Source organism: Ascidia mentula, chromosome 6, assembly GCF_947561715.1.
Source record: "Ascidia mentula chromosome 6, kaAscMent1.1, whole genome shotgun sequence".
NCBI classification, from domain to species: domain Eukaryota; kingdom Metazoa; phylum Chordata; class Ascidiacea; order Phlebobranchia; family Ascidiidae; genus Ascidia; species Ascidia mentula.
Window position 1 is genome coordinate 12,031,731 of NC_138571.1, and position 484,026 is coordinate 12,515,756.

Consider the following 484,026-nt stretch of genomic DNA (forward strand, 5'->3'; position numbering starts at 1 on the left):
CCTGGTCATCACACTGCTGACGAGTTTGGTATTCAAATACGCCTTCCTCGTCAAGATACAAATGGTACAAGTGTGTACGAGATATGGCGATTTACAACCAATCCCAAGGAAGTTGGTTGTAAAGAAATTGAGACCGACGAAAATACTTCACTTGATTTTTCGTCGATCTTTGCAAGTGGCGATGAAGAAGCAACTCTTGGGATGCCGAAAGTTACGCAAACCCTAGACGAGTTACCGCTGTTACAAGTATGGCAAAAAATCCGAGATGACAATTTGCCGCCGTTCGCCAGCATTGAAAAATGCGTCCAACTTTGTAATACAGTTGATTTAGACGCAAACGAAAGCTGGCCATTAAGTTTTAATATTCCTCACCCTGAGCAAGAGTGGGTTAAAATTGTTGGTTTTCCTGACAACTTCAGTTCAAATTCTACATTCAAAGTAAACGAGGATGGCATCCGTATGGTTTTGTCCCATGTTGGGAAATGCAGCATCGCACCCAAAGACGTCCTTGCAATTCCACTAACAGTTGATGCGAATAACAATAGTGTTATGCCAATGGATACTGAAATAACAAAGAAACACAAAGTGGTCAGTGATTCAAATTTACTCAAAAATTTACCACAAATGCACAGACTCATGTTTGCTTGTTAATTCGAAGATTCCAAATGAAAACCGATGCCAATTGGGAGAACTAGAGAAATGCAAGAAGGTTGAAATAATTGAAAGTCTTCCATCTTCTTCCGCATACATTCCATATGGTGAAGTAGACAATTTAGTTGCTAAATTATCTGTAACCGCCCACTTTGCATTTTGTAGGTGTTGCACCGAAAAAACCTGGTAACGTTTCTTCTTCGGATTTGCCGCGAATTCTACATCGACTTAACGAAGAAACTTTTCAAATTCCCACTCTCAAGAAAAAAGGAGACTCCCTCATTCCGTATCACAGCAGCCGGAAAATTGTCGACGATTTTAGAAAGCGGCAGGAGAAGGAGAAAATAAGAAGAAAAACACTTCCAGCATGCGCCTTTTACAAAGTCCGAGGTAAATTAATATTTTTTATAACAATTTGCTCGAATGTTTGGTGTTAAATCACGTAAAAACTGCTACCCTTTCAGGACAAGACCCAAAGCCTTCAAAAACCATCAAACCAAAGAATCTGAATCTCGAAAAGATACTTTTGAGGCCTGAAAACGGCGCTACAAAAATACCGGCACCCGTTTGTATTAATGAGGCCTTTAAAAGATTTGAAAGTATTCGCCAAAGAGAGTATGTCCTCCCAGGTCGGTTTATGTCGTGTATTTTTTATTTAGGCATTAAATAAGATTTTCGTAAACCAATATTTTCTTCAGAACGCTTAAAACGAAAAAGAGTAAAACCGACGATCAACAAAAAAACAGGAGGTTTGTTGCAATGGTTTAAAGATAGAGTTTTCGGAAAGAAAAATAAATCTTCTGACAAGGCTGCTGTTGATCCAGAAGTTCCCGGTCTATCTGCTGGTAGCACGGATAATGGAAAAGTAAGTCTAATTCACCTTGTAAATACTGAGGCGTTGAAAGTGTGAAACAAACGACACTACTGTTTTACCAGCCAAAACCTGCGACCGACACAAAAGACAATGTGCTACAGTCGACGGACGGAAAAGATGAAGACAAAACAACATTCAAAGTAACTTGTTATATTGACTTAGTATTTCTTCGGTAATTAATAATTTGTTGAACTGTTTGCAGCAACTGAAAACCAGCGACATTCATAAGATAAAAGACATAAAGTCCCGGTCAGATTTCTCAACTATAAGAGGTAATATTCCAGGTTTAATATATATTTTTCCGACGTTTACATGTGTATTGTTAGGTATGTTGAAAGGAAAATCACCGATAAAGTGTAACAAAGTCAAGCACAGTGACCAGTTACACAACAGTGCTGAAATCGCATGTCCTGAAATTCCGGGTAAATAATTAATTACTTACTAAAGCCTATTTGACTTTCGTAAGGTTTTTGATGCTTACAAGATCATTTTGTAACATCTCCTCGCCGAGCCCAAACAAATAAAAAATATTTATTCAAATTGCATGAAATCATATATGGACAAATCTCGCATGCATGGTGATCAGGGCTGACATCTGTCTGGAAGCAAAAATAAGAAATGAAAATAAAATATAAACCTAATTTTCCAACACAAACATTTTTTCGAAAACAACATTTCTTCTTTTAAATACATTAATTAACAGATTTATGACACAATTGAGTTTCAAAACTACACTATTTATAGCATGCATAGTGTGTCAACAAATTCCTTGGTGAAATATTTTCCTTAAACATGATAAATATGCATGTACGGTGGTTTGGGAAAATCTGGCATTAACTCTTACTAGAATCAAGACAAACATGATGCACGTTACATACATATTCGTTTTTACAAATAAAGACAAAATCAGGAAAACGTATAGTAGAAAGTGCGATGTGGCGACTTCGATGCGAGATTGAATCGCACTGTTAACAAATAAATTACATTACTTCACCTTTCAAGAAAAATTTCATAATTTTTTTTGGCTGTTTTGTTTACAGGTGATAAAAAGCAAACTTTACCACTGGTCTCTGAACAATTCAAAAGATGTGGCCTATTGGGTGCAATGAGTAATGAGTCTTCGCATGCTGTGGGAGAATTGTGCGAACCAGGGAAACATGAGAGGGTTGAAAGAAATAGAAGTCCTCCATCTTGCTCCACTTTGACTCCAGCAGGTACAGTTGACAATATATTTGCTATATAAAGTACGGTATATTTATTTTGGACTTTTCTAGGTGCTACAGCCGAAAAGTTTGTCAAAGTTTCGAGTTCGGAATTATCGCGTGTTCTTCGACGACCTAACGATGAAACTTCTCAAATTCCGACTCTCAAGAAAACAGGAGACTCCCTCATTCCGTATCACAGCAGTCGGAAAATTGTCGACAATTTCAAAAAGCGACAGGAGAAGGAGAAAATAAGAAGAAAAACGCTTCCAGCATGCGCCTTTTACAAAGTTAGAGGTAAATTTTTATTCAAAACTTTTCTTCGGAAAAATTTGCTTTCAGTAAGAAACATAAAACAAATGCTACCTTTACAGGACAAGACCCAAAGCCGACAAGGAATATTAAACCTAAGAATCTAGATGTTGAAAAGATTCTTTTGAGGCCTAACAATGGTCCTACTAAAATACCAGCACCCGTTTGCATTAGTGAGGCGTTCCAAAGATTTGAAAGTATTCGCCAGAAGGAGTATATTCTACCAGGTCTGTTTATGTCGTATAATTTGACTCGAGCGAGGATTTATTTAAACACAGATTTTTTTGCAGAACGCCTGGTAAGAAAGAAGGTGAAACCCGCAATTGACAAAAAAACAGGACGGCTCTTAAATTGGTTTAAAAAGAAATTGTGTCGGAAAAAAAGAGAATCTTCTGACAAAACTATTGTTTCAAAAGTTAACGACGTATCTGCTTGTGCAGAGAATTATGAACAAGTATGTTAAAAACGAAAGTGCGTCACACTAATATTTTACAAGACCATCGCTATTTTACCAGCCTAAACCTGAAGCCCAATCAATTGAAAATTTCCTGCAGTCAGAGGAACGCAATAAAGACCAAACAATATTCAAAGTTAGTTTTTTTTTAATTTAGTGGGTCTAGTTGATCAGTCATTTATTAATGATTAAACTGTGTTTAGCAACCATATTCCAATGACATCCAGAAGACAGAAAGCATAACAAATCGACCGGATTTTACAAATATAAAAGGTAATATTTCTGCTTCATTGACAAAGGCTTTTCGACATTTTACATGTGTATAAAATTGTCAGGTGAGTCAAAAGGGAAAATATCTGCACCAAAACAAACCGGTGAGCAAAGCAACATTGAAATCCCCAGTCAAGAAATAATACCGGGTAACTAATTGATTTCTTCCATAGCCGATTTACCTTTCGTACAGTTTTTAAACTTTCATCATCATTCAATTAAGAAAACTCACCATTTGCATTGTTTCCCGTTATTGCTGAAAAAATGCATTTCGTTGTGAAAAAATGTCATCTTGACCGTCTCAAAATATGATAACTAACTAAAAAAATTAAACGACTTAATTTCCACGTAAACTTCAAACTGAACAAATGAGAAAACATAGACATTTTTCTCACTGTGTTTTGTTCAGGTGATGAAAATCAAATTCCACCTCTAGCCGTTGATGAAGAAGAAGTATTGAATTTTGTCATGGGGAAAGGTGATGACAGAAAAAAAAAACAATTCCCTGCTATATAAATGATTTTATTTCATTTCAGGATCAGCATTTCAGAACCACGAGACGAAAAACTCTGTTTCTTCTTTGCATTCTTCGACAAATTCAGAATCAACCAAATATTCTCCTTGTCCCCAGTTGCTTGAACCCGTGATTCAAGCGACAAACTTGACCGACTTGAGCACTATTGAAGGGCAAACAAGATGTGATGGCGCAGAATTTCATTTTCGCCCTAAACCCAATACGGGGAGGATAAAATTAGACGTGGAAAATTGGAAATCTACATCAACTCTTGGCAAACTTCCATTAGCAACCGACCAAGAGTCAACTGAAAATCATCTTTGCGTCAAAAAAGAAAACTTACCTACAGTAAAGAGTATTGACACTGCGCATTCTTCAAAAACCAATTTAAAGAAAAATGAACTTGATATTTACGTACAAGGCGTAAAAATAAGTATCCTTAATACAATGCTGGAGGAAGCAAAAAAAGAACTACGTGATAGAGGAGGGAAGAAAAAACAAAAGGAAGTAAAGACGAAGCAAACGAACTCGATAGGAGTACAGACAAGCAACATAACAACAAGTAATAACAAGGGTAGCCAAACATCGGCCATTATAGAAATTCCCCAGCATTTGTCCCAGGATAAATTACCACTGTCAGTGACAAGTCATAAAGAAAACCCGGAAAGTGTTGAAGACAATTTAGACCCATTTTGCACACCACCTCAAAGCACATCACCGACTCCAAGTGCATCAAGAAAAATGCTTGAATTTATTCAAGATATGAGAAGATTTCGAAAATATTTCGATCAAAAATACTCAGCGAGAAGGAGAAATACTGATTCTCAGTAAAACTGTTCAAATCCATTTGCATTCAATGCAATTATTTTATATGTTGTATTATAGCACAACAAATACAAAATCCACCGTCTGGTTGACGCTGGTAAAACATTTAACATGCGGAAACGTTTTTGCTCCACGATGCAACCAAAACCAATAAAGGAAACAGAAATTCATCACTGTACGGTTAGCAATTCATCATTTCATTCGTAAACATAGCGACCATGCATCACCACCGACGAAACTTACTTTAATAGAAATACAAATATTTGGCTTACATTAACTGAACCAACGTCGGTGATTGGAAAAGTCGGTGATTGGAAAAACGTTTATCTATATTTGAAATTAAACCCGTCGATTTGGAGAGAAATAAGTTTGGTTCCCACATCCTTTGCAGATGTTTGATTCAAAATAAAAATATTTCAATTATTATCAAACAATTAAATCGTAAACTGATCAGAAATTTCATTTCGATTATTCAAATGAAGGTTTATTCATTGGTTCCAACACAAAGTGATTCAGTAACTAGAAAGCCTAAAGCCAGAATCTGTTCACTGTTATTACAAATACAAACCTTGGTCGCACGTGAAAAAAAAAATTTCCTAATACTGTTTCAAATGAATAAATAAATATATGGCATCATAGTCTGGGCTGCCAGTTAAAAAAAGTATTATCAAAAACGAGAATGCTGAAGAGTGAATCAGAACTGACTGTATTACCTCACCAAAGTTCATATTTTTTGAAAAGACAAGTAAATTTTACTAAATTAGTACTATAATGACATTCGTTCAAAACCTTCAACTGATATATTATTGTAGCGCGTCCGGCCCAAAACGTGTCCTCCTTTTTAATGATGAAAACAAGGTAGCCTTTAAAACCATATAACACTAAACTCAAAACAGCTCCTATGTAAACAGGATTATTAAATCTGTAGCGTAGAAACTCTAGTTTGCCTCCATAAATACTATGTGTGGCATCATTTGTTTTGTTAATATTATCATATACTCTACAACATATTTTTCAATGAACTGTTAAAAAAACAGTTTGGGAACCATGGTGACACCGTTTCTTTGGTTAGATCTAGTCATGTGTTATTTGATAGTACAAAGTACATTTTGCTATGATTAAAGAAAAGGGACTATATTGCTCTTTAACCAAAACTGACAGATATAAACATGTTGTTTTTATTTTAATAAACCAGTTTGACAAAAATACACACCCACGTTTCAATATGTAATAATTTTAAAGCATATTCAATCAAATTATACCCAACCATTACAAAAAACTTAAAATAAATTCAAACAAGAACATTATGACGTCATAAACGTATCTTGGGAAGCCAAGTTGTTGGTTGCTGTGTAAGAAAATATATTACCCTCGTTTTGCATTCTAGTGTGCGGTTGTACATTACAAATTGTTGCAAAATCTCATCTGTTTTGAACAGAAAACAATGGATCAACGTTTCGAAAGTCAATTGTTGAAGAAGGAAAAAGCTGCGTGTCATAGTAAGGGCTATGACATGACAGAGAGCAAGTTTCTTGGTGGTGGGGCAGTTGGCCGGGTATTCTCGGCAAATGTGATGGCAGATACAATTGCCAACAAGGAAAAAATGAGAGCTATCAGTGAAACTGGGAAGCAACTAAAGGTTTAACAAATATATGTAGTAATATAGTAACTTATCAACATTGGTATTTAAAATATATTAAACGTACTTTCTTTAATGGTTTTAAATATTGTACTAGGTTGCAATTAAGATTATTTATGCTGATCTTGGTGCCTCAAGACTCAGCAAGTTGGCCGAGTGTGTACCCAACGAAATCAGCATTTTAAACAAAGTATTTGGACATCCTAACATTGTACGTATCTTTTATCGTTAGTGATTAACAGTTATGTTTTAACAAATTATTTTTAGATAATGTTACTGGACGTTTTTATCTCCGACAAGCGGATTTATCTGGTCACGGAGTATGCCGCAAAAGGCAATTTGAAGCAGGTTTTGCATTCTTTTGATCATAGGAACAGATTTGTGCCGTATTTGTCAGAAACAACTGCCAAATATTACTTTAAAAAAATGTTATGTGGAGTGCAGAAATTGCACGAAAACAACATCGCTCATCGGTAGGATTTAAATTTGCAAATAAATAATCAAACATTTTTTAATGCAAAATAACAATCGATCCAAAGGGATTTGAAGCTAGAAAACATTTTTGTATCGGAGGACGGAGAGGTAAAATTGGGAGACTTTGGCTATGCCACTGAGATTCCAGTGTTGGATCCAAACAAAAATATTCAAGAAAAGCTCCAGGCCATGCTAAATAGGCCTACTAACCAATGTGGGACAGCACCATACATGGCTCCGGAGGTATTAATGAAATTTTGCGGATACAACGCTATCTTTGCAGATCTTTGGTCAATGTAAGTCGTCTCATAACATCAACTTTTTTCAGTCCACTAACAATAGCTTATCGTTTAGTGGAATTCTACTTTTTGTTCTGGTTAATGGATATTTTCCGTTTCCCGGGAAAACCGTGGAAGAGGTTTTGGACCAATATCAGAGTTCAAAGAATAAAGAGCTTCCATTTCGTGAAAGCGTTTCTCTTGGTTGGTTGTTGTAGTTAATTCTCAATATTCAGCATTTCAAACAATATTTTGTATTTTCTGTATACAGAGTGCAAGGATTTGGTAATTCAATTACTGAATATTAAATCCTTTCAAAGGCCTAACGTTAGCACAATATTACGTCATCCCTGGATGATGGGTTTGGATTTAACTTCTTTCTGTGTTCCGAGATATGTAAGTATCTTCAGCAACAGCTTATCACAATCAACGCATTTAGTATATTTAAAACCCAGTATCATTTTCAGCCACTGTTACGCAGTGAACTGAAGACAATTGAAGAAAATCCATGTAAGTTTTACAAAGTTGTTAAAGTAGGGGGACATTGCAATGTTTTTTTTGGATTACAGTGTACAAATATCAATCGGATTACGTCTCAAACTATCTCGTCCAGAGAAGGGATCTAATTAAAGAGCGTCGTGTGTTCTTTAAAAGCAAAACAATCCCTGGTCATCACACTGCTGACGAGTTTGGTATTCAAATACGCCTTCCTCGTCAAGATACAAATGGTACAAGTGTGTACGAGATATGGCGATTTACAACCAATCCCAAGGAAGTTGGTTGTAAAGAAATTGAGATCGACGAAAATACTTCACTTGGTTTTTCGTCGATCTTTGCAAGTGGAGATGAAGAAGCAACTCTTGGGATGCCGAAAGTGACGCAAACCCTAAACGAGTTACCGGTTTTACAAGTATGGCAAAAAATCCGAGATGACAATTTGCCGCCGTTCGCCAGCATTGAAAAATGCGTCCAACTTTGTAATACAGTTGATTTAGACGCAAACCAAAGCTGGCCATTAAGTTTTAATATTCCTCACCCTGAGCAAGAGTGGGTTAAAGTTGTTGGTTTTCCTGACAACTTCAGTTTAAATTCCACATCCAAAGTAAACGAGGATGGCATCCGTATGGTTTTGACCCATGTTGTAAAATGCAGCATCGCACCCAAAGACGTCCTTGCAATTCCACTTACAGTGGATGCGAATAACAATAGTGTTATCCCAATGGATACTGAAATAACAAAGAAACACAAAGTGGTCAGTGATTTAAATTTACTCAAAAATTTACCACAAAATCATAGACTTATGTTTGTTTAATATTTCGAAGATTCCAAATCAAAACCGATGCCAATTGGGAGAACCGGAGAAATGCAAGAAGGTTGAAATAATTGGAAGTCTTCCATCTTCTTCCGCATATATTCCATATGGTGAAGTAGACAATTTAGTTGCTAAATTATCTTTAACCGCCCACTTTGCATTTTGTAGGTGTTGCACCGAAAATAACTGGTAACGTTTCTTCTTCGGATTTGCCGCGAATTCTACATCGACCTTACCATGAAAGTTCTCAAATTTCTACTCTCAAGAAAACAGGAGACTCCCTCATTCCGTATCACAGCAGTCGGAAAATTGTTGAAAATTTCAAAAAGCGGCAGGAGAAGGAGAAAATAAGAAGAAAAACACTTCCAGCATGCGCCTTTTACAAAGTCCGCGGTAAATTAATATTTTTTATAACAATTTGCTCGAATGTTTGGTATTAAATCACGTAAAAACCGCCACCCTTTCAGGACAAGACCCAAAGCCTTCCAAAACCACCAAACCAAAGAATCTGAATCTTGAAAAGATTCTTATGAGGCCTGAAAACGGCGCAACAAAAATACCGGCACCTGTTTGTATTAATGAGGCCTTTAAAAGATTTGAAAGTATTCGCCAAAGAGAGTATGTCCTCCCAGGTCAGTTTATGTCGTATATTTTTTATTTAGGCGTTAAATAAGATTTTTGTAAACCAATATTTTCTTCAGAACGCTTAAAACGAAAAAGAGTAAAACCGACGATCAACAAAAAAACAGGAGGTTTGTTGCAATGGTTTAAAGATAGAGTTTTCAGAAAGAAAAAGAAATCTTCTGACAAGGTTGCTGCTGACCCAGAAGTTCCCAGTATATCTGCTGGTAGGACGGGTAAAGGAAAAGTAAGTCTAATTCACCTTGTAAACACTGAGGCGTTGAAAGTGTTAAACAAACGACACTACTGTTTTTCCAGCCAAAACCTGCGACCGACACAAAAGACAATGTGCTACAGTCGACGGACGGAAAAAAAGACGAAACAACATTCAAAGTAACTTGTTATATTGACTTAGTATTTCTTCGGTAATTAATAATTTGTTGAACTGTTTGCAGCAACTGAAAACCAGCGACATTCATAAGATAAAAGACATAAAGTCCCGGTCAGATTTCTCAACTATAAGAGGTAATATTCCAGGTTTAACATATATTTTTCCGACGTTTACATGTGTATTGTTAGGTGTGTTGAAAGGAAAATCACCGATAAAGTGTAACAAAGTCAAGCACAGTGACCAGTTACACAACAGTGCTGAAATCGCATGTCCTGAAATTCCGGGTAAATAATTAATCACTTACTAAAGCCTATTTGACTTTCGTAAGGTTTTTGATGCTTACAAGATCATTTTGTAACATCTCCTCGCCGAGCCCAAAGAAATAAAAAATATTTATTCAAATTGCATGAAATCATATATGGACAAATCTCGCATGCATGGTGATCAGGGCTGACATCTGTCTGTAAGCAAAAATAAGAAATGAAAATAGAATATAACCCTAATTTTCCAACACAAACATTTTTTCGAAAACAACATTTCTTCTTTTAAATACATTAATTAACAGATTTATGACAAAATTGAGTTTCAAAACTACACTATTTATAGCATGCATAGTGTGTCAACAAATTCCTTGGTGAAATATTTTCCATAAACATGATAAATATGCATGTACGGTGGTTTGGGAAAATCTGGCATTAACTCTTACTAGAATCAAGACAAACATGATGCACGTTACATACATATTCGATTTTACAAATAAAGACAAAATCAGGAAAACTTATAGTAGAAAGTGCGATGTGGCGACTTCGATGCGAGATTGAATCGCACTGTTAACAAATAAATTACATTACTTCACCTTTCAAGAAAAATTACATAATTTTTTTGGCTGTTTTGTTTACAGGTGATAAAAAGCAAACTTTACCACTGGTCTCTGAACAATTCAAAACATGTGGCCTATTAGGTGCAATGAGTAATGAGTCTTCGCATGCTGTGGGAGAATTGTGCGAACCAGGGAAACATGAGAGGGTTGAAAGAAATAGAAGTCCTCCATCTTGCTCCACTTTGACTCCAGCAGGTACAGTTGACAATATATTTGCTATATAAACTACGGTATATTTATTTTGCACTTTTCTAGGTGCTACATCCGAAAAGTTTGTCAAAGTTTCGAGTTCGGAATTATCGCGTGTTCTTCGACGACCTAACGATGAAACTTCTCAAATTCCGACTCTCAAGAAAACAGGAGACTCCCTCATTCCGTATCACAGCAGTCGGAAAATTGTCGACAATTTCAGAAAGCGACAGGAGAAGGAGAAAATAAGAAGAAAAACGCTTCCAGCATGCGCCTTTTACAAAGTCAGAGGTAAATTTTTATTCAAAACTTTCTTCGGAAAAATTTGCTTTCAGTAAGAAACATAAAACGAATGCTACCTTTACAGGACAAGACCCAAAGCCGACAAGGAATATTAAACCTAAGAATCTAGATGTTGAAAAGATTCTTTTGAGGCCTAACAATGGTCCTACTAAAATACCAGCACCCGTTTGCATTGGTGAGGCGTTTGAAAGATTTGAAAGTATTCGCCAGAAGGAGTATATTCTACCAGGTCTGTTTATGTCGTATAATTTGACTCGAGCGAGGATTTATTTAAACACAGATTTTTTTGCAGAACGCCTGGTAAGAAAGAAGGTGAAACCCGCAATTGACAAAAAAACAGGACGGCTCTTAAATTGGTTTAAAAAGAAATTGTGTCGGAAAAAAAGAGAATCTTCTGACAAAACTATTGTTTCAAAAGTTAACGACGTATCTGCTTGTGCAGAGAATTATGAACAAGTACGTTAAAAACGAAAGTGCGTCACACTAATATTTTACAAGACCATCGCTATTTTATCAGCCTAAACCTGAAGCCCAATCAATTGAAAATTTCCTGCAGTCAGAGGAACGCAATAAAGACCAAACAATATTCAAAGTTAGTTTTTATATTAATTTAGTGGGCCTAGTTGATCGGTCATTTTGAATGTTTAAACTGTGTTTAGCAACCATATTCCAATGACATCCAGAAGATAGAAAGCATAACAAATCGACCGGATTTCACAAATATAAAAGGTAATATTTCTGCTTCATTGACAAAGGCGTTTCGACATTTTACATGTGTATTAAATTGTCAGGTGAGTCAAAAGGGAAAATATCTGCACCAACACAAACCGGTGAGCAAAGCAACATTGAAATCCCCAGTCAAGAAATAATACCGGGTAACTAATTGATTTCTTCCATTGCCGATTTACCTTTCGTACAGTTTTTAAACTTTCATCATCATTCAATTAAGAAAACTCACCATTTGCATTGTTTCCCGTTATTGCTGAAAAAATGCATTTCGTTTTGAAAAAATGTCATCTTGGCCGTCTCAAAATATGATAACTAACTAAAAAAATTAAACGACTTAATTTCTACGTAAACTTTAAACTAAACAAATGAAAAAACATTGACATTTTTCTTACTGTGTTTTGTTTAGGTGATGAAAATCAAATTCCACCTCTAGCCATTGATGAAGAAGAAGCATTGAATTTTGTCATGAGAAAAGGTGATGACAGAAAAAAAACAAAACAATTTCCTGCTATATAAATGATTTTATTTAATTTCAGGATCAGCATTTCAGAACCACGAGACGATAAACTCTGTTTCTTCTTTGCATTCTTCGACAAATTCAGGATCAACCAAATATTCTCCTTGTCCCCAGTTGCTTGAACCCATGATTCAAGCGCCAATCTTGACCGACTTGAGCACTACTGAAGGACAAACAAGATGTGATGGCGCAGAATGTCATTTTCGCCCTAAACCCAATACGGGGCCGATAAAATTAGACGTGGAAAATTGGAAATCTACATCAGGCCTTGTCAAACTTCCATTAGCAACCGACCAAGAGTCAATTGAAAATCATCTTTGCGTCAAAAAAGAAAACTTACCTGCAGTAAAGAGTATTGACACTGCGCATTCTTCAAAAACCAATTTAAAGAAAGATGAACTTGATATTTACGTACAAGGCGTAAAAATAAAGATCCTTAATACAATGCTGGAGGAAGCAAAAAAAGAACTACGTGATAGAGGAGGGAAGAAAAAACAAAAGGAAGTAAAGACGAAGCAAACGAACTCGATAGGAGTACAGACAAGCAACATAACAAGAAGCAAAGACAAGGGATGCCAAACATCGGCCATTATAGAAATTCCCCAGCATTTGTTCCTGGATAAATTACCACCGTCAGTGACAAGTCAAAAAGAAAACCCGGAAAGTGTTGAGGACAATTTAGACCCATTCTGCACACCACCTCAAAGCACATTACCGACTCCAAGTACACCAAGAAAAATGCTTGAATTTATTCAAGAAAATTTAGACCCATTCTGCACACCACCTCAAAGCACATCACCGACTCCAAGTTCGTCAAGAAAAATGCTTGAATTTATTCAAGATGTGAGAAGATTTCGAAAATATTTCGATCAAAAATACTCAGCGAGAAGGAGGAATACTGATTCTCAGTAAAACTGTTTAAATCCATTTGCATTCAATGCAATTTTTTTATATGTTGTATTATAGCACAATAAATACAAAATCCACCGTCTGGTTGACGCTGGTAAAACATTCAACATGCCGAAAATTTTTGCGCCAGGATGCAATCAAAACCAATGAACGAAAGATTTCATGCAGAAAATTCAAAATTAAGAAGTAAAAAACATAAACTTCCCCGGTTGCCGCTTGGGCATTATTCAGCATATAAGTTTGACGCCGTTATGTAGAGGAGAGATGGGCTTCACATAAAACGACAATTCATCACTGTACGATTGGCAATTCATCCTTTCATTCATAAGTTTAACCACCATGCATCAGCGCTGGCGAAAGTTACTTCAATAGAAATACAAATATGCGGCTTACGTTAACTAAACCAACGTCAATATCTTTATTTTGTGGAGAGTTGCGTCAACGCTTCGTGAAAGTTGAAAAACACTGGTTTGCATTGGGCCAAGAATATACATCACCGCATATATGTAGGACCGCAAACTTTCTGTACATACTGGGCTAAATATAAGAGTTAGAATGAGAACACAGCAAGAAAAATCTGGGGTTGGAAAAACGTTTATCTATATTTGAAATTTAACCCGTCGATTTAGAGAGAAATAAGTTTGGTTCCCACATCCTTTGCAGATGTTTGATTCAAAATAAAAATATTTCAATTATTATCAAACAGACGTAAACTGATCAGAATTTTCATTTCTATTATTCAAATGAATGTTTATTCGTTGGTTCCATCCTAAAGTGTTTCAGTAACTGGATAGCCTAAAGCCAGAATCTGTTCACTGTTACTACACATACAAAACTGGGTCGCACGTGGAAAAAAGCTTTTCCTAATACAGTTTCAAATGAATAAAAAATTATATGACATCATAGTCTGGGCTGCCAGTTAAAAAAGTATTATCAAAAACGAGAAGGCTGAAGAGTGAATCAGAACTGACTGTAATACCTCACCAAACTTCAAATTTTTTGAAAAGACAAGTGTAGATTCCCAAACCAAAATTTCTTTTTTTTTTGTTACTGTTTTCGTTGTGTTTTCTATGTTTGGCACAACTCTCGTTATTATGTGACAAAGGCTGCGCAGTAGACGTGCGCGTGCAGACCGCATGGTTATGTTTTTCATTGCTAGTTGTGTTGCCAGTTATTGTAGTACATATAATAATACTCATTCTATTTGAATAAGGATGTTAGTTGCAAAACGCGAAATAGTTTGTTGACTGCTTTGCAACGATTGAAAAGTTTACTGGATGTTGTCACTACTGATAATTTACGGAATAAGATCGGTCGCAAAACAGTTCAGTAAGTGCGATTGAATTTGCCATAGTGTGAATTTGTTTATGTATTGAATGTACAATTGTGTTTCTTTAACTAGAAACCGTTCCATCCCTGGCGCGTTGTTGTGCCGGTCGTTCCCGTATCGAATACAAGTGTCTGTTGTGTTTCGCGGGCTCGGCTACCTGGAAGATTGGATGGGACGCGTTTGGGCTAAAGGCCAAAAAACTGCTGTGTAGCGTGTAGCGCCGCCGATCCGCAGAAAAAGCACGTTACAACAAGTAAATTTTACTAAATTAGAACTATAATGACATTCGTTCAAAACCTTCAACTGATATATTATTGTAGCGCGTCCGACCCAAAACGTGTCCTCCTTTTTAATGATGAAAACAAGGTAGCCTTTAAAACCATATAACATTATACTCAAAACAGCTCATATATAAACAGGATTATTAAATCTGTAGCGTAGAAACTCTAGTTTGCCTCCATAAATACTGTGTGTGGCATCATTTGTTTTGCTAATATTATCATATACTCTACAACATATTTTTCAATGAACTGTTATTTTGGGAACAATGGTGACACCGTTTCTATGGTGTTGATTTTATCGCCGTTTTGCGCCGACTTTATAGCAGCAACGATATCCTGCGTGTATGGAAAGCCATGTGTGGCGAGTTTTGAAAACACAGATTTGTTGTTAGTGGACACTTCAAGTGAACTTTGGCGACCAACAAATCCAGTGACATTGATGTTGTCAGTCTGAGATTCGAGTTCTTCTTTCAATCAATAGAAGCGTCCACTGTAGCCTCAGCTACCACAATATTAAACAGAAACTTCCACAGGTGCTTTACTCATGATTGTTACAAAACAAACTCAAATTTGAATAACAAAAAAACCTTATTCAAATAGATGTATCAGATGGTAAAGAGAAACAACATGGCACACTTTATTTTTGTAATGTTAGCCGTTTGGATTGTATTCTGTAGTTCAGTTAAGATGGCCCATTTGCTTGGAAGTTTGACTTTATGTAAATAGGTACTGTTTAGTGGAGGCTAACGACTAACTTTGACTTAATTTATTGTTAGTCTGTAGTGTGAGTGTAATATTTCTACAATATTTTTTGAAAAAAGTCTTTAAAAAACAACCTTTTGAAGAAGTGAAATATCACAAATGTTAATTTTATTTATTTCCCGACAGCACACGAGCATCCTTTCTTCTCGAAGGAAACTCGGAAGGTTCACTATGTTCGAAAAACGCTTTGTACCGCAGCTACTGTGTGCGCCTTTCGGGTATTTATTCGTGCGTGTCGTGTATGTTGTCCGATCAAGATTGGTGTGTGGGCAGTCAATAAAGTGGTGAACTGGTGGAAGCCGTATTTAGACAGCGGCAAATTTCAGCAAATATGAGCTACGTGTAATTTATTCCAATGTATATAACTGATTCAAATTGTGGAATAAGTACAGGCGTTGTTGAATTTAAAAGCGCATTTAAAATTACATAAAGCCAATTTGCTGGAACTCTTCGTAACAAAGCATGACTCAATTTTCTTCTTTTCTTGGTATTGTCGTTTCGTAGTTCCCTTAGTGACAACCGAAGTAAACAAAAAGCGATTTCACAGAGAAAAATATTTACCTTTGCCAGTGTTTAAAGTGTGGTCACCAACCTCCATATACGTGTGACTTAAAACGTTATTTTCTTTACCAGTTTGAAGAATATCTGTGTCTGAACAATAGGCTTACTTTAGCAATTTATTGTGAATTTTTAACTACGTACCGTAGACATGTTGTTCTTCTTTGGTTTGTTGTGGCTGAACTGGGAGGTTGACGTATTCTTGTTGTACTTCTTGTGGCTGAGCTAAAAAATAGCGTAAAACACGTGTAAAATCATTTCCCCAAAAAGCTGTCTATCTGAGTACATAATAGAATTAAACATAAACATATGAAATCATAATTGATACTGCTGTTTACCATAGAGAAGATTTTCGTGACTGGTATACGCAATGAAATCTATGGCCGTATATTCCGAACAACTTTTTAGTTCTTTAAACAACGACTTCGTATAGTTGGTGCACCTAGTCCGTTAAGTTTGATCTCAGCACATTTTAAAACAGGACTTCCCAAACTTTTTTGATCCACTCTTGCATACAACTGACAGCGAGAAGACATACAGAATCACCTCAACGGTAGCCAATGTGTTTGGCGTCCTAAATGTTCGCGGCCCATAATTTTAAAAGTCCTTGGTTGAAACATAATGCCGGAAAACATAATTTAAAGAACCTAATTTAATTTAAAGATGTGTGTTTAAATACGAACTCTATTAAAATACCATTTTTGCCATTTAATATCCCTTTTCGATGCAGCCACATACCGAGAGCAGCCATCAAAGTTACCAGCACCAATCCACCAACAACGCTTGCAGCAATCACAGCATTGTTGTTAGATGTGGAAACTAGGTCGCTTGATATTTGAAACATAGCACTAAGTGAACTTATCGATGAACGAATAAAAACCTGGTAAATCTCAGTACCACCAGTTACCTGTAAATATAGATAAGCAATAAAACAAATATTTTCATTATATAAAGTTTTTACCTCTGTAAAAAACACGAAGTTTTGAGAAATCAACCCATTGGCTTCAAACCGACAATCGGAACAAACAAATGGATTTTTATTTAAAGTAATTGTGAAGTTTGTTGCTGGTGGATTTGATGTGAAAGTGACAAGACATGTGCTGTTTTCCACTTCACTCCAAGTACAGTCTGTATTTCCACTTAACATTTCCAGGGAAACTTAAGAACAGAATATTTGGGAATGTTTACTTGACAAATTTGTATGCCATATTTAAATAAGTTTTACATGAAACATCCAGAAAAAAATGATTCCATGATTTTCCAAAGCTATCGCTGGTGTTACAAGAATAATTTCCCCAATCATGTCTTGTCAAGTTAGTAAGTTGTAGCAATGCAGTATTTGTATCAGTGATTCGACTCGGTGACGGAATTTCCCATTGAAACTTGGTATTTAGTTCTGTTTGGTAAGGAATACTGCAGGATAGCTCAAAGTCTTCTCCAGCGTAAATCCCATTGTTAGTAGAAGGTGTAATTCGTGCTTCTGTTAACCCTGCAATACCAAGTAGGCTAAATTTATGCAGATAACTTGAAAGTAAATTGTATCAAACTTACTAGTTTCATTTAATACAACAACTTGGATTTGAGGAGATTCGTCAACACCACCTACACTGTTGTCAGCAACACAGGATATATTGTTTGATTCATTGAACATGTACGAGAAAATGCATTCGTTTTTTTCATAAGTGAAAGTTCCAATAACAAATGTACAAGTGGGTTTGGGATTCGCGTCACTTTCACAGGACATTGTCACATTTTGTGCGGAGTTAAGAAGTATTTCATTATTTGAAACTGCGATATCCGGAGATATTTTAGCTTTTAATTGCGTGGATTGTGGTTGGTCTAAAATGAGCGTGACGTATAAGTTACCAAGTATTGAACGTGTTTAAATTCACATACAAAGTACATCTATGTAGGTCTGAGTTGCTGATCTTCCAAATGCATCGATTACTTCACATGTATAATTGCCTCTGTTGTACCGAGTAATGTTGTTAATAAATAAAGTTTGGTTGGTAGACGAAACTTGTGGAGTTATCCATTTAAATGTAGCGTTGAGTTCATTTTCATAAATTATGCTGCAAGTTAGAGTTAATGCACTTCCTTCAAGCAAGGGTTGGTCCTCTCCATTTATGCTTGGAATCCCTGTGAAACGTAATCAGTATGACGTATTTGATACAACTCTTATTGTTTATGGTACTTACTGTCTTCAACAACCACGAAAGCAATTGCGTCACTGGAGTTGTCTCCAGCACAATTGCTTACAACGCATGAAAGGTTTTTGGACTGTTCCAGATTTACTTGTGTTTCACAAAATGAAAGAATTGGGCTCAAATCGAAATTCCATGTACAGTTGTAAGGTTCACTTGATTTTCCCTGACACGAAATGCTTACAATTTGAATGCCATTTAGGAGTACAATGGAGTCGCTTTTCACGATATTGTTATCGGTTAACACTGAAATAGTGACGTCACTTGGGGCATCTGCGTAAATCGTCAACCAATTGTTGAACATTTCACAGTTAATAAAATGCAAAGTTGATTGCTACCGATTAATTTAATTGTTTGGATTTTTGATCTTCCAGAATTGTTATAAGTTAACATCTCGGTGAATGGAGTCACAGCTTGGCACGAAACATTTATTCCGCCATGTTGTGGCCACAGATTGATAAAAGAAGTTGTGTCCTGCAGTGAAAAAAGCAATGAAAGCCCGAACGCATCTTGCAAACATTTCACCTTTTCGACAGAAACAAACATATTTCCAATGTAGTAATTACTTTTGTTTCCTATGGGAATTGTATCTTCGTATACACAATTTAAACTCCATATTCCACCAACATGTGGACAAGATCCGGTGACCAAAATACCCTTTGGAGCTACGAACAAGACAAACAATTATCACTACGGACATTGAAGTGTAATTACCAGCATTTCATCTAAATATATTTTATTTCTTGATTAAATTTAACGATATGGTATCTCTGGTGTTAGTTTGGTCAAGTTTATTTCTGGATCCAGTTTTATTCAAGTACAATTTTGAATTTTTACCCATTTCATTCATATTGTACAAGTTTATTGTGTAAAATATCCAAAATATATATATGTCAAACTTCGGGTATGGTTGCTATCTTTGTTACACAAAAAACTTGTACTGTTAGATTTAAAAATGTAACCTAATCCAATGATAAACTAATACATAGGTTACAGGCAAATATTGCCATCTTAATGCCTAATATAAGGAATTAATTTACGAAAGAACACAAATCAACTTTGTAACACTTTTACATTTCCATACCTGCCCAGCATTCCAAACCATCACTTTCCAGCCACTTAGCTGTTTCAGTGCATCTAGTTTTATTGTTTGTTTGAAGTGTTGAGTTGGAGTAAAATAAATAGCCTCCATTATTACAGTAAAATTCTCCAATAGATTGATAAATGTTGTTGTTTGAAAGGACGATTAAATTATGAAGCAATTCCGCAGGACATCCTGGCAATAAAAAAGGGAAAGAAATGATAACTCCGACTCTAAAATATTTTATTCTTTAATACCAATCTATTGACCTATTATGCTTATTTCGTAAGTGCACACAAAACCTCCATTATTAAATGTCACTGTTGATTGATTCTGGCTTTCTGTCAGTGGGATATCTGCGTATAGTGAAATTGTTTGTGATGAATTAAATGGGATGCACTTTGTATCAAAATAATCTCCGTCAACAGGTTTAACAGCTGTCGAACAATCACAGTAATATGCTCGGTGCTCGGTTAATATGCTGTTGGTTGTGACCGATATCGTCGATAGTTGGATGGAATCACACGGGTTGTAAATATTGTAAAGCAAGCCATGGTATCCCAATGACCACTGTATATGTGTTGGTTGGATAACAACATTGGTTGCTTTATTGCATTCTGAAAAAAAATGAAAAGTAACAATTCTAATAAAATATATAATGCTATAAGTTTAAAGAAAAGTGTCACGGAAATTAAATTACAAGCAAAATGACAGCCTAATTGTTTAAACTTGTTGCGAATAAACATAATTTTGAAATTGTTTTCCGTACCTTGTATTTCGCTGGTGGTTTTGTTTGCAATGATTTGTAACATCAATAAACGAACGTACTCCAGCCTAATTCGCATTGCTGCTCTACTATATATAATCAAATTATAAAATTCAACAGCTGCTCTACTATATACAAATTCAACAGCAGTTAAAACGAACTTATTAATAGGTATTTTATTGTTGCCCATTTTTTGTACGTAATAACGACGCAGTTTCACGTACAAAAACAAAACATTTCCTGAAGTCCGAGTACTATGCTATTCAAACATATGCCAACATGAACAACGTTATCATTAATTTATTTAAATACTTGGATAAAACGTTGTTATTAAATCATCTTGTCCTTATACTGAATTAAATATAATTGACATATTCAGTCATTTTAGACTGTCGGTTTTTGTGTATTGCGCAGAATTTGGAAAATTAACCTGGGGAAAATCATGATTAACATTACAAAGTTAATTTTAATAATGATAAAAACGTTGGAATAATAAAGTCATCAGGTGACAAAATGACATTGGTGAGGCCCCAAGACGTAACAGGAAGGTGTCACAAGCGCACCTGACGTCAACTATTTAAAAACACATAAACTAATTTTACTGAGGGATACAAAACCGCGATCCGCAGTGTGCACCAGGCCCAAAGGATTTGAGCAGCCGAACTGGTACAAATGCATAAAGTTTCCACACAGGCCAAATAAGTTGAAAACTAACAGTATCTGTTCAAAATTTTAAAATCAATAAGTTAATGCGGCTTAATAAGCTAAGACGCCATGGTTACGAATAAATGAATGCATGACACAGCGGAAATGTATTTTGGTTAAATACAGCTTATCTAAAACATCATATGGCCCTAAGATTAGAAACGATCAAAAATATCAAATTCCAAAGCAATTATCTTTATTTCCACCTGTCTTTTATAAAACAAAGCAGCTAGTTTGACATTTTGGTTTAACACCAACTCCTCAACTTCAACATGGAGAATTGTTTACTTGCTCCAATGAACTGACACAAATAATTGTAATGCATAATTGACATCATGTTGATTAAGATTGTTTTTGTTATCCTCATTCAAATTAATATATCTCAAAACAATAGCAAGAACTTATTAACAGCCCAGAACCTCAGATCTACAATGCGAATGTCTATACTACGCATTTTATACGCAGACTGCTGAGCAAACATGGTTGAGAAGTCAAGCGATCAGCCCCGATTCCATGGGCTGCAACATTTTTTCACAAATGGTAGTAGGTTCGGATATTTTTTTAAACATACCAAATTACTTTTTTCTTTGTGTGTGTATTCTCTTTATCACGTCACTGAAACATTGTGACGTCATACTTTTTAATGATTCAAAATCGGTTACGTAACTCAGCCCTCATAAAACAGTAGAAGTTATAGAAGCATGAATATAAAATTACTGTAAAATGATATTGAAAATGGGTTCAGGCCTGAGATATGACTAAGCGTTAAACCAACACAGCAGTTGACAGAAAGTTAAATCATTATTTTAATTAACCTCATTTTATTTCGTATTTCAGAAATTTACGTTTCCCATTCAGCTAAACTGAACTAATGAAACGTTATTGCTTGTAGGAGTCGTTACTTTCGGGTAGATCTTTTGCGCAACAAGTGAACAGTCGATGCTTTACTTGAACAGTCGATGCTTTACTTGAACAGTCGATGCTTTACTTCTTCGCTCACATGCGTCATGTATAGATGAGTTTACGGGTACTCTTTCCATATACTTTTGCGTCAAGAAACATAGTTTTGTAGTCTATATTCCATTATAATTTCTGTATTGTGACATGTTTAATTGCACTTTTCTTCTGCAGATTACGGATTGTACTATTAAACAATACTTAAATGAATAAAATTATATTGATAGTACTCTGGTCAAGTAGAGATATTTTACGAATGTGTGCATTTTCATGACAAATCAAACTATCGTTACAGTGTCTCGGTTTTGAAGCATCAAAAACAGAAAACACGTTTTCCAGGTTTGTAGCTCGATTGATTGGAAGTTGTAGATTTCAGGAGGATTTTGGCATATTCTGGTGGGAAAAGGTTTTATCACAATCATGTACTGGGTAAGAAGTGGCATTCTAAGTGAATGTTCCATGTTCTGTTGGTCTTACAGCCTTGTCCTACCAGCAAATATTGTTTGCTTAAGGCTGTGACGTCACTGTGTATACGAAAACACTTTCACTTTGATTGTTTGCACAGTCGTGTTAAAACCGTTAACGACAAACTAATTGCGTAAACATTAGGTGCGCATAAAATATAAGTTTAATTACACATGCAGTGGTAAAATCTCATTTTGCATTTGTCCAGAATTAAAAAGTTAAATGTTGTGTTTTGAAATTTAAGACTTCTTCGTCAAATATCGCTATAATTGGTACACGTTTATGAAGTAGTTCATGATAGCTGACATATAAAAGATATTCTTTTGATGACATTTGTGTAAGAATTTAGCGATGCATACATCCTATATTATATCGCACAATTTGTGAAAACTACTATGTCTAATATTTCCTAGATCATGTTTTTTTAACAATTATTTCAGAAGGTGTGGTTATATATGAGAACCCGCGATAAAATTTTGGTCCGTACAGCGTAAAGAATTTCCTGAGCGTGATGCGGTGAAAAAAATATAACTTATTTCAACGAACTCTGGAACTAAAACGTAAATTTTGATTGTAACGCGTTTCATCTGCCATTCGACAAGACTTCTTCAGGGTAACAATAAAATTCACGTAACCTTATTGCAGAAGGACAGTTCTTTCAAATTAAAATGCCTGGCAACTACAGTAGCACTTAATAATACTTAATTCAACAATTATAAATTTAAAGAGTGTTACCACCTTATGTTGAAACAATACGGGTACTGACTGTTTATATTATTGGCTCAAAAAACCACAAAGTCTTGCTTGCTTGAGATTGACGTCACTCTGACAACAAAATTACTTTCACTTTATCTGTTTGCTGAAAGCGCTCATCACTATTTTCATTGGTTTTTTACAACCAGATGTTTGAAAATAAGAATTTAAATGTAATATTCGCAAATATTTTGTATCAACCACTCCTATTTTAGCACGTTTTGGAATTTTGAAACGCATGTTACAGTTCGAATAAATATGCCTGAAAATTGCAAATTCAGCTCAGCAGCGACTTCAAGTGGCAAATTAAATATCACCGTCATACCGCTTAAGGAAATTTATTGAAAGATAGTTTTACAACTTGTCCCATCGGTAGCAATCAAAATCGCAAAGTATAAGTTTAATTGCGCACAAGCGATAAAGAAGGTAAATAATAGCATCTATGATGTAGCGGCCCTTTGTATTGGTATTTTACAAGCTTTTATGTCCGTCAAACCGTGCAGGGTTAAGTTTACAAACAAACCCTAAAGGTCTAATAATTCGATTATATTTTAACGAATTTGTCGTCTTTCATGTGATATTTTGTTGCTTTAAATTAGTCAACCCACTTTTCAATTAGTTACATAATAGGATCAAAGACGTATTTTCTTGATTCAAAAGTGAATCGACCGGTTACTTCTTTCATTGTCGGTAACTAAAATATAGTACAAAGAAAGACATGGCAAGATTACGACCAGGAATTTATGTTATTTACGTAGCAATATTTCATGCAATTTTCTTTGCAGGATCGCCTCACTACGCATGTCCTTAATTGACGAACACAGCTATCGTATCGGCAATGCCTGAGCTGCTAAGCCTGTAAACCATAACGTCTTTTGCTACATTTTTTATGATCAGGAAAACATTTACTTTTCGGTTTATATACATTAGAATACAATGTTTTGTGCAATTGGAAATACACATGATGTGAATAACTGGAAAGAAGAACATTCTGATCTTAAATCGGAAACAACATTTCAAATACATCAAATTGAGGTTAAATGCTAAATTTTTGTATAAAATGTAAGTACAATGACGTAGGAAACTAACAAAGGACTCTTTGTCGTAATACATTACAAGAATTATTTTATTTTATTTCTGAAAATGTTGAAAATGTAAAAATTTTGCCGCAATAAAATGTGTGCCTTCTGTTTTTTACTACACCTTTACTTTGTCTACTCCATGAAACTGCACCAGTAGTGTGTTTTGTGCGAATATTCGCATGTGGCCGAATTAATGGATTTTTTTCAATACCCGCCGAATCCGAATATCGTCACCGAATCCGAATATTGACACCGAATCCGAACATCGACGCCGAATCCGAATGTTGGCCCTATCCGTGTGTTTTACTCAAATTTAAGCCACAATACTGAGTATTGCGCATTGTCGTTGTTTTTGTACAAGAAAAGGGAAATTTGTACACACGAAAAAAGGATTATAACACTGGCAAATTTAATGCCTAAATTATGACATGTGAATAACATTTATGTTGCTATATCGACAATATGAAAGATTCGTGTGAGTTTTATGATCAATTTGTAAATTTAGGACGTGATTTATTATCCGGATTCGGTCCGAATTGATTGGATATTGGGTGCCAAATACTAAGTATTGTGATTTTATATGTCGTTTTGGTAAAAATCATTCCTAAAAATACCAATAAAAACCCTGCAATATTTAGCCCAAAGTCGTGCGAAAACACACCACGTGACACAAAATTAATACGTTTCAATCACAAGCCAGCCCCCTGTTTTACCAAAATTACAGTGGTTCTCAATATTTGATAAATGTTTTTTTTATTTGCAGTTACATTCTAGAAAATCCTTTTTAATATGCAAGCTGAGAGAAATTAAACTATTGGGTAGCGTACACAACCAAGAAGGCGTAAGGATTATTGAAGGACCCAAATTTCAAATGCAGAATGATTTTAATGACAAACTAAATTAAATCTTTGTGAAGTCCTGACGCAGTAAGATTAATATACAAGAAAAATATCTTTTTTTTACTTCAGGGAACTATTGTCGATTTCAGTTTTGGAAACTATTGCCAATTTCAATTTTGGGAACTATTGTCGTTTACCATGGATTCAATCTAAAATCAAACAAAAAATGGTCACGAAACATGTAATATACACTGACCAGATGTGCATTTCTGAAACATACCAAAGGCAGCATAATTAACGACCATGAACTCTTGTTCCTACAGCGTAGCAATACATGACAAATGCTGTTGTAAAAAAGACGGAAAAAACAACGCAGGTCAACATTGTTGCCCATTTCCAATCATCCCAATCTATTCAAACACACTTTGTTTAAAAATAGTTTAAATTTAAGGATCCAAAATGCAGAAACTTTTTCTGTCATTTGCAAACCTACAAACGTTTGAGTGCGAATAACGACAAGCACTTTTCGTTTAAAATTTGTACAAAATATAATATGTGCAAAATCCAAAGTCTTTTAAATGGTTTCTTACTTTGTCCGCATTCTTGAGTAACTGAAACACTTCCGTCTCCTTGGCAAATTCCATTTAATTTATACTTGAAAGGCGTAACGCAATCAAATGAACATTTACTTCCGTAGCCACATCCCCTTTGAAACCGGATATACTTGGTTGGTGATATCCAGCAGTCTGAAATGTTGAAATGCAATCGTTGGTCAATATGGAAGAGGTGATACTCTAGTATTTGGTTTCAAGTTGTTGCGCAAATTCGTAGATTATGATCGTTGGATTAACACTGAATTTTAAAAGGTTTTGTTTGATATTTACCGTTTTAGGCGAAATATATTTTTCTCTTAATAAATCCATCTGAGCTGTCTAAAGATCGCTGTATTGGGATTTTAATACATTATTATTGATACGGTGTGCGATCGACAGCCTGCCAGGGGCCTTTGGTTTTTTGATCCAGTTTTTATTTACTTATCACATTGTTTGATATTTTTGATGATTATTTTAAAAAATTAAATAATTATGTGAACCTGCAAAGATTTCGAGAGATTTTGCTGCAACAACTGTTCCTTCTTGAAATGCGTGCAGGGTAATGGTCGTATCATTCTCATTCATTGTAACTTGTGATAAACTAAGACTAGCATTGTAGACATTTGATGTGGATGTGGAGTCCAATCTGTAAGAAGTATCAAGGTAAAGTTTCAAATACAGTAAAAGTAAAGGCTCCGTCAAAAGGAAAACACAATTTGTTTGAAGATGTACATACCTCGTTACAACCCTTTCAGTCGACTGTGTTACACTGCAAACCTTCACCATTTTCATTTGTACAAATTGAAACAGGCTGTAAAGTACTTGACAAAGTAATAATCGTGTTTCTAAAGTATAAAAACAGTTTGTTACCTGGTTGTTGAGGTTCCAATGAACTGTGAAGTTGATGCCACTCACTTTTACACTGATTAGCGCTGTTGAACCAGCTACAAGTTGAATTGTTGCCATTTCATATTCAGCTTTATAAAAAAAAATTTTGCACCAAAAATCATAAATATAAAAATTCATGATATTAGCCTTGGAAATATTTGAGCATCTCCTGTGTTTACTTTCAAATGTTTAACTCACCTAATAATGACGACACCAATTCAAGGTGGCCGTAAATATTGCATAAGTACTCTTCATACCCGTTCACACAATTAACAACTGTTGTTTGATTGTAATAAATGTCATCAGATACAATGACACATCCAGTCTTTAGTGGGAGATTTTCGGTGCTGCAGGTTACTGCAAGACATCGTCAGAATATTTTGTTTCAAAGTGGTTGATATTTGCAGCGAATGCTAAAATGGGATTTAGCGGAAAGTTTACTCAGGCAACTTACTTTTTTCACATGAGTTATCTGCAGGATCAACATACACCTCACCACCGCCTCCACAAACTCCCCTTGCAGAGCCATTATAACTTTCCAGGCAATTCATAAAACATGTGCTTTCGTAAGTACAACCTTTTGGAATTTCGGGGTCTATGTTTCCTGCATTTATCCAAATACATTCTGAAAGAAACATTAAGTTGTTGCAGTAGAAACAATGCGATAACATACAAGCTCGCTTTGAAAATCCATAACCGTTTTAAAATTGACGGTAGCCAGCAAAACAATCTACCACTGTACAATAATAAGGCTAATAGCGAAAAAACAAGACCTACCTACCGCTACCTGAAACGTCACAGAACCTAAGTTTGTTGGGGGGGAACCAGAGTACATGTTAATTGTTGTACCGTTGTCCCCAAGTTCAATGTTTTTCAGTCCAAGATAAAGCTCAATGGAAGATGAGGTTAGATTATAGCTGTTGGGTAACAAATATGGCAATGATGCTACTACTAATGCTTAATTTCAATTCAATACTTAACCTCGCGCTGATCCTTGGTTCAAAAATGCTGGGCATTAAATTTATCGCAACATTGGTTGCGTTTCTCTGATGGATGCAAGATACAACATCCTAAATTGTTAAGATGAATTACCTGTTTGGTCATTATAAAATAAGACCAGCACCAAACAGCATGTATGTCCGGTGGCACACACGTAAATTTAATTTAAAGTCAGTGTTATTATTTAGATTAACTGTAGTCCATTTCCCTCTTCCCTGACCGTTGATGTTCCAGGTTACAAAGAATGCTGTGTTTTAAAGAACAATTGACAAGTCGGCTGTTGAAGTTACCGTCTGAACTGAAGTGTTGTAGAATAGAGCCAGTTCCCTTTGAACTATCAAACAACCAAAGGTATAATTATAGATTAACTAATTAAAAATAGAACAGTTTTGAACTAACAAAACTTTCAAATTCTATTCTACCAAGTACCTAGTTGTGCATTTGAAGTAAAGCACAGAACTGTCGCAACTATCATACACACATAATTCAACGAATTGGAATTTTGCGATTTCAACTTCAAGCTTTGATGTGTTTAAAGTGTTGGACCCCTGGAAATGTATAAACTAACTTCTGGTACAGAACGTATATTTCTTTCCGTTTCAACGTTGCACGGCTCTCGACAAGCAAATCTCTTTTCTACTACGTCTGTGGACCTTTTAATACGAACATGGAGATCAACAGCTTCCGTAAGGCATTGCGTCCAACGGTGGGATTTGTAAATAAATAGTAAATCACATTAGTTGTTCAAGGACGTAGAATGGTTAGTGTATTTTTGGATATAAAACTTTCTTTTGTGCCTGTAACTTGAGTAGTGTGTGCCGGCATGTGCTTTTACTATGAGAAGTGCAATCATGAAAAATGGATGGAATAGCTATTACTGCGATTTTAAGTTTGTTGTTGGTGTTAGAGTCAAATGGGAAACAGCAATTTTGTATACAGCATTAACACCATTTTGCAAACTCAATTAAGATGTAAGGTTGTTGTGCAACAATCCAAATTTCTGAGAAAGTACACATTATTGCCTGAAGACCTCTAAATGATTACATGTTACAATTTCATTTATACCCATCTGCTTCATTTAGCTATTCTTATTATTGTAAACCAAATACTGTAAATCCCTAGATGTCGCCATTGTGTCAATGTTTTCTTAGGTGAGGTTAGATCTAGTCATGTGTCATTTGATAGTACAAAGTACATTTTGCTATGATTAAAGAAAAGGGATTATATTGCTTTTCAAACCAAAACTGACAGATATAAACATGTTGTTTTTATTTTAATAAACCAGTTTTGCATAAATACACACCCACGTTTCAATATGTAATAGTTTTTAAAGCATATTCAATCAAATTATACCCAACCATTACAAAAACTTGAAATAAATTCAAACAATAGCATTATGACGTCATAAACGTATCTTGGGAAGCCAAGTTGTTGGTTGCTGTGTGAGAAAATATATTACCCTCGTTTTGCATTCTAGTGTGCAGTTGTACATTACAAATTGTTGCAAAATCTCATCTGTGTTGAACAGAAAACAATGGATCACCGTTTCGAAAGTCAATTGTTGAAGAAGGAAAAAGCTGCGTGTCATAGTAAGGGCTATGACATGGCAGAGAGCAAGTTTCTTGGTGGTGGGGCAGTTGGCCGGGTATTCTCGGCAAATGTGATGGCAGATACAATTGCCAACAAGGAAAAAATGAGAGCTATCAGTGAAACTGGGAAGCAACAAAGGTTAAACAAATATATGTAGTAATATAGTAACTTATCAATATTGGTATTTAAAATATATTAAACGTACTTTCTTTAATGGTTTTAAATATTGTACTAGGTAGCAATTAAGATTATTTATGCTGATCTTGGTGCCTCAAGACTCAGCAAGTTGGCCGAGTGTGTACCCAACGAAATCAGCATTTTAAACAAAGTATTTGGACATCCTAACATTGTACGTATCTTTTATCATTAGTGATAAACAGTTGTATGTTAATAAATTTATTTTAGATAATGTTACTGGATGTTTTCGTCTCCGACAAGCGGATTTATCTGGTCACGGAGTATGCCGCAAAGGGCAATTTGAAGCAGGTTTTGCATTCTTTTGTCCATAAGAACAGATTTGTGCCGTATTTGTCAGAAACAACTGCCAAATATTACTTTAAAAAAATGTTATGTGGAGTGCAGAAGTTGCACGAAAACAACATCGCTCATCGGTAGGATTTAAATTTGCAAATAAATAATCAAACATTTTTTAATACAAACTAACGATCGCTCCAAAGGGATTTGAAGCTGGAAAACATTTTTGTATCGGAGGACGGAGAGGTAAAATTGGGAGACTTTGGCTATGCCACTGAGATTCCAGTGTTGGATCCAAACAAAAATATCCAAGAAAAGCTCCAGGCAATGCTAAATAGGCCTACTAACCAATGTGGGACAGCACCATACATGGCTCCGGAGGTATTAATGAAATTTTGCGGATACAACGCTATCTTTGCAGATCTTTGGTCAATGTAAGTCGTCTCATATCATCAACTTTTTTCAGTCCACTAACAATAGCTTATCGTTTAGTGGAATTCTACTTTTTGTTCTGGTTAATGGATATTTTCCGTTTCCCGGGAAAACCGTGGAAGAGGTTTTGGACCAATATCAGAGTTCAAAGAATAAAGAGCTTCCATTTCGTGAAAGCGTTTCTCTTGGTTGGTTATTGTCGTTAATTCTCAATATTCAGCATTTCAAACAATATTCTGTATTTTCTGTGTACAGAGTGCAAGGATTTGGTCAATCAATTACTGAATATTAAATCCTTTCAAAGGCCTAATGTTAGCACAATATTACGTCATCCCTGGATGATGGGTTTGGATTTAACTTCTTTCTGTGTTCCGAGATATGTAAGTATCTTCAGCAACAGCTTCTCACAATCAACGCATTTAATATATTTAAAACCCAGTATCATTTTCAGCCACTGTTACGAAGTGAATTGAAGACAATTGAAGAAAATCCATGTAAGTTTTACAAAGTTATTAAAATAGGGAGACATTGCAATGTTTTTTTTTGGTTCACAGTGTACAAATATCAATCGAATTACGTCTCAAACTATCTCGTCCAGAGAAGGGATCTAATTAAAGATCGTCGTATGTTCTTTAAAAGAAAAACAATCCCTGGTCATCACACTGCTGACGAGTTTGGTATTCAAATACGCCTTCCTCGTCAAGATACAAATGGTACAAGTGTGTACGAGATATGGCGCTTTACAACCAATCCCAAGGAAGTTGGTTGTAAAGAAATTGGAACCGACGAAAACACTTCACTTGATTTTTCGCGGATCTTTGCAAGTGGCGATGAAGAAAAAACTCTCGGGATGCCGATAGTTACGCAAACCCTCGACGAGTTACCGCTTTTGCAAGTATGGCAAAAAATCCGAGATGACAATTTGCCGCCGTTCGCCAGCATTGAAAAATGCGTCCAACTTTGTAATACAGTTGATTTAGACACAAACGAAAGCTGGCCATTAAGTTTTAATATTCCTCACCCTGAGCAAGAGTGGGTTAAAGCCGTTGGTTTTCCTGACAACTTCTGTTCAAATTCTACATTCAAAGTAAACGAGGATGGCATCCGTATGGTTTTGTCCCATGTTGGAAAATGCAGCATCGCACCCAAAGACGTCCTTGCAATTCCACTTACAGTGGATGCGAATAACAATAGTGTTATCGCAATGGATACTGAAATAACAAAGAAACAGAAAGTGGTCAGTGATTTAAATTTACTCAAAAATTTACTACAAATGCACAGACTTATGTTTGTTTAATATTTCGAAGATTCCAAATCAAAACCGATGCCAATTGGGAGAACCGGAGAAATGCAAGAAGGTTGAAATAATTGAAAGTCTTCCATCTCCTTCCACATGCATTCCATATGGTGAAGTAGACAATTTAATTGCCAAATTATCTTTAACCGTCTTTGCATTTTGTAGGTGTCACTTTGCATTTTGTAGGTGTTGCACCGAAAATAACTGGTAACGTTTCTTCTTCGGATTTGCCGCGAATTCTACATCGACCTAACGAAGAAACTTCTCAAATTCCTACTCTCAAGAAAACAGGAGACTCCCTCATTCCGTATCACAGCAGCCGGAAAATTGTCGACGATTTCAAAAAGCGACAGGAGAAGGAGAAAATAAGAAGAAAAACACTTCCAGCATGCGCCTTTTACAAAGTCCGAGGTAAATTAATATTTTTTATAACAATTTGCTCGACTGTTTGGTATTAAATCACGTAAAAACCGCCACCCTTTCAGGACAAGACCCAAAGCCTTCAAAAACCATCAAACCAATGAATCTGAATCTCGAAAAGATACTTTTGAGGCCTGAAAACGGCGCAACAAAAATACCGGCACCTGTTTGTATTAATGAAGCCTTTAAAAGATTTGAAAGTATTCGCCAAAGAGAGTATGTCCTCCCAGGTCAGTTTTGTCGTACATTTTTTATTTAGGCATCAAATAAGATTTTCGTAAACCAATATTTTCTTCAGAACGCTTAAAACGAAAAAGAGTAAAACAGACCATCAACAAAAAAACAGGAGGTTTGTTGCAATGGTTTAAAGATAGAGTTTTCAGAAAGAAAAAGAAATCTTCTGACAAGGTTGCTGCTGACCCAGAAGTTCCCGGTACATCTGCTGGTAGCACGGATAATGGAAAAGTAAGTCTAATTCACCTTGTAAACACTGAGGCGTTGAAAGTGTTAAACAAACAATACTACTACTTTACCAGCCAAAACCTGCGACCGACACAAAAGTCGATGTGCTACAGTCGACGGACGGAAAAGATGAAGACAAAGCAACATTCAAAGTAACTTGTTATATGGACTTATATATTTCTTCGGTAAATAATAATTTGTTGAACTGTTTGCAGCAACTGAAAACCAGCGACATTCATAAGATAAAAGACATAAAGTCCCGGTCAGATTTCTCAACTATAAGAGGTAATATTCCAGGTTTAACATATATTTTTTCGACGTTTACATGTGTATTGTTAGGTGTGTTCAAAGGAAAATCACCGATAAAGTGTAACAAAGTCAAGCACAATGACCAGTTACACAACAGTGCTGAAATCGCATGTCCTGAAATTCCGGGTAAATAATTAATCACTTACTAAAGCCTATTTGACTTTCGTAAGGTTTTTGATGCTTACAAGATCATTTTGTAACATCTCCTCGCCGAGCCCAAACAAATAATTAAATTGCATGAAACTTCGATGCGAGATTGAATCGCACTGTTAACAAATAAATTACATTACTTCACCTTTCAAGAAAAATTACATAATTTTTTTTGGCTGTTTTGTTTACAGGTGATAAAAAGCAAACTTTACCACTGGTCTCTGAACAATTCAAAAGATGTGGCCTATTGGGTGCAATGAGTAATGAGTCTTCGCATGCTGTGGGAGAATTGTGCGAACCAGGGAAACATGAGAGGGTTGAAAGAAATAGAAGTCCTCCATCTTGCTCCACTTTGACTCCAGCAGGTACAGTTGACAATATATTTGCTATATAAACTACGGTATATTTATTTTGCACTTTTCTAGGTGCTACATCCAAAAAGTTTGTCAAAGTTTCGAGTTCGGAATTATCGCGTGTTCTTCGACGACCTAACGATGAAACTTCTCAAATTCCGACTCTCAAGAAAACAGGAGACTCCCTCATTCCGTATCACAGCAGTCGGAAAATTGTCGACAATTTCAAAAAGCGACAGGAGAAGGAGAAAATAAGAAGAAAAACGCTTCCAGCATGCGCCTTTTACAAAGTCCGAGGTAAATTTTTATTCAAATCTTTCTTCGGAAAAATTTGCTTTCAGTAAGAAACATAAAACGAATGCTACCTTTACAGGACAAGACCCAAAGCCGACAAGGAATATTAAACCTAAGAATCTAGATGTTGAAAAGATTCTTTTGAGGCCTAACAATGGTCCTACAAAAATACCAGCACCCGTTTGTATTGGTGAGGCGTTTGAAAGATTTGAAAGTATTCGCCAGAAGGAGTATATTCTACCAGGTCTGTTTATGTCGTATAATTTGACTCGAGCGAGGATTTATTTAAACACAGATTTTTTTGCAGAACGCCTGATAAGAAAGAAGGTGAAACCCGCAATTGACAAAAAAACAGGACGGCTCTTAAATTGGTTTAAAAAGAAATTGTGTCGGAAAAAAAGAGAATCTTCTGACAAAACTATTGTTTCAAAAGTTAACGACGTATCTGCTTGTGCAGAGAATTATGAACAAGTATGTTAAAAACGAAAGTGCGTCACACTAATATTTTACAAGACCATCGCTATTTTACCAGCCTAAACCTGAAGCCCAATCAAATGACAATTTCCTGCAGTCAGAGGAACGCAATAAAGACCAAACAATATTCAAAGTTAGTTTTTTTTTAATTTAGTGGGTCTAGTTGATCAGTCATTTATTAATGATTAAACTGTGTTTAGCAACCATATTCCAATGACATACAGAAGACAGAAAGCATAACAAATCGACCGGATTTCACAAATATAAAAGGTAATATTTCTACTGCTATTTTTGTTGCCAGTCATACTAGTTAATCAGAATTGCTCTTCTGGTAATATTTCTGCTTCATTGACAAAGGCTTTTCGACATTTTACATGTGTATAAAATTGTCAGGTGAGTCAAAAAGGAAAATATCTGCACCAAAACAAACCGGTGAGCAAAGCAACATAGAAATCCCCAGTCAAGAAATAATACCGGGTAACTAATTGATTTCTTCCATAGCCGATTTACCTTTCGTACAGTTTTTAAACTTTCATCATCATTCAATTAAGAAAACTCACCATTTGCATTGTTTCCCGTTATTGCTGAAAAAATGCATTTCGTTGTGAAAAAATGTCATCTTCACCGTCTCAAAATATGACAACTAACTAAAAAAATGAAACGACTTAATTTCTACGTAAACTTCAAACTAAACAAATGAGAAAACATTAACATTTTTCTTATTGTGTTATGTTTAGGTGATGAAAATCAAATTCCATCTCTAGCCGTTGATGAGGATGAAGCATCGAATTTTATCATGGGAGAAGGTGATGACAGTTTAAAAATAATTTCCTGCTATATAAATGATTTCATTCAATTTCAGGATCAGCATTTCAGAACCACGAGACGATAAACTCTGTTTCTTCTTTGCATTCTTCGACAAATTCAGAATCAACCAAATATTCTCCTTGTCCCCAGTTGCTTGAACCCATGATTCAAGCGACAAACTTGACCGACTTGAGCACAATTGAAGGACAAACAAGATGTGATGGCGCAGAATTTCATTTTCGCCCTAAACCCAATACGGGGTCAATAAAATTAGATGTGGAAAATTGGAAATCTACATCAGGTCTTGGCAAACTTCCATTAGCAACCGACCAAGAGTCAATTGAAAATCATCTTTGCGTCAAAAAAGAAAACTTACCTGCAGTAAAGAGTATTGACACTGCGCATTCTTCAAAAACCAATTTAAAGAAAGATGAACTTGATATTTACGTACAAGGCGTAAAAATAAGTATCCTTAATACAATGCTGGAGGAAGCAAAAAAAGAACTACGTGATAGAGGAGGGAAGAAAAAACAAAAGGAAGTAAAGACGAAGCAAACGAACTCGATAGGAGTACAGACAAGCAACATAACAAGAAGCAAAGACAAGGGATGCCAAACACCGGCCATTATAGAAATTCCCCAGCATTTGTCCCAGGATAAAGTACCACTGTCAGTGACAAGTCATAAAGAAAACCTTGAAAGTGTTGAAGACAATTTAGACCCATTCTGCACACCACCTCAAAGCACATTACCGACTCCAAGTTCGCCAAGAAAAATGCTTGAATATATTCAAGACAATTTAGACCCGTTCTGCACACCACCCCAAAGCACATCACCGACTCCAAGTGCATCAAGAAAAATGCTTGAATTTATTCAAGATGTGAGAAGATTTCGAAAATATTTCGATCAAAAATATTCAGCGATAAGGAGGAATACTAATTCTTATTAAAACTTTTCAATTCCATTTGCATTCAATGCAAATTTTGTTGTATATGTTGTTTTATAGCGCAATACATACAAAATCCACCGTCTGGTTGACGCTGGTAAAACATTTAACATGCGGAAAGTATTTGCGCCAGGATGCAACCGAAACAAATGAACGAAAGATTTCATGCAAAATATTTACAAATAAGAAGTAAAAAACATAAACATCCCCGGGTGCCGCTTGGACATTATTCAGCATATAAGTTTGACGCCGTTATGTACAGGAGAGATGGGCCTCACATAAAACGAAAATTCATCACTGTACGATTAGCAATTCATCATTTCATTCGTAAACTTAACCACCATGCACCACCGCTGGCGAAAGTTACTTCTATAGAAATACAAGTATTCGGCTTACATTAACTGATTGAACGTCAATATCTTTGTTTTGTGGAGAGTTGCGTCAACGCTTCGTGAAAGTTGAAAACCACTGAGTTGCATTGGACCAAGAATATACCTCACCGCATATATGAAGGACCGCAAACTTTATGTACATACTGGGCTAAACATAAACTTAAGAGTTGAGAAACACAGCAAGAAAAGTCGGTGGTTGGAAAAACGTTTATCTATATTTAAAATTAAACCCGTCGATTTGGAGAGAAATAAGTTTGGTTACCACATCCTTTGCAGATGTTTGATTCAAAATAAAAATATTTGAATTACTATCAAACAACCGTAAACTGATCAGAATTTTCATTTCGATTATTTAAGTGAATGTTTCAGTAACTAGAAAGCCTAAAGCCAGAATCTGTTCACTGTTATTACAAATACAAAACTGGGTCGCACGTGCAAAAAAGCTTTTCCTAATACTGTTTCAAATGAATAAATAATTATATGACATCATAGTCTGGGCTGCCAGTTAAAAAAAGTATTATCAAAAACGAGAATGCCAAAGAATAAATCACAACTGACTGTATTACCGCACCAAAGTTCAGATTTTTAGACAAAACAAGTAAATTTTAATTGATTACAATTATTATAAAATTCGTTGAATATCATATTCAACGAATATCATATTATAGTAGCGCATCCGGCCCAAAACGTGTCCCCAGTGATGAAAATATGGTAGCCTTTAAAACCATTCAACACTATTGTCAAAACAGCCCCCATGTAAACAGCTCCAAGATTATTAAATCTGTAGCATGGAAACTCTAGTTTGCCTCCATAATTTCTGTGTGTGGCATAATATGTATTGCTAACATTAGCATATATTCTACAACATATTTTTCAATGAACTGTTGTAATACCCGTTTGCGAACCATGGTGACACCGTTTGTATGGTTAGATCTAGTCATGTGTTATTTGATAATACAAAGTACATTTTGCTATGATTAAAGGAAAGGAATTATATTGCTCTTTAAACCAAAACTGACAGATATAAACATGTTGTTTTTATTTTAATAAACCAGTTTGACATAAATACACACCCACGTTTCAATATGTAATAGTTTTTAAAGCATATTCAATCAAATTATACCCAACCATAAATAAAAACTTGAAATAAATTCAAACAATAGCATTATGACGTCATAAACGTATCTTGGGAAGCCAAGTTGTTGGTTGCTGTGTGGGAAAATATATTACCCTCGTTTTGCATTCTAGTGTGCGGTTGTACATTACAAATTGTTGCAAAATCTCATCTGTGTTGAACAGAAAACAATGGATCACCGTTTCGAAAGTCAATTGTTGAAGAAGGAAAAAGCTGCGTGTCATAGTAAGGGCTATGACATGACAGAGAGCAAGTTTCTTGGTGGTGGAGCAGTTGGCCGGGTATTCTCGGCAAATGTGATGGCAGATACAATTGCCAACAAGGAAAAAATGAGAGCTATCAGTGAAACTGGGAAGCAACTAAAGGTTAAACAAATATATGTTGTAATATATTAACTTATTAACATTGGCATTTAAAATATATCAAACGTACTTTCTTTAATGGATTTAAATATTGTACTAGGTTGCCATTAAGATTATTTATGCTGATCTTGGTGCCTCAAGACTCAGCAAGTTGGCCGAATGTGTACCCAACGAAATCAGCATTTTGAACAAAGTATTTGGACATCCTAACATTGTACGTATCTTTTATCGTTAGTATTAATATGTGGTATTTTAATAAAATATTTTTAGATAATGTTACTGGACGTTTTTATCTCCGACAAGCGGATTTATCTGGTCACGGAGTATGCCGCAAAAGGCAATTTGAAGCAGGTTTTGCATTCTTTTGCTCATAAGAACAGATTTGTGCCGTATTTGTCAGAAACAACTGCCAAATATTACTTAAAAAAATTTTTATGTGGAGTGCAGAAGTTGCACGAAAACAACATCGCTCATCGGTAGGATTTAAATTTGCAAATAAATAATCAAACAATTTTTAATACAAACTAACGATCGATCCAAAGGGATTTGAAGCTAGAAAACATTTTTGTATCGGAGGACGAAGAGGTAAAATTGGGAGACTTTGGCTATGCCACTGAGATTCCAGTGTTGGATCCAAACAAAAATATTCAAGAAAAGCTCCAGGCCATGCTAAATAGGCCTACTAACCAATGTGGGACAGCACCATACATGGCTCCGGAGGTATTAATGAAATTTTGCGGATACAACGCTATCTTTGCAGATCTTTGGTCAATGTAAGTCGTCTCATATCATCAACTTTTTTCAGTCCACTAACAATAGCTTATCGTTTAGTGGAATTCTACTTTTTGTTCTGGTTAATGGATATTTTCCGTTTCCCGGGAAAACCGTGGAAGAGGTTTTGGACCAATATCAGAGTTCAAAGAATAAAGAGCTTCCATTTCGTGAAAGCATTTCTCTTGGTTGGTTATTGTCGTTAATTCTCAATATTCAGCATTTCAAACAATATTCTGTATTTTCTGTATACAGAGTGCAAGGATTTGGTAAATCAATTACTGAATATTAAATCCTTTCAAAGGCCTAATGTTAGCACAATATTACGTCATCCCTGGATGATGGGTTTGGATTTAACTTCTTTCTGTGTTCCGAGATATGTAAGTATCTTTGGCAACAGCTTATCACAATCAACGCATTTAATATATTTAAAACCCATTATCATTTTCAGCCACTGTTACGCAGTGAATTGAAAAGAATTGAAGAAAATCCATGTAAGTTTTGCAAAGTTATTAATATAGGGAGACATTGCATCGATTTTTTTTGGTTCGCAGTGTACAAATATCAATCGAATTACGTCTCAAACTATCTCGTCCAGAGAAGGGATCTAATCAAAGAGCGTCGTGTGTTCTTTAAAAGCAAAACAATCCCTGGTCATCACACTGCTGACGAGTTTGGTATTCAAATACGCCTTCCTCGTCAAGATACAAATGGTACAAGTGTGTACGAGATATGGCGATTTACAACCAATCCCAAGGAAGTTGGTTGTAAAGAAATTGAGACCGACGAAAATACATCACTTGGTTTTTCGTCGATCTTTGCAAGTGACGATGAAGAAGCAACTCTTGGGATGCCGATAGTTACTCAAACCCTCGACGAGTTACCGCTGTTACAAGTATGGCAAAAAATCCGAGATGACAATTTGCCGCCGTTCGCCAGCATTGAAAAATGCGTCCAACTTTGTAATACAGTTGATTTAGACACAAACGAAAGCTGGCCATTAAGTTTTAATATTCCTCGCCCTGAGCAAGAGTGGGTTAAAGTTGTTGGTTTTCCTGACAACTTCAATTCAAATTCTACATTCAAAGTAAACGAGGATGGCATCGGTATGGTTTTGTCCCATGTTGGAAAATGCAGCATCGCACCCAAAGACGTCCTTGCAATTCCACTAACAGTGGATGCGAATAACAATAGTGTTATTCCAATGGATACTGAAATAACAAAGAAACACAAAGTGGTTAGTGATTTAAATTTACTCAAAAATTTACTACAAAACTCATGTTTGTTCATTAATTCGAAGATTCCAAATCAAAACCGATGCCAATTGGGAGAACCGGAGAAATGCAAGAAGGCTGAAATAATTGAAAGTCTTCCATCTTCTTCCGCATGCATTCCATATGGTGAAGTAGACAATTTAGTTGCTAATTTATCTTTAACCGCCCACTTTGCATTTTATAGGTGTTGCACCGAAAAAACCTGGTAACGTTTCTTCTTCGGATTTGCCGCGAATTCTACATCGACCTAATGATGAAACTTCTCAAATTCCCACTCTCAAGAAAACAGGAGACTCCCTCATTCCGTATCACAGCAGTCGGAAAATTGTCGACGATTTTAGAAAGCGGCAGGAGAAGGAGAAAATAAGAAGAAAAACACTTCCAGCATGCGCCTTTTACAAAGTCCGAGGTAAATTTATATTTTTTGAAACAATTTGCTCGAATGTTTGGTATTAAATCACGTAAAAACCGTTACCCTTTCAGGACTAGACCCAAAGCCTTCAAAAACCATCAAACCAAAGAATCTGAATCTCGAAAAGATACTTTTGAGGCCTGAAAACGGCGCAACAAAAATACCAGCACCTGTTTGTATTAATGAGGCCTTTAAAAGATTTGAAAGTATTCGCCAAAGAGAGTATGTTCTCCCAGGTCAGCTTATTTCGTATGTTTTATTTAGGCATTATGTAAGATTTTTGTAAACCAATCTTTTCTTCAGAACGCTTAAAACGAAAAAGAGTAAAACCGACGATCAACAAAAAAACAGGAGGTTTGTTGCAATGGTTTAAAGATAGAGTTTTCGGAAAGAAAAAGAAATCTTCTGCCCGGGCTGCTGCTGACCCAGAAGTTCCCGGTATATCTGCTGGTAGAACGGGTAATGGAAAAGTAAGTCTAATTTACCTTGTAAATAGTGAGGCGTTGAAGTATGAAACAAACGATATTACTATTTTACCAGCCAAAACCTTCGGACGACACAGGAGACAAAATGCTACAGTCAACGGACGGATAAGATGAAGACAAAGCAACATTCAAAGTAACTTGTTATATTGACTTAGTATTTCTTCGGTAAATAATAGTTTGTTGAACTGTTTGCAGCAACTGAAAACCAGCGACATTCATAAGATAAAAGACATAAAGTCCCGGTCAGATTTCTCAACTATAAGAGGTAATATTCCAGGTTTAACATATATTTTTCCGACGTTTACATGTGTATTGTTAGGTGTGTTCAAAGGAAAATCACCGATAAAGTGTAACAAAGTCAAGCACAGTGACCAGTTACACAACAGTGCTGAAATCGCATGTCCTGAAATTCCGGGTAAATAATTAATCACTTACTAAAGCCTATTTGACTTTCGTAAGGTTTTTGATGCTTACAAGATCATTTTGTAACATCTCCTCGCCGAGCCCAAACAAATAAAAAATATTTATTCAAATTGCATGAAATCATATATGGACAAATCTCGCATGCATGGTGATCAGGGCTGACATCTATCTGGAAGCAAAAATAAGAAATGAAAACAGAATATAAACCTAATTTTCCAACACAAACATTTTTTCGAAAACAACATTTCTTCTTTTAAATACATTAATTAACAGATTTATGACAAAATTGAGTTTCAAAACTACACTATTTATAGCATGCATAGTGTGTCAACAAATTCCTTGGTGAAATATTTTCCTTAAACATGATAAATATGCATGTACGGTGGTTTGGGAAAATCTGGCATTAACACTTACTAGAATCAAGACAAACATGATGCACGTTACATACATATTCGTTTTTACAAATAAAGACAAAATCAGGAAAACGTATAGTAGAAAGTGCGATGTGGCGACTTCGATGCGAGATTGAATCGCACTGTTAACAAATAAATTACATTACTTCACCTTTCAAGAAAAATTTCATAATTTTTTTTGGCTGTTTTGTTTACAGGTGATAAAAAGCAAACTTTACCACTGGTCTCTGAACAATTCAAAAGATGTGGCCTATTGGGTGCAATGAGTAATGAGTCTTCGCATGCTGTGGGAGAATTGTGCGAACCAGGGAAACATGAGAGGGTTGAAAGAAATAGAAGTCCTCCATCTTGCTCCACTTTGACTCCAGCAGGTACAGTTGACAATATATTTGCTATATAAACTACGGTATATTTATTTTGCACTTTTCTAGGTGCTACATCCGAAAAGTTTGTCAAAGTTTCGAGTTCGGAATTATCGCGTGTTCTTCGACGACCTAACGATGAAACTTCTCAAATTCCGACTCTCAAGAAAACAGGAGACTCCCTCATTCCGTATCACAGCAGTCGGAAAATTGTCGACAATTTCAAAAAGCGACAGGAGAAGGAGAAAATAAGGAGAAAAACACTTCCAGCATGCGCCTTTTACAAAGTCCGAGGTAAATTTTTATTCAAAACTTTCTTCGGACAAAATTTGCTTTCAATAAAAAACATAAAACGAATGCTACCTTTACAGGACAAGACCCGAAGCCGTCAAGGAATATTAAACCTAAGAATCTAGATGTTGAAAAGATTCTTTTGAGGCCTAACAATGGTCCTACAAAAATACCAGCACCCGTTTGTATTGGTGAGGCGTTTGAAAGATTTGAAAGTATTCGCCAGAAGGAGTATATTCTACCAGGTCTGTTTATGTCGCATAATTTGACTCGAGCGAGGATTTATTTAAACACAGATTTTTTTGCAGAACGCCTGGTAAGAAAGAAGGTGAAACCCGCAATTGACAAAAAAACAGGACGGCTCTTAAATTGGTTTAAAAAGAAATTGTGTCGGAAAAAAAGAGAATCTTCTGACAAAACTATTGTTTCAAAAGTTAACGACGTATCTGCTTGTGCAGAGAATTATGAACAAGTATGTTAAAAACGAAAGTGCGTCACACTAATATTTTACAAGACCATCGCTATTTTATCAGCCTAAACCTGAAGCCCAATCAAATGACAATTTCCTGCAGTCAGAGGAACGCAATAAAGACCAAACAATATTCAAAGTTAGTTTTTTTTTAATTTAGTGAGCCTAGTTGATCCGTCATTTATTAATGATTAAACTGTGTTTAGCAACCATATTCCAATGACATCCAGAAGACAGAAAGCATAACAAATCGACTGGATTTCACAAATATAAAAGGTAATATTTCTGTTTCATTGACAAAGGCTTTTCGACATTTTACATGTGTATAAAATTGTCAGGTGAGTCAAAAGGGAAAATATCTGCACCAAAACAAACCGGTGAGCAAAGCAACATAAAAATCCCCAGTCAAGAAATAATACCGGGTAACTAATTGATTTCTTCTATAGCCGATTTACCTTTCGTACAGTTTTTAAACTTTCATCGTCATTCAATTAAGAAAACTCACCATTTGCATTGTTTCCCGTTATTGCTGAAAAAATGCATTTCGTTGCGAAAAAATGTCATCTTGACCGTCTCAAAATATGATAACTAACTAAAAAAATTAAACGACTTAATTTCCATGTAAACTTCAAACTAAACAAATGAGAAAACATTAACATTTTTCTTACTGTGTTATGTTTAGGTGATGAAAATCAAATTCCATCTCTAGCCGTTGATGAGGATGAAGCATCGAATTTTATCATGGAAGAAGGTGATGACAGTTTAAAAATAATTTCCTGCTATATAAATGATTTTATTCAATTTCAGGATCAGCATTTCAGAACCACGAGACGATAAACTCTGTTTCTTCTTTGCATTCTTCGACAAATTCAGGATCAACCAAATATTCTCCTTGTCCCCAGTGGCTTGAACCCGTGATTCAAGCGACAATCTTGACCGACTTGAGCACTACTGAAGGGCAAGCAAAATGTGATGGCGCAGAATTTCATTTTCGCCCTAAAACCAATACGGGGTCAATAAAATTAGAAGTGGAAAATTGGAAATCTACATCAACTTGTGGCAAACTTCCATTAGCAACCGACCAAGAGTCAATTGAAAATCATTTTAGCGTCAAAAAAGAAAACTTACCTACAGTAAAGAGTATTGACACTGCGCATTCTTCAAAAACCAATTTAAAGAAAGATGAACTTGATATTTACGTACAAGGCGTAAAAATAAGTATCCTTAATACAATGCTGGAGGAAGCAAAAAAAGAACTACGTGATAGAGGAGGGAAGAAAAAACAAAAGGAAGTAAAGACGAAGCAAACGAACTCGATAGGAGTACAGACAAGCAACATAACAAGAAGCAAAGACAAGGGATGCCAAACATCGGCCATTATAGAAATTCCCCAGCATTTGTCCCAGGATGAATTACCACTGTCAGTGACAAGTCATAAAAAAAACCCGGAAAGTGTTGAAGACAATTTAGACCCATTCTGCACACCACCTCAAAGCACATTACCGACTCCAAGTACACCAAGAAAAATGCTTCAATATATTCAAGACAATTTAGACCCATTCTGCACACCACCTCAAAGCACATCACCGACTCCAAGTTCGTCAAGAAAAATAATTGAATTTATTCAAGATGTAAAAAGATTTCGAAAATATTTCGATCAAAAATACTCAGCGAGGAGGAGGAATACTGATTCTCAGTAAAACTGTTCAATTCCATTTGCATTGCATGCAATTTTTTTATATGTTGTATTACAGCGCAATAAATACAAAATCCACCGTCTGGTTGACGCTGGTAAAACATTTAACATGCGGAAACTTTTTGCGCCAGGATGCAACCAAAACCAATGAACGAAAGTTTTATTGCCGAAAATTTACAAATAAGAAGTAGAAAATATAAACATCCCCGGGTGCCGCTTGGACATTATTCAGTATATAAGTTTGAAGCCGTTATGTAGAGGAGAGATGGGTTTCACATAAAACGAAAATTCATCGCAGTACGATTAGCAATTGATCATTTCATTCGTAAACTTAACCACCATGCACCACCGCTGGCGAAAGTTACTTCTATAGAAATACAAATATTCGGCTTACATTAACTGAATGAACGTCAATCTCTTTGTTTTGTGGAGAGTTGCGTCAACGCTTCGTGAAAGTTGGAAACCACTGAGTTACATTGGACCAAGAATATCACCGCATATCCTATATGTAGGTCCGCAAACTTTATGTACTTTGTAAATTAAACCCGTTGATTTAGAGAGAAATAAGCTTGGTTACCACATCCTTTGCAGATGTTTGATTCAAAATAAAAATATTTGAATTACTATCAAACAACCGTAAACTAATCAGAATTTTCATTTCGATTATTCAAATGAATGTTTATTCGTTGGTTCCAAAACAAAGTGTTTCAGTAACTAGAAAACCTATAGCCAGAATCTGTTCCCAGTTATTACAAATACAAAACTGGGTCGCACCTGAAAAAAGCTTTCCTAATACTGTTGCAAATGAATAAATAATTATATGACATCATAGTCTGGGCTGCCAGTTAAAAAAGTATTATCAAAAAAGAGAATGCCAAAGAATAAATCACAACTGACTGTATTACCTCACCAAAGTTCATAATTTTAGACAAGACAAGAAAATTTTAATTAATTAGAATTATTATCAAATTCGTTCAAAACCTTCAACTAATATCATATTATAGTAGCGCATCCGGCCCAAAATGTGTCCCCAGTGATGAAAATATGGTAGCCTTTAAAACCATTTAACACTATTGTCAAAACGGCCCCCATGTAAACAGCTCCAAGTTTTTAAATCTGTAGCGTAGAAACTCTAGTTTGCCTCCATAATTTCTGTGTGTGGCATCATTTGTTTTGCTAATATTATCATATACTCTACAACATATTTTTCAATAAACTGTTGAAAAATCCGTTTGGGAACCATGGTGACACCGTTTCTATGGTTAGATCTAGTCATGTGTTATTTGATAATACAAAGTACATTTTGTTATGATTAAAGAAAAGGAATTATATTGCTCTTTAAACCAAAACTGACAGATATAAACATGTTGTTTTCATTTTAGTAAACCAGTTTTACTTAAATACACACCCACGTTTCAATATGTAATAGTTTTTAAAGCATATTCAATCAAATTATACCCAACCATAAATAAAAACTTGAAATAAATTCAAACAATAGCATTATGACGTCATAAACGTATCTTGGGAAGCCAAGTTGTTGGTTGCTGTGTGAGAAAATATATTACCCTCGTTTTGCATTCTAGTGTGCGGTTGTACATTACAAATTGTTGCAAAATCTCATCTGTGTTGAACAGAAAACAATGGATCACCGTTTCGAAAGTCAATTGTTGAAGAAGGAAAAAGCTGCGTGTCATAGTAAGGGCTATGACATGGCAGAGAGCAAGTTTCTTGGTGGTGGGGCAGTTGGCCGGGTATTCTCGGCAAATGTGATGGCAGATACAATTGCCAACAAGGAAAAAATGAGAGCTATCAGTGAAACTGGGAAGCAACTAAAGGTTAAACAAATATATGTTGTAATATATTAACTTATCAACATTGGTATTTAAAATATATTAAACGTACTTTCTTCAATGGTTTTAAATATTGTACTAGGTTGCAATTAAGATTATTTATGCTGATCTTGGTGCCTCAAGACTCAGCAAGTTGGCCGAGTGTGTACCCAACGAAATCAGCATTTTAAACAAAGTATTTGGACATCCTAACATTGTACGTATCTTTTATCGTTAGTGATAAACTGTTGTGTTTTAATAAATTATTTTTAGATAATGTTACTGGACGTTTTTATCTCCGACAAGCGGATTTATCTGGTCACGGAGTATGCCGCAAAAGGCAATTTGAAGCAGGTTTTGCATTCTTTTGCTCATACGAACAGATTTGTGCCGTATTTGTCAGAAACAACTGCCAAATATTACTTTAAAAAAATGTTATGTGGAGTGCAGAAATTGCACGAAAACAACATCGCTCATCGGTAGGATTTAAATTTGCAAATAAATAATCAAACATTTTTTAATACAAAATAACAATCGATACAAAGGGATTTGAAGCTGGAAAACATTTTTGTATCGGAGGACGGAGAGGTAAAATTGGGAGACTTTGGCTATGCCACTGAGATTCCAGTGTTGGATCCAAACAAAAATATTCAAGAAAAGCTTCAGGCCATGCTAAATAGGCCTACTAACCAATGTGGGACAGCACCATACATGGCTCCGGAGGTATTAATGAAATTTTGCGGGTACAACGCTATCTTTGCAGATCTTTGGTCAATGTAAGTCATCTCAGAACATCAACTTTTTTCAGTCCACTAACTATAGCTTATCGTTTAGTGGAATTCTACTTTTTGTTCTGGTTAATGGATATTTTCCGTTTCCCGGGAAAACCGTGGAAGAGGTTTTGGACCAATATAAGAGTTCAAAGAATAAAGAGCTTCCATTTCGTGAAAGCGTTTCTCTTGGTTGGTTATTGTCGTTAATTCTTAATATTCAGCATTTCAAACAATATTCTGTATTTTCTGTATACAGAGTGCAAGGATTTGGTAAATCAATTACTGAATATTAAATCCTTTCAAAGGCCTAATGTTAGCACAATATTTCGTCATCCCTGGATGATTGATTTGGATTTAACTTCTTTCTGTGTTCCGAGATATGTAAGTATCTTCAGCAACAGCATATCACAATCAACGCATTTAATATATTTAAAACTCAGTATCATTTTCAGCCACTGTTACGCAGTGAATTGAAGAGAATTGAAGAAAATCCATGCAAGTTTTACAAAGTTATTAAAATAGGGAGACATTGCAATGTTTTTTTTTGGTTCACAGTGTACAAATATCAATCGAATTACGTCTCAAACTATCTCGTCCAGAGAAGGGATCTAATTAAAGATCGTCGTGTGTTCTTTAAAAGCAAAACAATCCCTGGTCATCACACTGCTGACGAGTTTGGTATTCAAATACGCCTTCCTCGTCAAGATACAAATGGTACAAGTGTGTACGAGATATGGCGATTTACAACCAATCCCAAGGAAGTTGGTTGTAAAGAAATTGGGATCGACGAAAATACTTCACTTGGTTTTTCGTCGATCTTTGCAAGTGGCGATGAAGAAGCAACTCTTGGGATGCCGAAAGTGACGCAAACCCTAGAAGAGTTACCGCTTTTACAAGTATGGCAAGAAATCCGAGATGACAATTTGCCGCCGTTCGCCAGCATTGAAAAATGCGTCCAACTTTGTAATACAGTTGATTTAGACACAAACGAAAGCTGGCCATTAAGTTTTAATATTCCTCACCCTGAGCAAGAGTGGGTTAAAGTTGTTGGTTTTCCTGACAACTTCAGTTCAAATTCCACATTCAAAGTAAACGAGGATGGCATCCGTATGGTTTTGTCCCATGTTGGAAAATGCAGCATCGCACCCAAAGACGTCCTTGCAATTCCACCAACAGTGGATGCAAATAACAATAGTGTTATCCCAATGGATACTGAAATAACAAAGAAACACAAAGTGGTCAGTGATTTAAATTTACTCAAAAATTTACCACAAAATCATAGACTTATGTTTGTTTAATATTTCGAAGATTCCAAATCAAAACCGATGCCAATTGGGAGAACCGGAGAAATGCAAGAAGGTTGAAATAATTGGAAGTCTTCCATCTTCTTCCGCATGCATTCCATATGGTGAAGTAGACAATTTAATTGCCAAATTATCTTTAACCGTCCACTTTGCATTTTGTAGGTGTTGCACCGAAAAAAACTGGTAACGTTTCTTCTTCGGATTTGCCGCGAATTCTACATCGACCTAACGAAGAAACTTCTCAAATTCCTACTCTCAAGAAAACAGGAGACTCCCTCATTCCGTATCACAGCAGTCGGAAAATTGTCGACGATTTTAGAAAGCGACAGGAGAAGGAGAACATAAGAAGAAAAACACTTCCAGCATGCGCCTTTTACAAAGTCCGCGGTAAATTAATATTTTTTATAACAATTTGCTCGAATGTTTGGTATTAAATCACGTAAAAACCGCCACCCTTTCAGGACAAGACCCAAAGCCTTCAAAAACCATCAAACCAATGAATCTGAATCTCGAAAAGATACTTTTGAGGCCTGAAAACGGCGCAACAAAAATACCGGCACCTGTTTGTATTAATGAGGCCTTTAAAAGATTTGAAAGTATTCGCCAAAGAGAGTATGTCCTCCCTGGTCAGTTTGGTCGTATATTTTTTATTTAGGCATTAAATCAGATTTTCGTAAACCAATATTTTCTTCAGAACGCTTAAAACGAAAAAGAGTAAAACCGACCATCAACAAAAAAACAGGAGGTTTGTTGCAATGGTTTAAAGATAGAGTTTTCGGAAAGAAAAAGAAATCTTCTGACAAGGTTGCTGCTGACCCAGAAGTTCCCGGTACATCTGCTGGTAGCACGGATAATGGAAAAGTAAGTCTAATTCACCTTGTAAACACTGAGGCGTTGAAAGTGTTAAACAAACGACACTACTGTTTTACCAGCCAAAACCTGCGACCGACACAAAAGACAAAATGCTACAGTCGACGGACGGAAAAAAAGACAAAACAACATTCAAAGTAACTTGTTATATTGACTTAGTATTTCTTCGGTAATTAATAATTTGTTGAACTGTTTGCAGCAACTGAAAACCAGCGACATTCATAAGATAAAAGACATAAAGTCCCGGTCAGATTTCTCAACTATAAGAGGTAATATTCCAGGTTTAACATATATTTTTCCGACGTTTACATGTGTATTGTTAGGTGTGTTCAAAGGAAAATCACCGATAAAGTGTAACAAAGTCAAGCACAGTGACCAGTTACACAACAGTGCTGAAATCGCATGTCCTGAAATTCCGGGTAAATAATTAATTACTTACTAAAGCCTATTTGACTTTCGTAAAGTTTTTAAAGCTAACACGATCATTTTGTAACATCTCCTCGCCAAGCCCAAAGAAAAAAAATATATTTATTTAAATTGCATGAAATCATATATGGACAAATCTCGCATATATGGTGATCAGGGCTGACATCTATCTGGAAGCAAAAAATAAGGACTGAAAATAGAATATAAACTAAATTTACCAACACAAACACAAAGGTTTTATTCGGGAAAAAACATTTCTTCTTTTACATGCGTCAAATAACAGATTAATGACAAAATTGCATTTCAAAACTACACTATTTATAGCATGCACAACTTGCCAACAAAATTCCTTGGTGAAACATTTTCCTAAAACATAATGAATATACATGTACGATGGTTTGGGAAAAGCTGGCATTAACTCTTACTAGAATCAAGGCCAACATGATGCACGTTACATACATATTCGTTTTTTACAAATAAAGACAAGGAAAACTTGTTGTAGAAAGTGCGATGTGGCGACTTCGATGCGAGATTGAATCGCATTGTTAGCAAATAAATTACATTACTTAACCTTTCAAAAAAAATCAAATATTTTTTTTTGGCTGTTTTGTTTAGGTGATGAAAGGCAAACTTTGCCACTGGTCTCTGAACAATTCGAAAATTGTGGCCTATTTGGTGCAAAGAGTAAGGAGTCATCGCATTCTCTGCATGCCAGTTTGAAGAAACAAGATCTTCAAACAAATCTGGAGGCAACTCTCTCGTACGATTTTACAATTTATAGATCGTTGGATACAAACCAGACTGTGGGAGAAGCACAAATATTAAAAAAACGAAAACTGGTGAGTGAATAATTTTACCCATTAAATATGCCCCCAAATTCACGCACCAAGTTTAATTTATAATTTTAAAGATTTCAAATCGAAACCAACAAGTAATATGCGAACTGGAAAAACACAAGGGAATTGAAAGAACTGGAAGTCTTCCACCTTGCTCCACTTACTCTCCAGCAGGTGCAGATGAAAATGTATTTTCAATATTACGTACGGTATATTTACTTTTGACTTTTCTAGGTGCTAAGTCCGAAAAGTTTGTCAAAGTTATAAGTTCGGAATTGTCGCGTGTTCTTCGACGACCTAACGATGAAACCTCTCAAACTCCGACTCTCAAGAAAACAGGAGACTCCCTCATTCCGTATCACAGCAGTCGGAAAATTGTCGACGATTTCAGAAAGCGGCAGGAGAAGGAGAAAATAAGAAGAAAAACACTTCCAGCATGCGCCTTTTACAAAGTCCGCGGTAAATTTATATTTTTCTTCGGACAAAAATGTTCTTTTGACAAAATTTACTTTCAATAAAAAACATAAAACGAATGCTACCTTTACAGGACAAGACCCGAAGCCGTCAAGGAAGATTAAACCTAAGAATCTAGATGTTGAAAAGATCCTTTTGAGGCCTGACAATGGTCCTACTAAAATACCAGCACCAGTTTGCATTGGTGAGGCGTTTGAAAGATTTGAAAGTATTCGCGAGAAGGAGTATGTTTTGCCAGGTTTGTTTATGTCGTATATTTTGATTCGAGCGAGATTAAGATTTATTTAAACACAGATTTTTTTGCAGAACGCCTGGTAAGAAAGAAGGTGAAACCCGCAATTGACAAAAAAACAGGACGGCTCTTAAATTGGTTTAAAAAGAAATTGTGTCGGAAAAAAAGAGAATCTTCTGACAAAACTATTGTTTCAAAAGTTAACGACGTCTCTGCTTGTACAGAGAATCATGAACAAGTATGTTAAAAACAAAAGTGCGTAACAGTAATATTTAATAAGACCATTGCTGTTTTACCAGCCTAAACCTGAAGCCCAATCAATTGACAATTTCCTGCAGTCAGAGGAACGCAATAAAGACCAAATAATATTCAAAGTTAGTTTTTATATTAATTTAGTGGGCCTAGTTGATCGGTCATTTTTGAATGTTGAAACTGTGTTTAGCAACCATATTCCAATGACATCCAGAAGACAGAAAGCATAACAAATCGACCGGATTTCACAAATATAAAAGGTAATATTTCTACTGCTATTTTTGTTGCCAGGCATACTAGTTAATCAGAATTGCTCTTCTGGTAATATTTCTGCTTCATTGACAAAGGCTTTTCGACATTTTACATGTGTATAAAATTGTCAGATGAGTCAAAAGGGAAAATATCTGCACCAAAACAAACCGGTGAGCAAAGCAACATTGAAATCCCCAGTCAAGAAATAATACCGGGTAACTAATTGATTTCTTCCATAGCCGATTTACCTTTCGTACAGTTTTTAAACTTTCATCATCATTCAATTAAGAAAACTTACCATTTGCATTGTTTCCCGTTATTGCTGAAAAAATGCATTTCGTTGTGAAAAAATGTCATTTTGAGCGTCTCAAAATATGATAACTAACTAAAAAAATGAAACGACTTAATTTCTACGTAAACTTCAAACTAAACAAATGAGAAAACATTAACATTTTTCTTGTCAACTGTGTTTTGTTCAGGTGATGAAAATCAAATTCCACCTCTCGCCGTTGATGAAGAAGAAGCATTGAAACTTGTCATGGGGAAAGGTGATGACAGTTTAAAAAAAATTTCCTGCTATATAAATGATTTCATTCAATTTCAGGGTCAGCATTTCAGAACTACGAGACGAAAAACTCTGTTTCTTCTTTGCATTCTTCGACAAATTCAGGATCAACCAAATATTCTCCTTGTCCCCAGTTGCTTGAACCCATGATTCAAGCGCCAATCTTGACCGACTTGAGCACTACCGAAGGACAAACAAGATGTGATGGCGCAGAATTTCATTTTCGCCCTAAACCCAATACGGGGCCGATAAAATTAGACGTGGAAAATTGGAAATCTACATCAACTCTCGGCAAACTTCCATTAGCAACCGACCAAGAGTCAATTGAAAATCATCCTTGCGTCAAAAAAGAAAACTTACCTGCAGTAAAGAGTATTGACACTGCGCATTCTTCAAAAGCCAATTTAAAGAAAGATGAACTTGATATTTACGTACAAGGCGTAAAAATAGGTATCCTTAATACAATGCTGGAGGAAGCAAAAAAAGAACTACGTGATAGAGGAGGGAAGAAAAAACAAAAGGAAGTAAAGACGAAGCAAACGAACTCGATAGGAGTACAGACAAGCAACATAACAAGAAGCAAAGACAAGGGATGCCAAACATCGGCCATTATAGAAATTCCCCAGCATTTGTCCCAGGATGAATTACCACTGTCAGTGACAAGTCATAAAGAAAACCCGGAAAGTGGTGAGGACAATTTGGACCCATTCTGCACACCACCTCAAAGCACATTACCGACTCCAAGTACACCAAGAAAAATGCTTGAATATATTCAAGACAATTTAGACCCATTCTGCACACCACCCCAAAGCACATCACCGACTCCAAGTTCGTCAAGAAAAATGATTGAATTTATTCAAGATGTAAAAAGATTTCGAATATATTTCGATCAAAAATACTCAGCGAGAAGGAGGAATACTGAATTTCAGTAAAACTGTTCAATTCCATTTGCATTGAATGGAAATTTTTTTTATGTGTTGTATTGTAGCGCAATAAATACAAAATCCATCGTCTGGTTGACGCTGGTAAAACATTTAACATGCGAAAAGTTTTTGCGCCATGATGCAACCGAAACAAATGAACGAAAGATCCCTGGGTGCCGCTTGGTTCATCATTTCATTCGTTAACTTAACCACAATACATCACCGCTGGCGAAAGTTACTTCAATAGAAACACAATTATGCGGCTTACATTAACTAAACCAACGTCAATCTTTTTTTTTGTGGAGAGTAGGAAACCATTTTATTCTAGTAGCTGCAGCTGGTTACTGTAGCACTATAACATCTTGTATTGTTTTGAAGCACGAGTGTACAAGTTTACTTGCACATTTGGTCAAAAAATAAAGCCTTAAGGAACATGATTTATGTCTATAAATTCTAGCAATCATATCACATGTTTTGTACTGATGTATGCTGACGCAGAAATTAATTAAAAACAGAGATCATCAAAACAACCAAAACAGCTAGACAAAAAACATACACAATACAAAGACGCGATGCGACAAAACGCAAATACCACGACAACAATGTATTCGCATGCGTAACGAACATCGCAAACAGACTACGCAACAGCGCTTTATGTTTTAATATGATCACAGGCGAAAAATGCAGCAAATCCCTGACGTATGTAACTGACGCAACATCGCCTCATATTTGTCGGTTTAATGTCGATTTGCGAGGGTGGTGTTTCGTGATTCGCATCGCTTTCAGCAAGGTTATATAAGAGGGTTGAAGCAAAGCAGAGGACATGAATCGTTGCAAGCATTTCTACGATACAGAAACTACTGCTGGAGCATTTGATCGATATGAATTCTAGTCCCGACAAAGGGAATGTGGAAATCTCTACCGAAGGAGTCTTTGTGCGTCTGACTGGCACTTGCCGGAGGATCATCTTCAACTTTAACAAGAATGAGAATCCTCTTGACAACGAACCAGCCCAAGATTCAACAAAAGACGCCGCTAAGGATGACGATATTCTTGTAACAGAGAATACTGTAGACAAACAGGAACCGGAAATTGAAGAAACCCAGGAAGAAGAGGTGGACGAATGTTGTGATGAACCTGGGGATGAGGTACAAGAGGCTGAAGAAGAGCCAGAGCAAGCTGTAAAAGATATGGAACCCGAAGAAGCAGAGGTGGACGAGTGTTGTGATGAACCCGAAGACGAGGTAAAAGAGGACGAGAAAGTGCCAGAATCGACGGCAAAAGATATTGAACCCGAAGAACAAGAAGAGGTGGACGAGTGTTGTGATGAGCCTGCGGATGAGGTACAAGAGGCCGATGAAGAGCCAGAGCAAGCAGTAAAAGACATGGAACCCGAAGAAGAAGAGGTGGACGAGTGTTGTGATGAGCCTGAGGATGAGGGACAAGAAGACGAGCAAGAGCCGGAGCAAACAGCAACACAAAATGAAGATTGTATGCAAGAAGAACCAAAAATGTTTGTCCCCGCTCCCGCCATCTTTGTCCTGGCGGAACAAACTGCAACAGAGGAAGAGCCCGACAAAGATGAGGGACAAGAAGACGAGCAAGAGCCGGAGCAAACAGCAACTCAAAATGAAGATTGTATGCAAGAAGAACCGAAAATGTTTGTCCCCGCTCCCGCCATCTTTGTCCAGTCGGAACAAACTGCAACAGAAGATGACATAGTAGAAGAAAAAGATGATGATGACGCAGAAGTAGATGAATGCTGTGATGAACCAGCACAAGAAGATCAGGTGGCTGAAGAATCAATTGTGAAAGATGACATTCAAGAGGAAGATGAGCCTCTTGTGATTGAGCAGGCAGAAAATGACCTTGAAGAAAATGCGAAGGAAATAGATAAATGCGACGAAGTCGAGGATAAAATTGATGAAACAGAAACTGCAATTGACGCAAGTGACTTGCAGGGCGGCAGCGATGCGGCAGGAGCCACAATTTTTCCAACAAATGGCGTTAAACTTCTTATGAGCGAAAACTGTGGTTTGGGATCTCAGAAAATTGGCGTCATCGTTCGTGTCATCGACAAACCAGAAGACTGGAAGATCTGGAATGCTCTTGGCTCCAACCGCTATCTTTTCAGTATCAAAAGCCCATTCGGCATTGGAAACATGTTCCTGAAGGCAAGCTACGAAATACCCAAGTACTCTAACACCACCAGCAAATGCTACTTGCTTCAATTGAAGCACGCAAGCGATCCTATCGATGGCGTAACTGACGAGCACGAGGGAATGTTGTTTGACCTTGAAATGATTGACGAAGGTTATTTGATGTTCAACTTGGCCATTGAGAAATATCTCTCCCACGTAGACGGCTGCTTGAAGTTTACCGACAAAGGACAGGCCGTTGTATGGAAAATGGTTAATAGCAACTAGTATGGTTAGGAAATTTGCTTGTACGTAGACAATTGCAATGTATTCGTCATGTTTTGTTTGTTACTCGGAAACTTATTTAATCGGAATAAATGCAGCAAGTCATTTTGCGTATTATTTGATGCAAAGGGTTTAAGTAACACCATTTGACATACGCACAACAGCAGGTGTAGCTATAGGAAAACAGTCAAACTACAAAACATCTATAAGGCAAAAAATAGTAACAAATGCAAAAGAGTCTTTGCGATAAATTATTAAATGATAAAGACAAACATAAATATTAGGTGCTGGTTTGTCGTGCATTCAATAAATTTGAAAAAATGTAATTCCATGTTTTACCTCATGGTGCAACGAAAAATAGTGACTAATAAAAATTAATTAACGTTATTGGAATTGAAACATCAAAACATTTATTGGCACTCGCACTCACAGGAAATTATGCGTTTTCGACGTTTGGTCATATCCTGTCAAAAAACTGCTCAGATGCTCCACTCTTGTACCAAACATGTAAACAGCGCCAAAGTAGCCTAGCTGTGTTAAACTGAGTTAAGCAAGCGATGACTTGCATTGAGCTTGTTTGAAATGTTGCAGTGATAATAGTGTGCGCAGTACCACAAAGGCAAATACAAAGCAACAAAAGGCTGTTAAAGTATCAGGAATTTGCTGTTGGTCGGTGCCAGAAAATGATATTAGATTTAAATGTGTATACTAACGCTCGTAAAAAGGTATTTAAAGCTTTTAGCAATTTATGTTTGAGAAAAAATGGACAAGCAAGTATCAATACATATGCCACAATAAAAACCACCACCAAAACAACAAACTGTACGTTAAAAAAGGAATCTTAAATATTAATCCCCATCGTCGTGCACATATTTTAATCACTAGTCGTAATCATATTTGTTTTCCACCCTACATGCAAAGATTTTTTAATCACTAACTTTGTTTTGTACAACTACGCTAATCACCAATTTTCAGACTTGGAATATATATATTCATAGTATTTTGCACCAAACATGGAAATGTTGTATTTTTAGGAAAGTAATTGGGCGCATAAATACCGCAATTGGTCTGTGATATTGCGGACTGTGGTCTAGTTGCAAATGGAGAAAGAAGACAATAAAACGGGTCTGTTCATTCAATTGCGTGGAAGATGCAGTAAAATCGTACTAAAGTACGCAAATGGCCAAACAAAAGTCATCACGTCAAAAGACCAAAATGAAGAAACCAACGTTGAAGGTACAATCAGCACATCGTAAAATATAAAACCTCAGATATTGGCATTTGTCTGTTCAAGGTTTGCTTATAAACAATATTAACGATTCTTTGAACTTTTATGGTGTGTAAATTCCTTGTGTTGTTCGAGATCCTTCCTAGTTTAGCCTTCTGTCAGGTCAACTACTCACAATCCAATTTTGGTTCTTAGCTAGACCTTTTTCGTCTCTTCTACATGAGTGTTATATAATGTGTGCAATCATGACGAAAAAATAAACGAATCTTAAATCTGGAAATTTTAAGTATAAACTAATGACAAAATACTGCCTAGTGTATACTTGCACAACCCCAAGTCAATCTAAAGCCAAACGATTCGATATAAGTAAGTTTATATAATACAACTTATTTAACAGCGGAAGATAAACAGAAATGAAATCAAACAGAGAGTTAAAATCAAACTTTATGCTTTTACAGAACATGTGGAAGCGGATAAAGATCAGCAAGCAGACGATCAAACTCCTGTGAGCGAACAGGGCCAGCAAGCAGGAGACAAAACACCTGGCAGCAAACAGGACCAGAAAGCAGAAGACCAAACTCCTGGCATCGAAGATGACCAGCAAGCAGAAGACCAAACTCCTGGCATCGAACAGGACCAGCAAGCAGAAGACCAAACTCCTGGCATCGAACAGGACCAACAAGCAGAAGACCAAACTCCTGGCATCGAACAGGACCAGCAAGCAGAAGACCAAACACCTGGCAGCGAAGATGACCAGCAAGCAGAAGACCAAACTTCTGGCATCGAACAGGACCAGCAAGCAGAAGACCAAACTCCTGGCATCGAACAGGACCAGCAAGCAGAAGACCAAACTCCTCGTAGCGAACAGGACCAGCAAGCAGAAGACCAAACACCTGGCAGCGAACAGGACCAGCAAGCAGAAGATCAAACACCTGGCAGCGAACAGGGCCAGCAAGCAGAAGACCAAACTCCTGGCAGCGAACAGGACCAGCAAGCAGAAGACCAAATTCCTGGCAGCAAACAGGACCAGCAAGCAGAAGACCAAACTCCTCTTAGCGAACAGGACCAGCAAGCAGAAGACCAAACACCTGGCAGCGAACAGGACCAGCAAGCACAAGACCAAACTCCTGGCAGCGAACAAGACCGGCAAGCAGAAGACCAAACCCCTGATAGCGAAGATGACCAGCAAGCAGAAGACCAAACCCCTGATAGCGTAGATGACCAGAAGGCAGAAGACCAAACTCCTGATAGCGAAGATGACCAGCAAGCAGAAGACCAAACTCCTGATAGCGAAGATGACCAGCAAGCAGAAGACCAAACCCTTGATAGCGAAGATGACCAGAAGGCAGAAGACCAAACTCCTGATAGCGAAGATGACCAGCAAGCAGAAGACCAAACCCTTGATAGCGAAGATGACCAAAAGGCAGAAGACCAAACTCCTGAAAGCGAAGATGACCAGCAAGCTGAAGACCAAACCCCTGATAGCGAAGATGACCAGCAAGCAGAAGACCAAACCCCTGATAGCGAAGATGACCAGAAGGCAGAAGACCAAACTCCTGATAGCGAAGATGACCAGCAAGCAGAAGACCAAACCCCTGATAGAGAAGATGACCAGAAGGCAGAAGACCAAACCCCTGATAGCGAAGATGACCAGAAGGCAGAAGACCAAACTCCTGATAGCGAAGATGACCAGAAGGCAGAAGACCAAACCCCTGATAGCGAAGATGACCAGCAAGCAGAAGACCAAACCCCTGATAGCGAAGATGACCAGCAAGCAGAAGACCAAACTCCTGATAGCGAAGATGACCAGCAAGCAGAAGACCAAACCCCTGATAGCGAAGATGACCAGCAAGCAGAAGACCAAACCCCTGATAGCGAAGATGACCAGCAAGCTGAAGACCAAACTCCTGATAGCGAAGATGACCAGCAAGCAGAAGACCAAACCCCTGATAGCGAAGATGACCAGAAGGCAGAAGACAAAACCCCTGATAGCGAAGATGACCAGAAGGCAGAAGACCAAACCCCTGATAGCGAAGATGACCAGAAGGCAGAAGACCAAACTCCTGATAGCGAAGATGACCAGCAAGCAGAAGACCAAACCCCTGATAGCGAAGATGACCAGCAAGCAGAAGACCAAACCCCTGATAGCGAAGATGACCAGCAAGCAGAAGACCAAACCCCTGATAGCGAAGATGACCAGCACGCAGAAGACCAAACCCCTGATAGCGAAGATGACCAGCAAGCAGAAGACCAAACCCCTGATAGCGAAGATGACCAGCAAGCAGAAGACCAAACCCCTGATAGCGAAGATGACCAGAAGGCAGAAGACCAAACTCCTGATAGCGAACAGGACCAGCAAGCACAAGACCAAACTCCTGGCGGCGAACAAGACCGGCAAGCAGAAGACCAAACCCCTGATAGCGAAGAAGACCAGAAGGCAGAAGACCAAACTCCTGATAGCCAACAGGACCAGCAAGCAGAAGACCAAACTCCTGATAGCGAACAGGACCAGCAAGCACAAGACCAAACTCCTGGCGGCGAACAAGACCGGCAAGCAGAAGACCAAACCCCTGATAGCGAAGATGGCCAGAAGGCAGAAGACCAAACTCCTGATAGCCAACAGGGCCAGCAAGCAGAAGACCAAACCCTTGATAGCGAAGATGACCAGAAGGCAGAAGACCAAACTCCTGATAGCCAACAGGACCAGCAAGCAGAAGACCAAACTCCTGATAGCCAACAGGACCAGCAAGCAGAAGACCAAACTCCTGGCAGCGAACAGGGCCAGCAAGCAGAAGACCAAACTCCTGGCAGCAAACAGGACCAGCAAGCTGAAGACCAAACTCCTGATAGCGAACAGGACCAGCAAGCACAAGACCAAACTCCTGGCAGCGAACAAGACCGACAAGCAGAAGACCAAACCCCTGATAGCGAAGATGACCAGAAGGCAGAAGACCAAACTCCTGATAGCCAACAGGACCATCAAGCAGAAGACCAAACTCCTGGCAGCAAACAGGACCAGCAAGCTGAAGACCAAACTCCTGATAACGAAGATGACCAGAAGGCAGAAGACCAAACCCCTGATAGCGAAGATGACCAGAAGGCAGAAGACCAAACTCCTGATAGCCAACAGGACCAGCAAGCAGAAGACCAAACTCCTGATAGCCAACAGGACCAGCAAGCAGAAGACCAAACTCCTGGCAGCGAACAGGGCCAGCAAGCAGAAGACCAAACTCCTGGCAGCAAACAGGACCAGCAAGCTGAAGACCAAACTCCTGATAGCGAACAGGACCAGCAAGCACAAGACCAAACTCCTGGCAGCGAACAAGACCGACAAGCAGAAGACCAAACCCCTGATAGCGAAGATGACCAGAAGGCAGAAGACCAAACTCCTGATAGCCAACAGGACCATCAAGCAGAAGACCAAACTCCTGATAGCCAACAGGACCAGCAAGCAGAAGACCAAACTCCTGGCAGCGAACAGGGCCAGCAAGCAGAAGACCAAACTCCTGGCAGCAAACAGGACCAGCAAGCTGAAGACCAAACTCCTGATAGCGAACAGGACCAGCAAGCACAAGACCAAACTCCTGGCAGCGAACAAGACCGACAAGCAGAAGACCAAACCCCTGATAGCGAAGATGACCAGAAGGCAGAAGACCAAACTCCTGATAGCCAACAGGACCATCAAGCAGAAGACCAAACTCCTGGCAGCAAACAGGACCAGCAAGCTGAAGACCAAACTCCTGATAACGAAGATGACCAGAAGGCAGAAGACCAAACTCCTGGCAGCGAACAGGGCCAGCAAGCAGAAGACCAAACTCCTGGCAGCAAACAGGACCAGCAAGCTGAAGACCAAACTCCTGATAACGAAGATGACCAGAAGGCAGAAGACCAAACTCCTGGCAGCGAACAGGGCCAGCAAGCAGAAGACGAAACTCCTGGCAGCAAACAGAACCAGCAAGCTGAAGACCAAACTCCTGATAGCGAAGATGACCAGAAGGCAGAAGACCAAACTTTTGGCAGGGAACAAGACCAGCAAGGAGAAGATCAAACTCCTGGCAGCGAACAGGACCAGCAAGCTAAAGACCAAACTCCAGATGGCGAAAATGACCACCAAGCTGAAGACCAAACTCCTGACCACGAAGAAGATCAGGATGCAGAAGACCAAACTCCTTATAGCGAAGATGATCAGCAAGCTGAAGACCACATTCCTGACAGTGAACAGGACCAACAAGTGGAAGACCAAACTCCTGATGGCGAAGAAGATCAGGATGCGGAAGACCAAACTGCTGTCAACGATCATTGACGAAAAGTTGGCGTTATTTTCCTATCGTTTTTTGAACTCGCAACTGTTTGAATGCTTCACGTGTAATTATTATCTTATGTGTTTATTTAATTTGTGTATTAGCCTTTTTTACAGACATTAACCTGTGCACTTTTGACAGAACATTGCATATGTTTATGCGTTGTATTTTGATGGTGATTGCTAGGATAATCTCTAACCTTTTTGATTTGTTTAGTTTTTTCTGAAAACTCACTATTATTTTTTTTCCAAATCAGACCATATTCAGGAATCAAAATTACTTTGCTATATACACCGGTGTATAACCTCGCTGTAAAAACTATCACGTGTCATTATTTATTGCATGCGAATTCACCTGTACAAAAATTACACTATAATAGCTTTTCTGAAATGTATAATTAGAGAACGCAATAAGGTGTTTATGTAAAAAGTTATTTTCCGTCATTCCGTATTACCACTGTTTAAAAATTGCTTTTGATATTACATTTATACATTAAAAAGGAAGCAAAGCACAATTTTTATTGAACATGCAACACTCATCAGAAAAAATAGGCATCTATAAGGCATTTTGTCATGATACTATAATCCTCCGTAATTATTTCTTCATTGATTAACTGGAAATGTTTACAAGAAAAGCTGTGAAACGTAACAGTAGCCAGAATCGATGTCCACATTTTTCAGAGCGCTACTGTTGTGCCCTGCATGCAAAAAAACCTGGCAGTAACTTCGGTGTCACCGCGTTTTTCACTTCCTGTGGGCGAAGAACCAGCCATTAGAATTTACGGTAAATCATGTCAACACTAATATCGTCGTTCTTCTCAAAATCAACCTATATCGTAGGCTTGTCAGTTTCGGATATCGTGTGGTGAACAAACAAATTTGAAATCTCCACATCTGTTACCTCTTGTACATTCAAAATACCATGATCTTCGAACTGCTGCCAATACAACGCTCCCACAAAATCACAGACATAAGCAGAAGGGTGAAATTGAATGTCACGGTTATTTTCAATTACTGACAGATCCACCACCGGTAGTTTCAAAGGTGTTTCACAAGTTGTTGGCGTAAATTCCAGGTCTCTTTTCGATTTCGTATCATTTGCTGCTACTTTGTTACAACGTATAAGACACTGATCCGTGTTGTTTTCATGAACTAAGTCGCTATTTGGTTCGTGTAAGTCTGGAGCAATAACGTCGACGTAAACATTACAAACATCTGAGAACTCAAAGACCTGCAGATCCTCACTAGCGGCGTTGGTGGTTGCGATACTTCCAGTGAACTGAAATGCAGTTAGACTGTTCAGATTCTCTGTACTTATACTTGCTTTTTCCCCATTATTCAAGACAATGGTCAAGCTATTTACATTTAATATAGTAGTTTGTACCATCATCAAGGCTTGTGTATAATCCTTAAAAGCTGTGGTCAAATCTTGTCCCCGTTCAAAGATTTCCGTGTTCATTGGGATGTCATTCTGGTGGGAGGAAGAAGCAGCTTGAACATAGCTTTTTGCTTCAGGAATGTCGGTTAAACTGTGGTGGAGACCGTTTGACTGTCCAGTAACCGAGACGTCGTTTAGCTTGTACTGCGAGTATTGCGTAGAATCCGATAACACTTTCAAAAACTGGTCAGTAGTCTCATTTAAGCCATCAGCTAGAAGACGTTTGTTATGCAGCAAACTCACTGATTTACTGTTGTACTCAACGTCAGTCGGAGTATTTTCAATTTCATTGCTATTGTCTGTATCAAAGACTTCGTCCAGAAAAGAATTTAACTGCCACTCATGTACTGGTTTGTCCTCAAATTTTGGAATGATATCCTCAGAGCAAATGCTGACACTTGTGGGGGATTGTGTAACTTCTAGTTCGTCCCAATCCAACTGCAATTTTGATTTCACAAAACTTTCATGTTCCATAGAAACTGACGTAAATCGATCACACCACGAATCGTGTGACGTAATGGAAGGCACGTGACTTTCAAATGGTCTATCTTCTAAAACTAGTTCTTCACGCTCACCGTCGTATTTCACTAACCCACCAAAATTAAGCACTGAAATTTTGGACAAGCCCTTCGTGTCGAGTGTTGTCTTAATTCCGTTCTGGTCGACTGTGATATCTAAGCTTTGGTCTGTAAGCTCAATGTCAATATGATGTGAGGAGTCCCACGGCAACACGTCGTCTTGATCCAATGCAGTTTCGCAAGGAGGTGACATCACAACAGGTTGAAAATCATAGGGTTTTGAGATATCCGTTTGCTTTGCCATGAATGGTTTCGATTGGGGCCCTGCAGGAAGAAAATGCGCAGTGTTATCTATTTGTTCGCCGGACTGTAATAAAGGAATTTTACACCAACCTTCAATTTCGTCGTTAACTTCAGCGACGTGATTTATGCACGCCATCGAATCGATGTTTGGTTTGCTTGTGGTTATTTCTTTCCGACCTTCCATTTCATCAGTGGAATACGTGTCTTGGTGGTGATCTAATATTTCGCAGCTAGCATCGTGAATGTCTACACTTTTTAAAGCTTGACCCATTGCAAGGTCTGCGACAGGCAAAACCGTGTCAGTTTCTTCTTCGAAATCAAATAAGGTAACAAGAAGCAGTTGCTCAGTCACATCTTTTTGCACATCCCCTGAATTTTGGTAGCTTTTCGAGCGCAGGTTGTTTGTAGCGCCGTGCTCGGATGTGTGTTCACGCGACCCAGTTAAAGGAACGATTGAAAAATTGTCGGGGGTTATTTTTGCTAAACATTCGTTCGTTTCCGTGATTTGTGGATCGTCTCGATAAAATGAACTTTGACAACCACTGGTAGAGCAAAAGTCGTCGCAAACAAGATCTTTTCGTAATATTGCTATAACAGAATCTGTAGACACGTTTGACGTGTTGTTTACCACCAGCCTAATGTTGTTGGTTTGATACACGTCTCCGCTTGGCACACGATGCACTGCTGTCATTTCCTCGTTTTCGACAATCGGAAGTAGTCGAATTTCGTAGTTTTCCGCTGAGTTAATCACGTGATCAGCATGTTTTGACAAGGGAGGTGTTGTTGTTTCGTCGCATGGCAAAAGTAATAGGGTAACTATTTCCGAACCTATTTCTTTTAAAGGCACAAACTCAGTCTGATATTCAGCAACTTGATTAGACACATTATCCCTAACTCGACAGTGTTCGAGCTCAACGTTTACGTTTTCAAATTCATCGTATTCCATGCTATTGTTTCCATTTTGAAAGTTAAGATTAAAATTGCATAGATTGACCTCAAACGTTTCATCAGCGACGTCAATGTATTCTGTACATAAAACTTTACTGACGTTTTTATCAGTACAACTGTAACTCCCGTTTAAAGAGCCTTCCACATGTATGACATCTTGATTTTGTGCCTTATCTGTGAGTATAAGAATATTATCCGAGATACTGATGTTTTCCATGTGTTCGATAACTGAAACTCGTTCATAATCAATGGGTTCGTCGCCAGATTCTTGTTGAGTTATATTATCAGGTATTTGGGCGTTTTCATGCTGGACATCTTCCACATCTGATATTATTACATCGTCAATGGGTTCGTCCGCAAATTCTTGTTGTGTTATATTATCAGGTATTGGGTCGCTTTCTCGCTGGTTTTCTTCGACATTTGAAATTCCTTCATCGCCAATTGGTTCGTCGCCAGATTCTTGCTGTGTTATATTATTAGGTATTGGGTCGTATTCTTGCTGGATTACTTCGACATTTGAAATTCCTTCATCGTCAATTGGTTCGTCGGAAGATTCTTGTTGTGTTATATTATCAGGTATTTCGTGGTTTTCATGCTGGACGTCTTCCACATCTGATATTATTTCATCGTCAATTGGTTCGTCGGCAGATTCTTGTTGTGTTATATGATTAGGTATTGGGTCGCTTTCTCGCTGAATTTCTTCGACATGTGAAATTCCTTCATCGTCAATTGGTTCGTCGGAAGATTCTTGTTGTGTTATATTATCAGGTATTTGGTCGCTTTCTCGCTGAATTTCTTCGACATGTGAAATTCCTTCATCGTCAATTGGTTCGTCGGCAGATTCTTGTTGTGTTATATTATCAGGTATTTCGTGGTTTTCATGCTGGACGTCTTCCACATCTGATATTATTTCATCGTCAATTGGTTCGTCGGCAGATTCTTGCTGTGTTAGATTATCAGGTATTGGGTCGTATTCTTGCTGGATTACTTCGACATTTGAAATTCCTTCATCGCCAATTGGTTCGTCGCCAGATTCTTGCTGTGTTGTATTATCAGGTATTGGGTCGTATTCTTGCTGGATTACTTCGACATTTGAAATTCCTTCATCGTCAATTGGTTCGTCGCCAGATTCTTGCTGTGTTATATTATCAGGTATTGGGTCGTATTCTTGCTGGATTACTTCGACATTTGAAATTCCTTCATCGCCAATTGGTTCGTCGCCAGATTCTTGCTGTGTTGTATTATCAGGTATTGGGTCGTATTCTTGCTGGATTACTTCGACATTTGAAATTCCTTCATCGTCAATTGGTTCGTCGGAAGATTCTTGTTGTGTTATATCATTAGGTATTGGGTCGCTTTCTTGCTGGATTACTTCGACATCTGATATTATTTCATCGTCAATTGGTTCGTCGGAAGATTCTTGTTGTGTTATATTATCAGGTATTTCGTGGTTTTCATGCTGGACGTCTTCCACATCTGATATTATTTCATCGTCAATTGGCTCGTCGGCAGATTCTTGTTGTGTTATATTATTAGGTATAGGGTCGCTTTCTTGCTGCATTTCTAAGACATCTGAAATTAGTTCATCGTCAATGGACGTTGTATTGTTGTTACCTTCATTTGCTTCATTTTCGTCAACTTGCCTTATGTCGTATTCGACTTTACCAGATTGTAAAAACGTCCCCTTATGCTCTTGAATTCGCGAATCTTCACTGCATAAACTTCCACTCCTGTCGAGGTCAAAATCATTTTCCACATGCCGTGCTCGGTTCACCGAAAATCTCCCATTTTCTGAATAGTTATTGTTCGGTGCTTGGGTTTCAAATACCCCAAATCCGCTTTTCTGAGTTTCGCCTGCTGGGAAAGGAGATTCGGCGATGGTTTCGTCTGAATCTGAAATATCTTCGTCAAAATCAAAGGCAATTTCCTCCTCCCTACTACTCGAAAGGGAATCGTACGAAGTTGGCGAACTATCTGTAGAGTTGTCAGTCGTTCCGGAACTCGGAATGCATGATTCGTTTTGGCGTGGTGCTTCGACAAATTGATTTGCATTACTTTGTTCTGTATTGCAACCGTCCACTGAGCACGGCAATGTACAAATATCATGGCTGTTTGATTCGTCGGTAAGTAACGAACTTTCGTTTAAAAAAATAGCATCTTCATCTACAGGACCCGCTGCATCTTTAATACCAAAAGAAAAAACTTCTGGTTCACCGCTGTTGCTGATGGAATTATCGTCACTCGCTGTAAAAGAGTCGGTGGAAGCAAATGTAAAAACTTCTAACTCGTCTTCGTACCTGACGCTGTAATCTCTACTCGTTTCATTTGTAGAAAACTCGAACAATGACAAGTCGCAACTTAATCGTTTCAAGCTTCTTCTGGGCGTCATTCGTTGCCCATCATGTGCAACATCATTATCGATATTTTCATGCTTTTCTGCACTAGTAGTATTTAAATTTAGTTCATTTGTAGGTAGTTCGGGTAAAGCACAAGTAGCAACATCGCAAACATTATTTGAATTTGTGGACGTTGTTCTTGCATCACCGTTATTTCCATGGACACCGTGGTCAGTTGGAGAAACTGGAAAGGACTCGTCTTGCAGAATTTCATCATCCGTCGTATCAACTTCACATTCGTTTTCAGAAGCAACTTTAACTTTGCCATCACAATTTTCTTTTTGGAGCCCCAAATTATTTGTTGACAGTTTCGAACACGTTTTATCGTGTCCTTGCTTTGCCTCAACTTCGTCCGCAATACGAACAGTAGCAAAAGCATTTATTTTGTCTTCAGATAAAGACTCTCCACCATCTTGAACAGAAATACAAGTGGGAAAAGATGTCGGAACAGTGTCATTTAACTTTGGACTCACTACCCCCATGACGTCATCAACGTTTCTGCTTCTGTTCCTTTGTTTCTTCGGTATCCATCCAAAATAATCATAGCACACAGAGGTCCAGAAGAGACACATAATGCGTTTTACTATGTTCAATAATCACCTGCTATTGAATAACACTGCAGTCTGTGGAATAAATGTTTTTGTACTTTATCTAAAATTAAAAAATGACTATCCATCGCTTTTGTAACAGGCCACAGGCAGAATAGGAAAAAACATAAACGGTGTTTATATGGAACAGTAAAATTAAGATGATAAGTAAAAGCTAAGAAACCTTCTAAGACATTTACTTGCTGAGTTTACCTAGAAATTTAAACAAAGAAAGTGAATTTTATGTCTTATGCAAACAATGACAGGGGATTGTAACCCTCTGCTTATTGGACGCATTTACAAACATTCACAAGATTGGCTGTATTTCTTATTCATGAACAGCTACAAAAAGAATTTTTAGTCCATACATATCTGCCTCAGCTGTGTGCTCAAGCCGAAATTACTCTACTAAGCGTACAAGCTGCATCCTAGAATGCCACAATTTCGTTAAGCCTCATCAACAACAAAACGTTCGAAAACATTGTTTCCTCATAAAGGGTACACTCAAGTGCGTCACAACCAACAACAAAGACTGTTCCTTTACGTACAAACAAACTGTAATATTTTGAGTATAAAAGGTTTATTGGAATTTTTAAGGCATTTATTTATTTGGTTCTTTTTGGGGGATAATAACTTCGATAATCTACATCTTACACACCGCATCAGGGCCGATCCAGAAATGGGGGAAACGATTCAAAATTCATTGTGACGCATTAATAGCGATTTTAGGCGCTAGACAAAAGCGCCCCAGTGTTATGAACGAAAATAACTTTTAGGACAACCCTACGGTCTGTCAATAAAGCGTTTTTTGTGCTATGACATGATCTTGGCCCTTGATCGCCTCCTCTGCAACAAATTGTGTTCCCTACTAATTAGAAAACAGTGATAAACAAAGCATAGCAAATCAGGAGCAAAGTATTTTTTGTGCCTATATGTTTCTTTACTCGTCTCTCTCAGACACACGTTACCACATTGCCTAGTTCCCACTATTTACTGGTGAACTCGTAGAATGCCAGTCACCCATTAACAGAAATACGACCACCTGAACACATTGCATATGTTCCTAGAAATCTCGCACATCAATGTTCTCTTGCCTTAAGTAGGCAGTGTTCTGACAAAAACACCCGTAAGGAAGTCTTTTATTGTCCATACAAACAATGAAACCGCTGTCAAATTCCACTTGCACTGACTTTAATCACCATTGGAGAGAAATCTTTAGAACAGTGTTGTCTTATTGTCATCTCTTTTTTCCTTTACCCTTTCCAAAACTTTTGCGGCTTTTTTGGCCTTTTCCTTTTTTGTTTGTCTTCGGTTTACTGTAAACACAGGATAGTTTTAATTGTAAGTTTATGTGGTTTCTGGGTAAGGGTTAACACTTACAGAGTTGTGGTCTGCTTTATTTCATGGTTGACAGCCTGAAAAGATTTTGTACAGTCAAAATTATATTTTGGTTTTACAATAATTTTCAATTTTAAACCTATATTAAAAATACAGTATATTGCAAATATATTTATATGTCAATTTCAATACAGCGATCTTGTAGACATTGCAATAGAAATACATGTCGTGATAGGGAGCACGATTGACAGCCTGCCAGGGGATCTTGGTTCAAACTGATCTAAATTACTTTATTATTTTGTAAACACAACAGTAAATTGCATTTGGTGAAAACTTGAAAAAAAAAACGCATTAAAACACATTTAAAAATTACTTTTTGATGGTTTTATAACCTACCTCTGGGCACAGCAAACACAAAAAGTTCACTTACTTTATTAACATCTATTTTGGGACTCTTTTTAAACATATCATTGACGATTTTCAACTGTCGATCCTTTTCAGACGGCATGATTACCGGATCAAACTGTAACAAATCACAAGTTCTGTATTACATTTTCCACATCAAAAATTTAATTTAATGTTGCAACCATGTTGATACTGTTTGGTGCTACGTTGATATTGCAACGTCCTTATGATGGACCAAGTCAGGCCAACCGTGCACTTGTCAAGTGATAGTAGTGGACTAGAATGACCAACTGCAACGCTGGCAGTCAAGAGAAGAGGAAACAATTTATGCTGTCACATGAACTAGCATTTAACCGTTAACATGGGAAACAGGATTTACTTTATAATTTAGCTTGGTAAGCATAAGATCTTTGCAATATCAATTTTTCACTAACAGAATATCAGCATTAGCAATACAAAAATGCTTGACAAAAGCTTACTTTTCTCTTTTTCCCTTGGTTTCTGGCAGGTTTTTCATTTCTCTGAAAAATAAAAAAAGGCACTTTATGTGAATACGGCTCAAATTAACATGCAGAATTTTCTCCTTAAAACTAACCAAATTGCCTTCAAATCTCCCCAAAGAAGCAGTAGATCGTTTTGCTTGATGGAATGTGACTTCAAGCTAAAAATGTTAAAATGGAAAGGTATTTACAAATATAACTCACAAAATAATGATTCTACAAACAAATAAGTTTATTTACCTCATTCACAGATTGTTTTTGGTCAGGCAAACTAGACTTTCCAATTCCAGGAACTTTTTTGCCACTTCGTCTGGCAATATTTCTCAAGCGCTGCAGTTCATTCTTAGCTACTCTTTCACGCTTTTCTTTTGATTTCTTTTCAAACTGGTCTTCATTAGGATCTAAAAGGCAAGATAAACATGCAGTCTTTCAACCAGTGAAATAGTTTTCATGCTTGATTGGGCGTGGATTCCAAAAACTTTTTTACAATGCAAATTTTTTACTTTTCAACACACCTGCGTTTTTAGGAACTTCCAGGACCCACTCTTTTGTGTCATCATTTGTTCGGTTATAACCCCACCTTGGTTTCCATGACTACAAAATCAAAATACCCTTGTCAGACAACGGTAAAATCTTTCATAAATCAGTTATATTATTTATTAAAGCATACTTCTCAAACATTATGGTATAAACTTACTGCTTATTTAAAAATAAATATACCTTGGAGGTTTCGTCCCATAACATTCGACCTTTCTTGCGGTTTTTGATGACCTGTAAGTATTTACAAAGATAATTATTCAGACTTAGTCCAAACTTACATGACTTGGATGTAACCAACAAAATGTTTTTACTTGCCTTCAGCTTTGCATATTCCTCCCATTTTGTTGCTGGCTTTAGTTTAGGAACCTATGATCCAATGTCAAATTTGCATGAACTTCAAATGAAGCAAACATGTTGGATATAAACAAACAGCAATTGCTACTTACAGGTTTTTCTCTTGGCAAGGTAGTTGTGGGATCTGGCAACTGGAGTTAAAAAATTTACATTAGAAAAAATATATTTTAGGTATTCAATTGAAAAGTTTTTTTTTATTTAAAAGTTTTATATTATTTTAATCAAGCAAACTGCATATCTACGACATTTTTGTTCTTGTATCATCAAAATTAAAAAAAAGGCACACAAAATTGTACAAAACCACTTTGGATTAGGCCATGATTTAAAAATTAAAAACAGAAAAATACCTTAGCAACGACAGCATCCTCTACTCTTTCTGTTTCAAGCTAAGGAAACAGTAATAATATTTGCTTCGTGCACCAACAGAAGAATGCAAGATTCAGACTGCCAATACACCCAAAAATCAACCCAATTGTATGATAACAGCATGTATATTTTGAGTCTTGTTTATTGATGTGGAGAGGTCTTTTTAAAACCCAAATTTCCTTCTAGATGCGTCAATGAAACATATTTTGTTACCTGCCATATTTGATTCAACAGAAGCTGTGTGTTTCCTCTTGCAAGTTGCTTAATGTAACTTTCTTTTTCTTTTCTAAACCCACATGTGTTGGTTAAAAAGATCATTGGTTACAAAACCACTAATATAAGAGACAAATTAATGCTTTACCTTAACTTAATAGCATCAAGTGGGTTGGAATCGGTTGCCAGCAGATTTCCCAAATCGAAGTTTAAATCTATATCTTTGTCAACTGATGTGCTTTTTAACTTTTCCTGCTCATCTTTCCTGATTGTTTCCAACAGTTCTTCAGTTTTAATTCCCATTTCACACAAAGCATTCGAGACTGCGTCAATACAACAGTTAAGATTAAAAATACACAAGCACACTCATTTACGAAGTTGTTATCGTTGTAAGATGGGTTGCCTTTTGTTTTTATATAGGTTGTTTTTACGCGCAGTGGTGGAATTATTCGTTAACTGAGTAGTGAGTACCACTGATCTCTGGAGATCATCCATGTGACTAACGTTAATTGCGTTATGTACGATCAGGCAATAATTATACAAGAAACAGCATACAAAATAAAAAAAGGAAATCTTAAATTTTTGCAAACAAACAAAAACACGTGAGATTTTCCGAAATTGCAGATGAGGGTAAAAAATCGGATGAGCTCAATTTTTTTTATACGTATCCATATTCTATATGCATCGGAAAGGAAAATACCCTTTGTATTCTAGAAGTAATTTTGAAAACTAAACAAAAATAATAGAAAGTTTGTACTTTCTGCATATTCTCGGTTTTTGAGTATAGCAAAGCTGGTTATAAGATTGTGTGATTTATTCACATAGACCCGTCAAAAAGTTTCAAGCGATTTACTTGGTCAAAAGTATGTATTATTCACCCCATTAGTCGACGATTAGTCGTTAGATAGCCGCTTTAAATCGCTAATTGTGTCAGCTAACGTGCGCTATCTAACGACTAACTGTCGACTAATGGGGTGTATTATTAGGTAATGTCTGCTTTACTAAGTTTATTGAGTTGCCCTGGAAAGCAAGCGTTTTCCAGTGCTGAAAATGGAATAAAAACAGCCCATCAAAACTTTTCGAAGGCAACGTTGCTGTAGTGCAGTGTTTCTTAACCTTTTTTGGATCACGAACCCCTAAAACATTCTTTGAAAAGCTATGGGCCCCTTTGCAAAGAACGCATTGCAAATGTCGAAAAATCAAAATTCGTGTACAGAGAAACCTTATGGACAGAGGAAAATACGTGGATTTTCGGAATAATTGTATTTCGTTTCATGGACCCCTTAATGCATCTTCTCGGATCCCTTGGGGGTTCATGGACCCCAGGTTAAGAACCCCTGCTGTAGTGGTTGAAAAACAAGGAGTTTTGGATATTATCATAATGATGTGCAAAGATATCCGTCTCATACGACCTAGTTGATTCAAATATTTGTAACATCGAAACGACTGGCAATCTAGTAAAATTAAACAACGCACTCATATGACACAGAAATATGACTCAAAATGCCAGGAGGTTCAAAAGATTTCGGTTTCGGCCTCCAACAATCGTTATCGACCTAATTGTGCAGCATTGCCGTCATGTCTTGTTGTGCGCAACAGGGAATTTCCGAAACATCGAAAATACCCGAAGCGAAACGTGACGCTGTTGTTGTCACAAAAGCCTGAGGTTCTACGGGGCGCCTGACATTACATACCTCAACTTGCCTTTGTTAAAGAAGCCAATACTTAACAAAAGGTGAAATGCGAGACATGGTAAGCAGTGGCAGAAGTTTATGTGTGGCAATGACAGCAACAAAAGCTAACGCTAAAGAATCGAAGCCAGAAAGTGTTTTTTTTGCTAAAAAATGTACAGTCTATTTTCAAAGGACACATGTCTGTGAATAATTCGTTCTCATCAAAACACCCAGTTTTCTACAAAAACAACGTTGATTTCATTGCTTAGATGTGTTGGAAAATAATTTCAAATACACATTTGTCGAACAGTCAAATATTAGTCAACTAATATTCATGCCATCATGTAATTCTCGATACAGTCAAAAGTAAACTGTAATAAATTAATTTGCAAAAGTGCAAACCACAAACATAAATAAAGCCACTAACATGAGGTATAAGAGCAAGCAATAACACAAAACAAAACTTTGTTACCTCTGTGTAAACAGCAGCACAACAAAAACAAGGGTGGAAATTTTACGAACAAGCTTGCTGGGATTTATACCAACTATTTTTAATAGCTTTTAATCAATGAAATAAAGTTCACTTTAAATTAAGTTTAAATGTTTCATCACTATATATGAAAAACCAAAATGTGATTTCTATGAAGTTATATTCCTTTTGTTTCATCTAAAATGCCTCCTCTTCGTTTCTGAGTCCAAGCAACCGATGTTTGGTCTTCAATTTGACGATTTAAAGGATAAGTAGAACAGTTGCTACCAGTTTGCACTGCAGGTGGAGAGATGCCTCCATCGTGTGACATTTCTTGGTTGTACATTTCAAACAAGCTTTGAACTAATTCTTGGTCATCGAAAGGGTTTTTTCCAAACTTTGAGAAAAACCATTCACGTTCCTGTAAACAGTAGTTGGTTACATAGTGATATGGATTTAGTTTAGCTTTAATACCAATGAATCTAACTCAATTCATTGTAGTTTTAACCTTTGTTAAAAAAAATGTACCTTTTCAAGGTCTTTATCTTGAAACTTTTGCAGTTGCTTTTGGAAACCAAAATTTGGATTGGCAACTGTTCTTGCATGTCTAACAGCATTAAGAGTGTCTGGGTAGGTGTGGTTTGTGGAAGACATTATGTAGGCAACTGTCACTGTTACACTTCGAGATACACCAGCCAAACTGTAAAAAAAAAAATTTTTGTTTAAAAAATTACAATTTTTACTGTTTGAAGTTATTTGGTGAAAAACTTACCAGTGGACAAGAACAGATCCCCCATCCAACCTAAAAATAACAATAGTTACTTACTGTATAAAAAAAATCTGAAACACTTTTTACATGATTTATTTGAGTTGTATATAACATTTACAGTAAAATCATGTCACCTACCTTGCACTATGTATAAATTTTGTGCATTGTCGGAAAAAGGGAGACCTAAACACAAAATATACAGCTTTTACTAACAGGTATAATATGGTTTAAACCAAACGCTTTACTTACAGGTCTTGTTCAGGTGTATCTGAGGCGGATATGCACAAGTACTTCATTCCCTAAACACAAGGTTTCAGTTTATCTGTACCTGTATCATTTGACATTATTAACTACATGTACAAGTGATCAGTCTATATTTATCATACCTCAAAGACAGGTTTAGCATTGTCATGAATTGACAAAACGTGGGTAATTTTGTTTTCTTCCAGCTGCTTTGGGTCTTTAGCATCTAAAAACAACAATATGTTTTTATTGGTTACCAATGCTTAGTAAACATTTACAGTTACTAATTTACTAATGGAAAGAAAGCATACCTCTTATGTTTCCAACATACAAACCAGGAAGAATCTAAAGAAAAAAGTAATCATTCATATTACACCAATGTTACTGCTATATAAAAATATGCATACTACCTTATTCATGCCGTTTCCCATGTTGCTTGAAGATTGAATCAATAACAAACTAAAATTCAGTGTATAAACTAACTTGTACCAGCAAAGAACTGTAATGAACAAACACCAGTCAGTAAGGTTCTTATATGCCACCCAGGCGAAAGTAAATGCTGGTTGGCACGTTACCGATGATTCATACAATTACCAATGTAACAGGCAAATGTTGCCCAGCCTTGCGCAACAAGCCGCTTAACGCTGAATGCCAGTCTTTCTCCTTTCCACTCCACTAATATCTTTTTCAAACAGTGAACCAACTTCGCTCCTCGGGTATTCCCCGACTGTAAAATTCGCGTAGCTCCGCCGAAGGCGATTAAAAAAAGGAATACCGCGCCTTGTGTAACCTTTATCACGCGCTGCGATTGGCTCGTTTGCAGCCGCTGCAATTGAAGGGTTGCGCTGTGTATCTTCATGAAGTATGACCACGTAACGACAAATCTAACTGTGCAATTGAGCAAAAAACTTATTAGCGACGTATTCCACAGCATATGCATGGTTTCGCCCATGATCTTTTACCATTATTCCCAAATTTGTTGCTGTTTTTAAACCAAGCTTGAATTTGATTAAAACATGAGCTGTGCACATGCTATAGCAGGATAGCTATCAACAACATACAGCGAAATACCTAATACTCTTCGCATGATGATTCAATGAAGTAAGCATAACTAGTATTCTTTTTTAATAAACACATCTAGAATTTTCTACGACTACCCATAAACTAACGAATGAAACATCATTGAACTAAATGCGAAGTTTCATTGCGCTGAGGGCCAACAAAACACGAATTTATTGCCTACATTCAAAAGGTTAACATTGTTTGATTGTGTCCATTACCTTGGTACAGGCGTGCTGAGAACCAAATCGTTCATACGCCTATTCTATGTGTTTACCATGTGACGTCAAAGGCTACACGAAGAAAATTTTAGATAGCTGCAACATCACCAAAACATAGCCTTGCCAACTCTGAATAACTGTGCGCTGACGAATGTCCAAAATTGTACACCTACGCCTTTCGTTTTCATGCACAGAGCAGTAGAATTTTAAAGGTTCAAATATTTACAGTCAACATGCAATTACAATATTTGTAATAGGCCTGTCGCACATCCTTGTTCTTGATCGGTCAAACTAATAGTGGTTAGTAACGTTTTCGCCAATTCACTATCGACTATAACTAAGAACACAAGAATATTAATCACTTATGACACGCCTTATGCGTATTTTTTGTATTCTTGCATGGAAATGAGCTGAAACTAAGACAACAAAAATTGTGGAATTTGCTGATTTAGCAAACACAGTCTCTTGACTCGACAAACAGTCGTTTCTAATAAGTTTACGCAACGCTAAACCTAAGTTACATGCAAATGATCCTAAAACTACATTCCTGCTTTCCACGCAAAGCCAAAAACGGTAATAGTTGCGATGATGCAAAGGAAATGGTATTCCAAATGCGTTCAAGAAAGCAACGCCACGTCGGATTGAAATGAGACTGCAGTCGTTCGGCCCCGAAACCGAAATTTCGCTCAGTGCTCCTGACGTCACGCACGCGCGGCGCCATCTTTTATTGTACCACAAAGAGTAAATAGTGCGGGCGGTGGAGAGGAGCGGAGACGAGGTCCAAATTTGCATTTTATTTTATTATGCAACGACTGTAGGTTTTCACAGCGTAACAAAAGGCCGGGTAAATTCGGGGTGTCTGGTTACATGGTTGGTTGACCGTCAAACAGAACCTGCGCAGTTGGTCCGGTATTTGCTATGAAAACTTGTTCATGATCCAGCAACTCGTTCCACATTTGATTCAAAAAACACTTGTGAAGCAAATTTGAAAGCGTCTTGTGGTAGCAATTTCGAATAAAGTCGGAAATTTTGCAGTAGTCTATATATGGACAGCGAATGTTACTCAATTTTAAGCCAACTTCGTGCTGTACATCGATGCTTCTTGGTAACACGCATTAATGCCATAAAAACCCAAATGACATGACTGTTTCGGTGGCGCAAAAATAACAAGCAGGCTCTACGCTCATGAAGTTTAGAAAAAGTATAGTATACACGAAGATTGATCACGTACTTTGCGCAAGAAGACGAAACCGGCCGGAGGCATGAAATAACTATAGCTTCCACACCGTATCATGTTTCGCTGTAAGGCGAAAAAACACCGGTATCCACCGAAACCTGCCGGCAGGATAGAAAAAGGGCCTTCATTGGCAATCCTGTTTCGATCATCGGTGTCGTGTGTTGATTATTGTTCAATGCTGTTGAAACTTTCGGAGGAAGTGAGTCATGTCACGGTTTGGTGCGCACTGCGTCATTGACAAGTGCTGAAAACTTAAGCTTTTATCTTCAAACATATTTATGTGGAAGGCGTATAAAAACCGTGGTATCAGCAATTACACGTGTTTACACTAAAATCATGTTTGCAACTATGTTCCAGTAGGCTGTTCATTCAGTTGGCGCCTCGTGTTGCCGTGTTGTATATGTGTGTTTGCCCTGTGTTGAGACACATAATGATACTTTCCAAGTATGTTCGTCCAGTTTTGGTCACAATTTCAAAACTGGATAACTTTTCAATGACTTTCTGTTTTAAATCATCGTTACGTTATTGCCGATCCAGCAGTCGATTACCCAAGCATCGACGGGTATTTACCATGACGACTCGAGACGTTTCTTGCCTCAACATTGTCGCGCGGAAAAAGGGTCAGACTGGTTTGATGATACACGTTTATTCGTCAAATTAGCACTAACTATACACGCCACTAGGCGCCCGTACGTAGTGTAAAGCAGAATATACAGGAATAATGGAAAAAATGTGCTATTTGTTCCCGAAGCTTTTAAATTGTTATGAAAGGTGCAAAATAAACTGAACGATTTTGTTTGGCTCAAATTCGTCCTCATCAACATCAAACGATCTTCGCACAGCTGTCGTTTTCATCCACCATCCACATGTTTTTCCTTGCCTCCCACTGTTGCCATCACCTAATTCCATTTCCAGTGAGCCTTTAGCAGAAGTAACTGTACCCGAACTTTCAGGGTTCGATGCTCTAATCTCTTCGGCACCTTCTGCAGCAAAGGTTCCGCTTTTTAGGGGAAGAATATTCTGCAGATAAATTTGCGTCTCGCGATTTGTCACCTCGCCAAACCGTTGTTGGACGTTTTTCGACATTCCCGCCATTTTTTCGCTGAGTCCTGCAGGCTATCGAAAATGCGCTGCTTGAGATTTTGTAGTCGCTGTATTTATATGTAATAGTACGAAGGGTCAAACGAGACAAAGGTATAGTTTTGGATGATTTGACGTCATGTAGAATTGTAGGTGTAACTACACCTCCCTGCAGCGACCTTGTCCGAACCCTATGGCAACGAGCCGTTATTGCACGTCAATAAAATTTTTAATTTTTTAAAACTTCTGAAGACGGATAAGGTCGCTTTTGTTCATGGGTTCAGATAAGCACTTTTCGTGTCGCACAAATTGTCTTTTCTGTGTTTTCCGCTGCTGTGCTGGTGTTTATAAATATAAATGTGTTTAAATGTAAACAGTGTTTGTGGTAAGGTTAAAACAAACCCTGACTGATTTGTGTCACTTTGACTGATTTTTGAAGTCCTAAATGTTAAGGCCATTAGTCATGACTGAAGTCATGAATCATATCATATATAATAATCTTTTCAAAAGTCACTGGCGTCGAAACTGCGGAATGTTAAGTGTCTGGCGTAGTCATGCGACTGATGTTTAATGTTTAAAATCCATGATATTTGGGCATTTTTTGCCCTGAAGCAGTTTTACATTATAATCCGGAACAGAATCGGGAAAATACTGGCGTAGAACCATCCTATAGTTCAAGGTAACCATAACGCATTTAACTGACAATATTTCCAGGACTTTTTAAGCCGAAGTATTCACTGAAATATGTTGTTCTTTTTCCACAACATAGTTAAAAGCAAATTTTGGGTCTTCGCAGTGCACTCATATGCGCAGCAGCTATGATGACAAAATTTATACGTTATAGCCGTGAATGTATTGTCATTCGAGTTCTTTGAACTGTGCCCTAGTTATGCGGCTGCGTCAGCAGCGTAATAGAGTATTAAAAGGTCGCACGGCTGATTTAACTGTGATGTAATTACGGCAAAATTTCGTCAAAAACCGACTTATATCTGGGTTTATTTAGGTCAAACATGACGTGGGTATATGCAAAAATTAGCGTTAAAACAACAAGTTATGCTGTGTATAAATATGGGTGGATTGTTACAGTATTGGCACACTTTTTCAATAGCCTAACGTACAGTAAATAATCGGAATGTTGAAAAAAATTGTACAAAAAGCGAAAGGGGGGAACGACAGCGATGAAACCACTGAAAATGAGACCACGAACCGCACGAAAGCGGTCATAAAAAAGGGCGGTGTACTGGTTAAAAATGTTAGTAAAAATCCGGCGGTTAAAACTGCTGGGAAAATGGCTCTGACTGCTGCAAAAACGTCAGTCGGTTTGGAAGTCGATGATATCAATTTAGAAGATGAAGGAACGATTACAACTGCCTTGTTTGGAGTAAGCGCCCTTGTGGGCCGTGCTGCGGGTGCCATTGCCTTGGGCCCGGCAGCGCCCATGGTGGGTCAAGCAGCAAAAGCCGGTATCCAGGGGGCAAAGCCGTTGGTAAAGAAATTGAGTAGCGAGAAATGCGAAGAATCTACCTAAAAATCGTATTTGTGATGAAATCACAATTGCTGCTTTTATACTGGGATTGCTTTTGCTTTCTTTCTTTTTTTTGTTCTTTGTGACAGATAAAAATGAGCTTTGCATACTCGCTATTCATACTTATATTACATGCAATCATAAAAGATCGATGGGCTTGGTGTTTATTATGTAAGGTGCTGGGGTTTGTACATAAACAGGCGTAGAGTTAGCGACTACAAAACGACAGAGAAACCAAGCACACTGGTCTTTGCCGAAATAGGATGGAACCACAGAGTCACAGATCGGGCTTTTTCAAAAAACAGGTTGTAACACGTTGTCAACTAACGCGATATAAGCTTTAATTGTGCAGCAGATATATTCAACAATTGACACTAAGCTTTCGCTAGAATTCACCATATACAAAGAGAAAACAAAATATTTGTTTCCTACAATACATGTTAACTAAACTATTGCAAACTGAGTCAAGTCTCAGGCAACAACAAATGCACAGCAGCACTGTCAGGATTCTAAAAGAACAACGTGTTGTGTGACGTACCAACGATACATTGTGTTGTAATTTACGTCAACAAAAAGCCATAACACTACACAGAAAACATATTTACAACAGAGGCGATGTAGCAGAGACCTCACAGTATGTTTTGCATTTGGTTGGTGTTCGACGGATTTATTCCTTTTTTGCAACGAAAGAGCTGTGAAATATACGTGATAAATGAAAGCAATCTGAGCGACCTGCATTTCTCAAATGCGTTGTATGATATCACAAACGAGCGGCCGCATAACCTATTGACATAATTTCTAATGACGTTTTTCCGGTACCTTTGGACTAGATAGTGCATTACTTTCCATGCTCTTCTGAAGAAATCCGTTACAAGTAAATTTGTCAGCAGCGCTTCAGTATAACAAAACATTTGTTTCACATAATTCGTATTTTTCAATAAATATGCCGAAGAAAATGTCTTCCAAAAGCAGCAGTATGTCTTCTTTGATGAACAAAATGCGTTCAGTGAGCGAAGCAAAGGACAAATTGAAGGGATTTTTGCCTCCTGAGGTTGCGGGTGTTTTGAACTCGGTACAAAACGCCCTTCCCGCCGATGTGAGCAAAGGTTTAAACAAGGCCCAGAATCTTTTGGGTGCTGAAGGGAATCAGCCCCAAATGGCAAACAGTCGTAAAGGACATTCCATAAAGTCAAAAAGAGCCCCAATGCCCCCAAATGCTTTGGATTTGTCAGACGAATTTAATGAAAGCCTTCCTGGCACATACAGAAGGCAAACAGAAAGCAGCAAAGGCGCAACCAGATTTTCAAAGGATAAGGGGAGAAAACTACAACAAAAATTAGGACAAAAAGGTTTTTCCGACGCTGACCTAATGAGCTTTGATCCAGAGGACTCTGAGAACGATGTATTTAATCCCGGAGAGACTGTTAAAACCAGGCAGCCTTCTCATCGTAAAATAAGGCAATCCAAACAGTCTTTGAAAGCTGCTAGCGCCGTGGAAAAAACTGCTCTTCTACGCGCCGCATTAGAAGTGGATGAGGATGGGAGCGATTCAGAAGGGGATGCTGACCAAGTAACAAATGCTATTGAAACTTTAATTGGAATCACAGCCAAAAAGGTTTTGTCTGGTGACAGTAAAATGCACATCACGGCCGTAACAGCCATCGCGGCAATAGCCACTATTACAACCGTAGCACTGCTGTCCGAAAAGCCTTCAAAGTAAACAAATTCGTTCATGACGTGTACAATGATTTTAGTAAAAAACGTAGATTTTCCTTAGAATCATCATCAAGTTAAACCATTTTCGTTTTTTAGCATTTCATATTCTATTGGCCTTGGTTCTTGTGAGTAACGCTCAATCGTACGTTTTATTGTTGACAAATCTCACAAGACGAACACTTGTTTAACGGCAACCCGAGGCTTTTGTTGCAAAAAATGTGTTTTATTTGATCGTTGCGGTTTCGTACATTATCCCATACAAGTTTAAGGGGCAAAACATTTTTTTTTAATACTGCTTTTGCATTTTTATCTGAAAATTGTTCATATGCAGCATTAGATACCTCATTTTTCCAGACAGAGAGTGTTCATGACATCATAATGCGTCTACATCCGACGTGATGCATCCTCGACATATGTGGGTCGCGAAATGATTGACTTATGTCTACGCTTTTCCGGTCGATTAAGAAAAAAAATTTCTTTGCTTGTTTGTGATAATCGTCTCAGAGACAGCTTTTCAAAAACAGAGCATTTTACTGCGATCGTTAAACAACAAAACGCAAATTAAAAATGAGCGAAGTTGTCAAATCGCCCCAGAAACTTTCAACCAAAAAGAAAGTATCTTCGTTGATCAAGAAGATACGGAGAGCCAGTGAGTCGAAAGATAAAGTGAAAGATGCTTTGTCTGTTGATGTACAAGACACCGAAAATTTAGAACAGAAAGTTTTCTCAGAAGAAACTCCTGCCGAGGTCACCGAACAACTTGGAAAGACATTGAAAAACGTTGCAGATTTAGCACTTGATAACGATAAGCAAGATGCCACAAAAGAAGACAAAAAATCTCCAAAATCCCCCACAAAAAACGGCAGTATGCTGTTAAAGTCGGCCGGCAAAATGGTGGTCAAAACTGCCCTAAAAAGTGCAACTGGCTCCGATGAGGCCGGAGAGTTAATTTGCGGTGCCTTGGAATCAGTTTCGGAAAACGGTATCAAGCCAGAATCAATCAAAAGCCCGACCAAAAAGCAAGCGAAGAAGCAGGCATTGGCCGCTGCTGGCATTGTGGGAAAAATTGCGATAAAATCAGCTAAAGTTGCATTAGATATGGACGACCCGAAGACGGGATCCGGGGAAGGCGACGAGACGGCCGATAAAGTTGCAAATATGATTGGAACTGTGGTTGGAAAATCGGCTAAGGCGGGTTTGGGCCCTTTGTTGGCGCCTGTAGCGGCCGTGGTAGAAGTGGGATCGACTGTGGCTTCAGCTTCAAAAAAATAACTCTCTACATCTACACAAATGAACGACATGTACACGGATATCATCTTACCTTATCAGTAGTTATTCATTAACACCTATGTGGACTCTTGACATTCCATTCCACTGATAATCACTGCCATATACGTCGCTTTATTAAACGCTTTGTGCTGTTGTCAAGATGTAATGACAAAACCTCATTATTAATAAACGGTTGCACCAATACGTTGTCTGCGTGGAAATATTACAGATAGATTAAAAGCGAAAGAAGTGAATTGGTTTCGATTCATGCAAGTGACATGATACTAAACTTAACCTAACATATAATAGGTATTCATTGTAGAAAAGTCACGAAAAGACGATTATTTTCACACAATTCTTCCTTGGTTGTTATTTTTAATTTGCTCCGCAAGTCGACGGTAAAATTGCAAAAGGGCCGAAATTTCAAAAGGTTCAACAACTCTTTGAAAATATCTATTGTCATGTTAATATCCATTATTTGTCGAAAATCGGTTGCGTGGTTGCGTCATTATCAAGCGGCTTTGGCATCGCTAAATTAGTATTAAGATCAAGAAATATTTTCCATTTGGATAAAGTCAGTGCACAGACAACTTTAAAAACCTTATTTAAGTTACTTTAGGTTTTGCTTAAATCCCGGCTTAACACGACAGAAGTTGGGCATAGTTTCCATGGTACGAAATATTGTCCATTTGTGAAGTAAATGCCACATTTTAAAACAGTGTTTGGAATATAAAACCACATATTTGCAATGAACAGAACTTTGAAATGTAACAAATTGCTCAACGAAGCATGAATGTACATTAAATTAAAAAAGCTTAACCGCTTGAAAGAACCTAAACTTTGACACCGTGTCGCGCGGTTTCTTTAATTCGTTGTTCAAGAAAAAATTACTGTGAAAACAGTGAGTGAGTTTGTTTCTAAACAAGTCAGTGAACAGAAAGGATCTTTTTATCAAAAACTGTGTGCTCTTGGTACGCTAAACATTCTAGCAATCTTATGTGTATTTTGTTTAGTGCTAAAACCTAAAGCAATAACGGCAAAGACTTAAAAACATTTCTTCGTGTAAGCTGTCGTGTAACAGGTGGTGTGCATAGTTTCAATCAACGTCAAATTAGTTATCAAATAGGTTATAAAACGTGTGAATATAAACTAGTTCGATTATCATAATGGTCGCAAGTGCTTTTTGCTTTCTTTGACAAAATATTTCTGCTACATTTTGATTGTATTGTAATTGTCAACAACAAATTGCCAATATAATTAAGTGCTTTACATCGCACAAATAATTTTCATAAAAAAATATTTTATGTGTGTAATGATTTGGAAATAGTTTTGGTGCTTAAAATTCCAATTTTTAGCTTATGGGATCCATTACAATATTCTACACAATGCTACTCTCACTACAAACAAAACTACTGGGAATATATACTGTTATATGTTAAATGAGCATGTTTAATCAACTTAGTTAGTGTAAATTGTTATTTAGTTTCCTGTGTGTTATATTTTGTACTATATTTTGAAAGTTTTATTAGATGGAAAACTATTTTATATTTTAAAAACATAAGTAAAAATTTAAAAATGGACTGCTCTTCTGGCATAAAATATACATGCTGTATTTCGTAGATGTTGCGTCTGCCATGCGGCGAGACTTCACCAGGTATAATGCAAAAAGTGAACTACACTATTATACCTGATGAAGTCTCGCCGCATGGCAGACGAAACGTCGAATAAATACAGCACGTATATTTTATGCCAGAAGAGCAGTACAATTTTAAATTGCAATATGCCTGGCAGTAACAAGAATTTCAAAATAAAAATGCCCTACATGTGTCAAGAATATGATATTTTATTACACAAATAGGTTTAATTGTAACTGTACAAATTAAGTGTTTCACTTTAAATGACAAGTCACAATTACACTAATTTTTGTACCATTTCACTTACATTTTATCCAGAGTAAACATGAAAGCTTGCTTTGTGACAAATGTAAAAGTGTTTAAAGTACCTGTGAAAAGTGCAACACCTAAGTGATGTCTGTTATCCATCCTGGTTCAAGTTTAAATTTTGATGGTGCCCAACTCCAACAAAGTGAAGATGAAGAAATACAGCAAGAGGACATAAAACAGCAGAAGGCGGTAGGAACTGTTGTTTAAAGTGTGCCTTGTTTTTTTTGGATATTGCAGTTAGTCATAGACTTGATGTGCCAAAAGAAAATCGTTTCTTGGTGGTGACAACCTTTGTAATCCCTGTGACTCCCATGCTATTTTACTTATCTCACTTGTAACAAGGGACACAAAAGTTATTTTGATGTTGCTAAATACTTTATCGCAAACGGGTATATACTTTTGTGTTGAAAGCTTTAAAGTTGATGGTTTTTATATTCTATCAATGCTGATGTTTTTAGTATTAAAGTACCTGAATTTCTGACTATGGGGTGACTTTACATTTTTCAAACTGAAATCATTAAAATTTTAAAATTATTTCTGATAACAAAAAGGCTTTCTAATAATGCAGAAAACATTGATATATATAGCAATCACAAAGCACATATCTTTAAAATACAAATTTTTCAATTTTGTTAGGTAAAAACAAACCTAATTAAATTGGAACTGTTGTAATTACGTTACACAAGTAGTCGGTATTAAGTTATTTTATCAATGAATAAAACCGAGCACACAACAAAAGACCAGTCAAACAATGTGTTGTATGTATTCTCTGTAAACTCGCCTGTGTGAATGGTACTTATGTGTACTAATAGCACTTGCCAGACAGAAGCTGATTCATTCAATGGCATAAGGTCTTTGTAGTTGAAGCACAAACATTTGCAAGGCCTAAATAAATATGGGAAGGAAGGCTAACACTTTCATTTCTTGGGTTACTTTCAATGCCAGTAGCTTTCTGTAAGGTTTGAAGTCAGGTTCATGGCAGAATTGTGTGGGGAATTTAATGACATAAAATGTAATTTGCTTAAAGTAAGTTGGTTTCGATATTTTTCTGCATTGTTGCATAGAGTGATAAGACAATATTGTCAGGTCTGCATTTTTTTGTTAGTTTAGTATGAGGTTGGTAATTATATTTTTTATAATGTCTGATCCATATTTAATGCATTCTGCTGTATTTTATATTTCAGTTACATGTCGTTTGTAATTCTATGGTATCGCACAATTTGTGTTTTCACCACAAAGATCATTTTATTACAAAAGCCGGAGAATGTCAAAAAACAACTTTTCTTATTTTTTCAGCTTCAAGAACTGCTGTCGGCTGAACTTCCTGATGATTTGTTGGAGGAATCATGTGAAGGAAGTCCTGTCGTATCACATGATCATGATCGTGGATCATATGGTGGCTCAAACGAATCAGGTATGCATCTAACCAACTTGTAAACAAATAACGAAAAAAGCACCCCTGACAACTCTTTACAGCCCCCCAGGGGTTAAGACCCCAGGTCCCGGTTAAGAACCACTGGTCTAATAGTTGTACATTTTAATAATTTGCAGATAGTGGATGGCGCCACCAAGTGAGCAGCAATGGCCATGTGAGTTCTGACCGCAGTGAGGTCAACAATGGGATGCGGAATGAACAATTCTACAGACAAATGCCTCCCATCCCATACTCAGCACCGGTATTTATTATGTTTTGATTAACTCACATGCAAAAAAGTGTAATGTGCAGTAATTATATTCAACATAGCTGGATTTTGTTAAAAACAAAATGTAAGATTAAATTTAGTTAGTATATTACAAACAACTAAAACAATAATTACAGTGCTACTGTTGTTGCCAGACATTGTAAATTTAAAATCAATTAGGACAATGCCTATACGAGTGCTAGACTCACAATTAAGGAACCAGTCTTACCTGGATTTCGATGACACTTTCGTCACAAGTTTTCAATTACAGTATTTGTATGAATCTTTCCATTTCCAGAATGACTACAATTCATACCTACCCAGTCAGACGCTCGATCAGTCCTTTACTGATGCTGAGAAGTGGCAAATGCAACAACAGCGAGGTTTCCAATACCCAACACGTAACTTTCAAATGCCAACAGTAAGTGAAAAGGTAAATGCATCAATCAACATCAGGAAAGAGCCATATTGCATGAAATGTAGGGATGTAGCGGACGCTTGTGAACAACACACATTTTACATTTACATGTTGAACCGAATCCGAATGTTGACAGTCAATCTCACATTCAATGCGCTTTAACACAAAATTTAACATCGGCGTTTGAAATCGCGTATTGTTGCGAGGATCAATGCTCGAAGTCGAAATAGTATTGTACGAAACAAACACTAGAGTTTAGTGGGTTAATAACGACAATTATGTCGCCACAGTGAACACAAAACGTAACGTGTAATTAAATTATTAAGTCACTAAATATTTAAGTATTTTTCGTAACAGTACATTCTTCATAAAATGTAATTAGTTATTTTTTGTGTTTGAGTTGATGCCATTTTACTCAAATTTGTATAGTCTAAAAAGATATTGGAATCGCCAGCCAACTTTGTGTTCAAGGAGTCAGATGGTTCACAATTATTTGAATTTGAAAGTTCTTTTACCAGTCATATTTCATATACTAGAAGGCATCATCACTATCACTTATTAAAAAAAAATATTTTTACTTCTGATGATGATATCAGTACATTTTCTGTGTGTAGCAACGCGAGCATGGAGTCGGTGGCTACGGTTACCACGGCAACAACACGGGCATCAACCCCGTGTCCTCTGAAAACGACATGTACGGATTCGCGGAAAGAAGAGAAGCAGAAGGCAGCGAAGACTTTGACGCTGTTTCTGACCGCAGCTACAATCACTACGACAACAAACTATCCACAACCCTGCCGTCACAGGCCGGCCGGAATTCGACAACACCGGGAAAAAGTGTCAGATTTGACGCCTTTTCGGCTCCGACCTCTCCCTACAACTATGGAGGGGCGATCAAGTACAAAGGGGCCCAACTGCACCACTATCACAGCACCGAAGCTGTAAGTTGTTGGGATATGTGAAGGCTGAGGGGTTCTCTAGCGATGGGGGAATTCCCAACTAGGGGGTGATTTTATCGAAAATCTAATGGCACGTTTTTGAGGCCTAAAACAATATGTGCGTTTGGGGGATTTTAATTTTTAGAATCGGATCGAGCAAAAAAATAAATATATGAATAAAAAAATAAATGAAATTCAGGTTTGTTTGTGTCATCTCGGCTCCTGTTTTAAAATGCCTATTTTTTCTTTACGTTCAGTTAAACCGACAAGATAACAAGGCCGACGACAGCGTCGGGTCAGATTACGTCGATGCAGTGGATCGTAACACTCCAGGTAATTCACATTGTTTAACATTGTCCAGATTTTTAACGCAAGTAAATAACTTGAACTCGCAGTAATGTTTCTTGTAATGGCATGGCTTGTCAGGAAAAAGTGGCTGATCCAGCTAGGCTGCAATGCCTGGGCTTCGAAGCCCGTAAACCTAATAACTTGAACACGAATATCATTTCTGCAACCCCTCAGAATCGACCGATTTGTCTCGGGAGTTAACGCAGCTTCGAATTTTGTACGAGGCTCGCGGTAAAAAGATTGACAAACTTACGAGGGAGGTGGAAGATATGCAACAAGAATCGAACAGGGAAAAACGTATTCTTAGTCACCAGCTTAACATGGCCAAAGGTACTTTATGGTTTTATCGGTGCCTACGTCATTTTATTACTTTATGTATCTGCGTAGTTGTTTTGTTTTGCGCAAAATACACATGATGTGATAATGAAAGTGTTTCAAGAGAAAGTAAATTATGGTTCGTAAAACTGTTTTGTTGGCTTGAAAGTGAGGTCATATGTTGATTTTGTATTCCGGGTTCACAACAATGTTTTATGTTTTTTCTAAGCGTGAAATTTTTTTTTAAATCCGTTTTGCCTCAAGATGAGAAAAACGGCATGAGTGGGAGCTTGGAGGAATGTCAACGACTTTTGATGGAAAAAGATCGTGTTATAAACGACCAAGAAGGAAAAATTAACTCTCTGAAAGTGGATGTGGAGGCACTGAAGAGCGCAAAATTGGAGGTAAACATACCCGAAAAAGTTTTTTTTTGCAAAAATAGCTTAGGAATAACAAAAATTATTTATTATGTATTTTTTCTTGTAATTGTACAACAGTGGTTAAGTGCTACTTTTTCTGTCCGTATCCTTACAAATTAGTGTTCCTCTTGCATAAACCGCACTGGTTGAAGAAAACCGCTGCAATATACTTCCCTATCCTGCAAAAACAACATCACAGACAAAGCTGAATCGCAGTCGCTTGTGCATAACAAAAAGTCCACATACAACGATTGCCCTGAGTGTGTGAGGTCGTGAGTTCGATCCTTACCGGGGGCGCGAATTTTCAATTTCACTCCGTGTTAAAATATCTTTTCAAGGAAAGCCTAATCCAGCATTACATTGTATGTTAAAGCTTGTACGCAAGACTGAGGTCAGCGATCGGACGATTGAAAACCTCCAACAGGAAGTCGCCATGCTCCAGCGATCCGACACGCTTGACCGAGCAAGACAACAGCACGAAGCCGTTCTAGCGACCTCTAACGAACGCCATGAGCAGCAACTCCTTGAAGTAACGACAATGCTCGACGAAGTGAGGAGAGTCGCAGATGCAAAGGTTTGTGTGAATTTGAAAGGTCTGCGATATTCATATCCGCTACAATACAAAAGAAAATATTGTTTTAAAGTAATATTTCTGAAATTTAGGATTGTTTTGAAACACTTTTTTTGCTGATCTGACAAAATAAAAATGCTGCCTCGCAGTGCAGTTACTTTGCTACCTATTTAGTTAGACCAGTCTCACATTTTACTGATATTGGCGTGAGTCCTGTCGAAACGTCATTACTAAACATGTTAACGTTTACAACATTGTGGGCAAGACTTCTTATTCTTAGAATTGTCTATTTATTTACTAAAATTGGTATAAAATCCAAAATTTTAAAGTACTGGTATCTGCAACCATATAGGTCTTGGTCTATCGATATTCCACAGCAAAATTTAAAAAAAATTACTAACCCTACATACAAATTTAATAACCCAACATTAAAATGTTGGTGTTTTGATTAGACTGAGGAATGCGACCAGCTCCGAATTCGGTTGCAAACCGCTTTAAAAGATTCCGAAAATTTGCTTCTTGAGAAAACCGACACGATCAACAGATTGTCTCGAAACCTTGAAGATGCACAGAATCAGTGTCAGGTAATTTATGGGTGTTCTTAATATCTATGACAACTGTTCTTGTCAACTTCCAAGTGGCAAAAATCGGCCAAATTCTATCAAGGGGTTAAAAGATTCAGATTTTTTTACTTGGCGCTATCCATTTGCTCAATTTTTAATTTTTTGCAGACGTTGTTGGCTGGAAGTGGTGAATCAACTTACCTCCACCAACAGTTGTCAAATGTCACCAAAGAGAAAATTGCCTGCGAAGAAAAAACGAGAACGCTACAGGTTTGTGTTTGGTTTCAATTTGAGAAATTTGTGTGTAAGCACGAAGGGTTAAATTCAAATGTTAGTCACCAGTCATTATATTGCCCAATTACGAGATACCTCATCACTCGTTTTGTCTAATGTTCATTGAACCGTTATTCACATATTATTCACCAACCTGTGTTACCGAGGAACCAAAGTTTGAGAGTAATGCCAGTATGTCACCGTCTTTCTGTTGTACCTGGCCAAAAATAATAGTAACCCGTCGGTTCCAAACCTTTAAAAGGCATTACTTTGAAACTTTATTGGCGAACAAACTAATAAAGCCGACTGACTTTTGTCCAGACGAACTTAAATGAAACCAAAGAACAGTTAAAAATGTTGGAAAACGCTTTTCATTTGGGAGTTACGCAACGTCCACAGACCACAGATGGGATGGCCGACTCGTATAGCGAGCTTATGGGCGGAGTGCGAAGGCACATTGACTGGAAATCTCCAAAGGTACGAACACTTGTATAAGCAATGTAGTAAATAATGTTTCAGTGAGCTGCAGACACTACACACTGTTTCGAACTACTAGGTCTCATCAGTGTAGCTTTTGTGACTTACGACGATCTTATGGGCAAAATGTTAACACAAACATTCAAAACATTAATCCAATTATACTGTCTCCTCTATAGCACTGGCTTGGATAAGGCTGCGAATTCAATTGCAAAATCGAAATGCCTAATCCACTTTTTTTTTAAATATGTCATTTTTTAAAAGACTGAATAGTATCCCACTTCGCAGTTTTTTTGTTTTTTTGTGACGGATATATTGCGTTGTTGATGGCGTAGTGGTTCCTAACCTGTAAAAATACATTACGTCAAAGCAGGGGTGACGTTTAAACTGAAAATCTTATCCATCCTAAAATATAGTTCAAAGTAGATCTAGTAGCATTATTAAACTTGTTTCAGGAGGTCGAATGTGGGAACGCATATAAGAGTAACCGTCTCTGCTCTGTGGCGTGTTGGTTCGTAAATTTTCTACTCAAGCGTTATGCTTACAGCGTTTTGTATCTAGATACCGGGTAATAAACCTACCAATGATCTCGTTGGAAGTTTGAGACACGAACTGGAGAGGGCGCTAATGAGCAACAAGGGAAAGAGAGAACAAGTAAGTTAAAAATAAGTTTCTTTTACCTAATGTTTTTGCATTTTTATGATTTTTTGTGCAGATTTCCGAACTTCAAGCTCAAATGAAAGAATTGGGCGACGAATCTCGCCACTGGAGGGGGCGATGTGATGAAGCGGAAAATAAAATAAAGGTTTTTGTGATTTTAATTGTTATATTTCTATAAGTCTGCTGCCCTCACAAAGTGGCCTGAATTCATTTGAAAACTTGTTCGTCTAATTTGACTTATTGAATGCAAATTTTTGGTGTTATTTTTGCATGTGAAAGGACTTTTTACAGGTAAAACCTTCTTGATATTAAATAATAAGTGTAAATGACCATTTTTCAGATGAAACAGAATAAACAATTATTCTCAAAACAATGTAAAGTGTAACGTAACGTCGAACGTTAGCAATCGCTTGTACTTATCTGCCAAGTATTTAATGGTTTTACTAATATCATGCGCTACATTGTGAACAGGTAATGTTTGGTAATCATACCGCGTAAAAACAGTCCAATGCATTCATCTCGATCAATTCGTTTTCTTTTTTTAGATGGCCATATATCCGTCCAGCAACGGTCGTAGCCATAACAACAGTGGACGCAACGATAGCATGGAGCTGGCGGACGCATTGGAGCGTGCCGAAATTTCCGAAAAACGGTCGTTACAACTTGAGGAAACTTGCCGTGACGTGAAACAGCAAATGTGCGAGTTGATCGAACAACACGATGCCAACAAACAAGATGCCGTGGATAGGTTTGAAATACGCTACATTTAAAACCAGTGTCTTGCTAAGGTTTTTTTAGGTTATATGGTAAATCAGGGCTCAGTAAACGTCAGCACGTAAAGGCTTTTTAATGAAGGTTTAAACCTCATAACAGAATAATGCAACTAATGGTCTGTTTTTCTGTGACGCTTGGCGATAACAATAAAAACATACAAATACAGGCAAAAACTGTTGCCTTAAACTATGTTACCAACAATGCTTGGATTTTGATTTCAATAATCTAGCCAAACAACTAAAAAAACTAAGTTGGAACTTGTTTGCTTCGACTCTGTCTTTGGCTTCTCCTGGTCTTTGTGAGTTTATAATCCTTGGTGCAATGTATTGTTGCAGATGTGAGAGGGCGTGTATGCAGTTACACGAAGACGCAAAACACGCGATTCGGGAAGAACTCCACGCAGAATACGAACAGAAATCATACGAGGCGTCCGTTGAACACGACGGGCAACTCCAAGCATTGAAGTAAGCTTGTTTACTCTGCTTTATGAATTGTTAAGTGAATTATGAAAATTTGTAAACCCTTTTAACATACAGTTGTTAGACGGACAGAATTTGGTTTGACTTTTAAGTATTTGGTCTTTTCTATTTTATGGCAAATGCAACCTGTTTCAGACGTCGCCATTTTTGCATTACAGATCTGATATGGAGGAGCTTGGTCGGGAGCTGTCCGAAGTGAAACAGAGTTATGTTAATGTATGCGCGGATAAAGACAGTTTGGAGGCAAAAATCAAACAGGAGATGGCGAAAGATTTCGAAAATGTGAGTATTTTAAGATTATGTCTGTTCCTATGTAAACACAATCAATTTGTGATTTAGTTCGAATTGTACCAAGCTTTTTTTTATTTTCACTTGATTGTTTTTTTTACCCACATTTTATAAGTTTTTTCAGAATGCGATTGTATTTAAGTAATGCAACTCACAATTCTCGTTACTTTACCAAGGAGAAAAACGCGCTTGTATCGAAGCATGAAACGGAGTTGGACGCCATCCGCCAAGAGTGGGACAAAGTGAAGAATGATGACGAACAAAGAAGGGACAAGGACTTAGAGGAGGAGCTCAAAACCAAGGTAATTTTAACCGAATTAAAACATTTTTTTGGATGCTATAGTTAAATTGTTTGATTGCCTTTGTCACAACTTTCACAGTATGACTTAGTGCACTGAATAGTCATGGAATCGTCATTATTTTTGTTTCTGTCATTTCATTACCTGTTGTTTTAGTTGGAAGAGGCGAAAGAGGATTGGTTCCGTGAACAGAACGAAGTTGAATCGGAGAAATTGGAGAAGATTCTTTCAGATAAAGAAGCAGAATTCCAGCAAAGGTAAAAATTATTCCAAACTCTGATTATTATATGATACGAAGCACCAGTAGTTTGAGTGATATAATTCACAGTATTCTTGGAAAGTTAGTAATGGTACTGATCACAGTGTAATTTTTATTTTCTATGTACAGACTGGATAATTTGGAAGATGAACTCCTCAAGAAATGTGAACAAGAACATATTGACGACATGGAGAAGGAACGAGTGGCATGGGAACAAAATAAGGTCTGAAAATAGGGATGTTTAACTTTCTTTCATAATAATAATATTCTAAAATATGTTTACCTTGAAAGCAACTTTTGTTTGACGTGACCAAGATATTAGTGCAACTTTTGACTCTGAAACAAACCAATTTCTTCTGCAAATCATTCCTCACCTTTTGTTTCGTCACAGTGTTCGTATTATTCTCTGGAGATCGTCAGAAACGTCAGAAAAATACATACTTTTTATGCTAAACCATTAAAACCCATGTTGAATTTAAATTCCGATTTGTCACACTGATTTTAACTTCTACACCACATTTTGCAAGGCTTCACAAGTTTGTTTTGAAAAGCAAACAAAAATTAAAACATGCCTCAAACACATCCACGGGCTTGGCCCGACATCCCGTTCGATTATAAATTACATAAATCTTCATTTGCTTTATATGATTTTGTACTTAAGATTAGCTCCGATATTTCCTTTCAAAGCCGAAAACCAGTATTTAATCGGTTAAACGGTAAAATAACTATTTTAATCGTCTGACGTCATCCTACAGGAGAAAGAAATAAAGGTGAGAATGGATGAGCTGTACCAGGAGCTCAAGGAACAGGAAAACACAGCAATCACCACAGCAACCTCCATGGCTCAACTTAACTGGATAACAGAACAGGTTAGATAACAGGTTTTATGATTATAACTGTGGATAGAGATAGCGCAAAATCATATTTATTTATTGTTTAACTCTACCCCATTTCTAACTGTTGCAAACCGTTCTATTTTTTCGGAAATAAACTACTGTTTACTCAATTCAAGTTGGACGCTGGTGGTATATAATTACTAGGGATGCACCGAAAGTTCGGTTTGCCGAATTTATTCGGCCGAAACTAAGGTTTTCGCAATTATTCGGTTTCGGCCGAATATTTCTGCAAAATTCGGCCGAAACCGAAACTTTTTTACTGCATATAACGCTGATATGCAAAGTTTAGAAAAGGTTAAAATCATTGTTTAAACTGTACGAGTGTGTTCGTTTCATTTGTTTACTTTCACAGATATGACAAAAATCAACTTTAAGCAGTTGGTAGAGAAGACCATGTTATTCTTCAAGCGCCAAAAAAGGCTGTGTGATAGGATAAGATCTAATCCAGCACATGTTTTGTTTAAATTTATTGCGTTTAAAGAGATGGATACCAAAAATTAGTTTCGGTTTATTCGGCCGAATTAATTCGGCAACTTTTGCCGAATATTCGGTTTCGGCCGAATATAAAAAAAGCTGTTTCGGTGCATCACTAATAATTACTGTAGTGCTTTGTTCATTTTTGCGGCATCTGCAACTAGTTTGACTTCTATAGTTTCTATTGCACTTGCGACAGACTGATTTTTTAAAAACAGCTTCAACAACACGAGCTTTCGCGAGCTATACACACTTCATGGGTGCGAAAATATAGCAGTCAAGAAACCAGAGGCTGGTGCGGCGTAATGCAGATTTGTTCAACCTTGTGTCTCATTTCAGCAAAACAAGTCAGAAGAGGATGAGAGGAAGCGTGTTCAGTGTGCACTGGATGAGGCGAGACGATCGTGGAAGGCAGAACACGATGAGTTGCTGAAAGAAGCAATCGAAAATGCTGTGCGTGATATGCGGGAGGAGATAAACGTAAGACGCCATATTTTTAATTTGTGGATTCAAAAATATTCTACATGCTCTTGGTTTTCCGTTTCTCTGCGTGTCAATCTTGAGTAACATAAGCCTCGCTTTTTTAAATATAATCTGTTGAGGTTGTGTGCCTCCGCATAAGTGTATCTTGACAACAATATATCCAACCGGTGAGCTGTTGACCTGGCGACCTTGTGTGCCTAGGGTCACAAGTTCGAACCTCACCGGGAGCTTGACTTTTCATATCTCGCCCCTCCTTGTCAGAAATAAGGCTTTGTTCCAACTTGGCTGCGATGCCAGTGAACCTATTATCGGAAATATTAGGTTTTAATTTTCTCAATGTATGGTTTTGATTGCTCTGTAAAGGTATCGAAGCGGGATCACGAAGTGATATTAAAAGATGCCGTCGACAAAGCTGGGAGAGAATGGCGAAAGAAAAAGGAGGAAGATTTGAGGAAAAAGGAGTTCGAGATGGAAGAAGAATTAAGAAGGTGAGGATTGTTTTTTTGCCTGTGAACGTTCAGGTTGGTTGCACATTCTTATATCATTCCCATCGGAAAGTCGTTTACTTGCATTAATGTTATCAACATTAAAACACATACACATATACACAGAACCTTTATAGGGTTGTATATAAAAAAATTTAACCAATATCCATAATATAATGATTGCGCTTCAAAATATATTGCAGACATATACTTGAACCTTACAGGTGAAAATAGTGTGTACACCCTGTCTGCAGCACTCAATGAATATTACGGCTCTTTTTGCACGTACTTTCCTATGCCCGGCTTATAGTTGATTTAGTCACATGAGGACCCCATCTATGACCACAGGTGATTGCCAGATATAAATTCTCATCGTGTTTCACGTTTTCAGGTTAGAGACGAGACATCAAACTGAGTTTGCGAACTTTACAGCTCAACACAAAATGTCATTGGAGAGATTCATGGAATCGGAAAGGAATAAGAACGGCCAACAACAAGTTAATGTGGTGGGTCGAATTCGTGACTTGAGATTATCAACATTATATTATTAGCTGAAGATTTAGTGCAGGAGTCGGCAACTCAAAGCCAAACTGTGCAACGTCTTAGCGAGCTAACAATTACGTTTCCTTCGCTGTTTATAATGTTGTTAAACCCGGTGAATTTGGAGCGGTTTATTCCGATTATCTTAATATTATACTACATCACAACTTTTGAAAAAAGGATGTGACACGTGGCCGTAGGTTGCAGACCTGATTTCGTGTAAGTTTGGGATGAGGAGTCAATCCACAGACAAATGATAAAAAAATTGACTGACTGCATTTCGAACGTTTTTAGACGCACAAAGATTTCATGGACGATCTCAGACAGCAGTGGGGCGAAGAACGCGATCACATCATGCAAAATCATCGCGGGGAGATGGAAAGAGTCAAGAGTTTGTACGAAACCAGGTAACGCGGAAGAGTATTTTTCTCCAATTCGTTGAGTTGTTTTTCTTGGTTGTAGCAATAAGAACGGAAAATAATATAAATTTGAATTTTCCACAAGTTTTAAAATTTTACAGCAACTAACACTAAAATAATAAAATATTTGATTCAAAGGTAAATTATAATTTTCTACACTAGTTCAAAGACTTTACAACAACTAACACAAATAAGTGTTTTGTTAAAATGTTGCAGGTGTCAGGACTACAAAGCCGAAATCCATCGCCTCTCGTCCGCCTATGACGTCATAATACAACAGGCGCCGCCTACCTCCGACCAAATCAAACTGGTTGAAAATAAACACAAGGCAGAGATGGAAAGGCTGAAAAGTCGGATGAGGGGTAAGTTGGTTTGCTACATTTTTAACCTGAACTCGTAAGCTTGAAATTCGTATTGGAAAGAATTTGTCAAAGCATTGTAAATAGAATGGAACATGATTCCCAGAATCGATTAATCAAGTGGAAAAAAATTCCTTTTTTTGCTTAGCAAATTCGCGCTTGTTTTAAGGAATGCCGGAACGAGTAGATTCGAAACTTTTTATTTATAGACGAGTATCGTCGTTGGAAGAAAGAACGGGCGTTGCTCCAGAGCAAAATCAGCGAAACCTCGAAAACTTCTTCAAATGAAATGAAACCAGAAGATCTCAAACAACTTCGCGAAATTTATGTCAATACTCTGGGATGCATCAAAGGTAATTTAAAGCATTTTTTGACCATAAAGTCGAATTCCGCTGAGATCCACATATCTTATTGCTGCAATATTAGCTTTAAAACAGTTGGCAAAGGATCATCAGTTATCCTGCTTTTTTATCAAACATTTTGTTGCAATATGTTTCTTAACGATGCAGTAACTGTAACGCGCTACCATTTTTAGAAACACTATATTAACTGACTATCTCAGAATTCTGAAAATAAACAGGCTGATTCAGCATAAAACGTGTAATTTTTTTATTTATTCAAGACATTACGGCAATAACTTGTCATGAACTGATCTCTGTATTTTCGGGAATATGAACCGGCCTTTTTGTTCCAAAAAATATAAAAATATTCCCATCTGTCAACCCGCTGTACGGCGTTATCTTTGCAGACGAGATGTTGAGTTACGCGAGAAGCGGTCGCGCGCAAACTCTCACCGCCTTGAAACGGGAAAGCGAGAAGGAACGACGACGGATCTTCTCCAAATTGCGCCAGAATCGCCATGAGAGTGACGTGTCAGTTTTGCCTTCTTTCCTTGTCGACCGCAAAACCAGTTCGTCGGAAAGGTAAGACTTGGTTGCACTTGATAAACTTATTGATAACGAATCAGAGGGAACAGCTTAACAAGTTTAGCGTTTAATAAGAATATGTTTTTTGACATTTGAGATAAGATTTGTGTTTTGGTTTAATTCCATTGTTTTTGCTAACTCTGGCCATAAAAAATCCGTTTTAAGTCTTAATACGCCAAGGCGAAAATTCTTTTGAGCACTTTGCTATATTGTCACACAATGCGCATTTAGCAATGCTAAGGCCTTTTGTGAATGCTGTTTAGCGAGATGTTAAAAGGGGAATCGTACCTGCGCAGTTTATCGTAAAATCGCTGCAGAAAGCGAAACATTTATGCACTATCGCAAATTACCTCTAGGCAATTTACCGAGTTTTATTTAGGAAATCGTGGGCTGTTTGGTTATTTTGGCGTTTTGACTATTAAAAAGGGATTTCGTCTAATACTTTTGTCGGGATTTTAAAGGATTCCCGTCAAACTTCCCACCTCCGATCCTCCGCAACACACAAGAGGGCGCTCGAGAACCATCAAAAGTCGATTGAACACGTGACCTCAATACCATATATTTACATGATAAAGCGATTGACCATGACACATGTCCAATCATCGGTGAAGTTTTCACCAAAGAAGCAACTTGCCTTTAATCGTGAATAGCTTCTTCCGAACTGCAAATCTCAATTTCTATTGCTATTCACATTTCAATCCATACTGTTACTGGTTGTTTTGAAAAGCCATCTGTGTTTGACGTTAAAAAAACAATATCTGCATACGTTACAGTCCTACAGTTCTTTTTTTTAGTCATTATTGATTTTTTCGCTTGTTTCTGGTGAAAAATCAAATTAATTTCATTTTTGAGTATTTTCGAACGTAACAACCCTTTATGCGTCACCATGTGACACCACAACCTGGATTCCATTCATCCGCTTCATTCTGTATTGCACAAATCGTAAAACACACACGCTGCTGTTGATAAGGGAACAATGCTGACATGGCATATAAAAAAGGCAACTTACATCACACGTAAAAACACCATAAGCCTCTTAAAAGCGGCATTGAAACAGTGGAAAACACGATTTTTCTTCAATCACAAGTGCATGCGTCTGTATTCAACCAAATGGTCGTAATTCCATTCATCGTACCAACGACAACTTCCAGAGTCGTAGCGATCGCAAGCGACACGCGGTGTGAGTTCGTGCGACCTTTGCGGCAATTTTGGCGCGGGCGTCCGCAAACCGAGCGACGGGAAATTCTCGTAGTAATACCTACGGAAAAAATGTTTTGGAATTAACGGCGGCCATGGGGCAGTTACAAATGTTTATCTTGAAGACCTAAAACGATGCCCAATGATTGCATATACCTCCTTTTATCAACATTCAAATTTGTGTATTTATACCTTTTATCAAATCGTACGTGTGTTCTGATATGTATACGTTAGGGACTTTTCCGTTTTTTTCGCCTTACCATCGTTGGAGGATGTATTTTTTCCCTTGTATGACGCTCGCCGCCTGGTGGTGAGACGTGACGTCACAATTGCCTTTTCCGTCCATATTGTTCCATAACAATGCCTTTCCCTTCTTTGGCTTGATTTTTATGCCGAGCTCTGCAAATAAAATGTTGGTATTTTTGACTTGTTTTGGTGCGTGTTAGGACAATAGCACACGAGATAGATTTGAAAGAACAACCATTTTACATTCTACGTATATACTGGATCTCAAAACCAATTCAAATACCCGTGAATTCGGTTTCTCCCCCTTCTGTGACGTCATTGAGGTAGACAAGGATGGTTGCGTAACGATCTCTGGTGTCAGAATTACCGACCGTACAATCGGTGTGAAGCTTGTACCCAACATTTTGGGGATAAGACGTAACCTGTATTGCAATGCCAAATTTATCAATAAATATCTCTATACAAGACAAGGTTTAACGCAGCTATGGATAGCATGGAAGCAATACAACCAGAAGTAGGAAGGTACCTGAAATTTTCCGCCGTTTCTTTGGTCGAGCCCAGTGTATTTCTCTACTTGCTCGGCGTAAACCTTCGAGAAGGGACTTTCCCCGGAATAAAATGACGTGCTCATGCTCCAGGGCAACTTGCCGTTCAACTTGGATGAGAGCGATTCGTTGAAGCACAATGTCCCTGTAAATTAGGTCAGAAAAGATCTTCGTGTTTTGTTCAAACTTAGAAACATAATACTTTTTTAACTCTTGAAAGTACAGCAGAGTTGCATTTACCAGAATAGGAGCAATTACCACCCCTAAATGTTTCAATTTTGTCCTACGCTAATGCAATTTTATCCTAAATGCTTGCAGTCTGATTTAGGTATTTCATCAACCAATACATTCAAGATTTTAAGTAAAATATTTTTTGTTTTTTATTTTTGTAACCTATGCTTTAGACACGTTTTTAGATAAATTAAATGCATTTTAAATTATGCATGTCCCCTGATTATATCAAACAAAACATGGAAGTGCGGGCACCTGACTTAACCCCTGTGGCTTTGTCAGTGCCTATGCCATGTTTTGCCTGTCCATTGTTTACGTACAATGGAAGTTTAATATGCAAAAAAAACATGGTTTGATTATTCCACAAATAAATAAAACAGTAGTCTACCTTCTGTAAAATCTTTTGCAGACACACGGCCAGCCCAGGGTATTTGAAAATTTTTGAGGTAGGCCTTCATTGTTTTTTCTTCACTAAAGCAAATGATTGGTTGATGTTCCGAATGTTGCTTCACATGAGACATGTGAGCTTTTATGAGTCCGTCACATTCACGAATTGAAAGAAAGTCATCCATTGTGAAAACTCTGACAATAATAGAAAATATATTGTTGATGGCACACAGGGTAGTTACAAGGTACCTTGAACAATATTATATATTTGCAACAGTTTTCTTCATGAAATCAACCATATTCCTGCGCTACTTGTTTTGATTGACACAGGTGGAAATTTTGTGTTGTGCTGTTTTATTTGTTAACAACTATTTTTGCACTAAGACGTTGTACCTTACATGGGAGTTGTTCTGTTTTTTCATGGATTTTATTTCCTTCCATTGCTTCGAGCTTGACATTGATTTTGGCTTTATCGAGTTCTGAATGTGTACCTTAAATCCTTGATCAATATTCTCTGTTTTATCAGCATTCTCTGCAAAACACATAATAAAACAATTATATTTTCAATGCAAAACCAATTAAAAGTACAAACACAGTTTTGTACACAAAAAAATTCAATTTACTTTGGTTAGTAGTGTTACTGGGTGCTTCTTTCCGTGGACTGGCTTCTGCATTTTTCTGGAAAACAAATTGGCAGCAATAACAAGATGGGTTCCACATGTCATTACCAAAATGTCAAACATGAAATTTGGAATTAATTATATGTCAAATGCACCAATCAGCTGTTGCAATGCTAACGCAAGAAGCACATTTACTTTATTCTGCTTTGAATGACATCATAAAGCATGCGCTTTGCAATCACATATGGAATGACAAAAACTTTAAATAATTAGAGAAGTTTCAGTGCCTAATAACAATCCAATCAGTTACCTCTGTATTTTTATTGATTTTCATATGGTAAATTTTCATACCTTTGAATCAATGGCTGCATTTGGTGTCTGCCTTCTTAGATTTTTCGGCAGTTCCACATGTTTAACATCTTGTGGGTAGGATTCAAGGATTTCACTTTCTATTTCTGGTGGCAACTAGAAAACAATTACGGATTAAATTTGCACGAAGATTTGTTCTAGCAAAACACAAATTACACAAATAAGACAGGGTAAATTATTGTCACGTCTGGCAGCATACGGCATGGCAGTAAATCTTCATGTCTGTAAGCATTCTTAATACAGGAAGTAAATGTCAATAAAGAGGATGTAGTAACCTCATTAGGAGTTGACACACCATGCCAATAGAGGAATCCTGCCCCGGCCAAGATGTATATTATGACTGCAAGAAACAGTTTGTTCCTGATTTTGTTGTGTGTCTAAAAAAAACAAGTGGCATAATACAAAAATATTAATATATTTCCTTCTAAATATAGAATACTTTTGAAATCTAGCATATAACTGGTTTCACTATATGTAAACTTGTAAATAAAGGTGCAATTTTGACTGGAAGACATTATGATTGTATGACAGAACATGTTGGCATCTACATTTTATCATAAACTCACTGTTTCCTGCACCGCAAGTCCATGAAGTTTTTTCTGCTTTTGCTGTTTTTTTCTCGAAGTGCTTTGTGCCACCGATGCATCACTTTGCCCATTTGTCTTATGGGGGCTTGCATTCTTCCTTTTGGATAGTGAAGCCATAGTTTTATTAAATTTACCTAGAAACTGTTTGGAACTGGAAATAGAAAATCATTGTTGATGGAAACTTATTGATGGCAGCAAATGCCACTGCTAAAAGACAAAAAGTAGACGGAGAAAAATAATTAATGAAACACTAAATGTAGATACACTAAAATTGCAAATGATTTTGGTTTTTGAATGTGGAATTAACAAATGTAAAAAGAAATAACAAAACTGGAAACTTTCATACGATTGTCATACTAGCAGTAAAGACACTCGGGCAATGCAAACTGTTATTTAAAACCCAGCAACTGACATCAACACTTAAATCCTGAAAACAGCATTTCATAGTTCTGTAACATTGTTATGCTTTAAAATTACAAGACCTTTCTCAACGAGTTCTTGGTCCTGAATACTACTAGAGTTATCAGCCATTAGAGTTTCATTGCATGTTAAATTGAGTGTGTCAGCACTTGGTGAAACGCTGTTTCCAGAAGGTTCTGTTTTTTCCTTGCAAGGACTTACAATGGGTCCATCAAGCTTGTAACAAAATGAACAGGGGCCCCCAGTGGATTGACCCTGGCAATATGGCGATCGATACACGGTGTGATACCGAGGTTTTTCTGGAGGTGTTTCAAACACATCATATGAATACCGTCTGTGTATGACATAAAACTTGGAACCGTCTTCAACCGTACTTAGTCCACAACACATGTTACTCAATGATCTCTCAGCAAAAGTGAGAATAGATTTGATTTCGTTTTTAGTAAGTGACGGCATTCTTGTGTCAAGAAGCCAACCGGAAACGATTACTTTGTAATCAAGATTGGTTTTTACAATCACCTTGATGTCTGGATCCTCAAATTCTGTGCTATGTATTGCAAAACATATCCAATCCTCATATTTGTGCAAAACCCAACCCGAAGTATTGTGATATACTGAGAAGGCATCAATAACATCTTCAAGGTTAGTGTACATTCCTCGGCGATGTTTTGCAGTCTTTTTGACAGCAGTGTAACGACGCTTCATCGTTGTGGCTTTTCACAATGTTACAGATATGTGTTTGCATACATATATCACCTAATGTTGCAACAATTACAAATCAAATGTTTACAAATCTGACAACAACATATAAAAATTAGGTTTTTAAAGTAAAAAAATTAAAAAGCTTCTATCCTTCGTAATCTGGTCCCACTGAATAAACCCTACTTCAAGTTGCTAACAACAAATAAGGCCCGCACCATTTTCAATCAGCTCATTCCTTCATCCACTGCGTTCACGTGCCTTTTTCGACTCACACTAACCGTACAGGACTTACAGTTCTAGTTACTGTAGTTACTGCTGGTTGATTCCATATTTTGTACTAAACCTTAGCGCTTAAACAAAACTGACGCTCTCTAAAACTGAACTGACAAAATTCCAAACCAACCTGCAGCCACATTTTTTTCCTAACACGACAATTGGAGGAAGGGAAACTCTTCCATCACGTCTCTTCGCCCGCACCAAATAAATTACTGCGGGGCACCCAGGAATTCCAGATTTGACACATGTCCCGAGCGATTTGACCAAAAGCTGGCAAAAACGAGTTTGTTTGATTTTTTTAGAGTAAAGTCAAAAAGAGTTGATGTTCTGATACACCCTAAAAGCGGTTATAAGCAACGATCTCACCAGGTAAGGGTTCGCTTGCTATCCCCTATAGCAGGGCCAGGGGTTCCCACACTGGGGGTCCGTAAAGGTATTTTTAAAAAACAACTAATTCGTTTACAGTGCGTAAGCAGCTTTCACTGCAGTAATTTATAACCTGAGTGGTTTCATAAGGTGTACAATACTCCAGGTTTAAATGGTTCCTGTACTATTTCTGTATCTTACGATTTCAACGTAGTTCACAATTGTTTATTTTTCTACGCGTCTATGACGTAGGAATTCACACTTATTGTCGGTGACATACTCTAATAAGGTTAATGTCGTATTTGCTGTTTTGTGGAGTGAGTTACAGATGATTATGTGATAACACCAAACTAAATTGATTGTCGAGTCCAAACTATGCGTAGGTCTCGGACGGAAGAGTTTGTCTGGCACAATACAGCTCCGTAAATAATCATGATTCGTTACTGTTGATATTGTTTTGTAGTAATTTTCACTGATTACATGGAAAACATGATATGAAGTAAGATCAGGGGTCCGAGAAAAAACATGTTTATGAAATAGGGTCCGCAGCCAAAAAAGTCTACGAAACCCGTCGTTGTGTGCTGACTACCGAAACTTGAGGCACAGATTTTAACGACTGTACTTGAACACCCGAAACAGTCGCAAACGCATTGCAACAGAAAAGCTTTTATGATCAAAATACTGTGGGAATATGTATTTTAAAACCGTATCGGAAGAAAGAAACACATTACAGTCAAAAGGAGCGCTAAATACGTCACCCACAACACACGGGATAAAGACAACAAAATACAACACTTTTCTAAACAACGACTTCTCGGGATATCAGCACTTTAGCTCAAATCATTATTGGCGATCAGGTAAAAATTGGATATTGGCTTTTTGCCTTGTGTGTTGCATTAATTGACTGCACCGCCCACAGTACACAAGTCAGTATATTCCTCTCAAATCTCCTTCCAGTGTGTATATCTTGCTCTTCAGGTTTTTCAACTCGTTTTGAATTACCCTTGAGCGCCCCGCTGTGGCGCGAACAGTTTGCAAAACTTCAACATCAGAAACTGTGCCACCTACAGTCACCTAAAATGAAAATTATTGAAAAAATTATACATTTGTGTGCTTGACTGCAAGTTAACTGTTTGAACGCGAGTTGCCTTTATTATCAACTTTTATAGCGCTGCACAGTGCATGAAAGGTTATGAAAAACGCAAGTTTGCTGACCAACAGCTTGACTTGTTGCACCACAAAAAAAGGTTGTGATGTCATTTAAAACTTTTAATTTTACAAAAATTAAGACAAATTTAAACTCGGTTTAATTATATGCTTAGAAGAAGCTTCATTAACTTCAAATTATAAAATTAAATAACGCGCGCAACAGATTTATTGGACCACTCCAGTAGATCTGGACGCACTACCTTATACAGTTGTTTTTCCAAGTCCTTGAGTCTCTTTCTGAGGTTCTTTACGTCGGTTTGAAAACCTTCCACCTCGGATCCTCTGCGTTTTTCAAGAGCCGCGTATCGCACAGTCATTAGTTCAAGTCGCTTTGCCATTTTTTCTGTACGTTCTTTGAATATGTCCCTGTTGGCGTGAAGTGGTGGAAAGGGTTGATAATGTTTATAGCAAACAACTAATTACGTCACGCAGAGACGTATTTATTTTTAAATATTATACGTCAACAAAAAAATGTAAGAATTTGAAGGATGCAAACTACATTAAAAACTATTAAAATGAGGTTTTCTTGTTTATCAAGTGAACCTATATAAACATGGCCAAATTATTAAATGTGTCGTATCAGTCTTATGTCTACGAACTGAATTCTCATCGTTTGGCACTCTTTAAGAGATTTACACCTGATCTAAAGTATTCGCGAAAGCTGGTGTACTTCAAAATAAAAAAAGGTCAGTCTTCGTGCCAAACCAAGGGAATTCAATTCATAGACATATTTTGAATCAACACCCACTCAATATAAAATACCAACAGGACGACATAAACCTATATGGGACGTAATTGACAGCCACAGAACCTACCGGTGCACTTCAGTTTCTTCGCGCATTCTCGCCAACTCGTCCTCCGATTGAATGCATTGCTCCCTGTACATGTCTGCTAGCTTTGCTGCTTGCTCAAGTTGATGCTCCAAGTTACTGATTTCCGCTTCCAATTGTTGTCTTGCCTCGTAGTCGGTGACACAAGCTGATGCAAGTTGGGCTGCGGTTACAGTCGGTCGCTTGCCGTCGGATTGACGGTGAATGGAGTCAACCTGATCACGGAGGACGTCCATTTCTGCAAAATGAATGATTTCCAGTTATGGCGTTTTATTGGTCTTTGTCCAACTATGGCTGTAATAATTGCCGGTAAACTTTGGCAAATGAAAAAAGTTTTTGTTACTTCACCCAACGGTTTAATTGAAATAACAAAAATATATTTGAGTGGGGTTCACAGGCTTCGCAGCTAAGGCATTGCAGCCAAGCTGGATCAGCCACTTTTCCCGACAAGTCGGAGCGAGATCTGAAAAATCAAGCTCCTGGTGAGGTTTGAACTCACGACCCTGGGCTAAAAGTGGCTGATCCAGCTTGGCTGCGAAGCCTGCGAACCTCATGATCAGAATATTAGAGCTGTGATCGCCAAATATAAAGGGCCTGCGCAGTGGGGCGATCCCGCCTTGCTATGCGTAAGCATGGCATTACTTCTATATTTGAGTGGGTTTTGTTTTGGACATTTTACATAAAATTAATTTGATGCCAAAAAAGGCAAATGACCAAACTATTCGGTAACGTTTTTAGAATATACATTGCATTTGCAAGATTAAGTTTGTTTCATGATAACTCAGAAAACCTTGTAATAAACCGTCCTTCTCTGCCATCCAGCCTTTTTCTTGTCTGCGGTGTTCTTGTTTTAGTTGCAAAATATCCTGTGTACTTTCATGAAGGAGGTTCTGTAACATCACATAAACCATGCAATATTTTAGAGAGATCCCCACTTACCCACAGATAAAACAACAGCAAAAATATACCCAGCTTTTTTGATTGGTTCTAAACACATCACATGTATTTAAAAAAAAAATTTCAATTTGTAAAACTTTAATAAAGGGCACTATGAAAACAATTTTGTACTCAAAGATACCAACCTGTGTGTCTTTTAACCTTGCAGCATATCTTTCATATCGGTCACGGTCTCTTTCCCTGGCAAGATCACTTTCCTCCTGCAGAATTCTTCTTTCATCCAACAAGGCATTTACCTAAAAACATCACCTTGAAGCCTTAAGTAATAGATAAGTAATACATCCTAACAAATTTCCACTGTACAAGAGCAGTCATTGCAAGTGTAATTAGTCGCATTGTACCCCTCAACGCAGATAGAAAAATGACATGCAGAATCCAGACACACCCCATCCTAGTGGCACCCACACCTAACTTTATCCTTTTTGTAATTAATTTTATTTGTAATTACATTGTACCTGATCTCTTGCCAGTTTAGTTTGTTCTTCAAGTTGTGCTTGCAATGCTTCCACTTGAAGTGCAAGAGTCTTGTTATCCTCGGCATGCTTTTGTTGTCGTGGTGATGATGATGACGTGCCATCCTTGGATGGAGATCTCCTAGTTGCTCGCTGCAATAAAAATGACATTTTTGTGTTTGAGAACCGACTCTGTGCGTAAGCATTGACAAACCGCTGTTTGATATTTGTCCGATTCCTCATGTGGATGTTGTGATTTTGGTAGTTTTTGGGGAATAACTATCTTGGATGGAGGCTCCTTGTGAAAATATGAGACCTAAGAAAGAAATCAATATGTTTGTTTATTGAGCTTGTGAACATCTTGCTGCATGATAGTTGAATTCTTCACACAAATCATTTACTTTTTCAGTACTACAGATAAAGAACATCGGTGTCACAAAACAGTGAAAGGGTTTGATTCAACTTAATTTAAAAAACAAGCAAAATAAACATTTGTTTAAGGATCAGAAAATCATTTTGTAAACAAAACACATTCTCATGATAAGAGGGAAGTTTAAATTTTTTTTATAAAAACATTCAGTTAGCTTGTGTGAAAAAAACAGAATACAAACATTTCAGGTAACACACTATTATGAATAACTATATATAGAATATTTCCAGTCAGCTAACCTCAGCAGCAGCTGGGCCAGCCAGTGCTAAAAGGTGTTGAATTCTTTTGCGATCACCAATCTCTCGGATTTTAAGCCTGTCATTTTCAGCATACAAGCGCAGAACTTGTTCTCTCTCTTGCAATACACAGACCTATTACAAACCAAAAATTTGAAAACATAATTACAGTTTACTGCAAAAACAACTACAATGACTGAGGAACAAAATGGACACTGATAAACACATAAAGATTATGGGACCAGACGCCCGGTACTAAATTTACCTGCAAGTCACTGATAGCTTTTTGCAAATCTGCAATTTCCTGTTCCCGTTGTGTAAGTTCATGCTCCATTTTGTGTTGCTCTTCATAGCTTGACTATATAAATGTTTTTGTAAGGTACTTGTTAGACTGTTTAGTATTGACATTACCGGTACCTTGTAATTACTTAGCTTTTTCAACATGTCATCGTGTTCGTTGTCAAATTCGGCAACTTTCTTTCGATAATATTCGAGCAGTTCTCTAGAAGGACGCAGTTGTCCCAACCTTTCGTTGACCGAAGGGATAGGAGAGTCTTCGTCTGATACAGACATTTTCAAATTCCAGCCCCAAATTTTGACTTGAATGGAAATCTAAAACCCGACACCCTCTGCAATAAACTTGAAAGTTGAAATGTTGTTCCGTTCAAAATTCGTTGACTTTTAATCAGTCCATCATGTGCATCATCCGTGACGAAACTTCTAAACTTGGGGTGCGTAGTACAATTTTTTGCTGTGCAAAGGGATCAGTGGAATTTGCATTAATAAACTTTTGGAGATATTTGACTTTCTTGTTTAATGTTTAGTTATATCGGTGTCCATGCCATTTTATTTTCACGTTTATTGTTCATGCGCGTAGAAAAAATATGTTTAATTTGGTTGCCTTAGTAGATAATTTCCCCGTCCGCCAAGTAAATATACGCAGTCACCATTAGCATATAGACCAGAGATTAAAACCATTACGAACAAGAAGCCATGCCATCTATATACCTTTTTTGCCCCGTCATGGCACGAGAAACAATCAGAGTTACATATGTTTCTTGCGACATGTTGAAACACTGGTAAAACATAGGAGCAGACTACATACAAGTGCACCGATACTGTTACATGTCGGCATTAAATGCACTTGTCACCTTATGCAGCTAGAACAGAGGGATGAGTCTCATACGGGTTTCGACCCCAGGCTTTTCATTTGGGCCAACAACATGCCCTCTTAATCGCTTTGGGTTGAACGAGTAATTAGACTGCTAGTCCCTTTTCTTAGTAACGATTAATTTGTAAAATAGTTGTTCTTACATGTCACGGTGATAAATCATTTTAGGTGGGACCAATATGCGAATTTTGTCTGGAATAAAACAAAAGTGGTCTGTATATTACTTGATATGCCAATTAAACTCCTCGCAGCATTTTCATTCAAAATTTAGGTTACTATTGCTGGGCCTTACTAAATATGTCGGTGGCCTATTCGTCACTAGTGACTAAAATATCGGATTTTATTTTGCTGTAACTTTTTAAACAACAAGTTAGTCCCTGCCATACCGCTGATGCGTCACTTTGTGGCCCGTGGCCAGTGGTACGTCATCCTTGTTGTACCCTATTTTCCTGAGGCAGAAAAACGTCAGACAATGAACCACAACGAGTTTCAATGACAGGAGTTGATACGATCTGTTTACATTAGCAAGAGAAAGCAAATACCTGTCAGAAAACAAATAAGGTGGGCTATGAAGTATTGCGACAGTAACCAACGCATCGGGGGGTAAAGGTAATTTTGAAAACGAGAAAACCAGCGCAAGTAAACACAAACACGACAAAAACGGGTTTGAGCAATTCCATTCAAACAACATGGCGTAAAGGCGTGTGGAAAGCAAGCTTTTCTTTTACTATACAATAAAGAAAGTTTGTTTTCGTAAAAAGGTTGAGGTTAATGAAACGAAAAGTGGTAATTCGGAATTACTACATGCGACAGCATTTTTAAATTGTGTTTGCAAAAAACGTCATGCTGTAATGGCGAGTTACCTTTTGCCCAGCAGCAAGATTACATCCTTTTTAGCGCATACTTATAAATGGAGTTAATGCCGATGTTGCTGATAGTGATTTATAGCATGTGATTCCCAGAAACTTTACATGTGTTAATTGCATGAATGGCAACATATGCAATATTCATGAACATTGATGAATACTATTCAACACAGCTTACATTTTTGCTTCGATGCAGTGTACAGGTAGGTCACCCTTTGTCAAATTGTAAAACAATCGGCTTTCATCACTGTTTTGAACTTTTCGTGTAACATTCGCGCAGACAGTTGTAACAAGTAGTTTGCTATTGTGATGATTGGAACAAGCGCCACATTCCAAATGCATTTATGGAGCTTTGTGACGTCATAAAGATATTACTGTGACCTCACTAAAAACTTTTAAGATTACTTAGCAGCGGCGAACAGGCAACTATTGCAAAACCCGGAGGTGAGCAGGCACGTTGCTCTCGTGACGCAACAAAGGGGGTGATTGTGGCGTAACAAATTTGCCCTTACGTTTTGCTCTTATGAGTAAATAGTGACTGCAAGCGTGACTTAGAAAGAACAAACTAAGTTTATAAGCAACGGTTACAGGTCTTATCAGCGGCGATGAAATAGTAAAAGTAATGAAAAAGGAGAAAGTAACGTCGGAAAAACACGGGAACGACGGTTATAGAGCCACGAGTTGCTCGCCGATGAATTCGTAGAATCTCTTGCTGTATTGAGCTGGTTGGATGGTCGAGATTTCAGCACCAGCCTGAAAGAAACAAAAAATTTTAAACAATAAAATCATGAAATGTTTTAATCACCAAAAAACATAGAGGTCTGTTGACCTCACAAGCTAAACTAATTGACTTCCCCTTGCATATACTGATGTTGGAGACAAAACCAACAAGTACATATGCATAACTCTCTCTACACTGCATTGCAACTCCTGCCTCTTACCAATCAAAGCACCCTGTGAACAATTCTTTTTTAGCCTTCTGTTATTTTCCACAACCATTCCACTTCTTAAATCCTCATTGCTGTAACAAAATCTCATAGAGTAGTTGATTGTTTTGTGGCAACCAGTTCTCAAGTGGTGAGCTGAGGGGTAAATGACTGACTGCACTGAAGGAAATTCGGTCCTGCTAACTAGAAACTGCAGAAGACGGTGGGCATAAACTCTTGGTGATTTCACTGAAAAATCTGCGCCAATCTACAATAAGATAAAAGATTAGAGTTGAAAACTGCAGCTGAGGTTACTGTTGTCAAGTTTACAGACAAATTTGTCCAAATCTACAAAAATGAAGAAATAAAAACACTTTATCATAGCTTTGGCATCCAAACTACCCACATATCATTGTTTATTGTTTACTTGGGGCAATGTTCATTGTAGAGATACCTTTCAGTGGAATTGGCAGCTGCATTATATTTAAAACGGGTTTATTAATACCAAGGTTCATATGCATACACCCATTAACAAGTTGTTTCGAATTAAGTCCAAAAATAGTTGTTGCTGTATTTAGCCATGATGTTTTTTAACCTACAAATATAAGTGCTTATACAGATGGTATAATCATTGTTAAAAACCATTCAGCCCATACTACAGGCTAAATATATCCCCTGCAGATCACTCACACACTCACACAGGTTGATTAGACTGGCTAATGGACCAGAATGGACCACACAAGATAGATAAGACGGTTTAAGAGGATGGATTTGCAACGAGGTTTGGATCAATAGAAGTTACTCTGCCTGGCAATCTTAATATCCCGCCCTTTGATTACTTAATCCATTTGGACTGACAGCCATTAATTAGGTTTCTTAGTAGAAGTTTTAGTTTTGCTGAAGGTACATTTTACTTTTATTTACCAGAAAGTTGTATGTTTAAGTATATTTAAAGAAATTAGTTATTGTGTGGTTTCCAACACTTGCTCTCATGCAAATGGCAGACACCAATTAATAGTTTTTATGTGTGTCTGTTTCAAGCTCACAAATGATACATTTCCCTCTTAATTCGGTGCATATTAACGGAACAACAACAACAACAACCAGTTTGTGATAATAGGAATATAGCTTTTTGTAAACATACACTACACCCTAACACTCTATGTCAAAACATAAATACATTTTAACAGCGGTTAGGAATATTTGTTTTAAGAGCATTACCAATCTCATTTTCAAATTAAACTCTACAAGACGACCAGAAATAAATTATTTACCCCGTGTTTGGCAGTTTTCATGGCATGAGCAGCTTTCTTTCTGGTGTCGTAATGAGTAAGTATGTCAATCAATCCCATGTAATAAACTTCATTCTTTGTGGCTTCTATGAAGTGAAAGCAGAAATGAAAGTAAACACTTTTACACTTAAATGCAGGCAGACAAATTGGCATAAGTGTCTCAAAGGTGCCCTAAATCAGTGGTTCGCACCGCAAGAAATTCATTCAATGTGAAAACATTCTGTATTAGGGGGCCTGTTAAAGAATTAATGCGAACTGAAACCAGTCCGCAGACTGGCAGTTAAGAAAAACTGCTGTAAATCACTTTGGATTGGAACACTGTAAAGTGTTAATTACAATTGAGCAAATTTAAGACTGTCTGTATTTCTTTAAGGGATTGTTTGCAATGTTGTACACGAAGACGTGCATCGCAGGTAAGTACAAACATGAAAAAATAAATAAGAGAAAAAATATAAACAAGCACAACAAAAGACCACTCACTTCCCGAAGATCGGACAGCGTAGAAACTGTCAGTAATTCCCTCTTCTCCACTGATGGAATCCTGTCTTAGAGGATCAGCTCCAGTTCTCGGGGAATCAGGTGGCGTGGTGGAACTTACTGGAAAAAAAATAAAGCTCTAAACACTGTTTTGTTCAATGTGAGTTTAGGCGCATGTGAAAAATACTGCTTTTCCTTCCTGAATGATGATGACCTAAATACTTACTCGTAAATTATACTAATTCCCATTAACATAAAAGAAAAATGTCATTCAGATGAAAGGAATCAGCCTACTCTTGCTTGGTGGTACAGAGGGCTCTGTCCAATCGCACTGATGCCGAATGCCAATTACTCATTGTTTCTTATTTTGGTTTCCATGAACACATTATAAAAATCTTTAACAAACCTTCCGCAGCATAAAAACAAGTTTTTTAACAAGATGAAAAATGCTATTAACACACCTTCTGTAGTGTAGTGCTTAGGATGTTATACATAAAGCAAAAACACACACCATTTTCCGGTTGTGTATGTTATACTTACATCTGTTTACTTCCTCTTCAGCTGGGCTTCCATCGAGAACACCATTTCCATCACCGTCATTCCAATCATCTGCATACTTGTCGGGACGATCACAGTCATGGATTCCAACAAGTAAACTGTAATCCATCAACTTGAGCGAGGCAAGAAACTAAAAGAAAAAATCCTATTTAAACATGTGCAGGGTGATAAGAGACAAATGTTACGCATCTGCTAGAGCAGGATTGCACAACTCAAACAGTGATGCATGCCATTTCTGTGAGACACTATCGATCGCATATCAAACATTTGTGATCATTTTGGGGGGGTTGTCTTAAAACCTGTTTTCTAAAATGTTGGTTTGAAAGTTGTTGAATCCACAACAACATAAAATAAAGGACCACAATTGGAAAAAAGTAAGTAAAATTCAGCCTGAGTGGGGACAATAAGCAAACAAATCTATTGTGGACTGCATTGACAAAAAGCAAGTAAACCTGTCTTTCACAAGCTTGTAAACTAGTTGAACACATACAATCAGTCAATTAGCTGATCAATAGTTGTTTGATCAAGCATAAATTTAATGACACACATGTTTGAGGGCAAAAAACAATTAATTGAGGATATGTCAGTTGAGCGCAAGAAGTCATACATAAATTAACGCTTTAGGTGATAAGCTACAACCCTATGACGTTTAATGCAACTCAAAATAGTTTAGGCGTGCTTTATCATGCATGGTTCTTTGCCCTGACATGAAGTATCCCCATGCTGAATTGGCAATAATAAAACCAAGGTATAAATATAAGAATCCTTTGAACATGGGCTTGGTGATTACAAGTAGAGTCTGGTCATGCCCCTTCATAAAAGCGGTGGCATTCTTAAGTAGTTCTACCCAATGTAAAGTAACAACCATCGTTTCCAATGATTAAACTTTGCGACAGGGAAACAAATTAAACATCGTCACCGATTGGTGATGAGGAAGCAATCAAAACGACAACTTTGAATTGACGCAGGTGAAAAGTTAGGCATGATGTTGGTGTGTATCCACACAGTTATATTTTAAATAGAATTGTTTGTTTAAAGGTAATTGGGCACTCACGAATGGCAGCTCTTCCTGTCTATTAACAAGAAAGTTTGCTCTTTTTTATAGTGGGATGATTTGTTGAATCCAATACCTATTGTCTAGCTAATAGTTTTAAATAAGCAATTTAGGCTTCCCAGGCTGCCGTTTGCAAACATTTACCAGGTGTATGTGTGTGTGTGTTTATACAGCACATATGGGAAAACCACAACAATTGCGTTGGATTATAAGAAAATGCCTCCTGTACAATAAATGTGTGAAGTCAAACAGGTTTGGCAAACAATGCACCACATGGCTTCCCAATTTTTTTTATTCACAACCCCTTCCAAAACAAAATTCTGTGACACTTTGTGTTTGACTGTCATCTGATTTTTTAGATATTTTTTGAACACCAATATTCAACAAAATGACTAAAAAACTTTACACAACTACATAGTGTATTGAGTGAATTGAAACCGTAAAATGTTGAGTTTTGTATGACAATGATGTACAAAGTTTGTCATGCCCCCCCTCCCAATTTGGTAACCCCCCCGGTAGAGTCAGTTGTGGTAATTATTGAAGTAAAAATAAAGGGCTAATTAGTGGACACCACAAAGGCAAACTGTGTTGCAACTTTTTCTTGTGCATGTTGAAAACAGGAGGACCCCCATTGTTAAAATGTCATGTGTTGTTTATCTTTCCATGAAATATCAATTTCAAAAAGTAATTTTGTGAGAGTGGTTAATTTTGCATTTTTTTTAAATTACACGTAGTATACACATAGTAAATCTGTCAAAATTAAATAGCCTCACGAAATTTAAATTTTCATTTTCGAAGCACTTGGCAAAATAACTTAAAACTTTCTGGTATGTACCTCTACATCATTCTTCAGCTTGGCAAGAAAGGACTCTCGATATTCAGCGTCAAGGTAAATTTTCATGTTGTCTTTTACGAAGTCGTTGTCTTTGAACGTCGGGAAGACTTTCTTCTTTTCCTTGTCACTCGCCTCGCGTTGCACAGTTGAACCCTGAGTAACATGCATGTTGAAAGCGTATTTGCATGAACATGAACAATTGCTGCAGCGGCACAAAACGCAACAACAACATGATGGATGGGTGTCATGTGTGGATTAAATAATTAACTTACACTGGAAGCTGTGCAGCACACACATACGAGTCAGCAGATTACACCCATGTCAGCACTTTGCAAACACTCCATTAGCTTTTATGCAAACAAACTGCCAAGGGGAAGTGCTACTATCAACTTGAGCAAACGCATGTAAAATAAATAACTGATTCGATCATACCATGGTTTTACAACAAATCATTTGCAATAAAAAAATTGGTTTACAAGAAAATTGTGAGAGCAGGTATTAATACATAGCTATATATTTGTGTCAGTGGAACTTGGTGCAAAATATATTGCACATGTTTTCTGGCAATTACACAACTCATTTTATTTTGAAACACCTTCACAGTTTTACCTTGAGGTCGTACTTCTTGTGGGCTTTGTACGTGGCGCTGAATACATTTCTCATCACAATTAGGTAGTGTTCTGCACTATTCAGGGTCAGCCTGTACATACCCAAGTATTGCGGCAACAGGGTTTTGCACTTGTTCTCAACAAGGTACTGAAAACAAAAACAATGTGATGTTACAACAGTAGAAAAGGTCTTGTGCAGTTATTAAAAATCTAAACAGCAAAGCAAGAATAATTTGGATACTGTCTCAGTGTATATACATGTTGCATGAACTAATGCAAAGTATTTGTCTGGAAAAGGCAGTATTTGAACGTAAATTTTTGGTCGATTTTGTTTTCATTTTCTAGTTCCACGGCGATTTCCTCTTGCCGTTTAAAGATGAGGGGAATAACATACATTAATTTTTTATAATACATGCATGGCAACCACCATTTTTAATCTAATTCGTACACAGTGTTTTTACAGCAAACAAGAAAATTATTCTGACATCACACCCATCTACTCACCCTTTGATGACACAAGGGATTTTCCATGATTAATAAAATTCACCAAAAATGGTTACACAATGTTTAATTTTCAGAAAATATGATTTGCAAAAAAACGCAAAAAAGTCAACTTCCCCTGCATGTTTTTAAAGTTTGATTCAGACATTTACAATGCAGCAGCGTGATGGGAGTTTGCAGTGAGTGCCAACAGACTAGTAAAATGACCGGAAATGCTTGGTCATTGATTGATTGTTTGATTCCTAAACAGGGCAGCAAACATTCGTGGGCAAAAAAAACATGATTGGTGATTTTTGTGAACACAACACGACTGTCGGTTCTGGGGATTTACAAGTGTGTAATTTTGTTTTTAGTACATTTGTACAGTATTTTAATGACAAGTTGACAAACAGATTTAAACTCCAAGAGGCTTTGAAGACTTAACAACAAGTAAATGTCGTGCATGTTTTAATGTCAAATGCATGCTCCACTACAGAAACAAAACCACAACGTTGCTCACTGTCGAATCTTGTAATTTGTGTTGTTTAATTTTATTAATGGCGTACACCGTGGTAAACTTTAATACACCAAAGTGACAAAATTGAATTAAAGTCCATGAAAATTTAATGAGATGTAAATTATTCACAAGATAAGAGCTTCAAGATAATGGGAAAGCTAGTAGTATGCTAGCTGTAAAGGTGAGCCTCTACAAAGTAACATAATGTACCATAAAGGTCCTGAACAGCACACTTACAACATCATAGTGCAAATGTGGTTAAAGGAAATGCTTTTAGGTCAATGCTTAGCCCGATTTGATTTTGCCTGGGGGCTATGCACAAACATAGCATAGACAATAGATCACAGGCACACTGGTATCACAGGAGTGTAGGATACCTCCATATCCAAAATAACACCATTTAACATTAAAAACTTTTTGTCTTGTTGCCCTCGTTTCTTTATATGCGGAACAGTTATGCACAGGATATAACATAAGTTCTGTTTGTCTATTGATGAAGTTTTATAGTATGTTTAATTCATAATACTTTCAACACATATTTAATGCATACTTGTTTTATGCATATGTTTTCAGCTTCAAGCAGAATTACCAACTGTGTAGCATCTGCATAGGCCATTACAACTGCATGAATACTAGCACATAATTTTTTCAAGAAAACTATTGTTTCTATTATTTTAAAGATTGGAACATGCACACAATACCTGGTGATACTTTGGCAGGAAACCATGCATTTCAGCTATGTCCTCACTGGTGAGAGTTTTTATGACAAATTTGTGGTCAAACGAGTGTAAAAAACGTGCCACGGATCGACCACGATCCTCCACTCTGATAGGTTGAGTCACACAAATAGAATTCTGAAAAACAACCATCATTTGCTTCAGAAGATATTTGTAACCACATTATACATGCAACTGTGGGTTACATTATAGTTTAAGTATAATGTGATGATGGCACTCAATGCACCACATTACACGTATATCTTTAGGGTTTATCTCACTCGCTTTTTTCATCCAGCAGAACCATTTTATATTTCAATCAAGTATAACCAATGTCATCACAAATATTTTTCAGATTTTAAGATTATGTTCAGTGAATTGCAATAAACGCGCTGTGCCTAAATGGTTAAATATGTAATCACAATTGTTAAGGGAGTTTGCGTCAAGGGATATGTCACCAAGCAGACATAGCCTGGTCAATGTTTTTCATTGTCCACAAACACACAACCAATAACTAAAATCAATAGCTGAAGTGGAGGCGGTCAAAACAGAACATCAAGCTGCCCGAAGCTTGAAAACGCTCTCTTAAAGTTTGAAAAGCTTCTGTTAATGTAAATCCTATTGATAATGAGAAGCACTTAATTGCTGACTCCGCAACAAACACTTGACCTTAGGAGAAAATCTTGCCCAACAGGGAAAAGTGTTCTCCACAAGAATAAGCTGTTTCTTACCACATATTCCTTGTCATCAATTTTGAAGATCTCTCTCAATCGTTTGAAGACCACAGGACAATATTCCTTTACTTTAAAATGGCTCGGCAAATTTTCTCTGTTAAAAATATGCATACAAGACATTTTACATTGGTAAACTAATGTACCAGGTTGGCATAGGAATTACAACAGGTGAAAAAAATACCAAAAATTTCTTACATGTTTCAGCAAATTTATTCTTGCTATAAATTATGTGGCAATAAATCAACACTTATGTACTTGTTAAAAATGTGGTTGTCAATTTTGACTTTGGAGTAAGATTTGAAATCATCCGGCATCAGCATTAATGGCATTTTCATGTGTGACAGTTCCTTGACCTATAAAAGCATGTTTTAATAGATCAGAATTCAGGCCGTAAAAACATAAAACAAAAATACTAAAGATGTAAAATATAATGCATGAGTTGGTAGACATAATTAAACACCCAAAAATGCATTTGTACCATTGCACAATTTACATGCTAGATTTCACATTTAGACAACACGTATAAACATTTATACAAAATTAAAAATATAAATTAAGAATTTATGAAAAGTAGTAGTTACAGTGTGATTCACGCCCCACATGAAGACACTGATGAAAGGCTCATTGGCACGGAACAATTTCTGTTTCTGCTTTTTAAAGTGCTTCTTTCTTTGTTTCATCTTGGTTTGATTCATTTCTTTCGTCATGGCAACCTGCACACTTGCCATTCCACCAGCAAATCAACCCCAGACTTAGTTAAACAGCTTTTAATATTATATCTAATCTGTATAGTCCTTTTTGAACAACAATGTACATTTTAGGTACCTAGTATAGTAATCATTTCGTTACATAGTCGCAATTAAAAAGTACCGCTGCAAAGAACACTGAGCACTTCTGTTATTTAACAAACTCAATATATAAATCATAAATGCAAAATTTAAATGATTTATTCCAGTCTATAACCAAAACTTATTTTAAACATTTTAATATTCTTGTTGGAATATTTTTTTATAAAACAACAAATAAAATAGGGTTCAAGGTGGTAGTATTTTATAAAATAAATTTTAGCACAAGCCACTCAACTACAATAAGCCACAGCGAAATGTTTAATACATGAACTACGGTACATTATATTAATATTGTAAAGTCGCAACTGCTAATGGGTTACAATCTTCTGACAAAACCTTGTTTATATATCTGCTACCATTGTTAACGAAAAAGGCGCATGGCGAATAGTCAACAAAACCGAAACTTCCTGGTCGCAAGGACCAAAAAATAACAAACGAAATGGAACAACGTTGAGCTTTATCCTACAGCCCAGCACGTACGAAACATTGAGCGGTCCTCTCATGCCACCTAACGGTAAAACATATTTGGTCACTTTTCTGTTCTTGATTCGTTTGGTGTCTAGGTCCCTTGTGATTTGAGGGCAGCTGTACGATTTGTCTGCTATTAACTCATTAACACTCAGAAGCATTGGTACGACGTGATCGGCTGAAATCTGTTCCGAGCGGTGACATACAAAAAATGTGCAATTCTAAAATTTTTTGTCTCCAAGCAATTATGTTTGTTATTTTTGCAGCTCACATAAACAGCTGTGTCAGTAGGGGATAATGGAGGATGTTCTTAAAGAACGGCTGCATTGTGTTGATGTAGAAGCATGCGATATGGAAATTAAGGGCGACATTAGCATGGCAGCAGTATATATGGTCAATGGAAATAAGGTGTTTGTTAAGCAGAACTCAAAAATTGGATCAAGGTAAAATGTTATTATGTGAGTAAAAGGTATTTAATCCAGTGATTCAAACATCAATTAAAAAATTAGAAAGATGTTTAACGGAGAACTTAAAAGCCTTGAAGAAATTTCTGCAGTGAATGCTATTCGTGTACCAAAGCCTATTCAAGTTTTTGAACATGATGGAACGGCATATTTGGTTACGGAATTCCTTGAGATGACAAATCTGAATAGGTTTGCATCAGGTGACATACCTAAGCTAAGGTGACCTGGCGGTTAACTGGCCTTGTTTTATTTTCTACTAAATTACAGAACTTGGTGAAAAGATGGCAATCTTACATTTGCACAACAAAAACAAACAAATAGTATCGCAAAAATCCCAAGGCGTCATTGGAAAAAGAATAGACTACGTTAATAAGTTTGGATTCGACGTATCTACTAGTTGTTGCGTGAATGTAATGACAAACGAATGGTGCAAGAGTTGGTTGGAGTTCTTTGCAAGAAATCGACTGAAGATTCAGCTGGATCTAATTGAAAGAGATTTCCGCGACACTGATGTCCGTGATCTATGGCCAAGAGTGGAGCGAAATCTTGCTAAATGCTTTCCAAATTCAATGGAAATAGTGCCATCACTTTTGCACGGCGATTTCTGGAATGGAAATGCGGCGGAGTTGCGCAACGAACCATGTATATTTGACCCTGCGGCGTTTTATGGACATTCTGAATACGATATAGCCTTTTCGCACATGTTCGATGGATTTCCCAGCGCTTTCTATGAAGCTTACCATAAAGTCATTCCAAAACAACCGGGTTTTAGTGGTCGACAAAAATTATACCAACTTTTTAACTACTTAAATCATTGGAATCTTTTTGGAAAACATTACAAAGACCCATCAGTTAACTTAATGCGCGAAATCGCGGGCTGGCAATAATCGTTAACTTTAGTGCACAGTACTACGCGTTATATTATTTGTTTTGTTTCAAAAACGTTGTAGCACATACCCGAAACTGCTTTAATATTTTTGTTGGATGTCAGAAACGCACTACTGGGAGTTTCCCCTGTGACGTCGTTTATTTACATTAAATTTGTTTTGTATCTGCTTTAGATGGTCTGTTTTGTTCACTTTTCGAAAATTTAAACCACACTAATGCAATATTCACTGCGTCTATATGTTGACCCGAACAAGGTGAAAGAAACTGTTTTTCTGCTTTTAGTGTTACCCGAAAACGTAATTAAAACATAGGCATCAATATTTTGTATTGGCAGCAGTAGCACCACGTCAAACGTCAGCATATTGATGTATGTTAGGACTTACATGTCATATACTACAACGTAATGTAATTTGACAATGTTTTAACAACCAGGTAACTACTAATGGGTGACTTGACGTCTGTCAGAAGGCGTTTGACAAAACTTTTAAATGTTGATTCCAAGTTGGATGATCAAGTACAAGCATTACAACAAGTGTTTGTGTACACAAAAGGGGCACATTTGACACACGAAGATGAAGTCATCTATGAGGTTATACAATACAGTCAAAGTCATGATGTGCGAATAAAAAAATTGGTGTACCTTTATCTGTCCATGGTTGGCCACATTAACCAGGATGTAATACTCCATGCAACAAACTCCATGCAAAGTGATCTTAGTCACCCAAATCCACTTGTTAGAGGAAGTACCCTAAGGTTGCTTTCTGACATAACACTGACAACAGACACTGTAAAAGATTTTGTGACGTCATCTACTGCTGAGGGACTAAAGGATGATAACTCCTATGTAAGGAGTGTTGCAGTTGATGCTGTAATTAAGAAGAAACTGGATCTAATGAAGGAAATAAATGTTGTCCTGCAAACTGACAGTGATCCAGGTGTGGTGGTTCGGTGCCTTGATTGCAAATCATTTCATGGTGGAAATGTGCAAGATCTATTGCTATCTCTGCTTGATCGTATAACATTAGTTGACAATTTCCTTAAATTACCAATTATTACACGAGCAATTCAATGCCTCCAAGTGAAAAATGAGGACGTAGTGTTTCGAGTTTTAAATGCCATAGAACCTGTTAGAAAACAAACAAGTGACCTTTCTTTATCAATGGAAGCAAGTGCTCTTATGCTAAAAGTGTCATCAACAAACGTTGAGGTTGCAAGAGATGTCATGAATCAAACCATAACAGCCCTTCTTAATATGTTTTCTTGTGTAGGGGACAACTGGCAATATGTTATTTTAAGCAGTTTGCATTTTTTTGTGACCCGGCAACCAGAAGCAGCAAAGGATTTGTTAACTCCAAGCACAAAGATGTTTTTAGTGCAGTTTGGTGATTCTGAGTCAATCAAGATAAAAAAGATAGAAATATTAACTGCAATTGCTACAGAGGATTGTGCGAACATTATTTTAACCAATCTTTTGCGCTACATAAATAGAAACAGTTTGGTTGCTGCTAAAACATTTGCACTGCTGACTAGTCTGCACAAGTTTTTGCCAAACAAGTGTGAAACCATCCTAAGAAACTGCCTTGAATCCCACAATGAACAAATTGTAGCGGAAGCTGTTGAAGCCAGTTCCAGGATAGTAATAAAACAATCCAAAGATGAAAGAACCATATTTCTTAAATCTATATTTAAACTGATAATGAATAGCTATAAACACTGTCATACAGTATCATCAAAGTCTGCATTACTTTGGCTGCTAAGTCAAAACACTGATATTGACAACTGTGCGCAATTGCATGGCATAATTATATCAGAGGTTAAAAATTTTATATCAGAATTTGCATCACCTGTGGTCCAGCAGGCAGTTTTAGCATCTTGCATGAGACTTTTTCTGCAATGGCCACATGTTTTCGAGAAACAGCTGAAAGAACTGTTTGGAAAAATTGCTGGGTGTCAAAATTGCTTAGAAATCCAAGAGCAGGCAAAGATGTATTATCTTATCCTAAAAAATGACATTGACTTGGCACATCAATTGTTGGAACCTTTTAGCAATGCAATGCCTCATGATAAAACCAACAAACGACTTTCTGCTGTTGAATTTGGTTGTATCAGTTCAACAACATAATATAAACTTGGGTATCTATTTTGTGTTTATTATTAAAATAGTACTTATTATCTTGCACCCACAGAGAAAAATTAAAGAATCAAAAAAGTTGTGCAATAAGTGGTGTTATTTATTTGTTTGCTTCTTTAGTTGTATCATGACCAAGTTCCATATCTGCATGGGAAAATTGGAAATAGGTGACTGACACTGGGGTAACATTTTATATTGTTCGATGGAAAGTGTGCTGAAGGAAAAGCTTGGTTGCAGTGCTGTAACTCGATGTGGAGGGGCATATATTGTGGATGGCAAAAAAATGTTTGTAAAACATTCTTCTACGCCTGACTCCAGGTATGGCCAAAACATGGTTTGCACAATTTCAAACCAAATGACCTGTTAGAATGAGTCAAAGTTGAGTAAATGCGAATGAAAAAGTTGCTGCATGACATGTATGTGTTCTTGAAATACACAAAATGTTATTTCAGGCAGTTGGTGGAAGGAGAATTTAAAAGTCTTGAGGAAATATCAGCAACCAACACAGTGCGCACACCGGAGCCAATAAAATATTTTGAAATGGAAGGAACATCCTATTTGGTCACTGAATACCTGGATATGTCTTCACTAAACAAATTTGCAGCCGGTTGGTATCGTTAACAAATAATTTTATTTGTTGGTGTTCACTTAATAACATTTGTGGTTTTATGGGTGCCCACATATTTTTTGTTCACTTTCATCTGTGATTTCCAGAATGCAGTATGCAAGCAATTTACTTATGATAAGAGATAAGACAAAATTATAGACTTAGCGAAGCTTTGAGATTGCACAAATACAATGTGCTTTTTGGGTTATTATTTGATTAATTTTCTAGCAATTTCTTCAATGTTTTTTAAGATATTCCGCATGTGTATGATATGAGAACACCATGATCAGCCTTTAAAAGTGGAAAAAGTTTGGAAATCACTAATTTGCATCATAGTTCATGATGAAAATTTTATTTGATTAATTTAGTAGTAAAACTACACACCGATCATGGTGTTATACAAAAATAACATTAACTTTTTGAAAGCTATGGCTTTTGCTTTTTCAGAATTGGGTCAGAACATGGCCAATTTGCATCTGTACAACCACAACCTTCACATTGAATCTAAGAAAAATGATGGATTTGTTGGAAAAAATACTGAATATGTCAAAAACTTTGGGTTTCCAGTGGCAACGTGTTGTGGTGTAATTCCGATGAAAAACGAGTGGAACGACAACTGGTTGCAATTCTTCGCACGAAATCGGCTAAAGCACCAGCTAGATTTGGTGGAATCAAACTACAGGGACTTGGAAGCCAGAAATTTGTGGCCAACCGTTGAAAGAAACCTGAGCAAATTCTTTTCAGCAGAGATGGAGATCAAACCATCACTTTTGCATGGTGACTTATGGGGTGGCAATGCTGGTGAACTTGAAAACAAGCCATGCATTTATGACCCTTCAGCATTTTATGGACATTCAGAGTATGATTTAGCAATTTCGCATATGTTTGGGGGATTTCCCAGTGCCTTTTTTGTCGCTTACCATAAAATCATTCCCAAAAAGCCAGGTTTTCAAGAAAGACAAAAATTATATCAACTTTTCCATTATTTAAACCACTGGAATCATTTTGGAGGTGGTTATAGAAGTTCATCAATTTCATTAATGCGTGAAATTGCAAATTTTTAATAAATTATTGATTAGTAATCCATTCTGGAATTGAGTAACTGAAAGCAGGTGATATTTACAGCTTCAATACAAGGTTTGATAATATGTTTGGTAATTTGCATTTTATTACAAATAAATTTATTGATTAGTTTACAAAACTTTTATACAGTTGTTTAAAACTATTTCAATCATCTTCAATAAATCGAAAAAGTTAAGTCATTGTTTTACAGGCCATTAAATATAATTTAAATTGGCCTTGTAGTGTTTACTTAAAAATACTCATAGACACAACACCTTGGTCTTAAAAAATTGCATCTCTTCGATGGCACTCATGAATAATGCAACGGTGCTTTCATGCATAAATGTGGTGTATTGTACAGTCCCATGCATCGAAGCACCAATGACATCTGGTTACAGAAGCCGCCAACACGAACATCAATAAATGTAAAGAGCATTAAATCTTTAGTGAGCCTTTTGGCTAATGCATACAATGCTGGACATGCATGATTTGAAGTTACAACGGGTAGAAGATAGATAAATAACACTGAAGCTACACAGAATGTATACACTATATATCATCAGTAAAAAAGGTAAAATTGAACAACCAACGCGCCGAATGTCACAAAAAAACATGTTTAAAAACAATAATTGAATTTTGGCAGCTTTCTTAACAGGGATTGCTGCAAAAAATGATTCAATAAAAATTAAAGAGCAGCAACTTTTAGATATAAATTGGTTGTTCTTGGCCTGTAAGCAATCTATACATTGTGGCAGGCATGGTCTTCATTTGAATTTCACCCAACGAAGATACCAATTGCTGCACAATCTTATCATGAGGCGTGGCCACCACACTTTGTCCATTGATTTCAATGATTCTATGTCCTACTCTTACTCCACCGCGCTCAGCAATGCCACCCCTCATCAAACTACAAATAATTCCATCCTGAACAGAAAACCCAAGCTGGTATTTCAAGTCCGGGCGTTTAATTAGTACAGTGACCACCGGTGGGCAGGATACAATGTGTAAATGTGCAAGACTTTGTGAACGTAGACCCTTGATTATGCTTTGACAGGTAGTAATGGGCAACCCAACCAGACTGGTACCGTTCACTGTCATTATTTGGTCCCCAATGCTGAGTTTTCCACAGCGTTCGACTGGTGAGCCATGTTGGAGGTTAGCAAGTATAACCGTTGGAACAATTGATCCCCAGCCTGATTCCACTACTACAATACCCATGGATTCACCCTTTTTCTTCTCAACCCAAACATCTTTCACGTTTTCCTGTTTGGAGTAATGCACAAGATCATCATGATACATCTCCTGCATATCCAGTAGCTCGTTGTAATCATCCCTTGTAAGAGTCTGGGGTTCTATTCCATTGGTCGTTAAAAATTGCTGATAAGCGACATTAAATGCCTGACCTATTGCTTGTGCCATTAAATGCGCATCTTGCGAAGAAAACACATGACAAATAATACGATGCGATTTTGGTTGCTTTGGCTCACGCAGTAACTCATTTTCATCCGAGTTGTTGGGTTTTGCTACTTTTCGCCTCGCCATTATTACCAAAAGTTTACCAATATCTGCTATGTAGGATATTGATCGCAGAGTATGGTCCATCATTGTCTCCTGTGTTTCAGCATTAAGAATTTTCACCTTGTCAGTTGAAATAAAGAGATCAACTTCAACACTTGGTTGGGATTCACCCTCTGGTGCTTTAATGCGACTTACTGCCTCTTGTGCCTGCAGCATTCTCGCATTTTTGCCTGGGTTGCGTTCTGACTGAAGTTGCGTTGAACCAAGATAATTGGCAGTAAATATTATTCCCTCAATCAGATCTTCGGGCTCACATGGTCCACCTACATCATATACAGGGCGGACAAATGATTGCTGTGGCGTTACTGGACTAGGTGCTTCAGTGGCAGGTTGAATTTTTGACACATTTTCTACAGGTCTTTGTTTAACACGAGGTGGATCAGATGGTATAGCAGTGGTGGGCATGCTTTGCTTAGTGATTGTGGTCGAAGTGCTTGGAGTGGGTTCAATTTTAATCCATGGATCGTCGATTGGAACATTAACAGGGGAATGCTTGACTTTGATTTCTCTGATTGCTTGCTCAACATCTTCTACGCTAGAGCTAAAATCGTTTAAAGGTTTTTGATGTTTCCTCTCATGGGGAATTAGGTCAAAATGTGGATGATGATCAGAAGACACTGAAGTTTGTTGGAGCCAAATATTGTCATCACTGGTGCCTGGCATATGATTAGGAGATTGAACTTGTTTTTCAGGGGAACTTGGCAAACTGTTTTGGGGGCTAAAAGACTCTGAGAAACGTTCAATTTCCTCAAGACTCTTATTTTGATATTGCCACAAGTCACTGTCATCATTTTCAGTCACTTTGTCAAAAGGATTTTCACGTTTTTCAACCTGATGAAATTTTGTTGAAGGCTGAGCAGTTTCGGAAAGTTTTAAGTCAAGCTCAACAATTTCACTGTGTCCATTTACCACTGGCACATCCAGATCAACTCTATGTTCCTCGAATTTGTTCTCGTCCAGTGTTATGTCAACTTGTTGCTCAATGGGAATATCATCCAACTGTGGGGTATTTACCTCTGGCTGTATCCCATGTAAATGGTCTTCTTCGGTTAACTCAATACTGGAGTGGGTGGAATCTTCCAGAAATGCTTCATCACTGGGGTTTATTGGAGAACAGGAGGATACATCGTCCGTGCTGGACTCTCTCGTGTCTTGTTGAACAGGGATTTCTACATTATTGTTATTAAATTCTTCGTTACCATCATTTGCATTGTCTAAGGTTGCGGTAGTTTCATCGGTCACCACATTTACTGTAGTGCCATTGTCATCCATTGTGTCCACATCAAAACTTAATTGTTTATACAGCTCAGTTTCTGAAAAACAGTCATTTTGTTCATCATGTTAATGACATATTTTAGTGAGTTAAAATATAAGAATTAAGTCCAACACTCTAACTACTATACAAACCTCACTACTCTACGTCAACGTGTAGTTAAGGTGTGTTGACTAGACACGTAGGCCTAACCTAACGTAAGTTATGTTGAATACATGCCTTTTACAATAGAATTGTTTAAATTTGCTTCCGAAAAGCAATGCAACGTAGTTTTTTATGACAACTATAAATCCAAATCAAAGTTCCCCCTGACAAGCACAAAACTTCCAAAGTGGCAAAGTCCGATCCGACTGTCTGTCTGGTCTTGTTGGTGACGTAATGTCGCTCAACTAGAATCGATTTATTTGAGAACAATGCTCTTTAATAATGCATTTTGAAAGAAGTGTTTATGATTGTTTTGAGATTAGTAATATACAATAATTTTTGGTTATGGAAACGCCAAAGTTTTTTTTTGTTACATTACTGTAGTTGTTGTTAAAACCAAAATAAGAAAAGCATGCGTCGTTGTCGCTTGTCGCGTATTGTTTGGCGCAATGATGTGCAACGAAGAGTTTTTTTTTTGCACGAAATCTGTTTAACTTAACATGGACAACAAAGACGTAAAAACGGAACAATCTTTCGTCTTTATAGCCCCGGAGTGTGCTAAAGATGGGCAGGTACAAATAATATCGCTGCCACACCCCAAAACCAAAAAGCTTACGAAGTATCTGACAACAAGATGTGAAAAAGAAACCAAACTTTTTGAGATTAAAAGGCATCAGGAAAGTCAGTCTTCGTGGTTTATTGACACAACTGTCCAGAAAGACGGTTCGACTTTTGTTTCAACGCCATTTGATCCTCTTTTTATGTTGCTACCTTTCTTAAAAACTGCAAACCCCGGGAAGTTTGTTTTGTTAAATCAACTCTTAACGGATGTTGATCCCATTTTGAAAGAATGCTTTGGTGACCAAAAACAGTTAGAGCTTGTTGCAGATTCAGCTGGGTCTGGTGATATGATGGCGTTCAGGTAAATAACTGTAGAGTAATTGGTTTTGTTGTTTTAGCCTTTTTCTGCGTTGTCTTCAATTAACATTTTTTTTGTTAAATTGTTTTCAAAATAGACACTAAAACAATTATAAACAAAATCTAAAGATAATTTTATAAATGTATATTTTCAGATACAATGAAGAGAAAACAATTAACTGGCTTGAAAAGAAAGCAAATCGTTTGACAAAAGTCATTAAAGATGTTGGAATATTTGTTTTCGAGAAAAACGAAACCGGCAACTGTGAGGAAACTGAGCATTTGAGATATGCATGCGGAATGTTGGGGGACTACATTGATAGCAGTTTGTCCAAAAAACTTTTGCAGCATTTAAAACTTCCTGAAAAAACTGAAAAGCGCAAAAGCCATGGACCAAATTCCTCAGCAAAGAAAATAAAAACAGAGGCACTAGAAGATTATTCAAAAACTGTTACAAGTATTGCTGAAAACAAAACCAAACTGTCTCGTTCACAAAAGATATTAAACAAAGTTGATAAGAAGGGAATGAAAAGCATAAATTCTTTCTTTAAACCCAAGGCTAAAAAAGAACAATAGTTTATGTGTTTTTCTGCAAGCAAACTTTTCACTGCTCATATTGTGGTAACAGGCCATGTTGATTAGAAGTACGTTTTAAATTTACATTCTTCATTTTTCATGTTTTTGGTAGAAGTGTATGTGTGTAAATTACTGAAATGATTTCACAAAGAAGAAGTATTTCCAAGTAAGTAGCTCTTCATGGCATTCATGCAAAATCCTTCACAACATTTAAAAAAGTTGTATTTGGCCACAGCCCTTTGCTCACTGTTGCTGCCGATTCAATTGTCTGCAATGAAGCTACTATCGAAGGTCAAGTGACAGTTGGTCCACGTTGTGTCATTCATCCAAAAGCTACAATTATTGCAAAGGATGGGCCCATTGTACTTGGTGAAGGAAATCTCATCGAAGAACAGACGTTTATAATAAACCAGTATGGTGTTTATTGTTTGCTACTATTGAATTTTTAATCAAACACATTCTAAATGTTTTTTATCTGAACAGCAAATATTAGTGCACTTCAATTTTAGACAACTACTTTGATTTTAAAATTATATTTCTAGTAATTGTGGAGTATTTATCCAGGAACAGATCAGGCGCAACTTCTGAAAATTCCCCACTGATTATTGGAGATTATAATTTCTTTGAAGTTGGTGCAGGTAAGACTATTTTCAAAGGCTGCTTTGCTGGAAGTAATTGTTTTACAATTTGTTGCTTAGAATTTCATGGAAAGTCGATGGGAAACCACAATATCCTGGAAAGTAAAGGTGCCCTGTGAATGTTTATGTATAGGCCCAACCCAGTTTTTTAAAAAAAGATCTGCACATTTGTAAAACGATGCACATTTTTTGTGAATTTGAAATTACTCTCCAAATTATTCACAAACGTGCATCCTGAAATATCTAAATTTCACTCATCAAAAATAATTTTTAGCTCGAGTCGGAACATGCACAACCTTGACCAATGGTTGCGTCATTGGTGCGTTGTGTGACGTCAACGTGGACGAGGTACTGCCGGAAAACACTGTGATTTGCGGGGAAAAACATTTCAGACGCATAAATGCCGACAAACCCCAGGTAATATTGTTAAAAAGTTCGTCAAAAATCAGAAATGCGTAATGACGCATAGAAGTAACAAAACAACCATTCTAATTAGCGTTTTATTGTTAAATTTGTTTTTCCAGTTTATGCTACTATGTTTTTTGCATTTGCTGATGTTTTACTATCTAAAAAAATGACTTTAGATAGTAAAAAATCACGGAGCATTTTTTTCAATTTTTCTTTATTAATTTAGCCCCAAACACAGCAGATCGATTTTTTGAAAAAGATCCTCCCCAACTACCACCATTTGACAAGCAACAAAAACAAGAAATCAGCTTCGTAAATTAACTTTTTGCACCCAATCGTTCCTAAATGTTTGCTCGTCGTGCGTTAGCTTGTTTTGTTGATGTAGCGAGGGATACCGCAAGGTTGTGCCAAGAATGGGGCAACACAGCTAGTCGTTTAATGTACAAGACAACCCTTAGAATATTGGTTCACAAACTTTTGGATCCGTGGCCCAAGTATTGTTTTAATAATGGCTCAAATGTGTGTTTCGTGCCGAAATATTTATCGTATATTGCCGAAATAGTTATCGTACTTTAAATTCGAATACGATTATGACTCTAATAAATTTCAGTTTTACGCTCAATATAATTCGTGATTTTTTCCGTTAATTAAACTGTGGGAGGTGTGAAAAGGAAAAAAAAACTGTTGTTTACCCACTGTGTGTTCCTCTGCGTATAAAGGCAAAAGAAAAAAAGATTTGTACCTGGACAGAACAAAACGCGTGAAATTACACAATAAATGTTTTGGCCGCGAAAACTTTGTGCATCAAAATCGCGGCGCGGTTTGTACCTGTGTAAAAATAGGAGACGAGTAACCTATACATCAAGATGAAGTTTAATTTTTGTGACGTCAAGCGACCAAACAGCATTAGGTCTTGCGACTACCACCATATATTTTTTTCAAGTCGACGTGCGAAATCTAAAACGCGGTTTTCTGCATTGAAAGCATGGCACAACATCATGTAAACAAACCAAACTTACCATATTGGCTTTTGGCAAGCCCAAAATGTGCTTGCACACAAACACGCGGTAGTTCTTCAAACTATTAATCCAAATTTCATACAATACAGTGCCCCCGAAATACAGCTAATTAACCACACAGCACAGCGAGAAATCGTTCAGACTGAACTCGACCAAGAAAACCCGCTTCAGTCCAAAACAATAGCGCATTATTGGGAAACAAAGACATATATACATAGAGAAGTACAAGGCATTGTTGACCTAACGAGACAAAGAAGGTGCAACTGTGGAGATGCAATAGAAGTCCATCAATTTGAATGAAGACAAAATTAAAATTCCAACTTGTGAATTGATCTGGCTACACAGCTGACATTCTTTGGCCTGATGACACGCCAGGTTTACTAAATCTGTACTAATATTTTGAACATTTTAGACGCGAATGAATTTAACGACAGTAATCCAAAACACCAGCATTTTTAGGACGAAGAATATTCTTTGTAGCAAAGGGATCAAATTCGTTTGCGAAGCACTTGGTTGAAAGAATGTATAAAAGAGTAGCAGTTGTTATATTGCTGTGCTGCACATTAAAAAATAAATGTCTACCAGTTCTTCTCCTTGGCATGTCTTGCAAACGCTTTGATTATTGTGGCGTGGCCATGAACCAAAACTATAGATTCTCCTATTTTGCTCTATAGCGTCTTTATGTGGACAAATGGAAACACTTGTTTGACTGCTGTTCGGCGCATGGGCAAATTTTTAGCTTGTTAATTACACATGTAGCCTTATGGTCATGAAGAAAAATTTATGTAAATCCCAATTTTAAGGGTTTAAATCTCAGTGTTTGATAAACATGAGTACATAAAGACGGCGAACACTTTCTGCAAATGTATAAAGCCAATTTTAACACTTCTACAATACAATTATCAAAACGTTCAAATGTGCTATGTACCTTTACATAGAAAAATTAAAGCCAGCTTTTATGCGTTTTTTGTGGCCGTTATCAAGTAAAACTACCCCAATTTGAAATTTGTTTCTACTACTTTTGTGACCACGGCACCCGAAGCGGTTCTTGATTCTATGCTTTGTTGTTTATTAAAATATTTTTCATTTTCGTGCATTTCCGCGTGTGGTGTCTGTAACCGCTCACACATGTCCTGCTGTCGATAATACGAATGCATTGTCTGGTCATTGTTTGCCAGTTTCTTGTTCAGTTTCGTTTTTATCTACTGCTCCATGTACTTTTGACCGGATTGCTGAGTGTATAAATAAGTCACAACAATTTATGAAGAGTTAAATATACGATTGACACAACATTATAAAAACAGCATTTTCTTAAGTGGGTAATGGAAAGATGCTGGGTCGTCAATTACAATGTGAGCTATTCCAGTGTGAACGAAGAATTCCTCAAAAACGTGACACAGAAAAGGCAAAAATAAAAGGAAACAGTAAACACTTCATTGCCACATAATGTCCACTGTGGCGACACAAGGCAAATACGTACCTCGCAATTTTCCAAGTCGGCATCAGTCGTAAGACCAGTGATCAATCTATGTGATCAGCCATGCATGACGTGAGGCGCTTTCCAGATTCGACGGGAGGCGTTTCTTGAGCTGCTGTTATCGGTCGGGGAAAAAGGCAAGGCATGTTTGGCGAAGGCTGGTGCGTTTTATTACCCCTGCCGAAGCGCTTGAGAAGAGGTCTGCTTGGTCGTTTCGCGCTTGTCCTGGCGCCGTGTACACCCAATTTATATGAAGAACGCCGACGTCATACTGCCTCCGCCGAACGAATCGCGTAAACGAAAAGCGGAAGATCCGTGCACATCGTCCGCCTTGCCTCCGCCACCCCAGCAGCCCGCCTACTTTTGTTGGAACTCAAGAAAAAACGACAACCGTGAAAGTACAAAGATGATGAACGCGGATGCCAACAATAATCAGGCTGACAAGGAGGAGGAGGTACGTTAAAAGTTGTTTTTAATGTGTGTCAGTAAGTTGTGGTTTGGTTTCTAGTCATAGTTTGATAGGGCGATACAGAATAGGTGATAAAGTAGTATTATTTCGTTGGAAGCGAAATTATAATAACTTACCTGTGTGTTGCTAGTATCGAATGACTTATTATATTACTGCTTACTGGTTGAATAAATTTGCTAGCACTGGGAATATATTGCGTATTACCGCTAACCACATGCGGTTTAACTGCGAGAATGAAAGGGGTTTACACAGACAATTAGGCCTAAACGTGTGGTCCTTGTAAAACACTGATCTTTCATCAATGTACTGGGTATATTTATCTAAAGCTTCAGATGCTTTTATACAATAACCAAACAGGTTGTTTTGCGTAAATAGGTTAGCCCAAATTGTGTAAGCTGCAGACAGATGGCCACGGGTTAACCCAAAGTTGGTAGTTATTGAATTAAAGTTTCAAATAGGTGCTTTTACCTCGAAATTAAAAAATCGATGACTAAATGAAGTTTCATGCATAGTAAAGTGATTTGACCTAGCTCTGTGGCCAACGTCGATTAATGTCGAGTAAATTTCTCCCCTGAGAGGTCTTAGACACGCACGCACCTGTGATCAACCTCCGTTGCACAGATCGAACGTCCATGCCTTTGACGTAGTTCCGATTGTTACGTGAAAATGTGGCAGGCGGGCGCTGGTGTCATCCATTAATTTTAATTGGCCTTTTTCAGTGTGAGATTTGGCGCTATTGATCAGAATGATCGATTTTCAGTTATGCCATTGCTTTGAACGGGGCTCACAGCGGCAAGCTTGCTTGCCAGGCGAAGAGGATGTCCTTTTGATGCCAACGTCTGGCCGGTATTTCTGCACTGAACTCCACGTAAACAAAAATCAATCTCAGTTTGAAAAGATTGTCCAATTTAAACTCAATTACGTTAGTTTTGAAGTAAATCAATTGAACGTCTCGAACCGTCAAGCGCAACCAGTGCACAATTCTTGCAAATTAAATCTCCAGCTTGGTTTTAATTCAACTTGAATCGACTTCTTTTTTTCTGGTCATGGACTTTTCCAAAAAACCTGAATCGGCGAGGTGTACGGTCGGTTTACGCGCCGTTTGTAAATTGCTGTTTACATGGGTGTTCGTAAGAACGTATTTGTGTCAGGCGTTATGTCTATGGTGTAACCGATAGGCCTGCGTAAGAACCCATTTCGTAGCTATATTTACTTCCTAATTCCAGAGGCAGATTGTGCAAGCACCATTCTTATCAAACCCGCCCGCGCTAAAACTGTTCAGACGAGCCATCTTTGCTTATTTGGCTACGCGGGGGTCTGCCTTCTGTCAAGCGTACACTTGCAACTGTCGAAAACATTGCTATCCTCCTATAGCTGCAGTATCTAATCGTGCGCGTAGACTGCAGATAATACACCACTTTCACTATCTCTCTGCAAGAATTTGCAGCGTCAAACAACGGCCTATATTGTTGCCGTTTGTGACGTCACATGTAATATGGAACAATGTCTTTGTAGGAAACCGACTTAGGCTTGATGAGCGCAATTTAAACGGGGAAAGCATCTTCGTTGCCCTGTTTGTTCAGATATGTGACTGTACGATCGTTTGATGACGAACAAAGCTTCTTGTTTGCGCCCAATCTACAGTGCGGGGTCTGTGTGGCGAAATAAGGCCTGGGCTCGATTTGTAAATATTAATTTTTATTGCCCAGCTTTTATCTTCACAACGGTCTGACCGGAACCTCATTGTTCCGACACAAGCGTTAGGCAGACATCGTGAATCCCCCGTCACTGCTGTAATATATTGCCGCTCAATCCAAACCGAACAACTACCACAAAAACGTATCAACTATTTTTTATTTTTTGGAAAATTCTGCCCATATTGACCAGATTACTTTTTACTACAAGTAAACATTCATTGTCCAAAATAATAAGTAAACCAATGAATTCCAAGGCTGTGCCCAAAACACGTGTGTAAATTAATGGTAAAGTAGGTTGACAACAACTATGTTTTTGCGCCAAAAAACATACCCACTAACGCATTTGGACAGTTCAAGAAATTAAATTTGAAATCCTCTGTTACAAAAGGACGAAAAATTCCGGCCAAGGTTTCAAATGAAATTTGCTTACGTTTTTCGTGTGCCTTTAGCCTGTAATCGACATGCTCATGCTCTGGAATGGCCAAGGTCGTCGTTTGACGAACAGAAAGCGGTCAGACGGACATAAATTCCCATAGGCGCGAGAAATTCATCAACAAACAATCACCGCTGGGGAATAGAACGATTATTGCGTAGTTATGAGCGGACAAACGCCTGTCACGCATATTATTACGTCTCCGGCTTGCTTCCGCGGGACGAAACCCCGCAGTTTTCCCACAGCATGTGCTCGCATCATTATGTTCTATTGTCGGGTGGCTGTGGGCACGGCCGCCCGCCTCAAATGCCAGGATTATGAGGTAATAATCATTGAGCATTATCACGGTTCCGCTTCGCCGGCCGCCACGCTGAATTATTCAAACGGCCTTTGTTGACGATTTTCGATTTATTTGTGTCATTTTATCAACAGGTTCGAACGCTATTCGTCAGTGGCTTGCCATCGGACGCTAAGAAGCGAGAGCTGTATCTTCTCTTCAGAGGATTTTCGGTGGGCGCACAATGTCTTTGTGTCGTAAATTTAATGGGACTGCGGTAATTAGGGGATATGCAGCTGGGTTTTATGACAACCAATCAATAGGCCTCTATAATCCCTCATATGTTCGCTTCATTCATGAAAGACCTCTCGTAAAGCCCGGCATGGCAACACAGCAACGAGCGTCGTTTTAAAAAGTGTTGTATGAAAAACTAAGTATTGTAAGCGTGTTCCATTTCAGCATAAATTTTAAATGAAGTGCTTTTTAAACCACATCCTTTTGTAACAATTTCCTGTTTTGTTGGTAGGGTTACGAGGGTTCAATCATACGTACTACCACAAAACCAGGAAAAGCACCTGTCGTAAGTACTCTTATTTTACTGCCATAACTTTTGAATTCTCAAGGCAGGTTTTCTCCATTTACAGCCTGTTGGATTTGTCACCTTTGACTCGAGAAATGAAGCCGACGAGGCAAAAAATGCTCTTCAGGTTTGTTGCGCAACAATGCTGCCGTTGTGACGTAACAACAACGTTGAAATAATGTAATTTATTGCAGGGTATAAAATTCGACCCAGAGCTGCCACATACATTGAGGCTTGAATTCGCTAAAGCGAATACAAAAGTGAAACTGCGTCCTTCATCACCCCCTCAAGATTTATCCAACCAGATTATCGGATATTTTCCCTCTCGTACGTCATTAATACGTTACTATCATCTCATTTCTTATAATGGCGGAATGGTGTAACTATCCCTTCCAAATTTTCCAAGCAATAGAAATTCATTGCCGCCTTGTGATTCGTCGCTGTTGTTAATGTTGGGTTGAATTGTTGCGACTGTTTTTGATCTGGTGACAATTTAGATTTTTTTATTTTGCAGAATATAGTACCGCAAGCATTCTCCCCACCGAAATTTGGCCGCAACAGTAAGTTAACATTTTGTATTTACAAACTAAATTAAGTGCAAAAAATGTAGAAAGGTGTTGTATTATTCATTGTGCCACTCACAAGTAGGTAAAATTAGTTCTCTTTCGCGTTTTTGATTGAGCCCTACTATCAGGCATTGTACAAAAAAATTTCCCGTTTGTGATGGAATCAAAAGGCACCATGTGATCCGTTTTTTGATGCACAAATCGTTACTATTCCATTTATCCAACGTTTTACGAAGGTTTAAAGGTCCTCCAAATACTCACTGTGACAAAGAAACACGCAAGCAAATATTGTAAAACTGCCGCCGCGCTGTAAAATGGCTTTTTAAAGCAGCAAGTTTAAACCTGCCTTTCTGTTACGTCACATTTGCGTTCAAGCAAGGCGAGAGACGTCATACAAGCGTTTGTGTGTAAAAAACTGAAGGTGACAAATGTTCAATGTGACAAATCAAACAGATATTTTTCCAAATGGAATTTTAATTACTTTTTTGTTTCCGTACTCGGGCCCACGAGAGGTGGCTGCCGATGCGGCGCCCGGGGCTTATGTTAGACAAACGGGCCCATGAATAACAAAAGGGGGACACGAACAGCTTTAAAACTAGGAAATTTTTATCGTATTGGTTAGGTTTCAAACAGAAACAACTCCTTGTGTGACGTTTATGCTGGATGCATATATTTCGCCCGTGCTTGCAGGCGTCATCAGTAGCCTATATCGCATTCCAATAGAATGACTGGGTTTCACCTATAATTTTTTATGCGATCGTAAAAAAAGCACGGGCACATTTTTTCTCTCCGTTGCCCCTTCCCGTACTTTTTCAGTTACGCTTTTACGAATGTTTCTTGCCGACAAGCTTTATATTTTTTTCAGACTTGCTTCTTATCCAGATCTGATCCAAGCTCACCCCACTCACACCCACATCCCCGCCCCATTGTCGGTATGTGGCGTCATAATTTAAGCTGGTTATGCACAGAACATTGATTGTCTCCTCGTGGCCCATCACCCTATCAAACGTGTCCCCTTTCTTTTTCTTCGCAAAGTCTCGTATCAATGAGTTTTTTGTTGATAAGTTTAAACAAATTCACCCACTTTTCGCGTGTAATTTTTAACCTGGCAGCCTTTTCAAGAGCACTCCTGTACTTTTCCCGCCATTGTTTTTCGCCTCTTTCTAATTACGTCACCTGATCTTTTTGTGTGCATCACGTGACAGGTCACACCCACGTTCCACCACATTGCACCTTCACCACACCATGGCGCTATTCTTACCCACTTAGCAGGTATTTATGACGTCAATTATGTGTGACTCGCAACAATGCTTTCGTGTTTACTGCAATGGTCTTTCTTTGAGTTGTTATAAGCGTGTATGTGATGATTTGTTTCTGGAAAAATGATTTAACTGATTATAGGGTTGGTTTATGTTACTTTCAACCTTGACCACTGCTCAAAACGAAAGCATTATTGCCTTTTCACTGGAATGCCGGGTAGCAAACAAAAAAATCATAGAAATTAAGAACTGTTAATTTTCACGATTTTGATTTGTTTTTCTGGCGTGAAAAATGACGATTGTTTCGTCGTTCTTTCAAGGCGCCCCACTGATTAACTTTGGTACGGCAGGAACCACAATGCCTTGCGCGTCCAATCCTACTTCCGCCTCCTCGTGCCTTCTTATAACGAATTTTGGTCCGACAACAACAGAAAAGGAAATGAAGGATATTTTCTCAAGGTGAGGCATCAACAGAAACGTGTAACTGTTTTTTCGACGTGAATTTGAACATAAACAGCATTATTAGCACACATACAGTAGTAGCTAAATTTGTTTAAAGAGGTTTCCATTGCCTTATAACGCTTTTATGTAAATAAATTTGAAAAGCAAAGCATGTCTTCCTGTTTTCACAACGCGATTGCACTCGAAAAAAATCTGTTACATTCGAAACGACGACCTTTAAAACGCTGAGGTTTTTTTGCCGGTCTTAAAAGATGTTTGTGCTTTCCCTCTGTAAATATTTGTTAACAGTTTAAACCGCACTGCGTTACCGATCGTGTACGTTTACATGTAATTAAAGCCGGCGTATTTGCAGGTTTCACGGTTTCGTGAGAGTGAAGCTGGTGAACAGAGGTGGAGCGCTTTGCGCTGTCGTCGAATTTACGGTGAGTTGTCGAGTTTCTGCTGTTGTTGCTGAAAACCGACTTACACATTTGGTAAGATGGGAGCCCATACCTTACACGTTTGTGCTGCGGATTTGGATTTTGCTTCGTTACGACTGTTTGTCGTTTTTACTTGGGCGGTATATTTTTACTGTGCACTCAGGCTTTCTAAAGTACTGTTTTTTTAATGCAAGCAAAAAACGGGACAGTTACCCTGGTCTGTCGTATTGTTTGTTAAACTATGCGGTAAAAGGCGTAGTTTGAATGATTGTTTGCAGCATGTATAAACTAATGGACAACAGTTGACTTAATTTTGTTGCACGCAATTCTGACAAATCCGTAATGCAAAAGGTACAAATAATCAACTGTGCCAATCGGCCGGGCTTTAACTGTCAGGCGTATAGCAATGAAAGAAGGGCAAACCGACACGAGTATTCACAAAAACCGTTGAAATCCCGTGTATGCACTTGGTTATTGTAAAGCTAAGGCATTCAAAGAACCCGAGACAATGCAAACACCAACTCAAATTTGGCTTGATGAGCGAACAAGCCGCACTGTCCATTGTTTGTCATAGGCGGGGCCATAGAAATCGGTGATATGGCTACACGTCATCAATCAGGTCGCCGTGACGTCTGCGTGTTCGGCACGCTGGCTTTTATCCCTTGTGCAAAATTGGCGTTTTGTGGAAACAAAGCGGTACTATGACGACACGAACCGTTTTCGAAGATTTACTGCGCACAGGTAAATGTTTAACTTCGGGATGCGCAGTTCTTTAGCAAACAATAGTTATGTCATAATGTCGCAGTGTTGCGTCGCAGAAGAACCGCAAACGTCTTTTTGCTGGAAGCAAACTTCCAATTGGAAACGTTAAGATTAATGTGTTGGCAAATTGTGGGTACGGTTTCTTGTAACTCGTCTACCGTTTGAAAATCCCGTGCGCTTGACTCTCCAAGAAATTCTACTGCAATATAGATGGTTCTTTCGCCATGTCATTCTGGGAGTACAGTGTAGTAATTTATAAATTTTACTGGAAACTTGTTGTTACCGCGTTTGGCTTTTGTCATTCTTAACATTGTGATTTATGGGCAAAGCCATTGTGTTTTACAAAATTAATACCCCTTGCAAGAAGCGTTTATTGTTGTGAATCCTGCCAACAAAGTTTTCATTTCATCTCGCAAGATATTCCACCTGTACACAACCACACCCTTACAATGTTTGCTGTGAATAATCATACGTGTGACTCATACCCTGTGAATGTGCCAACAGCATAAACATTGACAAACCCTAAACTATTACAGCCTATTTTTTGTACAGTTTTGTTGCTTTCATAATAGTTCTTAAATGTATAATATCTACTGTGCATTGTAGTCATTGTGTTGTGTGGTATATCGTAACAATAAAATTTGTAAATGCCTCAATTAAAGTTCTTTGTTCAATGATAAAAAGTTCTTGCAATTATATGAACTTTTTTGTGATTCTAGGATGTGGCCACAGCGTCGTTCGCCCTTCACAGTCTGCAGGGAACCAGATTGTCTGACCGCAGTGCCATGAGGATTGAGTTCGCCAGAGCAATACCAGAAGTCAATGGTTACTGAGGTAAATATCAGAGAACCTCGCATTTCGTTTCGTGGCTATTTTAAAAACATTTATCCCCAGAAGGAAAGTTGACACTTAGCGTATGTTGTGAAATAACAACTATTTTCCGTATTTGAAAACATAAACTGACTTCTAAAATTGAAAAATTTGGATCTAACCAAAACTGCAGATGTAGGCTCAGTGATCACTGTATACTTGCGTAATCACACAAAAAAAAGTAGTAGATTTTCACTACAGGATCAGCCTGGCTTTACAAGGGATATATATTTCGTCCCATGTTTTTTTGTTGAAAACATAAATATGCATTTTTAGTTTTCAGATACAAGGACCTCGCAAAGCCACAATTACACATGCTCCGTTACTGGCGGCGTCTTTTTGTTCAGAGCATTTATTCTGTTCTATTTTCAAACTGAACTTGCGGAATATTTGTTTCATTTTTCATTTTTTTTTTGTACGGTTGAGCGTAGACTTTTTTGGTGCTCGTCAGTTCTGTCAAGCATTTTGTATCTTCTATATCCCCCTCCCTGTTTTGTAGTTCCACAAAATGGAACAATCGTTTCATTTTTTTTCTTGAATAAATCTGTTTTGTGTAATGGTGGTGTATCAAAAATCTAAAGGATATGTTTTTGTATTGGGATACCAAAAAAATTTAAGAAGTTCACCCATAAAGCATTAGCTACTCATATATTGATGTGACTATATTACGAAAAATACTGAAGTAATAGTACTGGCGGAATGTTTATTTCAAAATAGCAAGTTTTAATATTATATCAATATACTTTTTCGGTCCCCTTAACATTGATGTACGGTGTACAAAAACACGCATTTTGGAAAATATCTCGGCAAGTAAAACCACGCGTTTGCGGTTAGCCAATACATGGCGTACTGCGAATTCCATTACCTCCTTCGCACTTGGGAGTCGTAAGTTCGCTTTCAGAAATAGGAGTATGTTGTATTAGAGAACTAACAACCTTCGCCAAAAACCACACAAACACACGTACGGTTTGCACGGAGCAACTCATTCGGTAACAGTGCTTTTAAATTCGTTTGGACGTACTGACGAATTAAAAATATTACAGTAGAATTCGGTTAATCCGGATACGTGTTGTCCGACAAATTTATCTGGATTAGGCAAATATCCGAAGACGTCAAGGAGATCGGCAAAAATCTCCCAATTGTGCACACTAAAGTCATCTTTGTAACCCGGAGATCTAAGAAACTCTGTAACATGTATTTACTTTACGCACAGATTACCCCAAAAGTATTGGGTAATTGACTGTTGGGTCATGCGCGAAACGATAATGGCGGTCTGTCATTCGATGTTGCAATGTGCAACTATAAGTTGTTCTAATGAATAAACATGTAACAAATACATGCATCATGGTTGAAGCAGGAGAATCCATCCAGATTTAACATCCGTTTTATCAGAATCTTTTTTGTTAGGAAAGATTGTAAACCATTTGTGCCCTTAGCTTGGTACGAGTTAGATAAATTAAATTTAGATTATCGAGTTTTACAACTTTAATATGTAAATGTCATGAAGTTTAGAGCTCTTTAGCGCCAAAGGTGGTTGTCCACCGAGAAAGAATAACCGTGAGATGGAGCCCACAGGTCTCTCTAACGTTCTTCGAAAGAGCCGGAACCATTGGGGGAAAAGACACATGCCGTCGCAACAGCCAAAAATAACTTTATGATTAAAGAGATCAAACAGTCAAACGTCGACTTTGTATCTAAAGTTAATTCCGTTGAAAGTTGAACATGGGGATTGACAAATTTGTGTTGATTTCTTTGTTTTTACTCCTAGTTGTTAGGAGCAAAGTAATTTTAAACCACTTATCACAATTTGCCTTATGGCTATCAGAGGCCCAATCTAGCACCACCTCTTTGACACTATGGAAATGTTTTGGACAAGCACAAATTATGTGCATACTCTGGAATAAAATACAGTCCAAACATACTAAATAGAATAAAACAAACAATCCAAATTTTTTTACATATATTTTCACCAAGATAAGCGTCCCTGGTCATTATAAATTTTCCACATGGAATCAGACAACGTCCTCGAGTCCATTTTATCAACAAACATCACTCCATCCAAATGGTCACACTCATGTTGAGCAATCCTTGCTTGCCAGCCTTGAGCAATCCACTGGAACAGTTCACCTTTCTCATCAAATGCCTCAATTTGGACAGCTTTATGACGCTTTACATTAGCACAGTAGTTGTGTACACTGTAGCACATCTCCACTTCCTCTATCACTGTTTTATCCAGCACTGTCAGTTTTGGATTTATTAAAATCTTTAGGTCAAAGGTTTGCATGTCCAAATCATCAACTTCATTTTGGTGCACGCCCTTTAGATGTTTAGCGGTTTGTTCAGCTGCAAACATTCGCCATGGAACTCCAATTTGTGGAGCTGAAAGGCTAGTGAGTGCTTTTCTTCTCATCATTGTTACCAAGTGTTTGACAACTTTCTGGACTTTCGGTGAGACAATTTCCTTTCTCGGAATTTCGGAACACACCTTTCTCAATACTGGGTCCCCAATTTGAACAACATGTTTGTAGGGAGGTTGCTTCACTGCTTTCCAATGTCTAAATTGCTGTAATAAAGACCTTGTCCTGAATGGTTTGGATATGTACATATGGAACTGTCTTGAAAACTGAGTGCTTGCGTTCATAATTCTTGTTTTTAAATAATTATTGCTGAAGAATACCAGTTAATGCAAAAACAACACCAGCTTCCAACTCTTAAAGACAGAATGTAGTTGTCGTTGTGTAAGATAATTAAAACATATTAGGACGAAGTTGCCATAATGCTAAACAATAAACATTACCAGTTAAACTTAAACAAGGTGACGGTTTTACTCACGTATCCTTACGTAGTGACCAAACTGAAGTAAGCCATAAGTAACAAACAAAAACTACAAAGCAATTCACTGATTTTAAACGCCGGCACCTAAAACACAATGTGGGGATTACCCGCGCTACGAAACTTTAATTGAAATCATATCGAAATTTTCGTTGCTGTATGGTTTTATTCAAAATGTTTTTAGATATTTATTTGTTTTAACACACTTTGAACAAAATTTAAAGTGTTTCACGTCGTCTGTGAAAAATAATTCAAAACAAAACGATTGTTTCCAGACAGTAGATTTATTGCACCCGAAAAAATTGCACCAACATTTTATAGTTCATCCCGAACAGTGAACTTTGTAACCTCATGACGCACAGATGTGTGAATTCTTGCCAGTTGATCAATCGTTTCTTCAATTTTTAACATGTTTTCGCGTAACTTTGACTGTCTCTTGGAAAGTTCAATCATCTTTTCGCTTACTTCGTGAGGTTGCATTGCTCGTTTAAGTGACGTCATTTTGCTCTGCCCGCTATTCAACAATTTAAAGAAGTTCCCTTTATGTTTCTTCCAGTTTTGGATTGTACTGAGGTGGTTGATTAGTCTGGAATAAGACTTAAAAATAATTGTAAATTGGAACAGCTTTCCACAATCACCTTTCCCAAAATCAAAAAATTACTGTCAACACTTTTGGACAATAATTATTCAGTTTGGAAGCAAATTTTTTTTAGTCTGTACAACTTGCAACATAACTAAATACCTTTACTGCAACAGCACACAATACAAAACAAATTTAAGCACCATGAAAAGCTTTGTTTGAATTATACATTGAATTCTTGTTATAACCCTCCCTTCACAAGTCCCCATTCCCTGAAGACAAAGTAGTTTAGACACCCAACATGAAATAAACTTATCGAAAACCTCTGCTCAGCAAGTGCCACAAAACAGGAACCAACTTTGGTTCGAAATAATTTCTATAATTGCTATTCCCACCAAAGCGAAAAAACACCATTGCACATAACATGCAAGTTTCTATCTTCAACATAATACCTTTAATGTTTCTCCCAAATCTTACTCCTGAATGATTTACCAAATGAAGTTATTATATGTCAGGCATTAACTATTCAGACCTACAAATAGCATCCCTGTAGGCCAATCACATTATAATGCTTGGATTTTGGTATTCCAAGGGTATATTTGATAAACAGACATTACTTTTTAGCATAACTTCACATCTTACACCATCCTTGTGAAATAAATAAAAACAATAAAAGGTTACATTGATGCTTTTATTTTTTGGCAAAATTTTTGAACTAAATTCCTTAATTAAAGAACACATCCTACCTCTCTTTCAGTTCATTCAGCTTGCATGGGGAAAAGTGTTTGGATTCAGCAAAATTGGTTTGATCACAATCCATTAAAACCAACTCTGCTTTAGTGTTTGGTGATGCATGTCGTAGTACAAAGTCAACCAGGTTGGGTAAAGTCATTTGTGTGGAAGTTGAGAAGAAGACTGAGTCATAGGTTCTAAGACAAGTAACTTAATGTATTTGTAGTGTACATCAGTGTTTCTCAGCCGCCAGTTAGCGTTAATTTTGAGATGCACGTGTTAAATGTATTTTTCTGTTGAATTGTTCTGTTTACCACAATTAGTTTAGATTTAGGATAATCACCAGGACCATAGGCGCCTAGTTTTCATTTTTCCAGGGGGGGCGGCTATATTATGACGTCATAATTTGTTACTATGACGTCATCAAGTATCGAAAAACTGTGTTTGAATTTCAATGCATGAGGCGTATTAACCAAAAGGGCGACGTTAACAGTGAACGCGACACAACCAATAAGTACCAGTTGGTATATCATACTGCGAGACTGACGTTGCAACAACCGATGTCAGTTACGTAAGCGAAACTAGGTCAACATATTTTCGTGCGTCGTGTAGGAAACACATTGTTTTTGGGTCTTTTTTCTTCGAACGTTACGAATGCGACGAGTTACATGGTGCGGACAGACGCGCGTAACAGTCATTCGTTTTTTTTTATGAAAAACCTGGGGGGGCGCCGCCCCCCCTGCCCCCCCGGACTAGGCGCCTATGACCAGGACGTTAAAGTGTTTTTGGAATGCTGCCTGAATGCAGTGGCGGATCTAGGGGGGGTGTTTAGGTGTCAGAACACCCCCCTCAGCTTTTTAGCACATTGTTTTGTGGGGTGTGAAAGTGCGATTAATTTCCCGCTACGCAGGAACGAACACTACGGTCAAGTGTTCGTCTCCGCTGTTTCTTTGTTTCTCGGTCGCGCGCGCTGCATTCACGCGGCGATGACCGCCTATGAAACAATCGTTCGTTGTGCCGTTGGTCAATAACCCGTCAAGCGTCAACAATACCGGTTTCGAAAGCGCGACCTTATAAGTTTAGTCATTTCTGCTACAATTTCTATACAGAAGCCGCACTCTGTAAGGGTTGTAATTGTTTGACAAAATTGCACCAAAATAAATGTAGCTAAACGAGTATTTTGTATTTCGTCTGTTTTTTTTTACATATATTTCGCAAATTATCTACTGCTAAAACATCGATGTGTATTTGGTGAAGCAAGACCACGTCCTAGACCATTACAGATTTGTTTTTAGAGCGGGGGGTCGAAATTTTTTTGGGAATTCCCTAATTTTCCGCTGTAAACTAAGGTTAATTGTGGTCGAGCATTGCAAAATACGAACGCCAGTGTTGGCGCGAATCGTCACATAAACGGTGGCTTCCTGGCTTACGCAATTGCGTAACACATTCAGGCTGAATGTAAGTAAATTTTTAAATTAATTTTTAGCCCTTAGAAGACAATGTAACTTAAATTTTAAATTCTTAAAAGCCAGCTTAGAGCATTTCACAAAATATCACGTATTTTAAGTGATTTCTTACCTGTTTCCTGGGTAAAGAAACAACGAAGGAAATAATATTGGACGGAATGAAACTGAAAGTTGGTTAACATTTTCTTCATTGATTTGAAGAATTTCAATATTTTTCAAATGGGCAAAATGCATTTTAAATGTTAGGAGGGTTTGAACATAACCTGAACAAAATCCACACCATGGGGTCTGATACAGAAGTAGTATGTCCTGTAATACATAGTGCAACATAGTGACTATACATTGAAAACAATTAAATTTAAAAACAATCTGAATAAGCCTAAAGTTTACTAAATTAGATATGCCTTAAATTAAAAAAAAAATGTTTAAATTTAAACGACTTTTTGCCGTAACCTTGGAATTATTTGCGGAGATAGTCTTACCTTGGAACTATTTAGAATTCTTCTGTTGAAATTGGCTGCTTCAACAGAAGGTATTTCAATTCTTTCTTCATCCTGAATAGATTTTTCTTTTGTTGTTGATAAAGGTTGGAATGTTGGCATAAGCTTATTGTTGGTAAAGTCCAAAATATATTTTTCTGAAATTAAGTTAATGTTGAATTTAACAATATAGCACAGAATAAAAGCGTATCTCTCACCAAGATTTGCGGAATTAAATTCAGAAACCATTTTAAGTGCTTCCTCTTTTTCCAAATCAACAATTGAAACACTTTCATTTGTCTTGAGTCCTACATTATCAGCAATTGCTGGGAATTCGTCCCGGTTCAAAACAACAAAGCCAATAGTTCTGTTTGTTTTGCATGCTAGACCTGATATTGAAGTAAAATTATCTGTGGGATTCAACATCGGAAAACAGCAACTTTCAATGTGAGTCCTTTGTGTGTCGTAAAGTGGTATTGTGACAAAACAATGGTTGTGTAAAAATGGCAGCAAATGAACTTGTTTGTGGAGAAACGAAGTTATAAGGTGTTCTGCAATGGACGGAGGAACTTCTTGGTGATCAGAAACTGCGCAAATGTTGCAAACGTCTGTGTTCACCTTGACAGCCCGGCATACTTTTCTATCATAGCAATGTTGGTAATATTTAACAGCAATCTCCTCCATCTGCAAAGGTATGGTGTTTTTATTACTGCTTCAAAAGCGTTTTTTTTACTGTTTTCAAAAGCTTTTTTGCCATGTTTATTAATGTGTACTTGCTTCAATAGTGCCTGATTTTTCTTGCTATTTTTGATGAAAACGTATTACATTTTTTTGTAAATCTCTTCTTACCGATTGGATTTGTTTCAGGTTGGTAACAAAAGCCAACAATGTCGGGCCATCTTTAAGGTTTATAAAAAGACTGTTTGATTTCTGTGTAGCAACAAGAATATTTGAAACTGCCTGCAAAAAAAGAATGCATGTTAGATTTTTACACAATCGACGAAAACCACAATATAATTATTACCACTGCATGGTCCTTTACCACACCAAGTGCACTATCCAGCGTAAAATTGTTAAAGTTTATTGTTCCGACAGACTTAAGCTCTCCATATAAGCGATCATATTTTCTTGCATATCCTTTTCCTATACTAAGTTCTCGAGACAATGCATAGCTTGTGATAATTCCAAAAGAAACGACTTGCCCAGGATCTGCAACATATATTGTTGACAAAAATGTATCAACATATCTGGTCAGAGAAGTTCTTACAATATTGAAGTGACGCCAATGAAAGCTCAAGAAATTTTGCAAGAACATGTGTTGAAGAAGGTAATGGAAAATATCCAATGACAGAAACCTAAACAAAGAAAAGTTAAGGATATAAGAAACAATATCACAGGTTTTTAATTTTTTTTTCTCAAAACACACATGTAGACAACAGAATATGCCTCAAACTTTTTAAAGGAAAACATCAAAATGAAAATAGAACAATGCCTCAAAATAGAACAATGCCTGGCAGCAAAAATAGAATTATTTCGAACAAACAAGTAACAAGTGTAAAATACTACCTTGCCACAAGTACCTGTGATCGCATAGTAAAATGGTTAACATCATCCACACTTCCCAAATAGTAAGCTGAACTTAACGCCTTCTGCAAAAAGTTTGACAAATACTGCACTGTGATGGGGCCATTGTAGTGTACTGCAAGTTTGGCCCTGCATAATGTAATTTGTAATAAAATGTTTAACATAGCTAAAAGACAGTTTCTTACAGCTTGTGATGCAGAAAAACTTGTGGGAAATAGTGGATTTCATTTGAACCTCGACATTCTCCTTTGTCCCACCAACAATCCACAGCAATGAATTTAACCTAAATATCACATCATGAAACTGTTGTTCTGTCATTTGTCATAATATTATATATTACACATTATCCTCATAAAAAATCTATGGTGTCATTGTATCGACTTATACATGGGAATAAACCAACAACATGGCAGAAGTAAGAACAAACATACCTGATCATGATACTGCTGTGCCACAGACAAAAATTGTGTCAAACCCTTTGCTGATTTACTGCACCATGGAGCATAATAAAAGACAAGAGACACTTCTCCTTGGTTAAGATATACATTTCTTTCAACCAGACTACCAGAGTAAACATCCTTTACATATAGGGAAGAGAATTGCGGTGTTGGTATAGGAGCTTGCCTGGTGGTTGTATTTCCATCAACACTGTAAGAGAAGTAGAATTAACCTAATACTATCACTCAAAATGTTCTACAGTTTTTTACACACTTTTTAGCACCAGCCCTGATTTAAGAAAACTCCAGTATAGCAATGGCAATGCAAATGGTACAGGCGGTGATAAAACCGTAAAGTTAACAAGTTATGCAAAAAAGATGAAATATTCATGCCTCGCGTCGTTTTGCTTACCTCAACCAGAGTCGCAGTAAAAAACAAAACAAACTTAAACATAATACAAATGATTGGGGATGACGTTTCATGATTACATAAAATTTTTGCAAGTGCGCCTTCATTTCTAAATTAAGTAATCCAAAAGTAGTTTGGAACGCCGAGAAAATCCATTATTCCAGTAGCTTCAAAGGAAATCCCAGCTTTTCGAGTTTGTGATGTAACAAACTTCAAATTTTCCTCGGTAATATTACGTGTAATAAAAGTCCCATCAACGAAAACGCGCATTATATCCAATGCCTCTGGGTAATTTTTCGAAAAATTTTGCAAATTTGTATGTACGTAATGTGTTAACAAATATATAACTGTTTGGGAATCTTTACTCCTTACTTGCAATATTTAATACAAGAGAAAAAGGGACGAAAATTTATTCACGCCGCTCTTGTATGAAAAAATTTGGGAAATTATTTTCCCGCCGCAAGGAAAAATAGGTCACGGTTGAATGGCTACAGGATAATACAAATTGTAAAATATAAATACAAATTTTAGCTTGTGGAAATTGAATTTTGTTTGCCGTTTTTTTCTTATGTGCGTTTTTTTGCCTTTAACAGTTGAGTACAGTATTCAAATAATATTTTTTGCGTTGCATTAACAGTATACTAGTGACCTAACGTAATGGCATCAGACAGCTTATGTAGAATGCTCAAACAAGTTCCAAAATTGGAGTTAATGCCTTTGATTTCAAAATGGGGCAAAGTTCCTGTGTGGAAAATAGATGCGAAAAGAGGAAAGTTTGATGTAATAAAGCAAGTTTCTACACTTGCACAGGTTTGTATGTTTGTGCAAGTTGGCAGTTTTTAATTACCTTTTATGAGAATTTAATTGATAGCAACACTATTTTTTCTACTTCAATGATAACATTTACTGTTATCTGTTGCAGACATGCAAACTAACAAGTGATGACATTCATCGCCTTGACCTATTAGGTAAACTTGTGAAAATTCAAAACAGTTATTACAAAAATAACTATTGACTAACTAGTAAAGTGTTTTGTATTTAAGTGGTCATGAACAAAAAAGGACGAAAGTTATGGAAAGTATATGAAATGTCAGGCTTAAACAAAGCCACCATTTTATCTGATGAGGAATATGAGGCTTTTTCATTTGAAAAGCGGCTACAGCAGTATCTTTTTGTTGCCTTTTCCTGTGTAAGTATATCATGAACAGATTTTGGAAAGTTTGTATTTTGTGCAAAATAAGGTTTTTTTTGCAAACGTCTATAGCGCTGACAATTTTTGTATGTTATTGCATAAGATAATTGCTTTTGCATGGATTGCTGATAAATAGGATTTACCTTTTGTTTTTTCTAATCAGGTATCATGTAGTTTTTATGTTGGTTTTCTTATATTCAAAGTATGAGTTTGATTGAGCGTTGTAATGTGGTTTCCAGACCGTTTGGCATTGAAAATAAGATATTATTGTATTTTTAGAGCGTAGTTGTATCCAAGCACCAGCATGCCCTATGGGGTAGAATCAGTTCGCCATCAGTATCCCGCCCCATGTATTTCATTCACTTTCCCTATTCTCCGTATGTCTTGATTGCCAACCCTTCATCTCGGCATTTCGCCCCTTTTGCTGTGGTTAGTAAAAAAAATTATGTAATGTTGCTATTAAAATGTAATTGGGCCCATGTTAGCCAATTATGTTTCTACATACATACATACAGTGGCGGATCCAGAAAAAATATGAGGGGGGTGTTCGGTTTTGGTACCTAATTAATGAAGCCATTAGATGCGGTTACAATTTTTTTTCGGACATTTATCATGCTGTAATTTTTTGTCAAAATCTCGGTGGAAACGAGTTTAGTTGTTGAACACGTTGCCAATATTACGCTTGTTAAAAACAGCTGTTAGCGCTCGCAAATGTGTAGTTTTTATTTGTATGTTTTCTTGATAACATAAGCCCACATTTAATTCCTTTGTAGATGACACGTATATTCATGCCTTTCTTTCAAAGTCGTGGTAATGAAACTACGGCGCAAGCCTACTACATAAACTCGCATCGAGTGTTCAACAGTGTTACGCAATTGCGAAAGCCAGGAAGCCACCGTTTATGTGACGATTCGCGCCAACACTGGCGTTCGTATTTTGGCAATGCTCGACCACAATTAACCTTAGTTTAGAGCGGAAAATTGGGAAATTCCCAAAAAATTTCGATCTCCCGCTCTAAAAACAAATCTGTAATGGTCTAGGACGTGGTCTTGCACCACCAAATACACATCGATGTTTTAGCAGTAGATAATTTGCGAAATATAAAAAAAAAAACAGACGAAATAGAAAATAATCGTTTAGCTACATTTATTTTGGTGCAATTTTGTCAAACAATTACAACTCTTATAGAGTGCGGCTTCTGTATAGAAATTGTAGCAGAAATGAATAAACTTATAAGGCCGTGCTTTCGAAAACAGTATTGTTGACGGGTTATTGACCAACGGCACAACAAACGATTGTTTCATAAGCGGTCATCGCCGCGTGAATGCAGCGCGCGCGACCGAGAAACAAAGAAACAGCGGAGACGAACACTTGACCGTAGTGTTCGTTCCTGCGGAGCGGGAAATTAATCGCACTTTCACACCCCACAAAACAATGTGCCATAATGCTGGGGGGGTGTTCTGACACCTAAACATCCCCCCTAGATCCGCCACTGCATACATATACTGTTTTTACAACTGATTAGTATATTATTTTCGAACCACCTTTAGGAGCTGAGAAAAATACTCGGTCACAACAAAATAAAGTCATTGGAATTGGAATCGCTCCACCCTGATTCTTTAGCTCAAATACTTTTGCACAACAAGCAAAAGGATGAGGACTACAAGCATGATGCCAAATTTTATGCTCCCAAAAAGAGACATGGTAGGCTAGGTAGTTGACTTTTACTTACATGCAGTGAACAGTGAAGTTTTTCAGCTTTTTATTTTTGATAAAATGGTTTTGTTTTAAACACACTGCAAAAATATGTTTTTGCTTTTAAGAAAAGATTTTACTTTTACCTTAAATTGCAGAAGAAGAATTTGATGAAGAGTTTGATGATCGTATAAATGTTTGTCATTCCAAGGCACATGAGAGTAATGTTTCTTCCATTAAGCGTCAGTTCGGAGATAAGGTTCCACCTGTTTTAACAACCTTGGAGGTTTCTGTAAGTGATGTTTATCTTTTTTATTACAGCATCATAATTTTGTAATGTGTGAAGCAATATGAAATTAATTTTGGAATAATTTTCCCTTATTTTTGACTAATGGCTTTGATAAAAAGGGTGTTTGTCAGTCGTATTGTACTTAAAATAGTCTAAATTAGCCCAGTTAGTTTCTGAAGTTAAAGACAGACTTGTTTTATTCAGACGGTCACAAAATTCCGCGGTAGACGTTTTATTGCCAACATACCCCATAATGCGAGACTGGAATTTCAGACAAAATTAAAAGGACCCAACATAATGGAAGGCTTGCGAACACTGGCGAAGCATAATCTTACCACCAGCCGTTTACCGCGTTTTCTTACCACTGTTCCAAACACAGGAAAACAATACTTACGAATTACTGAACAATGCAGCAGCGGCAACCGATCGTCTGCTTAATGTTAAAATGCTTTTTTGATTGGTGTTTTTTTACAACATTTTTGTATTTTTGCGCAATCGTTTTATCGAATATCCGTTTATTGGTGATTTATTTTAAAAATTATACCTGTTGAAAGTATACTAATGTATGTGCAATGCGCGTGGTGCTGAAGGTTACACCAAGTTAGATACAGATACATGTACCAGTTAGTTAGAGGAAACAGATCACAGAAGACTTACGTCGTGAGCAATATATTAGCCAATTGTACATAAAAGCGACAGAATCAGCACTGCTTTTTTTTGGAACGTTGCATGACGAACGCGCACGAGTGCTCACGTCGTTTGTTTTGTTTGCAAACCTCGGCTTCCGTTTGTGTACTAAGTCGGTTGTGGCGTGATTTTACAGCAATCTTGCCATCAACATGAATGTATTAGCACTTGTATTTTGCGTTGTTGGATTGGTTGCAGTTGGTGGTAAGTGGTCTTATCATATATTTTTATTACCGATGGCCACTTTCTGGTTATCAATGCTTGACTATGTTTGATATTAGATGTTAAATAAATATTAGAAAGACAAATTAAAAAACGAGCATCTTTATTAAAGTTGAACAGGTAGTGACAACAAGGACCTCTGTTTACATAATTTTTGCTGACTTTAGATTGTGATGTTGAATTTGCCTTTGCATCGTACTTCCAAAACCACATGGTCCTGCAACGTGAACCTCACCGAGCAGTTATTTGGGGCTATGGCACAGTTGGGGCCATTGTTAACATTTCCATCATACAAGATGTGTACTCTACCAAAGTGAAGCCAGGGCCAGATGGTAAGGGTGTCTGGTCAGTCCTGCTTGCTCCAAAGCCAGTAGGTGGTGCACAACAAATCCAGGGGGTACAGGACAACCATGGTCTTTTAAACTGGATACTGTTAAAGGATGTGTTGTTTGGTGATGTTTGGATATGTTCCGGTCAAAGTAACATGCAGTTTACTGTTTCAATGGTAAGTTATTTTACTCATTAACTGAATGCTGTAAAACCAAGCTTTTGTCTGTCATAGATGTTTAATTCAAGTGATGAACTTGAGCTATCTTCTCACTATCCCAACCTTCGTGTTATGACACCTGGACAGAATGTGTCTGACAAACCTTTACATGACCTTCTGTCAATCGAAGAACCATGGGTTGTTGCATCCAATGGTAAATATTTAAACAAAACATTTTTTAGCTAGTTAGAGTAACAAAAAAAAACAGCTGCAATAATCTTGACATAAGATTCACAGCATTGCTAAAATACTTCAGAATCTATTGGAGGCAGTCCCAATACTTACTTTTCTGCTGTATGCTGGTTGTTTGGTCGGCACATTTATGATGCTCTAAAAAATGTACCAGTTGGCATGATTGCATCTGACTGGGGTGGAACACCGATCGAAACTTGGTCCTCACCACAAGCCTTGAAGAAATGTGGACTTGACCAATTGTATGTTTGTTATGCACATATTTTAGAGAGTAAATATTTGGAATATTATTATTTTGCCAATCTGTTTAGGGTGTTTAATGCCTCTGAAAACCCACGATTAGAAGGTGTACCCCATGACAATAGCGTCTTGTGGAATGCAATGATCCACCCTCTGCTGAATATGACGATTAAAGGTGCAATATGGTATCAAGGTAAGCAGCATTAAACTTAAAACTTTCTTTGTCTGGTTTGGGTTGTACATAATGACATCAAAACAAGGTTGTATATATTGCTTATGCTGAATTTCAATAATTACTGTGTTTGAAGGTGAAGCGAATGCCAACTATCATGCTGATAAATACAGCTGCTCCTTTCCAGCAATGATTAATGATTGGCGACATGCTTGGCACGCCTCTCATCAACAAACTGATATTCATTTTCCATTTGGTTTTGTTCAGGTAATGGACAGAGTTCTTATTGACTGTTTGGCAAGTCTTGCGTAACTGCAGTTCAAAAAAATTAAAACTTAAAGCATGGTTGATCAAAATGTTTCTAATATCCTATCAACAAAATACATAACCTTTTATTTGTTTTTGGAACAGCAATGATACAATCGTTAATGTTTTTTTTGCATCTGTTAGTCACACAGTAAACATGATGTGACTTGTTAAGACTTTGAAAAACAATGTTTTGTGTATCAAATGACATTCCTAGGCCAAGTCACATGCCATTTTAGTCCCCTTTTTAAGAAAACTACTAATTCTCAATTATTTAAAGAAAATAGATTTTTGGTTTCTTTTAAGCTGGCAACGCAGAATTTAACAGATGATGGAAGCTTCTCAAAAATAAGATGGCACCAGACTGCTGATTATGGTTTTGTCCCCAATATGGTCATGCCTAGTACATTTATGGCGGTTGCTATGGATTTGCGAGATGATGCTTCTCCCTATGGGAGCATACATCCACGATACAAGCAAGATGTTGGTTATAGACTGGCCCTTGCAGGATTACATGTTGCTTATGGACAGCACCAAAACCCTAATGGGCCCATAATTATCTCTGCTGTAAGGACGGATGATGCACATGTTGTTGTAAACTATCCTGATGATCAGGACTTGGTTGTTACAGAGCAAAAGAACTTCGAGGTAAAAAAAAATCTTTACCATCACATTCGGTTTAAACCCACATTTTTGCAATTAAAGTTTTTTTTGTGGATTTATATCCATACCAGTGAATTTTAAAACATCTTTTTTCAGATTTGCTGTAGCTTTTCAAAGTGCAATATATATGATCCTAGTCCATCGGATGATTGGATATTGGCTTCCATTATTACATACAGTGCACGTACAATTACATTGGATTCAAAGTATTGCCATAGCAAAGGGGGACAAGCATACATTATACGTTATGCCTGGGCATTAGAACCTTGCGAATACAAAAAATGCTCAGTGTACAATGATCTTGGCTTGCCTGCCCCTCCATTTGCGACTTACATTATTGACTTTTAATCTACAAACTTCAATTTGATTTCATACAGTTCCAATCTTTCATCACATAAATTTGTTTTTCTATTGTTTCGCTGCATTTTGTAATTTTACGCAATCACTGTAACAGTTTTTTTGTTTGTTTTAGTCCCTTAAACCTTTTAAGGCACTTGTTCATTTTTTGTGTTGTGTAATTATTGTGCTGGTCACCATTCCTATGAACAACGTTGTATAATAACTGTAAAAAGTGGATTTTAGTGTTATGAATAATTTTGGAATGCAATATTGACATGACACTGAATCACAACCCACAGCATTTCAGAATGTATAATAGCGTGATGTGAAGCCAAAATTCTCTGCAGGTTTTACCAATTGACATAGTAGTGGATAAAAAGTACATATTGTTGCTTGCCTTTGTGTATGCTCTTTTTGGCATGTGCAACATAAAGTTTTCAAAAAAAATGTTAGGAATTTATATTTGCAGATTCATTTTTTAATTGAATAAATGATTTGTCATAGTGATTGCAATGAGCTTCGGTAAAGCGGCCGTTTCTGGTTTGTCAAATGTTACAAGGCAATGGACAGGACAAATAAAGACGTCAGCTGAAAACTGGCTTTTATTGCTCTTTGGCTCCGTTTAGCGGTGCCAAGTTTAGCATATTTCTACCGCAAGATGTCAGCGTTTAGTAATTTTCTTTGCAATCGTATTGCTGAAGATTTATTTGTATTGTTCGTATCATGTGATGTTGCGAGTTTTGAAGGTAGTTTGATTTAAGAAGGAATACAAACCGAAGCCATGCGGTTCCAAATAGGATTAGTTTTGTTCTTGCAAATAATAAACTTAACGTTTGGTAAGTTGCACTGTTTCTGATAACAATATTGTCTAATTTTTCTTTGAGTTTGCTTTTGAATCAGTAATGTCTGTCAGTAGTATTCAAAATTACAACCCAAAAGGTATTGCAACTGTAAGTAGAGTCATGTCAGTTTAATAAAGTTCAGGTGTTTATGAGAGTAAAACTCTGTGGGTAATAATGAACATTCTGCAGGTGATGACTTCACCTTTGCTACCTATTTCCAAGACAACATGGTTCTACAGCAGGAGCCCAGCATGGCGGTTGTGTGGGGATATGGAACAGTTGGTGCTGATGTTTCAGTGTCTTTAGACAAAGATACACTCGCCACTGAAGTTGTCAATGGTGCGGATGGAAAAGGAACTTGGGCCGTTGTTTTGAGCCCACAACCTGCTGATGGCACCGCTAGACTTTTAAATGCCACACAAAATAATAATGGTGTTGTAACCAATATTATGCTAAAGAATATACTGTTTGGTGAAGTCTGGGTTTGCTCTGGACAGAGTAACATGCAATTCACTACGTCTATGGTTAGTATGAAGACACTAGACACAGCTAAATAAAAACATCCACATTATGTAATATACTGCATAAATATTTAAATACCATAGGATATATGTAGCTTCTAGATATGCCAACCCAATATATGCTTGACTTTACATATGCCATGTTACAGGTGTTTAATGCCAGTGACGAGCTTGCTGCTACAACCAAGTACCCAAATATTAGAATTTTTACTGTTGCTGAACATACATCGACTGTACCCTTGTATGACTTGGCAAATATTGAACAAAACTGGTCGATACCATCAAAGGGTTAGTGTTTGGAAAATTGTTTGGATCAAATTTGCTTGTTTCTAACATGCCATTTAAAGTAGTTTATACTGTGTATTACCTAAACCATTGCAATTACAGGTGAATGAATTATGCCATCCTTTTTGCATATATGTTTGTATCTTTATTATTATATTGTGTATGTTGGAAATGCTGGGAAATCTGTAACTTCTATGCAAAAAGTGTCTAAAACAAATATTGTTTTTGCAGAAACTGTGGGAGGAGCAGCATGGTCATACTTTTCAGCAGTTTGCTGGTTATATGGGAGATACCTTTATGATCACTTAAAAATACCAGTTGGACTTATTGCCACCACATGGGGAGGTACCCCAGTTGAAAGCTGGTCATCGCCGACTGCTCTTGATAGCTGTGGATTAAACCAATAGTAAGCTAAAACTGAAGTTCAATATTCTGGCACTTTTTGTGATCCTTTGAAAAAATACTGTAAATAATTATTTGTTTTATCCTGGCATAGATTTGCTGTGAAATTATTCTCAAAAAAAATATGCAAAGAAACAAAGTTTGGCAATATAATTTAATTTCTGTCCTTGGAGTGGCATGTTTTAATATTTTACTGTCATGTAGCGATGAGGAATATTATGAGCGTATAAAGCATATCAAAACACCCAGTGACAACAGCGTCTTGTGGAATGCAATGATTCACCCCCTTCTTAACCTTACCATCAAAGGAGCAATTTGGTACCAAGGTAAATTTTGATATTGGACACAACAGATATTTTGCCCAAGTATCACCTAAAATAGGTTTAGTTAATTTAAGGGTGATCAAGGTCTTATGTTGATTCAAATATCCCCAACTGATAGCATTTTCATTGCAATATGCAACAGCTGTAGATATCTGAGTGTCAAAAATTTTACTGATTTTAAGAATCGACGGGCTGTTAATTGCCGATGTTAGATCCTTTTTTGAAAATCAGTTGTATGCAAAAGAATTTAAAAATTTGAAAATATAATTATCATAATAGTTGGCTCGGATCTTTTGAAATTATAATTGCCAAGTTCAAACTTTAACCATTCTAGTTATTGGCAGGAGAGGCAAATGCTATTTACCACTCTGACAAATATTCCTGCTCATTTCCTGCGATGATCAACAACTGGAGAAAAAACTGGTACATGTCCCACCAACAAACAGATCCACAATTTCCATTTGGCTTTGTGCAGGTTTATTTACTTTTGTGTTTGTTTGTTGTGGTTATCACATATTTTCTAAATGTCCTTTATTATTTTGGTTTGAAGGTTTTAAAAGTGTTTTTTTTTAATTGAACTTGCTTTCGCTACAACACCTACTGTCAATGCCGCATAGAAATATTTATTAACTTGTATTAAAGGATCTGATATTAATACTACCTGTAAATCAATTTGTTTTGACATGTTCTCAGTAGTTATAAGACAAGGGATATTTCCTGTCATGTGTAAGCTAGGATGTGACTCATGACTATGTGTGTTGGACAAAAATATCCATTGCAACATCTGTAAGGTGGTGGTGTTGAAAATTAGTAACATAGCATCTTCTTTTGTCAAAAAACTGGGTATTTTTATTATTGCCATGTTTGTAGCATCTTTTTTGTCTTTAAAAATCACACATGGGCTGCCTTTGCGCTAAACCAAAGCTCTATAAATTGATGATAGGCTTCCTACTTTTTAGAATAAAATATTGTTCCTTAATTTAGGAATCCTGTCTTAAATAGGAATAAAAACTAACATCATTTCAAATGCGAAACGATTGCAGACTGTTTTTTTAACTGTGGGTGTTCTCCACTGTTTGGTTTACACACTTCTAACATTTCTTCTTATTTTCCTTCCATTATAACCCATAAATGCATTTTTTCAGCTCTCGACTGTCATAGGAACCAACTATGGCCCCTTTGCCAATATCAGATGGCACCAAACTGCTGACTATGGATATGTACCAAACAAACTCATGCCTAACACCTTTATGTCTGTTGCTATGGACTTGCCTGATGACGAATCACCGTACAGCAGCGTTCATCCCCGCGACAAGCAAGATGTGGGGGCCAGACTGGTGCTTGGTTCTCTGAAACAGGCCTATGGCATGCACTACAATCCAGACGGTCCTATTATTTCATCTGCAGTAAGAACTGGAGATGGCCACATAGTGGTCACTTATCCAAACGACCAACAATTAGTGGTTAAAGAAGCTGGGAACTTCAAGGTAACTTTCTTGATGTTTACAAATGTGGTCGTCCCTTTTCCATTAAAACCTAACCACTGGCGTCATAATAAAAGGCGTACTGACAATCAGTAGTTTCTCCCCTGTTATGACGCTAAAATTTGCCCGGAATAACAGGTCTTTGCTTGTCACAGTTACCCTGTGGCACACATACATATTCTCATTGCACACCGGTTGTGCAGCACTGTAATATTTTCTAAAATATGGTACTTTTTGTGTCATTGTCGGCAAATGCTGTGTTTACTGTCCCTATAGGAACACGATGTTTCAGCAACTTTTGAACAAAATGTATGCATTTATAACGTTTACTCTTAACTCGTAAACAGCAACAGAGTTGTTGGTAAATAATTAATAGCAATACCACCCATTATGGGGTGTTCATCGCAACAATTATGTTAACTACCTTACGTAAGTGTACTTCAATATAATTTTCTTTACTTTACTTTGAAGATTTGCTGCGATTCGGTCAAATGCGACCCGTTGGCTCCGGAACCGTCCCCGGATTGGCTTTGGGCCCCAATTTTGTCCTACACCCACCGAACCATCACCCTGGACGCCAAATCCTGCTCCACACTAAAAGCCACACCCAAACTACTGCGCTACGCTTGGGGGCAGCGCCCGTGCAACTTCAAGTCTTGCTCCGTGTATAACGTTATGGGCCTACCTGCACCGCCCTACGTGATAGAGATCAATGATTTGTGACGTCATAATGTCAGATGAGAACTGTGATTTTGCGTCAAAATAATGCGTGCTTGAGATTTGTCACTTCTTATATAACTTTGAGGATGTGTGTTAATACGTTTGCTCGTAAAATGCTTCGAGCAGCTCACATTATGCATCGCTCCTATTCTTCATTTATCGTGCGTTGAATTAAAAGTTGTTGTTCCATTGATTGCCAACCTGTTTTTACATTTTTGCGACGTCGCAGAATGCAATTGTGTTTTGTGCAGTTTTTTGGTTTCATGTCAAGATATAAGAAAGATTCATCACAAAAAGTCCTATTTGTAAGCTTTTAGCATTGACAATCATTGCTTGGCTAAGAACAAAGCTCTCAAAACAATTAAATTTCAACCAACATACAGTTTATACACTTTCTCCATGAAATTTCTTCATGTTATTGATGATGTGCCTTTATTTAACTTTTCCATCGCCTTTGTTTTCGCCAAATAAACTGATTCATCGCTCATACAGTGTTTGCAAATCTGATAATATTTTACAATGATCTGAGTTTTTGGACGGCAGGCGTTAATTAAAGCTCGGTTCACTTTAAAGTTTTAAGAAAAGCTGCCTTTTGTGTGCGACTGGAAAGTTTGCGGCGTCTAAATGCAGACAGACTGCTTTCGGCAATGAACAAAGGTCATGGTGAAATTTGCATACAAAAACAGTATTAGTCAGGCATAATTATTCTGCCATGTAATGCTAAATTAAACTAAAGTTTACAGCCCATTGCAGCCCCGAGGCCAAGCATCTGTGATATAATAATCGTTCTTGTAACGCCTGAAATTGTGTTCGTATGTTCATTTTAACTTAGTTCTTGTTGTAGAGTGCCAATAGTTACCCATGCCAACACAGTGCATGACTTGCCCGTGTGTCTGTAGCCAATGTGATGCACAAATGCAGTGGTTCTAAAAATTGCCCAGTGCGACACACTCGGAAACTAAAAACGACGCTCAAATCAAATCATGTTTATTTTGCGAAATAAGCAACGAAGCGGATGAACAATATACAAAGAAATAAAATGGCATGGGCCCGATAAAACCATAAAGGTTATCGAGTCAGGCGCCCATGTAAAGGTTATTTTTTCACAGAGTGTCACCGTCTGCCGCACAGGTTGCATGTGACGGAAGGTGGCCACCCGGCCGTGCTATCCAAAGCAAAGCGCACAGTTTCAGAAGCTCTGCAATGTCTTCACTAACGCAAAGTAAATTCTTTCTTTGTGTGACACTTGGCGCTGTTTGGCAAACTATTTGATTTTTAAATTTGGATATATTTGAATTGGTATAGTGCGTTGGGCCTGGTTAACCCAGGGTCGTGAGTTAAAACCTCACCTGGGCTTGATTTTTCAAATATCGTTCCGACTGGTCGGTAAAAAGTTTCTTATCCAGCTATAGGCTGCTATGCCTGGGCTGCGAAGTTTGTAAACCTAATGATCTTGATACGAAAGCTGTGATCGCCAAGTAAGGACCTGCGCAGTTGGTTGATCCTGCCAATCATGCCATTGCTGCAACTTACTTACCTTACCGATGTGACTTTATAGAGCTTCGTGGAAGGGTGCGTGCTGCAACCTATATTTTCAATGATCTAGGTGAAAATCCGCAGACTTTCTTTTTTAAGGGAAGAAAAGTGTTTTATCTGAACGCCACACAGCAAATGGATGAGTTGCCTGTGCAGCTTGAGGAATTGTTTGTCAGTGGACCTGTTAAGGCCGACGTGACCTGCTCCGTCACTTTTAGTGGTGTGTCTTTTTTTCAAATATTCCATAACCCATTGTTTTCGCCAAATAAACTGATTCACCGCTTGTACAGTGTTTCTAATAATATTACATAATGACCGGAATTGTTGGACAGCAGGCGGTAATTAAAGCTCAGTTAACTTTTCAGTTTTGAGAAAAGCCGCCTTTCGTGTGCGACTGGAAAGTTTGCGACGTCTAAATGCAGACAGACTGCTTTCGGCAATGAACAAAGGTCACAGCAACAACAGCAGTACATACAAAAACAGTATGAGTCAGGCTTATTTAATCTGTCATGTGATACAAAAATTAACTGAAATTGACTGGTCATTGCAGCCCCGAGGCCATGCAGTTGTGATAAATAACTGGTCTTGTAACGTCACAAACCCATTCAACAACTAAACTAGAACGATGAAGTTTGTTATCGCATTAGGCCTAGTCTTATTATGTGTTGCCGCCGACGCCAAGTTGCTCGGTGCTTTATCTGTGTTGCCGGACTTGGCTTTCTTATTTGATACAACCGGTAATTCGCTGTGGGATGTGTATGGAAACAACTTCACCAAACTCTCTGACCAGAGGAAAAATCTTTTCTTTGAAACGAGTAAGTTTTTGTCATTTGTGTATCTCAGTAATCGTAGAAGTATTACCAGACTTTCGCAGAACAAGTTTCCTTGTATGTTTATCTAATAAGCTTAGTTCATGATGTACAGTGCCACAAGCTTCCCATGCCAACACAGCACATGACTTGCCGATGTGTGCTCAGCCAATGTGATGCACTGGTTCTCAAACTTTATTAAATCGATCAACTAAACTTTCTTTGTTTAAATCGTCACGCGACGCCATTAGAAACTCGAAACGGCGCTCAGTTTAAGAACCTCTGCATCAGTGTCTTGCACTAAAACAAAGAAAAATCTAACTCGGTGTAACAATTAATTTGTCGCTTTTTAGCAAACAAAGCTACTTAGATATCACCAGATCCGGATTTAAGCATGTTGACGTCCAGGATTTAATCGTGTTTGCATTTCCTTGGCATAGAACGCTAAAGGATTTTAGTTTTATACACTAATCTTGTCAATCCCAACGTTATTTGACTTTTAGAGCTTCGCGGAAGGGTGCGTGCTGCAGCCTACATTCTGAGTGAGGTCGGTGAAGACCCCCAGACTTTCTTTTTCAAGGGAAGAAGAGTATTTTTTCTGAACGCCACACAGCAAATGGTTGAGTTGCCTGTGCAACTCAAGGAATTGTTTGTCAATGGACCTGTTAAGGCCGACGCAGCGTTTCACGTGTAAGTTTAAACGGTATTACATTGCGAATATTATTACATTTCTTATGTTTTTAATTTCTTTTTTTTAATTATAAGAAATTTTACCATCCATTCGCGAAACTAGATCATAGGCATTGGTCTTGGTAGGAAAAAGTGGTAAAAAAATGGATTTAAAACTAATCTTTATTTTTTATGTTTTGTATACAGAGTAAATGGGTCTAGAGAAGTGATCGGCACCAACTTTATCCTTCGAAACTTCATTTATGAGTGCGGTCTTATAGGAAGTTATTGCACAAAATCCAATCTTAGCGATTACGCTCAATTTCCCAACTTCCTTGAAACTGAAGGGCGAGTAGCAGCTGCTCTTGGTCTGTCCAATGGAACTGCAGTTCTCTTCAAGCAAAACTCCTACGCTATGTAAGTCACCCTAATTTTTGATGGTTTAGATTTATGGTTGGCCCGATGCATGGGCTTTTAGAAATTAAAGGGTTTTTATTTAATTTCAGCATTGAAGAAAAAGGTGGAGTTGCAAAAGAATTCGATTCGTTTTGGTTGAGAACTGGAGCAAGCTAGACTGATGAAAGGAAGTTAATTATGTACAAAGACATTTCTTGTGTTTTGGTGATATTGTTTTATGCACAAATAAATGTACACACGCGAAAGAGAAGAGAATTGTGTAGTTTGCTTTTCTAAGCTTAGATTGTACGACACATGTTGCTTAGAATTGCCAACATTATACGAAATACTTCATTTTGCTATGTATGACATTACACTAATACTCTTTTTGCCCGTTGAAATTGTTTGGTTTATTGCTTTATTAAACGTGTTGGGCCCACAAAACAGAAAGTTTTTCTTGTACACGAGTGAAAATCGTTTTAGTTACTCTCATTGGACTTGGGAGTGCTTCACGAAATCAATTCATAGAAACAATGCAGATTGTGGATTGCGACTGTTGTTTGCTAATGAACGTTGGTAAAAAGAAACCCTCTACAAGAAGAATATCGAGTTATTATAGTTTAAAAATTTAATTTTATGTTTTTTAAATTATTGTTTGTACAATTTTTCTCTTTTCCATGACATGTTCTTGCAGGGTTGCATAGTTTAGTGGCCTATTGTTTTTGAAGTTGTTCGTTTTTTATTTAAAACCAAATTAGCCAGAATGGGTGACTATGAAAGAGTGCTTATGGTGAAAAACGAGTGCTTCGTCTATCGGTTGCCCCCCAGACCCTCGAACAGGGGATATAAAGCTGCTGATTGGGGTCTTGATAAACCACATTGGACTGGTAGAATGAGAATTGTGGAGGACGGAAAAAAACTTTGGATTAAGTTGGAGGAACGCAATGGGGCACTTTTTGCAAAAGCACCTGTAGAAAGCCATCCGGGTGTGGCTGTTGAATCTGTAAATGATTCATCAAGATACTTTGTTCTTAGAATCATGGATGATACAGGGAGGACTGCATTTATTGGGGCTGGTTTTGCTGACCGTGGTGATGCGTTTGATTTTAATGTTTCCTTGCAAGATTACTTTAAACAAATTAAAACCGAAGAAAAATTTGAAAGTTCCCCTCCAGAGCAACAAAACCTAAATCTCCAACTCAAAGAGGGCCAAACTTTTAGGATCAATATTGGCAACAGTGCATCGAAAAACAAAGCACAAAGCAAGCCCAGACCCCAACCTGGCACTCAAGCAGGCGGAATTTTGCTACCTCCTCCACCAGGTGGCATAGCAGCACCAGCACCCCCTAACGAAACAAAAACAGACAGTTCTGATTGGGGAGAGTTTTCCAGCTCAAATGTTTCAAACAATGGTGGCAATGTAGGTGGATGGGTTCAGTTTTAACTCTATACTGAAATTTTGTCATTTGTGCAATCGTAGCGCTTGTAGTTCTACCAATTTTCATTTCTTGTGTATGCCATAATAATGTACATATATTCAAACGCTTATATTGTCACAAGTTTTTTGTATGCTATACCCGCTTAGTAAGGGTTGGTAACCTATGGTCTTCCAAAGCTGTTTCTGACACACCAAGTTATTATATTTGGTAAAGAATTGTTTCCAAATGGTCCTCTCCTGTTTGGTTTGTGTTGACTGTCATTTTGTAAGAAATTCTAGTCATTTCATTTAGAAATTTTTAAATTGTGACCTGAAAAGTCTAACAATTTTTATGGTTAAAAAAGGTTGCCAGTCCTGGTTTAATGTGTCTATTTCATTGTAGTGGTAGTGGACAAGTAAATTTAAAATGGGAGAATTTAGGTGCCTGTTGGTTTTTGGAGACCAAGTGGAGACAGTCAGCATTCCAGAAGGTCGGTCAATTACATGACAAAATAGTAATTGTTGTGTGACTACTTGCATTGCATATGCTCAGTCACGGTAGTATCATTTTTAGAGGTTTTAATAGTACAGTCATATTTGCAAATCATTTTAAACTTGAAAACATATGATATTCTTAATAGGATTTGTTTAGTGTTTTTTGATGTAAAGTTTACTTTTTTAACAAGGTTGGGCTATTTAACAGGAACAACAATCTGTGAGTTGCTGAAAATATTCAGACGCACTTTTAAGTTCCGATCCATCTCTTCCATCCAGTTGTGGAACAATGACTTGAATTTTTGGTCCAATATTTCTACTGATCATTGTGTAGTAAAAGATTTAGCCAAATACCGTGGAGTTACTTGCAAAGTAAGTATACCTTGCATGTTTGTACACTTTTTCCTTGAAAAAGATATGGTTAATTTTAAAATACATTCCAAGAGTATATGTGGAAAGCACCAAGAAATTTTCTGGATGTAACACTATCCTGGTTTCTGCTTAACGCTATTTTGTTTTTCTGCAGTCATATGGAAATCTTTCTCCTTCGACTAGTGTTGTATTCTGTTGTGATGTACAGGAGCGATTTAGACCGGCAATTGCATACTTCAAAGAGATTTCTGAAGTTGGAAACAGAGTTTTAAAGGCGTCAAAGAAACTAGACATTCCGTTAATTGTAACTGAACAGGTGAAGTTATTACCTTGTCCATCTTAGTATTTACTCATTGTTTAGGCATTATCTGAACAAATCATTGCAAAAAAGTGTATGGTTAATTTGTGGTTGAACGTAAAGATCTGTAAATAATTGTGTTTCTTTTTTTCTGTAGTATCCGAAAGGTTTGGGCAAAACTGTTGAAGAACTAGATATAAGCCATGCCTCAGTCGTTGCAGAAAAAACAAAATTTTCCATGTTAACCGATCAAGTTAATGAGTTTCTTGCCAGCAATCAAGATGTATGCTCCGTCATATTGTTTGGGGTTGAGGTATGTAGTCATAAAATACAACTAGCATTTGAAAGTTTTATATATTTGAACTTGAAAGGCTTATTTGCTCTACATTTTCTTCCGTCATATACTGATCAGAGGGTTTCCTGGCATTGCAGCCGAACTGGATCAAAGCCACTTTTTGCTGAAAAGCCGTGCTCCCAGTAAAGTTAAAACTTCTAACTCTGGACTTAGCAGGTTAACTGCTCCACTGACTTATCTATGGGAGCTAAGTGCTTTTAATTGATATATAGTGGTCCAAAGCAAGTGTATAGCTTGTTAGCGAGCTTGAGGTCGTAATACCTTGGCTGCCATGCCGGTAAACCTTATGATTAATGAGAGACACATACTCTTCTAGCGCATTTTAATCTTGGGACTTTTTTTAGGCTCATGTGTGTGTGCAACAAACTGCTCACGACCTTATGTCACGTGGTTTTGATGTCCACGTAATCGCCGATGCGACGTCATCACGAAGCGTTGCTGATCGAAATTTTGCGTTTGAGGTACGTGGTCATAAACTTGTCCATCACTGTGAAGTCTCTTGGGGGTTTTATATTGATTTTAATTGTAGTATTTTCTAGTCAAGGCCATTTATTCCTGAGGGTATAATGCAAGGATATTGATTTTGTATAGTTTTGATCTGTGCTATTTCTTACCTGTTATACTTTGGGCTTTTTAGTTTATTTACGAAATCGTTCTAATTAAAATTGTTGTCATACAGAGGTTGCGCAACCTTGGAGCTTTCGTTACAACGTGTGAAGCGGTATTGTTGCAATGGGTAGCCGACAAAAATCATCCACAGTTCAAAGAGATCCAGCAGCTCATAAAAGCTTTGCCTCCAGACACTGGCTTGATGATGAAAAGCAGCATTTGAACGAGAACAAATAATTTTTGTCGTGCACTTTTTGACATTAATTCATTTTTTGATGAAAAATCACTTTTCATGTTCGATGCTGGAGTTCGACCCTAAGGGAAATTCCTAAAATTAGAGATTTTTTCGGGCTGACGACGCGCGTTTCGTGAATTGTGGCAAAATGTTGACCAAATTCCGAAGACTTGTGGAATACCAGTCGCAAGTGCAACCTATCGTTGTGCAATCACAGGACTTGATTTGTTGCGCGTTGCAAATAATAAATACTGCAAATCCGAAATTGTATGTTTTTGTGCTGTAAAAAGCAAAGTATATTTCTATGACTGGTGAAAAGTAAACACAAGTCACGTGGCGGGAAAGTACCGCTTAATGCAGTTCCGCATAAAAATTTGCGCAGCAGGTTTGTATTTGGAAATTGCATGTGGTAAAAACTATTAAACTCTTTCCGGAACTTGCTTGTCTAAAGAAAAATGTCATACCCACATGTGAGTTTCGTTTTTTCATGTAGAGTGAGTAACACAGTTAGTTAAACTTTCAAAACAAGCACATTTTTGTTCCTTTTTTTCTCGGTTATAGTAGTAGGCCTATTGCCCTATTGTAGATATTTGCTGTCGTTACGACCGCTTTGCAATAAAAACATTAGAATTTTTTTTGAAGAACATGGTTTGTGGCAAGATGTGTTGAGAATTTTGGTTTGTGTCTGTGTTGACTGCAACAAGACCTTTTTACTTTAGCAACAGCAGGGTCAATACGGACAACAAGCCCCATATGGTCAACAACAAGCCTACGGCCAGCAAACACAATACAGACAACAACAACCTCCACATGGACAACCAGGGGGGTATGGGCAGCCAGGTGGTTATCCCCAGGCTGGTGGCGCACCAATGGGACAATACAATCAACAACCACAATGCCCACCTGGAGTTGACCCTGTTGTGTTTGAGTGGTTTCAGGTAATTTGACTTTGTGCACTTGTACCTATGTATAGAATATACCTTTGCATTTTGTGAATAATTCCATTTAATTTTGTATTTTTTTTCGCATAATATTGAAGATATAATGGGTTTTGTGTAATTCTATGTAGACTGTGGATCAGGATCGGTCGGGAAAGATCACTGCCGCTGAGTTACGAAATGCTTTAATGAACAGCAAAATGAAACAGTTTAATCAAGAGACCTGCAGGCTTATGATAGGAATGTTTGACAGTAATAAGTATGTCTTGATAAATTGTTGTTTCCAATAATCCAGTGTTTTACTGTTTGCAATTATACAACCTTACAGAAACATGTATTTTTTTAAAAAATTCTAAATGTCTCTGTTTGCAGAGATGGGACTATTAACTTGAAGGAATTCCAGGCATTGTGGCAATATATTCAATCTTGGAGGCAGTGTTTTGATTCTTTTGACAGAGACAGGTCTGGAAACATTGACAGCAATGAGCTTCACCAAGCTTTTACTTCCTTTGGATACCGATTGTAAGTTGACAGCCAGAATGTTTACAGTTTTACATTTGTAATTTCTTATTTTCTGCATGCTTGTATTTGTATACAACCTGTTCATAATCCACATATAACTACTGCTAACTTTCTACAGGTCTGTTGACTTCTCAAAGCTCATTGTTCGCATCTTTGACAAAACTTCCAGAAACACTATTGATTTTGATGACTTTATTCAAGTTTGTGTCATGTTACAAATACTCACGGAGAAGTTTAAAGCCAAGGATACAAATCAAAGTGGAGTAATAAATGTCAACTATGAGCAGGTGAGTCACATAATTCATATAAAAAAAGTAAGAATTTTACCAAAATGATTTGTTTTTCAGTTTTTGGAGATGGTCTTGGATAACACCATGAACATTATATGAGAAGACCAACCACATGTCGCTTTTGTAGAATTTTCTGTTACATATCATATAAATGTATTGTGCATTACCCCTGTAACAATTTTTAATCATGTGTTTTATGCACTTTTGTGAGCGTGACATTATTTATATTTGATTATGTCATCACAATTAAAATTACTTTAAATTGGAAAAAAGGGTTTTGCCGTGCTGTATGCTGTCCAGTTATAAGTTATGTTTAAAAACTACTGTACTTTTTTTTAAAAATAAGTTTGTGGGCTTTTTTTCACCAACCCGATTTGTATTTTTTTTGACACAAGGACTTTGATCCTGTGATAAAAAAGTGATGGGCTTCGCAGTGTAATGATTTCTGTAAAGCAAATGGATGGATTGTTTCAAAACCTGTGCAATCATTTGACAAAAAGTCGTGGTCAAGGCGTGAAATCCAAATATTCCAAGAACATTTTTTTAACCCTAACCGCGACGGTTAAATATCGGGCGTTCTGTCAAAAAACAATGTATAGTGTTTGAAATGATACAGAGCAGTTCGTTTTAAGCAAACTTAAATCGAACGATATCTATCCCGAGGTAAAAGCTCGAAATTTGTCAGTCACGTGACGAAATAGGGGAAGTCCCTTATTTTGGGTTGGTTCGTATTTTTGCATGATGCAATCAAATTTTTTAAGTTGCTTTAGTTTGTACATCCGTTGAAGCATAGTTAAACTGTCGACAACTGAATTAAAGTGCGTAAAACAGACAATAAAAAAACAGTTTATGTTTTCCAGATAGTTAGCCGCAGCCCAATTAAGAAACGGCTGCATTTTTGCAGATAAATTTTTAGTCCAATCAAAATGTCATATCCACAAGTAAGGAATTTATTTATTTGGTTTGCTATACCACCATGGGATAACTTGTGTATAAACTAAATATATGTTTTGCTGCTGTCAATCATGTCCAACATTAGCAATTGAAACCACACAATTAACCGTTATTTTTTCAAAATAGTGAAAGATCAGTGTCATAATAATTAGATTATTGTTGATTTAATATTTGTTTGCAGTTATGACTTTAACACAATTTGTTTTTGTACAGCAGCAACAAGGCCCTTACAGACAACAAACTCCTTATGGCCACCAACAACCTTATGGACAGCAGCAGCAGCAGCCATATGGTCAACAGCAGCCTTATGGACAACAACAAGCATATGGGCAGCAGTCTTACAGTCAACAACAGCACTATGGACAGCCAGGTGGTGGTTATCCTCCCAGTGCACCAATGGGACAATATCATCAACAACCACAATGCCCTCCTGGTGTTGACCCTGTTGTTTTTGAATGGTTTCAGGTAGGCTTCACAAAATTATTCACAGCACAACCATATTGATTAAAAACAGATAATATAGGGAACACATACAGCTAATACTTACTTTTTAACAGTTATGGTCATGCTGGTTCTTTGTTTTCTATTGCACATGGCAACATCCAACATGTAACATAAAAGTAGTTGAATATTATCTAGCAAATACAATGACTAAAAGCAGTTTGTTACTAAACATTTATTGTGCACAAATATTGGTTTTTTGTTTATGTTTGTATTGTTTATAAACTCTAGGTGATAGTTTTATAACAAATAAGTGATTTTTGCTATCTATAAGATTCAATTGAAGACACATACTTATTTATGTGCAGACAGTGGACCAGGATCGATCGGGTAAAATCACAGCAACAGAGCTGCGAAAAGCTTTAATGAACAATAAAATGAAACAGTTTAACCGGGAGACATGCAGGCTCATGATTGGAATGTTTGACAAAGACAAGTAATACAGTTGTAACATAAGCTGGTAAATTTAAGATGCATATTGTGAGGTGTTTCCTTTTTGACTTCAGAGATGGGACTATCAACTTAACAGAGTTCCAGTCGTTGTGGCAATACATTCAATCTTGGAGGCAGTGTTTTGATTCTTTCGATAGAGACAGATCCGGAAACATTGACAGTAATGAGCTACACCAAGCTTTTACTTCCTTTGGATACAGATTGTAAGTGGAAAAATAATGCAAACAAGTTTGAATCTGGTATTCTCGAAAGCTTTTGACTCCTGTTTTTTTGTTCTCTAGTTGGTACATGAAAACATTTGTTATTGCTGGTAGTTGTACCCCAAGTTCATTATTATTTGCTACACTTATTGTGCCATTTAGGTGATAATGTTACCCGGTAAAATGTCCTTCAATATTTTACCATGCAGACAACATATTACATTGTGGTTTTAAGTGTACAATTTATGCATTGTTTTGTATTGGAAAACTAAAATATCAACAATATTTTCGTTAAATATTTGTTGTCAAGGAAGTAGCTGTATTTCAATATCATCATTCTAAGCAAAATAATAACAATATTTTTTTATACCCTTTTGCAGGTCTTTTGATTTTTCCAAGTTGATCGTGCGTGTCTTTGATAAGACTTCACATAACACAATTGATTTCGATGACTTTATCCAAGTGTGTGTTATGTTGCAAATACTGACAGAAAAGTTTCGGGAAAAAGATACAAACCAAAGTGGTGTAATTCAGGTTCATTATGAACAGGTGAGGTCCATGTTGAATTGTTTAAAAGCACACTGATAAATTAAGAAAAAAATGGAATAGAAACACAGCAAGACTGGTGATAATACTTTTATTGCAACAGTAGCACTGATTGTTAACCAAACCTAGGTAAATAATATTAACTTCTGTTACTTTTTACAGTTTTTGGAGATGGTTCTTGATAACACCCTGAATGTAGTGTGAGCCATCAAATTTGGCCATAAGGACCAAAAGTTTCTAATTTTACTGACACATTCATGCGATTTGATGCATTTTACTTATTTCTGCACTACTACCAATTTTTGATCATGTGTTTATGCATTTTTGTCGTCAGTTTCATATGTTTTTATGTGCATATCTTGTTACCAAATAAACAACTTTATAATTGTTTATTGTGCGTCCCACAGCGCCTTGGGGTGTCCAATAACCAGGTTGCTATTTCGAAGTTGTTTCTCTTTGGACTTCATCTGCTTGTAAACGTCAGACGGTATTCCCATGATCGTTTTCTTGGAACTGAAAAAATGATCATGAATTAATCACACCAAAAATTAAACCTATGTATATACATTGTATAATCATATTTAAACCGTACATATCAAAGTGTAGGGGCAAAATGGAACACTCGAGTTTCGTTTGTAAATCAATCGTGTGACTGCTTTCAAGACCATTTAGCTTGGTGACGGTATGTAGGCTCAGCGTGAATACAACCGGTGTATAACACCAGAGGGCCCCATGAATATAGCATAAATATTCATGCTGTTGCCTTGAAACTGAAATAGATTTTCAAGTTTCTGTGTGGTCGGTAGGCCCTGTTTAAAGAAGTCTCATACCGTTTTCACTCAAAAGGCCCTGACCGTATGCTCTGGTGGGCCAACTACAAATATTGAATAACACTTTGTTTGCCGAGCCAACAAATATGTGGCGCTTAAATCCAGAGTGACAAATACTGAATGATACACATCCCGGCAAGAATATTTTGCCCAGAACATTTTAGAATGATTTTCCTGTAAAGGAAAGAAGTGCAAATAAAACCTACCCTTTATTATCTTTTACAGCGTTTAAATGTTCTTGCAACTCTTTCATCTTCTCCTCGTGACGTTTTTGTTTCATCTCTGCATCTAACTTCGCTTTCTCGGCCGCATTTCTTTCTTCATCTTCCTGTCAACAAATACAAGTTGTCATTTCGAAACCTATTACAATGTTAGTTGATCGAATTGCAATATTTATCTGGGACATATGCGGTAACAGTAACTTTCTCTAGGACAATTCTAAACACACCGTGACGAAATAGTTACATTTTAACCTCTGAAACGAGGTCATGTCTTTGACATATATGTTCTGTTTAATCGCCCCCTCGTGGACCCACCCCATCTTGGATATTGAATACTACCTGAGTGAACTTAGGCTACGTACTGTTTCTTCTGTTTTGCACCCAAAACATTATTTTTAATGCCAATCCTTTAAACGTGACTGCTGCAGCAAAGCAATCCTTTAAATCCTTTAAAATTAGTTTTTTTAATCAAATCCAAAAAGATGCATTTTAATCATGGAGGTGCTTTTTGTGGCAATTACAGAAAAATGTTGTGAAAGCGCCCAAGGAAACGTGACTGCTGCAGCAAAGCACAAATAGCTCTTAAAAAGCTCCTTGTACGTCTCGCGGCGCGTTGTCAGTAGTCGCGTGCCCTGTACTATTTTGTGTTTCGTCTTCTCTTTCGCCTAAACAAAAGGTTTATTTTCGATCGAGCACCAATGGGAGGAGTAACAGGCTTTTTTGTCGAGAGTTCTATTGTGATGAAAGAATGCCAATTGTGTGGTTTCGGGTTGCTGGGATGGGCAGTTTAAAAGCTAATTTTGCTGTCTCCTCCGACATGTTGATGTTTATTCTAGAACCATGCCATTGTCTGTCGATTGTTGACGCTCAGGTCACACTGAAATAACCTTGTCCATAGAAATCCCTATTTTTGCTCATATACGGGTGTACATTGGCGTTTAAAAATATGCCACCTGTATATATGTAACCAATAGGTTTGTTTTATTACACGAACTTATTCGCAAATTTTTCACATTTTTGCGCAGTACATTTAAAAAAAAACGTCTAATTAGCTCCAGCTAGAAATGCGAGAGCTTGAACAGAGTGTGGCACGTGATCGCTAAAAATTCCAACGCTGCAATTAAAATAGAACTGATCTTCATGGCATAAATTAACGTCAAAACCTTGATGAAGTCTTGCTGCATGGCAGACGAAACGACGGAGGAATAAATTACGATAATTTATGCCAGAAAATCAGTTCTACTTAAATTGTAGCTTGTCTGAAAGCAACAGTAGTACAATGTTCCAATGCTGTTTTTACAAACCTTCTGGAACGACTGGAGCACTATGCGTGTTTATCATCGGTATGCAGTTGAACTTAACTTGATGTGCGCAGCACTTCTGGATACGCATCTTTTACTGCAAATCTGCCCCAAACTCGCGTTTATCGACAAAAACGTCAAATTTAAATTTAAATGAAATTTAATCGTTTTTTTTTTCACTCTGTGTCGTTTTAGTTTGTCTGTCACAAAGCTTGTTATGTTCTGCTTTTGACAAGAACCAGCTTATTTGTTAGCATCAAATTAATAAATCGGATTGGCCTACCCTTAAATTTGCAAGTCTTTCCAATGCAGCTCTCTTCTTATCAATAACTCTTTGTCTTCTTAATGCCTCCTGGTGAAACGGTCCGCAGCTAGAAGCCATTGCTGTATAGCGCTATTGTTGCGTCACAACGACCTAGCCTTGCTCACGATGGTTGTTGAATGCGCTGCGGTCTGGACCAACGCAGCGAATTAAAGGCAAACCTCCAGAAAGCCTTGTTTGTTTATTACTTGAGGTAACATTTACAACATATAATTTAAACAGCATTTTTTTAGTTTAGGTGATTGTTTGCTGGCTAATGCGAATTATTAACGCTAGATGCCGTTAATGCAACTGCATTTAGGGAAATACCCTTTGCTGACTATACTCATCACACATTTGCTGTAATAATTGTTACGCAACAGTATCATTTTCGACGGCACAATCGAACCCTTGGCCTCAATTGAAAGAGTTATAGCGTATTTGAATAAGCACTTTACTTTGTTAATATTTACCACAGCAACTTTCAAGTACAATGGCAAACGCCACTGAAGCTCTTCCATCGAATGATACCAGCAGCACCATAGCAACTCCAGTAAGTATAACATTCCAAGAAGAATCATTCCTCATTTGTTCAAGTTGTGTTCACAAATTATGTGCCAACTTGTTTTTTTATTATTTTTATCGGTAACTTTAACTTAACATATTTTTTCACAACAGGTGTCTGGACCTAGTTCTATGGAAATTCTTCGTTTGAGCATTGGTGGCAACCCAGAACACACTATTCAACTTTTAACTACCTTTCTTATCCTTTACACTATAATATACATCTGCTCGGTTGGCTTTATAGTGTCCAAAACCTCCTGGAAAACGCCTAAAACGTATGCAACTCACAACCGAATAGCAAAGGTTGGTACAGTTGTATGCAAACATGTAATATTTAATACTTGTTGGGAGAAAGTCAACGTAAATTGGTTGATTTTCTGCGCTAACCGTCAGGTCCTACAAGAGGTGATTCAGCCTATGCACCACGGTCCAAAAATATCATTGTTTACTTTGAAGCTAAAGGTTTTCTTTCAAAAAGACTTGGTCAAATTTCAATATTATGTGCATGCTTCGTAGAAAAAGGTCTAGCATCAGTACATTTTTCCTCTCAATGGCACTTATTGCAGCTATACCCGCGCTTTTAAAATATTCACAGCAACAACAACCAGTTAGGAAACTTGTATTAAATCATAGGTGAAAGATCGTTTGCGAACACTAAATACTTAAAAAACATCATGTTCGCAATTTTTTACTTACCAGATTGGAAAAAATGAATAAAATACGGAAAAACGTTGAGATCATCTGCGCAATTATCGATCGCTGAAAAAATATACTTTCCAATCTGGTATACTTACAAGAATGAACTAAAGTGCAACATTCTTCATGTAGAGTTTGAAAAAGGACATCGGATGAGCGAAAAGAAGATCAACGGCGTCGACATATTATAACAAGCAACAATGCCACTATCGGTTGAATAACAATGCAAATAAAGCAAGAAACGCTTCACTCAGTATATCATACTTCCATAGGCGTACGCCCCTCCAGTCTGGTCTTCCCAATACTGGCCCCCGTATTGGCCGTAGGGGTCATAATTTTGGGCATACCCGGCGCCCCAGTCCCGTTGGGAGTACTGGGGGTATGCTACTTGTGGCGATATGGAATATATTTGCTGCTGGGGGTCTTCATACCCTGGGGGATTTCCCGCGCGGGTTGGTGGGTAACCTTGATAATATCCCCGGACGCTTCCGTAGGCAGATGGTGGCCTAGTGGAAGGCCGATTAGCGTCCTGTAAAAGAGATGCGTTTGTTACGTTATAAGCGTGATGGTTGCTAATTGAAAGCTTTTCAATAAAGTTTTTACGTGTATGTTATAGGTCTTTGTTACAGATATTATTAAAAGTACAAAAATATCTGGGAATTCGACGAAATAATAAAAATATTGGGGTTTTGTCGGTATTGTTCGCAATCCATGGAACAAATTATGATGATAAACGTGATTTAGAATTTGCCAGGAAATATTTTTCCACCATATTTGGCCCCTTTGTATTCGTTAGTTCAACAAAAACTCTCTCGTTGCAAGTTTAATCCACTTACCCATCCACGTTTCACATAGGGTATTGAATAGGCATAGTCAATAAATAAAATCGCTGTGACCACAATACCTGATAATCACTCATTCCTTCCATATACATCCCCGAATCCGCTGACGTCGGGTTTGACGTCACCGCCAAGTCGTCTGCAAATGACGATCCATTTCGCTTCAAGATTCCTTGAGGATAAGTTCTGGTTTTTCGCTCTTGGTTGAGATTCGGCTGTGAGGCGGATCTTCTGAGGTTACTTCTTCTGCCACTAGCTGGCATTGATGCCACCGACATCGCTCGTTCGCTGGGGGCTTTACTTTTTTCATATGCGCCGATCTGGGGCGCGGTTCGGACCGACCATTCTGACATGGCAGGCGATGGCGATTTCGAGCCACCGGATTCGCCCCGACTGCTGCCTTGGTAACGACTGTTAAGTGAAAGAGATGATCGCGTTCTTCGTAGCGGTTGGTTTTGCAGGTCGTTGCGGACATCCAGCATTGACTTGGATCGACTGAGTTGACGGTTGTCCATAGACCTGGACCGACTAAATTTACAGCAAAATAATTTTTTTAAATATATATTATTTTCTCGTTCTATCGCAACAACGAGTGACTGTGAAATAAACTGACGCGGTTATTTGTATCAAATAGATCAATGCAATTTGCTGGATATCGAGCAAAAGTTCCGCACATTGGCATTGTTCTAAAAATTATCACAAATATAAGAAACAACCACGGAATATGGAAACGCTGACTACAGTCCAATAGATTTTCCGACCACATTAAAGTCAATTTTTTAACTGATTACTTGTATGGTGGTGGTTCCCCGTAGTTGGACTCGATATCGTAGGGACTTCCCCGGCTTGATACGGACGACCCCCCTCTCATTGAACCGGCGCGCGACGAAGTTCGGAAAGTACGGCCTAATCGTAAGCAGGAATAATGACAACATTTATGACACTTTTAAATCATATTCGTTTACCTGTCGTTGCATTGGGCAACAAGTAAGGTCGGTATTTTGAGCTGCTGGTCGTCATAACCGACTCCGTATCGCTTATTTCCCCTTCATCCGGAGTACCTGAATAGTGTTTTTATTTCACGATATTGTTGGTTATGAAACAGAACAAATTTTGCGAGATTAATAATTGAAAGGAACGTAGCAGGATTGGCATCAAAAATATTAAGATTATCTACATGTGAACAAAGGTTTCAGAAAAGATGATTTGTTGATAAAGCTTGTCAAAAACAACACTGCAATATCAATAGCACGTTTGAGACACCACGGTATTTCTTTTTAATAAAGTTTTAGCGAAATAACCGTTTGTGTTTGCCGGTAATCGAAAAACATTTTCAGTACACTATAAACAGGGAAAGAACCAATACCTCCATTTTTCTTTAACCTTTTCTTACGCCTCTTCTCCATGTAACAACATCCTCCAGCGCAGAGCAGGATTGCCACGGCAAGGATCGGTAGAAAAATCGTCAAAACATTGTGATCTGCGTTGTGACGTAACAATTAGTATGTTTGTCAACGCACAATTGCGGCGCAATTGTTTGTGACCAATCACGTTACGGAAGAAGAGCGGTAATTGTCATGTGTTGTTCGTTAATAATGTATTGGTGACCTCACAGACACGTATGTGTTGCAGCCTGGGGGCGTCACATACGCCGTGTTGTTACCGTTTCGCATAGTTACCGAAACACCAGACAAGTGCTGACGATAGATTACGTTGTGGGAAACCGTAACGCGTTTGTATAAACAACGTTGTCCCCTACACGCAAATCCAAAAAATATTAAATTTATTTAGGTTTGAAGTTGACACTAGGTTTTCTGATTATGCAGTACTTTTTTTCCTATTTTCAAAATTGTGGCGGATTCATCCTTTGTGCCTGGAATGCCAAAAATACATTCTCCCAAGATACTTGCAAGAGATGGAGAAAAAGATTAATTTGTTGGCTGGCATTTGGTACCTGCTGCAATCAGGTACTAAATGAAGGTACTCAAAAAATGCAAAACTTTGGCAATCAGGTACTTTTAACATTTGACCACAGATACAAATCTACCACTACTGTACAAATTGCTTCTTTTCTGATTATTGACTAAAGTTTAACATTTATATTCCTACGGCCTAATTCAACTCTCACAATACAACTTTTGCTTATGGTTGTCAAAATCTTTCCTCACACCAACTACACCAACTGTCAATGAATACAATGGCGCTGTTGAACTTGGAAATCGTTTCTGCTTATATAATTTGTAATACAAATTTGAATTTTGGTATCAATAGGCTTGACTGAATCCGAATATCACTTCGTATTTGGTGTGAATACCCCCACAATATGTTAGAAAAACGAAGTATTCAGGTCTTATGGTAATACCGAGCCCACGTATTTTGATGGACATTTTCTCTGTAAATTCGCGAGAACTAACCATTCACAGGCACAATTAGTTTAAACACAAGTTTGTTAAAATAACGACAGAAAACAATCTCAAGATGACTCCGGGAACATAAATTTATATGTTAACATCATATTCCACAAAAGACAGCGGTTTTACTTCAAAACTTATTGTCGTAGACCAACATTAGGGTTTGAGTTGAAAAAAAGGTCTCAATATCAAAACCAAAAATCGTCAAGATTACCACAACGTATCTGAGAGTTTACTGACTTACCGGCATTGGTTGTCTGTGGATTCGTTTGCTTAGTATGAGGCATTATAAGACTTTAAGAACTCAACTGAATAAATTAACCTTTTACAAACCGTTTTGAATCTTCCTACTTGCCAATATTCAAACTGAACTTCAACTGACTGTAAACTGCTGAACATCTTTACCCCAACCTTCTATGACGTAATTTACAGCTTGTTTACAGCCCAGGGGAGAAACTTGATTGTAAACAAACAACAACTGACCTCAGGTTAAAGCGTTCGAACCATAACAATTAGTTACTGTTTTGTAGTTGTCCATGCAATTATGACGCAATAATTACCTCTGTTCTCAGCGTTTCTCTTCCATCTTTCGGACATCATTAATCCACCCACCTTGGGAGTTAAATATCTCCACTAACAAAAACTACTGCGGCGCGGGCAAAACTTGCCAGGTAACATTCCCCAAAACGCCCTAGGGCCTTAAAGTGCGCGCGCTCATAACGTTTCGCTCATGTTACGATATATACAATCTGAGACTTTGACATCGAACGGTGTGATTATACACGTGGTCTTTCGTTGGTGTCACCGTATTTTTTGAAGAGCGACACCACGAGGTTTAGATCGGCGTTCTTTTTTATCCTCTCGATGGCGCTACTGATTGTCGTGAATATGGTCACTCTGTTTTCGATGTTTTGTATATGATATGAATGTATATGAAAGATAACACGGTAAAACATATGGACAAGGGTACAAAATTAGGACAGTGAACAAAGATGTTTGTGTTGCAAACTTAAGCGACCCCCCAGCACCCTTGTCCTCACGTTACATCACCCAACGTCGAATCGGTTCGTTTTTTAGGAATATTACTACGCAAATTTAGGAAAATGAATGCCTGATGCCTTCTAATGACTGGTAGATTTTGTGCCGAACAATTTAACCAATTTAATACCGTTAGTATTCCAAAAAGACTTTTTTTCACGGCCCTATTTTGCGACTGATCAGAATTACACAAACTATATTCGGAATAGCCGATCAGTGATGACACCAATGTCATCAGGTTAACAGGGGATTAATCCAAAAATCATTTGTTAAGGTTACTATTTTTTGCAACCAATCTTTTGCAATTAAAAATACTTTGGACGACCTTTCGTCAGCTCCCAGGTTCTCAAAAATTGATGTTTTTAGGAAAAATAGAAGCAAATAGCAAGTTAAGTCAACCTACTGCGGGCTAAAATTGCAAATTAAGAAGAAACGTCCTGACATATTGATGATTGGTGCGTCGCAAGCGAACAAGTTTGAGAACCGCTGAGCTAACTCATAAAATTGGAGAAACACAAGCAATTATGACGTAACATACCGTCCTCCTTTTGGTAAGAGTCGTTCCATGCTTGGGCGTAGGCCGCCAAATTATGGAGAGTTAACAATCCAATTGCATTCCTCATCGCCATCGCAGCAAACACAAGAATATGGGGCCAAACCGTACCATTAAGTTAGGCATAACAGTTCATAATGATGGTTTTAAAGTGTTCCTACAAAATAGTGGATAAAATGCCATACATTTTCACAAACAAGAAATTCTTAGATTTTCAATTGGATAATCTCAAAACCCTTTGGTCATCATCCGTTTAGTAATTTGAAACAAAGTCACATGAAATATAGGCCTATCAATACAACTTCTAAATGCATGTTTTATTGGTATAAATACTGGGCACCTTTGTACACTGTTTTATTAAAACTTCTCAAATCTGGTGCACATCATGAAAAACTAATTAAAATTGACCTAAAAAGACGATCGTCAAGCGCTTAAAGCAGATAATCAACAAAGCACTCAGCTGTAATTAATCCATCATTAAATTCAGGCGTTCTTAAAATGCCTGTTGTATGATAACGGCGCTGGTGCTCAACAGTATAATGCGGGCTGAGGGACTGAGACAGAAATATGCCGTCCGGCGAGTTTTCTGCGTGATTAACTTTGCTGTTGGTAAGAGAAATACACTCGTACAGTAATAATGAATTCATGTAACGGCCCATATCATGTTTTTGCGTAAAAGACAAAAAATCGTTATGTTGATAGTTTTTTGTGATGCTTTTTAAAATAAACATCAATTACAAAGAAAAAAGCGATTTTTTTGTCGTAGCTCTGCGGTAACTCTGTATAACAAAGAAAGAACAGTGCACTCTTTCCTAATTTTCCTTTATTGACAGGTATGCTATCCCGAACTCATAACTACGATTTTTTTTAAACGTCAACGTCTTAGAAAATACGAACTTCCTTATTACTTTATTTTTACGCACTTAAAAGCTGTTTAGCTGCTTCGCCCTTTTTTGTCATGATTTGTCCGACATTTTTTCATTCATCTAAGCAATGTTTTTGTGTATAAACACTAGATGATAAATATCGAAGCACAACATCAGCTATTACCGCTTTACAAAAGATAAATTTACGCGTTAGTTACCAATGTTGCAATTGTCTTAAACACGACCAAATTACAGAAAACGGTAGATATATATCTTCCAAAATATAAAATTTAATTTTCTGTCCTGAACTACATATGTTTCCTGTAATGTTTCCTTACAAAACCTTTCGGAAAATAAAAACAAAATTTTCTTCAAAAAATTTCTACCACGACTTCAAAACTTTGCGCATATTATTTGCAGATGATCCAATAAGAACCTTTTTTTATCTATTTCATTAAGCAAGTGTTGATTGCTCGGTCAGATGGCATTGCGATAACAGCACGTAGCGCCAATCTGCGCCAATCTTTGATAAGTTTGCCTTGAAACTTGATTCGCCTGAAGCCATGAACAATTTCCTAAATAAACAAACGCATTTTTGCCGCTAGTTTGCGCCCGTGAGCTTTGCCAAGCGAACTTTCGGCGAAATTGGCAGAATCGGTAGAAACGTACGACCCAGTGCTGGATTAAACCATAATGCAAACAAAGCACATGGCTTAGGGCCAGCCAAAAATTTAAGCCACATAAATAATTTGAAGACGTAAGTTCAGGATTAAATAAGTCACAAGGTCAACAACGTCTTTGGTAATCTTCTTGGCGTCGATACTTTAATTTATTCACAAACTTTGAAACATTCTCTTTTAGCGTATTTTTTTTTCACTCTTACTCCTGGTGGGCACAATATATGGATAATTTCAGGCCACTTGCCATTATTTACCTCAGGACCAACAGAGCCTTTGCAAGCACTGGTGCGACCCATACGTCAACGAACAACCCGATTCCGAATCTTCTGATAAAAACGCAAAGAAGTAAAAAAACGCAGTTGATTGAAACATCGATGCCCAGTGTTTCTGTCCAAGTGTTTCTGTCCTATTACTACCTGACGCAATAAAGTTACATGTAAATATACTGAACTACAGCTGTTGACGGAGTGGTCGGAAGCACCTAAAGTAAGCTTTAAGAAGTGGATATTACTTACCACAAACAACAACCCTGAGCTTTTTGTGAAAATTATCCACCTAAAGTTGCGCCAATTGCGCTAAGGCCGCGAACCCGGATACGGTAACGGTTACCCTTAGGTAGTAACACTACAGGTGTTCAACATTTTCATTCTTGTCTTATGCATTTACGAAGGCTGTGTTGTATAAGTTGCATAAAGCTAAGGTCTACAGTAGGGCCCTTTACCGGAACAATTGGTATTGACGATCATTAACAAAGTGCTATAGATCCGGTCGGAAAAATTTCCCAAGTCAAACCAACGAGTTCTGTGACAATTAACCTTCTGACATTTAGGCTGAAACCTACCAATTCATTCAATGCTATAAATCCTAGAAATTGAGTTTAAGCGGTCATTTGCCTTCAATGCAGCACCTGGTGACAGTTTCTCTTGTTTGCCACTATTGCTGGATCTTGTGACTCGTGAAAGGTGATTACTACTGCTCAACATAAAAAAAATATTTCAGCTGCATAAAGACAGCACAGGGTGAGGTTTTGCAAAGGTCAACCGGGAAACTGCATGTCCTGCGGGGGATACAAATAGCATTAAAAGGGCCTCCAAAACAGTTATAAGACATCTAATACTAAATGCATTGTGTAGAGGAGGGTTGGCGACTTCACTTAATTGCAAATCTGTGATTCATTGGGGGAGCGGTTGAGGTGGCTTTTTCGCAAATAATTTTGACCATGCAGAGTCTGTAGATGATGGGACTAACACAAAATCACAAATTGGGAATTCTTGTGATTCAATTTTCAACAAAATCCACCTTGGAGTTGGGTACTTTTTGACCAGATTATCAACAACACCCTCCTCCAATGGACTGACTGACTAAAAACCATACTAAAAAATGTCCGAAGTACGTTCAAAACTGTCCTATGCATCTGTGCTCATTCAAGGTGAACACTGGCGCCCACGCGTAACCCATAGCATTGTTACACACAATTTTACTCGGGTTTGAGAAGGGAATTTTCCGACCAAGAAACTCTCATCCATAGAAACACTAAGATGGGGCCGTAGCCCTTACTCTGGTGTTAAAATCCTCGTATTAGCTAAACTGTCCTGATAGCTCTCTGTGGACCTTACACATAAATTTGAATGAATAATTTTATTTTGGAACACTAAGCACGATACGGCCAATACGAGTTTGCTGCATGCACGAAAAAACGGAGCAAATACTGCTTGTTGCCAGGGCAACAGTGTGACAGCATATCATACCAGCCAATGAAATCACGCGTCACAGTGGCCATCAATTGACGGCGACGTCAAACACGCAAGATTGCAGTAAAACTCACGACTTTTGCGAGGAAAAAAAACAAACCTAGTGAGTCTACGTAAGAAAGGTCAAACGAGTTCGAAAAATTCGCGTTTCGGCGTTTTTCGGGACTTTTTCTCGCGGCGCCGAAGCAGAAACTTCCAGATTTCGGACGCGACGAAGACGGTGGAGGAAATGCACAGAAGATGGAACAAGTCTGTGAAAACAACCCACCGTAAGCTTCAGAGACTCGAGCCACAAAAATGAGGACCAAGGGTATGCTCGTTTTATACAACAAACACCTTTGTAACGCAAATTACGGATTTACTCATAATTCTGAGAATACAGAGACTGACCTATATACTGTTGAAAACCTGATAATGTTTTCAACAGTATGGGTCAGTCTGTTTATTCTCAGAAACACCTTTGTAATTATTCAAATTACGCAGTAAGCTGTTTCGGTATCTTCATATTTGTCTGTTCTTTTATGGTGTTATGGAATTTATTGAGATTACTTTTTGTCACAGCTGATGATCTCGTGTTATAAAAGTCTTTTTGACAAAGAAGTCGGTCAGTTCGAAGTACCAAGACATTAGAATAGAGCAGTTGCAAATATATGCTCCACAATTAACCCATTGCATAGATATTGAAAGTTTAGACCAACCAAGCTCATAGTATCACAATAAAAAAGAACTCCAATTGAACAATACAAACGTGTTAGTATTGTTTTAGTCGGAATTTTAAGGTACGTATGTAACATATCGTATTTAATACTGACCGAGTAGTGTAAGTGATTCGGTTTGAAACACTGCCTGCAGTGGAGGGAAATAAATAACGAGCAACTGACCGAGTAGCGAACCTCCCACCGCTATTAAAAACACTCGGTTCGCGAAAAATCCGATCTCAAAAATTGACTTCGTCTGCAAAAAAATGAGTTTTTCAATTAATTACAAAATTAATATTCAAAAAATTATGCAAACTAAACGTTTATGGTCATTAAACGAACAAATCATTTACTCAATTAAAGTTTTATAATATTCAAGTTGGTAAAAAAGCTTTGACGTCATAGATCTGACGAAACAGTGACGTCATAATATCCACATACCTGTGATCTGCTTCCAAGCGCGTTAAACATGTCGAACATAACAAAGCAGGTAAACGTCATCGTGGTATCGCGTGGTGTTATAATATTGTCGCGCATCTGTGACGTCACAATGCATGTCGCGGTTAGCGGGGGAAGTTATTATAAAAGATTTTAAAAACTCGCCTCGCGCCAGAAAATATAGAGCGTCCCCATAACGATGATAGAGGCGGACATAAGGACCCGCAGGATCAATTCTTTCGTCACAATGGGGTCTTTGACTCTACGCGGGGGACGTCTGATGACGTCTTTGTCGACCGGCTCCACACCAAGACTGCATGGCAACAAGTGTTCGGATGAATGGAAAAGAATATCATAGTTTGGAAAGCTCTGTCCAACTGACAGTTTTTGTATGTGGGTTTATTGTAGCTTTATTAAATGAGTTCACCATAATAAAATTATAGATTTTTCAAACGTATTGTAGACGTAACCTAAAAGAACCATTTGGAAAATCACAATATAAATAACTTCGTGCCAAACGCAGTTTTAAAAGAACCATGGCAGTTGTAAATGTACGCAGTTGTAAAACTTATAAATGTTATCAAGAAGTTTGTGGTTTTTCACAATATGATCCCGGGGATGATCGAGAAAAGCAAAAGATATGCAATAATGCGATACAGCCTTGTGGTAAAAAACGCAACTGCAAAGAAAATGGCTTAAACTGCCACAAGCCACAATTCTTTCTAAATCGGGTTCCTAAATCTGACCAATTGTAAAGACAACGCATCGACTAATGCACTGCCTTGGGACATGAAACTTCCAGAAACTGGAAAAACACGTAAATGCTCGTTAAAAACTAACCTTTGCGCTGGTGGCCCATCCATAATAATGTTGATCCATAAGATCTGCATCGCATTAAGAGGGTTTGGCAGCTTAAACAAGGTTGATAAAGCTATGAGGGAAAGTGCAGCTATGCTCCTGCAGAAAGTATAACGATTGTTACGTCACAAACGGCATCATTTAAACTTAGTGGTGCTGGGATTTGAAACGTACGTGCTCAGCTGGAAGCGAACGAAGTTGCGAATATTGTAGAAGATTCCCTTGCCTTCCTCTATAGCTGACCTATAATGACAGATCAAAATGAGTTGAAAAGTAAGATTTTGTGGGTAGACTTGATAAGTATAGAAGAAAGGACGCCATTCTTAACTATACGATCAATTTTGCGAAATAAACAGTGTAATTGGTGCATTTTCTTCTAGATGGCACAGCTATTGAAAAAAAAGATTTTTTGGGGGGCCACGGCCTTTTACAATTTAAAATTTTCTGGAAAGTTATAAAAACCCAATCACAAGATTTCTAACACTCTAAATAGCTTTCTGCTAAAAATCCGCAAGAATTTGGTGTAAACTCCAACTAAAATTCGCCAAATTCCTGGCTTATATTACAACTCACATGATTGTAGAAAGATCATCGTCCACCAGAATCATGTCGGCCGCCTCTTTACAAACATCAGTGCCCGCTTCTCCCATAGCAATCCCCACGTCGGCTTTTCTTAATGCCACCGCGTCGTTGACTCCGTCTCCGGTCATACCGACCACTAGGTCGAGCTCTTGCAACGCCTACATAGAAATCGTAAAATTTAATAAATCATAGATTGAAAAAGCCACATCTGTTATTACACATTTTACAAAAATAATGTATCTAAAAATTTGGTCACTTTTAATAAAGTTTAATTTAAATTATGGCCGTGTTTACCTAAAAATATCACAATATACAAGCAAATCATTTTAAACATTTTTGCATAAACCAGCTTGGTTTGTAAGATAAGTTCTCGAGGCCTTGACCGCACCTTTACAATCTTAAGTTTATGCTTGGGGTTGGCTCTGTAGAAAACCTCAACATTCTGGATGCAGTTTGAGAGCTGGTGGACGTCGTAAGATTCGATCTCGGCTCCAGACATCGCTTTCCCACCCTTCGAATAGATTCCCAGCCTAGCAGCTGTACAAGAATTGCAAAAAATCAGTGAGGACTCGAACAAATGCGAAGAATTTAATTCGAAGTTTACAGAAAGCAATTGCTGCTTTCATTATGTACAGATTTAAACACAATGGTACTAAAGGATTTTCATTTGGACCAAGAATAGCACTTAACACTTTAAATATACTTTAGCAACTGCAGATGGGCATATTTAGTGAACAGAGTTAGACTTTTACTTACTCGCGTTTATTTTTTCCAAGGGTTTTGGGGATTATAAAACATATTGGACAAATCCTAACATAACTTGAGACTTACCGATGGATAAAGCAGTTTCTTTCGCGTCACCAGTAATCATCTTAATATGGACGTTTGCTGCTGACAGAACTCTCACTGCCTCGTGGATTCCTGTCCGAGGCGGGTCGATAATTCCCATTATTCCAATAAAACTTAAACTTCCCAATTCTGAGCCTTTCGCCAGCGCCAATACTAAAACATAACATAGGGTTTTTGAAGAAGAGATTATCAGTGTGACGTTCAACGTGAGCTTGTTTAGTTTTATAGAATGTTAATTTTCGGACGCTTTCAACGCGATATATGTAACGCAAGATTCGCGAATCCCGAAACCATTGCATTTTTTTGTTAATCCAATTTTTTTAAACTTATTATTAGGGGTCAGACTCCACTCTTATAACAATAACGGTGTTTTGTTTGCAAATTTTATATCTGTATAGACATGGAAACATGGCTTTGTTTTGCAATGGAATTAACTCTATTGCCAACAAACCACAAGCAAAATACTTCAACTAAACAAGCTTGAAACAATTATTACCTTACGCAAACTTGCTCCAAAACTGCTTTTTTATGCAACCAATTAACAAAACTTTTGTCGACACACAAAAACACTTAAAGGTCGCCTTGGTAAGTCAAGTACAAACCTCTTAGTCCAGTCGAGCCCATGATTTTAGCTTGTTCTTGAAACTTGTCGATCATGGACTTAGTGAGAGGCATAGGATGGCCATTTTCTATGTAGGTGTCACATTGAATCAAAACTCTCTCTATTGCTCCTTTCATGAATATCACGTGGTCCTAATACAAATGTAAATGTTGTGTTGCTTGTTGAAAAAAAAATATTGTTGGCCATTTAAACCCGTAGCTTGCCATCAAAATCGACACGTTGATCAACTCAATGTTTCAACGCTGCTAAAATCTATATAATACTTTATAGTTAGACAAGGCAATATCCTCCGACCTTTCCCGAAGAACGAATGACAAAAATTCAAACAATAACAATATCACATATCTAAAAGCATTGTTTGAAAAATTTAAAGCTTTTCTCACCTCGCTGTCTCTATGGCAACAGGTTACGGTCATCCACTTGCGTTCGTGTGAGAATGGTTGTTCCGAGGTTCGAACGAAATCATCCGCACGATGTTCGATTCCAAACTACAAAAATTAGTCGGTTTGAGTTTTTAAACAATGCACATTACTTGCGTTGGGTCATTTACGGATGCGACCATTTGTTAACAGAGAAGGCAGCAATGATTTATGCACATGCATGGTTGGCAGGACCGCCCTAATTAAACCTAATTAACAACAGTTAACGCATCCCGTTTCTAGTTTGATCAACAGCACAGAAGCATTGTTAGTCAATAAATCGCAAAGTTGCTTGAAAGCGCCCCAATACCTCCCAAAAACCACACATTAAAAAGTATTTATAAAAAGTATTCTATGACTTTTAATGTAATTATAAAAGTTTATGAAGCAACCACAACATGACATATTTTTTTATGCCTTGTAGTAATTTATTTTATGTATTTATAAAAGTTTATAGAAGATGAATCAATCAGAGCGTGATATAGAGAAAATAGGCACATGTGTTATTTCCAAGTTTGAACTTACTTTCATCGCAACAGCTAGAAGTGCACCTTCCGTGGGTTGACCAAGGAGAGTATTTCCCTCTATACGAGCGTTGTTGCACACGACGCCAGCCTAGATCACAAATAAGCAACTTGTGTTGTTGTTACAAGGCATCACAGTATGTGCATGGAAGACTCAATAGCAAGGATTGAATACACACAAATACATATTATACAGTTGATTGTAGAAGTGTGTTTTGCTGTGGTACGGAGCTAAGTTATAGTCTCTGTCTGTTTAGTAGGCCGGCAAGACCATCGTAGTAAATTACGCAGAAGCGATAATAACAATTCTTTTGAAAGGTATAAATATGGAATAATACGAAAAAAATTGGTACCTCTATAACAGTGTCAATATCAGGGTGGGATTGGCTTGTGGCTGGCGAGTCAGACACTGTGACGTCACCGTCCCTGTTATATCCAACACCGGATACCTGGAAACAGTGAAAAAGTTAACACAGTTTCTATAAACTTTTTTTTGCTATCAGTACGTTGAGATTAACACTGAAAAAATTCCATGGTAAATAATGTATTTGACTTGGAAATTATAAAACGCCGCAGACACTTACCTCAGCAAGCACTTGACTGGCGGTGTATACTTGGGTGACTGTCATTTCGTTTTTTGTTAGAGTTCCCGTCTTGTCCGAGCAAATCACGTTAACACAACCTGAGAAAATTTTGCAAATTTATTTTTTTTACATACAAATTTTTTTTGTCTATTTCCGTCTGCATACGATTGCAGCTCAACATCCAACTTAGCTACACAATTTGGCAGTTGGTGGTAAATTATTTTCAAAAACTTTTGTCATGCATAAATGCCTCTTCTGCGTTTGGTTTGGTTGCCACGGGAAGCCGTTTATTTTTTTCCTTTTGTACATGTTTTCAATGACCACAAAAAAATGTTAAAATACAATAAATGAAAAGTAAAAATATTCGTAATATAAAAATATTTGCAATAAAAATAATATTCATTAATAATATAAAAAAATACTAAAAAGGTTTCCTACCGAGCGCTTCGACGATCGGCAGTTTTTTAACAATCGCTTTTTTCATCGCCATCCTCATTACCCCCAGCGCCAGTGTTACAGTCACAACGATTGGCAAACCTTCGGGAATGGCTGCCACCGCCAAGCTCACTCCGATCGTAAACATGTCCAGCAGGGGGCGCCCTTGTATCCATCCCAAAAGCATGATCACCCCTGCAGAAGAAATTACTTCAAGTGTCTTGGTTTGACATACAGTGCAGATATTTTTGAACTTTAAACTTTGTTTTTGTGATTTACGTCAAGAATTTATCATAAATGTTAAAAGGGGCTATGTAACTATATATAGTAAGCATATGGATCCAATATAACTATGACACCTATTGTAAATTTACCTTAAAACAAGCACTTACTGAAGATACCATAACTTACCTATAATGCAGAATGACAGAAAGGAGAGCAATTTTCCGAGATCCCCCATGGAATTTTGGAGCGGTGTTTTTGGTGGGTCTTCAGCTTGCATCATTCGGAAGACTTCACCGAATTCGGAATGCTCACCCGTGCTTATCACCACACCCTGTACAATAAATTCTATTGCGCTCTTGCGGAAAACCTCCAGAACTATATACTATATTATGGATATTGTGTTGGTTGTTCCTTGGACTTAGTGTGTGTTTTGCGCAAAAGGATAGAGCTCAAGTTCTTTTTGAATAAAGTACAAAGTTTGTCGTTCAACCCACTGTGCAGGTCCTTATTTGGCGATTACAGGCAGCCAAGAACAAAAGCACGTTGTTCAATCCCAATACGTACCTTGCCGTAGCCACAACGCACGAGAGTCCCCATGAAAGCCACGTTGGTTCGACTGCTGTGTGATTTGCGGCCTGGAGACAAGTTTAATACCTCAGTTGACTTCATAATTGGTTCGGTTTCGCCGGTGAAGCTGCTTTCGTCAACGTAAAGATCGACGGACTACAGCAAAATTAAAGCAATTTAGTTGAAATTAAGTGTAATTTAATTTGTTGTTTTTGAAAGCCAATTTACTATATAGTGCTTCGTTTATATTTTAGACTACAAACGTAACAAAGAACTAATGACCCGTTCGCTGCTTGCCTTAAAATCTACAAGGTTTTATTAATAGTTTAGGAACCACTTGCGTGACGTCAAAGTAAACCGAAAAAAATTATTTTTCCATGGTGTTTTTTTAGTTTTTTATGTACAGACTTGAAAATGTTATCAAGGTTTTCCACTAAAACTTTCTAAGCGTTAATAGCAACAATATAATACACTGTACGCCTTGTCCTTCACCTCGTAAAGTCTGATATCGGCAGGAATTCGATCACCAATTGATATGTGCACGTTGTCACCCGGCACCAAATCACGAGCAAGGAATTTCTGTAGTGTGCCACCACGCATACTGGAATAACATGATTGTCAAGTGACTAAGCACCAAATTAGGTTGTGCGTACAATGGCTATTTATAAATTCAATCTCACACGGTTTATTAAATAACTTAAGACGACTATACGAACGTTCTTTCGTTTGAAAGTTTGCAAAGATATTGTAATTTGAATTGTTTTCCACCGTGGTGTGTCGCGCACAACAAGTGACGTTGGGAAAAGGTCGATTTCAGGAGGAAAATCTTATTCAGTGTGTGGAGAGTTTTCACAAAATCTGGTTTATTTTGTTTTTAGGTTACGCCTAATTAAGTACGACGCACAATTACTCAAAAGTTACATTTCACTGCCTTGTCTATCAATACTGTTCCGTTGTTACATTCTATGTGATATTCGTCAATAAAACCTAATCCAGACTTTTTTATAATTCGATTAAAACCGAATTTTGTGGCACTGCAGCAAAAAAGATTGGGAAACAGTACTGCCCTACAAGTCGCCTACACGTTATGTAAATGTAAACCCCATCAATGTTAATTTCTATGGCACATCAAAACGTACACATACAGAGACCCAGTGCTAAAAAATACACAACCAAGGGTTTTTGCATAAACATGAAAAAGGCAATATTTGATAGTGAAGGCAAAAGCCTACGACACCCGGTATTCCCAGGCGGTCACCCATCCAAGTACTAACCGGGCCCGACGTTGCTTAACTTCCCAGATCGGACGAGATGGGGTGTTCTCAACGTGGTATGGTCGTAGGCGATAGCTAGCGCTTAAGCGGCGCTTTTATGTGTACGGTTTACCGCTTCCAGGTTTAACGTATATTTCCAGGTTTAATTTCTCAATTAAAATAGGATATATCGTGTTTTTAGAAAACCCATGGTATTTTTGGCTCTTTCTACAGAGGTTAACGAATGATCGAAGATTTAAAAAAGGCGCCTGTGATTCAAAAATGCGATTGGCAAGGGAAAATGCAGTCACACATTGATAATCGGAACTACTTTGTTTCGCCAATTAACGAAATCCAAAAAGAATAACGTCTGTGGAAAGAAAGAAATCCACTTCTGTAAATTTTCAGTCAGCTGGGATTTTCGTGGTTCAAATTAGCGAGGTCTGACTGTATTGCAAATGCGAGACTAATCATAAAGCAACCAACAATGATTTCGGTTGAGAATAACAAAACACAGATGCATAATAGTTACGCATAATAACTCACCACTGGCAGCTTGGTGGAACAAGACGGTTCAGTTCTTCGAGAGACTTCTCAGATCTAAATTCTTGGACGAATGCTACAGAAACCACAATAGTGATTGCAACTGCTATGCTGATGGCGTCGTCGTATTGCTTCATAAGGACGCTCACAAGAGCTGACGCGAGCAACAGAAGAATAAGCGGGTCCTTGAACTAAAACATGATCGGTGAATTTTTCTGGGATAATTCGTTTTTTTAGGTAAATTGATCAAAGTATATGTTTTTTACGTTTGGTTTGGTGAAACTCTGGCCTATAAAGAAAACCGGATCTGGACTACATAGAAAAACCGGTTAAGTAACCCATAACGTTACTGAGCATACGGTACTGGTGTGTTTCAACTGCTGGCTTGCGTAGTGGTGTGGTTACAGGGTTTGCCACGCGGAAATGAACAACACAGTACATGCGAAACGGCGACATAAGGTTTTGTTTTCCTTTCACCAAACTAAATGGATATCATGAACAGAAAGGAAATAGAGTCGGCTCGAGCAGCTGTTAATGTTGTTACGCCAATTGTTTACAAAGGGTACAATGCAAGGATATATAATAAATATAGGCGTTCCACTAATTGCTTTAAAAATCCCTGATTTGATTGAAATGGAACGTTAAGCTTGTGATTATTACTTGACATGCAACGACAAAAACAGACTCCCTGTAAACAATTACATTGTCAGCATTCTCAGAATCGCCGAGAAAAAAAATTAATCCGATAACCACATTCAACACTCAGATCCAGAGACCCTTTCGAAGTGGATGATTACCCTTTCGACCTGGTTGACTATCATCCAGTTAATGCTTTTCTGTTGCAGGACAAATTCACCTTTGATGTAATAAACCATGCACGTGGATTTCAACCCGTTACAGGAATTGACTAATGTACATTATCCGGATATAGTCAGATGTGGTCTAGTCCCAACAAGAGGGGATGGGTCGGTTTTCTATCAACAATTTTATATAATCCTAGCAAGGTTCCGGTTGCGCCAATTTTTCACTGGCGACACGTTGCTCAACACGCGACAATATCGATAACAATTGCTTTACGTTGTGGCAACGTAGTAGTTTTTTACAATAATTTATATTGCTGTTAAAAGATGCTACAAGACCAACCTGTTGGAGATATTTCTTCCAAAGTGGGTCGTCCTGCTTGATTTGAAATTCATTATACCCGTGTATTATTCGCCGCCGAGCCACTTCACCATCACTCAAGCCCCACTTTGTATCCGCTTGCAACTGGGCTACTACCTGAAATCAACAATTGTAATCACTTGTTTATACAACGTGCATTTATCTGTAAGCAATGCAATGGCAGATGTTTTCGCTCTGAAGTATTGAACGTGCGTTGTGCATCAGCAGTCCGTTGCAACTGAACTTAAAATCAAAATCATTTCAAAAAACGACCGATTTGCTTCTTAAACCGACACGTTTTAGGCGAAATCCCGTAGGTCTGGTAGCAAATAGCGTACAAGATTAAAAACAAGCTAGAACTTTTCAACTAATTTTCGAAGTTTTCCGGTGAGTTTTTTTTTTTTTAAACACATTCTTACTTCTTCTATTCGTGTTTCAGATGCTTGGTCCGCCTTTAAATCCCATGTCTGTTGTTTCATTTCGGATGAATCACGGTGAAAGGTTTTATTCTGCGGTATAGATTTAGAAAAATTGTTTTTATTTTCAATATTTATTGGACTGCAAAACAGTGCTTTCTGAACTTTTTTGTCGACAGAACCCACTTGAAGACCGTTAATATAAAGTAATGTTTAAAAAATGCAAAAGTCTATATATATATATATGTATATAGCCAAGCATACACTTGTAGTTAATAAAAAATACCGCCATTTGCAATAATTATCATGGATACTTACCTTGCGGTCACTGCCTAAACTGGTCGTCTTGTAACCTCCCTTCAGCACTGCTTTAGCTCTGCCCGACGAAAGAAGGGGCTGAAGGGCCTTCGAGGAATACATTGGAAAATTATGGTTTGAATATACTGAGATGAACCCTATAGGCTTTCTCTTGCTGCCAAAATATTCAGTGGCAGTACATTTGTGGTGTATTTTAACTTAAAGAAACCCACCACACCCTTCACACACTTAACAGATCTAACACAGATATTGATCATCAAATATTTAACCAGGAATTACCATGAAATTTAGGCTTGGGCTTCTTTGGTTTAACTAATTGTTTCAATAATTTAAGAATACAAATATGTGATAAAAAACTTCAAAACATCACAGTGTTGTTGTATATTAATTTGCAAATGCCTTGTAAATTAATACAACATAATTTTTTATTATCCTTGACATATGCAATCTCAATTTAGCTTTTTATCCATCCACCACGCAATTCTTGCAATATGCTCTGCTTCAAAAAAGCTGCAGTGCCACTCATGCCGTACTGTCTGACTGAAGAAGTCTTCATCACTTAGTCAGAGCCAGACAAGTTAACCATATGCTCCTTACCATGGTATCATTCATATCCCCTCTCTGCTACATTTGCCTACAATCACTCTCTATGTCTCAGAAAACATTAAACTTGCAGTGTAAGTTTGTAGACTTGTAAATCCAACAGCGACATTTACTTCACTGCACCTCAACAGGTAGCACTAAATTGTACAATTCTAATTGGCAACGGTAATTAACCCTGTATGCCTAATTTCCTCTTTGATCAACAGGATGATGTCACCAACTTCCTTATCAAAATCCATACAACTGGTGCAGTTAGCACATAGGTTTGTGAAGAAGTGGCAAACTACAAACAAACTTCTACAGATTTAGTCAATTTGCAAGAATTTAAAAGAACATGTACAAATATAAACAACTAACAGTATCTACACAATCTCTACAAACAAATCTTAAAAAGCAAGTCACTGTCAAGTGACAGCATTCTGTTTTCAGCACCTACTTGTTTGTGTAGAAATAGCAAAAAAATCTATTAAATAAACAGTTGATGAATATTTAATGGAAAAATTCATGATTCTTTCAGATAGATTAATATTTCCCATGAGAATTGCTGAATATACGTAAAACTTGTTTCCATATGTTCTCAAAAGTTGTATTTTTACCAAACAAGCTATACCAGCAAGATATAGATCATCAAATAATTTAACATACCTTTTCAGCTGGGTCAATGTGTACAACATAGTCTTGCCCGCCATTGTGATATCTGTACAGTCCATTATCTTGTTCATTCAACTTTCTTCTAAGGATTGTGTTCATTGCAGCTATTACCTGAGCTAATTTCTTTGTATCTTTCTCTTTATAACAACCACATGCACTTGATCTGTTTTCTTTATTCAAGGCAACCTTACATGAGTAGTATATCAATGGCTTTGCCAAAGGTTTTAAATTTGACAACACAACATATCACATAAGTTCTGATTTAAACTCCAGTTACTCTACCCTTTGTACCCAAAGCACTTCTGACCTGCTACACTGCAATCTCAACGACATAAGCAAATAAATACAAAGTCCAAAAATGCTTACAGCAGTGAGTCTCTTCCAAAAGCTTGTCTGTTCCTTTGTGGTGAGGAAAGACTCCTTTGAAAGTTGGGCAAGATCTTGGCCAGATAAATATGCAGCTTGATCAGAGTGATCTTCCATTCTTCATGGTTTCAGTTGAAAAAAAACACATGGAAGGTCTGCGAATGACAGGTTTATATATCATGTCAATATGGCTTATGCAATGAGTAAACAAGACTGTTAGTGAACACATGTATGTTTGCTTAGTCCATGGTTAGCAATTCTCCACTTTCCAACATAAGCTATTCAATCAGAAAGCAAGATCAACTAGAAAATATGTTTTTTAAAGGATCTCTATGTTATGATGCAAAATATTTTAATGTGTTTGTAATAACAATTAGTTGATTTCAAAAGATTGAAATTTGCAATATTTTCTGCATTTTATACAAAAACATTTTAGCAAACAACTGAAATTATTAGCTAATTAACACTTTTTTGACAAAAACGAAGAGAACGATTTAAGCTAAAGTGCCCAATTTCATGTTTTTATCTAGCTTTGAAATCACTAGTGTGGACCCAACGAAACTAACTGACAAATTTAGCCGACAATGTAAAATATCAGTGCCCAGTAACAAAAATGTTTGGTAAAAACATCATTTGAATGACAGATTGGAATGTTTGTTTTTTGTGCGGAGGATTTTTTTCGGCGATATAAATTGCTCGGACGATCGCAACGTTTTTCGTATGTTAATGCATTAGCTAATTGATATTTCGCAGATTATCGGTAAAGTTTTTTCCAATCTGGTTTGAATGAAGGTTTAATCTGAACTAACATAGTAGGCCTTTAAGGCCTAACTATTTCCTGTTCATTTTCATTATTTTTTTTTATCATAGCTTGAAGTATTTCTTACATGTAAGTCTATAAATTTGCAATTATCTATTTGAAGCCTAACATCATCAAGTTAGGGGACATAATTTTTCGAGTGGTTCTGTATAGGCCTATTTGTGGAAAGAACATAGCTGCACATAATATTGCACTATTTTTTAAATAAAACATAACAAGAAAGAAACAATACACAGCTTGCCAGGTTATTGTAGTTTAACGAACTAATCTAGTCATAACCGTGAAACCAGCTTTTAATGGTGGAAACTTTCTTATTATAAAGAGGTGGGCGAGTGGGTTGTTTATAATGTACACAAAAGAGTTGTACATACGAACATACCTGCTAAAATATATGGCGCGGGATATTGCTAATCCTTTTATCAAGTTCAGACTGAAAATGTCGAGGAAGCCTCAAAAATAAACCAGGATACACTTTACAGACTACCACAACACTTCCATTACATGAACTGCGTTTATGACAAATGACAACATGAACATTGGCCTCTGCAACCCCACCTACTGGTAGGTGTGACCCAATCTCTTTCGGCTTAGCAGCGCTATTGAGAAAACTAATTTTAGCAGCCATTGATAAGTTTTTTTTTTTTTGTTAAATCGTGTTATAATTTTTTATAGTTTGCAGAATTGTACGTAACTAAAATTAAATTTTCTTTTGTTTCACGTGTTGTATTTACGGTTATGGAATATCGTTTCTTAATAATTTTAGTGTAATTTAAAGCGATAAAACACAATATTTTTGTATCAAAACGCCCTTGATGGCTGAAAATCCTGATCGGGTAGGGGAAGGGCAAGAACCCCACACTCCCAGGATCGTCAGTTCAAGCAAATAATCCAAATATTTGCTGAACGTCAACTAGATGGTAGAACGGAACGCATCCATTTACCAGCTCACACAGTGCTTATAAAATTCGTGTATTACATCAAGACAGTGCCACGATGCGCGATAAAGGTGTACAAAAAGAGAAATGCAACAACAACGTTGAGCGACCACAACTAATAAAAACAACACGGCATTCTTGCACACGCTTCCTTCGTCTCATTCAAGCAAGCGTTCGCCACCTTGCGGAAAGTGTACGATTCTTTTTTTGGCTGCTGCTGGATTACAGTTTGGTGGGTAACCTTGGGTTTCGTGACGTTTAGTGCCTCCGCACCTTGCTGCAGCCCACCGCCGTGAGCAACCTCCCATTCGAGTTGTTTCTTTGCCAACTCCTCGCCCGCTTGCTCCACCAAACGGTGAAATGCTTTGCGTACGTGCGTGCAGTCTTTTGCCGAGGTCTCTATAAAAGTCGAGTTTTCTTCCTTTGCCAGAGCGATGCCTTCAGCGGACGGAATAGAACGCTGATGACGCAGGTCAAGCTTGTTGCCCACCAACATGGTCACGTCACAACCGCTGTGGTTGCGTAAATCTTTGATCCAACGCGAAGCGTTCTCGAACGAGCGAACCTTTGTGATGTCATAAACAACAAGAGCGGCTGCAGCTTCTCGGTAGTAGGAGGAAGTTAGATTTCTAAAGAAGCAAAAAAAGGGTGTCAGGTTAGCGCTAATTGGGGACGGGTCAAGACGGGGAGGATAGCGCACTAGATCGAACAGCAACAAGTCGATAAAATCGATTCGTGGATTCTTGAAGACGGGGTGGAAAATTGGATTGTGACGCCTTTGATGGAGGGAATTGGCTCGCTTCGTACTTCCCGTTCGGCTGTTTACTGTCACCTTGAAATCGATATTTCAAAGTGCAATGCCATGTTTATAAAATCAACGCCAGTTCAAAGGCACAGATGGCTTATCACGGGGCACGACTTGCGCCACGTTCATAGCATAGGGAAGCCTTATGTTCAAGGGCTAAATATTAGGACAAAAATATTTTAGGTCAAAAGCACTTTGTCTGTCACAGTCGGGTAAAGTCACACAAACGAACCTGAACATGTTTTTTCCGGCCAAGTCCCATATCTGCACGCGGACAACTCTGTCGCCGACCTGCACACTTTTTACGGCAAAATCAAGACCCACTGTGGGAACCGGATCCTCGCTGAAATCGTCGCGCACGAAACGAGACACAATCTGGGACTTCCCCACACCTGAATCGCCGATAACCACCAATTTTATGACATCTTTTGGGGGCCTGCAACGAGATTTCAAACGTAATAAGTTGGGCATTCGTAGAAACCAAAACAAAGCAAATGGAAACAGATTACACATTTCTAAGCGAATTCTTTGCGTTGGGTTATAAAAAATGTGTTTTTTTGGCCTCGATAAACGTTTGACTGAATTTTATCTTTGCCACACGAGTCATGGTCACATAAATACGGCAATGTTCGAAGTTATATTACTTCCATACGCCTGAACAAAAAAGGAACCAGGAAAATGGTCATCGATTTGACGCCTTTAACGCAAATAATCAAGAAAGCCTTATAAATAGCCGAAAAACCACGAACTGCTCGCATTTAATGAGTTGCCAATAATTAGCGTCATCGATGCTTTAACACGAAGTATGACGTAACAATGGCATTGTACGCAACACTTAATTCACACAAGAAATAGTGACACAATCGTGGTGAAATTTTCCATTTTCGGACATGGTAGTTTCGTCACGTACTTGAAGGCGCGTCACAAAATACGTTATAGGGTGGTTAATTTACTCCATGAATTCAACCCTACAAAAATATACATGTTTTATACTTACATTGGCGGTTCAAGGCAGCCTCTGCAAGACATTTTAATTAAATTTATCTAAAAGCAATGTAAAACCGTGGATATCTGAAACAATTGAAGCAACTTTAGACCAGCTTGTCAATTTAAACATGCATATAACACAGCATAACAGTACAAGTTTTTTGTGACGAAACAAAGCAAGAACAAATCCGTCCCGACAATGGTTGTATGTAACGAAAAACAATGTAACTGTATAGTCTATGCATTTGCAAATCCCCAAAAGCTATAAGCTGCATACCTATTTCTGTACAGAATTGCCGCACACCAAACAACAACAAACAGCCTGCACCCAGGTCAATTTGCAAAGGAACGCAGCCAGGAGATGCGGATACAATATACCATTCCTTTTTCGGTGTGCCGTCCTCTGCTATCCTCCGCAAATCAATACAAATCCAATTTCGTATGCAGATAGAAAACCCCAAGGAACGTTTTAACGATTTTTACCAGTGGGTTCGGGACCGCTGCCCATATTGCTTTTCGGTTTAGCCTTGTTCTATCTTGACAGGCTACCGTTGTAACTGAAAGGCCACAATAATTAACCCCATGATTGAGCTCAGAAACTGCCTTCGATCGAACTTAGTATTTTGAATCAAGAACCAGGTGGGTTTGCCAAATCTGGTGTTGATTTGTCAGCCTGTACATCATCCAATATTAAATTTATGCGAAATGCGTTTCTACGCAACTGTTTCAAAAAATAACTGCTCACATCTTGGCTAAATTCTTAGTTTTAATGCCATAACCATGGTTTTGTTAACTTACTTCAAAACACAGATAATAACTAACTAATACATTTGATCAGTTTAATACCAAAACGACCTTATTTCTTAAGCTAACTTATTGGGGCATATTCTACTCGTAACTGACTCCTCAGCACTTTCTACTGTAGTTTTTATATATCTAAACGCAGGGAAACCACAACCGTTTCCAACGCAACCGAACGTGAAGTTTCTGTCGGTATTTTTACCCTATGATGCTAAAATTACAAAAAAAGTACTGCACGAGGCTGGCCCAGGTTTAGTTTAGCCTGGCGCAAGAAAACTTTTAACCTTCCAGGCGCCAAACAATTGTTACCGCCTTCCTGGTGCGGACTGTTGCTTCCTGTTTGATAGGATAAAGAATGAACTCCGTGGTCTAAGTCTAAAGTTCGTTAGCATGACAATTAAATCCTGCACCACCTTTCATGATTGGCTGAGTTTCGTAAACAAGGATAACGCACCACAGTATTCCATCAGCAAGTACATGTTATGTGAGTTTTTACCAACAGTCCTTGCTGCATATACTGCGCAATCTAACTACACTACAACCAATTTAATTTTATTTATAAAATGCCCACCATGCGTTGCGATACGTGAGATGACGTGGGGTGTAGATAAACAGGCCTCAGCATCGCGTTAATCAATTCCACTTCCTCGCAAATTCACATTCTGAAGGCGTTGTTACACCCATAATGCGTCATATATCTGCCTGCTGCAATGGTTCCATATAGTATGATTATTTAGGATTTGACATTTGATTCGACATTTGCAACTGGCTTGGCTCTTTCTGTAGAAAGATAGGGGGAATCACATTTCGCGTGCAAACATAGAACATAGGTACACGAAATACCTGTACATGCAAAACAGCTTTATAGCACAATAGATTACACGCTTGTGTCCCCATAACCCATTTTCTAGTCGGCACCTAAACCTTACTACATATTTCTTGGTTGTAGTGCAATTTCCTTATCGGTAAGGCACGTACATATATATATGTCTAAAAATCTTGCTAACCTCAGAGAAAGGTTTTTTATTACGACTTGCAACAAAACAAAACGGATTCTGATTCAATCCCAGCTCCATGAAAAAACTGTATATGCTGTCAATAGTCTGATGTCAGAAACACGACGCTCGAAACACGTTGCAAGAAGAAACTGCCACAAACTCAAGCAAACACAAGCTGTTTCGGCCAGCGGGAAACTCCAGACGCTAATTGTTTCCTCACAAACGCGCAGTCCACTTTTGTGGCGCAACAATGCAGACCCGGGACCATGGAGTACATTGCGGCTCAAAGGCTAAAGTTATTTGCAGTAACGAAAAGGTAAATTGTCCCTGTTGAATGTTATGCAGCGTTTGTCTAATTGTAGCGTCATAAATCTTCGCAGACCCAAACAACAAAAGAACTATACGTTTAAGAACTTCGTAACAACGACTGATCCTTCATTAATTGCTTTACCAAACATTCTGCTGAAACGAAATTGGAACTCAAACAGAGGATGATGTATTACAGTCTTCCTGCACCATCATGGTACAGCTTGCGAGGTGACAGTACGGGCAACAGAGATTCGCACTTAATTAAGGCGCATCTACATTGCACGCAGCTCTGCACAGCGCGAGGTTGAAAAAATAAGCGAAACGATCGTGTCACACATCAATTTGTCTTTTGCCACTATAAGGTTAATGCTACAACATGAGGTGACGGGTATTACAATGGGGGTATTACAAACAAATGATAGGCCAAAACCAATGATGACAAACATTTGTAAGACGTTAAATTGCCTCAAAAAGACTTAATTACAAATTTATGAAAGGTGCCATGTTTTATTCTTTTGAAATTAAAACTGTTCACATAAATTAGAACACGTGGCGTTCTTGTTTGGTTATGTCAACCGACACATTTTGTATGGCGTCTAAAGCGAAAAAAAATGGGAAGCTTCGAGGCCTTTTCTCCTCTGGTGAAACTTTTTTAGCCGCAGGCTTTTTCTGACCGCGGGGCTTTTTCTAACTGTGGGGCCCATTTGATAAGCACCGCATGGCAACCAGCAGTTGTTGACGCATAAGTTGCAATTAAAAAAGTCAAGATATTAAACACATTTGATAATTTTTTACTCTATCATGTAGATTTAAACAGTAAAATCGGACATGTCCAGGAAAATCCTATCACATGGCAACTCCATTTTATACACAGAGTAACGAAAATACATCTTTGTTGGAGATTTTTTTAGTGTTAAGAGTTTTTTGAAGACGATTTGATACGATAATTTGTTTTTCTTCTCAGTGCAACAACTGAAAGGTTACGACGTTTATGATGGAAATACAATTCGACCACAGCTTCCAAGCTTGCGATGCCTTAAAACGGCGCACGCGTGCCTCTACAGGACATTTAGGAACCTTTGTAAAAAATATAGCATTGACATAATAAGGACCAATGACGTAACAAGAGGATTTGTACAAATACATTATGTTAGGTAAGTTACATTCCTAACACCTACAGTTTTGCTATCAGGTGACGTTAATCAACAATTTAAGTTTCAGTTCCTGTTCCTGTAGCCTACACCAGCATGCCTGGCTGTTACAATTTCGGTTCCTCTTTTTCTGTATAAATAATGCGTTCGAAACAGTGTTGAGAATGATTTAACACGCCCCGTAACAAGGTTGTAAAGTTGGTTGGGATTTAACTTACTTCGCGTCAGATAGCTTGGGTTTGGTTAGTGGAGCGTAGCTGAAGTAAGAAAACAGGAACTGCTTCATGTGTCCAATTTCTTTGTGCTGCCGATTGAAGCGCGCACAGCACCGCGATTAAACAAAGCTTTAGTACAGACTGTAAAGTAGCAATATGTGACCTGCAGTTTATTTTGTGGTCAAGATCAACGTTGCATTTGGGGCAAGTATAATGCTGTGGGCGATTTGTCAAGTGTTTCTCCAGAAAATAGCACATTCTGATACGATAGTTACATTAACTGTAAGGCATGCTGCTGTTCTAACCCAAATCCAAACACCAGAAGATAACGAATCGCGATACTGTTACACGGTATTATTCAACCATTCATGGACTGTTTGAACAAACAAAAGTGTATTAAAAATTTAGATTCTGTCCAAGCATCACGAAAACGGTAATGCATCAAGTGAAGTGAATGCATATAAAGTACATGTTAACAATCTATTCGCATGTTGACGCGAGTCGCTAAAATTAGCATCTGAGTCATGTGCAGGATACCAGCAGTCTCTTGTTTGTGCTTTCGAGAGAAACTATACAAGGCTCTTTAACTGTGACTACACAAAAATATATTGCGTTTTCATCTAATAACCATAAAGCGTTAAGATGTGGTTGGTAGCATATGGCCCGTGGTGTATACATAGCTCCTCTTATAACATTTCTTTGCTTGTTCATGTTGCAAGGCAAAAAGTTCCCCTTCGGGACCTCGAGGGATTGGTTCCGCTTGGATGACTCGACTGAGTGAAAATGGAGAAAGTAAATTCGCTTTGGGGGATTTTTTCATAGTGGGGAAATGTGGTTTCCAAGTTGCGCCACCAGAGGTATTCGATCTGTTCCCGTTATAGAAAGGGGTAGTTCATTGTTTCCACCGGGAAAAAAAGTTTAAACTTCAAAATAGTTTCTTGGAACAGCAGGCAGTTAGAAAAAGGATTTAAATTTTTGGTGTGTGGGGTTTGTTGTATAAGTTGACTAATGTTTTTCTGATGGGCCTTTTGCATTCATTAAGTTACATTTAATCGAACTACATGCAAAATTTTTTACACTTTATAGATCACAATCTATTCCAAATTGTTGTGACGCAGTTTTGACATCATAGTTGACTTATTAAAACCCTGAAAAATGTCGCAATATCAAGATATGAAAGCCTATTTAGTGGCCGACTGCGACAAAGAGGATGCGTTGGCGCAATATGAGAAGTCGGCAAAAACCCTTGGCGAAAGTATGTTTGGTCTCGACTTCCGTGACGACCAGATGAAAGTGATCGCCATTCGCCCAAACACAAGTCCCGCAAGTGCAGCAGAGCGTGTCAAGACCATTGCCATGGAGATGGCGACGCCGAATAGCGACGAAAAAATACGACAGGTTTTCTTTGGTTTCAGCGGAGGAGCGAAGTGTATTGTTCGGGCGTTTACGGAGCTCAGGCGGGAGATGGATGCGGACAAGTTTAAACACCTAAAAGCCAACACGGCTTTGGTCACTTTGGGTGCGACGGAATACGTTGATCCATCCATGGCGAAGGTTGGTGTTCGCTTTTGTGGATTTAGTTGCGATAATAAAGCGTTAGATTTGGTTCATACTTGCAAAAACTAGTTTTAATTTTACACTTTAATATTTATATGGAATATTTACACTTGCAAATGCAATAAACCTCTACGCCATGTATCAGTACCAGAAGTGCACACAAAAAATATTTTAAACCATTACCCAAACTCAAGTTGTTGAACAGGAATCAAAACTTGCATTGAGGCAAAGACAGGTTTCTAAACATTAAGACTTCAATTCCCTGTGTTTGTTTGTCTGAAGGTGGTGATGAACGTTGTGCCACCAAGTGCTCGTGTTACGGCCCGCGAAGATTTCTTTGTGCTGCCCGAAGCTGAGTCAAAGCCCCCAGCGCCAGCTCAAGCACAAAAATCAACTTCAAGCAAAGCGGCGGAGTTGTTTCAGTGGTCTTCACAGTCAGTGCAGTCGTCGGCGGAACTGCTACAGATGAGCGTTGGGATTGCTGATGCATTTGGCCTTCCTTTATCCAAGTATATGAACGTCACCAGATGGAAGGCCGTCCTGGATATGTTGATAAAGGGGATGCCCCGTGTTCAAGGGCCGCTAAACCGAATGATTGAGCAATAAACATCCCTTACCTTTTACGCTATTATAAGACATATTACTTTTCTGTACAATAGACGTTGAGGTTTACTGGTTATTCAAATACAAGTGTGATGCTGAATAAAAGATTGAATATTATTACTATCATGCTAACAAAGTAATGGAAACTACATTGGATCAGTGATCCAAGCTACACTGGCATCAGGCCGTGGACCAAAAACCGTATGGAAAGTTTCCCTGCAATGCTGAAAATATCAATCAAGTAGACAGCTGTATAGATGAAAAAATATGCAGAAAAATGTAATTCGCCTGAAGAGACATCATCATCTTCTGTGACTGATGCAGAGTATGAAAATAAGCAACATAAACAGATCTAGAGGGTATGCATGCGTTTTTTAGGAAAAAGGTCATTTAATATAAAATAGTACTTCCAATGAAATGCAGGAAAACAAGAAGATAAAAGGAAACGCAATAAAGAAGGAAAATACTATAGACTTCAGCTTTGGAGCTTTCAGGAACACACCCTTGTGGTTGATAGCACCACACAACCAAGACGAAATAAGCCACTCGAATGAAAAAAACCAAAACGATCAGGAAGCACTTTGCAGAACCATCAACAAAAAATTTCTTCAAAAGTTGAAATATTGGGATCTACCCTAAACTGCAGATGCAGGCCTTGCGATCGCAGTAACTTATTTAATTATGCTAGTAGTATCAACAAAAAACACACCAAATACGTCTGTATTGTATGCAGCCATATATGTCCTCATACATTTTGGGCAGAAAGTTTTGACAATGCTCTTTGTCAAAGTAGGCACTAATGCTGTGTCATCGCTTTCCAGTAACCACTGTAACTTGTTCCATGTGGCTCTGTGCATGTTCCAGCCTGTGGACATTCTGGGCAACGCATCCTTTGCATGACGTTACGTAAATGCTGTAGTGGCCACATGTTAGTCGCTGACGTATCGAGAGTGTTTCAGCGGGGGTGCACAGACCGGTAAATGTGTCAACCATTGACTCGTGGAAAGCTTACGCGTACAACTCTCATACGTTTCTTTGTATCAATTCTAATAAATAACATTTTGTTGCTTAGAGTTATAAGTTATCCGCATCCAAAGTATTTTAGTTTTTTTTTCAGTTGGTTTATTGGTTTATTATTTCTTTGAATTTTAATACTACCCTAAATTAAAGCGTTGAAGTTCACACAGATTTCTTTGCAACATAGACTCATATAGGCCTATGTGGATTAAATTTGGCGAAAACTTCGTTTCCCGGTGTAAAAGGAATTTTCTCCGAATTCTGAGTTGGCGTAGAATACTAAAACATAGAATACTGTTTTAGTATTCTATGGTGTAGGACTGTAGGTGAACAAGATTCAGACTTTGCCCTCGAAAGTCCTTACGTCATCATGATGCAGCAATAAGCAAATCGTATGAAAACTGCACCCAATCATGCGTAACGTCATGATAACTTGGAAGGAAGGAAATAACAGATGAATCAATGTTTTCATGCAAGAGCTAAGTTTTTCAATTTGCTTCCATTATTAACAAGGAAACTTAAATCTTCTGTCATTCGTAACATTGCTGGTGGAAAATCTACATTCCATAGTAACAGGTATAAGCATGTGTGTAGTGAATTGTAATGTCCTACTAGTATGTGACGTGTTAGTACAATACGTTTTTATTTTTTGTGCATATAACGTCTCAGACCTACACATTACTATGTACAAAATGTAGATACTTAGTTCGAATTAATTTTTGTGCCAAAATAGTTGACCAACTTGGGTTTAATTAGGTCTCTCTACTGATGACATTGGTAATAATGTGACATTAGGGTTTTTGGTTTAACTTTAAATTCTATTTTAGGTCATTTCACACTGGTACCATGGATGAAATATCTTTTGTTGGAACTTCAGCAAGAGGTAAATTGGGTTTAAAATTTTATGGAGAAGTAAAAAGTTTATTCTGACTGATCATTAACACTATTGTTCAGCATCTCATACCGACTTGTCTACCACAATGCTGAACACATTATTGATTGTAATAATGTATTGTAACTGCACCAAGCACAAACAATGGTTTCATAGGTTACTGTTTATCAAGTGTATCAAATTCATTGCATTGGCATTTTTATTATTTAGTAACGCTTCTTGACGACTACCTAACATTAGTAATTATGATAAGTCCATGTCTCTCTGTAAAAATACACAATGATAGTCATGTTGCATTATCAACATAATGGAAACACAAACCATTACAGGTTTAACCAAGGAAATAGAAATCCCTGTTCCTTGGGGGAAAATTGGTGGAAAAACCTTCGGCGATGAGAAAAATTTCCCGGTTTTGTGCACACATGGATGGCTTGACAACTGTAACACATTTGATACCTTGATTCCTTACTTGCCTAAAGGTTTGATGCATTATTATAGTTGGAAAAATAAAATTACAAGCAACATTGTTAGCGCTTTTGGTCAATTATTGTTTTGCTAACAAATCGATGATAGAAATTTATCATGATGTGATGTGCCAGGCATGCCTTGGTTACTTATAATGGTTATTTACTGATATTACAAATATTACCTTCCTAAAGCACCACTGTTTTTAAGAAAAGTTAAAAAAAAAACAATATGCACATAAACAATGGAGCCTCTAATATAGTTCTGAAAATAATAAGTACATCAAAGCTGGGCTAATGAGACCTAATGTGTCAAAACAGTGGCCCTGCATGCAGCTCACTGAAAATAATAAGTACATCTGTTTTTTTCTTGTAGACAAGTTTTTCGTCTTGATTGATTTTCCTGGCCATGGAGCATCGTCACCAATTCATAAAGGAATGTGTTATTCCATTCATCTGTACATCAGTGTTCTTCAGAGAGTTGTAAAATGTATGTGATTTGATCAATATTTTCGTCTGTACTGTGCATCATGTCAGTTATTGGAAAACAGGAAACTTATAAATTTTAATTGTTTATGATATTGTGTTTTTATGTAGTTTACAATTGGAAATATTTGAGCATCCTTGGACATAGTCTTGGTAAGTGCTATATTACTTGCAGCTTGCAAAAAAATGCCAAAAAAATATAATGTACAGTTTTGTGAGCTTTTAACACGAACAAAAAAAACGGCACAACTGAATGTGATTTCACTGTTTTTTCTGTTAAATTTCTTCTGTCCTTCTTCGTACATCATAAGTGTGTTTGCCTACAGGTGGAAATGTTGGTGCCTTGGTAAGTTGCTTGCATTATAAATTTTAATTACACCTTCATAACAATTAGAGCTATTTGAAACGATTGAATTTGGACACATACAGAACTTATTGCAGATTTGTGCACAGACTTAAATTCATGATACAAGCATGCAGCCAATAATGTGAATTCTGTGAGCTGTTCACAGAATTAAATATTTGAATTTGCATTTTAGTACGCAGGGACATACCCTGAAAAAGTTGACAAGCTGATTATAATTGATGTGGCTGGGGTTTTCCCTGTTCCCGCGGTAAGTTTTTCTGAAATATGTCTGAATTAAAAGAATAGTTTATTTACACAAAAAACTTCTTTGTTTTTAGGAAAACTCTTCAGGTCAACTAAGATCGTGCATAGATGGGCATTTGGACTTAGAAGACAACCCCGAGAAATTTTCAGCTTTTTATAATTATGACGATGCCAAAAAAAGGTTCATTACCAATTTTCCTTTAAAAAGGCATTACTGATACACGTTGGTCCTTTTAACAGGCTCCTTACCGCTAACAAATCCCTAACTGAAAGTGCAGCAGACATCTTGCTGGAAAGAGGAACCAAAAAACTTGAAAATGGTAATTGGTCGCCTGAAAAACAATGGCTTTGAAACCACAGGGGGTTCCGGATAGCGTAAACGACTGTGATTTTTCAGGTGGCTTTGCTTTCACGCGCGATCCCCGCCACAAATTGCGTCACCCCGTTTCCATGACACCCGAAGTTGGTCTCCACTTTATCAACAAGATCGAGGCGGAACTACTGCATATCATGTAAGTGGTGTTGAAAAATACTTCGGAAATTGCTTGGAAACGAACAAATTCGATTGACAATGTTCACAGTATTTTTAATGCGTATTTCGAAAGTTCTAACTTTAATGTAAAAAATAATCATTGCGGTTTTCAGCCAACTGTTAGCAAACACTGTTTTCGGTATCTTCGTGTATGGGAGTGTTTTCACTGAAGTTTTATTAACTAACTTACATACAATTTTTTTAAATTTAAACAGCAAAAAATGAACTAAAATTACATTATACTACGATATAAGCAGCGTTCGCAAGCAACACTAATATATACCAACGTTTGGCGGGCCAAATTCTGTACCCCGCGGGCCAGAGTTTGACCTTGTCTGAGCGAAGTATAGAAGCATGTGAAGTAGGTGGGTTTACCGCTAGACAACATTACTTGGTCTGTCGGCAGTTCGGCTAATCAAACAAGTAAAAAACAATACGTTATGTGTGGAAATGCACTCAAACCGTGGCAACGTAGGGCCTTGCCCGATGAACCTTTACCTCTCTTATGTGAGAAAAGTATGTTGCGTCATCCGAAATGTATATTTACGGCGAAGTTGAAGCGTAAGTTGACAAACTTGACGTTTCACGGGCCAGAAATTGTGAAACGTTGACACTGGGCCATTAGGTGGTGCGAGTATACTTTTTATAAAAGTGTAAAAAGTGCGTTTGTTTACAGTATAATTTATAAACTAACCTATTTACAATAAATACCCTTTAAAAACTGAATACTAAAATGCAGAAAAAAAACGTGGACTGAAAATAAAATGAAATTGACTGTGAACAGTTTTTTGATATTACCAATGTATGACGGACTATAGATCAAATGGCCCAAGGGGTCCAACTTGTGCCATGTATGGTTTAAAGCATTTGTTGAAAAATTGATGAAAAAAAATTGTGTTGATAATGTAAATTTACATGATGGCATTTATATCGTTGATAGTGCCAAAGAAGGGATACTTCGGAAAAATATATCTGAGATCCACAAACAAGCGTTGGAACTTTTATTCAACAACTTTAACAATGCCCAGGTATCACAAAGTTTTACTATAAGTACAAATTGCATGATCAGCAAAGTGATGGCAATAATATGAACTGTTTAAGCTGCAGACAGATGACCACTGATCTGATGGATGGGACTTTTTACGTCGAAACAGTGGCCATCTGTCTGCAGCTTACACAGTACAAATTACGTTTGTCAAAAAAAGGGTTTTGTGCCAAATATTAACGAAATATTGCACATATTGACTTTAAATTCCTGCAAAACGGGTAAACTTCCAAACGATTTGTTGTTGCAACTTTAGTTTTGTATACATATACAAAAAGGACTCAATTTTAATTTTTACGATGTTAACTGTGTTTAAAACTTTTATACGTACCACACAAGAAAATTTATTTAAGTTAAAGTTTTTTAAGACTGATGCACAATTCAGTGTATTTTTCTATGTTTGGTCAATGCTGGCAATCACCCGCCTATGTTTTCTTCAGTCGAAACAGATGGTCGAGGTCGTAGGGCGCCACCACGTGCATTTGTGCAACCCCGAAAACATAGCAGATCACGTGGTACAATTTTTATCAAAACCTCGTCGCTCCGGACTCGAAAAAACCAAACTGAGTTCGCCGAATATGTGAAAGTTTTTTCTGTGACTTGACTTGAATTGTCAGTAGATAGACGTCTCGTAGTAACTTAAATATTACTAAAAATACCAATGCGTTTTTTTTTTACATCGACGTGTTAATTTTTTTTCCTACGTAGGGGAAATTTGTGTAATTTTATTGATTATTGTCTTCTTTTTCACTGGTCTCCGGGAAACAGTATACAGAGACGTTTATGCGCTACCAGGGTGGCTTGGTTCACCGATCCGGTGTTGTTTATTGTATTTTCATCGGTGCGCTAAATGTTTTACACATTCCAAATGTTGTTTTCATTTTGTATTGCCTTCGAATATCTTTGTCTATGCAGTTGGTAGAAAATATGTTGAAATCTTTTAATTGCTCCCTGTTGCAAGTATAGCGTTTTCTGTCTATTTTACTTTGCATTATAGCGAGACGTAAAAATATAATTTTTGTTTGAATAAAAAGGAAGTTCATAATCGACAGTTATTGCTTGTTTATTATTATTATTTCGAAAAAAAAAACATTAATGAATAATTCGTGGGATTAACGACGCAAAGCAGGCACTGTACTTTCCCGTGGGGTGTTTCCCTCTGTTGGAGATATTTTGGCTGCAATTTCGGAAGATTTTGTAGAAGAGTATGTTCTCATTTGGGACAGTATAAATATGCACGATGGTACAATCTTCATGTCTCATCTGCATAATGGCATCAACATCAACAGTAATTGAGTGTAATCCACATCTAGGGACATGAGCCCTCAGTAGGCATTAACTTATTCAAAAACTCGTACGTAGTGTTTACGGTAGTTGCAATCCTGCTTGTTTTCCCGTGCGGGAATCAGTGCCAATGTTCCATCAATTTGTTATGTGCTAACCAATTAAACAGTGATTTCATATTGACTAGTGATGTGTTGCGCCGGATCCGGGTTCCCGGACCCGGCCGGATATTGACCAATTTTCAATACCCGGACCCGGCCGGATAATACACTTAATTTTACCGGATAGTTGGGAAAGCATTTTTGTCCTAAAAGCGGACAAACATTTCGCAAATTACTCGTTTTTAGGACCCAGTCTGTGATACTCGCCGACTTACGATTTTTCTGTTGTTTGTTATCAAGGTTTTTCGTGACGTGTTATACCATATTAATAAATACCCACGTTTATTTGTTCCACTCATGACAGGCTAACCTTAACATAGCATTCTGTTTGGCAATCAAACATTTTTGCCATAATACACGAATCGGATAATTTGGAACTGGGAACATCACTAATATTGACGTAAGTTTCTAAAAAAGCAATTTAGATTTAATTGCCACATGGGACATATGTGGAACTTGTAATAAACAGTGGATAGCTGAGTACAATGACACACACAACAGCGAGCGAACCACGGAACTTACATGTTTGACAAAAAGTCACAGTAGAGTTTTTCGGATGGGAGTTGGTTCAGTGTGGACGTTACATGTAATATACAGCATTTATCATCACATAGTACATGAATGATATGGCACAACATTAAAATGAAAGTATGTGGTTAGCTGTTGGGATGAAAGGGTTTCTCAATTTACAATTGAAGAGTCTGCAGATAAACTTACAAGAGATAAACAAAAAATTCAATCGAAAATTTTGGTCTGGCTCCCGAAGGTCATGTTTAAAGATTTTGTATCATGTTGAAATGCATGCAAAACATTTGTCCAAAGCTTGAATACAAAACTTACAGCGTGTACGTATCTAATTGGGATCACGTTGTGCAAAAATCACAAGGCGCAATACCATCAATAAAAATGCTTCTTTTCCCCAGTCATTCCAGGGCTGGGTTGCTATGCTTTTGTTTATGGTTGGCGCCGAATTATCACAAATACCGGCGTCAATTATTCATAGATACCACATTTTCAATCTCAATTAAGCCACATAAATAAAATAGATGCTGAACACATGTTGTTCTGTCAGGTGACATGGTAAATTGTTTCAACTCTAAGCATGTACAATTTGCTGAGTTCTAGTAAGCCATCTCGGCCTTCAGCGCAAAGAAACGTCACAGGAAAGAGCTCTAAGTCATCTTCAAGCTTTCTTGGAGCAAATCGTTTTTTCGAGAATGTCGTCTTCATAAACTTGATCAGTTGTAGACAAAACGTTTGCTCTGCAAATGTATGTGGACAAATTAGTTTGATCTTCTTGATGTCTCGACTCTATAAATTAAAAGAGTTTAATAATGTAAAAGACCTTTTTTACTATACACAGCTTCCTGGTACAGGTTTCGGTAAGAGAGACTACAAATATGACACAACTACTCCTTCACAATGAATGCGTTTTTAAATTTCGCAACGTCTTGTGTAAAGTTATATAAGAGAAAACCCAAGTCATTTGTCTTAATGTTGTTTCTGATATATATATATATATTTCATCTTCACATCGTTAAAATCACAGTAATTTTTCAATCGCACTTTGTACAAACTGGGTTATTACAAGAGGATTCGAAGACGTACCTGATCGTTATGCAGCCGAATCTCGGGGCTTCGAAACGCAGTTTAGTCTTTATAAACTTTTTCTTTCCACCCTTGCTCAAAAGAACCGTTCCCCCGCACCTCAAGGAATGTCTTTTGCGATTCTGACAAAAATGCACGGGGATACATAGTAAAAACATATTGAAGTTTCAACTTGTATATAAAATAGTGCCAACATGAAAATGCGCATAACCCACATAAGTGTTACCTGATGACGCAAGGGCGACCTCACGAAGTTTGTGTTTTACAAATTGCAATATCAGTCTTTTACAGTTAGCGGCAATGCACTAGAAAAGAGCATTTTTTGTGACAAGAGACGGTTTACAGTCTTGGTAGTAACACAATAATATCTCACTTAAGAATTAACCCAAAAACTTTTTTCAATTCTACCAAGACTGTATAAACTGTATCAGTCTCTTGTCACAAAAAAGGACTCAATTCTAAAGAAAAATGAGTGTAACAACCAAACCACACCTTGGCTCCAACCAGAGTCGGTGCACCGCATGAAGGTCTGTCTGACGTCATTTTGATGATGTACGATTTGACCTTTCGCCATTGCTTTTTCGCTCGCAATTCAACTGCAAGTTGGTCATAGGATTTAGCCGTAGCGACAAGGCAAAGATTCAACGTATAGTCAGAATGCATTCATAGTGCCCCATCGTGAATTGTTCTATGTTCACCCTTTTCTACGTACCTTGTTGTTACTTCATGGTACGCGTAAGTTGTAATTGCTTGTATTCCACCGAACTAGTTATTAGGTACTTATGGAAAATGTACATTAATAATATAGCCCACATGTGTGATGTAAAAAATTAATCGGTGGACGTTTAAATCTCCCCCTTCCTCTTTACTCCACCGTCTATCGTTTCGTATAAACGTCCACATTCATTATAGTGCCTTGAGAAGGAATGCAGAATCTATCGATACGTCTGCCGATGAATTTTAAATCAGCTATATAGGCTGAGTTTTTTTCAAAGTTTATAAAACCGTGGCTTATGTTTCTCATTGCATTAACATTGACTTTTTGAAAGTCTGAAGTAAGCTTACTTATTATCTTTCCCCCGCTTCGGTACTTCCCCTTTCTTGGTCGAATCATATTCAGAACGTAAAAAGGCTCGGGGGGAGTGACATCATGGTCCCAGTTGGAAACCGGTTTCTCGTCGAATCGAGTTGACTCGAGACATTCTGAAACACCGCGATAATAATTAAAAAAACACAAATTTTATTATGAATTTTCCTTGTGCGTATATTCTATGATTTATTCGGAAAAGGACTCGTTAAGTGCTTCGCGAACTGAAAAGTTTAAACCCAGACTTTTCGATCAATCAAACAAAAGTGTTTGTCCCAAGTTCACTTCCATAGAAAGGTTTGCATTGATTTTTGCGTCCATTAGAAGGTTAATAAAGGACAGATGAGTTCAGGTGAATGAAAATCGTCGAGGTTAAATGAAGTTAATCCGGAAGCTATTTCGAACTGCAAGAGTATTTTTTTTCAAATTTACTGCCGGACTACAGAAACCTGTGTCCTTGTTCCTACTTTTGGGGCCATGCAAGAGTTTCAAAGACGCAATTATTCTCAATGAGAAAAAGTGCGTTTATACAGCTTTGTGTGACATTATACGCATAAATAAAGTTAAAGCAATGCTGAAAGTATTGTTAACTAACAACATAAAGCACACTGTACACGTATAGTATCCAACATTGTGCTTTCACATACCATAGCTTTCTTGCTTAGTACATTCCATATGCAAATTTTCTTCGTCCACCCACACACCATTGCGCTTTGTGGCTTGCCAGGTATTGGTAACTTGCTCGGGGAGAGGTGCTGGATCAGGAACCCCCAGCCAACCCCTTCCACTGCTAATCTGTCGATAACGGCAAAGATATACACAGTTATGTGGATCTGCTCAATAAATTCAAAGCTCTTCTGGTAAACATAATTTACTTGACCGACGTTTCAGTCGCTATCCAACCGACCTTCATCAGGACAAGTACGACCTGACTGAGTAAATTATTTTTGCCAGAAGAGCTTTGAATATATTTAATATTATACCTGGAAGCTTCAGCAATAAAATGTGACACTGCTGTTTGCAGAAAAATAGAGTTATTTTTCACATATTAACAGAAAATTGTGATGGTTATTTTTGTGAAAGCACTTTAAACACAAAAGAATTTTTTTTTTTAGTTTCTCATGTAAAAATAGTTCCTTCAAGATTTTTTGAAGGTCAAAGGTTTGCTCAAGCTTTATTAGCTCCTATAATTTTATTCTCTCTGTAATATTTTGACCCCAAAATTCTATTCCGTCTCGTTCAAGCAATCTTATTGGTATATCTTATAGTTTTGTGTAGCCAGCACTGCCTAAAGTTACTGATCTAAAAGCTTACTTTCGAGCCAACGATCCAAAACCCGTCGGGACGTAGCTCGGTCACGTGACGCGAGAGGTACACTGCAGGGATTGGAATGTGGGAAAAGTCGTTCAGATCGTTGGTGGAACTGCGAAATTTTGAACTTTTGAAAGGTTGTTGACCCCGAAATATGATACAAGGTTGAATAATATACGTGGAAATATTTTAATAATTAGTTGGTTCCGGTCAGTGTGGTTAGAAAGGTAAATAATCTGGAAAAGTACCCCACATTTCGCCAGCTATAAAATACTAGTGTTTTCGGACTTTGAGAAACGCTGTTGCGAAGCTTTTATTTTATAAATTTAATAAATACAAGGGTCGGGGCGTTCTCGATCCCAAATTTAAGGACACGATTTTTGATCGACAAACACGCATAAAAGAACAATTTCATTAGCGCATAAATGTAAGGCTTGGTCACTTCGGCTTGCTGCGACTAACCAAGATATCGCCCGAACTAGGCCCGTAATACGACCGTGATGCGTTTTCCCTATTAGTGTAAATCAACCTAACGAGTCTATGGCCACAAGCGTTGAGTCAAGCAACCAAAATAAACCATAAGGCTTAGTTCGGAATACCTCAAGGTAATCAAGGCGCCTATAGCACTGCCGCGGTCGTCTATTGAGTTAAACGCTTATACCCTCACCCGATTCGAGCCAGCTTGTAAACAGGGCTGCCTAGATTCTCCACACCCTCCATGCGTTCGTACGTTCCCATGTAAGCCAACCGACGGTGTTTTCTTGAAACACAGTGTTTGAATGTCACTTTGGAGCAGTTTACCTCCTTGGCTTGTTCCACCACAGGGCGTTGAATGATGTTGACTTGGCGCGGTGCGACACGAGATCGTGCTATAAACTGGCCTATGATGAAGAAAAGGTCGGTTTATGGATATATACAGACACCACATTGGCATACTTTACTCTCACATGTCTATACTTTGTTTGATATGTGATGAAAAATGTTTGCAAAACATCTATGTACAGGCGGTGATTTTTTGCCCGAAAGAACAAAATGGATTCTTGAGTGTTTCCAATGGTCTTGTGGTGCATATTTATGTCAATAACAAGTACTTTGTTTGGTATAACTGTATATGTTTTAACTACCTAATAGAGAAACTTATTTTCCTTTCATCATAACGAATTAAATCCAACTATGTTGTCAATGTTCTGTGACGTAAATGAACAAAAAATGCAATAATTAATATGGTATATCATGGAGGTTATCGAGAAAAAACTATTATACGCGATAATTATTGGAGAAAAACAATTGTTTTGGACATTTTATTATAAACGATGTATTTGTTAAACAAGCCCGTTGTAAGTCGTTATTTCGTTTTAAGTATGGGAGTGTCGGTTTGAGACTTATCTTCAAAGCGATATCAAACGACCTTAACATTTGAAAGTTTGTAAACACCAACCAAACGCCTCCCGCGCTTTTTCTTTATCTCGAATGTCACGCACAGCGGCTTTTTTGTGGGGGAGTGAAACAGCAAGACAGAAATGGTTGTAACTGCCAAGGTCGCGTCTCCACAACAACAATGGATTCGAACTGAGGCTTTGTCATGTCGGCGGGCGACCTTGTGAACTTGAGACATGTTTCAGACATTCATGCTGTCTTTAATTGTCATCTCTTTGGTGTTCTCTGCGGTGTTACACACACTCAAAGCAGCGACCAACCTACTTAAGCGTTAGGTTGCTTCATAGGACTCTCAGACTTGAGTTGGGAAGTACGTTTCATACAGCATGATTAACACTAGCCGTCAAGATTCCATTGAACAGACAAGTTTTAAAAAACTCAATACATTTTATATTCCTCTTAATTATGACAGAACAAAACACGCCACAACAAGAAACATATATGCAATCTTGTCGTGCAAAGCATGACCACAAATTCCAACGAACAGTTTGAAACCACACGAAGAAACACACAGAGGCCACCAGCATAGTTTTGATTGACGGTCGGTTGACATTTTGCCTATTACAGACAACGCCTTTATCAGGATTATGACGTTGAACGAAAAATAATCATGAAGATGCCTGGACTTCGATGTTCAGCATTTATCGTCATGTGGTGTGCTGTGTACGTTGGGCATGCGTCCCAAGAACGGTCAGCTTTGTGAACAAACATTTATGGATTTAACATGATGGATTTAAAGGAAACTGACATTTTCTGCTTCCAAATATGACCCGCGTGCCTGGGGATTTATTGTCTATGTTGGTGGGCATTTTATGAAGCATGTTTAGAGTGAGACAGTGCATAAACTGTGTTTTTACCGTGTTTTTCCAACAATACAGATGTGCGTATCAGAACTATGGCAAATACGTTGCAATTACATCTATGTCTGGCCTATTTAATCAGAAGCAGTTCAGATATATTTGACAAAACAAAGGGGCAGGAATTTCAACGTACCCCACCTCGGTTTGTGATGACTTTTCTGCAAAACATGAAAATTCGCCAGAACCATGTAAAGGCCAAACCCCTCATACTCATAAACAACGTCAGATACTTGTAAAACCGCAAAATAACAGAGCAAAGGCAGCAATTTATGGCTGTATCGTTGATATGAGACAGACAAACCACAAGTTTTGCGCACGCATTTCAATTTCGTGGTGTAAATTTGGAAGCTGTGTTTCGGGCATTGGCCTGTTTACTCACATGACTTTGATATTCCGGTCACGACCGTTGTGTGACTCAGAGGAAGCAGAATCAACATGGTATTTATACGTAGAAAAGTCTGCGTCACTTTTGTGCCAAGATCTCGAGTTTTTGGATCGTTTTCTCCTGTAGACTTTTTGAAAAGTCATGTCACTTTCCAAGTTTTGTTAAAATTAAGCTCGAAAAAAATTAAGCTGGCATTATTTCCTTTACATAGGTTTTGGTCCTTGATTAAATAGCTGGACAACCAACGCCCAAAACAGGGTGCATGTCATTATACCGAATATAACAGAAAAATTGGCGAGGACAAAAGTTTTTTTGTCTTTTGACCACATATAATATTTTCAGTTTGTTTTACCGGCAAACTTAAGTTTTTAACACGAACACCTGGACAAATTTGGGTCTTCACCATAAAACGAATCTGAAGAGAAATACTCTACATTGTGTGAAAAGCAAAGGAATGGCACACAAACAAACTCTATTACTCACGTTCAAGTCGGCAAAGTCCCTTCCTCCGAACGTAGATAACCTCCTTATTTTCACATGCGTGATATCTCAAATGACACGCCGATTCGTACGTGACGTCATCGGTTCCGCACACCGCCGTCCTCTTCCAAACCCTACTCACCTCCGGATCATTCTTCCAATCTTCGCCGCGATAATAAACCCGACGATCGATGACGTCACGGCACTTCGTGCAGACGCATTTGCCGAGGATGCAGCGGCCTCCGTAGGTACAGTCTGTCTCCGTAACGCATCCGTCCGTCCCTGTGAAGGCGTGCAAAGGGCGGTTATGTTAAATATGCCGTGCTTGTTTGCTTACAACTGACAGGCAAACAAAAAAGGATAAACCCCACAGAGTGGATATCGTGCATATTTTGTTGTGTTAGAGATCACTACACCTTTTTCCCACTGTATATTGTCAGCCTGAAAAACGGTATTAACCATTGTTGTGTTTTTACTTTAGAAACTGAAATTGAGTTAAAGTCCACGCCTCTTGAGGTCAAAAAGGCACTTCTGTAGGTACTTTCTGTATACCATTGTCATTGAGAAACGCCCAATCAACCAAAGTTTATAGAGGTTTAACATAAGGCGATACACGGGCGGCGCCAACCGCAAACTTGTAATTCCCCATGAAGCTTTAACAAAACTAAACACCTTTTTACGTTCAATTATTTCTAACATTAGGCCACAAAGCAACACTTCAAAACTGAAACCAACCGCAGGGACCGACATGCTTGAGATCAATCCACGTCTGTTTTTCGCACATGGTCTGCCGTAACGCACACACTGTGGGGTAAGTTACCCCGTCGTCCCCACACGCCACCGTGTCCGAACCCATTTCGGGTGTACAGGGAAAGGTGGGGCATATGCACTTCGCCTCGACGCCGGGTTCACCCTGGCACGAGCCTCCGAATCTACAAGTGTTGTCATCGCACGCCGACCAAACCGAGTCTGTACAAAATTGAGTGTTGGTGTGAAGGACTGAAATGGTGTTCTGGTGTTATTTGACTTTGCCAAACTATCAACCATTTATATCCTGTGTCACGGTATTTAAATTAATACTAATTTTCAAGAAGGTTTGTATGAACAAATAATGTAGACCAATATATGTCAAAAAACTGGTATATGAGAAATAGCTTTGACGTAAAATCAAATTACAGAGGGGATGCATTTTGTCGTTAAATATTTTAGTCATCTAAATGCATAAAAAAATATTGTGGGCATCTATCTTCGGCGTACACCAGAGTCTGGACATAAATCTCTGTCTCGGAGATATAGCGACTCGCCATACGTATTAACCACATAGCAACGTTATTTTCTTACCTGCGTAAGCAGCCACAAGAAGAAAGCTGATCAAACAGCGTCGCATGGTTTGTCAGCAAACACTTATAAACTTGTAATTCCGTTTGCTTTGAAAATATTGGAGTCAACAGCAGCTATCACCCGAGTATGTTTTCAACGCACGTAAGCACATATAGATAAAAACTTCATCGAAATCACCAACTCCAAATGGAAGACAATTGTTTTGGTGATTTTTTGCTCCCTACAATTTAAATATACTTGGAAGCCCAGGGCTCTTAAACAAAATTATATCTCGTCAAAGAATTGGTATTTGCCATCTGTGGAGTAAATAGGGTTGTCTAACACACCATTGGCTGACCACTCGCAATATAATTTTTCACTACAGACAAAGTAACTTTTCGATGCGTTAGCCTGGTACAATCTTCTTATACACGTAATTGTTCGAAGTTGCACAAAAATACAACGCAAAAACCTAAATCCCGTCACCTCTAATTACAATTCCCACAGCAGAACCGCAAAGTATGATTCGGTTGACGCCACTTGAGCTCGCGGTCAGAATCAACCGTGGAGACACATTTGTGGCTGTTTTGGTCAACCTTTTGCTGATAACACAGGTTGGCGACATTTAACGCTATCGCCATGACGTAAATACTTTACTGTGTTTGGAATGTTGTTGGGGGATGAGTCAGCGGATGGCAGAGGTATTATATTAAAGCTGCGAAGATCTGTTTTCAGTTTTCCAGGATTTGCAGCCTTAAAATTAAACCTCGATACACAAAAATCTGCTTTATTACAACCGCGCAGCCCTTGCAGCTTTAATTTTAAGCGCCCTGAGCGGTTCTGAGGTAACAGCACCCTTATCTACCAACTCCCTTATCGATAACGACACGGTTGCTGTAATCCCGCGTACTCAGTTGCACAAAACCACGGCCATTGTCAGCAGTCAGAACAAAAACCCTGAAACAACTAGAAACTCTCAGCGCTGTGCCAGTCTATCACGCCTCCCGCTCAGAAAGGTTTTCCCGGTTTCCGATATCAATGGTGATCCCATCGGTTTACGATCTTTTACGATGGACAAACACGTTCAAATACCACTAAGTGTGTCCAACTGTCCAAAGCTCTGGAACGCAACGCGGGGAGAAGTTTGTTTTCTCCGAGGTCATACGGGGTCACCCTTAGACGAAACCTTGTGACGTAACAAAACAATAAACTTATATGTGCAAAAAAGCCATAATAATATTGGCAAGCTGCAAACAGGGTGTGTACACGCACTGTTTCGACCTGTGAGGTCTCATCAGTGCAGCTGTTGCAGTGGCACTGTGCTAGCTTTTACTCTAGCAGGCACACTAGATTCCACTTTGTGGTACCTGTCCGGTCAACGTCGATCTGTTGGGTACCCTATACTGAGTACCAAAGAACAGAGACGAACCATTGTGGAGCGCACTATGGCCAATAAACTCATATTTTAGTGATCTGTCCTTCTGGCACAATTAAACGTAACTTATTAAAATATAATATGCCTGGCAGCAACAGCACCATAGTAAACCTGTAACTTAACCTAGAAGCCCAAAACTGGGGATCACGTCATATCAAATATTACTCGACATACGTAGAACAGGCAAACCTACCCCGATTAAATAGAAATTCAAAAACCTGAACTACAGAATCAAAGACATTAGGTCGCAATTAATTGAAAATAAAAAAGCAACACATTTGATAATCACGATAGTTTACAGTATCAGACTTTCATGCAACAATCACAACATACATCGATAGCCATCTGCAACTCAGCGTTTTCGTAATAACAATTTTTCCACTCCTAGTGTGAAAAACTGCCAGACTTTTGCCTAACTATTCAATCGGAGGTGTTTAACTGATGAAAGATACGTATCGTATCGTATCGCAAGTCCACGTTGTGATGTGTTTTGGACTAGAACGTCTGCATTCCTGTGTTTGCTTTCCAATATACGCTTTTGTGCCTCAACGGAGTGCTATTTGCGCTGCAAATGATCACATCAGCTCTAGGCGCCGTATCGTCCATGCACTTTGCGCAAAACTATGGGCGATAGTCGCGTCTTTTGTTTGGGAATCTAATAATGAATTAAATGCGATCTGCTTTGCGACGTGCTGTTTTCATTGTCTAGTGGATGAGATTTGCGAAACTTCCTGTGTACTCACAGCGTACCGCAAGTGTGTACCTGAGCTCATTAAACAGCCAATGGTTCCTTATCGCCAAAAACAAATGCGATGGAAAACATACTTCCTTACAACCCCATTATAACACGCAGTATTACCAGCACACTGTCGATACTTATGTAAACTCCATCAATAATTCTTTCAATACAATGTCTCAACTTTTAACCTATATTTTTACAATTCAGAATTTCGCAGCGCGAAAACATGTAACACCACGCACGAGTTATCATTCCATCACTCCTTGAGGCGCCCAGTACGTGTAGAGCATTCCGTAGAACCCGGTCAAGCAAACATCACAACTCCCTTCTGGCAAATCATGTTCAACTCATTCACAGGAGACGCCAGAACTAATTCAATCACCGCCCAATCCACATCTTGTCCGCCTTGCCTTGCGGTGAGAGGCGTTTGCTTCGCAGTAGCTGCCGTCTGGGCGAGACTGGTCACATCTGCAACTCTGTGAGCGCGCTTATATATGCAGACGGTGGCAAACTCCGTCGCCCAATGCAAGACTGGATTGAAGATTTCCATCTTGCCGCAACTGTCTGGCTTCGGGGCCTCCACACCTGCTACAAATGTCAAGTTGCTACAGTACATATGCCACGCTACAAACCGACCACCCGCTGATATCTCATCACAGGGCTATACAAGAAGAACTGACGTCACAAATTCCAACCCCAGTTTTGATGCCAATGCAAGTAGTTGATGAATTTTGCATGCCATGAATCGACATTCCGACGACAATTGCATCTAAATCCTTTCAAAGTGTCCCCGTTGTGTGTAATCGGTGGAATCCATATCTAGGCTTGGTGGACTTTGAGGAACGTGTTTGAAGAAGGTCTGGAAATAATCCGAAGTCTGTTTTGACAACTCGCGAGGTTTGGATGCGACCTTGACTCGTGACATTCACCTGATTCGCGTTAGGTGATATCCCATGAGCAAAGAGTGGCTTGTGTGCTCCAAAGTTCTGCAGTTTCGTTTCTTCTGTATCTGTATTTGCAAAATATAACGGCAACGGTTGGATTTGGAGAAGGGAATAAAATTATTTCAAAATTGTTGCTGTTCCGTAACAAATGAGCATTCGTTGAGAATTTACTATGGGCTTGCTTGCCTTGTTTGAACATTGTCTTTGTGTTCTCAACTTTTTGTGCACTCAAAGAACGACAGAAAAAGGCAAATGGCCAGAGGTTCCAGAAAGTCGGACGACAAACAACTGTAGTGGCAATATTTTTCGGCTCAGGCGCTGTTGACACCAAACCACGACATTCTAACGACACTTGACGCTTGCTTCTTTTACTACGGGGTCAAATAATAAGAACGACGGGCAATTTAGTTGCTTTTTCCCGCCGAGGTAAACCGGTTGGTAGTAAAGTGCGCGTGACAAGAGATTTTGGCTTGGATTAAAGGCGGGTGTCCTAAAATAACCCAAATGGGAAGTTTGCGGCGGCGAAATGCGTTAAAACGCACTTGTAATGGCTTGTTGGGCAACCGCGGAGTCAAATTGCTCACAACAGGTGCATTAACAACCCAAGTTAAACAAGTTCAGTTTTGCAGAAAATACTCTTTCACAACAAATAAGATTTGGTGATTACTTAAGCAATCAATACAAAATTAGCACGCAGCGTAATATTTTTCCCAGCTGAAAGACTGTTTGTTAAAATCAAGAGTTGGCTTGTGTCCTATTATGGTGGGTATTTTCTCTGACGAATGTGGTGCAGGATTGATGGCGATTTCTATGGCGCAATACGAAACTGAACTATACTTGATGATAGTGGGTATGCGGTAGGTGATAAACTGATTAAAATTCTCAAAATATACGATTTGTTATAGGCAGTTTATCATGGTGGGAAAATATGACCTTATTTTTGTGCAAGAAAGCTTGCTACTGCTTCAGTTGCTTAAGCTGCTTGCTGACCTAATATTTCCAAAGGCTTTTTAAATGTAATTGTTATGTTGCGCTGCACAAATCACGACACATCGGAAACCAATCGTTACTTCATCATGAATGTCATATTTCCATATTTAGATTTGGAAAAAGGGCAACTACAATATTGAAGCTAACCTTGTATGTGCACTGATGCACCTTTTGGAGAAGTGACTGTGTGTTTACAGTTGATGACATTTTTTGATCAATGTTCTAAGTTCTCTGAATCACCTAAACTTTACTCAAGTTTTATACATGCTTGTTACCAGTTGACAGTTTGCGCCCGAAACCGTGCTTACATGTCGCCTACATCAAAGCACCAAACGCTCTTAAGTGTAAACTTTACCTAGGGCAAAGATCAAGACGTCTTTACGCTTCAAGTACACGTTTTAAGTTGCAAACAAACGTGTCATTTCAAATGCCATGTGCTTATGGAGCGTCAACGTACCGACAGACACATTTCTGTCATTGGCCAAATCGGCATATTTACGACATAGCCTACAATATATATTGTACTTTATATAGCCGGACGTTGTTTACGACAAATAATATCTCGGCATATTTAAAATAGTGAAAGACGCTTCGTTGTAACGCCATGCAACTGTGTGCTCATATTCATGACAAATAAACATGCTTAAAACACGTACACACGTTTGTAAGCCGTTAAAAAGACACAGCTAAAAGCAAAAAATAGACAATGTATTGTAACGGTATTGTTTGCTAAAAGAAACGCCCAAAGTTCCTAAATGCCAACGCCCTCTGTCGCCTCGACCAACACAGCTTGTGACATTTTCAATTACTACATAAGGTCTAGGCATTTCTCCTGCTTATTACGTCACAATGCTGAAATAAAACTGCTGTCAGTCGAAGACACATTTCGAGTGCAAGCTGGAAGCGAGGTCATCACTCGGTTATGAGTTGTCAGTTACAATTGCGGCTTTTATATGAATTCTGTTTTCTGTCGTTTGATTAAATGTCAAAAGTTTACAAACACCGAGCCTGTTAACCCCATCCATGACAACTGCAACGTATCTGGAACCTGACATTATCGATACATTTTGTTTTTATGATATACATAATGTACGTATCGTGTTTGCCAGCGCAACGCGTGTATTGCAGTAGTATATTGACAGGATTTCAACCTCACTTACTTAATTGCTACGTGGTGACAACCTCGCAATACACTAGGCACAAGCAAAGGTTCGTGAGTGATTTGCCCTTTGTGTGAGGTTGGAAATAATTTACGAGATTCTCTGGTAAGAAGTTGCGCGAAAACGTAAATCACGAAAGCGCGACAAACGGTTGTCATTATGTTAACTGTCGAGACTTTGACAATTGACGTGCATGGTATGGAATGCTAATCAAGGACTTTGTTGGGAGACTGCCAAAGACGATTTGAGCACTTTGTAAACGTTGAATTAATTACACTTCGCCGAAACTTTAAAATACTTTCTTGTGTCTAAACGAAATAATATTTTCGCACGTGAATATTCTCGTGACAGACGGCTGATGGCTATTGTGTCATGTTTCGTCATTATTTGAACATATTTCTGAGACTCCGCAAAAGAAGTCAAGGACGATCAGTGCCAGTGTATGGTCTTTATTTTTTAAACTCCTTTCAGAGTCCCGAAATATAATATATTGATTAGTAAAGACAGATCCGCCGGTAATGCACAGGCTGATTCCTGTAGTCATTTTTGACATTTTCACAACTTATTTTCACATATAATTCATTTTTACAATTCTTGCCCAATTATAGAATATGCAAACTCAAAGTGTCGAGATAAGAGACATAAAATTCTGACCTTCTGACAACTTTCCGGCAATGTTTGTGTCCAGAAAATCGAACTGAAACTGAATCCTAACCTTAATCCGAACCAGTTTCGAAGTAATGTATTTTTGCTTCTTTTCCACCTGAGCAGTCAAATATTTAAAACTGTAGGTCTGAACCTGAACCAGTTAGCTCCTCTGAGTGGTTAATTTGTTTCAACCGGAACCGAATCCAAATCCAGTGAGTATAATTTTGATTCGAATATGAATCTGAACCTAAACCAGGCAATAAAACCTTTCAAAACCCTAGCTGGAACCGAATCTATTTTACAACCATTTTGATTCCTTGCTCGAAACGCTGTCAGTTATACAAATATGTTGTCAGATGGTCAACGCTGGATAAACAAAGCGCACGCGTTACGGAAAATACAAAAGGTTTAAAAGTATCATTCCAGATGGACACCACAATAACTCTTACATATGCTGTTCAAGCGCCAAACAGTTATAGCAATGCAAACTCCCAGGCCACGATATGCCAAGTAAACCACAAACTGAACGTGGCTAACCTCTCTTTAAACATAAACAGTCGCGGTTGACGTAATCCACTTCAACCCAGCGTTCAAAACAGATATGAGCCCCCGAGTTCTTCAAAGACGCGACGTCTGAATGTCACTACAAGCGATGACACTGATGGAGACAGAGGCCTGTCAGGGCTGCCGACAACGTCGTTGGGTTTAAACATTTTTGTTTACTTGCATTGTCACATTATGACGCATACTTTTGACGAAGTGCATGCACTCGTTTATCTGAAAATAGAGAGTTTTACTTGATGAAACCGTAAGGTGGTTTTTAGGGCGGGAATTTAAGTCTGTCTGTTTGACTCAATAACCTTTATTGTATGATCGGCACGGTTGTGTCATTTTATATAGTTTAAATATTGTCATTTTGTTGTTCAATGTACGTCGTAGTTTCCAGTCAAATTATTTGACTAATTTTGGTTGGAATTGGCTGTTGGCTGAAAAAAACGAAACAAATAAATTTTATTTAATTTGCTTCACGTGTTTGGTGTTCTTCGCATTTTTAACAGCAATTCCAATTCTTTTGTTGGTAGGAGAAGCACACAAAAGCATTTTGGTAGAAATATATTAATTTCCTTTATTCTCCTAGAGTTCTTTCTTGCGGGAAATGGTAACAAATTTACCAACCGCAAGGTGGTGCTATAGATCTGTCCTACAGAAAAGCTTCTCGTGGCTTAGCAGCCACAGTCAAGGCGCCCGATCCAGTAAACAAGAAGGAAAACAAGATAATTTGGGTTCAAATCCCTGTGTAAATAAACATGCAAAACGTTCATTTTCGCCTCATGCAAAACAGTTCTTCGTTGAACTTAAAAAAAGAGCTTACCTAACTCTCCGTGACGTAGAGCAACCGTATACTGACCCTCTAATTTTCACGAAAATTGCTGCTCTGCAGTAGATATAATAGCACTTATTATATAATACGCTATTGTAATAGCTGCGTTTAAAGTTGAAGACATTACAATGAGAAAGTCCTATAGCACAAAAAAACGTCGGTAAAAACAAAGCTTCTAACGTACTATTGCCAGCAAAGCAGCAGTTTAGTATTAATAGATTCTTTGACGTTCATGTTTACCTGTAGTTTAACGACTGGAATGAACATGTCACCAGTTCATGCATCTTGGAAGTGGCTGCTACGAAGCTTGTACACTGCATGTAACTCATTTTACAAGATCGTTTACAACGCGCTTGCGTTAATTCCAATCTAGAATAATTACGAATACAATCTACAAATATTGTTGCAGAAGATGGAATATTTAAAAATGAACAGACTGTGGCAAAATGTAGGTGCGGTCTCTTTCCATTTTTGGTATCTTGCAGTTTGTAAGATTAAAGAAAAACATGTTTTTTTACTGCTCTTTTTGCTGCCAGGCTTACTAATTTTAAACACTAAAACGTTTATGAGCTTGTTGCACTATGTTGACATAACCCTAAGGAAGTCTCGCCGGATGGCAGACGAAACGTCGGTTTTGAATAAATAACTTCAGAAAATTAAGTGCCAGAAGAACGATTTTGATTAATTTTTTTTTTTGTTTCCTTTTCTGCTAATTCACAAGCCTGTTTGGCAAACGTGGTTTTGCTGTTTTGATAAATACTCCCCATGTTGATATAAACGCAGTATCTTGTATCAGTGGTTTGTAATTAAAAAAAAGAGAAATAATTGATTTGGTGGCGATGTGGAAAAGCTTTTTAGCATGTAGTGGACTCAGCCATTACGCCTTAGATATCAGCAGGTTGAATTGACGTTACAAATTTAGACCACCAAGTTCTTCATTGGGCGGTGCGGATAAAAAACTTCAGGTTGACTGGGAACGCCCATATGTTTCTAGTTGATTTTAGCAGGTCGTCCAGACCATTAAATTTTATTTAACCAAAAAGGTTATGCACATGTGTCATAGCCAGTGGCGTTTTGCCTTTTAATGGCTGTTTTATTGACATTGTAAAAACAAATACACCTTTTTTCTGATTGCAATTACTGAATAATAATGGTATTTTCTATGTGGTATTGGTACAACCGCATATCTCTTCAAATGATTCCAAGGAAATTTGTGGTGCCACACTGAAATTTTGACAAATCATTTCTTTGAAATGTTGATTTTATGTCTTGTGGTGTCGCTAGGTCATGCGGTCGTCATTTCCTGCAAAAAACAATACCGCGAAATGATATCTGGAACCTATCTGGAACTGTCGTTTTTGAGAAACCTCCAGGTTTTGTTTGTTTCGCAGTCTTAACGAACCACAGCCGTTAGGAATAATAGGAAGGCATTTCGAATGCGGTTCACACATTCTACGTGCTCAGGTCACCATTTGTCAACTCATGACACGTGGCAGTTTGGCCTATACTGGCCGAACGCCTTCACCGCTGTTGTTTTTGATACGTTTACGAATTACACAATCACTTGGAGGCTTTCTGTAAAATTTATGATTGATTGCTGTTTGAGTGCTAGGACCTGCAAAACTGCAAGTGATTTGAGATGGACGTGGAAAAACATAAATAATTAAATACCGTGATGTAGTTTGTGGCGTTTTTTTCTTATTTATTTGCGACAAATATGCAAATGTAGCTTGAAAGTATCTCTTAATTAACTATATCGCAATACATATGTTTTCTTGGTGAAAATTCTTGGTAAAAGGCATGAACACACCTACGGACATTACAAACCGCCGCGACCTTTCACGGTAAATTTAAAGCATTTACGTTTTATAAATTATTGCTGCAAATGTTTCCGGCAACAACATTGGACAGGCGACAGACGTCCTTTAAGTGTGCGCAGAAATCGGCTCCGAAATTTTCACATAAATTTTTAAACAGAGTTTATAAACAAAAGGCGTCAAACCAACACAACAGGTTTTTGCTGTTGTTATTCTTTGCTATCATTTGTCAAATTAACTCTCTGGCGAAGCCCAAACCTATATAAAAACTTGTTTGCATGCAAAGGCATCACTAACTTACAGCTTAATACAAAGCAACACAGCAGGGGTAGATACGGGAGGGGCGTCTCCAGAATATGTCATAAGCAAGCTTACCATCTACATGGACTAAAACATAAGCACGCTGTTTTTGATGCCGAAATAACGGATTTGTGACAGGACCCCGGTTTTAAGGATATTACTCGTTTTTTTGTCAGGGAGTTTAAGCTTTTTTGAAGGTTGCCATTCTCAAAATGACCAGCACCGCGCTCTATAACCAATGATCTGTGTTTTATAAACGAATAGGCACGCTTGGAGGCCAAAACTAAGAAAAACCTAGCACAATAGTCCAAAAAACACGTTTCAGAGAAATAAGCACATTTCCATTTCCTGAAACATTGATTGCAAAAACAAGCGCATGTCTTGGAATTTAAGCACGATATACCTTGGTTAAAACACTGAAACAGATAAAAGAGTTTTTCGTCCATCACTACCTTGTTTTATCGAATGCATGCGTGGCTATCTCGTCTTGTGAACTAAAATCGCCTTCAATGCAACACAACGTGTTTGGATGGTAACCGCTCTCCGTGGAGAAAACTGTTAGATCCGCCCTTGCAATACAATTGTCTTCATCTCTTTCCACGTGGTCGCGTTGTTACCGTGTTGTATTGTGACATCACAATGACGGATGTCAAGAGCACTTCAGAACGTCGCGTTTCTGTCCGAACGCGCCAGAACAATGCCAAAAGCTGTAGCGTATTTTATTTCTGGCAAGCTCGAAATTTGTGGATTAGGCTTGTTTGTGGAAGATAATGTGTCGAAAAGAAGCTTTTTGAAGTTCACAAGTACTGCATAGGCTTTGGAGCAGATATTAGTTGTCTTTCTTTAGAACAAGTCAATGCTCTAGCAGCAAAATCAGAAGCGACTTTAAATGATCAATATAATGATTTTGAGCGTAAATTGAACTGATGTTAATCAGACAGCACTGATATGTAGAACGGTTAATACAGTAAATAAATTCATTCTTTATAATCAAACATGTAGAGGCATGATACTAAAGCTCATTGCGTTTCGCGGTGCAAAACTATCCATCTAGTGTATTAAATTATGAATATGTGGTGTTTTGCTCGAATGAAATGCGCGGTCAGGCGTAATAATAACTGACAGAAAATGCCTACGTCAGAGCAGTGTTTTTCCTTTTTTCTTATCCCTATTTCATATGAATAAGATTTCGGTGGCCACAAACTTGACTACGCATGTTTTTGGTGTTAAAAACAATTTGTACCAAGTTCCATGTCCCAGTCAAAGCGGGGTTGTGGCTCAACGATTTATAAGCTCTGTTAAAGGGTGCTGACTATGGACAGGGCTTGCATCGATGTAAAACCGAATATACGGACGACTGTAAGGAATGCGGTTTACCTTTATTGATGCCACATTTCACAGAAATTAAGTGATATAAGAATGACAAACAAATTTTGTCGCCAATAAAACGGTTGTTAGAGCCAAACCACGTTGAAAATAAGGACACCTGTAAAAACCTTTAAAACTGTCTAAAATGAGGACGCCCAGACACAAATGAGGATCTAAGAAACGTATTTCCTGAGACGCCTACATTTAAAATAAAGACAAATATTATGTATGTCAGATAAAGCAGGCTTACAATACAGTAGCAATGAAAGCATTTATAAAAAACATCCAATATAACGCAAAAAGGACCGTAATTTTCAGTATATCACGTACAATGTATGTTTGCTTCGGTCGTGTATTCATGCATAACTGAAGGTTTATTTGCAAATGGCATTGTGATGTTCCGCGAGTCCTATTACTCTTATTGATTCCGCCCCGTCTGACGCTTTATCTTAATAATGCATGGAGTTATGAAGATTTGAGTATATTCACGTGTTCGGGATGTCTTGACCGCAGCTCAAAACGGTTGCACAAATTTTCTACGAATATGCACTCTATATTTATTTCATAACCAATGTGTTCAGGGCGACGGTTTGGTGTCCTATATTAGCAGGTGGACTAAAGAGGATGCAAATTGTTGTTGTATAAGAAGAGAAGGTTTTATACGCCGGGAAATTTTTCGCATATTAACTGAAGAAAATTAACAACAGACAGAAATTACAAAATAAAAATTGACACTAATTGTTGCAATTGCTCCATACGCAATGGCTCAGGTTGGGATTTCGGTTCTCCAGTTATCACGAGGATCCAAAAGCTATACAACCTGCGACAGCCTTTTGCAAAGCCGTTACAAGTCTTTTCGGTCTGTTTCGCAACGGAAGCAAGGTTTGTTGTTTGATCTTGAATTCTGCATTTTCCTTTTCCTACTTTATACACCTATTGGGAAAATGTTTAAGAAAACTGCCGACAGATTAACGAAAATTACTATTTTAGTAAATCTTTAACAACAGAAAAATCAGAAGTTATGGAATAAAATCATGATTTAAATACACGTCTTTAAGCAAACACTGCAAAAAATGAAACGTAAGAGTGCATGAAAAATAATTTTCCTCACTCGATTTGCCCGAAATACGTATCCGACGGGTGTGTGGATAAAGGTGTCCGTATTTACACTGGTAAATTATTGATGACGCTTTATTTGAAACTCAGAAGCTTGGTATATCCTTTTAATTCCAAATATACATCGCTCATTGCACTAGGCTGTCCGTTGATAACCGCCGTTAAAACTTTTTGTGCGTTCCGTGGTTATAGGTTCGCATTTTTAACGTGATTAGTGGCTTGACTTACAAGGTTTGCGTTTGGGTTTTACTTGGAACGACGTGTTCCAGTGCGCCGGTACGTGCACCACCACTATCTGCAAGACCTAAAATGTTCTCTGGTAATATGCAGGGCATTGAGATTGTATTCAAGAGAAGCAAGTATAGCAAGAGGTTTTCCATAATTTAAAGAAACAAGGTTTCCTAACTATAGGATTTCTTATGCCAACTCGAAGACGACGAATTGATGAAAATGTTAGCGATATTTGTGGCGATTCGTGGTTCAATAATGCATGGAGTAAATACAATTTCGCACGTCGCATTATCCACGTAATGCTGTTTGTGGTTGAAAAGTTTCGATCTGACGCCATGGAAGTGTTACCACGCACGTAACCAATGCCCGCCAGAGCTTCAATTAAGTTTTAAATTTAGTTTTTTATAGGATTATGTAGACCTCGATATAAACTCCGGTAAAAGTGCAAAGCTTTGATGGGTAAGAAGAAATAGATTAGGACATGTTTGTAAAGCAGCCAGCTGTCGTTTTTTTCCTGCAGACAGATGTCAATACCTATTAGCTTTGAATCGCATCAGTGACAACTACTCAAAAAGAGCAGAAAAACATGGTGATGTTCATGTTGTAGTATGTCCCCTAACTTTTTAGTTGCAGAAATTGGCACGATTTTCGAAGACGCGGAAGTGCGGTTATTATTTTGTATTCGGTGTGCTGACGGATAGCTCGTTCAATAAACAGGATGCTGTCAGTATAGGTGCTGTACAGCGCATCGTCAACGTGTTGTGCGCAAAGGCTTGTTTGTATTAATGTCTTAACTTTTCACACGATGTCGTTGCAACAAAAGCGCTTTTCTCCATCTATTTGGCTGCGGTTATTCCTTTGTGCGAAATTTCTAGAAATGAACAAATCTACCTGGGATGTTTTGTCAATATTTTAATGGCATTTAATGTGTTTGGTAAATGGTCTTATCAGCACTTGTTATTGGAGAAAATGCTTTTTTTATCGCAGCCCGAGACAACAATGGCGCTCTGACTGATGTCAGCTTGTGTTGAATACATTTTCTCTTTGCGGGACATTTTACTGGTGCCCTGTCTTGTTTTGTTTTTGAAATTTTAACCCTACCTAACCCTACGTTTGTTTTTTTGGTTTAAAAGGTCGGTGCATGCTGACAGGAATTTACCTGATGATGCATTATCTTAGCGTGTAAACAAATTGACCGTGGGTTATGCGTGTCTCAAGGTCTTTAACTGGAAATTCGAATGTTTCCTATAGGTAAAATATATTACGTAGAGTAACCAAGGGGTTCCTATTACGGGTATATATTTTTTGTGAGTGTGGTATAGTGTATCTACTTCCATGAAGAAGTTATAACGTATGACAGCCAAAGCGCGCAGTGCGGCTTTTGAACATCAAATGCGGTTCGTGATAAGTGAGTTTCAAAGTGAATGAATGACCCAACAGGAAGTAGTTGGTCTTACTCGGTGCTTGGAGCAAGTTAAATGACCTCCGACATCAAGTCATGGCTTTTGAATACACAAATGCACGTTTTGGCATCGGAAATTAGGAGTTCCGGTTGTCACTTCCTGCAGTAGTTAAGTGAAGAGGTCACTATTTGTTGAGGTATTGATGTATGGAAAAAATTTGCTTCGTTAGTATAGCAGACATGAGGTTTGCAGGCCAAGCTGTGATCGCCAAGCAAGGACCTGCGCAGTGGGGCGATCCTGCCAATCATGTCATGGTATGAAATATTACTGCGTTAGTATGGCAAAGTGCGTTTTTTACTGGATATCAGTGTAATTTTTCCAAGTTTCAGTTCTAGAAAATATGCAAGGTATAATTGGTTTATTGGCAAAAACAAAAAGAATTGCGTACTTAAAAGCGTATACTTATGCTGCGTTGGGTTACTGAGATTATACAGATCGAATTACGTCACAAATTGCAACCGGGAAGGAATTCCACTCCAGGAATTTTCACTCTCTGTTCTGCCAACATTCCTATCGGCATCTTATCTGTCAACTTACGCGAGCTCTGATGTACCTCGCTAAATCCAAGTCCATCCCTTTTTTTCATACTTTACCTGTTCTGAGTTATATCAGGAAACATATGTCTCAAAATAAACATCGGGAACTACTGGTTTAGATTTACATTTAACAAAGTTTTTTGGAAATTGCCTAAAGACATTTCGTTATTCGATAACACGCGGACGAACCCTGACAACAGTTTCTCCTATGCCACGAACTACCTTTATTTGCAACGCATATTTTTTAAAACAACCTAATTTTAAAAAATGGGTATACTAAGGAATCGGCACTTACAAGGCGGCAATAGATTGATTTGCCACAAGAAACGTCCTATTTTGAACGAAATATGTGACGTCACATCATTGCGCAACCACGAATGCATACAGGCGGGTTGCTGCACTTGTCAATTGCATCAGTGGCGAGAAGGCAAACAACACACGATGCGTGATGTTGGAGTTTGGGAAATCATTGACTTCCTACTGGTGGCTAGGTTAGGGTCGGTTATTTGCTCTGGGTGACTTTTAAAGCTGTATCGACTGAATTAACGATGTCCTCTTCAAACGGTCGTGGTTTTAACTGTTAGTCGGAAGGTTAAAAGTATAAGTAAGATTTCCATGTTTTTTTGTCGAGAGAAAAGAATAAGAAAATATGTACATTTTACTACAAACAAAGCTAATGGAAATCTATAAACCGCATGACGTGCCGACAGAGTGAACCAAATCCAACCTCTCACTTCTACGTATCGAGTAAGTTTGGGAAAAAGGAATGAATATAATTTTACTTTAAAACCACAGAAAATAGAGCTTTGAGTATAAGCAAATCTTGGTTGTAATCGTGCTGCATGACACACGGATTTTGGCACTTTCTACTAATCTTTACGTAAACTCCTGACGCTCAATTTATCGAACGATTTGTACAATTCGCCCGCGGCGGAACCAACTGCGCACGAAGTTCCCAACATTAGTACAAGACACAACCACTCTTATCTGGACCTCGCACCGACCTTGGGGGTCCGCAGGCCACTTTAACGACAACGCGACGCCCGGCAACCCGTCCATTTCGTATCTCAGGTGCCCGGCAGAAGTAGATTCGATTAACCTTTGGAGTTTGTACTGGGCGATTGCAAACTGATTAGTTATCGATTTGCAAGCGCTGACAGGTGTGTTTTTGGATGTACCTTTGGTCTGACTTTCTGTCGGTCGAGAATTGGAAGTGGACTCTTGTAAAGATACTATTTTGCGTTGTTCAGTAAATCGCAAGTGAAGAGGAACAGGCAAACAATCGTCCGCTTTTATTCAATGTTGCTTGTTTCGAGTTGTGGGTTGTGGAAAATACCATGCGTTTGCGAGTGGGGTAGAATGAAATATACGTTTCTCCAGTAAAGCAACTTTGTTCTCTCACCCATATCCCTTGCCAAATCGTTATATACTGTATATCGTTTGGAGCAGCAAAAACATTGCGAAGTTTCCGACCTTGTTTCTAACAGTGTCAGTGGCCACATGGCAAATAGACCTTGTTCCTCAACATGTTCGCTCAGTTTGAAAACATGTACATCTTGTTTTTATCCATTAACGTGTGTATGTTGGAATGTCTCCACATGCAAAGTAATTGTTTCGGGTTAAACGCTGTTTTAAAGTGACGACGAGTTTCTCCAAATAGTTTCAAGTAATTCTACACACGACAAACGACATAATGGACCAAACCTTATTGCCCAAAGCAAGTCTCGTTTTTTTCAAAACAGAATTTGTCTCGTATACGGATAGGTGCAAAAGAGTGCATGTGTCTATTATTATAGAGATTGATTAACGCCGCCTAATGTTTAAATATATCCGCTGTGCCTCAAAGCGTGCCATGTTATAGGGATATCTGCGTTTTGTCTTCAGAAATTAGCTTACCTGTCCGCTGACAGCTCGTCATGTATGTCAAAGAGATTTCCTGCAATTTCAGCTTTAATTGACAAGTTCTTCCCTTTGGTCCACATTCATTTTATGTTTTTTTATGTGTGTTTCCTTATAGATGTTTTAAACATCAAAAATGCATAAAAAATCTCTCGCAAATTTTGCAGACTTTTGACTAAAATCTAATCGAAAAACAAAATGTTTAGTAGGCCTTAATCAATTGGAACACTTTCTCGAAGATGTGAAGTTTTACAGAAGCGAGAGACCTGTTCACACGCCGTTGCCTACGAGTGCGAAAAACACGCCCGACTACGAACCTTTTTCCTCTCCCATATCTTTCGGACGCATCGCGTTGTTGTGCGACTCAGTCGCCTTCAGAGGTAGAGCAAGTCAGGAAGTTGGCGCATGTCGAGCAAAAGTGTGCAAGAATACCCCAGAATCGTATGCAGTCAGAGTGTAATTGTACAACAAGCGTCATAGTGTCAACAACAAGCGCAGTTTGTGAGCAGAATCAATCGCAATGCAGATTTTAATTAGCAATACATGTGGTTAATATTGCAAAGCCGCTGGCTTGTTATATTACCAGTGTGACTGAAGTACACTTCTAGTACGTATGAAGTGGTCCTTTTGAGTTCTGTCAGTAGCGGCACTCAAAGCTACGTGCTGTGTTCATGTTAACACGCCGGGCCTGTTGAAATACAACCATTCCTCTGCAATGAAGCGGGCCAAATGCCTGAACGGTGTCTGCCAACTTAATCAACATTGATGGCAAACTGAACCGACTTGATTTACCTGGTAATGTAGCGCTTTACTAGGCTGATAAGTATGAATAGGTTGCCGTTTGAGCAGATGTTCCCTTGCCTTTAAACATAGAGTGCTCTTTCGCCTGTTCAGCTAATGTTTTAATCCATCACGCCTGCATCGTTGACATGTTAATCGACATCTCGAAAGGTCCGTGTTTTCGTAGCAGGGCCATTTGCTTCTCTAGAGTTTCATACAATAGGCTCGCAGGATGTTAACGCCATATGTGTAATGGTTACGCTTGCACACAGCGCGATAAAGCCCTTCCCTCTGTTGCGGCAAGCACTTCTCTCTAGTGCGGTGCAGGCCCACGAAACCACAGGATCGACCTAGAACTGTTTACACTTCCAACGAGTTAGTGTCGATAACACAATCACGACTGCTTTTTTTGTTTATATCATTAATTAGAGTTTGAAAAGGGAGCTATTGAAATTTTGAGGATACCCTATAGTGCTACATACGTTACACTACCGTTTACATGTTGAGGTTCGGTTATGTCACAATGTTGCATGTTGTTGTAGGGTTGGCTGTTCATGTATTTGTGCTGGGTTTGGTGGCTATTTAACCAAACAATTAAGAGTTGTAGTTTTGTGCAAGGGTTACAAGTCGCACGTTGTCAGGAATACACAAGGTGGTAAGCTAGAATGGAGAAATGCCCAAAAAACGTTCAAGAACTTGGCTATAAATTAAAAACACCTGAAACAGCAATAATGCCATCTCACGTTTTCGTCACGGGTTCTTGTTTTAAAACACAGAAACTTGTGAACGTTTCCAGAAATTACGTTGCCTGAAGTTTTTGATCCGCGGCGAGCGTGAAATGAGGTCAGACATCGGAATTTGCGTCATACGTATAGCTTCCTCGAGGCCTTGAACACCAACCGCGGATTTGTGCCACCTGGACAGAACGTAAATACGGATGCTATATGGAATTGTGCTATATGAAAGATGTTCTTAGTGACACTAATTGATATTAACTTATGACTGGCTGGTTTGAAAGACCCAAAAGGCCAGATTTGGCCCGAGGGCCGCAGTATTCCCAACTGGCATAGTGGTTTGGGTTGTTACTGTTTAAATTCGAAACTATTTTGACACCTAAACCCGTTGTGTGAGACACAGACCAGTTGTACCTAGTATATTACATCTGTTGTTATTAAAAAATCGTGTACTTGTCCATTTCGGTGAAAAAATTTAATTTGAAAACACATTAGTGATCACATGTCGGTGGCTTTATGTGACGTCATAATCCTTTCGCTGACGCTTGCTGGGCTAAACGCAATCGGAATTCGCCCTTGTCGACAACTTGTAGTTTGTGGGATTTGCAATGCAATCAAATTCTGTTTGCTGGTGTAAACGTTTGGGATGCTTAGGCTGGGTGTTACATGATTTTTCAATCAAGCTTAACAATTGCTTGGTCCCTATTTATTGACTTTTCTATAGAACTAAATGCTCAGTGCTTACAGCAGTTTGTCGATCGTTCTGCAGGACTGCTGGTCGCAACGTTAATCAATGCTTCGTCAAGGTCAGTGTGAGCCACTCTATATAATTGTTGTATTGTTTTTCCATTACAGAAACGCACATGTAGATGCCAGTGTCGATAAAATGTTATAAAACTGTGCTTTTTACTGCACCTTTTGGATTATTGCTGCAAGAAAACAGAAGGAAACGTTGCCGATTAAACAAATAAACGAAAACATGACGACGCCAAACTACGTCACGATGACGTCGGCAATTAACGCAACAGCGAATTGGAGCGTGCCGAACGGAACCATGGCTCCATTTTTTCCGGATTGCGAATACTCACAGGTACGTTCTAAATTTTAAAGATTTTTAAACAGTTTATACCCCGAAAATTGCACCCTGAAATTTTAACATAACCTGCAGTATGCAGTGCGCGATTTTCCTGCGTTTCTGAGAATTTTTTTACGTAATCATGCATTAACCCCTATTAGATATTATTGGAGTAATTCGGATTAAATCCAGCATTTTGGGGACCTAACATCGACGGTTTATAAAATATTAATCAACGATAAACAGATGGAATCACCAAAATCGATGAAACATTAACGAACGGAATTTCAGGAAATTGCGGGTGGAAAAAAAATCTGAACAAACTTGAAACGAGAAAGCACAAATTTCTGCATTTACACAAGGCACTTGTTTCAAATCAGAATCAATCTCGTACATTATTCGGGAACGTAAAATACGTCTATACGACACAACGTTGGGAGAGATATAAAAAAGACTGTTAAATGTATGAACAAAATTTGCGTTCGGTATTAGGAAAGCTATTAATAACAGTTGAGCAAGTTGACAAGATACCCTTACAAAAGTCAGCACATAATTCTGCACTAATTTCGATCCGGGTAAAACGACAGCGTCACAAAACCTCATCCCGTCGCCCGTTGTAATGAATATAACGATTTGAACTACGAAAAAAAGCCAATGCTCGAAGAAAAGCGAAATAAAAACACTCGCTTGTCTTGTTTTACATCGGTAAACCAAATTAGTGCACGCCAAATTTTCTGACACCAAATCCCCGCGGACCGCCGTCGACGTCCTCGGGGACCACAAAAACATTAAGTTACAAGCTTCGGACCCCTTGTGATTATATGGAACAATAAGTCTTTCGTAAAAACGTGTATATAGTTATCCACCAGCAGTAAAACCTTTGTGTAGGAATATGCCGGGATTCTCGATTGCTAATATTCATATTGACCTTGCACGTTACACTAGAATACAAAAAGTCGCTGCGAGCGACCGACCTGCTAAAAACGGTTCGTTCAATTTAAGCGACTGATGCAAGCAATATTAAAGCTCTAAAATCCGCAAACAAGCTTTAAATACAAAATCTACCGTTTTCTATCGTCTTCTACAAATACGATTCAACACTGGATACACGTCTGCCAAAAAGGCGCTTCGATTGTGTTTGCGACGTAATATTACATGGATTGCATACAACCCTATATGAGAGCATCCTTATCAATAGCAAAGAAAGCAGTGAGTTAAGTTTTAACGAACACTGCTGTAACTTGAACATCTGCGCTCAAAGTTCCTAGAACGCCGACAACGCTGCTAGCGCTACGTTTACGATCTGCGAAATTTAAAACTCGCGAAGTGCGGTAATATCCTTTTAACTTGGCTAATATTCCGCCGGCAATCCTTGATTACTAAAGCAGTTATGATATCGGAGCTCTTTAGGGTTTCTAGATACGAGCTTTCGTTGTGACCAATCATATGCAACTGATGCCTACCTTACCTGTGTGCTGTCGGATCTATTTGTTCGTGGACTTAGGCGTAAATCTTGTGGATATTTTTATAGATTACCGGGCCCCGTATTGCAAAGGTTAACGCATCGACTTAAAGCGGCAGTTTCTGACAGGCAGACCCCGTTGAAATAGTATCTGTTTGCTTGGTGACTCGCACTCCTGTACTGCATCGATAACAATGCAATTTCTCATTCGCGTTTTAGGCTTTGCAGGGATTTGCAAAGTGGGTTTGTTAACCGGAGGGTGGGGGACTCACTGGGAGGTCAAAAATGTTGTTCCGATTTATCAATTGGTGGTAAGAATACAAGTATTTGACGAATCGGCCAACCTATATAGGGCTTGCTATAGGGGGCATTCCATTTTTAAAATCTTCATCCATATGGACAAGTTGTCAAACACCAACCGAAAGCATTTGTCGAAACCCGCTATGTTTATATGTATTATCCAAGACCGCATGCTGTAGGTTGGCATTGTGACGGCATAATCAAAATCCAGAATGCAGCTTCCCCCAAAGCAGTTGTTGTAACCAGCGCTCGCTTCCATTACTTATTCGAGCTGATTTCCTTCAAAGGAAGTAACCGTGTATTTCTGGCAACTAGTAACTCGATACACTCGTTAGCTTGGCAGCAGTGCACTGAGAATGGCTCGACCACGTGCGGATTTGTGGCTGAGATAAAGTTTGGGGGTAATGGGAGAGACATTTGCCTTGAGATCTACTTGTCGGTAAACAATTTCAGTTACTTGTGTTTTTGTGCCTTACCTTGTCTGGTTTTCTTTGCACAATTGGTATTCTTAGGCGTTAAATCACTTTCGCTGTTAGGCAGCCCAGCAATTAGCCTTTGTTTAATGTTGTTTATGGTGGTTAACTGGATTTGCAAACACGCCTGGAAAATTTTTTCGTTTGTAGCTGTACTAAAACACTGATCTTTGCCAGTTTTCACTGAAGGTATTGGCATTACCCATCTCACCCTTCTGGAATTCTACTATGTTACTCCCGCCATACAAAAACGTTGCTGCTGTTATTGCGTTAAGACGAAGCACTGTGGTTGTTACGTTACAGCTGATGTCAGAAAAGCGCGTTGACGAACCTGTGACGTACTGATTTCTAAAAAAAATTTCAAAACGACGCACCGAATAATTTTTTACTGTTGTTTAAAGCTATTTCTAACGTTTATAGATCAATTAGATAACATATAACGGTTGAAGTCGCGCAGTTTTTTGTTGAAATATAAAAGTGTTGCATGATGTAAGACCGTCTAAATAAAGGCGCATTAATTTAGACGTGAGAAAATAGATAAAAAAACGATTTTGAAACGTCAATCCATAAACCAAGATGAAGCCACAAGGCGAAACCCTGTCTGAGATAGCGGTTGCTAGAGCAAATTGATGAAGGAAGAATATACCCCGTTAAACCCTATCTGGGCCACAATCTCCTTTATCTTATACCACAGGGGAATGTCGAGGCTTCGTAAACCTGCTTTCCGGCTTAATGTATAGGAGGTAATTTGCGGCAACAGCAGGCTTTGTGTGAACTAGTCGCTCTGCTGGTTCTTTTGTTTAACCAGGGTGATAACATCGTTTCCATGCGGTGTAAAGTGTGTGTCGTTATGCTGTAATTGCGCCAGCATTACGACAGCAACGAAACGAGGTATGTTTTGGACATAGCTCAACCAAAAGATTCTTGAATGCACCCTTTCCTGTGAGCAAACGATATTTCTGTTCTTATTAATACGAAACCACAATAGTTTAACTGGAGGCTATACTTTAAAACCCACATAGCAAATAGTGGGCAAACAGTTTTTAAATGTGTATCAAATTAAATCTATTCTTAATAATATGATACCATAATAGTTTATCTGGAGGCTCTATCAAAAGTTGTCAATCCCTGTATATTACGGCTGGCAAATCGTTTTCAAATGTGTATCAAAAGGCCTCTGCGGCCTGGAAAAGTCACAGGTAAACAAATTACGCGCTTTTGTTACAATTTAACGGTTTCACGAGTGGTTGTGGAAACAGAAGTGGTTTCTGATTTCAGCATTAGATGTTGGCAGTTTGAAGCGTTATCTTGTTGTCGGGCAATAAATCGTTGTCAGAGGAATTTAAATATGTTGGTTTGTGGTTGAATAGGTCTTTTTTGAATAGATTATGACGTGAACTCGCACCGCTAAATGTTTTTGGTAAAATCGTTATCTTATCTTATGTTTATACGTTGTTGCAAGGGAGCCAAAAACTTGTCGGTCATACCCTGTACTGACTAAAGGAATTCCTTGAACACAAGGGAGATCCCATCCACGCGCCAACCGTAAAACCAGCCAACGTCGAACGTATCCCATTCACGCGCCTTTACACTAAAGCGTGTAGAGCGTTTGACCTAATTACGTGTTGTAGTGATCCCTTCACCAGCCCGCGCATTATCGGCCGACGTTTTACGGTGCTTTTGTCAACACGGGGTTTCTGCCTTTGGCGCAACTATCTTTCAGGCCTCGTCAGCCTGTTGGTGTTTTTTCAAGTCTTTATGAAAGATTTCGGCTTGACCGACTGTACGGCAATGTACAGTACAATGGTTTGTTCGTCGAGACTTCGGCCTACGTGGTTATCTCGCGTTTAAAACGAGCCCTCGGTTTTTTCAAAACTTCTGTCCCTTTTTGTCCCAGGAATAGAGGTCTACTGGATGAATGAAAAAAAGCCAATATTCAGCTTGTGTTGAGACGAGTAGAACGAACCAAACGCTAACATTTATTCACGTATTAGTACAGCTACCTTTGAGCAAATACATAAGCGCGTATTCCCAGGCAACGGCCTCTGTTCATAATTAACCGCAACCGTGTGGCAAATCTTGAAGGCTAAACGGAATTTTTCGTATTGATAACTGTAATAATGACTACCACTGTCAGAAACCATATTGTGTGCCTCGTTTACTATTAATAATAATGTCACCTATTCGTCATTTTGATTCACATGTAGCGGTTGATAAAGGCAATGATAACTTCTTGTTCGTTGCCCTCGCCACGTTGATTCCGTCACGTAGAGTTGTTTTCACACAATGTGTCCTCACCCCTGAGTTTGGCGAGTTGTACAAGCAGATTATAACCAGAAGTGACTTTGAAGTGTCTGCTTTGTCTGGACTCGCGGCGCGTCATGCGATCAAACGTTCGTTATTTGTATCACTCGTGAAGTTCAACGTTGGATTTTAGGCGACATTGTTGTGTTTAATGCTACCATTGTGCATATTTGTGTTTGACATCACAAAGGCTGACGACAAAGAAAAATTACATTTGCGCCCAAGTTTTTATCCCTGAGACTAAGTGATTTATGTATTTGTTGGATCAAATTCCATCAATTTCTTGTAAACATTCTTATATTATCCCCTGTAGCTTGTCACGTGACAATTTATCGTTAATTCATTGACTTTACTTGAAGGATGGTAAAACCATTTCGTAAACCCTCAAATAAGCAGTGGCATCTTTCTTCCAGTTAGGCTGCGAAAGTTTTTTGCAGTTGCATGTATTTTTGGGACCATGTCAATTTTGACTTGCCAATACCCTGGAGGTATTGTACCTTCTTCTGAAATTAGCAATGCCTGTTGCCCTTTTTACTGAAACTAGGGTGTTTTTGGCTGTTTCTGCTTATTTTGAGTTTGAAGATAGTTCTCACCATTTTCGTGCCCTTCTTGCTCTTGTGTGTTTACTCTAATTTGTAACGATACGTAAGTTTAACATGTACACCGATCAATTCTCACTCATCTAAACATGCAATAAGAGCAGGCAATCAAGTACGGATAAATACAACAAAACCTAATCTTGTTTACCTTAAAGCAATTTTGGTTGTATTTAACCAAACCCATACATATATTAAACTACATATGCTATATCAGGCCCAGCTATGGTGCAAGGCCTCAAATTCAACATGAATAAAAAAATTTTTGACGTGAAAACCAGGTTACGTATGCATTTAGGGTCGTATTCCGCAATCCTGAAAGGTGTTAATCGGATGCATGATTACGTTCCACATTTAGGAGCACGTAATTTAATAGCAAAATGGGTTTTAGTAACGCCGTGTCGCATTTGTTGTTCTCGCTTCTGTTCAAGTTTTCGAATCTGAGACAAACTGTTCGTAAACTATATTTTGCTTTCGTGAGCGCGCTTGTGTTGGCAGAAATAAATGCGAATGCTCATGGCAACATCTTTGGATAGTACACCGCTGACTTTTAAACACCAAGAATTTGATATTTCAAAAAATGAATTTATATAACATTGTAAAATCCACTCTCTGGTTTTGCACCTCATACAATGGACAACTGTGGTCGTGGGCGGGTCGGGAGATTGCCCTGCCTCTTTAATGATTACAAGCGAACGGTTATCAACAGGCGACAGTGTTCCGTTATAAAATAGACAGCGGGACATTCGGTCGCCGCATGTTTATTTCCAGGGTCATATGTCTGACGTCATCCTCGACTTATGAGAAACACCACATGTGGTTTTCAGCGGATTTTCGTTGGTCTCAGCGTTTTCTAATCGTGTGTATACAAATAGCGCTTATTCAAGCACCATCTATTACCGCGGGAAGTGTAGGCGTTGCCGGACACAATGCAGCACGCACTTGCACGTCAAAACCTTGCCTGGTCCTTGTGAGTTACATTCACCTGAGCCAGCCTTGTATATTTGCTCTTATCGTGTGAAGTCATTTTGAATAATTGTTTGTTTATGCAAACTTTCTTGAGTGGTGCTTTGATTAAAGGGAGTACTAATTGAAAATCTATACAAAAAGATTTGACTGTGGTGTCGTCACAAATTTGCTGTCATACCCAAGCTTGGGAAAAATCAGGTTTGTGCTTTCCTGGTATTGAGCAAATAATAAATTATTGCAAAACCATGGGGTTCCCAAATACGTTTTGTTGCACTAAACGTAAATGTGATAAAGCCTATTAGGTTAAAAAAACAGTTTTACAAATTTGACCTAAACTTAGCCTAAAACATGATCTGAGCCTCAAAAATGCTAAATCTTCGGGCTTTGATCGGTCTTTCGAAAGCGAATGGGCCGCACACTGGCTTTGAAAGTTGACATTTCGAATCAAAACAATGCGGGCCATTGTCATGATAGCGCTCACCGTTTCCGCCTCAATTACTCTGCTGGACCCTGACTTCAATTTTCTGACCACTTGAACAAGCACGACTGAAGGTAACTTGATCTAATCGCAGAGGTGACGTTGATGGCCGTTTAGGGCTGTGGCCAAAGTGTTGACCCGCATTGGTTGTTTTCGCATTAGGGGCTGGATTATTTTCTTACCGAATACAAATGCATTAAGAATGTTTGTGGCGGGTAGAACTGAAACTTGTGACTGCGTCTTTTAAAAGCCGTTCTTGTGTTTTATGTCGAATCGTTACATTCTTGTGTTTGTATTATTAATTCGAGTTTATTTCTGGGAAGAAAATCCATTCATTACGCTTTACAAACGCCACGTTTGGAAAATTTAGCATGACGTCAAAACGATAAATCCGTCACGTGATGGCTGTTGTTGAAGTACTTGACTAAAATAAACAAATAAAATTAGGTTGGGAGTTTTACGGACACGAAGAAAAGCAATTTTCTATTCTCAAACACGTTTTCGATAAGGTCCGTGTAACGTCTATCCGCAAGCATCCAAACAAACCCAGGTGATTCTATAGCAGTTCCATACCGTAAGTGGACGGAAAATTTCACAGCGTATATCCGAAATGCGCGTAATCAGGAGAACTAAAATAGTCTCCACGGTTTGAGAAAACAGGAATTTCGGAATGAAATAATGAAAATAGCTCGCGGCCATTATCACGTGGGCTAAGTTGTTGCCGTTATTGGTTTGTTGAATTCAGTATTTCTTGTATCTGGGGTAGGTTTCTTGTTAAATTTTCATTGTTGTATCTACGTCTATGTATGTAAATAGCGATCTCGCCGTTCAAACTAAAAGAACACGTTTTGACTAAAAGAGCATTGTTGCCGTATTTTTTCCTTGAAACGCTTTTGCGTAAGTCTGTGTTAGTCGTCAACAAGTTTACTTTACATTAAACTTTCATGAGGTTAATTACTACCTCACGTGCGCAAGCCACTTTGTTGAAATTATCCACCAACAAACTTGAATGACCGTTTCAGCGTCGAAACTTGAACGAACATCGCCAGTAGAAAACAAAATATGGCAGAAAACTGGCAATTTGTTTTCTATTTTTCATCAAAATAAGAAAAACTCGAAAATTCCTTTGGGACAAGGAGAAAAACCCGCCACGCTTCACTTCCCAACCTCGTGACCTCCCGTTATTCAACCGTGACCGAACAGTTTTCAAACCAAACACGGATAGGATTTTTCCAGCTCCACTTAAAAGCACTTGTTTTCAGATAATCCTGACCCCTGGCAATTTCAGCCAACAGAAAGAGGGTGGATTGGCAAACGGGTGACATAACACGGTCGCGGGCTTGTTTTTATTAATCCTATTACTTACCTTCCACAACAACCTGTTTACCGCAAGCTTTGCGGACTTCAGCAAAGAAAGGCTTTGTTGAATGGGCTACCTGCAATGCGCATAGATATTAAACCTTAAAGGAAATTTGAAATAAAACACTCAAACTTTGACATTGGCCGCAAACCGAGACAAGTTTCAGACAGTATATTTCGCAATGGAATATCACCTGTGGTCACAAACGTTCCACTATAGTCAATATAGTGATTTCGAGGTTAACTGGTTTTACTCATAACACAATATCCTCGTTTCTTTCTATTTACTCCGCTTTGAATAGTACGTAGCGATTGTGGCACACACTGTTAATGTTGTGATGCATTTAGTTTATTGTATTCTGGGAACGCGAGTCCAAAATGTGACTACTATATAACCTGCACTGATCGTGTTTAAACTGCGAATTGGTGGTGTGGTTTTAATCGTTTTTGATTAAATTGATGTAATTACGGTTTCGCTTGTCAGAGGCCAAACTAAAAAACTCTAATGCAATAGACGATTGATTCTGTTGAACCAAATAGTTTAAAATGGAGAGTTGCAAGAAAACGCGAGTGAGCGGTTTAGAAATATGTCAGTTTTCAAATACAACAAAGTTTGTCATGAAATGTTCACGAAAAACTTACGTTTGTGTAAAAGGATATGTTCTATGTGCTTAACATGGGCCAGCATTACCACATGAATATTAATGCTTTTGTAAATCCAGCACCCAATACTTGAAGGTGACCTTGACGTTGTTTTCCTCGACTTAGGGTTTGACTGACATGAGATTGTGTTTGGCTTGTCTCCGATTAAATTTGAAACTGTGTGAACGTCTGCAAGTAACTTGAATTAAGGGTACATGATCCTTTTTATATCGGTTATCGGCGGACAGGACTTCCAAAATAGTTGCAAATCGTTTGGAATGGAAGTGACATTTAGAGCTGTTTGCAATCAACAATTACTTAGTATGTGTGTGATATATCAGTCTTGAGCACTTTGAGTAGGCGGTCATAGATTCTTTTTACAGTGTCTGAGGTGCAGAACACGTTGACATGTCGTGGCATGTGCATCTGGTTAGCATCTGTTACTTAAGACTTATCGCAATCAGGCAAGTTTGCGGATTGCGTAGCATTCTTTATGACGTACTGTGTTTGTCCTTGAAACCCCAGATATGGGTGCTAATCCATGGGAATTTTGGTCCCGAAGTTACTTTTTATGTTGGTGGTAACTGTGTGTTGATGTTGCACAGACCCGCTGAAACAATAATTAATTAATAGCCAACAACAGCTTGCAAGGGTGTGTGGGCAATATGCACACGAACGCGGTCGCTCCATCAGCGTAGAACGGATATGCTGGACGTAGTTAAGTACTTCCTTGGTCGCAAACAACCAATGACCGATGTGGGGCGAGCAAGGTGCCACTTCCACAGTCAATTCGCTCAATGAATTGCTTAGGTTCTAATTTAGGGTGCCGCCATGGACGCAAATTTGTTGGTGGGGCCTGAACTAGGTGCACATGACTATTGCAAAAGCACATTCCATGCTTTTGGAGAAATCCTTGCGTAGGACAGCAAGTTTCAACGTTTCTCCACGAATGTTAAACATGTCCACATGGATAAATGTTATCCAAACGCTGCGTCTCAACCTTCATGGTTGTTAATATTTATTCCATCTTCCGGTGAAAAAACAACACATTTTGTTTGAAAAGATTGTATTGTAAGATAAGCAAAGTGGAGCCAATAATATGATGACGGTGATTGTATAGTCACCACAAAGTGGAAGTCTTTGCTTGGCCGTTTGGTCAGCAAATTCGTCTGAAAGTCACACAAGCTGCACTGATGGGACCTTTTAGGTCGAAACAGTGGCCATCTGTCTGCAGCTTACACAGATTGTATTGTAGTTTCGTCTGTACGAACGACGAGAGAATAAAACCAAAACAGTAGCGAATCCAAACGCAAGGAAATTGCGCGACGAAAAAGTGCAAAAGCGTGCAACAGATAAAAACACAGTGGGACATAAATCAATAAAAAACACCAATCACCGGTCAATCGGACAAACATAGGAAACAATAAAGTTATAAATAGTTGCGAGCAAAATCACGGAACCAAGGGGAAAGCACTTTTTAATTTTTAACTGAAAGAACGAGCAGTTTAGAAATCATCATGTCACCTGGTGATCAAAACCTATTTTTAGTTTTCGGATATATTCCATCCATACAGCATTTTTTTTATTTTTCAGAAATTTCTTGTGTTCAACACAACCCAGCTTGTGCGAGTCATATTCACCTGGACGATTTTCCTGTTCAGCGCCGCTGGCAACCTCTTCGTCCTGTACTGCCTCTGGGGCGCCAGGAGAAAAACCCACGTGTTGGTCATCACCATCCATTTGACCTTGGCTGACCTTGCCTTCACGTTCTTTTCAATGCCAATGGGTAAGTCCTGAGCAAAATCGGCGGACTCATTTCAAAAAAATTTTAAGGGAAAGTGGGTGTTTTTTCTTGGCGTATCACAAAATTAAAAAACTTTGCAGTTTCTTTTGAAGTGATAGATCAACATAGTTTGTAGCTTTTTTAGTTTGTATGAACAAATGTTTAACAAAACCAGTACCCTTACACTGGCATTGTAAATTTTTGAAACGGCGACAGTAAAATGTCTAATTTGTATATTTGTGGATCGACAGTATTGTGGTTCTCGAAGAGATTCCACAATAACCAAGCCTTTATTAACCGCCCGTTTAAAACCCACTAACGAGCCCGCTGTCAATAATTCATACCAGTGTTCCCATTTGTCTTTGTGGTATTAATTAACCTAAACCGTGGGCAAGGTTGGAGATGACGCTGTTTTATGGTCTGTGTTGACGTGCGGTCTGGCGTCGTACCCGTCTGAGGTTAAGTCTGAAGATTACGTCTGAAGTTTAGAAACGTAATCTTTAATGTAAGCTCTTTTGCGGGTCCCACCACCTAACCCCAGCGTAACTGTAACTTCAGTAGCAGCTGTGGTGCCTTTGTAATTCCATTTTTTCTAAGTAGCCATCCGTTTAAGAGTGGTTAGCGGACTATAAAATGCATCGTTTTTTTAATTAACCCAACGTAGGACAAGTTGGGTTGGATACGTATCTATGGAAAAATATCTGTTTCGTTCCCATTGTTAGTGGTAAGAAAAACACATGTTAACATGTCATCAAAACAGCATCTTCAATCGTACGAAATCATGTTTAAGTTTCATATCTTGAAATATTGTTTCCAGGTCTTCTCTAAAACGTGCGGAGAATTTGTTTGTGCTGATTTGCGCATAATTCTTCACATGTCGACCCGTAGTTTTTAGGTGCGGGGACTTTTGGAACACAATAATTGACCTTAACTTTCTATGGTGCAGAGAGATACCCCCGCCTGCCAATGTTTGACAGTAATATCCGTCGATAAGAGATCGGTAAACGGTCTTGCGACAAATATACACTTCAATGCCGCTTCAGCCAATATCACGGCCAACCGGCTGTCACTTAAATGATGCCGGGAAGCCGCGATATTGACCGTTCCAAAACAACTTGCAGGAATTGCTTGTCAAAGACGCCGTGGAGTACAGCGGGTCAAACCAAATCAAATCGATTGCGGGCGACTCCCATGGGAAAGATCGTTGGTTTTGACGCCTCGCAAGTCCAAAGCCGAACGATTTACGGATCTGTCTCGCTATTCAATTCAATTTGCGCGTATTGATACAAGTCGATATATCCGACGTTCAAGGCGACTCAATTTTGTTAAGTGTGGGACACGACCTGCGAACTAAGCGAGGCAATATTTGGAGAAATTTTAGGATCAATTTGCGTTATTGATTGGTTTGCGTTGCGTTGCGGGGTCTAACGTAGCGCGGTAATATACTTAAAGATTCAACATACCAAAGTAATATTGCACTGTGTTTTCTAGGGACATGACAGGAAGATACTATTACACCGGTTCACAAAGTTTTCGACAAAATTGATCCACATATAAGCCTATGTAACACAGAAAAGCTATGATTTCGTGTAGTATTTCAACTCAAGTATATAACCAAAAAAAACAGGCGGTTGTCCTGTTCACGCATAACCTTAAAAATTCGCACAGATTTCTATTTTACACAGACAAATATGTGGATCAAGTTTGTCGAAAACTTTGTGACCCGGTGTTGTAGCATTTTCCACATGATAGATTGGAAATAAGCAACAGTTCGCCGTATAGGAATATTTACAGACATCTGGCAGAAGCTGTGCGGAATTTAAGCAAACTCGTTGTATATTGAGCCTCCACCATGGTTTGCTGCACTGACGCATGATCACCCAACAGAAAATATTCACTCAACAAGAAACATTTAATTGGGGGTTAATATCCTGAAATGTTTTCAAGGCTTATTGGAACTGTTTTATTGTTTGTGATAGATTTGATTTTAAATTGAAGATACAACAAATACGTATGCAGCAATACGTCGTCACGCAAAAAATGATATTTTTGTTCCGTAAAAAAATGCCTGGTTAAATTTTCGGAAACAATTTTGTATGAAAAAGCGGAAATAAGGTCGACCAAACCAGGCCCTCTGGACTAAACTATCATTATACAAATGATTTCCGAATAGTGTAAGCCATAATATTTGAGTTAAAAGTAGTGTTTGACTGTTCTCCTCCGTACAGTAACACATTTGTTGACACAAGTGGATCTGTCATGTTTTGGAAAGGACGAAAGTAAGACACGACGGCGCGTTGGAACTGTTGTTGCCACGGCTTTAAACACTTAAAGGCACGAGAAAAAGCTCAAAACAACCGGATTTAAAGCCAACAAAACACTCCCACAAAAACATTCCCTTCAAAGAATTGGTCTGCATGGTTTAAAAGGTTGTGATGCGTTGAAGTTTTGCCCTATACGATTCTGTGATTAATACTTAAAACTTAGGTACGTGTTAATGCAGAAAATGCTACCAATATTCGCCGAATCCGAACCGAATCGTATATCAGTCGTAAAACACCCCACGCACCGTTTTATTTTCGCCGTAGCGACGCAGTATTATTTCTGTGTTGTTGTTCGTGTGATAAATTCAATAGTTTTGATACCATACTGCTATTTTTTGATAGCAGTTTCAGAACTACAATATTCCGTTCCAAGCTCAGTTGTTTAAATCCGAATATTCGGATCCAATCTCCCACATCCGTACTTACAACAAACCTATGTAATTTTGCTTTTGGTGCATGCTTTTATTTGGTGGGAACAAATATATATATTTGAAAGCAATTTTTCTCAAAATAAGGGTGTCTTTGAATCAAACTTTCGACAACAAATTAAACAATTTTTACAGACAAAACCCGACGCAACGAGCTTCACTATTCTGCAGTTAAGATTTTTGACAATCCTTTAAAATAATTGCAGTGGACATTTTGGGGAAAAAAAACTCGGAAAATTTTTGGCCGTTTCGGTTTCGAAACAATATCCACCACAGCATAGTCTGAATTCTTCTTTCTGTTCAGCCTTTATATGCGATTGGCTCGGCCGTTTTTGGCACACGCAAACGCATGAGCATTCCGGGGCCAATTTGTAAATGCAAGCCAACTCTGTTTTGCAGATGCGATGTGGAACACAACAATGCAGTGGCTCGGCGGCGAAGCACTCTGTCGTCTTTGCAACATGCTCAAGCAGTTTGGAATGTACATCAGTTCGCTCATGGTGGTGGTGAGTTCTTGGACGAAATAGAGTTTGTTATAACAACGACTGTCGTGGATTTTAAGTGAGTTTCTGTGTGGCACTGTTGATCTCTTTGGCGTATTTAAGTGCAGACCACCACGAACAGTATTGAGCAGAATCTTTTGCGTTGTAAAGGTTGTGATACTTTATATGGCCAAAATATAACCCACTCAATGCCGGTAAGATGAAATGCCTTTCCTTGTGAGATTGCTTGCATTGGGAAACTACACCAAAAATAACAACGCAAATCAAATGATGTGAATTGTGCGTAAGAAAAGTGAACGATCGACACAAAAAAATGGCACGACCACCACCAAATCCAGAAAGGTTATTAAGTCCGGCGCTCAATGCGATATCCAAGTTCTGCAATTCGTTGTATCGCAAACACGTCCCACTTTACTCGAAGCATGCCATAAACGAGACCGTAAAACGCGGAATGACGTGAGATATCGCAATAATACCGGGCGGTATGTTGGCTTCGGTTGCCCGGCGAACCTTTACTGCTTTGTTGTCTTCGCACCATTTACGACCATTCTCTGTTTTGCTTTCCGAAAGAAACCTTTAATGTTGGAAAAAGCAGGCCTGGTGTTTCGTGGTGTGTGCTTCAAGGTCGCAGATAGCGCAGGTCCAAGCTTATGGTTCGGGCATCTGTATATACTGTCTAGAATCTGCAACGATTTGCAAGATTTAGTCAACTTTTTTCATTTTGTGTGACCGGTTTTGCAGATTTATCGACAGTAGCGGATGCCTCATATCAATTTTAAACCTATTACGCAACCGGGATGCATGCGCTGACATGAATGGACTACTTTAATATCCTCATTGGTCCGTGGCCATCCTCAGGAAAGGTCTCTAATGCCTTTCTCGATTCCAGTAAGAGGATTTATTACCGCATAAGATTTCACTGCAAAAACCGCAAGCTTGTCCCATGAGGAAATTTGCTTCCCCGCCGGAATGATTAGCTACATCAACGCTTTATACTTCAATGGCATTGCAAAGAGAGCGACATGGCAAGCTTGCGGTTTTTGCAGTGAAATCTTATGCGGTATTAAATCCTCTCACTGGAATCGAGAAAGGCATTAGAGACCTTCCCTGAGGGTGGCCACGGACCAATGAGGATATTAAAGTAGTCCCCGCCGGAATGATTAGCTACATCAACGCTTTATACTTTCATTGAAGTTAAACACAAGTCAATTGGCCTTTATTAGGTTTTTGCAAATGTTTTTGGAATGATCAGGATGATTAGAAGGCAACAAAAATATTGGTGCAAAGTGCTGTGCAAATGAAATGCCAGCAATTTTTTTCGTGTATTGCCTGACACAAGCGTTTGACTCCTTGATAAACACATATATTCGGTCTATCACATTTTGCAGCAGCAATTCCCAACATAGAAGGACGGTGAAGTGTTTTGAATCATTCGCGGAAAATGGACCCCAGGCAACAAAAATATTGGTGCAAGTTCATATTTTGGCTTTTTCTTGCACCGATGGTCCTCAAAGCAACGACCTTTGCTGTGAGGAAACGCACCTGCACCATTTGTTTTGACAATCTTCAGTAGCCCTTAGTCGCAAGGGAGCAAAACTTGCGCAGGAGCCCTTGAACCGCGGCAGTGATCCTCGGAGGCCCAATGCAGCAGACTATCTCGTTACAAGTGCATTGACGCACGAATTCCTCCTGCTGGGTTCGTTTCTCACGCTTAAAACGCGCGAAAAATTCTGTCCTTTGCAAATACACAAATTTTCAGCGTCTTGCACCGGGCAAAATTTTGTCGAAAACTGTGTTGTGAAATGGTAAAGTGGAACTAAGGCATGTCAATATGAACCACCTTCTGCCGCAACGATTGTTGATACGAAGGCCGATCACAAAATATGCTACATAAGCGACTAAAATCAGCAACCACAGTTTCTTCTATTGCAAATAAAATTGTGAAACTAATTGCACCAAAATAACTCACAAAGAGTGATTGACGATCGGCGTCAGTGTGATCTTTTGTTTCAATCACTCTGTGAGTTATTTCGGATATATGACAAGAGAAGACAGATCCATCTTTACCACCAAGCAGATACGTTAATTCCTGTTTTCTGAATGATATTTTTTTCTTCTCTCTACTGATTGCAGCAACCCGGGAATCCGTTGAATGCAGTAGCGTGCTAAAATGACTTCCAGTCATGCGTGACCATGCCCGGACGCACGGGGTTGTATACACTGTCAACTAAAACCCCAAAAGGTTCTTCCTTCGCTGGGGAGACATCAAAGATCACATTCCAGCTAGTTTGGCGGGATGAATTTACTCCACAACCCTGCGTGACCTTCACATGTTTTTGTGTGTGTGTGTGCGAGGTATTGCTTCGATTCAAGACAGATGTGGTGGTGAGTTGGACGTAGAAAGTATGAGACGTCTTTATTCTCGCCGACGATAAAAATGCTTTACGAAAGTCAAAGTAATCAAAAATTCTCATAATGTTAAACTTAAAGATTAATCCCGCTTTCCCCTGAATTTTGTATCAGTTGGAAAACCGTAAAGTCACAGGACTGTCGCCCTTTCGGATTTGTTCTGTACTGTTCTTTTGTTTTACCCAAAATCTTAGCATTAGGGGTTGCAGCATTGCACACGCCTCTATATGCGAAGGTGCAGCCATTGCCGCACATCCCGCTAACAGGGAGCACGAAAAATGACTTCTTTTCGCCGCGTCGGTTGCTGAAGTGCCTCCAACTTGTTTGCGCTACCGCGGAGCTCTCGAAGTCATTTGTCTAAACGTGATTGGGTTACACTGCTACATGTTGCCTGTGTTTACGCTTCACCTGGCTGAGGCCAACTTCCCGTGTCGCTGAAAGCACCGTAAAAGCACCGCATTTTTTCACATCTGCACTTGCACACTAAAAGTCGTTTGTCAAATCACGATGTTCCGCATATATTAAAGGCGAGTTTCGGAACTATGGCACTTAAGTTACGAAAGAATATATTCTAACCAACGTTTCGTCCACCATCCGGCGAGACTTTCTCAGGGTTATGTCGCAAAGATAATTCATCAAGGAAATATAAAAGTATGCAAAAGTGCCAAAATACTGACCAGTTTGCCAACTTGTCACCAGCTGCACTGACGTGAACTTAGGATCCAACGAATGTCGTAACAGTGTCATCTCCACTTATTACAATGTGTTGTATAATTTGTCCCTCCCTGCAGGCGACCAGTTTCTTAAACTGCGGGCATTCGTTAGATTTTCAAAAACGGATTAATGTGTGCGAAACTGAGTTGCGTACAGGAGACAGCAAGTATCCACTCGATACTGGTTGCAATTTAAACAACCCTAGGTCGGTTTGTTGTGTATGTTCTAATAAAAACGGATTGGGCGTGGTCGAGATTGATGATGTTTTAAGCATATTCGCCTTCAGAGTGAGCTCGTGGTGTCAGAGCAACACATAGCAATATTCTATACACGTAATTGCGGTTAACCTTCCACAGTAAGAGACGGACCACAAGCCCCAGTTCTTGTGGTCATTTATCAAGTGATCAAATAGCAACAAAGGGGCTGAACCGGTGGGCGTGCTAAGTTACGGAAGCACCAATTTGTAATCAATATCTTCGATGTGAGCTCGTGCATGCTTTAAAGCGGAAGCAGGTTGCCTCGTTAATTTAACTCTAAAGGGATTGGCACTCCTGCACCGATGTATTTAATCTTAAGAAAATAAAATAGCAACGTGGTATAAGTGTATAGGTGTTAATGATCACAACCATTGCATGAGCATTTCTTACCTGATAAACAACGTCATGCAACTTTACCGCAAAATTCCGTGAGGGTATTGGTTGTATCTTCGTGAAATATAACGTAACGTAATTTTATCAAGGAATCATATAAGCCATGTACACTGAAACTTAACAAGCGAATTCACGGTTTCATTCCATGGTGTACATTGAAGTGCATTTAGCCAATTTGCTTACGAAATTTAATTGCGATATGGAGCACGATTGGCACTAGTACTTTTATTCTTTGTGAGAGGATACCTACGTGCTGAGTCATTTTTCTTCCCACAATGCCTGTCAGGTCACGCGTTCTTTTCTTAACCTCGCCCAAATGTATCTCAGTCGCGTACATCAACCTTACGAGTGGGTACAACTTCCAGCTGCTTGTGCAACAAAACCGGACAGTCCACGATCAATGTAATCACACTTTAGTACGATACCGCGGTACTTTAACTTGGTCTTTTGGCAAAAGTGATTGAAAACCTGAAGGCTTTCGCGTTTGCGTTCGGCCTACACTGCATGGTTTCTCATATCGACCTTGCGGCATTGATTTGCTATTTGCCCTAATGGAAATGGACAGGCTAATTGGATGATACACTTGCGCGCTATGTTAGTTTTTGACGCCCCTCTAGTTGACTTTGGCGCTGTGGTTTATATTGCGGTTCGGTGTGGGATTTTAACACGAGAAGTATCTCTGCTGCGTTTACCACAGTCAGGGACGGTCCACGGCACATTGGACTGGTTTCACAAAATCAGGCGACACGGTTAAGAAAGAGGCCCTTACCAGGAAGACCAAAAAAACGACAAATGTTTAAATTTTGCTTTCGCTAATTGTGAAACATAAAACCATGTTCTTTTCGGTTAAATACACGCTTCACATATTTTCTTTGACCTACCCTGTGGCCACTGCAACATATTTCGATGCTTGAAAATTTCAGAAAGTTATTGAGTTTCTTGCCGCGAAATGCTACAACAGATATCTAGATTAACTTACATGAATTACTTCCAGTCCTGCTACGGTTATCTGAGAAAATGCAAACAAGTGGGACAAAGCATTGGCGTTATATGCAGCGTTCCCATGTCGAAAAAATGTGATTGGTTTCCACTCAAAGGTGGCAATTCTGGCACCAGAAACTTTTCACACGAAAGGTGTGGCAATCAAACGCACTTCGTGCAGAATTTGCTCTTTTTATCAACGCCAAGAACAAGTTTCAACGATAGGCCCTTAGGAAGCAATCCATGCAGTTTCGCATATTGCCCGCAAAATGCACTTATCAAAAGGTCAGTTAACCATTCCCAGACCATCGCAGTCCCATTCGCGTGTCAGGACATGACCGAAAAGCTGGAAGGCGTCATTTTTGCGAAAAACTGTAGCGGAAAAATCAATCTTCAAATTAGCCACGCACGCACGCCATTGTCATGATTGCAACGATTTGGAGTTTCTGTGCATTTTTTCTCTGTACATGTATGCGGGCCCATGTATATAGTGTCCACGTATAACCTCCTCGCATAATACGTATGGGTGTTATATAAAAACAGAAGCGCTGAGGTTAAACCCGGGCTTGTGTTCTCCAAAAATTCTATTTATGACGTACTTGCGTCACAGAGATGACGCGGATTTCCATCCAAAGGCCGTTTTGTGAGTGTTCAACTGTCGGAAACGCAAATCATTCCTGGTCATGAACTTTAGCAATTCGCCTTCCATCATATTCGACTGTGTAAACATAGTTCTCAATGTACGCAGCAATGTCATCGCCTGTCAAAATTCCAGTCGCATATTATCAACCAAAAGCAGGCCTAATGTACAGTAGATCTAGAATTAACATGCAGGTTTTATCACATCGAAAAACGTGGGAAAGACGAAATCCGTTCGGCGAAGATTTTGTGCAGCACAAAGTCATACAAATATGTAAATGGAAAGTTTTGTAGCAAATATGTATAACAGGATATAACTCACGACACAAGCTTATGCTTTTGAACGGAAACGTTCATCAATCACTTAGCAGTAGCGAATCACAAATTTTTAATCAAACATCAACCAAGAAAAAAGTAAAAATAAAAGAATATTTTTTGCAGGTTACTGCCCTAGACCGTGTGTGCAGCATTCTTTCGCCGATGTCGAACATGAACCAACAACGATCAAGAACCAAACGTTTTCTCATCGGCGCGTGGCTAATCGCGTTTTTCAGTAGTCTTCCACCAGTAAGTTCGATTCAACATCTTTCAATCTTACAGTCGCTAATAATCTGAATTCTGAAAATTTTTCCAAAATTGGTAAACTTGATGATAAGATTATGTACATATATTTACATTACATTGCTTTACTGCGATCTATTCATTTCCATTCTCTAAACATGAGGTGTGGTGCATCTACACATTTTTTTGTGATAAGCTGCCTACAAACCTTACAGTTACGCAACAATATTAGCTGTCTTATGCTGAACACAATAAATTAAAAAAGTTTTAAATGACACTCAAACATTTTTGCGGCTTGCTCTTTATATTTTCAGACCATTTGCTGTGTTTTTGGGGTTTGTGGACTACCGAAATCCCAAGCACTACCGATATTATTCCAATCAAAATATCAAAAATACATTTGCTTCTCCTTTTCAGCTGTACTTTTTCTCGATCGATGAAAATCAGTTTTGTCCCGAAGAGGATGTTTTTTCTCAGTGCATCGACTTTCTAATCATCGGTTTCGAACAAAGGCGTATTTACCTTTTCTTCACCATGAGCATGAGCTTCATTATTCCGTTCGTCTTCACGCTGGTTTCGTACAGCCTCATCCTCTGCGAGATATCTAACATGCTGCGAAGGGACCGAAGTGAGTACGACATTCTATGACCGCAGTTCAATTAAGTTGGTTAGAGAGTCCCCTGGTTTTACCTAATTGTGGTGTTTCAGAATACTCGGAGTTGATAGTATAGCCTCATTTTTTTTTAAATATCAACGTATTATGTTTTAAAAGACTATTTGTTTTGAGTGATCACCCACAATTTTATTATACGTACAACTAAAAGCGCCTTTTATGTATTGCTTCTAAACGTAAAAAAACGAGCTATAGCGGATTCGTTTAACCGAAATCTAGTTTTTGTGTTTCGTTATAGGCTTGAAACATTCGCCTGCAGCTTAAGCAGTTTCTTGTCTTGTTTCGGTTAAGTTTTTTGGGGTAATTTTTGTTGTGTATCTTTCGCTAACTGTGCGAATGTAAACTAAAAAAAACACTCTCCACTTTGTAGTTATGATGGGGCGGAGAGACAACATTTCCAACATGGCGACCGCCAGAAAGAAAACGCTCATACTGACGTCAATAGTATCAGCTACCTTTCTCCTACTATGGGGTCCTTACTATGCTTACGGCGTGATCACGTGGTTCAACGAGTATCTCTCTCAGACCGTTTCCCAAGAGGTGGGTTCATTTTATTTTTTGCTGAGTCATGGACGTAATAATTTATCGGCAAATCTTTGAATCAAAGTTTATTCAATTTGTGAGTCATTTTAAAAAAGAATTTTGGCACTTAAATTTGCACAAGCTTTGGTCACCACCTAAACTTTGGCTTGGTTACGTCACTGTGCTGAATGTTGGGGTAATGTGTGTAAAAAATAATTATTTGGTTGTTGATGCACCACGTGGCGAAATGCATTCTTGTACCCCAGCATTGGGGTATCCAAAATACACCAGTACATTAAATTCCATGTTTATTCACAAACTGAAAACTGACTCTCAACAGGTAACCAATGCGCTTTACATGCTTATGTATATGCACCCGGCCGTCCATCCCATTCTATACGGCTTCTTTGTAAGAGATATTCGCAAGAGGTTCCTCGCTATCTTTCAGCACTGCATTAAACATCCCGACGGCAGACCAAGGTAGGTGTCCGCTTAATACTGTTTCAGCATTAGGTATCACTTGTAACACGCAGTAGTAGCCAAAAGGATAATGCCATTAACCAAATAGACTGTGTGTATAGCATTTGGTGTTCCTTTTGTGCCAAGTCTAGATTAGGCTTTAGCGCACATGACAAAGAGGACTGAATAGTTAGGTACCACATGCAAGGAGTATGCTTTGAAGGTCATTGGTGACAGCTTTATCATGCACAACAATTGAATTTCAGTCACTGGTGCAGCATGACAATAACGCAGTCCACGTACTATTAGTAACTTATATAAAAAGTCAAACTGTACTTTGGTGTGTTTTAGCGTGAAACGCTATATGCTTGTTGTACCTTACGCGTCGGGTAACCCTTTTCGTCTACCCAGGAATATCCACATATCGGGAACGAGTGACGAAAAACAGCGTATGAACTGTAAGTTTGCCTTGTCGCCCTTCAGCCACCAATCGACTCACTTTAATTAGCACTCTGTGTGCATTAGAGGCTGCTATTCTTTGTCATTAATTGAGTTTTCTACATTATTTCGCTTCACTCACAAGACTGACACAATTCTTTTTAATTTTTTTCTAACAACGGTTTTGAAGAGCTTACATTTCCAGCATGGTTTTCTGCATTCCTTCCACTTCTGTCTTGAGTGCCTAAAACTCTATTAGAATACTCGTTACTAATTCGAACTGTCTTTATTTTGTAAAATGAAGCCATGATCAAACGACGAACATCCGCGCAAATATTTAACCCCAAGAAAAACAGTTTAAGGCTTCAACCATTGGAATATTTATTTGCTACGAGAAGCCTTTTAGTGGATAGAGCAAGGGTGTTTGTTAATAAGTGTAATTATTTGAAAAAATCGACAAGCTGTTATGTGTCTCAAGGTACAATATCAAAACAGTAGCTATGCAAAAAATAAGTTTCTCCAATAAAATTCTCCACGGTAGCATCGTACTTTACATTTGGACTGTAACCCTCCGTTGCAAATCCTACCCATTGTCCTCTTGCAGCGCCAAGGCCACGTGTGCCCCCTCCACCCGGATGACGTCATCCGAGCGTGACGTAAGAGCATGCCAATATAAAAAAGTGTTGAAGTCGTATATGTAAGCCACTTTTGTGAACGTTTGTGTCACACTTGCATGCACACGTCACGGTTCATTGCACTGCCCGGTATCATCAGGCAAGTTGGATTCTTTGAAAAAAACGCGATTACCACATTTTTTTGAAACTAAACAATTTCAATTCGTGAGAAGTAGATGTTTTCATCACAATAAAATGCCAAAACATTGGGATCCAAAGCATCAAATGACTAAAATAATTCCACCACAGCATATCTTATATTCCCTCGTATCAGAAACAAATCCACGGGGATCAGTTTGAAGAACATCTTGTCATATACCATCATCTTCACGCATGATGTTACTTTCCGCATTTGTTCCGCTTGGACGTCTAAAAGTCGCTTTTTGGCTTCTCGTGTGTGCACGTGTGTGTGCTGCAGTGTTTCGACTTACATAAACTTGACTGGAACAACTTGACTTTTTAGGTCTAAACTGGATTTCTCTCATTAGAATTTGCATGGTTTTGAAATGCTTTTCAATATGTGTGTAGATGCACCCCCCAACTTCCAATAATGTAATTGATTTTGTAGTAAATGTAAAAGTAAGCAATAAATATGCATTACTAACGCATATATCGTTGTTCCAAATCATAGCTTTTTTGCAACCTGTAATTATAAGTGGTATTAACCAATCATTTTGGTGTAGCTTGTTTTGATAAACTTCTTTATATCTTTCATAAACCAACATAAACGCCGCTAACCCATTTTTATAATACACAGCAGCGCAATGAACAGCTCTTCAGCATCCAACAGCGAGCGAAAGAACAGCCACAGCAGTGTTAAGGGATCCGTCAGAGGGCGCCATTTGAGCGCGATGACAGAAATGTCAAACTTGCAACATTCGGCCGAAGATACATCTGGCCTCGTCAGCAGCGCCGGTAGCGACCCCGTTTAATGAAGCAACTAACCCGTTGAAAAGACCGTACCCTCAGCCGCTAGGCCTCACTAATGTTTAAATTGCGTTACTGAGGGCATGACAGACTTTGGATAATGTACAATATCAAATGTTTCCCATTAACGTTGCTATGCTTTGTTGCAAATGTCAAAGTGATTTCTAATTGCAATAGTTTGTGATGGTATGCCCAGAAACCAAAGAAAAAGCCAATGGCTATTGGAAGTAGTTCGCGCTTTTGTTGCCAAAATAACTTAAACGAATATAGTTAATTTCCTGTGAAGTTCATTTTCAAACTTGTGCAAAACAGCATGATGCGTGTAAGAACGCTAGTTACACGATAAAGGGTTCCCTTATTGTTGGAATAACAGTTCCATTGTTTTTGAAACACATTTCCATCGATTTCTTCTGTATTTGTTACTGTTTTAATTCTTGTTTATATTTTTACTCAAAAGCAACGGCTTTTTCTTATGTACGCAAGGCGTTCGGCCGTTATCCGAATTAAACGCCGTTTTGTATATATATACATATATATATGTACGTTGTTATTTGCGATGTATATCGTTTTTTATATATCCAATATTTTACAGCCGACAGTTGCAGTCGAATTTAACTGACATTGACTGGTGTGTAATTTATCCGACTTCTTATAGCAATAAATGGTTACGAAATAGAAAAAAGCATATTTAGCTGCCCTGATATTATCTGGTAACTGATGCCCCTTTGGGTACAGAGCGTACTGCTGTGCAGCATTAAAGCGAAATATTAAATTTTCATATCAACAACATATATTCCGTACAAACTGCGACAAAATAAGCGTCTAGTGTTTGGACAGCGTAGTCAGGTGGTCATGTGATTACATATAGCTTACAAGTTTTAAAACTTCAAATAACAAATAAATTCTGTAACATTTAAAGAAAAATTCGACGTGTTATTATTTTTTGTATGATTTCTATGAATAAAACATTTCCCGGGGAAATCACCTAAATTAAGATTTCAATTGTAGTGATTTGAGTTTTTCAAAGAAAGATAAATTGTCATATTGCAAGGAAAGAATTAATTGTAAAAACTCATATGGACAAAAAGGTAAGCAGGTAGCTTTAGTTGTCTAATCTTTTGCTTCTTCCTCATTATGAGTTATACAGGCAACAATATGAGCAGTTGTATAACAAAACTCATCCTACTCTACTTAACCAAAAAATTTAGTAATTCCTTCTTTTGCAAGAACTTGCTTAACTTAAAAGTGTATTGCCGTTTTTGTACTAAACAGAAAACAAAGGAATCTGCTGGATCCTCTATCCAACACCTAAGCAATAAATATGGTAAGACAACCTTTCTGTATTATATGTGCAAAAAAAGCCATAATAATATTGGTAAGCTGCAGACAGGGTGTGTACACGCACTGTTTCGACCTGTGAGGTCTCATCAGTGCAGCTGTTACATTAGTACTTTCTGTATTATTGTCCTACTATAAATATTCCTTGATATGTTTCTCATGCTTTAATGTGTATGAAAACAGTCATGTATTGACGTTATATGATTGCAGAATAGTTTGGCACTGAACTGCCCCTGACATTATCATGCAAATTGTTTGTCAGTCATTAGATTTTAGAATGTAATTTCTATTATTAGCTGACATTCACAGCATTCAAAATTCAGAGCTTACAGAACACATATCAGATTGCTTGACAAGTAACTTGTGTTTTGGTTGAAGGTGAATCAAGGAAAGAATCCCATCAAACCGAAGATCAAACAAAATCTAATGTGAGTAAGTTAATATAAGTAGGATCAAGTGTGGTTAGTATTAAACATATCTATCTATAAGCAGTATGTTTATTAATGTCAAAAGGTTTTAAGGCTGTGCCAAATGTGTTTTATACAGAGTTGTCGTAATATGCTGATTTTCAAAAAGTTGTGGTTATTTTCAAAAACTTGTGGTCCTAGAAAATACAAATAGGCTTATTTCTAGCTACTTATGTCCTTAATTTAAAACTACAAAGCATTAGTTGTATAATGCAGCATGGTAGATGGTTTAAGATTAAAAAAAATTCTGCATCAAAAAGCAGCATGCATATACTTCGGTCCAGACTGTCTGTAAATCTGGTAAACAGCCCTTTTTTCCTTTAAACTTAATATATATATGTGTTTGGTTAGTAGTTTTAAAACAGATCGAAGACACTAAACCGTTGTATTTGCCATCAGGGGGAAGTTGCTGCCACAGAACACATTCACGAATCCAAAGAACAAGCGTACATAGCCAGTGTTATATTGTCAGACATTAATCATAGATTGAACTCACAAATACCAAATATGAAACCATGAGATGTAGTAATGATATCACTAATGGAAAAATGTACGTTAAAAAGCAAAAACCAAGGAATTTGTGATCTAATATTATCCCAGGAAAAGATGGTTTGTTTTATTGTAAATTTCTTTGCTTTTTTATGTTCCTCCTTTCCTGTATTATGCTTCAAATTATCGACACATATTAAAAATATGTGTAGCAATTCAGGCATTTGAGGGTGATTGTCATGATTGGTTTAGACAACAATGGAATCGGTTTGTTGTATCGCTGTCAAAATATCTTTACAATGTCAAAATTTACATTATGATGCCAAACCAAATCCAGATATGTTCTGTAGGGGGTTTTTATAATAAAAAACGTGTATAAACAGTTGGTCTGTTTTTATAACAGTAAACAAGAACGGATGAAACACAACGAAATAGAAAGATTACTATCGTACCCTAAACTTGAATGCTGCACTCGTTAGACACTCTTCTTGCCGTCAATATACATGCAAAGCACCAAATACGACAAATTTTTTTTAAAAAAAAACAACCGATGACTTGCTATTAAACCTATCACAGTTTTGATTGCATAAGTTAAAGAGATAAGTTTATTGTAGAGTTTAGTCCAAATTCTCTAACTTAAAGCACTCGGGGTTGTCCTGACCCAAGTACCAATCTTTGAACGAATGATATACTTTCGACCCGTTGCCGTAAATTCGGTTTTCCCACAGTTTATGGCATAAAAGACTGTATCCATAATCACGTGGCTTCAAAACGTCTTCCGGAGGAGCTATTCGGCGCCATTTAAAGTACTCCGCGTATGCAGTAACGTTTGAATCAAGGTAGTTTAGAAATATAGCAAGCTCTTTTGGGCCGTCGAAGTCGTCTGCGTGAATATAAGACCCAGCTGGAATAAGTTTTACGACGTCTGATTTGGGAGCACCCAAAATGACCGGTACAGCACCAGAACGGAGCGAGTTAAACCACGTTTTTTCCGTGACGTAGTCCCGACAATGGTAGGCATTCTCAAAAGCCAAAAAGAACTTAAAAGTTCCGCAGTAGCTGCTGAAGTTCTCAGAGTACCATGGAGAGGGATACCGCTTTCCGAAGCAACCGCCTCTTTTTTCTATGCGTAGTCCGTTGTCTTCAAGCTCGCTGATGTACTTCATTCGGTGCCTTGTTCCGTCTCTTTCACCACAATTACTTACTGCAGTCAGTGCGGTGAAGTCAGACGTTTTGCCAGCTATTATCTTTTTAACCACTTTTTCGCCATAGTAGAGATCCACAACCTTGCGATCTTCTTGGCCAGACATGAGTCGGTCCTTAAAAAAAGGATCCAAATTTTGCAGGACACAATAATGTGCTGGTCTGGACCACGTGTTACAGTAAGCTGATCATAACGAATATTTGGTTTTGGATGAAGCTGATTATAATGAAAGTACGGTGTCAATAAAATACGTCTTTTAGGTCAGGGTTTCTCAAACCTTATAGTCTCACGGCACATTTGGATCCTTTCAATTAGTTTGAGGCACACCAAACTTTTAAGTCCGTATAAGTTACAAAAGGAAATATAAGGTGGTCCTGGTTTTGTAACGAATTGCTTTAATTCGGGGCTGCTTTTGGTTCTAAACGTTGTTTATTCTTAGTTAGTGTAATCAAGAAAAAGACAATTGCAGTGGTAGCTTATAACATTCCACATAAAATATATAGCGGCACACCTAAATCCACATCACAACACACAATTTGAGAAACCCTGTTTTAGATTACAAAATATTGTACAAAATAATCTGTAATTTTTAGAAACCCTAAAGGAACCAGCGGTTACTTAAATGTCATCAAATAGACCATAAAGATTTAGCATCACGGATTATTTTTATGTCACATTTCTTCGGCCTGATTATACCCGACTTAAATTTATACCATGGAGTAATATGGAAAGAACACATCGGAGTCCCTTCTGTACGTCATCGTCCAGTTAAAATAATCCTTATCGACGAAGTTGTAGTTTAGGTCGTGAAACGACCAAGGTGCTTCAAGACTTAGGTATACAAAAAATTGTTCGGGACGTCTGTGCAAAAAAAAACACAAACCGTTAAAATCGCTTTGAAACGCGGGTAAGAATGCTTGCCTTGTTGTTGGCTTCGTTATTGTATTGGCTTCAAATGCTTGGCTAAATCGGACCACCACAGCATCACTTGCATCCATTTGGAGCACATTAGTTGTTGTAACGCATTCGCGTCCAAGAACTGTCGTTATTTTCTTTGGATTGAAAGTAGGTTCGATGTACCCGTAGGAAAGAAGTATGAGAGGCGGTTCTGTGCTGATCTTCATGGTCTTATGCACAGACGGCAAAGTTGTGGTGCTTTTCACCTCAGGGTTGGTCTTATCTGTGCTGTGATGATTGCTGCTGTAAATGGCGAACGCGGTAACAGAGTGTTTTTCTGGTTTTTGGGTAGAAATTTATTTTACTAGTTTACTAGATGGACGACGGTTTCACGAGGACCTACAACATTAAATAAGTTTTTTGTCGCAAGAAGTATAATGGCAGCAAATAAACAGTTTAAATTTGTTGGTAAATATAAAATCAATATGGTTGTTGAGTAAGAGTTGTTGCGGTTCATGCCTTTTTACGTTTCTACTTATAACTTTAAGTAAATGCTGTGAGCCTAATTACAGTCAGTGACTTCGGTAACGCCAAATTGGTAGGAATGTTACAAAACAAAAATTACTGAGATTTGAATCTGTTTTTTTTTAAACCCCGCAAGACTGGATGTATATGCTTTCTCTTTAAAACACTTTTTGCCCAAAAGGCATCAATTATGCAGTTTAGCGTGTGTAGATTAAGCCAAACATTAACTAACTTGGTGAGTGGAAGAGAATGAAATAACCCGCATTAGGGACTTACCCCAGCGTTGCTGCTGTTGTCTTTGTGAGAATTTTGATCTTGTGATATTCTTCTTTTTCGATGGCATACCAGAACAAATCGGCAGTTATGATACACCCACATACGAGGATAATAACGATTGTGGATTTCCAAGCTTTACATGGTTGCAAATGCATACCTATAGTAGGCCTATCGATGTGTTTTCTTTCAAAAACCTTTTTTTTAAAAGAACCGAGACAAAAAATTTGAATACATTAAGTTGTATTTTTATATTTCTTATGTGCAACAATCTATCTAAGTAAAGAACGGTAAAACAACAGACCAGACATATCATATAAGAGTATACGAGTTGCAAAACAGTTTAATGGCAATGAACAGAACAGTGGTTTCACCACATGAAACAAAGCTTTAAATCAATTCAAAATCACCCCATATTCTTAAAACTGCAACAAAGTTTTGCCCTAACTGCCCTTGACGCAACAACGCAATGACCCAAGATTTGTGCCACTAAAAAACGGCCACCTCCAATTCTGTTATTAATTTCTTTTTATAATGGCTGTACACTTAATTCTGTTATTAACAAGCAACAAAATTCATCGTATGCGACTTAATATCACGCAAACTGTTCTGACTGACATTGACTAATGAAAAAAATTTCCGTCATTCCTGCTAGACTAAGAGCTGATGTTTTAATTCCAGTTTAACCTTGCAATTCTACCAACCCAAGCCCGTTTGCGTGATCAAATTGCTTAGCTCGATCGCTCCTTCCGTTTTTGCGCAAGAGCAGCGCGGAGCCGCTCATTCCATTCCAAAAAGGGAACTCGCTTCTCTTCCAATCTATTTCCCGTTTAGTTTTAAACCTGTGCAAGAAGTCTCGCTTCCTCAGCAAGCAAAGTACCATATATATGTCGCATCTAACCACACAATTTTTTCTAGGGTTACCCTGTCCATTGACGTTCTTTCCCGTTCAGGTCTTTCAAAGTGCCTTCACTAATGAACATTTTGATGCTTCTGACGTTTCAAAGTTGAAAGCTTTGCCTCTCGCTAATCAAGAGTCAACGTATTTCTATCAAAAGTTTTTCTTGTTTTTAGTGTACTTTTGCAGAATGCGGCGATTGTTGGCAAAATGTTATCGTAAACACCTATACCTTATAATGCGAAGTGTAGAATGTTAAAAACAAACTCTGTGATCATGGGCTATAAAAAAAGCGAAACATATACACTATAAGCTAGTAGCACAAACGTGATGTATAGAGTCAATTAATTTTATTAGTTCAGAATGTTTCCTTTACCTGATCTTGCCTCCTAGGCGGTATCGTGGTCTTGCCTCCTAGCCAACACCTCGAGGGGGGTTTCTCAGGTTGCACTCTTGTGCTGTACTGGTGGTTAAGCTGGTTTAAATCTTATAAATGTACTTTTACTTCACTTTAAACAAACTTTTGACTGTAATTTGCCTCAATGGAAGCTAAATTGCGTTCTGCATCATTTGGCTTGAGGCTAACGAAAAACAAAACAATCAAGCACTTCTTAAATGTTGAGCAACACAAAAAGCGAAAACATCGCGGTTCAATCTCACTGTGACCGTTAAGGTCCGATTAAACGATGAGGTAACTTTGTCTATATCACAAGACATGCTAACATCCGTTTATCAATATCAGTTGTTTTGATACGTCATTTTTTGTCTGCAGTAGTAAATACAAAAGGTTATTCATTACACAAATGGTTTGTGACGGTATAGGGTTAAAACAATCTTCTAGGTATACAATATGTAGGCAAACGCAATGTCAGGATGCCAACTAACTATCAGTGTCCAAGACAGTTATACCTGTTTCGTTTAAAGCGTTGGATCAATCAAGTAACGCTTGTCCCAATTTCAGCCATTCCGGCGCTGAATGAGGCACAAGTAGTTTTGAGTTCTTTTCGTCAATCACTGTATTGTCACACAGACACAATTACCGTAAAAACATTTGTATAGTCATGAGGTCAAAAAACCATGGCTCCGGAGCCAGTTGGGTTCAATCACCCTCTGTTTTGGCTCCATAGAAGTACCAGAATCATCGAAAAAAACTAATATTATGATTAAATAATTAACACTGTTAGTGTACTTCGACGTACTTGTACGTTTAGCAAAAGTTTCATTGTTTTGAAACTGAAAACAAATAGTGACGCTTTTCTTTTGGGACTAATGAAGATTCTGAACAACCCTTGACAAGTTTTGAGGCTCCTAGAATTTTTTAGGTTACGTCCAACAAAGTATACTGTATACTAAAAGTTCCTCTGGTTTGGGCGATAAATAATGTGAAAAGGTACACGGACTCTGCAAAACCCAATTTAACCTAAACGATTTTGCAACCCCCGACAGTCCCACGTAACTACTTGAATAAGGCTAGCTCAAACACTCAATTTAGTTCATTTCAAATTACCTAAATCCACCGTAAATGACTCAACATAGGCCTAAAGTTTAAAGAATGCCGATACTACCAACTGTACTGACTACATATGCCTAATGAGGATCGTTTCCGCCACTGCTTGGTACGTGCTGAAGTTTCAGTTGAAGGCACGAAAACCTGTTACGTCATACTCGCTCTACATCAGTATCCAGTATCCACCATTCGGTATTGGCAATTTTTGTTCTGCAGGTAAATATGCAATTGAATTTGACGAATTTTATTAGATGTGACACATCTTTCATCCAATATAATGCGCCAGTCTGACAACCCGGTCACATGTTCTTCTATGAAACAATAAGCTTGCTATTTGCGTGCATCACGACTTGTCTTGGTTGCTCAGCAAGCAAAGTAACCAATGTTTTGATTGTTACACTGTCCTATTTAATCTCATAATATCTTATAGGCTAGGTGACGCTGTCCAATAATTTGATGACGTCATCGTTCCAACGGGTCGTTCTTTATGGCGGATGAATTGAATCGTTTACCCTCCAATCTAGTTTCAATACATTAGTTTGCATACTGCACTGCAACTGTACCAAATATTTTTGATTAGGGGTTTATTTTGTTGACCTACAGTGCTCTTTGTACGTGCAAAAAGTTGCAGCTTTCAACTAAATTCGGCCGACTGCTATAACTGAAACTAGGTGTGCGCTATAGAAACTGGATTGGCTATACTATCGTAACATCGAATCGAAGTAAAAAGGAGCATTAGCTGCATTCAATCACCAAATCTTCAACAATATAATGTACTTGATATTTTATGATACAAACACATGAAGTTTGTGGATACAAACATACAAATATTATATTCGACTTTTAAACAATCTTGCAGGTATTCATAGGTATATAACATGTTGACTATTGATATTGGCCATTCACCACTAATATTGTAAAATTTCACACGTTTTACTATGGCGGGGTTAAATGACTTTGAAGACCCAGAAAACAACGCATTTACTTGTGTTTCTATTGCAGCTAAAGTTGACTTGTATGTACCATATTCCAGCCGGCTCTTTGACAGCCCTTGCTGTAAGTGGCAGTAGAATCAGTCGGTTAATTGGAAGAACTACGGGCAGCCGTTTAGGCCACCTGCAGTGGACGCAGAAATCAGAAATGGCTACACTATAGTATAAAATTACATTTTTAAAAAAACTTTGCTATAAAATAGTAGGAGAAGGTTTGTTTTAACGTTTCGGCAATATAAAATGTTTACGCTTTAGTTCATACATAATCAAAATCACCAGCATCGAACTGGAAACTTAAATAAAGTCGACTTTAATTATTTTGCAAAACTGAAGTGGTACCGGTTAAGCGAACAGTATTTTTATATCAATAGATTAAGCATTGCTGAATTCAAAACATGCACATTTCGAGACAGTTCATGAACGCCAGAACGACTCTCGTTTTGGTTTGTTTGAACATGTTACAGGAATGTCAATCTTTTTCAGGTGAGCAATTTTTCTATACAGCATTTGATACGGACTTTTCTAACTGTAAAAAATAAATTTTCTACACTTCCCTGTTGGAACAGGTATTTGAGATTACGTAAACACACTTATTAAACTCTCGCTGCAACTGTTCTCCATTTACCATGTAACTATTTTTTATAAACGAAAATTGAAAGTTAATTATAACGGTTTATCCAACGACTGTTTTTACCCACAGCGTCCTGTGATACTTCGCTGTCCGGTTTGAATCATTCAATCACGAAAGTGATCTGCCCAGACAACTGTTTGAGGCATGACTCAGGTTTATGTGGAAGTGATACTTATGCCAGGGGTCCACTGTGTCTCGCTGCAATGCACGCCGGTCTGATCGACAGTAAGAGTTAAATTATTCTAAAAATTTAGTCATTTATATAGAAACAGATCATACCCTTGTTACAAAAGCAATGTTTTCAAGAGCTGTACTTTAATGCGAATTTCAGTTACAGTTTCAATAATTACGCAAATAACTTTTTAACTCTTGCGGTTATTAGTTATCATAATTTTATCTTACAGACGACGGAGGATTTTTCACCATTTACAAAAGTAAACCACAGTCTGAATACAAAGGGACAAATAGACACGGAATCATGAGCAAATCTTGCTTTTCGGCAAAATTCACGTATTCTTTCGAAAGTGAGTTTAATCAACGTGTCACATATCAAATTTGGCATTAAATAAAATTACAACCTGTTGTATTAACTTGAAATTCCCGTTCGGTAATGTCAAAGTACGCTTATTTGTCTGAATTCAGTGAAATGCGACACCACTGGTCAGGCCGATTATGACGTAACAGAGGTGTCTTGTCCTCCTGGCTGCTCCGGAAACTACGTATGTGGAAATGACATCTACAGCGTAAATTCGTCCGTATGTGCTGCTGCCATTCACGCTGGGATCCTGCCAGGTAAATTATGATCAAGCAAATTTTTGTTTCCTATCCACTTGTTTTTTTGCAGACATAGGTGGTCACGTGACATTCTACGTCAGAAGTGGGCAGCACCAGTGCGCTGACTCGAAAAGTCGGGAGTCTATTTCCTTCGTCGGTAGATAATTTAATAGCACAAATACGTGGTTTGCATATAAGTGTATATGTTGGCGCATTTGATTTAGCGTTTGATTATATTGACTTTTTAATAACCAAGTTAATCCTATTTTATTTCTGTCAATAATTTGCATGATTACAGCCAGTTAGATTGTTTTTGAGCCCACACAAGAACTTAAGTGTCACTTTCCATGTCGTGAAAGGATTTTTAATTCGGCATGCTTTCATAATTTTTTAGTACAACAATCATGCTCAGGGCAATGTAACAACAACGGGCAATGTATATCTGGTGTAAACCAACAGTACTGCTCCTGTAATACAGGCTCTAAGGGCGAAGACTGCAACGTAGTTAAGTAGATGGGCAGATATCACAATTATAATCTGGTCCAGTGTTACCACTAGTGGTACGCGACGGCATTCCAGGTGATACGCGAGCACATTTCCGTAATTTGCGAATCTAGTTTGAATTTAAAAAATTGTAAGTGTTCTCAAAATGTTCGTTACTTCATCTCCTAAGTTTCTTTGTAACACTCAACTAGGTAGTACGCGTTGAAATTGTTTTACCTCCAAGTGGTACGCAACCACAAAAAGGTTGGGAATCACTGGTCTAGTCCCTAGCTTTTAAAGATCATGTGTTTAGACGCACGGATATGTTCCATAAACAGAACAATCTGCCAAAATGGAGGAACTTGCACTGACACGGGAATAAATTCCTTCAGTTGCTCGTGTTCGGTTTGGCATTCAGGGAAATATTGTGACACAGGTGAGAGAAAAAATTCCTATGAAAACACAGCATTTCTTTTCTCTGTTCTGTTTTGCAGTGATACCTCATCACATGATTACATCGATCGAACGAAATTGGAATGATTCAAGATCGTATTGTCGGTCAATTGGCGGTGACTTGGCTACTTGGGAAATGAGAAACGCTTCTGTTCGCAAGTAAGAATACTAAGCAGAAACCGATATGTTAAGCAAGCTATGCAACCAATGGTTTTATATGAAGAAGTTTTACAAAAAACACATAAACTTACAGTTGAAAGTCCTGTTAATTTGATCAACCAAACATTTGGCTTCCTGTATTAAGCTAATAGGCCCAGTAAGAATTGACAGTTGATCCATGTCACATACTGCATGCTTGCTACTTACGTCAAGCAAAATTGAAAAAGTTGTATAGACGATATTTATCACACGAAAAATGCGACAGAAACACGTAAACCTGATTGCGAGAAAATGGCCGTTAAAGCGAAATAAAATATTTTTAACAACCGGTTTTTCAGTGGGATTAAGGACCTGATTGGAAACCATGCAGTTTCATCCAAAAGAAATTGGATTGGTTTAACCGATTTTGCCCAAGAAGGGCAGTGGGTGTACTTGGACGGGGTGCCAGCGACTTCTGACAATACCGATTTTTATGGCAATGAACCAGATAATGCAGGTGCCAATTCTCAATGTGGCCTAATGTCGACGAAAGACCGTAATTACAAAATGCAAGACACAAACTGCAACTCGAAAGGTTTAGCGGTATGTGAACGAATTCTGTGACAAAACAAACTGTAAAAGGTTCGTAAATGAAAGAAAACTCAGTGGGAAATAGAAGCAGGAGTTATGAAAATTACACCTAATAATGTGTTTTTTTGGTCTATTGTAAACACATGTGGAGTGGAAATATCATTTTCCTGCCTAAAAGCAATCGGTGTTTCAAAGAAATTCAAGGTGATTACTACGGTTATATTTAACCCTCACTTTTTTTTCAATCACTTGTAATGTGGCGTAAAACGGTATTTTTTGTGTGGATTTTGTAACTTGAGTGTGTCCTTTTTACATGTGCACATTTTGTTATATGTTGCTGTTTAGTATCGCTAAGAAAACATAATTTTGTATAGATGTTTGTACGTTGATTTTCGTGATGTTGTTTCTTACTTGTTCTGTGAATAAACGTTTTTGGGTAAAAAAATTCGAGCCCAGTTTCGAGCAGCACTCCCAGGGGTTTCGTCAACTTTAAGCTCAACCACAAAAGTGATTGCAATGAACGGTTCTAAATCATCAGGATTTGGTTTTAAAGGCCCTCTGTTGTGTTTACAGTGACAAATTGACTCACAATCGCAATACTAGTTTATGGCCCAGTTTAATTAACGTTGTGGTCGTTTTCTTAATCAGGCGACGCTGCAGGCGACTGAAAGCATTGTCGTTCGACTCCGGGTCACAAGGCATAATACATGCAGGAGTATATAGAGCTGGTAGTGTAATGTTATTTGAACGAAGATCCGCTAACGTTACGGCAATCCAGTTTATTTTATATGAAAGGAATCTGTAACCGCATTCATTCAACCGCAGCTCAGAGGACATGAGTCAATGCATGCGCGGGTACCTTTGTATGGCAACCCAATAGCTTAATTGCAATCCTGCTAATTCCTCTGGAAGCACCTGCAAACACCCCCGTTTGACTGCAGGTCATAAGAAATGAGTCAATGCATGAGTGTTTAGTGCTTGCATGGTTCTAAAAGATCAGGAAATATACAGACGAGAGACAGTTTTCTGGTTATTTAGTTTTTTCGCACTGATTAATGTTAATTAATGCTTTAGCCGAAAGCAATCACCAGACGTTTGCATAGGAGTTGAAAGACAAAACACTCCTGTTGTGGTGATTTTGCAAAACACTCAATTAAAATCATTACACTGTATTGTTTGCAATGAGGTTTAATCTACTTCTGTTGCTGTTTGGTTTTGCACAAGCGTCGGAATTCTGTGACAGAGGTGTTATTCCTGATATGCGTAAGTTGTGTGGCACTGTGTTATTATTTGACTTTCATTGGGGCCAATAAATTTTTTTTAGCTATTGCAGAGATACTTAAAGTTTATTCCGCGGAACCGTATGGTCGAATTAAAAATATTGAGGGTTTCGCTAAGCGTTTGAACAACAGGCGCATAAAAATAAATCTAATTAAAAAAAAACCGTTCGTGTTTACCGCAAGCTTTTGACTTATTGACATTCTCAACCCACTTTAAAAATGGTTTAGCGGACAAAAAAGTTTTGGAAACACTGCTGCAACATAGGGTCGGAAATGTAGACATGCTCGTTGTTTTCAGTTGGAGCTTGGCTTTGCGATCCCAGCTGGATTGTGGATTCATCCAATTATGTACACGTCGGGAACCTAATGGATGGAGATAAGGAAACTTATTGGACGGACGAGCCATCTAGTTTCAGTCATGGGTATATACAAGCAGCCCAGTTTGTTGCAGTTCTCGGTTTTATGAATTCTTGTTTTTTTGGCGTAAAAAACTTTATCAAAATTTGGTTTCATTTTGCCATATCTAGAAACTCGGCCTCTGAAGTGTTTTTTAAACTTTATCATTGCGGGGTCTGGATTTCTTGTGATAAAAACTGTATGACCAACCATCTTGTTAGCAAGTACCCTTTCCATCGCTTTTATAGTTCAAAAATATATTCATCTAGTTCCGTTGCCAGCTATAAAACTGCTTTTTTGTCGTGGACTGGCCTAGAAACACTTTGATGTATCATGAGTCAAACCACGCTTTTAACCAAACTCGCTACTGCGGCGCGAACTAGTACACAGAAAGTTTTGGGTATTAGATCCTTATATAAGTCACCAATTTCAGGTTTGTCGTTTTTCAACTGCCAAATTTCTACGTGGTGCGAAAAATCAAACTACGCAGTCGGGCCGGTGCCGGTTCGGTAAAAGCAGTCAGACTTTCTTACTGGAATGACGACAACTTTGAAGAGTACGTTATAGGCGGTGACGTTGAGGGTTCCAACTGGATTAAGTTGGAGGTATTTTTGTAGCTTTTTTGTGACCTTTAGAGACAAATTCAGGTTTTAAAAACAGCAAATTACCTTTGGGTTAATTATAAATCACTTGTGGATCTCCTAAGTCATATTGCCACTTTAAACATAAATTTTAATCATTGGGAAACAATATTTACTATTTTTAAGAGCAATCATTTCCCATGTGGCTTTAGCAAATACAAAGTTATCTTTAAAATGCGGACAAGTTTAGGAAAACAAAAAACGGTCCTTGTTCTTTCTTATACAATTACCTATATTTTATAGTGGTATTTTTATTAAACGCATGAAATAAATCAATAAAACAAGCAATAACGTCTAAAGGATAATCAAAGATACAACATATAATTTTTCGCTTTTTGTAAAATTGCCAAAAAAAGAATGTTCTGTCAACTCAAAAGGACTTTCATGTGGATGACAAGAATTCGGTCTTGGGAAATTTTTCACGACTATCGCGTTATTGGAAATTGACCTTTCTCGCCACCAGAAGCGGGGAACCACCGTCAGTGAGAGATTTTTCATTCTTCGTCGTAGCGGGTATGAAACTGAAAAAAATAATTGGAGCCTTTTTGCACAATCTTGTTTCTATCAAACAGACTGATTCCTTTAATCTTGTTAAATAATCTTCTGATTACCTACATGACTCACTTTATAAGTCCTTCGAGAACATTTGCTTTGTTAATAGTTGTCATAGGGTTTGTTTCTTTTTTCAACAACTTGGAAAAAGCAGAGGATTTTACATTGTCAAGATTTGTTGCACAAAAGTAGCTTCTATATGTAGTAATTGTCGATAATTTGCTACACTTTAAGGATGCTTCTCTTTCGTATAGGAGTTGCGGCGATGAACAACGAGCTTGATATACAGATCCTTCCTTTCACGAACCCAAAAAATGAAGCTCCACCACTGGAGGCGCCAATGCATGACACATGCGCCAAGGTAAGTTGTCTACGATGTAAACCAAAACTTTATATGTATTACATCGAAGTATCAAGTTTGTTTTGAAAATGGGTTCGCCAATTCGACGACTGATATATTCTGTGATTAGTGATAGTTTTTATTAGGATTGCGTTATACAAATGACGCGGTAAATTAGGTTACGTTTAAAAATAATGTGGGGTAAGGGTGAATGTCTAATTTGTTTGTAAACATTATGACCGCGAAAGACTTAATACTGTAGTTCTGCCCGTAAGTTTTCCGGTGGTCTATTTGGATTTCAGGTTGACAATCCCGTGCCAGAGTCAGAGGTTACCAGGTATGCACTAGATACAAGTTTTTACAAAAAACATACAAGTGCTTATGGAATTCCAGTGATGGGAAGCAATGCTGTAGACGACAGGTGTGCGAGACAAACCTCTCAATTAGGGTTTTTTCACTATACTAACATTATGAGATATTGGTTACCACTAAATCAGTATTCTTTAAAAAAAAGTACCCATATTGGTCTTTTCATCTAGTTGTTTTAATGAATTTGGGTTTAGCAATACTATATGGCATTTATGTACTTAATATTGCCTGAATTTGTATGTACCAACTATTAACAGAAAACTACAAGTGCATTCCAAATGACGTTTATACTCAAGCTCTTGATATTCCGTTACTGTTAATACGAAGTAGCCACAAACTCTACAGTTTCGCCACACAAAATTCGTATCACACCATATATATAAGCCTAACATTTCAATGTGCAGGGCCTTACAACGAGCGTGTTACGTTGTACGTTTTATGTTGGCGGATCGCCAAGACCTCAGGGATCACATGTTCAGCAACAAGGGGAGAGTGGCGATTATAGGGAGGCAAGAAACTGTACCCATGGTTAGGCAAAATAACAACGCAACGTGGTCTTAACAACAGTGCATTTTCGCACGGTTGCTGCCATTCACGTATTCTTTCATTAGCATGTTTTTTTCGGTTTTCATTAAAAAACGTATGATCAACTGGGTTATCCTGTTGTTGTGCGCGTGGCAGGCATTCGATAACAGCGGTGGGTGACTTACAGGTACCTGAGATGAGACAATATTACTGGTGGACTCGCCGCGCAGCTGGTGGAACTTATCAGAATCCGGTGAACGTTGGAGCAGAAGAAAATATGCTGTGTGAACCCCAGGATGGGTAAGTTTTAAGGCGAACCGTTTTGTTTTTTGGATGATCTGTATCATGAAAACAACGAGAAGCTCACTACGTGTAAATATCATGGATATATTGTCGTTTCTTATAAGAATTAACTTTAACAGAGTCCATCTTAGCTGCTTTGTCTTCCTTTCAACAAGCTGTCAATATGCGAAAAACGTAGTTTCAGAAACCATTCTTTGAACTATCTTTTGTATCTATCTACAACTTAAAACTACTTATAACTGTATAGAACACTAGCATATCGATTGCGTTATTATTTGCAAAGTTTTGTGCTGTGTAGGTAGAATTAGTGTAAGTAATTATATGCCAGCCCACAGCACCAAAAGAATTTCCCACTTCTGGGGTGGAAAAATATCTTTAATAGAAACTGTAACTGTTACAAATTAACAGTGCAGAATATCAAATCTTGCACAGATACGCGCCCTCTCAGGATATCTTCATGCATGAATTGGCACACGGGATACACCTGATAGCGGCGTACACGGCAATCCCGAACTTCAACCGGAGACTTCAGTCGTCGTTTGTTGCCGCTAGAAGAAGTGGATTGTGGAGGAATACTTACGCAAATACAGATAACCGCGAATACTTTGCTGAAGGTGCGTGATTGTGCATAATGGCCTTTATCGATACAAGCGTACTGTTTTTTGAGTATTTTAAACGTGTTTATACATCAGATGTACGTTTTGAATGGGCACACTTGGGCCCTTTACGCGTATAATATGCCATTCTGCATGAAACCTGTACTGAAAGACAGTTCCACAAAAACCAAGGTTGGAATATTTTATCGGGGAATGATCATAACATGGAGAGATGCAGACATTAGTGCATACTATTTTTGGTTGTGGTAACCAGATCCACTAATTTCTGGTGACTGAACTTCGTGTCCTTACAGCCAACGTTTCCTTACAGTGCATGATTGTGCATGATGGCCTTTATCGATACAGGCATACTGTTTTTGAGTATTTTAAAGGTGTTTATATACATCAGATGTACGATAAGCAATGTGGAGCCAATAATATGAATTTGTGTATAAGCTGCAGACAGATGGCCACTGTTTCGACCTAAAAGGTCTCATCAGTGCAGCTGGTGTGACTATTAGACGAACTTTGCAGACATCAGATGTACGTTTTGAATGGGCACACTTGGGCCCTTTACGCGTATAATATGCCATTCTGCATGAAACCTGTACTGAAAGCCAGTTCCGCAAAAACCAAGGTTGGAATATTTTATTGGGGAATGATCATAACATGGAGAGATGCAGACATTAGTGCATACTATTTTTGGTTATGGTAACCAGATCCACTAACTACTGGTGATTGAACTTCGTTTCCTTAAAGCCAGCATCACCCGCTGAATGATAACAATACACTAGAAAATTATGTCGATTTAACGATTTCATTCAAGGAAATAAAACTGACTGACCGACTGATTGCTGGTGAACGGCTGCATTGATGAGACCTTATATGTTGAACAGTGTGCAATACACTCTGTAGCTTTTGCATATCGATCATAACAGTTTACACGGTTTTGGAAAACTTTCGTCATTTCCAGGCGTCCAAGCTTACTTCAACCAACAAAGAGAGGGCAGACCCGGTGGCGACGGAATTCAGAATCACGTCAACACGAGAGAGGAACTGCAAGCACACGATCCCCGCCTTTACAAACTGGTTGAAGAGATATTTCCATGCTCCAACCCTTACATTCCCAGGTAATTTAACAACAGTTCATGTTAACTTGACGAAGCCAGCAATTGAGCTTACAGTTATTTAGTAATTCAATCCACGGTTTGAATGACAAATCCATATGTTACTGTGACTGCAGGGGTGTTCAGGGGATTGTTTTGCGACAAAAAAACAAAATTATTCTTCAATTTTAAACAACAGAGGTGTATGCATTGTATTGCTTATCCTGCATTCTGTGTCTGAACCTGAGAACAAAAGTCTGTATTGCCTTATAAGGTTTTTTTTGACAAATAAGGCGTTTGTTGCTAGAGCGAAGTGTTTACCATTTCCAAACTTCTTTCGAGATTGCTGGGAAAAATTTTGCCAACAGGATTAAAAAATTTCGCCCAAATGCTGAAAACAACAATACGCATCGCAAAACGAGGATAACGTCTTATAACTTGTTTATATCTTTTCAATAAAGAACTGCACATGCACGGTGTGCAGTGTACAGATTAATCACGCCAAATTTGTCAATGGTAATTCGGCCCAAAATTGTACAAACAAAGCAGATGTACACGTAGCAGAATTCATTGAATTAAAAGTCGACATACACATATATTATAACTGGAGGTGTGTATCTGAATGTTTCACTAGTCTAAACTGGATCTAACCACTCACGTTTACAAAATACAAAACGTTTCACATTTGATTTTTTTTTCAAAATATTCGCCTGTAGATGCAATGACGTCAGCCAGAAAAAAGGTCTGGAGCAAAAGATGTCATTTAATTGTGCAGGAGGAGGTGGAGGTGGAGGTGGAGGAGGAGGTGGGGTCGTCACACCCACCCCAGGACGTAAGTGAGATTCATCTGTTTCTTGGATTGGGCACGACAAACTGCCTCGACACGAATAATATGGCGATTATACCCCTGTTCATTTTCTGCCAGCCACGAACTGCGAAGATGAGAACGTCTATTGTCCCGCCTGGGCGCGAATCGGCGAATGTAGAAACAACCCAGACTACATGTTGTTGTATTGCAAGAAGAGCTGCCGATCCTGCGCCATTCCCACCACAACATCCTTAGCAACCACTAGAAACCCAACAGCAACCACTGAAAACCCAACAGAAACCACTGAAAACCCAACACCAACCACTGGAAACCCAACACCAACCACTGAAAACCCAACAGAAACCACTGAAAACCCAACACCAACCACTGGAAACCCAACACCAACCACTGAAAACCCAACAGAAACCACTGAAAACCCAACAGCAACCACTGGAAACCCAACACCAACCACTGGAAACCCAACACCAACCACTGAAAACCCAACAGAAACCACTGAAAACCCAACAGCAACCACTGGAAACCCAACACCAACCACTGAAAACTCAACAGAAACCACATCCTTTACTACAGTCGGACCAGAAGAGACTTCTGCTACAACCAATGCATCAGTATTGTCAACTGGTACGTCAATAGTTAACTTGAAAGTTGCGAAAGTTTGTATTTCATCACAGCGAGCTATTTTTAGAAATGCAAATTTGATTTTGTCACATCGGCGTAAAAGCTGCACTGATGAGACCTTATATAGGGCGAAACAGTGGCCATCTGTATGCAGTTTACACAAGTAAAAAATATGTTTGATGTAATAAACTTGAAAAAAAATCGGTCTTTTATGCGACTATACACAAGCTTGGTATGACTTCTCATAACAACAAGCATTCGCGGGTGAAATATTCATTAGCTTTACAGCAAACAACCGTGTTTATGAGCCTCATCAATCATCTTGATAATCATTAATCTTGGACCCCTGTATTAGCTCTGGTGCGCTGCACTGGCTGTAACCTCCCTTCTCTTGGTTTTTTTGCATAAAATCACGTTTTTTATACAATTACACATATTTTTCGGAACGTTTGCATAAAAAAAACGCTGCATTTTACGTTCGTGGTATGCAACCGCTGCAATGCTGCTGGACAAAAAAGATTTTAATTTTGATCGAATTTTTTTTGCGCTTGGACCATCGCGGATGAGAAATTTTCTCTTTATTTCGGGTTAAAAACAGCAAAGAAAGCTGTTTTATTCCAGTTACACCCAAGCGAAGGAGAAATAAAAGCAACTCAAAACAGACGGACGATCACTTACATCTAACATGTTACGTTTTCAGCAATCACAGAAAATCCAACTAGTTTGCCTTCAACCACAGCAGGAGAGAAAACGACGGCACAGGAAGTAACCACAGGGCCTCTTACTACGGCGGGTTCGACGACCGCAACAAGCACAGACGCCATAACAACAGGTACACAACTTTAAACGCAACGAAATCGACATGAAAAACAGCAGAATCAGAAATTGCAGCTGGATAATGGTTTTGAACACTGGTGTGGAACCTTTTCATTTTTAGAACATTTCTAACATTTTATCACATTTAAACAAAGCTGCAAACCACAGGAATGCTAGATTTATAACTGATTGAATCTGCGTCCACTTTTTGCCAGAAGTCGGGTAGACTTACTTTGAAGTGCCAAAGCTACAATGCTTTTTTGGTTATCGGTTATGCTTGCTATGAGCTTCGGAATTACTCTTAGGATGAATTATTTTCATTTGACACAATTTTTACAGTGCCTTTGTGCGTTGACGCCAACTCTAGATGTCGGTACTGGCAGTCGATCGGAGAATGCGAAAAGAACCCCGATTACATGATGACGTCATGCCGGAGGAGTTGTGGTAATTGTGTCCCTCCGCCACCAGGTGTGAATTTCTACATAGGATTATCGGGTAGTTTGTGATTCGATTTACGAGATATTCGATATACGAAATATTCGATTTGCGATAAATTCCATCCACGAGATATTCGATTAACGAAATATACGATTCACGAGATATTCGATTCACAAACCAGCGTTCATTTGACACGAAAATAGTGACCCTCTGAAGGCATCGCGAAATTGTTTTCATGAAAATTGCGTATTCCTAAACGTCTTTTTCCTGAAGTATTTCCGGTGACATGATCAGACAGACTGAAAATACTATGGTATCCTGCATCTAATACATCTTACATGACTCTTGTTTCCAAAGTCTGTTCAAAATTCTGCTAATTGTCAACCTTTTCAAAAAAAAACTATTTCCATGTTTTTTTGCAGCCAAATGCGTTGACAGAGACGGAAACTGCAGTTACTGGGGAACATATTGCCATAGTAACCAATACGTCATTTACAACTGCAGGAAGACGTGCGGAAGTTGCTGAACCTGCAATACGTTGGTCAACTTTTTCGAATGTAAACATGTTTGAACTGTTTTATCAGTGTAGAAATTATCGTAAACGACTATCTGCGATCTAATGGTAGGCGTAAATATCAACAGGAAATGTCGAATAAAATATAAATGAAAAAAATAGTGTCCACTTGCTTATCAATAACATAAAATGTTGGTTGGTGCACTAATTACATGGTGGGTTTGTCAGTAGCCTAATTTGTACTCCGTTCTTCCCTGAATCAAGGCGTTCGCTTGTTAAAAAATGTGGAAAAGACAAGGTCCAATGTGGTAACCAAGCTGTTGCTACCTCAGTGAAACATATGGTTTGACTTGAAATATTTGGTTTTGCTATGTGAAAAAAACTGTTTTCCCGATATCTGTTTGGAACTGATTGTTACTGTATGTATTCAAATGCTTATTATATGTAACCGTTGTAAATGTATGTAGTGAAGGCGTTTGTTGTTGCCCGGTGTGAATACACTGACGCAAGAATGCAGAAGGACGTCTGTTGAACCGGAGATTGGAGCTTTTTGCTGTGATGTCTTTAGGCGTTTTGTATCTCTTACAAGTGTTACGTTTTGAAATGCCGTAAATGTTGTTTAATAATAGGAATTTGGATGGACTTTTTTGGTCCATAATGTGTCCCAAAGTAAAACAGCCCACCAACGAGACACACTTCCGACTTTTAGTTCGGCTGTGGAAAATGTGGGATCCAAGACGCACCACCGGCGTCCTTCTTGGCTCATAACCCTCTTGGAAAACCAAGACAACCGTGTTTCGTGTGATGTTCGTGTTAGTATGTAGTCGAGAAACGTAAAACGCGCGTAAAGCACCAATTGTTTATCGTGATTAGAAGGGGGAGCGTATAAAAAGTGTAACAACACAACGTACACTAGAGGGCGTCGCATAAAACGAATACTGCAGGTCGAGGGTTAAAATGCTGTACAACGAAATGCACCAAAGACTTTGCGACATAAACCAGTTGGTTGCGTCCAAATATGCAGGTTTTCTAGACGCGAAATTAACAATTTCATTAGCAGATTTCGTTGAAAAATGAATACAGCAATACTAATATGCAACCTAAGCGGTTTGACAAAATCTAAAATTGATTTTAAAAGACGCAGGAGGGACCCAACTACACGCTTGCTCACAAAATCAACGCGCACCGGTAAAGGGGAATTAGTAAGAATTAAACAAAAACAAATAGCGTGAAGCTAAATAAAACACCTTTAGCGCGCAAGAAGTCGTGTGTGTTTAGATTTAATGCAAAACAATACATATGTGATAACAAGATAAAGTGGTAATAATCAATTTACTCTTATATACACACGCGATGTACAAAACAAAGGGTGAACTGGGCGTTAAAACCGACATAAAATGGCTTTCTTTCGCGAAAAAAACACAACTCGAACGCATTGGTAAGAGGCTGGCAGTACCGCACGATTTTAAGAAGCAGCCACTCACTACTACAGCAGTAAAAGTGCACATAACTTGCCGCACGGTGGCGCCTTCGCAAAACCAACTAGCGTTCAGGAAGGCGTGCGTTGCGCGAGGAAATTCCCGCAACTGCTACTGCATAAGTGCAGGCGTGCCATATTGGCGAATTCATGATTACGGAAAGAATGCGAGTTTTTTTTACGCGTTCGGGTTTGCTATATGTATGGTAATAGAACATGTAATGACCAATGCATAAAACGCACGTCACAAATGCCGATTGTTTCACAATTGTACGCTGTTGTATAGATTGCATGGAATCGATTGAAACGACAGGTTTTTGAGTTGGTTACTGTGGGCAGTGGGAAACGATGGTGATTTTGTTGCGGAAAGTTTAAACCGATGTGAAAAGATTGCCGGTGGGTGGCGGTGGCGGGGACGTCTTGGTGTTGCTGTTCGGCATTCTGAAAAGAAGAAATAACACTTTAAAAATAAAACACTAAATTTAAGAATTAGTATCGGCACAGATTGAATTCAGATGAATGAAAAATATTCCGCGCAGATAAACGTTTGTAGACAACATAAAAAATACAAAAAGGTTACTATGATTCGTAATGATATCTCACACACTGGCTTACCGGAGGTGAATTGTCTTTCGCAGTTCGAAATTCGCCTCCTTCTCTTCCTGGAGGAGCTCTTGGATCTGTCTCTTCTCGTCATCCAATATCGCCATCTTCCTGTCGGACTCTGAAAGCTGTTGCTTGAGGGATTGGGTGCGGACGATCATCTAATAATTGCACCGCGTTAGTAAAATGTTAACAGGGTTGAGACTTGGGCTTAAAAAGATTGTCAGATCACTTGCGTTGCCAAGGTCACTGACCCGGTAAAACGTGAGAGTTATGTGAAGGGCGTCGGAATAAAGGTTACCTAAGGTTAAAGATTTATGTAAGAATCTACTTATTTGTATGAGGTTTATTGAAAATGGGTTACGGAAGCGATAAAGTAGTTTTTCGTTGCAGTGTGCGTAAGTTATTGGATATGATTTTTACAATCCACAGTAAAATGGTTTGCTGTAAACTTTCAAATCAGTGGGTCTTAACCAATGGTGGAAGATAGCAATTTCATAGATGGGGAATCTGTATGGTTGGTATATAATAACTTCATTACATCTATGCCAGAGGGGTGGTGGCATGTAGCTGGTGATTTTATAGGGGGTTAAGAACCACTGGTTCAGATTGACGTTATTGAGAATTGCAAATTGCGTATGTTCAATAAATGAAAATAAATACAACAAGTTATTGATAACCATCAGTGGGAGGAGCTCGGCACCAAACAATATGTTTTTTGTTGCGTTTAAATATGATTTCTCGACACCCGGATGGTCGAAATGGAAATATTTGGAACAGAAACTTAGGAATAGGAACCTAATTTCGCACCCTTCAACCACGTATAATTACCACACAAACTCTATTTTATCGCAAAAGATGATATTCAGTACATGAGATAATTAAGAACACGTTTTACCATTTCCTTTTCACTGTTTGCCTTGTTTGTCTCGATCTCGGCTTGTTCTAGAACTTCTCGCAATTTCATCTCAGTTTTTCGGTGATGGGTGTCGATCGCATTCAGTTCACTGAGAAAGAAGCACATTGTCACGTGATCCAGGCAACCATGTACACTAAACACTATATAACTATATATAAGCAAATGGAGCCAATAATATATGATTTTAGTGAGCTGCAGACAGATGGCCACTGTTTCGACCTATAAGGTCTATTTATAACTACAGTTAGAACAACTTAAATTGGAACATTTTGAAGTTGGGGTTCGTGACACTAAATTGACAGTACCACGTGAAACACAAGATAAACGCGTATGAAACAAGTTTCTTCCAGTAACGGACATAATTCCAGTGCACTTTGAAATCGAATATACCTCGACCAAATTTCGACACAATATGTTCTTTATACCGCTCATAACATTTTAAAAATTCTCACTTCGCCTCTTGTTGGAGTTTTTCCTCCAGGGCAGAGATCGTTTCCTTCAGGGTTTCGACCTCCGGGTCTTCCCTGCTGGCTAAATCGCTCTTCAGTGCCACGTTAAGGCGATCAATCTGCGTACAAGTCTTCCGTTAAGTGGCGCACTTGTGCCTCCAAGTTTTAAGGAACATTTAAAAAAACCAGTAAAAATAGCATATTTCTTGTTATGCACCAAACGATAAAACAGCAAAGAACGTGCGGAGAATTTCGCAACGACCGACAGTGATTCCAGCTCAAACCGGTTTAATCCGGTTTCTTAAACCTATTACAACACCGCATGTTCACGAGTTTGCAATTTGAAATAACGTCGAATAAGCTTCTTGCGCAAGACCAGGCCAGCCGGGGTCGGAAGCAAGCACGTATTCGTAGCTGCAAAAGTGCAATGTGCGACAGGAGATGTTTGCATTTCGTTTCACACACGTTCCGAATACACGGGGACAACATGGGCGAGAGTGCATCGCCTTCTGCAAACAGCGGTCGGTGGATATGGAATGTCTCGACTGTGTTTTCAGTGGCGGTTTGCACGATTTTGAAGTTCAAGTTCATTTGATTAATGAACGGTTGCGATTGAGCAAACTGAGGTTAAATCTGTGTACTTTTAGTATGGGAAAATGAATGATTCAAGAATGCAAGGAACACTTTGTTGACAAACTTTTCTTTGACTCCACGCCTATACATACTGTGGTGTTTTTGAAGTAGCACTTAAGTCGGTACATACTGGTTGTACATCGCTACGCCCTTGTTTAACAAGCTTTAACAGAACATACGGCAGTTTTTTTTTATAAGGAATCGAGTTCCAACGAAACGAAGTTATCTACAGTCAAATTTCAATATATGACAAACTTTTGATAGTTTCTTGATATTTTTAAATCATGTATTGGACTTTGACTTGGGTGAATCAGGTTTTCCCGGTAAAAAGGAAGCCATTCCTACACCGGCCCTGTCACGTTGTCAACAGGCCGCAATCGGATTGTTGCTCGACGCTGACAGTCGGATTCCGCGGGAAAGATGAAACACAAATGCCGCAGACGGTCATCCATCACTCCGGCCTTATCATCGCCGGTGGCAGGCCAAAGGGTCACTGACCTCCCAGAAAGGGAGCGGCTACTTTATATTTGTCAAGGAGAAACAGAAGCACCTTCCCCTGCCAGTCTGCCGGGTGACTGACAATCCGGTTTAATTCGACTGTGAATGTCAGACCACGTGCGTTGCCAAGGTCACTGACCCGGTAAAAAGTGAGAGTTATGGGAAGGGCGTCGGAATTAATGGTGACTCAAGGTTAATGAGGTTTATGTAAGAATTGGTTTATTTTTATTAGGTTTGTTCAAAATGTGTCACGGGTGCTATTAAGTAGTTTTTTTTTTGTTGGAGTGCGCACAAAATGCATATTAATTACCAGAATGTCTGGAATTTATATGGTGAAACGTCATTCCTATGAATAAGATTTTTTTGAGATTTCGAAACCAATAATTGTACAGCGACGAAGTTAATGACCTATTTAATTGTTCTTTGTTTGTTATCTTCTGTCTGCTTACGGGACACACACTAAGTCAGTATTCACAACAAAAACTGAAAATACGACTTTAAAGTGTGTGATAAATTCGATGGAGGGAAACGAAATTCCAACCAGAAAATCAACAAACAGAAAAACAACGCCGCAAATAAAGCAATTTCGCGGCTTCCTGACATACGATAAAGACAACAGGTGATTACTTGACACCAACCTCGTGCTTATGCTTGTTTGCGTCTCCCTGAAGTACATCGACTTGACTTTTCTTCACTTCCAGTTCGCTCTGGAGTTGACCTATCTGGTCCTGTAGGGAAATAATGGGGAGATTGCGAACAAATGAAGAAATAGATTGTCGTACATAAATTCAAATATTAAAATATTGAGATCTAAACCATGGACTGTAGATGATGCCCCAGCGACCACTGTATACCTTCCGTAATGGCAATATGCACACAAAGCACTAGCTTTTGATAACAAGATCAGAAGTATATATTCAAAACAACAGCTAGGCTGATCCGGTTGTCAAAAGCTAGTGCTTTGTGTGTAGATGACATACTGTATGTAATGTGGCTTGTTGAACCGCAATGTAAACTTAGTATTGCTTGGAAAAATTTATTGAATGTTTATTGCTTTGCTGGGGTCTCGTAGGCCAAAACGTTTGACGTTAAATCAATGCTGAGCATGAGACTGAATCTTTTTTTTCAACGAAAAGGTTAAAACCAATCACAGAACTTAGTTCAGCGGCTATTTATGAATAATTAAAACAACTCATGCAAATTTAACGCACTATGTTGCAGAAAATGTACATAAACACCCCATTCCCAAGTATTGTTCAAATAATTAGGGTTTTTTGTAAAATTTTAAAATCGAGTTGTTTTTTGTTGGAATTAGATTGGCCTTTGCAACACGTCAATTCTACTGTGAAACAGAGGTCAACCTTTTACCCAAAAGGTCACGTAAATGCGGGTATTGATGATCGGGTGTCGAAAAACCATTCAAGATAAATAATTTTTACCAAAATGGTACCGTTGTACGACGGTGCATTTAAAAAGGTAATAATTCCTAATTTCTGTGTTAAAAAAGCAGCTAAACAAAACTGTCAAAACGGAAGTAACGTAAAGAAAAAAAAATATCGGACAGTTAAAACAAATAATTCCTAATTTCTGTGTCCAAAAAGCAGGATCTGAACAAATATGTCGAAAATGTGGTGACGTAGAGAAAAAAGGGGATTTATCAGCCGTTGAGTTTAAAAAATTTTGTGGTTGTGGCTGAACTGGCGGTCGCAGCAGCAATTTCACATTATCAAAAGTCTCAAAAAAACGGAAACAAAATTCTTCGAACCATTAGAACTGTAAGTTTGAGCATCGCCTCTTCCTTGTCCTCCTCCGCTTCCTCGAGTTTGGATTGAATTTCCTCCAGCTCCTCCAAATGTCTGTTATCTCCAGCATCGGAGCTGGAGTCGCTTGAACGCCGTTGAATTAAAGCCACCTTTTTTAAATGAATAAAAAAGTCACTAGGATGTGAAAGACTGAATACGAATATTTAGATTCGCCAGAATAGTAAGTGTGTTTGATCCGAATATGAATACCGAATCCGAATCCCTAACTACCACCAAATTGCCTAAAACAATAAACAATTGAAACTATTTTGTTTTTAATAAAATATAGAAATCATACCTCCTTCCTCAAGTCATCGTTGCTCCTCTGTTCCTCCTGCAACTTCCGCCTCAGCTCCACAAGCAGCTCCTCCAGTTCCTCGAGTTTTCTCTGCTCATCCTGGTGAGAGGATCGAGTCCTCTGAGCATCCGAAGTCGCTCTTTCCAGGTCGCAAGTTAGGGCTTCCACCTAAGATTCAGTAGTGCCTTTAAAACACTGTATTTCCCAATCAAAATCAAAGCCGCAAGTTGTCGCACTTGACAACGTCATTACAACATTTAGGAAAAAATATGGTCACTTTGTTAAGTGTCAGTAGCGTTTGCTATTTGCGCAAGGGAAATACGCAACACTTCTATACTAAAAAAGGGGAAACTATGCCAATGACGCGTAATAATTACGCCAAAAATATACACACGATGTTATAAAAAACTTGCACAGCTGCAGCGCATAAATAGAATCCGGTGCAAAATCCCGCAATGGAAACTGTAGTTAAATTAACATTTCAAACACGCCAAGGGGAAACGTTCCCACAGCTCGAATAGCAACGTCACATTCTATTACGCACGCAAGTCCAAGCGCATGACTGCGTCCAATTTCCAACCAAGCCGTTTCCAAAAGGTCACACCACCAATTGCCACGTTGACCATAACTTAGCGTACTGAACGTGCCCCGAAAAGCTCAATTATTTGGATTGCTCGTGCGTGTTTCTGCCACAGTGGATAGGCTATTGCTTGATTAGTCAGCAAGGCGTGGAACCAGACTCAGAAAAGTTTATCATGTTAAAAGGGGCAGCGGACCCCAAATTGTTTCCGAATGCGTGATTTCACCGGGCTTGATCGCCACCCCCCGTTGCAGAGAAAGGCGCCGAAAATTCACATTTAGACAGGGTGTTACGGTTCGGCACAAATACGTGCGGTGCTAAAGCGTGCTTTTGGAATGCGAAATTCGCATAGCGCACTTCGGTATGCATGATTGCCCAACCTTCGATAGGCGTTCTGTTATTCCCCAACCAAGCAATTTTTATATTGTAAAATTCCATGCTGCGTGTACGGGCTATGTGGTCATGAAGCAAGCATGCGCGGTCCAAGTAACTCCACCAAGGGACAGTAAACGTTTACTGGGCATTTGTTCGACGCTCGGCAAATATTCTAACGAGTTGGAGGATGTTGGTTTAACGAAGATGTAGCGGTAAAACCTATTTTATTGTTTCAAAGAACACTGGCATGATATTTTTAGCCGTCGGAATGGCTACGGTTGCGATATTTTCGACGGTATACGTCACATACTGCAACTACAATAATCCGCTATCTGTTTGCAGGGCAAACTCGGTGCCAAATGTAGAGTCATGTTGTCATATAGACTGCGCGACGCATACACTGTTCGTCAAGGCAAGCATCGAAAGGCCGAGAACCTACTGTTTATCGCCTTATCTGAAAGTCATCTTTGTATATGTGTAAACGAATGACGAAGGGGTTCCTGTCGTGAGGTTTGGGAACTGTGTTCACTGTAAACGTCACGCGCGTTGCTCTTACAGAGATTACAAACCGCCGCTAATACACTACCTATACTATCAGCCCAATCAAAATAGCTGATTCATCGAAACATCTGCATGCTCTAAAGCGAATGGGAGCCAATGATTTTTGATAAAGATTAACTGTTTTTGCCTTGCATGTATCACCTGCGGTGTTTAATGTTTAAAACTACTAAATTTCAGCACAAACCCTATGTTTATGTGACGTCACAATCGGTTTGGATCGATTGTGCTTTTTGAAACAAAAACAATTGAAGCCTGTTCGAAATGTACAACAGATCACCATTAGAAAGATTTAGGGAAATCACCAAATACAGCATGAGTTCGCAACCATTTTGACCACGGGAAATTTAAACAGAAAATCGATTTTCCAGAATGTTTTCCACGGAATTCGGGCATGAAATCTTTTTTTTGACCAAACAACATCGTCCTTATTTTGCATTCACATAACTTTTACCTCTTTTTCGAGTGCGTCTCTATCGGTCTGGGACTTCTTCAGCTCCTCACTCTTCTCCTGTAACAGCGACTTGAGTTGTTCAAACTGTTTGTCACTCTCCGCCATGTAAGCGTCCATTTGCTCCAAGGATGACTTCTCGGCCGACTGCTGAAGTGATGTGAGCTCTTCGATCTGAAAGGAAAATGTTCAACCTGAACAGATTGTTTATCTCGTAACAGTCGATACTCTCTATACAGCAAGGCTGAGTCGCAATTTATGGACGCAAATTTGGTAGATGGTAATGTAAAATGGTTTAATGCAACCGGGTTTTGGGCACTGAAGTATTTACCCAACTAAAAGCGTTAGGTTGAACATCTCGACTCAAGAATGGTTTCGATCGAGGTCTGTCTACAATGTTACAACAACGCATAATGATCAAGCGGAAGAGAAACACGCAACCTTCCGGCTTTCCAAATACGACCATCATACGTTGAAGAAATGCGCATGATACAAGTCTGACTCTTGGCACAGATTCCAGATAGCGTTGAACAAACAAGGATAGCAATGACGTTATCTCCCGTGATCGCGCATTTACATAGCGAGTATCGGTAAGGCACGAAGGAATGTGAACAGGTATATGTGCAATGCAGACAACGTTGAAAATGTGCCGGACAAGTGGTGGTCGGTACATGTGAAGGTTAAGTGTCGTCGCCCCGTGTCATATCAGATTATTGGCAGAAAACTGGAAAATTTACGTCATCTGGGTTATAAAAAATTCAGCAGCAAACAAGTACAAATCCGTTTAGGAATTGCACTGTTGCCCTTGTTACTGAACATCTTGCGTAAACAGTGTGACGCAGGTAACGTCTTAATTCGTTTAACATGCCACGAACCCCAGTTCACGTCGATCCCTGTCGAAGCGAAAACTGCACGAAAATCACAGCAACGGTTCTGATTTCGGCAATGGTTGCTAAGCCGCTGTTGCCACAACAACAGTTGCGTGTGGCGTCCAGCGGCACACAATGGTTCATTCACCGTCACCGTGTGTCGCTTTGATTTGATGTTTACGCCTGCGGGTCAACGTTGGTCCTACGCGTGCCTCATTACACTCTAGTTAATTCGGTTCCGATTCTTAATGACGTCACGACGGGCTTGCTCGGGCGCATAGTGGCAGCAGTGGAACCCCGAGAACAATTGCGGTCGGCGCAACGCGGTTCAAGATCGTAATTAGAACGCCTTCTATGACGTCACACAATAAACGGTGATTTGTGTTCTTGAGCCTGATTTAGGAGGGGTTTGTGATTAGGTTGGAGCGGATGTGTTCTGTTTTGGTGATTGTTGGCGTCTGATACAATGCTACTCACTGTGAATGTCGACTTGGTTACGAAGTAACAAGCCATTACACGTCAAACAAGTATCTATTGATAGTTTTACCTGACGATGGAAAGGTAAACATCGGTTTAAGCAAATACACTTGTTGGACAGAATGCATGTAATTTTCTCAAATTAATAAAAAGATACCTTTGATAAAATACAGTATTCATTTTGATAAAGAAATAGTTGAAAATTTCATTTATAACGCTGTGGGCACAAATGTAACCGAAATTTGAAAACTCGCAAGTGATTCGTGTAAGTTTACAAAACCTCTTTTTTTAAAAAAAAAACATTCAATTTGGTGTACACAGTGACCTGAGAAACAAACTAAAACCGAATTCCAGAAAACCGCGCGGGTGGTTCCCCGCCACCGGAAGTACGCCGATGCAACAAGATCGCCTAAACAGAGATGGTTGCCACAACCTCGACGACATCAAATCGTCGAATTTGTAATGCGAGCTCCGAATGAAATTCCTAGCGCCAAAAGCGGCAACTCGTACGTCATAACTGTAACCTCATCCCATTGGAATGCGACGTCGTTGCGTCGTAACGTCGTGACGCCGTTTGTGAGTTTAACAAACGGCTCGGATTTTAGGGACGGTAAACCCGACGCACGTTTTTATGTAGAATCTACTTTCGGGGACGTCTCGATGCGCAGCGTCATTAATAGTTGAGTAAGGGCGGTAGTATATGGCCTGATTGCAGTCGAGTAACCTTATAAAATGGACGACGCCCCAAAAAGTACGGACACTAAAACTTGGGATTCTGTTGCGTTGTTTGCTTTGGGCGGAATCGAAACGTTTTTGTTGATTCGTCAGCGCTGATCGTGTTTAACGAATACAGCAGTTAACGTTAACGAGTGGTGGGGAATTGAGAGCAATTATCCCCGAGCATGTAGCATAGCTATTCCTCTATAATACGTCACAAAGCACACAATGACGAAACAAAACAACGTTTTGGTAAAATTTGGAGATTTTTGAAGCCCCCTTCTCCCGAGCAAGGATTTTCTCGTATCGTGAAATCGCTTATTTCATGCTTTTACGAGGCTGGATGAGCGAACTGTCGGAATGTCCCTTGTAATAAACAACAAAAAATGTTGCAGAAGCTTCGAGACTGAAACCAAGCAAATTCGAACCTGGTTAAAATACGAGGTTTGAAGGGTGGAGAAGGTGTATTCCCAAAAAAACACAAATGTGCTAGAAGGCCCTGCTGTAAATATCACAAAACAACTCGAATGAAAGTAAAAACGTAGTTAAAAAAGGTTTTCAGGAAAAATTGTCCACAAACGTAAGATAAGTCTCACCCACAACACCTCTCTTCCTTAAAAATGGCCTCACAAAGTGACCAATGACGTGTTTAATGCAAATTATTTCAACAAATTTGGTATTTGAAATCCCACAAACTGAGAGTCTTCAACTCAGATACGTTGGGGCTTGGGGATTATGATCTCTATAGACATCGCATGGCTACGTCAAAGACTCCAACAAAAACATTGAGACGAGATATGTCAGAGGTTCTGCACCAAACTAATGCAAATGGCTGAAGGTGTGAAAATTGATCATAGTTTTTAGGACTAGAATGGCTTTTATCCCAAAGAATTCAACATCTGTCGGTTGAGATGCGGAGTCACACACATACCATGGTGATGCATTCCTTTCCAGATAAATACATTTTTGTCTTTGTTTTGCTAACACAATTTTTCGTCTGTATGTCCGGTTTCCACCGAAGACATCTCTCGAAAAACAGGTCGAAAGTCCAATGACGTCGTGACCGCGGCGCCAAGTTTTTGTACTTTTGAAAGCTTCTCCCCCAAAAAATGACAATTGTTTGAATAGTTTCACCGCATCACGAAATTATGACGTCTATTTTCGCGGCGTGATCATGGATCACTTACCTGCGGGACCTCAAGGTCAAAGTGATTCCTATTAAGGATAAATTGTGTTATGGAAATCCCGTCGTCATTTCATTGTGTTATATGACGGCGGTTGCTTGTGCATATCGCTTGTTTGAAAAACGTGATCTCCGCGCGGGGGTTCTTTTTAATATCTTCAATAGGGAATTTGCGTTTCAGTTGTTACGGTTTGGAGACACAATAAGTTATGGTGGTCTATTGGCCAAAAATGTGTGATGGCGTGTCGGCCTAGACTACAAAGCGAACGAATCTAAACGTGGTACAAAGTTCAAAGGAAACAACACAGCGCGCGAAGGTTCAAAAAACGAGCGAACAAATAGAATTATACATGCTATAAATATACCAACAAAATCGTCATGTGATATCAAACCTCAAAATGCATTGCGCAACCCAAACTTCCCGGTATCGTTTCACTCGTTGATTTTATCAAAAAAATGAGACCAAATCGTATATTTTTCTTTGCGCCGTTTAGATCTGAGGTCGGTTGATAACAAAATGCTGTTGTTTGTGCATCCGGTTATATAGAGTTACTCGAATGTGTTTGCCTGTGTACCGAGAGAGCAAAGTCCAATTTTTTACCGAATTTTCAACCAAACTGATGTCTATCTCCACAAACGTATCTTTTGCATAACTAGATGTAAGTAGTCGTTTTATATTGCGTAAAAAAGGAATCCTTGCATAAAAATATTTTTTGATAAATTACACCTAGCGATTTTACAATTTTGTGGCTTTTTTAGACGAATTCGTTTGGTACGTTTCGTCAGTGCAAAAGTCCGATTAGGGACAAAAAAAATGGCCAAGCTTCTTAATAAACATTAAAACTATACGCACTTTTTGGGAACCTTAAGTTAAGTATATACGTGATTGTAGCATTCAGGTTGTAGCATTATGATGAAATATCCGTTAATATCACAGCAAAAATTCCGCTCATGGTATCGAATTCCCAAACAGTGGTTTTTCCCTTTGGGTGAATTTGACCCACACGAAAATGGGCCCAAATTACCTGCGGTCGACACCAAATGTTCCAGAAATATAAGCACGATCGCGATCAAGGTCTTGAAATAGCAGACCCATAAGTTCGCAACCTTTACGCGCAGCAAAAAACCTACGCAACCGCCGACTATTTTTAGCAAAGCTTTGTACGTGCAGCAAGAGAAAGTTTTTTTTTTAATAAGTTACCGTGAAACATTAGAAGCTAATACCGGGTATTGCGTATTTTTTACAGCTTAGAACGATTATTGCAAAATGTCGGCGAAGCGTTGCGTGCGTAACTATGCGATAAGGCGACATCTGTGTGATAGTGTGTCGCGTCATTTGCGCCTCGAACCGCGTGTCGCGTGCAGAATGTCGCCCACGCGCCCTAATCCTAGGTCAAAATGCACGCAGCTACCAGTACAACGTGATGTGAGTGAATTTAGGCAACGTATCAGGTTTAATTTTCCCCGATATAAGCCTATATAATGAGGCGACATGATGACGTCGCGCGTGACGTAACAATGGTACGACGCAGACTCGCCGCATACCTTTGTATTGCAATTTCCTTGGGCACGGGAGTCGTTTTACAAATGACGAGACGGGGTTTAATACCGGATGTAGTTAGCGTTGTATGTTGTCGGGATTCATGGTTTATACAGTGGGGCGTATGCTGGAGTCCCTATTGTGAACATGGCAATGGAATTTATCTTATCTGTTTATCCAAATGGCGCCTTTCGGGGATGACGTCGAATAAAACACACCTAAACACACGCGTTTAAACCACGGTGTATTTGAGGTCCGTGCAGCCACAAAGGAAATAATTGGGTAACTTTTTATTACCCAGAAAATGAATCATTTCTTTTACACACGGTGTCATTTTGACAAGGGGAAGATCACAATTTGTTTAGCGTCGTTTCGTCAAAGTCAGATTTCCTCGTCTAGACCATGGCGCCCAAACCTTATAGCAGTTCTTGTATTTCAACGTAAAAGCACGCCTTGGGAGTAAGGGTGGTGGAAAGGTGAATGGCGGAAATTGCGAACCCAGAGGTGTCCAAGAGTTGCAAATATGGCGTTGCAAATGCGCGGCAAACAAACATCTTAACGGGTAGGGTGCATAATCGCGCCCTGGCACGATAAACGTGCCCAACCTCGCCCAGTGACACACAGCCACTTTTGTAGGGCATCGCCTGCCACGTGTGCGATAAAAACGCTTCACTTTGCTGCGGCAGCAACGCGGCGAGCCGCAAGTCCCAGAAACCGCTCGGCTGGGTGATCGAAATCGATTCCGTGATGCGATATATCGTTTGCGGGCGGCATATCGCGATACGCGCGGCAGTTTGTTGATGAATTTGGAGACACCCCGGGTTGCGATGTTTTGCCAGTGTGCATTCAGGTGGTTTCGGTATATTTTGGGTTTGTCAATTCCACCGGCTCGCCCAGTTGGCCCAACAACAATCAGTTTCTGTATACCGACTCTGCAAATTCGGCTGGTAGTCGAATAACACTGAAGGTAGTCATGTAATTTCGCTTTATGCAAGCTTAATGAATAACTCACAAAGTGGACTTATTGCAACACTCTTGAAATAAAGGTCTTTGAAACCTACGATTTTGGCGTTATTGATCGTTCACAAACTCAAATCAGTCACACAGTAAAAATTTGATGCGTCCAAAATACATTTAAGCCGAAAATTGCCTAAAAGGTTTCCTCGTCGGGCAGACAACAAAACGGGTCACGTGGCCGGTGCGGTTCCGCGTCGCTGCGCACGAAGGTCAGCCACCGCTGCAGTGACTCAGCGAATGATCAGGGATTATTGAGACGTCGCCGATTTGGCACTGCAAGGGTTCCTTCAGATCCGTTTGAAGAACATTACGACGCTAGTATTGAGAATTGCACGACAATCAGGATTGAAAATGACTTTTTTTTGCACCACTTCGAGGGTGTAAACAAGATGCCTTGAATAGTTGCTCAAAAGAGGGTATGACGGACACCACGATCGCAGTTTTACAGGCGACAGGAAGTCAGACCTGCGAGAACGTGATTATGGGGTTCTTGTGATATTAGGAACAGGTGTGACGACGTCAGTCAACCGTTTCCCTTGTACACTGGCCGCGCATGTTGTTTACGGCGATTTTTTTCGGTGTCCGTTTCGTCAGATGTGAAACAACACTTAAAAATAGTCCCCCCCCTGGTCACGTGACTTAGTCGGGTGAGTCTCCGCGCGTTGAATCGACATTCGGAAACCTCTGAGCGAAGTTTCTGCAATTTGCGTGCAAAATTTGACCTTAACGCGCCAGAGAAGCGACCGCGCAATTAGCGGATATTGCATTTTTCATTTCCGCGGAGAATTCCGGAGCCCAGCTGCTGCCACAAATATCAAAAGCATTTTTTTCACCAAAAATTGCCTGTAGCGTACGTGTTTTCAATACGTGAATTGAGCGTGGACGTAACGTACGCACGCAATTTCGCTGCCTTTATGCGAGTTTCTGTGCGTCGCGGCATCCTCTGACATTCGCCAACGCGACAACTTATTAAAACCCAATTGGGCGTTGCAACCACGCCCCCCTCGCCGAAATGCCACTTGCATTTAAAACCCAAATACCCTTCGACGTTTTTGCGTTGCGGTGGGCGCGCAAAACTCACAGAAACCGACGCCCCCTTAGGACACAATTAGAACGTCGCGATTCAACTTAGAGAATTTCCGTTGTCGTTACGCATGGGTTTGGATGTTAATAATTCGTCGAATTCGATTCATTGCAAAATTGTGGGTGCTTTTATTAGATGTGAAATTGTATCTTACACCCTGGAAAATTGTGCGAGCTTCGTTAAAAAAAATTAGTGGATTCGATGCCGTGATTTTTCTTTTTTTCATCTTATTATCGTGACTTATCGTGCAAAATACAATGAAAAATAAAACAGACTCGAATCCCGTCAAAATTAAATTTTATGCAACAGCACTTTCAAGGGTCAAAGACGTGGGCATGACCGAACGCCCGCAAACCGTATTAACCCGAGGATAAGGCAATGAAAACCACCGCAGCTGCGCAAAGACGAAACGGGAGTGGATAACATAATCGCGTGCAGAGTCGCGTCGCAAACAGAAATTTGCGAGCAGTGACGTTGGAAGTGGGTGGGATTTACGGTCAACGTTTCATCACGAATTCGGGGTTGGGTTTTTGATTGACAGTCGGAAATGCTGTCGATAGAGGTTTGAAATGTTTTTGTGCGAGTATTTTGGTAATTGGTTGTGTTTTTTTAAGTTAAAGTTTGTTGGTTTTTAGGATTCTGAACGTGAGATGAGTTTGTTATAGAGGCGTGGGCTCCGCTATGGAATAACTCAGTAAAGAGGATTGTCGCATTTTTTTGCAAGACACACGAACTAAAGGTTTTAGAAAAATACGATTTTCGCGTTGTTGAACGTTTACAAACTGAAACGTCAAAACATTGATTGATCACCGGTCAACGTTTTTATTTTTTGGAACGCCCTAAAACACGAGTATGGACGAGAAATGCTTTCAAACACGATACAAAAACACCAAAAAATGTCCTACAGAAGCCAATTTAACAGATACCTATATATAAGTCAGCTTCCGGGCAAATTCGCGACCCTGAAAATACCAACAAAGGACCTTCCGGTGACCGAAAAATTCCACCTGGAGTAAATGTAAGGCAAACTAAAACTTTCACATCGTGCGACCTCTCGACGCCGTACACAGAAATAGCGACGCAGGAAAGGGGAAGACGACGCGGCGGCGTAAAAACAACAGACGTGAGGTGAAAACAAAACGTTTTGCAAACAGTGGCATTCTGAAATAACCGCGGTTTTTGAAGGAAATTAACGCACGACGTATAGGGGGTGCGGTTATTCGTGACTCGGCGACTAGATACTAAAATGACTTCAATAATTTTCTGACCGCGACAGGGGTTATGTTACTTGATCGCATAGGGACTTTCGGGTATTTAGTGATGTCATGTTTGTGACGAATATCTTTCGTCGTACTGATATAACTTGCGTGTAAACGGTGTAAAAATACCTCGGCATGTGTGCGCGGGGCATCGGTTTATTGGAAACGGCAGTGACAACATACAGTTTTTTGGGGAATTTGGTTTCCCCTGAAGTGTTGAGAATTGTAAGAAATATAAGCTTGATTATGAAACTTGAGCAAAATAAAAATCGAACTGAGAACGCTTTACAGAAATAAACGATTTGAATTGATGTGGTTTCGGTGGTGTGTAAAATTATTGTGAAACCGGCAACATCAATTTTCTTCTTATCAAAACCGTGCGACAAAACACACAATACTCCCCGCTAAGCCGACATATACACAGGTGAAGATGGGTGGTGACCATGGATCGCGGCATTTGTAGACAGCGGTTGATGACGCCGTTTACAGTGGATTTTGCGTGAAAACGTCGACTTTTACGAGATCACACAGTTAGGATACGAGATTTACTGGGTATTAAGCACGCCGTGTCAAAAGTCGACGACCGAGACGACATTTCCGCTGATTGTTACGTCACAAAGGGCATTTTCTCGACACAATGCAAGGTAAACGTTTTCTAGAGTTTTTTGAAATTTAAAAAACAACTTGCGAAACAGTGGTTGAAAATTCATAGAAAAATTTAGAACTTATCAATCCAAAAAATTTTTTTTACACGGTTTGGAATGAATATGTTCAGCAGTGGCGAGTCGGAATTCCAAAAACATCCTGAACAATTCCGATTCCCCACGGCGGAATACGATATAAGTGCTTGACCCCCGAAAATAACCGCGGGGTTTCGGGAAACCAACTATGTTGTGGGACGATTTATGATAAAGTTTTGACTTCATGGCAAACTGTCCAAGGCAAGCGGGAGAACTGACAAAGGCGCGTGGAAACGACCCGTTGATTCTAGGAAACTTAGGAAGGCTAAGACCCGGGAGGAGAGATCCGCGAAACACGGACATTACAACTTTTTTACGGAATTCTCGTTTGTCCGACGTAAAAGTCACACAAACTAGTATGACAAGCTTGCAGTATGTTAGAAGCAAAATTCTTTGCAATGAACAGAACAAACCAATGACCACCAACAGCAACAACAAACCACAATGTCATGAGGTCACCACAATCCATACCAATCGGGTTCAAATTCAAGGTGTAATAAAATTAAGGTACAACAACAATTAAGACACACACTACAAAGGTATTGAAGGAATGACGTACAGGGGCTGCTCCGACATTTGCGAGCACGTGTTGAGTTATAAGGGACGAGCGCCATTCTGTTCCCGAAACACCCCAGCATAGTTTACTCAACACTCGTTTTCTCTCTCTGCGGCGGTTCTACGTCAGCTATAGGTGAGACTAATTTGCTGACGTGATATTTCATCATCGGCTGTAAGGTATCGGCGATTACGCAACAGTTTTAGGTTTTAATAGACGCCTACAAGCAAACTTTAAACGACATTGTGCATTCTGAATACTGAACTATTCCATTTTTCGGTAAAAAAACAAATTTTCAAATATACACCTTTTGTTTAAAAAGAATGCATTTTCTGAAGTATCGCCTGCACGAACGACAAAACTTCTTCAAAGAATACAACAAACACAGTAGCGAACCCAAAGTTATTATGGTGTATAATAGTTGTTTTGCCCTCTTTTGGTTCAGAAGTAAATACAGAATCGTTGAATATGGAAGGACTATAAACCACCGCTACAGACCGATATCACTACTGGAATTTGCATTGATAATTGGGGCAATACTTTCTCAAATGACATTGAATGAGATTGAGTGGGATTTTCTTTTTATTCTTAGAAATAAGTCATAACTGCAACATACGGAAAGCATCGTGATACCATCAAAGCGGACGTCAAATTCCAAATGTAAACGTCATCGGTCGTTTGTATTGCGAGCGCTTTGCGACCGGGATGCGGCTGCCTAATTATCGAATTGGTATGATTTACAACAGCCGTTTTCGATTGATTATGACGGTGGGTTTTTTTTCGGATCGATACCGCGGTCAAATTTGGACCACTAAACTCATATGTACGTAACAATCTCTGTACAAATTTCCGGGTATCAGGGAAAGTTCTCCCCATTGTGGGGTTATTGCGTCATAGTATTACGTCACAGTGACCGCTTTGACCTTCGGTGGGAAAAGCAAATTTTGAACTCCAATGGAAAGCTTTCCTGATTGCGCGATATTTGTACAACTCTTAAATACTCGTTCAACATCGGCAGAGTTATTGCCTTGCAAACAATTTAACTTAATTGCAGTGAATGTGAACCTTGTTTGAATGCGGGTGATTTCGGTCAGACGATGACGTAACATTCTTTTCACAATCCGCTTCAACGCAGTCAAAATCTTGGACTTTATTTTTATAAAATATAAATGACAATAATCTTTCAATAGAAAATCGAACAATTTCACGTCATTTATTTTGATAAAATTATTGACTTTGTTTTGCTAAAACCCATAAAGCAACGCGTAGTTTCACACGTTGTTGACGTTTTGTCATACTGTGTCACGTAAATCTGACGATAAACACATAAGGGCTATATGTGAGCACCAGCACGGATACAGAACAAACACCAAAGTTTCACATCATAATTAACTCCACGAGACTTGGAAAGGCCGGGAGCAAATACTGGCCGGAAGTATTTTGGTGAATTCCCGCAGTTTACAACAAGCGTTCCCGTCGCTGGGCAACACGCGCTCTTGCGCCACCCACCGGAAACCGGCGCAGAAAAAAAGGTGAGGAAAAAAGCGGGCGGTTGCCGTTTCCGCATAGGTGTATATAAACCCCGTGCAGGTCGGGAGAAGACAGTAGATCATTGTAAGCGACATAGAGCGAGAGATACCAACTTAGAGGTAGATTGTATTCCCGTACAAGAACTCGGAGTGTATTCTTCTCATACAACTGCAAAAGATCAGCAACAAAAACAACAAAATTATGCGAGTCCGGGATTACGCATTTTTCTTTGCCTGCTTGTTCTTCGCCCTGGAAGCGACGAACGGACAATGCCCGAGCCCGAAAACTAACAGGAAAGCGCAGGAAAAGCGCCTTAATCAGCTACAAAGCAACCATATCGTGGCCCTGCTGAACCCCGTGATGACGAGCAACGATGGCGAAAGGTAAGACATCCGTTAATTTGAACAACAACAAAGTTCGTGGTCGGTGAAGCGAAACGCGCCACGTGACCAGCATGCATGCCCAAAATTTTGTCGGCGTTTAAAGTCTTTTGCAGTAAAGTGGCCTTTGGAAAGATAATTTGCCATGTAAACACGGGTTAACCAAACAGGAACGCCCGGCGCGTATCCCAAAAGACACCTGATTCAATAACCGAATTACCAAATATAGAATGAGCATTATGCGGGCAAAGCTGGAGCCGAATTACCGTAACGGCTCGGATGGCGATGGCACCGCAGATGGCTGGGGTTGGGTTACAACGCTAAAACTATAATCACCACGCGCGCATTCGCCGCGATTGTTAGCGCGAGCATACAAGAGAAACACTTCCCATCAATCGGCGCATTGACGCAAAAATTCACATGCTAATTTCGCGCCCAAAAGTTAATGAAATTGGTAATGACGGGTTTTTCTGCGAATAGAATATTGAGTAATCTTTCTGCAGCGAAGTAAAATCCACTGGTAGTATAGACTCAACTAAAACTTATCTACAATGCAAACGTTGGTTTTATGCATAGCAAAGATGCGCAATCCGAATGCCCACACGCCAAGTCAACGTATTTTATAATCCGGTTAAAATGCGCCAATTTTAGAAAAATGCGGCCACGCCGGAAGAGAAGCTTTGTTGAGATATTTGTAACAATATCTCCTAAAGCCGGAAAGAGGTGACGTATGTTGTTTCAACGTATCGGCTTTCATGCGATGGGGTCACCTTTGCGCTTTAGATAAACTTTGTAATACCCCACGAAGGGCCGCGCACTTGAATTTGACGTCAGAAGTTATGACGTCATTCGGCCCTGGGGAAGCTAAAACCGATTGTTCGAGAAAAATAAACTTGAGGCAAAACAGCGCCGACGGGGAATCAAGCAAATTTTTTAAAAGTGATGCGATTTTTCCGCACGAACTTACGAAAAGCAAGTACAGTAAGTGCGACTGGATACTGTATAGCAACGGGATAGGGAATTCGCAGTTCAAACTCCACAGGCAGCGCAATAAAAGTGCGTTGTTTGTCAAACCGATGCAGAGCATACCACGTTGAAACAATATCTGTAACACGGGAGCCGTGGGCAAACAAACGACAACTCTCCGGCCGTTAATCATTACCCGAGCAAAAGCACTCGTTACAACGCGCAACTAAGCCCAAATAAGCGAGCGTTTCAGTAAGTTTGGCTCCGCGCTCCGCTAAGTGAGGTAAAGAATAAAATGCCGCGGCGATTTACGGTGGTGCTGACCCGCCCCCTGGATCGGTGTTGTGATAGGGTGTAAGCTGTTGGTTTATGTCGGGAACGGATTGGCTCTCGGCGCGATACGGGATTGAACGTATGTGATGCTGGGTTAACTCTTTACAAGCGAATTTAACGTCTTTTAAAGTGGGCAACTAACACAACGTTACGGCTCGTTTACTCGAGATTTAAATATAAACTGCTTCAATCCACTTTTTTCACACCGTTTGGATGATTATTAACACATAAAAAACACCAAGTGCTTTCAACATACAACAAATTATACCAGGAAAATCCAACACAACATTTCCTGTAAGCAAAGCAAAGCCTCCACAGAATGCATAGAGTTTTCTATTGGACAGCACCCCTCACAACTGCCTATTTTCATAGATTTGTCGTGCACCAAGTTTGGGAGCGCAACCACGGAGGTCTCAGGATTGGTGAAGAGATCTCCATTACTGCGGGAGAAGACGTCCCACAGGCCTGCGTGGAAGCTCTAAGTCCTCGGGAGTCCTACATTGCCATCCTGGCACCAACCGCTTCTTCATCGCGGGCCTTCACGTTTGTGGAACCGCCGGTGTCTGGAAGACGCACAAAACTGAGGCAACGGGTCTGGCGCCACTTGTGCTCGGGTTATGGCGGCAATTGCGCCATGCGGGTCGACATGGAGAAGGAAAAAACCTTCTTTCGCGACTCCTTTTCGATCCTCTACTGCAAAGTGGATTTGGCTTGGTGGAGAGTCACGTCAGTGGAATGGCACAAGGACCGCAAGGACATCAACACCGAGTACCATCGCATGGCTGGCATCCAAGTTAACGTCAACGATCCGGCCGACAGCTTTGTCATGTTCAAAGCCAGCCATTTGCACATCGGAACGTACACGTGCACAGTGCGAGATTCTGACAACAACTTTGCGGTCGGAACGACGCATTTAGACGTGAAAGGACCGTTTGAAACGTCGCTGTATACGGAGTGTAGAGAGAAGGACGCCGATAAATGCATGCACGGGGGTACATGTCGACGGCTCGCGGAGGACTTTGACGGTATCCTGGATACGTCGATATGCATGTGTAAAGTAGGCTTCGAAGGCTCACGTTGCGAGAATGCGCTGTCGGGCGTAACGTTATTGGAGTCACAACAAAACGGAAAGGACAACGTCACACGGGAAGTCTACAACCTCACAACCGCTGTGACGGTATTGGCCGTTGCTCTGGCGTTCAGCTTGGCCACCGGAACCTACTGTGTGCTAAGGTTTAAACGTAAACTGAAGAAGGGTTTGGAAGAAGGTCAGTGCGACGAATGTGAGAAAGAAATGGTTGTCATGACGCCTGCGACAAGACAGACATCAGCTAGTAGCGGCGAAGGACGGAATTCCTCTAGCGCCCCTAGTGGTGGCGAGCGGTCTCCCACGACGGTTTCGCTCGTGAGTGAGGCGCCGCCTTACACGCCCCGAAGCAGACTCTCAGCGTACAGTTCCTGATTGTTTTTACAACTTTTTTATCACTATTGCAAGCAATGTTTACACACATTTCTCAGCGGTCTTTGAAAGCGTGGCATCCCAAGTTTGCCCGAAAGGCCGCGAGGTTACGAAATATGGAAAGAATGAACCCGACACCTGCATTGAAGTGAGTTTATTGCCGTGTCGATCGCATTTCGGTTCCGCGCGCTCTCTTAAATCTTCACTGAAGGTCATTGGACCGTTCACAATCGCTTGTTTTTACGCATTTGTTGCCGATTAGAAAATGACTGTGTCTGTTCAGAACTGTTCCCTTTTTTGCGTATTCTTGCACAAGTCCATTGTTACTTACTTGTCGACGCGGTCATTGGTCCCATAGTACATGTCTATGGGTTGAAAGGACCATGCTTTGAGCTTACAACTTCTGATACATCTTAATACATAATGCTATGTACATTGATTTTAACCCACTGTTTCGTTGCGATAGATATTGTACATCGGTTATATATGTCCAACTTTTGTGTTTGCGTCGCATTATTGTGCGATATGAGCAGTACAGTATATACACAGCTATCGCACTGCCGTACACTTGTCATTGCGTTCGAGTCTGAGTGGTTTGTGAAACCGCTTTTGTTAACTTGCTTCAAATTTCCGCGATTTCGTGTCTTTATTTTATTTTCGTTTCGACATTTTCTTTTCCAAAATATTACATGCTTTTTTTTGTCACATTCGCGTCGCGTTTTTTCTATGTCAGATTTATTCATGCAAATGAAATGCAAAAATTCGAATGCTGGGGAGTGTTTTGGGATTGAAGATAGAAAGAACGTGAAGTTGTTGAGAAGGTCTGTTTCCAAATAGGTTTAGTTGAGTTTCGAAAATGCGTTTTGAATCAACACCGAAATAACAGTTGTGTTATGTTCAATTCGTTTCGAAACTTTTACTCAAACTCCTTGAAAACCTCTGGTCAAAATATCAAAAAAATACTGCATTTTCAGCGTAAACCTTTACTAACAACGCAGAAGTATTACCATGCTTTCGCATAGCAAAGCAGGATCGCCCCATTGCTCAGGCCCTTTATATTTGGCGATCACAACTCTAATATTTTAAAATTCTCCTTTACTAAGAAGTACGATTGTTTCTAAACAGGTCTAACAAAATCACCAAATGTACCAAAATTCCTTTTCACTTCCACATTCCTGCATTTCAATACGCCCAATTGCACGCCTATTTAAAAGCGTTGTCCAAAACGCATGTGACAGACACCCAAGGACACGTTTTCTTCAATGACTCGAGCAAAAAGAGTAACAGTTACATATTACGCAAGATTAGCGGTGTCCGATTGCAGACAAATGGAGGAGATAAGGAACCCGTGACGTTCGACGACCTGAACATGGATCGAGATGTGAAGATTGTGACAATGTGGATGACGAAGAGTTGTTGTTGCGGCTGAGTTTCAAAGATGGTTTTGTGCTATTTCTGGCTTGAAAGTTCATAGTGACTAAAAATAAAGCTTCACCGATGGAAAGATTATGGTGAAGCACCAGATCAATCAATGAAGTGTTTACTACGACTTGCTAGAAATACCTAGCATGAAATACCTAGCATGAAATACCCGATAGCGTTATCGGCAACAACTATATACCACATCCACCGACAAAAAAAGGACCTTTGTATTGTTGCAGGGGATTAACAAAGTCACGAATCAATACAACATATTTTCCCCAACAAAAAACTTCGTTTAATGTATTTCTACTTACTCAGACAGGGACAAGTTTCAACTGAAAACAAGGGTAAGGTCGCCCACGTGACAAACGTACATAACAAAATGGCGACTTCACTTTTGCTCGAATTCGATCTTTTTGCAAGAGCCGGTTGTGCAAACAGTAGCTTTACGGCTCACAGACTAGAGTTTGAACGGACAATTTCGCGTTTTTCCGCTGTAAAACCATGTGTGATGCCACAAAGGCGTACAGATACTGGGTTTAAAAAAGCCACAGTCGCGCAATTTTGCACATTGCATAATATCCATTGTAATATACTAAAGGTCGCCGGCCGCGCAAAAAGCTTTGGTCGCTTCGAAGTCCACACTTACAGAGGTAATTTACGTTGGCAAATTGAACGAAGTCCATTTTACCGATTATTACGTACCATACACTGTCGCAAACCGTTTGTCAGGACAACGATAATGATTGTACGGCTGAGTTTATGCAAGCTTAAACCACAAAGCTTAGGATCACAAATACAGGGATTGACATTTTCAATGACGTCACTGGATAATGTTAACGGTCTCATTACCGGTGCCAAGACAAAGCACGGCTGCGTCAAAGCACTTGACGTAGCTTTGTAATAACGGCTATATAACAAGGGGGGGAGTCTGAAACACTAAATAATGACTGTGGTCCAAGGTCCGGTATGCAGAAACGGATGAGCAGTAAAAAGCCTTCCGGCGGACATTTTCTGTCATTTCCACGAATCTTCCGATCATTCCAGCAAGAATGTCGGTGACTCCCGATAAAGATAATAGTACAATGCAGGAAAGTGAAGGGTTATACTTTCCCCACGCTACACGCACCTGAGTACAGTTCGAGCGTAAATATTGCTGAGTAATGATACACGTGCATGAGATAAAAACCAAATGGCCGCGTTTTTGGAATGAAAAATCACTGTTTCGAGATGTGCGCTATTTCTTTTAATTCATTTTCCAGTAAAATTTTACAACTTGAGAGGTTGTATCATACGTTGGACTTTGGCTTGGCGGTTCCATACTTCAACACGTGAATACGTCACAGAATCTTCGGGAAAAATCGGAGACAATATGCACGTAATGAGAAGAGCGCGAGATCTTAAAGCTTGGAAACGTAATACCAAAACGAAAAATCTGAAAGGAATTCGTGCCGCCGACAGAATTCCTCGTCTTTGGCAAACAAACGAAGCTTCGCGGGATTTGGAGAAACGCTCTTAGGTCAATATTCCAATATTTTGCCCAAGTGTTGCTCTTTCAGCTTGCGAGTCCTATGTTGCGTAAGAAACAACATGCGACAAGCGCGCGAGCCGCTCGTGACCGATGACGTTTGTACCAACCAGTCAAATGGAGCGATATCACTTTGCGGTATAGTGCGGTATTGTTTGCTGCGTCATGCTTTGTCCTGCAATATAAAATGCTTCGATGGCCAAATTGCGACCCAGGGAATGTCACCGGAAGCATTTCAATTTGTATGTCAAGGTTTAACAGGATGTTTTATTCGATTTATACGCCACCTGGGAAGCAATTTATAGTCCTAATGTAAAGATGTTACGATGTCACCACCACTGAAGGGCCAAATATAGAATGTGACAGAACTATTTACGGACATGGAAGCAGGGTTTGCAGTGCACTTTGCTTGGGTATACGTTTTAGTACACACCATCAATGCGACTGTATCGCGGACTTGGGATGTTTTAAGCAAGCCCGTTGACTACACAGAGACTCCGACTGCGAATGTTTTTTCTGCGGGACCCGGAAAATAAACGTTATTTGTTCGTGCGGCAATTTCTAATATTTCCAAGTAAAGGTGATGTTTTATCAACTTTATCTTGTTTGACTTTCAGGAAAGCATAGATGAGAAAACGTCACGAGGTGCCAGTACGGCTTACTGTTTGAAGGGCAGTCATTATTATCGTATGCGCTAGTATCGGTTGCCCAACTACCAACGATTGAAGATACGTAATTTCTATATCTTGGCAACACCATGGATTAATTCGCCGAAAAAATGCAGCAGCAACAAACCCCTGTGAAAAGCGTGGGAAATTTAAACAACGCCGCAATATTGCAGCCAATCAGCAACGAGCTATATCCTGACATGTTTCTTGGTACAATTTACGGTTCTTGTAAACGGATTAAATACTTCCGGCTGTGGTAGTTTGGAAAAGAGTCGGAAACTACCAACAACCTGGGAGCTGGAAGCGGCAAAATACAGGGGTAGTTAATACCTCTTAAAATTTTGCGGGGAGTTGGTACATGGACGGACGAAAGGTGTTGTGTGCTTGGCTCTTTGCGAGACAATCATATTTAAGCCAAAGGTCAGCGTTGTGTCGGTATACCAATGTATAGTGCGATTTGGCGTGGTTATAACTGCAGCCTGGACTTGAAATGAAATCGTGTTTCGCTTAAAAAAATTTCCTATAGTATAGGTGCCGGTTACGACAACGTTTTTTTTAAAACGAAAAAAATACATTAATTTCACGCGGTTTGTAACAAATACCTCCATCCAATGTTAGGCAGTGGTGTAAAAGCCTTCGGTTGTTGTTTTAATATACGTACCAGCGCTGTTTGCATCATAAGTCACATAATTAACATCACGTTAAAAATGTAATTGTCAGTCACGTCTAGTAAAAACTTCGCAGTGGTGAGGTCAGCGACTTTTTTACAGCCCAACGTAAAGACTTAACAAGCACACGAGCCCTTAAACTCGCTTAACGCCACCCAAATACAGATATTTCTTGGGAATAGATGCGGAAGTTTTAAACATTTTCATCTGGGGCGAGGAAAAAGCGAGACACCTATTAATGTCCACTGTTTTTTTCCCGTTGCTTTCGTTTAATATTTTTCTCCTATTTATTTTCAATTTATTCCCGATATTTATTAAAATAAAGTTCGGTCAATGACCGACAAATGAACGAAAACAACCCGTGGGTTGTTACAGCCTTGAAAGCGACGAAAGAGAATTCGACAGCAAAACCAACACGAAGCCCAGTGAGCTTATGCTTGACTGACAATGTAAACTTACAGGCCAGAGGTAGGAGAGCGAGTAAAGGAATGCTTTGGACCCCACACGTGGTCTGAGGCATTATAAGTAGCAATTTCCTATACTGTGAGCAAAATAAACCCGATTGTTAAATCCTGTACCATTATATACGCATATGAGGCCACTTTTGGGGTGTTTTTGGCTATAAATTTTACGGTCATTTTTGTATCAATAAACGATTCTAAGCAATGAAAATCTACATTTGGTCTGGTAGGTCCGTGGCAAGCGCACAATGACTAAAAATCATGTAATAAAAGTTACTGATTTCCTCGTTACAACTAAGTCTCAAATCTACTGGAGATGTCCATCGTTTGGTCTGCAATGCGTGCAAATCAGCTTCCTATACTGTCAGGCTTGAGTTAGCAGCAAAACTTCGCTGTGTAAACGAAGCGGCAATCGTTGTGAGCGTAACAAAGCAGTGTTTTACTGCTGGAAAGCAAAGTTTGTGAAAGCAGTACAGATGTTTTGCAATATTACCTGGCAATGACTGTATGCGGTATTGTAATATGTTACAGTACAAGTTTTGTAGTCTGTTTTTTCGCGTTGCGCAAGGATACAAAACGGCATTTGATGCCAAACAGGCGCCGAGTCTGTGTGTCAAAACAACAAGTGCTACACAAGCTAATATCGGTTGTGTACAGTGTCACATGCTTTGAAAGACGGAGTTCTCAAAGAGCTTCTACGCGGCCGAAAAATCTCAAACTTTTGTCCCTGAATCGAAAAAATGCGTGGGCGGAAACACAAAACCGAGGAACCGGTTGCAAAACATGAGTAAGAATGGACTCAGGTGGACATACCTGTGGATCGCTTTTGTTACCACCTTTCAACTGTTTTGAAATATCTTACCGTACAAACTAATAAGATTAAGATGTTGGGGTCAGATTTCGTAGCGCACTGAGGTGTTTCTTCCAACTTTTCAGGCCGAGTTTGCATTGCTCGGTTTTACAAACCGTGACACACATGAAATCTGTCAGACTGTTTTTGTACAAAATGAAACTCGCTTTCTGTTGACTGTATCACGCATACTATTGAACCACGGCGTTGGTCCAGCAACGGTTTTGTTGCAGTCAGGTAGCTTGCAATGCATTACTGCGTTAGCGACAGGCACTAATCAATGAACCAAGATGTGCATACTACTGTTTTAAAACATTCCCTTTTTTAAAAAGGCATTAAAACTTTCACGCAACCGTTTGTCCACAGGTCACATGACATCAAAATACCGCACCTGCCACATCCATACTAAGGTAATTACTACTTGCTTCTTATTGCGCAAACTCTTTCTTCTCTCTGAGCTTCGACAAACAAAAATTTCTAGCTCCTGACTACACAAAGGTACACGCTGCGCCATCTAGGGATAAGAACCTACCACTTCCTTCTGCCGGTAGATGGTGTCCTCGGCGGCGTAGACTTGTTGAGTTCTGTCGTCCAGTGTGTCGCGAAGTTGCTGCATTTCCTTGCGGAGTGCGGCATCGTTTTCTTTCTCTTCCGCTGCTCCGTCAGCCTCAACTTTCGAAAGCTGGGTAAAAATAAAAATGTTTAGAACATATGTGGGCTAACAGCGGCCCTGCTCGCCAAACGTTGGTATGATTTAGTGTCGCTTAAGGACAATGTTAGTACTGCGGTTGACGTAACTTTAGCCAAAAAAATAACTTTGTAACGTTATATATTGTAATCAGGTTAGTTCATAAACTGTAATGTAAACATCCATCTAATTTCAGCACAGTCCATATATGGCACACTTGTTAAATGTTTGATAAATTCTGGCCTGTGAGCCGAAAAAATTGCCGACCAATGGTTAAAAATAGGATAAAGCGAGCTACAAGTGGTGTTATGACACAGCAAAATTTCGTCAAAGCGTTGTAACCGAAAATTCAGTCTGGTAACAACATTTGAACAGTGATATAACGTTCTGGACCAAGATACCACCCCTTCACCCAGTGGTTCCCAATCAGGGGAGAATTTGTGTCACAATATTTATCTCTTAGTTTAATTTCTGTTCTAAGAATTACATTAAAATGTTGATGTAAAGGATATTTTTGCAAACTAAATTTGTAGGGGGGATTACGATTTGAATATCGACTAAAAGGATACACAGGACAAGGACAAAAAAGGTTGGGAACCACTGCTAACCTCTGTTTACGGTCTGTGACGTCCTCCAATTAAATGTTAATGAAATACAGATTCTATATTCAATATATCGTCACTTAACATTGAACGTGATGCACTCAAAAACGTGATTGGCCCTCAAAGCTGAAACTATGCCTTCAGTCACCTTGTCCTCCAACTCCTTTATCTCCTTCTCCGAATTCTTCGCATCCTCCTCTCGTCGCTTGAGATCCCTCTCCAGGTTCTTCATCTCTTCTTTCATCCCGGATGCTTTGCGCTCGGCGAAGTCGGAGCGTTGTCGCATCTCCTCCTGGAGCAATGCGATCTGAAAGCGAAACCCAAAGGAAAAGTAGATATTCGTTGCTGTTATTTGGAAAAAAATTTCCGGTCAGACTCAGCCGACAAAGACTCAGTATCGGATTTTTGTTTGAAGATCTTGTTACTGGCGAAGGATATATTGTTTATACATAAAACTAGTCATCGTTTGTTTCGAAAACTAACATTTTGTTTTTCTGAATTTCTGGTAACCCATTAGCACCATAGCACCAATTACTCCAAACTGGTGGTCGCACCATGAATTTTCTTGGTGACAGAGTATACGCACGACACAGAAACATGGAGAAAATGAATGCATTGTTGTTTCAGCATTCTAGCATTTGTTCAGTCGTTTCATCAAAGTTAGGCCTTTACTGTTTTTATGAAATATGTAAATAAAGTCGCGAGCGAAAAATTGTGGAAAGGCGTTTTGGGGAAATAACCTTCAAATCAGACGGAACCAGGATACAACGTTGCAAGAGATTTCCGTTCAAATCAAAAATTTCAATCAACTATCACCAATTTTCACAAAATTTTCATACGTAACCGTACAATGACGTCACAAACTATGATGTCACCTGGTCGTCGAGCGTCTGCCTCTTTTCGTCCGCTTTCTTATTCTCGTATTCTCGGTCTGCGAGCTCCTCCTTAAGGTGATCCAGCTCCTTCTCCAGGAGCTTTATCCTCTTACGATCCGCCTCCAGATCCTCCTGGAGTTCCTCGCATCTTTCACGGGTTGATTGGAACTGTAAAAAAAAGTTGGAAATTTATTTGTACGTATGCGTGTTTCAATAAATGCTATATATAGTATACCTGTTGTGATGGAATCGTAAAATTTTGATAAAATCTAGATACGATTTATTCTATATTGGTTTTTTTTTATATATTTTTATATTTTCCACAAAATTTTTGTAAATATTTTTAATGTAAGTTCAATGTCCACACTATTTTTCGGAACTAAAGAATGTTTTGGAGTATTTCAGCTTGTATTTTTATACAGGCTTGGAAAACGACTTCTATCAAACATTTGTACGTATACAGCTATAACTCGAACACACAAACCTCATGCACAACATATTCCCGCCATACAAACACTTTCCACAAAATCACCACCAACCTGTTCTTCAGCTTCCGATAATTCGTCCTCAGTTTTCCGTAGTTTTTCTCGCGTGTCTCGAAGTTCGTCTCCGATTTGTTCAATTTTGTCGCCTGCCGCCACCTTCTCAGACTCAGCCTTGCTCAAGTTTTGCGAAGTCTGGTTTCGACTTGCTTCGTAATCGCTCAGCTGTGCGAGACAGACAACTGTGTTTGTTAAATCCGTTTACCAAATCTTTTTTCGTTTGCTTGCCACGGTTAGTACAATAAACAATGCTTTATAATATAACAATGCAGATCAAACCAGAGTACACGATTTTCGTGTTACGTTAAACTTTTCTCAAACTGTTTTCTTATATTGTTGTTTAAAGTATTCCAGGTTTCATTAGTACAAAATGCAAGATTGTTACTTTTTTAGGTGATGTTGTTTATCAAAATAATGACGAATACAGTTAGTAGATATATGTAGGCCTAAAGATCGGTTCTTTACGTTCAAACATCCGTTCTCCATGGCAATTTTGAGAAGCCTTACTTTCAAAAACACTGCTTTTTTAATTTAAGAAAAATAGTAAAAACGGCAAGTTTGCCGTAATTTTAGATGCACTCGCATGGAATCTTTGATTTCCTACAGTTTTAAACACGCGCCGCAAAGCGGGGCAAGCAGAAATGTTGAGAAATAAACGACCGGTTTACGGTTTTGAAACGTGAAACATACAATCCGAACCTTCTGTTCCATATCACACAACGAATCGTGGGTTTGCTGTAGGGCGTTGATCCTCCCATCCAACTCGGCACGTGATTCGTGCAATTCGTGCGCCACCTTGTCACGTGCCCGTTCCGCTTGGCTGGCTTTGTCGTGCTCGTGTCGTAGTGCGTTGTCCGTTTCTTCAAGCTAAACGTGTAAGTAAGTTTGAGGTTTGGTTTGCAGCAGATGGCCGCTGACAAAAGCGTCCAATCGTGGGCGACTAAAGGGTCACGTGTTTTTCTATAAAAAGCACTTAAAAAACGCAAAACGCAAAATGTTGCGCTACTAATACAACCACAAGCACTGTGGGACAATGGTATTAAAAAAGTAATAGGCATGGCATAAGAGCAATCCTAGAATGGCAAAACCCCCCAAAAACGAGCAACAGACCCATACGTACATGTCGTAGATCAATACCATTTCTTTTACCGAACCTACAAAAGTTCACTTACCCGATTCCTGAGGATTTCCACCTTGTCTTCCTCTTCTTCCAACTTCCTCCTTAAGTCTTCCACTTCCCGGCGAAGCAAAGACGTCTCATCAATCGCATCTTTTCTGGACTCCTCCAAATCCATTAGAGCGCGTCTTGCTTCGTCGCTAACCAGGCCCGCACCTTTCATCTGTGACGCAACAATGGCGGTTTATGACGTATGATATGAATTGGACAATGGCGGTGTCTGTAGCTCATTTAAAATATATTATTATTGGGCACCATGGCTTATGTACATTTTTTTGCATTCTGGGGGGCATTGTTGGTTCCATTAAACCAGTACTGACGAAACTGCCAATGACAAACATAAATATGGTTCACTTATAACAACCAAGCAAAAAAATCGTTCAAAAAAGGCCCCAAAAAATTTAAGTTTAAATCGATTAACGAAACATTTACCACAAACGTCACCAACAATCTATATACATGTGATAAATATCACACATATTAACACAGACCTCGTCCTCCAGTTTCTGGATGAACTTGTTGGCTTCCTCCAACTCACGGTCTTTCTCATCCAAGCGTGACGTGACGTCAATGCACGTGGCCTCTGTATCCCGGCGACGATTTACTGCATCTTGAAGCTGATTGGTCAGTTCGTCTGTCCGCCTTTCTGCTTCCGCAAGCTAAACATAACACGGTGTGTCAAAACAATATATAAAGTTTCAGCAATTACGTGTTACGTCGTCATGTGACATATTTAATTGAGCATAGTTGGTGGCAAACAATACAAAATATCCATTTAAGTTTTAAAAGCTTTAAAGTTTCGTATTTGTATATATCAAAGAAAACACCCTACAATTTTTAGAATAAATAATTGACAGATCAAACTGTCTCTGAGTTAAATTGAAAATGGTTTGGAGAAATAGCTGGAATATCTGAATATGAGATTCATTGTAGCACTTTGGGTTGTATTTATGCTTAGAATTGGTAGACACCCGTATGTCATATTCCTAACTTTTACACTGTGTCAAGGAATGATATTTACCATTGCAATCAAATAGGAGTGCGCATTAAAAGATCCAACAGAAAAGCAATCTGTGGATACAGATTTAAAACAAGCCAGCAAACCACCAATACTGCCCAACGCAATACAGCAAATTCAAAATTCTCTAGCAACAAATACACGACCGATAAAAAATACGTAACGACAAATCCAAAACCCACAGAAAATGTAAACTTACGTCCTCTTCGGCCTTGCGAAGTTTGTCCTCTGCGACAGTCAAACCTCGAGCTCTGTCTCTCGCCTCGTTCTGTGCTTCCACCGCCTGGTTGGCGGCTATTCTTCTCTGGCGTTCGAGCTCCATCGATTCGGCGGCCACGTGTTGATAACGGTCTTCGTAGTCACGCAACTGCATAGAACCACGTGTTCGATTACGCACGGGATTTGTAAATCCAATTAAATAAAAAAATAAGCATGGATACAGTTATATGAATTTTGTGAGCTGCATACAGACCAAGCCTTATATGTCGAAACAGTGGCCATCTGTATGCAGCTCACAGCGCGAAAAGCTACGACGTGAATGAACTGTGCGTGCAAAAGTGTAGAGATGTGATAATTATCGGCGCAATCAGACATACAGCAAACGTAGAAATGGGTTAAGTAAACGTCATTGCGGTCTATTGATATATAGTGGGACCAGAAACTGTTTGAATACAATTGCGCAAGCATTACATTGTGATGAAAAAGGGTTCATTTGAATTTGAAAAACTAACAGTTTCTTCATTATACGAACCTCTTGTTCAAGGGTTGAGATTAATCCCTCAGCAGATGAGAGGTTGCTATTTGCTTCTCTCAGTTCCTCCCGGAGTCGTTGAACCTCCTGGAGGTGATTCTTCTTCGCTCTGTCGAGCTCCAAGCGGATGCTGGTGGCCAGAGTCGCCGCTTCTTCCATGTCTGACATCTGTGACGTCATAATGAGCAATGTTACGGCATAATAACTCTTTAATATTTAAACAATGGCAAATCTCAAATCATGTTTATTTTTGCGCAGAAGACCACAAGGTAAATGAACTCTTTAAGTATGTGTAGGAATCTCCCAACAGTGATATAGGCATCAAAGACTTGGTATCTGATTTTTAACAAGTTATATAAAAGAGAAAACCCTAAGTCATGTCGTTGTGTAGTTTCTGATATATCTACTATCTGTCAGTCTTGTTAAGTTAGACAAATCTATTTTGCTTTGTTAAAAGCGTCATCAGTGTCAGTGGCGGATCTAGGGGGGTGTTTTGGTGTCAGAACCTCCCCCTCAGCATTTTGGCACATTGTTGATTCAGTGTCTAATATATATATTTATTTATTGATATATAGGCGAAATATATGAATCAGAAACAACATAATGAAAAATGACTTGGGTTTTCTCTGATATAACTTGTTAAATGAACTATAAAAGCTAATGTTAAAATACAGCATAGACACTGATAAAATCTTACCTGCGTATCGAGTCGGCGGAGTTTACGCTGAGCTTCATCCAGTGAGGCAACTTTTTCAGTGAGGGCGATGGTGAGGTCTTCCGCCTCTTTGGCGGCCAACCTCCTCTTCTTTTCGACATCCCGGAGTTGCTTCACTGTGTCTTCGCATTTCAAGTCGCTCTGCTTTATCTGCAAGAAACGTTGTTTGTTTTAACAATCTTTTTGACGATTGTTGTCATGCAAACGGGCGTTTTTAGGGTTTTACGTTTCAAAGAAGGTTGTGTCATCTGACCTCCGGCGGTTATTAAACATATGTATGGCAAACGTTGTTGTGTCGAGTATCATTTTAATACATGTGTTTGTAATGTCAGATGATGGACGCCCCTGTCTTATCCTCAACAAAGATAGTCATCCAACACGACATCTGATACACTCCGTACTGTGGGAAGAACTAGACGTTTGGAGCTTTTTGGGGGATGTTACGGATTGGAAAAGTGAGTCTACTTCATGCTCACGCCACAAAATTTATTTTTTAATGTTTTTCACAAAATTTATATTTCAATTGATTTGATATTGGTGGTTTTGAATAAATTTTATTACCACAAAAAAATTAACGCAAATAAATGTTATGTTAATGCAACGTTCCTATGTAGGTCGCAACATAAAAAAAACTCTAATAATGTGCAAAGTAAAATGCGTGTGCACACGAAAAAATGAGTAACTCACTTATGAGTCTGAAATGAGTAACTCACTCATGGGTCTGAAATGAGCAACTCACCCATGAGTCTGAAATGAGTAACTCACTCATGAGTCTGAAACGAGTAACTCACTCATGAGTGTGAAATTAGTAACTCACTCATGAGTCTGAAATGAGTAACTCACTCATGAGTCTGAAATGAGTAACTCACTCATGCGTCTGAAATGAGTAACTCACTCCCAATCTGTACGAGCTGAAATCACAAACCTTGTCTTCGAGTTTCAGTCTGACAACTTCTCCATCCTCAAAGTCAGCATGTTTTGCTTCGAGCGCTTGCTTTAATCCACTGATCTTCATCTCCGCCATTTTGCGTTCGTGCTCAAGTTCACTGATGCGTGACTCGTCATCCGATGACGTAGTTGCGGCGGCGGTGTTGATCTGCGGGGTTTCAAGATAACGTGGAGATCGGTCGGTTGAGTTAAAAGAAATGCGAGGACGCAAGTCGACTGATATATTTTCAAGCGGACAATACTCTAGCGGAAAATTCGATTTGAAAAGCCCACGATTTGTCAAGCGCATTTTTGTGTGCCTTCTGAAATAAGAAGAAAGTGAAACTGCATTACAAAGTTGGTCGTCTGCAAAGTTTGCGGTTATATTATCATTGGCCGTAATTTTCCACTGAATCCTTTGCAACTGATAATGTCGATAAGTGACTATATACCGTTTTATCGATCATATATACTTCTTTAGAATTTGACAAGCTCTCTCACAAACAAGCACAACGAACCGCATACTCATGTAAAGCAGCGCTTACTGTAATTCTGCGTCTGAAATATTTGTAATATGCCTGTCTCAGTTGCGAACTATCTATTGTTCAAGCTGCAGACAGATGGCCGTTGTTTCGACCTAAATTTAAGACCTTTTAGGTCGAAACAGTGGCCATCTGTCTTCAGCTTACACGATTCATATTATTGGCTCCACTTTGCTTATTTATTGTTCGTTCAAAATGAGAAATTACAAAAAAGCGCCTTATCAAAACGTGATAAAGACAAAAACGCAACCCCTAAAACTAAACTATAAAAATGCCTGTTTCTCTAAAATAAGAATCAACTCACTCTGCATTTTAGTTCATCTATTTCCATCTCTTTATCTTTCACATCCTCCTGGAGTTCGTGGATGTGTCGATTCAACTCCCTCCGTTCGTCTTCGAACGACTCCAGCTTTTCCTCCAAGTTTAGTTTTCCATCTTCCGTGAGAGAAAGAATTCCCTGCGGAAGAGATTGTCTTTTTAATCTAATTGTGTTGCCAAGGCTATAAGGCACTCTGCGTGTCGCAAGGCATTTTGTGCACTTTTTTAATCATAGAATAATTAACTTGTTTTTGGGTGCGTCGCTGTAGCGTTGCTGCTGACCTTAACAAAAATTAAAAACAGTCTTAAAACAAACTGATCTTCTGGCATAAAATTAACGTACTGTATTCTCGACGTTTCTTTTGCCATAAGGCCAGAATTCAAGTGTAATATGCCTGACAGGAACAGTATAGTACAAGAGGGGTTCAACCCTAAGTAAATATTTACGTAGATTTGAATTTAAAAGCAAATGTATGACGTAGTGTTGGTGCCACTCGATCGCTCTAAACAGGAACTCTTTTTCTCTTATCCGAAAAAGCATTTAAATAATCGTTAAACACAAATAGTCCGAAATGGCAATTTATCCGGACCTGCAGTTTCTCGATTTCCCTTTCTCTCTCCTCTCTCTCGCGGTTGCTCCTAGCAATCCTGGCTTCCACCTCATGAAGAGTCCTCTCCACTTGTTTGTACTCCGCCACAGTTGCCTCCCGCTCTTTGAGCTCCTCCTCAAGCTCCAAGTCCATTCTCCGGAGCTGCAGAAGAAATTTTGTTTGCATGGAAATCCCATTACGTAAGAATTTTGGAAGCTCAATTGGTTGTATGCTTCACATGCTGACGATTATTCTTTGTTTATTTTTATCCTGGTGGTGAAGGAAATGGCTGCATTTTTCACCAAGAAAATTATTGGACACGCTACATTTTTATTTTGACGTGGAAGCCCAAATTCTTACAAACCAAAACACCTTCGTAAAGGGGCGATCAGTTGTTCAGTATTTAGTGGTCACAGCTGTTACGTTTTCAGGTTGAACTGATGTTATATTTTGTAACTCGTTTTAAGTGTAAATTATTTTGCGAATCGTTTGCATCAGGTTTGTCAATCGCATTGATATAAAAATGCAATAAAAATTTTTCATAATCTTTTGCCGATTGTAAGGTCGGTAACAATACCCAAATATAAACTAAACCATCCGAATCAAAAAAACAACATCCTATTTAACGCAATATACACTATCACACTTAACACCTATCTTCAAAACCATATTAACTACAAAACACAATCCGTTACCTCTTCTTGGAGCTTGCCATTGGTGCGATCAGATTCACGGAGAGCCTTAGCCTTCGCCTCCACGTCTGCCTTTAAGGAGTCGAGCTCCCGAGCTGCGTTACGCTTGAATTCCTCCAGATGTTCAATGGTTTCGTTCGTCCCGTCGCCAGTTGAAGCAGTGGAAAGGCGCCTTAACTGTATTAGGCGCCAGGGTCAGTTTAAGCAGGCTGGTGAAGGCAGTGGTTGGAACTCTGGGGTCGAATTAGGACCCGACAGAAACCAGTTCCATGTAAATGAAGGAATGAGGAATTTAAACACTGATTTTTACGCACTCATGGATCAGAAAGTCGGAAAAGATTTTAACCCAATATTAAGTTTGAAAGTGGGGAGTTGGTTGTATTATAAAGTTTAAGAGTTACAGAGGTGATGGTAAGAATGTTCCATTAGAAAACACAGCACTAACAAAACCCGGTTACCGATTCAACCCCAAACGTTAAACATTAAACTTCCACAGACATAACAAACACACACTGTGTTTAATTACATTGTGTTAGAGAAACAGGATGTTGAGAAAAAAAACACGACAGCAGTTAAAAGAAAACTTAGCCACCATGCATGCCAAACATAAATTACGTCACATGCATACGTCACGCGCGGCCAACCGTGGCGCGCGACGTTCGAAGCCGGGCCGTAGCAACCGTTGCCAGGCACTGGCACAATGACGGACAGATGCACACGCGCTGCAGACTACCTCCTCGGTTAGTTGCTCGATCTCCATCTTGCGGCGAGCGGCAAGCTCCGTTTGCTCCGCTAGGGCGCGCTCGAGGTCGAGCTTCTGTCGCTCAAGATCATGCAGGGACAGCTTTTCGACCTGGGGTCAAAGGTTAGAGGTCGCCGCGCATGCTTGCTGTTAGAAGGAATCGATTCGGTACGATTCCGTACCCAATTTTTTGCTAAATGGCAACACAAAAGGCGACGTCTATGATGACGTCAAGACGTGTGAAGGTGACGTCATGATTGTAAACCAAATCGTGGTTGGTGATGCATTCAATAGTAATACAAATATATGTGCAGTGGGGATGTTGCACTGATGCGAAATATCGGTTTATATTGTTAAGCCAAAATGTGAAAAACAAGGGATAGAAATCAAGGTTCTATTGCAGTTTTTAAATAGTTCTAGCTCAGTTTTGCTCATGCATGTAATCGTATGTAAAAGATATTCCTTTCATCTTTATTTTTAACCTTTACCAAAACCGCAAATTACCATCATAAAAACATCAGCAAAAGGCTAGACTATCTTAAAACAGAACAAATTCACTGTATACTGTGCACATTAATCACCAAAGCGCGCATTCCACCAATAAAATAATAGTGTTGGTGAATTTTTTTGCACACCGCACACCACCGCACTGCAGAAATCTACGTTGGTTAGGGCGCACACGTGCAAGCAAAAACAGCCGCCTGGTTTTGGCAAAATCTCCAACGATACCTTGACTTCGGAAAGAGAGGTTTCCAGATTTGCTTTCTGGGCTTGCAGTTCGGAAAGATTGCGATCTGATTCAGTTAGTTGGTGTTCCAAGTCGCAAACTTGAGCCTAGAAGTGACATTCGCTTAGTTTTTAATGTGAATGCTCTCTATAACACATGCTTGGAAATTTGTCCGAGAACAGGTTTTCCCAAACAGGTGGTCGCAACACTGTGGCAGTGGTAAAGCGAATTTTATCTATCAAAAAAAACTGTGCATCAATGTCATACACATGTTTTTACTGTAGTAATTCACAACGACCAATACAGAAGTTTAACTGAAGTTTAAAGGTCAACGAAGTGAGCGCATTATTGTAGTTCTGTCATTAAGATTACTGCTTCATCAATATATCCAAACATTAAATGACTGTGCCGAACACGAGGGGATCGCGGAAATTTTACTCTGGTGTTAATTGTTGTTCGCACACTTTAAAGGGCCCTGAGTGAAATATGTACATTGTTTTTGACGAGGTTACAATGCTATACATGATATGCATTGCTCCAAAGTTGCTTTAAATCCGAATCAACTTAAATCCGGATTAACTGTTAAAAAACAGTACACCCCCCAAAGGCCATTTGTACAATTAATTGTCAAACAATCTGAAATGCGCAAGATGTCAAGACAAACCTCTAGGTGACGCCTGGTGCGACTGAGCTCCTTCTTGAGGCGTTCGGAATCGTTTTCAAGTTCTTGAATTCGACCTTTGAGGCGTGTGACGTCAGACTCCAAAGTTCTGATCTGTTTGAATCAAAAACTCAATAAAATGAAGTCACCTAAAACCAACACATTTTCACACTTGCATCATCTATGCACAAAATGCCACACCCGAAACTTTCTGCAGGGAAACCTTAACCTTGCGCAAAACATTTGGACCGGAGTCTGCACTGAAAGAGAAGAAAAAAAGTACCTCTCTTTCTCCGTCTTCCCGCTCCTGCCTCGCCTCCTGCATCTGGCTCTTCAGAGTTGACTTCTGAAGCTCCAGGGATGCGAGAGATCCTTCCAACTTCTTTTTCTCCTAAAAAACAGGAAATTTAAAAAAATCGTTTCGTCGAGCCAAGCAGAAAACCAGGTTGTTTGTAGCATAAGGTCAACTCAGTGGTTCCAAATTTTCATGCAGAGGCGAAACACTTGTACGTTACAAAATGGTGGGAGATTCGTGCTTTTAAAGGTTATAATTTGCACTTTTCTCATGTTAAATCTTCAAACCAAACTGCGTTTTGTCCCTGGTAGGGCTGCAGCTTCACTGCAAGACATTATTTAATTACAATTTGTAAAGCTGCTTCAACGAATAAAAGTACTTGCAAAGATGTAAAAATGGCACAACAGTTTGTCTTGAAGCCATGTTTGGTATCCTCTGGGTTAACTATTGCTTTAAAATGCCATAACACAACGAAAAACCAACCTGTTTTGCATCGCCCAACTCTTGTGTCAGTTTGTCTATGCGGTCTGTGTGGTACTTGTTGTCGTTCGCATGGGTCAGTTTTCGCTGTAGCGAGTTGACCTCGTGCTGAAGGTCGGCCGACTTGGCTTGTTCGGCCTGTTTGAAGTAAAGGGTGATGATAAGATTATATTTTTTGTAAAACGCTAATGTAGTTAAGCTCGTTTATCATGGCCTTGCAAATATTCGCGTTTCACTTTGTATTGATTCATATTTTGCTACTTTCGGTCAAAGCGTTTTAATTCTTATTCACACAATAATATTTTTAAGAGTATTTTAGATTAATCCTAAATATTTGACCTTCTGATGGTTGTACAATGCTTACACTCTGCAATTTCACAGCACAAAATACAATAACCAAAATAATATATTCGCAAACTTTCGTTGACGCAAAGAAAGGGGATTCAAGAAAACACAATAGCCAAATGCTACGAAATTATTCCGACATACTTTCTACGTACTTTTCTACGAGTTGGCCACATTTTTCAACAAAAGTTTTGTACAAAAGTCAATTAGAAGTGGATTGGAGTTCAATGCGGGAATCAAGCACGCAACAAAATAATCAGATTCGAATCTTCACATTTATTAAAACCGTCCTCCTGAAATCTTACCTTTAGCTCTTCCTGGATTTTTCGGAGGAAGCTCTTGTTATCTTTAATGTGTTCCTCAGCACGACGTCGATTTGAGGATTTTTCCTCATCACTATCCTCCTCATCTGAACTCGAGCTCTCGCGATCCCTGAGCTCCTGCATCTTAACGATCTCCTCCTTGAGAGCAGACACTTGCTCCTCCAAGATAGGTCTTGCCTCAACGGCACTCGCACTCTCCTGGAAGATGAGGATCAGAATTTGGGATCACGGAGTTTTTCCCACGTGAAAAAGAAGAGTTTTCTTCAGGAGGACAAACCTGTCTCAGGTTCTCTAGCTCATCTCGGAGGCGGGAGAGGAGGTCGTCGTGCATCTTCCTCATCATCTCTACCTCCTCATCATGGGCGTCTGACTCATCGCGCAATGCCTGCAACAAGTAGGGGTGATGTTACAGTAATTGGTCATTCTCTTGTACGAGGGTAAAAGTTATCACACAAACATTATTCATGACTTTGCCGCCCGATTTTAGTCCCAAAAATTTTGTACGATGGTAAAAGTGAACAGTATTGGAGCCATCCTGTGAACACCATACAGAAAGATACACAGCAGCCCAACAATCCAGAAATATTTGTTTGTTGATTAAAACAGAATTTTGGGGACAAAAACGGGCGGCACAATGGTGAATAAAGTTTTGTATACAACCAGCGAAACGCAATAACTGATGGAAGTTAGGTAACAGACTGTTGTGTTTGTGTAACCTTTCGAAGAACCATGATCTCGTTTTCTCGTTTGGCAAGAGAGCTTTCTCTTTGGTTCTGTTCGTTCTGGAGACAATCGTAGGCTTTCTGTAGTCGTTCCAACTCCTGCGACAAAAAATAAAATTCTTACATCAGCACGATGTATAAATCGAAATATATTAAGATCAGTAGCAGCGACGCTTAAAATGGGTTCTGCGGATCCTGCAGTAAGTCCGCGAAACCATATCGGAGAACCGCCAAAGGCCCAGAGCCGTTCAACCCTATGAACGCAGTGTATACAAATTATACCACAATGGTAATGAATGCGTGTCGGCATGCTTAGTCCTAGTACAGGTTTGTACACTCACGGTATTAAAAGGTGAACTCGTAAATCATTTGGCGTGGGATGATTAATCAAGTCGAGCCTTAACCTTGGCACACATGAGCTTTGGTTTAGAAGTCTTTTGGGATAAAATTATTAGAATTTAATGGAACACAGTTGGTCCACAATCCAACGAGCTAACGACCACTTTCATGTTAACCCTGATTTTTGAGAGATTTGTCATTGAAGAAGCTGACAACACAAGCAAGGGTAATTGCCTTACGTCACAGCGGATGAAAACGTTACTAAGTTTCCCTTCACAACTTTCACTTTGTACAAGGAATCCAGGTGTTCTTACAGGGGAAATGAAAGTTCTCAGAAACGAAAGTTTACCTCGGTGAGTTCGGCTTCGTCCGTTTTCGACTCCCTCGCTCCGGATTTAGCTTCTTCCAGCGCATCGCCGAGTTCCGACAACTCAGAACGTAAATCGTTCAACTCCTGCGCCTGCTGTTGTTTAATGATGCGGTCACGACGTTCACTGAAATAATAAATATCGACTTGGTGGTGAAATGTAGGCTTTGTGGGTTTGGAAAGTGGTTTAGTTGGACTATTTTGGACATGTGGGCGCTTTTCCAAGGATGCAATTTGGGTTGCTGACGGGGATGGGGTAACTTAGGGCAATGATATAGAAGAAACTAGGGGTACTGGCGCGTACTAGACGTTATTTTAAGATCTTTTTCACACTTATTTCAAAAACATGTAGCTCATATCCATGGTAGTGGCATTTCGGAATTTGGCTGCAAACCCAAAATATTTATTGGGTGTTTTGTTGAAAATTTGGCATGCCAGCAATTAAGAGGATTTTGTGTCTAAACCTCCCTAAACAAGCTACCTATAGTTTATGTTGCGATATGTACAAATTCGATAGGGTTATAATATAAGGGTATAAAAACATGACATGTGCCAGGTAATGAGTAGATACTTATGTAGATACATTGTATTCAGGGGAATTCCTACTTTTGTCTGTGGTTTTGAATCTCATCCTGTGCGGATTCGAGCTTCTTCTCCAGATCCTTGAGGATCTTCCTTCCCTCTAGGATCTCATCCTCCAACTTCTGGTTCTCTCTCTCCACCGCATCCAACTTCTGCTGGAGATCTTTGAGCAATTGGAAGTTGTCCAGGTTCGTCTAAAAAGCGAAGAAAACATAAAAGTATTACAACTTCTATGCATATTTACTGACATTTTGTTTAAAAAATGAAGAATAATTTGAGGTTGGACTTGCTTATTATCTGTAAGATGGATCTGGCCCTTGGTTAGGCATTGTTTATTCATATGTGACAGCAAATTACTTTATTTGGTGTATATAGTGAAGCAACGAACCTCTGATTTACCGCTTGTTGCTTCACTATATACAGAAAAAAATGATTTGTGAAGAGCTAAAGAGCGAAATTGTGATAATCATGCTGTAGACATTGCCACTGAAATCTTGCACATTTTATACAGCCGGTTAGATACATGAGTTGTCACTAACTGCACTGACGTGACCGGAAGGTCGTAACAATACGACTATACACGTTCAAATTTACTTGTATTCATTGTTACGTCACATACTTGCTAGCAATCACGGCGAAAGTTACAAAGTTTAACATTGTTGGCTAAACGTTGCCATTGAACTCTTTAACATTTATGACTTTGCAGTGAAAATTCTGGTTGGTATAAATGCTCTAATTGACGCCAATCGTTACATTTATTTTACTCCGCAATGGAAGATACATAAAGCAGAATAAATACGGTACACTCACGTCGGCTTTGGTTTGCAGCTCCCTTACAGTTCCACGTAAATCGGAAATATGCTGTTGTAGTTCGGCCACAGTCGGCGCTGTCGAGCCGTCCACTTCGTCCTCGTGTTTCTGCAAATTCGAGACAGGCGTTTATGATTTGACGAAGTAGAGATTGAATATTAACAGAAAGTTACTATGCAAGGCTGCCCTTTGGAACAAGGCAGTGTGGTTTTACAAACCCATTACCGTTGGAAAACCAAATTCACACGGTCGTTATTCGCAACAGTTGTTGTCTTTATGAGTCGTATAATGGTTTAGTTGTATAAGGTTTCGGTGTTTTATGAAAAAAAGCTGTGGAAAGGCATTACACCATGGTTCAGCAATTCGCTGGGACAAGTAAGAAATGAACTGTCAAGGGTTTCAAAAACTTGTGCAAATATCACCTGTACATTACAAATGCAGTGACGCGACAAAACCAATATGGATGTGTGGACATGATGGCAGCAGTATATAGAGATATATACCTTGATATTAATATTTTTGACGGGTTTAATATTTACACATTCAAAAACTGAAAACACCAGTTTCCCTGTAAGTTAACAGACGGACCGTTTTTTCATAACATAACGATTTCCTGTGTGAGGTTGGGTTGGCTCAAGGCGGTTTCGACCGTGTCGAAATACTTCCTAACTCATATTTCTCAGCTCACCTTGTTCACGTTCTGACTGCTGATCTTGCCGAAAACGATGCTGGATGTCCGTTTGTGGGACTTTCGCGATTCGTCTCCCGTACTGACGGTACTGCAACACAAATAAATAGCTTGTTAAACTGTACAGACAACCACAATTGTATGTTTAGCAGCTCCCAGAGGTTACGACCAGCAGAGAGGGAGTGTCTATTGAACAGTTTTGGTACCACTGACCAATCTATACATACGTTACTTGGCATTGCGCTTTTTTCTTGAACAGTTCCGTTACGGGTATGTATGACGTCACGAAACCATTGGAAAGTCCGAGATTTTTGAGAGGGCAGAAATATAAACTAAACGCTCGATTTCTAAGAGTTTTCAAATTTTCTACACATCAACTTGAATGATAATATTTTAAACAGTTTTTGTACACGGATTTGTACCTTGAACAAACTGGTTCGACTGCTATATGGGTGTTCTGTACCACAAAAACCGCCGAATAAAGGTTTAATGTAGTCTTTCTTAATCATGATCCTATTAGTCTTTCCCTCTTTTCCCACGTAAAGAACGGAAAACCGCATTTGCCCAAAGGCAACCAATCAGATCGCGCGAATATTAATTCAAACGAAAACGCAAAAACGCATTGTGGCGCCAATGTGAAGAGCGATATCATATCATCATGGATACGGTCACAGACAAGTCGGGAAGTTAAGTGTTGTCAAAAGGTGCTCGAATAGGTATTTCACAGCAATAAAGCTTCCAGAGAGGAGCTATGAAGTGCCGCTGTCTTCGTGAGAGTGAATTCTACGGGAAGTGTGGGATTAGGGTTCGCGTACATCGGTTTGGGCTTCGATTTTATGTAAAATTCGAAACAAGATGCATTTTGTTTTGGTGGTTAATGATGGGTGTACGTATTCCATATGCGAATGCAAATAGGGAGTGAGAAGGTACAAACACATAGTTTAAGATAACTGCTTAAAATGTATCCAACCGCATTCATTCCATTGTTTCGCTGCGTAATAAATGAACACAAATACGTATTTTACGTAAAATCCAATATTATGATGGCTACGTCAGCGAGAATAAATAAACCCACATGTGGTGTGTGGTATGTTGTATCGTGGAATATCAAATGAAGCTCAAATAAAGGGACTGCGGTATACAGAGCTTTTATTAGTATTTGGTCTCGTCTGATAGAGTGTGTACAATACGACGTTTTACAACGCTGAGAACAGACTTTTGGTGCCACAAAAATATATCACATACGCTCTGAATTGCAACTTGCAATTACGACATCGTATGACCTAAGGCTAACTGAAACAGTTCCCTAGCGTTGCATTCTTGCGAGAGCGCAATATACACTTAAAAAAAAAAAAACGAAAAAGTCCTCGACAAAAAATTCCCAACCGCCCAAGTCGCATTGCAAGAGAAATTCGACGAGCTGCCAACCAATCCCATTCCCGCAAACCGCATTCAATGGCCCGAGGGCTTTGGCATGAACAACAAGGCACTTGTGCGGTAGACGAGATAACGCACCTACGTGCGGGCTAACTTGTTTATACAGGACCTGGCTTCCGCCCATATCTTACACCGAATGTTTTCATTGCAACGTTGACCGGTTTGTGTCGAGATGTTATGTTTGGATACAACGAAGGCGTTTTGCTGATGGAGCGGACAAAGCAAAGTGGGACAGTTACCACAACGTGAGGGTGTTTTTTGGATTACACGCTACAAGATGCTGTACTGGAAGTGCAATATCTTTTCCAAAGCTACAAATTACAGGCGTTTTTTTTTCACATACGGGTCTCCCTGTGTGGACATGGCTTAATCGCAAAATTCTTTTTTTCGTTTATTACTTTTACAGAATTTACCGGTGATACTTTGTGGGCGACAAATACGTGTTATTCAGAATTGTATAAAGAAGTGCGGGAAAGTATGGACGCAAAAACACAATGGTCGCATTCAACATTTCAACAGTGGTTGCCCTTTGGCGAACTTTCTAAGCACAAATTCGAACATTCATCAAAAAGATTTGCAGAAGCAATTTGGTAATATTCCCTGTATGTGGATCCGTTATTAAGTAGGGTTTTGATCAAATAACCTTTGGACAAACAGCTCTATCCTCGCTGGCAATTTTAGTAACTGATTAAAACACCACCCTAACAGCAACATGATTTTCATCTTTTAAAATTTTTCCCAAATTTCATCATGTTAGGTTTGCCTCAAAGTGCAAATATTACACAGTTTTACATGTCCTAGATTGTGTTACCTGACTGGAGAAGTCGGTTCTCTATCTCTAGGAATTTCAGCTTCTACATCAGCCGCCTGCAAAATGGGTACATGTGTATATTATTACATAAAATATGCACCTGTTTTATTAAATTGAGAGCACATTTGTTTTACTACACTACACTTATACATGCACAACAATGGGAGTCAAAATTCAAGTAGGCACATTTTACTGAAAACACATTCCATTCTTGTTATGTCACAATTCAACAATAACTGCAGGCAGTTCTACAAAGAAACACAACATTGCAAAAAATTTATGAACTTACATTTTCCGCTTCAATTTCATCATCTGTGATGTGGAGTGGTGCACTGAGGGAATCAGCATCAGAGTATTCTGATTCACTGTATTCACTTCCACTGTAAGCTGGGAATGTTGGGTTACATTAGGGCAAGACAGAGGCAGGATTGCAAATAAATGCAATAAAAAAAATTATCAAATGTGCACTCAGGATTTACTTTTAGCTTTAACTCTTTTAGTTCAATTATTTCAGATGTTTCAAAGTAATTTTTGCAACAGGTATAATACAGATAAAAAAATACTATGAACTGTACAAAAAACAAGAGTTCAAATTGTCCAACATGCAAACATGCACTGGTTGCAACAACCACAATTTGATGAAATGATTTGATCTCTAAATTATAATTTTTTAAAAAAGTTTTTCAAAATGAAATGGTGAGAATTATTTCAGCACAGAAAGAATTAACAACAGCGTTTTACCTCTTCCAGTAGAGTCAACAAGCTTTTGGGCATTTCGTTTTCTTCTCGTTTTTCGGAGAAGTTGCCTGCTTGGACCCATGATCTTGGCAGTGCTTACAACTGTCTTGGGAACATTCAGTGTATCCTTGGGTTTTTCACCATTGGTTGGTTTTGCTTCTTAAAATCAAAATTAGAAGATTAAAATTTTGCAAGGCACTGCCATAGTGAAGCTTTCAGGAGTTGTGCAAGATTTATGTTTTTATTTTTCGATCAGCAAACTGACAAATAATTGAATTAAATTTTTGTTTAAATAAAATTTTGGTTGATGCAAATTTTCAGTGAAATCAAATTTTTAGTTGAATCAAATTTTCAGCATATCAAAGTTTAGCTTATTTTATGTAATTTTCAAATATTTCTACAACTTGCTGTTATGCATTTTTTTCATGCATCCAAATCATGCTTTTTTAATTTTTTTTCATATGATCACATTAATCTAAGCATAGCTAATATCATGTAAAGAACAAACTTTAAAGTTAGCACAAAAAACAAAAACTACAGCCATGCACAGAAAATTAGGAACCACAATATGATACTTACACACACAACCTGATTCAAAACAACTACAGTTTAGAATAAAATTACTAAATTAAAACACACATTTCTACTTAAAACAAATGCATAAAAACTGTTAACTTCCCAATTGTAACTTGGGCAGAACTAAAATTATTAACATTCGTGCATTTTATCAATTAGAATGTAAATTGTGCAGATGAGCTATTGGCATAAACCCATTTTTTTGCCAAATACTCCACTACAAAAGTATTGTTACTGCTCCTGTTCACCACAAACACATGAACAATAAAAATGATTTAAATTAATAGGCTACAGTATCCATTATACCCATCACTGCACATTTCAATGCAGCGAAAATTGTGGTTATATATGAATAATAATTTATTTATTTCTTGCAAAAACAAAAGCATCTATTTTTCTAAAACAAATTTTCACAAAAAAATCCTAAAACACTGCCACAGGCACACAAAATCAAAGCTACACAAAAATCATTGGTTATTAAGCAACCCTGTCAATCAAAAAGACAGCAAAAGCAGAAATCAAGCAAAAGGGCTGATCAGTTATTGCTCAGGCACTAGGTCACCTCTTAACGCAGTCTCTTTGGGCAAGCGTGGAGGGGATTTTGCAACTGTTTCAGGTACTATGAGGTCCTCGACAACATGGCGAAAGCTGTATTTGCTCGCTGAGCATTTGTATAGTGTTTAGTTTTTTTTTGCCTTGTGTTAGAAAAAATGCAAGCGCATATTTTTCACCTGTTGTTGTTCTGCTTTGGGGACCTTTTACGTCAGTAGTCTTTTTGTACTCTGTGACATTTCGTCAAAACAAATGTTTCAGCACAAAAAAAAAAATTTAAAATTTAAAAAAATATGTCAAAGATTCAAATCTGCATTGTGTAAGATTCAACCAGGAGTAATCACCTAGAGAAAGGTGGGACACCAAAGAAGATTTGTTGGCAGGTTTTGCATCAGGAGTTTTTTTGTCTGTCATACGCTGAACCAAATCCAGCAAAGATGTACCACCCCTTTTGCCGTCTATAAAATCAAGGTTAAGTGGCTCTCTATTGGTACTCGTACATTCTGCGGCACACGTCGGCCATTCAACGAGGAATTAATTTCATTAAAACCACTGCAGTGTCCTATTGTCAGCAATTAACAAGGTTTAAATGTCCCTGGAGTGGGTTGTTGGGTTTAAAGTGCCTTTCTGGGATGTTTTAGTTAAGTACGGTTTAGGCTGGAGCCAAAGGAATTATAAACACATGGTCATAAAGGCAGCAAAAAAAGAAGTTGTAACCTCCTTTTACAGACGAGAACAATAATCTGGGGCTCTTGGCAACCTCAGGGACAATCTGTTCCTCTTGGATGCTTGAAATCGGTGCCAGGTCAGTACGTTCGGTTTCTTGGAACATTTGAAACAATTGATTTTTCTATTACACACAAATGTTCCAAGCATGCTTGACACTTGTTAACAGGTCTCCAATGTTAAATAAACATGCAAGATATTAGCTGTTGTTTTAGATGAAAGTGGTTATTGTAACGTTATTTGAAAATGGGGCCTAAGGCAACCAAAAGAGTTTTGAGGTGTGCTACGTACATTTTTTTGCTTTGAATTAGGATTATACACAGAAAGGGAAAAAACCTGTCAATGTGGATAGATCCACTAAAGTATCTCGGGGAACAGCAACTGGCTCTACAATTTCTTCCAGAGCTTGAGCAGCAGCTCTTTGCCAGCGTCGACTGACATTGTTTTTTGGTGGTAAAGGTGGCAGAAATAAGTCAAAATTTGAAATGAGAGTTCGCCAGTTTTTTCTGGCTAAAACCGGATGCAGGTTTGTCTTCGGTTTCATGGGTACTATTTCTGTGTTTTTTGTTTGCACTGGAACGACTTTACGCTCATTGGCAAGTGCCTTTTCAGCAGTCTTTTCCCAACTTCTTTTGGTTCGGCCTTGCAAGCAAAGGAAGAGCACACCCAGGTTAGTATGTTTGTAAGTTGTATAAGAACAAAGTAATCGGAATTTATTTTCCATTTATACGAAATGGTTAGCACTTATTCACCCATGCGTTATAATGCAAAAATTTAGGTAATTTTACAAACAAGAGCAAAACATGTAGTTGGTTAAAAGTTAGTTCCAATAAGTATATATATACCAATAATCTTAAAATAGGACATAAGTTTTTTTAATGTAATTATAGTTGAGGTAAAATAGGCTGTTTTGTTTAAGGTACAAGGTCATCAAAATCAAATTTTGGCATCACAGTTTGAACAAATTAAAACAACCAAGCGAGTTTTGACTATACTGAAACAACAACATTATAGAGTGATAAAATTAAGAAACTCTGATAAAAATTCTGTGTGTACAATAAGCTCATGTCATCATCATTCAACAAAACAAAATTACTGTAAAAACTTTAGTTGGAGCCATGCATGGCAAGTTGTGACAGAACACAAAAAGCTACAAACAGGGACATAAAATTTGTCGGTGTGGGATTTCTCCAGACAATGCAAGCTGCCCTTAGTGCCCTGCAAACAGTTGCATTGAAGCGTGCGCAACCCCAAATTCACCTGTCTTATTTGGTGATGCACGAAGTGGAAAGTATTGTTGTCGTTTGTTATCAGGTCTTTGAGTCATGCGCGTTATAACAGGTTTAACTGGTCTATATCCTGCAAAGCATCGGGCCAGAATAGTTTTCAATATGTAAATTTACCAGTGCAAAATATAATTTGAATTTCAGGATTTTCTGCTTTGGCCATTTGTTTCTGCAATTTTTAGTCAGGAAATATTTAATTCCAGTTTGAAACCGACATTAAACAAAGGATTAGCATCAAACAAAATGGGAGTAAATACTAAATCCATATAACTTTAACTACCCTAGAGCTAAACGAAAGAAAACAACCTGTTTCATACACATACATATTTGTAACAATCGACAGGACCAACATTTCTTCCACTAAACAGATTTTCAACTATTCCAAACAACCTAAAAAATTTAGGTAGAAATTCCACAGAAAAACAAACTACATCCTACCTTTTGGTTTATTGAGTAAAGAGCTGGGTTTCGTGAGCGATTCTGCAGCTACTCCATGGGACTTTGTACCTTGGTTGGGATTCTGCCAAGGTTTGGGACTGCTAAGACGCACATGGGTGTCACTTGAACGGTCGGCGAATGAACGTGAATCGTCGCTCATGATGTTTAAAGTTCCTTCGTCAGTCGATAATCCAGTATCAGAGGATGTTGTTGAGGAAGATAATCGAGATGGGGATTGTTCCGTTTTCAAGGGGACGATATGTGGGATGGTGTTGGAATTGAATGGCGATTTGGTTGGGGATTTCGTCGCCGGTGATGTAATGGCAAAATACCTGCACACATAATGGAACATTCAGTTTATGTTGTGAACTTAATGTAAATGTTTGACTTTGTTGCATGTAATTTTTTTTATTTTAGGAAAGGTTGAAGTTGATTTTGTAGTATTATAAAATTTATATTCAGATAAATAATTTGGAAATCCTAAATGTTAGTTTTGAACCAGAAATACTAATAAAAATATCATAACATAAAATTATAGAACCCCGTAAAGTTAGGTAAAGTCTGTCTTGTAACAGAAGGTAGAACTATTTTCAAACCTGCCAGCTGGTGTTGAACCAGGCTTATTAGGGGCAGTTGCTGTGGTGACAGTAAGATTGGGTTTCTTTGTGGCCGGGGTAACTTCAACCTCTTTGCTATCAATTCTTGGTCGTCGGTCAAAAGAAGCTGGAAGACTTGACCTGAATGCGCAGTGTTATAAATTTTTTTTATAAAGGTTTTCGATTGCTCCATGTGAATTTTAGATTCACAAAGAAAACAGATATAAAAAAATTAAAACAGGCTGTCCTTTTTTTTTCCTTTTTTTCATTCTGTAACAATTGCAGTAATGCAACATAATTTACCTTGTTGTTGGTTTTTCATATCTTGGACGTTGTGTGTGTCTTCCTGACCTTACCTGAGGTGGAGGTGAAACCTGCAAAATTATGAGAAAAATATAAATCTTTTTCGGACTTAGTTGGCAATTCTACTTACCACCAACAGTGGGCAAAAATATATAAAATAAATTAAATGCACATTGCCACTTAATAGCACAATATAAAATACCTCTTATTAACCAAAAGAGCAATGGTTTTTAAACCACATTGACAACTGTATTTGACCTTACATATTTCAACAAGCCCACAAATATCTTCAACATAAATTTATCGTAAACTGCAAGTCTGAAATATATACAAATACCAAATACTTCTTTGTCAAAAAAACGCAATTAAACTTCAAAAACATCACTTTAATCCCGATTTCATACCGGCATGCTATCAGGCTGTCCAGTTTCAAAGAAGCCGATGAGGTTTGAAACTGGTTGCACATTGTTATCATCAACCTTCCTTCCACGACCTCTTCTTGGTGGTGACATACTCCTTGACCTGTTGTGGAAGTTAGTTGTACTTAGACTAATACGGAAGATGACTGCCACACCACCAAAATTGTGTCTTATACGAGTGAATTGCATCAATTATTCAGCATTTGCGCATGGAATTATAGTAAACACTAATTTCATTGAGAGTCTGCTGCAGTAATATTGCATGAGGGTTTGTTGGTTGCTACAACACACAATGAAATGATAAAATCTTGCAATAAATTAAAAAATTCACACAAAAAATGTACATACCAGACCAAAAACCTGCAAACAACTGTGTTACAATTTGAGGAATATATATGCCAATTTTCCACCAAACTATCCCTAACTTTAACAAAACTGAGTCAGGATAGTTTGTGTATAAATTGCTATGCTTTGTATATGTCATAAACTATACCTATTGGCCTTGCTATTTGCAAGTGCACGGTTAGGTGACAGACTTCTTGAGCGTGTTGCAACAGGGCCTGCGGTGGCTGCCTTCTCATGGGCATTTCGGGCTCTTGGTGAACGCATGTGGAGAGAAGGTGAGGAGCTTTGGGCCTTTTGTTGAGCTTTTACATCTGAAGGCTGATAAGAAAACATTTTGAGTAACTTGTGGTCCAAATAGACTGGACTATACTGTATATGCAACTTTTTTTCTAAAACAAAAGCTCGTATTTAATAAAGGATAAAATAAAGATGTACTGTGTGTAGGTTTATCTCTTATTTAATAGAAAAAAAATGGAAATTTTTGGTTTGTCAACAAAAAGTTTACATAGCTAAATACTGATCTTATTGTTTTTAATGCAAATATTTGTCAGAATTTGCAAAACGTTAAACAAACCTTCACTAGCTTTTCGGATGAACTTGGATCTGTTGCTGGACGTTTAGATGGTTCTCTGTTTCTGGCTGGTTCTTTTTGTTTTGACAAATCTGGTTTGTTAACTTTGTTTGATGATGGTTTGGTTTTCCAGTCTTTGTTGAGAGTTCCTGATCGACGAGGTGGAGCTTTGGGCAAAGTATCCTCTGCATGAACATAAAAAGTATTTCATGTTTCCTTGGTTTGTTGGTTTTTTGTTTGTGCACAAAATTGCTTATGAGGACACAAAAAAAAAGGAGAACAGGAACAGAATAATCAAAACACTAAAACCTAAAAAAACAGTTTCTTGGGAAATTGTTTCTTGTTACAGTCAGATCTGTTAATTCAGACTAACCCAATTTCTTCAAATAATATCAATTTAATGGAGTATTCAGATGAAAACAAAATGGGGTTCACGTTTGTGGTTATAATCATTGAGTAACTGTACGGCTTTGCAAATCATTTAGCTGTTTATATAACTCTTGCGATTACATCAGCAAGAAGATGGAAGGTATTTGTAAAATAAAGTTGTAATACAACTTTTCATGCAATCTTTTCCTCTACAGATTGGTTTAATTCCATTGTAAACGTCTGGTGCTGCAGCAACTTCATAATGAGTAAGATTCAGACATATGCCTGAGGCAAATGATGAGAATAAACAAGAAGGATAATAACAGACCACAAATATGTCATCAGCAGGAGTGTGATGCCCAAATGAATGACATTTTTCAAACCTGCAGTTAAAGGATGTAATTAAGGAAAGCAATTGCTTCCCTTTCATCCTGCACCAATTTGGGATATTGGTTCCATAACGTTTGAGAAGTTATAGCAAGTTATAAGCATTCCATAATCAATAGGCTGTTTAGTGGAGTATGGATTTGTGGGTTGTCAGGTTTGTGACAACTTTAATTGCTAATTTTGAAATGAAAGAAACAAACTATCATTGCTCCCTATACCCAAGGACAAGTTTTTGCTGAATTGTAAATGTTAATATATACATAAATATTTGTATTGTGTTCAAATATCTAACAAATATAAAAACACATCAACAGTTTTTAAAAGATCTGAAAAAACACACAACTTTGGGAATACAACATACTGCACAAACTTAAAGAACACTTAGCTACAGACATATGCCATTGTGAAGACCCAAGCCAGTCATACATGTAGGGCCACTTCAAACCTAGACACTTACCCGGCTCAGAAACATGTCCATTGTGTAGTTTTTTATCAGACGAGGTGTCACTCGCAGAGTCTGGTGGATCAGGGGCAGGAACCATGTGCCTGTGATTTTCCTTGTCTTCCAGAATAACAAATGGATGACCTGTAACATTACACGAATTAAAATTTTTTAATTGACCATTTTTTGTGGGAGAGAGACTTAATATTAAACTCCCAAAAAAGCCATTATTAGTCAACCTAAAAAAAGAACACAATACGAAACATATTAACCTTTAATGCCTTTGATGCTTATAGCGACTCCATAATCCGAAGGCTTGTTTTGTTGCTGAGCTTTCTTTATTCGCGATGCCTTGGCTATTCCAGACCCAAGTGAATAGTAACCCCTGTCATGGCGCATTTTTGGTGCTGAATTCTCCATGGAAGTATTTCTGCTGCTTGCTGCACTTCCACCATCAGATGCCAATGGGGAAATGGTACGTTTCCGTGGTGACGCTGGGTCACTGCGAGGTGATGAGAAACCGTCAGTATGCCTCCTTGACGAACCACTGCCACTTAAAGAGCTTCGTCCAGTTGAATTGTACTGTTGGCAATAGAAGTATAATAAAAACCCTGCTTTCAAGAAACGTTGCTACATAAACTGCGCTTTTTCATCATAATCCCACTATACCTGAAGCATCAAACCACTTTTCAAGTTAAAGGAACAACATAAAGCTTTTAATGTAAGTGTATTTCTGTTGCAAATAAAATGGACAAAAACTATTGAAAAATTTAAGGCATTGAACACTGATTGCATGCAAAGCGTATCATATAGCAAACTGCCTTAAGCTGCAAAAATGCCACTGCTCAATTTTTGCTTGAAAATAACTTAAATTGCAATGAAAATTGTTCAGTCAGCAAGATTGCTTATGCCACAAGGACAATACCAGTTTTGTCTCTTCAAGGAAATCCTCCGAACTGTTTCACAAATACTACAGAAACTGAACAAAAACAGTAAGCTTTCCTATGCTTACTGAGGTATTGATGTTCAACTTACCGAGAGCATTGAAGCAGGTGGTGAACCGTATTCACTGACTCTCTCAAAGACCAACTCCGGCGTCAACTCTATTGTCTCCATTCCATTACACTCACGCACGTATCGTAAAATTGCTGGGACGAGTACAATCCACAAAAACAGCACAAACGTGCAACAATTTACAGTATTGGTCCGAAGTTTACCAGTAAAAACCTGTAATTCAGTCAGAAATAAGTTTTTAACAGACAATCAAGAACATTCTTTCACAAAATGAGCAGCGGTTGCTGCACCTAAGCTTCAAAGGCGACGATATTACAGCGCTGCTCTGTGGTTTGGAAATGCCCCTCCGTAAGACTATTGATATGCAACGATAAATCTGTCGCATGAAGTATGCGAAACGCCCCCGGATATAAACCCTTACTAGCCCGCCGACCGACAAAACTTCGAGCGTTTTACTCGCTCCAGTCCACGTTTCTGTTTTGAAGAGCGTCTCGTTGTATTTGGCGCCACTCCCGATTAGCAGTATCAGGTTCCAATTTGCCAAAATTGATTGGTGCGCTATGTCACTGTGACAAACTCCCGGGAAAATACTACAACCTTGTCAATGTTTGCAGTTTGATATTCGACCGTAAATTACACAACCCTGGTGCCATTCGAAATTGGCAAATTATCCTGAAAAGACTACATCGGCCAAGTAATAAAAACATACAGTAGCCTATTTAGTTTTCAACCAAACATGCATTTAATAATAACCGTTACGACAAACAAATACAATTCGCAAAGCCATTCATACACCAGAAAACATATAATTAAGGAATAAATCTGAGCAAGACATTGCCACACTGCGCAAAACATGTTCCTGCTCTCTACGCCAGAAAGCAAAATTGTAAGGCTGCGATTTCCTGTCCAAACAACTTCAAGCATCCACGACATAGCGCACATACCACTGCACCATTCCATCACTGCGTTGGCATACATCGCAAAACTACGTATGATACGTTCTTCGTCAAGCGTACGTGGACAAAGCGGTCATCAACGAAATCTTCGGTGTCTCCAAGCGACCAACGGCACATTAACGAGATAAAAGTTTGTTTTAAACTTACTTCGTTATCAGAAAAATCTGACATTGCACACAATATAGAACCGGAAAATGGTTTTAACCAAATTAAAACTTGCTGAATTAGATTACAAGAGAAAAGAAAAACCAAAACTAATGCAAACAAAATTTCTGCGATCTCGATGCGGTTGAACAGATTAATTTAACAACAGCGCAAGCGTCCACAATGCACAAACCAATCTTGTTTTGTACTGAGCTCGATCAACCAGAAAGTACGCCACTTTGAGCTCACTGCGCTGGAATGCTAAACACCAGTTTTGCTCGGTACAAAGCTTTGTGCTATGACATCACTGCTGTCCGATATTTTAAGAGATAAACACCACGCTTCACCAGTCACGGAGTAAGACCAAGCCTACTTTATCACTTCACGCTGAGCTTACTGAAGTCAGTTAAAGCTTGTCTGAGGACACAATCTCTTACACAGTACAAGGAGGGAAGATGCTCGCTCTGCAACTGCAAATGGCGCAAGGTTATTTTGTTTTGTTGCAAAAAGAAATGACGCGTTTTTATTACTAGCTCGCGCAACGATGCGTGAAAATGGCGCGCAGCACCGTTTTTCCGCAAGCTCTTTCGCATTTTAGGAAAAAATCTCGCGCCCCGCAACCAAAGCTGCTTTCGTAATTGTAGATTTTGGCTTTTTCACGATATGCTGTCTGCCTCCAGGCGTAAAACAGCTGCGATTTACTTAGCTTTGACATAGGCGGTTTAACGCACCTCTACTGCTAAAGTAACACTCACAGCAAAACTGAACACAAACTGGAAAATAAATGACACACATGTCAATCTGTTATTTGTCTATACCATGGGTCGGACCCCTTAACACTCGAGGTAAATGTTCATAGGCAGGAAACAGAATGGATTTTATTGGTCCATATTGGTTTTGTTATTTCATTACGTCACAACACCGAACATGCGACTTTACAGGTCTGGAAAAACTTCACTGGTTACTCGCGAGCAACCAAGCGGATTTTGTTGACAGTACGATGGATCGGCACTGTGTCATGGTCTTTCAAGCATGACTCAAGATTCTGGAACTTTAAAAACCTGAGTTTCAGTTCTTCTGCCCAGTAATTAAATGTCCTTTTATCAAAAACATTTCATCAGTACAAGAAACAAGCCAATAATAATCCAACAAGTTCAACAGTTTCTAGTGAAACTCGCACGAGGTCAACATTTTCAAGAAATAAATATAATTCTTAAACAGATCAGCGATAGCCATTAATATTACCACCAAAACAGCATGGGATTTAATTTCTAAGAATACGACCAAGACCTTGCGCCTCATGACCACCGAATAAGGAATGTTGTTGTACGGTTGTGTTGAGTAATGGACTGACTTCACTCCCTACAGTGGTTTGGTGGCCTAGTGCTAATGGGCACATGTTGATTTCGACCTCCGGGGTATCTTAACCACAGCAACGTTATTCCACAATGTTTATGGAGGACAGCGACTAAGTAATTGGAAATCTAACGATAGCCCAATGTTTTTCAGGTATTCATCACCATCAGAAACCAATTAGTTGATTTATAATTTAGGTATTTGAATTACCACTACGAGTGTAACTAAATACAGAAAATGACCATCTTTCCTATCTCGTTATGAATGAGCGGGGTTTAAATCTCGCGCTTATTCTGGTCCCAAGGGAGCTTAAACCGCTAATGCCATGTACTCCATTCATAACAACCACAGTGGCGCGTCGTCTCTCGCCTGGCCTTGCTGTGTTGTTAGGACAAACTGAGGTTAACGCCCAGTGTGGTGTATATGCTTATTGATTATACACTTGTTGCGAACAAACCCGAAAGAAAATCGATGAGATTTTGTACCTCTAATAAATAAACTGCTGCTCACTCTGCAATGACAGGTCAATTATAAATTTGATTGGCTGTTTTTGCTATTTTGGAGTAAATCCCCAGTGGGTTAACAGGCTTAAGATTATCTTGCACAATGTTTGCTAAAAACTAGTAAGTGACATGCAACAAACGTGCTATTTCCAAGGAAATTAACTCATCGGCTTCTATGCTTTTCAATAACATGCATCGCAATAAAACACAATCGAACCTTTGTTGACATACTGCAAAAGCAAACCCAGCATATAGGACAATAACTTCGACTGCCAGAGACAACGTTTCAACCTCCCATCTACATTTCAGTGAACTGACAATCACGTAATATCGATAATACTGTATAAGGCACAAAATTATTAGCACGTTGGTCTGCATGACACACCTAACGTAAACGTAGCCTACGTATGCGATTCCGTCGCAGTTGAACATTAACGCCGCAAAATCGCTTATTTGTGTGCGTAGTGCCGTGTCGGCCTTCAGCGCTGTTTGCCCTCGAATGACAAAACAAGCCTTGATCCCCGTTTGCCAAAGGGATGTATTTCTCTTTTTTGCTGAGTGATTTAACGCTCTGCTAGACTCGTAACCGGTCTCCCATCTTGTAACACAATGCTGCCCGAGAGCGCCGTTGCGCGTTCGACTATTTGTTTGACTGATAACGCGACATCAAAACCCGTGTTGAGAGGATATTACAACGTTGGAACATCTTTTTGTAGGTCAAAACGTGTTTGCAGGGTTTCTTGTTTAATATGACTAGGCATCGAATTTAAGCACGTAGACGTAACCATAAATCGTAACACACGTTTACCACTTTCAGAAACATGGGGACTATGTATTAGAAAACTTAAGAATTCAAACAACGTCAAATTTACACTGTTTTGGTAGACATTTTATTTAAATAGGGTGCGGTTTACAGTGAACGTATCTTCCATATGTGTAAAAATAAAAATGGTTAAATCAAAACCATTAAGAAAGTTCGAAGAGAAATGCATCATTGCGTGGTCTAACCTTTGACCTTTACATTACGCAACGTGAAAAATATTAATGGATAAATAACATAATTTAATATATTTGTGGATATATATATTTTTGGAGCACGCATTTATGTATTTTTGCTGCCTATTTGTATTCTGGGGTCAAGCGATCTTTTGGAAAAAGTCATTCGTCATGATTATTTTGCTGACGTAATATTTGTCTTCTGGAATTTTTGTGATGAAGTCATCGTGAAATGCCGAGATACAAAATAATGCCAGAAATCGTCGGAAATATTAGAAACAATTTGGAAATAATCCGAAATGGAATTGAAGAAGCAGCTTGTAAACGAGCCACTGTAAGTAGACCATGTGTTGTTTCGTCACATCATGTAAAATCTTGTCAATGATTTGTAACAGGATAAACCTTTAATCACAAGCAATAGAAGATATAAAGTAAAGAAGTTAGTGTTAAATTAGTAAATACGTTTGTAATACAACATAAAATATAGTTGATTTTGCAATAATTGATCTTTGTACACAAGGCTGCTGCTGAAAAGCCACTACTAGTTGCTGTCAGCAAAACAAAAACTTTGGCTGCAATCAAACAAGCTTATGATGCTGGACAAAGACACTTTGGTGAAAACTACATGAAGGAATTAGTGTTGAAGTCCTCTAATCCTGATGTATGTCTACATATAGGCCGGATTGGAAAGTTTGTTTTATGGGCGGAGGATTTTGTTTCGGCGATCGTTAATTGCGCTGAAGATCGAGTTTTTTTGTATGTTAATGCATTAGCTGATTAATATTGCGCGGATATCGGTAAAATTTTGGTAAATTTCGACATTTTTTCCAATCTGGCATGTAGGCTGTAGTTACTTGCAACAGTGCAGCACAATACACTTGCTTATGCTAATATTGAACATAAAAGAGGTTTTTTATAACACCCATATGTACAAACTTTTAAGATAGGTGTTTTTCAAGTTGTTAGTCCAAAAATGATAGATATTGAAGCATATTTTTATAAAAATTTTTGTAAAAAGCTAAAGTCAGATTCCATGTCAGTTGTTATAATTATGGAATGTGTGTTACAATGCAGATGGCCACCGTATGTCCAGACATAAAGTGGCATTATATTGGAACATACCAAAAGAAGATGGGCAGCATGCTCATGCGAGTGCAAAACCTTCACATGCTGCAAACGCTATGTGGGATCGAAGAAGCGAATTCTGTGAATAAGCGATTGCCAGAAGATAAAGAACCTTTGCGTGTTATGGTGCAAGTCAACACCAGTGGGGAAGAGAGTGAGTATTGGTATTCAATTTGTATTGATAGTATGTTTAATATGATTCAATTATAACCTTTAAAGCAGCAATAAAGCCATAATAACATTGGTACATATTCAGATAGAGCCCAATGACATAATTCAGTTAGTAACAATCACTTCATAGTGACATAATTGTGTAATTTGTTTAATAAGCGCACTGATCTCAACAACTTCTCATAGTTTTTACCTACTTTAAAGGCAAAAGTGGAGTAAAACCTGACGATTGCCATTCCGTTGTGACACACATAAGGGAACAATGTCCAAGACTGAATCTTTGTGGTTTAATGACAATCGGTGCATTCGGACACGATTACAGCACAGGGCCCAATATGGACTTTGAATGCCTAAAAAATTGCCGGAAATCTGTTTGTGAAAAGCTAAATATTGATGAGAATGAATTGGGATTAAGCATGGGAATGTCAAATGACTACAAAGAGGCTGTAAGCTTTTTTTTGTGATGTGAATGAAATTGCCATTATTTCTGTTATATCTTTTGTTATGTTTCAGATTGAAGCAGGCAGCACTTTGGTACGAGTTGGTTCCAGTATCTTTGGAGCAAGGGATTAATGGGTTGTGTTTGAGCTAGAAAATTTTATTTATTTCATTGTGAATTATGCAATGCCTTTGTTCGAGAAAGTTTGAAGACAGCAGAACCATCGATCAACGATATGTCTTGTTGTCTCAGCTTTTCTCATTGCCAATATACAAACCAATTTTAATAGTGAATTTTTTGTCAAGTGACCCATCTTAACTTGTGGAATTGTTCATTTGCTTGCTAATGTTCTAACTTACTAATGCATTTTGTACCTTACTGTAAATTGCTGTCCTAACTTTCACAACATTGCCAAGTGAAAACGTTTTCTTTAGAATTTGGTCTTCTGTTAGTAATCAACATCTCTGGGATATTTTCATGATAAATCCCAAAATACATAAATGAGAAACTAAAAATTGCTTCGGCAATTTAGATCTTGTACATCATTTTCTGGCACCCAGTCTTCCTGGGGCTGTTCGGACCCCAGGTCTCGAGAAATCTGCTCCACCTTTCTCATCACACGGAGAAGATTTCTTCCTGCAACATCCAGCAGCTCTTCCTCTGTCCATCCTTTTCTAAGTAGCTCCGCAAAAAGGTTGGGATACTTTGAGGTGTCTTCTAAATCAGTTGGTGTGCTGAAAAGCAGGTAAAACTTTATATTTGGTTCAGAAAATACCAGTCCTGTCTATACTAAGTCAAACAAGACAGTTTTTCAATTTAAAAACATTCGCTCGTCCGAATCCTGCAACGGTAATCACCACACTGTTTAGCTCAATACCAATATCACCGTTAACAAAGGTAAGGCTTCTGGCCGCATCTCTGTATTTCTATGGAAAAGACTTTCCCGGTTGGGAATTGCCCTTCTCGAACTCTGTCCTGCGTAACAGAGTAAAATTGTGTGTAACAATGCAATGGGTCATGCATGGGCGCCAGTGTTTTGGTTGAATGAGCGCAGATGAACAGGCTGTTGCCAGGGCGTGTTTGGGGCAGTTTTACTTTGGTTTTCAGGGTTATTAGTCAGGCAGTAAATTGGTAGAGGGTGCTGTTGTACATGTAGCTGAAAAACTACCCAAATATTGAGGTTGATTTTGTGAAAAAATGAATCACAGAAAGTATGTTCAATTTGTGATTTTCTGTTAGTGCCGACCCTTGGCAAGGAATTGTGGTCAAATTTATAATGGAAATAACTACTTAAACTGCTCCCCCGGGGGCATTTTGACCCTCTGTTGGCCATTATTTTGGCCAAAAAAGCAGAAAAAAGTGTAGGTTTGTTTTGTGAAAAAATGAATCACATAAAGTTACCTCCATTTGCGATTAAGTGAAGCCACCAACCCTCCTCTACACAATTCATGAAGAATTAGATGTCTTGTAATTGTCTTGGGGCCCCACCGGGGCTGTTTGTACACCCCCTAGGACTGACAATTTAGCAGTTAGTCTTTGCAAAACCCCCCAATGTGCTGTCTTAATGCAGCTGCAATCAATTTTTTTTTCTGTTCAGCAATAGTAGTCCCCCTTCATGAGTCATCAGACCCGGCAATTGTTTTTGGCAAACAAGAGAAACTGTAACCAGGTGCACAATGACAAATGACTTCTAAAACTCAATTTTTAGGATTTAATTGAGAGATGCGGCCTTCTCTGTACACGAAAACAACTTACCGTGGTACACCGTCATAATCTGCCCCCACGCCCAAGTAGCGAGTTCCGATCAAGTTTTTAACGTACGTGTAGTGATCTGTAATCGTAAACCAACAAAAATCATGTATAAGCTGCAGACAGATGGCCACTGTTTCGACCTAAAAGGTCTCATCAGTGCAGCTGGTGTGACTATCAGACGACTTTGCTGACCAAACGGCCAAGCAAAGACTTCCACTTTGTGGTGACTATGCAATCCGTTGGGCACCAAACTAGGTGAAACCTTACGGAGAAAACATCAATTTGTGTGTGTTTATATTAAAGTGATGGCAGTATTTGTTTTCTAAAGAAAACCACTGATGAGTTAATGTCCAAAATACCTGCCACTTGCTGTACTGTAGCTGTATCACTGCAGCTGATGTAGTTGTTGTAAAAGTTGATCATGATTATTCCGTCATTTTCCGCCTAAGGGGGAGTTCAATACAAAGTAAATGTTTGTACAAATTTAAAAACAGCAGTTCATGCAAAAAGTAATGACGTAATTCAAAAAAACGTACAACCACTGGAGGTCAATTAGACTAAGTTACTTCCCGTTGTTATAAAGTAGATTTGCCAAAAAGAACAGAAACCTTTTGTGCTAGAAATCAACACAAATGTTTTTAAACAAACCAGGCTTTGAAGGACATCGTCGGGAGCATTCCGTTCTGTATCGCACAAGGCACGCACGGAACTGTGACTAAAAATCACCGGCGCCTTACTGACCGCAAGCGCTTGCCTCATAACGTCGGTGGAAACGTGAGCGAGATCAACCAGCATTCCCAACCGGTTCATTTCAAGCACGACTTTCTAGCGATCGTAAAAAACTATATGAAAAATCGTACAAGGATGTCAGGCGTTGTGGACTTGGACCTATTTGATTTGACTATGTACCTACTTCCACCAGTCGTGTTACTCAGTCGTAAAAGCACGAGAGTTAGCGTTACCCGGTATTGCCAAAGCTAGGGGACCAAAGGGCCACGGCCCACCTACCCCCAAAATCTCTAACCTAAGGGTGTGCAATCACGGGATTTTTGCATGTGTCCAATTTGAGTGTGGAACGAATTTGCAAATAAGCACGCCTGGTTGCATTTTATTCCGTGGAGCGATGTTTTGAACCGAAATCTCAAACATTTTTCTTACCCTTCCGAATTCCGTCAATCCTCCGCTGGGATATTCTCCATTAGCGGCATCGCACCTACAAGGTTGAAAAACATTTTTACAATGACATGGAAAGAATCCTGAAACCAAACCTTCACGTGTTTCGACATAAAAGTACCAAAACCCATTATAAATTACGACAATGTTACCGGAAATTAAAACATTCGTTGCCAAGCGACAATCTGGGTAATTGGACGAATTTCAGCTTAGCAAGGATGAATAGAAAAAAGTTACAAATGCAATAATTACCGGGACAGGAGTTCGCCAATAAGGACAACCTACCAAGGTGTGTCGCATGAATGAGTCAAGGTCATGTAACGTGCTCCAAGGTCATACAACATCCGCAAAGTGGCCATCGAGCTGTCAATCATGTGACCTCCCTCAACGCCAATTAACGAAGCGATTTTTCCAGCGTTGAATGCGGCCTCAATATCTTGTGACAAGTAACAACAACATTTATTAACTCGTGTGTTTTTTATTAAAATACAACATTTCAATAATATAAAAGTCGTTTCTATCAATGAATTTTTGGTAGAATCAGTTATATTACTACAATCAAGAAACAAGTCTTAACATTAAATCAGTTTTTCAAATTCAATTTAGTGAATTTTCGGTATAGCCTATTGTAATGGATTGCTGCTTTTTTCGCGGATAACTTTCAACATTTTACCGTCAGCTGTTCTGGCTTCTTGGAGGTCATCGGGGTACATTTTAATCATTCTCTTCATAACATCGATTTGCTCCAGTGCCTGCCTCACTGCGTCCACGTGCTGGGCCGAACAGGATACGAAGCAAGACCAAAACTGACCAAACGAACAACGAACATTTGGATAAAGTGTTATAGACTTCTCAGTACATATTTATTAGAGAAAATAAGTTTTAGCAGGCTGTTATAGGTTTCAGCGTTGTATTCGGGCCCAACATTTTAACCGAAATATTTTTTAAAGTGAAAATACGGCGCTAAAGCTTTGGCGGGTGTAAATTCAATGGCCTCAAGCAGTTATGATGTAACAAGGTCTGACGTCACCACATGCACGTTCGTGAATAGAGATTGCAATTACGACGCAAATGTGACAGAGTGTGTTTTATTTAACTATAAAGACCGAACCCGATAAAAAATCAGCCCGGCGCTATACAAGTCCGCGGCCTGACTGATACAACTCTAGCGAGATGGATTTTACCACTGTACTGGGTGCATTGAATGTAATTTTAAAACTCAGTTGAGCTGCCTCAGTTATATATGAAGCATTTAACAAAGTAAAAATTGGAAAACTCTGCTGCTTAAACTTCATAATCGCCATGTTTGCACAGGTCTGCAAAAATGAAACACGCAAATGACTTGCGGCGAATTTAGGTGTCTTAATAAAAACTGACACCACCCCGAGTTTTCCAATGTATGAGTTTATCCATAATTTTACCTGAGCTCCCATTGATCCTTCCTTCATCCTTGTGATATCCGTATGCGAGTTGCTGAAGTAGTTGCGCATGTCGTCGTGCAGATTGATGTCCGAAATGCGGTTTTGCAACGTGTAACGGAAGTTGGTTGTGAGGTCGTTGTGTCTACAAATGAAATCATTTGCATTTTGCAACATAAATTAAAAAAAATGACTACTGCGCGGTTTGCTGGATCGAGAATTTTTCTCCTGCAGGTCGCTATACAAAACACATTGTGACGTAACTATGGCGGATTTGGTCGCTAGTAGTGATGTGTTGCGCCGGATTCGGGTTCCCGGAATACCGGCCGCATATTGACCAATTTTCAATACCCGGACCCGGCCGGATAATACACTTAATTTTACCGGATAGTTGGGAAAGCATTTTTGTCTTAAAAGCGGACAAACATTTGTCAAATTACTCGTTTTTGGGACCCAGTCTGTTATACTCGCCGACGTAAGATTTTTCTGTTATTAGGGTTTTTCGTGACGTGTTATACCATTTTAATAAATGCTCACGTTTATTTGTTCCACTCATGACAGGCTAACCTCAACATAGCATTCTGTTTGGCAATCAAACATATTTGCCATACCGGTAAAATACACAAATCGGTGTTAACAAACTGCCGGATCCAAATTATCCGGCCGGATTTGATTAATAACTATCCGGATCCGTCGCTAGACGAGTAGATAACATGCTCCACACAAAACACGCTAGTGCTGAATGAAAGTCAAAGTAGTGTTATAACATATAGGGTAGGTAATTATAGCCCATTCACCCCCTTGCCTAATTGAACGAAACATGTTGTTTGTGTTTAGTATTGTGTACATATTTTCCAACAATTTACGAGCCAAAATCTGCAGATTCTTTTGCCCTATATTGAATTTTTGTAATTCACATCCCTTTAAACGTGTTTTGTCTAGTATCCAACCAATACATAACTATGCACAAAAATAATAAGTTACAATTATATCCCACCCGTCAATGAGGGGCGACTTAGCAAGGATTGCTTTTGCTTCACCCACATAGTCGACAAAGGTGCTGGAATCCTTTTTTCCTGTAGTCAACGGTACTGCAATTGCAACTGCCACACAAGCCGCAACCGCAAAAACCCCAACTGAAAAATCACAGAGCAGCAACGTACTTTCGCGAATAAATGCAAGGAATTCACGATAATCAAGGTGTCACGAACAGGTAAAAAACTCTCCTCAGGAAATGCACAGAAACGTTTCCATTGGTTTAAAAACTTGGTTTTTCATTTCTTTTACAAACCGAGATCACCATTAGACTAAATATCTCATAGTATAGGCTATCAGGTTTAACATTATAGTTAGCTCAAGGAAGCTTTGTTTTTTTTCTAGTTTTTGTGTTATATAACTTCTTACAAAACGTTTTTCATTTACGGGGCGTGGCACTGTTAAATATTGACAACACTACTTACCTGCTATTAGCAAAGTTTTTTTTTCAGCCATCTTAATTTGCCTTCGGAAGGGTGATGCAACTGAAACTATTACAAACAAACTTGATAATCGCTGGACTAGGCGTAATTTATGTCAAAACGGAATCTTTAATATGCTACGCAGTACGTTTCATTTAATAGCTATTTTTAAATCTACTTCTGTACATGGTATAGCCAACTATGGCGTAATAAACGATTAGCCAGGCATATTCCTGTCACGGCGTGATAAATCAGCTTTAACTGAAATATTTGCCAATAGGTACAAGCAAACAACACGGTAGGGTTACGTAGTGGTCGACAAGCAGTAACTGTCAAACATTGGCCAACATTATCAGTGTTTATAATTAACGCACACTTTCAACACAAAACGTCGAGTCATTGAATTGTTTGTTACGTAACAATCTCTTCTTTGTTCAAGCAGAACTCCTTCATTCAATTCTGAACAAGCAATTTTGTCATCACACTCTCAACATGATGTATCCAATGTACATGCATTACTTAATTGTTATTTTACTTGAGGAATCTCTAAAAGGATGCAAATGGTTAATGTGAAGCTTGTGGAATATGTTTTACTAACGATGTGCTGACCCTCTGATGTTTGCCAAAAAAAATCACAGGGGTTTTCGTCTGCCAACACCTTCACAAAATGTTGAATATTGAGAAGTGGAATATACCCTTTATTTTTTGTGTCCTTTTTATTATTATTTGGTATTTACCGCCACTATAACTTTTCAAGCAACGGTGTTCACTTTAAGTTGTGCCAAAATACAAAAAAAACTTTTGAAACACTAAACAATAGGTATTAGTGAAACACATAGCAAAGACAATGCAGCTTCCAGGGTTGTCTGGTGTCCGAATTTTTCCGTCCATCTCCAGAATTCGACATTACAATTAGCGTCCGGGGAAAATGTGCTTGTCCGTTATTTTCAACAGTTCTCGGAAAATTAAACACGGCACCTTTAATAGCAGGTAAACAACTGTAACATTCCGCAGGTGCAAGACCCGGCACTAAAAAGGTCATCAGGGACACACGATAAAAAAAGCCGATACGCCGTCAAAAATGTTCCATAATTTTAGACTTATAACTTGCCAAGGGGGCTAACATAACTTTGTCCAGGATTGTACATTGGCAAACATTGGGAACTCTAATCTATTTTTAATTCGTAGGTTTGGGTGGAATCATCCGTTGTGACAGCAAACAGACATTCTTGTGCATTTAAAAAAAGGCGAAAAGGCGGTGTATTGCATTTTTGAACCTCGCTGAGTGAAACAGCTTTTGTATGAGCTCGAGGCTATGTTCTGTCATGGAGTATGGATGTTTCCTTCAGTTATGCCTATAATTAATGGCCGTGTTTCGCCGCGCAACTTCAGAACTCCATTATATGGCAGCGGCATTTCAAACCCGACACTTGAAATTGTGGATACAGCGCGAGCAAGCTTTAAACAGTAGTAAAGACCTACCGTACATATACTAACACCGTTAAGTCACAGCAACTTGGAAAAATGTCAAGGGGCCCAAATTTGGGAAGGACCCGGTTTGGATTCACTCCAGGATTGTATGTTGCGGGGGCAGATTTGAGAAACCTGTTCAGAAACATAAGGCCAGCAAGCACAACAAATAACAAGGTCGCACCACCTTTGGTAAGAGATTTTTTACGTGCGTTTAAGTTTTCCTGTGAAACCAATTTATTAAGAGAGGAATTTATTTGTTCGTAACAAAATGCTTGAGATTTATCATAGCTGACATAAATCTAAAACACTTTGTTTCAAACAAGCGAATGTATGTGAAATACACATTTCTATGTGCGATAAATATGTGAAACAATATATATATATATTTATACTTTTTTGGTTGAAATATAAATGCCATAAAGCTAAGAATCTGCTGATTAGCATATGGTCCTAATGCAAGTTTGTCAAACACTATACTGTGTTCATCATCCGTGTGGTTACTGACTGTGGGAACAACTTGTAGTAATATCTTATATAAAACTAGTGAGATAGTAAAACTAATAACTTACATATAGATGAGCTGCAGACAGGGTGTGTACACGGACTGCGTTTCGACCTGTAAGGTCTCATCAGTGCAGCTGTTGAAGTGGCACTGTGCTAGCTTCTACACTATAGCAGGCACACCAAATTCCCTTCCCTGTCAGTGCGTGTACACACCCTGTCTGCAGCTCGACAATATTATGGCTTTTTAGCACATATATTACATATAGCTGTTTTGGGAAAATATGAATAATTAAGGTTTGCAATAAAACATAAATCTTGTTCCAATAACTTTGGCTATTTATTTTCCCACATGTGTACACCAGCCACATGGTTACAAATCGACCATTCCCTTGAACTACTCGCTTCCGTATGACCCACACTATGGACTTGCTTCACAAGCATGTGTCAACTTGTATCTGACGTTTGCACTATTCGTCTCCACTCTGTTCAATAATACGGCAAATTCGCCAGTTCAACCCGACGACGATGTACCCTTGTTCAACTGCGACTTTGAAGATGGCTGGTAAGTAGTTATTGTGGTTGCCAATTTTGTTTTTTTATGTTTTGTTATTGCTTACCAATGTCAAAAATATAAAATTACTCTTTACGAGAGGATTAGGTTTACACGAAAAAACAAACCGATAATTGACTATAATGTGGATAAATTTACTAAAATAAATAAAATAAAAGTTTCTCATGACTATTTGAGACCCACCAGCGATTGCATCCTTACCGGAACTGCGTACCGCCAAAAATTATTTTAATGAAACCGTTCCGTTTCTTTCACCATTTTAATACCGACTAACGGATGAAATAAAGGTGCCCTGGTTGGAATCAGAGTTCAACTACAGAGTATAGATGGGAAGTAGGCCAAGGTCCAACCGCTACCAATGGAACAGGTCCTAGCGTTGACCACACGCTTTTCTCTTCTGGTAAGACTGTCTAAATTTTACAGTAACATTCCATTTTGCAGTGTCTTTATTTCATTGTAGAAGGGCGTTACACTTACGTCGAGGCAACAGGAATCCAGTTTGGGTCAAAAGCCAAATTTCGGACGCCCTTTGTGGACATGACCCAAGATCAGAACTACTGTCTTAGATTTTGGTAACGCTGCTCCAATTACCAAAGTTTGATTTTGCAAACATTTTTTGAATAAACTTGGATAAAAAAGAGCAAATTCCTTACTCCCAGTATAACAGTAATTGTTTCATTATGGTAATTTCACTTACATTGGTCTTAAAATCTAGGTACCATATGTACGGAAACAGTATGGGGTCTTTAAAAGTTATCTGGAGTCCTCCCAAACAAGCTGGAAACGCCCCAGCAACAATCTTTCTGATCACAACAAAATCTGGTACGTGACAAAAGCAGAGAACCGGTGCCTACTGTGTGTTGCCAAATTGGCTTAGTTTGCAGTTTTATTAACGTGCTTACTTTGATCTTGAAGGAGCTCAAAGCGCAAATACAACGGATTGGATATTGGAAGAGGTGGACGTCATTTCATCAACGAAAATAAGGCATTTTGCACCGGCTTATGTAAGAATAATCCATTTTGTATGCTGGTATAGAGTATGGTTTTTCAGGCTTTCTTTTAATCAATGTGCAGTAAAAACTACATAAGCCAGTCTATCACCTTTTCTATATTCGCAGTTTGAATTTGAAGCAACCAGAGGTTTTCAATCGAAAAGTGACATTGCCATTGATGATATCAGCTTATCGCCAGGATTGTGTAAAAAGGTCAATCAAGCGCAAACAGGTGCAAGTGCTAAAATAGAAAATAAAAATGACAAATAACGCCTGCCTGCGCTTCCAGAAAGCACAACTGCTGCAACACATACACCACAATTGACATTCACCACCAAAAAGGTTCCAATATATCTTTGCAACGGAAGCGATTATAACATTTTAAAGCATATATGCTGCCAAGGAACTATCAGGTTTGAATACTAAAGACAAAGATATATCATTTCCATTGCTTTGTTCGGTAACAGTTGGAATAGAAACGTCATAATACATTTTTATTCTTGCAGAAGGAGAATGTACAAAACGTCGCAGTGCTGTGGAAAAAGAGTGATAAATGCAAGGTGGCAGGGTTGCTGCAACGGGATATCGGTTTATTGGTATGTTTTACAATCACTATAAATCTACCGCTCAGTCACTTATTTTGAACGTTTTTTATTTATAGTTAATGGAACTTGCAACAAGTATAAGCTAAAGTTAAGGCATTTAAGAGTGCTCAAATGACACACAAATGCTCAAATAGTACATGATACTGGACCTGCAGGGCCGATCACCAGGCCCATTTGGCCAAATCGGGTCCCCGTTTAAAATTGGGCCCTGCAATTTACTATAAAGCCCCAAAAAGGGAAAAAAAGTCAAACCGAACAGTTTTTTGGGCAAAATACAGTCACGACCCGCATTACTTTTTCTGATCTGGCCCCACATATCTTAGGATCGTCCTTGTGCAACTGTTCTTTGGTTTTAAGGATTGGCTTTCGTGGGTGTTGTGGAGGAAGAGTTTACACCTTGTCTCAGTACGGATGCTGCAACGACAGCCTATTCGACAAACAGACTCACAGATGCTCCAGCAAGTCCATAGTTCCTATAATGTAATTCTTACGTTTTTTCTCTCCCTTTTCCACTAACAAGTCTAATGCGCTACTTGCGATACCAACGCAATGTACAAATTGCAGACACCATTGGACGTTTTTTGAACTCAACAAACATACCACACTTATTTGCGGATAAACTTGATGATCGCCTGTAGATATTCAAGTGCATAATTCCACATCTACAAACCACATCCTTTACTCTGCCGAAATTTTGTTTGTTTTTTGAAAATGCACCTCATTTCCTCCCACTTTTGCAGTAAAAATGAACGTTTTTCCCATCACAGTTGCTGTAAACTATTTGTTGTTGATGCTTGTTATCGTTGCTGCGTGTTTTTGAAGAGCTTAAAATATCGCAAAATGTTCTGTGCGTCTGTGTCAGATTGTTTGACAAGCCGGAAGCATTGAACAAGTAGCAAGTATGGCGGAAACTGACGGCGAGACGGGCGGCACTTTGTCACTCTCATTATAAGATTTCCGCAAAGTAACGTGGTATTTTGTGCGGTTTAGACTTGACCGCAGAGGTGTTTTGCGGTGAATGTTGGAGAGGCACGCCTTGCAGCTTACGTGGATATGTGCCATCTATCGACGCAACACCTAAGAAAAATTTCCAAACCGCACTCTATGTAATCGCCGAATTTAGAAACAGGCGAGGATTACTAAGCCAGAGGCAGGCAACCCCAGCTCCAGAGCCGCGCGTGGCTCTTTTATTCCTTTGTTATGGCTCTAAACAGATGCCGAAACCATTAGGAAATAGCAACAAATATTCAACATGCAACACCTTCGGTGCGTTCAGTCGTACCTGTACGATTTGCAAGAATTCAAATTGTGTTGCTGTAAACGTATGGTGACGCTTATTTTGTCTCTTGTGCGTTAAACAATACGCGACAAAATGCTTTGATACCAGAGGAAATTAATTTAGACCAAAGGGCACAAACCTTCACCATGTACAATGAGTTGAATAGGTTAAGTTGTTAAGCGGCCATACCAAACCAAAAGAGCATGCCTTTAGCCGCCAAACCTAGGTTTGTGGAAGTCATTTTTACCCTTTAAACCTTTGGCATGTGGGCATCGTAGAATATTTATACAGTTCGAAAATATGTTTGATATTCTTAACTTTTATCCCATAAAATTTTAAATCCTCGGATATACGTAACTTGCTTTAAAAGTGTGCAATGCGTCAATGGCATTGCACTATATTGAAAGAACGTGAAACCTGTTTTCCGCCAAAAAACTCATTTTTCAAACAACAACAAAATCAACATAAATTTCCCTGATATATTTTATGTTCCAAAAAGAGATTCAAAAATCGCTGCGACATGTGGCATTTTTCAAATCTTCTTTTGGGATCCAATCCTCCTGCGGAAGTTGATCAAACATCCCCGCTGCTACGCTCTCAACATCCAGCATCACTCGGAGGAGGTTCCTCCCCGCAACATCCATTAGTTCCTCGTCTCCCCATCCTCTCCTCTGCAGCTCGTTAAAGATGTTGGGGTACTTAGATGTGTCATCCAATCCAATAGGCGTCCTGTGGGGTGTAATGTGGTTTATCAAAATGTAATTATTTAGTTGTACTTACACTTGGAAAGAGCAGTGTTAAAACCAATAACGTGTTTACTATGAGTGACAAGCAGCGATTATGAAATAAATGAACACAGCAGTGCTAAATTACTGTTGGTATTTGCTGGGTGTGATTGTAGCAGCATTGTAACTTGTATGATTAATTTGCGCGAAGAAGTCCGTATGTCAAAGAATGCCGTTTGCATTATCTCCCCATCACGTCTTGCAGGGCTCCCACGACAGCAAAGAAAAGTCAAACTCGAGTAGAAACCGCTTTGACATTTCAATGCTTTGCAGTAAACGTTCAGAATGCGTTGCAAAAAAAGCAAGCTCTTTCAGAACGGTTGAGAATCAGAAAATCAAGTGGGAAACAATGATATTACTCCAAGCAAGACATAATGTTGATGCAAGTATGTAACCGATCAATATGTTGCAAATAATTGTATGTAAAACACCCGAACCACTGGCTGTTTTGTGTAATTGTACATAGAAACGGACACACCCCGCTTAATCTGTGGCTTTGTTGCTATTCGTTGTAGTAACATGTTAAGCATGCTGTGGAACAAATCACATAGAATATATACTCACAGTGGTATTGCGTCGAAATCCGAACCGAGACCCACGTACTGTGATCCAATTAGATCCCTGATGTATTCTATTTGATCTGATACAGAATCGCAACAAGGACAATTCAGTAACCATCCAAGTCATCATTCAAATCAACGTTTATATTAAACTTACTTGCAACATCTCTCACTGATGCAGTTACGTTGCAAGTTAGATAGAGATTGTAGAAATCAATCATAATAACACCTCCATTTGCCGCCTGTAAATTTTTGTGATGTCATATTGCCAGCAGACAATGGATGGCTATTATGAATACTATTGTTTTCAAACATTGTTTGGTTTGGTCTGACCTTTTGTAAGTGAATGTCAGGCTTACCAATGCATGTAGTACAGAATCAGGAACGTTCCGTTCGCGATTGCAAAGGCCCTGTGCGCAGCTGTGACTGAAAATCACTGGAGCTTGACTTGTTTCTATCACGTGGTTCATGGTTGCCTCAGAAACGTGCGAAATGTCCACCATCATACCGAGTCTGTTCATTTCAAGTACCAGTTTCTGTGACAGAATCAAGGTGTTTTTATTTCATGACATGATTCTCAAATTGCACTGATGATGGACGCAGTCGTGTTCGATACGTTTGCACATGATGTATACCAGTATAATAGCTTTGGCTTTCTTGTTTAAATTAATTAACTTCAAGTTTTTTTCCACCTATTCATGACATGACTCATTCAATTTTAAAGAAAGCAACATTGTGGGTAAACTACTGTATTGTAAAAAGTTTGGTTGTAACTTGTAACAACATAAACCAAAAAAATCGTCGACGAAGTGCCCAATCGCTATGTCCTTAAATGCCAATATTTCATTGGTGATATTTTTGCATTAAAATTTTATAAGCCTAATTTTGGGAACTTACTTTTCCAAATTGTGTCAGGCCTTGGTTCGGGTAGCCAGAGTTGATGGCATCCGCCCTAAAAGCTTTGTTACTTGTTATAACGTTATGGCGGCACTAGTAAAATTGCAAATGCGGAATGTCTGTGGATAATTTGAATGTTTATTTCATTATCTTTTGTCATTACAATGTGCGTTTTTCTTTATAAGCAATTTATGTTTGCGCTGGTTTAGATAATGACGTCATAAACGGTTTAAAGAAGCTGTAGACATGCACTGCTCAAGTGTAACACACTGGCATTAAAGCCATAACTCACCATGGGGTATTGCACGAATGTGTCAAGGTTATATACCGAACTCCAAGGTCATACATCATTCTCAACGCGCCCATTGAACTGTCAATGATGTGGCCGCTTTCCAGACCGTAAAGAGATGCAATTCTTCCGTTGTTGAATGCATTCTCGATTTCTAGAAGATAATGTATTGTGTTTAGGAAAACTTTTATTTCCAAAGTTGAAACATGCTGACTATTTTTCCATTAAATTTTATCTTCGCAAAAAATAGAATAATATTAAATCGAAAGGCTGTGTGCACAACTGAAAACCATACACCAAAACGGTCCGGATATGCAAGATATGTGTTTTTCCAATATTACTTCAAAATATAAAGAAAGTTCTGTTTTTAAGGATAAATGGCTGCATGGGTGATGGTTATATACCGGAAAAAATTACGTATGCAGTAACGCGGAATTACATACCGTCAGCGGTTCTTGCTTCTTGGAAGGCTTCTGAATACTTCTTGACCACTCGTTTCAAGAGATCAAGCTGCTCGAGCCCGAATCGTACCGCGTCTGCCCCTTGAGTTGAACATGGCGCGTAGCAAGACCAGAACTATGCAAAATATGCATGGCTGGTAGCTAACCGTTGTTATAGTTTAAATTAATATAAACCGCATTGTACCTGAGCTCCCATCTTGCCCTCTTGCATTCTGGGTATGTCCGTGTGCGAAATGGTGAAGTTGTCTGCCAGGTTGTCGTACAAACTGAATGAAGACAAACGGTTCTTGAAGTTGAGTCGAATACTCCAAGCAAAGTCGTTGTGCCTGAAACAACTCTCAATATTAAGTCTAATTTATGCCAACAAAATAGTAAAAACTGTATCGATGACGCCTGACTGTGTTGGTATGCCTGATTAACGTTCGATTATCTTTATAATGACAAGATTCGTTCAGTTATTGAAAAACTTATTTGAAGAATATTTTATGCATAAAGATGCCCAATTTTGTTTTCACAAAAAAAATCTTTCAATATGCGAAAATGTTTTACAAAAAATCATCGAAAACCTTGCGAACAAGTCACGTGATGTAAAGAATCCAAAACCGTGGAGTTTAAAGATTGTTCATTGCATTAAGTTGCTGAAGGGTTGTTTGGGCCAAGCAAATAAATTATCTGCCAGAATCCAACCAATTTATTGCAAATAATTCAATACAAATCGAAGCGAATACGTTACACTACTTACGTATCAATCATAGGCGATTTTTCGAGCAGGGCTATGACATCCTCCAGCCTTCTCTGTTGCGGTGTCTTGTTGATTTTTACAGGCACTGCTGCAGCAAGGGCGACACCCACTACCAGTAAAGATAAACATTTTTGTAAGCTACTCGCAACATATTACACATAACCAATATTCAAAAAGTTGGATGTACATCTAAGGTGCAATGGTGCGAACTGGACGAGATACGGACATAAACAATGTTTTCGCAAAATTTCGAAAAAGAGTTTAGCTAGTACATAAGCCTGCAGAGCTACACCACGCCGAAAAATTTCGCCCGCTGCATCCTTTATTCGACGCCAAGTTAGTCTCTTTGCAAACGGTTAACTTATACAGTAGCCGCTCAAAAGTACAAGACTTACCCAGTAGAATTGCCAATTTAGTCTTCATAATGCAAAACAGCCATGTACTGTGACAGCTCCGATTGTTTGACGCACGTATGTGGGCATGCAGAGCAAACCACTTATGAATTAACAAACATTAAACCATGCGCATAATGCGTAATTGAGTTGTTTGTCGTCGAATGTGCAAGTAATTGTTTGCTGTAGGTACTACATTGCATTGAGTGCCGCGCAATATCACATACAAACCGTTTCACCGCGAACTTTTCATGCCAAAATAACCGCCCGTAGTGCACTTTTTGCAGTTCGGAATTTGTCATGACCTTGCCAGCAGGCATTGCAAGCATACATTACCATCCTGACTCTACTTAGATTGGTGATTGCCTTTGTGGGTTCACGCAGCACACGCAGCAGGCATGCCATTATAAATTCTGCTCTTCTGGCAAACTTAATTTTCGACGTTTCTGGACGTTTCGGCTGTTATGCCGGTAAAATAACGTTTGCCAGAAGAGCAGTATATTCAGCAACAAAATATGCCTGACAGCGTCAGTAACAATTTATGCCATTATAAAGGCTGCTGTATTCGCTGTTGAATGGTCGCTGGAATTGGCAATCAAAACACCACCGTAAACTATTTGTAATAATCTAAAATACATTGTAGGTTTTGATCATCGATTCGTTTTGGACATTGGGTTGACGCAGATGCGATTTGCGTTGGATCATAAATATGAATTCCACTAACCTGTTCAACAAGAAAGTTTGTGTGTAAAAATTTAAATGTGGATCAAGCAGAGAGTTCTGTAGATGTTCAAAACTTTTGTAGCACCGAAACTTTAACACAGAAAGTCTCCATACGGTTATCACGCGACAATCTGCTGCTATAGAGTAGCTTGGCTTACCGATCGTGTATGATTTCTATTAGGCTGCTTTTTTTCTGCAGTCAAAAGTACTTTGATCAATTGATCATTTAAAACACAATCAATCAAATCTCATTGCCTTCGTTTTTTAATGACACTTTCTGGATAGCTTTTGTTACAGCAGGGTCCGAATTATGTATAAGAATAATTATGTGAATTACATGGTAATTAACCATTGCTAATAAATACGAAACAAAATACACTGACGGACATAAAAGATTTCTCTCCAATGGGGATTTTTTTTCCAAAATCCGATGCACGGGAAAACTACACGTGTGGCCACGTTTTTGGTTTTCAACGTATATGAGAGGGGTCAGTGTTGTGCCAGAGGCCGAGACACGTTATTACAAATTATCCAAACTCGCGCCTTTGGGTTTTTTCATGTCGGAACCTCCAAATTAAGTTTGACACAAGTCGTGGAAAACATTCCAATTTCACAATACAGATTGGTTGTATAAAGTCGATTTCTAAACTTGATTATTGGCTGCATATACGCAAATGCGCGTATAACCAAAAAATACCAGCAGTGTGCAGCTAGTTACGAAATCATAGGCATGTGAGAGCATATGTTAAGTGGAAAAATAGATGAATAATTGCAAAATTGTCGGGGTCAATGCCACACCAAACATCTGCTCGGCTGGCAAAAAACTTGTTGCTAAAAGGGGGAAATTCAATCTCTGGTGGAAACGCCGACCACCAGCGCATAGGGTCCGAATGGCATATGTTTTTGCATTCATTGCAGCAGTACAAAAAAACTGCGTTTGTCAATGATTGGAACTCAAGTTAAATTTCCCGTTGCTGTTCAGAATGCAAAGTTCGAACTTTTCCGAATTGTATTGACAACAGCATTGTGGTTAGTGAATAGAGCCCATATGGAAAATGCCTAAATTTTCTGAATCTTGTTTCCGTTCTCTCAAGTTTGTCACACGGTGAAGCAACGCGTATGGGAGAAAAAGAACAGGCTGTTTCAAAATTTTGGATTTCTGGAAGTTTCTGATTGGCTGATCGAGTTCTCTCCCATGCTGTCGCCATATGTTTCAAAATGTATAAATACGAAAACCATTGACGTACAAATTGCTCATTTTGTCATTTACACAAAATCAGCATCCAAGGTAAGCAAAGTATGTTTATGTGGCGTAATCGATCGATTCGAGATTTTAACATGTATGTATTTTTTCATTGCAGATGAACAAACTCATTCTCGCTGTCCTTCTTGTTGCGGTGCTCTGCGCCATGGTTGAAGAATCTGAAGGTTATTCTGTCTATTATCGTCGGCGACGTGTCTATTCTCGTCGACGTAGGATATCTCGCCGTCGACATTTTTACCGCCGGCGTTCCTTCCACCGCCGGCGTCGTTACGACAACAGTGAAGGTACATAATACGTTATGACTAAATATCCCAGCCCAAATTGGTCTCAAAACATAAGGCATTTTAAACGTATAAGCCAATATTAGCCTTGTTAAAAAAAAGGAATTGTTTATCCTTAAGCGAACCAGATCCTGAAAAAATAAATTAACTTGCTGTAATTCAAAAAAAGATTGCTTCAATAAGTTTGAGATTATCGCAAACCTCTGTTTTATGTTATTTCTATGCAAAAAGATGACGAAATTAATTGCCACCAAAATTACCCTCTGATTTCCAAATTTAGTCAATCGGTATGTGAAGTATATTTCTATAAAAGTGCTCATTTTGAATATCTTTCAAAATTACTCTGCAGCTGCAGTAATTTTATAGAATGGGAGTTGCAGTACAACTATTAAAACACTACAGGAACAATATTATACAATGTCCATCGTATACTAATCACTTTAAACTTTAAAATCCACTTTTTTTCAATTAGCTATTAACTTAAACACTTTTCAGACGTTGAAGAGGCAGAAATGCCACCAAGCGATATGGAGATGAATGAATAACTTGGATCAAGATTCATCACGATACCAACCACTAAACGGACCGTGTTTTTTTTTCTTTTTATTCGGCACCACTCAACTTAGGAGTCTACAATAAAACGTATTAGCATTGCAAATTATGTGTTACTTTTGTCAGTTCATAGTTAGTTTTGTCCAAATCCTCTGCTCTTAGGTAGTGATACAACGCAATTAAAAAAGCATAACGGTAACACTAAAACTTTTATCTGCGTTAGGAAATTGTTTAGACGTACCATTTACCCACCAACAATATACTGTGAGTGACTGCATTAGGAGTCAACTTAGATCAGAAAGTTTGGATAGTTTATGGTTAGGTTTACCACAATACCAACTAATAGACGAAACGTGTTTTAATTTTAAATCCAGTACCACTTACTGGTCAGTCTGAAATAAACAAACAAAAATTGTGTATTACTTAATCAGGTCATCCACTACATTAGGTTTGCTAAATACAAGCTCAGTAAAAACCGTACCCAATCGAGTCCAGGATTCGGTTTTGTGCAGTATGGCACCAACAATTAAATGTGTATTTTGAGCAATTTCCATTGGGTTGGCACGCCTTTAACAAGACATACATAAAAACATGCCAGACGTTATGCCATTATATTTAATGTATACCATATTTATGAAGGCATGTGTATGTAAGATACGATCAATACATATATATAGCAGAAAATTTTTTATTAAATATCTGATCATGGCTAAATTCTGGGCTCAGTGTTACACCCAAACCAAGTACGGTTTCCCCAAACACTCCAATGTAACATCTGCTGGGAAACTGTTTCCATTGCCATGTAGATACAGGGCAGGAATGACATATGTTTTTCAACATGCATTTAGTGCACTGCAAACTATTTGTAACATGTCAGTTTATAAAAACAATTCCAAAACCAAAGCGCGAAGTGCCTGCTAGTCCACAGATGAAAAAACATTTAACCACGGTCTGCAACATGCAACGCGTTGCAGCAAACGTGCCAATAAGCACAAAATGGTCGCTAGAATTGGCAATTAAAACACGACCGTAAACTATTTGTAATATCTAAAATACACTGTAGGTCTTGATCATCGATTCGTTATGGACGTTGGGTTGACGTAGTTGCGATTTGCGTTGGATCATAAATATGAATTCCACTAAACTGTTCAACAAGAGAGTTTGTGTGTAAAAATTTAAATGTGGATCAAGCAGAGAGTTCTGTAGATGTTCAAAACTTTTGTAGCACTGAAACTTTAACAACAGAAACTCTCCATACGGTTGTCGTACGACAGCTTGGGTTACCGATCGTGTATGATTTCTATTAGACTACTTTTTTCTGCAGTCAAAAGTACTTTGATCAATTTTTCATTTAAAACACAATTAATCAAATTCCATTGCCGTCGTTTTGTAATGTCACTTTCTGGATTGCTTTTGTTACAGCAGGGTCCAAATTACAGCATAAGAATAATTATGTGAATTACATGGTAATTAACCATTACTTATAAATACGAAACAAAATACATTGACGGACATAAAGGATTTCTCGTCAATGGGGATTTTTTTCCAAAATCCGACGCACGAAAAAATATGCACGTGTGTCCAAGTTTTTGGTTTTCAACGTACATGAGAGGGGTCAGTGTTGTGCCAGAGGCCGAGACACGTTATCACAAATTATCGAAACTCGCGCCTTTGGGTTTTTTCATGTCGGAAACCCCAAATTAAGTTTGACACAAGAGTTTAAATACAGAACCTCTAAGTCGTGGAAAACATTCCAATTTTACAATACAGATTGGTTGTATAAAGACGATATCTAAACTTGATTATTGGCTGCATATACGCAAATGCGCGTATAACCAAATCACACCAGCAGTGTGCAGCTATTTACGGAATCATAGGCATGTGAGAGCATATGTTTAGTGCAAAAATGGATGAATAATTGCAAAATTTCCGGGGCCAATGCCACACCCAAACATCTGCTCGGCTGGCAAAAAACTTGTTGCTAAAAGAGGAAAATTCAATCTCTGGTGGAAACGTCGACCACCAGCGCCTTAGGGTCCGAATGGCATATGTTTTTTGCATTCATTGCAGCAGTACAAAAAATGCATTTGTCAATGATTGGAACTCAAGTTAAATTTCCCGTCGCTGTTCAGAATGCAAAGTTCGAACTTTTCTGAATTCTATTGACAGCAGCATTGTGGTTGTCTGTCGATGTGGATCAAAGGAAACGTTCTGAGAACCGAGTTGGCGTTTGCGTTTCGATGGGTTTTGCTTTGATCAGCACGGCCGGGTGGCCACCTTTCGTCACATGCAGCTTGTCGCAACCCATCACCTCCCAGTGCGACTGGCTGCGATCCTACAACAGACGGTGATTCTCCGTGAGGAAATCACCTTTACATGGGCGCCTGACTCGATAACCTTTATGGTTTTATCGGTGCCCATGCCATTTCATTTCCTTTTATATTGTTCTTTGCGTAGTTGATTTTTTTCGCAAAATAAACATGATTTGATTTGATTTGAATAGAGCCCATATGGGAAAATGTCTGAATTTTTTGAATCTCGTTTCCGTTCTCTCAAGTTTGTCACACGGTGAAGCAACGCGTATGGGAAAAAGAACAGACTGTTTCAAAATTTTGGATTTCTGGAAGTTTCTGATTGGCTGATCGAGTTCTTTCCCATGCTATCGCCATATGTTTCAAAATGTATAAATACGAAAACCATTGACGTACAAATTGCTCATTTTGTCATTTACACAAAATCAGCATCCAAGGTAAGCAAAATATGTTTATGTGGCGTGATCGATCGATTCGAGGTTTTAACATGTATGTATTTTTTCATTGCAGATGAACAAACTCATTCTCGCTGTCCTTCTTGTTGCGGTGCTCTGCGCCATGGTTGAAGAATCTGAAGGTTATTCTCGTCGGCGACGTGTCTATTATCGTCGACGTTGGTATTCTCGTCGACGTAGGACATCTCGCCGTCGACATTATTTCCGCCGGCGTCGTTACGACAACAGTGAAGGTAATACGTTATGACTGAAAATCCCATCCCAAATTGGTTTCAAAACATGAGGCAATTTACATGATTACTGGCAAAATTAAACGTATAAGCCAATGTTAGCCTTGTTTAAAAAAAATGAATTGTTTATCCTTAAGCGAAACAGATCCTGAAAAAATAAATTAACTTGCTGTAATTCAAAAAAAGATTGCTTTAATAAGTTTGAGATTATCGCAAACCCCTGTTTTATGTTATTTCTATGCAAAAAGATGACGAAATTAATTGCCACCAAAATTGCTTGTGATTTCCAAATTTAGTCAATCGGTATGTGAAGTATATTTCTATGAAAATCCTCATTTTGAATATCTTTCGAAATTACTCTGCAGCTGCAGTAATTTTATAGAATGGGAGTTGTAGTACAACTATTAAAACACTACAGGAACAATATTATACAATGTCCATCGTATACTAATCACTTTAAACTTTAAAAGCCACTTTTTTTCAATTAGCCATTAACTTAAACACTTTTCAGACGTTGAAGAGGCAGAAATGCCACCAAGCGATATGGAGAATGATATGGAGATGAATGAATAACTTGGATCAAGATTCATCACGATACCAACCACTAAACGGACCGTGTTTTTTTCTTCTTTTAATTCGGCACCACTCAACTTAGGAGTCTACAATAAAACGTATTAGCATTGCAAATTATGTGTTACTTTTTTCAGTTCATAGTTAGTTTTGTCCAAATCCTCTGCTCTTAGGTAGTGATACAACGCAATTAAAAAAGCATAACGGTAACACTAAAACTTTTATCTGCGTTAGGAAATTGTTTAGACGTACCATTTACCCACCAACAATATACTGTGAGTGACTGCATTAGAAGGTCAACTTAGATCAGAAAGTTTGGATAGTTTATGGTTAGGTTTACCACAATACCAACTAATAGACGAAACGTGTTTTAATTTTAAATCCAGTACCACTTAGTGGTCAGTCTGAAATAAACAAACAAAAATTGTGTATTACTTAATCAGGTCATCCACTACATTGGTTTGCTAAATACAAGCTCAGTAAAAACCGTACCCAATCGAGTCCAGGATTCGGTTTTGTGCAGTATGGCACCAACAATTAAATGTGTATTTTGAGCAATTTTTATTGGGTTGGCACACCTTTAACAAGACATACATAAAAACATGCCAGACGTTATGCCATTATATTTAATGTATACGATATTTATGAAGGCATGTGTATGTAAGATACGATCAATACATATATATAGCAGAAAAATTTTCATTAAATATCTGATCATGGCTAAATTCTGGGCTCAGTGTTACACCCAAACCAAGTACGGTTTCCCCAAACACTCCAATGTAACATCTGCTGGGAAACTGTTTCCATTGCCATGTAGATACAGGGCAGGAATGACATATGTTTTTCAACATGCATTTAGTGCACTGCAAACTATTTGTAATATGTCAGTTTATAAAAACAATTCCAAAACCAAAGCGCGAAGTGCCTGCTAGTCCACAGATGAAAAAACATTTAACCACGGTCTGCAACATGCAACGCGTTGCAGCAAACGTGCCAAAAAGCACAAAATGGTCGCTAGAATTGGCAATTAAAACACGACCGTAAACTATTTGTAATATCTAAAATACACTGTAGGTCTTGATCATCGATTCGTTATGGACGTTGGGTTGACGCAGTTGCGATTTGCGTTGGATCATAAATATGAATTCCACTAAACTGTTCAACAAGAGAGTTTGTGTGTAAAAATTTAAATGTGGATCAAGCAGAGAGTTCTGTAGATGTTCAAAACTTTTATAGCACTTAAACTTTAACACAGAAACTCGCCATACGGTTGTCGTACGACAGCTTGGGTTACCGATCGTGTATGATTTCTATTGGGCTACTTTAATCTGCAGTGAAAAATACTTTGATCAACTAATCATTTAAAACACAATTAATCAAATTCCATTGCCGTCGTTTTGTAATGACACTTTTTGGATCGCTTTTGTTACAGCAGGGTCCGAATTACGGCATAAGAATAATTATGTGAATTACATGGTAATTAACCATTACTAATAAATACGAAACAAAATACATTGACGGACATAAAGGATTTCTCGTCAATGGGGATTTTTTTCCAAAATCCGACGCACGAAAAAATATGCACGTGTGTCCAAGTTTTTGGTTTTCAACATACATGAGAGGGGTCAGAGTTGTGCCAGAGCCCGAGACACGTTATCACAAATCATCCAAACTCGCGCCTTTGGGTTTTTTCATGTCGGAAACCCCAAACTAAGTTTGACACAAGACTTTAAATACAGAACCTCTAAGTCGTGGAAAACATTCCAATTTTACAATACAGATTGTTTGTATAAAGACGATTTCCAAACTTGATTATTAGCTGCATATACGCAAATGCGCGTATAACCAAATCATACCAGCAGTGTGCAGCTAGTTACGAAATCATATGTTGAGTAGGCATGTGAGAGCATATGTTTAGTGGAAAAATGGATGAATAATTGCAAAATTTCCGGGGTCAATGCCACACCCAAACATCTGCTCGGCTGGCAAAAAACTTGTTGCTAAAAGGGGGAAATTCAATCTCTGGTGGAAACGTCGACCACCAGCGCATAGGGTCCGAATGGCATATGTTTTTGCATTCATTGCAGTAGAACAAAAAAACTGCGTTTGTCAATGATTGGAACTCAAGTTAAATTTCCCGTCGCTGTTCAGAATGCAAAGTTCGAACTTTTCCGAATTGTATTGACAACAGCATTGTGGTTAGTGAATAGAGCCCATATTGAAAATGTCTAAATTTTCTGAATCTTGTTTCCGTTCTCTCAAGTTTGTCACACGGTGAAGCAACGCGTATGGGAAAAAGAACAGGCTGTTTCAAAAATTTGGATTTCTGGAAGTTTCTGATTGGCTGATCGAGTTCTCTCCCATGCTATCGCCATATGTTTCAAAATGTATAAATACGAGAACCATTGACGTACAAATTGCTCATTTTGTCATTTACACAAAATCAGCATCCAAGGTAAGCAAAGTATGTTTATGTGGCGTAATCGATCGATTCGAGATTTTAACATGTATGTATTTTTTCATTGCAGATGAACAAACTCATTCTCGCTGTCCTTCTTGTTGCGGTGCTCTGCGCCATGGTTGAAGAATCTGAAGGTTATTCTGTCTATTATCGTCGGCGACGTGTCTATTCTCGTCGACGTAGGATATCTCGCCGTCGACATTTTTACCGCCGGCGTTCCTTCCACCGCCGGCGTCGTTACGACAACAGTGAAGGTACATAATACGTTATGACTAAATATCCCAGCCCAAATTGGTCTCAAAACATAAGGCATTTTAAACGTATAAGCCAATATTAGCCTTGTTAAAAAAAAGGAATTGTTTATCCTTAAGCGAACCAGATCCTGAAAAAATAAATTAACTTGCTGTAATTCAAACAAAGATTGCTTCAATAAGTTTAAGATTATCGCAAAACCCTATTTTATGTTATTTCTATACAAAAAGATGACGAAATTAATTGCCACCAAAATTACCTGTGATTTCCAAATTTAGTCAATCGGTATGTAAAGTATATTTCTATAAAATTGCTCATTTTGAATATCTTTCAAAATTGCTCTGCAGCTGCAGTAATTTTATAGAATGGGAGTTGTAGTACAACTATTAAAACACTACAGGAACAATATTATACAATGTCCATCGTATACTAATCACTTTAAACTTCAAAAAGCCACTTTTTTTTAATTAGCCATTAACTTAAACACTTTTCAGACGTTGAAGAGGCAGAAATGCCACCAAGCGATATGGAGATGAATGAATAACTTGGATCAAGATTCATCACGATACCAACCACTAAACGGACCGTGTTTTTTTCTTCTTTTAATTCGGCACCACTCAACTTGGGAGTCTACAATAAAACATATTAGCATTGCAAGTTATGTGTTACTTTTTTCAGTTCATAGTTAGTTTTGTCCAAATCCTCTGCTCTTAGGTAGTGATACAACTGTGTAGTCTACATACGCAATTAAAAAAGCATAACGGTAACACTAAAACTTTTATCTGCGTTAGGAAATTGTTTAGACGTACCATTTACCCACCAACAATATACTGTGAGTCATTGCACTAGAAGTCAACTTAGATCAGAAAGTTTGGATAGTTTATGGTTAGGTTTACCACAATACCAACTAATAGACGAAACGTGTTTTAAGTTCAAATCCAGCACCACTTACTGGTCTGTCTGAAATAAACAAACAAAAATTGTGTATTACTTAATCAGGTCATCCACTACATTAGGTTTGCTAAATACAAGCTCAGTAAAAACCGTACCCAATCGAGTCCAGGATTCGGTTTTGTGCAGTATGACACCAACGCAATTAAATGTGTATTTTGAGCAATTTCCATTGGGTTGGCTCGCCTTTAACAAGACATACATAAAAACATGCCAGACGTTATGTCATTATATTTAATGTATACCATATTTATGAAGGCATGTGTATGTAAGATACGATCAATACATATATATATATATAGCAGAAAAATTTTCATTAAATATCTGATCATGGCTAAATTCTGGGCTCAGTGTTATACCCAAACCAAGTACGGTTTCCCCAAACACTCCAATGTAACATCTGCTGGGAAACTGTTTCCATTGCCATGTAGATACAGGGCAGGAATGACATATGTTTTTCAGCATGCATTTAGTGCACTGCAAACTATTTGTAACATGTCAGTTTATAAAAACAATTCCAAAACCAAAGCGCAAAGTACCTGCTAGTCCACAGATGAAAAAACACTTTACCACGGTCTGCAACATGCAACGCGTTGCAGCAAACGTGCCATAAAGCACATGACATTCGCGAGAGAGCCGAACTACAGAATATCCGGTCTCTTCCGGGCATTGTTCCAGCTAATTGTATAGGTACACAAAATAGATATGTATCGTTGTGGGATCTGGTGAAAAGGGCACGCGTATTGTGTGAAGAACTTCAGGGAACACAAGAGTGATGTTCCAGTCAGGCATTTTTTGGGCACGTGTAAGTTCGATCGTTGTTTGGGAATTCGCCACTACTTCGGTAAATATATCATAGAAAGATGCATAGTATTCAATCTAATCATAAATGCATTAATATAATTTACTCTGTTCAATCAAGTTGTAAGAGCAAAGATATACCGAGACTATGCAAGATACCCATTAATTCGTTTTCGAAAAGACTAACTGAAACAAGAACAAATTATTTGGTTTTGCTTGATCTAGTGCAAGAAATTGTCGGCTTACATCGAATACACACTGCATGCCGTGTATAATAAAACATAAAAATTATTTAAAAAATCTCATTGATCCCATAAGAACTAAGAATAGTGATAATTTTTATTTTTGCCGTTTATGTACCTTTATGGTTTGTATCTGACAATTTTGAACATAGAAAACACGTTAATGGAGACAGGTATAATGCCAGTGTCAGTCACGGCCAAGGTCTCGTCGAGTCTCGCAGCGTTTTTTTTTCACGGATGACTGCTTTTCTTAACCGTTCCAAAAACATGGAAAGCCCTCTCAACCGGGTCCTTTTCTAGGCACACCACATATATTTTAAAGCCTAGTAGTGAATGCAAGACAATTAATGATTTGATTGAAATATTATGGGGACGCTCAATGTCGTAATATACAGGCCATGGCCTATTTCAAAACACAGTATTACACAAAATTCGCCAGTGTGTATGAAGTATAAATGCTTAACTCTTGCTGTTAGATAAACAGATGAATTATCAAGCATGAAAATAGGAAAAAAATGGCTATGAATGTTGTATTTATTCGTCGCTTTATTATGTTAAATCATTATTTACTAGGACCCCACATTCCATATTTCACAAGTAAAGTCTTCAAATCCACCAAACAAACTATCAGACTTAACATGGCTCATCGGAAACTCTTTGAACTCCTCAGAACAGGCATGGGCAAACATTTCATCTTGGTTCCTATCGAGCAGCTCTCCGATGTCAGTTTCAAGTGTTCCAATGCTTTTGAACGATGCACACTTCACAACCTGTGGGCTGTAGTGTGATTTAAGGGTGTCCAATTCCCACAATGAACTGTCAATAGCTGCACACTTGGATGGGTCTGATGCATTTTCATCGAAAGGATCACTAAACTCCTCCTGGTTGTGATCTTTGCAATCAACAAGATTCCTGATGCTAGGATGCCTTCGCACCAAGTTTAAGATGAGGGGCACCATGATACATATGCCATCAGGGGGTGCTGTTAGGCACAACCTTGACATTTTCTTGACAAACGCAGCAACAAGGTACGATGGAATATGTGTGGAGGAAAGGAATAGGTCCAAAAGGTGGAAAAAGCGGGCCTTATATTTGGCATCAAATATTCTTGGATGCAACATGGCATAGACGTTTTTGTAAAACTCTGGATATTCCAAGTTGTGTTCATGCATCAGTACAAACAAACCATGAAGGCCCAACAGAGCCAAGCCACCACCTTTACTGTATGAACGCATCAGAAAATCTGCAAGTAACCGTGGTTTCGCAAAGTTTGGCACCAAACTTGTGTGGAATATGATGAGCACATTTTTGTGAATGGAACCAGGTAGGGGCTGCTTCAAAAATTCCAGCCAGGCACCAGCGAACCTTTTTCTGTGGTGTGATAACAAAAATGCTCTTGAATTGGAAAATTTTTCTGAAGAGGTCTCTTTGTCCTGAAAAACATAGCTTGAATTCAAAACAGCCCCATTCTGTGGCATGTAAGTAACGAGTGTTTTCAGGAAGTCATACACAATGGGCAACAGATCATCATTTTCTTTGAACATTCTATTCATCACTGTTGGCATAGCTTTTAACACGTAATACCGCATATCATCAAATTGTAAAAGCTCGCAAAGCTCTTGAAGCATTTCACCATTTTCTGAACTTAAAACAGTGATAAGCAATTGTTCAAACTCATTTTCTGGAAACACGAACTCTGTTGAGTTCTTGTTCATGCAGAAAGATTTCAACTGCAGCAACTTAAGGACAATTTCCTGTAACTGTGGATATCCAGTTGGCACCTCTAGCAACTTAAGGCAAGCAACTAAACAGTCGTTGAACCTTTCCAACATCCAAGACTTAAAAATTTCATCACTTGTTTCAGCCTTCGAGTTTGTCGAGAAATCAGAATCCTCTAGATATTTTGTGAATATGTTCATACATCCAGTTGATGCTTCCAAGACAATTCGCTGGTTCGATTGCGTGGTGATTACATTTATGATGTCAACCAAGTTGTTAGCGTGTTCTCTGCTATGCAAAGCTGTCGCAACCAGCTTTTTCAAGTTTAACTTCGTCATTATTGTTTAAGATAGGTTACGTGCTTTTTATCAGCAACGACATATTTTCTGCAAAATAGCGGTTGTTAGGTAAGATAAGAAATGTTCAAATTACTCTCAATGAAGTAAATATTCTAACATAAACAAACATACCGCTTACTGTTTTGCAAAACGTAAACATTCAACAGTGAAAACTTCATAGATAAACACGATCATCACGTGGCTTATAATCCAGATCACGACAGACGCAATTAAAATAAATGATACTGTATTTCTAGCTTTTATCGGGGTATTTCTGAAAACAATTTGTTTTTAACATTTTTACAAATTGTTATTCATATGATTTTTTTGTAAAAAAATGTTTTGGGCCTATAGCAAGAATACTAGTTACATCGAAATTTTTAATGGTAACAAGCTTGGTGATCAAAGTGGTGGTTAGCAAATACACGTAATTCAACATCTTGTGATTAATACTCAGCACTCGAATGCTGTAAGTAAAAGTAAAATAACAAATCGTGAACGTTATTTATAATTAGTCACGTGATTGTCACGTGTTACGTGATCCTGAGGTAATTTGATTTCTGACGTCATCCTGTCAATTTTACGAAAAGATAGTTTTTCTATTGTTCACTTTATTTTGTTGTAGTACAATCGTGTTTGGTGTATAATACTGCTTCATGTCAACAAAATAGCCGACAGTTTGCACATCGTGTTGTGGTTGGTAATCACACGTATACGCAACAACACGCATCGTCGATATTTCCGTCTCAAGAGATTTCAAAATGTAGGGTTTGAGTTGCGCGGAAGATTACGATGTTGGGAAAGTGAAATTTAAGACCGTTCATTGTCTCATAGTATACTGTGACCGAAAGTATTTTGTTTTGTTACACATCACGTAACGTATTTATACAATTCTTGTGCGATTTTTTTTAGATTGTGCTGTGCACTTAATCACGTAGCCAAGAAAGTTTTGTGGAAGAAAAAGCTATCAAAGAAACAGTTTGCGGGGAAACTTGTCGAAGAAAGAAAGAACACTAAAAAAACAATGAGTATGTATATGTGCAATTTTATTTATTAGGTTATTTATATATACCTAGAAAAAAAGTAGCCTACATGCATACAATACAAATTCGGAAGGTTTTTGATCAGATCTAATTTATGTAGGCTACATTGACACCACATCTGTGCAATGCCATTTTCTTTTGTTTTGCGGTTTAAAGTTTTTTAGGCCACTTTACAAACCAGAAATTGTGTTTTAAACTTGCCACATTTAATAACATTCATGTAGAATGACTGGCAATTAACTGGTTTTACTTTTTCTAATTTAATATTGTGTTTGCATGGTTCTTGTACCATACTGGTGTCATCTTATCTACTGGATTATAAGGTTGAAGTGCGATTAACTCACAAATTAGTTGTCAATTTGCAAAATTATTCCTCTTTGGAAGAGGCCTTGTTTTTTTTCAAAAACATTTGTCAGAAAGTAGGCTGATGATTGGAAAGTTTGTAACTTATGTAGATGACCTTTTCCAATCTGGATTAGCTATTGGTGAAAAACTAATTTTGTCCTGTATTCAAACAACAAAACTGGTACAGGTGTGAATTTCTGAAGTTTGGTTGTGTCAAATATAACAAGTCAATTATATGCTGATAAAAATACGAGGCTACAAGCGGTTATATGACAATGTTCAATTGGTTTGAAATTGGTGATTGCTCATATTTTGTACATTAGTGTGAAATACTGGGTCTTATGTCAATATCCTGGACTGTCACAATGTAGCAGACACAAGGACAGGTTTGAAGCATACTTGAAAACATTCGAGCACTGTCACTACCAGTACAGTCTGAACAAATGAAAAGGTGTGTCTGTGGCTATTTGCATTGATTGATGTTCTCATACAAGATACAGAGAAAGTCTACTGTTAGGATAGAAAATGATACCAAATTAGTAAGATGAGTATGAGGGGCCAAACATCGCATAAACTATGACATTTGAAATCATGTGCCATGGTGTTCAAAAGGAATGAATGGCAGGAAAGGATACTTGTGTTCATTGTTTAAAACTGACTTTCAGGGTCTGTGAAAGACTTGTTAATTTAAATCCACATCTAAATGTATATCTATTTTTGCTTGGGTGTTTTTGTGGTTTATAAGAGATATGAGCTGTGATGTGACTGTGGTTGATGAGGAAGAAATAAACTTTGAGCACTTATCCACGCAAGAATCGTACAAGAAGTATTTAACTATCCTGCCATCACACCAACACGATGATGTTGATAAGATGTTTGAATTTACAGACAAAACTTCAATTGTTAATCCAAACTTTCACTTAGATTGTGGGTGATTTGTAAAATTGTCTTTTCTAGCATTTAAATTACTCGAATAACTGCAAGCAATTGTTGGCTTGTCACAGATGATAAATTCAACTGTGATTGGAAAGTTCTTATCTTTATGGGTTACATAGGGTTAATGTTGTGTATTTTTAAATAAATATGTTGTGTGTGAAATGAGTAAGTAAAGCAAATTGCATTACAATGATGGAAATACGAATATTGTTTAAAATTTTCTTTAGTTATGATTTCTACTTTGAAAATAGGGTCATGTTATTTTCTTCCTAATTATCATATTTTGCAATGAGCTCGTAAAAATTAGAATGCGATAATAATTAACAGAGTCTAATGCAGCATTAATTGTTCAGTATTTATTTAAAAATTTACCCGTACCCAAAATACTTAGCTCATCATTGGGTATTATATCAACAGGTGACCCTGTTCAACAAGCTGATACCATATATCCGGACCTCTCACCTGAACCCTCAGCACCAACAGAGTACCCTGGTGAACCCCAACCAACTGAGGATGAAACGGAAAAAATGCGGATCGATCTTGCCAAGGTATTATTGGAAATATAAGTATCGTATGCATGTATATTTTTTTCTTAATCACTGGATCCTTTTTCTAAAAAACTGTGGGTGATTTGTCAGCAACAAGGTGTTTGTTTTCACTCATAGTAAATTATATTCATTTAGCAACCTTTAGCATACGAAGAGTCAGTTAGACGTTCTTTGCATGACAAAACAAATAGTGGGAGCAGCAACACCTATCCCACTGATAATATCAAATTATATGCAATTATTCGCAGTATTGCCTTTTCCTAATTGAGTTTGTTGTCTTTGAGCCACAGTAGAACCTAATTGGGCTCTTGAGATGTGGGTTGCCAACCTCCGCATATGATGCTGTATATATTACAAAAACTAACATTTGTGATGGTAGATGCATGTATAATTTAACTGACTTGCAATCCTGCAAAAAAATGTAAAATATAACCAGTGAAGCGAACCCTTTGTATAAATAGAATTATTATAATTAATTATTTAGATGCTTTCTTGTTCAAATAAATTTTTGCATCAAACGGTTTTTATACCTTCATTTTTCAATGCATGTCTTGCAACCTACTTTAATTACGATACTCCAGCAACTAAACACCAATCTTAAGTCATGATTATTAGCCTGTTTTTAATTGCCCCTTGATCACCTATGGAATTAGTGGCCTAAAACCAATATTTGTGGCTGTATAATTGTACCTCTGTGCAAGGATCACCCAAAGTAGACGAAGGAATTGATTTAGCATTGACTTGTCCAGCAATCAATACGATGCTAGTCCCTACTGTTCTCTACCTAACACCCTTGGCTGCAAGGGGAAATTTTTCACTGCTTGCGGTTGTTTTATTAATTTAAATTTCTCCTGTGTTTTGTTTGATGTGAAATAATTTGTGAATGTACATTAATGGTATGTACAGTATAAAAGTTCAAAGAAATTATGCTGCAACTGTGATGTCTTTTGTTGGTATGTATACATAAATTACAGTTAAAATAGTAGCCATACTTTTTCAACATGGCAAAATCCGTTTACATTTACAAACTGTTGGTCTCAAATTAACACCCAATTTAAGACTGAAGTTATTTGAATGTGTAGATTGAAGAGGAAATAGCCACTTTACGCCAAGTCCTCACGTCCAAAGAGCAACAGGCTGCAAACCTTAAGAAAGCCCTCGGCATCACAACTCTCGGTCAACTCAAAGCTGAATTGAACAAAGTTCAGAGCAGCCAAGCGTGAGTCATGCCACCGTATTGTTTATTCAAGGATAGAAAGTGTATTGGAGTCCTCGGATACTTTAAACAATATCAAGCCATGTTTAAGATTCTTTTTTTTCCTATGACCTTGGAACGTTATCTTAGAAGTTTTTCTAAACTTGTAGGGTTGCAGACGCCACATAATTTTTTCTCCTAAAAGCAATAGAAAACCAAAAATATGACGCAACAACTTAGATTTGTAATTAAAAAGTTTCCAAAATCAAGTTTTGACTGTTTTTGTCGTCGTCCTTAGTTTGGGAAACTCTGCCTTAGAATATATTTTTAACAATGTTTATAAGCTTTTAATTCATAACTTCGGTTTTAAGCATAAGATCCTTAAGTTTATAAAGCATGTCAGTGTCCTAAACATCTATGTCAGTAATTTTATTTCTTCACTCCTGTATATATGTAATTTTTCTAGTTTTTGTTTCTGTCCACATCATTTTAATTTAATTTCTTCACCTCATGGCCATAACATTGTTCAACGTGGTTTGTCAACATGTAAAAACCATATATGAATACAGTTGGGTCTGTATTGTTTTGCGGGAATCCCCGAATTTTGTATATATGTTTGTGTGTGTGTGTGTTTGTTTCATGTTTTGCCCCTCACTTGTCAAGTGATCTAAGGCCCAACTGGCTGGAATCAGCCCAATGGCATGAAAATAACATAAGCTAAAAATCGCAGATACCAGTCTACAACAGCTAAAGTGTCAGAAATGAACGAAAAAGTTGTGTCTTCAGAATAGTGAGTGATGCCGAAAGTGCATGTGCATGCGTTTGACTTCTCTAATCTTTTCATGTACTTACACATATGTCATCACACCTTGGATTACTTTGTGCAATGGCCTCCACCTCACTATAAATGCTTTTTCTGTTAAACTTGATTAGCTGCCTCATCATGAACATTAGCTGTATATTGTAGGGTTGCAGCTAGTGTGTCTGCAACAATAATTAACTGTTGTTGGTTTTTTTTGTCTTTTTTTGCGAGTAAGATGAAAAGTTAATTTGGTGAAACTAGTGTTCATTGACAGTGTTGACAGTGTTAACATGACAGTGTTAACAGCAATATGGGCCAGTCTATTTATACTTAGTGTTCATTGTTTTTCAACTTTTTGCTCATCAGATAAATTAATGAGAGTTGTTGCAGAATAATTGCAGTTGACAGGTTTTTGCCAAACTAGTGTTTTGTGTATTCGTAAGTAAATTTTAATATCAATATTTATTTAACAAGCACAATCTACTTTCGCAAAAAACAGACAATTTTTTTTTAAATGCTCGGCAATCATAATTAAAATCATCAATAGTGGTTCAATCCATCTATATAACTAATACATTACCTGTTTGAAATGTGTTCAGACAATTAACTTCTACATTGCTAGGCAGTCCAGTTTTGTGTAATACCTGTGTTATTCTAAAAAGTAATAAGCCGACATGATGGGCGTGTCTCATTTTTGGGTGATATTTACTTTTCGACTGTGTGTGTTACGCCAAATTCCTTTCTTGAACAAACAAATACCTCTGCATTCTTCTTTTGCAACCAACTATTTTTTTTAAATGTGTTAGATATGAAATCTTCTCCCATGCTTTTTAAACTTATGTTGTGTATTGAAAAATAGTAGGTATATACAAAAAGGTATCCTAATACTTCTGTCAAATATCAACCAACATTTACAGTTGACTAACTTTATGGCAATGTAAAGTACTACAGTATTATATAAACTTTTGTTCAAACCATTTCATTACTTTTTTTTACCTGGTACAATTCCCCAAAATTTTCCATGTTACTTTGTAATGAGTTTTTCATTTTTTCTCACAGTAACTTTTAATTTCCAAAAATATGTCCTTCCTTTTCAATTAAGAGTAGAGTAACATTTTAGTTAATAGCGAAATCATAATACCTAAAAATTCCCTTTTGGAACAAGAAGGTATGTTTTTGTGTGCAGCTACAAAAAGACACAGGAGACTCTGAAGTCTGCCGGCCAAGCGACAGTCGGCGTTTTCAACACTATTGGATCTTCCATGTCAACCAAATTCTCTGAAATGAAGTTAGTTTACCAATCACAAGCAGCAAATATGAAACTGCTTCACTTGTATCATAAACTCTTAGTTTGGCTCAAAAGTCTCTTGTACTAACCCAACTGGTTTATGTAATAAACAAATGTTTTATATATCATAATGCTTAAAGCAGAAACTCCTTGATCTTCAAAAGTTTAAAATAGACTGATTTTCTGGCATGAAATTAATGTACTGTATTCTTTCGACGTTTCGTCTGCCATACAGCCAGACTTCATAAGGGCCAGAAGATCAGTCTACTTCCAATAATATGCTTGGGCAGCAATGGTAGTACAATATTTCTTCAAAAGTTTGTATAGTTTACCAACATGGGAAATGTGCAACTGCTTCACTAATGTTGGCATCGTAAATATCTCGATCTGCTCCAATGTCTCTTGTGCCCAACTGATGTAAGCTTACATATTCTAATACATTAAATAGGAACTCCCCGACATTCAAAAGCTTTGAGGAAAAGGTGGAAGGTGTTGGAACCTCCATAATGGTAAGTTGTAAAATGATATTAGATTATGCGATCGACGATTTCAAAGAGATAATCATTACTATTTGTCAATTACATTTGCCATATTTCGTTTTGTTATTAGCGTGACCTATTTTATGCAAACATAATATATTTAGATAATTTATTTTTACAATTGTTACACATGACTGTTTACTGTCACCAAGCTTTGACAAGCATAATCTGTACATTATATATTTGTTGTTTTCCTTGAAAATGCATAAAAGTGTCTTATGCTATAACTAACTATATATGATAGGCCAAGGTGTCTGGTGTCCCCAAGGAAGGCAATGAAAGTGGGGCCACAACCCCCCAAGATGCCGAGCCAGTTACTAAGCAACCACAGCAGACAGATGAAGTCCCGATGTAACATTTGCAGCATGACCAATACAACAAATCAAGACTGGGCGGAACACCTAATGAACACTGAACCAGATTCTGTAGGACCTAACAATGCAAGCTATATACTAAATGCTGGTACTGTTGTTTTCGATACTTATCCCTTGACTTGGTTTGTGTGTGGAATGTGTGCTTGACAGCCTTCGTAGTTTCATGTCTCGTTTTGTTTACTGCAAATAATGTTCCATGTTTTCCACTATTATGTCACAAGTAGAGTTTTTAGCAGATCTGTTTATAGAACAAAGCAACGTTTATTAAATAATTGCAAATTTTTGGAATTAAATCTTGTCAGAACTCACTAAATAATTGTAGCGTTTTCAAGAATATATCTCAATAATTGTTTCCTGGTGAATGTTAAGTGATGCCACATGCTAGTAATTATTGCTATTTGTACATAAACTAAATCTATTATCACAAAAGTTTCATTATTCCATGAAGATTTGCAGCACTAAAGCATTTATACACAGTGTGCATTACTTCTACTGCCAAAAAAATTCAGATTATCTGCATTTTTTGTGAGGTAAATTGCAAATGTCTGCAAAAGTGCACCCTTTAAGCATGTAAGATATACTGCACATCTGCTGCAAAACTGTGTTTTTTCGGTTATAGTTAGTATTGCTTTTTGCATCGTACTTATTCTCTCAACGCTTCCTTTGGTCGTGTAAATACAACTTAGATGCAACCTATGGTAAATGTAATTCCCAACAACTGAATATTACGCTCATGTGCAAAATTTACCAACACGCAATCCGGATATAATTTGGTAGGCACAGAGCTTGACTGAAAATGTTGCAGGTCTTTGAATATATATGTTATCCCTAACAGTTGGTGCAATGTGCTTACGGAATAAAAATACAAAATAAACTGCTGTTATGTTTTGCTGGACCTGTGCTCATTTGGTCTTGACACTGTATACGAGACGTAACAGGCTTCAGTTCTCTTCCATCAAAGTTATTTTTGCACCGAAATTGCTGCTTTACTTGTAAAAGGTGTTTTATTGGAGGTAAGATAAATGAAATTTTACCCAGCTTGTACAACATATTTGATCCTAATCTTGACAAACAATGTTCACACCAGAGTAAAATCAACCATATTTCGAAAGCACCACAACACAGTTACAAGGATGTGACATTAACAGAAAATCGGTGTTGATAAGAAAACATTCAGACCAGCGTGCCATCAGGATGTCTCTGCCTCTCGCATTTGTTCTTGTCCCGCTTTATTAGCATTCTGACCATTGGCTCGTTACCATCTTTAGTTTCCTGCAAACAAATCGGTTGTAAATGGCTTCAAACAATGTGACTGGGTGTTTGCATTGTACGGGCGCACAAGGTTAGTTCCTTGAAACAGGGCTTCTCAAACTATAGGTTGTGACCATATTAAGAGTCACCAAAATACAATTTCGGGGTTGAGGAACGAATTTGCTTTTTGTGGGATCTACAGTATCTGTTTACAGGGGGTTGACCTGTTGCCCAGAATTTCTTAAAAATGGGATTTGAAAACAAAACAGTTTTAAACCCTGCTTTTAAAGACTGTTAAAAAAAACAGCACACATATATTTCAATGGACCAAATCAAACGTATTTTTTTACTAGATCCAAGACACTGGGTTTATTATGTTATAGTCTCATTTATATTAGGTGAGCTGCTTCCCCCTAAACTGAAAGAAGGTAATGACTAAAAATTGTTCCAAGAGCAGTGGTGGATCTAGTGGGTGTTTGGGTGTCAGAACATCCCTTCAGCATTTTGCTGTATTGTTTTGAGGGATGTAAAACTGCAGTTAGAATTACCCAACACAGGAGCGAACACTTCGGCCCAGTGTTCGTCTCTGCAATTTCTTTGTTTCCCAGTCGCACCCGCCGCATCGGCTTTCGAGACAATTATTTGCCGTGCCGTTGATACTCGAAAACCGTCTTACCTCGAAAACTCAAAAAAAGTAATTATTTCTGCAGCAATTTCAAATACCGATTTCTTTGTGTACATTGATAAGTGCAAGGCCAACTAAACGTTCCTGCCCCATTAGCCTAAGCCAAGCGTGAAATTGGCGTGACCAAACTCGGACAACCCCCTCATTTTTTTTCTAGATCCGCCACTGTCTAAGAGATAGTTTCATGATGTATGTTTTCCTCACATAAAAAGTAATAGACCATTTTAGTAACATTAGTTTACAGTATACTGTGCAGGTATCAAGCAAGCTACCTCTGGATGTGCGTCACGTTCCATTGAGGCTAATAGCGGTGGCATGGGAATATAAAGTGGAACTTCATATGTTGGTTTGGATTCAGGGATGAAATTTAAATATCTTGCTTCTTCATGTTTGGGAATTAATCTCCACAAGTGCTCGTCAACCTTGAGAAGTAAATTTTGAAATAAGTCAAAGACAAGATAACAGTAACATTGGTCACATGGTCACTGTTGTTTGCATTTGCATGTAGAGAAAGTACTGTAGTGCAAAAAAATGAGTGTTAAATTAACAGCAAAACTATAATGTGTTTTAAGGTATCATAAGAAATGGCTATGAAATACACAGTACATAGTTCTGACAGTGGCTTACAAACTAAAGGAAAGCAGTAAAAACAAGTAAGTATATATATGCATAAATACACACTTATCAAACATTTAACCACTTCATTGCATATACTCTTATTAATTTGAATGCGCTTAAAAATTTGCCGTCGTAGCTCAATTCCCCACCTATTTGCCGAAAAAATACCCAATCTACTTGTTGCCATAATTGGTAACTGAAACATGCAGCTTTTAAGCACAAAAACTTATTTTACTTTGGATTACTCACAAATTTCATTTCCTTTTCATATCCTTCATTGTGGCCCTTTTCTGTCAAAATTCCCCAAGCATAACCACAATCCACGTTCTAAAATTGAGTGCAAAATGATACATATAGAAAAGCAATGAAATTATAGCCCAGGCTGAAAAAAAAGTCGTGCGCTATATATCCACCGCGCATTTATATCCATATATCCACCGCTCACTTTTGCGTAAAATTTGCCAATAATCCGCGAAATATTAATGAGCTAAAACAAACTTTCCATTCTGGATTATAGCCATAATCATAAAAACCAGGACATAGCCCAAATATCTAAAGCCATTTATAAAATTTCTGCAATGTAATACATATGTTTGTTAGAACAATCCACACTGACCTCTGACTCGTAATCAACAGAAACTCTTGTTACTTTCCAGAAATTCCATGGCTGTATCACATTCACAAACATTCGACCAATGCCCCAATGTGGAAGCTGGATAACAAACATAATTTTAGCTTCTAGACAATTCTAAATTTTACAAAGAAACTGCAAGGCCAGTCTAAAGACATTGCTTTTCCGTTTTCCAGGTTTCTCTATATATCAATATCTCTAACTCTAGCACCTACATGAACCCTGCAATTATGTGAAACCAATCCGACCAGGATGGTTTCCTACAAGCTACAACTAAGTTAATATTCAAGTATTTCAAACCTGGTTTAAAATCTGGAACAACCTCTTTTCAGTTTTTCTTACGGTTTGTGCTTTTTCCGTCACCCAGTCACGTTGTGGCAACGCAAGAATTTCACGTGGTGCGTGTTCATACTTTTTGCGAATGTATTCCTAAACAATTTACATTGGATTAAAATGACTTAAACTGAAAAATACGTTTACATTTTCTTACCATCAACCGCCTTTCCACCGATATGCTTCTGCTTGCCATTTTCGCTTTAAATTGTTAATGCCATGGGAATATTTCTGGTTTACAAATTTATAAATTAAGTTAGCTCAAGTCTGAAAAGTGATCACGTGTTTGCAAAAATTGGGTATTTACCTATCGGGAGTTTTTATAAATATAATTTTCTTTTGGGCATTCTTTTCCTAGCAAAAGTTAGGAAAACAAACATTGTGAAATCACCATTCAAAGTGATTATTATTTTTGATAAAAATGATATAATGTTTTGTCATAGAATGTGCAAATATGCTTGCTAGTTGATACATTTTATTTGGCGGTAATTTTCGTCTTCTGCAATAGTAAATCCCCCAAAAAACTATAGTTACAGCACATGCGTGGGACGAAATAATTCAGGTTTACAATTTGCAGCCCTTATTACGCAATAAATATCAAGAATAAAAAAGGCGGCAAACTCAACACGTGCATAAATGAACCCATGTTTATTTTTCTTTGTTCTGCAACTGTATGCTGTTAAACGTTATTATTTTATTCTACATCTATGTACCAGGTAACCAACTGCACAGAGGAAGTTCCATACAATGAAAATTCAAATAAAAAATGTGAGCTTTTTTATATTGCTATTGCATATTGCTTTTTCCAAGATATTTTAACCTTAATACAGTGACTAATCCAAAATAGTAGGTAGTGTCTGTCAACATTTTTTGCTATGTACCTGTAATTAAATATATTGCAAAGGCAAGAAACCCATTTTGCTTCTGGGGAATCAAGGATGGATCAGGTTCAAGTCCAAGGTTTCTTGCTCTGCAGCGAGAAATTGATGATTATTTTGGAAACGACCAACTTTATAAATCTGTTTTAACAAACCCTGTTGCTGGAATGGTTAGTATCGAATTAATACTTTTGTTGTGTGTTTCAGACTTACCCGCTCACTACGTAATTGCTACTCAATTTAATCTATTAGGCCTAAACGATAGTACTTAAAAAATGCTTCACATATACTTTATCTTCATAAAACCTGTGGTATAACCAAATAGGCCTACTAAGATTAAGGCTTTGTAGTCACAAGAAAATTGCGCTTGTCTTGTTTACAAAAATATGCATACGTAAGGTTAGCCATCTACAACACATCCTCCATCAAAGTTGAATTTAGATTTATTTTAGAAATGTGTAGTCCATTATGAGGCAAAGTTGTGGCAAAGAGCTGTGGTGGAATCTGTTTTAGTTACGCCGTATGGTTGTAAAGTTCGTTGTTTTCTTGTGGATTTGCTAGAAGTACAACTGGTCGAATCAAACAGGTACGTTTTCCCAGTTAAACTGTAGCTGCATGATCTGATATCCCTAAAAACACGTTTTTTATTCTTCAGGTTGTTCGTAAGTCCGTCATGGGTCTGGGATGAACCAACCCAAGGGCTCAAGTTTTCACTTTACGGAATCACACCAACATGCCTCTGGACAGACTATCATAAAGACGAAGTTGAAATTCGGTTTGTATTTTCATTACAAATTCAAATGTGATTAGTCAAAACTTGACTTCAGCTGTTTTTTGTAAAATAGCACCAAGCTGGAATACAACAATTTAAAAATTCAAGAATGTGTACTTTTATACTTTTGCAACGTCCACTTTTACTTTCTTTTAATTTTTATCAACCCTTTCAGATCTCATGAAACTAGATGGGATTCGTCAGCCACCAAATATTTCAAGGAACTTATTTACTTGGGTATGTTTTATGGACAAAACTTTGAATAAACATTGACAAAATTATGCCAAAGGCTGCCACCTTCTTTTAGGTTATAATATTGCAGCATTTCTCAACCATTTTAAGGCTATTATTGGTTATGATTAATTAGAGAAAATTAACAGTCACTTTCAAATTTGCTGCATTGCCTTTGTGCTGGTTGCCATGTATTGTAAGAATAATGAGTGCATTTAGGACAAACCTTAAAAAGAAGGATGGTATTCCTTTTAAAAATATCCTTGTTGTAGCTGGCTCAAAAGGTTTGGTTGACATAGTATCGGTTGATGAAAATAAAGTACACCATGTCTACTTGTACCTTACCATGCCTAAGGTAAGTTTGTTTCAGACAGGTCTTAACATACTATCCAGTACCAGCTGTGGTGTTGGTCAAATCTTATTTGCCTACAGATGAACCCAGTTTCCATTGCTGACTTGTTGATCAACAAAAAGTTTGCTCTTCCAATCAGCGAGGCGCGTCCTGTTGCTACGGTTACTTCCCCTATTGTAAAAAGGTTAGACTTTGTGTGTATAACCTAACATATATAAGACCACTGCCACAAAATTGTTTCATTTACTGGTTTTTATTGCAGCCCAAAGTTTAACATTTCCCAGCAGTCTCTGGAAATGAGCAACAGTTTGGATAAACTCATGCAGGAGGTGAGTGTTGAAACTGTGCCTAGTTTTTGGCTTGAGGGTAACTGCTTATGTATGGTGTACTGCTGACTAGCTATATGTCAACTAAATCTCATAGTACGTTTGGGAAAGTAAAGCATGATTTATTCTCGCACAATTAGCAGCAAATAAGTGACCACAGTAATTGAATTAAAAGCATAAGAAGAATTACCAAGTTATCAAAAGGAAGAAAGTTGGTAGTTGAACAAGCGGTATTAAATGTGCCTGTACAAATTTTATCTGTCATCAAAACAAACCGTGTAAATGCAAGATGGGTTTACATGTAAATTGTTGGTCAGAGATTGAGTGGTGCAATTTCTGGCTGCTAAATTTGTATTTTTTTGTTTTTTTTTGTTTTGCAACGATGAAATAGGATTAGTAGTGATTTATTTGCAAACCATTTTAAAAAAATAACTTAAATTTTAGGTATCTGACTGTCTAAACGACAGCGATTCAACAGGATCTAATCCCAGCCCAAAACGTCCGAACACAAGCCCATGCAGCAAAAATTTATCGAATTCTAAGGATGAAGTGGTTGCATCATCTATTGTGCATGACATGCCAGCCAGTTCAAAAGACCAATCTCTTTTTACCTGTAATCTGTCAGCAATTCAATCGCACAACACAAACAGTTCATTTTCCACTATTCCTGCAGTACACAACAACGCAAAAAGTGCTCAACGTGCAAACAGCTTTGACAACAAAAAGTCCAAAAGCCATCTTAATGGTGTTGTTAAGGGCAGCACACTTAGTTCAATGGTGAATAACATTTCTCTTGATTCTGATCATACAGCTCAAAAATTGGAAATCAAAAACAGGAATGGATTTTGCGAAACAGGAGCTAATACACCCTCAAGGAATGTTTCAAACCCTGGTACTACTCCTGTGTCACCAGTGTTGCTTAACACCCTACATGAAATCTCCAAAATATCTGGTGGTGGTGAGCATGTGGTGACATACACTGTTGCCAACAAACAGGATACAAAGAAGAAGTTTTTGTTGATCGAAAAACTGCTGGCAGAGGCTAAACAAGTGTTGGATGGTGAAGGGGAAGATGAAGTGAAACCCGTCGGTAACAGGAGCTTGACTATGGAGAAGGATAACTCAAACGAATTAGACATGTAAAATTTTGTTTTTAATATTTTAAAGTTTTTAATTGGTCAATGTTTTGACCTAATTGGTAGAGGAGGGCCAGTGTGTCCAGAGTTGTGAGTTTTTTATATCGCTATGACTTGTCAAGAAAAAGTGGCTCTGGTTCAGCTTGTCCACAATAATACCTTGATATTCATGTTTGCAGGTCAGCCTTTGCTGGTGGGGACACAAACAAAGATGAAAGAAGAGGTTTCAGACCATCTCTCGGGTAAAACAAAAATATTTTGACTTTTGTGGGAGTAAATCGTCATCATATCAATAAATTTCTGTGTGCTTTCATTGAAAAACATTTTCGAAAAGAATGAGTTTTTGACAGAACTTGCTTATCATGGAATATGTAATAAAGTCACTTGTGTATATTTTATTTGAGAAAATTGTTTTACAGATCTCCTCAACCTGATAAGAAGAGTGAATCAACTTTTAGTGTGAATCATGCTCCATCCATGGTGACAAGAAACCACTGCAGTATTTTAGTGAAGGGATACAAACCACCCAATCCTTACCCACTATTCTGCAAAACTCCATTTCCATCATTTATCACTGGCTTGCTGGAGGTTTGTTTCATTTCACTTACTTGTAAAATAATCCTTCCAATAGATTTATACTTGGTGTGCCACAAAAGTGCCGTGAATATTTCCAAATGCACTGCAAGCAAATAGTTTGGAAAAAATTACCAGTATTCTTTGGTATTCTTTCGACTGTTTTTGCTCTAACATCTCATGTGCTCAGTTAAGCTTTGTAATCTCCAAGTTTAAAACCAACAACTTTGTGTATTTTTATCTCTAATTGTTTCATTCCCAAAAATCTTATTCTTCATCCTTTTAGAGCCTCAAATTTAGAGGGCCCACTCAAGTGCAAGCTCATGCTTGGCCCGCCATCATGGAGAAAAGAAACCTGGTGGCCCTTGCTCCATCAGGTGGTGGCAAAACTCTCGCATATGTTGCACCGCTTGTTTCTATGTTGTGTAAGCACAAAGCAGTGGCAAAAGATATTCAACCCAATCCCCTGGATCCCGAGTTGACGCACAGAAAAAATCCTGAAATTGTTGTTCTGTGTTCTTCTTGGAAGGATGTACAGGTGAGACACATTTTAAGAAACAGAGCTCATAAAGCCTTTTTTATTTATCCGGTAATTCATTCATCTATAATTTAATTTTTCCATCGTTATTGTGAGGGAATTGTAAAGAGCTGAAATGCTACAATGTCTATATTCTCGAAATAACTTTGTTTGTGTGCTAAGGGCTAAGGCCTTTATAAGCATAATTATGTAATGTATGTAATACTACATCAAAACCCATTCTGGCTGAAAAACCATGGACATTTTATTGTGTAACTTAGGAATCGCAAAAAAACAAACTGTTAGGACAAACTTTACCTTCAATTATTCTTGTTTGGTAGAGCGTCACCGATTGCTTTAAATCATTTTTGAACTGCTCCGACAAGCCAATGGAAAACCACCAAGTGGTAGGAATTTGTGGCGGTCCAGCAGTTGAAAGCAAGAGAGCAGTAGAGCTTGTGACAGGATGTAGAATCCTTGTAGTTTCTCCTCACACTCTCATCAGAATTTGTCAAGCTAAATATATCTCCCTCAATAAGTTAGTATTTCTTGTGGTATTAGTATATCAACACAGTAAAACAAATTGTTAAAAATGCCCAAGTGTTAAAATATAAATGTATAATTGCTGTTATTCTGGCACTGCTCATTGAAACAGCAAAAGCCTTGTTGCATTTTTTTTCCAGAAGTGCTGAAGTTAGGAAAGACGTTAGGATGGCAGATGAAATACTACTATAAAATTAAAATATTTGTTCAAAAAAATTGATTTTGTTGCATTAAAATAATGTGTGCCTTAAACACATGTAAAATGATTTGTAGATTGGAGTACCTGGTGCTGGACAGCATGCATGTTCTTGTTGAAGAATTCACAGAAGAAGTCAGCAAAATAATGCAGATGTGGTCAATACAACTGTTTGATCCTGACCGCCCACCAATACACAGATATAAGCCAAAGGTCTGGATAAATTATGTTGTAAATAAATTAAACACATATTGACAGTATGACAAATTTTGCAATTGTCAGTCTTTTTTTCACAATGGACTGACCGAAGTTGTATTGGGATGTTTTGTCATAGTGACCAATGGGCATATTGTTAATTGCGGATTCCATTTTTTTAAATTTTATATACCATAGAAAAATTTGCGATTATTCTGGAAATAAGTATTATGTAAAAGCTTTTAAAAACCTTTACAATAACATTTTGGCATATAAAGCCTGAAACATTTTTTTTCGGGTGATCACAAAAATAGCCATACTTGTGTTAACTTAAAAGACTTTGTATAAAAGATATTTGGATTTGGTATTCAATGGACGAAGGGAATTAAGTCATTTATGGATGCTTACATGACCGACCCATTACTCTACATAAACCATCCCTTGGAGGCTGCTGTGTTTGGAAAGGTTAGAGATGCTTTTTATCGTTGTAAACATATAAGCACAGTTAAAAAAGTGTTGTTGTAGAAAGTATAATATGACCTACATGTTGACACCTGAAATGGTGCAACAACGTATGGATCAATAAATTTACCAACATTTTAAAATAATTTGCATGGTTGCAAAATGAGAGTTTAATATCATAACCACATCTATGCAATATTACTGTGTTTTCTTGTTTATTTTATAAATTGCTTGCCTGAACCTACAATACATAGCAATAACAATACATACCAAACACACAAGTCACCGAGTTGAATTACCTATTTTAAAACAATTTTCTGCACACAAACATTTCATAAAACATAACGATGCGACAGAATGTGTTGGCAAAAAACAGGTGCATCACACAGTTCATATCTGGAGCAGAGAAAAGAGCTTTGACTGTTTAGTTGAGCTTGTACAATCTGTAATTTCTAATCGAAACGGGGGAATTGGGATTTTTGTTCGTTTTGCGGCCACCATGAGGAAAATAATGGTTGCTCTTACTTGTGCAAGTATACACTGTGTGGGAGGTATGAGAAATGCTTATTTTTATCAACCAAGTTTAAATCAGAAATTAAATATGTACAATATTTTATTTTTTTTAATTGCACAAGCTGACATTTTGGTAAACCAAACCTTTTTTTCACATGAATCTGGCCCTTGTGAGTAGAAAGGTTGGAAAACACTTCAACCTACACACAACATTACAATAAAAGATAGGCTTCTATTTCAAGTGCTTTGATGGAATTTGGCCAAAAATTGTCTTTGTACCATTAGAGGCAGATAAACAAGTTCATGTTTCAGTTGAAGGTGCTATGATGAGCGTTGAGACCCAAGACATTCAGAAACAGTTTCATGACGAGGCGTCAACTGCACCAGTTTTAATTGTAACTGATGACGCACTGCAATTTCTTCCCATTGATAACATTGAAGTATAAATTAACAAGTAACATTCATTTTTCTCGATGACTTTAAATGAGTGTTTCAGATCTCCATTCATTTTGAACTTGCAAAAGACAAGTTTGTCTTTGGATTAAGACTTGGGTTCATGCAGTATTTCTACCAGATGCAAGACGAAAAGAAAAAGCCGCGGTATGTTGAATTATAATTGGCCAGCTTCTGTGCTTGTAATAGTATGATGTTTGCTTTTTGGTTGGTTTTTACTGGTTAATTTGAGTTAATATTCGTTGGTTAAAGTTATGGTTGTTTGGTGGAGTGGTTTATTTTAATTGGCAATTTATTAGTTTGCTGTAATGGTGGTTCTTAAACTGTGCGCCCTGATGACCTGGTATGTTGCTTTAAATTTGCAAAGGCTACAATTTCAATTGTTAGTTTGTATGGGGTAATGATTGTTTAAGGGTAATTTTATGACAAATTTTGCAAAGTTGTTATTTTCCAATACAGCTCCCACATTTTCCTGACCAACGAGAATATCGGTGAGGTGATGGGAGTCACAAAACTTCTTCAACGCTTATCTCAACCAATTCCTCCACTCCTGCAAATACTTGCAAACAAGACCATCCAGGTAAATTCACTGTTCCCGCCAACTATAGGAAACTAATAGTAAAACTGTTTCTCCAAAAATGTGCCTTTGGATTTGTTTTTAATTTTCCCGAATAGTTAATCATTTAAAGAAACACTGTGCAAGGGTGCGTCCAAAAATTTTTTTGTAGGGGGGTCGATTAGGATCCAAAACTCATTATTATGCATAATAGCGATTTTGGTCGCTAGACGAGGAAATAGCAGCGGCGCATGCGCTAGACAAATCACGCTAGTGATAAACGAGAACCAATCTTGACACAACCTTTTCGGCTGCGACTACGCCATTTTTTGGTATTATTTCTAGTTGGGATCACCAATTCGCCCCCTTCTAAATCCCCTCTGATTTTGTGTTAACTCCAGACTTATTCCTTTGCCGTCATATGTAAAGTATATGGTATTGTTTACTTTACAGAGCGGAGAGGCGATTAAAGATCGCAAAGGTTTGTGTCCCTTCTTGAAAGCGTACGGAAACTGCCGAGACTCGTTGTCTTGTGTCCATAGACATTACGTCAACCAACATCTTGACCTTCCGAACACAGACTTAAAGTTTGCCAAGGTTGGAAATATTGAATTTTTCATCTAGATGGAAAACAGTTCCGTGATGCTGTTAGCTCCGTTGATAGTATCATCGGTCACTTAACCGAAAGTGGTGGATGCTAAAAATATTAGGATGATTTTTTATCAGGCAACCTGACAATTGATAAGCAAAGTCTTTGCTTGGCTGTTTGGTTGGCAAAGTTGTCTGATAGTCACACCAGCTGCATTGGTGAGACCTTATAGGTCGAAACAGTGGCCATCTGTATGCAGCTTACACACAACTTGACAATTGTAGCCCGCTTTTTAGTGATTGTCTTGGCGTTGCATTCATAATGTATGCAAGGGATCTGAACGCACTTTAATGTGGAAATCGACTGACCAATTCAGACAGAGTCGTTTATTCTCTTTATAGCGATTATTTTTTATTAGACAAATCAACACTGTAACGCACAATATCCTGTTTGTGATTACAGGTGCCAACAGATGGTTTCGTAAAATTCAAAGTCACGTGCGTGGTGAATGCGACTCTTTTCTACGGTCACGTGATTAAGTGCAACAGCCAGGAAGTGATGTCATCCAACAAGTTCAACATTATATCGCAAAAAATGGATCAATATAGCAAGTAGGAAATCATTCGCGAGGATTTTTGAACACTATCTTATCTCACAAAATGTACGATTGTATATGTGGGTCTTACTGCACGTTTTAATAATAAAAAACTCGTTTCGGAGTATTGTGATACGTACCGTGCTTAAAATACGCAGATCTGCAGACCACGAAAGGCTCTTGGGTTTGCCGAAGTTTGGGCAGGTTTTCGCCTTTCGATCTTCGGACACGTTCTACCGAGCTATTTTGAAAAAGCCCATTGGCCACCAGCGAACGGGCGTAAGTGCTGTGAATTGTCCGGTTTGGCGTCAAATAATAAATAATCCCGCAAAAGTCTTATTAATAATTTTTATATCTTATCGTATCAATGATTGTTATATTTGCGCTTGGAACGTGGTTCAAGGACATTTTGAAAACAGAAGCTATAATGATTAGTGTAATGCAGAAAGTGCGCTTTAAAAAATCTTTTAAATAACTGACTTAAGTGATATGGCCGGGTTTTCCAACTTGTTGGGGTTAGTAAAGATATGGCAACAACTTGATTTCGTGATCTTGTGCTATCATAAATCTTGTTTGTTGTGCAATTTATTTTTGTTTTCTGTTGCCGCCCACACTGATTGGGCGTATATATATATATATATATACATATATATTACAACCATTCGTAGGCGTCGATTTTTTACCGTTTTGTAAAATATTAAGGGTGACTTTTCCAGGTTTTAGCAACACGCAAAAAACATTTCGTCAGTCGTATCGCCCTAAACATCGGCAAACGACGCAAATTTCGTTTCGTGTTACTTTGTTACGTAACAATCCACGAGACACTTGTGTTTGTCCTGATTGTGGCGGTGATAATACAGGTCTTGTGAAACTAGCGTAACGCATAGCATAATGCATGTGGTTTTTCTGACAATCGTTTTTAATTGAAACAAACTCCAGGGGTGACAATGCATACGTTGTCACCCCTGTTTGTTTGTGAGGGGTGACATGTCACCCCTATATCGACGCCTATGCAACCATTCAACTTCTATGTCAACACAGGCTTGGAAGTCACCGGCGGGACTTACAAAGTTGAGGATCTGTATGGTGGACACTGGCAAGTCGTGCACTGCGACATTGGACAGCTTATATCGTCTGCCACAGACACTTGCAGCTTACCCATTCCAGGTGGATTCATTTGCGCTTGACCAAATAGAAATCGTATGCAGCTATGGAACATTGTCTGGCATTTTAAATTTGCCGTTGATATCTTATTTGTTTTTCTTGCGTGAATAGGGGAGAAATTCCCTTGATAAAAGTAACATCGAACTAACTAAATTTTGTGACAGCGTATGGTTCAAGCAAAGCTCCATTTTAACTTGTGATGCACCGATACAGCATTTTTTTTTCAAACAGCAACTTTTGCAGAATATTCGGTTTCGGCCGAATAAACCGAAACTAATTTTGGTATCTATCTCTTATACGCAATATAATTAAAGAAAACATGTGCTGTATTGGATCTAATCCTATCATATACAGCCTTTTGTTGGCACTTACAAAATAACCCCGACTGCTGTACCAACTGCTTAAATTTGATTTTCATCGTTTCGGTGAAAATAAACAAATAAAACGAACACATGGGTGCAGTTTGAACAATGATTCCAATCGTTACATGCGGTAAAAAAGTAAGAATAATTATAAAAACCTTAGTTTTGGCCGAATAAATTCGGCAAACCGAACTTTCGGTGCATCCCTAATTTTAACACGAACTCGTATAGCGCACAGTGATGTGCATATTTTGAATGTCACTTTGTATATCCTTTCAGTTACTTACATAAAAATGTTTATTGCGAAAACTTACACATAACCGTTTTCCGGCAAACTGTTGCAAAATGGTGAATCTTCATAATTTTGAAAAGTAGGAACTTTTTAAACTTGACACGTTCCCACCGTAATCTCTTTGAATGTACATGCCTTGCTTGTGCTTTAGGCAATTGAAATCCAAGCATGTTGCGTGAAGCCCATCGACAAGGATTTATTCTGGCCGGTTCAAGCCAACGAATGCGTCCATGATATGATATACGACAAGGTGACTCATATTCTACACAGAAAAACCGTTTTTTTGCGTTCTATATATAATTTGTGTATTAGTATTTATAAATTCGCTTTTTTATTCAAAGTTATTAACTCCACTTATTTTGCACCCAAGTATTTATAAAAATATATATACTGGGCACACCAGACAAGTTTCATGCTTTTCGACTACACTTTATTTATAAATGTAAATAAATTGAATAAAAACCACGGTAAAGACTTCGTGCCTTTCACCACTTTATACTCACGTGTTCCTCGTCCCTGAGTTTTGCCCATGCCTGGTATACGACCGTGTTTTGCGAAACATGAAATTTTCCTGCTAATCTGCTATGATACTAGCACTTTATCAATCATGCTGCTTATTGATACTACTGGTCCAATTCGTTTTTTTTTTATGGAAAAGGCGTCGGCCTAACAAAGAAAATATGCAAAAAAATTTTTAAAAAAGAGCGATTTTTGATTAAAATACGATTTATAACTTTTCTTTTGTCAACTATGTGACAAATGTGTGTTTTAGACTGTGGAGGGCAAAGTGGTCTTGGCCTTGGGACATACAGTGTGGTTGCGGCCGGTTTTGATTCGCTCCAATCTTCCAATCTCGGCCGTCCGCATCACAGACTGCAACGTTATGGCGGAACTTCTGCGGTCGGGACTCGCTGAGAAAAATCCAGATCACATTAAGAAGTAAGTCAGAGACTTGACACAAACAAATCGTGCTGTTGCTGTTGTTATACCGGAAACCGAAGGACGAGGGTTCGAATCCCGAGCCCTGACCAAGTGTTTTTGTACGAAAATTTTTCTATTACCAAAGTTAAAATTTTAGTGCTATCTTCAGCACAGAAAACTGGGAAAATTATTTTTCTAAACTTGCAAACTTCGCTCATTTCAGACGATAATGTTGCAAGATTTGGGCTAAATTCATTTATTAATGTGAAACTGTTAGTTTTCTTTAAATGTATGCATTTAAGCGAAAACAATACCTTTTTTCTAAACTTTCTTCAGCCTACATAAAAAGTGCGAAGTTGTCGTGATGGCGATGCACCTGGACTCCGCTGAAAGCGAAAAAACTAAACCAGAACCGAGCCCAGCTGTACCCACATCACACCAAAACAACTCCCCAACGCCACCACTTAAATCCGAAAATCATTCCATGCAAAACGGAGTTGAAAACCAACCTGTGCTTTTGCCTCCAGTTTCAGGCGAAATTCGTTGCGGCGAAACTTTCCCGCGACCTTCCAGCGCTGAAAATTTACCTTGCAGAGAATTGAGCTCGCGCGCTTCCAGCCAATCGAGCGCCACAAGAAAAAGCCACATTTTGTATCCCGATACAACAGATAGTGAATCATCGCTTAGTAGCAAAATGTCGTCCAACACAAGGCTGACGTCATTAAAGGAAGTGTGTGCTTCTTCTTCGAGGCTGTCATGTTTATCGAGCCTTAGTGGTAAATCAACCAATGAGGTTCCAGAAAAAAGCATGACTTCTGATGTTGAGGTTTCTTTGCTCGATATTCCCATGGAGTCGTGCCCGGAAAAACAACATTCCTTGAGTTCGACCTCGTTAAGCGAAACCAGTTTGCCATCCGCAGTCAAAACAAGCGTGGATGACTCTACCAAAGATCTTTCCGATGTAGACGATGCAAAAAGCATTAGTACAACAAGCAGCTCAATGGTCGTTGCTTCTTTAAGCAAAAGTTCTACTGACGAGTCTGGAGACGTAAAACCGGATTTGTCCGGTTCTATATCCGGATTTTTGTCGCAAGATAAAAAGTCCTCTAAGACTGACACGGTCTCTTCAAATGCCTCAACTTGCACCCCAACCTATAATCCCAATAACGAATGCAAAACGGTTGCACCGACGCCACTACGCCACAACGAATGCATTTTGAAGCCTAAGGAACACCCGATTCTTGCCAAAGACATGCCCAAAACCGAAAGCCTGCCTTTAATAGACGAGCTCAAAGGCCAAGACCCTGATACCTCAGACGGGTTGCTGCATCCTCTATGTGTGCGTTTGGCCCACTCTGTTCATGGTGAAGAAAGGTTGCAGGCTTGTCAGGAGCTGTACATGGCGGCGAGAGAAATGCCTTGTGACGTCACAGAGAGGGATATAAAAACCCTGAAAGCTGTGCTTTATGATGTTCAGGGCCTGGAGGAGCAAGTATTGGTAAGCAACCTTTCGTCCCATGGTAAAAAGCCAAATGCCAGTCAGATCTTTATTATTTCGCGTCACCGAAGACGTTGCAAGCCTAAAGATTTCTGTGCTATACAAATGTACAATAATACCAGATACCTTTGTAAGATTCTTAGACTCCTAATTTTTGTGATAACCAGGCCTGTCGAGTTACTTGCCTTAAAATGTACCATTTTTGCATTATTATTACCTTGTCAGTAACAACACAGCACGAAAATTCATTATTCAGATTCTCGGGAGTTTTTTGGCCCTTGCCATCGCCAACGTACCGCTGTCAGACCACATCTCCTTGACAGATCTCATTGCTGCACTAGGAAAGGTGGATCAAAACACCAGTGTCGATGGGTTAACCCTGGCACTTGGGAAAATGATGATTCAAAACGCCCTCCAGGTTCATAATTTTTCAGTTTCAGCGGCCTTAAAGCTTCGTCATATAGCTGGTATTCATGATTATTCAAAGCAGAAGTAATGCCATGCTTACGCACAGCAAGGCAGGATCGCCCCACTGCGCAGGCCCTTTATATTTGGCGATCACATGATTATTGTGACACGGGGCCTGACGGCACTATTGGTTAAGCTTTGCTTGGTCATAGTGTTTCCACCTTGTTTTCTCCGTTTTGGTTGCACCTAGTTTGGTGCCCAACGGATGACGGTGATTGTGTAGTCACCACAAAGTGGAAGTCTTTGCTTGGCCGTTTGGTCAGCAAAGTCGTCTTATAGTCACACCAGCTGCACTGATGAGACCTTTTAGGTCGAAACAGTGGCCATCTGTCTGTAGCTTATACACAATAACTGGTATTGTGTGTACTTATTGCAATTGCAGGAACTGGTGCAATTGATACGGGACCTTCTCCTGTACTTCAACCGAGAAAAGCTTAAGTCTTCTGCTGTTACTGTGGCCCTTGAACTTGTCGACTATGCTTTGGCCGAGGTTCCATCGCTGCTTAAGGAGATTGAGGATGTTGACTTGGCCAACTTGTTGATGAAGTAAGTGCCTCGTAACATGTTTCCACAAGGGCCCCTTTTGACCCTCTGAAAAACAGAATATCAATTAGCAACATAAGAAAAAAAACACAACATTACGATAACAGTCCATCCCTGCATTTTTTTCTACGGAAGCCCAAGCTAATATACGCAGAAAAAATTAACGATTTTACCAGGTTGAAACCTTGCAAAGAGCACGAGCATTTGAAGCGTTCAATTTTCGTGAAGATTGTCAGTCACAAAGCCGAACAAGCGATGAAAGTTAGTGATGGTAAGCGGACTCGTACCTTCCAAATAATTTACCTTTAAACTGTATAATCATGGGAGACCATATTGAATTTTGAAGTTTTTCGGCCTCGAAAGTATAGTACAAAAATTTTGGGAAACACTGCTGTAGTCAAACGCACTAACGACGAAAACATCTGTGAAAAAAATTTAACTAAATCGCCGCCAGTTTCGACAAGTTGATGCAACAAAACGACAAATTTGTATATGTATAATAGGTTTTAAACATACGACAGCATTTTACAAAAAGCCCTGAACTGTAAAACAGTTTCATTTTTCCGTCGCTAAACCTTATTCTTCGACATTCACAGCAGAAGTGGTCTCTGAGGTGAAGGTTGAAGTTAAAGAACAGCCCAAGAAAACGACCACCAAGCGAATGGTAACGTGCTTGTAATTTAAAATAGGGTTGGCTTAAAGACATTTCTGTTTTACAGGACTGTCTGAATTACGATCGTTTCAACGACATCGACACCGATACGGAAAGTGCCGCTAGTAGACCCTACACCCCTGTGCCTATAAGATTCGGTGAGTTTGCTTTATGGTTAGTTGCTATGACATTTAACAGTTAGGCGTAATTGTAATTACTTCATGGCCTTAATATACGGGCACAATTCAGCCACTTTTAGCTTTATCCTTCCATGTAAACCAGATTGGCTTTTGGTTTATTGTTTTATGTTTCTAGTAAAATGGTTTTAGCTTCAAATGTTAATAATTAAACCACTGGCGTAACACAAACGAATAGTGGCCGAAATATCATCGTTTGATAAAAAAGAGTTGTGACTGAAAAGCGCTTTACAAGGAAATAGCAAAGGAAATATTCACAAATCTTTGTGATCGCGTTTAAGTTTTGTAAAATGTACAGTTGGTATTATTTTTGCTTTCTTATTATTTGAACAACGACAGACCAAAACAAACGCACCTATGTCGCATGCCTCAAGTGTCATGTAAAATTGTACGAAAATGGGTCCAGGGTTCCCCCAAAGGTTTCCGTTCGCCAACTTCGAGCGCACTCTTTACCTCAACGTATATGTTGCTCACACAGAAATGGATATCGACACAGCTACAGTGGACACCGACACGGACAACGAGAATGATTTGTTCGGTATCTGAGTTCAAACCTTGGAAATGCAAAATATGCCCACATTAAGTTTACAAGCAGATGTTTGTTTCCGTTTTATTGCGAAATATGTTTAATCCAGTGGTTGTGTAAAACAGAGCTTCCCAAATTTTCGCTTTTCTGACTGGAGAAAAATTGAGACCCGTAATGTTCGACCGTGAAATTTAGATATTTTGTTGCAACAGTTAATTGTAGTAATACGACTGAAAATCAACCCGGAGGGACTTACTTTATGAAAAAGTACAACCAAATGTTCTTGTTTTTAAAGCATAGCAGGTCGCGACCCTTAGTTTAGAAAGCCCTGTTTTTGTCGCTCTTCGTTCCAAAGTTCCAATTTTCTGTTCCAGTTTGTTGACTGGTGAAAATCCAATGTCAGCTTGTGTTTCCTTAAGCAAGAAACGTCGTCTCCGATCGCTCCATTGCGGAGAATCGGCGGTGAATCAAAATCAAAAAATATTAACACTTCACGGTTATTAAATTGGCATCTAGCGTTCTTACAATAATATTTGAAAACTTAATGTCAAACCCATACCAAGTCAAACAAAATTAAATTGGCGTTCCTATGTTATCGGACAGCTTATTTATTTAACATCACTATTAAATGCCTGTTGTGTGCGCATATTAGCTACGTAGAAAAACCGCACAGATGCGGATGCTCTGTTCCGGTTAGTGGAATAAATGTTTTCAAACACCTGAAAAATAATCATTTATCACCAAAGGTAATCGGTGCTTTTCTTGGTATTGAATTGCATCGTGATTTTGTTCCCGATTCGGTTTCCTTTTCACTGCTATTATGTTGCCTCAGACGACTCGTTTTCATTTCGTTCTTTTCATTATGCATGAAATAAAAGTTCAAACTGAAATCTTAGGAGCAAAAAAATCTTTTGACTTCACGAAATCAAAACCTGATCAGGAACACTTCTTTGACGTGACACAAGTAAAACTTCAATGTCAATTTCAAATATTACTATAACAACGTTTGTGTCAACGCTACTATTTTTAGAATACATGTTTCGCTTTATTAGGTATCATTAGTTCCATACAAACAAAATAAACAGACAAGACATAGTTAAACGATAAAACTGGCCGAACGGCACAAACCGCTGATGCTAACATACTGGACACCGGACGGCACTCTGATCAGCTGTAACGTCTGACCTACTTTTAAGTACATCATCCAAGGCATCCATTGCTTATTCAGGTTAAACAACGATAAAAAGATGAAAATAAAGCAAAGAAATAAAATGTGCTGGGCTCGTATAACCGACGGTAAAATTAATCTTTGAATGTTGATTTTTGTGCCATTTGTCCTCGTGTGTGTCGAATTGGTCCATGGGCGGTTGTTGTAAAAACACCACACGGTAGCATTCCGCTAGCTTTGGTCTTTCGCTGAATTGTTGATGGTGGTGTACTTCGTAATGGCGGAGTAATGCACTTTTGTCACCCGTGGCACTGGTGTTAAAAGTTCTCCAAATTTTTTAATGTTGGTTCTATGTAGTGAAAAACTTATTTTCAGTCTGTCCCTCATATTTATCATGACATATTCTGCAAATTGCCACATATATGCCATAATTGGTGCAGTTTATTTGCTCGTGGAAGCTCACAAACGAGACAGAGTGCCGACATGGCAAACCTAATGTGATGGATAAAAATTTGAGAAAATGCAAAATGAAGGCTAAGTTGTTGAAAAAAAAATTTAATTTCCATACTTTCTTGGTACCTTGCACCATGCTTGAGTTTTAACGAGTGTTGAAAATGCTTGGATTTTTAATGTTATGGTTGAATGGGTTGATGGCACCACATGTTGTGATGGTGACCAATCATGCGTTGCAGAGTAATGCCGCATCTCTCGTTTTGCAAATCCAAGCTGTAATTTGCATTCAATTCTGTTCTCTATTCGGTTCTTTTCACTGCTATTATGTTGCCACAGACGATTTATCTTTATTTCGTTCTCTTTGTTATGAATCAAATAAAAGTTTGAAGTTAAATCTTAGCAAGCGATGGATAAAAATTTGAAATAACGCCGAAGTCACACCTAGGTTGAGTTTCCTTTTTAGCCAATATAATTCCATACGTGCTTAGTTAGTTGCACATACATCAATTAGCGGTAAAAAAACGTATCGCAAAAACGTTAAATTCCAACACTTAAATTTTGCTTCGTACGCGATTGTGCATCACACTTAAAACCTGCTGTTTTAAACTCGTTGACCCAATATTTGTTTCGTAATACATCGCCATCGTTTCAGTAACTTGCGCAACATATACGCTTAACAAAATACGAGAATTGAAAGATAGTCGTTCACATTGCCAAGAAAAGTTAACAACGTTGTTTGCATCAGCGCTTGTTGCGTGTACGAATTATTACATAAAGAACGATGCGGCGCCTCATAATCTGCTTCGTGTTGCATCGCAATAATCTCAAAACCGGGTCGCAACAACTCCAAAAACGGTTCGCGAATTGCGAACTGCTAATTCGAACCCTGTACATGTTGCTGAAACGTGCTTAAAAGACGTATTTTTAATGTTACGGTTAATGTCACGTTCATGTTGTGGTGGTGATGAGTCAACACTGTTGACCAATCACACTTGGCAGAGTAATGCCGCATGTTTCGTTTTGCAGATCCAAACAGTAATTTGATTTTGGAATGGTTGTTTCACGAACCAAGTGATGGTAGCGGACGAAACTTTAAATAACATCAACATTGGTAGTCCGATTTCAAATGTATTTTGGAGCTTGCAGAGATCAGCATGGGTCTTTTCAAAAAATATTTTATTAAATGGCGTTTTTTATACATATCACCTGGGGTTGGGAAGCCCTGCTATTATGCAGTGATTTGCATACATTGAAACAGAAATAAACGTTTGAGTCAGGAAGCACAAATAAATATATTTTTGCTTTAGGATAGGCTACACTTTTTTTTAAAAAAAGACAAATTATGTCAAAATTTCAGGACCAATGTGTTTCTGTGTATGAAAGTCTTGCCAAGATCCCTTCCTTGGTTGGTTTCACTGCTATTAAATCTAAAAATGACCGCTCCATATTGCATTGGGAAGCCATTTGGAGCCAAAGAGACTTGGAGAGAAATGTCAAGTTCAACTACAAAGCAACAGGAACGATTGATAAAACTACTATGAGAGTAGAGGAAAATCCTGGTTGTTCAGAAATGAGTGGTGAAAAATTAGTAAGGGTGTCGAATAATGAAAAACAGCGTGCTATTATAAGGGATGTTAAAGTTAAGGATGTGGACACACAATTCTTGGAGATTTGGGAAGGATCCAGTAGAGTTTCATCCACTAATCTGACTGGTGAGGAGAAACATGGCCCCGTTTACAGCAACGCTTCCTTCTGCTGCCTCGAGTGGTCACACAAGGATGAAAAATTGCTCTATGTGGCGGAAAGGAAAAAGCCCAAGACCCGATCCTATTTCAAGAAGTCTGGAAGTGATGACAAAGATGTGAAGAAAGGTGATGAATATGTATACAATGAAGAGTGGGGAGAGCAATTGGTCGGATGCTCGCATCCAATAGTTGTCATGTTTGATATGAAAACACAAGCCATCACACCGTTAGAAAATTGCTTGCCGGATGACTTCTGTGCTGGTGAAGCCATCTGGTGCAAAAATGATGAATCATTTATTGTTTTGGGTTGGAAAGTTGAGCCTTGGAAACTTGGTTTGATATACTGTATGAACAGGCCCAGTGCTTTATATGAATACAACTTTAAAAGCAAGCAATTCACTGCCCTAACAAATTCAGATTTTTGTGTGTTTTCACCAAGGTTGGCTCCTGATGGATCTTCAGTAATTTACTTGCAAAATCACAGCTTTGGTCCTCATCAGCAATGTGCCAAATTGATGGCGTTGGATATGACAACTAGGACAAAGAAAGTGCTTGTCGATACTGTGAAAGAAGCAAATAGACCTGATGACTTCCACGGCCTGTATATGTTTAGTTTGCCGCAGTCAGCTTGGCTTGGAGACAAAATTGTTCTTAGCACCATACACCGAAGCAATACTGCACTAATTACTGTAGATTCAAAGAGTGGAGAAGTTGATATCCTAGAATCTACTGAAAGTTGGCAAGTACTTTCTGTCTACGATGGCATAATTTTCGCAAACCATTCTTCACCTAATTCTACTGACATCATACGGTTTGGTACAGTATCTGATAGCAGGGTAAATTGGGTAAAAATCAATGGCCCCTCTGTGATCATGCGCGACATTCAATGGGAAATATCCAAGTACAAGCCTTGCTTGGTAAACCAAGAGTATCCCAATCTTGATTACGAGTCCATTTTGCTAACACCTTTATCAGGTGAAGTAAAAGGCCTTATTGTTAACCCCCATAGCGGACCTCATAGATGCCACACTGCTTCTTTCGATTTGTTTAGTTGTGGGTTTTGCAAACTTGGTTACGCTGTTCTCAGAGTCAACTTTCGTGGTTCACTTGGATTTGGACAAAACAATGTTTACTCTTTGCCAAAAAATATTGGAACGCAGGATGTTAGTGATGTACAGCAGTCCGTAAAATCCACCATTGATCATCTAAAAAAACATGGCGTAGATGTGTTTATCCATGGTAGCTCTCACGGAGGGTCCATGACATTGCAAATGTTGGGACAATTTCCTGATTTCTATGCTGCTGGCGTCACATCTAACCCAACAGTCAACGTTGTATCTATGGTTGGGGTCACTGATATACCTGATTGGTGTTTCTGTGAAACAGGCGAAACTTTCTCATTTTTGTCAGAACCCTCCAAGTATGATTACAACAAAATGATGGATATCTCTGCAGTGAAACACATTTCTAAGATAAAGGCACCTTTGTTGATGTTGGTTGGGGGTGCAGACATTAGAGTACTACCGTCTCAGTCCACTGAATGCTACCGGTATAGGAAAGCTGCGGGGGGTGTGGTCAAAATGCTTGTTTATCCTAACAATGATCACCCCATCACTGAAGTACTTGCAGAAGCCGATTGCTTTGTCAATATGGTTCTGTGGTTCCATAACAAGGGTGAAATAAAACAACCTTTCGATGAAAATCTGACATGATTGTGGCATGAGGTTTAAGTTGCAAAATTGTACATTTTGATGTATATTACCTAGTATTTATATCTTGAAAATTTATGCTTTTTTCATTAATTATACACATTTGGTCTTTGAGATTGAGGTGTGTGAATTGTCCATGCTTTATTTCTTTATCATGTGTCTGTACTTTGTAGATTGAACTTATTAAAACAACTGCCTTTCAAAACCTTACTGGTGCCAGGTACCGTCAATGTGCATCGTCATGTCACAGCTGAGTGCATGTTAGCAATCTCTACACAAATTACCTATTCAAGTTGAAAGACCAACACACCTGTTTTTTGATCTTAAAACTAATATTACATTACATACAAGACTTGTTGTGTTCATGATAAATTATACTTGCGATTATATCACATGCAGGAAAATGAATGTTTGTATACTTTGCCAGAAGAGCAGTATTAAGCAATAAATATGCCTGGCAGCATCAGTAACAATTTATTTGAATCCCCTATTGTCTTTATGGCCAACAAAGACTCAGTATCAGATTTTATAACAACTCCTGCAAGTAATCGTAAGTCGCTTGTGTGATGTTGTTCATGGTATATATATTTTGCTTGTATTTTACAGGCATTATCGGTATCACTAAAAAACCTACACAATGCAGTTTAAAAACCAACATAAAAAATGAATATGAATGCAAAATTGTTTACAATCAGATATACAGATTGATTGTGGTGAGACTAACTGTCGGCTCGGCCAATTGCAAATTGAGAGACACTCCTACTAAAACTACTGTGATGGATAAACAATAGGAACAAGGGGAAATATGCACTTGAGGGAATAGCAAAAGATTGCTGGAGGTGACTGGACTCTTCTACACTGATAAAGATTATCGCCGTGGCAACTATAGCAATCACTACATTGAAAAAAATGTCATGTTTTCTAAAATTAGGATCAGGTACAACTGTAATTAAACACTGGATTGGTTTTAATGTCAGACTTGGTCCATATGAATTCCAGCTATTTCTTGTAAAACCATAGAGCCATGTTAACAAAACAGTCTGCCTCTGCATCCACCTTTGCAATGGGATGGTCGTTTTCAACATATTTCAAAAGCCTGATTTTGCCTCCATGTGCTTTCAAAGCTTTAAAGTATTCATGGCCTTGAGATGGCGGGACTCTCAAATCCACACTACCAAGCATCATTAGCAAAGGAGTTTTAACCTTGGAAACGTGACTGATTGGAGACATTTCTATCATTTTTCTGTGATCAATGTTTTTTGCCTCTAGCTGGTAGTGGAATGCCTGACCAGTTTCACACATACACCAGTCCTCTATGTCTGTTAACTTAGCCATAGAAGCAATATTGGTGACAGGATTCCTGACTGCTGCTGTTGCATAGAATTGTGGATATTGTCCAATAAGTTGAAGTGTTAAGAAACCTCCGTGAGACCCACCATGAACATGAACTTCCGAGTTTTGCACATTCAACATTTTTACTGTTTCACAGGCAGCCTGTTGTACATCACTGACATCCTGTGTACCCACTAGTCCTGGAAGAGAATAAACACTGTTTTGGCCAAACCCAAGAGATCCACGATAATTAATCCTTAAAACTGCATAGCCAAGCATGCAAAAACCAGCAGAAAAATAGTCAAATCCGCAAGGATAAACAGAATGGGGGCCACCGTGGGGATTGATAATGACACCTCGCAGTTTACCCTCACCACTAGGCTGCAACAAAATGGACTCATAGTCAAGATCTGGAAAGTTTTCATGCACCAAAGTAGGCTTGTGTTGCAATATTTTCCACCCAAATCTGTCGGAAACTTCACTACTTTTTGATGGACTGTCTACAACAGACCAATTGATCGGAGAATCTGAGAGATTTCCAACTAATAGGGATGGTGGTGAATTGGGCGATGAGTGGCTTAAGAAAATTAAATCATCAAGAACACACAACACTTCGTTACTCTCTGTTCCTTTTATCATTCGTGCTTTTCCTGTTACAAAGTTTACTCCCAATACAGCCACATGACTTCTATTGGAGCTACTGAGAATGATTTCATCCCCGTACCAAGTATTTCTGGGTATATTATTTAAAAACAGGCCATGGAATATTTTTCCGTCCTCTAACTGCTGTGATTGGCCAACAAGATCCACCAAGACTTTTTTCTCTTTGGACAAAATATCCATTTTTACCATTTTGCAACACTGTTGATGGGGACCAAAGCATTTTGATTCCAGATAAATTATAGAACATCCGTCTGGTGTCAGCCTTGGTGAGAACGCACAGGCCTCTGCATCAGTCAAAGCAGCTGATTCATCAGCTTTAATATTAAAATGGTAAAGAGCACTGGGTCTGTTTTTGCAGTAAACTAACCCAAGTTTCCAAGGTTCAACTTTCCAACCCAAAACAATAATTGACTCATCATTTTTGCACCAGATGGCTTCACCAGCACAGAAGTCATCTGGCAAGCAATTTTCTAACGGTGTGATTGCTTGCGTTTCCACATCAAACGTGACAACAATTGGATGCGAGCATCCAACCAATTGCTCTCCCAACTCTTCATTGTATACATATTCATCACCTCTCTTCACATCTTTGTCATCACTTCCAGACTTCTTAAAATAGGATCGTGTTTTGGGCTTTTTTCTTTCCGCCACATAGAGCATTTTTTTATCATTGTGTGACCACTCGAGGCAGCAGAAGGAAGCGTTGATGTGAATGGGTCCATGTTTCTCCTCACCAGTCAGATTAGTGGATGAAACTCTGCTGGATCCTTCCCAAATCTCCAAAAACTGTGTTTTTTCTTCCTTTATCTTCACCTCCCTAACAATAGCACGTTGCTTTCCATTATTTGACAATCTTACAATTTTTTCATTGTTTGGTTCCGTACAAAATGGACTTTTGACGACATTCATGTTAGATTTATCAACTGTTCCAGTTGTTTTGAAATTAAACTTGACATTTCGCTCCAAGTCCCTTTGGCTCCAAACTGCCTCCCAATGTACCACTGGACTATCATCATCAGACTTCGTAGCAACCACATCTACTGGAGTTGGTATCTTTGCAAGATCTTCATAAATAGAGACACACTTCTCCTCGTGATCACTCATATTTGCATCCAAAACTTCCCTTTTTCAAAGTTAAATTGAAATGAATTGCAATTTACAAATTCCCCACTGAAATATTTTTAACAAGGTGATTTAATTTTACCTTTTTAAGAAACATATTATTCACAGAAAGATATGTTGCGAAATGGCAAAACGATTAAAATATTTTATATAAAAATGGGATTCTTTTGCAAAAGTTCTTACAGCGCAAATTTAGTAGTTCCTACTATAAGTTGTATATTCCCTAAACATCTTACTAAATATTTACATGTATGTGCAATGTTGATATACTTTAGGATTTTAAGGACATTATCCAATAAAGAATATACGCAGTAGGTTAAAAATCAAATCAAGTTTAATTTGTTCCAAAATCTGCTTGTGCTCATGAGTAACTGCGTTGTGTTTATTTGTGCGTGAAATTTTTGTTGAAAAAAAATATTTCGTTGAAATAAAAAACGGACGTGTAAATGTGGGTAATTCCCTTTATTAATCCCAGAATTAAAAACAAATGTTATTTTGTGTCATTGTTGCAATGCGATCTTAAATTTGCTTTTAAGCGTAATACACTTAATGGCAACATAACTGATGTGTTGTTGAATGCTAAAACTTTCGTCATAACCGAAATCATGCTACTTCGGCGTATAAAGGACAAGTTGTAACTGTAATTACTACACACACAACACAACAACTGGATACAGTATGTTTATATTTTTGTACATATTTTCTTTCTTAGACAGGGCCACAATGTTAATTGCTTTGATCCGTACAGATAAGGACTTGCAGGCTAACAAACATAACAATCGTAGTCAAGTGTTGGTGATATTCTGATGACACAATCTTGACAAAGGATTCTACCGAAATAAACCTAACAAAACAACAAGCAAATTGTTTTGCAGCCAATACCTGCTGCTAATGCGTTTAAGGACATAGAGAAAACAGCAAGATTTTAAACCGAATGACCAAGAACTCCTGAAGCCGCTCCGGAAACAATACGCAATACTGAACGGTTTTGGTTCTATTTCTACATTAACAACCAATAGCAATTTTGGCCTTTTGTTTCAGCAGGGTGGCAGGCGGTACGAAAGTTTAAAAGCGTTATGTGCTAAGTACAAGAGGTGTTTCACCTTTTTTATTTAACATTGGTTGTAATTCAGCAAGAGTTTGTCTGCGCGATGCTACTTTTCAATGACTTATTTCAAGCAGGCTCTACAACGAAACTTTAAATAAAAGCCGTTAATCTGTGCATCATTTTGGTGTAAGTAAGTGCACAGTCAGCATAATTAAGTTTTTTGACTAGGAATAAAATTGTACAGTGGTCAAAAGGTTACTAAAGAAAGTCGAACGCATTTACGTAGGGGTTCCAGTACCATTTATCACATAAGACAGACGCAAATGTCTTACTCAATGCCTTGTCACGAAGGAAAAAACCTCAGGTTGAGCGTCCGAATTATGTCTAAACATAAAGACCAATTTAGCACACGCCGTAGCATGTCATTTCTCCCGAACACGTGACGTGACTGTCTGATATCTCGCCTTATTTTTGCTCGTCACGTCACTGGAATTCTACGCTTGTCTTCGGCGCGTGACCTAAATTTTCGTGTCTGGATCACTGCCGATATTTTCCGCTGTGAAGTTGTGCTGTGCAACCATTTTCAAAAACGACACAAAAATTGAACGTGGACATTAGGTAATATCCTTATTACTTTGTGAGAAGTGTTTGACATAGCCTATACACAGTCTTTCTTATAATTATATTTATAAGCAAACATTTTCGTTCAAAAACGTTTTTCTTTCTGTTTCCAAATATTTTATTCCGTATTTTTATTGCCTAATGCTTATTACCAGTGGTGAAAGTGACCCGAGACTATCGGTAAAATAATTCACGCAATTCGGCGTTCTGGTAAAACTTTCACGACTGATGTATTTCCACGACTGATGATAGTTGTGAGAAAATTAAAATTTTAGTAAATTGAACATTCAATTTACTTCTGCGTTAGTAAATTGAATCACTTATTCCCCAAAATCTCAACATTTTGAAAAGTTTCGTGAATTTTTTGCATCTAGATTTTATTGCCCATGTAAGGAAAATGCCATGTTCTTCCTAATGCAGAGGTAAATTCGACTTTAGAAGTCGGTTCAGTCTCAAAATGTCACGTTTTGTTGGCACGGCATGGAATGCTGTACGTGTTGGGCTTACAATGACTATCTTTTGTTGAATATCTCCGCTATACCCAGCACTTTGCATATTTATGGCCCCAACATTTATTAACCGCAGAATTAGCGGAAAAAGCGAGTGCAGCAGATCATACGAACTGCAGGGAGTCAGTCACGATAAATTTAGACACGTTTTGTAGCCGCTCCAACCTCCGACGATCCGGGAGGCGGAAAGACAATGACGTAGCACCTCCTGGCACATTTGTCTAGTCACCGCGACTTACTGGAGTGTAAAATAGCCGTGCACTCCAAACCGCGCCAGACAGATTGATGTGGCGATGATTAAGTCCAGATGTCTGTGTTATCGTTGCTGTGGTTCAACTGTATTTTTTTTTTGGGGGGGGGGGGGGGGATCTTCGTGCTAATCTGGTGAAAAAAATGATTTTTCAATCAAAGCGGTCGGTAAATTCTGTCTAAATGTTGGACGAATTTATTTTTGAAACATTCGAGTAGTTTTGTTTTACTTAAAGTGTTTTTTGGCCTGTTTCAATATTTTTGCAAGAGCACAATTGGTTTCTAAAAACGTTATGTATTCCAAAGGCCATCGTCTTTCCTTTCGGTTTTGTTGAAAACCTGGAATTACGTGAGGATTGTTTGTATTTAATATTTGAGACCAAACACCGCAATGAGCTTGTATCAAAAGAAACTGCTTTGGTTGTAAGCGCGCTAATGCTACAGTAATACGCTATACGAAGCTAGGTTAGTCGTTTTTCACGCATCGGGTTATTTGTTAGCTAACTTTTACAAATAAAAAAAAAAACAGTTAAACTTCTCAGGTTTCATGTATGGCAGCTGTTAGCGTTTACTTTTAGAATTAGGCGTAGTAATAAAAGCGAAAAAAAACGCATCGCTTTTGGCTGTTGGTATGATTAGTGCTCTATCAAAAATGCATTTCTCGTTTGCCACCAGCATAGCGATGAAGCACAGACGTAACAAATTGAACAGACCGTTTAATATCACCAAGTACCTCATTTTCGATGCCAACCAAGTACAAGGATCATTTGCGGTAGTTTTATTGGCCGTAACGTCGAGGCACCACCAAGCATTTATGCCCATTTACTGCATTGCGTCTATTGTCTAGTGATAACGACCTTGTTCGATTTTGGTTCATTAAAAAGTCGGTGGTTCTACGGCAGACAATAACGGCGGTTACGACACTGGACTTAATAACTGAACTTTACATTCCAGTGCGCCGAAAATTTGGAATTTGTTCACTACACATCAGCAAGTCGCCCTCGATTTAATTGCAAACCCCTTTAATCACCAGAAAATCGCTTTGGAAATCAACAGGGAACGTTTGAACCCACAATAACAACAAACCGCATTAGCATTGGATCAGAGATTAACAGCATGTGTGACGTAATCAATTCGTCACAATCAACATGTTCCGCAGCGGGGGAAAAAGCGCCGGATCTTTGTTAAATTCTCGCCACAATGAATGAGTTAGACAATAATCAATGGTGGTTGTTTACACAGGGTTAGGCTATGCGCAAAGAATGTCAGCAGTGTACAGCCTGCATCGTCTTAAAGGAGACAAAGCTGTTACATTCCGAAAGGACAACGAATTGAAAGTACTGCAGCGATGTTTGTGCAACAAAATTTGCTCAATTCTGTTTAAACAAACCCAAAGAAATTCGCCACAGTTCTTTTAGACTACAAATCAAATACAACTATTTTACGATCGATGGTGCTTGGCCAAAAATGCGGCATCAGCTAAAACAGGCACTCGTAAAGCGTCGATTTTAATGTATTTGTTCGTGGTCGTCAATTGAATGTGGGCGTAGCATTCACTCGCCCGCCGTTTTGCTCGGTTGTCGAATCAATATTGGTATCATAGCTCAACAGCGCTTGCCAAACAACTTGGATCAACACACTTCATTCTTAACAGCAATGTCTTCGTGTGGAAAATTTTTGAAGTGTACCCTGCGGTTGTGTTTATTGGTTCGTCTATGAGCAAGGCGAGAATTAATGTGCGTTATTGTGAGGAAAATCGGTCTCGGTTCAATTTTATTGAAACTAGTTTTGTAGACTCTGTGGTATGAGCCTGCAGTTTTGTAGCAAATGGTCCAATTTAAACGCTTTGATTGTTTGCAATTTGCTGCAAGACGGTATGAATAATGTTGGAAACGCAACGAATTTAAAAACTTTCAGCACATGCCGCCAATGCAACTGCAGCTGTAAATTCACAATTGCGCAGGCGGATGTATTTTCTTTGCCATTCACCATGGCCAAGCTAGTGGTCAGCATGCTCTTCGGCAGTGTTTTAAAACTTCTTTTTGTTCATCCGACTTTTTAGTTGTATTTCCTTCTTGGAATAACTGCTGATACGTCTGCTGAAGATAGTGCATTTAACTATATATTGTGTATAGTTAATTGTGCTATATGCTGTTTTTTGAGTGCAGAATATTATTAAAAAGGTTTTGAAATTACTTCTACCCTTCGGTACGTTCGGCATTCGCATCCCGTAATTGTTGTACGTTTATGATCGGTTTGAACCCATGGCAAAGAGTGACGCGTTTCGGAAACTCTCAAAATATTTATGAGGATTGCGTGTAAAACGGCAAAGTGTTTCGTTTCGTGTTATTTCGAAGGGATTCAGATGCTGTAGATGAGTGTTTTCCAACCGGTGGTACGCGTACCACTGATGGTACGCGACGGCATTCCAGGAGGTACGCGAGCACCTTTTCGTAACTTGCAGGTATAGTTCGAATTTAAAAAATCGTAAGTGATCTCAAAACGACCGTTACCTTATCCCCTAGGTTACTTTCTAACATTCAACTAGGTGGTACGCGTCTAAATTGTTTTACCTCCAAGTGGTACGCAACCACAAAAAGGTTGGGAATCACTGATGTAGCTGAAAAAGAATTGTTTGAAAAAAAATCAGCATTGATTTAACAAAAAATCAGCAACAAAGTTTGAACCTCTAATGCTGATGAACTTAAAAAATGATTTCACGTCGTGACGAATATATTTCCGGGTTTGCTGGCTTATCGACTCGTCACACGCGTTAACACAACAAATGAAACGTTTTGGAGTGCTGTCGAGATGTTAGTTCAAAAGGATTGAAACGAATTTCAGCCAAGGAAAGGTTTTGGATTTCCGTCACCCAAAAGGCTTTTTAATATGCTCGATTTATTGTATCTATGCTATAAAAAGGCGATCGGTGACTTTTTTGTTGTAATACTGTACATAAATTTCGACTAGTACCAAAAAGAATTCTCCTTCTTGAATAAAAAATGAGAAAAAAAGGTTATTCTGGGCGAAACGGCAGTGCGCCAACATTCCATCCAAGCGATTGCTTTCGACGCTCAGACGTCCCACCGCTGACATCAAGTTGACTTACCGGGATTACAACGTGTTTACATCGTTGTACTTTGTGCCTCGCGTTCCTGTGTGATTTACTCCGTTGTTAAATTGTTTTGCGGGCTATAATTCTGCAGGTGAAAAATGAGAATTGTTGAAACATCGCATACTGTTGAAGTTTCACCGAAATGCATCGGAGTGTGTCACGCTGATACTTCGCTGCAAGCAAGAGGAAGTTTTTTTAATTCTACTTAAGATATATGACGCTATATGAGTGTATCGTTTACGAATTATCGGCAGTGAAAGATTTTGACGTCAGAGGAGTAACGTTCAGAGCAGGTAGTAAACTAATCGTTACCTTATACATTTCAGTTGATTAGACGTAGATTTATTTTCCATTGTGACTTGCTTCTCGCTTGAGCGAACTACCCTAAAATCACTATGACGTCATCGACCGTTTTCAACAAGTTTGTGCGTCCCCTTCTGGCGGAATTTTTTGGCCAACTGATTTTCGCCTTTTTGCATTCGTCCGCCGCTTACACTATTGGCTTGTCAAACACCGGATCGTCGATGAATGCATTGATACCGGCCATCACCGACGGCTTTACCGTCGCCATTCTTGTCATCATTTTCGGCCACATCAGGTTAGTAGCTGGAATATGTAGCGGAAGACTTTGTTGACAAAAATCGGCTGATAAATAAATGAGAGCGCGATTTGTTGTTTTCAAGGAAAAGCGCGACTTTATAATATTTACCGCTCTTGTGAGGTTTACTCAAAGCTACCTAAGTTTTTTTTTAAATGAGATGAAATAAATAAAATTGCCAAAACCGTTTTGCACCCAAGTACAGCGCATACATCGTAAACGACTTAGAATTTACAAACACATTCTTCATTGAAAGGTTGCTTTACATAAGAAAACTAGATACTATTATGCCACACTCAAGCAACACTCCATCTTGCAGTTCACATAAAGTACACTGAGAATTACGTAGTTTTCGTGCTGCGTTAAACACTTATCTCGGTTTCTCCATCAACAGCAGTTGGCTTTACTGTAAAACTTTTCCATTCCAGCGGGGCGCACGTCAACTTTGCGGTCACCACTGCTGTGTTTATCGGGGGTGGTATCAAGTGGTATATGGCTCTTCTCTATTTTGTCGTTCAGATGCTTGGATCCCTTGCCGGCGCCGGACTGGCTTTAGTGAGTAACAATTCTCGCCAGTCGAGCGTTATTATATAGCTTTTGCGTATTTTGTTTAGTTTGAAAGACCTGCTCGCCATTACAATATAAAGTGTTTATGACCGTAATATTTCGTACAATAACAACCTATTATTTTGTTTGGTGGTTCCAAGAATGGGAAAATAAAAACTACCTGTCTATGGCGCTTTTTACCCTGTTTTTGGCCTAAAGAAGAGTTTATTAAAAGCTGCTTCATATGTCATTTACTTTTAACCTTATGCGTTCATTTCCACGGTATACCCCTAATATCGCCATCTTGGTTTGGATTCTTGGGATTTTTTAAACTTACATTATCACATTATTTTCCATTGAATTGTAACAAACAATTGAATAGCATAGGATCGAAAATTTCTCATTTGGCAACACAAACATCATTTAAAAAAATTTAAATGGCAAGCCACCATAACCATTATTAGTGGATTCCTAGTATAAAAACAGCCCTGCGACCCTGTAAGTTGATCCAAGCGACCCTGTAGCCTTACTTTTATATCTTGTTGTACAGGCCGCTAACGGAGCACCTTCCGGGGCTTTTGCACTTGGTGCAACAGTAAGCATTGGGCAAGGAGTGGTCATGGAAATAGTATTGACTTCTTTACTCACTCTCGCCGTCCTTATGGCTGCCGTGGAACTGAGCACCATTAACGCTGCCTTCGCCATTGGATTCTCTATTCTTATCGACATCTTGGCCGGGTAAGCCACTTAACATCCAGTGACGCAGTAAACGCGCACAACGTACCAAGCTTGATACTTGTGCAGATATGTGTGGAGCACAACCTATATGTGCTGTGTTCATGTTTTGCGACAAAAAACTTACGTTGCATTATTCACAAACCAATGCACTGTTTTCGCATTATTTGCATCTCCAAATTGCGCTGGCGAGTCATGCTTTCCTATAAATTGTTTGCGGTTTGTCTTTCGGCTTAAAATCATGCACACGAAATCCTTTGTTGTTTTGTATCAGGTTTCGCACTTCAGGCGGTTGCATGAACCCAACACTCAGCTTCGGGCCGGCGGTCGTTGCAGGGCAATGGAAAGACTACTGGATTTACTGGGTGGCTCCTCTTATTGGGGCCCTCATCTCCGGCGGCTTATTCAGGTAAATGCAAACTCGGTAAAAAATTGCTGTCTTTGACACTGTAACGTTCCCCTTTTTCTTTTTTGAATTTCTGAATGTTATTGTGTGGTTTACGTTTGAAATGCGGTACAAAACCCAGGTGAAGTCTGGACGTAGTGGCAGACGAAACGTCGAAAGAATACAGTACGTTAATTTTATGCCAGTAGATCGGTCTATTTTAGTACAATGTCTTTGACACGTTAAGATGTCGCACAAATCCTGCCAGATTTCGCAGGTAGTGGGGTGGATGTTTTCGTCAACTTTTCATTTAGTTTTTACCCGACCCGTAAAAAGTCACGTTTTGGTGACGTTGGATTTCAAGCAGCTTGCCAAGTTCGTCCCACGTCTACAAATTATCGTGTCACGATGCCTTTTTACCAGCGACAACTTTGCCTATTTTTCTTTGCTTCCCTTGCAACGACTCTCACGTTTTTGAGTATCACAGTGCAGCAAGGAAAAGAAGCAACTTGGCTTCCGTTGATTGAAAACGTGCTTTGTACGCACGGGAAAACGTTATTCACCTGGTAATGCCCTTCACTTGGGCGTGGGCGCATCGGGTTTCGGGCATGCAGGTCGTGTGTAGGTTACTCAGTGTATGCAGATTGAGTTGCGACTAAGACTGATGTTCCGATTTTTACTTCAGTGAGATGTGGAAGCAAAGCTCACAGTTCTACTCTATTTAACATTTCTAGATCACGTAACGCATTCTTTTCACAGCCACTAATAACGATATAAATGTCCCAAAAATTGCAACCCTTCTTTTTACAGACCTGGACATTTTATGGCCCGACAAACGCTTTGTTTAGTGATTTTTCCAACTATTTTGTTGGTTGACCATTTGGAGTAATACACCCTTCCAATAGTCACACTTTTAATAACTTGGGTCAACAGTTTGTTTTACATTCCTGCGAAAAATTATGTAACGTAAAAAACGACTTTTTTCTGCCACCCGTTGTGAAATTAACCTTATTTCTAGGTTGTTCTTCGCCGGTGAGGCAAGGCTGATTATAAAGGACGAACCAAGAACCAAGACTCCTCAACAACAACCGATGGCAATGGAAACCGCACAAACAGTTGAAGTGGAAGTTGGTTCCAAAATCTAACACCGCCTTTCTGTGAGAAACCATAGAATCCAATGACTTCAAAATCTCGTTCATTGCATTGCCTCTGTTTTATAGACCGCAATATCTCTTGTGTATTCATAGTGGGTCCGTTTTGTACAAGGAAGTAGCGCCTTAGAATAGCGTGTTTGAATTAAAAAATTATGAAAAACGAATTAGAAAAAAAACGGACATCAAGTCATTTGTGAAACGTTTTCTGTCTAAAAGTGAGGGCCGCCTTGCAATAAGAATGAAACTTGTTTTGTACAGTAATCACGTATTGTGAAGTGTCTTATCTATCACCACGTTTATTGTCGCCAGTCATCTCTACATACTTATCGAACATGAAAGTGTCTTTGTGTTTCATTTTTCGCTCAATAAATTACATGCGTTTACTTGTTCTCACCATTTTGTGTCACTATACTTTAGGTATTGATACGCACAATTACATTCTCCCCGTTTGTATAAAACCCCGTGGTTTATCCACATCTGAAAATAAACGTTTTATCGTCACCAAAACAAACTACCACCGAAAGTTACGTTTTTTTATATTTTGTCACAGTGGAAGCGTGGAGTTTGTTTTTCACAAAATATTGCTGACAAAATCTGCTCAAGCTTTGTTGTAAACATTGGTATGAACATGCGTAGTCGTCTTGCAGCCAATTGATCTCCGTTAATTGTAGAAAATGCGGAGTGTTGACATCCTGATAGTAACGCCAGTTAAAATGCCCAGAACTGGGTATATTATGTTGGGTAATGGACAATGGAAGTCTTTAAAATTAACGGTAGGTTCCGTTATGGGCAGGAAAAAAAGGCCTTGCTCGTGCGCAACAAAAGCAAATGTAGAATTTCAAATGCAAATGTCATTCACGACAAAGAATGGTTTTACTATTTCGACCGCTGTAAAACAAATGGCTTAGTAGGCGTACCTCGCCTTTGGTATGGCATCAAAAAGCCTTTAAGTACGTTTGGTTGGTCGGTTAATATTTGACTTTTTAGACTGAGGTTTGCTTACTATCTGCCAACACTTATATTAAGTAAACACACTGCAACGCAGTGATTTAGGAACCGGGACTCGATTGGGCGATTGGTCATTTTTTGTGAAGTAAATAACATTTTTTGAGAAGTGGTGTGCGGAAACACAGCAACAAAATTCAAACCAATTAGACGATTTTGCGCATTGTGGGTTAACATGTTTTGCTTGAGAAATTCCTCACCGAGTGATCAAGTCCAGTGCGAACGGGGTTTTGTTTGAAACAGAAATATCACGCCAGACCGTCGATACGCATCAGTGCACAGACGTTGGACACGCCGAGTACCCAGTGGCTGGAAGCTGCGGAGTTTTTACGGGAAAACAGGTTAAAGATCACACAAACGCGAATATATTCGTGTGTAAATGTGACGTCACCAATATTTGGTCGCAAGTATGTTGCTTGCCCAACGATTGTTTTGTTACCATCGGATATCATAATTACAGACAGATGATTTGTGCAAGGTTTAATAAACTTACTAAAACGAACAGCCGAATCTATTAGACGACATTGGCCACTATAGCGCTAGTGAAAAAAGCAATACTTTGACTTGGCACAATGTATAGCAATGTCTTTAGATAGAGCAAATGCAATGAACAACACAGTTCTTTTGCTGTCAAATACGCTTCTGTGTTTGCAAACCGGTGCCATGAACTTACTTCGTTGTGCCCGTAAAAATACAATGTTAGACGACCAGGATTTCGCTACAAGTAAAATGGCATTTTCGTTACTTTTTGTAAGTTCGTGGTGACTAACCAATGGCGTGTAAGCGACTACGCCAGTTCTCGTGGCGTTAGTAGCGGTGTGCTACCGTTATTGATCATTTAGCACAAAACCAAAGCGGTTATATCACACAACCATCATTGTACACTTCATTAAGTATACGAATCTTGCGCATTCGGGTTTGCGCGAATATGAAAGCTGTGCTCATACTCGGCGAATCTATTCGGGTTCGCCTTGGCACATCCCTAGTTTGCGTACAATCAGTGCAAGAGTTTACATTAAAAAACAACTAAGGGCATATGATTTAAGCAAAATTGATTCTTAGCAAACGTTTCGGTTGTATCGCCAACCACATGCTGAATGCGCATTTTTGCGGCTCTGAACCAAGTAAATGGATATTGTTGGTGAGGAAGATTGTTACACGTCGTGCTAAAGTTGTAGTTTTTAGTTTGAGTTAAGATTAAATTTGTGTGGCAATATGCTATGCAAGTTCATCGTTATAACAAACACATTCTGCCAATATCTTTAAAACTATTTTATGCCAACATTCCAATACTGTCCCTGCTAATCTTACAAATCAAGTTGTACGCATGGTCGTTGAATTTTCAATAAAAAAAGTGTTAAATTTTTATGTGAAATAAACAGCACTTTAAAACGGGCAATAACACAAAAAATATGTAACAAATGCAAGCATACAGAAACATATTTTGCCAACTAACAAAACTGCAAAATGTGGTTGAAAGGAACCAAGTTATTAACTTCTGAATCTCATCACAATTCCGAAGGTATTTTCTCAGTTGGTGCAGGTAATGTCAATATTATGTCAATATTATCTCATAGTTTTTTGGCCGCGACAATTATTTTTTCAACAGAGTAGTTGACACGTTTCAAACAGTGAACAAAATTTATTGTGCAACATATCTTTGATCGCAGATATAAACAATTGCTCGCAGTGTCCGCTTTCTTATTAACTGCCTGCGAATAATTTTCGCTACCTTTTCCGCTGGCATCAGCCACAGAATAATATATCCGGGAATTTTGTTTTTAAATCCATTTTTTACCATTTTTATTAATATCGCTCTATATTGGCTGGTTTATACTGTTATTTTAATAGAGCACATTTAAAACATAGAAGTTCGTTCAGTAGTAAATATATTGCCCAATAAAAAAAGTAAACCATTTATTTTGGAAATTCCAAAATTTATAGTAGGCTATGATTTGTATTGCGTCATGCTGTAACATTATCGCGCGTCGTCTATTCAAAACAGTAAATAATTTCGATATGCTTGAATGTGACAAAAAAGCGTTTGTTTCATAGATACTTCCCGCCTGCAATGGGTCCCCAAAAAGTTATCACCTACGCATGAACAATAAAGGCCCTAAAAGCATTCAAAAAGGTGACTGATGCAAATCGGTAAATCGGTATGTGGGCGCATCATATGTTGTAACCCTAAGAGTTATAGAACTTATTAATGTGTGGCGTGATCTTGTTCAATATTTCACCCCATATATTACATTAGAGCAGTGCTTTTCAACCTGTGGGACCATCCGCACTGGTGCAGATATGAAAATTTGTCGTGCGGATGGATAACATGGGTAAGGATAAGGGCGGATGACAATCGCGCGATGAATCGCCGTTTTAGTCCAAGAATTTTTTAAATGTGGTTACGTACAATCGCTTCACTGAGCAACGCTAATATCCTTCCCCTTTAGTCGTCGATAGGTTTCCAATCATTTAAATTTCCTGGAGGTTTGTATTAGTTGTGGGTTTCAAAAACAAATATTTCATGCGTTTGGCCGCACTGTGCGGATGAAACTTTCGTGCCACAGAAAAGTGCGGATAGTCTTTTAAAGGCTTGAAAAGCACTGCATGAGAGCATTTCATACGCGCTTTTAATGACTGCAAACAATTTGCGATACCAAACTATAACCCCAGTCTTCTGTATAGTAAAAGCAGAAAGGCGTTTGAAGTCCCTTAGACTAACTGTTTGACAACTGCCGTTTAATGCACAACTTCTTTTGCCAAAAAACGAGAAATAGAAGATTGGGACAATTTTATTGTGTGTCCATTAATTGGTCTTTTTGTATGACCACACTACATTGAGCAAGTCGATTTCCGAAGTTCCACGCTATATCTGCAACACACAAGTAAAGCATTAGAAATAGTAAACGTTTCGAACACTAACTGCGTTCATCATCAGTACTACAATGAGTGCGTGCAAGAAAAGCGTCAGGGTAATAAAGGACTAAGCAGGCAGAAGGGAAACAGCAGCAGCACCAACACGCAACAAGCCAGAGGCATGTCGCGTGACAACATGGGAGCACAGCAGCGACGTCATCATTAGCGATTTGTCAGGCCGCTGTACGGACCTAGTTACCTATTCAACATCTAGGTCCGTACAGCGGCCTGACAAATCGCTAATGATGACGTCGCTGCTGTGCTCCCATGTTGTCACGCGACATGCCTCTGGCTTGTTGCGTGTTGGTGCTGCTGCTGTTTCCCTTCTGCCTGCTTAGTCCTTTATTACCCTGACGCTTTTCTTGCACGCACTCATTGTAGTACTGATGATGAACGCAGTTAGTGTTCGAAACGTTTACTATTTCTAATGTATAACAGCATTTTAGCTTTGGCTTTCATCTTCAAAGTTATTAACTCCAAATATTTTGCACACAAGTAAAGCTTTTGTCAAATTTTCAACGACTAATTAAAAAGCACAATGTTTTGGCATCAACGCTTTCACAATGGATAAGAAATGTTCTTCTGGCATTTAAGTTTCTAAAGTTTTATTCGAAACCAACGTTTCGTCTGCCATCCGGCGAGACTTCTTCAGGGTTATGTCAACAGTGAAGCATCGCGCGCATAAAACACTAAAAACGCAGGAAAAACTCAAGAAAAACACAAGGAAAAAGGAATAGATAACATTGGCACCGCTTGCATCGTCACGTGAACCAGGTGTGTAGCGGGGCGTAACCTTCTCGATCGGGTGTGACACCATCCTGCCTAGTGATCTTTGTGGCTTTGTGTAGACCGCAATACCATAGTCCAACATCATACGCCTTAGCGTGTCTGTGAAAACAGGTACATATGGCAAAACGATCGTACCGGTAGTGGCGCTGTTCCTTGTGACTTTACTGTGGGCTTTCTTCTTAAAATCCATGACCAAGATACAGAGGTTATCCGTGATGAGAATGGGTTGATTAGCACTCGTGTGTATCGCAAGCCGACACACACCAATCGGTACTTGTCGTTTAAGTCGGCACATACGATACAGCACAAGACAGCGGTAGTGCGGTCTCTGATGGATAAAGCCGAGGCTCTGGTTTCCAGAGAAGAAGACCGTGAAAAGGAAGTAAAGTTCATCAAGAATGCATTGCGGAAGAATTTGTATCCCTCATGGATGTTAAGAAGAAAGCCCACAGTCAAGTCACAAGGAACAGCGCCAACTACCGGTACGATTGTTTTGCCATATGTACCTGTTTTAAATCTCGCCGGATGGCAGACGAAACGTTGGTTTCGAATAAAACTTTAAAAACTTAAATGCCAGAAGAACAATTCTTATCAATTAATATGCCTAGCAGCAAAAATAGCAGTACCTATATGCGTTAACAATGGTTTCACGAAAAAACACTAGCCAAAATTTAAATGAGGAAGCGTGCCAAAAAATTTTTCAGAATAGTGAATGAATGCAACATACAGAAACTTTTCTGGTTACTTTTGCTTACCATTGTTATCCAAATCGTATGCAACGTCAATTTTAAACCAGTATCCACTGCCATTCTGCAAATATGAAAAAGTTAGAAACAAAAAGCAAACAGCATCCCGACAATAAAAATTTAAACCGCCTAATCCACCTACTGGAGAGAAAACAAGCTAATAATCATACTGGAAAGAGAACGTGGTGTGCGTTTTTCTGGTCATCGTAAGGTTGTTTTGACAAAGGTTTAACATTTAAGCGTTAATTTAAAGTGCCCCCTTTCCTTATATATTGTTGTAGCTAAACTGAAAGTGACAATTGCGATGCTTTTATTTGTTAACAGTTATTTTCTACGAAATTGTAGCGGCCATTTTGTAAAGAGCTGCCTACCTATAGCTAGGCCACATATAAAACATATTGACTGCTCCGAGATACCGCGACTTGACAAAAATGTGATTTTTTGTTGTTGCAGTCCTGAGAAGTGTGGCGAGATTTAACAACTTTGCTGGTAAGTAACAAAGTTTGTTTTGTTCTACTTTTGTTGTTAATAAAAAAGTTAAAAAGAAAACCTTTACTGACGCGAACGCATTTGAAATTAATCCATAGCGTTTTCTGTGTTGACATATACAAAACTTTGTATGCAGAACTGGAAACTGTTTTTCCTAGTAACTATTTTCAAATGAGTTCACGTTAAGTCTTGCAGTCTATAATTTCGATAGTAGGTTGTAACTCTTTTAAAGTAGCATATTACAGAATCGTGGTGTTACCACAAGATCAGGATTTTTCAGTAAAATGGTCTCTCACATACTTCTTTTCTTATGGCATTATGAATACCAAATTGAAAATTTTGTTATTTGCACGGAAGAATTTTTCTTGGTGATTGTTGATTCTGTGGAAGACTGCAACATTTTTCATACGTTATTGCATTAGCCAATTTTTTTTGCACAGATTATCTGTAAGTTTTTGACCAAAGTGTTCGAAGAGCTCTAAAGTTTGTATATAATTCATGAGTTGACCTGCAAGCCTGAGATATACATGCTGCCACAAAAAGTATGTGAGTGAATAATATTGTTAAAAATGCTGTATATACATGTGGTAATGTCATGATTGTGTAATGCTTAACTGCTACAATATGTGCTAATGTCTACCATCTTATAGACTGGATTGTAAAACAAACTTCTGATTTTTTTTGATGGGGCAGATTTTAAGCTAGAATTCAGCTTACCCAAAAGTGGAGACCTGGTGAAAAGTTATATTTTATGATGATTTCAACAAGAATCTAAAATGAAAAAGGTACCTTGTTAAACCTATTGTAAATCTTAAAATCAGAAAAGTATGGATCACATGTGCTTACCTTGAATAGTTGTCCGTTTCCATCTTCCTCGTATTTTTCAATATAATAGGAAAACTGGTTCTAAAATGGAATAGTATGTGATTAAACCTATTGTAATTGCATTTTTGAAATCATTTACACAAATATTTTACCAACAGAGATAATGTGGCATGGCATATAACAAATATACATAAATTTAGTCATTTTACATGTTTGTTAGTACAGTATATACATAGAGCTTGTGGAATGAGGATCTGCACTTTTTAAGGATTTTAAACATTTTGTTTAAAACACATGAGTGAACCTACCTGGAAAATGGGTCCATTGGTGTCATACCCATCCAGACACCTGGTTTCTTGTTTCTGAAATAAAACAACAGGTACAAAAGTGTTCTAATCTTTGTTAAATATGTCTTTCAAAAAAGTAAGATAGTCGGAGTCAATATCAGAAAACATCGCCACTTGACAACAAATTGGGTGGCATATTAACATTTGAGTGCACGTAATTTTTTAACAAAAGTTTTGTGTTGTGGTTAATCAGTTGGGTTCCAACTTCTTTGAATGATAACCACACTTGTCACTTACGAAATGTTGTAATGATGCACACAAAAAATGTTGACCTTGTTTTAGATAAATTTACTTTAATAGTTTGATAAATTCTTTTTGCACTGCAACAGCTGAAAGACCAGCTTGCCATGTGATAGGCTAAATGGATATTTTTCAGTTTTTAAAATACTCCAATCTCTGTTCATCGTTAAAGCCCCATATTAATGTATGTCACATGTACCAGAATTCCGAGATAGTTTTGTGTCACCAACTACCTACACTTTGGACCAACTACCTACACTTAAACATTATGGGCTTGCAATGTTTTTAACATGGTTCATTTTAGGTTCAAATTTACTTTGCAGTGGAAGTCACATTGGAAATTAGGTGCACTTACCCAAGTCTGTCCGCCTGGTCCCAGTTGAGGAGCCTGAAATAAACAAAAAGGTATCAAATTTTGTAAATTATGTATGTCTGGGTATTGTTGACAAATAGTTGTTTGAGTTAGTTTGTTATGAGCCCAAATTTGACATTGTATGATGCCTGACCTGGAGGTTATCAGCTATTTAACATTTAGGCCAATCTTATAGCTAAAACATATCAGGTTAAAATTTTTGGAATATATAAAACTGAATATTGATCCAAGAAAACTTTTGTTTTGGTCATGTACAAGGAATGTTGGACTTAAATCTTCTTTTTGATTCAGAGAATGTGACATTACTTACAAACTAGTTGTGGCATCAACTAGGGCAGTACTTATTCCAAACAATAAATCTTTCTTGCCTTCTGTATGTACATAATTTATTATTTTTTTACACCAGACTTGCCTCAACAAAGATGTATTAGTTTTATGCATTCCAATTTCTTAAATTATGACACAACGATAATGAACAAAAGCTGACTTGATTCCGATGAGGACGCAATTAATTTTATCACAAATTTATTCTGCAAATTTTTCATTTTGCTAATGGTGATAAAATTTTATGGAACATACATTTTTTACAGCCATTGTTTATCTCAATTTGCTCCAAAAATATGAATGCAAGTGTTTTTGCAGGAAATTTTTATGTGTTTTTGAGACATCTATGTGTGAAGAGAAAAAGTGGCCGAGCAAATCTAAAAACTTGATTGTTCTCAGCATCATAAAAGAAGCATAGTTGGTAAGTCAAATTCTTTCATATTTTCATATTCTCCAGTTGAATACAACTTTGGAAAATCACGAGGGACCTTTCATACTAGCTGTTAGCTCCACAAGCTCCTAATACCACCAGACTCAAAAATATCTATGGGGCGATGTTAAATCACTTACAAAAATGACATTCTAAACCCTTTCCTCTTTAACTTTAAAGTAATGTGGCACATTTGTCAAGTACTGTGGCACAGTCACAAATTCCTAATTAAGGCCCAATCGGACCAGTGGTTTAAGAGTTCACTTCCCAAAAAATTTCGTTTTGGGGCAAAATTGGGGTCTTCTTTTTGTAAACCTCTGTTTTGCAAAAACTAATGGGCTGATTTTGATGATGTTGTTTAAAAGGGAATTGAACAAAGACAAAGTGCAAAAAATCCTTCTTTTGATGCAGAGAATTGATTTTTAATGTTATGCTATTATTTTCTTGGCATCAAATGTGGCTGTTGGGTTACTTTTTAGTGCATTGCAATTTATTTAGTACCGGATTCATATTTTGCTTTCTAAAGGTACACAGAAAACAAACCTAATTCATATATTTCCAGCACTCCACTTTACTCCACATTCTGAAAATTGTTTCCTCTTCTGTTACAATAGATCAGCGGTTCTTATACTTTTTTGCTCGCGCCCCCCTAACACTATTTGTCAAATCCTGCGACCCTCCCCCCACAACTCGAAAAATACTCAATTCAAAATCAACTCTTGAGCTATTTATTTTTATTAACACTCGTCAATGTGAGGGACGGGATTGCTTTTTTGAAACCAGGTGTTTAATGCATGGCTTTGTGGACGACAATGCACATCGCGGATCGGCTGCATAGTTGAGTTTGTTGCGTGCTTTTGTCTTTACACTTACAAGTGCAGAAAAGCCACTTTCACATAAATGAGTTGTAGAAAATGGAAGTAGAGTGCTCAATGCCACGCTGCCAACTTATCTGTACAACTGCACATATTTCACCCAGAAATCTGTGAGAGGCATGGCTTCGAAGTCGTCTTTTGCGGTCGAGTTAAACTTCAATTCCAAGAATTGTTCCTGCAAATCATCCGAAAGAAGGTCTTCATTGAGACGAAAAGGATTTCTAGTCACCTTCCAATCTGGCAATTCAGTGCTGGCGAGTTCTGGGAAATACCGTTCAAATTCAACAATCAAAAGTTGAAGATGCGCTTCCATTTTGTTCTAAAGCTCGCCCTCCAGGTCAGCATCGTTTTTATCGAGGGCTGCATCTAGGTTTGTAAATGAAGCCGCGTTCCCACGTTGAACTCGACGAAGCCACAGTCCCAGTTTCGCTATAAAACCACGTATGATATCGGTGTGATTAATGCGGTTGCTATTCTTTCCTTGCAAGTGACGATTCAGTGTATTGAGGGCTTCAAAAATGTCAACGAGGTATGCCAATGACAGTTGAAAGCCGTCTGAGGTGAAAGAGTGCAATAGATCATGTTTCTTGTGATCTTCGAGAAATAACTTCACTTCTTTTCTTATCTCATAAACACGAGCCAACATATTTCCCTTTGACAACCAACGAACAGCCGTATGAAACAACAGAGTCTTGTGATCCGAATCCATCTCCTTGCACAACTTGGCAAACAACCTCCTGTTGACAGCGCTTGCCTTGACATAGTTGAATAATTTTATGACAATTGCCAGCCTATGGTTTAATGCAGATGGTAAAATCTTGGATGCCAGAGCTTCCCGGTGGATTACGCAGTGAGTGCCGATTTGTAATAAATCCACTTCGACAACCAAGCATTGCAGGGGCACCATCAGTGCATACACCTACAAGGTTTTTCCATCGCAAAGAGTTGTTGTCAAGGTAACAAGCAACAGCTTCGAACACATCTTCTGCTTTGGTAGTTGTTTCAAGAGGTTTGCAAAACAACATTTCCTCCTCAATTGAAGTGGTTCCGATGAAGCGGACATGCACCAGTAGTTCGGACAACTGAGCAACATCAGTGGTCTCATCACGTTGGACCTTGAAATTCGATATCTTTGACGATATCATCGATGCGTGTTTTAATAGTTGAATCTGATAGTGAAATCTTTTCCAGCTTCTTGCTGCTTGTCTCTCCCAGCACAAGACTGGCTGCTTTGATCAAAGCTTCGCCAATATTGTGGGGTTTCTTTGCTTTGGCAATCATGTACGCTATTTCAAATGAGGCTTCTACTACCTCAGCAGATGACGTTTGACAAAAGCTTTCCTCTCCCACAATTTTCATTTTCTTAAAAGAATGTTTTTAGTTTGAAAATATACCAATGGTTTTTGTTTCAAGCTGGAATGTTTTGTATCAGGATGGCGTTGCAACCGACTTGGCCTCAGAGCGCCGTTGCTAAGTTTTTCGAAGCATATTACACATTGTGGTACAACCAGACCTTTAGACGTAGCATCAGTAAACATAAACTGCAAATACTCTGCACTGTACTTCCTTTTTTTAACATTCATGTTTTCAACTGTTAAATAATCAGATGACCGTAGATGACAAACAAGAAACAACTAGACAAAAAGCCAGTAAGCCAATACTACTGTTGTCGATATAATGGCCATTTATGCGTCACAGTAACGGCATTATTGCGTCACAGAAAATTTGATATTAAGAGTCGAAACTCTTGCAATCTCATTAAGTCGACAAACGGCGTAATGTTTGCTACAATTTAACGGTTTCTGTACACAGAAATACTTAATAGCTTCAAACGTGTTCTAAAAACTTTGGCGCCCCCCTTATGAACCTTCCACGCCCCCCAGTTTAAGAACCCCTGCAATAGATGTTCGGCCTCATGAGATCACCAATGACTCACGTTTCTGACCCGCCCCTTTTCAAATTTGATGAAATTTGCATAGCAGCTGTTGGATGATAAAATAACTAGATGTTCTAGACCAGCGGTTCTTAAACATTTTTGTTCGCGCCCCCCTAACCAGTGGCGGATCTAGGGGGGGTGGGGTGTTTGGGTGTCAGAACACCCCCCTCAGCATTGTGCCATATTGTTAAATCTACGGTTAGTTTTACGCAAAGCAGGAGCGAACACTTCGGGCCAGTGTTCGTCTCAGCAATTTCTTTGTTAATCAGTCGTGCCTGCCGAACGCGGCGATGGCCGCTTTCGAGACAATTATTTGCCGTACCGTTGATACACGAAAACCGTTTTTAAAAAAATTATTTCTGCAGCATTTTCAATACAACAACTACAAAAGTTATGTTGTTTATTATCACAACCAGGGTGTCGATTTATGCCTTTTTCGTCATTCTAAGTGTTTGACATGCGACGCCACTGTTCGACACAGACGGCGTGAATAATTGTTAAGTTATCGGTATGCAGCACTATGAACAGAAAAACGCTATTGTTATCTACAAATGTCCATAAATTGAATTACTATGATAACTTAATTATGTTTAACATATCGGTTACGCCAATCTTGCAACATTCACATCGATCTTACTGGTATTCTTTTTTTAAAGATTGGAAGGCAACGATAATCCTATTTACATGTATTTTTTTGCCGTACATGCTGGTGGTAAAAGCGGTTCGAAGACGTTGGTGCCAGTACAAGTCATTTAATTTTAAACCGCAGACAATTATTTGAAAAGAAATTTGCATTTTGAGTCACTATTAAACAATCGCATTTAACTGAACAGTTACGTAGTGTTGGAAACTTAATGGCATCATAGTTTATTATCCCCACCCAAAATAAATTTGTGTGTTTAGATGGCTTAATAAATGCAACCGCAATTTTTGGACAAAATCCATGCAAAAAACAACCAGCACTTGCTTTAACGTCAAACCAACATTGTTGACACGCTTGAAAATTTTTCTCAAGATGTTCGACACGCAGAAAAAAATCGAAGCCCTGATCACAACGAAAAGAAATCAACATAAATTACATGAAAAATGGCTTGAAACAACTATTTTAATTTTCGCTGATTTTTTTGTATATATTTATCCACGACCGCACAAATATCGATTTCCTGGTGTATATCGATAAGTGCAAGGCCACTTAAACGTTCCTGCCCCATCCTACTTCGCAGATATGTCTTTATTCTGCGAAGATTGGTAAATGACCATTCAGAAGAAGCAGCTGTTACTGGAAGCGTCCAGAATATCTAAAACGTCCGACGTCACGGTGGCCACGAAGAGGAAAACACTGTGCACCTGATGATACCTATTTTAGCCTAAACCAAACGCGATTTTTGGCAGATTTTGCCTAAGCCGAACGCGAAATTGGCATGACCAAACTCGAACATCCCCCTCATATTTTTTCTCGATCCGCCACTGCCCCTAATACTATTTGTCAAATCCTGCGACCCCCCACAACTTGATAAATACACAATTCAAAATCTTGAGCTATCCATTTTTATTATCACTCGTCAATGGGAGGGATGGGATTGCTTCTTTGTAATCAGGTGTTTAATGCGTGGCTTTGTGGATGACAATGCACATCGCAAATCAGCTGCACAGTCGAGTTAGTTGCTTTTGTCTTCACACTTACAAGTGCAGAAAAGCCAATTTCACACAAATGAGTTGTAGAAAATGGAAGTAGAGTGTGCAATGCCACGCTGCCAACTTATCTGTACAACTGCACGTATTTCACCCAGAAATCAGTGAGAGGCATGGCTTCGAAGCCGTCTTTTGCGGTCGAGTTAAACTTTAATTCCAAGAATTGTTCCTGCAAATCTTCCGAAAGAAGGTGTTCATTGAGACAAAAAGGATTTCTAGTCACCTTTCAATCTGGCAATTCAGTGCTGGCGAAGATGCGCTTCCATTTCGTTCTTAAGCTCACCCTCCAGGTCAGCATAGTTTTTATCGAGGGCTGCATCTAGGTTTGCAAATGAAGCCACGTTCCCATGTCGAACTCGACGAAGCCACAGTCCCAGTCTATAAAACCACGTATGATATCGATGTGATTAATGCGGTTGCTATTCTTTAATGCAGTTGGTAAAGTCTTGGATGTCAGAGCTTCCCGGTGGATTATGCAGTGAGTGCCGACTGCGTTTGGACTTTTTTCCTTCATCCTTGTAATAAATCCACTTCGACAACCAAGCATTGCAGGGGCACCATCAGTGCATACACCTACAAGGTTTTTCCATCGCAAAGAGTTGTTGTCAAAGTAACAAGCAACAGCTTCGAACACATCTTCTGCTTTGGTAGTTGTTACAAGGAGTGTGCAAAACAACATTTACTCCACAATTGAAGTCGTTCCGATGAAGCGGACATGCACCAGTAGTTGGGACAACTGAGAGAGAGAGAACTGCTTGTCTCTCCCAGCACAAGACTGGCTGCTTTTAGCATGCATGGTTTGATCAAAGCTTCGCCAATATTGTGGGGTTTCTTTGCTTTGGCAATCATGTACGCTATTTCAAATGAGGCTTCTTCTACCTCAGCAGATGACGTTTGACAAAAGCTTTCCTCTCCCACAATTTTCATTTTTTTAAAAGAATCTTTTTTGGTTTGAAAATATACTAATGGTTTTTGTTTCAAGCTGGAACGTTTTGTATCAAGATGGCGTTGCAAGCGACTTGGCCTCAGAGCGGCGTTGCTAAGTTTTTCGAAGCATATTACACATTCTGGTACAACTAGACCTTTAGACGTAGCATCAGTAAACTCAAACTGCAAATACTCTGCACTGTACTTCCTTTTTTTAACATTCATGTTATCAACTGTTAAATAATCAGCGTCGGCCGTAGATGACAAAAAAGAAACTAGCCAAAAAACCAGTAAGCCACAGCTACTGTCGTCGATGTAGTGGTCATTTATGCGTCACAGTAACGCCATTATTGCGTCCCAGAATTTAAAATTTTGGCACCCCCCTTGTGAACCTTCCACTCCCCCCTAGGGGGTCGCGCCCACCAGTTTAAGAACCCCTGTTCTAGACTTTAACTTTGTGATAATTTTATTGCTTAAAAACAGTTCATCAAATTGATGAGGTGAGAAATTGGGCCAATGGTGATTTGACATAAAATCATCAAGTAAGATTATTTATGTTTAATGCAATAATTTGATTTTAATTACCAGATATGATGGAAACGCCAAGGACCTTCAAATGCTAAACCAAACTTTTTTGGTAAGTCATGTTTTCAGTTTTGTTGACTTACTAGAATTTTGAGTTTGACGTCTTCTTTTTTCTCCCATGTAAAAATACCCTGCAAAACAAATACAGGTAGTGGTTGTATATCTGCATTAATATGTTGCTGTTGTTACCAGGCATATCATATTTTAATAATTATTGAAGTTGGACAGATTATTATTAGTGATGCACCGAAACAGCATTTTTTTTTATTCGGCCGAAACCGAATATTCTGCAAAAGTTGCCGAAAAAATTCGGCCGAATAAACCGAAACTAATTTTGTTATCCATCTCTTCAAAATGGCGATAAATTTATACAAAACATGTGCTGAAATGCATCTGATCCTATCATACAACCTTTTATTGGCACTACTAAGTGCTTAAAGTTGATTTCAATGACAATTAACAAATAAAACACACTAGTACAGTTTGAACTATGATTCTAAGCTATACTAAACTTTGCGTACCAGTGTTGCATGCAGCAGAAAAGTTTCGGTTTCGGCCGAATTTTGCGAAAATATTCAGTCGAAACCGAATAATTATAAAAACCTTGGTTTCGGCCGAACAAATTCGGCAAACCGAGCTTTCGGTGCATCCCTAATTATTATAATTTGCATTAATATAACCTGTATTCTAAACACAGGCAATTGTCAAGTTTTGCAAAAGAAATATCCACAACGATTGAATCACTTCTTATAACAATGTAGCGAAATCATTTGCGTATATATTATAATTACTTGCAAAAAATGCTGCATTTTGAAAAAGCCTCTGTTATTTCGTCGTCATATGTTTGTTGATGCACCGAAACAGCAATTTTTTATTCCGCCGGATAAACTAAATATAATTTTAGTAGCCATCTCTTTGGCAATGCATACAGTAAAAAAGTTCCGGTTTCGGCTGAAATGGACCAGCTTGCCATATGATAGGCTAAAATTAGGTAAACTTACCCAAGAAGTACTTCCGCCTGGTCCCAATTGAGGAGCCTGTTCAGTAAACAAAAAGGTAGCAAATTTTGTAAATTATGTATGTCTGGGTATTGTGCAGTAATATTTAATACAATAACATGATAGGCAGGATCGCCCCACTGTGCAGGTCCTTGCTGGGCGATCACAGCTAATGTATCGCGAATATTGATCCAAGAAAACTTTTGTTTTGGTCATGTACAAGGAATGTTGGGCTTAAAACCTTCTTTTTGATTCAGAGAATGTGACATTACTTACAAACTAGTTGTGGCATCAACTAGGGCAGTACTTATTCCAAACAACAAATCTTTCTTGCCTTCTGTATGTACATAATTTATTATTTTTTTACACCAGACTTGCCTCAACAAAGATGTATTAGTTTTATGCATTCCCATTTCTTAAATTATGACACAACGATAATGAACAAAAGCTGACTTGATTCCGATGAGGACGCAATTAATTTTATCACAAATTTATTCTGCAAATTTTTCATTTTGCTAATGGTGATAAAATTTTATGGAACATACATTTTTTACAGCCATTGTTTATCTCAATTTGCTCCAAAAATATTAATGCAAGTGTTTTTGCAGGAAATTTTTATGTTTATTTTTGAGACATCTATGTGTGAAGAGGAAAAATAAAGGAATACCCCAACTTCACCCCAAAACGGAAACTTGAATGAATTTTCATGAATTTTGAACCACTGGTCCATTAGGCTTTGTGACTATGTCAGTTCATCAAATTGATAAGGTGAGAGTTTGGACCAATGGTGATTTGATATGAAATCTTTTCCTTAAGCAAAACGTATTTATATTAAATGCAATAATTTGATTTAAATTGCCAGATATGACGGAAACGCCAAGGACCTTCTAATGCAGGGGTTCCCAACCTTTTTTGCTGCTCGTACCCCTTTGTCAGGTCAGAGCATTTTTCGTACCCCCCATTTTAAGATATGTTCAATCTCGTTCCCCGGTTGTGAACCCCTGTTCTAATGCTAAACCAAACTTTTTTGGTAAGTTATGTTTTATTGACTTACTGTAATTTTGAGTTGGAATTTCTCTTCTTTCTCAAATGAAAAAAAAAACTACAAAACAAATACAGGTAAGAACACAAATCACGGATTTCCTCATACTTCAGAGTACCGTATTTTACGGACCATAAGGCGCAATTTAAATCCTTATTTTTCCTCATAAATTGATCGTGCGCCTTATAAGCCGGTGCGCCTAATGTATGGATCAAGTAGTGCTTTATTGCCTACACTCAAAACCAGTACCGATACTATTATTATATAAACCACCGTCTTACACAATAAACTACGGTAAAATACGTTGCGCTCTATAGCCCGGCGCGCCTTATGTATGAACAAAAAACTAATCAAAGCAAACAGGCAGATTATATTATAAAATGATGCATATTACCTTCTGGTTAAGCATAGCCATGTTTGCAGCTGAGTATCGCAAAAGAAACATGTAGAACTACCGTAATTTTGGGGATGCACCGAAACGGAAATTTTTTCTTTCGGGTACGGCGGCCTATATATTTTTCCATAAGAAAAAAAAACCGAAATGACGAAATTTGTTTCGGAAACAAAATTTCACAATTTTTGGTTACGACTTGAAACAAATTTGGAAACTAATTTGAGAACAAATATTGTTTCAAAAAATTAAAACCACTAGATGGAAACATGGAGGTCACAATTATCAGATTTTGTGTTGTGACGTCAAAATCTACCTTGAAGGAGTTTTGGAAACGAATTTTGTTTCGAAACGCATTCCCAGACGTTAAACGGCAACTTGGAAACGAAATTTGTTTCCAAAACGCAGCGTATTAGCGCCTTTTTCACGCAAAATAATCGAATATCTTGCATATTTTTAGGTGTATACCGCTGAAATTCGCTGTGCTATTTTACATTGATATTTTTTAATTGTACTGTAAAGTTAAATGTTGTAGCTTAAGTACTTTTTGAGTTGCAGGTGTCAAGCTATTTGAAACGCGAATAAATGCTTGTTTTCATGCACAATCATTGAATATCTTACATATTTTACAATGCACATGTCTGAAATTCGCTGTGCTGCTTTACATTGATAGACTTTAAGTCTACTGCAAATATAAATGTAGTAGCTTATGTACTTCTTGTGTTAAAAGGGATCAAGCTATATGAAACGGGTCTAACCGAACGCAGCGTATTAGCGCCCTTTTCACGCAAAATAATCGAATATCTTGCATATTTTTAGGTGTATACCGCTGAAATTCGCTGTGTAGTTTTGTATTGGCATGCTGTAAGTGTAATGTGAAGATGAATGTTGTAGCCTTAGCTTTTAAATTCATTTTATGTTAACAGGGATCAAGCCATTTAAAACCGGTCTAACCGCACCTATCGTATTGTCGCCGATTTTTGAACAACGTTATTGAATGTCCTGTATATTTTACTGTGCATAATGCTGAAATTCGCTGTGCAGTTTTGTATTGCTATGGTGTAAGTGTACTGTGAACATGTTTTTTGTAGTTTAATTTTTGTGTTGATAAGGAGCAAGCTATTCGAAACCGGCCAACCCGGAAGCATCGTATTAGCGCCCGTTTTCACGCAATCCCATTGAGTTTTCAGTATGCATTACTGAAATTCAATGTTCTGTTGTTTACAAACTTTGATAGATCTAGTTGTGTTGAATTAAATCTCTTTGAACAGCATGTTTGCAATGTGTCAAATGAAACGGCTTTGAATAAACGTGAAGGATACTCGTTTTGTGTGGTACTTGGTTGATCAATCTCACCACAAAAGCAAATGTAATATTCAGGAATCCACCTGTGATCCTTTTATAATTTAAGTACTATGGTCCTCACAGAAAACCGCTGTAAGTTGGTACCGCAAGTTGAAATGGACCTAACAATGTTATTGTGACGTAATATGCCTCTTGCGTAGTGCGCGCGTAATACAGTCATAACAACGATACTTATGATTTTTTGACGTTTGTTAGCGTTATTAATAATTTGCACTTAATGCGGAATGATCAATGTACCTTACATTAAGAAATATATATTTCTGAAAGTTAAAATTGTTTGCATGGCGTAATTTGCATAAGAATATAACCCCATTAGATCCAGCACACAGTACCCCGTCCCCCCTAGCAGTAGCGTGAAATGTTGGTTATTTTTATATGCATGTATGGAGTGTGTCATTAAAAATCCCTCTTAAACCAATAGTGGTGTATTTTAACCCGTGTATTATGACGTAACACCGCATATTACCGTCTCTGACACACGGACCGGCATCGATGTCATTTATAACCCTCTACCCCAACCAAGTGGACACAATACGGAAACAAATTTTGTTTCCAAAATTCGTTTCGAAAATTTCAAATTTGTTTCGAACCGTTAAATTTTTGAAAACATTCGGCCGGATTAACAAAAATAATTTTAGTATCCATCTCTTTGGCAATTCATTCAGTAAAAAAGTTTTGGTTTCGGCTGAAATTTGCAGAAATATTTTGCCGATACCAAATAATTGCAAAATTTTTGTTTCGGCCGAATAAATGCGAGAAATTCCGCAAACCGAACTTTCAGTGGGCCTATATTCAATAGATGGCGATAAATGTTCTTATTGGGCGTTCGTTGGTGGCCGTTGCTGGAATATAATATTTTGTTAGAAGTTGGGATGAATAGAATAGACGAAAATACTTTTTCTTTATAACTCTTTACTTTACTGCAAAAAAGTAAAGTAAAGAGTTATAAAGAAAAAAATCTGTGCTAATATTCGCTGAATACGAGCACAGATGTCATATTCGTACGAACCCGAATATTGCGCAAGATTCATGTGCAAATATTTATTTAAGCATAATATGGTTGTGTGATAAAACCGCCAAAGTTTTTGTCTTTTTCGCATGACCAATAACGGTAACACACCGCTTATAACGCCACGAGAACTGGCGCAGTCGTTTTTGCTATCACCACGATTGAACAAAACCGGACGAAAATACCGTTGCGATTGTAGCAAAATCCCGGTGGTCTAAGATCGCATTATAATTCTGGGCGCTGCTCGTAGCACGGGTTTTCGTCACCAACAGAAGCGCATTTGAAAACAAAAGAACGGAAGTCTTGTGTTGTTCAACATTATATTTGGTCAATCATGATATAACGGCTTTATTACGAATATCATTCTTCCTGAACTAAAATAGTTATCAAGGCATTGCATAGAGGTATTTTAAAAGCAAGCAAAACATATTCCATCAACGAAACGTTTGTTTCGTTCACCAAGTGCTTCGGCAATGCCACACACGTCCTAAAATATCAAAATTATTGGTCTTTAGGCAAATTTACCAAAAAACAAAATGCTCTTAGTGTGTAACAACGTTTTTGCATCAACAAACTAAATATTAGAGTTATAATATTGCAAAGTCTTCGTGAAAACTAATGTTGAGTAGCCAAGTATGAAACGGGGAAATCCCGTTTCGCCCGTCCGTGAGGTGGTTTAAGTGTCTACCAATATATTCGGGTTCGCACGAATAATGTTTCTATTTATTCGGATTCGCACGAACCCGAATCTTTGTCCATTTGGCACATCCCTAGTAGACATTTCTGCTTCTGTTTTAGGGTGTGCGGATATCATTTGCATCAATTTCAACATATGGCCTTAATGTTTTTACTTACTTGGATTTCAGGTGTTATCGCAGAAATTGGATTTGCTTATTTTTTGGGGGGTGATGCACCTTTGATTTTCGTCTCCTGCAAAACAGCTGTTATCCATTGGCGAGTATAGTGTTAATATGATACTCCACGAAACACGAACGTCCCATGGCCAATTATTTGGGCGTTGAAACTACCACGCTACATTTCACATTGTTTACATTTCACTGACACTTACCACATACTAAAATCTTTAAATCCTAACCGAAAATATTCGACTGCTGTCATCGACAACTAAAGTTTGTTTCGCTGTATGAAAGCTGTGTACAGCTAAAATACACTCAATCTTTTTGCTTGGGCTTGTGTAATGTGATAAAAATTCGTTCCCGTTGTTGAACTCTCATAAAATTCGTTTGTGTTTGAACTGAAACAAACGACAAAAGGCTTTAGCCTCGGTACAGTTTAACTGCTTCAATAAACCTCATGTAAGTTCGTTAATCGCCTTGTATCCGGTACCTCAATAAAGTACCCTTTTTCACGGTAATAGCACACACTTTGCCTGCGCATAAAATCGACCTGTAACGAATAAATCTTTGTACTGATCTTATGTCTAATTTTACCTTCAGCCTGAAATCCAAGACACAATCATATGTTATAAATAAGCACGACCCCCAAAGCATGAAGTCGTGTAGTCATACACATTCAGAAAAGGTCAAAGGGTGTTGTGTCGGCAATTGTGTCAAGTTGTTTATGAAATCAAAACAAAAAAGGTATAGAGTAGTCCACACTAGCCGCCCCATAAACGCCACTTCGAGCCCACCAATAGGTAACTCACTAAAACTAGTTTTGGGCTAAGACGAACACATTTTTTGATGCGTTCCTATAACACTTGACGGCCACATTTTTTTTTATACGATCAAATTCGACCAAAACCAAGTTACGTTTCCGTGAAAAACCGTCGTCTGGCCTGAAACGACGTGCAAAAACGTAAAAATAATTTCACAGCAATGGTTACTGCTTGCATATAGTGTGTTTTGAAAGCAAATTATCCCGGTGTACCAAAAACATTGTTTGATGCAAAAGCAATAAATGATAATCTAATGCAGGCGTTTGTTGTGTTTGGCCGCAAAAAAGTATGTTTTGTTGTAAAACGAGCATTCCGTAGTTGCAAATTGCTTTAAATATCTTGCCACGCACGAACATAGGCTTAAAATATAGTGCATTTAGTACATTATAGCAGAACGTTTCGGAAACGGCCAAATTTTCGATTTACGACCAAATGTACTTTTATATATAGTGTAGTATTATAGAATATTCTAGTTGATTTGTTTTGTGAAAAACTCGTAAAAGTTAAAAACAACACCTAAAAGCGGTTTTGCATTACTGCCACAGCGAAAGAATGTAAATAAACGTGCAGAAAAAGCACGATCTCGTTAATGATTCATTCCGCTAGGTGGTGCTATCACTCCGGATTTGAGAGGTATCTAACAATTGATGCGAAAAATACAAATCAACCATAGAAACCAAATTAAGAAGCTTCCAAATTAAATTAAATCTTAATGCTGTTACAACCAACAAGCATTTCCATTCTTTTGGGAAAATAGATAGTAAACATGTGCGTTTTTTGCAAGAAGCAGGTGGAAACTGTGTGTCATCTTTTTTGTTCGTGCCCCATTGTCATTGTATACTGGGAAGATGCCATTTCATATTTAAGAGCTAGAATACGACAAAATCTAATTTTAACAGATGCAGAAAAACTATTTGGAATTCATTCTGATTTGCCAAGTAAACTTTTTTTAAATTGTGCGATGTTATGTGCCAGATATGTGATTTACATGAGTAAGTACGCGGAAACGAACCCGACCTTAACGAAATTTGTGAATTTTTGGAACAATCTACGTAACTGTGTATTTTACCTAGCAAAAAAAAGAAATACTGTATACTTGCATAAAATTAAATGGTCGTATACTGTCTGAAGTATTCAACGTAATTTGTCATGTTTTTTTTTACCTTTTCGCTCTGCTTCCTTTTCTTATGTGTAAATTGTGGTAGCGCAACTTTGCAATAAAATTGTTGAATACGTTAAAAAAAAAAAAAATGATGCGAAAAATAGCTTATAGCAGTGTTTCTCAAACTTTTTTTCTGCACCGCCCCCCAAAACACCTTGGTCATTTAACTACGCCCAACAGAACAGACAAAAAACATTACGAATTTATTTGTTGCTTGTCAATTAATGCGATGGGTAACGTTGGTGAAATGCCACCAATTTCGTCTGATTTCTAATATTATAATAACAAACTCTGGTACCACCGAAAATCCTCATTTTCGAATAGCGATTATTTAGCGTTGATTGATGACGCATTGTGACATAAATAAACTTCGTTGTGACGTCACAATCAATAACTTCTAGTTCAGCATGCGAGAAAAGACCTCGTCGAAGTTAACTCGGTGGCCGAGTGTTGCAGCGTGTTTCGCCAATGCTGTCCTCTGGCTATTCTTCGTTACAACGTCGCGACGATGCTCTTTTAACCGTGTCTACAACGCTCTTCCGGCTTCACCGATATATGCTCCACCGCAGTCCTTCACGGAGTGTAATAAACAACGGGTACGGCCCAACCCAAAGGCGTTGTTTATTACATTCCGTGTAAGAACTGCGGTGGAGCATATATCGGTAAAACCGGAAGAGCGTTGCAGTTACACAGACTCGGTTAAAAGAGCATCGCCGCGACGTTGCAACGAAGAATAGCCAGAGGACAGCATTGGCGAAACACGCTGTCACACTCGGCAAAATTAGTTTTGGTGCACGTGTAGACCTGTGTCACAATGGAAGTTCATGCATTACTAAGCAAAGCAGTGACGCAATTAAGTTAAATTTACGGTTGAATGAGCGCACATGTGCGTGCTGTTGTCATGGCGAATTTTAGGGTGTTTGGGGCAGTTTTAGTGGGGTTTTGGGCTATTTTAATGAGGTAGTTACTTGATGGTGGGTGCTGGTGAAAATGTGGCAAAAAATTCAGGCTGTATTTGTGGAAAAATGAATCGTTTAGGTGTCCAATCATTTTTGATTTTATGAAAGATTCATCCCTAGTCTACAAATTTTGATCAAAATTAGTGTGTGAAAAAATGGTTTAGCCGCCCCCCTAGGGCCATTTGGCCCCCTGGTTACTCAGTATTTTGGTAAAACAAGCAACAAAACTGCCCACTCATTTGCGTTTTTGTGTAAGTCCCAACTCTTCTCTATGCAATGGCATCAAAGTTAGTTGCTGAAAAAGTACCTAAGCAACCCTCCAGGGCTGGTTATGACCCCCCTGTTAGTGATATGATCTTCCAGGAGGCGTAACAAGTCCTTGCTCAGTACAGTTTCATCCAGGAGCAGCAATTTTTTTTTTAACCTTTAAGAATATTTGGTCCCTATGTAAGTCACAAGACCCATCAACGGTTGTTGGGAAACAAGTGGAACAGTCGCCAGGTGCATTATTGCAGACGGCCTTGAAAACAGAATTTGCCCAATTTAATACCTACATAGGTCCTATATTATACCGCCCTGTCGACTTGATCACGCGTCAATTAAGTTCAATGGCGTTTGTCATTGTGTCGAGTTGTTAATGAAAACAACGTTGAAAAGGTAATGTATACCTTCCTTTTCACGTGGTCACCAGTAGACCGTGTGAATGCCACTTCGAGTCGCACAAATTTTTACTGTTGCGTCACAGACCCGCGTATCGATTATAAAACAACATTCTGGTTTATTTGTTTTGTGCAAAGACGTGTAAAAGTTTAAAACAAAATTACATTGTAAGGTTAAAAACAGCATTTCATCAATGCCACAACGCAAGAATCAGTAAATTGGTAAATAAACGTGCATAGAAAACGCAAACTCGTGTTTAAGAAAACGGCACGTTTTAAAAGGCTAAACTGTTTATATCAGCGTTCTGAGAAATTCCAAAAAAGAGATGAATTACTCGCTTTCTTATAGAGCGTGAACTACTCGGTTAAAAAATTGGTTGGGATAGCTGACATGCGAGGAAACAACCTTGACATTACATGCACTAGAAAAGTGAAACGTGTTGTTTTAACACGGCAATTCTGTAGCCGTATACAACACTGTACACGTGTTGCATAACAGCCGTGTTTTTTCTCCCTGTGAATGCTGTGACACACCTAACGTGTTGTTTTGCCGTGAAAATCTGCGATCCTGCCTAAACAACACGCGTGTAATGTGTCGTATAGGGCTACAAGCCCATTGCACAGGAAATGCGTGTTGTTTTAAACCACACAGTTATATATGCACCAAGTTGTATTACAATACTAAAGGCAATTGAAAAGGACTGGAACGAAATGCAGAAAAACAAATAGAACTGTGAAAATGTGTATATGACACTAATTATAACCAAATTTGAAACCATCAAGTAGCACAAGTAGTTGAAATACATATCATGCACCTTTTTGTGTTAAACATGCAAAATGTCAAAGTCAACACTTCTCTTACAATTTTGTCTAAGGCATTAACTTCAACTATGTTAACTTTGAAAACATTTTATGGCTGCAAAGTACCATGATTCAACAAAATCAAACTATAATGAACAGCCAACCAAGCAAATATGTTTGGTAGCTTTACTTTATATAGATATATCCACAGCAATGGACATCGGTCCAATGAACCCAGCATTATTTGTATTGATTACAATACAAGCATGGGCTAGCATCTTGGGCTGTTTATTCTGAAAATAAAATAAATAGGCATAAGATAAAATATATGAATATAGCATTGACACTAACACAATTAGTTATTTTTAAAACCCTGTCAAAATTGAGACGACAATACAACTTTGCCTTGAAAAGTCAATGTATGAATATGAATTATCACCAACATGTTTTCAGCCTTCGAATATGCGAATTAATGGAAAACAAGAATGCCATATAGTAATTTGCTACCACAAAATGAACATTTTCAGAAACTTGTTTTTGTAAGCGGCTTCATACATACTACTTACAAAACTAACTTATTGTTTTGTGAACAATAAAAATATTTACCTTCGTCAGAACAAAAATGGCAGTAGAATGCTTGCTGATATTACTTTTTCCTTCGTATCTTCATGTTGTCCACCCCAACATTAATTAACCTAAAGGGAATTGTTGTTGAAAAATTTTATTTGCCGAAGGGCAAAGGCGAAATACAGAACACAAAAATGCTATATTTGTTACTTTGATAAGAAATGACAATACTTACTGAACATTACTTTTCATGTGTCAACATATTCTTCTGGTATCAGGCCCAAACCAGCAAGTAAGACAATCTACAAAACATTCAACAACAAAAATAACATCTGCACAACATTTATTGTTATGTATGTTTTAAAGTGCCTGATGTTTGGTTTATTGTACATGCAATTGTTAATGAAGTGAATAAAAGCACATGCTTAAAAAAGCACACATGTTGATAAAGTGCTTGAAACTAACCTCAGGGTGATCCATCTAATCCACAATTTGTATTGCAACAAGTTGATCAACAGTATACAAGGATCTAGTTTATGCAATATAACCTGAAGAATTTTGCAAACCAAACAGCTCACATTAAAAATGACAAAATACACATTTTAACATAGCTAAAAACGAAGTGGCACGACTTACCCTTGTAGTTGAAACAACATCGTTAATATAATAAGCCAACCTGGCAAGCTGCTTTGAAACATTTCGCCACAAATTCCCGCCGAAATATTTTCAAGGTAAGGTGTAAATAAAACCTTGTCTACACAGTCCAAAAAATTCTCAGCTTCCAAGTTTATAACAATCTGACATTACAAGATGTTATTGTATTAATACAGTTAATTTACGTTTAAAAATAATGGCCAAATAAGAAGGTAGTTATTAATTTATACTTACATTGGGCGGATCCCCATGTTTCGGATTGTGCGTTTTCGAAACGTGGGCGAGAGAACCTAAATTTTACTCACAATGCCCTTAAACGATAGGAGTATAGTTTGATAATATCTAACTCAAAACGCTCTTAATTATACACTAGCAATTGCGCATACAACTGTGCTCAGCAGCAAAATCAGCATTAATGCATTTTACTGATTGCTTGCTTTATGACGTAATTTAAAATACATTATGACAGAGAAATACATGTTGGGCATTTCCCATCGCCAATACTTACTTCAATAGAAATATTGATATGCAATATAAAACACTTCTTTAGTAATTTATCTTGTCACCAGCCTTCGAATTTTGACCGTAAATATCCTATGCAAACATAGATGTCTGATAACAACACGGAAAGCGTGTTGCTAACAGTAGTGCATATAACACGGCCAGGCTTCAAATAACGTGCACGTTCGTTCCTAAGGCACACGCACGTTATCTAAGATACGCGTACAATATCAAAAGCATTGGAACAAAGCTGGATCAGACGACAAGTCATACCAAGATCTCAAAATCCAAACCCTCATTAAGGCTTGAACTAACGATCCTGGGCTTACTAGGCCCACCGCTCTACCGACTGAACAACGGGTGTTCAGCGGTTGCACGAGATATATGGCCAAGATGTGTATAAGCGTTGCCAAACGACGTTCATATTTACGTATACGTGATCTCCAACACCGCAATTAGAAAACACAGAAGTAATTCGTGCTATCGCATGGCAGGATTGCCGCTACTGCGCCTCTTTTAACATCATTTAACTTACTTTATATGGTTGGAACGAAGTGGTTGCTTTTGTTTTTGCTAACAACTATTCACATAAAATCGACAACGACTCCCTAAAAACGCAGCCGAAACTCCTGATACTCTTATAATAGCTAACACTGTGGGTCACTGAACCTCGACTGCCGTACCAACTTTTCTTCATTTCGGTGACAATAAACATATGGGCTCAAACGTACATATTTTACAGTTTGAACATTGATTCTAACCTATACCAATCTTTCTGTATGCATTAGCGATGCATACAGTAAAAAGTTTCGGTTTTGGTCGAATTTTGCCGAAACCGAATAATTGCAAAAATCTCAGTTTCGGCCGAGAAAATTCGGTAATCCGAACTTTCGGTGCATCCCCTATTAAATACATCCCGATAAATATTGAAAGAACCCTAAACCACTTAAACGCGCTTTACCTGTGGATGGCAAAAATGTTTGATAAGTTATTTTAATGTTCTTATGGAGCGTTCGTTGGTTACCGTTGCCGGAAAAAAATATTTTGTTAGAGGTTAGGATGAATCCAGTAGTCGAAAATGTCTTTTCTATCCATCAATATTTTCAACGTATCTTGATATGCCACGTTAGGACGATAAACTAATGTGTACTTTCTTTCAACATATGACCTTATTGTTTTTACTTACTTGTTTTTCAGGTGTTATCGTAGAAATTGGACATTACTTATTTTCTAGGGGCCACAAACCTTTTGATCTGCGTCTCCTGCAAAACAACACAAAATGTCCGCTATTCATCGGCTGGTACAGTTTTAATATAATATTTGAGGAAACATGGAGAATGTTTTTGGCTTACCCCTCCATTTATGTACATTTATATTATGGTATTTCGCTTGTTCTTGAAATGGGCGGTGTTACTTTATGAATTTTACTTTCAACGAAAATTTGTAACGTTTTGAAAAGTGTGTAATTGTTCGTCTGTGCAGGTCACCTTACACTTACCGCATTTTTATATCTTTTTTTCCCAGGTGACAAAAAAATCGACTGCTTTCAGAGGTCTGCTGTCGCCAAGGCAGTGCGCCGTCGGTAATTTTCCAATTACAGTTTGTTGCTCGTTGTAACAAGCTTTGTGCCAAATTGAGCTGAATAAAGTTTTTGCTGTAATTTTTCCAGTCGTTAGGCCTTCGATTCATTTTGTATGCATTTGATTTCACATAAACGACACAAACCCTACAGCTGTAGCTACGCTTCAGCTTAACTGCTCTACAAACCACTGGCAAACGTAACACACATTCACCACATACGAAGGGGCGCCGACACGCCTCGATTCAGAGACGGACTTGTGGGTGAAAAAGTTCACTTCGGTGAAGTTACTTCACCCAACTTCACTCGGTGCATGAAGTTGAGTGAAGTGACTGCACCGAAGCGCACATTTTTACGCACAACCCCTGTTGTCGATTCAGTTCAAGCGTAATGCCATTGTATCAAATCGTAAGTATGAACAAAATGACGAAGTGTACGTCTAAACCAGTTGCCCTTGTCTTTGTCATCAAAAAATGGATATCAGAAGGTTACTAAATAAACGTAAGTCAGAGGAAAATATATACAAACCAGAAACGCTTGCTGAAAGCAAAGCAGCTTAGAGTGGATAAACAGTTCACTGCAACCAATCAAGTTCCACCGGAAACACCACCTGCGAAAGTGGACAATCACTTGCCTCAAGATATAGGGACATAAGCCTATACGTAAAAATCATAGAACGTTTGACTGATGATCAACTATACTATACGACCTCCTGATCAACACATATGTTCGACCAAATAAATACAATTACCATAACGATTCTCATGGCTCCCACTGAAAGTTGAAAGGTGCTCTGTGCAAGTATTGTGTGCTGTTTCCTCAACCAGTGCATCGAGGTAAAATGGGCGCGTATATCGTGACCCCCTTTGTTACATATAAAAATTTTAACGACTGCGCGAGGAATCACCTCATTTCCTGTCGATCGGTGTAAGATTTGTTGAGCTGCAAGGGATAGACGCTGTCACCATTGCAGTTCCGATGGTCACATTTGATGTTAGCAATGCTGACGAAAAAGACAGTTCTAAAGTTAAATATGAGTTTATTTAAACAATTTGGCTATAACTTTTGATCAAAGTATTACGTCACCCAAACTGCTGATAGTCAAAATGCTTTGATGTTACTGATACCAAGCGTAAGAATATATCTTTGTCATATCTCACGGTTTTTACTTACACCCACGGTGCTGTCCATTTATTCCTTTATACCATTCTAAGTGTTCGACTAGCGACGCCACTGTACGACACGGGCGGCGCGTGGATAAATGTTAAGTTACCGTTATGCAGTACCTCGAACAGACCAACGCTATTGTTATCTACCAAAGTCCATAAAAATTGATTTTCCTATTTACATGTATTTGTCAATGTTTTGCCGTACATGCTGGTGCCAAAAGTAGTTAGACGACGTTGGTGCCAGTATAAGTCGTTTAATTTCAAACTACAAACAATTATTTGGGGAGAAATTTGTATTTCGAGTCTCTATTAAACAACAGCTTTTAACCATTAACTGAACGGTTACATAGTGTTGAAAACATATCGAAAGAAAAATGGTACTTGTTTCGGTAACAATGCTCCATGTTTGGATAACATCATCGTTTGGGATCCACACCCAAAATAAATTTGTCTGTTTAGATTGCTAAATAAACGCAACCGCAATAAATTTTTGGAGAAAATCCATGCAAAAACCAGCCAACACTTGCTTTAACGTTCAGTGAATAAGCGCGTTAAACCTAAAAGCAAACATTGTTTCCAAACATGGAGCATTGTTACCGAACACGTGGCATTGTTACGAAACAAGTGCCATTTTTCGTTCAATCGGACCTTAAAAGAGATTAGCATCCTACAACATGCAAGGTTTTAATTGCTTTGTAGTTATTTTAACGTGTATTCCCAACTTATGCAAGTACAAGAATCCTGTAATCGAAATAAGCCTGGACCTTCTCATACGTTAGTTACTAGTTACGAAAACTTTTCTAAAGATGTACGACACGCAAAATCGACGCCCTGCATACACCTACTTCCACGACACTCCACAATGTAGTCATGTTACTATGCTTTGACTTGTGGTTTGACAATACTGTACCTTTGTGAAGTGAACGCGATGGCGTTAGCTTAAAACCCAGTTTTGGAGACGAGCATGATGCGAAAGAATTATTGTGTCCAGGTAAAAAGGAGGATTTCGATGTGAAAAGGATCTCAACCGAGCAATCAAAATGTTATTTTTTGCGTTTCATGCTTTCAATTCATTGCAGTTTGGTAAAGTTAGTTGTTTAGTGCCTGCGTCACATTCAATGCTGGCGTTCCCACACCTACATTATAAAGTATTTGTAACATAGAGATATTAATGATTTTTGTATGTCTTTAATAGAAAGATCATTGGCGGTCTTTGCAGAAGAGCTTTGTTCAGCCAGATTGAATAAAAGCTTGTACGTTGTGGTAGTTTGGTTAGTCAAAAAAATCTGAGCCACCCTCGTTTCTGGTACAGCATGTGTCCGTATAAACGTAGTAAACCTCGACCAGTAGTCGTCCCACAACTCCGATGTTGCGTCAAATGCCGAAAAGCTTGGCGTAGCAACGGAAGGTGCAGCGTTTCCACTTGAACCAGACTTTTCAACTAGGGCAAGAATCAACTTTATTTGTTCTTTATAACACCTTCGTTGTTCTTCTTGCTGTTCATAGTGACGCTTTTGCTGCTGTTGTAACTGTTCATGAATGAGCTTCGCAACTTTTCCTTCTTCGGGCGAACTAAAATATTCAATACTAAACTGCGTGTACCTTGTTCAATTGGTTGATCCCGTCCTCGTCGCTAATAACTCTGTTGTGTTTCTTTATATTTGTTCGTGTAATTCCGAAATCACAGAATGGAAAACACGGCAAGCACACACGCATTTACAGGGAAGTAAATTGCCTTTGAAATACCACGCACACAAATAATAATCACGCGGAAAAGACGAAGGCACGTTCCACGAATCACACGGCTGTGGCATGCAAGCGCAATGTTGCCTCCTCATTACGCAATGTTGCGTAATGCCGTGACCTGTCAGTACTGATTTGTTTAATCCTTGGTAATTACGCAGATCTTTTGAAAGGTAATCTTAGTCGAAACATGTCTTCGAAGTAATTCTTAAATTATGTTGAGGGTTAATGGTCAAGGTTGCTGACACCACTTTTACATCATGTTTCGAGCAAGGCTAACTATTTGCGCCTCAAGGCTTTGACCGCCCGGGCTCAGGAACGGTTGTGGAGATTTATACCATGTATGTGCAAATACTCCCCCGGTTACTCCCAAAAGAGTACGGCCAGGAATCGTTAGGACAGGAACCCAGTTTAGTTGCTATTTCGTTTCAGTTGCGTTGTTAAAGTTGTTGGTACAAATTTTAGATATTGAAATGACTGGTACAAATAAACTGATCTTTGTGGGGATTTTTCTGATGTCCTCTGTTGGATTTGCCAATGCAGGTAGGCTAGGTGTATTTTCGCATATGTATTATACTTTCCTTAGGTCATTAGTATATTACTTTTCTCACACGTCAAACTGTACTTGTTCTTTCCTGGTACAAGACAACCACCTGCATATTTGCGCACAATCGCTTTAGTAGTGCAAGAAGCAAATAACGTTCGTTAAACAATTGTTTGTATTGAACGTTATCCTCAGCTATATTGTTCCGCACAATAGCGTTTAAAAGCATGTACGTTTTGTGCAATACGGGGAACTTCTTTTGTACGTGACAATTGCTGACAATGCAAATAGCAAAAAATGCGTTTTAAAAATAATTATTTCGTTTACATTGTTACCAATTGCTTCGTCTGAGCTTTTGTATTTACTACCTAACAATTATTACTTCAAAAGTTTCAGGTATTTAACGCGTTTCTTTCAAAGCTCCTTGCACTTTGGGATATCACATTACTTTAGCCAAAGTGTTAGCACTGTAAAATCCAAATTACAGCAGTACAAACTGTGCATCATATTGTAGTGGAGCGAGACGTTTTTAGCAGTCACGTAAAATGGTTTGGGTGGTTCTGGCCTTTACGGTGAAATTCCTTTTCTGATTCAAAGCACACAATGATAATTATTTTCATATCTGCAGGGTATTTCAGCAATGCATTTGAGAGCATAAAAAGTAACTTTTCTCCAGCTCTGGATTCGGTTGGAACACTTTTGAAAAAGCACCCCCAATATCCAACACAGTTTGTAAACACCATAATCCCCCTGTTTGAAAGATGGGTCGAACGACTCCCAGAAGAGGCTAAAGATGTCGCAAATTCAATAGGTTCGAGTATTATACGTACATACACGAAAGTCAAAATAACACGTTGCATTTGTTGTGTGTTACGCCTTACGGTTTTTATTTGTTGGTACTGTTGCATTGTTTGATAGAGACAACAACTAAACTATGAAGGTAGGTGTTGAGATTTTTTTGAAACTTATTACCTGAACCAGGAAATTTCAAGAAACCAGCACGCCGGTAAAAAGCAATCACTCAAACTGCGTTCCCCAGAGGATATTTTGTAACAAATCTATGAAAAAATATGGGTCACATTTAATGGTAGCTATATGCTGACGAAAGAGACAAGTTACATTGTAAAGTTAAAGATAAGTTCATTCCTTCGACTTGACTGAAATGTTTGTGTTGCAGGCTTTGTGATCAAATTATTACGTCACACAAACTGCTGGGAATACACTGAATGCCTTGTAAAGTGTGTAAAACACTTATCAGACACGTAGGTGTTATGTCACAGATGTTTGTGTTTAAATAAGATCATTGTTTAACACAACTATAATGTTTGTGTTAGTATTAAAATAACTAACTGTGTTATCACTGTTATGTCCAAAGTAACCTTCGGCCATGTCCAAAGTAACCTTCGGCCATGTCCAAAGTAACCTTCGGCCATGACCAAAATTAATCAGGCTGCATTTTTATGTCGAATTGGATTTATTTCAGAAACTTTTCTCGAATTGGACATTGCGTAGTGAAAATGAGCTAATGACTATTTTGGACGTTTTTTTTCCGGTTTGTCCGCCCAAAAAAACGCAACATAATAATCCATATTTAAGGAAAATATAAGCTCATTTCCCAAAAGTAAGCACATTCTTTTTCCCTGGTTGTGACATGACACATCCCAAGTTATTTATTATACAGCAGAGAGCAGATAATATACAAATCAATTTTGAAACAGAAAAGCGGCACGACAGTGCAGTAATTGCACCATGCCCTGTGTAAAATGTGGTCTTACATTGTACGACGGACCATCAGCAATTCTTGTTAAAGAAGCTGTGGAGTTTCTGGAAGATTGCTGGAAAACTGCCGAACCTGCAGAAAAACGTTGTCCACAACAATGTGCACAGAACGTCGAAGATTGTTTCTTGGACATTGTCAGTGGGTAAGAGTCCATTGTTTGATTTTTTTGCACGAAACCAGTAACAGTGTTATCAGCGAAGTCATTATTTCATCTACGTTTTTATCCTACTATGTTTTTATCCACTGGTTCTCTACCTTTTATGCTAAACAACGTTGATGTCAAGCAAAAACCAGTCAAAGAACACCATTTTTTTAATGAATTTTGTGTAACTCAATCAGTGCAGACTCTGCTCGTGAAAAAACGGGTAAAGAAATCCTGTTTTAACTAAACATGAAAAACAAGCTGTTTAAATACTTACAGGATTCGACACGAAGATTGTTTATCAGAATGCAGAGGATGTGCAAAAATATGGATTGGAAGGGTCAGAAGTTGCGCCGAAAACAGGATGCAAAATATTAATGTGTTCGATGTGGCGAATGCCATTACGGGGATTCTTCGCCATTTCAGAAAGTGAAGTCATCAGTGAAAAGAACTCAGACACAAACAAGTGTGAGACATTCCCAGGATACTACTTGTGTTGTAAATATAAATGTTGGAAATTTCTGTATCGTTTTGCTATATCAAGAAGGAAACGCAATATAACATTGTCCATTTTTGTGCTGTTACAATTTCACATACTGTAAATACATTACTATTGAAAATTGCAGTGACATCATCAGATGCTTGTGGTAAAATAAGTATTGTTGCTGGTCAAAGCACATCATGTTGCACTAACGACTTATCGAATACACGAATACTCTAGGTTTTTGCTTTTCCGCATGTATATTTTTAAAAAATGGGTTTTCACAATAAAACGAGAGTGGGCAGGCTAGCTATACACGGCGTATCAACTTTTCCCTATCTCTTTTTTGACCCTTTTTGAGGGGGATTGAATGATTTTTTGCTGTAGAGCAAATTTAAAACCATCTCAAGAACCTTTTGGGTGTCTGTGAGCTCCCAGTTGGGAACCACTGGTTTTTACAACCAAACAAGCACAAAGACCTAATGAAAGAAAGGTGGTGTGTGGAAAAACACAGTAACAAAATTCAAACCAGTTAGACGATTTTACGTATTGTGGGTTAACATGTTTTGCTTTAGAAATTCTCACCGAGTGATCAAGTCCAGTGCGAACGAGGTTTTGTTTGAGACAGAAATATTGCTTCAGATGTCGATACGCATCAGTGCACAGACGTGGTGTATTGTAAATGCACACCCCGAGTCAACGTTCGCTTGTCAACATCTAATCTTACCCAGTAGCTGGAAGCTGCGGAGTTTTTACGGGAAAACAGGTCAAAGGTCACACGAACGCGAATATATTCGTGTGTAAATGTGACGTCACCAATATTTGGTCGCAAGTATGTTGCTTGCCCAACGATTGTTTTGCTACCATCCGATATCATAATTACAGACAGATGATTTCTGCAAGGTTTAATAAACTTACTAAAACCAACAGCCGAATCTATTAGACGACATTGGCCACTATAGCGCTAGTGCTTATGAAAAAAGCAATACTTTGACTTGGCACAATGTATAGCAATGTCTTTAGATAGGGCAAATGCAATGAACAACACAGTTCTTTTGCTGTCAACTGTATTTGCAAACCGGTGCCATGAACTTACTTTGTTGTGCCCGTAAAAATACAATGTTAGACGACCGGGATTTCGCTACAAGTAAAATGGCATTTTTGTTACTTTTTGTAAGTTCGTGGTGACTAACCAATAGCGTAAGCGACTACGCCAGTTCTCGTGGCGTTAGTAGCGGTGTGCTACCGTTATTGATCATTGGAAATAGCACAAACCTAAGCGGTTATATCACACAACCATCATTGTACGCTCCAATAAATATCACATACGAATCTTGAGCATTATATCCGGGTTCGCACGAATATGAAAGCTGTGCTCATATTCGGCGAATCTATTTGGGTTTGGGTTCGCCTTGGCACATCCCTAGTTTGCATACAATCAGTGCAAGAGTTTAAATTAAAAAACAACTAAGGGCATATGATTTTAGCAAAATTGATTCTTAGCAAACGTTTCGGTTGTATCGCCAACCACATGCTGAATGCGCGTTTTTGCGGCTCCGAACCAAGCAAATGGATATTGTTGGTAAGGGAGATTGTTACACGCCGTGATAAAGTTGTAGTTTTTAGTTTGATTTCAGATCCAATTAAAGTGGCAATATGCTATTAAAGTTCTTGCTTCAATGTGATAAAAAGCGTTTGTTTCATGGATACTTCCTGAAATGGGACCCCCAAAATGTTATGGCCTACGCATGAATATTAAAGGCTGTTATCGAAACGCATTTAAAAAGGTGACTGATACATATCGGTAAATCTGTATCTGGGCGCATAAGTTTTTGCAACTATAGTAGTTATTGATCTTATCAATGTGTGGCGTGACCTTGTTCAACATTTCACCCGGTATATTACATTTGTTTGGATATTTGTTGTTCTGTTGATCCTGTGATAAAGGCATCTTTTGGGTGAACGTCGTAACAACTAGTGTACAAATCTATCTATAGCTATCTTGTAGTGGTTAGTCGATTGGTTTGTAACACCATAATGGTTGCCAACAGACAATTTGCCAGCTAACCCCAGCCATCTGTACAGTAAAAGTATTTCGTTTATTGCGTATTTTATTTTGCCAAAAAAGCGATGCTAAACATTGTGGTCGTGCCCGCAATTACATTACAACGCCGCATGTGGGATAACGCCAAAGCTGGAAGCTGCTTTGATAAGAACTTTTTCCCGTGTTCCATCATTTGGGTTTTATTTTGTTAAACAGACAATTCAGTCGCATCTCTCCAACAGGTCAGCCGACCTTCATGTGAGACTCATTGCGCCAGTATCATCGAGACAAATTGCCAGGGAAGCCGAGTAACATGCAGTACTTACTTCGAGGGGAAATATACAGTCTGTTAAGAGTAATACACAAAATGTTGGTATTTACTTCGGGGGAATGTCGGGGTACGCCCCCACTGAGTTTCTGTGGTTATCGACTGAGTCTCGGGTCTCGCACCCAAAGGATCCGACTGAGTCTCGATGTTAGCACCAGAGGTTTCTACTGTTCAGTCCAAAGTTGTTCACAAATACGTTTATTGTAGATATTCCAGTTATACAATACAGAACAGCACAGAAGTTTGTTCAATACATGGACAGTACTAAAGCAGAATCAATAGCCTAGACCCTTACACAGCAACAGTTATAAACACACTGGTTGGCAGACGCTAGGAAAAATAAAACCGTGAGCAGGAAACAAGACACGTAACACTGCATTATTTTGATCACAGCTGTCATTGCAAGTTGATTATGCCGTCATAATTCATTATGTAGTCAGTTTGTAGTATTTACAAATAAGGTTGAAACAGCGTTTTGTGTTGTCACTTAATTGGTGAAATAACAATCATTTTTTTGAATTTCCAAACGTCAAAGAACAATTTAAAGGACCATCATTTCATACTTTTTAATAACTACATCCACTTGGGCATAGCCGTAATTGAACCAGCAAACATCCTCTGCAACACACAAGAAAGCTCATGTCAAATTTTTAACGACGAATTAAAAAGCACGCTGTTTTGGCATCAACGCGTTATAACAATTGTATCATAAATTGAAAACATTTCTATGACTCTGGTCCAGAGGTGCAAAACGCAGATGGGGATGCATACCAAAAAAGTTCTCAAAATAGTGCATGAAAGCAGTATACAGAAACTTTTCTAATCACTCTTACCTTCATTTTCAAAATCGTACTGAACGTACGTATCCAACCAGCATCCACTGCCATTCTGCAATTATATAACAGTAACTTTAGCAGCATCACGACAATATAAATTTAAACCGCCTAATCCAAATTATGATGTCCAGACTATAGAACCTACCGAAAAGAAAATATTACTACTGTATGGAGGCTCATATTTCTATCACACACATTTTGACAAAAAAAACTAAAATGCGTATTTTGTTTTGCATTATGACTTAATTTTTATTTACGTTTTAAAAATCGGTATTGAATTTAAAATAAAAAGTGTATTTTCAAAATCAACTTTGTTAAAAAACAATTTTATGATTGATTTTGAAATATATTTTAAACGTTAGTTTCAAATCGGTTTTTGTTAATATATTTTGTCATATTTAATAGGTTTTTAAGCACCCTAAAAAAATCAAATATTGCATTTAACCCAGTGCATTTTTCATTTTGCGTAAAGTGTTACATCCGTTCCATTGTGTTTTTTGTTATATTTTTTTTCTCGTATAGTTATTTTGACATATAGGTTAAACAATATATCGTTCCATTGTCATAGCTGATCTAAAAGGGACTTTTGAGATGCTTTGATTTGTTAACAGTGGAAGAGCTGTTTGCGTAGGCCCACATAGAAAACATATTGAGAAGTAGCCTATTTACTAGTCTCTGGCGCAGCTCAAAATTGAAGCAATTTAATTGGCGCCGCCATGTTGGAAGATCCAACTTTCTGGTTTGCTAGCGTTGGTGCACGGTCAATTTAAAAGGGTAAATGACATTGTGGTTGTTTAACATAAAAATATTAGGTATGAAAAATAAACAAGACTTCGCTGTTCATGCGTCACAGTGAGATTCGCAGTCCAGTGTTTGGACTTGGAGAAGAAAAAAATGTATTTCGTGTTTCGTTGCAACACAAAAAGTGTGGCTTGATTTAGCAAAGTTGCTGGTGAGTGTAGCGATTTTGTGCGCATTTTGAGAGCAGTTATCGACTACATAAGTAACATAGTATGCTTTTACCAATGTTAAAAAAAGTTAAAAAGAAAACCTTTCCATACGCGAACGCATTTGCAGATTAATACAATGCGTTTTCTGTGTTGCCTAATACAAAACTTTGCGTGCTGAACCTAGAACTGTTTTTCCTGGTAACTGCTTTCATATGCTTTTTCAATTGTGTATAATTTAAATAGTAGGTTGTAACTCTTTTAAAGTTACATATTACAGAATCATGGTTATGTAAAAAAAAAATTAGCCTACCACATGCACAGGGGTGCCCCTTAAATGCCATTGTAGGCATCGTAGGTATTGGGTCTAGGCATTGACAGCCTACAATGCCTACAGTGGGTTTTTAGAGGGCATACATGTACAGGACCATTCAACAAAATGGTCACTCACATACTTTTTATGGCATTATGTCTACCTGATCAGAAAGTTTGTTATTTGCTAAAAGAGTTTTTTCTTGGTGATTGTTAATTAAGTGGACGACGGCAACATTTTTCTTATGTTAAAAAAAAATTGTTGCAAGGATTATCTGCAAATTTTTGGCAAAAGTGTTTGAAGAATTTCTACTCTGCACACATCATTTTTCCAATCTGGCATGGATATCCGGACTTGCAGGTAAAATTATCAAAGTAATATTATTTTACATATTTTAACATTTTGATACATGGTAAGGGAGAGTTGAGATACCTCAGGTAAGATATTTTATGCTGTATATGTATAGTCAAATAAATTTTGGCAGTAGTTGAGTGTTTTGAAAGAGCTCCTAAGTTTGAATATATAATTCATTTGTTGATACCTGAAAAGCATGTAAGTGACCAGTGGCGGACCTAGAAAAAATATGAGGGGAGTGTTGTGGGTAAATTTTTGTTTAAAAAAAAGCCAATAAGTTTTAAGTATTGCAGTGGGATTGTTATTAAACTTGGTGGAATCTTGTCTAACAAATATAACTCAAACCATTATTTCACAAGCGGTCATCGCGGCATGTATGTAGTAAGCACGACAAAAAAAACTAAAAAAATGTGGAGACGAACACTTGAACGTAGTGTTCATTCTTGTGCAGTGGGAATTAATCGCATTTTCACACCCATCAAACAATGTGCCAAAGTACTGAGGGTGTGTTCTGACACCAAAGTACTGAGGGTGCATGCGGTGCGCTAGATCTGCCACTGTGAGTGACCATATTGTTCAAAAATCCTGTACAGGTGGTTACATCATGATTCTATTATGCTTAACTGCTACAATATGCACTGATGTATTACTATCTTATTTACTTTAGAATTCAGCTTACCTGGAAGTGGGGACCAACAGAAAAGTTGAGTTTCAAGATGATGTTAATTTGAGTCTAAAATGAAAAAGGTACCTTGTTAAACCTATTATAAATCTTAAAATCCAACAAAATGTTTGTTATGCCACTAAGCAAAAGAAATAAGTCATTGCGTTGTGCATATTTGCATGGGCGTATCCAAGTTTTTTTTAAAGAGGTGGGTCCATAATTTTTGTAAAATTCCCTGCTTTTTCACTCTAAATTAAGCTTAATTGTGTCCGAGCATTACAAAACATGTACGCCCATGTTAGAGTGGATCGTCACATAAACTGTGTCTTGCACAATTGCATATAGATATGGGACACTCGATGCAAGATTTTGCTGTAGTACTTTTGCCACAGCTTTATTACTATTATATAAGTTTTTCTATACATTTAATGCACATAAATGATAAAATTTATTTTATTTGGTAATTTTTTAAGAAATTTGCAAAATTCATTAGCACCCTCATAGCATGCAGTGGGTGTAAACGCCAATATAAAAACAAATATTAAAAGATCTTACTAACAGCAAAACAACCATGTAACTGCACGGGCGCCGACTTCCTGGGGGCCGAGGGGCCTCGCCCCACGTGAATTTACGGCCGCCCTGGGATTTTTAAACCTTTATGTATAACTTTATTTTGTTCTGCGTCCACATTCGTTGACGTCGCAAAAACATACGCACACGCACAACTATCAACAAAGAATCGTGAGTTCAATTTATTACGTAACATTAACGCATAAACAATCGTCAATTCTCTTTCACTTCAACAATGCACATTCTTATGTCGTACAAGGCAGTGTTTATTGGTTAGCAACTGTACATCCCAGTCGACAGATATTGAGCTCCAAGTCTAGATCTACACAATGGCTAAATGACCACCAGCAAACATAAAAATTGATTCCTTTTTTGTTCCAATAAACAAAAACAAAAAAAAAACAGAAGAAACAGGTGTCTCGCAAGCTAGTTCGTTGACAGAGACCTCTACCTCAGGTGAAAGCAATAGGGAAACGACATCTTCTTCTACTAAAGCTTACACAAGAAAATTTCAAACAAGTTGGATAGACGATCATTCTTGGATATCATACGATGATACCACAGGTCTTGCGACGTGTTCTTTTTGTAAGTGGGCATTTCAGTCTGGCAAAGTTTGCCCCAAAACAAAAACCGTTCTCTTAAATAAAGATAAAGTATGGATCGATGGCTTCAACAATTGGAAAAAGGGAAAATATGCGTTTGATAAGCATGCTGGCACAAAATACCATAAGGAATGCCAGGAATCAAAATTATTCAACTCTAGTTCACCTGGGTCTGGGATTGTTGGGGAAATAAGAAGGAACCAAAGCAACACTGCTGCAGAGAACAGAAAAGCGCTTTTGTGCCCATCAAGTGTTACGCAATGTGGTAGTTAGAGTGAAAGATGCAAAATATTACAGTTTAAATGCAGACGAAACGACAGATGCGTCTTGTGAAGAACAACCTTCAATCTGTGTCCGTTATGTAGACTCAACGTTTTCTATTTTGGAAGATTTTCTTGGGTTCTACAACGTCGCAAAAACTGATGCAAAATCTTTGTTTTCAGTCATAAAAACTGCCCTGCTGTCCTTAGATATAAATATTCAAGATTGTCGTGGACAGGCTTACGACGGCGCAGCAAATATGCGTGGCCACCTGAAAGGTCTTCAAATGCTGTTCAAAGAAGAGAACAGTCTTGCACCATATGTATACTGCGCAGGTCATCAACTGAATTTAGTTGTCCAAGACGTTTTTAATGCAAACCACGATGGTATAAATGCTTTAAGTGCTGTGGTAAACTTTGTTAGAGGTTCCCCAAAACGGATTGTGATGTTTGAGAATTTCACGCTTGGCAACGAGGAAGTTAAGTTAACTTTACATCCTCTCTGTCCAACCCGTTGGGTCTTGCGACTTCCAGCTCTCTCAATGCGTTTTTGGCAAACTAAGAAAACATACTCGATTGGCTGCACGAAGTGACTTCAAATACCGAGACAGATAGTTTGACCAGAAACAAAGCAAGATCCTATTTGTTGTCACTGGAAACCTTTTCCACGTACTTTATGATTCGCTTGTTTCAACGCTTGCTTTTATCGTTCCATCCAGTACATGTTGCCATTCAAAGTAAAGACATGTCGATTGGAAAATGCAAGACATTGTTGGGTAACTTGGTTGACATTCTGTCAGCTGATGCACCATCCACAGAAAATGCCGAAGGGTTTTTTACAAGCACAAAGCAGGACGCAGATTATTTAAAGATTAACGAACCAATTTTCCGAAAAAATCGTGGCCGATCGACCAACAGCGCAGCTACGACAGAGGAATATTACATCAAGGTATACGCTGAAATGTTAAGTACTGCATCCTCTTCACTCCTCACCCGTTACGACGCTCACGGTTTGCAATTTGTGGAAACCATTGAAAAGGTACTCAGCGGAAAAACCACTGACATCACCGGAGAAACAATTGCAACACAATTTCCTGATATAAATGCAGATAATCTAATGACCGAGGTATGCCAATTTAGCGCGTACAAGCAACATAAAGGGTTAGGGAACTTTACGCCAGACAGCTTTCACAAATTGTTCTGTGATGATGACACTTTGCCTGTGATTCTTCCGAACACCGCAAAGCTTTTAAAATTATATCTAACGCTGTCCTGCGAGGCCGAACGGTCCTTTAGCACTTTGCGCCGAGTGAAGTCGTATCTTCGATGCACCATGACACAAAAACGCCTTAATCACGCGTGTATTATGTCGTCCCACAAGGAAATGGTTGATAATCTGGACAAAACAAAGCTAATCGCCGAATTTATTTCTGCCAACGTTGTCAGAAAAAACACTTTCGTTTGAATAGTGTGTTTCCCCCATGTGTGTGCTGTAAAAACCTTGTATGTTCTGCAGGGGCGCAACTAGGGGGGCTGGTTTGTCGGCATGCCAGGTCCCTTTGTTGTCTGCGTATGTTGGTACAGCGCCAAATCATATTCGCATTTACTAAACGGCGGTAATCTTTCGATTGTTACTAAGGATTTACTCCATACGTCACCACAAAAAATGACGTAATTTTTCTCATTTTGTTCGGTGGACAAGACATTGTTATTGAGGCTAACTGTTGTAGTTACAGAAGAAACTGACGCAAAAGTTGGTCAAGCAGAGTATACTATAGTAACCTATATAGACACGTCGAAAGAACGACATGCGAGAAAATATGCTCAAGCGTGCTAAAGTGTAATTGTTACAAAACAATACCTCTAATAATGGAACTGTTCCATAAAAATGTAATTTCTGGCTCACAATGGAACTATTATTTTTACGTTTTGACCTATTTAAGCGTCGTTTTAGTTGAAACAAATGATATCGGTGATGATATTCTATTATATTTGCCTGTCCCCTTTAAATTCCGCTAGTTGCGCCACTGATGTTCTGTTTTGTTCTACGTTAATAAACGTGTTGTAGCCATTGATTCTGCGCAAAAAAAGCATGCAGCTGGGCAACACTTACATACACTATCACTATTCACACCACATACGTTGACTTCATAAAAATTTCGCCCCTTATGATTTTGAGTCAAGTCGGCGCCTATGTGTAACTGCATTCATATAACCGACATGCAAATAATGTTAAACTAAAAATACATGTTGGTTTTGTGCATGTGAGACACAAATCATTCCAATTCTACTAATAATCCTTTCTGGGTGTTCTTGTGGCAAACAGCACAGCGCTTTTGTGTTTCGAATCCACTGCGGTAATAATCAATTCTGTCAGTGCGGACTCCCAAATTCACTCTACGGCTTGTTGAAAAAATTCTTCCATGTGGTCTCGTCACTTCTAGTGTTGGTTGTTTAGAAATTTGAAGGTATGGGGATACTACTTTTAAAGGAAAAGTGTAGGTCTTTTTTATTTCGGTTTAGTCAGCACAATATCCAAGCATTTTGCATAACCATGACAAACAAAGCCCACCACCATTTCTTGTTTCGTATTAAAATTATGTACCTGCTGATGTTTATTTTACACCTGTCTGCGCCTCCCATTGATTTATTGTACAAGGTGATTAACTAAGGCTGTTTCACAGACACCGTCTTGCGTTTTTTTCTGCTGTCTGCTGTAGCAGCATTGGATCCAACATAAACGCTTTTTTTGTCGTTCCAGCCCACGATCGTAATAATGTTTGTTGGGTCGCTCTGTTGGTCCTAACATCCTCTTGGATGTTTTTAAATTAACTTTGTTTGCATTATAGGGCATTTACCAAACCAATTGCGGTGGACATTTCCAGTGGCTTTTGTGTTTTATAGTAATTGCAATAACATAAAACATTATATTAAATCTGTCGTCAGGTGCATTAGATTGTTGTGCTCACATTTGCCATTGTTACCAAACATGTTGCATTGTTACGAAATTTGTTGCATTGTTACGAAACAAGCTCAACTTTAAGAGACTGGGACAAAAGTGGTCTCGTAATTACAATAGCATGTGCTTTTCTCAGTGTAAACCATTTTTTGCGCTGCAGAACAAAACTAAGATACTTTCGTGTTTAAACACATTGCAAAAATGAGGCTTACCGGGCTACATCATGTAATTTTTTATGTATATATGTTTTCTTGACCACATTTATTGATCGTCACAATATCTCTTATTTGAGTTTTCCATAATGTAATGCAATTGTGCAAACCTCCGTCCATGTTTGTGTCTATTTCCAATAGCGTAAACAACACGGACGTACATAACAGCGAAAAATAGAGGAATTTTCCCCAAAATTTAGGACCCCAAATTACAGTTAACATTAGTTATGACGTCATGATGGGACCTACGGTGCAAGTACTACCACAAAAATTCACATCGAGTGTTCCATGGCGTTACACAATTGTGCAAGCCAGGAAGCCACTGTTTATGTGACGGTTTGCACCAACACTGGCGTTCGTACTTCGCAATGCTCGACCACAATTAAGCTTAGTTTACACCGGAAAATTGTCGAATTTCAAAAAAAAATCCACACCCCCTCTTTAAAAATCGTGGATACACCTATGTAAGTACTAACATTAAATCGACGGTGGTCTTCATCCTCTTCATATTTGTCCCAGCAATGGGATATCTGTTTCTGTAAATAGTATATACCTGGTTAAACCTCCTGTAAATGCATGTCTATTTTAAAATCATTATTACAATGTTTTACCAGCAGGGATAATGTCTCACATAGCATACAAGAAATCAGTACATATATGTAAATGTAGTCACATTGTGCATGTTTGTAAATACAGTAAATAAGTGAAGCTTTTTCAATGAGGGTTTGCGCTTCTAGGAATGTTAAACATTTTACTATTTTTTCTGCAACCCAGCGAAATTCACATCAGTGGACATACCTGAAAAACAGCTTCATTGTTATTGTACCCATTTGGAGCAAGGATGTATCGGTTTTCCTGAAATAAAACAACATGTACCAGGACTTTTAAACAACAGGTACCAGCCTATTCTAAATGTATGTTATAAAATCTAACCACGGAACAAATACATATGTTTTAACCTTTTTTGTAAGGGTCTATTAAAAAAGTGTGAGATAGCCAGAGTCAATATCAGAAAACAGCAGCACTTGATAACCAATTGAGTGGCAGGAATATTAACATTTGACTGCACAGATTTTATCTCCTGATATTTCTCTCCACCAGATTGTGTTTGGTTAAAATCAATTATATTTGAGTAAAAGGTTTGTGTCATGATTATTCAGGTGGGTTGACACTTATCAGTAACGAAATGTTGTAATGATACACACAAAAATTGTTGACCTTTTTCAGAAAAATTTACTTCAAAAGTTTGATAAATTGTATTTTACACTGCAATAGCTCTAAGACAAGCTTGTCAGTTTTCGAAATACTCCCATGTCTGTTCAATCTTTAAAGCCCCATATTAATATACGTCACATGCACTAGAATTACAAGACGGTTTTCGAAATACTCCCATGTCTGTTCAATCTTTAAAGCCCAATATTAATATACGTCACATGCACTAGAATTACAAGACGGTTTTCGAAATACTCCCATGTCTGTTCAATCTTTAAAGCCCAGTATTAATATACGTCACATGCACTAGAATTACGAGACAGTTTTGTGACACCAGCCACCTGCACTGCAACACTATGGTCTTGCAATGTTTTTAACCTTTTTTGGTTAATTACCTGATATTGACCTACATTTTTTCTAAAATACTTAAATTTACTTTGCAGTGGATGTCACATTGGAAATTAGGTACTTACACAAGAATTATGTCCGTCTGATTGACGAGTCTGAAATAAACAAAAAAGGTATTAAATATTATAAATTATGAACGTGTGATATTGGGCTTATAACTTTCTTTTTGATGCAGCGAATGTGACATTATTATTCTGGATATTGTTACTTTATATTCTTCTGTTAGAGTAGTGGTTCTTAACCTGTGTTCAATCGAACCCCTGGGGTTTGATGGTAACTTTCAGGGGTTCGGCAGAGGTCAAAGGATTTACAAAAAATAAGCGAACGTTTTGCTGCCAGGCATAGTAATTAGAGGGAATTGCTCGAAACAAACATTGGTTTCAATAAACACTTAGAAACTGTGCCAAAAGAGCAATTCCTATTAACAATATTTATATGCAAAAAATATTCAATGAGAGCTGCAGACACTGTGTACACCTGTACATTTTTTACAGCCATTGTTTATCTTGTTTTGCTCCAAAAATATTAAATGCAAGTGTATGTGCAGGAAATATTTTGCAGATTTTTGAGACATCTATATGTGGAGAATAAACGTCCACACATCAATTCTCTGCATTAAAAGAAGGCTTTTAACCCTGAAATCACTCAGTTGTAACCAAAAGAAACGTTCTTTGACCAATATTCAATTTTTAAGGTAATATAATAGCAAGAAAACAAAAAAAATTACTCCTCTAGTACTTTGATATGTTTAGCTTTAAAGACCGCATATCACTATTTCTGTCAAAAAAGTTTCGCAGGGAATGCCTGTCTTGTACAGGCCTCTGTCATGAAGAAACTCAGTTATGTCACAAGGCAACCTGTGATGCATTGGGGTCAAATTTAGGTTTGAATGAGCAGGGAGACACTTTCTCCAGGGTGATTTCCAGCGTGTTTGGTGCATTTTTTTTGCCTTTTTAGTCCGTCATTTTATACTGGGTGTTGTCGAAAAGTTCAAGGGGATGTAGCTCTAAAAATTGAATCACAGAAGTATACCTTAATTTGTCAATTTATGATAGGCCTGGCTGGGTCAAAACTAGTTGCAGGATAGTGGAAAAATTTGTCACATAAAAGTTGCTTTGGTAGCCCCTTGGGACTGCTTTTGCAATCCTACAGGGCATAAGATACTCCTGGAGGCTCCTCAGATCCTAGCTGTTTATTGTCCAATGCAACTGCAATCATTTTTTCCCCTTTGAATAGTACCAGTGGAGCTTATGGGTCACAAGCCACAGGAATTGTTTTGGGCAAGAAAGCAAATTACTCAGTATAGATATATTCGCTGATAACCTTCAAAACTTGATTTGGAAGATTTAATACTGATATGGGGCCCTAAGAATAATTTGCCCTTTTCGACCACTAAAATGTATGTCAAGTTTGTAATGAAATTAGTTCCTTTAGCTATTTGGAAGGACTTACAATGTTTTTAGGCAGCTCCAAGCATTGGTTGCCACCAAGTGAAATTTTTTTTAAATAGTATATTTTTTTTAATTGCCCACATTTTACCCTATTAAACCATGGCCAATGACAGTCTAAAGTCCAAATTAAACTCTGATGGGTGAACTGAATTAGATTATTATACAAAGTTACACAGTTTCCTTCTGTAATTCCATTTTAACTGTAGGGGCTGTAACATGGCAGGCTCTACAAAGTTACAGGTCATAAGCCACCCGTGTCACAGAAAATTGTGCATCAACTCCGACCATCTCAGCCTTGAGCCAAGAAACATCAACATGCAGAAGCTGAGGTGCAAACTTTGGCAGTCTTGTGAGGGCCATGGCGTTTACGAAGACTGTCTGCTATAGAGTTAGGTATGTCCAAAAGTTGTTACTGTGATGATGATGATTCCGGCTGGTAGGTTTCCTTAATGTTGAGGTGCTTTTTCTTTGTAGAGTTTATACCTCTGCTTTCTCCTAAGTTTCCTTTGTTGCTGCGGTGGCTGCAATGGAGCTTCTCCGCCATTGAAGTGCTTCCACGGATGCTAACATTTGCAAAGCAAGGGACCCTTTCTCCAATGAGCATCCAGCATAATTGCAAGCCAAAGCCTATGCTGAACTAATTCCATTGTTTCTCTGTAGGACTGCATGAGCCCGACCACTGCAGGTTGAGTAGTATGTCCTTCCCTTGGGCATGACATGGCCGAGGGTTAAGTTGACACTTTCACATTTGTTCGTGACAAGTCTGGGTCTCATTCTGGAGACATTTGCTATGGTGAAAAACTTGTTCACTTCTTTTTTCAATCTCAGCTGATATTCTTGGGGTATCTTCTAGGGATGTGCCAAATGGACAAAGATTCAGGTTCGTGCGAATCCGAATAAATAGAAACATTATTCGCGCAAACCCGAATATATTCGTATGTAAGTGTGACTTCAGAAATATAGTAATAGTCGTTTGCATCACATGCGCAAGTATGTTGCTTCACCAACTATTGTTTTGCTATCATACGACAAATAAATGACATACAGCTTATTTCTGCAAAGTTAAATAAACTTTTGGAAACCAACAACCAAGTCTATACTATACAAAATAACAGTGACCTTTATCGCTATAGTGTTTAGGAAAAACGATATTTTGATTGACATAACGTAATAAAGCCGTTATGTCATGATTGACCAAATATAACGTTGAACAATACAGGAATTCTGTTCTTTTGTTTTCAAATGCGCTTCTGTTTTTGGTGACGAAAAAGCAAAAACGACTACACCAGTTCTCACGGCGTTATAAGCGGTGTGCTACCGTTATTGGTCATGCGAAAAAGACAAAAACCTTGGTGGTTGTATCACACAAATGCTTAAATATTCGCATATGAATCTTGCGCAATATTCGGGTTCGCGCGAATATGAAATCTGTGCTGATATTCGGCTAATCTATTCGGGTTCGCCTTGGAACATCCCTAGTATCTTTAGTCCCATGTTTGTGTTTTTTTCTTCGGCAAACGTAGGCGTGGACCTTGCAGTCTGTGTTATTTCCATGGCAGCAAGTAATGGCAGCATTCACAAGTACCATCATCTTTCTACTGATGTCCGAATATTCTGTCATATTGCTTGACACTACCAGCATATTCTCCTATAACGCGATTCTGTGTGTGGTGATTTTTCACTTTGGGTTAATGGTCCTTGATTTTTCGAACAGCATGATATGGAGATCTTGCCCTATGGACAATGCAGTGCCTTTGAAGAGGGTCATGGTTTTGGTGGAGCGGTGTAGAAAGTCCATTGAATGGCTTGCTGTAAGTGCCAGTGGTGATTTCTTTAACTTGAAATTTGTGACAGGAAAGAATAGATCCCAACTCACGCCTGACGTCCCATTCCATTTTGCCAATTAGCAAATGTTTATCGAAAAGTTTGTGTATTGTGGGATTCCGGCTCTTTCTTGCCATAGTTGAAACAGCCAGAACGTCCTTGGCGGGACTGCTGTAGTTTTTCTGCTGCTATTCCCATAATTTGGCTTGCTGCTTGACCAAGGTATGGCTTGCCTGTGTCTTGGCGCAGATTGTAGCGACAGTCAGATCGTAGGTTGACTGGGTGATCAACCGGAAGTCCACATTGTTCATTTCTTTCGATGCAATCATTACGCAATGCTTGCATATTGCTTTCATTTACCAGCTCAAAGCGTTTGGAAGCCCGTCAGGTCAATTCAATAGTATCGCTGCCACTGTGGGTGAGGGAAGGTCGACGTAGCTACGGAACACTTGTGCAGGACCCAGTTGAGCATTAACAGCATTTAAGTCTTTCGACCTCCCTGCATCAGGGCAGCAGGCCATTGACATTGTTTGTACAAAGTCTCGAATGAAGAGAAAATCAGGCATGTTGAACATGCAGCCCTTGCAGTAAAACCACACCTAATGTTGCGCTCATCAGTAATCACAGGTGTACTGGGACATATCCTACATCACCCTTGTCTGTTAAAAGTATGATGTTCATGGCAAAAGTCCTCAATAAAACAAATAAACATGCCGGTGCGGTTTCCAGTGGGCATTGAAAATGAACTGTTTTTTGTTTTCAGCTCTTCGATTGGTCGCACATCATGAACTGAGGACCGCAACACATGGACTGCTTGCAAGTCGCCCCTCACCCGATCATGAAACTTCCTCATTTGATTAGCTAAAAATAATAACAACACCACTGTAAGTTCTTATGTTTTCATGCCCTTAATTACAATTTCATCATAATAACATTTTTTTTATAGCATGTTTTTATAGCAAGCTAGGGCAAGTGCTGTACAGTGATTCGAATAAAATAACACTATATACCAAATTACTTTGAGTTACTTTTGCCACACTTTTTACATAAATTTACATGAAATATCAGGATTATTGGTGAAAAATGAAGTCAATTCAAAATCATATCAAGAACACTAACCAATTTCTTTCTATAGTTTTTTGAAAACAAACATACAACAAACAAAGTCAAGTCTCAAACCTAAAAGACAGTGCCAGGCTGGCAGTCCAGAAGAAGAGGCAACTTCACCAGGACCAAACACATCGCAGTTTTCAGGCATCATTACCACGGTCAAATGAGTGTTTCTCTTTGCCACTCATACTGCAGGTTGGTTTGACATGGTTACTTGTTGCTTAGCTATTGCGGCAAAAGTCCTCAATTAAGCATGCCTAAATTGACTATCTGGTTTCCAGTGGGCATTGAAAATGAACTGTTTTTTTGTTTTCAGCTCTTCGATTGGTCACACATCATGAACTGAGGACCGCAACACATGGACTGCTTGCAAGTCGCCCTCACCCGATCATGAAACTTCCTTATTTGATTAGCTAAAAATAATAACAACACCACTGTAAGTTCTTATGTTTTCATGCCCTCAATTACAATTTCATCATAATAACAGTTTTTTTGCTAGCATGTAAAGCTAGGGCAAGTACTGTAAAATGATTTAAATAAAATAACACTATATGCCAAATTACTTTGAGTTACTTTTGCCACACTTTTTCACATAAATTTACATGAAATATTAGAATTATTGGTGAAAAATGAAGTCAATTCAAAATCATATCAAGAACACTAACCAATTTCTTTCTATAGTTTTTGAAAACAAACATACAACAAACAAAGTCAAGTCTCATACCTGAAAGACAGTGCCAGGCTGGCAGTCCAGAAGAAGAGGCAACTTCACCAGAACCAAACACATCGCAGTTTCCAGGCATCATTACCACGGGCAAATGAGTGTTTCTCTTTGCCACTCATACTGCAGGTTGGTTTGACGTGATTACTTGTTGCTTAGCTATTGCGGCAAAAGTTCTCAATTAAGCATGCCTAAATTGACTATCCGGTTTCCAGTGGGCATTGAAAATGAACTGTTTTTTGTTTTCAGCTCTTCGATTGGTCGCACATCATGAACTGAGGACTGCAACACATGGACTGCTTGCAAGTCGCCCTCACCCGATCATGAAACTTCCTTATTTGATTAGCTAAAAATAATAACAACACCACTGTAAGTTCTTATGTTTTCATGCCCTCAATTACAATTTCATCATAATAACAGTTTTTTTGCTAGCATGTAAAGCTAGGGCAAGTACTGTAAAATGATTTAAATAAAATAACACTATATGCCAAATTACTTTGAGTTACTTTTGCCACACTTTTTCACATAAATTTACATGAAATATTAGAATTATTGGTGAAAAATGAAGTCAATTCAAAATCATATCAAGAACACTAACCAATTTCTTTCTATAGTTTTTGAAAACAAACATACAACAAACAAAGTCAAGTCTCATACCTGAAAGACAGTGCCAGGCTGGCAGTCCAGAAGAAGAGGCAACTTCACCAGAACCAAACACATCGCAGTTTCCAGGCATCATTACCACGGGCAAATGAGTGTTTCTCTTTGCCACTCATACTAAAGGTTGGTTTGACAATGTAGCTCGTTCCATTAACCTTTTTATGGCTATTAGCACTTCCAATATTCCCTGAATTGCAGCTTTTTTTCTTTGCATCTTTTCACTTACAACACTATTGTACACATAGTTTTGTGCTTGCATGTATGTACTGTTATGTAAGTACAAAAACTAACTGAACCTGCTGTAGTTGTGAACACTTTATTTCACTTGCGAGATAATATATGTTCACACACCATATACCTGTACTATTGCTTTGTTTTAAGGCTCCACCAACAAGAACCATACTTCTTTATAAGTGTACAGCGAGCACCACAAATAACAGGACAGGTATAAATACATTTATCATTTTTTGGTCCCCAGCAGGCAGTAATGGTGGTCTGCTGTCTGGGGTTTGTGGCAAGGACAATGTTAGCATTTCTGTTGTGTGCTGTATTGACATCTTATGGAATAAATAATGGGCATTTTTTGCTAATTGCACAAATTAATTAATCAACTGGCAAATCACTTAGTATGTGTATTAATGCTGATAACCTTCAAAACTTGATAGTGGGATTTAAACTGATATGGGACCCAAAGTAGACCTAAAAGTTGAACTGCTGATAACCTCCATGTCATGCATCATACGAGATGAAATACAGGGTCATAACAAAAGAAATATATTAAAAACTAATTTCAAATTTAAAGTATATGTTCATATCCCCTTCAAACAACACCACATTCACCAAAAATGGTTTTTGGTAAATTATATTCCTGAATACTGCTCTTCTGGCAATTTTTTTTGCATTGATGTTTCAGCTGTTATGCAGAAGAGCAGTATACGGCAATAAAACATGCCTGGCAGCATCAGTAACAATTTATTAGGTAAGTTTTTTGACTCACCAGAATTTTGAGGTTTACTGTATTTTCTCCTTTTTCCAATGTACAAAGCACCTGCAAAATAGATAAGTGTTTGTAGATTTGCATTAATGTTTTTTTTTGTTTACCTGCTGACGAAAATCCGGCATGTTTATTGTTTTGCTTTTACACGAAAACCGACGAGTTCTATTGTTTAGGTTTCACGCTAAATTCACGCACCGGCTACATGTGATCACGTTCCACAAGACGCCATAGAAATTATTTAAACGCGCATGGCACAGTATGAATGGCAAAAATGTTTGGTAAGTGATTCTTAATTGGGTGGCCGTTGCTGGAATATAAAATTTTGTTTGAAGTTGTGATGAATAGAATAGGCGAAAACGTTGCTGGAATCCATTTTTATTTTCATCGTGTCTTGGTATGCCACGTTTATACGATAAACTAATGTGTAATTTCATAATAGTTCTGCTTCTGTTTTAGGGTGTGCGCATATTTATTGAATAAATTTCAACATAGAACCTTATTGTTTTTACTGTTTTGGATTTCAGGTTTGAAAGCTACTACGCTACATTTTACATAACTTCAGACAAATTAAAATTGTGTTTAACTGTTTGAACACCTGACACTTACCACATACTTAAATCTTTAAATCCTAACCGAAAATATTCGACTGCTGTCATCGCCAAATCAGTCTGGAATATGACAGCTGTGCACTCTTGTGCTAAAATGCACACAACATGATTGCTTGGGCTTGTGTATATTCACAAATTGCACCATATTCGTTCCTTTTGTTGAACTCTAAAATAAACGATACAAAGCTTTAGCCTCGGTACAGTTTAACTGCTTCAATAAACCTCATGCGATCTGGTACCTGAATAGTTACTAGTACCTTTTTTGACGGTAGTAGCACACAACTTGCCTGCGCAAAAAATCGACCTGTGACGAATAAACCTATGTACTGACCTTATGTCTGATTTTACCTTCAGCCAAGATACCATCATACCTCCCCCCCCCCCCCCCCCCCCTCAAAACATTAAGTCGTATTGTCTTACACAATCCACATTAACAAAAAGTCAAAAGACTGTTGTGTCGGCAATTGTGTCAAGTTGTAATGAAATTGAAGCTACAAAAGGTATACAGTACGTCTACACAAGCCGCCCCATAAACGCCACTTCGAGCCTCACTAACGAACACATTTTTTGATGCGTTCCTATAACACTTGACGGCCACATTTTTTTTTATACGATCAAATTCGACCAAAACCAAGTTACGTTTCCGTGGAAAACCGTCGTCTGACCTGAAACGACGTGCAAAAGCGAAAAAGTAATTCCACAGCAATGGTTACTGCTTGCATATAGTGTGTTTTGAAAGCAAATTATCCCGGTGTACCAAAAACATTGGTTGGTGCAAAAGCTATGAATATTCATCAAATGCAGGCGTCCGTTGTGTTTGGCCGCAAAAAAGTACGTTTTGTTGTAAAACGAACAATCCGTTGTTGCAATTCGCTTTAAATATCTTGCCACGCACAAACATATGCTTAAAATATAGTGCATTTAGCACATTATAGCAGAACGTTTCGGAAACGGCCAAATGTTCGATTTAGGACTAAATGTACTTTTATACATAGTATAGTATTATAGAATATTCTAGTTGATTTGTTTTGTGAAAAGACACATAAAAGTTAAAAACAACACCTAAAAGCGGTTTTACATTACTGCCACAGCGAAAGAATGTGTAATTCGGTAATGATTCATTCCGCTAGGTGGTGCTATCACTCCGGATTCGAGAGGTATCTTACAATTGATGCGAAAAATAGCTTATAGCAAGCATACCAGAGGAGTGGGACCACGGACCAGTGCCTTCACAAATAACAGACGTTTAAAAAAAATATCTTGAGCCATTGCGAGAGCACTAAGGCTTTGTATTCCTGGCTTCAAACCGCCAATACCATTCAACCCAAAGCACAAGCTGTATGAGAGTCCTTAGTCAATGACAGAGTACCTTGGATGCAAATATATATAAAAATATACCTCAAGCTATAGTGGAAACTAAATTAATAAGTTTTCAAATTACGCTAAATCTCAGGACCATTGTGACCAACAAAAAGTTAAAATTATCTGAAATTTACAGAAACAGGTCCATGCGTCTTTTGCGAAAATGTCGCTGAAATGGTTTTACATTTATTTGTAAATTTCCATATTGTAAAACGTTACTGGGAAAATGTATGCGGTTGGCTTCGTGCCCCTTGTATTTCTCTCCTTCGCATTTGCTGTTCGGTTTACATCAAAACAACACTATTTTTGAATGCTTTTCAAACTGCGCTTATCTTTGTGCCCGATTTGTAATTTATCGATGCAAATACGCTAAGAGGCAACCAACAACAACAAAATTTGTAAATCTGTTGCAAACAACAAGATCTATTGAACTAAACATCGCCAGTGAGAAATACCGTACCAAACCAAATTATTACAAAAGAAAGTGGTCCTACGCTGCTTGACGTGAAGCATATACCCATGTAACTTGACTCCTTGTGCTGATTTCTCGCCATTGTGTTTAACCATTTTTCAATCAAAAAAAATGATGCGAGACTCTAGAAAGAGGCAAGAAAGAAGTTCGCGCGAATCCTGATAAACAGCAATGTATAAAACAAACATTCCTCAAGCTGTGGATTCGGTTGGAACACTTTTGAAACAAGAACAACCATTGTGTGAATGACAAGGAGCAATGTGTGTATTTTCCAGCAGTTTACAATAACCTGTTGTAAGTGTTACGCCCCGCTGCACACCTGGTCTCGTGACGACACAAGTAGTGCCAATGTTATGTATTCCTTTTTTTCTTGTGTTTCTTACGTTTTTTCTTGCGTTTTTAGTGTTTATGCGCTTGATGCAATATGTTGACAAAACCCTGAATAAGTCTCGCCGGATTACAGACGAAACGTCGGTTTCGAATAAATAACTTCAGAAACTTAAGTGCCAGAAGAACGATTTTGATTAATTAGTATGCCTGGCAGCAAAAATAGCAGTATACTTTTGAAAAAGGCCAAATGGCCAACACGGTTTGTGAAAACCATAATCCCCTGTTTGAAAGATGGGTCGAACGACTCCCAAAAGAGGCTTAAGGCCGCATATCAGTATTAAATCCCAAAAATCTAGTTTTGAAGGCTATCACCATTAATACCCATACTGAGTGATTTGCTTTTTTGCCAACAACAATTCCTGTGGTCAGTGACCCATGAAGATCTACTGGTACTATTCATAGAGAAAAAAAATTGATTGCAGCTGCATCCGCCAAAACACAGCAAGGATCTGAGGAGCCTCCAGGAGGATCTTTTGTCCTATAGGATAGCAAAAACAGTCCCAGGGGGCAACCAAAGCAACTTTCCTGTGACAATTTTTTTTGCCATTGCATAGAAAAGGGTTAGGGCCAACATTAAATTGCAAATTGGATGAGGTTTTTGTGATTCACTTTTTCGGAAAACCGTCTTACATTTTTTTGCAGCCAATTTAGCTAAAATAATGACTGATCGGGGGCCTAAATGACCCCTAGGTGGTGCTTTAAGCAACTATCTTGCAACTAATTTTCACCTTACTGCGTAGCCAAGAGGCGGGCCTAACATAAAATCACAAATTAAGGTATACTTCTGTGATTCAATTTTGAGCTACATCCCCTTGAACATTTTGGTGGTTTTTCAACTAAACTTTTCACAGCACCCTGCACAAAACGTCTGACTGACTGAGAAGAGCAAAAAATGCACTAAAACTGCACTAAACACGCTGAAAATCGCCATGGCTACACCACGTGACTTCTTGCTCATTCAACCAGAAAATTGACCCCAACGCATCACCGGTTGCCTTGTGACGGAACTGAGACTATCTATGACGCAGGAGTACAAGACGGGCATTCCCCGCGGGCAAAACTTTTTTCATAGAATTACTGATATGCGGTCTAAAGGCCGCATCTCACAATTAAATCCTAAAAATTGAGTTTTAGAAGTCATTTGTCATTGTGCACCTGGCTACAGTTTCTCTTGTTTGCCAAAAACAATTGCCGGGTCTGATGACTCATGAAGGGGGACTACTATTGCTGAACAGAAAAAAAAATGATTGCAGCTGCATTAAGACAGCACATTGGGGGGTTTTGCAAAGGCTAACTGCTAAATTGTCAGTCCTAGGGGGTGTACAAACAGCCCCGGTGGGGCCCCAATACATCTAATTCTTAATGAATTGTGTAGAGGAGGGTTGGTGGCTTCACTTAATCGCAAATGGAGGGTACTTTCTGTGATTCATTTTTTCACAAAACAAACCTACACTTTTTTTGGCCAAAATAATGGCCAACAGAGGGTCAAAATGCCCCCGGGGGAGCAGTTAAAGTAGGGAGTTGATCGGCGTCCCCTGGATAAAAACACAAATGTTATCCATTGGCGAGTATAGTGTTAATATGATACTTATGTCCATTACTCATGGGAACTAGCTGTGTGCCATATTGAGCTGAAATGCACATACCTAACTTAATTTGGACTGATAAAAAATTTGCCATTAAAACGCAATTGCACTCAGAGCTGCTGTTTTCTGTATTTGTTTCTGGCGTTTAACTGTCGTTTGCTCATCTTTTTGCATTTGATTTCGAATAAACGACACAAACCCTACAGCTTTACCTACACTTCAGTTTTAACTGCTTCAAAAACCTTTGACAAGTTTGTTGATCGCTTAATATTTTTGAACGCTAACCGACCGTTACGAATAAAGGACCTTATAGCGTCCCGTTAGCGTTTGGCCGGATCGGCTTTCGTGGGAATCTTGATGTTCCGTTATTTAAAGCCTGGCCAACAGTGTCAAAATCCGAAAAAGAGCGACATTATGTAGAATAATAAGGTACGCGCGCGTTAACAGCACGTTCGCTATTAGTGTACATGCACCTCAATAGGATATATTTATGGCCAACTGTGTCATAAGTCAAACTCATGTACGCGTATACCTAATTAACTAACACGCAACTTATTAACGTGCTCGACTTGCGTGCATGTTAAGTTGGTCGATAGTGTCATAATCTTAGGTAAAATTACTTGTACTGTCATCGTACTTTTTCATTTCAAACAACAAATAGTTTAGTTAGCTTCAGGTCACAGCTTATGGGCGTCGATATGTGGATATAAGGTTCACAGGCTTCGCAGCCAAGCTGGATCAGTCACTATTCCCGACAAGTCGGACGGAAAAGTTCAAACCTCACCGGGAGCTTGATTTTTCAGATCTCGCTCCGACTTGTCGGAAATAGCGGCTGATCCAGCTTGGCTGCGATGCCTTGGCTACGAAGCCTGTGAACCTTGTGATCAAACTATTAAGAGTCGCGAAATATGATACTTAAAGAAACACGATGGGCTAATGTCAAATTTTTGGGCGCTAAAACTACTACACTAAATTTCACATTGTTTCGGACAAATTAAAATTGTAATGTTTTTAGTGTTTAAAGTGCATATGCCACGGCCATGGCAACTTTGCGTAAAACTAAAGGTACATCTACAACAAACGTATATCCAAAGTTTTACGGTTCTTCGTCAACTAAAAAATGTAGAAAACTGCACGAAAAGTAACTGCGACCAAAAATCGTAAACCTTTAGCGCTGAGGAGAAAAGCACATCACACAAGGGACTCGCGTCAAAAAAATGCATTGTTTAGATAGGAGAAGGCGCCTTTTTTGCAGATATCGGATAGTTTAAAAATAGGAGAATCCACAGATTACGTTACCTTAAATGTCAGGACAGGGTTACCGTATTTACTCGATTGTAAGCCGCGGCTTATAAAGTTTTTTAACCTACCGTTTGTGCGGCTTACAATCGAGGGCGGCTTATATTCGAGGGCGGCTTACATTATTTAATGTCACGCAGATATTTTGTCTGCGCTCTGTTCTTAATGAAATTTACCATCAACTCGCTCCATTGTACGAAAATGTTTTATCTCCCAAGGTTGTCAGCGTATCTGACAATTTTAAACGACAGATTTGTTGACAATTATTGTTGTAGGGCACCTAAGTTTGTCTTTAACATTAACGTGCGGCTTACAATCGAGGGCGGCTTACATTCGAGGGCGGCTTACAATCGAGTAAATACGGTATGCATCACACAAAAATATGTCACTGTGACGTCACAAACCAAAGGCTTATTTGTCCCTAATTAACGGAAGACCATAGGGTATGACAGAAACGACATTACTCTGTACTCCGATAAGACGGGAATGGTGCGTTTCTTTGCTCAGTGACATTACATGACGCCATTTTGGGTGTGATGTCATAACTTTAACCTCCCTTTGTGTTGACTTTAATTTGATGATTCCAACATTTCTTGTTTCGAACTAGTAAGTAAATCATTTATGACGCGAACTCGTAGGCAACGCCACACTGTCGGGCAAAAAGTGGTATTATGACAGAATAACAGCTAATTTGGTCGGCCAAAGTTCAATTAACCTATTTCTATCTTTTGCTATGAGTGGACAAAATGACCATGGTAAACTAACGGTTTGTCTCTGTCGTGTTTTCAAAGGTTTATGTATCACGTTAGCCATCATAAATGCTGTAACAACAAGAACACCCTGTCCCAGTAACTGTTTTATTATTACCCAACTAAATAAGACATAATAGGTCGAACAGTGGCCATCTGTCTTCAGCTTAAATTAACATAAAAATCCGTTTGATGCACTTGTTCACATTTTGTCCCCTGTTTAATGCAATATTATGCTCAACGAGTTCTACAATGTTTTCCATTCCTACGCATAAGGCTTGCTGCCAGCACTCACGCACGACCGCAGCGCCTTCGATGACGTCACGCAACAATATCTCGCTTTCGCACCATTTCGTTCGCAGCGGCAAAAGTGCGACTTTGGTCAGCTGTATCTCAGAAACCAGTCGCCGTATCAAGCTACTTTTTTCGCCAAAAATGTTCTAAAGTTATGAACATTTCTTAGTTTAATTATTAGCATGCTTCAATTTTACGTGTCATATACTTTAACTGTTTGCCTGCTCATGACACCTTACACTTACTAATATTATACAACATTCTTTTTGATTTGTTTTGTGAAAACGAAACACGAACCTCTTATGTCTATTTTAGGGGAAGGGGGGCTAAACCTATTACACTACATTTTACATTACTTCGGACAAATAAAAATTGTGTTTAACTGTTCGTTTGCATTTGCACTGAATTAAACAACACAAAGCTTTGGTCTCGGTACAGTTTAACTGCTTCAATAAACCGCATGCAAGTTCGTTAATCGCCTTGTGTATCTGGTACCTGAATAGTTACTAGTACCCTTTTTCACGGTAATAGCACACACTTTGCCTGCGCATGAAATCGACCTGTAACGAATAAATCTATGTACTGATCTTATGTCTAATTTTACCTTCAGCCTGAAATCCAAGACACAATCCTATACTATAAATAAGCACGACCCCCCCAAAGCATGAAGTCGTGTAGTCATACACATTCAGAAAAGGTCAAACGGTGTTGTGTCGGCAATTGTGTCAAGTTGTTTATGAAATCAAAACAAAAAAGGTATAGAGTAGTCCACACTAGCCGCCCCATAAACGCCACTTCGAGCCCACCAATAGGTAACTCACTAAAACTAGTTTTGGCCAAGACGAACACATTTTTTGATGCGTTCCTATAACATTTGACGGCCACATTTTTTTTGTACGATAAACATTCGACCAAAACCAAGTTACGTTTCCGTGGAAAACCGTCGTCTGACCTGAAACGACGTGCAAAAGCGAAAAAGTAATTTCACAACAACGGTTACTGCTTGCATATAGTGTGTTTTGAAAGCAAACTAACCCGGTGTACCAAAAACATTGTTTGGTGAAAAAGCTATGAATATTCATCACATGGCACTCGTTAAATAGTGACAATCCTTAAATTCCCGCAGAAGTTTAATCAACCCCTTACTCCAATGAACACTTTAAGCCCCGACCTTTTGGTTACTGTGACTACCCCAAATTCAATACCCTTGAAACTGGTCAAACACTTTTCACGGAAACTACGATCTTAATACTAACAACGTGATTGGCTACCTGGGATTGCTGTCCAAGGTTAAGTTGCCCAACTTTTGGAGTGGTTCCGTAAAACTGTAGTAGGCATCCATGAACAGAATTTTTCAAAGGAATATGCTATCCCTGAATCAAAACAATGTGCCAAACAACGAAACCCGACAAGCAAAAAATGTCCGGGCAAAGTTTAGAAGCCTTGTTCTGGCTTACTTTCATGGCAGTTATGCTAAATATACATTCTTTCTTGGTAAAAATTACCGCCATCGGTATATTTCATATATCATGCGACCAATTTGAGTAGCACTCTACCGTTTGAGAAGTGTGTAATTGTTCGCCATAACAGGCCTTACCTTCCATTAACCGTGGCTGAACAAATCCTGTATATTACGCTGATTTTGACTTACACCAAGCAGCACTATTGTATTGATCTAGAACATTCTCAACGTTCGTGATTACTCCTATATTATACCGCCCTGTCGACTTGATCACGCGTCAATTAAGTTCAATGGCGTTTGTCATTGTGTCGAGTTGTTAATGAAAACAACGTTGAAAAGGTAAGGGAAACCTTCCTTTTCACGTGGTCACCAGTAGACCGTGTGAATGCCACTTCGAGTCGCACAAATTTTACTGTTCCGTCACAGACCCGCGTATCGATTATAAAACAACATTCTGGTTTATTTCTTTTCTGCAAAGACGTGTAAAAGTTTAAAATAAAATTACATTGTAAGGTTGAAAACCGCATTTCATCAATGTCACATCGCAAGAATCAGTAAATTTGTAAATAAACGTGCATAGAAAACGTAAACTCGTGTTTGATTTTTTCCCCTAGGTGGTGCGATTCTGAGAGGTATCTTACAATTGATGCGAGATTCATTCTGTGAAAATAGATAGTAAACATGTGCGTTTTTTGCAAGAAACAGGTGGAAACTGTGTGTCATCTTTTTTGTTCGTGCCCCATTGTCATTGTGTACTGGGAAGATGTCATTTCATTTTTAAGTGCTAGAATACGACAAAATCTAATTTTAACAGATGCAGAAAAACCATTTGGAATTCATTCTGATTTGCCAAGTAAACTTTTTTTAAATTGTGCGATGTTATGTGCAAGATATGTGATTTACATGAGTAAGTACACGGAAACGAACCCGACCTTAACGAAATTTGTGAATTTTTTGAAAAATCTACGTAACTGTGAATTTTACCTAGCAAAAAAAGAAATACTGTATACTTGCATCAAATTAAATGGTCGTATACTGTCTGAAGTATTCAATTTGTCATGTTTTTTTCTACCTTTTCGCTCTGCTCATTTTTCTTATGTGTGAATTGTGGTAGCGTATTTGTGTAAAATAAAAAGTCCGAGTGAAAAAAAAAGAGATTCATTCTAGGTCTGACGCTCGCGCGAGCGAGAGTAAAATTAACAGATAAGAAAAGTTATGCGCAGGCAGTGAATAAGAAAGCGGCAAGTTTTAAAAGGCTAAACTGTTTATATCTGCGTTCTGAGAAATTCCAAAAAAGAGATGAATTACTCGCTTTCTTATATAAAGCGTGAACTACTCGGTTAAAAAATTGGTTGGGATAGCTGACATGCGGGGAAACAACCTTGACATTACATGTACGAACAGAAAAAATGTTATTAAGCTTTATGTCATACTGGCTGATAACGAACATATTTAGTATATTGTCGGACTTTATGAAAGCGACAAAATTAACGTTGCAATCGGATAGGTGCCTGTTACGGACAGTTTAATCATTTAAAAACAATTCTATGTTACTTTAACCCATGTGTGTATTTTTGTACATTGGTACTGCATCATTGCATTCCTTTGTCTCGCGAAGCGTGCTCGCTGGTTTCCCGGCGGGAAAAGGCCACAGTAATCGTTATTATTAATGCAGATTAGACCTCGTCGAGATTCTAGTGATACTTTTGATATTTGTGATAAGTGTTATGTACACTTAAAGGCCTGTCATGTGCCTCTTTCAGTGTTTTGTAAGCCAGTTGACTACATTCAGTTTGTGATGATTGTTTGTATATTTTAGACGCTAAGCTAACTCCACAGTGACTTAATAACCGTGGTACCGTGTACTTCTGAAATCTCGACCGTGCCTTGCATGACTGTATTGCGCCCAGTTTGTACTGACTGTACCCATGCTGTCTCGTTGCTAATGTTATGTGTCTCACCCATTCTGTACTGCTGTCATCCCGAATCTGTGAACGATTTAGCGTAACTGATTCATAGTTCTTTCACTGCACAATATATTCACTAAAATCCAAGAGACTGGGGTGCGATTGCAAATTTCTGACGTTGGAACCTACGATGACCCGGTACATGCAGACCGATAGCGTAGGTCTATGCGTGACATTCAACCAATAAAAGTTGGCCGCCACTGTGCCTATTTCATATCCTAACGAATACCTATAGTCGACGAACTAACCAAAAACTATGGTAAGGTCTAAAGAACTACCCACCAAAAAGATAAGGAAGAGCTCTTGACCGGAATGAGAGTGGTCCAAATGCGAAATAGAAGAAACCCGATACCAACCTACATCAGGATTGAGAATTTCAAATTTTATGTTACCTATCATGGGCAAATTTCTGCCTGCAAGTATTGTGGAGGAAAAGGACACAAACAAGCAAACTGTCCAGCTAGAAAACAAGATTTCTTAGATTTAGGTTCACAAACACCACAACGAAACGCCAGAGGCGTAACTGATAAGACCGCTGCAAAACACGCAGAAACGACAACGAGGCTCCAAAGAATTCCACAGGAGGCAACTTCCAGCAACATGAAAGAGAACTGTAAGCAAGTACTCTTTTTAAAGTGAATAGGAGGGCTACCGACTGAGCTACAGGTGTTCAGCGGCAAGACGAGGTATATTATGGTCCGTGTGTGTACAAGCGTTGCCAGGCGACCTTCACATACGTATAGGTGATCTCCGACACCGCAATTAGAAAACACAGAAGTAATTCGTGCTATCGCATGGCAGGATTGCCGCTACTGCGCCTCTTTTAACACCATTTAACTTACTCCATTATATGGTTAGAACGAAGTGGTTGCATTTGTTTTAGCGACCAGTATTTACCTTATATCGACCACGACTCCCTAAAATCGCAGCCGAAACTATTATACACAGCTACACTGTGGGTCACTGATACGACTCCATCGCGTGATGTTCTGTGTCGCGAGCCATGGAGACATATAACAACAAAAAGTGACCGAACTCTCATTGAAAACCTCGTTGTTCGACTGATTGTGATGCAATTATAGGGCATGTCCTAATCTGTCGACCTACCAATCATTTTTTGCGGTTGCTAACGCAAAGGTCTCCGCATTCGCACGTAGCCTACGTATACACAGCACTGCCTGGTTGAACTTGTAGCTGGTTTGACAAAGGAAACTTCATGTGATAGCTAACGCATGTGTTCGAGAACGTTGCGCCATGTCACATAATTGCAACCCACATATGAATGACTGTTTGTGGTAATAATATTGAAGGAGGCGATCTGAAGAAAGAGGCGGTCTGTGCGTTTGTCCGTTCTCAACTCCTCAGTTTTTGGCCAATAGGAACACATTTTTGATGTGTTTCCACCAGGGTTGCCAGGTGGTCAAAACACTTGACGGAGAAATTTTTGTCTCATTGGGCCAAAATTCGGCCAAACCAAGTTACGTTTTCGTGTATAAAACCATTATCTAGCGGCTAGACCCTAGCCGAAAACGACGTGCAAAACCGAAAATAATAGCTTCACGGCAATGGTCACGGCTTATATTGTATTTAGGCCCCATCAGTAGTTGAATCCCCAAATCAAGTTTTGCAGGTAATCCGCGTCGAGACACATCCTGAGTGATTTGTTTTTTAACCGAAATAATTGCTGTCCGTCGATACGCCTCAGTGCACAAACGCAGTGGTGTATTTATCATCTTATCATCACATAATCTTTTTTAGTGTCTGGAAGCCGCTTTGCAATCGAAATTTAACTATTTGATTCGGAAATTCTGTTGCGGGCTATGAGGTTTCTGGCACCTGTTTTACATCATGTTTCGAGCAAGGCTAACTATTTGCGCCTCAAGGCTTTGACCGCCCGGGCTCAGGAACGGTTGTGTGGATTTATGCTGTAAAGGTACAAATACGATGGGGACTTCTCCAGTTACTTCCCAAAAGGTGCATGACCAATAAGATTCGTTAGACAGGAACCCAGTTTAGTTGCTACTTTTGTTTGGTTGCGTTGTTAAAGGTTGTTGGTACAAATTTTAGATATTGAAATGACTGGTACAATTATACCGATCTTTGTGGGGATTTTTCTGATGTCCTCTGTTGGATTCGCCAATGCAGGTAGGTTAGGTGTATTTTCGCATATGTATTAAACTTTCCTTCAGTCTCTAGCGTTTTAGGCAAATAAAATATGAAATGATACAGTATGTCATGATATTTAAAAACTAGTATATTACCTTAAACGGATGTTTTCGCTAACACGCTAAACAATTGTTGTATTGAACATTATCCTCAGCTATATTGTTACGCACAATAGCGTTCAAAAAGCTTGTGCGTTTTGTGCAATACGGGACCTCACATTCGTTTAACTTATTTTGTGCGTAACAATTGCTGACAATCCAAATCGCAAAAAATGCGTTTTCAAAATAATTATGTTGTTTACATTGTTACCAATTGCTTCGTCTGAGCTCTTGTATTTACTACCTAACAAGTATTACTTCAAAAGTTTCAGGTATTTAACGCGTTTCTTTAAAAGGTTCAAGGCTCCTTGCACTTTGGGATATCACATTACTTTAGCCAAAGTGTTAGCACTGTAAAATCCAAATTACAGCAGCACAAACTGTGCATCATATTGTAGTGGAGCGAGACGTTTTTAGCAGTCACGTAAAATGGTTCGGGTGGTTCTGGCCTTTACGGTGAAATTCCTTTTCTGATTCAAAGCAAACAATGATAATTATTTTCATATCTGCAGGGTATTTCAGCAATGCATTAGAGAGCATAAAAAGTAACTTTTCTCCAGCTGTGGATTCGGTTGGAACACTTTTGAAAAAGCACCCCCAATATCCAACACATTTTGTAAACACCATAATCCCCCTGTTTGAAAGATGGGTCGAACGACTCCCAGAAGAGGCTAAAGATGTCGCAAATTCAATAGGTTCGAATATTATACGTACATACACGAAGGTCAAAATAACACGTTGCATTTGTTGTGTGTTACGCCTTACGGTTTTTATTTGTTGGTACTGTTGCATTGTTTGATAGAGACAACAACTAAACTATGAAGGTTGGTGTTGAGATTTTTTTGAAACTTATTCCCTGAACCAGGAAATTTCAAGAAACCAGCATGCCTAATAGAAGCACGCCGGTAAAAAGTAATCACTCAAACTGTGTTCCCCAGAGGATATTTTGTAACAAATCTATGAAAAAATATGGGTCACATTTAATGGTAGCTATATGCTGACGAAAGATACAGTTCCATTGTAAAGGTAAACATAAGGTTATTGCTCGACTTGGCTGAAATATTTGTGTTGCAGGCTTTGTGATCAAATCATTACGTCACCCAAACTGCTGGAAATGCACTGAAGGCCTTGTCAAGTGTGTTGAGCACTTGTCAGACACGTAGGTGTTACGTCACAGACGTTTGTGTTTGAAAAAGAGCATTGTATAACACAACTATAATGTTTGTTTTAGTATTAAAAATTAAAATAACTAACTGTGTTATCACTGTTATGTCCAAAGTAACCATCGGCCATGACCAAAAATAAGCACGCTGCATTTTTATGTCGAATTGGATTTATTTCAGAAACTTTGCTCGAAATTGGACATTGTGTAGTGAAAATGAGCTAATGACTATTTTGGACGTTTTTTTGTTTTTTATTTCGGTTTGTCCGTCCAAAAAAACGCAACATAATAATCCATATTTAAGAAAAATATAACCTCATTTCTCAAAAGCAAGCATGCACATTCGTATTTTCCCTGGTTGTTGCACATCCCTAGAAAATACGTTGTAATGCAAGGAAACAGCCCCCTGCAAAGTTATTTATTATACAGCAGAGAGCAGATAATATACAAATAAATTTTGACACAGAAAAGTGGCACGACAGTGCAGTAATTCCACCATGCCCTGTGTAAAATGCGGTCTTACATTGTACGACGGCCCAGCAATTCTGGTTGAAGAAGCTGTGGAGTTTCTAGAAGATTGTTGGGAAACTGCCGAACCTGCAGAAAAACGTTGTCCACAACAATGTGCACAGAACGTCGAAGATTGTTTCTTGGACATTGTCAGTGGGTAAGAATCGACTGCATGATGTTTTTTGCACGAACCCAGTTACAATATTTGTCGGGCGGAGTAATTATTTCATCATTGTTTATCCCCTACTTTTATGCATCATGTTTTTACCCTACCTTTTGTGCTTTGTGCCTCCACCCCTTACAGCAATGATTCCCAACCTTTTTGTGGTTGTGTACCACTTGGAGGTAAAACTATTTCGACGCGTACCACCTGGTTGAGTGTTACAAAGTAACCTAGGGGATGAAGTAACGAACATTTTGAGATTACTTACGATTTTTTCAATTCGAACTATACCTTTACGGAAAGATGCTCGCGTACCACCTGGAATTCCGTCGCGTACCACTAGTGGAACGCGTACGACCGGTTGGGAGCACTTCCCTATACAGCAACATCTAAGGGCCTGTAGTCCCCCAACTTCTCTAGAAAAGGCGCAGATGGGGAACATAAACCAGCTTAACAACACGTTTTTCATTGAATTTTAACTAAACATGAAAAACAAGCTGTTTAAAATACTTACAGGAATCGACACCAAGATTGTTTGTCAGAATGCAGGGGATGTGTAGAAATATGGATTGGTAAGGTCGGAATTTGCGCCTTGAACAGGATGCAAAATATTAATGTGATTAACGTGGCAAACGCCATCATGGGGATTCTCCGCCAACTAATTCACATTTTGGAAATACATTAGTATTGAAAATGGTATTGTCATCAGTAGTGTTTCTTTATATTTGTTCGTATAATTTCGAAATCATAGAATGGAAACAAGGCAAGCACACACGCATTTATACGGAAGTAAATTGCCTTTAAAATACCACGCACACAAATAAGAATCACGCGGAAAAGACTTTCCACGAGTCACGCGGCTGTGGCATGCAAGCACAATGTTGCCGCCGTATGTAATGAGGCGTGACCTCAATATGATGCTTGTGGCAAAAAGAGCTTTATTGCTGATCAAAGCACATCATCTTGCATTAAAGACTTATCGAATGTACGAATGCTGGTTTTTTGCTGTTCCGTTCGTATATTTTTCAAAATGGCGTTTCACAATAAAACGAGAGTGGTAAGTCGTATTGTACAAGGCGTATCAACTTTGTTATGGGAGCAAATCATGTTTTACTGTGGAGCAAGTTTAAAGTTTGGTGCCTCGTTTAATGGCATTCGCGTTTGTAAAAGCCCCATGGCGGTTAAATTAAAAAAGTTGCAGCTTCAGAGAGCATTTACAATAATAAACCTAATAAATATGTTTTTTATGGTAGGTAGCTGAATTGTTAGCGGACCTGTTTTGGCCTTATTGAGCGCGCAACGTTGTTGTCTTATTCATTTGCATCTTATTGGACGTTGCCTGGCTGGTAATTGATTTCGCTTAAAGGGGCTCCACAGTTTATTACGAAGGCCCAAAATAAATCTCTGGGGTTTGCTTTTGTTAATTGTGTGAGCCTTTTTGTTAAACAATATTTTGTGGTATGGCCACGCCGATGGATAATCTACAATATTAACGGCCGTTACTGCCAGGAATATAAAGATAAGGGCCATTATCCTCCTGTACAACAAACGGCAAACACTATTTTGACCACAGTAAAACATATGCTGTTGCGGCCGTGCCTTCTTTTGTGTGCTAAGCCTTGGAGCAACATATGGTTTATTTTCATCAGTTGGAACAGTATTTGACTTTCCAACCTAACGTTTGCTCCAGTCAAAGTTTAATATTAAGTCAACACACCTTCAAGTCGCAAACGAGGCATTTTGGTCAAACAAGTTGCTCACTTAAAGAGATTTATCGTTTAGTGCAATAGTTGTCACGACTTTGGTGGATTTGTGAAGAAACACCGGGTTGTACGATTTAATGGTAAAAAATGCGTTTAAATCCAACGTGAAATAAACATTACGTGTGACCTGTCATATGCAAGCATGCAGTAAAATTTTTGTCATAATATCAGCCAACTTGCAAAGCCAACAAAATGTGCTTGGTTAAAA

General features: G+C 38.4%; 50 protein-coding genes, 4 long non-coding RNA genes and 1 other non-coding gene across 74 annotated transcripts; 32 read left to right on the top strand and 23 right to left on the bottom strand.

Annotated features, from left to right (window-relative positions):
• Positions 1–68,105: 68,105 nt before the first annotated feature.
• Positions 68,106–71,031, bottom strand: LOC145906055 (ribosome biogenesis regulatory protein homolog). Of its 2 annotated transcripts, XM_082993434.1 has the most exons (13): positions 70,841–71,031; positions 70,693–70,765; positions 70,461–70,499; positions 70,206–70,244; positions 70,075–70,125; positions 69,940–69,990; positions 69,735–69,813; positions 69,460–69,620; positions 69,315–69,380; positions 69,199–69,240; positions 68,745–68,837; positions 68,357–68,391; positions 68,106–68,292 (listed from the first exon to the last, which is right to left on the bottom strand). In XM_082993434.1, the coding sequence occupies exons 1-13, from the start codon at positions 70,993–70,995 to the stop codon at positions 68,214–68,216; spliced, it is 963 nt and encodes a 320-aa protein (XP_082849560.1). In that variant the 5' UTR covers positions 70,996–71,031; the 3' UTR covers positions 68,106–68,213. The 2 variants fall into 2 exon arrangements, with proteins under 2 accessions (XP_082849560.1, XP_082849558.1); XM_082993432.1 differs by having other exon boundaries at positions 69,940–70,125.
• Positions 71,032–72,445: 1,414 nt separating this feature from the next.
• On the bottom strand, positions 72,446–74,378 carry LOC145905690 (dual specificity protein phosphatase 22-like). Its single transcript, XM_082992958.1, has 8 exons — positions 74,257–74,378; positions 74,158–74,191; positions 73,990–74,072; positions 73,853–73,902; positions 73,742–73,786; positions 73,607–73,636; positions 73,363–73,534; positions 72,446–73,255 (listed from the first exon to the last, which is right to left on the bottom strand). Exons 1-8 carry the CDS (start codon positions 74,275–74,277, stop codon positions 73,013–73,015), a joined length of 678 nt encoding a protein of 225 aa, XP_082849084.1. The 5' UTR covers positions 74,278–74,378; the 3' UTR covers positions 72,446–73,012.
• Positions 74,379–83,913: 9,535 nt separating this feature from the next.
• On the top strand, positions 83,914–97,841 carry LOC145905291 (centrosomal protein of 152 kDa-like). Of its 2 annotated transcripts, none has more exons than XM_082992445.1 (29): positions 83,914–84,085; positions 85,193–85,310; positions 85,448–85,572; positions 85,877–86,011; positions 86,611–86,937; positions 87,192–87,267; positions 87,457–87,612; positions 87,862–88,001; positions 88,390–88,590; positions 89,040–89,171; positions 89,319–89,420; positions 89,745–89,900; positions 90,462–90,554; positions 90,616–90,705; positions 91,106–91,308; positions 91,670–91,798; positions 91,972–92,095; positions 92,278–92,403; positions 92,557–92,657; positions 92,789–92,882; positions 93,415–93,528; positions 94,369–94,509; positions 94,876–95,000; positions 95,389–95,503; positions 95,832–95,944; positions 96,173–96,318; positions 96,525–96,668; positions 97,064–97,238; positions 97,703–97,841. In XM_082992445.1, the coding sequence occupies exons 1-29, from the start codon at positions 83,981–83,983 to the stop codon at positions 97,785–97,787; spliced, it is 3,891 nt and encodes a 1,296-aa protein (XP_082848571.1). In that variant the 5' UTR covers positions 83,914–83,980; the 3' UTR covers positions 97,788–97,841. The 2 variants fall into 2 exon arrangements, with proteins under 2 accessions (XP_082848571.1, XP_082848572.1); XM_082992446.1 differs by having other exon boundaries at positions 85,877–85,999.
• A 10-nt stretch (positions 97,842–97,851) lies between these two features.
• Positions 97,852–102,617, bottom strand: LOC145905292 (uncharacterized). Its single transcript, XM_082992447.1, has 10 exons — positions 101,403–102,617; positions 101,112–101,213; positions 100,819–100,932; positions 100,471–100,525; positions 100,241–100,379; positions 99,849–100,042; positions 99,211–99,374; positions 98,968–99,106; positions 98,699–98,837; positions 97,852–98,499 (listed from the first exon to the last, which is right to left on the bottom strand). Exons 1-10 carry the CDS (start codon positions 101,538–101,540, stop codon positions 98,322–98,324), a joined length of 1,362 nt encoding a protein of 453 aa, XP_082848573.1. The 5' UTR covers positions 101,541–102,617; the 3' UTR covers positions 97,852–98,321.
• A 1,249-nt stretch (positions 102,618–103,866) lies between these two features.
• On the bottom strand, positions 103,867–107,948 carry LOC145906679 (coiled-coil domain-containing protein 77-like). The gene is made up of 10 exons (XM_082994128.1): positions 107,719–107,948; positions 107,567–107,659; positions 107,305–107,436; positions 106,850–106,951; positions 106,639–106,788; positions 106,309–106,419; positions 106,017–106,116; positions 105,212–105,464; positions 104,597–104,762; positions 103,867–104,261 (listed from the first exon to the last, which is right to left on the bottom strand). Exons 1-10 carry the CDS (start codon positions 107,872–107,874, stop codon positions 104,115–104,117), a joined length of 1,410 nt encoding a protein of 469 aa, XP_082850254.1. The 5' UTR covers positions 107,875–107,948; the 3' UTR covers positions 103,867–104,114.
• A 2,190-nt stretch (positions 107,949–110,138) lies between these two features.
• On the bottom strand, positions 110,139–118,326 carry LOC145906678 (phosphatidylinositol 5-phosphate 4-kinase type-2 alpha-like). Its single transcript, XM_082994127.1, has 10 exons — positions 118,117–118,326; positions 117,791–117,888; positions 117,533–117,629; positions 116,787–116,939; positions 115,090–115,236; positions 114,481–114,633; positions 112,574–112,721; positions 112,037–112,153; positions 111,539–111,642; positions 110,139–110,532 (listed from the first exon to the last, which is right to left on the bottom strand). Exons 1-10 carry the CDS (start codon positions 118,261–118,263, stop codon positions 110,176–110,178), a joined length of 1,521 nt encoding a protein of 506 aa, XP_082850253.1. The 5' UTR covers positions 118,264–118,326; the 3' UTR covers positions 110,139–110,175.
• An 822-nt stretch (positions 118,327–119,148) lies between these two features.
• On the top strand, positions 119,149–120,202 carry LOC145907207 (ketosamine-3-kinase-like). Its single transcript, XM_082994637.1, has 3 exons — positions 119,149–119,294; positions 119,361–119,515; positions 119,583–120,202. Exons 1-3 carry the CDS (start codon positions 119,149–119,151, stop codon positions 120,200–120,202), a joined length of 921 nt encoding a protein of 306 aa, XP_082850763.1.
• A 437-nt stretch (positions 120,203–120,639) lies between these two features.
• Positions 120,640–121,636, top strand: LOC145906838 (AP-4 complex subunit beta-1-like). The gene is made up of 2 exons (XM_082994311.1): positions 120,640–121,410; positions 121,472–121,636. The coding sequence occupies exons 1-2, from the start codon at positions 120,646–120,648 to the stop codon at positions 121,496–121,498; spliced, it is 792 nt and encodes a 263-aa protein (XP_082850437.1). The 5' UTR covers positions 120,640–120,645; the 3' UTR covers positions 121,499–121,636.
• Positions 121,637–122,373: 737 nt separating this feature from the next.
• On the top strand, positions 122,374–124,020 carry LOC145906839 (ketosamine-3-kinase-like). The gene is made up of 3 exons (XM_082994312.1): positions 122,374–122,652; positions 122,787–122,941; positions 123,389–124,020. The coding sequence occupies exons 1-3, from the start codon at positions 122,537–122,539 to the stop codon at positions 124,003–124,005; spliced, it is 888 nt and encodes a 295-aa protein (XP_082850438.1). The 5' UTR covers positions 122,374–122,536; the 3' UTR covers positions 124,006–124,020.
• Positions 124,021–124,311: 291 nt separating this feature from the next.
• On the bottom strand, positions 124,312–126,890 carry LOC145906837 (amyloid-beta A4 precursor protein-binding family A member 1-like). Its single transcript, XM_082994310.1, has one exon. The coding sequence runs from the start codon at positions 126,851–126,853 to the stop codon at positions 124,706–124,708; it is 2,148 nt and encodes a 715-aa protein (XP_082850436.1). The 5' UTR covers positions 126,854–126,890; the 3' UTR covers positions 124,312–124,705.
• Positions 126,891–127,471: 581 nt separating this feature from the next.
• On the top strand, positions 127,472–128,606 carry LOC145906840 (ribonuclease H2 subunit B-like). Its single transcript, XM_082994313.1, has 2 exons — positions 127,472–127,920; positions 128,072–128,606. Exons 1-2 carry the CDS (start codon positions 127,499–127,501, stop codon positions 128,490–128,492), a joined length of 843 nt encoding a protein of 280 aa, XP_082850439.1. The 5' UTR covers positions 127,472–127,498; the 3' UTR covers positions 128,493–128,606.
• LOC145906841 (dynactin subunit 6-like) lies at positions 128,530–130,104 on the top strand. Its single transcript, XM_082994314.1, has 6 exons — positions 128,530–128,658; positions 128,728–128,904; positions 129,057–129,130; positions 129,191–129,238; positions 129,405–129,547; positions 129,765–130,104. Exons 1-6 carry the CDS (start codon positions 128,630–128,632, stop codon positions 129,852–129,854), a joined length of 561 nt encoding a protein of 186 aa, XP_082850440.1. The 5' UTR covers positions 128,530–128,629; the 3' UTR covers positions 129,855–130,104.
• A 2,119-nt stretch (positions 130,105–132,223) lies between these two features.
• LOC145905873 (U1 small nuclear ribonucleoprotein A-like) lies at positions 132,224–140,327 on the top strand. Of its 2 annotated transcripts, none has more exons than XM_082993187.1 (12): positions 132,224–132,488; positions 135,066–135,143; positions 135,437–135,490; positions 135,555–135,617; positions 135,685–135,817; positions 136,005–136,050; positions 136,922–136,988; positions 137,262–137,328; positions 137,636–137,774; positions 138,130–138,199; positions 139,678–139,792; positions 140,105–140,327. In XM_082993187.1, exons 1-11 carry the CDS (start codon positions 132,285–132,287, stop codon positions 139,789–139,791), a joined length of 1,035 nt encoding a protein of 344 aa, XP_082849313.1. In that variant the 5' UTR covers positions 132,224–132,284; the 3' UTR covers position 139,792; positions 140,105–140,327. The 2 variants fall into 2 exon arrangements, with proteins under 2 accessions (XP_082849313.1, XP_082849314.1); XM_082993188.1 differs by having other exon boundaries at positions 137,666–137,774.
• A 1,467-nt stretch (positions 140,328–141,794) lies between these two features.
• Positions 141,795–142,812, bottom strand: LOC145905802 (peptide deformylase, mitochondrial-like). Its single transcript, XM_082993091.1, has one exon. The coding sequence runs from the start codon at positions 142,467–142,469 to the stop codon at positions 141,795–141,797; it is 675 nt and encodes a 224-aa protein (XP_082849217.1). The 5' UTR covers positions 142,470–142,812.
• A 73-nt stretch (positions 142,813–142,885) lies between these two features.
• LOC145905801 (thioredoxin domain-containing protein 11-like) lies at positions 142,886–148,567 on the bottom strand. Of its 2 annotated transcripts, none has more exons than XM_082993089.1 (12): positions 148,351–148,567; positions 147,933–148,149; positions 147,687–147,784; positions 147,498–147,630; positions 147,185–147,272; positions 146,942–147,126; positions 146,767–146,877; positions 146,136–146,601; positions 145,921–146,075; positions 145,551–145,747; positions 143,987–144,169; positions 142,886–143,246 (listed from the first exon to the last, which is right to left on the bottom strand). In XM_082993089.1, the coding sequence occupies exons 1-12, from the start codon at positions 148,452–148,454 to the stop codon at positions 142,976–142,978; spliced, it is 2,208 nt and encodes a 735-aa protein (XP_082849215.1). In that variant the 5' UTR covers positions 148,455–148,567; the 3' UTR covers positions 142,886–142,975. The 2 variants fall into 2 exon arrangements, with proteins under 2 accessions (XP_082849215.1, XP_082849216.1); XM_082993090.1 differs by having other exon boundaries at positions 143,119–143,257.
• Positions 148,568–148,999: 432 nt separating this feature from the next.
• On the top strand, positions 149,000–152,019 carry LOC145905494 (centromere protein N-like). Its single transcript, XM_082992711.1, has 7 exons — positions 149,000–149,157; positions 149,270–149,315; positions 149,391–149,536; positions 149,819–149,968; positions 151,090–151,243; positions 151,393–151,526; positions 151,728–152,019. The coding sequence occupies exons 1-7, from the start codon at positions 149,005–149,007 to the stop codon at positions 151,959–151,961; spliced, it is 1,017 nt and encodes a 338-aa protein (XP_082848837.1). The 5' UTR covers positions 149,000–149,004; the 3' UTR covers positions 151,962–152,019.
• Positions 152,020–152,182: 163 nt separating this feature from the next.
• On the top strand, positions 152,183–155,392 carry LOC145905493 (sialate O-acetylesterase-like). 2 transcript variants are annotated; one of them, XM_082992710.1, is made up of 8 exons: positions 152,193–152,414; positions 152,600–152,937; positions 152,995–153,133; positions 153,236–153,413; positions 153,483–153,604; positions 153,720–153,850; positions 154,196–154,537; positions 154,649–155,392. In XM_082992710.1, the coding sequence occupies exons 1-8, from the start codon at positions 152,363–152,365 to the stop codon at positions 154,898–154,900; spliced, it is 1,554 nt and encodes a 517-aa protein (XP_082848836.1). In that variant the 5' UTR covers positions 152,193–152,362; the 3' UTR covers positions 154,901–155,392. The 2 variants fall into 2 exon arrangements, with proteins under 2 accessions (XP_082848834.1, XP_082848836.1); XM_082992708.1 differs by having other exon boundaries at positions 152,183–152,414; positions 153,236–153,604.
• A 197-nt stretch (positions 155,393–155,589) lies between these two features.
• On the top strand, positions 155,590–159,949 carry LOC145905734 (sialate O-acetylesterase-like). Its single transcript, XM_082993009.1, has 8 exons — positions 155,590–155,727; positions 155,923–156,257; positions 156,404–156,542; positions 156,771–156,945; positions 157,146–157,267; positions 157,609–157,739; positions 158,410–158,751; positions 159,220–159,949. The coding sequence occupies exons 1-8, from the start codon at positions 155,673–155,675 to the stop codon at positions 159,469–159,471; spliced, it is 1,551 nt and encodes a 516-aa protein (XP_082849135.1). The 5' UTR covers positions 155,590–155,672; the 3' UTR covers positions 159,472–159,949.
• Positions 159,950–161,622: 1,673 nt separating this feature from the next.
• Positions 161,623–163,312, top strand: LOC145906632 (uncharacterized). Its single transcript, XM_082994085.1, has 4 exons — positions 161,623–161,819; positions 162,317–162,503; positions 162,690–162,899; positions 162,989–163,312. Exons 1-4 carry the CDS (start codon positions 161,630–161,632, stop codon positions 163,053–163,055), a joined length of 654 nt encoding a protein of 217 aa, XP_082850211.1. The 5' UTR covers positions 161,623–161,629; the 3' UTR covers positions 163,056–163,312.
• A 226-nt stretch (positions 163,313–163,538) lies between these two features.
• On the top strand, positions 163,539–164,698 carry LOC145905451 (adaptin ear-binding coat-associated protein 2-like). The gene has a single exon (XM_082992656.1). The coding sequence runs from the start codon at positions 163,642–163,644 to the stop codon at positions 164,320–164,322; it is 681 nt and encodes a 226-aa protein (XP_082848782.1). The 5' UTR covers positions 163,539–163,641; the 3' UTR covers positions 164,323–164,698.
• On the top strand, positions 164,661–166,918 carry LOC145905450 (isochorismatase domain-containing protein 2-like). Its single transcript, XM_082992655.1, has 6 exons — positions 164,661–164,786; positions 164,999–165,162; positions 165,317–165,478; positions 165,618–165,773; positions 166,160–166,276; positions 166,495–166,918. The coding sequence occupies exons 1-6, from the start codon at positions 164,723–164,725 to the stop codon at positions 166,645–166,647; spliced, it is 816 nt and encodes a 271-aa protein (XP_082848781.1). The 5' UTR covers positions 164,661–164,722; the 3' UTR covers positions 166,648–166,918.
• A 78-nt stretch (positions 166,919–166,996) lies between these two features.
• On the top strand, positions 166,997–168,835 carry LOC145906057 (programmed cell death protein 6-like). Its single transcript, XM_082993436.1, has 6 exons — positions 166,997–167,129; positions 167,379–167,597; positions 167,729–167,856; positions 167,970–168,119; positions 168,238–168,406; positions 168,467–168,835. The coding sequence occupies exons 1-6, from the start codon at positions 167,115–167,117 to the stop codon at positions 168,506–168,508; spliced, it is 723 nt and encodes a 240-aa protein (XP_082849562.1). The 5' UTR covers positions 166,997–167,114; the 3' UTR covers positions 168,509–168,835.
• Positions 168,836–169,140: 305 nt separating this feature from the next.
• Positions 169,141–171,362, top strand: LOC145905636 (programmed cell death protein 6-like). Its single transcript, XM_082992890.1, has 6 exons — positions 169,141–169,350; positions 169,577–169,828; positions 170,173–170,300; positions 170,371–170,520; positions 170,898–171,066; positions 171,226–171,362. The coding sequence occupies exons 1-6, from the start codon at positions 169,336–169,338 to the stop codon at positions 171,265–171,267; spliced, it is 756 nt and encodes a 251-aa protein (XP_082849016.1). The 5' UTR covers positions 169,141–169,335; the 3' UTR covers positions 171,268–171,362.
• A 75-nt stretch (positions 171,363–171,437) lies between these two features.
• Positions 171,438–173,846, bottom strand: LOC145905637 (uncharacterized). The gene is made up of 3 exons (XM_082992891.1): positions 173,699–173,846; positions 172,100–172,221; positions 171,438–171,576 (listed from the first exon to the last, which is right to left on the bottom strand). Exons 1-3 carry the CDS (start codon positions 173,795–173,797, stop codon positions 171,453–171,455), a joined length of 345 nt encoding a protein of 114 aa, XP_082849017.1. The 5' UTR covers positions 173,798–173,846; the 3' UTR covers positions 171,438–171,452.
• A 343-nt stretch (positions 173,847–174,189) lies between these two features.
• Positions 174,190–175,132, top strand: LOC145906230 (uncharacterized). The gene is made up of 3 exons (XR_014402813.1): positions 174,190–174,269; positions 174,395–174,583; positions 175,109–175,132. It is a non-coding gene; the product is annotated as an uncharacterized LOC145906230 (long non-coding RNA).
• LOC145906229 (uncharacterized) lies at positions 174,976–179,966 on the bottom strand. 2 transcript variants are annotated; one of them, XM_082993655.1, is made up of 6 exons: positions 179,803–179,966; positions 177,182–177,295; positions 176,781–176,876; positions 176,607–176,721; positions 175,881–176,343; positions 174,976–175,505 (listed from the first exon to the last, which is right to left on the bottom strand). In XM_082993655.1, the coding sequence occupies exons 1-6, from the start codon at positions 179,891–179,893 to the stop codon at positions 175,227–175,229; spliced, it is 1,158 nt and encodes a 385-aa protein (XP_082849781.1). In that variant the 5' UTR covers positions 179,894–179,966; the 3' UTR covers positions 174,976–175,226. The 2 variants fall into 2 exon arrangements, with proteins under 2 accessions (XP_082849781.1, XP_082849782.1); XM_082993656.1 differs by lacking the exon at positions 179,803–179,966 and adding an exon at positions 178,787–178,851.
• Positions 179,967–182,994: 3,028 nt separating this feature from the next.
• Positions 182,995–196,582, bottom strand: LOC145905706 (calcium-transporting ATPase type 2C member 1-like). The gene is made up of 24 exons (XM_082992972.1): positions 196,426–196,582; positions 195,227–195,381; positions 193,607–193,693; positions 193,292–193,381; positions 192,855–192,989; positions 191,715–191,902; positions 190,408–190,516; positions 189,913–190,071; positions 189,535–189,679; positions 189,127–189,318; positions 188,689–188,786; positions 188,458–188,553; positions 188,106–188,195; positions 187,545–187,649; positions 187,142–187,292; positions 186,522–186,692; positions 186,079–186,227; positions 185,682–185,848; positions 185,283–185,351; positions 185,091–185,207; positions 184,416–184,563; positions 184,254–184,349; positions 183,927–184,068; positions 182,995–183,365 (listed from the first exon to the last, which is right to left on the bottom strand). The coding sequence occupies exons 2-24, from the start codon at positions 195,341–195,343 to the stop codon at positions 183,238–183,240; spliced, it is 2,949 nt and encodes a 982-aa protein (XP_082849098.1). The 5' UTR covers positions 195,344–195,381; positions 196,426–196,582; the 3' UTR covers positions 182,995–183,237.
• On the bottom strand, positions 191,141–191,259 carry LOC145907511 (5S ribosomal RNA). Its single transcript, XR_014402896.1, has one exon. It is a non-coding gene; the product is annotated as a 5S ribosomal RNA (ribosomal RNA).
• Positions 196,583–197,018: 436 nt separating the features above from the next.
• On the bottom strand, positions 197,019–198,859 carry LOC145905707 (uncharacterized). The gene is made up of 3 exons (XM_082992973.1): positions 198,784–198,859; positions 198,019–198,222; positions 197,019–197,610 (listed from the first exon to the last, which is right to left on the bottom strand). Exons 1-3 carry the CDS (start codon positions 198,813–198,815, stop codon positions 197,097–197,099), a joined length of 750 nt encoding a protein of 249 aa, XP_082849099.1. The 5' UTR covers positions 198,816–198,859; the 3' UTR covers positions 197,019–197,096.
• A 3,354-nt stretch (positions 198,860–202,213) lies between these two features.
• Positions 202,214–204,527, top strand: LOC145906125 (uncharacterized). Its single transcript, XM_082993534.1, has 3 exons — positions 202,214–203,104; positions 203,334–203,801; positions 204,087–204,527. The coding sequence occupies exons 2-3, from the start codon at positions 203,403–203,405 to the stop codon at positions 204,408–204,410; spliced, it is 723 nt and encodes a 240-aa protein (XP_082849660.1). The 5' UTR covers positions 202,214–203,104; positions 203,334–203,402; the 3' UTR covers positions 204,411–204,527.
• A 1,330-nt stretch (positions 204,528–205,857) lies between these two features.
• On the top strand, positions 205,858–210,531 carry LOC145905488 (serine hydrolase-like protein). Its single transcript, XM_082992702.1, has 12 exons — positions 205,858–206,000; positions 206,252–206,307; positions 206,646–206,795; positions 207,157–207,270; positions 207,378–207,419; positions 207,593–207,612; positions 207,806–207,880; positions 207,951–208,057; positions 208,117–208,196; positions 208,274–208,388; positions 209,349–209,436; positions 209,894–210,531. Exons 1-12 carry the CDS (start codon positions 205,879–205,881, stop codon positions 210,035–210,037), a joined length of 1,113 nt encoding a protein of 370 aa, XP_082848828.1. The 5' UTR covers positions 205,858–205,878; the 3' UTR covers positions 210,038–210,531.
• Positions 210,532–211,339: 808 nt separating this feature from the next.
• On the bottom strand, positions 211,340–219,671 carry LOC145905487 (uncharacterized). The gene is made up of 10 exons (XM_082992701.1): positions 219,408–219,671; positions 218,802–219,035; positions 218,070–218,348; positions 215,572–215,785; positions 214,908–215,016; positions 214,241–214,388; positions 213,572–213,709; positions 212,999–213,102; positions 212,507–212,628; positions 211,340–212,160 (listed from the first exon to the last, which is right to left on the bottom strand). Exons 1-10 carry the CDS (start codon positions 219,451–219,453, stop codon positions 212,082–212,084), a joined length of 1,473 nt encoding a protein of 490 aa, XP_082848827.1. The 5' UTR covers positions 219,454–219,671; the 3' UTR covers positions 211,340–212,081.
• An 18,115-nt stretch (positions 219,672–237,786) lies between these two features.
• Positions 237,787–263,934, top strand: LOC145905598 (gonadotropin-releasing hormone receptor-like). 2 transcript variants are annotated; one of them, XM_082992841.1, is made up of 12 exons: positions 237,787–238,017; positions 248,179–248,371; positions 251,520–251,626; positions 257,458–257,583; positions 257,995–258,205; positions 258,621–258,790; positions 259,113–259,252; positions 259,643–259,689; positions 261,101–262,358; positions 262,543–262,594; positions 262,987–263,036; positions 263,475–263,934. In XM_082992841.1, the coding sequence occupies exons 1-9, from the start codon at positions 237,907–237,909 to the stop codon at positions 261,109–261,111; spliced, it is 1,116 nt and encodes a 371-aa protein (XP_082848967.1). In that variant the 5' UTR covers positions 237,787–237,906; the 3' UTR covers positions 261,112–262,358; positions 262,543–262,594; positions 262,987–263,036; positions 263,475–263,934. The 2 variants fall into 2 exon arrangements, with proteins under 2 accessions (XP_082848967.1, XP_082848968.1); XM_082992842.1 differs by having other exon boundaries at positions 261,104–262,358.
• A 137-nt stretch (positions 263,935–264,071) lies between these two features.
• LOC145906521 (4-galactosyl-N-acetylglucosaminide 3-alpha-L-fucosyltransferase FUT6-like) lies at positions 264,072–266,652 on the bottom strand. The gene is made up of 4 exons (XM_082993952.1): positions 266,467–266,652; positions 265,690–265,968; positions 265,482–265,629; positions 264,072–264,883 (listed from the first exon to the last, which is right to left on the bottom strand). The coding sequence occupies exons 1-4, from the start codon at positions 266,619–266,621 to the stop codon at positions 264,182–264,184; spliced, it is 1,284 nt and encodes a 427-aa protein (XP_082850078.1). The 5' UTR covers positions 266,622–266,652; the 3' UTR covers positions 264,072–264,181.
• A 3,642-nt stretch (positions 266,653–270,294) lies between these two features.
• Positions 270,295–271,430, top strand: LOC145907208 (cysteine-rich secretory protein LCCL domain-containing 1-like). Its single transcript, XM_082994638.1, has 5 exons — positions 270,295–270,343; positions 270,561–270,716; positions 270,896–271,015; positions 271,134–271,283; positions 271,336–271,430. Exons 1-5 carry the CDS (start codon positions 270,316–270,318, stop codon positions 271,428–271,430), a joined length of 549 nt encoding a protein of 182 aa, XP_082850764.1. The 5' UTR covers positions 270,295–270,315.
• Positions 271,431–272,051: 621 nt separating this feature from the next.
• Positions 272,052–272,963, top strand: LOC145907209 (C-type lectin domain family 4 member M-like). The gene is made up of 3 exons (XM_082994639.1): positions 272,052–272,184; positions 272,243–272,360; positions 272,699–272,963. The coding sequence occupies exons 1-3, from the start codon at positions 272,052–272,054 to the stop codon at positions 272,961–272,963; spliced, it is 516 nt and encodes a 171-aa protein (XP_082850765.1).
• Positions 272,964–274,514: 1,551 nt separating this feature from the next.
• On the top strand, positions 274,515–282,660 carry LOC145906148 (uncharacterized). The gene is made up of 14 exons (XM_082993557.1): positions 274,515–274,632; positions 275,040–275,211; positions 275,625–275,760; positions 276,054–276,160; positions 276,442–276,560; positions 276,913–277,036; positions 277,221–277,333; positions 277,769–277,950; positions 278,906–279,062; positions 279,755–279,870; positions 279,964–280,488; positions 281,186–281,317; positions 281,641–281,769; positions 282,162–282,660. The coding sequence occupies exons 1-14, from the start codon at positions 274,577–274,579 to the stop codon at positions 282,263–282,265; spliced, it is 2,172 nt and encodes a 723-aa protein (XP_082849683.1). The 5' UTR covers positions 274,515–274,576; the 3' UTR covers positions 282,266–282,660.
• Positions 282,661–283,055: 395 nt separating this feature from the next.
• On the bottom strand, positions 283,056–338,340 carry LOC145905452 (uncharacterized). Of its 2 annotated transcripts, XM_082992657.1 has the most exons (51): positions 338,153–338,340; positions 337,390–337,699; positions 337,133–337,261; positions 335,923–336,104; positions 335,497–335,666; positions 334,989–335,106; positions 334,585–334,655; positions 334,282–334,422; positions 333,686–334,017; positions 332,298–332,603; positions 331,953–332,057; positions 331,580–331,693; positions 331,415–331,465; positions 331,246–331,344; positions 330,111–330,266; positions 329,659–329,756; positions 329,370–329,425; positions 327,122–327,212; positions 326,434–326,541; positions 325,648–325,817; positions 325,024–325,168; positions 324,330–324,434; positions 323,891–323,998; positions 323,596–323,811; positions 322,949–323,083; positions 322,454–322,561; positions 322,174–322,284; positions 321,512–321,616; positions 320,774–320,893; positions 320,044–320,217; positions 319,349–319,510; positions 318,745–318,897; positions 317,897–318,067; positions 316,954–317,121; positions 316,257–316,424; positions 315,705–315,872; positions 314,979–315,146; positions 314,483–314,650; positions 314,010–314,177; positions 313,308–313,475; positions 312,769–312,936; positions 312,042–312,200; positions 311,136–311,285; positions 290,900–291,070; positions 288,933–289,100; positions 288,598–288,744; positions 287,471–287,560; positions 285,705–285,820; positions 285,232–285,340; positions 284,346–284,494; positions 283,056–284,171 (listed from the first exon to the last, which is right to left on the bottom strand). In XM_082992657.1, the coding sequence occupies exons 1-51, from the start codon at positions 338,231–338,233 to the stop codon at positions 284,102–284,104; spliced, it is 7,374 nt and encodes a 2,457-aa protein (XP_082848783.1). In that variant the 5' UTR covers positions 338,234–338,340; the 3' UTR covers positions 283,056–284,101. The 2 variants fall into 2 exon arrangements, with proteins under 2 accessions (XP_082848783.1, XP_082848784.1); XM_082992658.1 differs by lacking the exon at positions 320,774–320,893.
• Positions 301,956–305,767, top strand: LOC145905810 (uncharacterized). Its single transcript, XM_082993097.1, has 2 exons — positions 301,956–302,251; positions 303,920–305,767. Exons 1-2 carry the CDS (start codon positions 302,070–302,072, stop codon positions 305,007–305,009), a joined length of 1,272 nt encoding a protein of 423 aa, XP_082849223.1. The 5' UTR covers positions 301,956–302,069; the 3' UTR covers positions 305,010–305,767.
• Positions 338,341–342,279: 3,939 nt separating the features above from the next.
• On the top strand, positions 342,280–344,283 carry LOC145906214 (pyridoxal phosphate homeostasis protein-like). The gene is made up of 5 exons (XM_082993637.1): positions 342,280–342,420; positions 342,607–342,747; positions 343,161–343,365; positions 343,587–343,828; positions 343,896–344,283. Exons 1-5 carry the CDS (start codon positions 342,319–342,321, stop codon positions 343,953–343,955), a joined length of 750 nt encoding a protein of 249 aa, XP_082849763.1. The 5' UTR covers positions 342,280–342,318; the 3' UTR covers positions 343,956–344,283.
• Positions 344,284–344,329: 46 nt separating this feature from the next.
• LOC145906207 (dipeptidase 1-like) lies at positions 344,330–349,291 on the bottom strand. The gene is made up of 9 exons (XM_082993628.1): positions 349,162–349,291; positions 348,168–348,309; positions 347,420–347,552; positions 347,032–347,182; positions 346,732–346,786; positions 346,222–346,398; positions 345,933–346,017; positions 345,577–345,652; positions 344,330–344,555 (listed from the first exon to the last, which is right to left on the bottom strand). The coding sequence occupies exons 2-9, from the start codon at positions 348,234–348,236 to the stop codon at positions 344,330–344,332; spliced, it is 972 nt and encodes a 323-aa protein (XP_082849754.1). The 5' UTR covers positions 348,237–348,309; positions 349,162–349,291.
• A 1,854-nt stretch (positions 349,292–351,145) lies between these two features.
• LOC145907210 (MAM and LDL-receptor class A domain-containing protein 1-like) lies at positions 351,146–354,236 on the top strand. Its single transcript, XM_082994640.1, has 10 exons — positions 351,146–351,283; positions 351,961–352,160; positions 352,457–352,569; positions 352,630–352,741; positions 352,885–352,991; positions 353,085–353,173; positions 353,288–353,374; positions 353,668–353,757; positions 353,823–353,841; positions 354,124–354,236. Exons 1-10 carry the CDS (start codon positions 351,146–351,148, stop codon positions 354,234–354,236), a joined length of 1,068 nt encoding a protein of 355 aa, XP_082850766.1.
• A 1,312-nt stretch (positions 354,237–355,548) lies between these two features.
• LOC145907211 (dipeptidase 1-like) lies at positions 355,549–359,202 on the bottom strand. The gene is made up of 10 exons (XM_082994641.1): positions 359,175–359,202; positions 358,780–358,888; positions 358,222–358,363; positions 358,020–358,152; positions 357,580–357,730; positions 357,288–357,342; positions 356,750–356,926; positions 356,548–356,632; positions 356,395–356,470; positions 355,549–355,774 (listed from the first exon to the last, which is right to left on the bottom strand). The coding sequence occupies exons 1-10, from the start codon at positions 359,200–359,202 to the stop codon at positions 355,549–355,551; spliced, it is 1,182 nt and encodes a 393-aa protein (XP_082850767.1).
• A 5,658-nt stretch (positions 359,203–364,860) lies between these two features.
• On the top strand, positions 364,861–365,627 carry LOC145907477 (uncharacterized). The gene is made up of 2 exons (XR_014402887.1): positions 364,861–364,991; positions 365,500–365,627. It is a non-coding gene; the product is annotated as an uncharacterized LOC145907477 (long non-coding RNA).
• A 5,025-nt stretch (positions 365,628–370,652) lies between these two features.
• LOC145905973 (nucleolar complex protein 4 homolog) lies at positions 370,653–372,366 on the bottom strand. The gene has a single exon (XM_082993321.1). It carries the CDS (start codon positions 372,320–372,322, stop codon positions 370,835–370,837), a length of 1,488 nt encoding a protein of 495 aa, XP_082849447.1. The 5' UTR covers positions 372,323–372,366; the 3' UTR covers positions 370,653–370,834.
• A 698-nt stretch (positions 372,367–373,064) lies between these two features.
• Positions 373,065–380,287, top strand: LOC145905418 (tumor protein D54-like). Its single transcript, XM_082992608.1, has 8 exons — positions 373,065–373,085; positions 373,235–373,350; positions 375,064–375,194; positions 376,277–376,413; positions 377,120–377,179; positions 378,378–378,479; positions 378,928–378,988; positions 379,263–380,287. The coding sequence occupies exons 2-8, from the start codon at positions 373,347–373,349 to the stop codon at positions 379,371–379,373; spliced, it is 606 nt and encodes a 201-aa protein (XP_082848734.1). The 5' UTR covers positions 373,065–373,085; positions 373,235–373,346; the 3' UTR covers positions 379,374–380,287.
• Positions 380,288–380,400: 113 nt separating this feature from the next.
• LOC145905419 (small ribosomal subunit protein mS34-like) lies at positions 380,401–383,195 on the bottom strand. The gene is made up of 6 exons (XM_082992609.1): positions 383,068–383,195; positions 382,878–383,006; positions 382,563–382,658; positions 382,196–382,273; positions 381,601–381,750; positions 380,401–380,664 (listed from the first exon to the last, which is right to left on the bottom strand). The coding sequence occupies exons 1-6, from the start codon at positions 383,104–383,106 to the stop codon at positions 380,566–380,568; spliced, it is 591 nt and encodes a 196-aa protein (XP_082848735.1). The 5' UTR covers positions 383,107–383,195; the 3' UTR covers positions 380,401–380,565.
• A 462-nt stretch (positions 383,196–383,657) lies between these two features.
• Positions 383,658–398,440, top strand: LOC145907213 (putative ATP-dependent RNA helicase TDRD12). Its single transcript, XM_082994642.1, has 32 exons — positions 383,658–383,678; positions 383,815–383,958; positions 384,241–384,374; positions 384,444–384,563; positions 384,736–384,797; positions 385,064–385,146; positions 385,224–385,327; positions 385,406–385,472; positions 385,914–386,608; positions 386,785–386,847; positions 387,025–387,193; positions 387,465–387,716; positions 388,037–388,233; positions 388,512–388,647; positions 388,981–389,094; positions 389,468–389,642; positions 389,917–390,044; positions 390,101–390,204; positions 390,517–390,637; positions 391,067–391,210; positions 391,665–391,813; positions 391,956–392,076; positions 392,839–392,964; positions 393,767–393,865; positions 394,388–394,554; positions 394,873–396,034; positions 396,291–396,452; positions 396,885–397,048; positions 397,222–397,316; positions 397,642–397,709; positions 397,765–397,855; positions 398,301–398,440. Exons 1-32 carry the CDS (start codon positions 383,658–383,660, stop codon positions 398,438–398,440), a joined length of 5,577 nt encoding a protein of 1,858 aa, XP_082850768.1.
• Positions 398,441–401,359: 2,919 nt separating this feature from the next.
• LOC145906094 (acylamino-acid-releasing enzyme-like) lies at positions 401,360–403,765 on the top strand. The gene has a single exon (XM_082993480.1). The coding sequence runs from the start codon at positions 401,384–401,386 to the stop codon at positions 403,496–403,498; it is 2,115 nt and encodes a 704-aa protein (XP_082849606.1). The 5' UTR covers positions 401,360–401,383; the 3' UTR covers positions 403,499–403,765.
• Positions 403,766–404,064: 299 nt separating this feature from the next.
• Positions 404,065–406,655, bottom strand: LOC145905896 (acylamino-acid-releasing enzyme-like). Its single transcript, XM_082993216.1, has one exon. The coding sequence runs from the start codon at positions 406,592–406,594 to the stop codon at positions 404,495–404,497; it is 2,100 nt and encodes a 699-aa protein (XP_082849342.1). The 5' UTR covers positions 406,595–406,655; the 3' UTR covers positions 404,065–404,494.
• A 5,829-nt stretch (positions 406,656–412,484) lies between these two features.
• Positions 412,485–415,949, top strand: LOC145906071 (aquaporin-8-like). The gene is made up of 5 exons (XM_082993452.1): positions 412,485–412,752; positions 413,181–413,307; positions 413,849–414,036; positions 414,308–414,442; positions 415,437–415,949. Exons 1-5 carry the CDS (start codon positions 412,550–412,552, stop codon positions 415,561–415,563), a joined length of 780 nt encoding a protein of 259 aa, XP_082849578.1. The 5' UTR covers positions 412,485–412,549; the 3' UTR covers positions 415,564–415,949.
• Positions 415,950–419,354: 3,405 nt separating this feature from the next.
• LOC145905466 (uncharacterized) lies at positions 419,355–432,254 on the bottom strand. The gene is made up of 10 exons (XM_082992675.1): positions 432,124–432,254; positions 431,073–431,108; positions 430,863–430,959; positions 430,155–430,202; positions 423,285–423,317; positions 422,651–422,704; positions 422,364–422,423; positions 422,235–422,288; positions 421,038–421,092; positions 419,355–419,449 (listed from the first exon to the last, which is right to left on the bottom strand). Exons 3-10 carry the CDS (start codon positions 430,878–430,880, stop codon positions 419,370–419,372), a joined length of 402 nt encoding a protein of 133 aa, XP_082848801.1. The 5' UTR covers positions 430,881–430,959; positions 431,073–431,108; positions 432,124–432,254; the 3' UTR covers positions 419,355–419,369.
• Positions 421,357–433,492, top strand: LOC145905467 (uncharacterized). Of its 7 annotated transcripts, none has more exons than XR_014402747.1 (9): positions 421,357–421,517; positions 421,958–422,059; positions 422,211–422,302; positions 422,579–422,721; positions 423,253–423,334; positions 423,945–424,047; positions 430,075–431,837; positions 431,932–432,099; positions 433,429–433,492. It is a non-coding gene; the product is annotated as an uncharacterized LOC145905467 (long non-coding RNA). The 7 variants fall into 7 exon arrangements; XR_014402742.1 differs by lacking the exon at positions 433,429–433,492 and having other exon boundaries at positions 430,075–430,123; positions 431,678–431,837; positions 431,932–432,129; XR_014402746.1 differs by lacking the exon at positions 433,429–433,492 and having other exon boundaries at positions 421,958–422,063; positions 422,563–422,721; positions 431,932–432,129.
• Positions 433,493–451,929: 18,437 nt separating this feature from the next.
• Positions 451,930–467,954, bottom strand: LOC145905592 (uncharacterized). The gene is made up of 7 exons (XM_082992837.1): positions 467,768–467,954; positions 461,070–461,099; positions 460,183–460,239; positions 459,861–459,920; positions 454,797–454,850; positions 452,501–452,555; positions 451,930–452,285 (listed from the first exon to the last, which is right to left on the bottom strand). Exons 1-7 carry the CDS (start codon positions 467,849–467,851, stop codon positions 452,209–452,211), a joined length of 417 nt encoding a protein of 138 aa, XP_082848963.1. The 5' UTR covers positions 467,852–467,954; the 3' UTR covers positions 451,930–452,208.
• Positions 453,267–470,743, top strand: LOC145905593 (uncharacterized). 6 transcript variants are annotated; one of them, XR_014402755.1, is made up of 14 exons: positions 453,267–453,455; positions 454,032–454,123; positions 454,785–454,864; positions 460,159–460,279; positions 461,040–461,117; positions 465,043–465,163; positions 465,415–465,584; positions 465,706–465,825; positions 466,071–466,239; positions 466,360–466,479; positions 466,725–466,893; positions 467,152–467,215; positions 467,684–467,749; positions 467,941–468,266. It is a non-coding gene; the product is annotated as an uncharacterized LOC145905593 (long non-coding RNA). The 6 variants fall into 6 exon arrangements; XR_014402757.1 differs by lacking the exon at positions 453,267–453,455 and adding an exon at positions 469,506–470,743 and having other exon boundaries at positions 453,828–454,123; positions 467,941–468,045; XR_014402756.1 differs by lacking the exon at positions 453,267–453,455 and adding an exon at positions 468,292–468,431 and having other exon boundaries at positions 453,828–454,123; positions 467,941–468,045.
• Positions 470,744–484,026: the final 13,283 nt, after the last annotated feature.

Excerpts from the sequence above, each read along its gene's own strand:
- LOC145905466 (XM_082992675.1), bottom strand. Across the intron at positions 422,289-422,363 it reads GAAACGGACAACTATTCAAG|ATTCTTGTTGAAATCATCAT; the intron begins GTAAGCACATGT and ends TTTTCATTTTAG. Across the intron at positions 419,450-421,037 it reads ATACGATTTGGATAACAATG|ATATAGCGTGGAACTTCGGA; the intron begins GTAAGCAAAAGT and ends TGTGTGTTGCAG.
- LOC145905873 (XM_082993187.1), top strand. The coding sequence starts at position 132,285 with ATGAAGAACGCCGACGTCATACTGCCTCCGCCGAACGAATCGCGTAAA. Across the intron at positions 135,144-135,436 it reads TTCTCTTCAGAGGATTTTCG|GGTTACGAGGGTTCAATCAT; the intron begins GTGGGCGCACAA and ends TTTTGTTGGTAG. Across the intron at positions 135,618-135,684 it reads AGGCAAAAAATGCTCTTCAG|GGTATAAAATTCGACCCAGA; the intron begins GTTTGTTGCGCA and ends AATTTATTGCAG.
- LOC145906229 (XM_082993655.1), bottom strand. The coding sequence starts at position 179,893 with ATGGCGATGAGGAATGCAATTGGATTGTTAACTCTCCATAATTTGGCG. Across the intron at positions 177,296-179,802 it reads CTCTTACCAAAAGGAGGACG|ATCACAATGTTTTGACGATT; the intron begins GTATGTTACGTC and ends GTCACAACGCAG. Across the intron at positions 176,877-177,181 it reads AAGGTTAAAGAAAAATGGAG|GTACTCCGGATGAAGGGGAA; the intron begins GTATTGGTTCTT and ends AACACTATTCAG.
- LOC145906057 (XM_082993436.1), top strand. Across the intron at positions 168,120-168,237 it reads ACTTCCTTTGGATACCGATT|GTCTGTTGACTTCTCAAAGC; the intron begins GTAAGTTGACAG and ends AACTTTCTACAG. Across the intron at positions 168,407-168,466 it reads TAAATGTCAACTATGAGCAG|TTTTTGGAGATGGTCTTGGA; the intron begins GTGAGTCACATA and ends TTTGTTTTTCAG.
- LOC145905451 (XM_082992656.1), top strand. The coding sequence starts at position 163,642 with ATGGGTGACTATGAAAGAGTGCTTATGGTGAAAAACGAGTGCTTCGTC.
- LOC145906148 (XM_082993557.1), top strand. The coding sequence starts at position 274,577 with ATGGATGGAGATAAGGAAACTTATTGGACGGACGAGCCATCTAGTTTC. Across the intron at positions 279,063-279,754 it reads TCCAACCCTTACATTCCCAG|ATGCAATGACGTCAGCCAGA; the intron begins GTAATTTAACAA and ends ATTCGCCTGTAG. Across the intron at positions 280,489-281,185 it reads TGCATCAGTATTGTCAACTG|CAATCACAGAAAATCCAACT; the intron begins GTACGTCAATAG and ends TTACGTTTTCAG.
- LOC145906839 (XM_082994312.1), top strand. The coding sequence starts at position 122,537 with ATGGAAAGTGTGCTGAAGGAAAAGCTTGGTTGCAGTGCTGTAACTCGA. Across the intron at positions 122,653-122,786 it reads TCTTCTACGCCTGACTCCAG|GCAGTTGGTGGAAGGAGAAT; the intron begins GTATGGCCAAAA and ends ATGTTATTTCAG. Across the intron at positions 122,942-123,388 it reads ACTAAACAAATTTGCAGCCG|AATTGGGTCAGAACATGGCC; the intron begins GTTGGTATCGTT and ends TTGCTTTTTCAG.
- LOC145905487 (XM_082992701.1), bottom strand. The coding sequence starts at position 219,453 with ATGCGACGCTGTTTGATCAGCTTTCTTCTTGTGGCTGCTTACGCAG. Across the intron at positions 214,389-214,907 it reads TTTGGATCGTTGGCTCGAAA|ATTAGCAGTGGAAGGGGTTG; the intron begins GTAAGCTTTTAG and ends CGTTATCGACAG. Across the intron at positions 212,161-212,506 it reads TTCGGCTGCATAACGATCAG|AGCAAACGTTTTGTCTACAA; the intron begins GTACGTCTTCGA and ends ATACATTTGCAG.
- LOC145907209 (XM_082994639.1), top strand. The coding sequence starts at position 272,052 with ATGTGTTTAGACGCACGGATATGTTCCATAAACAGAACAATCTGCCAA. Across the intron at positions 272,185-272,242 it reads AGGGAAATATTGTGACACAG|TGATACCTCATCACATGATT; the intron begins GTGAGAGAAAAA and ends TCTGTTTTGCAG. Across the intron at positions 272,361-272,698 it reads AGAAACGCTTCTGTTCGCAA|TGGGATTAAGGACCTGATTG; the intron begins GTAAGAATACTA and ends CCGGTTTTTCAG.
- LOC145905973 (XM_082993321.1), bottom strand. The coding sequence starts at position 372,322 with ATGACGAAGTTAAACTTGAAAAAGCTGGTTGCGACAGCTTTGCATAGC.
- LOC145906055 (XM_082993432.1), bottom strand. The coding sequence starts at position 70,995 with ATGGGAATTAAAACTGAAGAACTGTTGGAAACAATCAGGAAAGATGAG. Across the intron at positions 69,814-69,939 it reads TATGGGACGAAACCTCCAAG|TCATGGAAACCAAGGTGGGG; the intron begins GTATATTTATTT and ends TTGATTTTGTAG. Across the intron at positions 68,293-68,356 it reads ATAAAGCAGACCACAACTCT|TAAACCGAAGACAAACAAAA; the intron begins GTAAGTGTTAAC and ends CTGTGTTTACAG.
- LOC145905802 (XM_082993091.1), bottom strand. The coding sequence starts at position 142,469 with ATGAACGCAAGCACTCAGTTTTCAAGACAGTTCCATATGTACATATCC.
- LOC145905690 (XM_082992958.1), bottom strand. The coding sequence starts at position 74,277 with ATGGGAAACGGCATGAATAAG. Across the intron at positions 73,637-73,741 it reads AAATTTATACATAGTGCAAG|GTTGGATGGGGGATCTGTTC; the intron begins GTAGGTGACATG and ends TGTTATTTTTAG. Across the intron at positions 73,535-73,606 it reads GGATCTGTTCTTGTCCACTG|TTTGGCTGGTGTATCTCGAA; the intron begins GTAAGTTTTTCA and ends TTTTTTTTACAG.
- LOC145906207 (XM_082993628.1), bottom strand. The coding sequence starts at position 348,236 with ATGCGCAACTACTTCAGCAACTCGCATACGGATATCACAAGGATGAAG. Across the intron at positions 346,399-346,731 it reads GATTGACGGAATTCGGAAGG|AAAGTCGTGCTTGAAATGAA; the intron begins GTAAGAAAAATG and ends TACGATCGCTAG. Across the intron at positions 344,556-345,576 it reads GATTATGACGGTGTACCACG|CACACCAACTGATTTAGAAG; the intron begins GTAAGTTGTTTT and ends CCTGCTTTTCAG.
- LOC145905637 (XM_082992891.1), bottom strand. The coding sequence starts at position 173,797 with ATGGCTTCTAGCTGCGGACCGTTTCACCAGGAGGCATTAAGAAGACAA. Across the intron at positions 172,222-173,698 it reads AAAGACTTGCAAATTTAAGG|GAAGATGAAGAAAGAAATGC; the intron begins GTAGGCCAATCC and ends ATTTGTTGACAG. Across the intron at positions 171,577-172,099 it reads GCTGTAAAAGATAATAAAGG|TTCCAAGAAAACGATCATGG; the intron begins GTAGGTTTTATT and ends TCATTTTTTCAG.
- LOC145907211 (XM_082994641.1), bottom strand. The coding sequence starts at position 359,202 with ATGAAGACTAAATTGGCAATTCTACTGG. Across the intron at positions 358,364-358,779 it reads AAATCGCCTATGATTGATAC|GCACAACGACTTTGCTTGGA; the intron begins GTAAGTAGTGTA and ends GAGTTGTTTCAG. Across the intron at positions 357,343-357,579 it reads CATTCGTGCAATACCCCATG|GGCGGATGCCATCAACTCTG; the intron begins GTGAGTTATGGC and ends CAAAGCTTTTAG.
- LOC145906071 (XM_082993452.1), top strand. The coding sequence starts at position 412,550 with ATGACGTCATCGACCGTTTTCAACAAGTTTGTGCGTCCCCTTCTGGCG. Across the intron at positions 413,308-413,848 it reads CCGGCGCCGGACTGGCTTTA|GCCGCTAACGGAGCACCTTC; the intron begins GTGAGTAACAAT and ends CTTGTTGTACAG. Across the intron at positions 414,037-414,307 it reads CTTATCGACATCTTGGCCGG|GTTTCGCACTTCAGGCGGTT; the intron begins GTAAGCCACTTA and ends GTTTTGTATCAG.
- LOC145905706 (XM_082992972.1), bottom strand. The coding sequence starts at position 195,343 with ATGGAAGATCACTCTGATCAAGCTGCATATTTATCTGGCCAAGATCTT. Across the intron at positions 186,693-187,141 it reads GGGCTCGACTGGACTAAGAG|TATTGGCGCTGGCGAAAGGC; the intron begins GTTTGTACTTGA and ends GTTATGTTTTAG. Across the intron at positions 186,228-186,521 it reads AGAAACTGCTTTATCCATCG|CTGCTAGGCTGGGAATCTAT; the intron begins GTAAGTCTCAAG and ends ATTCTTGTACAG.
- LOC145906838 (XM_082994311.1), top strand. The coding sequence starts at position 120,646 with ATGGGTGACTTGACGTCTGTCAGAAGGCGTTTGACAAAACTTTTAAAT. Across the intron at positions 121,411-121,471 it reads TGTCATCAACAAACGTTGAG|GGGACAACTGGCAATATGTT; the intron begins GTTGCAAGAGAT and ends TTTCTTGTGTAG.
- LOC145905452 (XM_082992657.1), bottom strand. The coding sequence starts at position 338,233 with ATGGAGACAATAGAGTTGACGCCGGAGTTGGTCTTTGAGAGAGTCAGT. Across the intron at positions 325,169-325,647 it reads ATTCAAAACCACAGACAAAA|TGAACGTCGTGACCGCATCA; the intron begins GTAGGAATTCCC and ends TTATTATTTCAG. Across the intron at positions 324,435-325,023 it reads ACGAAGCCGAACTCACCGAG|GAGTTGGAACGACTACAGAA; the intron begins GTAAACTTTCGT and ends TTTTTGTCGCAG.
- LOC145905636 (XM_082992890.1), top strand. Across the intron at positions 170,521-170,897 it reads ACTTCCTTTGGATACAGATT|GTCTTTTGATTTTTCCAAGT; the intron begins GTAAGTGGAAAA and ends ACCCTTTTGCAG. Across the intron at positions 171,067-171,225 it reads TTCAGGTTCATTATGAACAG|TTTTTGGAGATGGTTCTTGA; the intron begins GTGAGGTCCATG and ends TACTTTTTACAG.
- LOC145905598 (XM_082992841.1), top strand. The coding sequence starts at position 237,907 with ATGACGACGCCAAACTACGTCACGATGACGTCGGCAATTAACGCAACA. Across the intron at positions 251,627-257,457 it reads TCAGTTCGCTCATGGTGGTG|GTTACTGCCCTAGACCGTGT; the intron begins GTGAGTTCTTGG and ends TATTTTTTGCAG. Across the intron at positions 258,206-258,620 it reads CATGCTGCGAAGGGACCGAA|TTATGATGGGGCGGAGAGAC; the intron begins GTGAGTACGACA and ends TCCACTTTGTAG.
- LOC145907210 (XM_082994640.1), top strand. The coding sequence starts at position 351,146 with ATGTCAAGGGGCCCAAATTTGGGAAGGACCCGGTTTGGATTCACTCCA. Across the intron at positions 352,742-352,884 it reads AACTACTGTCTTAGATTTTG|GTACCATATGTACGGAAACA; the intron begins GTAACGCTGCTC and ends CTTAAAATCTAG. Across the intron at positions 353,174-353,287 it reads GGCATTTTGCACCGGCTTAT|TTTGAATTTGAAGCAACCAG; the intron begins GTAAGAATAATC and ends CTATATTCGCAG.
- LOC145906840 (XM_082994313.1), top strand. The coding sequence starts at position 127,499 with ATGGACAACAAAGACGTAAAAACGGAACAATCTTTCGTCTTTATAGCC. Across the intron at positions 127,921-128,071 it reads GGTGATATGATGGCGTTCAG|ATACAATGAAGAGAAAACAA; the intron begins GTAAATAACTGT and ends GTATATTTTCAG.
- LOC145906632 (XM_082994085.1), top strand. The coding sequence starts at position 161,630 with ATGAAGTTTGTTATCGCATTAGGCCTAGTCTTATTATGTGTTGCCGCC. Across the intron at positions 161,820-162,316 it reads AAATCTTTTCTTTGAAACGA|AGCTTCGCGGAAGGGTGCGT; the intron begins GTAAGTTTTTGT and ends TTTGACTTTTAG. Across the intron at positions 162,900-162,988 it reads AAGCAAAACTCCTACGCTAT|CATTGAAGAAAAAGGTGGAG; the intron begins GTAAGTCACCCT and ends ATTTAATTTCAG.
- LOC145907207 (XM_082994637.1), top strand. The coding sequence starts at position 119,149 with ATGGAGGATGTTCTTAAAGAACGGCTGCATTGTGTTGATGTAGAAGCA. Across the intron at positions 119,295-119,360 it reads AACTCAAAAATTGGATCAAG|AAAGATGTTTAACGGAGAAC; the intron begins GTAAAATGTTAT and ends TTAAAAAATTAG. Across the intron at positions 119,516-119,582 it reads TCTGAATAGGTTTGCATCAG|AACTTGGTGAAAAGATGGCA; the intron begins GTGACATACCTA and ends ACTAAATTACAG.
- LOC145905592 (XM_082992837.1), bottom strand. The coding sequence starts at position 467,851 with ATGCAAATCTACAAACACTTATCTATTTTGCAGGTGCTTTGTACATTG. Across the intron at positions 459,921-460,182 it reads ACAATGAAGCTGTTTTTCAG|AAACAGATATCCCATTGCTG; the intron begins GTATGTCCACTG and ends TACTATTTACAG. Across the intron at positions 452,286-452,500 it reads GTACGATTTTGAAAATGAAG|AGGATGTTTGCTGGTTCAAT; the intron begins GTAAGAGTGATT and ends TGTGTGTTGCAG.
- LOC145905494 (XM_082992711.1), top strand. The coding sequence starts at position 149,005 with ATGGCATCAGACAGCTTATGTAGAATGCTCAAACAAGTTCCAAAATTG. Across the intron at positions 149,316-149,390 it reads TCATCGCCTTGACCTATTAG|TGGTCATGAACAAAAAAGGA; the intron begins GTAAACTTGTGA and ends TTTGTATTTAAG. Across the intron at positions 149,969-151,089 it reads ATTTCGCCCCTTTTGCTGTG|GAGCTGAGAAAAATACTCGG; the intron begins GTTAGTAAAAAA and ends AACCACCTTTAG.
- LOC145907208 (XM_082994638.1), top strand. The coding sequence starts at position 270,316 with ATGTTACAGGAATGTCAATCTTTTTCAG. Across the intron at positions 270,344-270,560 it reads GGAATGTCAATCTTTTTCAG|CGTCCTGTGATACTTCGCTG; the intron begins GTGAGCAATTTT and ends TTTTACCCACAG. Across the intron at positions 271,284-271,335 it reads TCACGCTGGGATCCTGCCAG|ACATAGGTGGTCACGTGACA; the intron begins GTAAATTATGAT and ends GTTTTTTTGCAG.
- LOC145907213 (XM_082994642.1), top strand. The coding sequence starts at position 383,658 with ATGAAAATTCAAATAAAAAAT. Across the intron at positions 384,375-384,443 it reads CAACTGGTCGAATCAAACAG|GTTGTTCGTAAGTCCGTCAT; the intron begins GTACGTTTTCCC and ends TTTATTCTTCAG. Across the intron at positions 391,814-391,955 it reads AAAATGGATCAATATAGCAA|ATCTGCAGACCACGAAAGGC; the intron begins GTAGGAAATCAT and ends TAAAATACGCAG.
- LOC145905419 (XM_082992609.1), bottom strand. The coding sequence starts at position 383,106 with ATGGCAAGCAGAAGCATATCGGTGGAAAGGCGGTTGATG. Across the intron at positions 381,751-382,195 it reads ATGAAAAGGAAATGAAATTT|GTTGACGAGCACTTGTGGAG; the intron begins GTGAGTAATCCA and ends TTACTTCTCAAG. Across the intron at positions 380,665-381,600 it reads AACGTGACGCACATCCAGAG|GAAACTAAAGATGGTAACGA; the intron begins GTAGCTTGCTTG and ends ATTTGTTTGCAG.
- LOC145905801 (XM_082993089.1), bottom strand. The coding sequence starts at position 148,454 with ATGAAGGCGCACTTGCAAAAATTTTATGTAATCATGAAACGTCATCCC. Across the intron at positions 147,127-147,184 it reads ATTGGCGTCACTTCAATATT|ATCCTGGGCAAGTCGTTTCT; the intron begins GTAAGAACTTCT and ends TATATGTTGCAG. Across the intron at positions 146,076-146,135 it reads ATTTAATTCCGCAAATCTTG|AAAAATATATTTTGGACTTT; the intron begins GTGAGAGATACG and ends ACTTAATTTCAG.
- LOC145905493 (XM_082992708.1), top strand. The coding sequence starts at position 152,363 with ATGAATGTATTAGCACTTGTATTTTGCGTTGTTGGATTGGTTGCAGTT. Across the intron at positions 152,415-152,599 it reads TGGATTGGTTGCAGTTGGTG|ATTGTGATGTTGAATTTGCC; the intron begins GTAAGTGGTCTT and ends TGCTGACTTTAG. Across the intron at positions 153,851-154,195 it reads TTCCATTTGGTTTTGTTCAG|CTGGCAACGCAGAATTTAAC; the intron begins GTAATGGACAGA and ends GTTTCTTTTAAG.
- LOC145905734 (XM_082993009.1), top strand. The coding sequence starts at position 155,673 with ATGCGGTTCCAAATAGGATTAGTTTTGTTCTTGCAAATAATAAACTTA. Across the intron at positions 156,543-156,770 it reads CTGGTCGATACCATCAAAGG|AAACTGTGGGAGGAGCAGCA; the intron begins GTTAGTGTTTGG and ends TTGTTTTTGCAG. Across the intron at positions 158,752-159,219 it reads AAGAAGCTGGGAACTTCAAG|ATTTGCTGCGATTCGGTCAA; the intron begins GTAACTTTCTTG and ends TTTACTTTGAAG.
- LOC145906841 (XM_082994314.1), top strand. The coding sequence starts at position 128,630 with ATGATTTCACAAAGAAGAAGTATTTCCAA. Across the intron at positions 128,905-129,056 it reads CAGACGTTTATAATAAACCA|GAACAGATCAGGCGCAACTT; the intron begins GTATGGTGTTTA and ends GTATTTATCCAG. Across the intron at positions 129,131-129,190 it reads TTTCTTTGAAGTTGGTGCAG|AATTTCATGGAAAGTCGATG; the intron begins GTAAGACTATTT and ends TTTGTTGCTTAG.
- LOC145905418 (XM_082992608.1), top strand. Across the intron at positions 377,180-378,377 it reads AAAGTTGTGTCTTCAGAATA|CTACAAAAAGACACAGGAGA; the intron begins GTGAGTGATGCC and ends TTTTGTGTGCAG. Across the intron at positions 378,989-379,262 it reads GTGTTGGAACCTCCATAATG|GCCAAGGTGTCTGGTGTCCC; the intron begins GTAAGTTGTAAA and ends TATATATGATAG.
- LOC145905291 (XM_082992445.1), top strand. The coding sequence starts at position 83,981 with ATGTCTGTTATCCATCCTGGTTCAAGTTTAAATTTTGATGGTGCCCAA. Across the intron at positions 89,172-89,318 it reads ATGCACAGAATCAGTGTCAG|ACGTTGTTGGCTGGAAGTGG; the intron begins GTAATTTATGGG and ends AATTTTTTGCAG. Across the intron at positions 97,239-97,702 it reads AAAACCAGTTCGTCGGAAAG|GATTCCCGTCAAACTTCCCA; the intron begins GTAAGACTTGGT and ends GGGATTTTAAAG.
- LOC145906125 (XM_082993534.1), top strand. The coding sequence starts at position 203,403 with ATGTCGCAATATCAAGATATGAAAGCCTATTTAGTGGCCGACTGCGAC. Across the intron at positions 203,802-204,086 it reads TTGATCCATCCATGGCGAAG|GTGGTGATGAACGTTGTGCC; the intron begins GTTGGTGTTCGC and ends GTTTGTCTGAAG.
- LOC145905488 (XM_082992702.1), top strand. The coding sequence starts at position 205,879 with ATGAATCAATGTTTTCATGCAAGAGCTAAGTTTTTCAATTTGCTTCCA. Across the intron at positions 206,796-207,156 it reads GATTCCTTACTTGCCTAAAG|ACAAGTTTTTCGTCTTGATT; the intron begins GTTTGATGCATT and ends TTTTTCTTGTAG. Across the intron at positions 207,420-207,592 it reads CATCCTTGGACATAGTCTTG|GTGGAAATGTTGGTGCCTTG; the intron begins GTAAGTGCTATA and ends GTTTGCCTACAG.
- LOC145906679 (XM_082994128.1), bottom strand. The coding sequence starts at position 107,874 with ATGTCTGTATCAGACGAAGACTCTCCTATCCCTTCGGTCAACGAAAGG. Across the intron at positions 106,952-107,304 it reads CTGGCCCAGCTGCTGCTGAG|GTCTCATATTTTCACAAGGA; the intron begins GTTAGCTGACTG and ends TTTCTTTCTTAG. Across the intron at positions 105,465-106,016 it reads GAAGGACGGTTTATTACAAG|AAATGGACGTCCTCCGTGAT; the intron begins GTTTTCTGAGTT and ends TTCATTTTGCAG.
- LOC145905896 (XM_082993216.1), bottom strand. The coding sequence starts at position 406,594 with ATGAGTGATCACGAGGAGAAGTGTGTCTCTATTTATGAAGATCTTGCA.
- LOC145906837 (XM_082994310.1), bottom strand. The coding sequence starts at position 126,853 with ATGGATGACAATGGCACTACAGTAAATGTGGTGACCGATGAAACTACC.
- LOC145906094 (XM_082993480.1), top strand. The coding sequence starts at position 401,384 with ATGTCAAAATTTCAGGACCAATGTGTTTCTGTGTATGAAAGTCTTGCC.
- LOC145906521 (XM_082993952.1), bottom strand. The coding sequence starts at position 266,621 with ATGCATTTGCAACCATGTAAAGCTTGGAAATCCACAATCGTTATTATC. Across the intron at positions 265,969-266,466 it reads ACAACAGCAGCAACGCTGGG|CAGCAATCATCACAGCACAG; the intron begins GTAAGTCCCTAA and ends CGCCATTTACAG. Across the intron at positions 264,884-265,481 it reads TCTTTCCATATTACTCCATG|GACCGACTCATGTCTGGCCA; the intron begins GTATAAATTTAA and ends CCTTTTTTTAAG.
- LOC145906214 (XM_082993637.1), top strand. The coding sequence starts at position 342,319 with ATGCCGAGATACAAAATAATGCCAGAAATCGTCGGAAATATTAGAAAC. Across the intron at positions 342,421-342,606 it reads CAGCTTGTAAACGAGCCACT|GCTGCTGCTGAAAAGCCACT; the intron begins GTAAGTAGACCA and ends TTTGTACACAAG. Across the intron at positions 343,366-343,586 it reads CAACACCAGTGGGGAAGAGA|GCAAAAGTGGAGTAAAACCT; the intron begins GTGAGTATTGGT and ends CCTACTTTAAAG.
- LOC145905450 (XM_082992655.1), top strand. The coding sequence starts at position 164,723 with ATGGGAGAATTTAGGTGCCTGTTGGTTTTTGGAGACCAAGTGGAGACA. Across the intron at positions 165,479-165,617 it reads CGTTAATTGTAACTGAACAG|TATCCGAAAGGTTTGGGCAA; the intron begins GTGAAGTTATTA and ends TTTTTTCTGTAG. Across the intron at positions 165,774-166,159 it reads TCATATTGTTTGGGGTTGAG|GCTCATGTGTGTGTGCAACA; the intron begins GTATGTAGTCAT and ends GACTTTTTTTAG.
- LOC145906678 (XM_082994127.1), bottom strand. The coding sequence starts at position 118,263 with ATGGCAAGTGTGCAGGTTGCCATGACGAAAGAAATGAATCAAACCAAG. Across the intron at positions 115,237-116,786 it reads TCCTGCCAAAGTATCACCAG|TACCTTGTTGAGAACAAGTG; the intron begins GTATTGTGTGCA and ends TTTTGTTTTCAG. Across the intron at positions 110,533-111,538 it reads TGAAAACTGCCAAACACGGG|ATTGGCGCAGATTTTTCAGT; the intron begins GTAAATAATTTA and ends ATCTTATTGTAG.
- LOC145905707 (XM_082992973.1), bottom strand. The coding sequence starts at position 198,815 with ATGTCTTGCAGAGGCTGCCTTGAACCGCCAAT. Across the intron at positions 198,223-198,783 it reads GGCTGCCTTGAACCGCCAAT|GCCCCCAAAAGATGTCATAA; the intron begins GTAAGTATAAAA and ends ATCTCGTTGCAG. Across the intron at positions 197,611-198,018 it reads GCCGGAAAAAACATGTTCAG|AAATCTAACTTCCTCCTACT; the intron begins GTTCGTTTGTGT and ends TTGCTTCTTTAG.
- LOC145905292 (XM_082992447.1), bottom strand. The coding sequence starts at position 101,540 with ATGGCTTCACTATCCAAAAGGAAGAATGCAAGCCCCCATAAGACAAAT. Across the intron at positions 99,107-99,210 it reads GAAACGGCGGAAAATTTCAG|GTTACGTCTTATCCCCAAAA; the intron begins GTACCTTCCTAC and ends ATTGCAATACAG. Across the intron at positions 98,500-98,698 it reads AAATACATCCTCCAACGATG|GTATTACTACGAGAATTTCC; the intron begins GTAAGGCGAAAA and ends TTTTTTCCGTAG.
- LOC145905810 (XM_082993097.1), top strand. The coding sequence starts at position 302,070 with ATGCGAGTCCGGGATTACGCATTTTTCTTTGCCTGCTTGTTCTTCGCC. Across the intron at positions 302,252-303,919 it reads ACGAGCAACGATGGCGAAAG|ATTTGTCGTGCACCAAGTTT; the intron begins GTAAGACATCCG and ends CTATTTTCATAG.